A 576,716-nucleotide genomic window follows, 5' to 3' on the forward strand; every position below is an offset into this window, starting at 1 on the left:
ACCCACTTCTTCAGGTGTAGCATCCGACAATATATACACATACCAGCTAGGTTAAGGGCATTATTAAGATTACAAATAATACATTCAGAAGTTAGAAAATGCCAGTCCAAAAGTTGTCCATACACCTTAAATTATCCTTCATGTGTGCACTATGGTACAAGGCTTTAGTTACATGATCATCTACGATTATTTCTACAAGACCCCTGCCTCATCCAGTGCAAAAGATGGACACTGCTCAGTTAAGCAGCAACTATTCAATTTTTTGTTGTTTTAATGCATTTAAGGCCTCCAGGGTGATGGCCATAATCAAATAATCACTGTACAATGCTTTAAGAAACCAAAATTAGCTGTGCTGCTCCAGGGAACCCTGAAAGAGTAACTCCTCTTTTAGGTCATGAGCTTTGGTGGGTAAAAACCCTTCTTCAGTGGGTCTGATAAATTTGTTAATCTCTAAAGTGCTACAAGACTGTTTGTTATTTGGGAAGCTACAGACTAACATGACACCCCCTCTGCGATGACTCACTAGTGGGACTGAGACTATGCAGGTGACACTTGTGCCAGCAACCAGTTGTTACTTCCTGTGTAGTCAGCAGGTACGGAATTGTGCCTCTGTGTTAACACCTCCCTGGGGTGGCTCTTAGCAGCATCCTGCTGTGGCAACTGTTGCTTAGGGTTTTCCCAAAAATGACAAACTTGTCTTTATGTCAATGGCTACATCAGATTTTCACCGATGTGTGGAGACTTCTTGAGCCTACTCCAAAACCCAGAATCACAGAATCAGAGGGCTGGAAGGGACCTCAGGAGGTCATCTAGTCCAGCCCCCTGCTTCAAGCAGGATCAACCCGCACTAAGTCATCCCAGCCAGGACCTTGTCCAGCCGGGACTTAAAAACCTCAAGGGATGGAGAATCCACCACCTCTCTAGGCAACGCATTCCAATGCTTCACCACCCTCCTGGTGAAGTAGTTTTTCCTAATATCTAACCGACACCTTTCCCTCTTCAACTTCTGACCATTACTCCTTGTTCTGCCATCTGACACCACTGAGAACAGTTTCTCACCCTCCTTTTTAGAGCTCCCCTTCAGGAAGTTGAAGGCTAAATCACCTCTAAGTCTTCTCTTCTGGAAACTAAACAAGCCCAAATCCCTCAGCCTATCCTCATAGGTCTTGTGCTCCAGACCCTTAATCATTTTTGTTGCCCTTCGCTGAACCTGCTCCAGCAAATCCACGTCCTTTTTATACTGGGGGGCCCAAAACTGGACACAATATTCCAGATGTGGCCTCACCAGTGCCGAATAAAGAGGAATAATTACTTCTCTAGATCTGCTCGAAATGCTCCTCTTAATGCATCCCAGTATGCCGTTAGACTTCTTGGCTACAAGGGCACACTGTTTACTCATATCCACCCTTTCATCCATCATAACTCCTAGGTCTCTTTCCATTGTACTACTGCTGAGCCAGTCGGTCCCCAGCCTGTCACAATGCTTGGGATTTTTCCGCCCCAGGTGCAGGACTCTACACTTCTCCTTATTGAACCGCATCAGATTTCTTTTGGCCCAGTCCTCCAATTTATCCAGCTCCATCTGGATTCTCTCTCTACCCTCCAATGAATCTACCTCTCCCCCTAGTTTTGTGTCATCTGCAAACTTGCTGAGGGTGCAATCCAGTCCCTCATCCAGGTCATTAATAAAGATGTTGAATAAACACCGGCCCCAGAACCGAGCCTTGCGGCACTCCATTTGAAACAGACCGCCATCCAGATATTGAGCCATTGACCACTACCCGTTGGGCCCAACCATCAAGCCAGCTTTCTATCCATCTTATAGTCCAAGGATCCAAACCATAGTTCCTTAACTTATGGACAAGAATGTTGTGGGAGACCATATCAAAAGCCTTGCTGAAGTCAAGGTATATCACATCCACTGACTTCCCCATGTCCACAGAGCTTGTTACCTCATCATAGAAGCTAATCAGATTAGTCAGGCAGGACTTGCCCCTGGCAAATCTATGTTGGCTGCTTTTGGTCATTTTTGCCTCTTCCGAGTGCTCCAAAATGGATTCCTCGAGGATTCCCTCCATTACTTTCCCAGGGATTGAGGTGAGGCTGATGGGTCTATAGTTCCCTGGATTGTCCTCCTTTCCTTTTTTAAAGATGGGCACTACATTTGCCATCTTCCAGTCATCCGATATCTCCCCTGATCTCCAAGTCTTCAATGATAATGGTCAAAGGTTCAGCAATGACCTCTGCCAATTCCCTCATTACCCTGGGGTGCATTAAATCCAGACCCATGGACTTGTGCACATCTAGTTTTTCTAGATAGCTCAGAACTTGTTCCTTCCCCACAGATGGCTGCCCTCCACCTTCCCATACTGCATTGTCTAGGACCGTCATACGGAAGTTGAGTTTGTCTGTGAAGACTGAGGCAAAAAAAAAAAGCATTGAGTACTTCAGCTTTTCCTGCATCATCTGTCACTAGGTTACCTCCCTCATCCAGTAATGGCCCCACACCTTCTCTGATAACCTGTTTATTGTTCACATGCCTGTAGAAACCCTTCTTGTTACTCTTCATATCCCTTGCCAGCTGCAGTTCCAATTGTGCTTTCGCTTTCCTGATTACTGCCCGGCATTCTCCAGCCGTATGTTTATACTCCTCCTTTATCAACTGTCCACGTTTCCATTTCTTGTATGCATCTTTTTTTAATTTAAGCTGACTAAGGATTTCCCTGTTAAGCCAAGCTGGTTTTTACCATGTTTGCATTTCTTACTGTGAAGTAGGATGGTTTGTTCCTGTGCCTTCAGTAAGACTTCTTGAAACTACCACCAGTTCTCTTGAACTCTTTTCCCCTTCATCTTCATTTCCCAAGGGATCCTGATCATCCATTCTCTCAGGGAGTCAAAGTCTGCTCTTCTGAAATCAAGGGTCTGTATGTTACTGCTCACCTTTCTTACTTTCGTCCGGATCATGAAATCTATGATCTCATGGTCACTGCAGCTCAGGTTCCCTCCCACTTCTATTTCTTCTACTAGTTCTTCCCTGTTTGTGAACAGCAGGTCAAGTTGCACACAGCCCCTGGTCGGTTTCTTCAGCACTTGCCCCAAGAAGTTATCCCCAACATTCTCCAAAAACTTCCTGGATTGTCGATGTGCAGATGTATCAGTCTCCCAACAAACGTCCGGATGATTAAAGTCTCCCATGAGAACCAGGGCCTGTGATTTGGAAGCTTCACTTAACTGCCTGAAGGAAGCCTCATCTATCTCATCTCCCTGATCTGGTGGCCTATAACAGACACCATTTCCAACATCACCTCTGTTACTTCCACCTCTAAGCTCAATCCAAAGACACTCAACTGGATTTTCTCCTTCCTCACACTGGAGCTCTGAGCAACCATACTGCTCTGTCACATAGAGCACAACTCCTCCTCCTCTTCTCCCTGTCTGTCCTTCCTAAACAATTTATAACCTTCCCTGACTATTAGAGCCAATGGAAGTGCTGGAGTGAGAGGATGCAGGCAAACAGTAAGTCATTGCTAGAAAATTGTCTCACTGATTAAAGAAATTTTGTTGGGGGCTATCTTTACTAAACCTACATTTCACAAAAGTTTCTGGCTACTCTGAAGATAGTTTTGCATTATCAAAGGGCAACAGGAGAATAGAAAAAGTGATACTGCTGCTTTTAGCACTAATTTTTCTCTTCTTCCCACTGAGTCACTTAAGCTAACATTTAATTAATTTGTGACACTTTGACAGTTTTCAAGAAGACATTTGTAAAGCCATCAAGCTGCATTGATAGGAGTGTCAGACAAGCACCTTTCGAATTATCAGCTATTAAGGCCCCATGCAACCAATTTTTCAAGGTTTACCATACCAAACTGTTCTCTGAATGAACAAAGCACACAAAAAGCTCAGAGAAAGACACGCACACACACACACAAAGCCCATTGTTCTCAGCTGACTTAGATATTTCCAAATGTTTTGCTATTGTGATCACTTTGTTTTAATAAATCAGATTTACCAGTGTCTTACCTTAAGAGATGCAAAGGGACTTTGTTGCAGTAGCATGTAGCCCAGCTGGCATCAGTCTAGCCACAGTCTCAGATTGCCAGACTCAGGGAGGGTCTTTCAACTGTTCCAGTTTGGATTCAGAACCAGGCGCTTGCCTCTGTAAAAGCTCTTGAAAGCAGCATCTCTGCTTACTATGGCTTCCCCCCTTGCCTCTCCCAGTGCTCAAAATCAACAAAAGACAGAGCAACCGCCTCTTCCTTTCCCTCTCCTTCCAGATTAGCCCTTCCTGGGTAGCTTTCTCAGCCTGTTCTAGAAAACACCTGACCACTCTGCCCCCAACTGGGATATCTAGCTCCAGGCTACCTGGCCCTTAAAGGGGTAGGCCACCTTGTTCTAAGTCTGTTCTACAGCGATTTGCCTACATAGCCAGGAGTTTCAAAAGTGATTCCTGGTATGGGATATCCAACTTGAGACCCCAGGGGAAGTGCTGAGCATTAAAAATCAGGCATTATTAAGACATCTCAAGTTAGGCCCCCAAAATAATCACTTTTGAAAAGCCTTGCCTTTAATTTCAGGTCATAGTATCTTATGACCTACCTGGCATATCCCAGGATGGCCATGGCTTAACATTCAGCTGTTGATGATAGATCTCTGCCCTTAACCCTCGCAGATCTCAGGTCATAAAATGCAAACATCACCTGAACCTCCGGCAGTGCTTGACTTGAATGAATTTAATTACACAGCAGCACTGAGAGAGATCACCATTGTTACCCCCAATGTACAAATACGGGAAGTGAGACACAGCACTCGTGCCTTGCTCCATGTTATATGAGTCAGCGTCAGAACTGGGAACACATCTCGCCCCAGGCCCCTCTGCTGCACCTACTGGACAACACTCTCTCTCCTGTACAGCTGGAAGTAGCTCATTAGCAGGGTTCTCTAATTTTTTCCGCCCATGTGTGGAATAAATTTTGGTATGTGCACCAAGGCATGTGGAGCTGTGCACCACCAATAAAACAGATGTTGCTGGCTGTGGGCACTCTGCTAATCAGCTGGGGGGCACCTGAATCTCTTCAGAGCAGCTGCCCGAGTGCTCAGCTTACAGCGAACCCTGCCATTCGCCTTGACAGTCCTCTGTCAAGACCAGTCAGGACAGAGGTCACTACAGCGCACAAGGGCAGAACAGTATCGCAGTGCGTCTGGTTAGTGCACAGTCCTGTGCTCAGCAAGTGCCCTTCTCCCAGTCTGCGAGGGGGAGCCTCTGTCATCCCTCACTTAATCGCTCAAGTCCCTGGCTTCGTGACAGTGCGTGTAGCAACTCCCCAAACGACAAAGTCACACGACCTGGGGTTGCGCCCCATGCCACAGGTGCCGTGACTGCACTTAGAAGATGCTGGCCTGGTTCCTTTCCGCTGCCAGCGGAAACAGACACTGATGGCAAACACGGATATCCCTCCTGGGGCTGACTAGCATTTACCTGCCTCGGCTGCAAGCCAGAAGCACATTCTTATAACCAGGCTATTCTGCTTGCTGCTTCTGTGGAGCATCTGGCATTATCACTTCTGATAAGCTCAGGGCAGCTATTATTGCTCACATTAAAATCCAACACAGCTTTCCTCTGATATTTTGCTCTGTCGTTTGCTGAAGGAGGAGTTCAGGCGGGCCCCCTCCTTACTGTAAGGGTACTGAAATCTACCAGCACTGCAAGTGCAGGAAACTCCTCCATATCCGGCAGCCCCGGGTCTGAGAGGTATCCAGAGTATTTGAATATCTGGATGATAGAGAGGTTACCTAGCAATGTGTAACATTAAAGAAAAACACGATTAGATCATAAGCAACAAACAAAAATGTATGCAGAGTAGTAACAGAGAGGGAGCCGTGCTCGTCTATATACTATCAAAACAAAAAAGCAGTCAAGTAGCACTTTAAAGACCAACAAAATGATTTATTAGATGAGCTTTCGTGGGACAGACCCACTTCTTCAGACCATAGCCAGACCAGAACAGACTCAATATTTAATATTCAATATTTAAGGTATAGAGCTGTAGGTATGCAGAGTACTTCATCAACAACAGTAGTATTGTACACTGTAAACTTACAAAACAAAAAGCAGTCAAGTAGCACTTTAAAGACGAGCAAAATAGTTTATTAGGTGAGCTTTCGTGGGACAGACCTACTTCTTCAGACCATAGCCAAACCAGAAAGCTCACCTAATAAACTATTTTGCTCGTCTTTAAAAGTGCTACTTGACTGGTTTTTGTTTTGATAGTGTATAGACTAGCACGGCTTCCTCTCTGTTACTGTAAACTTACACTGTAATTATTTGTATTTCCTCACACTGTACTGTACTTATGGAAAATGTAACTAAAATTTACATATGGTTAAAATGCTGGTTATTTGAGAGTTCCAGATGGAAGACTGCCAGATATGAAAAAGAGTTTAGGTACAGCCAGTCCAGACAATGGGGACCAAGTCAGCACTGGTGCCAAAACCAATGACAAGTATCGGAGGGGTAGCCAATGACACTTCATCCTGAGTAACGATCAGGAGAATTCGTTATATTTTTCGGGATTTCCAGAGTGAAATGTCGCAATTGCTGACTGCGCAGATCTTCCTATTTTTGCCCACGTCAGAGCTGCAAACTCCCTGAAAATCAGCCAGAACACGACTGTCTTTTTCACCCCACCCACGCACACTGCAATCAACTGTCGTTGCCCACAACTCTGCCCTCTGACCATCATGCTTTCATGCCACCCGGCAGAGGGAAACAATACAGTGTGCTGAAGCTGTTGTAGGTCAGAAAGAACAGGCTGAATAATTTTGCTTTATTAAAAAAATTACCGGCTTTTGTAAAAGCAAGGAGGAGTGAGGGCGGTGAGCGCTGCTAGGTTTGCAGCACATCTGTTTGCAGATGTTTAATTATTGCATAACAATTGGCAACTGGTTGCTGAGGAAACCATTTCGCTATTCTATTGCAACTGTCACAACATTTTGTTTCCTTCTAGGGCTGTTTGCTGAGTTTTAGCAACTCCTTAGTGCCTCTGCTGTCATTGCAGACACACATATAAGCTTTGCAAAGAGATAAAACCCAACCAGCCTAAAGCCAGGGTGTTGTCAAAGGAGATTGCTAGTGCATTTGTCCACAGGCAGACTCCAACTAGGGACCTCCAGAGCTCAGTGCAGGAGCCTCTATTGTTTGAGCTAAAAGCTGCTTGGCTTTCAGCTAAGGCTGTAGAGGAAATGCCCTCTTGCTCTCTGTATAAGTGACCTAGGTACCTCTATATGAGTCAGTGAACCTCACCCATAGGCATGTGAATTATACATTGACAAGTCGAAATTTGGCTGGTGTAAATCAGTCAATTGTTGCTTCATAGAAACTATGCTGATTCACATCTTCTGAGTCCCTCACCCCTAATGTGTGCAAACTTGTCAATCTTCATGGTGACCACTGTCCTCTGAGCCTATTTGGCAATTAGTAACTTGTTACTACTACTATTTACCTTTGTACTCTGTGAGGAGCATAGGTCATCCACAGGTCTCCTCCACTTCACTCTCTCTTGGGAAAAAACTTCTAGCTGGCTCCAGGAGTACCCCAGTTGTTGTCCTTCAGTCTCAGTAGCCCTTCTCCATGTTGTCCGAGGTCCTCCTCTTTTGCATTTTCCTTGTGCGTTCCATATGAGAGCTTGACAGACTGTGCTGGATGATGGTTTTCTGAGAGTGTGGCCTAGCCGTCCTCACTTCCTTCTCTTGATTTCAATGTCAGTTGGTTCTTGTCCTGCTCTGTTCCAATGCTCCTCATTTGTGACAAAGTCTTGCCATTTGATGTGAAGGATGTATCTCAGGCATCTCTTCATGAATGTATCTTGTGGTTTGAAGACTTTTTAGTATGCCAGCTCTCACATCCATACAAGAGCGCACTCTTCACATTTGTGGTGAAGAGCCACAGGTTTGTCTTTGCAGATATTATCTGTGAACTCCACATGGGACAGAGAGTCTTGAATGCAGCTGTTGCTTGCCCTTTCCTGGCACTGATATCCTTATCTGTTCTTCCATCTCTGCCCATAATATACCCCAACTAAGTGAACTGCTCCCCTTGTTACAACTGGTCATAACTCTGGATTGTGTGTTCTTTGGGTCAGGGATTATTATTAATTGACTTCTTTGTCCAGTGCCTCTGATCATGGAGTGAGAGCTTAGGAACGACTTCATTGTGAGCCATAGTAATAATACAGTGAAAGAAACCCTGCAGAGAAGGTGCCATTGGAACTAGTTGAGGAAAAGGTGCAAGCCAGAGGGAAAGAATGCCCTGGCTGGTTTTGTTTGCAATAATCAACTGGTTAATTCCAAGCATTTCTGTGAAATGAAGGGAATAAACGAACTAAAGAGAAGAGAACAGATAGTGATCTGTCATCCTTTGGAAAAAAATAGAAAGTACACAGCAAACTACTAGATTCAAAGAAGGCCAGATGCTGGTTGGCAAATCAGAGGGACAGAAACTTTTCCAGGTGTAAGAAAGGCACTAGGGCAGAAACCAGTAAGGGGAAACCCACAAAAGAAATGCTTCTTTCCAGTCCCCAGAGCTCTGGGGCTTGGGGCGCTCAGTTAAGAGCGGCAGCACATCAATCACTGAGCTGATTGATCACTGAGCAAAAACGGCTGCTTTGCTCTGTAGCAATCACTCAAAGGGGACAAGGCAACGTATGACAACTGCATTAGCTTCTCACTTCTCTGCGCTCTGCAGTCCCAGTGGGATGGGACCTTGATGTGAAATACGTTCAGCTGGCGCCAGCCTTTGTGGTTTCTCTCTGTGCCAGGCCTGGCCCCAGGACGTGAGGGCGTCAGTCAGCAGAGCTGCGTCAGTTAGCCTAAAGAGCACAGCCTGCACTCACAAAAAACAATGCTCTCCTGTGGGCCAAGGGACAGCAAAGAAACCTGCCACAAACACAGGCTTCTGCTGTCCTTGGATAGGTCTATGCTACCGTCAGAGAATCAGGGCTGGCCCAGGTCATCTGATTTCAGCCTGATGGGGCTTGGTCGGTGGAGCTGCTTCGTGGCAGTATCTACATGTGGGCCCAGACGGGCAGGCTGCTGTACAGTGGAAGGTCACAGTCAGACCCAGAAAGTCTACATCACAAATAAGCAGCCCTGCGACCCTGAGTCAGCTAGCACAGGCCACCCGTGGGTGTCCAACTGCAGGGTAGACACAACACCCGAAGCGTTACCCGGATCAGACTCCCCTCTTGGTATCAGGCCCTGCGCAACAGGTTTGGTCTTTTAGCAAAACTATAAAACCTCCCATACATATATGCATTTGACTGCCAGAGATTCTGCCCGCCCAATGCCTGGATTGGACAAAAGAGAGTCAGTCACTCACTGACCACCCTGTTCTGTTCATTCCTTCTATGGCATCTGGCACCAGCCACTGTCCAAAGAAAGGACACTGGGTGAGAGGGACGACTGTTTGGTCTGCCCTTGAATGGCCAGTTTTATGGTCTTAGGACACAGAGGTGAGATTTACAGATCAAGGAGGGACTGGCGAATGGGGGTTGATTTGGAGCAGCATGTTGCAGAAAACAAAACACTTTTTGTCTGACAACAATCGGTCCCTGAGATGTGCAAACTCAGATCTTCTTCTCTTCCTTGAGCACCTGTGCCAAGGACAACCCAGAAGCAGTGCGAGACATCTTTGCTCTCAAGTGGCAAGGGAAGTTTGGAAAACCTAGGCATTCCTTCCGCAGGTAAGACTTAGGGGTGGAACTGAACTTTCTGCATGAAGGACACGGGAGATTGTTTTTCCCACGTGGACCCAATCCTTTGTGGATTGAGGGACCCCTCATGGATTGAGCTAGAGTCATAGGATCAGTGATCCTGTTGATACCTTGGCCCAGCTTCAAGGGAAACCACACACATGTCCCATATCGCTAACGCGATTAGGTGAGGAAGCTGGCCTCTAAATATGATACCCCTGTCCAAGCCCACTACCTTTTCCTGCCTGCTGCAGCCTCAACCAGGTAGGATCTCCAGAGTCATGGACAGTCCAGCCCCGACTCCAACCTCGACTCACCTAGCCCTGTTCTTGTCAGCTTTCATTATTATCACAATCCATTTCAGGGCTATTTTAAACTGTTGTTTATTTACTTATTTTCCTACTGAAGAAATCAAGCCCAAAGCCCCAAGCAGCAGGTGAAGTAGAAAAACAAAGCAGGTCACAGCCCATCTGCTCTGAGCTGCGTGCGAGTCCACTCAGGTGGAATGTCAAAGGTGAAGCCAGGGCTGTGCATTCCAGTGTTTGCACCCTACCCAGCTCAGCACCAGCACACACGCATGTACACTCACACACACCCCCTGTGGGAGAATCAGCCATGACACCAGAGGGCGGGAGAGGAGGGCAGAAGCCATGTGTTGCAGTGGCAACCGGGCTGGGAGAGTTGGCAACCCTGGCGCACGACACAGAAAGTGCTTCGCTGGCTTTTCTCCAGCCGCACCGCCACCCCTGCTCCTCCCACATCCTCTGGCCCACACTTGTGCCTCTCACCCTCACCTTGTGAGCCAGGGCTGGGCACAAAGCACAGGGGATGGGGGAGCTACAGGACTCTGGCGACAGCATTGAGACTCCTGTGAGGACTGGCTGGAGCCCCAGAGCTGAGCCCACGAGAAGCAGGGCAGCCTTTCCTAGGTATACGCAGCGTAGGGTGCCACTAAATTACACTCATGCCCCAGAATGAGCTGAGCAGGAACATATGTATGCCTAGGGACAGGCACTGGACTCGGTCTGAATCAGCTGTAATACAAGGCCCCAGAGACTTCCATGCTGAAATGCAGATTCAGAATCGGCTTCTTTGCTTTGAATTAACCCTTTTCACACCAGGCGTTTAGGATTACTGCTGATTGAACAATTATTAGCCATTTCAGCGTTTGCTATAAGATACATTGCCATACAATCAAAGACCACAAGCACTTACATACTTTTAAGCCTGTGAGAAATCCCAGTGACTTCAGGGAGGCTATTATTATTTTGCAGTATTTGATTTTTTTAAATGCATTTGTCCTTCCTGAGCTGTGGCTGAAGAGTGGAGACAAATAATTTGTTGCAGAATAACCGTTCTGGAACAAGAGCATGAACATATGGAGTTAGTCCAGAATTGTTCTTCTGCTTTAAATTCACCTCCTGCATTTTATTCCAGAATCTCTCATGCCCAGACAAGCCCTCAGAAACTTTTCCATGAATACCCAGCATTTGCCTGAATACTCAATGAACAATACGACTGCACAAACCACACCACTGAACTTAGCACTTTTATCCACGAAAACACTGATGAAGAAGTTTACTTTCACAACACAACGTGCTCTTTTTACCATTTCTGTGAATCCAAGAGCTGTTCCAGATTGCATTGGCACTTGAGGTAGAAGATTTGGGGGTTTCCATTCCTAGGAAGAATTTTTGTATTTCTGAAGGCTAGGTTTTCAGTACAAAATTGTTACTTGGCATGGGTGAGATGACAAAGTCTGGTTTGAGTAAGTTTTACTAAGTAGTATCATTATTATACTATGGTACTACTGAGAGATCCCACCCAAGACTCAGACCCCATGGCTCCGTCTACCTTAGAGAGTTTTGCAGACAAAACAGGGGGTTTGTCAAAAAAGACTCATGGTGCATCTACCCACAAAATGCATTTTGTCAACATAAAAGCCCCAGAGATGCTCCAGCCCTTTTGGCAACAGAGAGGATCAAAAGATCAATCTGCTTTTATGCGTAGACTCGAGCTGGCGACGGAAGTTTTGTCGGAACATCTCTTCCAACAGTAACTTCGTAGACAGATGTTTCAAGTGTAGACGTAGCCCATGTGTCAAATGCAGAACAAATAGATATTCAGAGACAGACCCTGCCTTCAGGAGCTTGCACTTTTAATAAACCAGACAGTCAGAGGAAACAGGAGCAGAGAGAGATGAAGTGATTTGCCCACTCTCCCATTTGTCCAAGCTGTACCCACACAAAAAGAGAAAGCAATGCCCCTACTCAAAGAGTTCACAGTCTAAATAGACAAGATAAATAAAGGGAGAGAGAAAAGAAATACTATCATCACAGAAACAAGAAGTCGTCTTGTGGCACCTTACAGACAAGCATCTGGCGATAGATACATCTGGCAAAGTGGGTCTTTGCCCACAAAAGCTTATGCTCCAAAATATCTGTTAGTCTATAAGATGCCATGGGACTTCTTGTTGTTTTTGAATATTCAGACTAACTCAGCTACCCCTCTGATACTTATCCTCACAGAAGGGAAGCTCAGGCACAGAGAAATTATGAGACACACCTCAAAACCCACAGGGCATCAGCCTGGCGTCAGAAATTGAACCTAAACCCCCTGACACCTAAACCAGTCAGCTAACCACAAAAACAGCCTCCCTCTTGAGTTCTGAGTCTTATCCACAGTCGTCTAAACATCGTTAGGTGGAAATCAGGCTGGGGGAGGCTTTTTTATGGGTTTCCCAAGATTTGCAAGGTCTAAAGGGACGTGGCATGGGTCAAGTATTTGTGTCCTCTATCATGAAGAAGCGCAGAAGTCCATGAAAATTAAGAAATCGTAACATACACCTTTCAGACCTCAAGAAAGGCTTCTGATGAGATGACCTGCAATTTTGGGAAGCAGTTCAAGCCAGCTTTGTTTTCATCCAGACAAGTTTGAAAGCCCCTTGCCATCCTCCAGCCTAGATCCACCCCCATATAAAACATTAACTCCGCCCGCACCCCTCCAGGAAACTCTGAGGTTGCTCCGATCGCAGTTTGCACTTTCACACTTGTTTCTGAGGAGTGAAACGAGAGCACTCCATTCGCAAGAGAGATGTGTCCACAAAAGAACTTTCACCATTTTCTTTGCTTTCTGCTCACTCACACTACTAAGTAACAACAAGGTGGTCTCCAGGGAGCTGGGTTGGATATTTTCATTTAAATAATACAGGTATTTTTCACAGTTAACCACTATGTATTCAGGTCCTCCATCAGCAGGAAAAACACCACTACATTAGTTTTAGAACAAGCTGCACTGGGAAGAGAGATTTCAATTTCTGAGGAGATGTGCATTAAGTGATATCTAATTTGGTTTGCTGAATCCTCAGTCTGAGGCCCTGAGTCATTTCAAACAGACACATTGACAGGCGCTACATAAATTAACATTATTTGTGTCAAAATACACTGATTGGATAATTCAATGGGTTGAGATTTGGCTGTTATTCCTTTTGTAACTTTTCTTTTCTTTTTAATCCCCTGTAGCTTTACTTTCTTGCTTGGCAGTGAGGAGCTACACATTTGATGCTACCCTTCAGGGTTGGTTAGAATCATAGAAACATGATTCTAGGAAAACACTAGAATTGGCAGGGACCTTGCAAGGTCCTTGAGTTCAGCCACCTGCTCTCATGGCAGGACTCAGCACCGTCTAAGACCATCTCTGACAGATGTCTATCTAACCTGCTCTTAAAATATCACCAGTGATGGAGATTCCGCAACCCCCCTGGGCAATTTACTGCAGGGCTTAGCCACCCTAACAGTTAGAAAGTTTTTCCTAATAGCCAATCTACATGTCCCTTGCTGCAGTTTATGCCCATTGCTTCTAGCCCTATTATCAGAGGTCAAGGAGAACTATGTTTTCCTTCCTCCTTATATATAACACATTTTAGGTACTTGAAAGCTGTTATCATGTCCCTCCTCAGTCTTCCCTTGTCCAGACTAATCAAATCTAGTTCTTTCAGTCTTCCCTCATTCCTCCTCTCTGGATTCTCCATGTCTATCTCTCAACCTTCAAGGCTGTCTTACAGGCTACGTAAGAGCCCGCAATGTACACCGGCAAAGGATGTCTCATAACACGATGCCATGTCTTTGCAACACGTTTCCACCACTCAGCATGGCTGTGTCGTTATGGCACAACATCAGTATCTCACCAGTTGTGTGGGGTGTTTACTAGGAGTAACAACAATACCCAAGCACCTTTGAGAACGCAAGCTTTCTGATTTTAATACAGCCCCTGAGTTTTTACAGCACCGAGGTCAACAAGGCATTGATCCTGTGACTGGAGCCTCTGGACTCAACTATTATTACTGTGCAACTAATAAGCCTGTGTAAGATTCAAGGAGGTAGGAGGCAGAAATAGGACGTAGATACAGTAAGGCAGGAAAACAAATCCCACACGTGAATCCCACCAGCTGGGCAAAAGTTTGGTTCGGACAGCAGAGCCAACAGCTTGTGTGGGCCCCTAGGGAAGGTTGGTGGGAGGGTGGCTGTGTGCTCCCAGAAGGGGTGAGATCTCAGGCAGAAGGGGCAGGGCGTGGGGCCATCACCCTCCTGCTGCCTGGAGCCCCTGGCCAGACCTCAGAGCTTCATGCAGCATGTTGCGCAGTGTCCCAGGACCAGTTTAAAGGGCCCACAGCCCTGGCCACCACTGTTGTCATGGCAGCAGAGGTTGGGAGTCCCAGGCTCCTTTGAATCGCTGGCTCTGGGGCAACTACCCACTTTGCCCCCTGCCATCAGTGGGCCTGGGTTTGGAGCGGTGACAGAAACCAATTGCTGAAGAAAGAGACAGGGATGAAGAGAAGAGATGGAGAGAGGACCTGAGACGGGAAAGGGAGAGCGGCCATGGGAAAAGATGGAGACGGGGTAGAAGATTTATCGAAATCACACACAGCAGTCAAGCAGTGTAGCTCAACGAGGCTCTGTGGATTTGAGCTTCACCACCGTGTTTCCACAAGCCCCCAGTGGAATTACAGAGGTATTGTTCAAGAGAAAACGGAGGAGGGATTTTGTTCTGAACATACTAAGATAGTCTCAGTAAGTTCATCACCCACAAACAAGGAAGATCAGAGGGCTGAGCCTTCAAATTCACTGGTGCCACCCACTGGCACAGCTCTCAGTGGGAGATCCTGCTTCTCTAGTTCAAGCTGTGGAGTGTCTTGCTTTTATCATGGAAGGTCTTCCATTCAGTCTCTGGGATGGCAGCTGTCAGACCCCCTTTCAGCCATCTTAAATATGCTCACTGATTGGTTTACAAAATCTGCACCCATCCCAGTCAACTGAAGTATTTTCCAGTATGGCCGCAGTTGCTAATCCAAAATGCCCTCAACCTGTTGGCGCCAGGGTCAGTATTCTCTCTAGTTTTTCCATCCGCATGCAGAATAAATTTTGTTACATGCTCTGAAGCATGCACAGATGCGCACCACCAGTAGACACACAGGCTGCCGGCTGTGGGACCTTTGGCTCTGCTAATCAGCTGAGCAGCATTTCAGTCTCTCCTGGCAGCCTCCCAAGCACTCCTCCTGACCAGTGATACTTCCCCTTGGCAGACACTGCAGGTTGAGAAGTAACACATTTGTCGGGTACTGAGCCCCTTTCTGTTTGGAGCCACAGCTCCAGTTCTAACTGCTTACCTTTTGAAATGCAAATGCACTGTTTACATAGGAAATATGTAAAGGAGCTGAAAGGCAAACAAAATATTTGTTTGAGAGAGAAGCAGCCAAGAGAGGTATTTTTGGCTTTTGATTGGTTGCTTTTGCCTTTAGTTACCCACGCTGATGCTCTCTGATGGCACCTCTGCCAAGACAAGACAGCACGGGATAAGATCCTCAAGTGGTGTAAACCAGGGTCGTGTATTGGCTTCAAAGAAATTATGCTGAGTTACAGCAGGTCAGGATGTGGCCTGTTTTCTATAGAACTAGACTGAAGTTCCTATTGCTACGGCAAAGAAGAGAAAGAATCTTTGTATGTTTGACTTGTTTTAGCCCTAGCACAATTATTCCAGATTTATGGCCTTTTCCGTTATTTACAAATCACTCTGGAAGCCATCACATCCCTCCAATCTAGCAATCCTCACTCTGCTAGATGAAAACCACAGGTAAGTAGCTCAGCTGGCTTTCTGGAGGGTTGGGCCAGTATTTCTATTGTGTGATTTGAAAGCTGCCCACTCAGTTCATTGGCTGAATGTTATAGCATGTCTTTTCAGAATACCTCCTTTCTCAACATCTGTCCCTGAAGGTCCAGGTATGAATGAAACAAGAACAGAACTCTGGCTGTTCTTGTTGGACAGCAATGTTATCTTGATGGATAAAAAGAAAAGAAACAACACAGAAAACCTTTGCCATAAAAATCAACATATGAAGGGAATCTTCCTCAGGTTTCTTGCTGCTGCATCACACGTTGCTGTGGGCAAGAGTTTAGCAGGATTTCAAAGCAGATTGGAGATTTTTATGGACAGGAAGAACAAGCAGGACTATAAAAGTAAGATTGTTCTGGAGAAACGATGAACTCTCCTTTTCCTAACAGCTGGTCAGAAGGAAACTTGCCCTGCTGATTGGTTATTGCATTGCCTCAGGGCTCCTTGCATCTTCCTCTGAAGCAGCTGGCACCAGCCACTCTCAGAGACGAAACCGAGCTAGATGGACTCTGGTTAGAATCAGTGTGGTTGCTCCTTTGGTGGATCCAAATCAAAATGTTCTGGACCAATGTGTCCTCCCCGATGCATGCTCTCGAGGAGTTCGTGACAAAAACAGGACGAGGCAGCCCACTTGGGTCTACTTGAGGTGACCATATTTCCCTAGGCCAAATATGGGACACCCAGGTGGGTGGTGGGGGAGCTGCTCCCAGGCTGTGACTGCCAAGCAAGTGCAGCTCCCTGGCTGCTCCATGCCACGGGGCACCATCCCATGGGGGAGCTCCCTGGTTGCAGGGAAAGTTGCCCTGAAGAAGTGGGGGAGTTTGCCGGATGACCCAGTCTACTAGGCACCGGGAAGGGGGCTGCCACCCTACGGGGGATCTCCCTGTCTGCCCCATGCCTCCAGGTACTGGGAACGGGCTTGCCACCCTGCAGATGAGACTCCTGGCTTCTCCCCATGCCGAGGGGAGCCGGGAACAGGGCTGTAGCACTGCTGGAGCCGCTCCCAGGTTCACCCCACACCACAGGGAGCTGGGAACTAGGCTGCAGCCCTGCCTGGTGTGTGTGGGGCGGGGTGTCTCCGGGACTGGAGGGGCGGCTGCCTGGGACACCAGGTCCCATTAAAACCTTAAAAAGTACTGGGGGGCATATGGTGCCCCCCCACCCCAAAATACCCTGCCTTCCCCTGCTGCTGCCTGCACACGTGCCTGGTGAACACATGCTACATGTGCTCTCTGGCCAGCAGCTGCGGCTGCACAGACCTGGGGAAGGGCAGATCAGCGGGGCTGTGAATATTGCACAATTAGCCCCTTTGTTACAATAAGTCGGGACGCCTTCCTGGCGCCAGAAATAGGGGACCGTTCCAGCCAAACCAGGAGAGGTGGTCACCCTAGCTATCCTGTAATAGGAAATGCCCCTCCACTTTCTCCAAAGCTTAAACCTAGACTCAAACCTTGGAGAAGTTCTCCTAAGTTCACGTTTGTTTCATTAAGGGCTGCGAGACAATTTAGCCCGGCAAAACGCGCTGCCCACAAGGAACCAACATATTCTGAGACTCGCAAGCTTCCAGTCCAGATTTCTAGGCCAAATGGGACCTGCTCCATTCCCGTGGACATTCGGAAAGCATCTAGCACCTTTGTCCTTTCTCTGAGCCGCTTTGCCCATTAAGATTCTCTGCTTGTCATCCAGAAGGAAGTCTTTTAGTTTTCTATGACTATCTGCATCCAGCTAGAACAAAGAATGTGCCAGTGATAAAACCCCATTCAGAAGAAAAGACACACGGGATAAAATAATTAGAGCTTAACGCTGTATTTGTTGGTTCCCCAGCAGTATCTACTACTCTGCTAGCCCTGTAAATTCCATTGATAGCCACAGAATGTCAACTTAGGTACACTCAGCAACAAATCAGGTGCAATTTTCTTGGCGTTCAGAAGCAAGTGGCTTCTGTTTACATTATAGCAGCTCTTACAGCCCCCAACCGAGACACAGGCTTTACTGTGCTGCACGCTGTACGTACAGCCTCTGCCCCAACGAGCTTCCCATATACACAGTAAAGACAATGGGTTAGCGACTGGAACTATTATTAACCCCATTAACCAATTAAATGGGAGTTCACATCCTTACCCCATATCTGGGTTTGCAAAGTTGATTACAAGTCCATGTCACCTTTTTAGATCAGGAACAAGAGCCCCAACAGGACAGCTCAGGTCTGGAACAGACAGTCACCAGTCAAAGGCCTTCTGCTCAGGGCATACAATCAAAAGATTTTTACCTAACGAGAAATGAAGAACTTGCATTGACCACACTGTAACCATCCCCCAACTTGACATTTATTGTTCCAAAAGTCCAAGCCGGTCTGGCCCATCCCACTGGAGACTTGGAACTCCTTACCTTTCCCAGGAATCACACCTGTCACAATCATTGTTTGCACTCTGTTACCCAGATTATGCAGTTACTTACCATGATCACACAGGAGTGCTTCTGCTCTCTGATTGGATGAGAGTGCTCTCAGAGTGTTTCTGCTCTCTGATCTGAAATGTTCCCTTCAGGACACTTGTTAACAGAGCTAACAGTTAATAGTTCTGTCTTCAGTACACATTTTGTCCTGATACTCAAGTGTGCTAAAATTCTTGGGTTTTTTTTTCAGGGTGCACAAACTTTTTCCACAGATTTTCAGCACCGGAATAACTGCTCAGCCTTGCAACATTTAGCTGCCCTGAGCAGCAAGTGCAGCTGCAACTGCCTTAAAACTTCCCCTTTAAAAACATAAGCACACAACAGCAGACTTTGCCAACTGGTAAGAGAATAAGGATGATTTGACTGGCAAATGTCCGGTTTAAGAAAAGACACTGTTGCCTTTCCTAGGGATACATTTTAATAACAATTGCCTGAATCATAGAACAATAGAGCTGGAAGAGACCTAAAATAGCCATTGAGTCCAGCCCCCTGCTCCAAGCAGGACCAAACCCACCAGATCAGCCCCGCCAGGGCTTTGTCGAGCCAAGACAAATGCCTCCAGGGATGGAGACTCCACTACTTCACTGGGTAGACCATTCCAATGCTGCACCACCCTCCTAGTGAAAAAGTTCTTCCTAACATTCAACCTGGACCTTCCCAACCACAACTTGAGACCATCGTTCCATGTTCTGCCATCCGTGACCACTGTGAACAGCCTCCCTGCACCTCCCTTCAGTAAGTTGAAGGCTGTTATCAAGTCCCCCCTCAGTCTTCTCTTCTGCAGACTAAACATTCCCAATTCCCTCAACCTTTCTTCATAGGTCATATGCTCCAGCCCCCTAATTATTGTGGTCACCCTCCGCTGGACCCTCTCCAGTGTATCCACATCCTTCCTATAATTGGGGGCCCAGAACTGGACACACTACTCCAGATGCGGCCTCACCAAAGCTGAATAAAGAGGAATAATCACTTCTCTGGATATACTAGCAACGCTCCCCTTGATGCAACCTAATATGCCATTAGCCTTCTTGGCTACAATGGCACATGGTTGAGTCATGCCCGTCTTCTCACCCACTACAACTCCCGGGTCCTTTTCTGCCAAACTACTACCGAGCCAGTTGGACCCCAGCCTGTAAAAATGCTTGAGATTCTTACAGCCCAAGTGCAGGACTCTGCACTTGTCCTTATTGAACTTCATCAGATTTCTTGCAGCCCAGTCTTCCAATTTGTCTAAGTCAGTCTGGACCCTGTCCTTACCCTCCAGCGTATCTACCTCTCCCCCTAGCTTAGTGTCATCCACAAACTTGCTGAAGGTGCAATCCAACCCCTCGTCCAGGTCATTGATAAATATGTTGAACAGAACAGGACCCAGAACCGAACCTTGGGGCACTCCACTAGAAACCGACCGCCATCCCGACATCGAGCCATTGATCACTACCCTGTGGGCCCGACCTTCTAGCCAGCTTTCTATCTATCTTACCGTCCATTTATCCAATCCACATTCCTTTAACTTGCCGACAAGAATATTGTGCGAGACCGTATCAAAAGCTTTGCTAAAGTCCAGATAAATCACATCCATTGATTTTCCCCTATCCACAGAGCCAGTCATCTCAGCGTAGAAACTAATCAGATTGATCAGGCATGGCTTGCCCTTCATAAATCCATGATGACTATTCCTGATCACTCTCCCTTCCTGCAAGTGCCTCAAAATGACTTCCTTGGGAAGCCCCTCCATGATTTTTCCAGGGACTGATGTAAGACTGACCAGCCTATAGTTTCCTGGATCTTCCTTCTTCCCTTTTTTAAAGATGGGCACTACATTTGCCTTTTTCCAATCATCTGGGATCCGTCCCAATCTCCACAACTTTTCAAAGATAACAGCCAGGGGCTCCTCAACAACATACTCACCTCACCTGGCTCACCTCTGCTGTGCACCTGGTTTACACTAATGGGCTTCCACTGATGGGATTCCACCAGAATAAAATCAGAGCAACAGGCTCATGGATCTGGCCAGTACTTCAAGTTCATGAGCAGAGGAAAGTGAGTGGTAATGAAATTGGTGCAGAATTTTCCTTGCAAAGCTCAAAAACAAAACAAAAAACAAAATCCTGTTGTACTGGAAAGATCGCGGCTCTACCCTGGACGGGCTGACAATCCCTAGCCTAGACCATATTGCCAAGATGAAAACAACCTTCTACTCATGATTCAGCAGCACACTCATTGCTGTAAGTTCCTCGTTTTCAGGAGGAAGCGGGAGCCTTCAGCAATCAGTTGCTGTGCAACCTCAGGCCATGCTGCCCTTTGTAAGGTGCCTTGTTCCCGTAAAAGCCTTTTAGCAGATTTCTGCACTCCACACAGTCCTCACCAGGGATGGTACTTGGAAAATGCCAGCACTGGAGGTGCAGGGGGGACCTGTCAGCCAGTGGCTTCACTAAAAGCATTGAACTTGAGAGCTAATCCAGGCTCTTTCTAATCCCTTTGGAGTGATATTTGGTAGATTATAGACTCCCCCTGGAAATAAAGAGCTTGTCAAAGACCAGATGCTACCCATGCATTTATCTACGGCGTGAAGATCTTTGGCTTAAGCCAAAGATCGACCTCCTTGCTGATCTCCTTTTGATTCTGAAATAATGCGGCCTGAGAGGGGGCCAGATCTCGGAGCGCTTTGGCTGCTAGATAAAGATGCTTTAAAGAGCTCAGCGTCACTGAAAATTAAGTCCAAGCTGGAAAGGAGGCACCACACAATGGGGTTTTTTCTGCAGCTCAGGCGTGTGTAAGATTCCTGCCTCAGCATTAACAGGCAGTTGGGCATGTGCATAATGAGGAGGCATATACTGAGCAGTCCCTAAGAGGGAAGCATTATTATGGCTTTGGGGAAGGTCGGGCCCAGGCAAACAGAATTTTACACCATACGAGTTGGACTCCTGGACACATGGAAGTGAAGGTAGGTCAAGATTTTAAACCAGTGCCAAGTATGGAGCTTGTCTTCTATGCAAAGCGCAGCGTCGGGGTGCAGGTTTCATAGAATCATGGAAGGGAACTCAGGAGGTCATTGAGTCCAGCCCCCTGCCTAAAGGGTGTGGCAGGGTGCGGAGAGTGCAGCTGAGGTAACTGCTCAACCCAGGGAGATTAGGACAAAGGGGATCACTAAAGAGACTGATCTTCTCTTCCGGAAGAGAATGAACACTAGGAGATTCCAGCTGGCCGACCCCTTACTCCAGAAATCCGCATTGCCTACCCGGGCCTGGTACCTCAATGGGAAGGCAGTTTCTGGAGCCCTGAGCATAGGATGTTGCTGGCAGAATAGGCAATTAAACGGAGCAATGGACCACTTTGCAATTCTAAGCATCCCAAATCCAAATTAGGTACATTGGCTTGCCACATATTTCATGCGGGAGTCCACGCTTAATACCAATTTAGGGAAACAAAATGGAGCAATAAAATTAGTATTTCAGGGGTCATGGGATATTAATAAGCACAAGTCCAGCCATGCTAGTGTCAAAGTTCACTGGATTTTTGCCATTGACTTTATCAGGGTGGGGTCACTTACGTACTGTGCTGATCTGCACTGTATCAGCTCCAACACCAGCTACACAGAGAGGGCTCAGCCCCACAAACCAACAAGAGTCGGGACCTCCAGGATCTCAGTGCTAAACTAGGTCTCTCCAGTGACAGCTCAGGTGCCATCTCAAAGAGCACCAATTTCCTCTTTCTGAAAGGATTATCCTTGAAGGTCTCCCATTCCAACTGTGACCCATCCTGATCAGCTGAGGCAGGGGTCCCCAGCTTGCAGCCTGGAGGCCATCTGCAGCCTGAGCAGTTCCATACTCCAGCCGCCACATCAGTCCCAGAGCCCTGGGGGGCAGGAGGGTGTCCTTACTCGGCCCCTGCTCCGTCGCCCCACCTCTGGCCTCCCGCCAAGGGCCCTCCCCTGAAGAGCACAGCCTAGGGGATTACCGGCAGAGGGATGGAGTGGGGCAGCAGCAGAGGTCCGGTCTTCCCCCACTCATGGCAGTGGCAAGAGCCGTCAGGAAGCAGAGCTATGCAGCAGCCTCTGCGCTTCCTCCTCCATCTCCTAGCCTGGTCACTCGGCAGTGAGAAACAGAGTGCCCCAGCCCCAGCGCAGACAGGGAGCACCCCTCCCTAGCAGGGCTTGGGGCAGAGGGTGCAGCCCAGTACAGGCTGGCTTGGGAGACATCGTCAGAGCAGAGCAGAGTGCCACATAGCTCCACCTCCCCATGGCTCCTGCCCAGGGCCCCAAGGGCTAGCCTGAGTAGGCGGGGTTGGGAACGTCCCATCCTCAGGACAGCTGGGGTTGCTGCCATGGGGCTCTCCAAAGTCTAGCGCCCAAGGCAGCCACACTGAACAGCCCTACGGAGGGGACGGCTCCGCGCACACCTCCCGCAGGCCACAGGGCTGTGCCTGCTGCAGTGCAGAGCTAGCAGCTGGCATCCGCTCTCCACCACGCTGCTGGTGATTGTGCCAGTCACTCCCAAGCCAGGTAGCGGGGGAAGAAAATCACCTGGGAGGTGATGGAGGTGGGGGAACACAGGAGAGTGAGGGGGCATGCGAGACCTGTGCCCCCCCACCCCCCCAATTCCCACCAGGGAGGGGTGCTCACTGGCCCACTGGAAGGATTTGAGGACTGCCACTGGCCCAAAGGCAAACTGAGTTTGAGAGCCCTGAACTAAAGATGGGATCAGACGGTGGCCGAGCTAAAATAAAGCAGAGGTCTCATCCAGCAGCCTCACAGCAATCAAGATGAGCAGCTCCCAGCTTAGGTTCCAGTGCAGGTATCACGAGACAGCAGAGAATGCCAGGGCCTGGAGTTTTGCTGACATTATGGCTGTTGCCAGCACATCAGCTGGAGCAGGCAACTTTTGAAGGAAGGGGCTAGGGCTTGGGAAAATGATGCCTTATTTATATTTTCCCTGTTATCTTGTTTATTTTAACGAGCCGCGAGAAACCAACGTGAAGCGGAGGAAATCTCATTAAAAAGCATGAAAGGAAAAATGACTCGGGAAAGATAATAGGAGTTTAATGCATTAGCTACGCTAGGAGTTATGCTGATTGCACGCTGGGCTGGCGCATTGGCTGGGTTTGATGCCTGCTCCTTGTTCGAGGGCCAGCTGCGAGTCAGCTTTTCAAATGTCAGTCTCGTAACTGGATATTTCTCCTTTGATTTCCTTGCAGCCCTGAGTCCATCTGAATGAACGTTCACAGACCCTTAAAGGCAGCTGTCATGGTTCATTTGGGTCCCTATTCAAGATAATGATGTCGCCATAGGCTTGGGGAACGTGGAAAGGAGTGGATGGAGGTTGCCAGTGATGATGGACAAATCACTGTTATTGATAGGAGAGAGGGTCTAGCCATTGATCAGGTGGTCTGGCAATAAGAGAGCAGAAGGCAGCCTGAAGGAAAGGGAGGGGAATCTTTCACCAGCAGCACTCAAGCTCTCAGCAGTTAAGTGGCAGAAGCAGAATCAACAGAGACGTTCAAATTCTATTTAGAAGCCAAACAGTCTGTTTTCAAAGCGTCACCTAATCCGGAGCGTCAGCTCAAAGGACCGTGCACTCCTGGCTTCCACACAAAGTTAACATAAGTGGTGGGAGCTCAGCTTCTCTGCAAATAAGGTAGCACATCTCTGTATCAGGGCACACAGCTATGGAGGTGCTCAAAATTTGTGTGCCTTTCAGCAAACCTGAGCCTAAATAATCTCACCCTAATCTTGGGAGAGAGATTTCTCCTCCTCCTCCAATCACACTTTTACGAGACCCCAGCTTTGACAAGGCTATCAATGGCATAGAAAGGGATGCTGCAGGCCAGGACTGAGGGGCGTTGCGATGGAGGGCACTGGCAGGCTTGTGTGCAGAGAACCAAGGACCGTGGGCCCTGCAGGTTAGGTGCGTGGTTCAGAAAGCTCAGCTACCTTTGTTTGCTTTGGAAGAACAATCTGAGCAGTTGCATTTGCCAGCATGTAAGACTGGTGGATGAATCACTGCAAGAAAGAGAGGCTGTTCTGACAGGATTTAAGATCTGAGTTTCACATTTTAAATTGGTGTAAACAAGGCTGGGATCTGCCTCCAAAACACACATGCTTCTGCCAAGGGTAGCTCTGACCATATAGAGGTTTGCCCTTTCCCTATTGTTGAAGAGGCCATAACGACCCATTTCACTAGAACCCAGCAGTGGGTAAAATCAATACATTTGGTTTCTATCTGCTTTGCCAAGTGCTTTCAAGGCTCCATCGCTGTGATGTGTGAACACCTCTCAGACCTACAAGGATTAAGCCTCACAGCAAAGTATTGCCTCAGGCTCAAAGAGTCTAAAGCCCAGATCCTCATTGGTAGTTAGGCACCTAACTACCTTTGAGGATTTTGACCTAAGTGATTCTCTGAGTGACTCAGATGTAGCCAAAAGCTTCTGTGTCCTACGACAATGCCTTAACCTTAAGACCATTAAAAGTCATAGCCTCTGCAAGGCTTCCTCGTTCACAGGACAGAAACCTGGAGCTTATCTCCATGAGCTGATGCATGCAGGATGGATTCGTTACACCTTGGTCTCTGAATAACATTTGGCTTCTTTTTTGTGGCAGGGTGGAGTTGGACCCTGGCACTTTTACCTTCATGGATCCCCTGAACCTGTCCTGGTACAACGATGACATTGACGCCAGGAACTGGAGCAAGCCGCTCAATGGATCCGACGGAGACCAGAAGCCCCACTACAACTACTACGCCATGCTTCTCACCCTCCTTATCTTTGTCATCGTCTTCGGCAACGTGCTGGTCTGCATGGCGGTGTCCAGGGAAAAAGCCCTTCAGACCACCACCAACTATCTGATTGTGAGCCTGGCTGTGGCGGACCTATTGGTGGCGACTCTGGTGATGCCCTGGGTGGTCTACCTGGAGGTAGGTGGCACAGCGTTGTAGCATAGCGGCTGCAAGCCAAATGTGTGTGGTGCCGCTATCCAGAGAGTGGCAGATCAGCAGCTATTTAAAGTGTGGTTCTACTCAGACTAATAACTGCCTAGCGGGAGTTTCAAGAAACAAATGTACTCATTTTGCTAGTTGTCAGCCCCCTGAATGCAACAAGAATATGAGAGTCAGGCTGTCTACTTCCTCACTCACACATCAGCACTAAAGCTACGTTTAGGTGATGTTATGGATGTCAGGGACTTCCAGAGAGCTCCCCAGCCTCCTCTGCTTCAGCCCAAAGAGCTGTAGGACTCCGGAGCTAGCACGCAGCAGGGCCGTGGCAGGGTTCAAGCAACAGGGGATCTCCCACAAGGGTCCAGTGACAGGCAGCAGATTCCCGTTGGGGCTCTCCTCAGGATTCCAGCCCCACAGGGGAAAAGGGAATGCTACCAGCACTCAGCTAGGGGTGTCCTATTTTCTCTCTGGGGAATACAGTCACCCTGCAGCAACCAGCTGCTGTGGATGCCCTCCCCACACATGCAGAGGGGAACTCTCACCACTCCCAGCCACCACAGAAGTAGGGGAAACCATGGAGCTACAGCAGCAGAAGTCACAGACAGGTCATGGCTTCTGTGAATTTTGGATATTGCCCATGAGCTGCCCATGACTTTTACTGAAACTAGCCAGGACAACATCTTAGCCTTAGTCACCACCACCACCACCACCACAAAGACTCTGGAAGCCAAACTAGGTCCCCTGTGATACCTGGGCAGCTCCAGGCTCTTCATATGATGTTCTCCATGACTTGTCCCATTGCCTTTGATGAGTTTGCTCAGCTGTGTCTGGCGCTTAGTACATTAATCTACTGAGTTTGCAGAAGGAGAAGGAGAATCCAGATCATTTTCTCTTGGCTTTACTAGATCTGCAAGGCCAATCGGAGTTGAAAACTCAGACAGGCTACATCTAAATGGGAGGCTTTTCCCAGCAAAGCTGGGCTTTTGTCACGAACAACCGCAGTGTCTACATGCAAAATGTGCTTTGTCGACAGTTTGTCAACAAAAACAGCACATCCATCGGCAGCGTTAGACCTTTTCTCGTTCAGGTATTACAACTCCCTTGACAGTGTTCTGTGAACAAAACAGCTGTGTAGATGCTCTGGGCCCCTTTTGTCGACAGACAGGGCTTCCAGTTCACCAGGCAGCCCTGTTTGCAGAGCTTCCGGTCAGCCATTCTGTTGAGAGAGGGCCAGGCAGTCCGGCTTATCTCTGTCGAGAGAACAGATTGTTCTTTCAATCTGCTTTTAGGTATAGACATGATCTGTTCACATATGTTTTGCCAGAAAATCCCTTCCAACAGTGACTTCTATCGAGAGAGACTTCTTATGTAGCCGAAGGCACAATGTTAACTTCGCCTGCAATGTCAGCCGAATCTACCAACCCATCAGGGCAGGTCTGAGGAACAAGAACATGACATCTTTATAATGCATCAGAACCAAATCCTCACCTGGCATAAAACAGTCTCATTGCAATGGAGCTATGCTGCTTAACAACCTTGAAGGACCTAGCTCTTACATGTCCAGCAGCCATAGATTTAAACCACCGTAAGATTCCTTCCACACCGTATCCATCTGAGGTGATCAACTAAACTCCATGTAGGTTAATATCTGGGCATTTGTTTTTGAGACCTAAAATAGAAAAGCCCTGGGTGTTCTGCATAGACATTAAAGCTTCTGCGGTTCTTTTGCTAAGGATAGGAGTCCCTTTGTGGTTCTTGGTCAAATTCTCTTCACCAAAATCATTAACAATTCTGTTCATTACTGCGCTGCCGAAGGCAAATCAAACAAATGCTAGTATGAAAGAGAAAGGCAGAAGAATTAGGCCTTTTGACATGGGTAACTGAACACAGGTGAGGCCTAAAGGCTTGGGAGACTGGAGGAGGGAAGTAGTGTGATCAGCAGGCTGGAAACAGAATGTCCATACTAGCTAAGATATGGGGACCATCTAGGGAACAACTTACAGGAGACAAGATACCCAGGGGTAAAATGAGCCTGGAAGGTAAGATAAAGCAGAGTAAATCTGGCACGGACAGTGCATGCAATATGGGTTTGTACAGTCCCAAACCGTGTGATGCAGTATACAGTAAATGCAATGTAATGCATGAATGTGTACAACGGAAGAATTCTGCTGTTTAACTCTGGATATGCGATTTGCCTTTGCCCATCCCCTCTCCTCACTGGAATAGGACCAACTCAGCACAGGTTACTGTATAGCAAATAAATGAACCACAGTGATAAGACTGGAGTCACTCTGAATTCTTGGGGAACTGAGAGGAAGAGGTCTGAAGGAAACTCCAAGAAATACTAACGAACAAGAGATTTCTAAGATACACAGCCATGTGTGCACACTGAGGGTATGTCTACACTGGAGAGTTGTTCTGGATAGCTTATTCTGGAGTTATTAGTCCAAAATAAACTATTCCAGAATAAAGAATCCACTCGACAGGGAAGCCCCAAAATAAGCAAAACTTTTTTTCTGAACAAGTAGAGCCCTTTCAGATTAGAGCCCCTGGAAGCAGTGGCTCCAGAAGCTCTAATCCAAAATATCATGTCTGTCTACACAGGAGCTTTATTTCAGAATAAGATAATCTGGAATAGTTTATTTCAAAATAGCCCCATTCCCCGTGGCCGCGTCTACACGAGCAAGCTCTTTCAGAAATCAGGCCCTTTTCTGAAAGAACGCACAGAGCATCTCCACACGAAATACGCTTTTTCGATCCGAAATTGAAAGAATGCAGCTCTTCTTCTGGAAGTCCTCTTCTCCTCCCGGAGCAGGAAGAGCTCCTTCTGTCAAAAGCTTCTTTTGAAAAAAAGCAAATGTAGAGGCTCTGCAGGCCCTTTTTTCAAAAGGGCCATCCTCACGACGTTAGATTTTTCAATCCTTAGCCCATTCTTTTGAAAGAGCAGGGGTTGCGTGGACGCTCTCTAGCAAAAGAGCGGATCGATTTTTTTGATTTCCTTTTTGGTATGTGGATGTGCTTTTTTGAAAGAAATTTTTTCAGAAGCAATCTTCCAGAAGAACATCTTTCGAAAGATCGCCGTAGTGTAGACATCGTCAGTCTGCACAGCTCCTGTTCTGAAATATCTTTTTCAGAATAGGCGCTATGCCTTGTAGAATAAGGTTTCCCAAATTCAAAATAAGCCATCCGCGACTTCAAAATTATTTCAAAATAGAGGTTGCATTGTGTAGATGCTCACAAAGTTATTTCAGAATAATGGCCATTATTCAAAAATAACTTTGCTGCGTAGACACATCCTGAAGCACAAAAATAGGTCCTTAATGCTCCCTTGGTGTTCTGTGAATAAACTACACAGTGTACCCAAAACCACAATAGGACCATGGCATATTTCGTAAGAAAGTGTATGTGCAAAATGTAAATGCAGACCTACTGTGTCATAATATATAAGAGAAACAGAATCACAAGTGAGCTACTTGTCACATTACAGTAGTTAGAGTGTCACTTTGGTATAAAGGAATTTTGTGCCTCTGCAAATGGAGTGTGTTTGAGTGGCATCATGTTTTGTGAAAGTGGAATATTCCAAATCTGCCAAGCATTAAACTGACATCAAATGATCCTTGAAATCATAAATAGCTAGAAAGAGCGAAGTGCAATGTGTGGGAAAAGATAATAGAAAGTAAAAGGCCCTTTTTCTTCTGATCTTTAGAAAAACTTGTGCATGCACGAGAGAGAAAGACACAGAGAAAAAATGTTACTTTCTTTGGAGACTGGTAGACTCAGGGAACAGATGTGCAATCAATTTCTTGTGCAGAGAACAATCTCAAGTTTTACGTACCACCGAAGTGTAATTCATTTGCATTTGGGTCTTGTGCATCCACAGGGCCTGAATGTACAGGGTAAAGTCCTAATCTGGCTGCCAATAATTTGTCACGCTTGTTACTTTCTGATGATTGTGTGTGACATAAGCTTTGGGGGGGTCTCAACCCAATTCCTGACAGATAGGCTGTCTACTTGAGAAGCCAAGGATAGAATAAGTCAGGGAATCTGAACATCTATCTATCTATCCACATTTTCAAGCTGCACCCATTTCTGTGGTCTCTGACAACGTACAGGCAATCCCTGCAATTCAGACTGAGTTGCAATATCTGAGACAAAAGGAAGGACGCTTACTCGGCTGCCGCAGACTCCAAATAAGTTCTAGACATCGAGGGCTGCCAATGTGATTTTCCAGAACTAAATTAATCTACCAAGAAAAATCAGTAAGTTAATGACATTTCCTTCAGCACTGTTTCTTTTAGATGGGCCTGTAACTGGGAGAAACAGGAGGGCTCCGCCCCCCACGCCCCCCAAGAACTCTTCACATGCAAAGTGCAACTTAAATTGCAGTCAAAGAGAGCAAGAGTTAGGGCTGTAATCCATTAAAGCAAGTAAACGTGTACTTGCCTTTCAGCATTTGAATAGTCTCACTGAAGATATGGGAATGAGTCCCTTGTCTAAAGTTAAATACTTTGCTGGAACAGGACTCAAGGGTGCGACTGAAATTTAGTTACTTCCTTTACAGAGGTGACACGCACAGAAATAATAATTACTGCCAAGAAGTCTGAATACACTGAGGCTGCAGATGAAAAACCCTTTGCTGAGACCTCTGCCTGATCTACATTTCACAGCACGGCTCTTGATCTTAATTTACTCACTGCTGAGTTATTGGACTTCAATCTGTACGGCTCTGCAATCAATTGGAAGCATTTTCACAGAGCAGCCCCATTAAGTATCTGTGAAGTCTAAAAGGGAAGACGAGGAGTTTGGTTTAAGACAACTAGCAAATTTACCCAATATCTCTTAGGTCCTTAAGTCAATAACGAGGGGGAAGGAGGGAGTTTGGAATATATATAAGTATGTACATGTTATATTTAAATTATTGCATTTTTCAAAAACTTACCCCGACACTTCAGTCCCTGGCCCTGAGCCCTGACAGTGACTCTTGCATCTCCACTCCCCCAGTCTCCTGCTCTGAGCTCCTCCTCACACCCCAATTCTGATTCTTGCACTGCCACACTCCTGTCTCCCTGCCCTGTCATCCCCAGTTGCTTGCTCTTCTCCTGCCAGTCCCTGCAAGGGAGTGAGAACAAAGTGAACAGCTCACCTGCCCCCTACCTTCCCAAGCCAGAGTGAAGAATGCAATCATCTGTGCACTTTTTCGTCGCTCCCTGACAACGAGAAAGGGAAATTGCAAGAAATGACACTAGGTGTGGAGGACCTTCAGCTTCCCCGGCACTACCAAAACTGACCTTGCTTTAAGTTATGATAAGAGGAAGCTGTATATTGAATTTGGTGGTCCTCTCTCTTAGGCTACATCTACACGACAGCAATCTGTTGACAGAAGTAACTGTCAGAAGGTATCTGCTGACACAACTTCTATTGACACATTGTGGCCAGACATGAAAACGGCTCCCTCTGTCAATATTCTCTGTCAACAGGCAGTGACTGGAGTGCCCAGTCATTCTCTTGACACAATGGCCAAACAAAGCTCAGCAAACAGGGCTTCCCTTTGACTGGAAGCCCTGTCTGTTGACAGAGGGCCCCCCAGGCCTGTCCACGCAGCTTTTCTATTGACAGATTATGTCGAGAAAGGCGTTCTACCTCACGGGGGAGCGGTGGAAGGCCGTTGACAAAAGTGCCGAGTTCTGTAGTATCAGAGAGGTCGTCGTGTTTGTCTGAATCTTTGAACACAAACAAGAAGTCCTGTGGCACCTTATAGACGAACAGATATTTTGGAGCATAGGCTTTCATGGGCAAAGACCCGCTTCATCAGATGAAGTAGGTCTTTGCCCACGGAAGCTTATGCTCCAAAATATCTGTTCGTCTATAAGGTGCCACAGGACTTCTTGTTGAGTTCTGTAGCGTGGACGCTCCTTGGGTCTTGTAGACAGAACTCTCTAGTGCAAATGTAGCTTTACTTTTTAGGCGGAGTACTTGAACAGATACACCAACTCACAGACAAACTCTCTCAGATGAATAGTAGATTGGTTGCCACTTCATTAACAGCAAGCTGGGGTTGCTCAGTATTTGAATACTTTGAGGTTAGATTGCCCCTGTGCATTCTCCTAGATTTGGGAAGGAGTAGCCTTTATTAGCAGCTAGCCTACACCATCCCCCCACCTTGGCCGCTTGCTTCTGTGCAGCCAGTGCAGAGACATGGGTAATTGTGCAGCATTGCATGCCGAGTTCTTACTTGACTTTGCTCCCCCCAACAGGCAGGCAATCCAGGTCACAAGCTAGCTCTTAATCTTTACATAGTGCTTTGAACTCCTCAGATGAGAGATTCTGTACTCATGAGGGATGTCAACCAGTTAACAGGCCAGTATGAGGCTTACTAGGATGCTGACTGGTTAGCCAGTTAATTGGCCTTTCCCAGTTAACTCTACTGGCAGCCAGACATTCTGGAACATCCCCGGCCTTGGTGGGGGCCGCTGGGCTGGGTGGCATAGCCCCAATGGCACCCCAGGGGTGCCCCAGGGCTCCACAGCAGAGCTGGGCAGCAGGCCAAGTCGTGGGACACAAGTTTAAATGGTTAACCAAATTAAGGACTATCATTTAACTGGTTAACTGTTTTAATATCTTGAGTACAAATTCTACTTGTAACTGAATGCTAGATTAAAATTATGCAGTTTCAGATATTCATTATGACCACCGCCCATATCATCCACATTTTGCAACTCTTTTACTCAAGATTGCACATATGCTCAATAGCTGTTGGCAGCCTTGTTGTAGCCCTGTTGGTCCCAGGATACGAAAAGAACAAAAGCAGGGGAAGGAATTTTTGCATCAGAACAACTTCTGTTCCTGGAGCATACAAGCTTCTGAAGAAGAGCTCTGTGCAACATCACAGCTTGTAACTCCCACTAAGAGAAGATGATCCAACAAAAAACTGTTCCCTCACTTGTCTCATACACATCCAAGATGGTGAGGACAATAGCGGATTCAAAATCAGAATTTGTTTATTACTGTCTAGATGCACCAAAACTCATAGGTGCTTAAATTCTGAGCATCTGACTAGTCCCAGTTACTTCAAGGGCTTGATTCTGCAAGGTCCTGAGTGCTCTAGCTCTGGTCCTACAAACCATTTAACCACTTTCTTAACCTAAAGCATGTGCATAATCCTTCTGAAGCCAATAGGGGCACGAGCGTGCTTTAAATTAAGCACATGCTGAAGTGCTTCACTAGATTGGATATTCAGCAGCTTTTAGGGTCCAGCCTTCAGAACTGCTTTCATGCCTCAAGCTCAACTTGTGCTCTCGTGAATCGGGGCCTACAAGATTTGTATGTAAGAGTAATTGATTATTAAAAGCAATTGATTTAAACGGTGGAATTAACGAGACATTACTTGGTTTACTCCCAGCCGTATCAGATGCCCCGGATGTGTCCAGCAATGTCTTGTCACACCTGGTTCCCAATATTAAGGGCAAACCCCTGAGCCCTTCATAACTGTTTGAAGCACTTGTCACATTTAGGCATTGTAGTTGGTATTAATTGTGTCCCCAGGTTAGACTGTGTGAGTTCCAGTTAGCAGCAAAAAAAAAATCAGCTTTAACACATCACCTCGAGAGCGGGGGTGGGGTGGGGACAAGGAGACGCAATATTAGACTGTACATCTGGAAAACTGAAAAACCCAGATCAGCAGGATGTAGCATCCATAATGAAGAGTAATTCACACTTTACAAAATGCAGCTTATACAGCTCCCCAGAAGGTAGACATCAGATTGCTGTGGGGATCTTTCTTCTGCAAACAGGAGAGAGAAAAATCTAACCACAGTCATGAAATTTTGAGCCGGAACAAACCAGCGCAGTCACCCAGCTCAGCTCCCCTGGCAGAATCAGGATCTTTTCCTGCAGAATATCTATTACCAATTGCTCGCTGACCATGACAAGGCTGGAGACATGTGGAAGGGATTCTATTTTGTCTGCATGCACACTATGAGTTAGTGGGCTGATCCCCAGCTCGCTCCGCACATGTATCACACTCACGCTAGCTCTCAACAGAACTAGCTGGCTGCAATGAGAAGTACTGCTGTGTTGATTTAGGCAGGGACAGACGTCCCAAGTACAAACCTGCCCACATCCCATGGGCAGACTGCTAGCCCATGTTATCGTTGCCACTTTTCAGCATGCTAGCTGGGATGAGCACCAGCATGAGTATCACAGCCATAGATGGAAGCATAGACCAGGACCATCCTTAGGATTTATGGGGCCCTGCAGAAGACTATTAGATGGGTGCCCTTATGCCCAGTGGCAGCTAAGCAGAAAGGGGCAATTTTTAAAGATGTGATTTTATAACTTTCAGCAGCGCACACGTATTTTTAAGAGAAATTCTGAACGATGGTCCTATGGACAAACGGTAAATTCAGACGTCTCAGAGGGGCAGCCATGTTAGTCTGTATCTGTTCAAACAACAAAGAGTCCTGTAGCACCTTACAGACTAATGGGTTTATTAGGGCATAAGCTTCCGTGAGTAGAACCCAAGTGAGTTAGTCCATTAGTTTCTAAGGTGCTACAGGATTCCTCAGTTTTCAGAGCCGCCAATGTATACCTGTTAATTGGCTTCATTAGCACTTCAATGCCTTTCACAGGGTCAGTGTTCTGCTAACAGGCCTGCTACCTGCTATTTCACTTTTAAGTTAACTAGCTCTTCTCCAGAAGGAGACTCACCAGGCTGCTGCAACCACAGAGAAGGGATAAGAAGAGGCAGATGGGAGGACAGTAAGACCCAGTGGTGCCCCAAATTTTCAGGTGCCCTACAACAGCTGTGTATTCTGCATATGGATAAGGACAACCCTAACATGGGGAAGATGTACGCTACTGACAGAGTTTTAGTCCTATCAAAACAAAAAAGCAATCCAGTAGCACTTTAAAGACTAACAAAATAATTTATTGGGCGATGAGCTTTTGTGGGACAGACCCACTTCTTCAGACCATAGCCAGACCAGAACAGACTCTATATTTAAGGTGCAGAGAACCAAAAATAGGAATCAAGGTTGACAAAATCAGAAAAGTATTGGAGGGGTAGCCGTGTTAGTCTGGATCTGTAACAGCAACGAAGGGTCCTGTGGCACCTTATAGACTAACAGAAAAGTTTTGAGCATGAGCTTTCGTGAGCACAGACTCACTTCATCAGATGCTGCCGCATCTGATGAAGTGAGTCTGTGCTCACGAAAGCTCATGCTCAAAACTTTTCTGTTAGTCTATAAAATCAGAAAAATTATTATCCAGGTGAGCAAATCAGAGAGGAGAGGGGCAGAAGGACCGGGGGGAAGTCAAGAATTAGACAAAGCAAAGTACGTAAAAGAGCCCCAATAATGAGCTAGAAAATTCCAATCTTGGTTCAAACCACGTGTTAGTGTGTCGAATTTGAATATAAGAGAGAGTTCAGCAGCCTCTCTTTCCAAATGGCTGTGAAAGTTCCTTTTCAGTAAAACACAGACTTTCAGTTCATTAACAGAATGGCCCACTCCATTAAAGTGCTGGCTGACAGGTTTGTGAATCAGGAGTGTTTTTATGTCTGTTTTATGCCCATTAATTCTTGTCTAAGAGGGTTTGAAGTCTATCTAATATACAAAGCATGTGGGCATTGCTGGCACATGATGGTATATATGATGTTAGCTGAGGAACATAAGAATGTGCCTGTGATTCTGTGAGTAACCTGGTTCGGTCCAGTGATGGTATCTCCAGAATAGATAGGCAGACAAAGTTGGCAACAGGCCTTGTTGCAAGGAAAAGTTCCAGGATTGGTATTCCTGCGGTGTCGACCGTGGCTGTTGGTGAGAATCCTCATAAGGTTGGGAGGTTGTCTGTAGGAGAGAACAGGCCTGTCACCTAGGGCCTTCTGGAGTTTCAGTCCTATTCACCAGTCCAATTCAATGCAAACTGGAGCAGTTGCCAAAGTGCCTGGGACTAACCACAATACCTGTCCTGTGCTGCATAGGCAGGACAGCAACCTGGACAGAATTCCTCTCTTCCTTGACACCGACTGCATAGGAAGCCAAGAGACAGGAGCCCTGGTGAGAGAGTTACCAAGAGGATTTAGCACTGCCTTAGCATTGCATCTTCCTTACAGTCCAAATTAAAGGGATTCGCTTACTAGTAGAGAAACCTAATTTATTCTTCCTCTTCTTCTTCCCCTCCCCTCCAGCCCCTGCAACCCTATCAACTCAGAATGCTATTGATTTGCCAGTGGGATTTCTTGCCGTTGGATAGAGCCAGTGCTGCAGAAGTTGATTAAACTCAGATGATCTCAGGAAGCATTCTTTGAAGCACAAATGAGACTTCGGGGCTACCGCCTGATTCCAATAGCTTTGCCTTGACCCTCTTATTGCCCACTGGATATGTATTAATCCCCACGGATGGATATCAACCCAATGCCCACAGGCTCCTGAGTTAACACCTCGTTACACAGCATATTTAAATAGCTCCTCAGCTCAGACCTAAGGCAGAGAGCAAACAGGAGAGAGAAGAACATGTTTTGCAAGGTGTGTGTGGGGGGTTCCCTTTTAGGGTCGTGAGAGGAAATGTTTATAGAACACATCCTAAGAGCTTTGAAACTTTCCGGAGAGACTTATTTCATGCCTCTGCAGTATGCTGGCTGGTCCATATGGGAGCAGCACAAATAGGCTCAAAATGGAGTCTCATCCTGCCCTCTTTGTCATCATGTAGACAGACTAAATGGACACATGCCAGGTTCCTGCAGGCCTCCAGCAGGGTTCAGGAAGAGATCCCTCCCACCCAAGATGTATTCAGGGAAGATTTGTCTTTATCTCCTTCCTCTGACACATCAAGCGTGGCCATGGCCAGAGATGGGACATTGGGGCTACGTCTACACGTGCAGCCAACATCGAAATAGATTATTTCGATGTTGCGACATCGAAATAGTCTATTTCGATGAATAACGTCTACACGTCCTCCAGGGCCGGCAACGTCGATGTTCAACTTCGACGTTGCTCAGCCCAACATCGAAATAGGCGCAGCGAGGGAACGTCTACACGTCAAAGTAGCACACATCGAAATAGGGATGCCAGGCACAGCTGCAGACAGGGTAACAGGGCGGACTCAACAGCCAGCCGCTCCCTTAAAGGGCCCCTCCCAGACACAGTTGCACTAAACAACACAAGATACACAGAGCTGACAACTGGTTGCAGACCCTGTGCCTGCAGCATAGATCCCCAGCTGCCGCAGAAGCAGCCAGAAGCCCTGGGCTAAGGGCTGCTGCCGACGGTGACCATAGAGCCCCGCAGGGGCTGGAGAGAGAGCATCTCTCAACCCCCCAGCTGATGGCCGCCATGGAGGACCCAGCAATTTCGACGTTGCGGGACACGGATCGTCTACACGGTCCCTACTTCGACGTTCAACGTCGAAGTAGGGCGCTATTCCTATCTCCTCATGAGGTTAGCGACTTCGACATCTCGCCGCCTAACGTCGAAGTTAACTTCGAAATAGCGCCCGACGCGTGTAGACGCGACGGGCGCTATTTCGAAGTTGGTGCCGCTACTTCGAAGTAGCGTGCACGTGTAGACGCAGCTTGGGTGTGGAAGGCCAACATTCTGCAGTAGCACCAAGCAGTTTTTCTCTGAGGGGCTTGGCTGGCTGGTACTTGCCCACATGCTCAGGGTCGAACCAATCACCAGAAGGATTTTCTGCCCTCCCAGGTGAGACTGGCAGTTTAGTCTGCTGTGGCTATGATAGTTTGGTCTGATTTCAGTTGTTGGGTTTAGTCTGGGGGCTGGTGCTGTACAGGAGGGCAGATGTGATTATCAGGTGGTATCTTCTGGCCTTCAGCTTCAGGATTCTGTGACCCTGTGAGGAACCTAAGGGGAGAGATGCAAATTAGGCTGGGGAAAAAAATAGAGTGATCCACAACAGTAGGTGAAAAGCCCTGCACCAGTTGCTGAAACTGAGCAGGGTTTTCCCCTGAGCTAGCAGTCTCTGTGAACACCCAATGTTTTGTACTTCATGGCAGTTCTGAATCTATTCTGCTGACTCTGGGTCAAGAGGGGGATATGGTACGGGAAAGGGTTTGCCAGAACACTCGCTTCCTTTCCTTTGTAGTATTAATGTAAGTTTGTCCGTAGCCTCACAGTTCAGACCCTGAGTCCATCTTTTCAGTTTGAAGATGAAAATTTGGGAATATTGTGTTCAGGCCCATCATTGCTATAAGTATTTCAATAGCTCCAGTTTATGACTTCCACTCCACCACGCAACTGGTGTTCCAACCTGCAGCAGGTACAGGTTGAACCTCTCGAAACTGGTACCCTTGGGACCTGACCGGTGCTGAATGAGTGAATTTGCCAGACTGTGGGAGGTTCATATTGTCTAGCACATTACCAACACTTCCACTGCTTACGGGGCTCTTAGAAGATATTTAAGGGATAAATTAGAGCTAAATACAGCACAGAACACAGCCAGCCAGGATTGGTGGCCATAAATAAAGTTTATGGGACCAAGGGTGACTTAGCCACACACATGATGAGTGGGTCATCCGGTTAACTAAAATCATGCCAGATTATGGATGATGACAGACAAGAGAGTTCTGGATTAGAGAGGTTCAACCTGTGCTGAGTTCCCATCTGGTGGTGCAGAAGGCAAGCCTGGAAAATCAGCTTGGGGATCTTCTTCCCAGTGATCCTTGTACAGTGTGAATGGAAAAATGCAGCATTTTCCACTTTCTTTGCACAGGATTAATTGATCATTTAGAGTGCAGGGCAGAGGAGAATCAGACAAATTCAGATAGTCTGCCGTTTGGTCTTATATTCTGGCCATATTTACTGTCGAGTGAATATGCAGGGTTCTTTACTGACGCCTCCCTGAAGTTACCAGTCCTTTCCCATGAAACCAGGAATGCGGAGGATATGTGGCTTCCGAAAAGTGCAGAAGAGGAGGAGTTAAAAGAGGTTGCTGACAGCTTTGCAAAATTTGGATCCTTTTCAAATAAGTGCTATCTAATGCCTAATTCTCCCTGGCTGATAGGATTAGTGCTGATGTCTCTGGACAGATCTAGGGTTTGCATTCCAATAGGTCAGGTTGCTGCAGGGAGCTCCAATGCACAGCAATCTGGGAACTTGATCGTGGGTTGTTATTCTTACAGCAATAAAAGATGGATGAAAAGGCACGGTGAGAATAGTTCCCTACTGCATGGAAGAATTGTGCAGATAAAAATCTACTGAAAACAGGGAGGCCTTCAGATGCTGCAGTGATTAAGGCCATGGGAAGGCCTAGAATGATAACAGTTGTACACACAAAAAAAAAAAAAAAATCTCAGCCTTGGCAAAAAAAGTAGAAAAATGGCATTTTTATGTATGTGAAGGAATAAAATGCTCTTCACAGACGTTGCACTCTGAGTTATCCATACAAACCAGAGCTCCAGCAGAAAACACTTCCTTCCTGCCCCTCTCCCCCACCAGGCTGCTGATCCACATTCTGGTTTATGTCATGGAACCATGCAACCCCGAAAGCCTCGGTCATCTGAAACACAGGCGATAAAACTCAAACTGGAGGGTAACTGGGAGGTACAAATTTGTTCTGAATGGTGCAGTGATTTCAAGCCAAACTGTTCATCAGGCCACGATCTTTTCCTGCCATGCTAACAACAAGAGAAAGTCTCAGGTGCGTGAATTCAGTTAGAGCTGGTTGTAAGGTCTTCACTTAAGCTTTTGTTTGTTTGTTTTTTGGTTTGGTTTGTTTTTGGAATGGCAAATGCTCTTTTTCTCAAAAGTGATTTTTTTTAAAAGTGTGCAAATTTCATTTAGAAAAAAAAGGAAATTGTTTCAATAACTTCCCAACATCCTGTTTTGACACTTCTTGGAAAAGTGCTTTTTTTTTTTTTGTTTTTCAAATGACCTTTAATAACGAAAGTCATTTTTATTTTTTGAAAAACTGTGTAAACGTTTTAAATAATTGAAATTAGAATGAAATTATTTTATCAACACAAAATATTTCTGTTTGCATCAAACTGTTTTTTAAAATAATGTTTTTCACCAGGAAATTTAATTTTTTTTTCCATTTTGGAACGGACGAATTTGGATTTGCTGAACTTAAAGTGGAAAATCTCATGTATCACTTGACATTCAACATGAGCAGCAGTTCACTTTCTGCAGAGCTTTCAGATCCAACAGAGGATTCAGCTGCAATGTGCCCTGTATTTCATTACAGGCAGTTTAATAATAACTGAGTCTCTTGGGAAAATTTCAGGATTGTATTTCTCCCCCTCAATCCCTCTTTGTATTGATCCCCTGAAATGAGATGGTGTCAGCCAATGTTGTACATCATGTTTACTTAGACCTGACAAGAAAACTTTAAAGAACACAATGATCCTTGCACCTGCTGAGCTCCACATTGTCCTCAGAAGAATAAATAAATGAACAAATTCAGATTTGAGGTGTGAGTCGCTGTTTGGGAGGCATAACAGGCTGACTAGCTGGGAGTGTGTTTTATTTGCTGTTCACTTGCAAGTGGCTGTTTAAGAGAGAAAAAAAGACAAAATAGACAGAAAAAAAAAAAAAGGCCAGACAAGAGAAGCCATAAATTCACTTGTGAACGGAACAGTACAGAGCAGAACAAACTCACTGAGGGTCAAGAAGCCACATTATTAATCATCACCCTTGTTAAGTAACGTTTGTACGGGACTTTGAAATGTAAAGCATGTGCTTAGCCTCATTAATGTGACTACTAGCAGCCTGGGATTGCGGTTAGCACCCCTGGGATTAGCGTGTGCTGTTCTAAACCAGGTCCACAACAATTCACTTTAAAAGGAAGCTCATTCTATGAGATCTCATCATTTCTTGCTTGAGTTATGAGTTTCTCACCCATCCTTTTCTATTGGAAGAACCATGCAGAGCTGACATAAGATGGGGTATAAATTCTTCCTTCTATGAGCTCACGGACATGTTCTGCCAGTGGGGCCCACAGTCTCTGCAGGCCCCGAGGCAAGGTGAGAGGGGGGCCTAGCTCTGCACCCCAGAAACGGTGGAGCCAAGGACAGAAGACGCAAGGGCTAAGGCATTTTGCCCTCAGCTCTGCCTGGGCTTCACTGAGTCATAGAGTGAAATCAGGCCTTTGTGCAAGACTGCAGCTGTGTTTTGCTGCTGACACAATGGTCCCTCTGCATTCATCGAGCCATGTAACTAACCCCAGCAAAGTGGGGCCTTCCAATGCTTTTCCTATACACCAGAGATGGATTTTTTCCGCTGATATCTGATCAGACACATGCGCATCCACCAGGGATGCTGGGAATCCCCAGAAACATTTCTGTCCACTGGCTAAAAAGGGACAGGTAGCTTAAGGTTAAGTCTGCATCATTATACTACTGCAGCTAGAGCAGGGCTCTCTCAAATACAGCTTGCAGCCCTGCCCCGTCTCAGAGTCTGGGGAGGTGCTAGGCAAACTCATGGGAAACATGGGAAACCCCAGAAAACTACAGACCAGTTAGCTTAACTTCTGTGCCAGAAAAAAACAAAACAAAAAAAAAACCCAGAACAAATAATTAAGGAACTCACTTGCAAACATCTGGAAGATAAAAGGTGGTAAGTAACAGTCAGCATGGATTTATCAAGAAGAAATCATGTCAAACCAACCAAACAGCTTTCTTTGACAGGATAACAAACCTGGGCCATGTCTACACTAGCCAAAAACTTCGAAATGGCCTTGCAAATGGCCATTTCGAAGTTTACTAATGAAGCGCTGAAATACATATTCAGCGCCTCATTAGCATGAGGGCGGCTGCAGCACTTCAAAATTGATGCGGCTCACCGCCGCGCGTCTCCTTCAGACGGCGCTCCTTTTCGAATGGACCCCGGCTACTTCGAAGTCCCCTTGTTCCCATCTGCTCATAGGAATAAGGGGACTTCGAAGTCAGTGGGGTCCTTTTGAAAAGAAGCCCCGTTGGGACAAGCCGCGTGGCAGCGAGCCGCGTCAATTTTGAAGTGCCGTGGCTGCCCGCATGCTAATGAGGCACTGAATATGTATTTCAGCACTTCATTAGTAAACTTCGAAATGGCCATTTGCATGGCCATTTCGAAGGTTTTGGCTAGTGTAGACATAGTCCTGGTGAATAAGGGGGAAGTGCTAGACATGGTATATCTAGACTTTGGTAAAGCATTTGATGGAGTCTCATGATTTTAGCAATAAAATTGGGAAATATAACATAGATGATGCTACTGTAAGGTGGGCCTGCAACTGGTTGGATAACCACTCCCAGCGAGTAGTTATCAATGGTTCACAGTCATGGTGGAAGAGCATGACAAGTGGGATTCCACAGAGATCTGTCTTAGGACTAGTTCTGTTCAATATCATTAATTTATATTATGGAATAAAAAAGTATGCTTATGAAGGCTGCAGATGATACCAAGCTTGGAGGGGCTGCAAGGGCTTTAGAGGAAAGGGTTATAATTTCAAGTGATCTGCACAAACTGAAGAAATGGTCTGAGGTAAAAAGCATGAAGTTCCATAAGGACAAATGCACAGTACTTCCTGCAGGGAGGAACAATCTGTTTCACACATACAGAATGGGGAGAGACTGTCTAGGAAAGAGTACTGCATAAAGGGATCGAGGGGTCGTAGTGGACCGCAAGCTAAATATGAGTTCACACTTCAACACTGTTGCAAAAAAACCAAATATCATTCTGAGCTGCATTAACAGGAGTACCATAAGCAAGCCATAAGAAGTAATTCTGCTGCTCTACTCTGCACTGATTAGACCTCAGCTGGAGTATTGTGTTCCATGAAGGAGCCACATTTCAGAAAAGATGTGGAGAAACTGGAGAAGGTCCAGAGAAGAGCAACAAACATTACTGAAATTCTGGAAAACATGAGCTTCGAGGGATGGCTGAAAGAATGGAGTTTGCTTAGTTTAGAAAAGAGAACGCTGAGAAGTGACATAACTGTTTTCATGTACCTAAAAGGGTTTTACAAGAAGGACAGGGAAAAATTATTCTCCTTAATAATAGGACAAGCAGCAGTGGGCTTCAACTGCAGCAAAGGAGCTTTAGGCTGGATATTCAGAAAAACTTCCTTACCACCAGAGTGGTTAAGCACCAAAATAAATTGCCTGGGGAGGCTGTAGAATCACCCTCACTGGAGATATTTAAAAGCAGGTTAGATAAACACCTGTCAGGGATGACCTAGGTGGTGTTTGGTCCTGTCATGAGGGCAGGGGACTGCACTCAATGACTTCTCAAGGTCTCTTCCAGTTCTAGTTTTCTGTGATTCAGCAGAGCTCAGAGAAGGGACATGAGACAGAAGAACACAGAACAAAATAATTAGCATAGGGACCTGAGCAGATGGCACCATCTCTGCAGTAGGTGTGGCTTCCTGCACTCTGATGCTAAGATTTTCAGTACCAACACGCACACTGAGATGCTTAATTTCCATTAAAAATAACACAGTATCTCAGTCTTGGTTAGGGGATGTACCAGTATCTGTGGGATGGATGGTAACTGGATCAAGGATGCAAGAACAAAGATACCTCTCCAAACTATCTAAGGCAAGACCCTCAGATACTGCCCTTCAGGGTCACTGCAACCCGAGTAACTTAAAACAGCTTGAAAGTGGCTCAGGATGTGGAGAAGTGAGAGAGGAATTAGAGCCATCTTTCTGTCTCCAGCTGCACGAAGTGTAAGCTCTGATAGCTGAAGTTATGACTGCAGATGATTATTTTCTTGGAAAGAGACTTGGGAGAGGACTCTCAGCGCATTGCAACCGTCTGGCCTCTCCAAAAAGTTATGTTTCAACTTTTTATCCTGACTCAGGACAAGAACGAATGTCCGAGTACTAGAAGTTACATTTTCCAATCAGCTCTAACAAAAGAGCATATCCCAATTCCTCCAGACTTTTGTGGTTCTCCCATCTGTATTCAGCCACACACTTCACTGTACTGGAGTACAAATCCAGCACTAGTCTCACAGCATCCTCAATGAACTCAAATTAATTTGGTTTTGATTGCAAGAAGCTGATTGCTGTTCTGGGTTCTATCTGGCTGGCAAATCTTTGCCTTTGGGCAAATTCTAATCAAGCCAAATTATTTATATGACTGTGCCCTTTAAATGTTTTTTTTTAAATGAGTGTTTATCTATGATCTATCATTCAGCCTTTAATGTAGCCTCTCTCTCTCTCTCCTCTGTACTTCATATTGCCTACGGTTATGAGTTAGAAAGAGGAAATCACTCTGAAGAATAGATATCTTATTCATTCCAGTTCCAACTGCAGTAAGGCTAATCAATGTATATTAGAGGGAAATATGCTTTTTTTATTTGCATGCTGGATATAATACACTACTCACCATTAAACTTAATTGCAAATTTTGGTTTCAGTAACAAGAGAAGAGCTACTAGTAATGGGAAATATTATAATTAGTCCTCTATCTTTGTTATGTAACATAATGCATGTCAAAGATCTTTTGTTATGAACCTAATCCATCTTCATTCATAAGAATGCAAAATGTGTGAATTATTTCTTCTATTTTTATATATGCAGAAACAATAGGCTTCTTTCATGTTATTTCTGTTACTGTGCTTTGTTGAGCATAACTTGAAAAAAATCTTAACATTCTCATTTTTGCTACCTTAATTATTATGCATAAGTTATGATGCTGGGTTCTGGTAACATTTATTGCCCCACTTAAGTCTTCGCATAAAACCAACCATATTGGGTCAGACCAATGGTTCATTTAGCCTATCATGCCTCTAACAGTGACCAATGCCACATGCTTCAGAAGGAATGAACATAACAGGCAATCACTGAGTGATCTGTCCCATCAGCCTCTCCCAGCTTCTGGCAGTCGGACACCAGGGACACTCAGAGCACGGTGTTACGTTCCGTGACATTTTGACTAATAGCTCTCCATGGACCTATCAGCCATGAACTTACTTAGTTCTTTTTTTTCAGTCCCGGCCTAGTTTTGGCCTTCACAGCAGAAGACTTAACTCATACTGACATCAGTGGAAGCAGTAATTTCCTATGTCCTGGCTGAGTTTGGTCCTAGGTTTGTATCTGTCATGTGGGGTGCCTGATGGGAAGGGAGAACAACAGAAAGTAATTCAGAAAGGAAAACTTAGGCTCAATATCAGGGGAAGGTCCTAAGGATAAATGAGATCCCACTGGCTCCCAGCTCAGTCTCCTGGTCAGACTCCTTCACTTGGGACTTTTCAAGCTAGACAAGACAAAGCACTGGAAGATATAAATAGAAAAAAAATCCTGCACTGCCTCAGCAAGGCCTCACCTGGAGGTGAGCTGAAACCCCATCTAACATTTATGGCCCTAAATCTGCTCTCCTTTAAATTCTCCAGAGTAACTTCACTAAAGCCAACAAAATTACTCTTGGTGGCGAAGCACAACTGGCCCATAGGATCTCTCCTCCTTGCTGCTTGAATGAACGCCTTCATCCAGTTCCCTCTCTCTTCCCCAAGGTGGTCGGCGAGTGGAGATTTAGCCGGATCCACTGCGACATCTTTGTCACCCTGGATGTGATGATGTGTACTGCCAGCATCCTCAACCTCTGTGCCATTAGCATTGACAGGTGAGCTGGCTCTGGGAAAGGGGGATGGTCCTGTTAATCTCATTGTGGCTGGTAGAAGGTGACTGGCCACAAACCACTTAATTTACGTGCTTCTGCTCACATGGGGCAGTCAGTGTTCCTTGTGAGCTGAGTGCACGAGTAACCGCCCAGGAGACATTCAGGTGCTGCCCAGCTGATAAGCAGAGCACTCCCAGCCATGTGTGTTTCTACTGCTGGTGCACGTCTGCCCATGCCTTGGTGCACCTACCAAAATTTGTTCTCGTCACAGTAACCATGAACTGGTGCATTAGGCTTCAGCACGGGTCCCTTCTCTTCAGAGGGAGGGCATCAAAAACCAAATCCAATGGGCTCCACCCTTAAACCTTCACCTACCAGGAGCTGCAGAGGAGAGAGAGTAAGTTCATCCTGGACGGGGCATCTCAGTTGCTTGAGATCTCTTGTATTTGAACCTGGCCCTGGGGTCTCTTTGGAGCATTTTTCCAGATTTACGAGCTGTATATTTGCAGGTGGCCTCTCAGCACTGGCAGTGACATCCCATGCCGGGTTTTTGTTTCTGTGCTGTGTGCAGGTACACGGCTGTAGCAATGCCAATGCTTTATAACACCCGCTACAGCTCCAGGCGCCGAGTCACCGTCATGATCTCCGTTGTCTGGGTCCTGTCGTTTGCCATCTCCTGCCCACTTCTATTTGGTCTCAACAACACAGGTGAGCGTAACGTCCTCTGTGGCCGGTTAACGCTTGTGCTTCATGCTGTCTCCTGTCCCACTGGGTCCTGGAGAGGTTTATGTTGTGTGGCCAGGAATTAGCAGAGGTCAGTTCTAAGAGTTAAGATTTAGGTGCATGCACTTATCTGCCAATCAAAGAGCCTGGAATCTGTTGCACCTCTTGCTCTGCCAGGCCTGGATCCCCTGACAAATTAGGGCTGATGTTTGTCCTCAGGCTTCTGCAGAAGGAATTTGCATAGCACTAGTTCCGCACTCAAAAAGATGACATAACTTTATGTCCTAAAATTTACCACAGTGATGGGCACCTTACAAATACCCAGAAAGCTCCATTGGCACAGCAGCAGAAGATGCACTCCTATTCACTAACCTTTGTTTTAGGGAAACTGGATGGCCTACGAAATGAGAGTGATGGAACCTTTCACGTACAAGTCACTGCTCTCAGGTCGGGTTGGTAGGATATGATCACTCGTCAGTTCTAGACCCACCTCCTGGTGACCCACTTGAAGGGAGCTGGTCTCAGCCCTGTTCTTGTAGTGGAGGCAACCACGTCAGAACACTTTCCCCTCCAAGAATGGCAATTAGGCATTCTTAAGAGAGAGCCCATGGACTAAAAGAACTATAGAGACTGCACTGTCCTTGGTGGGGAGCAGTCTAGGAAGCTTGCACCCATTACAATTGTGTGGTAAATTAGAGAATTTCACAACCCAACAGTCAATCCATCACTTTTCACATGCACAAACTGCCTACCAATTTCCCCTCAGTAGGGCTTGACCAGTGGTTTTCAAATGAGACTAAGGGACTGAGACACCCAGCTTCCATCAACTTGCAGGGGAACGGGGTCTGTGATTCATTGCGACAATCCCTCTCTCGAGCTGGAAATTATTTCTGGGGAAAATGGTAGAATAGTCGTTCCCATCCTCGTTCCCATCCTCGTGGGTGTTGTCGTAGCTCCTCTGGTGAGAGAAGGAAATGCTGGTTCTAGCTCCTAACAGTCGGGACAATGCTCCTGCAATCTCTTGTGTCTTCCAGACAAGAATGAGTGTATCATTGCCAATCCTGCCTTTGTTGTGTATTCCTCCATCGTCTCCTTCTACGTCCCCTTCATTGTCACCCTGCTGGTGTACGTACAGATTTACATCGTGCTTCGGAAACGCCGGAAGCGGGTCAACACCAAGCGCCACACCCACGGCCTGGACTCTGACACGCAGGTCCCACTGAAGGTAACTGGGCCCCATCCCACCTCCCCCAAGCGCCAACTTCTTTCCATCCTGCTCTCATTCTTTTCCTAAAGTTGGCCCCATGCCCTCCCAAATGACACTGTTTGATCTGAATGGAATGGTGCACTGTGCAGATGGACATGAGGTCTTATGACTCCAGGGAGTCATGGGCAAGCAGTGTGCACCAAGTCACTGGTGAAAGCTTTCCAGGTCTTCCCTGATGTCCAAGGATCAACAGGAGAGTGGCAGGAGAGGCTTTAACCAACCAGCCCATGTTTGCCTAAGCTCTGAAGAGTCTGAGCTCGGTTTAAAGATATCCATCAAAGACAAGACGCTAGGGTACTTATAGCTTTCACTGTGAGTTGGTGCCTCTGGTCTATGACAGGATGGTGGACACCATCCTGTTGGAATTTATTCCTTCAAACTGTAGCCTGTAGAGCTAGCTTACCGATATTTTCCATAGCAATAACACAAGAAATCTAGAATCCTGCAGCCTGAGAGAGAAAACAAAATATCTGTAAGATACCTCTGTGGGCTACAAGAGTTGGGCCTTTCCAACCAGCCCAGGGAATTTAGTCCTAAAATTAAGAGAAGATACAAGATTTGGTTAGAAACAGGTTAGAGGAGCACCTCTCAGGGACAATTCTTAGTTCTGCCATGAGTGCAGGGGCCTGGATGAGGTGACCTCTCAAGTCCCTTCCCAATTCAATGATGCTATGATTAAAACCCCGATGCTGCTTTGAAAACTTCAAGCAAGGTCTTCAACAACCTCCCCCTTCCTTTCTTTCCTACCAGAAAAAATTCCAACTGTGGCAGTGATGATAGCTGATGCCTATTATGTTACAGAGCAATAGATGGTTATACATATACTTTCGCCTATTGTAGTGTCCACGAGGAGGGCTACTGTCCACTAGCTAGCAACATCAACACGGCTCATCAACAAGGATGTGCTCTGGCACCTTGGTGCTGGCAGCCCCAGACAAACACATGTTAAGAACACAGCTCTCGATACTTCAAGCATGTGTTTCTGGTGGAGAACATGGCTTTCATGTCACATCTGTGACTCCTGATGGTGACTTGAGGCACAGACATTAGCAGAGTCCAGCAAATTGTACATGGGCTGTGAGGACACTTGTCATGAATTCCCCTTTTTAGTAGGGAGTGAGAAGTGATTACTGTATCTCAGCATTTCCCTCAAAAGCCAGGTTCTAGTCAAGAAGAGCAGTCTGAAGACATGGGGGGTGTGAGGTGGATTGAGGAGCTCCAAAGACCTTTAAAGTGTCAGTGTCATGGCGAGGCAAGAACTGAACCCCTGGGACCACCATCGTTCATTTCTTTCCAGACTCCTACCATCTGAGTCACTGTTTCCGCTCTTATGCTTTAATTGCCACATGCCTCTTCCCAGCTCCCCTCCTATTTCCCCCATCTGCCTGTGTAACCTGTGTGCTGATGCTTGCCCCCTTAGGACAAATGCACTCATCCAGAAGATGTGAAGCTCTGCACGGTCGTTGTCAAGTCCAATGGGAGTTTCCCACTTAAAAAGCGGAAAGTGGTAAGTGTTACAGAGGACTGTGAGCTCTCAAGCACAAGCACTTGCTCCTTTTGCCTTTGAATGGTGCAGAATGAGTGTAGGATAGGTTTTTTCAACCATCCTAAGAAAGAAAAGTTCTGTATTGACAAAGGAATCCCTAAACGTAAAAGGGTGCTCTTCCCCTTTCCCAAACAAATCCAACTCTTTGAGTTGTGGTATCACCAATACCAGGGTTAAAATATCAGGACTCGGTTCCTCCACCTCCCCCAAACATCATCAAAACAAAAAGCAGTCAAGTAGCACTTTAAAGACTAGCAAAGTAGTTTATTAGGTGAGCTTTCGTGGGACAGACCCACTTCTTCAGACCATAGCCAGACCAGACCAGACCAGACTAAATATTTAAGACACAGAGAACCAAAAACACTAGGCAAGGAGGACAAATCAGAAAAAGATAATCAAGAGGAGCAAATCAGAGAGTGGAGGGGTAGGGGGGAAGGTCAAGAATTAGATTGAGCCAAGTATGCAGACGAGCCCCTATAGTGACTCAAAGTTCCCATCACGATTTAAACCATGTGTTAATGTGCTGAATTTGAATATAAAAGCCAGCTCGGCTGCTTCTCTTTCCAGAACGGTGCGATAATTCCTCTTCAGTAACACACATACCTTTAGGTCATTGACAGAATGCCCCATTCCATTAAAATGTTGACTAAGTGGTTTGTTATTATTGTTGTTATTACAATTATCGCACCATTCTGGAAAGAGAAGCAGCCGAGCTGGCTTTTATATTCAAATTCGGCACATTAACACATGGTTTAAATCGTGATGGGAACTTTCTGAGTCACTATAGGGGCTCGTCTGCATACTTAACTCAATCTAATTCTTGATCTTCCCCCCCACCTCTCCACTCTCGGATTTGCTCCCCTTGATTATCTTTTTCTGATTTGTCCTCCTTGCTTACTGTTTTTGGTTCTCTGTGCCTTAAACATTGAGTCTGTTCTGGCCTGGCTATGGTCTGAAGAAGTGGGTCTGTCCCATGAAACCTCACCTAATAAACTATTTTTCTGGTCTTTAAAATGCTACTTGACTGCTTTTTGTTTTGATAGTGTATAGACTAGCACGGCTTCCTCTCTGTTACTGTTCAAACATCATGAGATTCTTAAAACATGATTTTTAAGTCAAATGGCAATTTGAGGGTCTTATTTGACTTTATTGTATTTTAAGACATGAATACTTTTTGGTTTTTTTATGAAAACCCGAAATAAATAATTGACAATGGACATTTCCCAGGGTGTGGGGGTGGAAAAGCCATCTTCCATTTAAATGTCCTTCTGATGGATAATCTTCAGCCAGCTTTAGATCTAAAATTCTGCCCTTTGATAATTCCTATACAGTAGTGTCATGACTGAGAAGAACCAAGCAACCATGGTTTGAGTCAGAAAGGCCAGTTACTTGCAAAACAACAGTCACAGAAAAGGGGCGCAAATAAGGGAATGTAAGCAAAGAAAAGAGCCAACAGAAACATTCCCCCACCTTGGCGCTTCCTTACTATCTTATTACCCCAACTTTCACAAAGGCATTTTCTCCTCTCTGCCTTCCATACAGCCAACCTACAGCCCTTCCCACAACTATCTCTGCTAAAAGAGGAGCTGGGGAGTTCATCTGAGGTTAATCCCTTTTTCCATCAAGGCCCAGATAATACCCTGCTCCCTTCAAAAAAGACACTATCACTTCTTTGTCCTACTTGTATATTTATTTACCTTTATGTGGGGCGGGGGGATTGATCCTCGTCCAGGAGGCGGTGAATCACCTGGAGGAGATGGAGATGGAGATGGTATCCAGTACCAGCCCCACTGAGAAAATCAAACACAGACCAGCCCTGCTGAGTAACCACCAAGTGATCATGCCCGCCACTTCCAACCAGTGCATCAATTCCACCCTGGAGTTGCCCTTGGACAGCCCCTCGAAAGCAGAGAAGAACGGGCATGCCAAAGACAACCCAAAGACAGCCAAGGTCTTTGAGACCCAGTCCATGCCCAATGGCAAGACGAGGACTTCGCTCAAGACCATTAGCAGGAGGAAACTCTCACAGCAGAAGGAAAAGAAAGCCACCCAGATGCTAGCCATTGTGCTTGGTAAGAGCTCAGTTTGGCCTCCGTTGTGGTCCATAGGCTTCCCAGAATGGGTGTTTTGATAGGTATGTCCATCAAGGACTATTTTGCGAGGCAGATGGGCACAGAGATGTGTGTTTGCTAGTGGAACATGCGAGGAGCTAAGAGGAGGAGCTCATTGGGCAATGCCAAGAAGGGAAGAAGTGTCAAAGGCAAAAATGAAAAGAAGGAGGGTAGAGTACTTTAAAGTGGCCCCGGAGACAATGTCCCATACTGAATGTGAGGTCCTTGCTGTAGGTCTTCCTGGATAAGTCTGGGGAAACAGCTTTGCTATACGGCAGCATGCCACTGGTAGCAAGGCCAGGCAAGTTGCTCTCTCCCCCAAAGCAGCATGAGAGGTCAACCCTGTCTAACACAGAGATGCCCATTTGGGGGCTCCTAGGTACTGATTGGCAGAGGCTGGTGTCGGGCTCCTGTGGTTTTTAGTGCATCCAAATCACATCCCAAATGGCAGTGAAGTCTGAAACAGGATTGACAACTCAGAGGACAAGGGCGGCAGGCATAAGAGGCAAGAAAAGGCAGAGTCTCCCCTGGGTCTTATTGCTCAGTCGCAATCATCTTCCCATCCCTGTTCTGACCACTCTCGCAGTAGGCTATTGCAGCTTACAGACAGGTAACGCTTCCCTGAAGTGGATCTGTTAACTTAAAGGTGAAAAGCCTTCCAGCTTGCCGCATTTATTAGCATAACATTAAACCTGCGAAAGAGCCATTAAGTGGTATCAAAGCCATTTAACAGGCATGTGCCACCCCAAATTCAGGGACAAGAAAGAGTTGTGCATTACTATGTCGACAGGCCCTTAGCGTAAAATATTTCACTTGTTTGTTGCTGAAGGTTATAATAGTACATCTCTAAAAAAAATCCTTGCATAGATTTTTTAAATGCACAAACAGAGTATTCAGCTTTAGCCTTAAATGCTTGGACCTTCGGACAGAATTTTTAACACAAATTCTTCACTCTTATCTAAAATGCATATTTTAATTTTAAACTACCTGTCATTCAAAAACTTGCTTCCAAAGTCTTCCTGTTCTTTCTATCCATCCTGACTCTCCTTTCACCCCCTGTTGAAGAGAGCCCTTAAAGGAACAACATTTCTTTTCTTCAAGATAGCTGGGCAAATGAGTTTCTCTTGACTTCTGTTTGATGAATTAGCTTTAAAGGAATCATCCACCAAAATCAGAAGCTTACTAAGATATATATTCCTTTATTATGCCTAAAACCTTTGGAAACATAGTTTAACATAAATGTGGTGAAATGTCATAAACATATCTATTGTTATGGAGATCATACAAAAAAAAATTAGTGTTCCCTTTTCTAAAAGCAATGAACTTTGTCATGAACGCGCTAAACTGCTCTGATTAATTTTAAATATTTGTTTCATTGTTGTAGTAATCTGGAATGATTACTTTGTGAAGGTTTAAGAGCACATTTAAAATATAAAATCAGCTTAGAAATATTGATTAATACAATGTAAAACAGAGAAAAGCTGCACAGTGTATCCCATAATATTTAATGTTATATTCAGCAAGACAGCTGACTTGCCCTCACTGCAAAGGTTTATTCCTAAATTTAGTGCTTTCAATTAAGTACCTTCTGCATATCCAGTCTTCACAATCTGGCATGCAGTGGAAAACATGCTCCATTTTCTTGAGAAAGAAATTGGTGAAGAATATCTTTGTAATATTTTCTAAATTTGGGTTTAAGGTTTCAGCTGAGGGGTGAGCAGACAGCGGAAGGGAAGACAAGAGGGAGACAGGAGTCAGGGTGTGGCCTGGGCAGTGTGGGGATGTGGCCTGGATGAAGCGGAGATGGAGTATGGGCAGAGCTACAGACTTGGGAGCTTGCCTCCCCATGAAGCCGCTTCAACTACCACAGATGTCAGAGGGCCAGATTCTCTGCTGGTGTTACTGCTTTGAAGTCTATCGACTTACAGCAACTGACGACACACAACGCTCAGAAGCTTAAGGAGCACAGTTTTAGCCTAGGGATTATAATGGATGAGAGCTTGGATATGAGTCAACAGTGTGCCCTTGTAGCCAAAAAGGCTAATGGCCTATTGGGGTGCATTAGGAGAAGCTTTTCCAGAAGACCTAGAGAAGTTGTTTTAACCTTCTAATTGGCTCTGGTGAGGCCTCATCTGGAGTATTGTGTCCAGTCCTGGGCCTCCAAGTATAGGAAGGATGTGGATGCATTGGAGCAGGTGCAGCAGAGGGCAACAAAAATGATTAAGGGTCTGGAGCACATGACCTATGAGGAGCAGCTGAGAAATTTGGGTTTATTTAGTTTGCAAAAGAGAAGACTGAGGGGCAATATGATAGCAGCCTTCAACTCCCTGAAAGAGGGCTTAAAGAGAATGGAGAGAGACTGTTCTCAGTGGTGACAGATGGCAGAACAAGGAGTAATGATCTGCAGTTACAGAAGAAGAGATGTAGGTTGGATATTAGGAGAAACTATTTCACCAGGAGGGTGGTAAAGCACTGGAAAGAGTTGCCAAGACAGGTGGTGGAATCTCCATCCCTCAAGGTTTTTAACTCCCAGCTTGATGTAGTCATGGTTGGGATGATTTAGTTGGGGTTGATCCTGCTTTAGGCAGGGGGCTGGACTAGATGACCTCCTGAGGTCCCTTCTAGCCCTAGAATTCTATGATTTAAAAATGGGATAGTAAATCTCAAGACCTAACCCCTTGTGGGAAGCAATTTTTTCTTTTGCCACCCTCCGAGGGCTATTTGTTGGAGCTCAGATTGTACCGAACACTTGCACAAACCTTGCAGGGTTAAAATGGCAGATCATGGCAAGCAACCCCCATTCTTTCCCTCTCCCCAGGTGTTTTCATCATCTGCTGGCTCCCGTTTTTCATCACCCACATCCTGAACATGCACTGCGACTGTAACATCCCACCAGCTATGTACAGTGCCTTCACTTGGCTCGGGTACGTCAACAGCGCTGTCAACCCAATTATCTACACCACCTTCAACATTGAGTTCCGCAAGGCCTTCATGAAGATCCTCCATTGCTAAATAATGACTGAGAGCAAGACGATGTCATTCACATGCCACACACACACACACACACACACACACACACACACACACACACACACACACAGGCAAGTAGCGAGTCATGAAGAGGCCTAGTGTTCTTATACAGGGCCATGGGCCCATGGTGTTAAGACAGTGCCATGGTCACACACTCATAGCTGGTATGTCATGGGAGGGTTCAAGTGGGATACTCTTTCTTATTCTTAAGGTGACCTTTGGACTCAGAGACCAAGCCAAAGGGCAGTTTTAAGAGCTACTCTTACACTGTGTTTGAAGAAACAGAAGCAAAAACCAAGACTCGCTCATCTCATACCTGCCTGTGGTCAATTGACCTCCAGTGCATTAGACTGTGGACATTAGCAGTGCCAATGGTGGACAGTGATGGGTCACTGTGTGGGTTGCTCACATGTTAACATCATTGATACAATTCTCACCAAAGACGCCGACATCTTTTCTGCTTTGCAATAGGAGCCAGAAAGGCAGAGCTCACAGGAACTCAAAGCAATGGCTTTGCCATCACCTCCAGCTGACCAGTCCAGTATCACACTACTGAAGCCTTCAGACAAAAACTTAGAGGTGCCAAGTGGGCTAAAGAAGTTCTGATGCCGTACAAGATCAGATATCTACAGACATACGGGTCCAGGGGAAGCGGGTGCAAGAAAAGCAGAGAAAACATGTATTACATGCTGTGTCCAAACACCAATGTAAATAGGATGAATTGAACAGAAGCCCAAGCCAAAAAAATACATAAATAAAGAGAAACAAAAACAAACAACATCTTGTCCTACATGGTACGTGCTCTGATTCAAAGGGTACCCACCCTCGCCATTCATTAGCCAGCACAACTGCCAGGTCCTCCTGCCAACGCGACAGGTCACTGTACAAAGATAGCTGCAAAGTGACACTGTCATTCATACAGCAGCACGAGAACAAGTGAAACAGAAAACCCCTGGCACCATGTTCATCCCTGGTGTAACTGTAGTGAGGTCATCAAAGTTAGACCTCCAGGCTGAATTTCCCCCCTGTGGGGTGGGTTTGACCAAACAGGGAGGGAAGCCACTCCTCATTGGCCATCCTGGCTCCTCCTTCCCTTTCATCTCCACGGGCTTATCAGGAGAAGCAAGCAGAGTTATTAGCAGTGTGCTTGTATTAGGTTCCAAGTCCCAGCATCAGTCTTAAGGACAGTAACCTCAGTCTAAACAAGATCTTAAACCACTGACTCATACAGATGTGCAGCAGTTACTGTCATGAACCAGCCCATTGTCTTCAGAGGGACTAATCCTAAGAGTGACCATTCACTACTGTGAGTTAAGGGCTACTGCAATCTGCCCTTTGTGATTTTGAAAAGGAAAAGGGGAAGGTTCAGAAAGAGTCTCTAAATAAACATGCTCCTTGGTTCAGCATGGACTCTGGTCTGGAAAAGGAAAGCTTATTTTTCCCCCCCATTTGTCTTCTGCACATCCACCACCCTCTGTCTCTCTATGCTTCATGGTTTATTTAACCAACTGAAAAGCCATCACCAACACCATTTCACCAAGCCAGCCCTGGGGCTGCCAAACCCATACTGTCATTATGAACTGTATCCAGCTCACACTATATTTTGTAATAAATCTGTAAATAATATTCAGTAAAATGAATAAAATTCCATGGAAATGGGTCTGACTGGAGTTTAATTCAGGATCAGGATAATCTGGATTCGTGCAATTGTCCGCACACACATGCAGACCCCCAAACTGAAGTCATCTGCCACTTTTAAAGCAATTAAATGTCTTGTCGAAAGAGATACAAGCTCCCTTTTGTCTTTGAGAACCTCTCTCTCTTCTGCAGACATGGGGTGGGAGGAACCTCGTGCAGGTACCAAAATTAACGCCCTATCTGGTTTTATATAAGGGAACATTAAAAATGACCAAATCTACCATCTTCTTGGTATAACTCCATTACCGTCAATGTGATTAATTTGTCCTAGGACTTGTAACTACAGTTTGACACACTGCATTCTTATTTGAGTTATTCATTCTTTATGTACCACTAATTTTGCAGGTCAAGACCATTTCTTGCTGATGGTTCTAGTCTATTCTACCAGTGGACCAACCCATGCATTTTCCTATTAAAGTAAATATGAGCAAGTGGTACTATTTGTGCTTCTTGTATTGCCAAATAAAAGGAGATGATTCCAGCACGGAAACCACATTTTCAGAGAGTTATGGCATAGATTTCAAAGCTTCTTTAAACATGATTTTTGGAGATCTCTCAATAGCTCCAGGTTTTAATCAATGGTGAGCCCTCCAGCCATCCAAAACCATTCTCAGCCCAGAGCAGGATATAGAAATAGGAAAAGAACCCATGTCGTTTAGCAAAAATGGGCCTTGAAGACTGAATCAGGCTAAAGAGCACACACGAAGCACTGGTTTATCATGACAACACTTGATATACCTCCACCAATCTGGTATCACTTCATGCTGTCCAAGGAAAATGTCGCAATCAAACAGGACGTGGCCAGTTGCTCTGCAACCCTGATGCAATAATGCACAGCAATTAGGAGAGCTTTTATAGTATTACATTCACTGGATTACGCACATAAGTGAAAAAAAGATGTTCTTACAAAAGGATCGGATGCCGTGAAATCCTCGTCTGATCAGGAAATTGGAAAACTTACCTCAAAAAAAAAAAATAAAATAAAATCTCACATGCAGAAAAAGAGGACATTATCTGTTCTGCCCTAGTCCTTCCAATTTTAACAAACAGCTTTAACCCAGCGTTGGAAATCAACCCAGCCTGCTCTTAATGAAGAGTGAAATAATAATAAAAAAAATGCATTTTATTTTAAAAAAAAAATAACCCATCATTTGATTTTCCACCAGTATTAGCCATTTCAAAGCAGGAAAGTGCACAGCACACAAATGAAAAATACTGGCCAAGGTGACAAATCAAAGCGGAAAGAAATGAGTGAAAATCTCCTTCATAATGCGACAAATACACCACCCTTGCTGATCATCTTCAGGCGACACCCCTCTGTGCGAAAGGACAAGGCAAGGCCAATGCCTCGTACATTTTCAAAGAAAGAATCAAAGCCTTGCTCCACATATCGAGCTAATTTCACCCACTGTGAGATGCATCTCAAGGTGGACCTGAGCCAAAGGCCTAGATCCAAACTGGAAAACCAGATTGCAAATCCAGATTTAAAAACTTTGTGACTCATGCGACCTGGAATAGAAACATTACAGGAGCACATCTCCCAGCTGGCAAGCTCCTCTTTCTTCGAGGAGGCGCACAAAACAGCAACACACCAGCTCTCCATTCACTCAGGGTGGGTCTACACAGCAAAGCTATTTCAAAATAGCTTCGTGAGCATCTGCCCAATGCAACCGGTACTTTGACATAATTTCAAAAGAGCGGTTGGTTTTTTCGAAATTGGTACAGCTCATAGCACAAGGAATAGCTATTTTTCAAATAGGTGCTGTTAAGACGGAGAAGAGAGTATTTTAAAATAAGCCATACTGCATCCAATGGCTCTCTTTCACAATAGGCTCAATGTGTAGACGCTGTATTTCTAAATAGCTCAGTGCTATTTCAAAATGCATTTGTGTGCATAGCAGCATTATTTTGTCATAAGCTCTTCTGGAATAAGTCAGAATAGCTTATTTTGAAATAAGGCTGCTGTGTAGACTTACCCTCAGTGACCTTTGACACCACCCTCTTCTAAAACTCTCAGTTCTAAATTGTCCTGCAGAGACACCTGCAGCCCATCATCAATACCGTGGGCTCAGCGCCCGTGGGTGTCTGATGCCTCTCTCACTATTTCCTTCCATCTTTCCCTATCCAGTGCAGAGTGGCTTAGTTTCTGAAGACTAGCTCTGCACCAATCTACTACATCATCTATCCATTCCCCGTGGGGTCTGCCTCTCCTATTTGAACCATCTATTATGCCGAATACCAGGGTCTTGATTTTTTGTTCGTTGTTCATTCTGCAAATACATTCAAATAGTTGCAGCTTCTGTTTTGTAACCTTCTGCAGCAGGTTCTCTTTCGGCTGTATCTTCCTATATAATTCCTCATTGATGACATTCTGCATCCATCCTATTCTCAGAATCTTTCTATAACAACTTCTTTCAAAAGCCAATATTCTTCTTTTCGAATCTTTCGTTATCACCCATGTCTCACATCCATACAACATGCTGCTGAATACACACATTTTCAAGACTCCTGACTTCATTCTTAAGCTAATTGCTTTGCTTTTCCAGATCTCGTCCATCACCTTCAAACTTGCTCTTGTTTTCTCTATTCTAGTTGCTATTTCCTTCTTTCAGTCTAAATCATGTTATGTTGCTCCCCAGATGTGAACTTCTCAACATTTTCTAGTTCATTACCATCTCCATTGATCTTCCTTCCTACTTCCTTATCTCCAAATACCATTGTTTTTGTTTTATCAATGTTCATGATCAGTCTGTACTGCTTTCCTTCTTCATTTAACACCCGCACCATTTTTGCTAGCTTCTCCTCATCTTCCTCAATGATAACTATATCATCCGCGAACCTCAAGTTGTTAATTCTTTTCCCATGCACAGATATCCCTTCTACCTCATCCTTGATCTTGTCCTTCACTCTCTCCAGAGGTGCAATGAAGATACTTGGTGATATTGGATCTCCCTGTCTCATACCTCCACTTGTTTTAAACCAACTTCCCAACTCCCCGCATGTTCTCACCACTGCCTCCACATTATCACTGATATCTTTCAACAACCATATCAGTCTGCTATCCACTCTGTATGACTCCAACACATCCAAGTCACTTTCTGGTCTATACTGTCAAATGCCTTTTGAAAATTGACAAAGCAAGTGTGTACGTTTTTGTTCTTTCGTCAAGCTTTTTCCGCTATCAGTCTTAGTGCCAATATCTGCTGTATGGTACTTCTATCTTTTCTGAACCCTGCTTGCTCGTCTGCTATATGTTCTTCTATCTGCCACCTTAATCTCTCAGTCAGTATCATCATCAGCACCTTACCTAGATGACTTGTTAGGGCAGTCGTGCTGTAGTTCTTGCACTCCAATGTACTTCCTTTCTTGGGTATTGTCACTAGCACAGATCTTGTCCATTCCTTAGGCGCCTTCCCTTTGTTCCATGCTATGTTACATAGTCGGTGTATTTCCTGAATCATGCTTTTTCCACCATATTTGATCATATCTCCTATGATCTTATTTCCAGGGCTCTTGTTGTTCTTTCGTCATTTCACTGCTTTTTTCTTTTTCCTCCTTTGAAATATCAGCCTCGCTCTTGATGCTCGGGGGAATATCTCTCTTCCAATTCTTCAACAAGTCTCTCTCAGACACTCAGGCCCAACTGTGGTTTGTACAGATCGGTGCAATATCTTGTCCATCGCTGCACAATCTCCTCCCTGTTCACGAGCACTTCTTCGTTCTCATCTTTGTTCGCCATCTGCTTCAGTTGCCGTTTCCTATTAATATTCCTAATTGTCTTATACAACTCCGTGGTCTTACTTGCGACATAATACCTCTTGATATCTTCACATTGCTCCTCTAACCATTTCTCCTTATCCTTTCTGGCTGCTTTCCTTACCTCATTGCATGTCATCCTATATTGCTGCTCTGCCATCTCAGAAACATCTCTTCTGATCTTCAGCGCTCTTTTCTCTTGAGCCAACTTCAGTGTCTTCTGGGTAATCCACTTCTTAACTTATCAACCCAACCCCAATCACTCGATTGGTATCGCAGACGTTGTTTATCCGGGCGACGTCCGAGCCGGCATCTTTTAACAGTTAGTTACACTGGTATCAGATTTCATTCCTATTGTTGTTTGATGGTCAGCGCATCAACACACATCTGACCAACCCTCCTCCTTCATCCAGGCTTGGGACTGACATGGAGCTCTCAGTGGCTGCATGGCGGAGTTCCTGCAACCCAGATGCTCTGCAATGAAGTTGTTGCTGTGCCACAGCTGAGCTGGTGCTCTGTGATGTGTTGAGATCAGGTGGGTGCTTGCATTCCAACTGCTCTGGAATGTTCTTTCTGCCCCCAAGCACCCCCGTTGATGTTCACACAAAAGCCCCATCGATAGTAAGGTGGGAAAAGGCAGGAATGTAGCATTATACAAACATGGGGGAGGGATAGCTCAGTGGTTTGAGCATTGGCCTGCTAAACCTTGGCTTGTGAGTCCAATCCTTCAGGAGGCCATTTAGGGATTGGAGCAAGTAGATGTCAGGGATGGTGCTTGATCCTGCCAACAGGGCAGGGGACTCAACTAGATGACCTCCTGAGGTCCCTTCCAGCTCTAGGAGACATATATCTCCAATCATATATTATATTATTATTATGACCTAATTGTCACACAATCATCATGGAAGGTAGACATGTATTGTCCCCAACTGAGAGGGGACAAATTCAAGCCCATGGTAGGGAACATCTTTTTGTTTTGTGTTCATACAGCATTCAGCACAGCAGAGATGTAAATCCATGACTGAGGTCCCTAGATGCTACTGCAGTACAAATCAATAAGAATACAAAAAGGGAACTAACTTTTCCAAACCTGAAGACAGGGTCAGAACCTGGGGGCTTGTTAACACCTACAGCTGGCTTCATCATTGTAGACATGATGACCCTGCCCCTTATAATCACATCTAAGGAGAGGTCCACCCTACAGCAGAGGATTGAATTAAGGTACGCAATTCTAGTTACATTAAATATGTAGCTGGAGTCAACGTACCTTCATTTCTGCTTCCGCACTTTCTCGACTAAGGGAGGTCAACAGGTAACATTCACTTCCCATCAACTTCCCCTACTCCCCAGCAGACGCATTAAATTGAACTCTGGAAGATCAACCATGGCAGTGTCGATCGTTCCAGAAGTTTAGAGGTAGCCTAAAACATTTTGCTTTCCCAAGACCTGTGGAAATATGTGCGTGTACTGCTGGTGGTAAAGGCAATGTGATTTTTTTTTTTCCACATCACCCTAATGATGGGATTTGATTTGTTCCTTACCGACAGGCCGGGGACTGTTGAAGTGAATTCAAGCCAGACTTAATTGCAATTGTCCTTGTTAAGGTCATATTTATGCTTTCATATCAACAAGCAAAGCACAAGTCCTGTCTAATGAGAATCCTTGGTCCTGCTTTTCTCTCTCTTTGTTAACAGTTCACTGAAGACCACTGTGGTTGTTTGCAGCACTTGAACATATTATTATCTAGACACGTGTGTATCCAGCAAAGTATTCTGTAGTCTCACCACTGGCATCCATTGCCATTATGATATAATCATTCTATTCCTCCTGCTTAAAGAGCAAACTAATTACTAGAGTTCCAACTGGATGATTTAATCACATAGCAGTTTCTTCAGTTATTAAAAAAAAATCTCTTGTTAAATCCTGTCTCTCTTCTTAAAGGTTCAGGAATATAGCTTTATTATGAATGGTACATTGAAACTGGTCAATTTCACATGGTCAGTGAATGCTGTAAACCCTCAAAATGCATGATTTCGAGTTGCACTTTACTTGCATCAATGCCAGTTAAGCGCAACTCAAAATCCTGCTCACCTCGGGCAGCCCCAGTTCAACCCCCCCTCCCACCACACAGCTCCGGCTCAACCTCCTGCACACAGCTCCCCTGCAGCCCTAACCCGCCCCAGGCTTAACCTCGGTACCCCTCCCATGGCCCCAAACCAGTGCCAGGCTTAATCCTCCCCAACTGCACCCCTGGTCCATACCCCAGGATTTACCTTTCAAAAGGAACTCCTGCTGCTTCCCTGGCTGCAGAAGGTGCATTCCGCCAGGGAAAAAAGTGCCTCCCCCCACAACTTACGCAAAATTCAAGTTATGCGAGGGTACATGGGAAAACAACCCTCACATATCTCGAGGTACTCCTGTAATTTCATATGACCAGTAAAAACATACATGACTGGTACATGAGCTACGTGTGATGATGTGTCTGTGTTGTTCTTTGCACCAGGAGGTGCATCACTTCCTGGTATTTATTTTTTATTAGCAGCAGCACCACTAATTATACCATAGTTGTGCCTAGGAATCTAAATCATGCATCAGGGCTCCGTTATACTAGATTAATCAAGCATGTAACAAAAATACAGTCCTGCCCCACAGGACTTACTGTCTCGATTTTGTACTTCTCAGATTCACTCCCCTTCTCAGCCTACTCATCTTTTCTTTTGTTTTCCACTTCCTACTTCTCATTTGGTCCAAAATTCTGTCTCTCTCCATTTCTACACTGAGTGAATGTGCCTAGATACCAAGTTTCAGAGAGGTTGCTCAGTTACTCTGTATCTTCAAAAACAACAAGAAGTCCTGCGGCACCTTATAGACTAACAGATATTTGGAGCCTATGCTTTGGTGGGCAAAGACCTAGCAACCAAGGTGATAAAGGACCATGGGTAGATGCACTCTAGTTTCTCCAGATCTCCAAAAATGTGTCTGGGAAACAAGCTCAGACTAAATAAGAGGAATAGCCTGAAGAGAAAGGCAGCCAATATTTAGCTCGTTCTCTCTGAACCACAGCACCTGCTCTTCACAATAGACATTTTATTTCTCTTTATTCATTCCATATATATCATATCGCTCAAGGTAATCATACACCGCCATTGGCTTAATCGCACTAACCGTGGCACACTTGAGCTGGGTAAAAAGTTGGGGGGAAAAATTTAAATCCTAACTTTTAAAACAGAGTAAACCTGTTCCCAAAGGCTTATTGCCTTCACTTAAGTTTGATGATGACAAACAATTTAGTGGCACCCACCAACTAATAATTTCTCTTTGTCTGGAGAAAATAAATCCAAGCTGTCAGGGTACTCTGGCATTACAGGCAATTTACATGTTAAACACAATATTTTTAGCACTAGAATTTTTTAGAGTTTAACATGCCCCAAAGACTTAATTATGGACTTCACTCTGCTAAATGCACCTGAAGTAAGAATTCACATTAGTGGGAGTCATTCTGCTGTCCATCTCCATGACTTGCATTGCCTTGAACAGAGTTTTATATAAAGGCAAGCATTTAGCTGGCACTGCTTAAGGTTTATTTAACAGTAGTACAAAATATTGCTTAGAACGGAGCTGTAGTAACCTGAGTCACAAGGGCATTGACTCACCACCTCCGTTCCCCCTGCTCCCAAGGCTGATGGGACAATACGTGGCGTTACCTTCTTCATGCCAAACCCCTCCTCCAAAGCATCTGCCTTTGCCACCACTTCCTTAATCATCATCATCATCATCATCATCCTCGTTCTGGAGCACCACAGCTGCACCTGGCATGTTGCCCACACCCATGTAGGCCTGAGATTCTCAAAACTGCCTAACAAACTCAGATGACCAAATCCCATTAAAACAAAGTGCCTACTCCCCTTGTCAGCTTTGAAAAATCCACCTTTCCCCCCCGGAAGACAAGGGCCAGGTCTACACGAGGAGATAAAATTGATTTTAAATATGCATATCCAGCTACACACTGAACCTCTCACAAAAGACACCCTCAGGACCTTGACCGGTGCCGGCCAAGTGAGTTTGCCAGACCACAGGAGGTCAATATTGTCTAGCAGCATTACCAACACTTCCACTGCTTACCGGGCTCTTAGAAGACATTTAGGGGTAAATTAGAGCTAAACAACGGCACAGAACGCTGAGAGCCATACCTGCCAGGAGGAGTGGGGTTGATGGTGTCACCCTGACAGTTCGATTTAGAGTATCCCCACTAGATTATTGGTCCCTAGAGGTTTTTAAGTCCCAGCTTGACATGGTCCTGGATGGGATGACTTTGTTGGGGCTGATCCTACTTGAAGCAGGGGGCTGGACTAGATGACTTCCTGAGGGCACTTCCAGCCCTGTGATTCTATGACACTAGATGCACTAAATCAAACCCCAGAAGATCGACTGCCACCAGGTCGATCTTCCCCTCAGCGTACCTGTAGCAAGGTCCTTGCATTGCAGATTTGTAATTATATCAAATATGAGATCAGCTGGGAACCCCAGTCAAGACAATGCAAGCATTTGTGCCCACTCCAAACTCAAATGCCGGTTGTTGAACACAAGGAGGTGCAAGGCAAAGATAAAGCTCGCTGAAGGATACCAGAGGTAGGGACGATATCGAAGTTGTGTAACCCTGTGGCTAGAGCACTGGCTTAGACATCATGAGGCCTGAGTTGTATTCCTGGTTCTGCCAGTAATCTTGGGCAAGTCGTTTCACCTCTCTGTGCCTCCATTCCCACCCAATCCCCATGAGATGCAGAGAAGGATCTTTCACCTTTGCAAAGGACCTTTAGCACTGCAAATGTGAGAGAGCTGTTTAAGGGTTAAATCCAATGATACAGAACATTGCAGGGGATCAGCTGGAATTGGGATCTCTGTTGTGACCAGTTGGGGAGTATTGTCATTGACCAGCTATACTGAAATGTCAGTGGAGGATGTTTAGGGTATAGTAAAGAGGAACTTACAAATCTTAGCCCTCATTTTACTAAAGCAGCTGTCACGCACACTTCCCAATGGAGGACAGAACAGTCAATGTTCAGCCAAAAAGGGATCTGTTACAATAAAGTTCAAACTAAGTTGTCATCAGCTCTGCTGGAGTGCATTTGTGTTTGCTTACTGAGGCTTCATCCCTCTCTCAATCATTTCTTGATACCCCCACCTGCCTCACTGCCAGGATCTCTGGAAGATGTGGCAAGACACAAAGGGACAATGAGATTTCTCATCAATTAGGTTTCCTCCAGCCTCCTCCCTGGGGCCTTCCCACAATTATGACACCTTGTGGAAGACGATGAAGCTGCTGTGAAATTGACCTGGGCACCCAAATAATAAGGGAATTGGAGGACTGACCAGAAACAAGGAAAATCAAGGCCAGTGTAAGTTGAAGAGTCACTACACAGGCAGAAAGGACACGGGTTAATACTGCTGCACAATAGGAAGTTGTGGTATGGTCCAGTCCTCACTGAGACAGCCTTAGGGATTGCCCCCACCTGCAGTGAGAGCTAATTTGTCATTTAAAGCAGCTGTGCTCCTGGATCATCTCCTGGAACCAGGAAGCCCTTCTCTCCAGCAGCGAATGTTGCATAGCAAGAGGGCTGCGGCATCACTCATGAGATTCAGAATCCCACTTGCCCCTCGTGGGAAATACTGGGAAGCTTTCTAGCTGGAGACGTTCTCCTCATACCTCAGTTCTGCACGTTCTGTATTTATCTCTCCCCAGTTTGCTGGTGTCACAAAGGGCATTTGCACAAAGCCAGAACCTCCTTGGTCACTAACTATCCCCTTAAGGGCTTACGTTACGTCTATTCATACAGCGCTACAGCCAGCAGGGTGCAAACAGTCTATGCCAAACAGGAGAGAGCTCTCCCCCTCAGCATAAAAACAACACTTCTGCAAACTACATAAGCTAGATTGGCAGGAGAAGCTCTCCAACTGATCTAGCATTACACATACAAATGTTTTGCTGGCGTAATTTAGGTCTTGGAATAGCCACGCTCCCGAGCAGCGTAGGTTTTGCTGACATTCACAGTAGTGCAGACATAGCTTTAATCTCCCCTTTGTGATGTCACCCTCATCTCCATGGCAACTCAGTGATGTCACCAGCTGATCATTCTGGATTTAGGAGGGGTGAGATGGAGGAAGCAGGAGCTAATGGAGTGCCTCAGGAACCAGGGTGACAGGTTCAATGTGGCATCAGGTGCATTCTGCATGCATATGGTGAGGAGTCTGGGCACCACAGCTCATGATTCTGCTGGGCCATAGAGCCCAGGAGTTTCATGCATAATCTGCCTTAGTCCAGTACTGGACATGATTATACACTCCTCATTCTGAAACAACAAAGATAATCAGTCAGGGGTGGGAGCGTGTAGTAGATTTATAGCATGTAACTCCCTGTTTGAATTTTTCAAGATTCAGCTTCCAGTTATTAAATCTTGCTCTGTCTTCCCGTGTTACCATAAGGACCCCCGAGTAACTGCAGTTCTCTCCCTGTTTAACTACTTACAGGAGCTGGCCAGCAAATGCTTTCTGGTTCTGCAAAGCAATTTGCTGAAAGAGGAAAATGCTTTTGTTTTCATCAAAATCTTATTTTTTTCAATTCAGGGGGAACATGCACGTCAAAATTAGACATTTCTTATGGGAATATTGGTTTTGGCAACCAAGCCATTTTTTGGCCAGAGCACAAAACATTTTGAACGGAAAATGTTAACTAGCTGTCATAGAGACCAAGCCACCTTGTAAACTCTCTCATCAATAACCTCAATAGATTGAGTTCCCGACACCTTTCACTGTGGTGTGGCTTGAGTCATTCTCGCAGCTCTTCTCTGAGCTCATGGCAGTTTTCCCATTCCCTTTTGAAAAGCACGGACACAGTATTCCTGAAGTGCTCTTGCCCACGCTATATACAGGGGTAGCGTCAGCTCCTTATCCAAACAATGTTCCTCTGCTTATGCTTTAAACTCAGCCAAGCCAGCTCAGGATGGTGTATTTCTGCTCCATTTACAGTGCATCTGTTCTTCACAGCTGGCGGCTACAACATTCACTGGCCACGCACAAACTTCGTAAAAGAGGGCAAATTTAGATGGAATTTTGGCAGAATAACTTCCGCCACTGTAGTGCTGGCTGAGCAGCAGCTTTCCCCACAGGATTTGTGTGTGTATGTGTTTAGAAAAAGGTAAAAATTCTTCCCAGCTGACAGGTCAGGAAGCGATCAGCCTCCAAGAATTAATGAACTAAAACTTTTGTTTGCTTTAATTAAAGCTATTCAGCCACTCTGGCCCTGTGATCTGTCCCTAGGAGAAACCCGCATCCACTTATTTCCCTACTATCCCATTCAGACCAGGCATAAACATCATTAATGCTATTTACTTCCCATTTTGATAGTCCAAAATCTGTAACTTAGCCTGCCTGTAATCACATGTGAGAGTAAGGTGCCCCCTAGTGACTGCTAAGAAACCACCAAACTGGCAGAGCTGATCTGCTACTAAGGATAAAGCCCCAGCAAGAATGGCCAGCTATCCTCTGCCCCATTTGAGACCCAAGTAACAATTTCTAATCTGTCCAAACAGATGGAGCAGGCAATGTTAGCAAGTGGCACAAAAGCTGCCAGTTTTATGCTCTTCGGACCCATCAGTGGCTTTTAGTGCACAAAGAACTCGGTTTTCTGGCACTGTAGCCCAGTGAGCTAATAAAGATATTTTCTGGCAGTGATGCAAGAAGCCTACATAAGTGTCAGGCTTTGAGGCCTATGAACCTTTGCACAAGTGGGTTACCAGACAGTAACTCGGAATTATTAGAAGCTGAGAATATTATGCCCAGGAGATTTTTGTATAAAACGGTACCAAGTAACTGCAGGAATATGAATTGTTACACCAGCTTTTGAATAGGAATACAGGAATCCTAGAATAAGGTGACTGGAGGGAACCTCAAGAGGTCATCGAGCCTGGTCCCCCTGCTCTCATGGCAGGACCAAGCAGCATCTAGATCGGGGTGGCCAAAGAGCCACACATTGATCTATCAAGTCATACATCAATCGATCGATAAAAATAAATAGATAATTCATGGCTCAATGCCCTTCCCCTCCCCAGAGCCTGGCACTCCCAGCCCCCACACTCTAACCCAATCCCCCTCCCCTCCCACAGAGCTAGGCACCCAGACCCCACAGCTTTCACCCAATCCCCTCCCCCAGAACCAGGCACTCCCAGCTCCCCCACTCTAACCCAATCACCCTCCCCTCCCCCAGAGCCAGTCACACCCACACCCCCACCACTCTAACTTGATGCCAACAACTCACCTGAGATGCCACCCCAGAGCCAACACCGCAACACATTTCTCCTGACAAGCACTAAAACAACCAGGAGTCCCATGGCACCTTGTAGACTAACAGATTTTTTGGAGCATAAGCTTTCGTTGGCAAAGACCCGCTTTGTCAGATGCAAAGACCCACTTAGTCTTTGCCCATGAAAGCCTATGCTCCAGTCTTTAAGGTGCCACAGGACTTCTCATTGTTTTTGCAGAAACAGACGAACACAGCTACCTCTCTGATACTTGCTGCCAAGCGCTGAGGTGCATGTATAGAGAGCATCAGGTGGAACTCCCGGCATTCGGCTCCGAGGAGGAGCTGCGTTTAATGGCTCAAACAGCCTCATGCAGCTCTTGAGCTGTAGGCTGACCACCCCGATCTAGCTATCCCTGGCAGAAGTTGCTCTAACTTGCTCTTAAGAATCTCCAATGACGGAGATTCCACAACCTCCCTTGGCAATTTATTCCAGTGCTTAACCCCCGTGACATATAAGAAGTTTTTCTGAATGTCCAAACTAAACCTCCCTTGCTGCAGTTTAAGCCCATTGCTTCTCATCCTATCCTCCGAGGTCAAGCAGAATAATTTTTCTCCCTCCTCCTTGGAGCACTCATTTAGGTACTTGAAAGCTGTTATGTCACCTCTCAGACTTCTCTCTTCCAAACTAAACCAACCTAACCTTTTCAAGTGTCCCTCACAGATCATGTTTTCCTTAATCATTTTTCATTGCTCTTCTCTGGACCTCCTCCAATTTCTCCACATCTTTTTCTGAAAGGTAGCAGAGAATGGGACACAATACTCCAGCTGAGGCCAAATGAGCACAGACTTGAATGAAAGTATTAAATCTTGGGTCTGGTTACAACACTCCTGTTATTGCATCCCGGAATCATGTTTGCTATTTTTTGCTATAAATGTCACACTGTTGACTCATACTGAGGTTGCAGTCCACTATGACCCCTAGATCCCTTTCTGCAATACTCCTTCCTAGACAGGAGACTTCAGAAATACAACCATACACTGGCCTTAGCAATGAACTGATGTATATAATGGAAAACTGAGGTCACTAATATATTAACCTGTTAGATAAAAGCACCCCAACATTATTAGAGTGAGGAAGTTAGATATTGACAAAGGAGGCTGAGTGGGCCATTTGGCCTGTCAGAGGCAGGTCGGATCCTCATGGAACATTGCCTGTCTCCCCCCACTAGGTCTCCATGAGAAGGCTGTGAGTTTGCATATGGGCTGGACATTCTTAATTCTTCACTACCACTGTATTCCATTTGGGTTGGAACATTTGGGTTTTTACGAATGATGGTAATAAATGCATTTAACACTTCACTTTGCCCTCAGTGCGAGAGTTGTCACCGTGCATGCCGAGGTTCCCAACCTGATATCACACTTACATCTATTGTGCCCAATTCCAGAAGCCTTTAAACCAAGAAATTTTAAGTCAGCGACTAGCTGGATTTTCTTAGCCATCAGTCCTCAACAACCACTCAACAAAACAGGCAGCAGTGTGAAAGAATCTACAGCTGAGAAGCCAGAGTGGATGATATGTTCTGAATTGACTTTTGCTCAGAAGTCCCAAAGGAAATTAAGCCCCATTGCTGCAGGTGATCTGCATAGAAATAATTAGAGACAGACCCTGCCTTGATGAGGTTACTGTTGAAATCCGTGGTTCTCAGCCTATTTACCACTGTGGGCTGCACAAGCAGCTGTGTGTGTGCAAAGGGGGCCATATCCACACAATATATACCAGCTGTATGGACCTGAGGAAGTCACATGGCCTGCAGCTGTGCACTCACTGGGCCACAAGTGGCCTGGTGTAAATAGACAGGACAGCTGAAGGGTGAGAGAAAGCAAGCATTAGCAACCTCATTCTCCAGATGCCAAAGAGGGACAAAGAGGCTATAAATCAGAATATTCCCCGCTAAGACGGAGCAGTAGTGGGGAGGGAAGGACGGACTGAATAAAGATCATTAATGAAAAAGTTACAAGGCCAGTCGCTGAACCCTGAGCGGTTTCTGCAGAAGCAAAGCAACACTCCTTGCAAACAGAGAGGCTGTCATCGTTTGAGAGAGTCATCCTGCCATGCCGGGCCCAGGCTACAAACGCAAATAAGTGTGCCTACTCATGCATGTCATTGCTTCACTATGGAGCGTGATCAGCTGGAGCCAAGGCTTTGATTAGGTTGTTAAGATTATGTCACCTCAATCTCAGCTGCAGGGCTTGTGGCAGAGCTGTGAAACGGAAGCAGGGCTAGGAGCAGAGACACTTCAGAGTTGCTGCAAGAGGCTTGGTCTACACTAGACTGGCTGCAGATAAGCAATTCTCACTACGGCAATCGTGTGGCTAGAATTCTGTCCTCACTGAGGGAGGTTCTCGTCGACCTCCTTTACTCCTCGTGAGAGCAGGAGTACAGGGGATCAACTACAGACCCCAGAGAGGTTGATTTTGCATGTCTTTAGCAGACGTGTGAAATTAAACTCCGGGAGTTCGACCCAGTAAGTGAAGATACACCTTTGTCGTAACCGCTCTTTTTAATCAAGCGGATACAGGCATTTCCATGCACCTCAGAGAGAGCCGAGTGTGCAAAGAAAGTCACAACTCTTCATGCAGTAGCAGGCTGCTTTCAGAAATGAAAGTCATCAGGAGTCAAAGAGCCAGCAGATTTATTGAGAACACACCCACCAGGAAAGGGGATAAATGGACTTTTCTCAGCCGGGCGTAGAATCAGAGACTCTGAGGGCTGGAAGGGACCTCAGGAGGTCATCAAGTCCAGCATGAAACTCTGCATTTTCCTTGTGTTACCGAGTGGTGCATGTGCCTTGTATCCCCCTCTGTGCCCAATATGCAGGAGCTGTGAAGGTGTGGCACCTTCCCCACCACAAAGGCTTGGCTCTTTAAGCTCAAGCTACGGATACTGTCAGCGAGAGAGGACCCAGGTTTAACCTCTGATCTGACAGCCAAGACAGCTGCCATTACACTTATTTCAGAGGCACATTTACCAGGTTGTAGGGTAATCACCAGGTCCATGGTCTTACACTCCCCATACCATCACCAAGGATTTCCTCCACATCCCCTACCAAGGTCTCAGTTTCCCAAACTGGGGCCCAACAAAATAGCTTCCTCGGGCTCAGAAACTCCCAGGAGAGGGTGAGATTCCATTGAGCCACATGTCCCAAGCCAGAGTAGGACTAGGAGAGACCGCCAGAGCCCTGCTCTCAATTCGTGGGCTGTCCCTCATCATGTCAACAAGGTCGAAGAGAATTCCATTTATCTAAAGACTGAAACAACTCTCCCACTTCCAGCCCAAGCAGAAACAGGTCCTAAGATTGCAGGGTAAACTCTAATGTTCTCATTCAATCTCCCGCAGCAAAGCAACTTCTATGGTGCCTTCCGTCCATCTCTATTACAACTGCAACTTCACAAGACCCATCAGAAACTACTTGCGCATCCACGCTACTGCTTTTAACCCTTTCTTTACCTACCCCTAACCCAGGAGGGCAGAGAGATGGATTAAGACCTGGGCCACTTCTGGATCTGAACTTCCACGTACGCAAGAGGCACCCTCACAAGTATTCTAACTTACAACAGCATCCCACATTAGCCTCTGAGCCACTCGGCTGTCCAGAATAACCAGAAGACAAAATACTGTGGCCAACCTTCCTTGTCCCCAGCATGCCTTGTGCCAGAGGTACCATGAGAAGTAGAGATTAGGCTGCCTACATCACTACTTCACTCAGAAAACCCCCTGCAGAGGAGGGTCTTACCCACAGTCCAGACCCTTTAGCTATAGCATATACAGTGCTGAACTGGGGCTGTAGCATCGGATGGGATTCAGAATTAGTCCAGGCTGTAATTGTTGCAGCCTTATGACCCCTTTGTGTCAGCCCATCAAATGTTTACCTACAGCTACACATTGGGCAATCTGAGATGCTGCAGGATTTCCCTTGGCTTGTAATGAGAACTGACTGCAGCATGACTCCAATGGAAGGCTGGGATGTTGACTTTTTTTAAAAGAAGAAAAAAACAAATAAAAAAACACTGTTGACTCTGTGTAAAAGAAAAAGAAAAATCAGTGAGACAGTGAAAGACAAAAGCCCCTAGAAAGGTACCACACAAATCACACTGGTGCCTTAAGAATTCATCTCTGCATAGGCCCACATAAAACATTTACCACTTCTCAGTTATTTGCAGACTTAAATTTAAGGCCCATAAACCCCCCCTTGTTGGGAGAAAAATCAATTCATACTCTGACGCTGTGTGAATAAAATAAACTCTTCACAGTCACAGCAGTTGATGCATGTTTAATAATGGAACTACAAAGCTGTACTGACTTCCACTTACAAGTCTCCTGATTAAGTGAGAAACCTTGGACCCTAAAGTTTTACTGAGTAACTAATCTTGTCTCCACGTGTAGAAACACAGAAGAGGAGAGAAGAGCCAAAAAAGCCCACACTGACTAAATCTGTGCAATTCTCATTAGCACATCAAGCCTCAGCCTAACAAATTTACAAGGTTCCAGTGGAAAGCACAGGAGCTGGATGGTTACATGTGGGTGCAGGAGTGTCAGCCTGGAGAAACTCAGGAGTAGAGCTATTACTCTGGCCACTAAGGAGGGAGGCAGATGGCATAGAGGCAGCATGTCCTGGCAATTTAAAAGGGCCTGGCTGCAGGTCCCAGCCATTGCTGCTACTGTATCAGCAGCAGCACTAGTGGGAGCCCCACACGCTTTAAATCACTAGTGCAGCACCAGAGGCACACACCTAGCTGTGGTGTAGGGTTGGATGGGGAGGCTAGCTCCCACCCCGCCCCTTCCACCGAAGGTACCTGGAGCTGCCCTCTCTCCAAGTCCAGTAAAGTCTGTCTTTCGCCCTGCCTATCCCAAAATAACTATTCGTGCTATGCCTAATCTGGAATAACTCCCCCAACTGGACACTCTGTCCTGCAATAAAAATGACCTGATTTTGGAATAATTACTCAGGCTTTGCAAGACAAAGACAAGCTTGCAAATAAGAGGGAAGGGCTTGGCTGCAGAGCTCTGGGGCGTGAGCAAGTGGAAGTTACATCATTAGGGAAAGAGCTGGGGATGCCCTATACCAGACTGAAGAGAAATGGGTGAACTTTTGAGATCCCAATCGCTGTGTAATCTGAGAACCGCAAAACAGAAGGACGTTGTGGTTGGCAAAATGTGTTCACGGTCAGGCAAATGGGGTGATGACAACATAATCTAGATCTTTTGATCAGAAAGAAGCATAGGTGGATCTGCAAAGAAGGGCCAGGAACCTAAACTAGTCAATACAAGGGGCAGTGGTGTTTGTCTCTCTGATTTGGTAATTTCTAGAGCCACTGTGCACTTTGTCCTGGTGCAATTTTCAACACAAAGTCCAGAGCGACAGAAAAGCAGTCCCTGTGGTGTTTATACTGGCACAGTTAAAGCGGTACAGGCTGAACCTCTCTAGTTCGGCAGTCTCTCAACCAGCAACATCCGTAATCTGCATGATTTTAATTCGCTGGATGACCACTTATTGTGGGTGTGGCCAAGTTTCCCGCAGTCCCATAAAGTTTGTTTACAGCCAACAGTCCTGGCTCTCAGGGTTCTGTGCTGTTATTTATCTGTAACTTACGTCCAAATGTCTGCTGAAAGCCCAGAACCCAGTGGAAGTGTTGGTAATGTGCTAGACAATATTGACATCCCGTGGTCCAGTAAATTCTCTCATCTGGCACCCCTCAGGTCCCTCAGGTTTCTGATAGCTTAATTCAAATCATCTTGCAAACCAAACCAAATTAAATGGTGCATCTCTCTCACTCTTGTTTCAGTTTTCCAGGGAATCTGGTACAGCACGCTTCTGATTACCTTTTGAAAGCAACATCTGCAAATTACAGAGCAGCAGAGGAAAGCCCAGACCCACTGGAGAAAGAGAGAGAGACAAAGAGAGCACATGCTACAGTCAGAACCCGCTGTGGGGACCTTAGTAAAGGGAAAACAGCTGGACAGTTTTATTCTCCAAATCTGCAAAGAAATGGGAGTTTTCTGCCTAGCAGGGCTGGTTTCCGTCACATTGTACTCTCTGCCTCCTCCATCAACCCCACGCAGCAAGTCTTTCCAAATAGACTGGCATAGCTGGAAGATCTCTGACAGTTTTATTTACATTTCAAAACACAAAGCCCCTGTGCAGGAGAGATGCCATCCCCACTGCATCTGCCCTCGGAAGCATCTTTATGGGAGGTTTGGGGGCTGAGGGGCGGATCTAGGTGGGAGGCTCCTAATTAAACTGTCCCCTGCCCCCTCTCTTAGCCTTCACCTGTGGTGTTGAGAGGGGAAGAATCAGCAGAGGCTGCAGCGACAACAGGACACCTGGAATAATTGTGGCTGGAGTGCTGCAGGGCTGACACACAGCATCAGGAGCTGCCATCACAATGCTTAGCTCTCACGCTGTGCTTCTCATCTGAGGAACCCCAAGCACTTTACACACAGGAAGGGTTTTGCTATGAGCCTGTTTCACACATAGAGAGAGACATCGAGAAGGAAAACAATTTCAATATCACACAGCTTGTGAAGGGCAGAGAGGGAAAGGAAGTCAGATCTCCTTGTTCTTAGCCCTATCTACTGGTTCAGACAGCCTCCCCACTAGCAGATGAAGCATGCATGACATCTAAATCAGGACAAACAAACTTCAGCCAAAACTGAACTTTCAGTGGAAAACAAGCAAGATGCAAACTTTTCACAAACGCAGGTCTGTTTCGTCAAAATAATTTCAGCACCTCCCCCAATGAAAATATTTGAAATGTTTTATTTCAACATTTTTCAATTTCTAGCTCTAAATGACTTTTTGTTTCAGAATCGACTTTAATTTTTGAAACCATTCAAAAACATGCAAAAACAGTTGGATTAACAACATTATGTTTGGCCCAACATGATTTTTCCTCTACATTTTGATTTGCTCCCCCCAATTTTTTGGAAGTCTCATGCGGTGACAGGGCATCTACGTCGTACTACCCATAAAGGGTTAATAGAGCCCTACAGAGGTTGTGCAATAGACAACCAATTGGAGAGGAACCTAGGCAGGCTGTGCAGGAGATAGCCAATGGGAGAGGGCTATGAGGAGCAGCCAATCAGAATGGGCAGGTTCATATAAGAAGAGCTGAAGGGTAGAGCAAATCTGTCACTGCCCAGAGCTTGTGAAGGGAGGAGGCCTGACTGCCTTGCAGGCAGAGGACAGCTCGCGTCTTGGACAGGGCAGTCCTAAGCAAAATCAGGGGAGCGTAAGTGAGAGTGAGTGAAAGGAGAGAGATGGCGTCATCTTTTGGTTGACATTCAAAATTTTGAAGGCTGGAATTTCCTTGAAGTGTGGAACACTTGTTCAGGTCAGAAAATGGGAAAAGTGTGTATTTATGGATGCATGTTGCAGGTTTGTGTCAGAAAGAGTGGGGGTAGGGAGGTCCTGGAGAGATTCATCTGTCATCAAAAACGTATCTTACCTAAGAAATTTATGCACACTCTGTACCAGTCCCCATCCAGCTACCCTGCCCATATTTGAACTCCTTGCTTTATCTCAGATAAAATCAATTGCAAATGATGCATTAGGTACATGAATCTGCACATATTAACACAGCTGCGCATACAGACAACAATAAACGAAATGCTACACGCCAGAAATAGGAAGGTTGGCTCTTTTCTCCTCTACCCTACTAAACCAGGGGTAACTCAAGGAAGCCACACTTCTGTGATGAGAATTGCGACTCCTGCGTAAAATTCTGTCACATTAGGCAGGTTTCTTCATTTCATCTCCTCTTTATTCTCAGCCGAAACCAGCCTCTAACTCCTGCTCTTATTGTCCCTGACAAAAGGTCACGAAGGAAAATGAACAGCTGCAAAACTTTTGGCAGAAGCAGATGATGTGAAACACAGCCTTGTGACTGCACTGCCGGATACAGCTCATTACTGTCTCTCACCATTATGTTTAATTATGTCCTTGTCTGGCATTTGGAGCCCTCGTCAATCTAGCTGTTAGACAATTCTCTCTTTCTAGGACACTGAAGACACTTTGCGTAGTTGTGCAAATAATGTCCTGCCCCAGGAAAAGAGAGTGGGTTCTGGCACAAACTGCTTTCTGTCTTGTGGCAGGGGATGGACTTTAAAAGGGGGTTGGGAAGGAGAATGGACAGAAAGACAGACCAATTGATCAACAGGCAGACTGACCACTGGGCTGGAACTTGCAATCTAGGTTCATTTCATGACCCTTCCACATACTACCTCACTGAAAGTCCGATAACATTTAGGCATCCAACATTCCCTATGTATGGAGCAGAGGTGATCTTGCTTATTTTGACTGTAAGCCATTTGGGACTGTCTCCATAGATGTTTATACCTAGCAAAAAAAAAGGACTGAGGATTCAACTGAGCCAACTAAGCGTTACCATTTTGGGGAAGGGATCACTCAGTGATTTGAGCACTGGCCTGCTAAACCTCGGGTTGTAAATTCAATCCTTGAGGAGGCCATTTAGGGGTCTGGTGCAAATTGATTAAAAAAAATCTGCCAGGAATGGTGATAGGTCCTGCTGTGAGGACAGCTGACTGGACTCGATGACCTCTGAAGGTCCCTCCAGCTCCATGAGATTGGTTTATCTCCCTATTAAACAAAATAAGACCATAATTCAAATGATAATGAGCATAAGGAAAAGCAGAGGTGGAAGGATTGAGAGGGAGGGAGGGCTAGTAAAATGGCGGGGAGGGAACTCAATGAGGAGAAGGAAAAATAGAAAGAACTTAGAATTTACATGAGGGCCCAAGCAGCCACTTGGTTAGACATGAAGTATGGGGCACACACAAGTGATGCAGGATTTGTCTTCACTACACAGTGGATCCATGCTGCAGTGAGCGATCCACCACAGGTTGGTTTATCACATCTGTTTTGGTGTGGTAAGTCAAACTCTAAGGGCTATCCTGTCAACTCCAGTACTCCACCAAGATGGGAAAAGAAGTGGGAAAACAAGAGAATAGTCCCTGCTGACCTTATGCTGTGGAAGGCACTGTGGTAAGTACATCAGCTTCAGCTCCATTATTCACGTAGCTGAAATTGTGTGTCTTAAAATCGATGTATGGGGCTAGCATAGAATAGACGGGGCCTTAGAAACTAATCAGGCTAACCACCCGGACACCATAGCGACCCGAAGCTCAATGTAACCCAGGATCTGATCCAGTCCTCATGTGGGAAAGGCACTGTAATTGCACAGCTCCTAACATAATGGTATCCTGGAGGTCCATGATTATGTTCCCTAGGAGCTACAACAAATAGTAAATAGATAACAACAGGTGCTGAGATGCAGCACCCTTTGTTTGCTTCCTTCAAAACGCAAGTGGGGGAAGAGCTTTTAGAATTTGCTTTTGCTCTTTGGTTTTAAAGACCAAGCACATGAGGCAAAAACCCCAGTTTTGTCCCCAAAGCATGTCTGCAAATGCCCCGGTAGAGGGAGCTCAGACGCAGAAGTTTCCATCAGCCACTGGCGAGTTGCCAGAGGGCATTGCCATATTTCTTCTGAGTCACAGGCCAGCAGTATTGAAGCACTAGAGTGAGCACCTCCTCAGCTCTCCCTGCCTATGTGCTGTTTCAGCGACAAAAGAAGACAAGTTTATCTCAGGCTGGTTGGACCATTCAGCGAGAGGAGATCGAATGAGAAAAGAGTGAAGGAGTTCTACGTTAGTCAGAGAACTCTAACCAATAAAGAATGGGAAGGAGAGAGAGTGACATCAAGTAAATCCACCTTCCAAATAGCCAGATCCTTTCTGCAATGGCTCCAGGTAGAAACCTGAACAGTGCAGTCTGATGCTGAGCCATTCAAGGAATACTGAAAGCATTAAAGAACGGTAATGTCCAGAAGACTGTGGGGGAACGCTTCAATCTCCCTGGACACTCAGTAGCAGAATTAAGGGTGACAGTCCTGAAACAAAGAATTTTCAAAAATCAAATGGAGAGAGAAATCTCTGAGCTGCAATTGATTTGCAAATTTGACTCCATTAACCAAGGATAAAATAGAGACTGGGAGTGGCTCGCAGCTTATAAAGGCAGCTTCTCTGCCCTGGGTGTTAAGATCTCCCCATTAGACTCTGACAATGGCTCATATCCCCGTCTGATCTGACCTGTTTTTTTCCCTTTTGATACCTACTATTAATAATGGGCCATTTCCACCGGGCTGAATAGACCTTGTCAGCTCTGGCCCTCCCTTTTTCTGGGACCCCATTCTTTAAATACCCCTCTGAAACCACCCCCACCCTACTCTTACATCTGATGAAGCAGGTCTTTGCCCAGGTAAGCTTATGCTCCAAAATATCTGTTAGTCTATAAGATGCCACAAGACTTCTTGTTGTTCTCAAAGCTACAGACAAACACAGCTACCTCTCTGATACTTAAAGCACTTGTGAGTCTGGCCTGCCTTGCCCTTGTCCAGAAGGCAGGGCCTCAGGCAGTGAAGAGTGCTGGGTTACTGAGAGTGGTGAACTGAGGAAGGAAGGAATCACACTTGAGGGATGGGAAACTGGCCGATGGATGAATTTTGAATACATTTATTAGGGGACAAAAGGCTTGCACGGCCTTTGAAGTGGATGATGATGTCTTTCCCTTCATGGTGTGTACAGAGGAATGGCCACAGCCTCTGAGGGAAACAGTCTGGAAATATAAGTAACCCAAATAGCACCAGACTGTGATCTTCCTCCCAGAATACATCTTCTCATGCCTTTGATCCCTTAGCTCGTGCCATGATCTCCCAGCATGCTCCAGTGCACTCTCCTGATGTCCTAGCTTCCTCTACCCTGAGCTCACCCTAACTCTCTCGAAAGTCCACCTTAAAACCAATTTGGCCTTTAAACCTTTACATAACTGCAGAGAACTAAATGTACCACATGCTCCATGTCAGGGCTGTAAAAACTGGCTGAGGAGAGGAATCGAGTGGGAGAGACACTCTCACCGTTTCCCTCGCCAAGTCTTCCAACCATTCTAAGTAGGGAAATCCCATGGTGAAGCTTCCACTTGTTACAATCTCAGTGCTCAGTTAGGCACATATTAAGTGGCTTTTATGAATCAGGCCTTGACAAATACAGCCTATGAAAACAGCGAATGCGGTTGTTTGTTTATTGGAGAAATCAAGACACATGACCTATGCTGGAAAGGACTTTATCCCGCTCCAATCAGTAATTTGCTTTGAGTCCAAAAACATCCACTACATTTAAGTAATGATAAAAAAGGCATGCAATATCTACCCCAAAAAAAGGCCTGTGTTTGGCTTCTGCTGAAGAACAATGATACTACAATTAAAGGAAGCCTCCACACAGAAGAAAATTCAGTCAGTATCAAGTGGTATTTCTTTGTTTTATAAAGACACACCATCAGGCCACAGAGATTTGCTACAGGGAACAAAAGTTCATTTTATTCTTTATTACAGCTACTTACTCTACCCTTTTATTACTGACCATGGTCTGTTCTCTCTCTTCATAAATGCTCCTCAGGGAGATGGAATCCCTAATGCAATATGATTTTGTTCGCAAGGCTTTTATTAATTTGGAAAATCAATTATACCAATCTCTCCAATATGAAGAGCGAAGTCGTGTGCTTGTGGAGGCTGGCACTGCTTTCTGTCCATTGGAGGAGTTTGATCTTTTATAACCTTGATTCTGTATTTTTGAAACAATTTATTTTTTTAGCAAGGAAGTGAAGCAATTACTCATTAAGTACATGGCAGTTCATTATATCTGCATGCTAATTAAATGAGTCACAAACTGCCTCTGTAACTAAATAGCTTTCACACAACCTAGTGCATCACCATAAGGCACCTGTAAGCATTGGAGCAAAGAAGCCCAAGATATTTATCCCAAGATTCACTTCTGCCTTTTCTAATAAGTAACGCTGCAGTGAATAGAATTGGACTCAATTCCTTTTCACTGATGAGCTACAGAAAACAGTTAATCTAGATCACAGCCCTACAATTGTGCACATGCTTAAATTTAAGTGCCTCCTTTTTTGTAGGGTCAGGGCTTTAGAGGTCACACAACTCTGGATAATTCCACCTTCACGAACGGTCAGGAGGAAAGGCTGGTGTGGTTAGTTGGAGGTAGTGTCAGCACAGACACAGTTTTGTTTAAGTTGATAGTTACTGGCTTTCAGGAGAACCCATACTCACAGCACAACTGATACAAGGCCTTCTAGTGAAGACACGCACCACCGACACAAGCAACACAAGACATGTAGACATGCACAAGAGATGTAATTACTGCAGCAGCCATATGCCAAGATAAAGTAGGTCAATTTAGGGTACTCCTACGTCTACCAGGAGATCAACCCTGTCACGGTCAACCTTCTGGGACTTGATTTCATGTGCCTGGAGAGGACACGGAAAATCAAACTATCAGGGGTCAACAGCTGACCCCCACACTCCTCAGTCGCACAAGGAGTAAGGGAGATTGACGGGAGAGTTTCTCCCGCTGACCTCCCTCAGTGAGAACAGCCAGATAAGTCAATCCTAGATCAGTCAGTCGTTGCTGGAAACATGCATCTAGGATTGACTTGCAAGTCTAGCATAGACATGACCTTTGGAAAGCAGTTCTGTGAGACTAACATACCAGAGTATGGTGGAGGGACTGGACACAGGTAAAAGTAGGGTCTGTAATCAAACACACTGAGACTTTTATGAGCGTTGCCCTTTCAAGTTTGCAGGAATACAAACCTAGTCCTGCTTGTGACCCAGCCAGAATGCATCTAGAGTCCAGCTGTCTAATAAATGGTAATACAGTATGATTGTAATGCCATTGTAAGCATTAGGAGAGTGCAACACGGGGATAAGGAGAGATTGCAAAAGCTCTTAGTGAGCTGCTGACTGGGTAACAATGAGCAATAGTGACATGCATAAAGGGACTGAGGAGGGGAAAATTTCTGTTGAAATAGTTTGAAACATGGAGATATACCTTATCTCAGAGAGCTGGAAGTGACCTCAAGAGGTCAGTGAGTCCTGCACAAGCAGCAAGACCTATCACCATCCCTGACTGATTCTTTTTTTTAAATCTAACCTGCCCTACACCCTTGAAAGGCCTCCTTAGGGACTGAACTCTCACTGCTGGGTTTACAAGGCCAATGTGCTAACCATTGAGCTACCCTCCCCCCACTTCAAGTGTTTCCGAGATTTTGACTAGACAGCAGAGTGAACTTGGTTGTTCTCAGCATAGGCTGCACAGTTCAGTTAAGCCCAATACAGTGGGTTTGCATCCACTCTTGCAAACACACCTGTGCGTCCACCTCTCTCAGTCACTCATTCCAGCATTTCACCACTGTCTTAGTGGAACAGCTTTTCCCAATATCCATCCTCCACCTCTCCCTCTGTAACTTCAGAGCGCTGCTCATGCTGTAATACCTCCAGCAGTTCCAGTCCTGAGGAGCGTTCTCCCAACACATTGTACGAGTTATACTTGCCTTGAAGTCATCTCCCACAACTGCACCTCTCAAGAAGAGAAAGGCAAATCCAACAGACTAACACATCTCCTGGCATCCTCCCCTCCAGTCTCATGGAGCCCTGGATCAGACCTCCCCAGCTTCTCAACCCTTTAGTCTTCCCCCATGAAGACAGTGGTCTGGCTCGTCTCTTGTTCCAGCTCCTCCTTGCAACAGGCTCTTTCAGGGCAAAGGAAATTGAATACAGAACCATTACAGTGGCAATTTTCTCACCTTGCTTGGCGCTCTCCATTCCCTACCCCCGGCACCTCCCCACTGCTTTTTGCACTTCCCTTGCAGTGCTGTCATTACACCCCCTTGGCAGGCTGTACTTAGCAGCTTGGCTGGTGGGGAGTTGCTTCCCACCCTTACAAGCTATGGTCCTAGAGCTCTTTTTTTTATCTTCATGTAGTGTATGTGCTCAGTCAAGCCCAGCAGGTTCTGGGCTAGTGCAGTCCTAGTAAATGTTAATCAGAGCTTTTATAGCAGAGACTGTGCAAACACACACATTTCTTCAGTTCACAAATTGTTTCTAAACATATATATATATATATGGGGAGAAGAGGGGAATTGTTACGGGTACCCTCCCAAAATTAGCATTCCAAATAATTTTTTGGTCAATCGAAAAGCTGAATAAGATTCTAGATGAGGGGAAAAAATGTTTAATTCCACCTGAAACTAAGGCTTTCACGTGAAATGAAATGTTCTGTTTCAGTTCTGAGCCTTTTTAAATAAAAACATTTCTGAATTTTTGACATAAAACTGAAGGACTTTTCAAAACAAAAAAAAAAAACCAGTTTGTTTAAAAAATGTTGGAACCAAATATTTAGATTTTTCAGAAGCTTTATTTGTTTGTTTCCAATTGAAAAGAAAATCAAAATAAAAATGAACTTATAGTACGTGTCCTGCTGAATCTGCATCTTTCACCTCCAGAAAGTTTTAGCCAGAACTTGTCCATCAGCGCTACCTGGTTGCTGTCACAGCTGCTATACCCAGAGGGGCTTTTGACTGGCAATAAAAATTCATCATTATTCCTGCTCTCAGTCAGCAATCTCTTTAATGCCTTCTCTCCCTTAATCACAGCTTAGCTATTAAGTAGCCTCTGCAGACAGCCCAGTTCTCTGGTGACATAGCATTCTCAAATAAACCCTCTCATCTTTTAGTGGGATTGGAGTTTTTGTTCATTTTCTGATTTGAATTCAAAACTGGATCTTTCACCTCCTTTCTGTCAATTACATAAGTTTCCTAAATCTGTGCAGAGCATAAAATTCCTGTGTTCATGTTGTTTTAAATCCTTTTGTTTTACTCTGCTGGATACACCATGAATCCACAGCAGCTGCACTTTGGGAAATCAAATCAATCCTTAACAACAAGGGGAAAGGGAAGAAAGAGAGAATGGTGGATACTGAACCTTTGGTTGCAGATCCATCTGGGATTTCATTTGGGAGCCAAATTCCAGCCAGATTTGACATATATAATATGCAATCATACCAAAAGGTGTTAAATGGTGATCCCTGTAGGGGTGCAGCCATGTTTGAGTACAGACGCAGAGTCTTCGGGTACGTCTACATGAGGAGAATGCGACCATGTGGACAATGTGAGCTAGAGCATTCTGAATTCCAAGCAGGGGCAAAGCAAGTGATCCTTTAGCATGAGCTGGCTGGGCAAGTTCCACTTTTCCAGATGGGTGTTAAGTAAACCTTGCCCTGTCTACACAAGGGCTTTCACACTTCAATGCTGTTAGCTCACGAACACCGCCCCTCCTCGGGCAGGTCTCCACTACCTGGAGACCCTGCCGCGGTCAATCTTCCAGAGTTCCATTTCGCACGCCTAGTGAGGACACACTCAAATCAACTGCAGTTCTCCTGCCCCCGTTAGAAGTAAGAGAAGTCGACGGGGGCACAGGGTCCCATCAACTTCCCTTAGCGGAGGCAGCATGGACACCCGAATTAAGGTACATTGCCTGCAGCTCTGTAATTAACATGGCTGGAATTGTGTACCTTGATTCAACCTTCTCCTGTAGCGTAGGCCTGTCCCTAGCCTAGACGAGCTCTTAAAAGCAGATACCTGTGACAGGCCATTCCACAGATAAAGTCCAGAAAAACCCAAATGAGAATCACGGGCCTGATTCCTCATTATCTTGCACTGCATGCAGACATTGACATGAGTGTAAATTACATCAGGGGCAAAGACTTGGTATTCCGTTTCAGTTACATCCTCTCCGGAGCTGGCACTGGGGCAAACGGGCACTAGCGAGAAAAGGTGTGATGGATTGCATCCTTGATATTCCTGCTGCAGCCTGTGTTGTAAGAGGGCATTCCACTCCCCCACTGACACGGAACATTTCCTGCTGCTAACTCACATAGGGCTTGGATGGTAGTCAGGGAGGACATGTTCCTGGACACAAGGAAACCAGATAAAGATGGGTGCACCATGGTTTCCATGGCTTTTTCACGTCGTAATGCGCTGGCTGAGCTGCATCTAACAGGCAGACAGGAAAAGATAACAGCTTACTGCTGCTACCAGCTAACAGTGCTTCTCCTTTAGCTTACGTAGGAATGGTCTGCAATGGAGCTCCTAAGTTTGAATCTTATTTGTGGCCCAGGCAAAGAAGCCTCAGGCTACATCTACACTGCAATCTACGCTGGTGAAAGTCATGTCGCTTAGGAGAGCGACTATTCAGCCTCCCCAGATGTGCTGCAGTGGCATAGCTAGAGCGGTACATACAGGCACAGCCACTGCAGCAAGTCTGGGGAAGATGCTATAGGCTGATGCAAAAGAGCTCTTCTGGTGGCATCTAAAACCACCTATGCTGATGGGGGAAGCCATGCTCTCAGGAGATGCTCTCTCACCACCAGTCCTGAGGAAGCGAGTGCTTGTGATGGTGTCATTTATGACGCTCTGGGAGGTTGAATAGTCACTCTCCTAAGCGACGTAACTTTTGCCAGCCTAGACTGCAGTGTAGACATGGCCTGCACATCTAGGCTGGCTGAGTGGTTGCTCTCCATTCAGCTGCATCTCTAACCCCATGTGGACTCTCTGAAGAGCATGCACTCCCTTGAGATTGCTGGCTGGAGCATATCTTGGAGCATTTTGCCCATTTTACACTGGAGATTTGCCCCCATTCCAGCCAGGGCAGAGCTGTATGAGTGCAGACAAAGCCTCTTTTTCACTTCTCCCCATTGCCCCACATCCCTTCTGCACCAGGTAGGCTGGTGAAAACAACCTACTTGCCTGGAGCGCCCCCTTTTGGAAAAAGTAGCCCTGAGATAGGGGCTGTCTGGTTCTGGCACCAAGGCAGCTCTATCCGCTGTTTGCTGCCTTGCCTGGACACAGGAGGCATTCCAAACAGGACAGCCAGGATTAGGGACAGGTCTATGCCTGGGTTATTCTGCCATATCTACCAGTGGCATGTATGAGCCATGAGATTACCAGCTCTGCTCTGTCCTCTGCAAGCATCCCCGATAACCCCAGTGCTCCTGAGCAGAGGAAAAACTAACTGCATCTGCTTGGTTTCTGCACCAGCACAAGGCTGAACTGACCTGCCCAAGCTTACTAAGAGCCTGTGGCAGAGACAGGAAATTCAAGCCAGAGCTATTGAGCATCTCACCCAGAATACTTTCTTCCTAGCTGAGCCGCTTCAGCCCACCAACCCAACACTGGGGGCTGCCATGGATGGGGGCTGCTCTGGCCTAGCTGAAGCCCCCTGCCCACAGCACTCCCAGACCAGGCCTCTCCGGAGCGGGGCTACTCTGACCTCACTGGAGAGCCCTCCACCCATGGAAGACCCACAGGGCTGGAGCAACCCCCTTCCCGCAGCAGGCTGGGGGCTGGTAAGCCTCACCTAATTAGAGTGAGGGTTACCAGTAAACTTCCCTACTTCCCTCCAACCTATTCCGCAGCCAGAATCTTGTGGGCATCTCGGTGAATTCATTCTGCAGGGTATTTCCCATCTGTTATTCATCTCAAGAAATAAAAAACATTTGTCCCCAAAAGTTGAAGGGAGAAATCCGATTTAGATCCCTAGCAAATCACAAAAGGGAAGAGTCTGATGGCATGCTCTGGACCAGATGAAAGGAAAGTAGCCGCTGAGGGAAGAATAAAATGATATTAAGTGAGTTAAGAAAATGCCTCGTAGAAGGAAACAGCAAATACACTGATACCCATGTAGGATTTCACATTTCCTCCCATTTAATTCCACGGCAGTCTTACTGAGAGCTGCACTCGGGGATATAACTGGCTTTGGTTTATTATACAAAAATTGCTTTGGAAACAATAGGCAATTTCATTAGAAAGGGCGGGACTGAGCACTAAAACCTGTAGCAAATGCTCTGCGATCTGGCTATGCCACAGACAAGGTTCCCCCACAGGGCTTTAACTGCTCTCCACTTTCTGAGCTGCAGACTCCTCCGACCCGGCTGTCACGCTCTCTCACGTGCCCAGGGCCGTCCTTCGGCATACACAGAATACGCAGCTGCGTATGCAGGACTCTAGGCACGGGGCCAGTGTCAGACACCTGGGTGGCAGCCAGCAGTCCAGGCATGGCACTGGACGCTGGCGCAGCAACCAGGACCTCAGACACAAAGCTAGTCATGGAGCCAAGGCCAGGATCAGACTCCTGGCTGCCAGCCAGGAATGAGCTGGGCACAGTGCTGGTGCTGGAGGCCTGGGTGGCTGCCGGGGCCCCAGGGTGTTGGGCCAATGGCAAGTGGGAACCCAGATAAAATGTGCAGGTGCTGGAGCACCCACCAGTTCCCATTCCTATGCCTTCTTTCCCTGCTCCTGCCCCCTTCTTCTCTGAAGCCCTGAGAGCAGCCCCCACCTGTGGAGTGGCTGCTCCTCCATTCCCCTACCTCCCCCCAGCGTAGGACACCATCAGTCATGAGGACAGTCCTGCACACACACCCCCTCCCTCCTCTGCAGTCCTCATTTCCTCTGCTACCCCAGCCCTGAGTTCAAACAACCCTCACCCTGCAGACGAGGCCTCTACTGTTGCAGTCCCTGGCTTCCCACGCATGCCACAGGGCCACTGCAGCTCAGTCAGCTCTGACCCACAGCACTGCCTGTCGTTCTAGTCCCAGGGCTTCCTCCACGCAGAGCTGCTCAGTCGCGGTGACTGTGATTTGGAAAGATACCTGCTATGGACCCCTGCTTACAAACTAAGGTGCCAATCTTTCAAACATCCTTGCATGCATCTTGCTGTAATCCTCATTGAAATCAATGGTGCCGGGGGAGGGGGGAGTACAAGTGAAATTTAAGAACGTGCATTTGCAAAATGCAGACTGCACACAACAGCTGGCATGGAGCGGAGACCAACATACACTTGAAGTTTCGGTACTTAGAACCGCCTCTTTGGCTGAAAAAGGCCAACGCATTAACTCCATAGGGTGTATGGGCTTCTCTTTGCACCCTCTCATTCTGCGAGCTCCACACACCAATCACGCTCCTGCAGCCCAGCACGGATGGCTTCTCCGTTCGGGCTTATTTCCTCCGAGTTTGAAATGCCGCTCAGCATCGCGCGGCGTGTCACGTTAAATTTCCATTCCCCAAATGAACACTCGAGCCCTGAAACTGCTGTGAAAGGAACTTCTTTCAATCCCAGCCCACTCAACTGAGCCACCAGTTTGCCCCTTAAGCCCTCCCACTGAAAAGCTCAGGATTAATTACGTCAGTCGCCAAATCGTCCATGAAAGGAGCACAGCGTGTGCTTTGCTGTCAGATACCGGGCGAATCCCAAACTATCCCCCCACTAAGAAATAACAGGAAAGGAAGCTACAGAACCCAACACTCTCCCTTGCATTAGAATAAAAAATCCTGCTGCTGTCACGTCAGACCTGCAAAGGGCATCTCTAATCTCTGTACCTAATGGGAGGGCAACAAAAGGAGCGATTTCAACTACAAAGAAGTCTTTCTTCCAACTCAGGCTCCCTCTCAACACAAGGTGATTTTTAGTTTCATTTTTGTTTTAAATTTAATTTCTTTAATCCCCGTGATGGCTATTGAGCAAGTCATGGGGCAACTGCCACATAGCGTGAATGCCTCCCGGAGGAGTTACCGCCCCCGGTAGAAGTAAACACCAGACAGACATACATCCAGGAGAAAGGAGATGAAAAAGTTACCATCTCTCTGACCATCCAGATCTGAAAAGCCATCGCTGGAAAAAACTTCTAGCCAAATGCACAAGAGCTGTGATTTCAGCTACAGGGCTGAAAGACGCTTTATCCCAAGCTGGCTGGGGGGATGTACAAATACTCACTCTCACACACACGCATCTTCAAAGACTGGCGTATTTGATTAAATGTGTCCCAAGGATCTGGAGATGGCAGGGACAGAACACAAAGTTGTGACAGCTTGGATCAGCTGTAAGCCTTTTACCCACACTGTAGTGAGTCACCGGAGTGTGGGTGAAAGTTTCAAAAAACTTAAGAGTCTAAGTCACTGTTTCCAAAGTGATTTAGGTACCTAGGAGCATCAGTTTCACTGAGTCTCACTTCGAAAACAGACCTTAGGCCTGGAACCATTGGGGCAACGAAAAACAGAAACAAGCTGTGGAGGCAGACCCATGTGCGGATTGTGAAGGCCAGAACAACAGCTACAGTGGGAGACAACCCTGATGTAGCAGAGGATTCTGCAGCTGAGAAACGAACTGAGCTGGTGGGGGAAAACAGGACTGAAGCAGCAGCGGGAGCACAGCAGGGCAGTACTGAGTTGCACTGGCTAGAGCCACCAGACTGCGGCAGGTCAGATTTGAGATGTGCTGAGAAGACACAGCGAGTGGCCCAGGACTGGAAGAGTTGGGGTTGAGTGGATGAAATTCCAGCACCCCTTTTCACAGCGGGCATTTTGCAGTCAGCTCTTAGTGCCCCCCAACCCCGACACTCATCCTCACCCTGCCCCCCAGGGATGCGCCCCACAGCACTGTTTTTTTCAATCTGTAGTGATAACCACAGCTCCAGCGATGCCTTTTATAACAGAGCTGCTGGCCTAGCAGGAAAAGGGTGGGCATGATCCACGACAGACCCTCTGTTGAGCTGAAATAAACTCCATATTCAGGTTCAAGCCCACCCCACCCCCTTCCCTTCAGCTTGTTAGTGATACAGGAAGGAGCTTTCAATGGGCAGTGACCCCAAGAGATGAGATGGGCCCTCAGAGGACACAAGAAATAAGTGCTTGCCTGAGAAGTCACTGCCTGCAAACGTCAGGATTGGGAGAAGCTTCTCCCCTCCCTGGTCTCAGACCTCTTCCTGATAAGCTCCAAAGAGACACTGCCACTGGCTGTACAGCTGTGGGAATTACGTTGTTCCCAGGGGTAAATTTCTCACAGATACTGTCCTATTTCAACCCACGCTGGGGGCGGGGGGGGGCAGGGGAGGGCCCCTCAGGGCATAGGGTTGAAGAGGGTTGTGATGCAACTGTACTTGTAAAAAAAAAATGTATGGGGGTGGTGTTGAGGGAGGCTCAGGGCAGAATTGGGGGGTGCAGAGCAGCTGTGAGGGCAGGAGGTTGGGTGTCAGGATCTCAGGGTGCGGACTGTAGCGGCGAAGGATTGGGGCTGGGAGTGTGGCCACCAAACTAACTTTTCACTGGAAAAAGTTGGAGCCAGCTCCAGTAATGATGAATCTAGTTGTCAGCATCTCTCTTGGGCAGACCATAAATTCTTCAAGTGAAGGACTGTCCGTGTTTCGTCTTGGACACCACGGCGCACGCTGGCAGCATTTAACTAATCAATATTAACGCCAGCCTGGGGCTTGTGAGAATGTGACGTGGGTTCAGACCATTTCTTTGTCCTACCACCAGATTTATTCTGTGCCATTTTTAGTTCAGATCATGGAACTATTTCTTATTTGCAGCATTACTATTGTTAACAGGTAAACGTGTCAGCCCTTGGAGCGAAGCCTCTATCGTAGGGAAAAGCAGAGAGCACGCATAGTAATTACTGTGCTAGATCACACTGTTCCAACTGCCACCTCAGAGAGCTGCATTTGTTATGGGTATTTTGACAGCTGCAGATGTCAGCACCCCGTGCTTAAATAACAAGGGAGTTCACAGTACCTTGGTGGGGTTGGAACTCTTTCTGGTAATACAGTTGAGAGCGAGCTGCCATCTGAATGGCTTCAGGCAGCGGATAATGCAGATGGCCACCATGGGAGGGGGGAGAGTGATGGCTGTAGGGAACTCAGTGGCCTTAGAAACAGCCCAATTCTCCTGCACACGTCACTTTGGATTCCCTTCCACAGTTTCTTGGCTAGGTCCATCTGCCTCTCTCAGATGGAAAATAAGAGGCCAGGCTGCCAGCCAGCAGTGGGAATAGTAAGCAGACAACTGGTACAATTCTGCCCAAATCACAATGCTAAAGTAAGACCAGAGGCTGGTACAGGATATGGTTTTGAAAGTGCTTAATTGAATGAACCTGCTGGACCTTAGCACCAGGCAGCCAATGCTTATAAAAGGGCAGAGCTGGGTCCTGAAAGCACAGGTCGGCTTCAGAAAAGAAGCAGGAAAGGAAAGCAAAGATTTTCCATTCTGGCTCGGATTGTTTTCTAATAAACACATGCAGCCAGAAAGCAACAAAGGCCAAAGAGGTTGCCCACTGTCTCTCAGCACAGGAGGGTTTAGCAGCTAAAGGTGAACTGAAACAGAATGCGATTCAGGGTACAACCTTGGGCAGGCACTGACACAAGAGCAGAGTGGGTGTTACGTGCTCCCAAATCCGACTGACAGTGATTAGCAGGTGCCAATAACGCTACAATATGCAGGCAACAGAGAAGTGCTAGCTGCAGTCTGAGTAGAGCTGAGTGGGACATGATTTACCAGACATGGACAATTGTCGGTATTAACCAAAAAAAAATGCTCTATACTGCATCAGAGCGAGACTGTGATGTTTCAAAACTGGTCAGGAAGCACCAGAGACAGAGTGAGCAAACGACCCCAAGCAGAAGGGCTTAATGGGCAGGGCCCAGTCACTCAGGCTGAGGGACTCCAGGTGCAGGTATCTCCTGACTTAGGCCAAGCTAAGACCTGGCCCTGTTTGTTCAGCAGCCCAGGTAAGTGCACATTTAGGCTACATTTCTCCTTTCCTCCTCTAGCTTTGACCAAAAATGCTGGCTGACATGAGCTGCCTTGCCACTGAAACAAATGTAAAAAATATTCAATTATGAAGCATTGGCGTTTTCCAATAAAAATATTTTGTTGAAAAAAACCCCAACCCACTCTCATTTTGAGTGCTGCCAGCACAAAACCCCAGAGGGCCTGATTTTCCTGTAAGCCCCCTTTCCACCTTGTCCCACAAATTCAGCCAGTTTCACCTCACAAGCAATTTTATCTGTGAACATTCCACGCAAGAGGAAACCAACACATCCGAATGGAAATTGATTCTGATCTAGCCCAATAGCTCATGCTCCTACAACTGCTTGCAAGAGCCAGAGGTGGCCTGAGACATACATCTTCATTCATTAAATCAAGAGCTGCAGAGGAAATCAGGCTGATGGAATTCTCAGACATGAAATGCACATCATGAAATGAAGCTGTCAGATGGTTACTGAATTCTGAATGCAGTTTAAAGGCCCAGAAAGGCAGGAAGAATCTTTGGTTTTATTACTTTCTTGATTGTTTTGAATAAATTATTTTATCGTTGTTGTGCTGAACTTTTGATAGATTTGACTCGAGACCAAGTATAACATTCATGCTTGTGGAAAGTACACGGTATTTTATTGCCCAATTACCTTACCTTGTATTTTGTCAGCACTGTAGCAATACACAGGAGGAAGCAAACTAGCTATATGACCCCCATCAAATCTTTTCCTCTTTTGTTTTTCTGCCAACTGTTTTAGCATTCCCTGCTTGCTGCTAGCTATTAGTGAGCTGGCATTTAAATATATGTTTATGCTTTTTTGTAACAAGAAGCCATTCAAATCAATACAAATCTCACACTGGCTTTTCTTTGCAGAGTTGCTGGGATATTTCTATTCGCGGGGAAAGGCGTATATTTCTGGTGAGGTAGAAATAAGTATGCAAAGGTTTTTGAAGACGTAAAACATGCTGGGGAAAAAAAACCCATCCTGCAGAATTACTGCTCGGAATATCTATATATTCTGGGAGCTTCAGACACACCATAGACCTTGGTATGCATTAAAAGCCAAGAGCATGCCTTGATGAACCTTGCACTTTCAAGTGACACCAAGTCTGTCATCACCTCCTTAGATTTCAGCTCAAACCCCGGGGAAATGGCCAGGCACAATTCCCACAGTAGCACTGGCAAAGGCTGAAAAAGCAGCAAGACCATACAAGCTCCTTCTCTGTTGGTGTGCAACTTAAGAGAGCACAGAGGAAAGCGTTGGAAAGAAAACAGCAGGGGGACCTGGGGGCATATGGGGTAAATGGGCTTCTTTATTGCTGATTCTCATTTTCTCGAATCCCAAACCTGTCCAAATGAGCCCCAAAGAGACCACAGGTACATTCTTTTATCCAAGTTAGGGTACGTCTTCACTTCATGGAAGGTTGACCTGGTTTGATCTTCCAGGGTGGGATTTCAGGACCCACAAAATCAAACTATCTGGGGTTGGCAGTTGACCCTGTACTCCTCAATATCGACCTCCCTCCATGAGGATGACCAGTAAGTCGATTGTAGATAAGGTGATTCTAGCTACACAATTGCTGTAGCTGGAATTGCATATCTACAATCGACTTCAATGTCTAGTGTTGACCTGGCCTAAGTATGAAAATACATTTCTCTCTCTAAACCCTAATTTAGGAATATAAATGCCCATATAATGAATATTAACAGGTGATGAATATTATTATACATGCCCTTGTTAACAGCACTCCTGGCTGAAGCATGCAATTTTCACAGCACAAACTCCCTAAGTCAGCAGCTAACAAGGGCTGTGACCCTGAATACATCCCATGAGCAGATAGGAGGGTGGGAGAAGAAAGGTGCAGTCTTTTGAGGTTACGTTCTCGGTGCAGCTGTGACTTACCTTGTTAAAGGCCTAGGAAAGACTTAGAAAAGCACATCTATAAATCAACAGGGCCTGTGATTGCCCTGCCATCCACCTATTGCCATAGAACTATTACCCACATCCATATTTAACCCAACAGAAAGCAGCATTCTTCATAAGCAGCTCCTTTAGTGCGGAGGAAGAGGCAAGCTGCTCTCTGCAGGGCCTGGTGAAAGTGCGTCTCTGGGAAACACAAACCCACTGGCAGACTTCCGCTGTCGCTCAGCTCATCAGAATGGAAGGGCACAGCAAGGCAACTCCTCACCCTTCTCTGCAACAGAGGCCTCAGGTCTCCTGGAAGATTTGGCTTCACAGCTAGTTATCCAAGCGACAGCACACGGGGCCAGGAGTGAGATCAGGGCTCTGCTGGACAGAGCACCATGCAAACACACAGCCCGTCCCTGCCCTAAAGAGCTTGCAGTCTAAATACACCAGTCAGAGGGGGACAGGGGAAACAGATGGCCAATGACTTGCCCAAGATTATCCTCTAGAACAGAGGAGAGGAGAGACTAGACCAGTCAGTGCTTGGCCCATTCATGAGAGCATGCCACCTCTCTATGACACCAGGGCTGCCCCTTCAGCACTCTCAAACAGGTGACTGGCTCTAACCTTCTGGGCTTGCTTAAGCCAAGCTTGGTGATGGCTGAGGCATGATGTGCTGTGCCTCTCAGCAGGGCAGGCCTGCATCAAGGGGCTGGGAGAGGACAGAACAATTCCTCTGGAGGTCCCACCCTTCCTGCCTTTCCACCCATCAAAGGGCAAAGTGCCAGCCCCTGAATGACTCTCCTGCAGGCTGCCCAATGCACAGCCCACCTGCAGCGACAGGCCTCACATTTTAGATCCAGAGCTTTGGGAGGTGGTCCGGACACTGGGTGAGTCGGGGTACTCCGGCGTAAACCACACCAACCAAAAGGAAGGAGTGCTTCAGAGAGCAGCCACCCCCCACTCTGCTTGTGCAGCACCTTCGTCAGCATCCATTAACTAGCAAATAATCTACAGGAAATGCATTTGCTCTTGACTGCCCAGAAACAAGGGCCAGCTAATCGCTAGGAATGGACTTGGTTTTCATTTAAATCACAATGCCTCCTTTCTTCATGTCGCTTACATTCAATAACCAAAAGGACCAAGGGCCATGCCCTCAGCACAGAAAGAGATGCTTCCCTTCAGCGTGATGCAAGGTAGCAGCCTGACTCTTATTCCTGGGCTCTCCCCTTAGGGTGCGGTAGGAGCCAGCAAAGCGGAAATGACTGGAGCTTGAAATTGCAGCCTCGCTAGGGAGGCTTTGCTAATTACACAACTTGAGGTTAACAAGAGAGTTGAGTCAAGCCCAGAGAATTCCCTTTTATGTGTGGGTGGGTGGTTTTTTTTTTTTAAAGGGGGAGGGGGGAGAAAGGGAATTCCCCTTATCTGAACCTAAAAACATAATGGGGCAGTGTTCCCTCGCATGTTTCCACCCAAGAGCGGAATAAATTTTGTTGTGTGCATCAAGGCATGTGCACCACCAATAGAATCACAAGCTGCCGGCTGTGGGCGCTCTGCCAATCAGCTGGGCAGCACCTGACTCTCGTGGGTGGCCGCCCAAGCGCTCAGCTTACAGGGAACACCAAACAGGGAGCTTTATTCTTGAGGAAGAGAGGTGTTCATTGGCATTTATGAAGCAGTGTGCAGAGAGAAGCCAAGGACAGAACAGACCAGGAGACTCCTCTCTGACTGCTACAACCGGAGGACTCTGAGAGGAAGCTTGCATGCTTGGAGTCTATGCAAAACACAGCAGGTCCTCCCATGAGCAATGAGTCCAGGCCAGGCCATGTCTTCACTGCACGCTTAACCCAGATGATTGGCAGCTGGGTGAGCACCGAAGTTAGCCTAGGCTGGGTATAAGCATGGCACAGCAAAGCCTTACCTGCATTACTGTGTTCTCACCATTGCTGCAGGCACCTGGGTGTGTCTGGGGGTACATCCCATGGTCCTTCATGCCCTGGGATTCTTCCCAGGCTACTGCAGCAATTGTAGGGGAATTTGTCAGTCCCTTCAGGGGAGCTCGTGGGACAGGCCCTGGACAGGGATCCTTAGTCTAAGTGGGTGAGATCTAACGAGTGTTCCCTGCAAGCTGAGCGCTTGGGCAGGTGCTCAGGAGAGATTCGGGTGCCACCCAGCTGATTGGCAAAGCACCCACAGCCACTAGCATGTGTTTCTATTGGTAGGACACATCTGCACCCGCGCTGGTGTGCACAACAAAATTAGTTCTGCCCATGGATGGAAAAAATGAGAGAGAGATCACTGGTTGCAGCTCATGTTAAAGCAGAGCTGTGGTGCTCAGCCCCATCCCCAGCTGGGTCCGTGATCCTGGGGCAAATTGACCGCCACACCCAGGTTAGAGGCTTTCAGGGGCCCACGGTACAAAGTCGGGGATAAACCCTGAGTGAGAGCACAGGTAAACTGTGTGCTGAAGACACACTGAGACAGCCAATGGGCTCCACCACCAGCCTGAGGAAAGCTCCTGAACCACCACACCAAAACCCCTCCATAGGTCTTGCCTCAGGGCTTGGTTTATTGTCCTACAGTTGATGGAAGGCACCGCAGAGTGATGACATAAGGAACCCCACCCATTCCCAACATGGGGTGTGGGCTTCCCAGCCTCCTTAAGTGAGCAGGGCCCCCACTCAGCCAAGGGACGCCTAGAGTCCGCCACTTTCTCCCACTCCTTCACTGTGCTCGTGCCCCCTGGACTGCAGTGACCAGAGAGCATTCTCCAAACCCTCTCCCGTCCCCCCGGCACTCCAGTGGGGCTGGGACGTCATCTGGATCCCCTAGCTGAGACTCACACAGTCACCTAGCATGGTCCAGCTAGGTCTGGCGAGTCCCAGAATATGCAGGCAGGGCTCCATGCCAAGTCCTGCTGCCCTGTTCCAGAGCCCACAGGGGGACATCCCGCATTCAGGCAGGCAGCTAGAGCCACGAAGAGCCACAGGTCTCTATGCAGCTCAGCGTATGGCTCCTAGTCCATTCTCATGAGAACCTAATAAGTAACCAATCACTCACCCCGTCAGCTCTGGACACGGCACTGCAGTGACTCCTCTCGCTCTAGGACCTGCTTTCCTCTGTGACCTGTTTCTGCAGCCATCTTCTTCCGGGAGACTTGGACTGGTCACACCAAAAGGCCGGTCCCCTTCCAGGGCAACAAACAGCCAATTAACTTGCAAACATGCCCACACTAATCATGTCCCTGCCTCTCTCTGGGCTCATCTTCTGCCTATTTCATAAGCTCAGTTCTCACCCCTTCTGGGCTGCTCATTAAGCCCTTCCAACCTGGGGAAAGAACAGGCTCTCAGGCTGCCCTCTCTGGAGCACTCTCACAGCCTGTGGTTTATGAAAATTCCCTGCACATCACCCCTAATCCAGTAGGCTGGTGGGGTTCTTCTTTGCTCCTTTTAGCTGCACATTTTCTCTCAGGGACTTCTCCCTGCAGACTCTTTCCTCTCCCTACTAGCTTCTTCCAGTGTCCTCCCAGGCCTGCTCTGTAAACCTATACTGCTCCCTAAGCCCCTTCAGCCCTGCTCATTACGAGGTCCAGGTGCTCTCCATACGAACACCCAACCCCATAACTCTCTTCTTGAGACTGGAAGGTAGTTGATAAGGCAGGGGAGGGGCTGGCCCCATTTGCCTTAAGGAGCCAGGCACCCTTTGCCACCCAGCAGAGAGCTGCAGCAAACATGGACACCTGGCTGCTCTAACACCCCTCTGCAGCAGTCTTCTCCCTCATTTGTAATGTTCATTTTTTTTCAGGGGTGGCAAAGACCAGAAACCCCAGAGGAGGTGACTGCAGAGAGCTGTCTTGTGCTGCCCGTCCTCCAAAGCATTCACGAGCTCCCACATGCTGCACAGTCAAAGCCAAAGAGTGAAACTGCAGCTCCTTCCCCGAGAGGGTCTGCACAATCAAATCACAACCGGGCACTGCAAAGTTCCTGCCCCATGGCATTCCGCGTTCCTCTGGACAAGCAAGCTGCATCCACATGTTGGACAGGCCTACTGCAGCCTGAAACCAGCACGTGCAGCCTCCAGGGGTGAGGCGCTGTCACTAATCTGGCTCTAGTGACCGTGTAGGACAGCATGTGACCCACACACCTTTGGGGTGCGGCTCATATTGCCATGCAGTGGCACCTAAACCACTTAAAGTATGAGTTTCCTTTGCAGCCTGTGCTGAGGCCCAGCTGGCTTGTAGCTCAAGTGGCAAAGGCTCATGCACTAAGCTCCGAAGGTCCTAGGTTTGGTTGTGCCTGTCAGTGTTCTCAGTGCGCTCCATGGGCGGGATAGGAGTGAGGAGGCCTCAAACTGAAAGCTGCTCCTGCTTTGCTCGGCACACTGGCTGCCTGGAGAAGAGATTTCTGCCACTTGGAATTCATTAAGCCTCAAAACAGAGTTCAGACAAAATCTGCAACAGTTGCAAGATTTGGGCCTTGTTGGTTCTGATCCAGAGTTCCATCTGGGAGCCAAGATCTGTTTTAATCCTAATCCAGGTCCAAAAGTCAGCACCTTCTGCTCAAACCAACAAAATTGGTTATCTGCAGCTGGGCCACTACTAGAACCAAGTTGCAAGGTCCCTGCTTTAATTCTGCCTTGCAAAAAAGAATCCAGCTAACCCACCTTGTGATCCCCCAGGCTGCAAATAAATCCCTAGTTTTTTGATTTGTTTCACACTTTTTATTGTGAGTTTACTACGTGATGGGACAAGTTGCTTTGTCCATATAATAGAAATGGTCTAGATAACAACCTCACTGATCAAAGTCCCAAGGAAGAAGAGATGGGATTGAAGGCTTCAGGGCTCTACCATTCACCCTGGTTCTCTTCATGGTCACAAGGAGTAAGGGAGGTCGATGGGAGATGGCCAAAAAATTAATCCATGGTAGCAACTGTAGCTGGAGTCACGTATCTTCAATCAACTTTTAGACATAGTGTAGGCCTGGCTAAAGAAACAAGCAACTCAGACAAAGAAAACCAGAATGGAATTGCTCGGACGAGAAATTCTTTTCTGGGATTTCATCTGCTCTTTCTCTTGTTTGGGAAGAGATGAGAACAAGCAATGCTAAATCTGGAGAGGCTACGAACTAACCATTTGGCAGCCAATGGAAGAGCCTGTAACATTTCAAGAGCAATCATTCAAGAGGTAGTATCATTACTCTGTGGATTTGATGGCTGGTTTTAATTTGTAATAAGTTTCCTGGAGGTCAGATGCAGTAAATCATAACACAAATGACAGAAGTATTCATCATTTTGCATTCTGGTTCCTCTGAAGGACTCCAGCCTAATCAGTTACGTTTCCACGCAACATTATCTTCTCGGCCCAAGATAGTTAGGCTGCAAGATTCAACAGACCAACAGCCTCTGTGCAGGCTGAGGGTAGCTATCATTTGTCTTTGGTGACAGCTCCCATTAGGAGATTCAGTTCCTCAGACTACAAGCAGAGTATCTCCTGCAGCCTTTCTTCCGACTGAACCTTCTCACAGACTCTGCACAGAGAGCTGCTGCTAACTTTCCTGGAACTGTTTAGCATAAGGCTCAGGTAGGTGCAGTTCCACCCCAGGACTGGCTCCCGTGGTGTTCATTCAACCTGTAGGCTAGAGGCACTAATTGCTTGACCTTCCCAGATGGGGTGCAATTTCCTCTGCCATGACCAGGCGGCATGTGCTGAGTGCAGGGCTCCTAAGAGGAACGATGCCTCATTCTTTATAACCACTTTGCAAGAGATGCAGTGGTGGGGGCCAGACAGCTTGAAACCACTCATGAGTAAAGGCTTGGTCACGCTCCCTTTCCAGACAATGGAAAAAATTCCCACTGATCTGAATGGTTCAAGGCCAAGCCCTAAGAGCAGCTACCTGTTGTGCCTTCTCTAATTGCTGTAACAAAGGGGTCCTTCAGACGCTAAGAACTGGGAAGCAATACCCAGCTTTCGGGCCCAGGGTTGTCAGCACTCACAACACAATGGCTTAATCTGCTCAGTTCAGCATATTCTTTTTCAGTGCTAACTCTTGTGGCTCGTCTAACTCGTGGTTGCAGTTTGGAATCCAGTGAAGATGCCATGACCATACACAGAGCATCAGCCCTGGGCTAATAACTGTGACAGTAAAAGGAACGGAAACTCAAAATCCTTCTCCAACGGCAGTAGTAATCTCACTGCCCAAGGTCTGGTAAACCCAAAGCAGCAGAGACTTAGAAATGTAATAAAGGGATTAATGCAAAACTCTCAGCCAAGGCTGCTGATACCTCCAGGGGTTGATGGGAATTTCATTATCTGAATGCACTAAATGCAAAAAGAATTAAAAGGCCTGGAGAGGAAGAGCTGTGACTAATGTCCCCAACTTTGCAGACTCTACCAACGCCTCAAATTAGCTGGAGTTTCCCAAAGAAGCTGTAAATAATATTTTGACCCCTGAAATGGCCACTCCATTGGCTGGTTCCCAGCCACAAACACAGGTTAATAATCACTCTTATTTATGTCACTGTAGCACCGAGGAGCAGTAGTTGTTGAGCAGGAACCTGGAATACTTGGTCCTGTAATTGAACTAGAGCAACCTCAGCAACCATGAGTGCCTTACACCTTCTTTGGGATTGTTCCTACATGAGACTCAGAGCAACCCCCAGGCCATGACCCACAAAGGTCAAACAGGAAAGAGGAAAGTGTCCGACTCTTCAAAAAGTTATAATGACAGCAAAACATCTAATGTGGGAGCAACATTTGCGTCCCTTCCCCCAGTAAAAGAGAGAGACAATGGAGCCCCCATACTGAGCCTTTTCCCTGCACAGTTAAGCCCTGTTTTAGTACATGCCTGACTTTGAGCACATTGACTTCAAATGCAACTGCTCATGCGCTTGTAGATAAGTGCATGGGGTCAACCCGAAGCCCACTAAAGTCAAAAGGTCCCAATTAGCAGTATATGCTCAAACTGAGTGCAAAGGCCTCATGCTTTTAAGGATCAAGGTCCTGGGTTCACATCCGATTCACAAACAGGAAAGCAGGGAATTAACTCCTGCCCAGATTTTTCAAAGGGATTCATGATTTTGGGCACCCAGCTTGACACACCTTCAGGGACCTGACGTTCAAATGGCGGGGACTCAATACTTCCTGAAAATCAGGTCTATCGACGAGGTATCAACCTGGGCACTCACAATGACTATTGACTCTGCAGGCCATTGGAAATCAGTCTTTCCTGCTTCTCTCTTGCAATGTCTCTGGTCTGTGGTGGCTTCATTCTTGGGCTCTGTGCTTTCGGCAGGGCAGAGCGAAATACCTGGCAGATTACTTACCAACAAGCAGACGCTGAAGGGTCATTTTGGGAGACCAGGCTTTTTGGATGAGCATGCAATTTATGAATAGCAAATTGCAAGTTACAGAGCCACAACAAGGGGCCTGGAATCCACTTTTTCAAGGCACTCCTCCAAGGGGGTTTTGTAAAAACTCATTTTAATTTCTATAGGAATTGAGCCGCAAACAGGCAATTTTCTCCTGAATATTGGTTCTGCAATATTGGTTCCCAGTAATGCTCTCTGAGAGGAGTATATTTCCCTAGTGTCATCTTAAACCCCTGTTATTTTGGTTATAAATTTAATTAAGCCCTTCTGGAGAGCGCTCTGCGGCATATGAGCTGAGGTTTTTTTTGTTGTCAGACCAGCATTGGAAACGAGCAGCTGAAATTACACGGCAATTAGATTTTTTTTTACTTTCTGTTTAAATACTTTGATATTAAATACTGGCTACGTTAGCTTCTCCCAGCTGAATCGGTATGGGTAAAGTGAAAGAGACATCGAAGGCTCCAGGTGAATTAGGAAGATTTTGATATTCATCAAGCAGCGATCTGGCCAACCTGCCCTCCTTCCACCAGGGTTACCCCCCATGCTGCCCTTTTGCAGACCATCTGGTAAGCGGATTATCTCTCAGCAAATATGACAACTGAAAGCAGCATTGGGACCAGGGTTCTTCCTAAACTGAGCACTTGGGCAGCCACCCAGGAGAGATTCAGATTCCAGGGGGTCCTCGTTGTAAGTTCAGGTCATGTGCCAAATGATTTATAAAGGGGAATTAATATCCATAAGGCATAATGTAATTAACTTGAGATATGTTCCCAAAACACACAGTTCACACACGTGTGGTACATATAATGTATCTATAAACCACAAAAACAATAAATAGAATAGAAATAAATAAATCCAATAAATACATATTTTAATGATAAATAAATAATAAAGGATAAGCTATCTCCCTGCCAGGTCCCCGCTTCCTCACCGGCTCCCCACCTGTCCCTGCAGCTGCCTACCAGCTCCCCCGTCTATCTCCCATCTCCCCATCCCCCCATGCCTTCAGGGCTCATTTTCAGGGCCCCTGCACTACAGCACCTGATGCCCGGCCACCACAAAGCTGTGCTACGTTCCTGGTTTTTGGTCCCTTGGCCCCTAAACGATGTAAGTGTGGATCAGTGCGACTTACAATGAGTCTGCTTTCCTGATTAATTAATGACATATGGAAAATGACTTATAGGGAAGCGACTTATAACGAGGACCCCCTGTACCTGCTGATTACCAGAACACCCGCTGTGGGCAGCATGTTTCTATTGGTGGTGCAGAGCCACACATGCCTTGATGCAGATCACAAAATTTATTCTGCCCCTTGATGAAAATAATAGAGAGAATACTGATGGAAACCAACTCATGCGCTGGTGGAAACCAGCAAGGCAGCATTTAAGTAAACGGAAGGTCTGGATGCTAGCATAAATGCTTGGTGGAGGATTTTCCTTGGATTAGAACACGAACAGATTCAACTCAATCATGACAGACTTTTCATCTAGCCACGTCCCTGGCTGCTAGAAATTGTTATTCCAAGGAGGGCTTGGCCAACTATCCTCGGTGTTTTACTCACTATTTGTTACTAAGCAACATTTACCAGATTCACAAGACACAGCCAGGCCCAATTTCAACGGCTACTTGGAGTTTCAGCTCGAAATTGTGCAGAAGCGCCCACTGCCAGGAGAACTTTCTTGATTACAATCAGGCATCAGAGTAACCACATCATAGCATGCTCAGATCAGTCCCAGCAGTAGATTATCAGGCATGCAATGCCCAAAGTTACACAAATTTATTGTTCCTAGTAGCTGCCAAAGGCTCCAGTCTCAATCAAAGCCCCTTTGTGCTGGGCGCCATACATATAAACAAGGGGGGATCCCCGTCTCAAAGAGTTTACAGACAAAAGACACAAAAACTCTGTTCTTTATACAGAGGGTTAAATGATGGTGTCACATTCCTCCCTCTCCCCGAGCCCCATTCACCCAGCCTGTCACTAAACACAGCGGGAGCTCCACAGTTTCCGCAACTCGATGTTAAGGACACTGGTGATTAATGCACAGGCACTAGAGAAACATAAGTTGTACAAGATTAGCATAAATCAGCCCTTCATGCTTCTCCCCACCCATTCATTTGGTGGCACTGTCTGTTCTTTGAAGATTAAAGAGAGTCAAATAAACCCCAGAGGCTTGTGTAATGAATGCAGCCCCTGGAGAGCACCGCACCAATTGGTACAGGAGGAGCTCTGGACTTTTTAAAATACCATAGATCCACTGAGAAAGAATAGTTCTGTTTCCAGTCACATCCATTTCATTGCAGAACCTTCAGCACGGCCACCAAGGAAAAGCTCTTCAAACCCATCCTGCAGCCCAAATGTCCCGCCGCGGGAGGGTTATCCATCTATGCCTAATACTCATTTAATGTTATATTGCTGGCAGTTTAACAACAGCTGAACAGCTTAAGTCCCAGCAAGAGATTTCTGAGGTTTTTAAGTATGAAAAGTATGACATTTTAATTAGAGAAGCTTCACATTTGCTGCATATCCCCCCGCCCTCCACCTCTTTGATCTAGAATGCAGAGTCCACCTGTGGTGTACACTTTTCAGATCAAAGGGACATTAAGCAGAAGCAGGAGCCTGTCTGAAATGAGTTTTGCTGGGACTCAGACCAGTGCCTAGTGGATGGAGTCCCCCGCCCAAAACTCCTGTCATCATAACTAACCGCAGCAATTACCTCCCTTCTTGGAAGGCCCAGCAGAGAGGGCAATCATGAGATGCGGAATTTTTACGCCCATATCTCCTGATTCACAGTGTGGTTGGGTTGCAGCTCATATGACCCTGATCCATTTTCCTTGCTTCAGTGAACAGAGACAAGACATAAGTTGTCAGGATGAGCACTGAAATTGACTTGTGAGAGGAAAATACTGGCTGGTCACAAGACAATGGTGGTGTCTGAGGTCCTGACTGCAGGTGGAATGTGCAAAAACCTAAAGACATTGGGTAGCAAAACTTGCAAGGCCAGCTTCTCCAGGAAAAATGTTTGGGTCACGTTTCCTCAGAGTGCAGATGCATGACGTCATGATGAATGACATGCTGTGTAATTAATTGTTGGATTCCAAAGTTCCTGGTGTTTCAGATGCCATAGTGTTCACAAAGCAGCCAGCTCAGATGGATGATTCTTTATATAAACAATGCTTACAAAAAGCTTAATGATTTGTCAGTTACATAAACTATTATGCACACTATATTGGCCACACTCTGACTGATCACATATAGGCTGCGTGTATTACAGTGGGAAATGTCAATGTAAAGAGAAGCCAACAGTTGCCCCTGACCAAGGGTTTAAAAACCATGTGGATTATGCAGATGTTTTAGAGACATTTGTTTCTTCCATGCACTTCCCTATTTCACCTGCCTCCCTTGAAATAGGAGTTGCAATGTCGTCGATCAATGGCTTTTAACATCACTAGGAGACTCCATCCTCAGTGAATCCAACTGTGCATCACCTTTTCCATGTTCCACTTGCTGGCTGCCTGGAATGTGAAACACATTATTGCCTAAACTTGTGTCTCCTGTAGAAGACCTGGATGCCAGTTCCTGGGTGTTCGGCAGTGTGTTCATCTTTCTATTCTCTTCAGCACTGGATCTCATACTGCCCTCCATAATATGAGTCCCTTCCTGTAATGGATTAAGAGCCATGAGCAGCAACTGTCTTTGCATGAGTGTCTCTGAGTGCGAGCATGTGCCTCTAGGTCTCTAAAATATGGCTTCAATAGTTGGGATTTTCCTTGTTCAGTATATTGATGATGGAACTTGTGTGGTGGGATTAAATACAGCAAAACAGACAGACCAAAAATCCCATTATGTCCCTGCAATACAAATCTGAGTAATTTCAGTGCTTTAAATTACCAGGCTTTCCCCAGGCAGTTAATGAGAAATGACTGACACCACCGAGTCATCTCAATGGGAGAATGGGCTGTTGGACAAGAATGTCGCTTGGAGGTATGATTGGGACCTTGGCATTTAGCCTTCAGGTAGCTGAATTCACTCAGCTCCTGGGGCCCTGACTTCATGTGAAACAGACAATTATCCTTCCTCTGTTTTGCTTTATTGACAAGTAAGAAGCACAAATAGCACTGATGCAGCTGAACACATCCAAACCACACCCAGCAGCCGTGCCCTGAGCCAGACAACACAGACAGCACAACTCAAAACTTCAACTCCCTGATTCAAGTAGGGCTTGCTAAAGACCAAGCTCACGGACTTAGATTCATGGGGAGGAAAGAGGGGAAGGATCCCATTCAGCACTTGATGCTATGTCTCTGGAAGATGCTTCATTCACATCAAACGTTTTGACTTCTTGGCTCCCTTTGCCTCTCACCTTGATGCCGAGAACTTGGCTATACCCACAAATTCTGCATCACGCACACTGCATTCTCTCTCTCTCCCTGCCTCCCCACCAAAAACCTGCTGTGCAAGCAGACACCATCAAGCCAGCCCCATGGCCTCCTGGGCGGTAAACAGAATTTCTGGTTCATGGGACATTCCAACATTTCAAAGTTTGCCGTCATTCCTAATTGCAGCCAAAAGGGAAAAAACTTCCAAAATTTCCCATGGAATGAAAACTCTGACAACTTATGACTTGAGGCTGTTGAAATGCGTTGCTTTAATTCATTTCAACTTGATCATTTAATTTAATAATGTTAACACATGCTAATATAAAATACTGCATATGATATAGACACCTATCCATCCAATATGGCTTTGAAAATAATACACGAATATAAAAGTCCAAGCACAATAGAGTTCAGCAAAAATGGTGAAATGAAACATTTTTATCTTCTGGAAACACAAAAATCAAAACGGTTTGTTTAATAGAATCACAGAAATGCTGGGCTGGACGGGACCTCAAAGGACACAGAATTTAAGGGTAGAAGGGTCTTTAAGGGAAGATCCAGTCTGACCGTGTGCATATCACAGGCCTTCAATACCACATAGCCTTGCACACACTGAACCCCACAATCAAAATCCGACTGAAGTCTTACAGGCTCCAGGAGACTAAGGTTATGTCTGCACCTGCAGAGTTTTCCCTCTGTCACTGGGGTAGGGGAACTGGTAACAGAAGAGCATTGATTTGTATATTCATTTATTGCACAGGCATCAGTGTTTACATTTGCACCCCTTGCATCACTGATGAGAGTGGCACCCTGAAGGCATTCTTATGTGAGTCCTTGCAGGGCCCCCTCTCTGCACACAATAGCTCAGCATTGCTACAGGCAGGGAATCCTTTGCTCTGTGGAGCAAGCCATTGTCCCCTGGGCTGATAAGTGTGCACTTGCCAAGAATATAGGGAGATTCAAAGTTCCTCGAGGCTTTACAGGAGAGTGGCAGACATCTGCTTACCTTCTGCAAGAGCAGTGGAGTTGCTAGCTAGAGTTGCACCCTAGGCACTCTGGGACATTCTGCGGAGACCAACAGCTCGGTATGCAGCAAACTTGCATACCCACAACTGCATCACCTGTACGTCTCTGATGGAGGTGGTTTTCCTTTTGTGGTGAAACTTCAGAACGTCACCACCATGCACATTGGCGAGAGGAGACGCTCTCCTGCTTTTTGTGCAAGAAAGCAACTTTTCCCCCTTTAAAGGGCAAGTGCAGACATGCCCTTAGCTATTCCAAACATCAGCACCATCATCAGTCCCTTGACCGAGGTCACTGGGGCGCCTTCATGACAACGTTCTTTATAGTGTCTCTCCATCTTTGGCAGTCATGTGCCAATTCTTGAGTTGCGGCAAAGCTCATCCCTGTCCATTCTTTAATGTTGTCTATCCATTGCTTTTTCTGTCTGCCACATCTCCTTTTGCCATTGACTGTGCCTTGCAGTATGGTCTTGGACAGGCCTGACGATTTCGTTGCATGTCCATACCATCTTCGTTTGCTCTTTTTCACTCTGGATAGTAGGTTGTGATGAGGTCCTATTGCTGAGATGATGATATTTCTGACCTCTTCATTTCGAATACGTGCCATGTAGGGGATGTTAAGAAGCTTGCGGTATAGCCTCATTTCAAGGGCCTTGATCTTGTGCTCTAGTTCTGCTGTCAGAGTCCAGGTCTCACAAGCATATAAAAAGATGGAGTGTACAAGAGCTTGCAGGAGCCTTACTTTTGACTTTAGGGATATGTTTTTGTCTTTCCAGATTGGTTTTAATTTTGCCATTGCTGTGGTTGTTATTGCTGTTCTGGCGAGTAGTTCTCGTTTTCTACCTGCATCAGAGATGATCGACCCTAAGTATTTAAATTGTTTTACTTCTTCCAGTTTCTGTTGTTTTATGGACATTTGTGCGGAAATACCCCTAGGATTGTTGGTCATAAGTTTTGTCTTTTCTGCGTTTATTTCCATGCCATATTTTGTTGAAGTTTTATCTAGGCATTTAACAAAGTTATCTAGTTCTTTTTCACTACCTGCCAGTCCAAAAATGTCATCTGCAAAACATACTTGGTTATATTCCAAACAACAGGCAGAAAATAAGAGGGACAGTGGGGCATCCATGCCTGAAGGCTCTAAAACGGTCAGGATGTGATGAAGTGAGAAACGCCCAGATGATCCTGGTACGTGACCTGCACCTCACACTGCAGAAGCAGGCAACCCCAACTCTCCTAAGCTTATGGTCAATCTGACAGACGGAAAATTCCTTCCCTACCTCCCCACCCAAAAGCCCTTTCAACTTCTTTCATCTGAAAATTGTGTCAAGATCAAGGTGTTCCCAGAAAGGTGAAGTTTCCCACATAACAGCATTTTCCAACAGAAAATAGTTCAACTGAAAATTTATGGACCAGCTCTATTCCTGTATTGTAATAAACGCTGTCCCAGACTGATTGCCAAGCAAGCATGCAGAACAGGATTATCTCATCTGCCCACTGCTAAGTGGGAGAGGTCCCCATGCAGGCGAGGAGGCAGGGCCAAGGAAGGACTTAACAAATAGGCAGAGGTACCGAGATTGGCCCCAGTATTCCGAGCAGCACAAGAGATCTCTCCACTGGCTACAGCACCAACCAGTCTGAAAGCCCAGGGCTGCCTGCCCTGTGCACCAGAAGATGAGAAACAGAACAAGTGGCTTTCTGCATCTATGTCCCAGAAGAGACAGAGAAAAAAAAATCACATTTTAATTAGCACAGTTAAAGTTCTGCATCTAAACACTTCACTTCCCAGCTGGTGCAACGTCAGCATCGTCTGACAGCTAAGAGTTGGTGTTGTACTCTTGGGCTGTCTTTACAGACAGACCGTGTCCAAAGGGAGGAGGTTGCCTCCATGCAGCTAAGCAGTGGCAGGAACTTTCTGGGGAACAGGGTCCTCCTGTCTATTGTGTATGTTAATCACTCCCCAAAAGCCCAGGGGTTTGGCAGCTACAACAGGGCACAGGCTGTATTCTATCACGGTCTTGTTTTCAGCAATGTCTGCATTGCAAGCTCCCAAGCAGCTGAACAAAAAAATCAAAGAGAAATAGATGCACAACATTTGATGCCCGAAAGGACAACTATGATCACCCACTCTGACATCTGGCATCACAAGGACCAGGGGTGGGGGCAGGACCCAAGGTGGCAGGTAGGACTAAGGGTGCAGAGCCAGCAGCTGGGATCACGGATAAAACACAGCGCTCCCGCCTCTACCCCTTGCACTCCTAATTCCCATGCCTATGAATCCACTGTGCTCCAGCCTGGAAATTGAAAGCAGTTCCCAGTCCCACTCACCTTTATTTCCCTGGGATGAATTTCACTCCCTTTCAAAGAGCCAGCACCTCTCAAATCCCACATAAGCCCTCACAATAGAGGCAGAGCAATAATTCTCTTCAGGCTAAAGCTGCTTTGGATCATCCGGTACAAACACCCTTGCACTATTAACACAGTTTCCAGCGCTTTGGTGACCTTAACGCTTGTCAGTCCAGAGCTACACTGGCTGCTTGTCCGGAGCCTACAGCTTTCTCACCCAATGGAAAAACAAGTCTGTGGCACCTTATCGGCTAACAGTTATTTTGGTCTATAAGGTGCCACAGGACTTCTCGTCTTTGCAGATACGGACTAACAAGGCTACCACTCTGATCCTTGTCACCCAAGGGAGAAAACTCAACATTTACATTGTCGCTCAGGCCCGTTTGCCAGCCTAAGTGGAGGGGAAATGGCATTATTTATTATTTCCTGAGCAAGTATTATGCTCTGTGCTGCACAAACATGTGCTACAAGCAAGACCAGCACCTGAGGAACAAGAGCTGCATGAGCAGATACACGGGTGCTTTCTATCACCTGGGAAGGGAGCGATATGGCCCTTGCAAACCAGTTCATGGGGACAGATGCCTCTCCTCCCACTTGGGGCCGCAGGGTTCTTTATTTATCATGCTGCTTCTCCGCAAATGAGATGACAAAGGGCGCGTCATCATCTCTGGCATGTGCGAGTTGACAGATTCCTCAGTATTCCAGAGTTCTCAGCGGACAAATTAAAGGCCAACAATGGCTGCTCAGAAGAGTACACCCGCCACTGCAAAGGCAACATGCGCAAAAGACCACAGGCCTGTTAACACCCTGTCTTAGGAGTGGGGGCATTTCACTCAGAGTCTGAAGAGGGCAGCCGCGCATAAAACCTGGAGGCCAGACAGGGGCTCCTTTGCAAAGATGGGCTGATTGAAGGGGAACACAAGGCTGATCAAAGCAGCCATTCTGAGGGGAGGCAAAGCTTAATTTCTTTAGCCCTGATAAGCGTCCAGCTCAGTTCTCACCTGCACCACCGGCACTGGAGAGGCTGGCGTCTGATCCAAAGCTCATTAAAAATGTCCAATAGATCTCAGTAGGCTTTGGATCAGACTTAACTTCACCTTCCAAGCAAATAATTAATGAGAACTAAGTGCGTGAGCGAAACTGGAATTCTCTCTAACAATACACTGCGCATAGATCAATCGCTGCAGAACAGGGGCTGGCAACCTCCGGCACACGTGCCACTCTCGGCATGCAAACCGATTTAGAGTGGCATGCGGCTGGGAGCTCTGGCCCCACCCCTCCTACGCCATGCAGCACAGGGCCAGGGCCAGAGCCCCAGCCATGGCGCAAGGCTGGGGCAGAGCCCCTGCCATGAAGCCCCTGCTGGAGTGCGAGCCAGGGCCAGAGCGCGGGGCTGGGGCAGCAGCAGGAGCTGGACTCCCTCATACGCAGCCTGCAGGCAGCAGGCACAAGAGCCCAGGGGCACCTTGGCTGACCCCTTCTGCCCACCGCACTAAACAGTGAAGTCCTGCATCTCAATTTATTTATTAATGAAGGTAGGACTCTTAGTGACTTTAAAAAGTATCGCTGGCACTCGGACCACACAAAGAGGTCAAAAGGTCAAATTTCGGCACTCTGCCTCAGAAAGGCTGCTGACCCCTGCTCTAAATCATTGTCAATAACATAGACTCCTAGGGCTGGAAGGGACCTCAGGGGGTCATCGTGTCCAGCCCCCTGCCCAAAGTAGGATCAACCCCAACTAAATCTTCCTAGCCAGGACCTTGTCCAGCTGGGACTTAAAAACCTCTAGGGATGGAGATTCCACCGCCTCTCTAGGTAACGCATTCCAGTGCTTCACCACCCTTCTGGTGAAGTAGTTTTTTCTAATGTCCAACTTTGACCTCCCTCATGCCCTGTCCCAGGTACAGTATGTGGGTATAGAGGCTCAGACAGCAGCCTCTGGTTCTGGGTGTCCAGACTGAGATGTCCCTTTTTTTCCCTACCAATGCTGAGCGGCGGATGATGTTAAAGGGAGCTGCAGGTGCTCAGATATTTGTGGGCACTGCAACTGATCTCCTGTCATCTGCTGTATCAGTGGCCTGGAGGGACAGTGGATGAGAGTCAGACTCACGTTGACCTCTTCACTCATTTCTAGGACTATCTCCATGGCAGCAAATCCTCTGCTCAGTGCCTCTGGATATAGAGGAACCCGAGGATTTACTCTGAAATGGTTAGAGAAACATCCCTGCTGCTTATTTGTATGGCATGGAGAAGGGGAGAGGAATCTAGTAATTCTGGTTTGTTTCCGACTTTCATGTTCAGTGGTGGCTGCTAGTATGAAAGTGGGATGTCAGAACAAGTGACACAGAGCTGCACCATATGCTCTGTGTCTATTTCCAGCAGTGGGTGGCAGTCACGGGGTCACATTCTTGCTTACACTAAGGTTCCTGTGCGCCACTCTGATTCCTGAAAAAGCCTCCCCATTTAAGGAAGGAACATAGGCAGGGAGCTCTGGGAGACGAATGGATGTTTGTCACCAGATGTAATGTAATTCCAGTGGTCCAGACAAAAAGGCGCATGTAGCTTTTGCATGCACTTCCATCCCCCAAATGAAATTACTAGCATGGAAGCACAGACATGTGGGTTATATCCAGCACTTCCACCCACAAGCCTTCAAAATCATGAGTCAGGCCCCCAGAATAACCAGTGGTGGGTTCTTTGCCCTCCACCTTTGGAGCCTGCAGGATTTGCATCCTCCAGCTTTTTTCAGCAAACATGTGAACTAGAAATTTCTTTCTTTAAACAAAAAAATAAAAAAAACCAAAAATAAGAGCTTCCCATGGTCACCTGACTCCAGGAGATTGAAGGAACAGCATCTCATACTGACAGAGCTCAACACAAAATTGCAGGAGTTGGTGACTCTGTTTCCTAATGGCCAGCTTGAGGGACATGCAGCCAGTCGTGTTCTCTGCATTCAGCATGACACTGACTTCATCAAGATCTTTACGGTAGCCACATTGCCACAGAGGACAGAGAGATTCAGGGGAGTTTTGCCCACGCTGTTCTGAACTTTGATATGTGCCTCAGAAGGTTGATGACACTGGGGAAGGCACCCCACTGCATGGCAAGGTGGAGAGGGGTCCACTTTGACTTCTCAGTAACATTGGGGTCTACCCCACTTCCTAGGAGCTCACAGACCACAGATTCTTCACTGTAGCAGGTAGCCATGTGACGAAACATTCAATTCATGCCTCCTTTTACATTCAGTTTAGCATGGCTGACTCTGAGCAGGCAGATTATTTCAACGTGGCCTTTGAAACAATCCAGGTGGAGGGAGTCTATCCTTTGTCCATTCTTAAGTCCATCTTGGCCTTGTATTTGATCAGTTTCTTGCATATCGGGCTCTTTACCGCAGCCACATGCAAGGCACTGTAGCGATTCTCATGCAGGCTGCTGATAGTTACCTGCTCTTCAGCCTACATTACACCACGCTGAATTTACTCCTTTCCATGGCAAGGTGCAGTGCGGAGGGGTCTGTTGATTCGTCTGCTTCCTCTCCAGGTCAGTTCCTTGTCGGCCAAGAGTTTCATGAGGCTGACATGCCTGAAGCAAGCTGCCATATGGAAGGCAATTCTCCCATCTTTCTCCTGGCAGGTGAGGTCAGCCTGCTGGGACAAGTTCTCGAAGTTGTTCTAAGATGTCAAGTGGAGTGGAGTCCATTCTGATATCAGTGTTCTGAGCCACACAGCAAAGAGGGGGCCAGCTGTCTTTGTTGGCCACTTTGAAATCTGTGCCGTGCTCTGTTAGAAACCTCCCACACCAGCCATCTGCACTGAGCGATGTGATATACAGCCAGGGTGTATACAAGTGGCTGAACAATCATCATCACTGACGGAGCAGGAGACCTGTCAGGACACCACACCAATGACTTTGGACTACAGTAGAACCCCAAGATACATGCACTTGAGTTGCACATATCTCAGGTTCACATGATTCTGAGTGGCGTGGAGCTAGTGCCTGATTTTGGGCTGCCCACCACCCAGGGGAGCCAGGAAACTGACCAGCACAGCACTCCCCTGCCTGGAGCACAAACCCACCTCTACGCTTATGCTACGGCTATGGCTTGTCAGTCTGGCTGAGCCAGCCCTATAAACATCACACTGCATGGCAGGACTCCTGGGTCCAAGAGAGTCCCAGGCTCATATTATCCCCCCCTCCCCCAGCCTCTGCAGCAGGGCAAAAGTTTATCACTCTGCTGATGGGATGAGGCTCGTCTCTTAGATGACACCACCACTCCCAAGTCAACAGATGAAGCCATTGGTCTACTGTTTGCTCACTTTTCCTTGGGTGCCAACAGCAGCATCTGGCCACATTGTCACAAGACAGGCAGCCTGGTCTGGATGCAGAAATGGTAGTCAAGGCTCTTTGGTGCTACCCCTGGCTCTGCCACTGGTTCTCTTGATCTCTTCTGGCTTCTGTTTCCCAGGATGGAAAGTGGGGTTAATGATTTAGTCTGCTGCATTTCCCAGGGCTGGTGAGACTTGAGGTTACTCATTCAGTGGGTGCACAGTGCTCTTGAGATAAAGAACAGCGTGGGAAGTGTTGTTATTTTTAAAGTTACCTGAATATGGCTTCTTCTGCATAAGAACCTCCCAAATGACAGTCCCAAAGCTGTGGATAATGACAGATCATCAGCAGCTGTCCATGAAGCACCCTTTTCTTAAGTCATCATTAATCTCACTGCTTGGCGGAATGCTTTTATCTTCTCCAAGAATGGACAAGAGAGAGAAGAGGCTAGTCAGATGCTTCTGATCACAAGGGAACCATTGCCCTGTCTCCCCAGGGTAGGATTTCTTAAACAATCACAGACCTCAGACAACCCAGCACACACAGGCTGCACCAAAGCCAGAACTGAGGTTTGTCACTGTGATAGATTGCTCCCCAGGACAGCCCTTGCACTGGTCAGGCTCTGAACCCGATTGTTTCGAGCCAGTTCCCATTTGAGGAACCCATATTTGGCATCTCCAAAGTCCCAGCAGTCTATGGCCACCTTTATTAGTGACCTGGATGAACGGATGGATTGCACCCTCAGCAAATTTGCAAATAACACTAAGCTAGGGGGTCAGGTAGGTATGTTGGAGGATAGGGAAGGGGTCAAGAGTGACCTAGACAAATTGGAGGATTGGGCCAAAAAAAATCTGATGCGGTTCAACAAGGACAAGTGCAGAGTCCTGCATTTGGGATGAAAGAATTCCAAGCACTGTTACAAGCTGGGAATCGACAGGCTAAGTAGCAGTGCAGAAGAAAAGGACCTGGGAAATGCAGTGGATGAAAAGATGGATATGAGTCAACAATGTGCTCTTCTAGCCAAGAAGGCTTACGGCATATTTGGGTGCATTAAGAGAAGCATTTCCAGATTTAGAGAAGTTATTATTCTCCTCTACCTGGCACTGGTGAGGCCACATCTGGAGTATTGTGTCCAGTTCTGGGCCCCCAATATAGAATAGAAATGGATGCATTGGAACTGGTTCAGCAAAGGGCAATGAAAATGATTGGGGGGCTGGAGCACATGACCTATGAGGAGAAGCTGAGGGATGTGGGAGAGGTGTTGGTTGGGTTTTAGGAAAAACTATTTCCCTAGGAGGGTGGTGAAGCACTGGAATGCGTTACCTAAAGAGGTTGTAGAATCTCCATTCCTCAAACTTTTTAAGTCCCAGCTTTACAAAGTCCTGGCTGGGATGATTTAGTTGGGGTTGAGCCTGCTTTAGGCAGGGGGCTGGAGTCAATGACCTCCTAAGGTCCCTTCCAGTCCTGGGATCCTATGATTCCACGATTTGGTTGTGGGATTCTTTTTCACTTCTTGTTCCACAGCACGCCTGCTAAACAGCTGATGCATTTCAGGGATGGGTCATGGGATGTAAGGAACAAGGGGAACCTAAGCCATTGGCCCTTTATAACACCCCATGCTGATACCCCAAAGCTAAACTGATACTCAAATGCAACGCCCAAACAGAACTGCAATTGCTTCGCTCCTAGAAGAACTCCAAGCAGTTCCTGTTGAGCAAAAGACCACATGCTGCCTGCATTGTGGTTTAATGTTACTCCTTTCCTCCAATAGCTCTCAATGACCTAACAGGGTGTGATGGAACTGGAGGCAATACAGCACACAAGTCATGCTGGGTCAGAACTGTACAGAAATGGAGCTGGCTAAAGACAGATGACTCTCCACAGATAAACTCAGCCCCAAGGAGGGGTAAGCAGCTCACGTCGCTCCTGGCATATTCCTCACCAAGGACGTTATGCAAGGAAGAGAGGCAGAATGTAAGCAAAATTCAGCCATGCACAATCGCTATCACCTCAGGCAGGAGCAACTCTGTGCTGGACGTCTGGACACATAGCTCCACCTGCTGCTGCCTTTCCAGCCTGCGCCGCTGCAGCCCTTACCTATCTATATGGATTGTATTTGGTTCCTGGAGCTGCTCCGGAGAAACATTTCAGGAGGGATGATGCAGGGTGCCCCCCAAGGCTGGTCTCTCACTGTACTGCATTTGGCTCACCTGCTCCATCCATCTGGACAACCCAACATCTAAATTCTGAAATCAGGGCCACTTATAACCTCCCTTTCTAATACCCAGCACCTCCCCCCCGCCCACCGGCTTGCTCTACACAGTGGCACACTAGGTGGCTACAGAAAGAGGTGGAGTTTTGTGGTTAATTAAGATGTGGGAAATGAACTCCTGGGGCACGTTGAAGTCAGTGGGAGATCTGAGTTTGAAGGGGGCCAGTTCTTTGGGGGCCAATGGTTTTACTCCCCATTGTGTCTCCCAGCAGTGGGACAACTGAGGAAGGCCGCTTCGCCCTTGAAATGATATCAGCAAGTTCCTCTGAAAGTGGCTTTTGCAAGAAGGCTGAAAGGAGGCCCCCAATATCTGAATGCTGAGCCATCTTCAGGGATGATGGCATGCCAGTGGCAACCAAAGTTTTCATATCACACTCGGGCTCTGGGCTGTTCTCTCTCATCTTTTTGCAAGCGAGAGGATTGATGCTGGTAACTGATCTGTCAGTGTCTTTGGGAGAGACCTGCGTGGTTTTGACAGGAAATGAAGATACTGGTGTTTCTGCCTGGTTTTCGTCCAGCCCGGGAGTACTTCTTCCTAAAGTTGTGAAAGGGATTCTGGGATTTGGTCTTGCAGTCCGTATGACACCATTAGGCGTCCACGTGCTTTTGCAATCTCAGCAGCGAGGGAGTGAAATGCAGGACGTTCTGTGAATGCTGCCTCTCTGGGAGTGGGATGGGACAGGTCAAGGCTGGTACGAGCGATATGAATTCCAAATGCAGTTTCCCCTTCTGCTTTTCCTGGAGACAACTCATTTGCATCTTTCACAAGGGTGGAAGAAACCATTCCCCCCCGCCCCCCCGGAGATGGAGATGGGAATGTTCAAGCTCGTTAAAGGTCTGCTGGTAACACTGCCAGGGTGGGGGAAATTGAAAACACCTTCCTCTGTCTGCAGCTGTTCAGACTGAGACAGCTTGTCTGGATCCTTTGTAAAGCTCATCACTGTGTGCAGAGCACAGAAGTTGGCTGTAGTGTCATGGGAGTGGGGTAAGCTGCTGTTTGCAGGGCCATTGGTAACACTTAGGTCATCTCAGCCACGTTACCTTCTGTGATGGAAAACATTGCACTGGTCCCTGCGCTGCTCTCTCTGATCAGTCGGGTTCTCAGAGAACGCACTGGCCGGCTATTTCACCTGGACGAGGTTCCTTTCTGGAGGCACCTCATGAATAGGAAAAGCTCTTTGTCTCTTTTCCAGTTAATTTACTCTTAGCTTGCGGCAGCTGCAACAGGAACAGAATGTTAAGTGCTCGCTGGTTCTGAACCTCCCCATACAAAACTCAGACTGAACGTGAAGAACTGGCAGGGTGTGCGCTGTTGTCTCCCCCACCCCCAGCCCTGCAATCCTGCCTCTGACTATTACACTAGACCTGACTCTCCACTGCCGTGTGCCTTGGCCCCTTTGCACGAGACCAATACTGGCGGAGAATGCTACCAGATCAGAATGGATCCCGGTTACCACCAACTGCTCCTTTGCGCAGGGGTAAATGGCAACTTGAGGTCCATGGCAATAGAGAATCAGGCCTTAAGTTGCGGTCACTCTTGAGGCTGTAGCTCATGGCCGGTGTTCCCTGTAAGCTGAGCGCTTGGTCAGCCCCCCAGGAGAGATTCAGGTGCTGGTCAGCTGATTAGCAGAGCACCCACAGCCAGCAGCGTGTGTGTCTGTAGGTGGTACACATCTACACATGCATCGGTGCACACAACAAAATTTATTCTGCCCAGGAACTGAAAAAATTAGAGAGACCCCTGATCACGGTTACAAACTTCATGTTTAATAAGTTGAACCCTATGATTGGTGAATCTCTGACTCAGAGCGCTACCTGTACCCGTTTTATCTGCTGCACACCAGGCCTCCTTGTGAAAAAAGGGCTCAGCTCTCTATTTTCGGGCCAATGTGGATGTGCGTAGTTGTCAAAATGCTTTAAAGTTGCCTAAGTAGCTCGTTTGTGGCGGCAATCCTATGCTTAGGGCTGTGGGATGCACTAGCCAGACCATGGCCACAAAAATCAGGGTTTACACTTGAGTGCTAGGCAACCAAATCGCCCCGTCCCAAGCTAATTTAGCTCATTGAGCCCTGGAATTCCCACTGTTCCCACATCGACTCTGGAAATTCATTCACCAAACATTTTCATTGTGAGACTACGAGGATCAATGGAGAGATTCCCCATGACTTCAACTTGCTTCAGGGGGTCAGACTCAGAACAGCAATCTGGGGCTGTCATTCTTCCACTAAAAATAGGGTTTCAATAGAGCCAGATTCACTGTGTCTAGTACTGCAGCATTAGAGGCTACCGGCCAAGCCGCACAGCCCCCACAGCAATTTTACAGCCTGATCAGCAGACACAGGACAGCCATTTGTGGCACGGATCAAGGTTCCCTCTAATTTTTCCATCCTTGTTTGGAATAAATTTTGTTCTGTGCACCAAGGCATGGGTGGATGTGCAGCACCAGTAGAAACACATGCTGCCTGCTGGGGGCGCTCTGCCAATCAGATGGGTGGCACCTGAATCTCTCCTGGGTGGCCACCTGAGCACTGAGCTTACAGGGAACACTGGTGCAGATGTACCATAAGAGACAGTTTCATTTCCTGGTCCAAATGTTTGCAACCAAGAAGATGCTAGATTACAGTTATTAATGCCATAGCAACGACATGTATCTAAAAAAGTAAATTGCTCAGTTAAGACTTGGTATCGATTAAAACTCTCCTCATGAATGATGAGCACTGCATTAGGGCTACATTCACCAATGCACTCTGGCTGGTTTGCCTCACCCCACTGACACAAAGCAGCTGTAACTCTGGATGAAATGGCAAATTAAACCGGGTGCAAAGATGCATTGAGCAGCATAAAGACAGCAGAGGTTCCTGACTGATCTGACCCGTCCTCTTCAGAGCAATACAACACACTTCCTCACCTCTGTGGGGCAGTGGAAAGGGCCATTTTCCTTTTGAACCTATTTTCACATTTTCCTCCTTGGAGACTTGAGTTCAATCCATGTGTGGATTGCAAAGCCAAGCATAGGACCTGATTCTCTGTTGCCTCGCAATTTACAGTGTTGTTTACATGAGGGACAAAAAGGGGTAAAACCCTATTGTTCCCAAGTGGGGAGCATTTTGTGCTCATTTTTGAGTGCAATAAATTAGTGCTCAGCAACTTTTACCCTCTCGTGACACACTTCAGCACTCATTATAATTTCACAGCACACCCAATATATACAAGCCAATCCCCTCCCCATCCCCCAGAGCCAGGCACCCCCAGCACCCAGCTTTAACCCAGGCCCCTCCCAGTGTAACTGGATGCCTGCAACTCACTAGAGCCACCCTCACGACTGCTGCCACCCCCAGAGCCGCTGCTGCTGCCTCGCACTGCTCCCATCAAGCAGTGGGGCGCACACACAGAGCAGTGGAGGGCACGCCCAGCGTGGCTCTGAGGCACACTTTGCAGCACACCAATGTACCATAGCACATCGGTGGGAGAGCACTGCTGTAAAACGTGAGCTCTCCTTTCACCATGAACCAATACAACACACATTACAGACCAACATTTCCTGTGTGAGCCAAATGGTGCAATCCAAGCAAGTCTGGTTTTCAGAATGGCCGAGCAACCTCACGTCCCATGGAAGTCACAGGGAATTGCATTAAACCAGGAGCTCAACAGCTCAGAGAAACAACGTGGTAGAGGCTTCAGACTTGCCCTCATTTGTCAGTGAGCTCTGCGGAAATCAGTTGTAAAGTTGTCAGCGCCCAGGGTCAGCAAGTTGAAACTCTCCTTTAGCCTTTTCTTTGTCTTTGCAGTCCAGATCCAGTCCTGCCTCTCACCCCATCTTTACTAGGCACTGCCCTCCCTGCTACGCCGGTGCTGGCACAGCACCCCGAGCTCCGAAGGTGCACCTTGATTCTGATCTGCACCCCATGCCCTCTGGGCTTACTGTCCTTAACACCCATTACACTCCACTGCCAGTGCACTTCTGTTTCACGAGCAACAATTAACCCAGGAAGAGCTGCAAGAGAAGGCATTGTTAAAGAGGAGCCCCACTTGAAACCAGACCCTCTTTCTCTGCCTCTCCTGCCACCTGTTGTGCTTGCTCCACACCCAAACAAGGAGGCCGCAGAAGAGAACATCTTCCTCCAGGAGCATTTCCTGATGCTCAGAGCAGGAGACTAAGCCGACGGCTACACTACAGAGCTTGGCAGTTGCACCACTGCAATGCTGCTCATGCAGATGCTCTATCAACAGGGGAGAGTTTGCCCATCAACTTAATTACTCTAGCCTCTGCAAGCAGCTCTCCCACCGACACAGTGCTGTCCACACTGCTGTTTAAGTAGGAGTAACTTATGTTACTCAGGGGTGGCTTGTTCACAGCTGACATGGGAACCAGCTTCCTATGAGCCCAGGGATGTTCAACCTCCACTTCACCCCAGGCCTTGCCCCTCCCACCCCACCTCCTCCTGCTCTCACCCTATCCCAGACCCACCCCCGCCCCTTTCCTGCCTCTTCTCCACCTCCTCCTGCCCCCAGCCCTGAGGGCACCTTGTTACTGCTTCTCCCCATCCCTCCCAAAGACTCTGGTCAAGCAGCTGACTGAGGCAAGCAGAAGGTGCTGGGAAAGAAGAGAAGCTGATCTGCATGGCTGCTGGCAGACGGGAGGTTCTGGGGAGATGAGGTGGAGGTAGTTTGCTGCCGATAGTGCTAAGCACCCACTATTTTTTTTTCCCCCTGAGGATGCTCCTGCCCCAGAGTGCACACGCAGTCAGTGCCATGTAAACTGTAGTGCAAAACAGCCTCGGTGCTAGGACACCTTGTTCAACCTTGGATCCAAGTTTTCCTCTGCGAGAGGGGGATCGTTGCAGGTACCCACATTCCAGGCATGTTCTGAGGCTCCGCTAATCAAAACAGTTGTAAGACTGCCTTACGAACCTCAGTTAAACTACACGGAAGCACAAGTTGGTATGATTTATATGGTTACATTTAAATGTGAACAGTCACATTCCCTCTGCAGGGGCACTTCTGTTGCTGATAGGAACACAGCTTAAGGCTACAGCTATTTCATAGTCTGCTGGCAAAGCAAATTGCAAAGCAATGCTTGATTATGCCCTCCATGTTTGCTTAATATAATTTGAAATATCAGATAGAAAAATAATCCTCTCAGGGAGAGTGTTTTAAGCTTTTACCCAGCAGACTGTTGCCAGATTAAAAGTTTCCTAATGAAATCTGAAAAGGTTGTAGTTATTTAAATAAATAAATAAATAAATAAATCCCCCATGCACAGCGCCTTTCTAACAGTCAGTAATAAGTGGTATCTTTGCACTGCTGGTTAGACAGGACTGGAAATGGCAGAAATGTGACAAATCAGTTCTGTTTAGCATATTTCACTGTCCTGAAATTCAGGTCAAATTTAATTCAGTCGTTCATGGCCTTACTCCCATTCATGGCACCCTGTCCATCTGCAGTCATTTACCAAGGCGACATAATTGTGTACCTCTATCGAATCAACACAGCAACATTAGATTAGATTTGTCAAAATTTCCTGCAGCCATTTTTGCAATGAAAAAGTTCATTTCTTTCACTGTTTTCCATTTTTTTTATCCTAATTATGAGGCAAACATTTCCAGACGTTTTCAGGACGAATGGATTCTTTTGAAACGTGTCATGGAAAATAGTTCCCATTTTCCAGCCCTCTCTCGCAATTCTCAGAGCGGACTGCTGTTTAGCGTGGGACTCTAACTGCTGAGAGACAGAGGCTGGTAATACAATATAGAACTTTTCACTGCTGGAGTAGAGTTCAAACCCTGCCCAAGCTAACAGGGACAAAAAACTGTAGACGTGAGATGGTTGTTCAGTGGCCTCTGTGCAAAGAATTTGTAGGTATTGCTTTGGCTCTATATAGAGGTCACAGCAGCTTTGCTATTACTCACGCTTATTACAATAGCACCTAAGAGCCAATCCAGGATGGGATACCATTGTGCTAGGCACTACACAAATGGTAGTAGACATCACAGTCTTAAGGGTCCCACTGATTCACCCGAATGCGCTCGCTGTTCAAACAAGAGGTGACCAGTAGGGTGCATTATATTTACAGCAACACATGCTCAGATTCTGCTGTTGAATGCAGACAACTTCAGAGAGGGAAAAAAATGGTATTCCTCTGTTCCCAAGAGCCTGTTTCCCCTCTTTGGGGATTCTGGAATTGGATTTTCTGAGTTCTTCCTGAGTCCAGTGTAAAGACACATGTTTTGTTGCAGTCTGTTTTGCAGAAGTTAAATACAATGAATCAGCTGTAGACTTCTGTACAGTTTAAGTGACACCTTCGGAGAGGCAGGATGGTCTAGAGGTTAATGCACTGGACGAGGACTCAGAAGATCTGATTTTTATACTCCCACTGCCACATATCTGCTATATGATCACAGGAGAATCACTCCAGCCTTCTTTTCCTTCCCAGCTTTGTGTATTTAGACTGGAAGCTCTTTAGGGCAGGGACCATCTCTTATTATATGTCTAGACAGGACCTAGCACAAACGGAGCCCTGATCTCTACTGAAACATCTCGGCACCACCAGAACATACAATCATTCACCAAATCGGATCCAACGTTAAAAACTGCCAACAGACCTCTGTTTCCAGGAGGGGTACCTATCCAAGATCAGTTCCACTTGCTCCCCACACCAATGTTCTGAAACTATCCCGTGTCTCTTCCCTGCACATAGCTTACACTGGGGTGTGGTCAGTACTATAAAATATATCAGGGCTTGATGGTATACCCAGGACAAGCCATGTACTGACTCAGGACAGTTGTGATTGAATCTCTACATTTATAAGCTATAATTCAACCTATAAATCAGGGGGTTTGGCACGTAATAACCATTACACTGTGTCATCAGTAGACACTGGACGTGGTACAACCGATGCAAATCTCCTAAAGAAATCTATTTGCCAGCTATCTCTTCTGCTTATATTGCAATTTCAGATGCTCTGCTCCAATCCATATGCAGAGGCCATAGGTTAGTTTGCACAAATGCTGCAATGACTTTGAGCCAGATCTGTAGCGGGTATAAATGCACAGGGCTCAATTAACTGACAGCTCTGACATATACTGGGGATAACCAAGGGGTCCAAGGTGAATCTGTATCACCAGCTTATGGTGGGAAGGAGTCTTGTCTACTTCCAGAGCAGAAAACACTTGCCTTGTCTATGGCCTGCGAGTACAGCCATGCCTTCTGCTCCAAGCCATCATTAAGCTCCTCTCTTCCACAGTGCAGGCTACCAATTGACATATTCTTCATCACACTCCAGTGCCCAGCCCCTTGTCTTCTGAACACCAACAATGCATGCTGGTCTGCTGCCTCCCTGCACTGCTCACAGGTTTCATTTCAATTCAACTCTCTCCTTAGCCCCGGATGTTTCTACAGTAAAACCATGCTGACATTTATCTAAGAAAGCTTGGGCTAAAGATTCAAATAGAGCCAAGCGGATTTGGAAACAGAAGATTACAGGTAAAAGAAAAACATAAAATGCAATCCTGCATCTAAGTAATTAACAACTTACACTCCGATCTACAGTAAGCTCTTTCATATCTGAATAGTAACAGAGAGGTACCCATGTTAGTCTGTACGCCAACAAAACAAAGCAGCAGAAATGTAGCACTTTAAAGACTAACAAAATGATTTATTCAGTGATGAACTTTCGTGGGACAGACCCACTTCTTCAGATCAAGAACAAGTGGTTCTGTCCCACGAAAGCCCATCACTGAATAAATCATGTTGTTAGTCTTTGAAGTGCTACATTTCTGTTGCTTTCTTTCATATCTGGCAGCCCCAGAACTGGGAGGTTGCTGGATATTCAACTATTCTGGATGATAAAGTATACCTAACAATGCATAACACAAAAGTAAAACAAGATTAGATACTAAGAAACAAACATATGCAGAGTGCTTTATTTACCACCAGTAGTATTGTACACTATAAACTTACACTGTCACTGTTTGTATTTACTTTCACTATCCTGTACTTAATGGAAAAGGTAACTAAAATTCACTTATGGTTAAAATGCTAGTTATTTGAGAGTTCTGGGTGATAGAACACCGGGTGAGACAGGGTTTACTGCAATAAGGTGTTTCCCATCCAGTGGTCTGTCCTCAACAGTACCTGTCCAGTCCAGGAGACCTGGCATCCAATCTGCATAAGCCATTTCCATTGGCAGATCATCTGCCTCAAAATGGATAACACCTTCTGCCAGTTCTTCTCTTGTACAGTCCCAGACTGTTTGTCTCTTTTCACAAACTGAGCATTGCAAGCACTTTAGCTCTTCCCTGAAGGTCCATATTCAGTCTTTTTAGTCTGTGTAAAGGCTCCGACCTGCCTCTGTCCACACTGAAAATACCGGGCAGGACTGGGCTGAAAGATGTTACTAGTCCAAACATCTTGCAATAACCTTGACATTCAACCAGTTCTTAGCTTCCAGCAGAGACTACACACAACCTCCCTGTTGGTGAAACATGAGGAAGCGGCTGAAATCTAACTGTAACGTTCCCATCTGGGCATGCCTACATTACACCACCAGACCAGGACGATGTCCGATTTCACATTGGGACTCCCAGGGCTTTTCTTCTGGTGGCACGCACCAGAATGGTGTTCTGCTACCTTTTTTCCCATTACTTTAGCACCGCAGGGTGCTTCCAGCCATGGCTCGTACACTGTGGGGCACCTCCAGCCACAGCTTGCACCTCCAGGTCATGGCTATTCACAGAGCACATGGCCCCTGCCATGGCCAGGTAGTCAGGGAGCCTGCCAAGGAAACCTGCAGGGCTGCTGGCTGCGAGTCGCACAGGTAAGTCTCCTGTCTAGTGCCTGCCTCTGGCACCCCAGAACCACTCTCCCCGCAACCGTCTGCCCCCTACTCCTGCCCCTCTATTCCATGCAACCCAAATCCTCTGCCCCACTCCTGTACCCAGACCCCGTCCCAGATCCTGCACCCCAGTCATCTGCTCTAGGTCACAGCCTCCTCCTGCCCTCTGTCACATCTGAAACTCCTGCACCCTCTCCTGCACTGCAGTCCCCTGCACCAGGTCACAACCCAACCTCATGCACTGAAGCTCACAACCACTTCCTTCACCCAAACTGCCCCCCCAGACCCCACACACCCCTGCACCTCTTACCCCATGCTCCCTTCTGTACACAACCCCCATCCCAGATCCTTCACCTCCTCCATTAATAACATGGAAGGGTGCAGCCCCTTGACCACTTTCCGAGTTCTTGGTGTGGCACCATATCAGACATTATTACCCTCTCCTGAGCTAGACTAAGGACTGCAGCGGGCCCCTGAGGCTCATGCCAAGACAGTGGGTTGCTGGTTCCCCTGGAAGAAGGGCAGGGCAACAGTGCAAGGGTGTCCCATGGTGGGCGATGGACTGAGATCCTTGTGGGTCCAGACAGGGAGAAGAACAGAAGTGCCAGTGGAGGGGATGCTGCTAGTAGAGGGTGCCCTGGGTCAGGGGGTCACTAGGGCTGATTCCCAAACAGCTCATCGGGAGGTGCTGAGGCAGAGATTCAACCCCGTGACACTGCCTTTCCCCCCTTTAACTTAAAACACTTGTTAAATATTTTAGGTGGTTTTACATGTCGGTGTGGAACATATAGTTCCACGAGATCCCTTTCCACAAAAAAGTGTTTTAAGACTTAGTTTGAATTATTTTCATTAAAACTGAACACCCTAACCCCTCTGAGGAATTATCAGACCGGAGTTCCGGCACCATTTTTTCTAGGAAAAAAAGCACTGGGGACGACCATTCTACTTTTCACTTGTGGACTCGTCTTCCTCGACACTTCCCAAAGGAAATTTTCATTTGAGCCAGACATTTTTCAGCACCGTCCGCCTGACTCCCAGAACCCATTAGCACTACCTTTGTACAGAAACTCCAGCATGCAATTTTGGGTACGGGAATGCTGACTACATGTTTGTCAAAGGCATAAATGGTTCACATAGACTGCAACAGCAATAATCTCTTTGGCAGACTGCAACCGCTGCAGGGGAGAGGTACAGAAATAGATACAACGGCTCTTTGTCGTCGTACTGATCAAAACCCAGTTACTGCAGAGGATGCAGCCTCAGCAATCCTCCAGGGGCTTTCCCCACTGTAAATACACAACAGTGAGGCAAACTTACCTAAGCCAAACTAACCTCCTTGGATCACAATCCTGTCTCTTGGCCTTCATGCTCGAGCTGCTGCTGCCTTTGGTTACACAACCACACAGCACTCACTGCTTCCTAAATACAAGACACTACAGAATTCCTTGTTCGGTTCTGTTCTTACCATCACTTTGAAAATTTAACATTAGCAGGGTTCAAGAGTAGAGTCAGGGCCAGGGCAAGAAGAGCAATTTTAGGACACTCGGACATGTGAATCTCTAAATGTGAATATTTGTGGCGTTTGGTATTTGCACAACAGTGCTGTTGGATCAGAGCTTTCCTAAGACGACCTGCCAATTCCTCACCATTGCTTCCTGCCTCTGTAGTTCCACAGAAACAAAATTGCAGTGGGGATCACATGTTACAAGGCACCCACTTTCATTATCTTAAATGGGGACATGTACTGGTCAACATAAAAAGCACCTAACCATCAGTCATCTCATCCTCAGGGAGAGAAAAGAACTCCCAGTCCCACATTCTGCATCACACATTGTGGTTCTGCTCTTCAGGTATGCTCAGTTGCCAACATTTGCACATGCACACACACAGCGGGGGGAAATGTAATGGACTGATTGCCCACATCAAAATGGGCAGGAGGCTATTCTGGGAAGTATTGAGGACTAGGCAAAACTTTGACTGCATTAGGGGGCTAGATTTTCCATGACACTATGGATTTTTACACTACACTACTGTCAGAACAGCCCAGAGGAGCCTTCAAGTAGTTGTCCTTCCACCAGCCCTTTGATGTACATTAGCCAATTGTATGACACCCACTCAGCAGATCCGGTAGCTTTTAACAGCTGAAAGTCATATGACGGGGCTCATTATTGTTCCCTAGCTCTTTCGCTCAGTAACAGACTTGGTGCTCTTCGGATTGTTTTGGCAGTATCAAATATCTCTGTAAGGGTCCTCAGCTACCTTGCTGGTTGCCACGGAAGCCAATCTGTGCTCTGCAACTGAATCTAATTGCTTAGTTCGCGTCACCTGTATGTGTTTCCTAAGTAAAGGTAACTGACATACTTTTCCTGCAAACTTAAGTTATTTGAATACCCTCAGGGCTAAAGAGTTAAATCTGAGTAACTAGTATGCCATCTAGCGGCAGGAATCCAGTTCTGGATTTCAAAACCCTTGCCATACACTACGGTGAGCACCACAGAAAAGATGAGCGCCAGCTGTGTTTGTGCAGCAGGAACCACTATTCTGCAAACCTCTTAGAAAAGCAGACTCTATGTGCTGTGACTTAGGGCAGTTCTTCAAACACCTAGATGCCCACAGAGCCATAAGCTAGGACAAAGCTCACATCTGCTAAGGGAAGAAATGGAACACAGCACCACAATGATGATAATTTGGCTCGCACGCTGGTGTGAATCTGGAGGAACTGGCGTACTAGTAGCATAAAACCATAGTAAGATTAGAATCATGGACTGCATATCTAAAAGGGAGCCTCTGAGGATGCTCATGACTTGGGTGATTAACAGACAAGGCCAACAGAAGGCTGTGTTTCCTCACTTCAGTGTTGGCAGAGACAGTGACAGTTCGATTGAACAGGACAGCCCATTCTAATAGCCTGTGAAGCGCTGTAAGAATCCGATAACAGTCACTCCATTCTGGGCACCTATCTAACTCATTTGGGTTCCTTTGAGAATCCCAGCCTGTGGCTCACTTTGTGCATCCATTACTCAGCTTTTAACACACTTGCTAGTTGACAACTGCCTTGGCATACCAAGGTCAATCTCATTTTAAGCAATGCCTTTGGCAAATTTAAGAGTGGAGAGCTCTTCAAGAAGTCAAGACACTGAACAATAATATTTCCTATTGTTTAGTTGATTTCCCATGCTATCTGCAAATCAATCCCTGTATTTGAGGACAGAAGACTAAGAACGAGACCATCCCAGCACTTAGATTACGACATGTACAATAGCCAAAGAGAGAGGACAAAACCCCAGACGCAAGCATTTCCTTCCCCTGAAATGGGAAACATTAGTGTACTCAGGTGCTACTCCAAGGAGAAGATAATGACATATAATTTGACGGCCACAACTCTTAGAGGAAGAGATTACAAACATAACAGCCATCAACAAAAGTCAAGGAGGGAGAAGGGGAAAAGTCTATTTCTAAAGCAACCAAAACTGACCTATGGACTTGCTGCTTTTATACACATTATGTATTTTCTGTATCACAAGCTGAAAAGCTAAACATGTAGCAAAGATACTGAATTCTGTCCTTGCTTACTTTGGATTCTGCAGTTTCCTACGAGAGAGAGAGAGAGGCCTCTTAACATTGCTTCTCTTGAGTAAGAAGTGCGTACCATATGAAGTTTTCACAGGATAACCATGTCTACACAAGCACAAAACTTCAAAATGGCCATGCAAATGGCCAGTTCAAAGATTACTAATGAGGTGCTGAAATGCACATTCAGAGCCTCATTAGCATGCCGCCAGCTGCGGCTCTTCAAAATTGCCACGTTTAGCTGCCGTGGAACTCATCCAGACAGGGGTCCTTTTCAAAAGGACCCCGCCAACTTCAAAATCCCCTTATTTCTATCTGCTGACAGGGTCCTTTTGAAAATGCCCCCTATCTGGACGAGCCGCACAGCAGCAAGATGCGGCAATTTCAAAGAGCCGCAGGCAGCGGCATGCTAATGAGGTGCTGAATATGCATTTAGTGCCTCATTAGTAATCTTCAAAATGGCCATTTCAAAGTTTTGTTCCAGTGTAGATGTAGCCAATATGTTTTCCACATCCTGAATCGTAAGCCAAGCTGGTATTTTTTTTTTTTTTATTCATTGACCATTAGTGAATACTCCCTTCTTGATCCTAATCTTTCCAGTTCTTTAAAGCTGCCAATTTACTTCAGTAATACAGAACCTAAGGATTATTTCAAATCCTACTATCTCCTCAAGCAAGGCTCTCAATTTATGTGGCTTATGCTGTTTCTATGGAACAGTATCTAGTTGCACTAGTTTCTCTCTCAGCAAGATCTTGAAATGGTTGGTCGTTATAATTTGATTTAGTTTTGAAGAGATGAGAATGACTCATTATTGGATCGTCTGCCAGACAGGGTTTTGCGTAGCCACTGGTTCAAGTGCAATCTCTTCAGGAAACTAGAAGTACCTGGCATTCGCATTAATATATTTTAAATACAGAGTCTGATTATGCAAAGGAGTGGGACTGTTGCATTTACAGAGGAGATATATAAGAGAGGACATAACAGAAGAATATAAAATAATGAACATTGGGGAAGGTAAATTGCATGATTCTATTTATTCTCTCAGAGATAAAAACAAATTAAAATGTAAGGCAGGAAGCATAATACTGATACATAAGAACATATGGATATTTCTGTTGTCAGCTGATAAAGAGCCTGTGAATTTCATTGCCACAGTTTCATGAAGACACAGTTTAGCAGAATTAAAAAAAAACCCACCACAGATGACATTTACATGGGTAATGAGAATATCCACCATAATGTTCCATACATTTGTAAGAATCCTCAGGCTTCAGGATTTAAGCCAACCACTGACTTCCCCATCAGGAACAAAAGACAGGTTATTTCATAATTGTACCCTGTGCGGACTCTTGCATCTTCCAATGCCGGCCTCAACTAAAGACTGGAAACTGGACTAGATGAAGCAGAGATCTAATCTGGCCTGAGAGGTGCTATGGTGCCAAGGAACTTACTTTCATTCCCCTGTTCTTGGGAGGTACAGTTTGATAAAGAAATAGAGGATTGTCTAGTCTCTTTGAATAATTTTTATTAGGGAAGGAACGAACAACAGCAAACAGAATACTTCAGTTTTAACAATCTACGCCCAATAACGTATGGGGAATTCAAAGACCTTGCACGTATTTCATAGAAGAGTTAAGGATTGCCATTCCATTGAGCTCACGCAGCTGAAGAATATGCCTGCAACAGCCGCAAAAGAAAGCAAGAATCAGAGGTCATGGAAAGTATATGACTGACAGCACAAGAAACCTAAACTTCCATTGCTCTATCACATCCCATGCACATGCTGTCAGGAAACGTTAATGCCATATCCAACAGATTCCCCATAAGAGGAAAGCAAGGCAGACAATGCTTATGTGTTACTGCTCTTCACACAGCAGGAGAAAATAAAGGAGCATTAAACACACAGAGATAGTTTATAGAAATGTCCAAGCAGCCCAGTGGGCTTTAATCTATTATGGCAGACATCTCAGGTTAGTAGAAGTAGTAGAGTGAGGCTCTCTGATTCTTTAGCACCCTCTGCCCTTACATTTTCTCTGCTGAAAGATACCAAGTTAAGAACATTGCTCTAATCAGCAGGAGTGATGTACTCCTTAACTGGGAAATCTAAACCTTAGCCACTGATCTTTACTCAGTAGCTCTGCTCCTCTGACTGGACTGCAAGGTGTATAATAACAAATGGGTGAATTATGGCCTGCTAGGACCCCTCAGTCTCTCTCCAGACATTCTTTACGGACATTTACATTCTTGTTTTGTTCAAGTCACTTCTCCGAGCTCTACAGTTTGTCAAATCGTATTTTCCTCCTATTCTTTCAACAGAATCAACATTATAGAGCGGAGTCAATAGCCTCCCAGAAAGCTAGCCAAGCAAACCAAAAACAAAAAACACAGAAACCTAGTGTCTCCTGGCTGCAGCACAATGCATGAAGCTATTCATATAGCAAGGCAACACAGACAGTTATCATTCTGCCTGCTAAGACTCTGTAGGCAGCAAAAGCAAAAGACATAGGTGCACTGTGATACTGACTACAGCTGGTTGGGTTTAGCTGGAGTTACCACAAGCACAAGATGGATCGATATGACAAACCCAGATTAAGCCCTTGGACCCCCTACCGCATGCTATCATACTTACTCTTATGCACATAAGATTTTGTTTTGACCTTTTCTACACATCTCTAAGGCAGCCCACACTCGCGGGAAATCAAAGCTCCCAAGGCATCTGGGCTGCTGAGGAACTGGAAAGCAGGAAACCCAGATTCTGGGTCAGTACATCCAGGAGGCAGCTCTAGAGCCAGGGAGCTAGTGCTTCTGAGGAGCAGCTTCCTAACACAGAATTATTCTGGTAAAATATTTTGATGTTGAAGAAAGTACGTTTTCCCATCAATCATGCTCCAAAAGTGATGCTCCAAAAGCCAATTTCTCCACTGCAGGATTCTGTGCTGCTGCTACCCACAAGACACCGAGCACACAGATGTGAAAGTGACAGCAAGTTCTCTCCAACCCTGCACCCAGGAGACAGGGTAAGAGAGAAATAGTCTCTCTCAGGATGCAGGTGCAGGGGAACTTTCAGAGATCTCCCATCCATGCCCAACCTAGCCTTCTAAAAGAGGGAGAGGAGACAATCTCTCCTTCCTAGAAAGGAAGAAGTTAGGAGGAAGAGAATTTCAGCCACCCTACAAGCAGCTGAGAGAACACAATGGGAAGAATGCTAAATGATGTACTAGCCACGACTGAAATGAAATATGAAGTCTCCAAGCAACAACTGGGGAGAAAATCCTGGTGAGAACCTCAGCTAGGGGGAAGCTGATGGCTTCTTCGGAGTATCTCTCGCATACAGGGCATCTTTGTGGTTCTGGGAGTCCTGGTTTACCTACGTCCATACTGCTGGTGCTGCCATCTTACCCACAGACATCTTGTGGTAGGTTCAGCTCCCTAAAGTGCCTGGCAAGTTTTTCAAGCCACGGTGCCTTAATGATATATTTTAGGAAGACGTCACATAGCCTGGACAGTGCCCAAGGATAGTAACTGTTGTATAATACCTGGGCTCTGCAGTACAGAGCTTTCCTAAAGCAACTGCCGCATTCTCTTGCACTGAGGTTGCCTTGGCTTCACCTCCTGCATGTTTCAATAAGATCATCACAATGTTGGAGTTCAGCAGAGACGAAGCAGCTCCAGGTACTTCAAAGCATTTGCTGAGGCAAAAAGCAGCGTTCCCCACCACAATCTCATTCTCAGAGGCCAAGAGCTTTAGTAAGACACCAAACTCTGTGGGAAGAGCAAGAAACAATTTGGAAGGGTTGTTGTAAGCACACCAGAGGGCCAGGCCCTGGATACACCAGCAGAAGTAGCTCCTTGAAAACAGATGGCAGAATGAAGTAGTGACACTTCACACCATGGAGCCCTTCGTAACTACTTAGCTGGACGGAAAAGAAAACACAAATTACAAGGAGCGCCCAGCAGATACAAGAAGCATGTAGCATGAGGATGCTCCAGCTCACTGCCCCCAGCCCGTGGCACAGGGCTTCTCATCACTACACAGTGCAGACACTGCAGCAATCGATCCACCAGCAGTCAATTTATCAGATCTTCTTACACCTGGTAAATTGACCTTCGGTTGTTCCCCTGTCAACTCTGGATGAAAAGAGTAACTGGTGTCAACGGGAAAGCAGCCCCCAGTGACCTTACCACATGGAAGACACTGTGGTAAGCATGTTGACAGAGATGGGGGGCATAGTGCAGGCTAGGCCACAGTTGTGTGAGGGGTCGCAGGCCCCTTGCTCTGTGAAGTGCATAGACAAGCAAAGGCTCTTGATCTCTGGGAGACAGTCAGCTACAATGCTTGTGCCCATTTCATTGATCATTGACAACAGTCCCAGCATAAATAATACAGTTCCCTAGCATGGCTGAGTGGTAAATGGAAAAGGAGGGAAAGAAATGCATCAACCTCCTCTTTTCTAGCTGAGGGGCAGATGCAGTTCCCTTGAAGAGAACAAATACCATTCAGCGTGTGATCAGTGGGGCTCCGACAGCTGTGCAACAAGCTCTTCTTTCCTCTTCCCAAAGCATCCTCCCTTTGCTGTGCCTCTGCTAGCCAGGGAATCCAGCACTGCATTTGAAATTCAAACTGCAAACCCCCATCGGACAACATAAGCTCAGGGTCTGGCATCTACAGCACCAGGCTGCCATAATAAAATGGAAATCCTCTGTACTTAGACTGCTACCAAAAAAAAAACAAACAAAAAGGCAATGCATAGAGCCAGATCCCCAGGCAGCCTAAATCAGCGCAGCTCTGCCAGCTTCAGGAAAGCATGGTCAATGTGTACGAGAAGAGTATCTGGCCCACCATCTTGATAAAGAGCTGTGGCGCTACTGGCAGCTCCGGCGAACAGCAGCAGCATCTCCTAGGGCCACCGAATCCAAGCAGCATTCAGAGAGGCTGCTTAAACAAAAACAAATTAAAAAACCAAATAAAAGCGAAGTCTTTCCTATGCAGAAGATTCCCTACGGGCTATGCAAATCTGCTCTGATTTTCTTACATTGTCCCTTCTGTTCTTCCTAATCACATCATGCTTTTATCTTTTGTTCTGTTGTGACAATGGCTTCCGAGAAGCAGGGCTGCCCCCAATTTCAGCAGGGGCACCAACCATCATCCATTTCAGAAACTGAACTTGCTGGCCTGATTGGAATGCTGCTTAATGTCAGAGAAATACAGCTTGACCCAAAAGGGCTCCCAGCAACCAAACAAAATCTGGCCTGCTGAACTGAACTGACAGGATAATGTGACTTAGCACAAGATGAACACCCAGAGCTTGGTTGGAAAGCAGCACATTGTAGCATTAATAGCAACACAAAGAAAGGAAGTGTCTCTCTCCACATACCACATCAGTTGATCTAAAAGCCTAGAGATGTACTCTGAATCCCCCTGAAAGAATGAACCTGAAAAAAACCCCAGTTTCATTACTCCATGTCTTTGTCATCTCATCTTCTCACGTTAACAGGACACTGTACTGTATCCCATTACCCAGGTGAGCAAAATGGAAAGAAAAGCAGAGTTTAGAATTAAATCTTTTACTTTTATCAGTATGATCTGCATTCAGTCTGACCTTGACAAAGAGCTGGTTAGTCATACAACTAGGACTGAGGTCTCTCAAGTTGCTAAAGGAAACTCTAACGCACTCAGCCACAGGGCCAAAGTTTTACTTAGTTCTGCATCTGATGTTACCAGAGAAAGAAAAGCAGAAGCAGGTCTATTCCTTCCAGGTTGTTTGGGCCAGTGGATTAGTCAGGGGATCTTGGTTCTACTGTCATCTTTCCCTTTGAGTAGGTAGGTGACATTGCCCAATTCTCTTGACCCCTCTCAGCTTAGTTTCTCCATCTGTACATGATGGATAATAAGTACCTGCCAACTTTTGTACCGTGTTTAGAAATTTAAGAGTGAAGGCTGCTCCAGGCAGCTTGGCTGTTGTTATTATCATGATGCACAAAAAACTACAGTGAGCTTAATTTACATAGTTAAAAGGAGCAAGACAAAAATACTACAAAGATACCCACAGAGAGAAGCATGCTCATTTGACAGGAAGGAAAGGGATAATTCACTTTAGCAGGGATCAAAGTGAGGTGCAGAGCCAAAGAAGAGGAAAGAGGAAGACAAAACATTTTGCATCTTTGACAGTGCAGGGAGGCATATCTGAGATTAGAATTAACCAGTCAGAAGGAGAATCTCAACTGCAACATTGGCAACCTCCAGAAATAACAGAGGCAGATTTCCACAGATAATCCAGTAATGACATAGGTAATTGGACCAGGTGATCTGAAAGGTTCTGGCCTGGTTCAACCATCTAGGTAAAACACAGGGATTCTAAGGTCCTACAGAGAGGGGTGAACTAAAGCTAAATTTTAAAATGTTTTGGACAGTGGTGTCGCACGCGACCATAACACTACATACTCAAGCAATGGCGACTCAGAAATACGCAAAGGTACAAATACTCTCCCTCTGCCCTCCACCATTATTTTACTCAGACCAGCCTTCCAAACTTGCAGACCAAGGGAGCTGGAGTTGCATGCCAGCTTGAAAAGTGAATCTACTTTTTCCATGCCTGTAAATATCTTTCCTCAGCTACCCACAATGGCAAGTCTGAACCTATTTCTGTAGCCTTTTCTAGTACACTACTGACTAGATTCATTCCAGTGAAATATTGTTCAATATATTTCTCCAGGTCTGGGGATCTGCAAATTGAGCCATTTTACTCTCTAAGTGCAGTCTACGTATCCTACATTTGTTATTCACTGTGCACATTTCCAATTGAATTGGCTGGCAGACGAATGAAGCACTAAGCCAAGAAGTCAAATGGCCCATGGTTCTGTAAACATTGTGACATCCTTGCAGGATTTTAACCAGAATTAACACTTGGCTCCATTCTCGAGGAAAGAGGGCTCCCGTGATGGTAACCTTGGAATAAACCTTGGCACTCAATCTTTGGCTAACAAATTAATTGCCACTTACTTTTATCGAATTTCACCACCTCCTCTCGAGCCTGGTTGTTGCTTTGAGTACAGACAGCAAGAGTTTTTATAGCGTAAATGGATGTGGTCTGTCCACCAGCCTGGATTTTAAAAAAAAATACATATATAATTTACTGTACAGACACAACAACTTTTGCAAGAACAGAAAAAGCATTGCAAAGTACAGAATCCAAAGACCCTTTTTAGGGGGTGCTGCTATTTATCATCACCAGCTCTCTTTAAACCCACCAGCTCATAACTATGCACAGACATGGACTTTCAGTGACTCAAACTCTCACGCTAGAATAATCTGACCTTTAATAGGACTATGTACACCCGCAGGAATAAATCTGCTATGCAAATTTATATTAAAGGGGCATTGTCATAAAAATAGCTGATCAGGGAATAAATCCATCAAAGGGCTAGATTTACTACACAGCAAAGGTCTTTCTTTATCCGTCCATGTATGAAGCTCATTTGTTCTCTCTGCTCTGTGAGCACTGCAATCTTAAATCTCTTCAGAGATGAAAAGCTAGTGTCTCTTCCATTGACTCACCATCCCACTGGATATTTTTTGTTTTGGTTTGTTTTGCAAGTGACTTTTGAAATTAAAAGCTCTGACGAGGCACATTACGCGATATCTAAGAATATAGAATCTAGAGTGCCAAAAGCATGAAACACACAAATACAATAGCAAAGCCAAAGCTCTGGTGTTGGACTCATTTTAAAACTGGGAATTAACTCCTTCATTACCATGAAAATTAGAAAAGTTGGATCTGGTGTACTTTACCATGTCACTTTTTAGTCCTATTACAGTAATGCCTAGAGTCCGAAACAGACCAGGGCTCTGATCTATTAGATACTACACACTACACTATTAGAAATAACAAGAAGTCCTGTGGCACCTTATAGACTAACAGATATTTTGGAGCATAAACTTTCCTGGGCACAGACCCGCTTCTTCAGATGCATCACAAGCGGGTCTTTGCCAGCTAACGCTTATGCTCCAAAATCTCTGTTAGTCTACAAGGTGCCACAGGACTTCTTGTTGTTCTCGAAGATACAGACTAACATGGCTACCTCCCTGATACTACACTGTTAGATACTTCTGAGCAAAGGCAGCTGTGTCCCCACATGCACAATTACAGATTGGAGGCAAGGAAAACAGCAGATGAGTGGAACATGGAAAAGGCAGCATGTGTGTATATTTTTGTATATACTAGCTGCGTGCACAAATCTGTTTCAGGATCTGTCCAGAGGCATCATCTCAAGTCCCTACCTGCTTAAATTTCTCAGCTGGCAGTGCTCTACTAACATCACCAAATAAGTGAGTCTTTTGAAAGGATTTGAATGGAGACTGGATAGTTGCCTGATAGACTTGCAAATAATTTATTTTATCTTTGAAGCTTCTGGGTACTGGATAAGGACACTTTTATGAGTGTTCAGTTAGGAATATGGACCCATCTGATTTATATCAGACAGTGCTTTGCTTTTTATGTTTTCAGCCAATCCTGTAATATTCCTCTATGTACACTATACATTTTTACAAATGTTGGTGAAGAAACAGGCGAAAAAAAGAACAGGCAAGAAATATAATTGGGTGTGCCTCCTTCAGTCCGAGGGGAAAATCCTCAATCTGTAGGAATGCTATGAAGTGGAATCAGTGAAGTAAATTACCTTCAAAAATCTAAGCATTCTCTTCACCACACCTCCTTTCACTGCCTCTTCTACTGCCGTGGAGCTCACTGGCAAGATGTGACTTAGTAGCCCAACGGCTCTCTTAATAAAAAGAAAATAATACAAAGGTAATGATTAACCAAGTTCTTCATTTGTGCAGGTAGCTGGGTAAAACCAAAGTAGTAATTAAAGGGGCAAGAAAAAATGTATCCTTAAGGACATGCTATCACAGAATGATAGCGCGACAGACTCACCCCGCCATGAATATGAATGCGCATAACTCTGAGATGCTTTGGACAAAATACTTCTTGTAACCTATATTTCTAACATTATAACCTGCTGAATCTGTATATTCTACTTTTGTGCATTTATCATTCTTGTACATGAAGTTCAAAATACAGAGTCTGTGTCTGTTTATTATTTTAAATGTGCTAAAGAGGGCTATCACTGGTGCCTCAACCCTAACAATTGAGTGATCCCTAACGAGAGAGTGGGTGGTCAGCTTAACAACTTGTAAATAGCCTTGTTCATCCTATAAGTCTAAAAGGTGGTTGGTGTGAGAAAAACGTGACCATTCCACCTGGTACTAAAGCCATTTTAATCCAGTGTTTTTCCTTGAGAAGGCAATGGTAGAACAAAAGTTTCCCCACACTTTGGGGGAGTCTATTTAAGCAATGGGAAGCTATCAATTTTTGTCCTCAGCCTACTCTGGAGTCTCCCTGGCATACCCTAAGAAGAAACAAACAACTATAAACGGCTGCAGACCCAAATCAAAGAGGACTGACGTGGTTTGAAGATTTCACCTGACATGAGAACAGCTCTTTAGGGTAAGAATTGGTATGCCATAAATCTCTTAGAGCTTGTCTACACTAGCTCCCTACTTCAAAGGGAGCATGGCAAGTAGGGTGTTGGGAGTTTATTAATGAAGTGCTGCGGTGCATATGAAGCACTTCATTAAGCAAATTCCCCCCCATCCCAACCCTGCGGCAACTTAAAAGTGTTAAACTTTGAAGTGCCGGCGGGTGAGCCGGGGCTAGATGCGAGCCGGCACTTCGAAGTTTCACACTTCTAAGTTGCCGCGGGGTTGTGGGGGGAGGGGTTGCTTAATGAAGTGCTGCATGTGCACCGCAGCGCTTCATTAATGAGCTCCCAACACCCTACTTACCATCTGCCCTTTGAAGTAGGGAGCTAGTGCAGACTTAGGGAAGTTTCCCTTAGGGAAGTTTCAAATAAAAGGAGAATGCATAGCTTGTTTTTTTGGTAACTCATTTTGTTCTGTTTTTATTTATAACCACTTACTCCTACTGTATTTGCTTAATAAAAACTCTTCTGTTTATAATCAGTCTCAGGGTAAGTAATTATTACCTGGAAAGGTATACCCTTTCATTGATAGAAGTGGCTTACCTGAGGAGTCCTTCTGTGCAAAACTTGTGTGGAGATGGATATCTTTTAGGTTTTGATCTCTTTTGGGGCTTGCTTTCCAGGGTGCTCTGCCCTAGAACTGGATCCTCCCAGAGCTGAAGTAAAGCAGGGTCTGCATTGCTCTGCAGGGAGGTGGAACTCCAGGTCTGTGCCTTGGCTGGGGAGACCAGAGGTGCTGGCCCAGCACGACAGGATAGTGGGGGAGCTCCAGAGAGCAAGGAGGAGGATGTCAGTAGCATGATCAGCTCACCAGGGAACATCCCAAGGCATCTTCTGCAACTACAGCCCATCCTAGATAGCATTAGCATGTTGCTCTTTTTAATATCTAGTAGAGACCCAGCTCAGCAAAGTTTCTAATGACTAAATCTAGGGAGAGGCAAGTCCAAGCTTTAGCAGGAGTCTGTGCAGCTTGGACTATGAGAAGAGATACCAGTTAAAAGCAGTGCAGTAGAACTATCCTTGAATCACAGTAGCGGTATGTAAAACAGATCAGTATGGCTCATAGTTCAGTCAGAAGAGAGATGATTCCTGCCTGAGACCACATAAGCTCCTGCCAGCTTGCTTAGAAGAGCTGGTATTAACAGGAGTTACACACATACGTGAAAGGGGATGTGATGGTGCAGACTGGATTAGATGCAGAGGAAGCCCATGGCTCTTTCAGGATTGTGTGCAATCAGCAGGCACTTCATTTCATGTGCTCTTGCTTTATGTGAGTGTCACTTCAGTAATGCCAGTAGGAAAATACTATGCAGACTGCACCCAGTGGACTCTTGCATCTCTGTGTGTGGGCAAGGCTAAACAAAATGCCTCATAGGCCACACATAGAACCACAATGGGCCGCATGCAGCCGGCCATAGGTTGCCCCTCACTGTAATATACTGTTAAAAATATCCCAGAAAAGTTGTTCTATTCACAAACACAGAGAGCTCTTACATCAAAATAAACAACTGAAACACAGCAAAGCAAAGCAGGGTACCAGATTCGATGAGCTCTCGAGGCCCCTTCCAGTTGTAGTAATCTATGATTCCATGATACCATTCCTTTGTGTTCGAGATCAACAACATACTGAAAAGAATCATGGCTTTAGTAGCATTACACCCTTGGTCCCTGCTGTAGAGATTGTCCCGAATGGAGCCACAGAGCTAAATCTACACAGGTGCAACAGCTTGGCCTACAGAATTCAATTGTAAATTCAGAGCCTGAAACTGCAAACTCAGTGCACTCTGCCCTTAGCTCACAGGTATCCACTTACTGTCACAATCCGTCCATCTTTGCTGCCAAGCAGAGGCAAACACCTCCTGCTAACATCCACAGCATGCTCCTGAAACAATAAGCAGCTTTAGAAATCCAGATCTAAAGGATCACAATCCAGGTTTAATTAGAAGAGGCTTTAAGAAGACAATCACATGCCAGAGAAGCTTTCAAGGGATATTCCCATAGGCACAAAAAGCAGCTTGGTGCTTAATTGTCAGCTGTGAAGTCGAAACTCTCCCCCTTGATCGTTAGAGGACAGGCAGTTTTGGCTTCGATGAGCTTTTGATCAGGCCCCAGATTTCTACTCACACAATAGAGTTAAGATCATAAAATCGAATACGATACTTCCTAAGTAGAAAGAAATTCATGTGCATCATTCAGATTTCACTGGTCTGGCTAGAGAGATGAAATTTACACTGTACTTTCAGCCAAAGAATATTAAAGATATAGTGAATGTTTATGCTAAAAAAAGAAAGCAATCAAAAAGGATCCCAGAGCTCTCTTCATATTGTCGAATTTACCTCATCTGAAAAATGATTAGAGACCAAGAGACTTGGTAGAACAAAGTATAAACAGTGCGACGGCTAGCTCCTGAGCCCCCAGGTTTACTTCCAAGCCTTCTGTCGCAATAGCCACTTTTAAACAGATATTCCTGATCTGTAAGGGTGTAATTAAATACTCTTCCCAATGCCGATGGAAAAGTTCTCAATATTCACCAGGAGCATGACCAAAATAGTTCTCCCCCTTACAGCTTCCTAGTCTACTGAATGTTCTGTGATTGCAAAGACTTCCTTTACTTTCAGTAGGCACCAGATAAGGTCCATACACAGAAATCATAGAGAAAAAATGGTTCAGAACTCTCCCTGCAGTGCAGAGGCTCCAGGGAAGTGGTAAAGCAATCAGTACACCTTGCATGCCATACCTGAATGACCAAATTTGATTCCAGGGATAAGTTCATCATCAGGCCCAGCAGTGTGAACAAACACTCGAGGTATCCTGCCAAGTTGTCAGTGGAGCAACAGTCATCCTTCATGGAAAAGAACAGACTATTAAGCATCTGGTTCAAGATTCAATATCTGATTCAAAACTATGCCTGTCCTCAGCCCACCTCACATGTGCCTACAGATCAGTGATTGTCAGAAGCTCTGAGATCTCTGGAGGATACACTGGATATCTAGCAGTATTAATTGAGTTAATTACCATAAGCTTTAAACAGGCCTGCCAGCATTCTTGGTTTTCAGACATCTGGAGTCGGATGACTACATCAGCACACAGGTCACCCATGACACCAATGCACTGGGCAAGGGCTGACTGGTTCACCTGTTTGGCGGTTTTCTTGAAAAAAATCAAAGTAGAGAGAAAGAACATTCAGAACAACAATGTTGAGACCGTAATAAAGGCAGGCTGCTCCTTTGTCATTGTTGTTCCTGATGCTTGAGCTGTGAAAACAGGAGCACTATAACTACTCCTCTCATATAAACCACAAAGGTGCAACATACTTGACAAATTACCTTGACTGGGCTATATCCCCTATATTCCTGCATACTGTTTTGAAAATTTACACCAGTGGGGAATTAGCGCTTGTATCTCTGTCCCCTAACTTCAGAATGATAGAAGAAGATCCTCCCTCCAACGGTCCCACCCAAATAACATGACAGATCAAGGCACAGTGACAGTTAATACACTTTCAAAGGGAAACAAGAAACAGGTGAATCCCAACCACTGTTCTGTTTTCTGGTCACTCATTTCAAACAGTGGAGGGAGGAGCTTTTCCTTCTAACTATAGCCACTTGTTTCTACTGCAACTCATCCCTACCCACCCTGAAGCATCTGTGCTATTCCAACAAGAGTCCAGTCAATGGTACTGAAAAGGACTATGGATTGGAAATGTGAATAAATGATGGTTGCAGAAAAGATCAAACCATCAAACTTGTTTAATTTGTAACCTAAAGGGGTCTTCAGATTGGAACCTCCCTAAACAGGAAACAAGTATGAATGCAATCAGTCAATGAGACACTTGCATCTGGGAAACAGTGAACTTGTTATTGACAAGTGTATCCAAAGTCACAAAAAGGATTGCAGGAGGGGAGAAAACCAACACTGGGTGAAATCTTAGCCCCAGTGAAGTCATTGGAAGTTTTGCTACTGGTCTCATCAGAGCCAGGATTTCATCTCAGGAGTTTTGTAAAGTGGTTCTCCTGCTTCAGAGAATAACACACCCTCTATATTAGGAGGAAACTTTCCCTACGGGCAGGTTGCCCTTCAGCAAGCAGTTGTGGGATTTCTTGTGGCTACTGGACTGGTAGAATCCTGAGATGATTCAGCATGGCAATTCTTACATTGCTAGGACTAAACAGTCATGTGAATTCCAACTGTGAACAATCAGTCCCAAAGCTAAAAGGAACCATTAGGCCAGAAATTATGCAAACATTACTTTTCATGCAAAATATGGAAAATCTAGGCTCTTTCTTACCAACAATTGTGTGAACAGAGGCAAAACACCTGTTGAAAGTTTGATACGACATTGGATTTTGAACCTGTTGGCAAAGCAATGTATTATAATCAACCAGTTGTGGATCTAGACAAAAATTATCACACAGAAAAATCACACCTCGTAGCAACAAAAATGCTGGCTAAAATCTTAATCCAACTGGAAATGATTCAGAACAACAATATGAATAAAGCAAGAAGAAAACCTGTGGCACTTTATAGACTAACAGATATTTTGGAGCATAAACTTTTGTGGGCAAAGAGCTGCTATGGGTCTTCGCCCATGAAAGCTTATGCTTTAAAATATCCATTAGTCTATCATGTGCCACAGGTCTTCTTGTTGCTTTTGAAGATATGGACTAACTTGGATAACCCTCTGATAACAATATGAATGTAACTTGACACAAAACCAAATGCCCTTGGTTTTCCCAACATCCTCCTTTTTTAATTTTGCATAACGACTTTCCTACTATGTAAGAGCTAAGATGTCTGCCTTCACCTACACTTGTGCAGCTTCAATGCAGTGACACTGGTGTGAGTGAAAAACATCAGGTTACTCTCTTTAAAATGTCCAAGGTGCAAAAAAAAAAGTCCTTCAGTTTTTGCTGAGGCCTTTTATTAAGTAGTACAAGCATTAAATGGCTCTTTGGCCTATTAGACACATGGAAACAGTATTCTGCAAGTTGTTCTTGTCTGCCTTAGTGTTGTATGTTCTGGCGCTAATCAAATGACCTCACATCTGTAAGAAAGCAAGTGATTTAAGTAGTACTAGTTACTTTTCCTCCTTAATTAAATTAGATAGTAGATTCATGGCACAGCTAGCCCTGTCGTCCATAACACTGACGAATGCAATCAGCATCTGCAGCCACCTGGAAAAAAAGTTAGCAATGCTCATGTCAGACAGATTATATAAACATACATCAGGGTAACACTTACAAGAGCACTAAACTGATTTAGGAATCAAAGTCCCACAGACTTGTAGTGAGATTTAGGACCAAGCCCTCAGTTGATTTTAATCAACATAGCACTATTAAATCAAGGAAGTCTTTAAATCAGGACATGAAGCTTGAAGCTGAGACTCTGCTGTAAAGTTCTCAAAGCACTTAACTGATTTAGGAGCTTAAATCCCTTGATTTTGAGTGAGATTAAATCTTTGTCACTTAGAGGGACCATAATGAACATCTAGACCAGGGGTGGGCAGACTTTTTACGTCGGGCCGCACTTTTCGTCCCTGCAATTAGCAGCTCCCCTTCCCCCCCAACCTGCCGAATGTCATCCAAACCGATGGAAATTTTGATGATGGTCATGTGAAAAAAAAAACCTCTTTGGGCACAAGTAAGACAATAAATATGTAGAAGGTAAAAATGTTATTCATCAGCATCTAAATGTGAAAACAGACATAAAAACAGCAACACATTTCAATGTTTGTAATGAGATGGGTGAGTGGATTGTGCTGTGCCCCCCATATGAAATTTCACACCCCCCGAGGGGGTCTGCCCCCCACTTTGCACACGCCTGACCTAGACCAGGAGTGAACAAACTTGTTACGTCAGACCCCACTTTTCAGCCCTTCCGTTAGCTAGGCCCCCGAGCCTGTGGGAGGACCACAAGAAGGGATGCATGGGGGGCACTCAGGAAGAGGGTGTGATCCTTAAGAAGGGAGTGCTGAGGGTGGGTCAGAGGATGCCCCAAAGGGCAAGGGGCACTCAGAGGGAGGACCCCAGGAGGGTATGTGAGTGACCTAAGGGGTGCCCCAAAGGGGGAGCAGTCCTCAGGGGATGTCTCAAAGGGAGGACCCAGGGGGCTCAGCTGCATCTCCATGGCAAACTGTGCACGGCAAGGACAGCAGGGAGGTGGTGACCCTGAGCTGTGCAGTGTTGACGAGCAGTGGTGGCACTGAGGCGAAGCCAGCCCTGCAATCCCCACAGGCAGCACTTGCTCCAGACGGGCATTTCAGGGGACTCTCGGGGATTAGCGTGACATGGGCTGCAGGGACCTCTGAACATTCTGATTGGCCAAGCAGTGCGGGAAAGGGTGCGTTCCCTTGGCAGTGAAGGAAGCCACAAGGGAGAAAAATGGAGGGCTCGAGGGGCATCGGAAGCTGCAGGGCGTGGGGAGGTAGCTGATTGCATTGCACTCCCCTTACAAAATGGTGCTCCCCCACTTTGCACACCCATGGTCTGAACATGGCAGGCAACAGAACCTCACCCACCCATTGCTGTATCAGACCGCTAACCTCTGGCTGAGTTACTGAAGTCTTCATTTCCTGATTTAAAGACTTCAAATTACAGAGAATCCACCATCTACACTGCTTTACACCTACAAGTGATCCATATCCTTGCATTTGCAGCTCTCAGTGAATTCAGTTGCAGTTTTAGATATACAACACCTATAAGAATCAGCTGCACCTGTGCACTTTGCACATCTGACTCTTTTTTTTTTTGACAAATCAGGCTCAGGCTCCATCTTCAAAAGCAGACACAGAGTTCTCATGACATTTTAGACCATGTGAAATTAACTGGCATTAATAAATAAAATAATAAATTATAACAAAGGCATCTGAACTTTCCCTCAGACACTGGTCATCTCTTTAATCTTTCTTTTTGTTGAAAGTATCTCCAGATTAATGTTGTACATATTTTACTAAATCATGTACATCTATTTAATCTTTTCTGCTCAATTATTTCCAGCTACTTCATTTAAACTAGCCCATTAAAATTTGTTTCCCATTTAATTGTAGAAGTAATGGTACAGTTAGCATAGAAGTAACAGACTGTGGTTTTTCTTTCCATTCAGTGAATCATTGCAACCCTCTGAACAATCATAAATTTTAGTTAGTGGATGATGACATGTTCAACTTGAAACTCAGGACATTCAAGGATAACTTCATAAGCTCACAAAGAAGAGACAGACGTGCACACATTTGAATGTAACCTTAGAAAAGTAACAGAGAGGTCACTGTGTTAGTCTGTACTCCAACAAAACAAAACAGTAAAATGTAACATCTATAAGACTAACAAAATGATTTATTCGGTGATGAGCTTTCGTGGGACCGACCCACTTCATCTGATCTGATGAAGTGGGTCGGTCCCATGAAAGCTCATCACCGAATAAATCATTTTGTGAGTCTTTAAAGTGCTACATTTCTCCTGCTTTGTTCTGTTAACCTCAGAGCACATCTCATGCAACAGTACTTAATAACCTTTTCTGAGGTTATCTAAATATTGCCAGTAATAAGCCCTTTTTTATTCAATTGTGAAAACATGCTTGAATGTGAAATTTGCCATGTACAGCAGAAAATTAGGATGCCTTTCCCCGTGCTCCTAACTATCTAAGTTGAAACAGGTTGCATGCCCCACCATTGCTGTTACCTTTGTTTTAATGTTTTGGTCAGCTGGGGCTGTCATCTCAGAAACTGTCCAGAGACAGTTCTGATGACAAGCGGAAGAAATCAGGCATGACTTGGGGGAATCCATGACCTTGTTTGGTGTAAGTCTGTGTGCTTAGCACTGGTGAAAGGTGCCTAAGGCCCTCTGCTGTCCTGTGGATAGATCATTAGCCAGTGGGCAAAGGAACTCAAGAGACATGGGTTTAAATCCCCTGCTCAGCAGCAGAATTCCCGAGTGACCTCAGACAAGTCACTTTTTTTGGTGCGTCTGTTTCCCATATACAGCAGGGGCACTTGCTTCATGAGGGTACAGTGAAGATGAATGCATTAAAAATTGCGAGATGCTCAGACCACACAAGCACCTAAGACAGGTAGACAGCTGGGGTACATGCTTCTCTGTCATTGTGCCTCATCCTTGATTGGGGGTGGCTGGGTGGGGCACACATTTAGGGAAGAGTGGAGTTAAGCAGTCAGTCTCCAGCCTCCAAAGTTGAGTCAGGTATCAATTGTGCCAATTATTGCCACCCTCTGCTGGTGGGTTCTATCACATGAAGTGAGATGACATTTCCATATTCATCTGACAGAGGTCACACACAATGACCATCAAAGGGAACTGACTTTCAACCACTGTTTTCAAATTCATCAGATGCTCTGTGCTGCTAACTTTTCAAGTCAGAGCTTCAGTAGGCCAAAATCCTCTCTAACCTCACTGCAGCAGTCACCTTGTATTTGGCACTATGCTCATTAAGCAACTTAGTATGAAATCTGACCATGGGAACCAGTAGCAGACCCAGGTTTCAAGCAGTGGTGGAGCTGTGGAGTGGAAGGGCACATGGTGCCACTTTAGTGATTCCTTTTGGCTTGAAAAGGTCTCTCTTGCTCTCTCCACCCATGAGGAGAATTTAGCTTCTGGACACTCTTTGGACTAGAATTTATTTTCTCCCAGATAAGTTGTGGATACTGAAATGGTCCCCTCATGGATTTGGATGACCTGAAGAGAATAGTGTTGGAAATTTTGTCCAGGAATCCAGTAATTGTAATCTAGCTGATTTGTGCCACAAATTTCAACTGCCTGAGTGACAAGGCTAAGTGTGTGTTCCTTGTTGTATGTTACCTTTCAGCTGTGAACTGCAAATATACAACTGTTTGTAGATTCTAGCAGAATACCGTACTTGGTTAAGTTCTGGTGCCTGACCAGCAGATTTCTTCCATTCTCAGTCTGAGAGTACAGAGACAGCAATGCCAAGCTCTCCTTCTGGATCTCAGGCACATCACATGATAGCAGCAAGGGAAGCTGCACATTCACATCTGGGTGAGTTAACAACAAACGTTGATTCTCCTCTGGGGGAAAAGAAAAAAAAGAAGACATCTGTGTTGTACATCACGTACCATAAAATCCTTGTACAGCAATTAAAATAGAATTTGTAGAAAAGCATTCAAATGGATTAGCATCTTTATTTCATCAGCCAAAGAGCCCTTACACTACTTGACTGGTATGTAGGAGTATTCATTTCACAGCTATCACTTCAGGGAAAGACAATGCTCAGGTACTGACTGTAAAAGGACAGGATTTCTGGACACAGCTAGAGAAATCAGTCCAGGGTAACTTTGCTTAGAACCACAGGCCACTTACACCGCCGGACTGGGATCTCCTTCTTACCACGGCAAATCCAATCAGCCACCACAGCACCACTGCCAGTCCCACTGGCCAGCCAGAAGCCACAAAAGGAAACCCACAGACTTCTCAGCTGCTATACCAGCCCAGACCAACAACCCCCAACTTAAGGTGAGAAGCTCTTAAGCCTGTTTCACCAAACAACACACAGATTCTTCCAGACCCCAAAGGGTCCAGCCCCAGACCCCAGTCAATATATACTTACCCGAACAACCATGCAAAAGCCAGATCCTTAGATCTAATATCTAAGGGTTTATTACAAAAAAGAACAAACCGGGTTGGCGAGAAGAATTGTTAAAGCAATAATTTACGTGCATCAGTCATAACGACTGATGCAAGCCAGCAACGTTATTTGCTGATTCTGGAGAATCTCTGAAAGTTCATTTCAGGTTACCTAGATTCAGTTATTGGAGCACTGTAGATCCGGCCTGCTGGGGTCCACATGCTGAGCACGGACCCTTGGAGACCACAAGACGAAAAATCCAAGGTGGGCACTGCTAAATCTACATCATCCCTCTGAGAGATGGGCCCTGAGTCCAGACAGGCTTAACTCATGAGGACTGAAGAACAAAGAAAGTACCTGCCAGGGCCCATCTTCTAGCTTTTCATATGCAGAGGGAAAATTCCATTCTCCTCCATAGGTCTTGGCTTACCACCTGACCAGGTAGGTCGCTGTGCAGAGCTTCCATTCATTGCAGTCCCAGGAGGAAAACCCCACCATCACAAAATGGGTGTTAGCTGTCTGGGACTTTGCTCAGTCTACTGTCCTGGCTGCGGTGGAGCCCCAGCTCCCATTGTGAACCTCAGCACTGAAACATTTCTCACACAACTGCAGAGCTAGAAATCAATACCTTTACATACATACATGGTACAGACACACAAGTAGCATACATGGATTCAGGGCATCATCAGCTTTCATTTGACGACTCACATGGCACCCCTCGCACAATAGTTGGGGCCAACAGTCACACTGGGCATTAAAATAGCTTTCAGACCCAATATAAAAGTCTAGCCATGTGACACCTCTGTCTGTTACTCAAACTCTCCAAAATGGACAGAGCAACTGGCTTTAGCATATACACACAATATTAAAAACCTGCTGTAATTTGCACCAGTTCAATCTCTTGGACATCAGCTGGGTCAAATGAAATGTAAATCAAGGCACATTTTGGCTCGAAGTATTAAAAATGTTGAATATTTTCCTTTTGTGCTGTTTAGTATACCATCTCTTACCTTGCTCTTCCCTTTCTGCCCACCACTAGCTCTCCAGAACCAGAGAGCCAAGGGTCCCAATACACACCCAGTATGCTGTGCTAGTAAATATAGATTCTCAGGGTGCTAAAAGGGTGTGTTATCATTTTTCAGTGGCAACTATATATGGCATTCAGCCTTGCATTCCTTGCAACCCTAATAAAAAGCATCTCAATTGTCTAAAAAAGCACAGGCAAAAAATATGACTCTTCCCATGAGATAAGTAATACCACTCGTGGTACCCACCTGGAAATTCCAGGGGAGGAGAGCAACATTTTGTTTGTACAAACACACATACTTGGGCGTCCCATTTTACAAGAACAGATAGGAAAGTATTTGTTTGCACCTCTCAACAAGCCTTTCATACCATAATAAAATGGAATGAAAACTACAGAATTAGGAGAATGGGCAGAGTTTCAAGCCAAAATTTTCTACAGTCAGACACAAAGAGCCATAATTTTAACTTAAGTAGCTAACCAAAGTCAGTGGAGCTCTGTTGCTTTACACGAGGTATCCAGCCCTCTCTTAGGCTGAAATGGGTTAAACACGCACTGGAAAACATCACTAAGGTCGGGATCACATTTACTCCAGACATCAGAACACTCAAGAAGATAAACCAGCAAGTGACTCCTTCTAGCTGTCCTGCATTCACTTTATTTGTTGTGGTGCTTATGTGCACAGCCCCAGTGCCAACCCTCCTTACTACAAGCCACTTCCAATATTAGCAAACCAAAGCTAGAAATTCCAGCAGATGGAAGTATTAGCTCCTGACATTTAGGTACTAATGGTACATTAACCCAAGACCAAATAATGTTCCCAGGACTGGAGCTCACTTCAGCCTCTCCAATAGCTTTAAGCCGTCCATTAAAATGAGTAATAATGAGTCAAAATGAGTAATAATTTCATTGCCTTGGAGACCCAGAGCCACAATTGTACATACGACAAGCTCTATGCCTGCAGCAATTGCATTTGACCTGTAAATTTGAAGTGTGCTGCAAGGTCTAGAATCGAGTGCTCTGGGAAGGGATGTTAATTGAAAACAATAATTTCAAACAGTCAGTTAGTCAGTTCCATATTAGCAGTACATTAACAATGATTAATGTTGATTACACAGACATACCATTCCCAGCACAGACTGCTTGCCAGAGGATAAGAAGAGAAAGTGACAATTCCACTTCAGCAGCGTTCTTCTCTGCTACAGAGAGGCCCCTGAAATGAAAATGTTTATTTACAAAACAGCAAAGGAAAGAGGAAAATGTGAAGTGAGAGAAACTCCAAGGGATTTACCCCAGAATTTTCTTTTTAGTTTCCAAGCTCCATAAATGGCTATTTTAATAAACATGTTTAGGAATGTTCCCAGTCAGACTCGTTTGCTGCTGACTTTGATATATTGGCTGTATAATCAGCTGCTTCATGGACCCTTGTACTTTATGGATCAGTGAGCTCTGGATCACCAAGAAGCCACACACTCATGGCAGACTGCTTCATACCTCAGGCAATCAGCAGTGGCTGACAGATACGGAAAGACTCTGAAGGTATCACTGTGAGGTAACCTTATTCAGAATCCTAATGCACCACACCCAACCATTTCTGCTTCCTGGGACCACCTAAAATCTCTTTCTGCTGGACCAATCTCAAGCCAACAAAAATTTCTGTTTGTCATATCTTTGGCTTAATATTTTACAGTCAATACCTAATCAAACCCTTCCCAAATACATTGTCCATGAGTCAAGTCATCCTGTTCCCAAAATAATTTTAATAAACAGATTTCAGCCCAAAACAAATGGCTTTGATCTCATGCACAACAAATATGCTCTCATTCACAAGGCAGATTAAACAGTAGAAGGGCATAAAGTCAAAAAAGGATGATAGCTCTATTGGTTGACTAGTAAAGTAGAATACAACAGACAGCCACTAAGATACATCTGATAAGCAGCAAACAGTATAAATCACAGAATACTAGAACTAGAAGGAACCCTGGAGGAGTCAAGTCCAGGCTCCTGTGCTCATGGCACGAGAAGAACTAACACTTTAGAAGTACCCAGGAGACTAAGACCTTGAGTGAAAGCACAGCAGGTTTTTTGCCTCCCACATCCAAAAGATTATTATTTGTCTGAAGGACATACAGAAGTTAATATCATCCAACACTGAAATGCTGTCATATTTTCTTTTGATCATTTCATCTCAATTTCATGACAGGTGATTGTGTTTCTTTAAATATCTTTCCATTCCTCATGTTGCAATGCCCCACTGTTTTCCTTAGCAAATGCCTTACCGTCTTATGACCTTATTGTCATTGATGATACTGAATCCATTGTTTATTCTAAATAAAGTTTGTTCAGTGCCTGAAACAAATTCAGAGATAACCACATGAGCCCAGCAATTCATTTGGCTGGTGTATCATGGAGAAGGCACACTCCTGTTCTCTGGAAACAGACTGTTAAGTGACAAGGTCATTGAATCAACATCATCGGGAGAAAATTAAACATAGTTACACCATAAAAATGGAAAAGCCTCTTAATATTTGGAGCAGAAACGGCACTTGAAGTTTATGCACTCTGATTCAGATTTGTAAGTATACAGAGTGACTGACTTCATTTAATGAATTTTGCAAGGAGTCAGGAAGAGTTAAACACTGGACATACTTTGCAAACCAATTCACTTAATTTGTGAACTGTAAAAGTTTTTAAAACAAATACCTATGAAAGGATTCACATCAACACCAGAGTCCACATGGTCACAGAGCTCAAATCAATGCAGGCTGCGATCAAATCAAAATACAGTTCCAAGACGATCTCTCACACACTGGAGTAACAGTAGAAAAATGTAATCTACATTTAAAGGGCTAGATCCTTATCTGGTGCAAACTGGGTAGCTCCATCAGAGTGGGTGCGTCTACGCTGGCAGGCTACTTTGAAGTAGCCAGCACAACGTCAAAATAGTATGCATCGCGTCTACACGTGCTGTGAGCTATTTCGATATTGAAATCGATGTTAGGAGGCGAGACGTCAAAAGCGCTATTCCAGTTCAAAGATGACAATACCACCCTACTTGGACGTTCAACGTCAAAGTAGGGCGTGTGTAGACAATCCGCGTCCCGCTATGTCAAAATAACAGGGTCCTCCATGGCAGCCATCAGCTGAGGGGTTCAGCGATGCTCTGTCCAGCCCCTGCAGGCCTCTGTGGTTGCTGCATGCAGCAGCCCTTAGCCCAGGGCTTCTGGCTGCTGCTGCTGCTGGAGCTGCAGCTGGGGGTCCATGCTGTGTGCACGGGGTCTGCAAACAGTTGTCAGCTCTGTGGATCTCATGCCATGGAGGGCGAATGGGCCTGGGAGGGGCCCTTTAAGGGAGCGGCTTGGGGCTTTGCTGGCCCCTTATTTCGATGGGGAGCACTTGTGTATGTGGACACTCTGCATTTTCTTCTGGGGCGGCTCCTTTCGATGTTCTCCATCGCTACTTCGACGTTGAACGTTGATGGCACCAGCCCTGGAGGACGTGTAGACGATATGCGTCGAAGTAGCCTATTTCGATGTTCTTACTTCGAAATAGGCTACTTCGACGTAGTGTGATAGTGTAGACGTAGCCAGTATGTTTTAAAACATAACAGTAAAAATCAGCTCTCCTTTACTTATCTTAAGACAACAGCTTTGCCACAACTGGTGAGTAGATTTTAGCAACACTATGAACACATGCAACAAAACACCTGTATTCAGAACTTGGAAGTACTTCAGTAGAAATGAGTCTAAACTGTGATGTATATATCTGACACGAATTTGCCCAGTGCCTGAGTGGTTGTGAGTCTAGCATTCTTTTTGGAGCCCATCTAAAAGCCTTTCAAATTCAATTTTCTCTTCAATGGGCAAAAATACGGTGATTTGTCTGGTCATTTACATTTTGTTAACGATGATTATTATCCCAATGAATTGAACAATAGTGACCAGTTTCAGAAGAAAGTCAGAGCACTGGATACTAAATGGATTTACATGATTACAGTCTACCATAAACTCATGGGACGAGTCTGCCATCTAGGTTTGTTACTGAACATTTATCATTATTCCCCAAACTATGGGTGTCTTCTCTTTTGATGTTGCATATAATTTTCAAGACTGCTAAATGGCAGCTCTGCATTCATCTCCTCTAGTGGAAGAGAGCTGCCTCTCGATAGTAAGCTGACAAAGTAAACACTTCATGTTTTTTTGTGCAGTATGCCTGATTTTACACACCACTGTGCTCAGTTTTTACCTATATGCATTTAGTGGCCCAAAATTTTTGAAATATCAAGTTAATATTCTGGTTTTATTAAAAAACAAAGTTAGAATTTTTGTAGGCCTCAGCCAACTCTCATTAAAGACTATTTGGATCGTGCCTCAGGTTAGCTCACTAGACAGAGAGATTTGCATAAAATACTTACAATCTTTTATTGATTCAGTCAAAACTCTAATCCCGCCTGCATAATAAAGTATATTCTGGTCAGGTCTATTAAGTTTCTGGAGCAGCTCTCTCACAGACACAGCAGTAAACTTTCCAGACTCAAATTCCTCCAGAGCTTTTTCTTCTTCTTTTGCTTTTCTTTCCTGTAAGTCTACTTCATTCATGCAGTCTTTGAAACCAAAAGAAAGAGAAACTAAAAATGAAATTAAGAGGCTACAAATTCCTGATACACATCAAGGACTGTGAGGAAAGAAAGGAAATCAAATGGGGTTTCATGATGTTGACCAATATATGTTGGGCACAGTGTATATAATCATATTATCAATATGTATTACTGACATCCATGTATATAAATATGCATGCAGTATCTGTATAATGTGATAAGGTATATATATTTCTAGCAGTCTTTCTATAATCATGTTCATTTGTGTTAAGAATCCCATAACACTTTCAAAGTTGAAATTATCTTTGGTATGAGAAAATGAAAAGCTTGTCAAGTCAAAACAGATTAATGTTCTGTCCTGCAGCAGGCTAAGAAGATACCTTCATGGACCAGTACCTGGAAAGCTGGCACGAACTAATGGGTTGGATATTAGTGACCTGTAAGAGTTTTGGTAACTTGTAAAATCATCCTATAAATACTCCTAGCTGAAATGTGCAGCACTGGGAGAACACTCTCTGTGAGTGGTGAATTTAACCACATGACACAAGATGGCTTCCTGGAAACTTGATATTGCACTGAATTTTTTTTTCTGAGCTATTCCATTACTGGCTTTTAGTGATAATTTGGTCTTTGCCCACGAAAGCTTATGCTCCAAAACATCTGTTAGTCTACAAGGTGTCACAGGACTGCTTGTTGTTTTTGAAGATACAGATGAATTCGGCTGCCTCTCTGATACTTGATTGATATTGGTTATTTGGTCTCTTGAGTATATTTTATAATGAACAAAGGAATGGTCAAGCAACTGACTATGTAATTTATCGATCATGTCAATTGTTGTACAAGCAGATTGTGAGGCAGAGAATGGGGAACAGGCTCAGTGATCTGGGAAAAACTGTCTGCATATGGGCCAGCAAAAGAAGAATGGCAATTAGCTATGGCCAGTCAAAAGGAAAAAAGCTAGTGGAAAAGGGTTAACTAGAAGAAGAAACACCTGCATACAGAAATAGGATGACAAGAGTCTACACAGATGCTCAGAATGCATGAGGTAGAGTTACAATTTAAGTTCCATTTTGATAACAAGCTACCACAAGGAGCCTCATGTTAGTCTTCTTACCTTTAAACAGACTTTCCTTTTGAGGATCAATTTCTAACATCTTCTGATAGGACTTCCTGGACTTAATAAAAAGAAAAAAAAATTAGTTGAAAACAAAAGTGAGAAGGTTACACAAAAGATACCTCGCTGACAGGGTCCGATCTAGGACCCTCTGAAATCAATAGTGGCTGTTAGTGGACTGTGGATCGGGACTATAGAGCCTTAGATTTTGTTCTTCACTCCCTGCAATTTTTTAGTTGACACCTCTTGTGTGAGTCAGGGCTCTGTCCTCAACAAGCAGCAAAACATGAATTCCTCTTCCTCTGGACTCTTCCCATCTATGAAGTTGGGGAATGTTTTGTTTTGTTTTGTTTTGTTTTGTTTTCACTCTAGAAAAATAAGTGTTATGATACACAATAAACTCAGTCAGTAGCAATGATGATTATATTTTCAGAGCTTAAAATGCCAGGCCCACGTCTCAATCAGTGCATCATTTTAAAATTAATAATATAGACAAAATACAAATCATACAATCCATCACTGGGCAAAACAGAATGACCAGAGCATTCTCTGTAAGGAATGAATAACACTAGTCACCAAGTTCATCGCAAAATGTAGAACCAAACGTCTTGAGAACTGTACTCTTTAGATCATGGGTGTCCAACCTTTTGGCTTGCCTGAGCCGCATTGAGTGAAGAGGAATTGTCTTGGGCCGCATATAAAATATATAATATAGTTAATGTATATAAATCACATAATAATGTTAAAAGTTTACGATCTTGTGGGGCCGCATTACTAGCTGTCCAGGGCCGCATGCGGCCCGCGGGCTGGACACACCTGCTTTAGATTATTTCCTCTGCTAATTCTAGCAAAGTAGAACCAATTTAGGAACTTCATTTAAAATTAGAAAAATTCTTTTCATTGATTAGGACACAAATTATATTTGAGAACATTCAGCTTACAGCTACTGTTCAATGTAGACAGGAAATGTACAATTAGATCATCCATAGAACACTTAAAGCCTTCAGCGGGTACCAGCAGATATAAAGCAAATATCCCCAGATTTGCAGGACTCTAGTAGTAACTCAGATGAATGACACCGACTGAACCATTATCATCATTTCCTGAAGCATGCAAATATTCCTTTAAGATCTCCCAAATCCTAAGCCAACCTAGCCCTGCTTTCACTTGGAAAGGCTGGTATGGCAACAAGTCAGGCTCCATGGCCAAGCCAGCATTAAGCTTATTTTTATACTGGCATAAACTTTGTCTAAGTTGCTAAACCAATGGAGTTACTCCAGATTTACATGACCATACTTAGAAAGAGAATGTGGCTCAAACCCTGGTTTGTATAACTTACCTCATTGTAGTTCTTCAGAGCCAGATGAGCTTTTCCCATGTGGAAATAGGCTTTAATACATTTATCATTGCACTGCATCAAAAAGAATTAATCAAGCAGTTTTGAATGTTGATTACACACAATTATCTAGTCTTCTGGCTAACAAAGTTACAGCAACTGCCCAAAAAACTATCTACAAACTTTGCACTTTGAGTGAAGCCAGCTGACTTTGTGTTTATTGAGAAACACTTAAACCTCCCTCTGTAACAAAATCAATTGCTATCATATGGAAATTTCTCAGTACCCTTTTCAATTCCATTCATACAGAATACTCGTGATGACCAGATCTGGTGTAAGCTGATGTAAATCTAATGATTTCAGCAAAGATACACAGGTTTACACCCGCTGAGGGTCCCACATATTCAACTTTTCGGGCAGGATCCACACCCATATTTGGGAAAAACAGAGTCAGCCTTCTTCCACAGCAGCCTGTAAACTACAAAAGTCTTGTCATTTGGCTTTCAGCAACTATCGAGAAGAAGTCACCAATATGACATTAGTCATGTATACAGACCAGTGGTTTGATTAGAAATAAGACATGGATCCATACGCTGCATATATTAAAAAAAGAAAATTAAAAACCTAGGGCCACATCCCTTGTGGCTGTTAACTGGAATAATTTTCATCGACTATGTATTTTAACACATACTAGATGAGGATCATGCCTACTTTTCACGCTGTTTCCTTGGCAGACCAGATTTTTGAATATCCTCAGTATTTTGGTTGATCATCTGCAAAATATTTGTATCATTCCTTCTCTTCCTAAGCCGGTCACCTCCACAGGTAAGGGAATTTGGAAGTGTGAGGTTTAGACTTATTTGAAACTGTGTGGCTGGTATACTTACTGGATTTTTTGAGTTAATTAACAAAACAAACCTTCAGAGATTAAATTGCTAAGGATGTCTCTTATCAGCTCATGTCATGGACATGTAAAATACTTTTCAGCTGTCCAAATTAAATTATAACAAACGGTCATTCCTTCTTTCTGCTGAATTTCATCAGCCTTCTTCCAAGGGTTATAAATTTCTGAACAAAGAATCTTAAATTAATAGACGTTACGATATTAAGAACAATGGGGAAACAAATTATCACCAGACTTAAGGCATGTCTTCACTCTGGGGAAGATCAAAGCTACCATTATCAATGTTTCAGTGTTTGATTTAGCCTGTCTGGCACAGATCTGCTAAATGAAATTCACAGGGCACCCCCATCTGTGCCAGTACTCCTGCCCCTCGCTAGGAGTAAGGGAAACGCCCATTGACCACCCACAGTCGAGACAGAGCAGAAACTTGAATTAACGTACATCAACTCCAGCTACATAATTAAGGCAGCTGGAGTTGCATATCTCAATTTGTCCTTCCCCTTCAGTGTAGGCCTGACCTCAGTACATAAGTCTTTCTGCTTATCCAAAGCAAATTGGCTGCAGTTCAACACTTCCATCGGATGTAAGAGAACTGCTGACTGCAGTTGCACGTGAAACAACAAAAACCAAAAGCATTCATTTACCAACAGAGAAAGTAAATTTGGTAGTAAGTGGTAAGGTGAATCCAAATGCACAATAACTTGAAAATGCTGCTCTGAGATAGTCGCTGTTGATTGCCACTTAAGTAAGTTTAGCTAATTCTTTGTACTGAAGTTCTTTTGTGGAAATACAACCTTGTTTATTTTGAGCTCCCCTTTGCCAGAATTTCTCTGTATGATCGATCACAAGTTTTAGAAGGTACATCTACACTGCAATAAAAAAAACTTGTATCACCAAGTTTCAGAGCCTCGTAGGAGCTGACTCAGACTTACAGGGCTGTAAAATTGCAGTGTCAATGTTTGAACTCAGACAGGAGTCCCTAGTCTGAAAATTGAAACTGCAATTTTACAGCATCACAGCCAAAGTCTGAGTCCAATGACACAGGCCCTGAGGCTCAGTGTCATGGACATTTTAATTACATTCAGTGATGTACACCCAGCCTCAACAATAGTTGAAGTTTCACACCTTTTTTGAGAAACGCAGCCAAGAATGAAATGAGCATGTATTTTGTCATTGGTTGTAAAGATGTCTTTGTTTCACTGTTAAGGGTCACACTGCCAATGTTAAGATACTGGCTGATCTTTTCCAATTCAGTTGTGTGTAAAAGGAATATTAATTTTCTCATATTACATTGCTAACCCTATTAATGATATGTCACTGTTATATTGCATTTAATGGGTACCAATGTTTTAAAGCCCCTGAGTTTGGATTCAGACCTCTCTTTTTGGCTTCTATTATAGTTTTTCACCTTTCCAAATGCCATATAAATACTTTCTACTGGGAGACTTCATTGGAAGTTTAACAAGACTATTACCTTTACATTTTTAAAACAGATCTGCAGAACTTTGTCAGACAATGTTTCCAAAGGGTTTTATCATTAGTTATATCAAACTTTAATTAACGATTCGATTCAAATATTTAAGAGGTGAAAAAGGATTGAATCTAGACATTGTTTAAAATGGTTATGTCTTTGGATCAGGAAAGCTAGCTCAGTACGACCGAGAAACTTCAGTTCCAGCTGGCACAGGGTTTTTACAGGGATCTCCTGGGTTTGATACCGGCAAAACACCAGTTCACCAAATTGTGGGTGGACCACGAGGTCTCTATCATGACCCACTCCAGCCAGCATAATTATTGAAAAACATTTTAAACAATTAAAAAATGTAACTATTAGGTTCCACAACTGTTTACACAAAGCTCGTCACCTGACTCAAGAGGAGTCTCAGGACTAATCCAATCAGCACGTACAACAATGGTCACCCACAGAGCCAGCTCCATTTACTGCCTGAGCCAACTGCAGACACGAGAATTTACAGTTAAGGAACCCCCCAGATAAGCTTCAGAAGAGGAGACTTCCTGGGGTAAGGAAAGAGCCTATTTTTATGTGCATGTTATGATTTTACTTTACATGTAACCATCTGTTTCCAACACTTCTACTTGCTCTCACTTAAATCTCTGTGTCTTAAGTAAACCTATATTTGATTTCATGACAGGCACATCTGCATTAAGTGAAGCAGAGGCCTGAGGTGCAACTATCAAGATGGGGTGTACAGTTTCTCTGGAAGCATATGTCTGTATACAGTGCGTCTCCAGTAGGTCAAAAGCTGAATACTCCGGTGAGACACTTGGCAAGTTTGTGTGTTGGACTGTGCCCATCACAAACTCTGAAGAGGCAGTAGGGCCTGCATAGTGTAACGCTTGTACTCCAGGGCCACAAGTTTGCAGAAATTTTGGTGGTGCCCAGAATGCCCAGAGCTGAAGTCCCTCCCCTATTCCAACTCCACACCACCTACGTAAGGGTCTGGAAGAGAGTTTGTTTAGAAGGCTTCCTGCTTCTGCTATACTTAAAGAAAAATGCTATTGCTTTTTGATTTTTTGGCTCGTTCTTCAAATTGTTTTTGTACTTCTGAATTCTATTTTTACACTTCTTCTGCCAGAGTTTATGCCCCTTCCTATTTTCCTCATTAGGATTTAATTCTCACTTTTTAAACAAGCCTTTATTTCTCACAGCTTCTTTTACTGGGTTGTTAAGCCACACGTGGCACCTTTTTGGTCCTTATTGTGTGGCTTGGGTTTTCTGTTGTTGTTTTTTAAATTTGGGTCATATATTTAAGTTAAACATCTATTACACTATCTTTGAAAAGTTTCCATGAAGCTTGATTACACACAGGGCTTTTTTTCCCCAATGCCGCCATTTTAAAAAGGCAGCTGGGCAGCTCTGAGCCGCATGCGGCTTTTTAAGCAGCCATTTGTGGCTCCCACCACTGCCATCATTCCACCTCCAGCTTCCTGCCTGCCAATGAAAGAGCAGGACTTGATTTAATTGGCTTAATGGCCAGCAGGAGGGATCCAGCCATTAAATCAATTAAATTGAGTCCTGCTCTTTCAGCATGCAGGTGAGGGAGATGCCCCTGCCTCACTGTACATGGGGAGAGTCGGAGGGCTGGGGAGAGCCATGCAGCTGTAAACATGGCAGCTGGCAAAAAAGCAGCAGAACATGGAGCTCCTTTAAAAATGTAAGTGAATCCCAGGTTTGGGGGCTTAAAGACTGGGGGCAGTTTGGGGACACAGTGAGGGGGAAAGGGTTAAAGCCTGGCATTGGTTTGGGGTCAAGGGGAGGGCAGGGGTTAAAGCCTAGTGGCGGCTTTGGACCATGGCGGGGCCGAAGGGGAGTTAAGCCTGGCGGCAAGTTGGGACCACAGAGAGCTGGGAAGGGTGGGTGAAGCCTGGCAGTAGGTTGGGACTCTAGGGGGGAAGGAGTAAAGCCTGGTGGCAGCTTGGGATGGCGGGGGGGTAGGGGAGTGGGACAGGGGAGGGTTAAGCCTGGCGGCACTGAGACAGTGCAGAGCCCAACAGCCGCAGTGGGTGGCAGCCGACAGTACCGGAGAATGCAGGGCTCAGGCGCCCTGGCAAGGGCAGGGGGGCTCAGCAGCAGTGGCTGCCCAGTTCACCTCTGGACATGCCTCCTGCTGTGCAGGGCACTGCAGAGCCTGCAGGCTAGCCCAGGAAATTAAGGTGAGAGGTGCAGGGTGCCCCAGGGCTGCTGGCTGCAGTGGGAGCTGGGAAGCAATTCACCCAGGGGTGGCAGGAAGGGAGGAGCAGCCCCCCCAGGAAGGCAGTTGACTGGGGGCCACGGTCCACACCCCATGCCTGGGGAGACCTATGGCTAGCGAGGAGCTGCTGCACCCCCTTTCTGCAGTGCCCCAAACTCCCACCGCCTCTAGCCCTCGCTCCCTACCTGGCCCTGGCACTGCCCATATCCAGCCCTCTGCCCAGTATCCTCTGCCCTGTTCTCCCAGTGCACAGCCCACCCTGCCCTTTACCTGGTGCCTGGTGCCCTATGCCCATTCTCCTTGTTCACAGCCCACCCTGTCCCTGCCCTCCCCATGCCCTACCCCCAGCCCCTCCACCCACTTCTGAGCCCCCTCCATTTGGTACCCACAAACCACTCTGCCCCCTATCCAACCCACATCCCATCTGCCCCAGGTCCACAGCCCACCCTGTCCTACTCATTCCATGCCAGCTCCCCCACAACTTCTCCCATGCCCAGTGCCCCCATCTTCCAGGTGCTGCTCCCGGGGTTCACCTCCACCTTCCCAGTCACAGGTCCCCATCCAGGCAGCTGCCCTTCGCCAGCATGCCTGGCTGCTGTAGGGAGTCGCTGTCTAAGCACCCCATGGGGCTGGAGGTGGCAGAGACCTGGTGTGGTGTTGCAGGAGGCGTGAGGCAGGGCAGCTAGTCTGGGGCTGTGGGTTTGTGCCCTGCTATTCGTTGGAGTGGGGACACGTGTTTGTGTTCCAGGGTGTATTTGGGGCTGTGCTGTGTGTAGTTAGGTTGGAGGAGTATGTACTTTGAATAAGGCTTGTGGGAACTTTGTGTGTTGGGATTGTGTACGTGTTGTGTTGGGCATTATGGACATTTTGTTCATTGGGATTATGTGTGTGTGTTTTGTGTCACACATTACGGCTATTTTGTGAGTTGGGGTTTTGCCTGTGTGTGTCGTGTTGTGCTTTGCTTGTATTTAGGTTGGATTGTGCTCTGTGTGTGTGTGTGTGTGTGTGTGTGTGTGTGTGTGTGTGTGTGTGTGTGTGTGTGTAGCCTGGTGGAGGCTTGCGACCATGGGGGAAAGGGAGGGGTCTTGGGGGTCAAGTTCCAGCACTTTCCAGCAAGTTCCTTGAAAAAAAGCACTGAACGCACATGCCATCTGCCATAGGGCAGGTAATCATACATGCTACCTTGGGTGCAATAAACAGGATAGCCCCCACTCTGCTGATGGGCTTTACCTCCATTCATTTTTTTCCTCCTCGAGCAGGGGTGGCCAACATGTGGCCCACTTTTGGGATGATCCTGAGTTGGCTTGAATGACAAGTCTTTTTTTTATAAACAAACTCCCTGCCACAGCCTCAAAAGCTGTGCTGCTCTCATCTTCCATATTCATCACACTCACACTCATTCTGGGTTGAAGTTAATATTGCTGGAGCCAAGCTCTCAGCCCTGGTTATTCATGGTGCCTGAGCCCATGTAACTCACCACCTATGCTTGTATTGCAGGTGGGTGGCTGAGCTGGGCACAGAAAAGGCTTCCTCACACTCAGGGCAGTTATAGTGAGGGGATTCACAGCCCTGCATACCCTGGACAAGAATCACGTTCAACATCAGCTGTCATTTTGGTTGTTAAAGGAATGCTGGAAACTGCATAACAATGTTGGATTTTGTCTCCACCTGGGAAGTAATGCCAGGCTACCACTATGCATAATCCCAGAGCTTGAGCTGACCAACAGGGACCTCAGTATGCCAAGGTTAAGTCATGCCCAGGGCCTTCAATGAGCTCTTGCACTATGATGAATTTTACCCATGTTGACAGAGTATTAAACACATTTGCAGCAAATCACCATTAGACATACACAATTCTCTGAAATATTCCTCTGTCATGGGAATTGCTTCAAGGATGACAAGCTGTGAGGTCAAACAAACACACTCTGCAGCATTTCATCACTAAACGAATATGTATAAATTGGCCTCTGGCATCATAAGCACATTGCACACTGGGACATGAAACTAGCTAGTCTAAGATCATGATTCAAAGAAAGAAAGGCTGTTTGCATTGTTGAAATGACAGTTATAAATGAGCTGGACGGTCAGTGATACACACCTCAGTTGGAATATTTAATACGGGTTAGTGATAGTCCATGTCCTACCAGCAACATACTGAAGAAACTATAAAGAAGTTACCTTTAAAGCCCATTCACAATCATCGATTGCTTTCTTATACTCCTGCAACTTCATGTGAGCCTGAAATAAAGCCAAGAAAGGATACAGGTGAGCAGATTTATCAGCCTGAAGAAAAATTATGAATACGTTGTAAGTCTGCCACGTTTTCCCAAGTTCAAAGCACTGTACAGATGTTAGCTGAATTAAAATGTTATGTTTTAACCCACAGGGAGTGACCATATTGACTTGGATACATAATTAACTGCTCCTACATCTTTTTGGCACCATTTCTGTGCAAAGGATCAAAAAGAGTGTTAAAGAAAAAATAAGCACAAAACTCACATGTGCTAAACCAAAGGCAGGAACAAGTCTTCAGTTCACAATTAAAAACTTGACTCCTCTTTCATCATAAAGATAGCTTGAAAAATATATACCCCACTTAACTTTGCTTTCACGCCATTGTGGGAGGGGGTTGACCTGTGCATTGCGTGCCATTGAACGGAGAAAGGGAGGGGAAGGGAAGAGTAACCCAGCATGTGGGACCAAAAGCCCTTCCATGATGAGGCTTCATTCTGACCCTCCCCATGCAGGAGGAAGTCTGAAATCACAACAACAGGAATAAAACAAATGAAACAAGACCGCTGAACCATTCGTATTTGGTCAAGTGAGGACCTAAAATGTGGATTGAGAATATCAGGTTTAATTTTTCTTCCTAGACGCTAGGGGCACAGGCTAGGGATTAAAACAACAGCTGTCCAATGATTTTCTGAAGTGCAACTTTTCTCCTGAGTTTATAAAAAGGCACGGAGATAACGTGCTGAACAGAAATAAATTTACACCCAAATTAGTACCACAATCTCTGGGCAGAAACCCAATCAAAGATTCCCCACTGCAGGCAAAATGCCCCTTTGCATACCACTGAGTAAAAGATAACCAAACTTACAGCTTCTCACAAAATTAGCAGTTTTCTCAACACAGCACTGACTCATACAGTCAGTCCTCTATCTAGAGTGGGAGAGATCTGTGCAACAATGCTGAAGGTTTAGAGTGCCAGCCCTATTGCTGATACATGAAAGAGAAGGGTGTTACAGTTACGCACAAAAGAATGGGTTGCAAAGTTTTTGGCCCTGATTTCAATCATCAGACATAACCCTGAGAAAGTGCTGAAGTAAGAGCAGGATTTGCATTTGAGGAAGAAGGATGCTCTGGGTTTAAAGCATTGGACTCAGAAGCATAAGACTTGAGTACTGCTCCCAATACAGACTTCATGTGTGACTGACCAGTCTAAGGTGTGTGAAGTTCTATGGCCTCTGTTATGAAGCTGGTTAGAGTAGCTGAAGAGGTTGTAGTGGAAGACAGTTTATTCTGTGCTTGTAGAGCACCATCACACTAGGGTCCTATTTCATGACAGAAGCTCCTACAGGCTGCAGTAATAATATCATCCTAAGGTCCAGCTCTCTGGCTTTAAAATCGATTAGTCTATTATTAAAGACATAATATTTGGCAAATGGGGTATACGAGAGCCCCGCGAGCACCCCCATTGGCACACAAGTAAACAACTCATCACAAGGGGCTACCTATGGTAACATTTAGCTCTCTACAGCCTATTTAGAATAGATTAGGTTAGGAGGACAGATTCTTCCCTTCATATGGGCATAGGAAAGAATTAGCCCCCAGTATAGAAAAGAGAGGCAAAGAAGGTTGACGGTAACAATATAGAGACTCTCCCTACACTAAGCTATAAAAGGTGCACGACAGATTATTTTTGCTTCCTGCTTCCATTTACTACCAGCCACTGGGCACTCAATAACCTATGTCTGATAGTATGGCAATTGGTGCAATATAAAATAGATGTTACAATATAGGATGCATATAGATGGCTCAATAATTTCTGTAAGACACTTGCACAGAGAGAACATAAAATGCTTCATATGACTGAGGAATTAGTTCAGGCCCTATAAAAGGCAGCATGATTTGCATTACAACCTCTCCAGTGAAGCTGAATTCTTGATCAGGGCAAGAAACTACAAGGAAATTTTCCTTACAGACTTTAGTCTAAAGTACTTTGCTGGCAACTTTTAATAGTATAAATATGCACTGTGGCTAACATGGCAGTAAAGTTGATCCTATCAACTCCTGTTAGCAAAAATGAGACCTAAAGCTCTGCTTTGGAGAATGGCCTTGGACAAACTACCTAATGTGCTGCTCTTCCCCACTTTTTCAGTTCATCTGCAACACATTTGGCCTCCTGAAACTGGTTTGGACAAAACAGCAACGATTTTCATGTGCCACCTGCAGACAGCCAAGGCTTTCTTTCACCTAAACAATACATCTCTGGCAGATTTTTCACACACTGACCTGGGCTCTGTTTGTGTAGAGCACCTGCATATCCTTCTGTTTCTCCAGACCTTCAGTGTATCGCTGGATAGCTGTGGCATACTCTTCTTTATTGAATGCTTCATTTCCCTTCACTTTCAGGGCTGCATCAACAAGAGTCATGCATTAGAAATGTCATTATTTCCAGTTGTAAACACAATGGACAGAAGTCATGTTCTCTTGCTGCAATTTGCCCGGAGATTACCATTGTAACACCTCTACTGAAACTGTTCACAGGACATAGCATGCAGCAGATTTGTCTCCATGCATTTTCACTTACTTGTCCCCTTTGTATTGTAAAATACAAACTCTGGCTATTGGTATTTACTCTTTACAGCCAATTACTTACATCTTCCCACAAACCAAGTATCTCTCTCTCCCAAGCTTAAGTCTGTTAAACGGGACAGCCATTAAGAGGAACGCATTCTAAAGACCCCAGCACTTACTGTGCACAGATTACATTCTCTTCTAATCAGTGATATACACAAGATCATTGGTACTATGGAACACCAAGTGCCAGCCTCCTTCTCCCCAAGCTCATTAATGTGCACAAAAATTGGCCAAGAGACAAGCTTACCAGTTTAATTCACCAGAATTAAGCAGTGCTTAAGGCACATCAAAAATGTAAAACTTCAGCAATTACCATCGGCCAAACATTCATTTTTCTTCCTTCTTTTGGCTCGTTCTTTTGCATCTTTCTCTAATGCTGCCATGAAGCTGTCTGGGAACCAGCACAGTTTGGGTCACATTTCCATCAATGAAAGAAAAGATTTCCTCATTAAAATCAAAATGCAGATGAGACAAAAGTCATTTCTGAAACATGTTTTCTCCACAAAGAAAAGCCTGAGGAGGTATTTCATTAATTTGATGTAACTGAGAAAATGAGCGATAAGCTATCACATACCAAGGCCATAAGGCTACCCTAGATTTGCATACCTGCTTCTTTAAGTAGCTCATCTCTAAGAGATGCATCTTTTTTATTCAAAATAATGAGGTTCTTAGATGAGAGGAAGAGAATATGCTGATAAAATTCCTTACTTTGCACAATCCAGCCAGGCACAAAAGACTTGTAAGCAATTACAATTTTCTAATACAGTTCTCAGAGTCATGGGAAAGATTTTCATTGACTTCAGTGGGAGATGGATCAGGCCCTGCGTGAGGCAACCGAATCAGAGAAAGCAATCTGCAATCCTTCCTCAAGCTCTACTTATACAAAATGAACAGGACATGATTATCAGAGAGGTAAATGCTGTCCTACCTCGTCTCATGGTCTCCATATTCTGCATGGTCTGAAAAAGTAGGATACGTGACACACAAACATATACATAAAAAGGTTAGATTTGAGCTGGAACAAAAATAAATTTAAGTATTGTAATTTCTAAACTAGGTGCATTTTTCATGTGAAAATATGGATTGCAGGCAAAATGGATCCCATTCCTTTTTCAAAGCAGCTTAAAACACAGATCTATAATCAGATGAGTCCAGTAACAAGAGTATCATTTTTAAACCTGTCAAAACAAACTTCATCAGGAGCATTTATAGCCACAGAACAGAAGAACGCAATTCAATGCTCAGGTGTCCTTTTAGAAAATCAATTTAACTAAGAATTTCTGTTTGACTCTTCACATGGGAAAACTCATCATTGCAGCCTTGGCTGTTGTAACTGCTGTAACAATCTGCTGTGGTACATTTCATAATGAAAGCATTTCTATTATTAAGACTAGGTGCAGTTGCACAACACCTAGAGACAACTTTTCAAAGATATCTAAGGGGGCCTAAAAATGTGGACAGATACTTAGTGGGATTCCCTATAAGCAGGGTAGATGCCCAAATTCTGTTTCAACAGGAATTAGAAGCCTAACTTGCTTAGTTCTGAAAATACCAGTAGGTACCTATCTGCATCTTTGGCACCTGAAAATCTAGCTCCTAGTGTCTTAATTAAAGCCTCTCAAGATTTAGACTGCCCTTGGATCAAGCCCCTAAGAAGCCACCAATAGTATCCACGTGTTACAGCATCTCAGCACCCACTTCTTCTTTGCTGTTAGCACTCACAGATCTCCTTTCAAGCTCTTGGAGCTTGAACAGGTGTAGGCTGCAAAATATGATGTGGGTTATTCTCCAAAATACTTTCCAGTGAGGAAATCAGACGTTAAGTTTAAGCTACACTCAAATTATATTTGTAACAATACTTGCAAGGTTTGTGTTAGGTTTACATAAGGGACAAAATAGCTGCATTTGCATCATTTGAAAGCCCGAGTCCATCTCATACTCAAAAAGAGATCATAAGCCTTACAGAATCTTGTGAGTTAATGACTGTTCTGTTCAACTTGGTCTTGCATTCTCCCTCATCTCCGACCTTCAGGGCATGAAGTCTTTTCTCGGTATCGGTGATGGCTTTTTCTTGGACAGCTGGGTCTGTAGAGTTCAAGCCATGAACCAAATTGGCTAAAACAAACATGAAATAGAAGTGCACTTAGAGACCAGGAGTCAAGATTTCACTTTGGCTACACATGCCTTTGAAGCCAGAAGATGATGAATGTATGACTGAAGGCATACCCATGCCTTTAGGTAAGGTGTGGTTCCCAGCTTGAGGAGACAGTATACCACTTCCCATCAAGCTAGCACATTATGGCTATGTCTATACTAGACATCTACGTGGACCCCTAATACGCAACTTTAGCTACGCCAATTGCATAGCTGAAATCAACTTATCATTGGTCAATTTCAATGTCTGTCTCTACAGAAGAAAGCCAACGGGAGTATTTCTGCTGTCAAACTTCCTTAATCCTTGTCGCTTGCAAGAAGTTCCGGAGTCAACTATGACCCCAGAAAGCACCATTTCACACACGCATGAAACAAAACCGCAGAAGATCGACCCTGAGTGGGTCCATATTTTGCAGTATGACAGACCGAGCCAAAGCCACACATGCTCTTGTACTCAAGGCATCTAGCCAGTCTGTGCCCATCCAAGACCCCACACATACTCAGGGTGTCTGGTCCATTCCACAGGTTGTGCTTCCATGGTTACATTCTAAGTCTATAGCTACACTGCAGGTTTTTCAGAAATAACTTACTTCACCATTCTTACATCAAAATAAGTTACTTCTGAAAAGAGCCTTCACACGAGAAGCGCAGCTTGAGATTGAGCGTTCAAACTAGAGAGCCCAGTTTTGAAATAAAAGCAACGATGGGATGCCTCCCTGGAGGCCAATTAAGTTGTAATTACCTCTGCTTCGCACAAACTGAGTCAATTTCAAAATTGAAGTGCGGGGGGTGCTGGCAAAAGTCATTCGTTTTGGTGGTTACTATTTCAAGTTAAATGTCCCGTTATTCCAGAACAACAAGCTTTTCAGTGTAGATGCAAGGGGTTTTTTTTTTTCTGTAAAAAAGTTCTCCCCGCAAAATAAAGCCCACTGTAGACAAGCCCTATTTGTAGTGTGTTAACTCAGTGAGAACCAGTGATAGTGCACTTCCTCCACCCAGGAATCACATCCCATGCTCAAAAGTGTAGATATACACTAAAAGATTTGATAAAACATACAGATGACAAGGAAAACATTCATAAACTAAAAAAATTCCATCTGTCTTTGAACTTTTGGCTGTGCTTCAGGTTAGTTTCAGTTTAATGTCTGATACTTTCTTCATAGGCTATGGCTCCAAATGCTGGCAGGGGAAAGACTCAGACAAGTTTTTCCTCATCAGTTCTATCAAGGATTTAGATGACTGTAAAAATAAAACAATAACAGGAAGCATGTAGAGCTATTGCCAGTATTGTGCAATAATCACATCTCCAAGCACTTAGAGATTTCAGAACCCAAACATAGTGACCGAAACTGCAAAATCTTTTCTTTTTGGTGTTTTTCTTTTTTTTTTCAATATTCCCCCCAAGTTTTTTCTTGGGTATTTTTTTTTCCTTTTGCTCGATAAATCTCTTTATTTCTCTTCCTCGTAAGGTTTCAGCTTTCTATGTGGATATTTGTCACTAAGCAAAGATGAAGGCAATAATGTGATGCAATAACTAGTATTTCAGTGACAGCACACACCCAAAGATAAAATTTCACTGTTAAAACTGAGAAAACATTTTCAAAAATACCAAGTCCTTTGGTGCTTCAAATATAAAATTCCCTTTTTGGACTCCTTTTGATTTATTTTTCATCGTTTGTTATATGTCCAGTGCCAAAGATGCTTATTTGTCTTTTGCCTCAGGCTGGGAGCCTAACTTCAGAAGCAGTAATGGAGACAAAACAAAAGGAGCTTCCCAAGGCACACTGCATACTGGAAATCAATGAAGCTTCCAATCTTCGTGAGAAAGACACATATGCATGTCTCTGGGGCTGCCTTAAAACCTACATTTCTGCTGCGGTTTCATGAGGCTCTGTTAGTTTTCTATTTCACTTCGGCTATGTCTACACTTCCCGCTCCTTCAAAGGCAGCATGATCGGAGAATACTAATGAAGTGCTGCAATGAATATGCAGCACTTCATTAAGCTAATTCTCCCTGCGGCAACTTCCAAGCATCAAATTTCGAAGTGCTGGCAGGCCATGTAGCCACAGCACTTTGAAGTGCCCGCACTACTTCAGAGTGCCTTATCTCCCAAAATTTTGGGGAAGTAAAGGCACTTTGAAGTGCCCGCGGCTACACGGCATGCTGGCACTTCAAAGTTTGACACTTCGAAGTTTCCATGGGGAGAATTAGCCTAATGAAGTGCTACATATTCATTGCAGCTCTTCATTAGTATTCACCAATCAGGCTGATTGCCACGCCCCCTTCAAAGAAGGGGCAAGTGTAGACATACCCTCCTTGTCCTAAACTGCTGCACAGTGTTGCTATGCTCTGCTTTAAGGAAAGAGAACACCTGTAACAATCCTCCTAGAGATGGTTACAAAACAGTGGTTGATCCCATAGCAGATAACAGATGTGTTATAGGCCTTTATAGGTCTTCAGAAGTTCACATCTGGGAGATCCTCAGATGAAAGGGACTGTAGAAAGGCCATTTGTTACCATCACTTATCAAAAACTCAGATTCTTGAAAAACTTTCACTTGTTTGCGAGCCCTCCTCAGACCTCCATTAGTGGAAGTGACTGCCTGAGCATGGAACATCTCCCTGGCTTCAAGACTGGAGCCTCATTTTATAAGGGTATTTTTATAAGCATTGTTATATAAAGGGAAGGATCATGGCCAATATTTTCTAAAGCAATTTTTGATTTTGGACTGGTTTAGTTTCTTAGTGCCCAACTAAAGATAATTTGAGTCCTAATTTCACGGGTGCTAAGCCAGCAATGGGCAACCTAACCTAATGAGTAGACAGCATGAGTGACATGCCTTCATCTCAGCAGGCTGTAAGATTGTCATAACCAAGACACTCTCCCCTGAGAAGGTAGTTTTGCTAACTGTGCTTGCATACCTAGAATTTATATGGTGTGCCGACTGAACAGTAGCAGTGCATTGACTGGCTGCCAAGGTAGCACACAGCTTTCACAGTCAATGTTGTATGCAGTCAACACATCACATTTCACATGCCATTGCTGTATGTGCCTGTCACTTTAATAATACAGGCAAGAAAAAAACAACATGGATGGAAAACAGCAGGATCTAGCAAGGGTACACAAAATGTCTTGTGGACCACACCGAAAACCCTGATGGGCCTCAGATTGCCCACCACTGTGAGAAGCACTCACAGAGCTCTTCTCGGCTACGTCTACACGTGAAGCCTACATCGAAGTAGCCTATTTCAATGTGGCGACATCGAAATAGGCTATTTCGATGAATAACGTCTACACGTCCTCCAGGGCTGGCAACGTCGATGTTCAACATCGACGTTGCGCAGCACCACATCGAAATAGGCGCAGCGAGGGAACGTCTACGCGCCACAGTAGCACACATCGAAATAAGGGTGCCAGGCACAGCTGCAGACAGGATCACAGGGCGGACTCAACAGCCAGCCGCTCCCTTAAAGGGCCTCTCCCAGACACACTTGCACTAAACAGCACAAGATACACAGAGCCGACAACGAGTTGCAGACCCTGTGCATGCAGCATGAATCCCCCGCTGCAGCAGCAGCAGCCAGAAGCCCTGGGCTAAGGGCTGCTGCACACGGTGACCATAGAGCCCCGCACGGGCTGGAGAGACAGCGTCTCTCAACCCCCCAGCTGATGGCTGCCATGGAGGACCCCACAATTTCGACGTTGCGGGACACGGATCGTCTACACGGTCCCTACTTCGACGTTGAACGTCGAAGTATGGCACTACTCCGATCCCCTCATGAGGTTAGCGACTTCGACGTCTCGCCGCCTAACGTCGAAGTTAACTTCGAAATAGCGCCCGACGCGTGTAGCCGCGACGGGCGCTATTTCGAAGTTAGTGCTGCTACTTCGAAGTAGCGTGCACATGTAGACACAGCTCTCAAGAGCAGCTCGTGTTAGGGTAGCTCAGTTACTCTGCAAATGTCTGGAGGGGCACCATATAATCAGGAGCCAATGCCATCCTTAACACAGTAATTTCATCTAACTGGCACATGCTAAAACTAAGTGTAAATCTGGCCCATCATATTTACTGTACACTTACTAATTTCATCCACATCTTTCAGGAATTTCTGGAAATCTCTCTCCTCCTGCTCATCAGCCAGCATGGTACAAAATGACTAAGGGGGTGGATCAGAACCTAGAGAAAGGAATACAAGAAAAAAAAAAAACAGAAACATACAAAGTCTAGAAGTAACCTCCTGGTTATTTTAATACAGGTTGGTTGACAAAACTGGGGAAGCTGGACAGCTCCCAACATTGGTCACTTTCCCATAATCTTTCACTTGGGCTTCCACAGTTTGTTTCCAGTCCTGAACTCAGTTAGCACCATCTGTCAGTTACTCAGAGCATTATCTAATGTTACTCTCAAGCTCCCCTGCAAGAGGGGGTCTGTGTCATAAAATCGCCACCACCACACCCGACGCTTAATAGATCAGATTTTCAAAAGTGTTCAGCACTCAGATGCTCCCACTGGGAACCGCAGCAAATCCCTCTTCACCACGAATGGAGAATTCTCATTTAAAACGACATGATACCAGGGGAGGGAGGGAAAAAGAGGCACAGGGGGCTGCAGGTGGGCAGAGGAGGAGGGTGGGGGGAAGTGGGGGGCTGCAGGTGAGGGTGGGCAGGGGAACAGGTGTTGGGAAGGAGAGGGGGAGGTCGGGGCTGAGCAGGGGAGGCGAGGTGGGGAGAGCGGGGGGCTGCAGGTGGGGGTGAGCAGAGGAAAGCGGTGGGGGGAAGTGGGGGGCTGCAGGTGAGGGGGGGCAGGGGAACAGGTGTTGGGAAGGGGAGGGGGAGGTCGGGGCTGAGCAGGGGAGGCGAGGTGGGGAGAGCGGGGGGCTGCAGGTGGGGGTGAGCAGAGGAAAGCGGTGGGGGGAAGTGGGGGGCTGCAGGTGGGGGTGGGCGGGGGAACAGGTGTAGGGAAGGGGAGGGGGAGGTAGGGGCTGAGCGTGGCAGGCGAGGTGGCGAGGGCAGGGGGCTGCAGGTGGGGGTGGGCAGGGGAAGAGGTGTAGGGAAGGGGAGGGGGAAGTGGTGGCTGAGCACGGCAGGTGAGGTGGGGAGGGTGGGGGGCTGCAGGTGGGGGTGAGCAGAGGAAAGCGGTGGGGGGAAGTGGGGGGCTGCAGGTGGGGGTGGGCGGGGGAACAGGTATAGAGAAGGGGAGCGGGAGATCGGGGCTGAGCGGGGGAGGCGAGGTGGGGAAGTGCACGGCTGCAGGTGGGGGTGGGCAGAGGAGGAGGGTGGGGGGAAGTGGGGGGCGGCAGGTGAGGGTGGGCGGGGGTACAGGTGTAGGGAAGGGGAGGGGGAGGTGGGGGCTGGGCGGAGGAGGAGGTGTAGGGAGGGTGGGAGGAGTGGGGGCTGGGCGGAGAGGCAGGAGGGTGTGGCGCGGGCAGAGGTGGTACGCGGGGGGCGGGCAGGGGCTGGCTAGAGCAGAGAGCTGCTGGGGGACCAGGCGGGGAGAAACGGGGACGGGAGATGCGGGGGTGCATGGGACAGGTCCGTGCTCACCCCCCCCCTCGCGAACTCAGGACAAGCCGGAAGCCGAGCCGCGTCCCGCTGGTTACCAAGACAACGAGCTCTTGCGGCTCCGCCCCTTCCTCCCTCGGGTCCGTCTTGCACCACCCTATGCGGGCGCGCAGCCAATGGCGGCCGCGGGTGGGCGGGGCCTGGAGCAAGGGACGGGGCGGTGCTGGGCCCGAGTGGGCGGGGCTCCGCTCAGGGCTGCCGAGCTGCGGTGGGCGGGGGGCCGTTCAGCAACAGAGGGGATGCAGGAAGAACCTGGCGGGGGGCAAAGGTCAGGGGGCAGAGGTCATAGGGTTGTCCAAGGGAGGTGGAGGGGTCTGCCAAGCAGCATGAAAGCACCTCGTGCTGGCCAGGCCCTGCCACCCCCACCCCACATTGACTCCACTGCTTCCAGAACAGCCCATTGGCACCCGTCACCTCTGCCTGGCCGCACCCTGTTCCTCCCTCCCTGGATCCCACCCCCCTCATTCACTGGTTTCACCCGAGCTGGGGAAGGGCCCTTTTCAACCAGGTGTTCCTCTGAAATGTAGGCAGCCGGCAACCCTGGGGTGGCAATGCTGTGACCACAGCCACCCGTCTGATCTCCAGCTCTCGAAAAGTCCTGCCCCGTTCTTACTGACCGGGCACAGCCAAGTACATCGCAGGCGGTTGCCTAACTGTTGCCGGCCCATGGCCAGGCTGTGTCCCCACCTGGCTGCAAGTCCGATCTTCAGAGCCCGATGTATGGGTGTTAAAAAACTCATGGGGCCCCAAGATGATTGAGGTCCACAAAGAGCGCTCAGAGGTGATGAAGTCATGGCTGAGAAACTCAATGAATTCTTTGCTTCAGTCTTCATGGCTGAGGATGTTACGGAGATTCTCACACCCAATGTGTCCTGTGTAGGTGACAGATCTAAGGCCTTGTCCAAGACTGAGGTGTCATTAGAGTTGATTTTGGAACTGATGGATAAACTAAACAGTAACGAGTCATGGGGACAGCTGATGTAACACCAAGGCAATCTAGAGGCTCTAGAGGCAATCCTGGCAATTACAGGCCAGTAAGTCTAATGTCAGTACCTGGAAATTAGTTGAAATCATCGTAAAAAATAAAATTGTCAGACACATAGAAGAACATAATTCGTTGGGCAAAGGTCAACATGGTTTCCGTAAAGGAAAATCATGTTTTACCAGCAGAGTTCTTTCAGTGGGGTCAACAAACATGTGGATAAGGGGGATCCAGTAGATATAGTGTCCTTGGATTTCCAGAAAGCCTTTGACAAGGTCCTTCTCCAAAGGCTCTAATGTAAATTAAGTTGACATGAGATAAGAGAGAAGATCCTTTCGTGGACTGAGAACTGGTTAAAAGGCAGGAAACAGAGGGTAGGAATAAATGGTAAATGTCCAGAACGGAGAGGGGTAACTAGTGCCGTTCCCCAAGGGTCACTCCTAGGACCAATCCTATTCAATTTACTCATAAACAATCTGGTGAAATGGGTAAACTGTGAAGTGGCAAATTCTGCAGACAATACTAAACTGCTCAAGATAGTTAAGACCAAAGCAGACTGTGAAGAACTTCAAAAAGATATGACAAAACTGAGTGATTGGGCAATAAAATGGCAAATGAAAGTTAATGTGGATAAATGTAAAGTAATGCACATTGAAAAGAATAATCCCTACTACAGGATGTTAAGAATCATTAAAAAAGGGATAGAGAATAAGACAGAGAGCATCTTATTGCCCTTGTATAAAACCACGGCACGCCCACATCTTGAATACTGCATACAGATGTGGTCACCTTATCTCAAAAAAGATATATTGACATTAGAAAAGATTCAGAAAAGGGCAACTAAAATGATCAGGGGTTTGGAACAGGTCCCATATGAAGAGAGATTAAAGAGCCTAGGATTTTTTAGTTTAGAAAATAGGAGACTAGGGGGGGATATGACAGAGGTATATAAAATTATGAGTGGTGTGGAGAAAGTGAACAAGGAAAAATTATTATTTGTTTCCATAATAACAGAACTAGCGGACACCAAATGAAATTAATGGGCAGCAGGTTTAAAACAAATAAAAGGAAGTTCTTCTTCACACAGAGCACAGCCAACCTGTGCAACTCCGTGCCAAAGGAGACTGTGAAGGCTAGGACTACAACACAGTTTAAAAAATAACTCGATAAATTCATGGAGGTTAGGTCCATTAATAGCTATTAGCCAGGATGGGTAAGGAATGGTGTCCCTAGCCTGTTTGTCAGAGGTTGGAGATGGATGGCAGGAGTGATTGCTTGATGGCTACCTGTTACCAGTCAGCGGACAGAATACTGGCCGAGATGGACCTTTGATCAGATTCAGTATGGCCGTTCTTATGTTCTTATGTGTCTCAAAGGTCAGTGCATGTTCAAAGACAGTTTTATGTCAGAGCCTCTTCAACCAAACCTGACTGGTCGGCCCTGCAGTACCAGCCACTACTCCATCAAGGCAACAGAAATCATCCTGGGTCTTCAGAATTATATCTTTGTTTTACTTAACTTACGAACACTAATAAAAATCCCTCCTCCCTCACTTCTTGCTCTATGGATTTATTTGTTCAATGAGGGAAGGCCAACAGCTATTTTCTCTTAAAGAGCGCATTTTATTTAATGGTGTTTTCACATTATATGACAAGGGAAACAGGAAGCAAGAAAGAGCTCTCATGATGAGGTGAATCTGTAACTGTCATCAAACACTCAATAATAATTGGGAACAGGGAGTGGGTCCAAAATACCCGCTGTGAACGTTCAGTTGATACTGCGGAGGAAAACAATCATTCTCTGTCAGCAAGAATGATTTATATTCATGTTTTTTTGCAACGAATATTCACTCTGCAGAACCAAATAGACAGTGCTGAAATACAAAACAAGTCCTTTGCTCTCACCGTGTATTGAGCTGGAACCAAACTAGAAATCACATTACACTATCATTTGTGTTGAAACACTCAGTCAGGCAAACGAGACTTTTATTTTTAAGCCTAGATAAACTGTTCATTTGAAACTAGGAAATGGTCTTTCTCATTTCTATTGTCACATGCCTCAACGGAAAAATATTTGGAAATACTGGAAAAAGGGCACTAGTCCATGTATGGAGTTCTCAGGTACTACCACAGTGTAAGCAAAAATAATTTTTAGTTTGTGTCCATTTGTGTGTTTCTAACGTGCTTTGATTTCTTCAACCAAAGGATATTTACAGTACAGAAGTGCAAAGCATACAGCGACCATATCTCCCTGGCCCAAATACGGGATAGGGAGATATGGGGGAAGGGGTGGCTCTTCCCAGCTCCCCCAAGCCCCAGGGACCTGGGAAGGAGGAGGCAGCCGCTGGTGCTCCCTGGGAGCCCAGGGAAGCAGCAGCCGCTGGCCCGTCCTGGGAGCCCCAGGGAAGCAGCAGGGACGCGGCAGCCGCCCACACTCCCCCTGCTTCCCCGAGGCTTGGAGAAGTGATTCCCATCAGCAGCTGCACCTGTGCAGCTGCTGGCAGAAAATATCAGCAGGGGGAGAGCCCAAATATGGGACAATTAGTCCCTTTTAAAAAATAAGTAGGGACACCAACGGGACCATCCCACCCAATGCAGGACGGATGGTCAAACAAAATTGGATCACCCTGATTATTATGGTATTTTGACTTTGTAGAACAAAACAACCCAAATTTTATTTAAGTTTCCATTTTAAAACAGCTGGTTATTGACAGATTGGGAGGCTGACAAACTAGGTTCTTGTCTACTTGACAATAAAGCCCAAAGTAGCTGATGCATGGTATTTAACATGCATGCTACTCCATACTCACTGTTCATGGAGATAACTCTGTTTTTGCACTGTCTTTGTGTGCATTGACTTAATGAACCTGGGATATGTACTAAGTTAAATTGTATAAGGGCACTCAATGCAGAGTAAACTGTCTACACAAGGAGTTGGTGTGGAGTATATAGTGCACATTCAATTTACACAGCAGTTTAGTGTACACAAACCTCAGGTCCCCTTTGTGACCACTAAAAATCTGCTGTTTCATTACCAACTCTGCTTATTGGGCTCTTAGAAGACATGAAGGGGTAAATTACAGCTAAATAACATCACAGAACAGTTAGAGCCAGGACTGGTGGCTGTAAACAAACAAACTTTATGGAACTGTGGGAAACTTGGGGCCACACCCATGATAAATAGACATTTGGCTACCTAAAATTATGTGGACCACCGATGTTGCTGGACCAGAGTGCCAGAACACAGAGGTTCAACCTGAACTACTTGCTGTAATATTGAATATTTCCCCCAAATATTTTGGGTTAGATTTCTCCCCATTGTTCAATTTGATGGAATGCTCTGTGCTATGGGTCTTCTTTTTGGAGGCATTGTTCAGTATGTAGTGTGTGATGGGGTGTACGGGGTGTCCAGGGAGGGGTAGCACCTCTGGTGTGGGGACTTGCTGTGTCTCTTCGGGGCAGTTTGTGCATCTTTGGTCCCTACCTGGCACCCAGCTCTGACCGGTGGCTCCAAGAAGCTGTAGCATGCAGCAGCCACACCCCAATAAACCACTTCGACAGGCAGGCTAAACCAGGTGAGAGTAGCCAGCAGGCCTGAAACCTGCGGTGAGATGGGGAATTGCCTATCCCAGCATACAAAGTCGGCCCTGGTGGACTGGGCAGATGAGATCGACAGCAAGATCTAACGACCAGGAAGGTGGTGCTGCAATGCTCTGAGGAGAGCAAAGGGCATGACAAGGCACCAAAGGCGGCATGGCCATCCACTGCAGCCTAGGAAGTCCCAGCTGTGATGACTTTTCGTACCACTGGAACCAGGCTTCTGAGGTCGAGAGAGTGGAACTGCCCCTGTGCAACGGCTTTTCCACTTTAAACATTCTCCCGCACAGGTTCTTTGCACTTTCTCATCACAATTCCTGTTCCACGATGACATGACTGACTTTGTTCTTCCAAATGGCGAGTTCTCAGATCCTTTTGAGATATCCAATGGTGTGAAGAAAGGGTGTGTGCTGGCCCCAGTGTTATTCAACCTGTTTTTCACGTGCATCCTCAGCCACACAGTTAGGGACCTGAACCATGGAGTCTACATAAAATACAGACTTGATGGGTCACTTTTCGACCTTCATCGTCTGAATGCTAAAGCCAAGATGCTTGAGAGGCTCATCCTTGAAGCCCTTTTTGCTGATGACTGTGCAGTTATGGCACACAAGGAATCTGATCTCCAGCTCATTGTCAACAAGTTTGCTGATGCCACTCGCCTCTTTGGTTTGACCATCAGCCTTGGAAAGACTGAGGTACTGTTTCAGCCTCTTTCAGGATCTGCTGTTCTCCCCGCTTCAATCTTCATTGAAGGAACAGAGTTAAAAACAGTAGAGGAGTTCAAGTACCTTGGCAGTGTGATAGCCAATGATGGCTCCCTTGACAAAGAAATCAATGCCAGAATCTTCCAGGCCAGCCAGGCACTAGGACATCTGATATCATGAGTGTTAAATCAGCACAATATCCAACAGTCCACTAAACTGAGAGTGTCCAAGGCTGTTGTCCTGACCAGTCTCCTGTATGACTGTGAAACCTGAACCTTGTACAGAAATATATATAAAACCGCGAGAGCGCTTCCACACACGCAGTCTGAGGTCAATACTGCACATTCCATGGCAGGACAGAGTTACGAACCTGGAAGTCCTGGACAGAACAGGAACCACAAGTGTCGAAGCCATGATTCTGAAAGCCCCACTTCACTGGACAGGGCATGTCATACAAATGGAGGAGTCAAGAATCCTTAAGCAACTCCTCTACAGTGAACTCTCCCAAGGCAAAAGGAATCAAGGTAGGCCTTGCAAGAGATATAAAGACTGTGTGAAGGCCAACATTGCTCATGCTGGTTTAAAACCAGATCAGCTAGAGCAGCATGCAAAAGACCAAACAGGCTGGTGTGCTCTCATACAACACGTGTATGACAACTTTGAAGAGCAGCAACGCACACACCTCATGGATGCTCGTGAGAGGAAGAAAGCAACAGCAGCAGCAGCACCAACAGAGCCAGGACAATTCCCTTGCCCCCACTGTGAACGCCCATGCCGTTCAAAGCTTGGACTCCTCACCCACATGCAAGTCCGCAACCGATGAGCCTGTGCAAGCTCAAGACGTCATCATCGGACATGACAGACTACCTACCTATATATATGTGTGTGTGTGTGTGTGTGTGTGTGCGTGTGTGATATATATATATATATATATATATATAGAGAGAGAGAGAGAGAGAGAGAGAGAGACTTTTAAAGACCGTAGAACTGTCTGCAGAAATGTCATGGTATTTTGTTATTTATTAAATAGAAGGGAATCCATTTTTTGCTCATCACTCTAAATTTCAGATGCTTGGGAATGTATTAATTACAGCAAATGCAACATTCTGAGATGAAAACCATCCCAAATGGCTGTCTATAGAGCTTAGGCCCAGACAAACATTTGTCTCAGGCAGACAGGCAGTAAAAACTTAATTGGTCCCCACTCTTCAATGCTCTTGAAATGGCTGAATTTCAATAGCTTGCAGGGTGCAAGAATTGATGCCTACATCAAAAAGATGAGGATTTAGGGAACTTTTACCCAGATTTATCTCTTCTGCAGAACCTGCCACTTCCAAAACATTTATTTTATTGGCAGGTAGAGCCCGTTATGGTCAAGAGAATTGAGCTGCAATATGATATAGGAAGGGCGGGGGCAGACAAAAAGGAGCTTGAAAGTGCTGCATTCTGAATGAATAATCCAGGTCTTTATTCTATCCACACGATTATGACGATGAATGGAACAAGTTCTGTCTCTGGTCTCTGGGCTATGTAAACAGGATCCTGAGCCCTCGGGGACAAAGTCATACTGTGGTCACTCCTAAGTACTTTTATTCTTCTGAAATGTGCTCACTCTCCTGCTATTAGTTAATTATAGTCACATTTTCACTTTAAGTCCACCAAACATCCTGCTGCAGCACCCAGTCCTTGTTCCACTGAACATTCACAGAGCTCTCAACTTCACTACTTCCAAAGGAATAGTGCACCCCAGATTCCGGGCTTCAGTAGGATCACCGTTCTGCTTAATACACAACAGTATATGCAGTAAAAACAAGAATAAGCTTATTATCAAGGAATAGACGTTCAAGTGATAGCAAGTAAGATTATTGGAAACAAATGGTTACATAGAAAATAAAATAGACTGCTTTCCAGAGCCTACACTAATATAACACGGCATTACTGTCTCCTGTGAGATAACTTACCCCTTGTTTTTTCCAACATTTTCAGACATTCCTTTTCATGCAATCGACCTTTTTTTGGTTTGTCCTCATAGATTGAAGGAATAATTAGAAGTTTATCTGCACCCCAGATACAGTTTTAAAAGTCTTCTTCCTAAACAAGATAAGCGTTGTAAGTTTGGGTTTTTGTTTGTTTCCTGCAGCTCCGCCAGTCTGGTGATTCACATTTCAATCACACTGTAAATGGGTGTTGTTATGAATGAATGCCTGTAAAGGGTTAAACCCAGAGAGAGTGGGTTCTTTATGGGCAAGCATCCAGGTGAGCCAATGGGAAGAGAAAGGGGGATTATTTGAATTGAAGCAGTTACCTTCGAAGATGTCTTTTCTGTTGTGTGGCTGGAGGAGAGAGACACGGAGATGTTTAATCCTGACCAGGATTAAGGAATCCAGTAAATATCTAGGCCACAAGGAGATCTGGGCAAACAGACATGGAAGTAGAAATGCAATGTTTAGTCAGACTTCATCAGGTTATTTTGTATTTTGGGTTTGGTGCAGGACTTCTTAGGCTGGTTGAGGTGCCCCTTTGTACACTGTAACTTTGAAACCAAATACCAGGGAAGTAATTCTCTGTAATTCCTGTGTCTTAGAGAAGGGTCTGTGTATATGCATGCCTAAGCCTGAAAGGACATCGATCAGATTGCAGCTTAATTTCTTCCTCTTCGTTTTCAAACTGTCTCCGAAGGGAGGGTTAAGAGCCTGGGGTTACCCCACAGGGGCATATCACAGATTCGGGCAATGCACTGCTGATAGGCAGAACGGTTACCACGTCCACAGCCAGCATCTGTTTCGACTGCTGTTTCACATCCACACATGCCTTGGTGCACATCATACCATATATTAACCACTCCCTGCGTGGACCAGTTTGCCTGAGCTCCCCAAGTTCTTGTCCCACATTCTTCCATTTTACACACCCTATCAGAGTCCCAGGGCACTAATATTCCCACAGCAACTTGGATTCCTAACCGCCTCTGAACTCACTCTCAGATCTCCCAACACACACTGGGTAGGTCTGAGTGCCCGCACTCGCCATCTATCTGCCAGCTGCTCTCACTGCCCTCTGGGGCCTGTAGCAGGAAGTGAATGCCTTATTCCATCATGCAGAGTTCCTGAAAACCCGTATGCTGGGGTAGGCATGCTGGAGGGCAAAGGGAACTGGCTAAACTTTCAGAGGCAGAGCCCCGACGTTGCTGTGGCACCTATCTTCAGCACAGGGCCAGTGATAGTGTCTCTAGCCTGAGCACCTTAGAGTTTCACCACCTGAAGCACCTGAAATTAGACTGCAGGAATCACCCTGTACTTGGGGATGGAGCGGAGTGGAGCTAGTTTATTGCCTCTTTTTCAGTAACTCTAGATTCACATGAGCTTTTGCAGCCCATACGCCTTCCAGCCCAGGTAGCCCTGGGATCCTCAAAGGTATTAAAACCCTACATACCCTTGAGGGTCTCAGCCTCTCTCAGTGCAGCCACATACTGTCCCCTACAGGATACTCTCTCTTCCACACCAGCTTGGTTTTATGAGCAAACCTGCAGCTGTGCCCAAGCCACAGAGCATGCACAGATTCTGGGCACTGTGACTGTTTGGTGCAGCACTGTAGCTGAAGACTTTGATTTTTTCCGCCAGGCTGATTGGCTGCTGATTAGCGATGAGGGGCTCATTTGGGGCTTACAAGCTGCAAAGTGCTTAATTTGTTCACTAGAAGTTTATGATGCAGAGGAAGGTTCTGGGGTAGGAGGTTCAGGCATGAGGCCAATGCAGAAAAGAAATTCATCCACCTGAAGAGTTTTCTGTTTTACATTCAGTAGCAGACCCACACTTGGGATGAGAAGGAGAGCTGAGCCCCAGGGCAGCACCTTGGAGAGGAATCAAAGAACAGCAAATCATGGTGGAACATTTCCTAACAGAAGCTTTGAAGATGCAAAGCTCCAGCGCAGTGAGAATGAACGGGCTGCTTGTCTTAAAAAGCCCTAAGAGAGTGGTGCCGTGTAATTGTTTCTCATGATGATCAGAGAGCAAGGCCCCACCAGCCCTGGAGTTCAGGGCCTCGGGGTTTGATGCGAGCACTTTACAGCTGCCTGGCTGGTCAGCAAAGCAAAAATCTGATGTGGACTAGTTCCCAAATTTTGCTGTGTTCTACCAGAAGCAACCTGCTGGCCTTTCTCAGGAGCAACATGGGATTGTTGGTTTGCTGTAGCTGTCCTTTGCCTCGGCAGCTGAAAGGTCTCCAATGGAAGGAGACACAAATGAGCCCCTCATTGCTAAGCAGCAGCAAATTAACCCTCTCAGAAAGAGCCAGCCGCTGGATGCTGCAAAGGAGAATGCAGCAAAGATCCCTAGAATTATCATAATGTTGCTTCTCTCCCCAGGCAGATAATTCCCCAGTCCCTGCATGAAGTGGGTCAATGACGTACTGGGCTCTGTCAGCGTGTGCACTTGTCCTCCTTGTGCGCACTACCACACGAACCTTTCAGACACCCCAGAGCCCCCCCGAGTTACCGGCCTGTGTTCTGTCTGCCTCCCCCCACATGCTCTGCCCACATGGAAAATCTGCCTCCCCCTCCTTGTCTATCTGCAGGCACAGGTCTTCCCCAGGCATAGGTGGTGAATTACATGGGCCCATGGTGCTGGGGTAGTAGGAATATTCCTGGCTTACGGCCTGGCTCCACCAAAGTTTGGGAGATGATCTCTCCCTCGGCCCCACCTGCCACCTCCAGGCAATTTAAAATGCTCCCGCATCCCCCTCACTGGCAGCACAACGGGGCTAAAGTCATTTCCTGCTGCCAGCACCTTCTTGCAGCCACACGGGGGGAGGGTGTATCTTGCACTGCTGCTGCCCTGAGCACCCCTGTGGCCAAGGGGAAGCCATAGGGTTGGTGCCTGTGGACAGCACCCCTGACTGGGTGCTCCAGAAAAACGCCACCTCCCACACCCCTCGCCCCATATCACTTCATGCCCACCCCCTCCTGGAGCCTGCACCCCATCAAGCCCCCAAATTCCCTCCAGAGACTGCACCCCCCCACCCCCGTACATCAATCCCCTGCCTCAGCCTGGAGCCTGCATCTAGTACCCACCTCCTCTGCCCTACCCAAAGTCCCCCACAGAGCCTTAGGCAGATCAGGGTAGAGAGAGGAAACTTGGGTGGAGGAGGGGATGTGGACTCTGGGCACAGCCAAAATTTCTGCCCACCTGTCAGCCCTGCCCCATGCTATGTGGCTCCTGATCAGCGCTCTCTGTCGTAAATGTTAGCACCATTAACTCCATCTTGGCTGAATGGTGCCTCAGGCTGTGAGCGTTCATCCCTGTTCCAGCCTGTTTGACACACTCTATGGCTCTCTCTGAGGCAACTACACAGGAGTGTCTGTCAGAGACAGGCATTCTGTCTCGAAAATGTCACACTTTTAACCCCAGGAGAGCTGGGCATAGCGATAGTTGTTGCGAAGGGGCAGGGGGATGCTCTGGGGAAAGAAGGGTTGAGGGTAGGAAGTCAATGAACGAGGCAGGGAAAAGTCAAAGTGAACAGTGGCGAAGGCGTTGAATCTGCAGTCTCTCTTTTCTGTCATTTCAGACAAAGGAGCGAGAACTGTGAGGAGCTCTGCCTGCAGCGTGCGCAACCAGCGGGTACCAATGGCACCATGACGCAGCTACCACAAATGTGCAGCACGGCCAGATACTGCTAGGAAAAATCTCCGGTTGCCAGTACGAGAACGCACCGTCATCTAGAGTGGCGCATCCACTGAGGCAGCTCTCGAAGAAGGAGAAGCTGTTTTCTGCCTGCCCTCCTTTGGCACTAGCTGTTTAATCACTTCCCTGGGTCACTGGGAGAGAGAGAAGCAGTGTAGCAGGGCTGGCGTGGTCGCATCAGCTTAGACCTGGCGTGAGGTGTGTGTCAGCCACATCAGGAGCTCTTACAGCCCCAGGTCAGGCTGGGAGAGGAGTGTGGAGCATTATCCCCCAGCAGAGCAGCACAGCTGCCGTGTCCTAGATGGCTTCTAGAATGCTGCCCCTTTGCTCACAAGACCATACAGGCTAACTGCTGTCTGCCTCCCGCTTGCTTATTTACTCAGAGGTGTGAAACGACCATGTTAATTTCTCACACTCCTCTCCACTGGCCGATCATTGGGGATGCTCAAAGTTGCTCAAGCGTTCCAAGCGCAGCCTGGAAATCTCTGCCTTGCAGATGAAATTCATCCCATGCCAAGGCACCCAGGCACCACTTAATCCCCGCTTCTCCCATTCTGCGGTGATTAAACCCTTACCGGAGTTATTACTCGCTGATTAAATCCTTGGACAGGCTCTTTCTGCAGGGGTAGTAGGTATAAGTTTCCTCTGCCCAGAGCAGGAGGGACTATTTTGAATGTCATTCTTAGCACTTTTAGAGATGTGCTGCTCCAAGGAGACGCGTTTTTGGGGGGTCTTTTTACATGTGGTGCTTTGTTTCACATTATCAAACAGCTGCCTCTTCCCCACACATTGTAGAAAAGTCCTTCTCTGACATTGTTGAATATGTATATCTCAGTTGCAGCCTGATGTCCTGGCTGGGGGTCATGTGTGAAAGGTGTTATACACCGAGATGGACACATTCCCTGCAACTAGGAGCATTCAGCTGAGCCACTGAGGGATACCTTTCAGTCACTGGGGCTCCCACTCTCTTGGATGATACATACCCACTCGGGGCATTTTCCCTCCCAGCCTTGAATAATTTATTGGCTTGGAAAGTCACTCACATGTTTTCTCTGCTCCCACAGCCTTGTTGAAGTGTCTCCTGTTATCCCACAATAAATGGGTCTGCATTTGCCTCGCAGTTTGATGCAAACCAAAAAGAGACACCTCTTTCTGCTGCTGTCTTCTGTTTGGCGTAGCATGGAAATGCACATCCAGTTAGACATGCAGGGTCCGAAGTGGCCGTCTGTGCTTGCTGTGAGCATTATTTCATAGAAACAAACAGGCCAGGATTGTTTAAGCCCACTGCTGTTCTTCAGCAGGGGACTGAAATGCTCCAGCAAATGCACGCAAATTAAGGAGACCTCTTTGGTTAAAACCTATCCCTGGGTCAGACAGGGAAGAGGGCTCCTGGCTAGTGTGGAAGGAAGAAGCTGATCTGCCAGTCATCGTTGGGGCAAAATCGATTGCAGAGAATGGAAACTACAAAGCACTGTGTGCTCTTTTTATTGGCTCCAACGTTTTCGGCCCTGTTTAGTGTTCTGTGTCACACCAAGCGTGGATTTCCTCATGCTGTCCTGTTCATGAAGATCCAGGGAGGGCATGGTCCGGTAAGAGCTGGGGTCCACTCCCCAGCTGGTGTGAAGAAGACGTTGTGCAGAGATTGCGGGGTGACCGGGTCACAGAAGGGCTGCAGACAGACACGCGTAGACCCTGTCCAAGAAAAGGAAGTATGCAGGTGTCTGTGGATCGGGCTCGTGTGCTCAAGATGAAGCTCGGACTCATCACATGGGGTTTGTCGTAGTTCTTATCACCATCGTGCACCTTATTTTGAGCCTCTGGGCTGTGAGCGCTGGACATTTCACCTGCCTAGCACCAGCTTGGCTGATTTCCCACTGTTCTTAGAGATCAAATATTGCAAGTGCCCAGCTACACTGCACCAGCAGGGAATCTAGACCCTGCCCTGTTACCGCTCTGATTGCTTCCTTCTCGGGTTTGCTTCATCCACCTGCAACCTGTCAGTCACCAAGTGCACGCGATGTGGCAGGGTCTGTGTATGCAGCCTGGACCAGAGACTCTAGTGCCACTGCTGTGATCAAGACAAATATATGGAAGGCCCAGAGCTCACAAACTTAAAGGGAACAAGAATGTCTTTGCTCCCAGGAGAAAGGCAGAAAGCCAGCACAGATAGGGTTGATTTGCATAAATTATCACACTGCCCCAAGCAGCACCATAGAAAGGTAGGACTGGAATAGCCTGTCCCATTCTGCACTCACGGAGGGTTAAATATACCAAGCTGGACTCCAGTCCTGCATCTCTGTAGCTGGAAGGGGGAAGGTAATTGTACCACACACTGCAGTCACGCCTTCTCTCTGAGCATCCTGCACTCTGCTCACATCTGCTCCTGCTAAAATGGTCAATGGGCCTCTGTGACCCAGTTTAAAAATGAGCTTGGCTTTCATCGGACCTCGAAGACGTGCCACAGAGGAACGGAGGAGAGCCGGTAGCCACGAGGATGGCTTAGATTACAGACCACAGAACCTGACAGAATGCAACCAGCCCCCAAGGCTTTCTGCCTGGCTGGCTCTGCACCATGTATTCCCAATCTCCAAAGGGGCAAGAGGTGGAGATGCTGAAAGTTAGGGACAGAGTCCAGGGAGATCTAGACAGTGTAGTTTTAGGGCACTCAGACACGCTGATGGGCACTGCAGAAAAGACAGAAAATGTTGTACCGTCAGCATGCCAAGCTTTCACAGCTGGCTCTTGCCTCTGCTGCCTCCTGCTGGCTTGCAGCCCTTGTGGCAAAAGGTCACTGGCCATGTAATTTCCAGGAACATGGGAAGGCCTTGCCACCCATGGGTTCACAGTTCACGGTTTCATGTATTCATGGTTCACCACGCTGTCCTGAGCACAATTCAGCATGCTCGCGCTTTCTCAGAGCGCCTTCACAACCACACTAAGGCCCCTAAAGGAACACCCAGCCTCTATTACGGCACAAGTGCACACACACAACCTGCGAGTGAGGCAGACAGTGGTCAACAGGCTAAGAAGGGGAAAAAAGGGGATGCCATTAGGCCAGAAAGTTGAGTTACTGGATACGTGGCGAAGCTGTGTGGCATTAACGAGTCAACTGTGCCTTGTATTTTAAAAAAAATAGGAGCAAAACATAAGGGACAGTGTTGCTGCCGTGCCAGGAAATCGTAAAGGACTTAAAGAGCAAGACTAAGCAGCTTTCCACCACAATGTTCCTTTGCGAATCCACCCCTGTTCACCTTCCCCTCCCAGAGGAACCAGAAGATTCCCAGGCAGCAAGTTCAAAGAATTGGGTTTTGGGTTAAGGTTGAAGTTGAAGTTGATCACATTACCCTTGTGCACCAGTTTGGCTATTAAGTCACTGCTTAGAAGTTCAATGTGCTTGCTTGCTGTTAAACAAGGGTATTCTTTGCAGATACTGTGTTGTTTCTGCGTCGCAAACGCCTGCCCCCTGTGCATCCCCGTATTCACGGTTTGCACCATTCACAGCTTTCTCTGGAAAGTAACCCCTGCGAATGGTGAGGCCTCCCAGTATTGAGCATTGGCCCTTGGAAGCGTCTCTGTCTCAGTCACGTAACTGAGCTGCGCTCGTTCATCCAGGGTGAAATTGGAGCTCTCTCTCCACCCTGTGGAGACTAGAAACCACAAAGTCTCTGAGACAAGATGAACTGAGACCTTCCTGCCTCCTCCCTCAGGCTCACTCACAGGGGCAGTGCTCCCAATGTGTGTCTGAAGAGCTGTGCATGGGTAAGCCTGTAGAGGGGCAAAGAGCTGTCATGTTCGTGATCCCAACATTAGCCAAAGCTAAGGCAACAATGTGCCATGGGCCCTGTCAGTGACATTTCACTGGAGGATGACAGCTGACCATGTGATAGGAAGTGAAAGGGTTAAACCTCCCTTCCTAGGCAGAGAGACATCTCAGGGGTGCACCCTTCATGCAGAAATCTGGGCAGGTGGGCAGTAATGGCTTAGCGAATTAAGAGGCTCTGGAATAAACGAGAGCCCCATGCACCAACTTGCCCTGTGCAGCTCTCCTACCTAGAAGTGAGGTCAGGCCCTGCGGACGGCAGAAGAAGGGGGTGAGGTGTGGCCCGCTCCCCACTTGCTCTGACTCAGAGCTCCACAAAACCATAATCCTCCTCTTCAGGTGGGGTTGATTTTTCATCAACAGAAGTCGCCATCGCTCTGCAAGCAGAAGCAACAGGCTGCTAGCAGCATGCCCTCTAATTTTTTCCATCCATAGGCAGAATAAATTTTGTTATGTGCACCAAGGCATGGGAGGATGTGTACCACCAGTAGAAACACAGGCTGCCAGCTGCAGGTGGTTGTGAGTGCTCTGCTAATCAGCTGGGCAGCACCTGAATCTCTCCTGTGATCCACTGTAACTCCCAGATCCTTTTCAGCAGTGATGCCACAAGCCAGTTATTCCCCACGTGGTAGTTATACACGTGATTGCTTCTTCCTAAGTGTAGTGCTTTGCACTTACCTTTATGAACTTTCATATTGCTAAACTCAGCCCGATGTTCATCCCGTCCTCCAAACTGCTAGCAAGCCCGGCTGGTTTGGTGTCGTCTGTAAATTTTAAAAGCACGATCTCCGCTTCATTCTGCAAGTCATTAATGAAAATATTTGATAGTACCAGACCCAGGACAGACCCCCTGAAGAACCCAAGATATTTGCTCCCTGATTGACCGCAAACCAGTGATAAAAATTCTTTGGTTGAAAGACCATACTTAAATGACACTTCTTTCTCCTAAAGTAATTTCATTTAGACTATATTTCCCCAGTTTGCTTATGAGAATTTCATGTGAAGCTGTTTCAAAAGCCTTACTAAAATCAAGATGGGTCACATCTTCTGGCACCCCACTCCATTCCACTAGAAACCCCATCACAGAAGGAAATGAAGGCAGTTTGTCATGATTTGTTTTTGAAAAGTATATGCTGGCTAGTCCTTCACCCTCTTCCCCTCTAGTGCTTACAGACTGATAGTTTAGTAATTCGTTCTGGTATCTTCCCAGATTTCAAAGTTAGGTTGAGGGGTTCACAACTGCTCAGGTCCTTTTTGTCCCCCACCCCTTTTGAAGATAGGTACTGTGCTATGTTTGCCCTTCTCTAATCCTTCTAGGAGTCTCTCCCATTCTCCGTGAAATCTCAAAGATAATTGTTAATGGTTGTGAGATTGCTTCAGAGAATTCCTTAAGTCGCCTAGGATGAGTTTCATCAGGCCCCACTAACTTGTACACATCTAAATCACATAGATATTCTTTAAATACTATTTCCCTGTTTCGGCTTGCTTTCTTTTCCATTTGATGTTTAATATTAACCTTTTTAGTGAAGACCGAAGCCAAACTGGCATCAAACATGTTAGCCCTCTTGATGTCATTACTTATTAGATCTACTTCCTTGCTGAGTAGAGGACTTACATTTTCCTTCATCTTTCTCTTGCTCTGGAAACATTTAAAGAACATCCTCTCATTACCTTGCTAGTGTGTAAATCATTTGGTACCTTAGTCTTTGTGATTTGGTCCCTCCACACATTTGTATCCTATTGCACTCCTGCTTAACAACTTGTCTTTGCTTCCACATTTTGTGGGATTTCTTTTCGAATTTCCGATCATTAAAGAGCTCCTGATGGAGTTGTATGGGCCTGGTACTAGTCTCCCTATCTTTCGCCCTTATAAAAATGGTTTGCTGCTGGGCCCTTCGTATTTTCCCCTGGAGAAAAGGCCAGCTCTCTTGAACTTCTTTTTTCCCTTAGCACGTCCACACAGCAGCCTTATTTTGAAATAAGCTAGTCCGGAAGATCTATTCCAAAATAACGCTGCTCCACACCAAATGCATTTCGAAATATCACTTTGCTATTATGAAATAGAGCCTCTACACACACAAAACCAATGGACATGTAGTACCCAGAGGCACTGAGACCTCATCTGGGGTGAGTGAAGTCTCTGCTCTACGGCCTCTGCTGAGAGCCAGCTGACCTCTAGCTCACGTGGTAGAATGCAGGGTTTTAGACCCTATGCTCACAGGTTCTGCCCCTTGGGCCGGCAACCTGGCTCTCTCAGCATTACAGACGCAAGATGGCTTATTTCAAAATTGGCACTATTTCCTGTCTGAACAGCCTTATTTCAAATACCTTCGCAACAGGCATTATTCCTGGAGAAAGGAGATTTACCGATTTCAAAATAAACCATCTGCAATTTCAAAATTATTTCAAAAGAGTGGTTGCGTTGTGTAGGTGCTAGGATAGTTATTCCAAAATAAGGTTGCCATATAGACCTTCCCTTAGATAAGTGCCCACAGGAAGATAAACTATCAGTTTTGTGAGTCTGTTAATCTGCTTTTTGGAGTCTATTGTTCTTAGTCACCTGCGTTCACCCCTTCCTTTCCTTAGAGTTCACAGTCACTTCCATCCACACGCCTCTTGGCCTAAGAGCCCTTTCAGTAGTTCTCAAGCCAGGGCTTCAGCATGACTGTGGGGAGCTCCTCAGCTAGACAGCCCCCAGCAGGTTGCAGAATGTAAATTACCAAGCACAACCCAAGCACGAGGCTCCCAGTGGATAATGTCTCTTTCCCTTAGCAGATTTTGGTGCATGAGCATTAGAAGTTGAGCAAAGGCAGCCGGCCGGTACCAGTCAGGGCAGAAGGATGCAGGAGTCCTGCAGGCAGGGCACCTCCTGCCCTGCTCTCTCTTCCTGCCGCTTGCTTCTCTTGGTGACAGATAATTCCCACCTGCATCAAATAGCCCCTGCCTGGGGTCTCCTCTTGCCGAGGGTGGGAGGTTTAACCCTTTTGTCTCGAATAGGTGGTGCCTGCTCCTGCAAAGCATCTCTAACAGGTCACCCAGCCTCAGACAAGCTGCCCCCCTCACCCGCACCCCCCAGGCAGGGGGTGGGATGGCGCAAATCTCCAAGCACTGAGCCACTGAGTGGGTTGGCAGGAGCAGGCTGTAGGGGACTCCCATTCTGTGCTCTTCCTCCCATCTCATCCGAATGCCATCTCTGTGGAGAGAGTGGTTGGACACTTCCTGTCCACATTCTCCTGGCCCAGCTCCCTCATACTCCGAGAGAACTGCTTGGTCCTGGCTGGAATTGGCCTGTGGCACCATGCAGCTTTCAGGCCTCCCTGGCACAGCCTTATGGGAAGTAAGATTGTCTCATCCTTTGGCACATGACAAGCCTGGGCGAGCTCTGGCTGGGACGCAGGCATCCTGCTGAACAGTGTGAGCCTGTTAAAACAGCCACTTTGCTGCTGATCGTCTGGCAGGGCAGGAGTCCCTCAGACACCACGTTCCCTTTTCTGCCAGGCACCTGGAATGCTGAAGAGCCGTCCTTAGTATGCCAATGCTAATCGTTCGATTTGTCCCAGGATCTCCAGGCACTTTGTATTCTGATTTATCAATCAATCAAGGCCCCCAATGTCAGCAGGAGACAAAGTAGGAGGAGTAATATATTTTATTGGACCAAGTTCTATTGGTGAGAGAGACAAGAGTTTGAGTCATTTCTTTATGTGGCACTCAAAAGCTTGTTTCTCTCACCACCAGAAGTTGGTCCAACAGAAGATATTATCTCACCGATCTTGACTGGCAACATCCTGGGATACAACAACCTTGCGTAAAGCTCCTGGGAGGCAGGAAAGGGTTATGCAAGGTCTGCTTCAACGGCACCTGAAATGCAGCCAGTTCTGGGGTGGAACATGGAAGCGATTTAACAGCACTCCGTGAGACTACACAGCAGTTTAAGGAAGGAAGAGAAAAAGGTTCCAGTATTCAATAGAAACTGCAGGAGGCTTTTAGGGAGACAGAAGGGAATTAGCCCAGGAGCTGAACATTTTTTCTCTCCACCCCAGCTTGTCCCAGGAACGTTTCTTCTATTCTGAATCCTAGGCCAAAGGGCATCCACTAAACCACCTGTATCCTGTCTACTCACAGGACCTGGTGATAGGTTATAACCTGTTTTAATAGATATTATGCATAAAAAAGACCAGAGCCACAAGGAGTCAGAGATTTCACCAGCAAGATCTTTGAGGGGACAAAAGCCTTGTTGATGTGGAAACCTGTGATTATGGAAGCTGGCCGCAGAGTGGCACTGTCTACCCACACAAAATAAGCTACTGACGGTGACTCTGAAAGGCTCATTGTTTTAATCCCATGATCACCCATATTTCACTGAAAGAAATGGGGTGCCCTAGTCAGATCTAGCACTGCAAATTATTTGTATCAGAGCTAACGAGTCACGGAACGCATGTTACGGAAAAATGCACAGCCAAGTTCTTCGGTCCAGTACAGGCGTCCGTGGGTGAAATTCCATGCGTTATGCTATCACAGGAGCTCAGACAAAGTAGTCTAAAGGTCCCTGCTATCCTTAAATGCTGTCAGGCTATAGGGAGTCATTTATACCAAAGGAAGGAATCTCTCAGCGTTTTCACTTCCATACTTGAATAATTGGGAGACACCTACCTGTGGTCCACCCGTTAGCCCTTAGCGCCTTCTCTGCGACAAACGCCTTGAGTTGGGGCTGGGAACGCCACTGAGGGGAGGAACACTGGTGGGGCAAAATATATGCACAAGATATTCAAAGGTAGGGCAACACCTGGCAACTGCAAGCTGCTGTCTTGCAGGGCCCTGTTCTGCACTGGCCCCAGGGTGAGGGATTAGCTGGACTGGGGCTGCACAGGCTTTTCCATCTCTAAGGTCTGTGCGACTTCTGAAGTGGTGAGCAAATGCTGCCACCTAATGTAAATGTAAGGCCTGTGCATTAGGGAAGCTCTCTTAGCGGCCTCACTCTGCCCTGTCTGTACCATGGGCCCCTGTGGTTCCCCTCCAGCAGCACATGTAGTGCTCCCCTCACCCCCCCGCCTCCCTCTGCAGCAACCAGTGCCAAAGAGGCTCAGAGTCCAGCCAGGCTTTCCCCAGCCCCCACCCCACTGGAGGCACTGTTTAAATTTGGGGCTTAATGACTTGTCAGGATCACTTTAGGGTGGGATTTTCAGGAACACAGGTCTATTGCCTTTCAGTGCAAATACCACACGCTTGCAATGGGGCTTGTGCTCCCTGGAGCATTGGCGCTTGTGAAAAGCCCAGCATTGCATCTGGGCACAGCGTGGTCCAGGTTCACACTGTCCATCCCTAACAGGAAATGGATATGTGCACTATTTGCCAGCCCAGAAATCAAGACTCAGGTCTCCTTGGTGCAGGAACATGGCGGCAGGTGAAGGCCCAGCTGGGAAAGGCAAGCTCCAGCCCCGCCCCTTTTGCTATGAGCTCACCCCCCCGCCCCCACTTTTGCCCTGAGGCTCTGCCCCTTCAGCCACCTTACCTCCGCCCTTGTGGAGTCAAGCGCCTTCGGTGTCCAGCTTGATCCTTCGTGGCCACTTGGAGTACCATGGCTGCCACGGTGGGGCCCCAGCTTCCCGGGCGGCTAGGGAGCCAAGCTGCAGCACCAGCGACCAGCTATTGCAGGCAGTTTTGTTAAGGCAATTACTTCCCTTACCTTCATTACCCACTGCCCATGTGTAGGTGTGGGCGATCAGAGCCACTTTCAGAAGCCCGGAACCAAAGCTGGAGTCAGGATCGCCCCAGGGTCAGGGCTAAAGTAGGTTCCGGAGTCACACCAAACCTTGACCCAGAATCAGTGTCAGGCCAAATATGGGACAGAGGGATGAGCTGGTGTCCCAGCCAAACTGGGACAGATTGTCACCCTGCCAGTCAGGGGATGGCTGCTCTGCGAGGGCTGCCACATTACTGGGGAGGGGTGGTCCTTGGCAGTGGGGGGGCGGCAGCAGCTCCTGGCTTCCCCGAGCAGTGGGGAGTCGGGAGCCAGGTGGTAGCCACACAAGTTTAGCTCCGGCTACCCGGAGCCATGGGGAGCCAGGAGTCCCAGTGCGCTCCCGGCGCCCCACAGCTCGGGAGCCATGAGCCAGGCAGCAGCCACACCACTTGGGTTCTGGTTCCTCCGAGCAGGGGGGAGCCAGGCAGCAGTCATGCTGGTCTGGCTCCGGCTTCCTCTAGCCACAGGGAGCAGGATCCAGGCCAGCTGGGCAAGTTACCCTCCTGGCTCCCTGCAGGCGCAGGAAGCTGGGAGCTTGGCAGAAACCGTGCTGGTCTGGCTGCAGCTCCCCACAGCCTGGGGAGTCAGGAGCCAGCAAATATGGGGCAATTCGCCCCTTTGTAGAAACAAATAGGGACGTCTTCTTGGCGCTGTCCTGGCCCATACGGGACAGATGGTCACCTTCCTCATGGCATGCACACCACTCAGGCACCTATAGGCCTGTGTTCAAGCCGGGTGATGTTCTTGCTCTGAGACCAGCAGAGCCCAATGCCAAATTAAAGTCAATGAAAGACTCCCAGTAACTTCAGTGGGGGTCAGAGCAGCTCCTAGTTGTGTATTCTTCTGTAGATCCCGCCTTTCCCTGAGCTTCAGTGACGTGAGTTGTCATATTGATATGCTGGTAGCCAAAGAGTGTGTGTAATTCTCCACTCAGAGTGCAAGCTGTGCTCAGGGCTCTTGGCAGTTATTGATGGCTGGCGGCTCCGGAGGGGCAGTGAAAATGAATGCATGCTTGCAAAGTGCTGCTGGACCTTTGCACAAAGACGATTATGCTGGTCACCCATTGTTCTGATGTTATCAGCAAACCTCAGTCCAGCCACTTATGTCTCAGAACCTGCCCTGGGTGAGCTCAAACATTCGCTGCTCTGTTTATATCTCTTCTGTCTCTCCGAATTTAAACTGTTCTCCCCTTGAGGTGTTAAATATCAGCTGTGGACCTGGAACGCCACATGACTCTTGATGCTGCAAGGAGATTGCTGAACCCACTGCATTCATCCTAGCTGATAAATATTCATGAGGCATGGAATGAATTATGGGCGAGGTACCCTGCTGAATGAACCAGCTGAGCAAGGGGGGAAAGGGCCAGGAAATAAACAATGGAGCTTTTCATCTTTAAGGTCATTCAACTCTAGCCCACCCTCCTGGGAGCATCCCTTATGGCTGCATATTGGCCATATTAAACAGGCGAGACATATCTCAGTCCAATTTCTAGTGAGCCAGAGTGCATGGTACAAAACCCCACCATGAGACCTGGTACAGGATTGTCACTTCAGTGGCAGTGAGTGCAAAGTCTGCTGGGACCAGAGAGACCTAATCCCACATCCCTTACAACAGCGGAGACCCCCTCAGGAGGAGCTGAAGCACATTAGCGAATGGGCCAAGGGACTGAAATTTGCACCTCCAGCAGCCCGTCCCGTCTGTGCCAGCTATGGCTGGGTAGAGGTGAGCAGACTAAGATGAACCCTGCACTGCATTGCGCCTTGTGCCATCAGTTACCCCGAGAGCATAAAACACTATCGCTGGGGTAGAGGTGAGAGAGAGGAGAGCTCTGATTCAGCACCACGTTAGACCACCTCACCTGCCCTTTGCACACGTGCAAAGAAGATCCCACAGTGCTGGGCAGAAGGAAAGTAGGTTAGCTAAGTGCCACTGACACGCGTTGCTGGCAAGGTGAATTGGCCCATCTGTTTCTGCTGCTGAACGCTCCAGCTACATCTGGCTAACACCAGCCTGCTGGTGATGGGGGACTTCTACCATGCAGACACCTGCTGGGAAAGTAACACAGCAGGGCACAGGTTATCCAACAAGTTCTTTGAATGTGTTGGAGACAGTTTTTTATTCCAGAAGATGAAGAAAGCTACTTGGGGCAAACTGTTGGAGATTTGATTTTTAACAAATAGGGAGGAACTGACTGAGAATTTGAAAGTGAAAGGCCACCTGGGTGAAAGTGATCATGAGATGGTAGATAACAGGCAGTCCTGTAGCACCTTAAAGACTAAAAAATCAGGTCTTACCCATGTAAACTCACGACCTAATGAATGTGTTAGTCTTTTAGGTGGTGCAGGATTGCTTGTTATTTGTAAAGTTGCAGACTAACACGGCAACCTCTCTGAGACTATGAAAGGGCAGAATTCATGATTCAAAGAAATTGTAGGAGAACAGCCAAGTAAATACAGTGGGTTTCAAAAAGACCAACTTCAGCAGACTCAGGGAACTGTTAGGTAAGGTCCCATGGGAACAAAACTAAGAGGAAAAACAACTGAAGGCAGTTGGCTGTTTTTGAAAGGAACATTATTTAGGGTGCAAAAATAACCTATTGTGCTGTGTAAAAAAGATAGGCAATATGACAAGAGACTGCCCTGGCTTAACCAGGAGATCCTGAAGGGTCTAAAAATCAAAAAGGCGTCCCACAAAAAGTGGTAAGTAGGTCAAGATACAAAGGGTGAATATTAACAAATACCACATGTATGTAGCAGCAAAATTAGAAAGCCAAAGGCAAAAGATGAGCTCAAATAAGCTAGAAACAGAAAGGGTAACAAGAAAACATTCTACAAATACATTGGAAATGAGAGGAAGACCTAGGCCAGGGTTGGAACGTTACTCAATGAAGAGGGGAAAACAGTTACAGAAAATGGCAAAATGACAGAGGTGCTTAATGGCTTCTTCATTTAAGTTGTCACCGAGTCGGTTGGTGGTGATTGGATGGTCGTGACTGGTGCGGCTCACCTGCAAGCTGTTCACAGAACACCAGCGTTGGGCAGAACACAGTTTAAGAAACACTGGTCGAGGCAGTGCTTGGGTGCATGAGTGCAGGGGACTGGAGATAACCTCTTGAGGTCCCTTCCAGCATGATTCTACGTGTCAGAGTCCAAAAATCCAAGACAAGAAGGACCCATAGTTATCCACTCATCTAACCCCTTCTGTCACCCGGGCCAGAAATTTCCCGAAAAGAATTCTTGTCTGAACAAGAGCACATTTTTAGAAAAACACCTCATCTTCTTTCATATAGTCAAACATGTGCCTGAGCTTTCCCAATACATCCAGGTAGAGCAGTAGGATTTTTCGGGGGTACCAATGACCGAGCTAAATACGTCCTCAGGTTGCATCAATTTCCATGAAACTCTTACCTTGAAAAAGTTAAGGTGCTAGAATGAGTGTGCTGAGGTTCCCGGGGGGAAAGGGTTAAATGGAACCCATGCCAGCACTCAGAGAACAGTCCCACAGACTTCCTGACGGGGGCACGTTCCACTTAACACGAGGCCACCAGAGACAGGGAGAGGTAATGTGTAGCGCGATGGAAAATTTCAGCAACCGAAGGAACTGGGAGCATTGTCACAGTGCCAGAGAACTTTTAATCCAGAGACAACGCAATCAGGCCGGAAGTGGAGCCTAAGGAAAAAGAGATAAAGGCAGTTTGGTGAGTTTCCCGTAGGTGGCACCATTGGCTCATATGTCATCGCACCAGCAGTTGGTGGCCATGCCCTGCAGAGCCCTGCTGTGTGCTGGGGAGAAAACCCAGTTCTGATCCGCTTGCCTTCTGTACCAACGAGCCACTTCCCAAGAGACAGAAGCACACGCTCCTGGCCCACGAAATCAACCCATAAGCTGCTGCTTGCTGGACACCTAACTCTGTGCTGTGTTGCAAGAGTCCATTAGCAGCCAAGATGTCTTAGCTGCAGGCCCCTGCTCTCCAAGTGATTTTCAAGGGTGCATACATTGCTTCACCTTGCATGTTTAATTGGAGAGGGTCCCTCCCTGCTTCTGCCCAGAACTCAGCCCTGAGCTCCACGCATGAGCCCCCCAGCCAGAAGCTGCAAGTTCATTCTCTAACCTCTACCGTGCCTAATTAAAAGCACCCAGGAGCCAGCAGTGGCAGGCTTGAGATGCTCCAGGGTGCAGTGCTGGTTTATTATTCTTCCTGGCTGGAAACTAGTGGGGCAAAGCCCCACTTAGGACACCAGTAAATAATAGTTGCTATAAACAAACCCAGGGCAGAAAAGCTCGGTGCAGGGTGCGGAGAACATTTAATAAGGAGGGTTGGGCAGGTTTATTTTTCATCCAGCTAACTATCCTAGAAGCCCCAGAAAGTGCAATATCTGCATGACTTTCTCTCTCCAGGGCAGACATCCCCCTTCTCCATCTCCCAAGTTCCTTCTCTTATCTCACCAGTTATTGACCCTGTCTCAGTCCCACCCCAGCAGGGCAGTTCATTATCTGCTTGGCTTTGGGTTGTGGAGTCATTGAAGCTAGTATTGTAACAGCCACTCTGTGGGGTAGGCCTGGGTTCCCATAATTACCTGGAACAATGGTGCATATACAGTATTGTGTCTTTACCTCAGTTGGACACACCCACTCCTCCTCCTGCCTCCCTCGTTGCCATCCGCTGGGATGTTCTTTTGTAGATTTCCTTAATCTCTTTTCATGACCCACGTGCTCTAATCTCTTCCTCATCTTCACTGTCCTCCTTCAGATTCTCAATGCCGCTTTCCTAAGGAACGCTCCAGAGCTGCAGGCAAGAGCTCTCCTTCAGCATCAGTGATGCTGTACTGTGACCAGTCCCTGGGGCTGCACATAATGCTGTTCCTTATCCACCCTGATGGAACACTTAGATACACCAAGCAGTCCTGTAGCACCATACAGACTAACAAATTGCCCTTTAATGTGATTTCCCCTCCTTTGATATTCCCAGGAATAGCACCCACCCCACTTACATTTACTTCTTCCATTGGCCCTTTTAACGACAGGTGGTTCCCGTCCACCCCTCCCTATTTTTCACCTTTTCGTCTTCCCCTCCCTTCCCCCGCCAGCTATATAAACTACTCTGGTTTCTTACTGTCTGCTCCACATCTGAAGTGGGTCTTACTCACAAAACTTCACTACCTAATAAATACATTTGTTCGTCTTTAAGGTGCTGCAGGACTGCTCATTTTTTGTGAACTACAGACTAACACAGCTACTCCTCTGAGACTATTAAGTAAAGTAATTCACAGGTCACATTTTCTGGCGTTGCTGAAGCTATACCAGTGCCAAGCAGCAGGGCGTTGTCATAACAGCCTCCAGCGCGGGCAGCTCAAGAGAAATGAAAAGGAGACCACTGGACACAATCTCTGAGGACAGAAGGAAGCTAGTAAGGCAGCTGTGGCAAACCGAGGTGAAATTCATTTAGCAGCCACATTGAACGATTATACTGCAGTAAATGAAATCAGCACAGTCTGCGGTCCAGCTCTGTTCTTTTGGCTCACCAAAGAGAAACTGACGTACTGGCTTTACGCCAGCTGGTAAAATGTTCAGAGAGCTCAGCTGTGGAGCGTGCTCTGTGCGCTCAGGCGTTGTGCTCTGCATTTATTTGGTCTGTCTGCGTGTGGTCAGCAGTGCAGAGTTTCACCTGCTGACATGTGAGCAGAGGGAGACCTTAGCAAAAAGATGGAGCCCAGGACCATAAATACCTCTGGCTGGGTACTCACATGCCCACCATCATCACCGTAATACGTGAGCTTCCTTTGCAATAGCTGCCCAGGGAAATCTAGCATTGCTCCTGCTAACTTCGTTTTTTATGATCACCCAGTGCAATCACACAGGGAAAGAGAAACAAATCTGTCCCTGCTGAAAGTACAGGTTGAACCTCTCTAGTCTGGCACCCTCGGGACCTGACTGGTTCTGAACAAACTTTATGGGACAGTGAGAAACTTGGTCACCCCCCTGATAAGTGGTCGTCCGGCTAACTCAAATTATGCCCATATTACAGATGTTGCTGGAGGAGAGAGTGGCAGATTAGAGAGGTTCAACCCATACTTCCAAATAATTTCCTGCCACCAAGAAACCTGGTACAATCACTATGCTAATGATTTGCCTCATCACCTTTACTTGGCTGTGAATAGTAAATGATAATCCCAGCAGGCCAGGGGTTGTGGCTTCTTCAATACACGAGTGACAGAGAGAGATGGACAGGAACAATTGCAGCAGATGGCGTGGTCTCTCTTTCCAAACAGGGACTTCAGCAGCCGAGGCCTTGGCAGAGGTATCTGAAGGAGAAGGTCCTACGTTCTGTCAAATCAGAACTCAGGATATTTCTAAGTAACTCAGTGCCCAGATGCATGCCCTGTGTGGCAGCATATGGACGGTGCTGAGGGAGAAGAGGACTGAGAACTGGCTGGGAGCAGGGCGCATGAAGAGGACATTTGTATTCAGGCTCAGGACTCAAGCTGGTGGAAGGAGGAGGTTGCACTGAGGGTCCAGGAGGAGCACAGGGAGAGGAAGGGAAGACCCATAGGTGTGCATGGGAGTGGGGAATGAAGGGTAGGTCCCATCTGGGAGGCGAGTACAAGTTCAGAACTGAGTGCTGAATACCTGCACATGAATGCACACAGCACGCACAATGCATCTGTGCAAAACTAAACAAAAAGCTTAAAACAAAGCAAAGCAAAGCAAGCAAAACAAAAGCTTAGCTTAGGCCCCTCACTGCTAGGACTCACCAGGCAGAAACTTGGCGCTTTCCCTCACTGTCATTGCTGAGGGCTAAGGGCATGGCTGCTGCCCTGCTTTCTGGCTCGGCTGCCGGTGTCACCAGTCAGGTTCAAGAGACAGACTGACATCTGGGTTACCTAATTTTTCCCTGCAGATGTTGTGGCTTTGACTAAATCACATTTCACGGCTAGAAAATTCTTTGCAAGATCAGGCCCCGGTTGGGTGACGTGACGGGCCCTTCAGTCAGACTTTGAGCAGGAGGTGCTGCACTCGGCTCCATCTTCAGCACAAATCCCACAAGCTAAGGCAGAAAGCCAGGAGCAGGCTGCTTTCTGAAGATGCTCCACAATACTGTCATTGGTTTAGGAACCTAATTCGCTATTTAATTGCCTTGCTGAGTAGGATGTAAAAGACAGAGAATCCTGGCACAGTGTTAACACAGTCTGTAAATGTCTTACTGTGGGTTTATTTTCTCTTCATTGTTTCCTTATGGCAGGTGATTTTTCATTGGCCTTCTGAAGACTCTTAAAGGTCACTAATTCCCTCATCACTTGTGAGTGCAAGGTGATTAGAACGCCAGGTTATGCTTCCAGCTCCCAGGGCCTCGTCTGCTACAAGGGCAACAGCACAGCCCACAATAACAACAGCAAGGGATACATTCTGGAAGCCGCTTTTACATTCTATTGGTCTGGATATGTGTCAAATTAGAGGGTGTGTTGACAGTGTGCCAGGGAAAATGCCCATGGGGAGCAGAGCAAAGCCAGGCAATTTAGCAGAGCAAATGGTGCATTGGAGGAAACTACAAATGATTATTGCAACAGAGCTTCGTTGTTTGACTTCTTTTTTTCCCCTCCCTGTGTACAAGGGAGTTTTCTTGTCAGGCAATGCGAATCATTGGCTCAAGGGTCACACACAACTACTTTCACTAATAAAAGTGACTACTGCGTACTCCAGAAATGGTCCGAAGTAGGATCTCTTATAATAGCCACACCGCAGTGGTTTAGATGAATACAGCAGCAATGTATTTTTATATGACACTCATCAATCCCTGCATTGATTTTGGAGTGTCCACAGAAGCACATTCTTCATGTGGAAGACGTTCCAAATTCCAGCTTTTTCTTCCAGCCAGGACAGTCTGCAAATCAAGGAGAATGGCAGGTCTCATTTCTCCTCTGCCCTGACCCAGAGTGCCAAAGGGATTGTGGTGGACAGAGAGATTCTTCCATTCATTTATCCACGCATCCATCTGGGACCAGCCAGTCAGTCCAGCAAGTAATCTGAATGCCCCCAAACCAAAATCGCATCTGGTTTTTAATTAGGATTGTCAGTCATCCTGGAATCCAACAAGTGTTCACCCCTTAGAAAAGTGGATGCCGTCAGGTTACTGGATAAGCTACAGAGCCTAATTTAGCACCAAGACACTGATCTCATTTCAATATCTAACAGAAGAGAGGCTGCAGCAGATGCTCTGCTGAGCAGGAGGAGTTTGAACTGGGTCAGCAAGAGCGTCCCCCACGCTCTCTGCTTGAGGTGTGAGCGGCCAGGAGGTAGCTGCGCAGTATCAAGAGGTGACAGAGTGAGCACGGCTTGTGCGTGAACTCTCATTTAAAGCAGTCACTTATGATGGGCCAAATTCACCTCGGGGGTTTCGCCACAGACTACAGCACTTAGCCACCCACGATGGGTTTTGTGCAGTGTTTGCATTTGTGACCTTAAAGAACCAGACTCTCGTGGTGTGCCTTGAACGGCAAACCCCTACATGAGGCTTTGCTGCAGGGAAAAGCTGGCTCCAAAGTGCTCCATCTGGGACTTACTTTGGGCCTTCCTCGCGTTCGTCCCACCATGCTGCAGGCAGCACGAGGACAGCTGCAAGCAGAGAGAGCTGCAGGAGTGGGCTCCGTGTCCATCTGGAAAGAATCCGTCTCTTCCGGGGACTTGAGATAAGCAGTGCAGCTGACCAAGCGCTGAGAGCTACAGCTCCAAGCTCAGTGGTGGAAGCTTGGAAGTCGGTCCTGTTCCTGCCTGTCTACACGCTTCCGTGGGAACCTCCGTCAGCCCTGACTCCCTGACAGTTTTGACTGGACATATGTCATAAGAACATAAGAACGGCCATACTGGGTCAGACCAAAGGTCCATCCAGCCCAGTATCCCGTCTGCCGACAGTGGCCAATGCCAGGTACCCCAAAGAAGGAGAACAGAAGACAATGATCAAGTGATTTATCTCCTGCCATCCATCTCCTGCCCCTGTACTGAAGGCCAGGGCACCATACTTTACCCCTGGCTAATAGCCATTTATGGACCTAACCTGCAAAAATGTATCGAGCTCTTTTTTAAACCCTAATGGAGTCCTGGCCTTCACAGCCTCCTCGGGCAAGGAGTTCCACAGGTTGACTGTGCGCTGTGTGAAGAAAAATTTCCTTTTATTAGTTTTGAACCTACTACCCATCAATTTCATTTGAGCTGCGTCTACACGTGCACGCTACTTCGAAGTAGCGGCACTAACTTCGAAATAGCGCCCGTCACGTCTACACGCGTCGGGCGCTATTTCGAAGTTGAAATCGACGTTAGGCGGCGAGACGTTGAAGTCGCTAACCCCATGAGGGGATGGGAATAGCGCCCTACTTCGACGTTCAACATCGAAGTAGGGACGTGTAGACGATCCGCGTCCCGCAACATCGAAATAGCGGGGTCCTCCATGGCAGCCATCAGCTGGGGGGTTGAGAGATACTCTCTCTCCAGCCCTTGCGGGGCTCTGTGGTCACCGTGGGCAGCAGCCCTTAGCCCAGGGCTTCTGGCTGCTGCTGCTGCAGCTGGGGGTCCGTGCTGCATATACAGGGTCTGCAACTAGTTGTTGGCTCTGTGTATCTTGCACTGTTTAATGAAAGTGTGTCTGGGAGGGGCCCTTTAAGGGAGCGACTTGCTGTTGAGTCCGCCCCGTGACCCTGTCTGCAGCTGTGCCTGGCTCCCTTATTTCGATGTGTGCTACTTTGGCGTGTAGACGTTCCCTCGCTGTGCCTATTTCGATGTTGGGCTGAGCAACGTCGAAGTTGAACATCGACGTTGCCAGCCCTGGAGGACGTGTAGACGTTATTCATCGAAATAGCCTATTTCGATGTCGCAACATCGAAATAAGCTATTTCGAAGTTGGGTGCATGTGTAGACGTAGCCTTGGTGTCCCCTAGTTCTTGTATTATGGGAAAAGGTAAATAATTTTTCTATGTTCACTTTCTCCACACCATTCATGATTTTATATACCTCTATCATATCGCCCCTCAATCGCCTCTTTTCCAAACTGAAAAGTCCCAGTCTCTCTAGCCTCTCCCCATATGGGACCCGTTCCAAACCCCTAATCACCTTAGTCGCCCTTTTCTGAACCTTTTCTAATGCCAATATATCTTTTTTGAGGTGAAATATCACCACATGATAATAATCTGTAATTCATGAATAATCTTTAACTCTTGGTGATTCCAGGACAATCCAGGTGGGCAGCCCTCAGCCTTGTTCCACGCCCATCTCAGGCTGTTTGTCCAGAGCATCCGTCGCCATCATATCTGCAGCCCTGGCATGTCCAGGCCTGCACTGCTTGATCTCTTGAGGCTGGAAATGCCTCCCACTGTCACACGCGCTCACACATGCTCCCGCTGTCCCCAGAGCAGCAGGGCCTGAGCTGTGGCACAGACAATGCCTTTAACCTCAGGGTAAGAAAGAGTCTGGGGCACCTCGGGATGCCCTTGGGGAAACAGGCTCCAAGATGGGCTAATCGGAAGGTGGAGCCTGTGGAGGCGCACGAGGGAACCGTGAGTGAGAGAACGGGATTCAGGAGCCTGTGGGGGTCCTCCACAGCAATGAGGAATCATGTTTCTACTGGGTGAGTTTAGCAACCCTCCTTCCTGCGCCCTGCAGCTGCCCTCCCAGTTGTATTGTGCTCACAAACTCCTGCCAACGTCCTGGGAACTCTGTGGCTGGGAGCTCATGCTCCAGCCAAGCTCCGGATGCTGCTGGCTCTGTCTCCTTGCACTCTCCGTACCCTGATGCTAATGCTGTGTGGAGCGGAGGCCCGGCCTGGAGTCTGCTCTCCTCCTGCCGCAGAGCGAGGCTTGCGCCATCTGGGAGCTGCCCTGGCTTAGAAATGACCCCAGAGCCCAAAGGCCAGCAGTCAATCAAGTCTTCTGAAAAGGGCCCGGGACGTCTGAGCGTGAGAGGAGCTGGGGAAGTCGTTCCGGGGCCGATGGGTTTGCAGGGTCACTCAGCATGGCAGAGGAGAGCCCGGCTCAGCAATCTGGGAACAGATGGAAGGGAAATAAAGAGGAATTGCTCAACTGCACCTGCCCAGCTCTCGCTGTGCAGCCGCCTCATCCATCTCCCTTTCACCAGCAGGGCCCTGGGTGCTGGCTGTTCACACAGCTAATTAGCCAGCACACTAAGGCCGTGCAGGCCTGTGGCTGAGTGAACCCGGCTGTCTGGAGCAGCACAGAGAAAGAAAGGGCTGCTTCTGCCTGCACAGGGATTGCTGCTCCCAGGGATCTGTCCCAACAAGGCACAGTGCAGTACTGCCCTGCCCTTGTTCTCCACCCAGGCTGCTTCAATGGGGGAGGAGCGGACGCTAACAGCTGTCACAGAGAAAAAAGATGATTCTTGGTCTTTTTAGGGGAGTGCCCAGAAGCCTCAGGTGAGAGCAGAGACTCATTGTGCTAGCTGCTGTACGCATCCATCATGAGAGAGTTACTCCCTCCAAGCACTCCCAATCCTTGCTGGCAAGACAGAGAAAGGAAAGATCACTAGTTCCATGGGGACTACGGCGCCAGGTGTGGGAATCAGCCAGGTGTCTCAGTGCTCAAATATCTTTGTGAATCCCAGCGAGTTGCCCAAGGTTGGGGCAAGAACTGAATCCAGAGCTTCTGAGTCTGTTAACCTCCTGACCATCCTTCCTGTCCAGAGAGGGGCAAACCCAGGTCCCGAGTTCAAATCCGCATCCATGTGGGACTGAGATCCCGAGTTGTTTTGGCCTGCTGAGGGAGGTTAGAGTCCCTGGCACAAGCGCCAGATGTTTCACGGCGGCTCTCCATTGACCTTGGCTGGGCCTTTCTCGATGGCCAGTGCCAGGGGGCTTGACCCCTGTGTGTATCTGCAGTGGGGTTCCACTCACGGCGAGTCCACGTCCTTGCATCTGTGTCGGGGACTGTAGCTCATGCTGCATCGAAGGGCTTCTTGCTGCTTGTTTCTCACTCTGCGGCAGCCTTTCTTTGGGTCACAGGGATCTCTGGCCCACCTGCTGCAGCAGGTTCCAGCCCAGGGACTCTGCACACCCCCAGTCATGGCCACAGTCCACATCCTGGCTTCCCTGGGCTTCTTCCTACCAACCTCCCTAACTTCTTCCCCTTTTCTGGGCTTGCCACTGGACCTGATTCTACTCCCCATGTTTATCTCACCCCATGTAGCCTCCTGCCAGATTCCCTACTCCTGGGCAAGCTTTGGGGGCTCACTCACCCCCATACTTCCTCCTTGCCCAATAAAAGGGATTGAGAAAAAAGGTAGAAAACATCATGATACTGTAACTGGAATGCAGGGTACACCCACACGGTGAGTATCATGTAAAGTTCTGGTCACCCCAGCTCAAAATGTTTGTGTATTGGAGTTGGAAAAGGTCCAGAGAAAGGAAACAAGAATGACAAGGGGGACAGAATAGATTAAAAAGCCTGGGACAGCCTAGAAAAGAGATGACTGAGGGAGAATATGAGAAGGGTCTATACAATGATGAAGGGGGTGGAAGAAGTGGAAAAGAGACCCCTTCATGCAACACAAAAGCCCGGGGGCCACTCGATGAAATTAATAGGCAGCTGGTTTAAAACAAACAGAAGTTTTTCCCACAACAATCAGTAACCCTGCGGATCTCCCTGGGTGGGGAGGTTGTGAAGGCCAAGGCTGTCGAGGTTCAAAAAAAAAAAAAGAACTAGGTAAGTTCATGCAGGCTCAGTCCACCAATGGTATGAGCTAAAGTTGGCTGGGAGGCAATCCCATGTTCCGGGAGTCCATATGCTCATGATCCAATCAATGTGTTAGTCTTTAAGGTGCCACAGGCCTGCTTGTTGTTTTTGAAGTTATGGATTAACACGGTGGCCCCTCCGAGACCTTAAACCTCTGACAGCTAGAAGCTGGGTCGGAGCACAGATCATTCAACACACCATCCTGCTCAGTTCACTCCCTCTGAAGCACCTGGCACAAGCTACTGTCAGAAGACAGGGTACTGGGCTAGATGGACCATTGCAATGAGAGGTGATCATGATTGGATGTAACGATTCGGGTCACACCGGGACGCATAGTGCAACTCGGGGGCACAGGAGGACTCTTCTGGTTGGAGAAAAGGTTTGATTCCCAGGGGCAAAGCCAGCCTGCATTCCGAGGTGCAGTTGCAGAGTGGACACACATTTCTGGGTCCCTATTTAATATAAACCTGGTAGCATTTGAAGCACAGATAAAGAGGGTTCCTCACTTTGCTCCAGGGTAAACCCATCCAGTTCTATTAGGGGAGATTTACGGCTGCTTTAAGATTTCTCTGTGAATCACGCCAGAGATGCCAACGGTGCATTTCGGACTCGAACGTGCATGGTTCCTGTAGGTCTGCTCTCAGACTAGCTGCAGCCTGTCAATTCCTCTTTTTAACGATGAATGTAGAATTCCCCAGAAAGCTCTTTTTCAACAGCATCACTGTTCACCATACGCCACGTCCAGCTCGAACGCTTCATGCCCGCCTCTGGCGGCCACCTCTCCAGCACTGTGCTGCGGGGAACATGGCACAGCGAGAATGGAGCACTGCTCGTTAATGGGGAGCTGAGCTGCTGATTTATAATAATTTTAAAGGTTGGGTGAATAAGCATGGACCGACAGCAGGTTGCCAGAGACTTTGCACAGCTACTGCAGGATGCTGCTGTGGTGGGGGAAGCACTGATGTGATTTAGGCTGCATGCACAAGTGCCCTTGCCCAGGTTCATGGGCCCTTTTCCTCTTCCTCTCCATGAACGCTCAAGTTGTGCCATGGCAAGAGCCTGGGTGAACGCTGCTTTGTCAGCATGAGCGCTCATCAGCCAGCAAAGTGAACTCCCGTCATCAGGGATAGACATGTTTCACCAGCAAAACTGCCGGCAACCAGCATTCACACGTGCCAATTTTCAGTGCCAGGCCTGTTGACACAGCCTTGTCGCTTAGAGCTGTGTAGTGGAGACCTGCCCTCAGTCATTATCTGTTTAGCTGTGAGATGGAAGCAATAGCGCTGCCTTTCTCTGACCCACCACCCGCCTTGTTTACTTACACTGGAAATTCTTCACGGCTATTTCTCATGGTCTGTCTGTGTAGAACCTAGAACAGGCAACCCAGAGCTCTTTGGGGCCTTGAGGTACAACTGCAATATAAATAATAAAAGTAGAGCAGTACCTTAGCTTACTACTGTCCACAGGCAGGCTTGCTAGATTCTGCTGGTTTCTGTGCACCGAGCTTTTTTCCTCCCTGTACTACTAAACTGATGCACACGCAAATCAAAGGTCTTGTGAAAATAGGTGTGTGCTGACTGCACACAACATTGATTGTGAGAGCTGTGGACTCCCTCTGCAGCCCATCAAAGCATTGCTAGGTTTTAATTGGCACACCCTGCAAATTCTACGTACGCAAGCGCAGTGCACGAAACTATTCTCTCCTGGGAGACCCTCCTGGTTACAGTAATCTTGCAGCCCACTAAGATGGAGGAGGGTCAGTTGTGACCCGCTCACTGGCTTCGATTCTCCATTGCTGCCAGAATCCAACAGCAATAGAAGGGTGGGGATGGAGAGTATGAAATTAACAAAGCACGTACTTCTCATCTTAAGAAGCTCGCTCGTATCCATAATTCCTATCCATCCCCTTCATCTGCATCTTCTTCAAATGTAGGTTCTTCAGGAAAGATCCCACCTTTCTAATTTTTTTGCAGAGCCCAGTTCAGTGGTTCTGATGGGGGATTTTGGGTGTTTCTGGAATATAAACAAGACATAATGCTCATACTAACAGGTCTGGGGCAGCCTGGCTCTACCTTATTGTGCCTCCTAATATTGGGCCATGTTCGTAACTCCCTGCCATTAGCAATAATGCCTCGACTCTCTAAGTAATTGCTCTCTTTAATTTTTAATGAGCTGCAATTTCAATTTACTCCTCTTTAGAGCACTTGCTCTCCTGACACATCCTCCTTCATTCTAATTGCTTTTTTACCATAATTACACCTAATGAGGAACTTTTCCCTGGGTCCTGCAGGACATTTATTTATTTATTTACTTACTTCTGATTAAACTCACAGAGTTTAACAGCTTACTTCTGCAGGCCCCTTTTCATCAGCAAACTGGTGCTACCGTGCGCCAGAAATTTGGCCATGGAAAATGTCTGCAACAACAATAAAACTATAGTTAAGCACAAGAGCAGGGAGGATGGGAGCTTCCAACTTGCGGTTCTCCGTTTTGAGCTGGAATTCAAGGGGAAATAAGCTGGAGAAATAGCTTCACAACATGATGCTCAACTCTATCATCCTAAACTAAGGGCAGCCTGCTACGCTTCCCCATTCACTGTGACCTTATGGCCTGGGAGGGTGAGTTTGAGGCACTGTTTCAGGCTAGAATGGAGACAGCTATCCATTTTATTGCAATGGATCCAAGATTTCATCTTGTCTCCTTAGTAGCTGCATGTGCTCATGAAGCTGTATAAAGCCTCAAGAGATCCATCTAATTTAGCTTCAAACCTTTTGATCTTCTCTCTAATGCTGGACCCACGAAGTAACACTGAAGTAACGCATTGCAGGTCAAATGTTTGCATCAGAAGCTGGGAAATTAGCTTTGCCTTTCACAGCCTTGTATTGCGCCTGGAGCGGGCAGGATTGATGGGTAACTTTCCCCTCACTTGAAATATACGAATAGCTAAGAATTATTCCTGCTCTTTGCCACTGTGATTAAAGTAGATTTTTATGCTCTCCTTGCCTATTTCCACTTGCCACGCATCATCAGGTCCTAATTTGGGCTGTCATGTCACCTGAATTGTTTAGTTTTTAAAGTGTGATTTTATGCAAATGTCCCTGAGCAGGAATGAAAATGACCCACTCTCGCATTAGCCGATGATTTATCTGCACAGCCCTCCATTCTCAGGGAAGAACAACATTCATCTCCCAAAAGCTTAACACCTCGGGTGTGGCATTTCTTCCACCCACCTGCACCAAGGTGGTCTGAGAACAACCTAAGGCAGCGGGATCCTGGGTTCCTTTTGTGGACTGTGGATTTCTGGGAGAGAATGGAAGCATAAAGACCACTGGGTTCAAACTGCTGAGTCAATACAGCAAGAGAACCTCTCCCATACCATTGGCAGAACACCAGCCAAGTACGTTTACCACGTCTGTATCTACACAAGGCTCATGGCAGAATTCGTTGCATCTGTGGGCTTCTCCAATATTTGGAAGACGTGCCCTGTTGCCAGCTGCATTGTGAGGCACTAAATCAAAATGCAGTTTATGCCTTCCTCCCTACACACCCCGTCTCTGGTCCAGAGGTTGCTGAATCAACCCGCACGTATTGGCAAGTGGAAGCAAAGAAACCAAAGGCTCTGAGGATCCAACTTCCAAAGCCCTAATGTGCTGGATTTGTATATGTCTCCATTCATGTAGAGCGGCCTACAAACTCCATTTGCTCTGTGTCGCTCATTTAATTGTAAACCTCACCTTGACACTGTAGTTTCCACATTGAACTGACACACACAAGAAGCATCAGGAAAAATTCTTGCAACTAGCCCAGGGTGATCAATGGAGGGTTGTTAAACCTTGACGACCATTCATTGTCCCCACAGCAACCTCAGCAAATGTAGGGCAGCCAGTATCCAAACCAGGCTGACTCAGGCAATGTCTACACTAGGCAAAGTTGACTGCAGATACGCAGCTCTAGCTACAGCAATTGCGTAGCTAGAATCAACCGATCTGTGATCAGATTATTTGGCTGCCCCTGCTGAACAAGGTTGATGGGAGACTTTCTCCATTGACTTCTCTTCCTCGCAAGGAATACAAGGGTCTACTATGACCCCTGAGAGATCGATTTCACACCTCCCTACTAGATGAACAAAATCGACCTCTGGAATCTTCAGGGCTAGTCTAGACACAGCCTCAGATGCCAAATTTACTGGCTAGTACACCCAGAGGAATGAATAAAAATAAATGGCATGCACCTGTCCATTTCAAATGCAGAAGGGACTCACCTTGCAGTCAATTCACTGACACAAAGAGGATTCCAAGTGATCCAGGGATGTACGTAGGAAATTGAGGACAGAGGTGCTGTAGTGTCAACAAAAGGAACAAGGAGTAAAAATTGCTCTGGCAGGTAGAACTTGAGGTTGATGAATAGTTGGAAAAAATATGAAAATCCAGTAAGGAATTTTTTTCAGCCCTATTTGTGATTGAGCACAACTTTGACTCCAGGGACAGAAAACTCATCAGGGGGGCAGTGTGCTACAGAGCCTGTAAATTAGGGCAAATGTTCCCGGTGCCTCTGTTAATCTCTCAGTGAACAGAAAAGGATAGTGGAGCCCAGAGTTCATTAATTTGCTGCAGCAGGAAGCAGTCTGAACAGCAGGCAGCAGAACTGGACTGCGGGTAGGCACGCAGCATCGTGACTGGGGAAATACCTGCTCTTGCTGGCTAGCTGGAATACGATCCAACAGCGGAGACTTGCTTATGAAAGAGTACTATTGGCTTATCCACTGAAATAGCCATGCTAAGAGTTTGGGAGTTTGTCAAAGATTTTTTTTTTTAAAGCTCGTTTGCTGCAATTGAATCTTTAGCCAAACATCGTGTTGAAAATTTTGGATTTTTTGTGACGCTTCCCTTCCCCTCCCCCGCCATAAAACAAAACAAAACGCTGTGAAAAATCCCAGGTTGAGCAGTTTTTAACAAAAATGCCCCATGTTTGGAAGAGAATTTCAGGGGAAAAAAACCGAAACATTTCAGTCATCCAAAATTTCCTTCAGAAGAAAATAACTTCCTGAGCCAGTGCCACTCTCCCCCAAAGCAGCCATGCGATTGGTGTCAATGGGCAAGGGAATATTTGGCTAGCAACTGCATGACCTCACTAGCCATCATGGTCTCCTGCGCAGCTCAGCCAGTTTACTGGGCAGCTTTGTTGGAAGGGGAACATTGTTAGACAAAATTACTCTTGCAATACTACCAAACAGGTATTGCATGATCTTGCAAGAGGGCGCTTTCTCTTTAACCACATGGTGGGCTGGGATCCCTTCCCAAAGTATAAGTGAGAGGGTTACCACCAATGTTCCCTGTGGTATTTTCCATCCATGGGTGGAATTAATTTTGTTATGTGCACTGAGGCATGTGCAGACATGCACCATTGACAGAAAAATGCTGTTGGCTGCAACCAGCAGCGGGCACTGCCGATCAGCTGGGTGGTATTTGACTCTCTCCTGAGCACATGCCCAAGCACACAGCTTACAGGGAGCACTGGTTAGCACAGGGAGATTAGTCGAGGAGCAAAGGAAATGATGGCACTAAAAAGGCTTCCTAGGGTATGAATCTGCAGCAGTAAAGTCAATGGAAGAAGCAGCAGATTCTGCCTTTGTCTTCACGAGCAGGCGCCTGGTAAAAGAAATTGGTTCAGGTCTGATTGCTTTTGTGTATTTGATTTTCTCCTGGGGCTAAAACACAGAGGTTGGAGACACCTCTCTGGAGTCTTTGCAGCCCTGGAGGCCAGATGACTGCACGGTGAGCATGATTTTGGAGAAGCAGAGCAATGGCTCCTTGACACTCGAGTGAAACTTTTTCCACACATTCTTGGAGTAGGATGAACAATAAACCAAATGATCCAATGTTATACTCTCATTTTTGACTGCAAGTGGACACGGGTGAAAACCAAGGAGCTAGCACAGAGCAGGGTGTATATTATGTGAATCCATCGTGACCCAGCTGCAATCATCAAATGAGGTGTATGATATACAAGCTAAGAGTGACCGCCTACTTCTCAAGTGTTTGACCCCATACTGATTCTGCTCCATGGGATTCTCCTGTGACATTTTCTCCCACACTTCTGCGTTCAGAAGCTGCGTGGCTGCCAAAAGATTTTACTTATATGATGAGCGATTTTTGTAAAAAACTGTACATCCTTCACTAAATGTACAAGCCCAATTTTTTACCATCATTTTGCAAGCAGCACAACAGCTCAGTGCACTGGTCACATCTAAACTGGCATTTTAGGGGCTAATTATTGTCTCATGGCTCTCCTTGGATGCTGGATTCACTCATACCCAGGGAGGATGGATTCCTGCCTGTCAGGCTCTTTCCTGGGGTAGCCAGAATTCACCCTGCAGTGCAAAACTCAGAAGAAGAACCCATCAGGGTGGTAAGTAGCTGGTAAAATATGAAAGCTTTCTTCGGCACAAATTCTCCCACACTGATCTGAGACCGTGGGGGAAATAGCTTTTCACAGATGGAAAGCAGATTAAGACTCCTTCGGAGATTTGTTTTAAAATGAGAGCCTAAAGCCAGGCTCCCAATCACAGCTTTTGGCACTAACTGTAAGGAGCCTGATTTTCATTTTGCCAGAACATGACCGTCTCCCACTAAAATAGGTGTGGAATGTTCCAAAAGCACCAAGGTGAATTAGGAGCACAAGGTCAAGGTCAGAGTCCTCAGTCATACCAGTGCCTTTGAAAATCTCATCCAGGAAGGACTGCTGAGTCCTCGGAACTTTTGAAAACCTGCCCAGATTCAGATGCCTAAATAGAAACTTTCAGGCCTCCATTTTTAAAAAGGAGGTGCTTCATGGGGAATGAACAGAACATGGAACGGTGTGATCCATTTCTTCGGTTTCCAATCAAGATGATTCATTTGCTTTTAATCAAGACTAACAGTTCCTACTGCCACCCCTCTCTAGTATCAACCGAAGTTGATGCCTGAACCCCAAAGAGGATCAAATATTAAGCACCAGAAAGGATTTTCTGGGACTACATCTGGACACACGGCGCAGCAGGCAACAAAAAAGGTTGGAATTAAGAAGAGGGCTTTTTTTTTTTTGTAATTTTTATTTGAACACAAGTATTCTGACAGAATGCAAAGTCAAAATTCTCCGTTAGTATCAGTATTTACACCGGTGAGAATGGAAATAAAGGTGGTATCGATGTTGCACTTGGTAAAAAGTTTTGTTCGTTTTTAATAACAAGATAGAAGGCCCCAAAAAGTAGGGAATGCTGGGTAGGGATGTGAATGGAGGTCTGAGAACCACTATCAAAACAACCTAGTGAGAAAACCTGGGGTCCGAAGGCTCCATATAAAAGTGTGAAAATGAAACTCCAGTCTAAAAGCTGAACAATTGGCTGTGCTGTTGTCTTTGTATTGTATGTATGGTGCAACGTGAAATGCAATCACTCCACTACCAGAGGCTGATCAGTCTCAGTGGCTATATAGATATATATGTATGGCAATGACACATATATAAATATATACAATGTAAACAGTGCCAGTTGGTCCCTCTTCAGAGTAAAAAAAAAATAATAATGAAAACTAAACTATTTTAGTGTAGAAAAGTGGAAGATTTCTAAATTAAAATGACATTCTCTGGCTATGGAGAAGTATAAAAATGCTTTCAAGAGTCAAAGCACAAGCACTGATTGTTGAGAAAGGTCAGTATTGAAAAGGGGCAGAACAGATTTGACTGCTGGTCCAGCAACCACAGCATTTGCTGATATCTAGAAATGATGTCCACTTCACGCATCTCAATTCAAAGCTCACTGAAGTCAATGGGAGTCTTTCCTATGGACTCAGATGGGCTATAGACCCAGCTCTGAATTCGTTTCCTATTTGAGACAAATGTCAATTTAGATATATCCATGTCACAGATCCAAGTTCTTGTCAAACAGACCTTGACCTGTCTCAGTGGATTTGTATCTCATTATTAGGATTATTAGGACTGTGCAGTATTTGCCTCATAACAGCTCCTCAGCTCTCCAGGGGTAATAACTTATGAGGTATAGAATATAGTTGGCAAACCAAGTCAAAGCCGTCAACAACTCCACACGAATGATAAACAGATTCTCTTGGTAATCATTATGAACTCAGTACACACGCTCGCTTCTGACTCATAGTTTCCCTCATGGCTATTTGGACTCTTCCTTCCTAGAAGCCATGGTGGCCTTTCATGCCACATTTGATCAATCCATTGCTTAATAAAAAAAAAAAAAAAAAAAAAAAAAGAAGGAAAAAAAAGGGACCATGGGCCAAATCTCCCCCGAGTGACACAGAGTCAGATTTGGTCCAGGATGTTTAATCAAACATCCATCCATCCTACTGGCATGTTAAGGATGGGTGTTGTGTGAGTTTGTGTGCATACAGGGAATACACACACACAGTTATAGCCTCCATTTTCATCCCCAGGAGCTGAGAAAAAAATGCAACCCCCCCACATTTAGCAAATGACAAGACCATTATTTTTCACAGTTTGAAATTATAATCTAGCAATGCCACTGTTAAAGACTGCATCATTACAAGAGTACACTGAAGAGAGTGATTCAATGTAGCTGAGCCAAACTGCAGTCTCCCCACCCAAAATCTTTCATTTGTTCATTACCATAGCACAAAGGAATATATGCTGTAGTCAGGTTTGCTTGCTTGTTTGTCTCTCATTTAAAGGCTTCTGCTCCTTCTAGGAGTTACTCTCTTTATTTGCCTGAATAATTTTTTATCTGACCTATCCGCTACACCTTCCACATCCAAACTATGTTGATTTTTTTTTATTTAATTTTATTTCAATACTATGACAAAAACCACATTTCACACTAAAATACTCACGCGCCCACAGTGCACAAGCTTGCAGATCTAAAGTCGAATGGAATACAAACAAAAACAAAACAAAAAAAAAAGAGCCAAAAAGAGGGAAATTTTCTATACAAAGGGCTGGTCTTCCCTCAACCACCCCATCTTGCTCCCCTGCCCCACCCCTCATTCGCTCTTTTTTCTCACCCCAAATTTGCAGTTTTTCTAGGCTTCCAAATAGCAGCTGTCACTGATGCTGCTGTAGGAGCAAAGTTCACTGCTCTGCAAGGCTTACGTACCGCATCAGCCTCAGTTTGAGCACAACAGTTAACGATCAAAAGCCCAAAGAAGTCAATGGGAGTCTTTCTGCCAAGAGGCTTTGGATAAGGTCTTTTAGGCTCTGAGCTGGCAAAGGATATGTGGGCTACTCAGAGAGCATCAAATCATGCAGCTGACAGTCTTTACAGGCTCAGAAGGTACATGCGGTGCATACGCTTTGCATTGGTGAATTTCACCCCAGTGGAAGAAAGGATATTTTAGTGTTTTCGCTCCCCTGGAAGAAGATACTAGTTTCCTGAAGTGCCCAAGCGCTTTCCTTTTAAATCCTAGAGTAAAAGAAAATAGTAGTTATTTACTTTTTCTCTACAACGGGGGAATCTGTTTATTCAAACATCTGTTCACTGAGACTAGACCAGCCCTGCCTGTACAAACGCCCTTCCGCTTCGCAGAGCGGAGGGAGGGTTTCCGGAAGGAACAGGGGAGAACGTCTAAGAAAGCAGAGAACATATTTCTCTTATGCAGTTGGTCCCCGGGCTAGCAAAGGCCTTTAAATGCATGCTTCACGGTTAGCATACCAGTACTGTCACTAGGTAGGCCATGCTTCGAGTCAATGCATTTAAATGCATTGCTAGACACAGGTCTTGGTTGGTGACAAGTTGTCTACCCACCAAAAGTAAAATAAATGGCATTACGTATCTTCTTACTCCAGTAAGAAACAATCATAACAATAATAATAACAATAATAATTAAAAAGATAAAGGGGAAACAACTATTGTAAACATCCATATTTTAAAATGTCTCCCTTTGCAAAGCAAGCATGCTAGTAAATCTAATATCTATAGACGGTATTTACTTAAAAAAAAGGCAGCTATTTTACACAGACATTTAAACACAACAAAAGTTAAAAAAAACATTTGTCGATTGTAAACACTTGGAAAAAACAAAAGTTGGCAAAAAGATTGAAAATAAATTTAAAAAAATGTAGAAGTCTGAATACTGCAAATTGAAATATATCCCCAAAGCTGCAATTTTGGCATTCTTCCTAAAAATAACAATAATAATTAATAATAATAATAATAAAACCCCAAATAACTGTCTAAGCTGGAGATGGGATTCAGTCACAAAGGGCGAGAGACACTCTGCCTATTGAACAAATATAAAGTGAACAGAAACGTTAACTTACTTACGAGGCTTTACATATTTCAAACTCGACTGAAAAGTATAAAAATAAATTGTGGATTTTGTTCATTCGGTACTGCCTGCACCTGGGGGTACAGATGTTTATTCTGTTAGGCTAACCAAACAAAAGTCACGGTTACTTCCCCCCACCCCACTAGTTGGTTTTGAGCTTCCTAACCATTATGTAATTGAGGTTTCTAACCTTGTTTGTTTGAATATATGCAGGGCTCATTGAGCCCTGATCTGGTTGTGGGATCAACCTTTTTAAAAAACATTTTATAATTCCTTAAAAGCAAGTGCACAACAAATAAAACCTTCCTACAAACCTACAAAGAAAAAAAAAAGAAGAGATCCCCCATTATGCATTTTTTTCATTTTGTCAGGTTTTCTTTTAAAGGCAAAAGACACTAGAGGAATGAGATGTGTATTGTGTTTTAAACGCTCAGGTGAAGTTGTTCTGTCATTTTTTTTTCCTTTTCTGCGGCTGATCATGCTTTGCTCTCATTTTCATTTGTTTGTGTGGCTTCGTTGGGGACCGTCTTAACTTCTGCTGGAGGTGTCTTAGGTTCCGTTGCTTGCACCTCAGATTTTTCTTCTACAGGGGTTTTCCTGTGGAAAAGTCACCAAAACAGCACAGTTTAGAGAGAGGCCATCAATTGGTTTCTGCATTTTCCGAGTTAGCTGTGCTTGTGCAAAGGATATACTTATGGAATGGTTCCAGATATTACATCCAAGGCATTGCCCCACCTGCTGCAGCAGCATGACTACAACTGGGCGAATATTGAACAGAACCTCAGTTTCGGCTCTGTAAGCAGCTTTAACCAGCTTCACCAGGGGTGCAAGCTAATGTGAGGAGAGACTGAGAATCCATCTCTAACTCTGACACAAAAGTAGAATCATAGAATCCCAGGGCTGGAAGAGACCTCAGGAGGTCATCAAGCCCAGCTCCCCGCCCAAAACAGGATCCATCCCAGCTAAATCATCCCAGCCAGGACTCTGTCAAGCCTAGACTTAAAAAACTCTCAGGATGGAGATTCCACCACCTCTCTAGGTAACGCATTCCAGTGCTTCACCGCCCTCCTGGGGAAATAGTTTTTCCTAACCAAGACCTCCCCTGGTGTAAACCTGAGACCATTGTTCCTTGTTCTGCCAACTGTCATGACTGAGAACAGCCTCTCTCCAATCTCTTTAGAACCCCCCTCCAGGAAGCTGAAGGCTGCTATCAAATCACCTCTCACTCTTCTTTTCTGCAAACTCAATAAACCCAAATCTCTCAGGCGCTCCTCACAGGTCATGTGCTTCCACCCCATAATCATTTTGGTTGCCCTCTGCTGGACCCTCTCTAATGCATCCACATTCTTTCTTTACTGGGGGTCCCAGAACTGGATGCACTACTCCAGATGTGGCCTCACCCATGCCAAGTAGAGGGGAATAGTAACTTCTCTAGATCTGCTAGGAATGCTCTTCCTAATGTACCCCAATATGCCGTTAGCCTTCTTGGCTACAAGGGCACACTGTTGACTCATATACAGCCTCTTATCTGCTGTAATCCCCAGGTCCTTTCCTGCTGCACTGCTAAATAGTCAGTTGATCCACAGAAGTAAGCAGTGGAGGATTTCTGGATTTCAGTGACATCTACTGCAGCTTTCTGGGCATGCTCAGACCCTTCCTGTTTGCAATTAGTTCACATTTTTTCATGATGGAAACTGGGATGCATATTTCTAACATGAGTCTGAAGTCTAACAGAGCCAGTGCATGCTGTCCTTTACCCCATCGCACAATGAAACCGTGACAAAAAGGAGGTGGGAGAGAGGACACAAAATACTATTTCCACCAGTGGAAGCTGCAAAGCTCATTTCAAGCTGAGCCAAGCAGCACTGCAAACAAGGTATCCACAGATGGACGCTATTCCATCCACTGCTCCTGCCAGTTTGTGTGGTGCATTTACAGCAAACTGGGCATATCCAAGCAAGGGATCTAACCAGTGAGAGCCTCCAGGGTTCATTTCACCACAGCTGCTTTGTTACGGGTGCTGTGGGCCAGCCTGGTAGCTGTTACAGATGGGACTGCATAAGGACATCCCATTTAAAGTGTAGAGATTTCCTCTGAGCCCAGGAGGCAGGCCGTGAAGTTGCCCAAGGGGTTCTTCTCACATAAGTCTGCCTGCCAGGTACAGACCGGCCATGTTAGGGGAACGCCCTTAGGCCAGAAAGGTACATTGCAGAGAGTCTTTTTAGTTTCTACCCTGGATTCTGGGACTGGTGTTAAGTGGGCAGAGTTAGAAGTGCTGTCGGTCAGGCTCTCTCAGCACATGCAGCTGGGAAGAGGGGCTGCTGACAATACGTTCCCCGTGCTTCATGTTAAGCCCAGAAACACATGCTGCGCACAACCTCCTTGCATGTAGGCAACAAGCTCTGAGGGCCAGGGACTTTCTCTTCATTAGATGGGTGTCTGGCGCGCAGCACAACGCAGTGTTGGCCTGCACGGACTTCTGCAATACAAATAAGTGAAAGAGGATTCCTCTACCGTGGGGGTCGCTGAGTTATGTCCCTCACGGCTCTGTGGTCAGAAGAGCCCAAGCACATCTGCTGGGCTGCTAAACCTTGGTTGAACGTGGGGCAGAATGCACATGCTGTCCTGCTGAACAGTCACTGGGTGGTAGTGAATGCAAGCAGCACAGCAGGCGTGATGGGGTGACCAGAAGCCATGAGATGCTGGGTGCCTATTACTATGGAACAACACATGCCTTGGCTTCAACCCCGTCTACGGTCTGCAGAATGCTAAGGATCTGACGGAGCATCACACGCCCGGGGATACTGCGCTGAAATCAGTGGTGTCAAACTGAAGGGCCAGGGCCAGGCCCTGTGTTTTGCTGGGGCTAACGTGAAAAGCCGGGAGCACCAGGGAATTTTGTCTGGGAAACAGAGGGTGGGACAAGTTCCAGCCACAGGCACGACTCAGCATCGTGTCACATCAGACCAGCTGTTCCAATCATTCTGAGCTGCTCTTCCAAGGCAAGAAAATCCTCTCCCCTCCGGAGGGTACCGACCCGATTGCCTTTGGGAAGGAGCGGCTGCTTCCCCCAGAGGCTCCTGTCTCTGCTCATGTGCGGCACCTGCGCAGGCAGCCCGAAGGACGTGCGGAACCCAGACGGTGCGAACGCCCTTCCCAGCAGTGCCAATCAGTATTCCCCATGCCAGGCTCTCCCAAGAACTGCTGTCTGGGGTGAGCCAGCAACACAGGCCTATCCTCACTCCTGGCTCAACCTGCAGGACAGCTCCCCCATAAAGCCCACCGCCAAACAAACCAGGAATGGCCAGTGCTGCAGCCCACCTCGTCCGCAACTCTCAGCAGTGAGTGGGAGAGGATCCCATCCAGATGCAATGAGGCTGTGTCGCTTCATGCCTGTGGGCTGAGTGGATCTCTTAGGCAGGGACTGGATGGAGGGAAATTAACCCCTGGCTCCTCAGGATGAGTCAAGGCCAAATGGGCCAGCCCAGCACAGTCCCCAAAGGTCCCAAAGGCAGGCTTGCTCTAGGCTCCTCTCAGGGCCTTATCCTGAGAACTGTTGAGCACTCACAGCCACAGCTCCCCTATGGTCCTGGTTCTGATGTGCTTTGCAATGGCGTAAATCTGGAGCGACTCCAGTTGAGCTGCTCTGGATTCACCCTCAATGAAACTGAGTTTGGTCCACAGTTGTGAGTGAAATGCAAGAGCTCAATGTTTCTCAGGGTCAGACCTCTTCCGGCCACAAGGCCGTCATCCTGAGCCCGCTCCGAACAGAATCAAGAACAGGCTGGAGCGACTGGAAAATCTAAATGGTAACACATTATTAATTCACGGCTTCATCTGTCCCTGTGGCACCAGTCTGCACTGCCCCCAGCGGTCCCCTACCCCCCATTTCACCCTGCCTCCCTAGCGTTGGGCCCTGCTGGAGCAGTTAACAGGTGGGGTGGGTGGCTACAGAAACAAGAAGTACAGTTAAGAGAACATCCAACGAGAACACAGCACAGCACGAATGCACAAGAAACACAGCACACAACCCACAGAAGATTAAAGGCAGCCATACTCGGTCTTTGCAGGTGCCAGCGGTACAGAGCTGTCTGCAGTGGAAGAAGCAAGCTCGCGAGCTTGCCCACTAGCCACACTGGCAGGAGCAGCAGTGCCAAGAGCTGCAAAAACATCCTTTGCAAGGTCAATGTCTGGGGTCTTGAAGGTCCCTTCGTCCATTTTAAAGTCCTCATTCTGGGAGGGGTTTGTGGTGCTGCCTGAAGCAGCCTCGCTCTTCAGGTTAGTTGGGTTCTTGGCGGTTTCTGTTGGGCTCTTCACCGTGCTGGGCTGCACAGCCTCCTTTTCTGGGCTTTTGGTGCTGGACCCCTCCTGCTTGGGCTCTGAAGAGGCTGGAGGGCTAGCGGGGTTTGCAGGGGCTGGGGTGGATGGCTTGCTACCAGCCAGAGCCTTTGGGGCCTCAGCCATGCTGGTGGCAGTGCTGGGGCTGAGCACTGCCCCTTGGTTGGCCAGGACGCTCGAAGACAAATTACTAGTGGCCGGAGCAGAAGTCGGGGTGTCGCTCAGGTCAACAAGGGGGGCGACTTTGGGGGCCGAGGAGGACAGTGGCGAGGAAGTTGAGGTGGCTGCCCCTTTGGCCGGAGTGGCCTGGCTAGGCGGCATGGAGGTTGACTCAGGGACAGATGTGGCTGGCAGGGCAATACTGGAAGTCAGTGTGGTGGTCTCGCTGGTCGGGATGTTCTGAGCAGTGGCAAAGGTTTCGGTGATAGTGTCAGAATTAGTGGTGACCGTGGTTACGGAAGGCAGCATGTCCTCAACGGTAGCTGTGGTGTCAGCGGGGTGCCTGCGAGGAGGACAGGAGTAGAAGAGAAATAGACAATGAAGCCCATAAATGATAGGGGGGAAAAAGAGCAGCAGTGCGACAGGGCGTGCAAGAAGGCGCAGGGGAAGCGGCAGCGGGCAGCGCGCCATGCGGTTATAATGCACACAGAGGACAGGGAAGCAAGAGAAGAGCAACCTCTCTGAGGCCAGATGCGCAACTGGGAACAGGCACCAGCTGGGGAGATCAGAGAGCAGCGAGGAAGAAGAGGGAGAGCAGAGAGCACACTGCATTCAGGAGTAGCTAACTCACAGGAAGTTTTGTGTAAAAGTCTCAGCTCGAGCTTCACCCCAACCTATGCCCTTCACAGAGGGTCTCCTCTCCCAACCTGGCCTCCCTCCCCAGCCTCCTCCCGAACACCCCGGGGGACTCGTGTCTTCCGCCTGTTCCTGAGGGCCGCAATCTTGTGAACCAGCAATTCACCTTGGCCTCACCAATCTTCTCATCCTCAGCCGGGTCCTAGGGCCCGGCCTCCTGCTTCAGCCTGGCCTTTGTGTCCATGCGCCTTATTTTTATCAGTCCTCAGAGCAGGGGTCCCACGTACACACATGCCAATTTGGCCAGCACCTTCCCCCCTCATGAACAAGTCAGCCTTTCCTTTGGTTCCAACTACTGTCACTATCACTTCAGAGGGATCTGGGCCAGCATAAACCGTGCTTTGGCAGGCAGGAGGGAGCCGAGACAGCTCTACTGATGGGAGCCTTTCTGAAGCTGGAAGCTTTATGAGGCAAGAAGGGCCGGGGCAGCGGGATCCTGCTGGAAAGACAATGGTTTATTGAGTGAGAAGCCCGAGCCTTCCACATCCTCACGGCTGGCTTATTAATTGGGAATAAGGTCCATAAAGGTTAATAGCTTCATTAAAAGTTCAGTAAAACAACCTCAGGAAGGCTCAGCGTATTCATCAGCAAGAGCACACCCCTGACCCAGTGCTGCTACATAAACAGCCCCCGCTCCACTCCTGACCATGCCCAGATACCCAGTGGGTCAGCAAAGCCAACGTGCCAGCTCTTCTCGCTGCTTAACCCAGCAGGGAAGCCAGCTGCAATATGAAGGAGGAAACCTAAAGGCCACACAGTTCTTACAACCCAGAGAGAAGACAAGAAACTCTCAAGCCCAAACCAGAGCCAAAAATTAACTGGATAAAGAAATTCTCTCTCCTGGGAGAGCTCAGATAATGCCTGTGTCCTGCTTCACAGAGCTCAGGTGTGTCTGTAAAACACTTCACATTCACCCGCAGAGCTGGTCCATCTTCCAGCAGGCGGAGTAAGTCCCTAAGGATAAACCGGTTCATTCCCGATTCACACAAGTAGACGGAGCTCAACGACTGTGCTCCCTCTGCTCACTGCTGCTACACAGTACCCCAGCAGCCCTCTGAAACCTCCCTATATGCACCGCTTGTGGGAGCTGAGCTGGGAGTCACAGAGCAGGTGCTCAGAAGGCATTGCAAGAACCCTGGCTTAGAACAGGGTGACACTGGATGCCCTGCAAATCCAGCTCATTCTCGCTAGGGTGCACGCACCGAACCAGGCCCCCTGCCCAAGAAGTGCGCAGGAGACACAGGGGTAACTCCCAAACCCTATGTGCAGGCAGTGATGTCTGACCTTGCTCTGGTTTTCTCCCACAAAGGCTGTAAATGTGGTACAACTCCAGAGTGTGACTGCTCTGCTGCTAACAGATGCAGGAGGCCCTTTTGCTTGGGGCAAAGAGGAGCCAATGTGGTATCACCGATGGAGCACCCACGAGCCATTAGCACGGCACCAGAAGGCCAGGGGATTTGAGGTATCTGCTCCGGAGCCCTTGCAATGGGCAGGGCTGGGTGACAATGTGCAAAAACGGAAAGCAACTGGGTGCCGAGCGTGTTTCTGGGGAGTACAGTTTTGTTTCTAGTTCTCTGCAAATATTACAAAGGAAATGCACCCTGGTGGGGCTGGAGAAAGAGGACGCTTTCACTGTGACACAGCAGGGGCCGATATTCCAGCCTTTCCCCTTCTCCTCTTCCCTGTGTTCCCTACACGAGAGATCCACGGTTACAGCGGCAGATGAGGCTGCACCAACCACACGCTAGAGCAACCTAATTTCAACATACTCTGGCTCCGTCAGCGGCGTGGTCTCGTTGGGCTCTGTGTGTTTCCCCCCATCGTGGTTCGGGGTCCGCTCCTCCTCAGTCCGCACCTCCACGATGGGCTCCTTCGACTCGTCTTTTCTGCAAGGAGATTGCAAGCCAGAGTGAGTGGCGCCCAGCTTCAGACAAGCACCCTTCCCTGGGGGCGGGAGAGGGCCATGCTGCCCCTAGCAACTGTCAGCATGGTAGGGCGGAGCTGGCCTGAGATAGCGACTTGGTTCTCAGCCTCAATACCCACCCCCTTCCCAAACCCACAACAAGGACCACAGCAATGCCCAGTACCAGCAAGTGGCTCAGTCCTCCCTACCCCAAGGCATCCTGGGATGCTGTATAGACAATGCTCTCTGCCCCCAACTTGGACCTGGCACCTGGATATGGGACCTCCTCCAGCTCAGCTTGCTGGATTCTGGGTCAGCCTGACGCTGGCTTTGGAGGAGGAAGGGGCAAAACACAGGGGCCTCCCAGAGGAAACCCTCCCTGAAGACACGGCAGAGCAAGAGCAGTCCCCCAACCACATCCCCTGCATATTCCATGCCAGAGCAACACAGCTAGAGCCAACCCCAAGGCTGACTTCCCCCGCAGCCTCTCCTGGAGTACGGAAACGAGGCATGAATCTCCTGGCCGCTGGGCAGCAACCCCAAAGCACTGCTGGAGTGTGGCCCCTCTCCGCACTCCCCCAGGCAGCTGCTTGGCCTCTGAGGCTGCACAACCAGACTAGACGGTAAAGGTGCCGTCTGGTGGGGCTTCTCCACTGCAAGGAGGTCGCGGCTGATGGAGGGACGAGGCAGAGCAGAGCAGAGAGGTTACTCACGAGAAGGCAGCTTTGCCCTCCTCCATGTCTTTGCCCTTGGCCCCGGGCCCCGTCTTGCCACACAGATTGACAGCAATGCACATCAGCAGGCCACACTTGTTCAGGAAGTAGCAGGTGATGTCCACGGCCACCAGGAGCAGCACAAAGATGACGATGAGGATGCCCACGATGGCAGCGGTCCCCAGGCCCGACGCGGGGCTGGTGCTGGCTTTAGAGACCGAAGGAAAGGAGAAGGAGATGCACTTAAATGAAGACAATCTTGGTCCTGGAAGTGCAGCACCAGCCTGGGAATACCTACGGCTGCCTGAGCCCCCCCAGTTATTCAATGGGGTGATCGGGGCAATGGGAGTGGGATGCCACAGGCGGATCCAGGCCTACCCGTTCTAGGAGCGCTCTGTTATCGGTGGCACCTTATCCTGACAATAGGCTGCTCTGGCTCCTGTGGGGAAAGGACCAGAAGGGGTCTTCCAGGGCTTTTCTCACCTTCGTTGTGCAAAGGCCTGGAGAATAACTGTTCTGCCCAAGCCTCTGGAGCGTGGACGGAGCAGGAAAAACTTGTCTGTGTGTTTATCCGAGTACTCTCCACAGGGAGGCGGAGGGCTTTCCCCAGAGAAAAGCCTGCTCTGGGCTGCATGGAAACACAGCACGAGCCTGGCACTGCCAATGCTGTACAAAGAGGGGCACCACGCAAGGACAGGAGGGCTGGGCTCTGGAGAGTGGCTGTGACTCTGGCACAAGACAGTGCTCGCTGCAAGGTCTCAGCACTGTGCTGCCCTTCTGTGGGAACCAGGGGGAACACACAGGCTCCAGCTGATTCTACACCCAGCAGGGTTATTACAAAGGAGCTTGTTGCCACATGGGGCTTGCTTCCCTAGCACACGCCCTTGGCCCCAAGCGGACACCCACACGAGTGTCCTGGGACGTCCTACCACATCCTTTCTAGCAGGGATGAGGCTGATGGGAAGCAGCTGGGGAGAGATGAAGTAACACAGCCCAGGATCGAGGGGCCTTGCTGAAATGGCAGAGTTGTGCAGGAAACCGGGGGAAGAGCGAGACCTTTCCCAGGGTGGCGCTCTCCCTCGTCCCCGCTCTAAGAGTCAGGCAGCTGAGCACCTTTAGGCTCAGCCATTAAGGTCAGGCCGGGAAGCAAACCTGGAGACTGTGGGCACAAGAACAATAAACCTCTGGGACTTTTGAAAACAAGGAGCTTGGGGAAGGGGACGGTAGGGGAGCCTGTGGGGCTGGGAGAGGTGAGGGTAAAGCTGAGACTTCATTAGGTACCTGGTGGCCACATGGCTGGCACATGCCCTGTCCCAAGCCTGGGGAGAGGTGTGTATATGAGAATGGCCGGAGAGCCTGTGGTTTTGCCTGGGACTGTGGGGCCCAGGCAGCGCCGAGGGCTGAATGCCCTAGTCCTGCCCCTTTTGCCCTTGGCCCTGCCCTTTCCAGGATGTGGGGCCAGGCCCCCCTCCCACCTTGCCCCAGGGCCCACAGGGGCTGTTGGCCCCACTGCCTACGCACACACCCCGGGCTCATGCATCTATGCACACATATCCATTTGTATCTGTGCTCCCCTCTACCCACGCTCTAGCTGCACTGGGTGTATACAGAAAAGAAAGCAGAGTCCAGTCACTGCGGTGTAAGCGCTCTGGCCGCAAATCTGCCTCACCTGTGACTGTCAAAAGCACCAGGGAATTCTCAGGGTGCAACGCCCCTTATGGGGGAAAATAACAAATGCCCAGGGAGCAGCAGGGACTGACTGGTCAAGAGAGATGCTTTAAGTCAAAGCACACTGAAATCAATGGGAATTCTTCTGCCTTCGAAGGACTGAGCCCCCAAAGGGTTAAAGCTGCATCTCTTGTCTGAGTGGGGGCTGAGGGGGTTATGAGAGAGACAAGACAGGCGAAGTAAATGTCCTTCATTGGACCAACTTATGTGGATGCAAGAGACAAGCCTTCTGGCTCCCAGCGCTCTTCCGCATCCCTTGGACGTGAAGGCCATGCCTATACCAGCACTTTCACATGCAAAGTGAATAAAACCACACCCTGAGCAACATGAGTTACGCAGACAGAAGTGCCAGTGTGTGCAGTGGGGTGCTGGCAGGAGGGCTTCTCCCACTGGTACCGACGGAGCTGGTTCCATTGTGCCAATGGGAAAGCTCTTTCCCATCAGTGCACTGTATGCTCCCTGGTGGAGATGGGCTAAAATATCAGGGAAGACTTCCCTGCAGAGAGACACAGGAACACCTCCCAGGGGAAGTGATCGGGGTCCCATTGTTGGAGATTTTTAAGTCCTACACTAAAGATGAAAGCCCTTGTATTGCTCGGAAGGGGACATGCCTGAAATCAGGAGGAAAGCCTTGCTGCTCTAATAGGTATTTCTGTTCTCTCTGGCTCTCCTCTCTCAGAGACCAGACATATCCCACAGGGGAAGGGATTCCCTTGCTCTGTTTCATTGTTGGCTGGTGTTCCGGCTGCTACTGACACGTCTACTATTTTTCAACAGGAGAAAACAGCTGTCTCTGAGCTGACTGGGGGTATATAAACAATCTGCACCAGAGAGGCAGCAACCCAGCTCCCAGGGCAGCATCCCGATTGCAGCTCTGCCCCTGCAAATCCTTATGCATGTGCCTAAGAGGTCCCAGGTTCAAGTCCGCTTGTGGGAGTTACACTAGTTCTCTGACATGAGTAGTCCTGTTGAAGGCGCTGACAACTGTTCAGCTGAGGTTATGCACCAGGGTCTGAAGAAGCAGCACATGAGTGAGGAACACAATTCAGCTTCCAGTGCTAGGAGAATGTTTTTTATGCTGTGTAGAAAACCTTCCAGCAAATCTGCCTGGTGACAGAGACAGTCTGTTTTGTCTACACAGGGTACAAGAGGCAGCATGTACTGGGTCCTACTTGGCACCTGGTTATGACTCTGTTTGACGTGATTTACCTGGGACCACTTCCAGGCCCAAATTGTCCAACAGCAGGCCTGAAAATATCCCAGACCTACTACCCTGGTGTATGAAACTGCCGAGTGGAGAGAACGTCAAGACTGAAAAAAAAAAAAGGGTTGGGCACTTACGTGGAGAACAGAAACAGTCAGCCTTATGGCACAGAAGAGTAAATTAACCCAAAGAGACTTGGTTGGCACCTAAACTTTCCTGCTTCAACCTCGTGTCTATAATGCAGCTGGACACGTGTGGCTGACTGGTGTCAGCTGACTCAGGCAGCAGGGCTGTTTATTTGCAGGGTCTTGGACAGCCGTATCTAAGTGCAGTGTAGTTATATTCTTATTAATTCTCCTTAAGGTCACACTCTGTATTTGCCTTATGTACTGCTGGGATTCCTGTACCTTTCTCTGAAGCAGGGGGTGTTGCCACAACCACCGACAGGACACTGCACTAGGTGGACCCCTCTGATCTGGCCAGTTCTATGCACCGAGTGAAAACCCTCTGTGCTGCGTGCAGAGGGGCTGGCAACCTACATGGGTTTGACTCTGGTGACAAATGCTGCGTCTCCCTAAAAGGAACGAGGTCCCAGTAACAAAGGGTTGATTTTAGAGCATCCGTACAAGTTATAAGGTCAGTGACTGTGCGCCCCCCACCGTCCCTGTTGAAGTGTCCCAGGAACGAGCTCATGTCCCAAGAAAGGCAAAACATCAGCAGTAGCAGGTTGAAAGGGCACAAAGACCAAACGGATACAACCCACATGACTCCCAGAGCCACTGTGTATCAGATCTTGGCAGCTGATGCCCCCATGGCCCAGTGAGACTTTCCTGACCACGTGTGTGTACAGTTTAATGAATGCTGGTCTTCCATCAGCATTGCGCATCTCTGTGGGCTAATGTCCAATTAGCCTGGGGGCTCCAGGGCATACCCAGCTGTCACTAACTTCTTCAGGGATAAATCCTGGGCTCTGTCCTATTCTGTGGCTGGGGGAGACAGATTTATGGTGTGTCTGGCTTCCATGTGGCCTTACTTCTGGCAGGAGAACACAGCAAAGACAGGAAATGGCCCATGACTGTAAGACTGGGGGCACCTTCAATTCCGAGAAGGCTCAGCCAAGAGGGCTGCAGGAAGAGCGGGAAGCAGTGTTTCATGACGAGCACAGAGACCACTTCTTCGCTCAGCTGGAGGGATGGATAAATGACCCAAGGATTTTCTGTGCAACTGGGAAATGTAAACAGCAATGTGGGCTGGATGCACGGATAGCCTAAGGCAAGGAGCCTTCTGAGAGGCTAACAGCATGAACTGGGCTGCGTGTAAAGAGTGGCTTCTCCAGAACTGTCCTGAGCATGACATGGTGCAATTCCCACCCCTCCTCCCCCAGCTAATCATTATTCCGGTTTCCCTTTCACAAACTTTGCCCATGTGGTTCTTCTCCCCCGGCACCGCTTCCCTATGACAGGGAAGCCCTGAATTCTCAGAAACGAAAGCCCAGCAGCACTCGCTCTCCCTGACACTGCTCCAGGCAGGGAACAACTGGGGCATTCTTGTACTCCAGCAATTTAATGTGCCCCATCGCAACAGCAGGTAGGGGGTGCTGAATACTCCAGGGGAGCAGGGCTGGGGGCATGTAGCACTGTCTGGTGCTATTCCTAGGAACCAAACTATGCTGCCATAAACAGACACTCACCAGGGGGCCTTCTCCTTTCCATTTGCTAACCCAAAAACCTGTGTCTCATCCATGGCCCTCAACTCCAGCCATGGCCAGATGGCATGTCATGTCTACCCAGTTATACAACAACAAACGCACAACGGTAACTGGGGCAAAATCCCACCTCTAATTCCCAAAGCCACCTGGAATACAGAGAGGAAGCATGGTTCAGTGATCAAGGTGTTGGTCAGACACTTGGTTTCAGAACCCCAGTAACACCTGGGCCAACTACTTAGCCTGTTTGTACCTCAGTTCTTCTCTGTAAAACAGGGATAACAGCCCTGACCTCGCACACAGCTCATGACAAGATTATGAGGTGCTCACACACACCAGTCAAGGGGGATGAAATCCACTGAACACAGCTCTAGAGTACTGGGTTGGCCTCCACAACTGGTCCCAAACTGCTGAGTGTACTGAAGGCATGGGGTGGGATAGATGGGTAGGTTAGCTCCATCAGGGAGCTGAATTCCATGTAGCCAAGGTGAGCAGCAGTGAGCACCATCTTTACACAACCAGAGGAGAGAGATTCCTCCCAGGGTCTTGCCACTACTCTGTGCATGCAAGGCATTTTAAAACAAGCCACTTGCTCTCCGTGTTTTATTCAGAATTATGCAGCCTTTGGCACCAGGGCAGGATTCAGCAGACCCATCTGGGAGCAGCAATTTAATATTGCCATCAGCTTCGACACCTGCACAATCTGCTTGTCCAATGTCAGCCTATGCGCTAGGGCCAGCCACACACTGATGGTCTGTGCAGCAGAGCTGGGAGCTAACATTTACGGGGAGTTGGCTGGAGTTTTTTTTTTTTTCTTAAAGTCGGGTTGCAATTCTATTGTCTTCTATTTATTTTCTTATTGTTGGTGAAAGGTGTTGGGTGGATAAGCCTGAAGATTCCCATCCCCTATCCACAGCAAGACATGCTCTGTATGTGCTTTGGGACCAACGCACCTTAGCCTGGCCATGTGGAAGGACCAGTGCTAGGCCTGAGAGATGGCGTGCACAGTTTGTTCCCCATCTCCCCTCACCCGTATTATCTGAGGATGGGTGGAGAGCATATCCCCAGCACACCCAGAGAAATCTCGATCCCTCTTGCAATGCAGACAGGTGCGTGAGCCATGAGTTTGCTGAGCTGGGTCTCTCTTGCCTCAGCTCAGTCTAAAAGCTGCTCTCAGGGTCAGATGCTGACATTTGCATGAGGAGGCCATTAAATACTCTGCTGAATGTCCGTGCTAGTGAAATCTGCACCCTGCGAGCAGTGTGCACCCTGCTGCAAAACTGAAGAAATTCATCTCCCTTGGTACTCGCAAGTACAGATGGTGCCATACATTTGCCTCCTCTATTGTACTCAGAAGTCATGCCTTGATGATTCAGGAGTTAATGGATGTTCACTTGGACCGGGTCCTGGAGGAGGAAGTGTGTGTGGGGTGTAGGTGTGTGGGTGTGAAACACACTTTCTGCTCATCTGAAACTTTTATCTGGGAACAAGACATGAGCTCTGCAGTGCAGAATTACAGTGGCATGGGGACATGGCCCAAAGCCGCTCTGCTGTGCTGCAAAGAGCTCTCAGTGCAGGGGCTGGGGTGCACCCAAAGCTGTGTAAAATCTTATTTACATCCTGGTTATTCTTCGTGGAGTCTCGCTGACTGCAGAGGCGTAGTTGCCACCTGCTTTGCACTGACTAGCCAAGATGGACACTGGAAGAGGCTTTAAAACATCTCGGGGTGAACGTTAAAGCATTTCCTAGTTCTCGTTTAATACACCCCTTAAGTTGTTATTGCTAAAAGAGTGAGAAAAAAACCACTTTCATTTATTAACTGTAAATGATTCATCAATGGAACATGAGCTTCTCACAAAAAAGACCTTTCTAGCCACTCACATTTTACAACATACAAAAACAAGTCCCTCAGGCTTTGTTCCTCACCTACTTTACACGCATCCATCGTGCCAAAGAAGGCGGCACCATTACCCTCTATATCCTCTCAGAGAGTGTCCCAACTATAGTGTGTATCGGAATTATAGGTTGAAGCAGGGTAGAGAAAGGACAGGATGGGACAGAAACAGCCACAATTCACAGCCGGCAAGAGGCAGGCAGCAATGCATTTCAAGATTTCTGCAGGGTGTTTGGGGTCAGTGACGAACACATGACATACATGAATGTTTATTTTGGTGCAACATGGAGAAAAGTACTGCAGAGGCCAGATGAGCATAACCTTTGCTAACGGATACATCTCCTTGTTAGCCTAGAAATATAAAATTATGAGGATTTCATTGTCTCCTGCGTCCTGTAACATTTACATCAGAGAAAAGCAATAATGGCACAAGTAAGCCTCCAGCCATCCCATGTAATAACAAAACCTACTTCCACAGAGAATGAGATTCCCTCACTTTAGTCTCACGTGCTGTTAGCAGAAAGACGGAAGGGCCACCAGCTGCTGCCCATGCGACAAGAGAACGTCTGCTGCTGTTTACGTTACAAGACGAGGCTATTTCCACTGAGTGCTATAGGCCAGGCTTATACCAGTGTCACTCCTCTGACTTCAGCAGTGCTACTTCTGACGCACATCACGGAAGAAGAGGACAATGGACACACAAAGGGAAAGCAAGACAACAAATTCCTACTTTGAAAGAAAATACTGAGTAAATCGAAATACCTGAGCTGTGCAGGCTGAAGTGTAGCAAGGCTGCCTTTCACCTGTGCTGCCATTACACATTCAGCATGCGCTGCCCTTGATTCTCAGGGCTGTTGCATCTCACTGCACGAGCTTAAGAGCCCGCAGGTGCCCCTGGAAAGCTTTGGCGATGTCCTTTAGCCCAGCAATCTGCTCAATGGTGATGAGAACACAGCGGAATCGCAATGAGCCTCTGCAGTTGAATTTAACATAGCCAAAGCATTGCCCAGCTGGACAACTTTGAAACCTAGGATTTGGGGCTTTAAACAAGCTGTGGCACAATGTGGAATTCAGTGGGTCATGTAAGAGCCTGCAAAGCCCTGCAGTTCATTCTGTGAGGAGCCAACGTCACAGGGACCCATTGTGTGATTGTCAAGGCCCAGGATCCCTTTTTGCATGTATGATTTGCTCCCACTAATCTTGTGTTTGCAAGGCAGACACCTGCCTAAAAATCTGTGCATTCGTGCCATTCTAGCTCTCTGCCTTACACCCAGATTCCATTGGCAAGAATTACACTTTGGAGCTGAACATAAGAACAGCCATACTGGGTCAGACCAAAGGTCCATCCAGGCCAGCATCCTGTCTGCCAACAGTGGACAATACCAGGTGCCCAGAGGGAATGTACTGAGCAGATAATGATCAAGAAATCTCTCTCCTGCCATCTATCTCCAGCTTCTGACAGAGGCTAGGGACACCATTCCTACCCATCCTGGCTAATAGCCATTAATGGACCTAACCTCCATGAATTTATCTCGAAACAAAAAGCAGTCAAGTAGCACTTTAAAGACTAGCAAAATAGTTTATTAGGTGAGCTTTTGTGGGACAGACCCACTTCTTCAGACCATAGCCAGAACAGAACAGACTCAATGTTTAAGGCACAGAAAACCAAAAACAGTAAGCAAGGAGGACAAATCAGAAAAAGACAATCAAGGTGAGCAAATCAGAGAGTGGAGGGGTGTGGGGGAAGGTCAAGAATCGCTCTTTCTTTAACCCCTGTTATAGTGCGAGCCTTCACAGCTTCCTCAAGCGAGGAGCTCCACAGGCTGACCGCGTGCTGTGTGCAGAAGGATTTCCCTTTATAGTTGTTTTAAACCTGCTGCCCTTTAATTTCATTTGGTGTCCTCTAGTTCTGACATTATGGGAACAAGTCAATAATTTTTCCTTGTCCACTTTCTCCACATCACTCACAATTTTTTATACCTCTGTCATATTCCCTCCTTTGTCTCCTCTTTTCTAAGGTGAAACTTCCTAGTCTTGTTAATCTCTCATCATATGGGACCCGTTCCAAACCCCTCATCATTTTAGTTGCCCAATTTTATTAACCTTTTCTAATGCCAACATATATTTTTTTTAGATAAGGTGGCCACAACTCTAGGCAGTATTCAAGATGTGGATGTACCATGTTTTTAGACAAGGGCAGTAAGATATTCTCTGTCTTATTCTCGTCTCTCTTTTTTAGGATTCCTAACATCCTGTTTGCTTTTGGTGCATGTGGCAAGAGTGGATGTTTCCCTGTGTGTGTCCATTGTCCTCGTCTTCCACTGAACTGGCAGTGCCCTCCAGAGATGGAGCGTTTATGTTGTGTGCCAGAAGTAGTACTGCCAAAGTCAATGGAGTGACACTGGTATAAACCTGGCCTAGAGCACTCAATGGAAATACCCACTTCTCATCACGTAAACAGCAAATCTTGCCTCTGACATGGTGCAAACCCCGCGGATTGTCATGTACAATGTGACAATCTCTGTAAACTGGCAGCAAAGACAGCAGTGACAGTCTTGAGTATTGCATCTGCAGGAGGAAAATTGTCTAAGTAAAAGGGTTTTTTCTCCTGCGTTTGCTTTAAAAGGAAAGCCAGGCAGCAGATTCTGTTCACGGGCTGGGCAGCTAAGAGGAAGCCCATGAAATGAGCAAGAAAACTCATCTACAGAATAAACGCAAATACATCAGACAGTTCAGTTGACTCATTATTGTTATTTTAATATTGGAAATGTATAAATGAAAATAAAAGCCTGATTTTCTACATGTAAACATTGCTGTGAGAATAACCAGCCTGATGAGACACCGTGGTGTAAATATGGCAGGCGTGAACGCGCTACCCTACGTGGCATGTATGGTTGGGAACTGAAAGTGGCTACAGGGACTCAGGGCCCTTTGTTAGGCATTACAGCCGTGATCACTGACAACGACAGTGCGTTGCATTAGCTACTGTGCACATGGTCAAGGCCCACACATAATATAACCGTGTAACAGCGAACAACAGGCACAACCCTGATGAGATTTTGCTTGGGCACAGCAATGTCCTGACGAGGCAGGCATTCCCTAGACACTCTCACTATTTCTACAAAACTGGGCTTTCCCTGTGAACATCCACATGAAGCTGGAGTTAAATGCACCCGTGACTAACCCCTTCCTGAACGCTGCTTAAGTAGGGATGTTAATGGTTAATCAGTTTACTGGTAAGTCGCACCCTAAATGAATGAGGCTGACCTGTTACAGTTAACTGGGGGGATGGGGGGCTGGAGCAGCCATCTGCCTACCGCAGGCAGGGCACTGTGCCAGCCCTGCAGGGCCACCACAGGCGGGGATACTCCAGCCTGGCCAGAGCATCCCTCATCCATAACAGGCCCAGCCCTGGAGCACAGCGGGCAGGAGCGTTCCAGCCCAGCTAGAGCAGCCCCCACTCAACCTTTCCCATTTGTTTGGTCAACATGTTATAGTTAAATGTTTAACCAGTTAACTAATTAAATGGGCTGTCACATCCCTGCTTGTAAGCATGCATATCAAGTGTTCTGACTCTAAAGGCATTCACATTCATCTCTGAGCTACACTCTGATCCCACAGGCTAAGCAGAAGTGCACAATCACTGCCACAGAGAAACTCACAAGTGTTTTTAACAGAACTCAGTGTTGAAATGCAGTTTAGATGGTGCAAAGTATTTAAGAGGGCATTCTGACGATAAGCTGTTCCTTCCTAAATGGAATCGTGTGTGTGTGTGGGACAGAGATGTCTGTATGAAGTTTTTGTTTACAATTCTAAACTGAAAAGCACATCACAGATTCCAGTGAATGAAGTCTGACTAAAGGCTGAACACAAACAAGGTGTTATATGAGGTGCACAAATTCATATTTAGACTTTTGTCTGGAAGGGGGCTGGTTTGGTTATGTACCCAACAAGGAAGGCTTTGTTATAAAGGAGATGAATCATGTTTAAGAGCCTCGATAGCATAAGAGATTTCGGACAGAGTTTACCTAAGTCCAGAACACTTTTCCAACCTGATGCTTTACTTCCCCAGGTGCTTGCAGAGATGTGTTTTCAGAAAGGCTTAAAGGAGTGGCATAGCCAAATGGCTGTCTCCATTACCAAAACAGTTCACGAGGGACCCCAGATTAAAGAAAAGGAAAGTCAGTTGAAATTGGTAGAATGAAATGCAATACACAGAATTTAAGAGAGGAAGCTGTATATATTGCATCAAATTACACCACAGATTAATCCTGTCTAGTGGAGTGTCAAACCACGTTAACCATGAATATTATTAAGGTTCAGCAATGATCACTTAGCCTGTCAGATTACTTGTTCCCAGCTAATCTTTTCAGTTAAAAGGGAAGCAAAGCCATATCAATAGTGATTTGACAATACAGCGGATAGTCAGACAGAACATTAGACAAGCACCCATTGCAAATCTGTACACTCACAAACCGTGTTATGCCTGAAACGCCATATGCCAGGGTCCTGAGATGTCGGATTACATGAAGGCCAGCGAGGCGCCAAGGATTCCACAATGTCAAAGGAAGAAAACAAATTCCTGAATGCACATCTCAGCAAGACACCTGAGGTCAGACCTGTGTATCACAGGAATGTTCAGAGGCCCACAAGTTTAATTCATGCACAAAAACCCTTTTGAAAAAACTATCTCCAATTCAGTCACCCAAGATCGCTTCAATCCATCAAGTTTTCTTTCTTTTTAGCCTGTATTTAGGTATGTGGATGAGGCATTAGAAACCTTTTTATTATGGTTATTATCTCTGTAATATCATTCACAGGTATGAACAGGCAACGGTGATTGATAACAGATGTGCGGAAATATCAATACAGACCAGATTTTTTAAAAACTTTCATTATCGTACCATCCTACAAACAAAAGCCAACAAAAGATTTTTCTTTAGCTCCATTAAAAAAGGGCAAATTCATTATAAGCAACACAAAAAATGTTAAAGAGAAAATGCTTGGTTTAAAAACTTTTTCATCCTCAGAACAAAATGCTGACTCTTTCCAGTAAAATGATCTGATGTGTTTAGGGTTTTTTTTTTTTCTTGAACTGGCATGATCCTCTGAAGGAAAATCTATCTGCTTGCACACCTTGGTAAGAACCAGGCCTTTTAGGCAAATGTGTTTGTTGTGGTTTATTTTTGTTGCTGTAAAAAGTTTCTAACGAAGCAAAAGCAGAGTCACTGCAGAAAGAAATAATGAAACAAAGGAAGGCGACGTTGATGAGCTTCCCAGTGTCGCTGCAGGTGCCAAACAATGGTTCCCAGGAGGGGGGAAAATGGTTGTTTAAAACAAATTTGGTGCGTGTGGCAAGTGTGGATGTTTCCCGTGAAGTCCAAGGTGACATGTATGACAACAGACACAGGAAAGGAAACAAGGAGGGAGGAGAAGAAAAAATAGTCAGAAAGAGAAAGAGAGAAAATAGATAAAAAGAAAAAAATTAGGTCAAACACAGAAAACGTAAGAATTAAAGGTTTATTTAACTTAGTAAATTAAAATGGCCAAAGTTAGAGAAGAGCTTTAGTGCGGTATCACCAGCTAAAAGGCCGATTCGCCAGCTCAGCAATGCCAGAAGCAGCACAGCAAGTTAAAATTCAAGGGGTGAGAGGTTAGCGAGCAAATGGATCAAAATAAATGATGGAACAGGAGGCTCAAATGTCAAACATGAGAAAATGATTAGCTGGTATTTGAAAGGACAATGCTGCCTTTTGCTAAGAAAAGACCTTTTGGAAGCTTACACTCCACCTTAGCCTATCCAAATCCTAACCACTGCTTGTTGCACTGAGGGTTTGGGTAACAGAACACTGTGTTACAGCCTTGCAAAAAGCAAGCAGGAATACCATGCTGGCTTCTTAGAAGAATTCAAGCCCCACTGGTTGCAGTCACTTAACTACCCTCAAGCTTGCTGCTTTTATAACTATCTTTGTCCTGACAGGCAACTTGAGAACACCATAAGACTGGCCCAAGGTCAGTCTCAAGGGATTATAAACAGCAAATGAATGTTTTTTTCTCAATGAAAGATTTCCTTTTTAATGTGAGAAGGAGGAACGCCAAGTTGGAAACATTGACTCCAGCTCCAGCTATGCGGAAATGAGGGACTCCTTTTGAAGTCAAAAAACAAATACTAAATAAATGAGTATGAAATAACAGGGCGACCCCATTGCAGAGCCAGATCCTTTGTTGAGGTGAACTGATATTAACACAGTGACCTCAATGGATTTCCAGGAGCTGAAGATTTGGCCCGATGTTCTTCCCCAAGGGCCTGTTAGAGGGATCTGCCCACAGCCGCTCTGAATCTGCTAATACTTCACAGGACAATGGTAGATGACGGTCCTAAACAAGATTAAACAGCTAAAGCAATGAAATCTTCTGCAACTTGCAGATAAGTTGAGTCATTTCACTGAGACACTCTCCTTCTTTCTGAAGCATGATGCTTCCATTCTGAGAAGCATAGAGCCCAACTGCTAGAGTACACTGGATGGAAACTGAAGTAAATTACACTCTGAAACAAGACTCTCTCCTCCAAGAACTCACTAAGCCACTCCTGTGGTTTGCTAGTATTTTGAATAACAGCACTCAATATGACCACGGTTATTCAAAATTCTGCTCCTCCAATCGTTACCAGTGGAATAACTCCAGAGCGGTTCCACTGAAGTCGATATGGTGACATCAGTGAGATCAGAATAGGGTTACTTTAATTTATCTGCAGCTCTATTAAGAAGCCTATAATAATGTTATCCCTAAAGGCCTGTCTCACTGTGCCTGCTATCCTAAACCCCTTAATGGCTACCAGTGTTCCTTGTAAGAGATGCACTTGGGTGGACGACAAGGAGAGATTCAGGTGCAGCCCATCTAATTAGCAGAGCGCCCACAGCCACCCATAGCTGGCAGCCTGTGATTCTATGGGTAGTGCACATCAGCACTTGCATCAGTGCGTGTAACAAAATTTATTCTGCACACAGATGGAAAAAAAAATAGCGGGAACCCTGGCACGTGAATGCTCCATGTACACCGATAGAGCTGGCAAGCTGTTTGGTGACTGCTGACACTCCTAGGAAATCACACTAGCTCTCCCAGGCCTGTTCCAGCATTCTGCCGGAGTGCAGAAGAATGCTACTAGACCAGCCCGCGCAGGAAGCTTGTAGCGAGCCAACCTCAAAAGGGCTCCAGGGAACTGAAACACTGTTCAGCATTTAGAAGCTTCCTCTTCGTGACCACCAAGACCACAAAGGAACTGACTGCTGCTCTCAGCCTCGACCTGAGATGATCTCACAGGGCTCTCCACCTTCCTCCCACCATCAGCCTCAGTTGTCCTTCAAACGCATGAGGGTAATAAGTATTAGAGCTGTTGAAAATGTACAGCTGAGGGTGAATCATTTAATGAGCAACCAAACCTCCTTCCATTTGCAACGATAGGCCTGTTCTGTACCCAGCCCACTCTCTCCCCTCCTCCCTTTCACACCCCAAGCACTCGTGTCAACAGGTCACACTCACCTGTGTGTCTACGGCTGCCAGTGAGCCTTCCCCACTGAAATTTTATCCTGCACACTGCACAAGCTCTCAGCTGCCACCCTCAGAAATGGGAATGGAGGGAAGAGGGGGAGGAAACAGACCAAGGCATAAAGTCTCAGCTAATGGACAACATGGGCAGAATTTTCTAACCACCTTCAGGGAAAATAGTAAGAGACTCAGAGATAAAGCTCTAAATTAAAATTTAAAATGAAATCACTCCCTTAATACAGATCACAGGCAACAGTCACAGAATGGATGCTCTTCTCACTCAGGCTATGCAATCAGACTCTCTCTATTACTCTGGCTTGCCAGTTTTCAGACCTCCACATCTGGTGTTAACTTAAAATCATAGCTGGTCCAAGGGTCTTTTCCCCCACAGGAATTTCTGTGGCTGAATTAGGATCCAGGCCAAGAGAGTTCTGAAAGGAGATCCTCCTTTTAACTCTCCTTCAGGCGACCAAACCCACGAAACCTCCACACTCTTGGGACTGTCTGGATGTTGCAGTGTTTCTGACAGCACCTCGCTTTGTGGGGGGACAATCCATGAAGGACACAACAGTGTGTCTACAACAGCAGCTTCCAGAAGGACTGCTGACGTTATTCACTTTCTTCAGCATAATGGGCTATCCAGTGTAATTATTTTAGCAACAGGTTTGCTTCAGAAAGCACTTTAATTTGATCTCTGTTTCATTTAAAAGGCCATGCATCACAGAACAATTTTAACCATGCCAGCCAGCTCTTTATGCCTTTATGCTGCTGACAACTATCTTGCATCAGCAAATGAGCAAAAAGCAAGCAGAAAGCACGTTTGCGATGGTAATCCATGTAGTGAAAAGCAGGATACCGGATATCACTAAATTTTCCCTTTGTCTTGGCTTGATGCAGGGATCCTATTTACAGGTTTCAGACATGTATTTTCTGCCCAGCACTTTTCTCACCTGCATGCCCTGCTAGTTTATAGTGACACAACAGCAAGTATTTCCTGTAAATAGTCAGACAACGATCTTGCACAGCGCACTCCTCTCAGGTTTTTACTATGCTACACAAATGCTTTGGATGGGTAACCAATTATGAGAATGTCTTTAAGCAAGCAAGTTGTCAGGGTTTATTCAGGCACATTAAGGGATGCAGCACAGTTGCATTACTTGAAAGCAGAAAACAATGGTCAAGCTTGTGGCTGTCATACCTGGGATTACAGTAGGCTGAGCTGAAGTCCTGAAAGCATAGTGTGCAGGCTTGGATTTCCCTTGCTGGTTTTCAGCTATCACGTAGACCTCATACTCTGCATTCCAGTCTAGGGACTTAAGCATGACGTGGTCACTGCCAGAGGGGAGTCTGATCTCTGGTTTCCAATCTGAGGAATGCTTCTGAGGGGTGGAAAGAAGATAGGCAGGGAAACAAAACACAGTGCATGGTTTTAATGGCCAGTTCTGAGACAGGGGGATGATCGACTAATAAACATAACAACAAAGGGGGCGTTTTTTAAACAGGCACTGGGATCTCAGACCACTAAACCAGAGCCAAATGGGAAACCTGCTGTCAGAAGCAGGTGCATCTGTCCCTTGACAGGAGTAGCTTTGACTGAGAACTTGTGCAATCTAAGAGGCATCTTTCTGACTTGTTTCCCCTGGCAGAGCTATTGTGTCTAAAGAAAAGCCTGCTGCTTGCTCATCTTCCTTCCACCTGACACCAGATCACACCTGTTTCATAAAGTGCAAGACCCGGACCCTCCACACATGTTGCTGAAGTGTGAAACAAGCTACAGATTTTCAGATAGTTCTTTGCAATCTTAGTACATAGAATTTACACCATTTTGATGATCGAGGTTTAGTTCCAAAGTGCAGTCAGAACTAGCTTACCAGTTTTAGCTAGTCTCCTTTCTTCAGTCTCTGGGAGATTTTGAAAGCTGCCTAAAGGAATCTGGGCTCTTAATTTCCAATTTTAATGGCAGTTTTGCAAACCAGATACCAAGTTATTCTCAGCACTCCTTCTCCCTGAGTTTGCTATTCTATGACAACTATATAGTGCACGAGAGCTGCCTTTTTCTCAGCTTTTACACAGCCAAAATGAAATTTTAATCTCTCCATGTGTTCTGCTACTTGCTGCTGTCACAGAGCAGCTCCTATGCTCTTCTGCTGTTACAGGGGCAATAAGAGCAGTGAAATGGCGATGGTCGCCCTAAAACACCCAGCTGCTTGGTCTCTTCGCAGCTGAAAATGCTCCCCATGAAATGAGTGATACATACAACAGACAGGACGAGCAAGAAGATATAAAATCATGTGTCTCCCTCAGAGGCCAGTTAGCATCCAGGGTTCCACAGCCTGCCAATGTGCATGCTGTCAGGGAACGTACTTTTATGGGAAATGGAGTGCAATGGTAAAGAGATACCCCAGAAGTGCAATGGTAAAGATATACTGCAAAGGAAGAAAGCACTCTTTTCCGAGCTCATCCCCAGCTGCATACATGAATTATTCTACCTAGATGTATGCCCACATAACTCAGCTATTTAGGGTAATACTTCAAGTCATTCACTTGGAGACGGAAGCCAATTAGCACACAACTCAGTTTAGTGGGGCAGTTTTGGTAATCCACCAACAGACGAGCTAAGAAAACAGAAATGTGCAGCAAGGAAGGGACAAGCCTTCTACAGCACTGTGAGTAGACAAGCCAGTAGTCAAGCTTGGGACAAGGTCATGTGGGCATATGGCAACACGGATACTGGTCATAACAACAATGTGAAAAGATTTTCCTAGTTTTCAAGGCCAGATGTGACCACTGAGATCATATCATCTGAACTCCTGCATAGCACAGTCCAGAGAACCTCAGTCAGAGAGCATCCATCATATGGCAACCAAAAGTCACCTGTATATAGCCTCCATCTAACATTGAATGCAGTTGATCCCATCACCTCATCTCATATCCTTTTTTAAGTTACTTGTGCACAAGAACTTGTTATCAGTATTGGATGAACCAAGCATATCAAGTCAGCTGGGAAATACAGCATGGAAGGTGTAAATTGCTGAGATAAGTTGAAAGTTAAATAATACCCTAGGTTTCAAGACACTGAAAAAGACCTTTGTAAAATATTGCTGGTTATTATGTTTCATAAGAACACAAAGTTTACAAAAACAAAAAAACAAAAAAGGGACTGTGAGCTTGTTATCACCAATAGCAGTGCAGCCAGGGAGAGAGGAAGGAAGTGAATGAAATGAATTGTCAAGGTCAAAATCAAGGAGAAAGTGGAGAGCTACAAATTTTCTCCTTTGCTCTGTATGCCCGGTAAGTACCTGTCCAATCCAACACCACCTCATTTGTCTGGTTAGTCCATCTGTTATTTCCTGATGGCTAGACTGCAAGCTCCCTCAGAGAGGGACTGTTGTGCCTTGTTACTTGTCTGCATAGCACCTAACACAGCAGGGCACCGGCCCTTGATAGACTTCCTAGGTGCTATCTAAATACAAATCAACAACGCAGAAAGCCCAACAGCCTGGGCTGTTGGTCATACTTACAGCTCTGTATTTGATCAGATAGTGTCTGATTGGGGAGCCTCCATCATCCTGCTTGATGAGGTTCACTTTAATGGAGTTCCCGTCTTCTCCAATCTGGCCTTCCAGCTTGGGTGCGCTGGGTTCCCCTGAAATAATGTTTGGATTCGCATTTAATTTCTAGACACTTCAAAAACACTTACATAAATACATAAAAATGCCCACATCCAGGAAAAGTCCACCATGACCCTGAAATGTTTATGGGCAAGTTAAATAGTCCACTCAAGTCCATGCAGAAAAGCATACACACAGAGAACACATCCCAGTGCTCCTGAGAGAGCATAATATTTGCAAGGGTTAGAATTTTTAGCAGCTATTTGCGCTTACAAAATGCAGGTGAAATCTGTATGTGCCTAATCAGAGGTAGGGCAAAAGTCGGGCTTCAATTATTGCTTCTTGGGATCTCAGAAGCAGTTTTAAGGGTATTCATTCTGTTACCTCTGAAATTTTTAATGTTAAGACACCAGGAAAACAAAACAGGTTAGTCTGTCAAACCAGCAGGGCCACCCTGCTGAAGTACATACAGGTTAACCTTTTTGTGTAAAGTGGCTAGGTCGCTTCTCCATTTTGAACGCTTTTCAAATTTGAAAAAAAAAATCTCAGATTCTCCATCACTTCACACCTTATACCATCATGAACAGCAGTGAACAGCAGGCATAAAATATTACTGCATTAGAATAACAGCATTTTATGCTCTGTTTGCCTTGTTCAAAGTGGCTTCACAGGATGCACGGTAATGGGGAAATCAGCCCCCTTTCTCTAATGTAGCAATTTAAAAAAAAAAAAAAACTGTCTCCTGATTTGCAGCTCAGACCATGCCCACAAAGGAAAAGAAGTGTTTAATCACCTCCCTAAGACTTCCCTACACCCATTTCCTACCATTAACTAGTGGTGGTTCTTGTGATTCCGAAGGCAAATGGTGAAAGTCAATTCCCACCCATCACATTTGTAAAAGATTGTCTGAGGACACTTCCTCATCCCCCACTGTGAACACTGCCTCCTTTCACATTTATAGTATCGCTGTTCTGTACGAGACAAAAATTAACTCACGTGACTTAAGTCTGCTGTTACATGTGCTAATCTCTCATCTAGAGAGAATGGAGCTAGAGTGAGATTTCGATACAAATATTCCCTACAACCCTCTCTCGCTGGTATTGCTCCAGGTTCCAGATGTTTCTAAATTATATAAATATCATTTACCCTCTGAACTCTGGAACACGCATTATAAAAACTTTGCTGTTTATTCTTGGATTCTAAGGCCAGAGGAGAACATTGTGGTCACCTCGGTTTGACCTCCTGTAGAACACTGGGTCACAGAACTTCCCCAAAATTATTGCTCGAGCAGAACATTAAGGGAAAAGAACTTCATCTTGATTTAAAAATCACCAGTCATGGAGAACCCACTGTAATCCCTAGTAAACTGATCTGATGGTTAATTATTTTGTTTACAATGTATGCCTTGTCTGCTGTCCGCATTAGTCTAACTTCAACTTCCAGCCACTAAAGGGCCAGGGTTCGACCCTTTTCAGCTAGGTTGAAGAGACCATTATTAAATGTTTGTTTCCCAGGCAAGTACTTACAGATTGCAAGCCTCCCCTTTCACAATGAAAGAATAATAATAATCAATGATTTTCCCAAGCACTTAAAGCGATTTAGAAAACTGAATCCCATTTTCCAGAGTAACACAGTCACTTGAGAGCCTAACTCAATGAGACCTAGGTGCTTTCAGAGATTTTACAATTCATCTAACTGAAAGGTAATGGGACTTATGCTCCAAAGTTAATTTGAAACCAGGAATTGCCATAAAAATTCGAAAAGTGCTCAAATGAATCCAATGCTTAAGTCCCAATGTAAGTCAATGGGTGCATTGAAAATTTAACCTACAGGCTTCTAACTTACTTGAATGCTTTACAAAATTTCATCCCAAGTCTTGCTGAAAATCAAAGGGACATAGGCTTCATGCTGTACTCATCCCCCTGGAATCTGAATGCTGAAACCATTTGGCTCACTATTAAGAGTGAAATGTTTGTTGTGTGAATAATTCTGGTTAATGTAATCAAAATGTGTGTTACATTAAAGAGAGGTAGAAATGGCTTTATCAAAACAAAAAGCAGTCAAGTAGCACTTTAAAGACTAGCAAAATAATTTATTAGGTGAACTTTTGTGGGACAGACCCACTTCTTCAGACCATAGCCAGACCAGAACAGACTCAATATATGAGGCACACAGAACCAAAAACAGTAATCAAGGAGGACAAATCAGAAAAAAAGGATCAAGGAGCAAATCAGAGAGTCGGGGCGGGGGAGGGGGGAAGGTCAAGAATTAGATTATGCCAGTCTGTTCTGGTATGGCTATGGTCTGAAGAAGTGGGTCTGTCTCACGAAAGCTCAACTAATAAATTATTTTGCTAGTCTTTAAAGTGCTACTTGACTGCTTTTTGTTTTGATAGTATATAGACTAGCACGGCTCCCTCTCTGTTACTATTCAACATGCAATGGCTTTATGTTATCAGTGATGGAATTCTGTCAATCTACAAGTTTTAATGATGAGCCAAACTAATCTTCCTTCATCTATTCCAGAAAGACCAATGTGACTGGCAGATACTTTGTCCTAGCAGATACTATGTGGGTCTGTTTCCTTGTGAATGCAGAGTGAGTAACATCAGACTCATCATTCCACTGAGAAGCCTCTGCCATGAAAACACTGTCTTCTCCTTTCCACAGCTTCTGCACCTGTGGGATTTCTGTGCACACCCCTTCCAGTACCAAGCGTTCTCTCAAAGACCTCTTATTTGTTATGGCACTTTTTGGAGACGTAATTCCCTTTGGCACATGAAAGAAGAAATAAAAATAATGCACAGTGCAAGAGCCAGTGGAAGCAGGGAAGTTTTCGTGAAGATAGGCTTAAAAACATGCAAAAATAAATCTTGCCTCAGCCACTGTAAAGAGACGCATTTGAGGTATGCACAAATTTTGCTTCCTTAAAGAATTACTAATGAAGGTACATGAATCAGTCGAGAGAGTAACCGAGTCCTGGAATTACGTACAATTTCGAACTCTCTCATCCGGCACTCTCGGGACCTCACCGGTGCCAAACGAGAGAATTTGCTGGACCACGGGAGGGCAATATTTTCTAGCAGCATTCCCAGCACTTCCACTGCTTGCTGGGCTCTTAGAAGACATTTAGGGATATATTACAGCTAAATAACAGCACAGACCACTGACAGCCAGGACGGGTAGCTGAAAACAAACTTTATGAGACCACGGGAAACTTGATAAGTGGTCATCCAGCTAACTAAAATGATGCCGGGTTATGGATGTTGCTCGATGAGAGAGTTAAGGATTAGAGAGATTCAACCTACACTAGCGACCGACGACAGATCTATACTGAAAAGTAGGTCTGTGAAAATGGAACCTTCTTAGTCATCAGAACTTCTTAAAATCTACATTTGTAATTACTTTCTACTCCTCCTAGCTTTGTGGATCCAGCACTGCTAAGCAAGAGCCCACTGGATTCTTATTCAATTGCACACATCAAATGGAACCATTAACCATTTTCAGGGGGCTGGTTCTGTCCTCCATGATCCATACACAGACCCAATGAACTATGGGCAGCACGTGGGTCACTGAATCTTTGATACTGGGCATGTAATGCATAAGAAGTAAAAATCTGAACTTTACTCTCAGATCCCAGTGTCAGCTTGCAAAACTGCAACCTGGGGTTAAAAAAAAAAGAAAACATTTCCTGCAAAGTAAGCAAACTACTTCGGAGTCACTCTCAGGCAGGTTTTCATTGGGATTAGGGACCTTAGTGATTTGCACATCTTCATTTTATGAAACTTAAATTCCTTTCAAAAGATTTCAAAACAAAAAGATAATGAAGTACCTGATCTCAAATCTGCAACCACCATTGTCTGAAAGCTAATGTGGGTTAGAACTTTGGACAAGAAGGAGAAAGAATAGGCCATTGGATAGGGAGCTTCCATCCATTTCTCACTCTGACAAACTTCTTGAGTGATGCTGGGCAAGTCAGTCTCTCTTCACCTTAGCACCCCCTCCCCTTAAAATTATTCTCACTTTTGGGTCTTGTGGACATTAATACATTAAAAAGTGTGAGGCACCTGCATCCTATAACAGTGGGAGACATATTTACATAAGAATAGACACATGGTCTCCAGTTATAGTGGGGGAGGTCGAAGTTGGATATAAGCAAACAGAGGATAGGGAACAATTAGATAGGGGAGACACACACAGGAATTCCACTTTAGTACGGGACTGAAACAGTGGACGTGTCCTTAGAATATCTTTTTCTTCATGTGCATTATTTAAATTAGGACTGTTGATTAATTGCAGTTAATTTATGTAATTAACTCAAAAATTAATCAAAATTAAAAAACATCATGATTATTTGTAGTTTTAAGCACATCATTAAATAACAAAAAATCAATTAAAATTTAGAAGTATTTTGGTTTTTTTCCCCATTTTCAAATATATTCATTTCAATTAAAATCCAGAATACAAAGAGTACACTGCTCACTTTGTATTATTATTTATTACAAATATCTGCACTATAAAATGATAAAATAACTTTTCAGCTCATGTCATATAAGTATTGTAGTACAATCTCTTTATTGTCGAAGTGCAACTTACAAATGTTGATTTTTTTGGAACAGAACTGCATTCAAAAACAAAACAGTGTAAAACTTTAGGGCCCACAAGTCCACTCAGTCCTACTTCTTGTTCAAACAAACAAGTTTGGTTACAGTTTGTAGGAGATAATGCTGCCCACCTTTTCATTTACAACGTCACCTGAAATTGAGAGCAGGTTACACAGCACTTTTGTAGATGGTGTTTCAAGTTATTAATGTGCCAGATATTCTAAACATTAATATAATCCTTTATGCTTCAGTCATCATTGCAGACAATATGCTTCCATGTTGATGACACTTATTACAAATGTAATGCATTAATTAAATTTACGAATGAACTCCTTGGGTGAGAAGTGCATGTCTCCTGCTCTGTTTTACCTGCATTCCGACATATATTTTATTTTGGAGCTGTCTCGGAAGATGACTCAGCACATAATGTTTATGTTAAGACCACTAACAACAGATTTGACAAAATGTAAAGAGAGTACTAGTGTGAGATTTCTAAAAATAGCTATAGCATTCAACCCAAGGTTTAAGACACTGAAGTGCTTTCTAAAATCTGAAGGAGGCGAGAAGTGGAGCATGCTTGCAGAAGTCTTAAAAGAGCCACACTTCACTGTGGGAAGCACAGAAACCTAATCAGCAGAGAAAATCAACTTTCTGAGTGAGATGATGAAAAGGTACATGCATCAGACCACACTATTCTGGATCACTGTTGAGGAAAACCTGTCATCAGCATGGACGCATGTCCTCTGGAATGGTGGCTGAATCATAAAGGGACACACGAATCTTTAGCACATCTAAATATGCTATCATGCTGACTACACCAGTGCCATCTGAATGCCTTTTGCAGATGATGTAAACAAGTCGTGGGCAGCATTATCACCTGCAAATGTGAACAAACTTGTTTGAGCAATTAGCTCATCAAGCAGTACATCTGCATGGACTTGTAGGCAGGGAACTTTTACACTATTTTATTTTGGAATGCAGTTATTTGAGGTACATAATTCTACAGCTGTAAGTTCAGCTTTCATGATAAACAGACTGAACTGCAGGAGATGTCACAGGGAAACGGAAACATCCTATTTCGTTTGATGTTTACAGTGCAAACACTTGTTATCAAAAATGAAGTGTCGATTTTGTTTTCTGTGTGGAAATTAATATATTTGAAAATATAGAAAATACCTTACATATTTAAATAAATCCTATTCTATTATTATTTTACACCACATTTTTATATCACATAATTAATCATGATTAATTTTTTAAATCGCTGGATAGCCCTAACTTAAATATTACTGCACTAACAATTGCAGGATGTTAGCTCTTAGAAATCATCTCCCTTTTAAATATACTAGGCCACAATATATAATACACATAGTTTTCATACTTCTCTTGCCACCTCAAGCCCATCTCCGACTGACGGCTTGTTATCTTTGCCATACCACTCTCTGATTCTGTACCGCCTTCCGGCAATCGGCCTGCCAGCCATGACAGCATAACAATGGAAGGTTAAAATCAATAAAAATAAAAAACCTCTCAGCAGTCTGTATGCCATCTTTTTGGTGCAAATTGATTTACATCTGCTCTTTCCATTTGCTCCTGATGTACCTTTGACTTTCACAGCCCTGCAGTACTTCAGTCCATGATGGCTGTTCACAGAGCAATGATGTAGCAAGGTCTAAGGATGTCACACTAGGTTAAGGAAATAACCATATTTATGTTAAAACCTATCAGATCAAATTCATGCCTCTTGCAACTTCAAATGGCTTAGATGCGATCTGGGCCATTGCCTACGTTACATTATTTTGGATGCTTATGACCAGTATGAATTTACAAGATGAATAAAAGAAAAGAAAATTATCAGAAACCAAAACAAAAACTCAGACCTGTAACATTAAACAGCAGAGCCTCAAAGAGAGCCTGACGAACAGCCAATGAAAAGGGCCTTTCCCTTGACTTGAGTTTGTTTCAGATCATAACTCACATTGGCTACGTCTACACGTGAAGCCTACATCGAAATAGGCTATTTCGATGAGTAACGTCTACACATCCTCCAGGGCTGGCAACGTCGATGTTCAACTTCGACGTTGTGCAGCACCACATCGAAATAGGCGCTGCGAGGGAACGTCTACACGCCAAAGTAGCACACATCGAAATAAGGGTGCCAGGCACAGCTGCAGACAGGGTCACAGGGCGGACTCAACAGCAAGCCGCACCCTTAAAGGGCCCCTCCCAGACACAGTTGCACTAAACAACACAAGATTCACAGAGCCGACAACTGGTTGCAGACCCTGTGCCTGCAGCATGGATCCCCAGCTGCCGCAGCAGCAGCCAGAAGGCCTGGGGTAAGGGCTGCTGCCCATGGTGACCACAGAGCCCCACAGGGCTTGGAGAGAGAGCGTCTCTCAACCCCTCAGCTGATGGCCGCCATGGCGGACCCCGCTATTTCGAAGTTGCGGGACGCGCAATGACTACACGGTCCCCACTTCGACGTTGAACGTCGAAGTAGGGAGCTATCCCCATCTCCTGATGAGGATAGTGACTTCGATGTCTCGCCGCCTAACGTCGAAGTTAACTTCGAAATAGCGCCCGACGCGTGTAGCCGTGACGGGCGCTATTTCGAAGTTAGTGCCGCGACTTCGAAGTAGCGTGCACGTGTAGACACGGCTATTCAGTGTTAACATACACACCATGTAACTCATACTCAGAAAAGTTGTTTCCTTCTCTTTTCTCAGCAAAGATTTAACAGCAGAGGCCAGTTGTAAGGCTTTGCATTGCCCAGACTTACTTTACTTCTGCAAAAGATGACACACTGCGTTTGCTATTAGTTTATTATGAAGTGGTGCTAAAAATAATGGAAAATAAATTACAGTTGTCAAAATAAATGAACAAAGTACATTGTGAGAGGCATGATTCTAGATTCTTTATTATTCATAAACTCATGAGCAATTTACATTAGATCGTCTATTAATTAGTGCCTATTAATGAAGATGTCTTGCATATGCATGTAGTGCTAATCCTAGGGTTGGAATGCCAGAGTATGTAAAGAGCCATGCAAACTATTATGGTTTCACTAACCATGTTATAATAGCTGAAATTATTCATAGATGTCCCACATGCGCCTGTTTCTCCGAAAGACACTCTGATTGACTTCATTATGGATTATTTTAGCAAAACCAATGCTATAATTATTTGTAAATTAAAGTTTACAATTCAGCTGCAGTCAGCAGGCAGAACTCCCAGCAAATTCCTAGGATTAATTATGCTCTATCATCTGGTCTCCTCTTGCAGACATTTTATTGAACCATTAAAAAAGTGTCTCTGTCAACTATAATTATACAAATGTAGAAAATGTAGAATTTTTTTTTGTATTAGCACTTCTGTATTTGAGAGTGCTTAAATGCCAATCACAAGGGATTTAGAATAGATGCTACATAATAGAGACAGGCAGTTCTCACACACCGCTCTTTCAATGCATCTCAGTCCTAAATTGTAGCACACTTCCTGTTTCTGCTCCAAGTCCTGCTCAGTTGTGCACTTCCAACTGAATGCGCATTGCTCCCTGATTTTCCAGCCATGGGCCTCTTGAGCAGAGACTGACAATCACACCAAATTATGGCAAAATATTATATTAAGATCTTCATAAAAAATGACCCCACACCACTGAATTCAACAGAAGTGCTGCCAGTGGGCAAAGGTCAAGTTCAAACACTTTTGTTACTGAAGAGTCTGCTCCAGCACCGAGATAGGAAACTCTGACACATATTTTACTCTTTACACATTATTCTATTACATGATCTCAATATACATGAGGGTTAATAAGCCTATAAACTTTATTGGGATAAAATGCAGTTTGGCATTTAACTGTAGCCTGTTTGCAGGACGTCCATCTGTAGGAAAAGCTCTCCCTACATTTTCACGTTTAGCAGTTTGGATTTTGATATAGGTATTTTTCACCAACAAAGAGGAAGCCTAGCTTAGTTGGATGACCATGAAAGGAGCTGTTGCCAGATCACTGCTCTAGTTTAGAACAGAATCACGGAACTGAAAGAGAGGTCATCAGGTTCAGGCCCCTGCATTCACAGTAAGACCAAGAAGGATCTACATCGTCCCTAACAAACGTTTATCAAACCTGTCCCTAGACACTTGAAAGCAGAGGCGGAAAAAGTACCCAAAAAGTGACTTGAGTGAAAGTGCAGCTGTTTTCACTTCTGGATACTTCTGTACAATCTAGATAGGACACGCGTGTGCTTTTACTCAAGTAGGTTTCCAATGGGATGACGATAACTTGTACTCAAGTACATTCAGCTCCTGCAAAGCAGCTGCATTTTTACTCAAGTAACCTTTTAGGTACCTTTTCCACCTCTGCTTAAAAGCTGTTAGCATGAAATACATTTGAGGTGCCACAAGAACCGAACTCACAAATCCCCCCAGGTTTACAAGGCCAGTGCTTTAACCACTGAGCTAGGTGGTTCACATAGAAAGCGTCCTGTAAACTCTACTTGAGTGACATGCTCAGGGTTTTCCCCTGCTCCACAGCACAAGGGCTGCCTTACATCTGGGCCGCTGCTCTGCTGCTGGATATGCACCCATCACAGAAAATGACAGGACTTGATTAACCGATTACCATAGTGGCCACCCAGATTTTAATCAAAAGAGTTTATCATCTTTGCTGCCAGCTTCCTGAGGCTCTATGTTTGCAAATCTCATTTCAGCTTCAGTTTCTCCAGGAATCATTAGGGCTTGGAGAGTGAATGCCATTACAGAGTGCAAATTAAAGGGAAACAAATGAGTGCTCACAGACTGGACAGCAAATATATATTGAGTTACATCTCCAGGGCATCAACAACAGCTTAACTGATCAATTCATTTTTCTCTCCTTCCCCAGTCCTAAAGGAAAATATGAGTAGGAAGGTTATTACTTGTCATTACTGAGTTGATTCAAGTTGAGGAAGCTATTACTGAACGAGCTGCACCAAGATTATTAACTAGTGATTAACCAAGAAGGATGCAAATGACCTGGCTAAACATGCTGTTATTTAAAAGGAATTTACATGCTTTTCCAGACTAGCAACTGCTTTTACCAACAGTTAAGGATACCAATCACTACTAATTATGCTGGACACTGAACCATCGGGGCACTACTGAAATATCAATGAGTTGCAACGCTTAGTCCTGTCTTCCTGTTGTATCTTTGGTGAACTCGAACCATGGACCAGCAGCTAACATTAGGGACAACATCAGACCCACGCTTCATTGTTCTTCCCTCCAACCATAACCTCACAACGGACAGAGATCGGAAGACCAGAAGGGACCATCTAGACTGACCTTTCGTATAACAGAGGGCAAATTGTTTCACTCAGTGATTCCTATATCCCTTAGGAAGCTGTTCCAATGGTTAACTATCTTCCTATAAAGATTATTTCTAATCTGAACCGCCTAGCTCCAGTTCTCAGCTACTAGATGTTGCCATGGTTTTTGCTCCGAGGCTAAAGAGCCATCCACTACCAGAAATGTCCATCCCAAGTAAGTACTTATGGTCTATGACAAATGACTATCAACATAATGTCTGAAACAAAAAAATTATAATAATGCAAACCCAGGTGAAAAATATTCATCTCTCTATACATATATATGGCAAATTTTGACTCCGTCAACCAAAGATTGAACAGATACTGGGAGTGGTTGGCCCATGACAAAAGTAGTTTCTCTGCTCTTGATGTTCACAGCTCCACATTAGCGACTGACAATGGGCCACATCCCCCTGACTGAACTGACTTCATTTCTTCTCTCCTGTCTTGATGTTCACAACTCCACATTAACTGCTGATAACGGGCCACATCCACCCTGACTGAATATACCTTGTCATCTCTGGCCCGCCCCTAGACGGAGACCCACTTTTTAAATCCTCCTCTGAAACCCCCCACAACTCATGCATCTGAGAAAGCGGCTCTTTTCCCATGAAAGCTTATGCTCCAAAATAATCTGTTAGTCTGTAAGGTGCCACAGGACTTCTTGTTGTTTTATATATATATATATATATTTATCTCAAACGGGCAGGTGTAATCCATATATACGGCTGTAAAATAAAAGTGTGTTAGTACAATGTTTCAACCAAAGAAGAAAGAAGTTTAGTGAAAGAACTTTAGTCCGGCAGAACCAGTAATCCTATCATGAGTCAGAGTGTCAGTAGCTGAAGAGAAAAGGTCATTATAAGATTAGAAAGAACTCATGCTCAGAACATGCATCTCATGGAGATGAAGGGGGTTGGCAAGCAAGGGAGCATTAGAGGGGCAGTTTATACACATGCCAGTCCAGTGTCCATTTACAATGTGGCTCCCACTGATACTTCAGAAACTTCCTTACGCTGTCTGTGCATTTTGGGTTCCTCACTGGAACCCCCTTACAATGACGCTATGGGCCGGTTTCAGGAAATTCCTCAAGAAAATAAAGTACCAAACTTGTTACACTTGGTCTACGCAACCAATTTGTGAACACGATCTGCTCTGGGAATAAATTCACTTTAGTGTGGAGGGAATGGCAAGACCTACAGGGAGATTACATCGGAGCAGTGGGGTGGTGCTGCTGGGCGGGAATAAATTCTGTACTGTGTCTGGGGATTCACCAGGAGACTAGACCTGTGTGTCCATATGGATTCCATAGCTTCAGAGGCAACACAAGATTAAAGCAGCCTTGTTTTTCACCCCACAGGTTGTCGTACTCACCATGCAAATGAGGGCTGCACATGCGAGGATGAGTAACTTCCAAGACCCCTGTGTTTACTGCCCTATAAGGAAGGGTGGATTTCACCCAGGTAAGTAAAACATCCAGGTCTAAATTCAGTCTCAGCTATTTGCTGACTTTGCTTGAGCAAGGTGGGCTTATCCCAGACCTGCATTTGCCCTCCGGTGTCTGTTCCGGGCTGCAGAACTGGAAATACACCAGGAGATGCTTTGCCTGTGAGGATGAATGACTAGCTGCTGGCTGGCTACAATGCTTGTGCTTTTCCTCAAGGTGTCTTGTTTCCAGCTGACTGCTCTCTCCTTTGCCAAATGGGAGAAGTACTTAAGTAGCTCTGGTGGAGCCCAGCAGCTTCAAGTCATCCAATACACTGTGACTAGCAAGGTTCTCCTGCCACTGCAGGCCATGACTGGCTTCAAGTAAACTACTGCAGTGCATTCTATGAGCACATAGGACATCCACTACAGTATTTCTTCCAGCATCCAGGTCTGTAACTGGAGTAGCTGCAGTGCTGCAGCTATCGCTACTAGCCACATGATTCTTGAATTCTTCTTGCTGTATCATTTGTACCAGTAATATCCAGCTGCAGTGCATCCCACAAACAGCAGAACAACTTCCTAGTCTCCACATTGACTAGGCTGGCATTTTGCTTCTTTTTAATTAGGCACTTTCTTGATCTCATGCTGGAGTCCCTCATTCAGGATTTTTAGAAAAGGTCAGTGACTTTGGGACTCTGTGAATAACCGGTAGCTTTTATTTAGCTCTCTTCATTGGGAGATTTCTATGGGCTTTACAAAAGGAGGTATCCATCACTTCCTTCCTTTTCTTAGGATGGGGAACCTGAGACCCAGGGAGGGGATATCATCTACCCAAGATCACATGGCTGGCTACTGCAGAGTAGGAACAGAGCCCAGATCTCCTGAACCCCAGTGCAGTGCTCTAACCTGAATGCTAAAATGGGTCTGAATTTCAGACCATGCTGAGTGATTGCCCTCTACAGAGCAAGGCCCATTAAGACAGATCAAATTGGCCACCGATATACTGAGGCACGCCATTACCATCAGTAAAAATACTTGGCCATCTGGCAGTAATGTGAGATCCAGCAACTTTTTTTCTCAGTACACAAGATTACAATCGGGTTATCTACTTCATTTTTTCAAAATGCGACCATAGGAGCAGCTCATTCCCTTATCCCTGAGCCACCATGTAAATGGGACTAAATTGCAACAAAGGCTGCCACAATTTGACACACAGGGCTGCCACATCTGCACGAGCAAAGTTGTCAGCAGTGGTAAGTACGTTAGGGTGGAGAGAAAGAGAATCGGAAGGAAGGCGTTGGAACGCACACAAGAGAAGCCCACGAAAAACAAAACAAGAACAAAAAGACATGCAAAACAAGCCAGCCAAATCTTCGTTCCTCATGGATGTCGCCCAATCAGCTTTCAGAGAGGGATGAGGGACATGGGGCCTTGGGGGAAAGGTAGGGGCCACTTCCATGCATGTGGGAAGGTTACTGGTGTTAGTTTGGTTTCCTAATAAAATCTCAGCCCAAAAGCTTTCCTGGCAATATTCCAATATGCTAAGATGATTTAGAGTTAATGGGTAAAGAGCCAATTACTTTGTGAGTTTCCAAACAATTTGTTTGCCTTACCCAGGGAAGCAGAAAAGCTGGGCTCCCCCTCCCCGGCCGTTACAGTGTGCACGGAGAGTTAAGTGAGGTTGCAACAATGACAATATCAAATTAATTATTTTCTTGCTGCCAGAAGCTTTAATTAGAAAATAATTTTATCTTCTTAACTGCAAGGATCAATTGTTTGCTTTCTGATTTCCTGGAAACCACCACTTGCTGTAAATGTTAAATGATTTCTGATGCAGATTAATTCCCTCTCCCGACTGTGATGGATATTGGAATGGGAGGATAATATACTTTGGCAGGTGATGACCAGCAAAATATAGCTTCAATGGCATGACTTCTGACATAAAATATTTCAGCTTGGGCACTGATTATGTACTGTATAGGTTTATAAAAATCGTTTCCACTTTTGCCACATTTTATCATGATAAGAGAAAGTTCTTTCTTGTGTTTAAAAATGGGTAGCTTTCAGGGTTTGTTTGTTTTTTTGTGCCTTTTTGTTGGCTAAAGAAATTAGGGCCATCCAACAAAAATCATTATCAGAATTATATTCACAAAGGAAAGATCAATAAAATGTTGCAACAATTATATGCAATGTGCTGCCTTAGACTAGCTGAGGATCTGGCCCATATTTTCATCCAAGTGTTAAGAAATACTCAGAGGTCCACATCCCACCTCCACTGAAAACAATGGGAGTCTTATCATTGACTTAAGTAAAGCTAGGATTTCACCAGAATACTCTTCCAAAGGCTACAACATTCCCAGACAGCTGATTCTGTTGTGTTCTCACAATGAATGAATCAAAACATTAAGCCACAGGAGTTTTGCACATAAAGCAATCTGTCTAGCTCAGTGCAGATGGCTTTTCATTCTTCACATGCAGATGACAAGTGGTGGGACAATCTTTCCAAAAAATTTACAGAAGAAATTTTGAGCAATGGAATTTAGAGGTCCCTAGTTGCTGGGGTTTTCTTTTTAATCCCGCCAGATCTAGTCAACCAATCAGAACAAAGTTTTTTACCTTCTGTTCACCAGCGTGGACGACATCATCAGCACCATGCAAGCCACATGACAAAGTCACATGATACGCACGCACATGATTTGGTTGAAAGGAAAGTGGAGGAGGTCACATGAAAAATACAAAAAAATTAAAAAACTGATGTAAACAATGGGCAAGGGAAAAATCAACAACAGAATTACAGACTAAATAAAATATAAACAAAATTAAAATTAGCCAGTATATATATAAGAAACATTGGGGAAACAGTAAAAATTGCCTGGAAATATAAGAATATTAAACCATAGAAAGCACTGAGTTATGACACCAGTAAGTGTCATGCACAGCTGCATCACTGCTTATTAAGACCAACTCAGGGAGCGAACAAACATTATTGAAGTGAAGGACCGTTGTCCTCGAACTTGGACAGCAGAAGGAATCCACAAGACTGTTGAAAAGAAAAAGGGAAGACATGTTATTCAGAAAGAACCCAGGCTCAAGAGAAGACACAGAAACAGTTTTCGCCAATGGATAAACCTTGGCTCCTCATGTCAGTGGAGCATCCATTTCTGTAGGAACAAAAATCTTTATTAACGGAGGAAAAAAATCTACTTGTTTACTTCTGAGACTGAAGTTGCTAATCACTAAAATGCAATCATGATTTGCTAAGTCCAGCAATCAGCTGTGAAAGTACTTGAGCTACAACAAATAAAATGAGCCTAAAGACTCACCAATAGATAAAAACAAATTATACTGAGAGAATCCCAGGGATAATGTGACATGGGGACAGTCCATCAATGAGGCGAGGGCAGAATTGATTTGCATTGAAAGTTAAGGACAGTCATGGCACAAGGAAGATATGGGGATTGCTCAATGGGCATGTGAACAGACTATGCAGAAACAGAATGCGGGACAGGAAGCCATTCATCTTACTTTTGGTTTGCTTCTGTCCAAATTACTGTCCCCTTTAAACTTTACCACCTACATTAAAGTGTTTATCTGTCTCTGATTATGCTATGGACAGTGATTCCCACTCTATACACTGCAGAGTAGCTATTGTATAACTGAGAATCAAGCCATTGGTCTTCTCAGCATTATTACTTTGCAAGATATGACCTGTTACTACTTGGGCAAACAGCAAGGGTTAGAAAAAACAATTTTCATTATATAATTTTCTTCTTCTTCTTCTGTGTAATTATACCATGCTCAAAATTACAGAAATCCAAGAGAGCAGACTGCCCCTTCATCTTGAAATCTTTCTTCCCTCCTTGCCTTCGGAAGGAAGGAAGGAAGACGTTTTGTTTACACATCGTAAGTATGTAAATTAATGATTATGACAGCTTGAATTTCATGAATGAGGTGAGGAGATTAATAGTCACTGTTGGTTCTTCTGAAAGGGAGTTCCAATGCTGCAGGATAGCTGCTGCAGAGGGCATGTTTCCATTATGACATTATGCCAACAGCATGCCATTACTTTTTCACAGTACAATTACTGCGGATAGCTTTGGTCACAGACAGGAGAAACAGCCACAGAGATCACACCACACCTGCCTTGTGAGAACTTTAAGCTATGTCTATACTAGCCCGGAAGATTGACCTGCTCTAGGTTGATATTCCAGGGTTCGATTTTGTGCCTCTAGTAGGGACACACAAAGTCGACCCCTGTACTCCTCACAAGACACGAGGAATAAGGAAAGTCGATGGGAGAAACTCTCCCGTTGGCCTTGTTCAGCAGGCCAAGTAAGTCAAGCACAGATAGGTTAATTCTAGCTACGCAACTGCTGTAGCTAGACTTGTTTATCTGCAGGCAACTTATTTTGCCTAGAGTAGACACAGCTGTATTCAAAAACAATAATTTTTAAAATGCCTAGAATCTTGGCAGCCAAAGTCTTATGGAAAGCCAAGGGAATGTAGGATCCTAAATCACTTAAGCACTTCTGAAAATTTTACCCCAAGTTTAGAACACTGACTTCATCATGTACATAGGGGGCTGTCAACCAGGCGTTCCAGCCACAGCTGCTGTGTTCTGCACTAGATGGAATTCTTTTGGAATCTGAGCTTTCACTTTCTAATAGAGTATATAGGAAGAATCTTGAGGTCACAGACACACAGGTCACTGTGGCAATGTGTGCATCACACAGGATGGAACTCAGCAAACTGTCTGCCCAAAGAGGAAAGTATTTTTAATCATGGGATCTTCAACCCTCACTGTCTCATGTATGTGTGTTATTATAGCACATTGATGGGTCTTGCATTGGAGCCTGAAGGTGGGAAGCTTAGTGGTCATTCTCAGTTCTTCTAGAAGGAAATTCCATAATTGTAGGGCAGTTCCAGGTCCCGTCTGATCTCACCCCATTATTCCTATGGACTGCAACAACTGCAGATGATTATGGTTGAAGGTCACAAGGGAAAACCACCAGATGAGACACTCTTAAACAGATTTTCATATATGCCTAAAAGAATTAAAGTCCAAATCCCATTGCAAGTCAGTGGAGATGTGCTCTCAAATCTCTTAGTGATTTTGAAAGTACCCTCCAATATGCTACATAGAGTGCACAAACTCCAAAGTCCATGTAGGTCAATGGCCAACCTCCTATTGACTTCAGGACAAGGCCCACCGTTCATTTTTTCTGCCTTTAGAACTAGTGGTGTTAAGTAGCTATTTTCATAATTTTCTGGTTTTTAGTTTCACCCCGTCTCTGTCTTAAAAAAAAAAAAAAAGTCAGAACATGACTTGAGGTGCTGTACCATCATTAGCAGCAACAAAATAACGCAAAGCCTCTGGGATGTCTGGCTGTTGGAAAGGCGGGTGGTTGTTTTTTTTATTTTTTGGTCTTTGAATACAGCCCATTCACATGCTGTAGCACAGGTTAGCATGAAAGCAAATGCCTCTGCTATTTACATAAATGTACTGAATAAACTAATGACAACCAGACAGCAAGAAGCAGGATCTTGCAAACATCCAAAAAGATCAACTTCCTTTCATAGTAAAAATAGAGGCTTTATATATATTTGGCGGAGGCAGGAGTGGGGACAAATGTCAAACAAACACGAATATTTAGCTTCTTTCAGGTGAGACGAGCCATTTTTCTATTAAGAAATACCAAAAGATTTTGCATTTCTGACCAGAAGTTCTATCTCCTTACTGCATCTAAGCCCAGAAATTAGGGGAAAGGACACAACCAATGGTTTGCTTCCTACTCTCTCTCTCTCTCTCTGAATACACACACACACACACACACACATCTGCATTAGCAACACTACTTATGGCCCCTCCAAATAAAACAAACAGACCACACACACCCTGGAAAAGGTGTGAGTGGAATAAAAAATACTGTACTCCTCTGCAAAATGAAACCACTCCCCCTTTAAAAGCATAAGAAATTAGAATTCTACACATTAAACACACAAGAAACATCCTGAAAGAAAGAAGCTGTTAACTGTGTTCACTGGCAGATAAAAGGATATTTCATGCTTTATGCAAACCAAAGACAGAGCTGGTATTTTTCCCTTATCGCAGTTTTGGACTGAACATCCTTCCAACTCTCCCTAAAAAAAGGAGTGTGGGTCATGCTTTTAGTGTATCTGCTTCCTGGCTTCTAAACCACTGCAAACAGACATGGCTTCAAGTTAGGCAAACAGAAACACACAGTGTTACTGAAAACCAAAGCAAGCTTGCACGCATCTGCCTGACAAAGCCATGTTTGTAGAACAGATCACTATGTTCTTCTTCAACCGCCTTGCCCCATTTCCCCAGACTGTACTGCAAATATTTGCACAGATTGCTGAGGAAGGTGAAGTGCGACAGAGCTCCTGAAGACATGGGGTTGTGCAAAATGCACCCCACATCCCTGTTGAGTGAAGTGGCCTGTGTGAGGTTCACCTTCTGCCAGAGCACCGAGAAGCCTTGTCTACAAATCTGTGAACGCTGTTGTGCTTTTTATCTGCTGGTTATTCTGCTCAGGTTTAACTGTGTGGTATCCGAGCCCACCCCAAGCCCATTAGAAGAGCCGTCTAGTGAACAGGGCACTGTACTGTGCTTCAGGAAGCAAGTGCTGGATTTCAGCTCAGCTACAGATTGCTCTTGTGCCAGCTGTTTAATCAAGCATGTGCCTCAATTCCTCTCTGAGTAAAATAGGGATAGTAACCTCCTCTCTTGTAGGATAAAATCCATTAATGATTTGGGGGTACTTGGATACTAGGGTGATAAGGGTCATGTAAGTATCCTGTGTGCTCCATCGAGAGAATCCCAGCCCTTCTGATGGGGAAGTTCTCCTACCTCCCTGCTTTCCCCTCACCTTTCCAAGGCAATACACTCAGTAAGAAAAATCATCCCATAAGCTGCTTCCCTGCTGTTCTGTTTACAAACAGTCTTTCCCCTGCTGAACGTGTCTCCTGCTCTTTGGGCAATGTGCTCTTCTGGGTCTAACCAATGACTTCAGCACGGCTGTGCAAGAGAAAACCCAGGGGAGGGATGGCACACAGCATCCTAAATCACCTTCATTCATCATCACCGCCACCCACCACCGACTTCAGTTTTGTCTGGATTCGCTTCAAACCCTTTTCTCAAAATGTCTGACAGAAAATGATCCTTGGGGAGGGAGTGGATGTGTTCATATAATGTAACTTAACGCTGCCTATTTAAAAAAAACCAAACAAACTAAAAATCCCCATGTTTGTAGTTACCCCTGTGTTAGCTCTTTCCAACACATGCTTGGGATTGGGAAATCAAGGCAAGAGCATCACGTTCACCTGCCTTATCACTCGCATGCTCACACATCCATTAATGCCAGACTGTGGCTTAAGCCGTAGACATCAAAATAATAAGGCGCGTGTTTTAATTGCCGCTCATGGAAGATCTAAACTGTAACAACCAACACAGCACCAAGGGGGAGCAGTTCTCGTCTACTCACTTATCTGCTGCTCTGTGCTTTCCGAACTGCTAGGAGGCTGGGTCGCTATGGAAACACGAGGATAGGACAGGACATGTAAAGGTGAAACAAAGTATGAAAATAAAAAATTAGAGGGGAGGGAGGAGAGAGGGAGATTAAGAGAAATGATGCCTAATGAGGAGAAGACAGGCAGGGCTGAACACAATCCATGCCCCACATTTATAACTATTAGACTAAGGTTTCTAGGTAAGTTGCATTGTGCCAGGCTTCCCCACCCCCACTCCCCTGCAACATCCGAATTCCATGTGGAAAACAAGAGGTTCTTCCCTGTCTTCGGAGCAGTAATGCCGTGAGTGCAGCCGGGTGGCTGTCAGAGACGGCAGGGGCTCCAGAAGACTTTTCAAATGCCTGTATCCCCAGAGTTCTGAGCCTGAACCACATCTCAAAGGAGCCACCCAAAGCTGCTGCCGTTTCTCATGGCTTCTACCCAAAACAATAACCCCCTGGGATTCTCTGACACCCAGCCCAGTTCACCCTGAACTTAGCCCGAGCTAGATCACCATCAGAATTGCCAAAGAACCTTCCAGTGCAGGGATGCTGTCTCTGACACTGGCCAAGGTCTGCTGCTTCAGAGAGCAGTACAAAAAGACCCCATTGGAGACCATGTTGGGAGACCTTGCCCCTCTGAGATGAAACAAGAAGAAGTCCTGTGGCACCTTGTAGACTGACAGATATTTTGGAGCATAAGGTTTCGTGGGCAAAGACCCACTTCATCTTTGCCCACGTGAGCTGACGCTCCAAAATATCTGTTCGTCTATAAGGTGCCACAGGACTTCCTGCTGTTTTCGAAGATACAGACTAACACAGCTACCCCTCTGACAGTTGTCACCCTCTGAGATGGCGCTTCCTCACCCCCCTTGCCTCAGAGAAAAGGCTTTCTGTCCCTTCTATGTCTGTTATCCCATCCAATGTGACTGTGTGTTCTTTGCCCCGGCGCCTTTGGCATGCCACTGAGCTCCTGCTCTCAACGACAGCTGGGCCAGCGGGTTCAGAAGCATCGTAAACCTCACAGTGACCTCAGGCTGAGTTTCAGGGTCTGAAATGCAACTTTTGCACAGCTCTGGCTGTGCGAGATAGTGGCAAAGCAGCAGTAGGAAGAGAACAGACAAACCTCCAGCGTTGCCTTCCTACTGTACCTAAGTATTGCCCCACGTATGGGAAACAGCAGTTACAGGGCAGCAAGGCAGGGCTATGTGAGCCAGCTCAGTTCTAACAAAACATGACCTGACTTCTGCTGCTTGTCTTACGATCTGCATGCTTCTTTGCCCTCTTGTGCTGCGTGTTCATACACGCCCCATTTCTGTCTTCTAACCAATGGCCTAACTGGGAATTGAGACAGAAGTGAAAGAGGTGAGGTCCCACAGATAAAGATTGCTTTGGTTCTCCAAAAATAAATAAATCCATACATAAATGACTGACTAGTACCACCCTAACCATCAGAAACTCTGTCTCGCCCTAACAAATGTTAGGAACGGCACACATCACTGCACACCAGAGAGGAAAGGCAGACCACTCGAGTGCAAATGCCAGCATCCCTCTGAGTCTATCATGCATAGCTAGGAAGAGTGGACCCAGAGTGAAACAAGACTCCATTTCCAAATGCCAGTGGGCACTGCAGCCTGACATGCAGTTGGGAGGGATTTATTTTTACAACACCGTGTAACATTCTTATGTTAACAAAACAGAGGTGCTGAGAGCTTCCTCATGGAGCTGCCTACATATCAGCCTGCAGCAAAACCTGGGTTTAAGTCCTCCTCCTTTCTCATGTGGGGGTCACTGACCAGAACCAGGACTGGGATAGCAAAAGGGGAGAGGTCCCTTTGTGATCTGCAGCCTAAATCTAATGATGCAGATTTAAGAAGACTGACCAGGACAGAAAGAAATTACTTCCTTTTGCAGCACAAAGAGGTGACTTACCAGCAGGTTTAGGGTGGTACATATACATCATTAACTGTTGATTGTGTGACTATTATTGTTTTTTTGGCGAACACACTAATTTCTCTTGCTATCAGTTTTGCCAAAATGACCCCAGGAAACTTAGCCTCTGAGCACAGGGGCAGGACACTGCCACGAAATGGGACTCGATCTGAGACTGCTCAGAGTGAAGGGTCCCATTGACTTCCACAGCAAAACTCCTAATGACTTTACTATTGACTTCTCTTCCTCTGTCTGGCTGGAAGGGTTACCACCTATCTGACTTTCCATCTGCTACTCAGGAATTCAGCCTGTGCTAACTGCAGTCTTTCCAGGGACAGGAGTTAGTTTTGATCCAGGTAAAAGAAATATTAGGCAGATTGCACCATGCAGAGCACAGCAGAGCAAACCAAGGCATCCATCATACTCACTGTCTGTGAAATGGGAGGAAGGGGCAACAGTAGCTAAAGGAAGAGAAAGGAAGGTGAAAGGAGGAAGAAATTCTTGTTAAATTCAGTCAAAGGAAGGAAAACATGGAAGAGTGAAATGGTATGAACCACGGGGAGGGTGCGGGGGTGGGACTTTGGGTCATGTTTGTGCACAAGGAGAGCAGAATGAAAGTGAGGATGAATGAAAGACAAAGCTGGCATGTGCCTTCTAGTTACAGGGAAAATGAAAGGATCTGTAACTTGCAAGGCCTGTGTTCCTCTAAGGTAAATTGATCTCTCCCAGTGCAGCTTCACTAAACAGCACTTACCAGTGTGGTGTGCCATGAGCCGACACCAACAGCCATGGATTCCAAGGGAGATAACAGGTGAATGAGAGCAGAATGTGCTCCTCGGAAACTCCTACAACACTCAACACCATTGATAAGAGACACTGATCGGTCCACCAACAGCTGTGAGCCAGGATGGGCAGGAATGGTGCCCCAAACTCCTGGCGGTCAGAAGCTGGGAATGGGCAACAGGAGAAGGGTCACTTGATGGTTCTGTCCATTCCCTCTGGGGCACCTGGCATTGGCCATGCTTAGAAGACAAGACACTGGGTTACATGGATCTTTGCTCTGACCCAGCATGGACGTTTTTACGTTGTTACAGAGCAGGACAGAGACATGTGTTCCCTTCCACTAATTTAGGGGAGAAGGATGTGAACATGCGTTAGAAGGGAGGCAGAATCCCGAACTTGGGTCTTTGCAGATCGAGAGTACTGAAAACTACTCTCATCCCATAGTTTGTCTTCAGCTGGATTTATTCGTAATCTTTAATCCTTTTACTGCTCTGTGGTCATTAAAGTGCTGTTCTTTTACAGTAATGCATGAACCAATGCACCTGACTTCCCCACCTGCGCTGCAACAAGAAGCTCCTGGGCCTTCAACTGAAGCAACACATGTGAGGTGAATATGCAGTTCATGTTTGTTCTCAAACACAGTTGCTGGATGCTAAAAATAAATCTTAGGGTGGCGGGGGAGACAACCAACAAACCAGTCAAGAGACATCCTTCCAGCACCGTAATCTGTGCTATCATTGCTAAGGATCTGAGATGCCATATTCTTCAAGGTTAGGGAGAAACTGCTTCATTCTGATTAGCGAGAAAAACAAATACCTCACACAATCAACACACAGACATCATAAACTGTGTCCCTTTGACATTCAAATAGACATCCTAGGCAAGAAAACTGAGTTTTGGCTGGTACTAAAATGCAATGTCTGTAAAGTCTCTCAGTCGAAATCCTACTGTGGTCTCCATGCCAGACTCGACCCTGCTCCTCAAATTGTGTACTAAAACCATGTAAGATCTACAAGGTTTATTCCTGATGCACTTAGTTCTATAAACAATGAGATTACTGTTAACACAGATTTCCTCTGCATATATATATATAGTTACTCTTTTTAGTTTCATTTCCAAAATGTATAGTAAGTATAATATGTAATAAGTCATACAAGAGCAAAAGATTTCTGTTTCAGTGGTTTTTCATGACTACCTACTTTCTTTCTCCCTTCCCAGCAAATTAAGAAGCAACATTCAAGCAATTAAATTCTAAAGGTTATCAACTCAATCACTGAAGAGAGATTTAGTGGCAAATCTTAACAATACTGTCTCTCCAATCTTCACTCCCTCTTCCTGTTTCAAACAGCAATCAGTATCTTAATCAAGCAGATTGCCTGGTTTTCCGGCTAGCAACATTTTGATAGCAGATACTTTAAAAAAGTAGAACTTGTTTGCTGTGTTTAGCTGGTTTTGTGATGGAGGGCATGGAAGAGTCTAGCCTGTGCTGGCTTCTCGCCAGCAAGCTTTGTTCCCTGGAAAATTGTATCACAGTCACAGGTTCTGATAACAGATGCTTTCTGTAACAGAGTGCACCACATTTGGTGGCCAAATATGTCCATTTTAGACTTTCAGCCTTGGCCACCTTTTTTCTTACATGCCCTTTTGATGGTTTAATGTGTTATGGCAAACACAGTTCACACTGCAGGCATCTGTCAAGAAAGCCACATGGATAGCTCAGAATATGTTCCATATACAAGCCTGCCTGCGTTTGTTCTAAGCCACAACAATCAGCTTTTCCTGATGTGATGTGTTAATGCAGCATGCATGAGCATCAGGACAGGAGCTTCCAGCCCACTGGGCAGACAGGTGGCAGACAGAATTTTGGATAGCCTACAATGGCCGAGCTCACATTTTATTCCTTGAAAATTCCATTGTTTACAAGATTGTCCCATAAGGATTGTCTGAACACCTCGGCCAGTCCTCAGTCTCACAGATGTCCATCACTCTTTTTGAATAGGTTAGAACCAACTATAATAAGCAGCTGTGCCTTACATATTTTTATTAATTCTCATGCTACTTGCAGCCTGGTCAAGAGAGCCCAAAGGCTACTGCTGCTTTATGAGATTTCTCACATGGATATGTGCTGATATTAGTCTTTAAGGAAGTCAGGATGGCTGCAGTAAACATGTAATAATCTGCCCCTATGCTCTCAGTTCACTGAATATGGTTAGGGGTGTGTTCATGTAACGTCATGGTGCCTCTTCCACAATCCACTCTAAGAAGTTCTAAGAATATCTATGATGTGAAAAAATATTGTAATCCAGATGCAAAGTTACTCCTCAAGATAGGTCTCGGCTGCCCAGCCCCACCTAGCAGCATGGCTCATAAGCTTATGCTTGGCTGGAAGTTCTCCATGTCAACCAGATGCTCCAATTAGGTAAAAATGTTTTATTTTGTTCTTTAAACTCGTTAGCTAAAGACGTGGTTGAGGACATCACCCTTATTCTAAGCTGCCCCTCTAACCAAAAGCCATTTAAAAGTGCTGCTGCCTCACTTCCTTCATGGTTAAGCAGGACTGACTGATTCTCTCAAGCACCTTTGGAGGTTTCCCCACCAACGCATTTGCATAACCCTAGAACTATCAAAATAGTAACAAATGCACACTTTTTGTTATTCTACAAAGGTGTTTTCTCCCAGTATTCAAAAACAGGCTCGAAGTTTCACACCAATTATGTTTTCAATGGCTTTCAAAGGCAAAATTGAGATGACGATGGGTATTTGGAGTATTTTGTTTTTGCTTCTTCCAACTTCTCCAAATGGCAAAGGGGCACTTGAGACTGAGTAGCACTGGCTACTGCAGCTGTTGAAATGGAACTGGACTTAACCAGAACATTTCCTGCTCCTCTTCCCGCTGAGCAGCGATCTAAGAACTGGCCAGAAACGGGTGATCTTCAACTTGAATTAACGTATTTATCAGGACTGAGGGACTGAATACAGTGTATCGATCAGGAGACAAATAAAAACCTGAAACTTGTATGTCAGTTTCCCCCTGCAAATCAGTTACACAAACCCCAAATAAAAATAAATAAATACATAAATCAATAAAGCAGTAGGGAGCTTCCAGCATTCCTTTTCCTTTACAGCATGACTCATTTTCTGTCTGAAAAACTGCTGCTTGGAATGTAGCATTTGTTCCCACCTTCCTAGTGAGAGCCAGATTCTGATATCTTTACTCACCCGGAAGGCCATCTTTAATCCCTGAATGGTTCTACTGATGTCAAGTCTATTCCATTCTCATATTTTTAGGTTTTTATGCATCTCTCCTCCACTGACCACCAACTTTTGTTAGTGAGAGAGACAAGCTTCCAAGCTTCATCAGGTGTTTCCCTCATCAACAAAAATTGATTCATTAAAAAGATACTATCTCATCCACCCAGTCTCTCTAATATTCTGGAACCAGCAAAGCTACAACAATGGTACTGTTGACACATCACTTAGGCATTTCTAAAAATGTTATTCCTCAGTGTGACTAGCATCTGTCAGATGTTGTTCTATTCTCCTTTCCTGTCACCACGTGAAATTGTGGGGAATTTTTTTTTGAATGTTGTATTTAAATATTTTACGTATCCCATGCTATGTGTTTATATTAACACGGGCAAAGTTGAAGAAGACTACACATGCAGCAAATTCCTCTTTAGCATGAGTAAAAGCATGAGATTGTCGCCCTCGGTGTCACTCTCAGGCTCCATCTACATTAGCATGGACGATTGACCTGCACAGGGTCGCTCTTCTGGTGTTTAATTTAACTCACCTCATGGAGACATGCAAAATCAGCCTCTCAGGGGTCCAGGTTGACCCCTGTACTCCTTGGAAGGCCTGAACAGCAAGGGAGGTTGATGGGATGAACTCTCCCTTCAACTTTCTTCAATAGGGATGGACGAGTAAGCTGAGCACAGATAAGTTGATTCTAGCTTTGAAATTGCTGTAGCTAAAATTGCGTATTTGTAGTCAACTTACTTTGCCTGGTGTAGACATCGACTCAGACTCCTTTCTGCAACTCCTAGAAAGCTGAGTCCCAAGCCCAAGACAGAGGAGGCAGCAATAGTTTATGCTTTCCATGTGCACCACACCCATCCATCAGCATTCCCTTGCCACAATATTCCCAAATAATTTGGAAGAGCAAAGCTGCTGCGAAATTGAAAGATGGAGATGCGCAAGAGAGAAAGACAGAGTTTCTGCCAGTTAGGGCGGTGCTTGTGCGTGGAGTGTCACTGGTGGGGGACAATAGCCAGAGTGGAGGTCATACAGAAATTGTCTGAGGCAAGGCTGCGATAGATCTTGAAAACCAGGAGGGCAACCTGAGTCCAATTCACAGCAAGGCAGGAGGGGAGCAAGCAGGAACAGAGTGAAAAGATCAGAGATCACAAGAATGATGCTCCAGTCGGTCCAGAGCTCGCCCGCTTAGTGAGCTTGTCCAGGTCTGTTCTAACCTCCTCAGCTCCCGAGGGATACTGGGCACTTCGCAGCCTGATCATCATGCCTCCTCAGGGGCCCGATTTTCCAGCTCATTAAAACAGCATCTGGTGCTTAACCAGAGTGGTTGCAGTGAACACAGTAGAGCAGCCTGTGTGAGTACATGCCACTTACCAGCAAGGTGGCAGACTTGGCCCCTAATCATTAGAGCACGTGAAATTGTTATCGTGGTGAGATTTTGTACACTTCCAGGTGCTCAGCTGCAACAACAAATTCAGCCACCCTGCCCAGATAATCACAGGACAGATGGCTGTGTCCAGCCTGTCTTCTGCAGGCTCTATGAAGTTTTACCATGGTGAGGCTCTGTGGTCATCCATCATTCGTGGGTCCAGCGGAGGGCCATGGAATTAGCAGGGAGCTGGAGTACATGAACTATGAGGAGAGGCTGAGGGATCTGCGCTTATTTACTTTGCAGAAGAGAAGAATGAGGAGTGGTTTGGGAGCAGCCTTCAACTTCTTGAAGGGTGGCTCTAAAGAGGATGGAGAGAACCTGTTCTCAGTAGTCACAGATGGCAGAACCAGGAGCAATGGTCTCAATTTACAGAGGGAGAGGTGTAGGTTGGGTATGAGGAAAAACTATTTCCCCAGGAGGGTGGTGAAGCACTGGAATGCGTTACCTAGAGAGTTGGTGGAACCTCCATCCCTAGAGGTTTTTAAGTCTGGGACTGAAAGTCCTGCCCTGGATGATTTAATTAGAATTGATCCTGAGGTCCCTTCCAGCCCTAGGATTCACTGATTCTCTGATCATTACCAGGCATGTTTCTGTCACGACGTACAGGAGAACCAGACAGCAGGGCTGACCAAGTCTCTGTCATAATTCATCCCCCTTCGTCATCACTCTGTGCTTTGCTCCTTCTTTCATGCTGTTGCCTCACATGGAGCAATGTTTACACATCCTTTCCAGTTTGGTCACTCATCACCATCTTCCGCAACTTCTCCTGGTCCAACAATCACACTGCATTTGTCCACGTTAAACTGTGAGAACTTCGTGAGCAGGAGTATGTCTCAGCCTGTGCCAACTAACTTGCCAGCGCAGCTACATCTCAGTCCCATCTACCACGAGGAGAACACCAAATTCTGGATGAGGGCTCCATACATTAAAACACCAGTGAAAAAATGCCCTATTACAGGTGTGATTTAACTCTGCTGTTGGAAGAGCCAAAGAATCGTCACCAAACGATAAGCACGTGGCTTGGCAGGCGTACTTAGAGCTACGACTGAAAGCATGGCTTTTGAAATCCCTTTTCACTGCCTAATCCATCCTTTTTTCTCCTTTCTTTACGATTCATCATCATAGATCTGACTGCCTGTGTCTTTATCTCCCCTCCACATTACGGCTGTTGTCCAATTCAGAACACATTGCCAAACCAATTGCGAGACACATATAATATTGTGATTCACTTTATATGAGGAATAAATTATTTCTGCTAAAATTTTAGGGTCCAAGCAACATAGCCAGAATACTGCACGTGTGTCCAGAATCACAACTATTAAACCATTTCTTCCCACTGACCTTGTCCTATTTGCAACTGGTACAATCTGAAATTCTACTCAATCACCTATCTAGCTACCACATAGGCCAATCCACTGATCGATGTAGCAATCTACAAACTTTGTTTTTATCGTAGGACCAGGGTGGTTCACAACCAACAATGCAAAAGTCCAATGGATAAATCCAGGCCCTCCTGAAGACAACAGCCAATCTCCTCACATTAGTGAAGCCAGAATTTCACAATATGTCTCTACACATAATACACTTTTTGAGCACACGAGCATGATGATAACAGCCCAGTAAAGGCTGCCACTAGAATTTCAGCCACAGGAGCAGATGACCAATTCTCCACAATCTGAAGTGGCATCACCTCGCTTCCATGGTGTTAATCTGAAACGCAGGAAGAGCTATGGAAAATGAGATGAGTATTTTCTGAGTAAGCCTGGATGCCAAACCCAAATGTTCCAAATAAACAAATCCTTTAACACGCCGTTAATTTTCTTACATCAATTTTGGATTTCTGCCAGTGAAGAAGATCCATTTCTGCACTAAAGGAAAAGTGGCTGCAATCCATTTAATTGCTGGAGAACTGTGAGTGCCACTTAAAGGTTGTTAAAAGGAGAAGGAAAATTATCAATGTTTTCTCAACTTTTTCCCTCTTTGACTTCCAAATTTTGAAAAAAAATGATAAGAATTTTTGTAATTTCTAAATTGATTAAAAAACCCCTTAAATGTTGACACACTTTGCTGTTTGTTTTCTGAATGTCTAAAGGTTATGACAACTTGAGAAATTTTAATGATCACGAACCAACATTCTGCTAGTTCACTCTGCAGCTGCTGATCCAGCAGTGCCTTCATCTTTGAAAAATCATTGCAAGTGACAAAGCTTTGATACTGCATGCAGTAGATGGGGGAAAAGGCCTCGAGCTCAGCTGAGAAGAGAGCCACATTAAGCAGAGCATAATAGCCACTCTAGGGTCAGTATTATTAGGAAATAGATAGTACCAGCTACTTCTTCCTAAGGACAAGGAAAGGGAGAAAAAGAATAAATTGAATGCTAGTGCTATTGTATGTTAGGGGAGCATTCCAAGGACTCATAGAAAGAAAGAGATGCAGAGAGGCACTTACGTGAATGAGGAATGCCTGTAGTTTTCCATAGATGGAACACAGACAAAAAGAAAAGAGATAACCCAAAAAGAAAATGTCAAAGAAATTGAAAAAGAAAAAAAAACGCAACAGAGACCATGGAGCTGGAAATTTTAATAAAAGGTGCTGAACTCAATGCAATTGTACTGAGAGATGTCAGACAAGGGGATTATTACAAGAAGAAGTAGTACGGGACCTGGCTTGTCCTCTCTAGGAATATGATGCTTGCCCTATCCTGATGTGCTTGCACTGTTTGGTGCTTTTGGGCTTGTGGCTATTTATGTGACCCTGTAAAACCCTTAAGAGCTCAAGAATCATCAATGATAGTGTTCTACGAGCATTACGGAAGGGACAGCTCTGGGCTAATGACAACGCCTGTGAAGCATCATTAGCTTGAACAGAGTCAGGAGAGTGGAAGATGCATGTGAACGTATTCAGGTGCGCCCTTGTGAAAGGAGCGAGCACCACACTGAATACCATGGGGGAGTGGGGTAGGAAAGCACAAAGAATCAACTTGAGCTGCCCAATGAGCTTAAGTCCTTGGGTGGCATCAGATAAGAGAGAGACAGGGGTTCCATACAAAGCGAAAATCAGCTCTTCTCTTCTGCCACCAGTATGTTGCTTCATGCGTATGCAATGTCAGCATTTCCCCTTTCCCAGCTGGCAGAATTCCCACTGCACACCCCCTCCACTAACCAAACCTCATTTTGGCTCCAGGTCTTTTTGCTCATGATCGAGATGGGTGAGCCCCAGGCTGTAGAGATGCATCCCACTGACAGAAGGAGATGGGGCAAGGCAGGGGAACATTTTAAGAAAGCAAATGGTGGGGCAGAGTTAAAAAAAGCAAACAAACCCTCCCTCCCTCCTGCAGTTTCAAATTCATTCTCATGGCAATTTCTCTGACCCCCATCCAATTCTGCTCCTAACCTGCAGCAATGAAAAAAACCCATAGATTCATTGGGAAATCCAGCCCTTTTCATTGGGCAGCTTGTTTGTATTATTAAAATGGCGTCTGATTGCCTCCTGCCTGAATCCCCTGGAGAGTAAAAGACCTGCTGCAGTCCTGGGGGTGTGACTCAACACAGAATCCCCGACTTGGAGGAAGGAAAATATTAATGATGGAATCTGGCAAAATCAAAAACACTCAATAGGCTTTGCAAAGGACGGACTGAGATCTGCAAGAGAAAGAGTTGCTGTACATGAACAGCAGGGATCCCCTGGGGAAAGCCAGGGAGAGAACCAAACAGGCCAAGGCGGGAGGGGAGGAGGAAGGGTTGGTTTTTACTTACGAACAGGCTGGGTCTTGAATTCAGACACCGCACTGATCTCTCCAAGGCCTTTGCCGTTGACGGCTGACAGTCTGATGGCGTAAGTGGTCTCTGGCTTCAGGCCCATGATGGTGATCATGCCCTCCACGTTCGCTGTTACAGAAACAGAGGGAAGAGAAGAGTGGAGTTTGCATGGACAGCCAGAACAAGCTCATGTTCATGCCCTGTCATGTCAGGCTCACTCACTTTGCCTGGGCAGTGCCTGGACATGCATGTGTGCCCCAGGAGCAAAGCCACCCTCTTCTGTGGAGAGTTTAGTGCAAAGGCCTGTTGTGCTAGCATCGCCGTCTGGGCCTCTCCAAAGGCGAGGGGACAGAATGAAGCTCAGAGCAGGCACCAGAAGGAGCAACTGCTGTGCTTATCATTGGGACTGTTCAAGAAGTAATCCTCCATACCCCAATGAGGGGCTGTGACTGCAGCATGCACAGAGTCCAGTGCTGGTCAGCTGTTGTGGAGTGACTTCCAAGCCCCAGCTCACCGAACTTTTCCCAAAGACAGGCCATTAGCAGCCCTGGCAAGGCGAGCGGCAGAGGGGCTGGGAAAGCAGGTGCGGCAGCACAAGCATTCTCGTGGAATGCCTGCGTGTGCAGGACATATACCTGCATCTGCTCCATCCACGGGCATGCTTGCTGTCTTTGACCCCTGCTACAGAATAAAGCCTCTGTTCTCTACGGTCCACAACTTCCCACAGACAGAACCACGGGGTCTGCACAGTATGAGGGTAAGTGATATCGCTCTGGGCACAGGCTTCCGAGACCCAGCCTCTGAAGGGTTCCCATCAACCCCTTTCACTTCTCTTGTATCTATGTGCAGAGTTCAAGGTTTGACATGTGGGTTTGTAATCTGTGCAAGTCACTGACAAAGCACCCGAACGTGACTACAGCAAAAACAGGAGCTTTACCCCTGCATGCCGAGGAGAACATAAGAACATACATAAGAACATAAGAATGGCCATACTGGGTCAGACCAAAGGTCCATCAAGCCCAGCATCCCATCTGCCGACGGTGGCCAATGCCAGGTGCCCCAGAGAAGGAGAACAGAAGACAAGTGATTTATCTCCTGCCATCCATCTCCTGCCCTTGTTATGAAGGCTAGGGCACCATACTTTATCCCTGGCTAATAGCCATTTATGGACCTGACCTGCAAAAATTTATCAAGCTCTTTTTTAAACCCTAATAGAGTCCTGGCCTTCACAGCCTCCTCGGGCAAGGAGTTCCACAGGTTGACTGTGCGCTGTGTGAAGAAAAATTTCCTTTTATTAGTTTTGAACCTACTACCCATCAATTTCATTTGGTGTCCCCTAGTTCTTGTATTATGGGAAAAGGTAAATAATTTTTCTATATTCACTTTCTCCACACCATTCATGATTTTATATACCTCTATCATATCGCCCCTCAATCGCCTCTTTTCCAAACTGAAAAGTCCCAGTCTCTCTAGCCTCTCCCCATATGGGACCCTTTCCAAGGAGCATACGTGTGCAGGAGAAGCTGCTTTGCCAAGGCAGCCACAGAGCAGCTCTGTTCAGCAGAGAAGAATAAATATGATGTGCTGGATGGGCGAGCTGTTGAAGGGAAGAACCTGGCACTGGAAAAGCTCTGGGAAAAATCACCGATTTCCACCTGAATGGCTCACTGCTCCATGTGCACTCAGCGTTTGTACTTCATGTCGTTTGTGGGCCACTGCTTGGCTTATGCAAGGCAGAATGTCTCACTCCCCTTATAATCCTCCCAAGATTCTGGCTGTAGGGTCTAGGCCTTGTTTTACTGCATTCTACAACTTAGCATTCAAAACCAGCAGGGAAAAAGCAATATCCCTCTCCAGGGAAACCTGACCCCTCGCTCCCCAAAGAACACACAGTCACTGTCCCATGCTGGATTCTTTACAAGGAGGGGCAGAGAAAACTATTTGCTTTTTTTCCATAGTACCATGTGCCATGTGCGATGAAATGGGTGGAGACCAGGAATTTAAGCTTTGCAGGTGGGTTACTCGACAGGCTTTTGCAGTTGCAAGCAGCCTAGAATTCTGTATCATGCGATTCATAACCCACCTCGATAGTCAGCAAGAATAATTAGAAATTCCTTGTCTTGCACTGATAGTACAGCCTCTGCATGACCCCTAGCCATCACCTTGGGGAGAGATTTTCCTTCTGCCTGACACAGCAGAATTTACAGGCAGAGACCCCAAAGGCACAGGGAGATTGATGGGGGAGAAGCAATACAACCATCTGTCTCCTCAACTCCTAATGAACTGTCTGGGAGCCACGGCTCTGAGAAGAGAAGAGGAACTGAGAAGAGAAGAGGAACCCTTAGGAACTGAGCTGTGAGGCTCAGGTATCGTTTGAGGGGAAAGGTGGCGGGGCGGGGGGAGGGGGGGCTGAGTGAGCGTTTTATTGTCTGAACGAAAGACGATCTGTTTCTACTTCACACAAGGCAAGGAAGAAACGGAGAAACCTACCCTGATTCTAGCTATGGCCACGCCATTCCTGGGGGACGCAGCAAGCCTATGTTGTTATGGTAACACAAAAAATATTACATATGGGATGGCTGGTAAAAACCTCTGGAACCAGATTCTTCCCTTCCACCAGCCTCATGGGTCCCAAACAGCCTCAGTTTACTCAACTCCCTGGGCCACAAGAAGGTGGATAGATTTGCACAGACTGTTGCCATGCTGTTGGATTTGACAATAAATTAGAGGCATGTTCACACTTGGAGTGTCTGTTAAAATAAGGCAACACTGTGGCAGATGAACACCTGTGTCTAGATTGTTAATATATAGTTCACTAAATAAACCATAGCATTAAACTGCTTTCGACTTTCAATACTTTATTTTTCATTATTAGTTGCTTTTATTCTCTTCTCATATTTACTAAGAAAATGTTACACTAATTTTTTGCACAAATTTTCATCCTTTTTTAAAAAAATTTTGTGGCAACACTTAAATTCCTGGGAATTTTTAAACAAACTAAAAACTGATAATGAAAGGCCTTCAGGATACTGCAGGAGTAGAGAAGGCGCGGCAAAGGGCAATGAGAATGAGTCAGGGCCTTGGAAGCTGAAAGGACTGGGACTATTGACTTTAGTAAGAAGATGAAGAGGAGGGGACTTGGGAATAACATTATATGAAATAATGACTGGTCTAGACAGGAGAAACCAGGAACTTCTGTTCTTTCTGTTTTAAAACCCAAGCACGGGAGATGTTTAATGAAATCAAAAGACAACAAACTCAAACCTGGTAACATTACACATTTTTTTGCGTAAGTGACTAGACTGTGGAACTCACTGCGGCTGAAAGTGACTGAGGCCAAGATTTGAAAGGGTTTAGACATTTATCTGGAGAAAAGGAATACTCACCTGTAATAGCTAATACCAGAAAACTTCGGGAGGGACATTAAACTTTCCACTTGAGGTTCTAGTTCAGTTATTAAGTATTAGGGCTTGTCTACACTACCTCCCTGTTTTAAAGGGAGAACGGCAAGTGGGGTGTTGGGAGTTTATTAATGAAGTGCTGCGGTGCATATGCGGCACTTCATTAAGCAAATTCTCCCCTGTGGCAACTTTGAAGTCTTAAACTCCAAAGTGCCAGCTCACATCTCGCCACGGTTCACCCGCTGGTATTTCAAAGTGCCCGGGGTACTTCGAAGTCCCTTTTCTCCTCAAATTTCTGAGGAGTAAAGGGACTTCGAAGCTGCCCAGGCACTTTGAAGTACCGGCAGGTGAGTTGCAGCTTGACGCAAGCAGGCACTTTGAAGCTGAACACTTCAAAGTTGCCGGGGGTGGTGGTGGGGATTTGCTTAATGAAGTGCTGCATATGCACCTCAGCACTTCATTAATAAACTCCCAACACCCTATTTACCATCCTCCCTTTGAAGTAGGGAGGTAGTGTGGACACAGCCTAAGAGATGAGGATGAGACACACCTTCATGGGCATGCAGGTTATCCTGCATCTGCCTTCTGAGGGGTTTCTTACACTTTCTTCAGGCTGTGTCTACACTAGACTAAGAAAGTTGACTGCAGATACTCAATTGTAGCTACGCCAATTGCTTAGCGAAAATTGACGTATCTGGGCTTGGCTAACTTGCCTGTTTGTAGCAAGGAAGGTCGATGGGAGAGTTTTCCCTTTGACCTTGCTTACTTCTCGCATCTAGCAAGGAATAAAGTGGTCAGCTGAGACCCCTGAGAGCTCAATTTCATGTGTCCATACTAGATATGTGAAATTGAACCCCAGAAGATCAACCCTGAATGGGTTGATCTTCTATAGAAGTGTAGACAAGCCCACAGAAACAACAGGCACTGGCCACTGTTAGAGAACAGTTAATTGTGAGATAGGGATTCCTATAATCCTGCATAATGTGTTTGCCTGAATAGAAGCTGAGTAGTGAGCCTGGCCATGGAATGTCCCCAACAGATGACCTGGAAGGTCCATTAAGAAAGTTATATCTGGAGTTCATTCCGATGCTGAAAAGGAAGGCATCTCTATAACAATCCCCACGCATATAGATTGTTTCATGTCTCCTTCCGCTGAGATTCATCCTCCCTGTGAAGCATGGCTGTACCTTCCTTTTACTGGGCTTATTGCAAAACCAGTCTGATGACCCAGGGAAAACCGGATTTGGAACTCTTTCAGGCATGGAATGTCTTCTGATGTGTGAACTACAACTAGTACAATGGGCACTGATCCTTGACTGAGGAATCCAAGTGATAACGCAAAACAAACAAACAATAATAGGTCCAGAGTCTTTGCTGACATTACTCTTTTCAGATCCTGTAAGTAGGGTTGCTCTGCATGACGACTGGCAGGAACAGAGTCGGGTCATTTGAAGGCATATACATCAATGAAAGGAAAGGCAGAGGGCATAGGTGATTGGTGCCTGTGGGGAAGGGGATGCAGGGAGGGCCACTAAGAGCAACAGGGAGTGGGCCTGTGGGGGTACCCATTTAGCAATGAAATTTTGGCAGGGGTATACGAGGATGGTGCAACTCCTGAGTGCTACATGAATCACATATGCCAGTGAATGATTTTAGAATCCCATCAACACCTGACCAGACAGTGGAATGGATGATAAAGTTGGTGGAGGGTGGCGGGGAGGGAAATCTGTCACACTCCAAAGACAAGAAACTCTTGAGATGCTAAGAGAGATAACAGTGGGTTTTCAACCCCTACCTTCTTTGGCATCATACCACCTGGAATGCCAATCCTCCTCGCCCAGCGCTCTCCACTCTGCCTTGTACCTGAGGATGGGCACCCCACCGGTGGCCTCGGGCTCATCAAACTCCACCTGGGCGGTGCTGGAGTAGGGCTCCACTCTGTCTATGGAAGGGGACGATGGCGTATCTGGGGGAGGAAGTGAAATAAGTAATTATGTGGAGGAGGCAGGCAGCAAATGTGCATCCAGCCTGTGCCCCTGGCCAGCAGGTGCCCACGCAACTGTGCTCCAGGGACTCTTAGGAGACAAACAGGTTCTCTGTGAATGGTGGAGCTTTAATTTCCTCCCTCTCATCAGGGACAAGAAACTTGCAGCATCTCCCTCCAGGTAACTTATTTACCACAGTGAATAAATAGAGCCTGCACATGACAACGCATGGGCCTTGGAGACCATTCATTTCCTTCAGGCCTTCCCCACAGAGCGTTTAAGTGCACAGCGGGGTAATGCCTAATTGTTTCCATGGCAACTGGGTGAATTAGAGTATTCTCAGTAATTGAGTTCAGGACAGTGGAGTCCCTCACCGCCCGTCTTGTCACCTGGTGGGGAAGCCTGCCTGGCTGACATGTGCTGCACTGTGATTTCTACATGGGAGCCGCAAGTTTTAAAGAGTGGATCACCAGCTCTAGAACATAGACACAGTCCTGCTAGTCAAAGCCAAAGAGCAAGATTCTGTCACAGCATCAGTGGGTACTGCAGGTGCATACAGGCTACCTCCAAAAACATGGGATGGACACCAACCCCAAACTTGTGGAGTACCAACTGGCTGCTCTGATGCCCCTTGAGGGGGACAGCTGGAACAGGGAAAGGCTTTCCCTTCATCGAACCAGTGCAGCTACCGCCTGTGTATCCCACCAGCCCTCTGCCCGGCTACGGACCACAAGGAGGCTCACCTGCTTGCACAAGGATAAATTCTGAGGACTCCTGGCCAATGCGGTTCACTGCAGTGCAGTTATAATTCCCAAAGTCGTTCTCAGAGTCCGGTGTCACCTGGATGTTTAAGGATGATGGGAGGGGGGTTAAGGATGCGCTCAGATCTTAAAGCTCAACTTCCCCAACCCCCTTCAAGCTTTACTCAAGGGGACAACCCAAAGTACCATAAAATATGACTACTGAGCATGAGAAACAAGTGCACTTTGCCCAGGGGGCCTTGCAAGGGGTGATGGGTAAAAAGCTGAAGACAAGGCTCTGCCTATGCTCCATAGGCTGCTCAATTTACATGGGCCACAGGGTCTTTGTTAGCCTCCTGCCCTGCTTTCCCCTCCCCTCCTGCTTCCTCTCCATCTATTAAACAGCGCAACGCTGCAGGTGTGGTGGGAGAGAGACTGTTCATGAGGTGTCTCTACAAACATCATCCAGAGATAGAGAGCAAGACACCGTCTCTCCCTCAGGCTCTGTGCAGCATCCAACATTGCAGGGCCTCAATCCCACCTGAATCTTTAGGGAACTACACAAATGAACACAAGAAAAGAACAACAATCCCATTACACATGTAACTTGGGAGCTCCCTCCTGATTCCTTGCCCTGCCAACAATGGTGTGTCGCTCTTATGGGTTCCCTCTTGCCCTACATTAACATTGCAACCCACGCAGTGGGAGGACTAGTTCGCAGCCGAGCATGCTTCTGACCACAAGCTAGCAATCCATTCTTTGGCCTTTGATTGGCATGGCCAGCTGACAAGCAACAGCTTCATTTCCAGCCTGTCTCCTGGCTTTCTTGGCACACTCTGCGTCGTCTCTGCTCCCACCACAGGCCAGGCCTTCATTTCTTGAAACAGGAGGCTTGAAAAATGCTTCCTCCCTGTTTACAGGCAGGGCAGCAGCAAACCACACAGCGTGATGAAGAGCTGCCATCCGGGCTCCGAGCACCACAAACAAGCATTCATCTATCACCCATAAAGGCTGCACATCCATATCCCTTTCTGCTGAGAGCCCCTCTCCTCACCTCCAGATAGCTGGCCGATGGTGTGTTGTAGATCTTGATATTACTGTAGTTGGAACTTGGTAGCAACTGTCCGTCCCGGAACCAGGAGATGACAGCACTGGGGTAAGCAAACACCTCGCATGTGATGTTCACTTGGTTCCCCTCCCATGTGTAGACTGCCACAGGGCCCTGCAGCTTGGGGGCATCTGGGAACAAAGACAACATTGTTTGAGGCATCTATGTTCTGGCCTATTGATTAGGTGTTCTGGGGTTCTGTCCTGCCATACTAAGGGCTTCTCAAGCCCTGCCAGCAGCAGCTCAACATTTGGGGGAAAGGATCCCAGCCACCCACACCCAGACTGGGAGGATCTCTTTAAGGTACCACAGCTGTGCCCCTTGGAAGAGAAGAGGACCTTTCTTACATTGCACTTCAAGGTACATGGCCTGGGAGTCCTGACCAATGGTGTTGCTAGCTGTGCAGACGTATTCTCCAGCGTCGGTGTACTGAATGTCCTTGAGCGTCAGGGAAGACACTCGGGCATGACTGTGCACCACTATGCGCCCATCCAGGGTCTAGTAGGAAAGGGAGACAGAGTATGAGAGTGATCCATGTGTGGCAGGGAGACTGTGGCACCAGGTTTTAATCCACTTCTATTTCCCGACAGCTTTTCCCGCCTACCCCCCACCGCATTGCTAAGAATTTAGAAGCATTCGCCTGCAAGCAGCTGAGAACAGTATCTCCTCGCTGGAGCAATTCCAAAGCACCCAGGAAGTGGGAGAGGAGATCGCTGTCCCATATTGGAATGTGTCAAAAGGCAGCTGGAAGAGGAAGATGGCGTCACTGTTGTGACCCGTCCAAGCTGGGCAAGCCATGCTTTTTGCGTTTAGAGTTACAGTGCAAGGCTTGGTACAATACCAGCCAGGGGATTTCCCATTGTGCTGCACTCTTGTAGAAACCTGCTATGACTACGTCTGTTTCCAACTGATTGGAACACCCAGATCACAGGCACGGTTCTCTTTTCACTTGTACCTGTTTTACACCAGAGTGACTCGACTGATTTCAGCAGAGTCACGCCCAATTCACAGCAGCATAAGTGAGCACTGAACCAAGGCCTTCAGTTTAAATCGGAGGCCACGTACTGTGAAAATTTAGTGCTCCTGTCTGAACAGGGGGCTGAACAATGCAAAATTTATGAGAGGATGGAAAAAATATGTGGCCCTTGGAAAACCCTTGCTTGAAGTTTTTGTAGCATCCGTGAGTTAAAAAAAGGCTCTTGTACGTGGTGTATACATGTTAAACAGTGTAAACAAAGGGAGTATTACATCCAAGTTACAAGGCAGTCAAAGTGATTACAATCTTGTCTGTTCACAACTGAAGTTTCGCCACTCCCCATGTCTCTGAACCATAAGAATGGATCATTTAAGACAGGCTCTGCCAACCCCTATAATCACAGAACTGTATCCTGGGCTATGGCTACATTACCCGGAAGATTGACCTACTGAGGGTCTATCTGCCAGAGTTCAATTTCGCGCACCTGGTAGAGACACATGAAATCGAGCTATCTGCGATCAGCAGTCACCCCCTGTGCTCCTCAATATCATGAGGAGTAAAGGAGATCAATGGGAGAGTCTCTCCCATCAACCTCCCTCTCTGTGGATGGCCAGGTAGATTGACTGCAGATAAGTTGATTCTAGCTAGATAACTGCCATAGCTAGAATTGTGTATCTGCAATCAACTTACCTGCCTAGTGTAGTCCAAGCCTTCATTCGCCTTTCCCTGCTCCTTGCTGCTTGTGCCTTACCTGTTATTCCAATTTAAGCACTTGCGGCTGGCTGCGCTACTGTGTGTCAGGATGACAGCAGGGAATGCCACAAACTCCTAACTAAATAGACTTACAACCACAAACCCCATAGAAACTTTGAGGCCTTAACAGAGATAGTTCTATCTGGGGCTAAGGCATCTTTTTGTTCAGAAATTGAAGCCTGGGAAAATTCAGAGGTGGAAAGAGGTAACAATTGCAGGTAAAGATGATCATCTAGCTCCTAAGGAGTGTACAGGTTGAATGTCCCTAGTTTGGCACCCTCAGGACCTGACCGGTGCCGAATGGGAGAATTTGCCAAACCATGGGAGGTCAATATTGTCTAGCTGCCTTACCAACACTTTCATTACTTATTGGTCTCTTAGAAGACATCCAGGGTAAATTACAGCTAAATAATGGCACAGAACACTGAGAGCCAGGGCTGGTGGCTGTAAACAATCTTTATGGCACCACAGGAAACTCGGCCGTATCCATGATAAGTGGTCGTCTGGATAACTAAAATCGCACGAGATTCTGGATGTTGCTGGACAAGACAGTGCCAGATGAGAGAGTTCAACCTGTACTAAAAAGGCACCACCTGCTGTTTCTCCATCTCAAACAAAATCAATTAGCGCAGCATGTTTTTCTCCTTTGAACCTGTCACGCTTCAGATCCAGAAGCAGAAAAACTGATATCCACTGATGAATAGGGACATAATTCTGCATCTCTCTCTCCTGTCCCCTCCGCTCCAGGCATGTTTGCTGCAGGCTTGATGAGCCAGGCCAAGGCCAAGGCCGCATGCTAATAACTTTGCCCTCTCTTCCTGGCACAGTCTCTAACATAGAGACATAGAGCTCCACCTCATGCATGCATGAGATAGCATGCCAGTCTGGAGCACTACATTTGGTAGCTTTACAGGAGCTGTGGAAGGTTTCCTAAAGAGGCATGAATCTATCACACTATGTTTTTCATTGGAAATCATATTTTTTTCATCTGTGCTCACTGTGCTGTGGTCCAAAGAGTCAGAGTAACAGTACATCTAGCTGACTATTTTCTCATCTGACAGCTCCAAGTGCTAGATACATCAGAGGGAATGAGAAGAAGACTACAAGTATGAGAGGGGTAGCTGTGTTAGTCTGTAACTGCAAAAACAACAAGAAGTCCTGTGGCACCTTGTAGACAGATATTTTGGAGCATAAGCTTTCATGGGCAAAGATGTGCTTCATCATCTGATGAAGCGGGTCTTTGCCCAGAAAAGCTTATGCTCCAAAATATCTGTTAGTTTTTAAGGTGCTACAGGACTTCAGAATAGGACCATTATCAACAGATATGCCCCCTGTCCAGTCCTCCTGGAAATTGGAAGTTTAAGGACACCCAGCACATGGGGCTGCATTCCTGGCCATCCTGGTTAAGAGGCATTGATGCACCTATCTTCCACGAAATTACCTACTTCTTTTTTGTTCTACTTTTAGCCTTCATGACATCCCTTGAGAACAAGTTCCACAGGTTGACAGTGCATTGTGTCACACACCTCCTTATACTTGTTTTGACCCTGCTGTTTATTAATAGAACAGGTTCTTGTCTTATGTGAAGAGATAAAGAGAGAAACTTTTTTCACATCATTTACCCCCACACGTTCTCCCCTTAATCATCTTGTCTCTCAGTTGAACAGTCCTGGCCCTTTTAGTCTCTCCTCACACGCAGTACATGGGTACACTCTTCAGCTACACCTACACGGGATGCTGCTGCCGGCAAGGTCATGCAAATGAGAGCACTCAACAATGCAAATGTACGCTGATTTGCATAGTCGCACACCTCATTTGCATAGTTGCACAAGATCGCTGTCCTGGAAGAGGCTTTTGTCATTACAAAGCAAGCTGTTTAGACAGGGTTCTGTTGACCAAACCCCAGCTTGTTGACAGCCTCATTATTTTCAGGAATAAGGGGCAAAAGTCCAGAGTTTGTTGATGACAGCCCAGAACATTTTACACTCAGTAGTCATTGTCTTTTTCCCACTCTTCCTAGATCCAGAACGCCATCCACAATCCAGCACTCAGGACAGTTCAGAAGTCAATTTACAGAAAATGCAACATAATCTATTCTAATGAGAGGCTGAACTGCCTGGTGCAAAATACTACAGGAGTCTTTAAAAATTCAAAAGAAGATCCGGGAAAAATGACAGAATTGAAAAAAAAAAATCCAGAGAAAGAACTGGAGCTTTGAGGTCTCTGAAATGAAAGCAAATGGATCAGACAATGAATTTGGGGCAAAAAAATTGGTATATTGGTATTCACCATTAAGAATGAGAAGGGATTGTTGTGTGAAGGCAGCACTGGAGACACCTTCTGGAAACTGACCTCTGCTTTAGGAAGCTACCATGGTCCTGTGGTCACTGGTACTGGAAAAGACTTGAGGGGAACTAGGCTTTATTTCTGGCTCTACGATGGACCTGATGCGTGATTTTGAGCGCGCATCTACTCCTCTATGAACTTATTAAAAACAATACTTCCCTCCTCTGCACGGGATTTTGATATCCATGTGTGAAGAGTGTGACAGAAGAGTGACGTATTATTTATTCACTTAAAAATAGGATATGCAGTGGAGTGAAAGCATCTGATGTGCACACAGGTCCCTGACCAAAGGCCATCACGTCAACTTGACGGGCCCTCCTCTAGGAGGCAGAGGAGTTTTGTCTTTGTGGCCCATTAATTCTCCTCGGATTCCACTGTAACAGGCACTGTAGCGATGCGACATGCAGGGGCAAGGACAGCGAAATCATCTAATGGTGTAAAGCCTCAGGAACTGAAGTGGATTGAGCTATGCCAATTTACACCAGCAGAGGATCCAGCCCAGAACCCTCACCATTTCTGCTGAGACCGCCAGTATGGGAAACCACCGGGGCCAACCACACCTGTAGTTTGCTATTCAAACAACTGCAGAACAACAGCTTCCAATGGGAACTGCACAGAAGTCACTGGCCTTCTTTATTAAGGCTACAGACTGTCTATGAGATGGCAACAACCCCGGTCATGTATGACCTGCCCTAAATTGAAACCTATGGCCTGGAGTCTTTCATAGCACTCCCTATCCAGAGAGCCACGTGCCGGTGTCCCCCTTGGTTTAAAGGGATCTTCATGAAAAGATTGATTTCAACTAGATTCAGTATCACTGGGATTCAACGGGTGGTAGTTTTGGCTCAGGCAGACAGGTACAATACAGCTCCATGCTGTGACTCCTTCCAGCCTCTGTGTGGTGAAAAGAGAAGTTTCTCAGTCTGAATTCTGCCAGTGCTCACAGTTTGGTCATTCGCAGGGTAAGAGAGGCTATTAAAAGAGTCAGCCTGGTTTTCGGTACTCCCAGAGCCAAAGAGACACTTCCTCCTGTGTCACTGTGGGTGAGAAGAGTCTGATTTCAGTTTGTTTGAGTCCTCTCCAAATGGAGCACACAGAACGTAAGATATAACTCTGCCTGCCTCCCCTCCTCCTGCCTTCACCTGCTTCTCATGCACACGGGCATCACTACCAGTGGGCGGGGGCATCCTGAAATACCGAACACTGTTGGAAAATCAAAAGGAAAGATGAAGGAGCCATCCTAGCTCCATGCTTTCATTACCCAGTCAGAGTGCACTTTCCTGGGAATTAGCACTGCCTTGCAGAGATACCTGCGAGGCACCATTAATTTGGTACCTGATTACATTGCATGGAATGTTTCCAATAAATCTTGTTCCTAACTTAAGACTTAATAAGACAGTCTGTTTTGTTTGTAACTGAGCTTTTAACTTCTGTCTGTGATGATACTACTCATTTTGGCTAACAGCTGACGCTAGCGTCTGGCTTTCTCCCTTCCTCCGATATATTTTGGGTGGAAGATTCACAGAGTTATTGCACAATGACAGCATAGCTGATTAGGGGTCAGAAGCACAAGTAGCTAATAGCTATTTCCCTTCCAAAGTATCTGAAGCCAGGCAAGATTTTAATACAATAAAGCATCCTTCACAGAACGCCACTCAAGTCTTTTGCAGTCAGAGAAGTAAACAATTTCTTACTGAGTAAGTTTAGAAGCATTACTTTTGAAATTAAAAAAGGCCTGAGATACATGGTGCTATGTTTTAAAGAATAGACATTGATAATAAGAATTAGCCTAGGCCTACAGAACTGAAACTATTCACATTCTAAATTCCCTGGGAGAAACCAGCGTGAATATTAAACATCACCATTTTCCATGTTCACAGTCCTCCAAAATACTTCTTCAGAACAGGTCAAGGCAAGTTACCATCATCCTCGCCTGCTCAGGACCTGCTTGGATAATACCTGAACCTTATCTAAACCACATCACCCTCTTCGCTTCTCACTGGATAAGACAGTCTGTCAGGCTACCAAAGCACTGCTCTTAAGAATACAGAATGCAGTCACTAAGCTCTAATCACCAATGCTGTTCCACAGAAAAGCCTCTGCAGTTTGCTTGGAAATGATGTTCACAGGCACATCTGGAAGCAAGAAACCTCTCTACCAGTCATTAATATATAAAAATAGAGTCTACGAAATATAAATAACATCATGTGAAAAATATCAAATGAACTACACCAAATTGTATTAATGCATTTAACTCCCCCCCCCAAAAAAAAATACCCCCCAAAAGAGAAAGACCATGGTGAATTTCGTAATCATGAGCTTTTGGGGTTAAAACACAGCCCATAGGCACATAATTGCATTGCCTTTGACATGAAATGTGATGCAATTGTTCTGTAAGAGAAAACTGAACCTCATGAGAGCAAAGAGCAAACAGGTGAGTTGGGCTGGAGTGGAGACAGCCAGGTTCTTCAAGGGAAGTTACTTTCCCAAGCCATGTGGAAGGGCGAAACGCTCATAATTCCAGCTAAGCGCCCCCTCTAAGGTGCCAATTTGGCTAAGTGGCCTTTGTCTATTTGATTTCACACCCACCGAAAACTACAGCCTTGCATTTTAAATGGCAAGTAGAATGCTCATGTATGACTTCCACCAACTCCTAACACAGCTTGTTTGCTCGTACAAAGATGAGTCTCTATAAGCCAAGCAATTTCTACCACTATCAGCTGATTTTTTTATTTTTTTAATTGAGTTAAATTATTAATACTGATTTAGCTGGTTTGGTTACCGTACAAGCAGTGTGTTAATTTGTAAAACTAAAAAAAAAAAAACTAAAGAGATGGGTTATTGGTCTGGTAATCTTATACCTCTTGCTTCTCGGGCCGAGTCCACGAAGCCTGGAAAAAACAGATACAAAACACAACAACACACAAAAAAGCAATAAAAGTTAAGTGTTGTGTTTAGGTAGCATACTATATGCATCACACTGCATTCTGTGCATATGCAGGCTCTCATTTCGATCATGTCGGCAGGGCTGGGGGAACAGGAGATGGGAAATAGCAGTGATATTTCCATTTCCCAACATAACTTTAATTTGGATGTGCATTCAGCATTTTAATTTTTTAAAACCAGTTTTAAGATGAATAATTAATCAAAAGGTTAATGATATTTGTAGACTTTGTGCTTCTGCTCTTGCTCATTAAGGAATCATGTATTTCAGTCTGCTACATCTCACCACTTCTATAAACATGCTCCAGCAGTGCTGTGGAAGCAACTCCGATGACCCAAGTCACTCAATGCAAAGATATTTATAGAACTGGTTTCCTACTGCTGCTTTTGTTGTTTGCACAGATACACAGATTATTAATGCTTGCAATGTTAACACTGTCATGCAGTTGCACCATTTATTCCATGCATGCTGTGTCTGGAATAAGCGTTCTCATATTACACGGTTAAGGAAAAATGTGAACTCCAAAATCAAACAAAAGAATACAGTAATGAGCTCGTAACTGCACTAGGTAATTCTCCAGCGAGCAACATGTTTAGGGATGCTCTCAAACCTTACTGTAGATGGAACAAACAAATAGCAGGCACTCTCTGCAGACATGCACTAGTCATAAAAAGAAAGGTAAGTTTCAGAGTGAGCCAGCAGTAGCACAGGCCATCACCACCCATATTTGGAAAGACTGGGGATTGCTGGTGTCAGTTCTTCCTCTATCAATTAGCTGTGTCCAACCATCTGTTTCATTTGCAGCTTAACTTGCTCAGGAGTCAAAAATCACCTGCTAATATCGCAGCCTTGAGGGCATTACTTAGCATATGACCCAAAGGCTTGAGTGTCAGTGATGGCCAGATGATAGCAGTGTACACAAAGAACAGGAGAGGGCAGAGACAGAGATTGATGTTCTGAAAATGAGGATGGGAAATGCACGGTTGTTTCCAAAGAGCTTCCAGTGAAGTAAATCTGACCAGCAAACAAAATGGGACTGAAGTGCTAACATACAGTACAGACTTGCCTTATTTTACGTTCTCATCTGTTAACTCACCAATTTCTGCACAAGTTGGGACTTCTGAGTGTTATTTGCAACTCCCAAACTTTATCTTCATCTGTGTCTCAGACAACTTTAGGTTCCAGAGAAGCCTAACAAGCCAGTTACATTAACACAGCATATTTCTCATTGTATACATCTGGACTCATTGCAGCTACTCCACAAAATATTTATGTGATTTCCATAGCTAGATCCTTCCCTTGCCTTGAAGCATTCATTTAGTTTGAATTCCCCTTAGAAGTGGTTGTAGAGCTCCTATATAAAATGCCAATGAGTACAGTACACCCTCAAGATACGCGCAGTCAAGTTTCGCGTGTCTCAGGTTAACACGATTGCCACCCCGACAGGCTGCTGCTCCGATAGTAGCCGTTTCCAATCCCTGGAGTGGCAGGGAGCTGGGAACCAGGAGGCAGCCTGGCTCCTGGCTCCCATCCGCTTCCTGAACTGCAAAATTGAGCAGGGAAAGAGCCCTGGTTAGTTTCCTGGCTCCAAGGAGTGGAGGGGGGCCAGGAACCAGGCTACCTCTGGTTCTGGCTCCCCTCCACCGGCTGGTGCCAGGAAACTGACCAAGGCTGCTGCCCTGCTCAGTTTACCCTCTATGCAAGCGGAGGGGGGCTAGGAGCCAGGCTGCTGCTTGGTTCCCAGCTCCACACCACTTGCAGCACCTAGGAAACTGGGTCCTGCAAGCAGCAAGTGGCAGGGAGAAGGGAATAAGGCTCCCCCCCCACCCCGGTTCTCAGCTTCCCAGCACTCTGGGAGCCAGGAAACTGACTAGCCCTGCTGGGCTGGTCAGTTTCCCAGCTCCTGCAAGCCCAGGGGAGCTGGGAACCAGGGGACAGCCTGGTTCCTGTCTCTCCTTGACTTGCATGAAAATTTGAGTTATGCAGGGGTTGCAGCAACTCAACCCCCGCGTAACTTGACAGTTTACTGTATTCTGGCTAACATCATCCTATACCCTTTCTTGTGGTTTTATGCTCGATCTCACTGCAGTCATGTTTTAATATCCCTGCAAACCCTTTCATCTGGAGAAGAAAATTTGAGATGAGTCCAATTTGACGTGGAGAAGTCAATGCACCCAATACTTCTGATTTCTTGCAACAAGTGGTTAAAAGCAACTGTCTATCTTTCCCCTTGACTGGTTTTCAGCTCCTGCAAAGTTTGCAGGCGGATAAAGGAGAAAACCCAGCTCTCTCTCTCTCTCTCTCTCCAGGATAGTTGGCCTGTTTCTATGCAGCAGCCTTTTTCGCCATCTGGGTCAGCTGGCGGTTCAAAATTAACACACACTGTAAATCTCAATCTGAAACAGATTCACACTGACTGCCCAAGCCCCCAAAGACCAGAGAAAAGGGGAGCTGAGACCTATGCTGCACTGGAGCAAAGAAGGACATGAATTTAATAAGTTCTTAGGAAGTTTCTCTCTTCTCATTGGATTCAAGCAATTAAATGGGAGCAACTTCGAAAATAAGGGATTCCTAGGTGAATTTAATGGAATTAACTCATTTGACTAACACATTCAAAATCATCCACACACAAATGTAATTAAGAGCAGGGAAAGATGACAAATCAAGGTTAGGAAATCCCATGCTGAAGGCCACATGGAGATGCTTGCCCGTGTTCTGAACAACACCATGATTAAAATTTAAGGGTCAGATCCTCAGTAACTCAGCAGAGCGGCAGTGGAGTAAGTGCAGCAGTGCTGATTTATACCAGCTGAGGTACTGGCCCAATATTTATTTTTTTGCATTTCATGCAGCTCGGGCCATCAAAAGGACCTGGTCATGCTCAGCCATTGCTTCAAAATACTGAAATCCCAACAATCAGTGCATTCTGTTCCGCCTGAAAAGCTTTTCAATGAATTTCATTGAAACATTCCCAGATATTAATCAATTCTTTTTTTTTTAAGAAAACAAAACCAATTTGGGATCTCAGTGACCTTGCACCACTGTTAATATCAATAAATCCTGAGCAAATACTTAGAGCAGCACCAACACACCTCTGCAATCATCCTAACCCAACTATTGGTCAAAGTAGAACATCCAACCCTTTAGCTAGACAAACCGCTCCTTAAGGAGCGAGGTCTCAGATGTTTACATTCCAGAAGCATGAGTTTTGCACCAGCTTCTTCCCTTCAGTAACTGCAGAGCTTGTAAGAGAGCCTGGGTGAAAAGAAGGTTTAACAAGATGATGTTGACACATCTAATAAGGTCTCAGTGGCACAGAAGGAGGCAGAGAATTCAGGGCAGGCTAGGTGTGAATTATCATTCCTGATCTTAGCTATTTGATAAGGGAGAGAGACTCAGCATGGGACTGTATTGGCAGGAATCACTACGCTTTATTCTGCCCCACCACTGAAATGCAAAACTGAGCCTTGAGGCTTGTCTGATGTTCCAAAGGGCTTTCCCAAATCAGGGGTGGGAGGTGCTGGTTAGGCCTGGATTTAAGAGGACAGCTTGTTTATTGACTCTTTCCGTGATGTGTTTTCACACAACTACATTGGCAAAAATCAAAGCAATGGCACTGCAGGAGGCTAACCTCCTCCTGGTTTTCTAGTTGATAACTTCCACGTACTCTCATAAGGGAGTAATGGGCCAGGATTCATACTGGGCAGAAGCAAAGCAGTTCATCTTCCTCAACTGGCTTTGATTTGGCCCAAACCTCACACTCACTCTCTTTGAAGTGCTGCCTGTGACCAGGTAGGATAAGGCAAAGTGCTGCCGCTCCTTACAAATGCAGCATTCCCACTGCGAGAGCTGAGCATGGCGGCACTCCTAATTACCTTCCAGGCAGCAAACTAGCACAAAGCTCTCATTGGCTATATGAACACTGACTGACACAGCAGAGCAGAACGCACTGACTCCCATACAAACTAACGAGAACATGTGCACTTGGTCTTTGGCTAGCCTCTGTCATTTGCTGGTTGGCAGATGGGAACATGCAATGCAGCTTCTGAGGAGAGGCTTGGGAGCAGTAATTCTCTGGCATACACCTGGCCAGCCTGCCACAAAAGTCAGGAAGATTTTAACAGAAGATGCTGTGGGAGAGGACATCATTCCTGCACACAGCGCAGCTGAGAGTCCTGTATTGGGAAACTTCTTTTGTGCATTAGCGTCAGACACTCGGCTCATGTCTCCTGAGCACGTGTGTAGGAAAACAGCCTGGTTAGTGACAGAGTCCGTCTGGAAATTTAACAGGAAACAGGACTGGGATGTCTCTGCACTTTAATGGAGAAGCCCAAACACACCAGCGTATACCATATCAAAACTACCTTTTCTGCATCCCAATCATTGCCCTGCAAAAGGAATGACAGAGCAGCCTGAAATATAGCAAGCAGCGTACTCCAACTGTGAAGGTATTTCCACTTGCATCATTCAAAAAGAGACGATTTTGGTCTCCAACACAACAGTGATAAATACTCCAAGGGAGACAAACAAAAGTTATTCCAAATCAAAAGCAGACTCCCAGTTACACGGATCACCTCTTTGGGCTACCTGTCTTCTGTAACAGAGACAGACAAACATCTCATGATGTGACTGAAGGGCAGTGTAGACACATCCATCATCTGCCTTTGTTACAGAATTCACCCTTTATTAGTTGTTTCCCTGCTACTGCTGGGAAGCCAATTCTCTCTCTCCCTCGCACATACAACACATATGCCTTCATTCTGCTGCAAAACAAGAGGCTCACCAGCATCTGGAATCTGCCTCCAGAAGACCTCACCACTGACAACGTCAGTGCTCACCAGCTGCCATTCCTGCCCCCACTGTCTGTACACTATGTGATTAATCCTTTAAGAGTGAGATGTAAAGTAAAATGTTCAAAAGTGCCAACATGACTTAGGTGCCTAAATCCAATTTCCAAAACCAACAGAGGCACTTAGGGCTGGATTTTCAAAAGGATGTAGGTTCCTAACTCCTAGTAAGGCTCCTAAGAGACGACATGCCAATGCCAGACTTAGACTTGGGTGCTTTTGCAAACAGGATCATCTGTTTCTCTGAGGTTTGCCAGCAGCAGGCGGAGAGGGGCTGGGGTTTGCGGGAGGGAAGGGTAGAGATTCAGAGATTTGGGAAGTCATTTCCTGGCCATTGTGACCTGTTTTGGAGGTCAGTATCACTAATCTGCACCCAAAGCACTGCATGCGAGCTTTTATAAAACAGGAACCAAGCCTATAAATACCTGCCTGGGAATTGTCTAATGCACTGGAGAATTACAAAAAAACCAACAAACCCTGGGATTCTGCAAATACATCAGACATATGGCAGTAGTTTGAACTTCGCATTTTCCTTCTATCTACATAAGAAACTATCTGAATACATACCATAGTTCCTTAATATAGATCATTGACTCACCAGCATCAAACAGGATATGTGAGAGTCTCAAAAATAGTTAGCAGTTTTGCAGCTGAAATCTCATTAGCTAAACTGGGCTAGACAGGCAGAGGGATCTGGAAACAGCAGGTTCCCCTGGGAAGCTCCTGTGTAATGTATTCTTCTTTTTTACGTTTCTGTTCACTGCACAGAAGCTCCTTCTCCCTGATACACGAAATCAGGACTCCAGATCCGTCCCCCGACACTGGTCTCCCAAATACCCTTCCCAGATGGAAGCAAACCTGAGAATACCATGGTCCAGTCACGCCAATAAAACAGAGGTCTGAGCCAAAACCCACCAAAGGCCATAGCAACTTTCCACTTACTTCACTGAACCATAGAGTAGGCCAACAAAACACAGCAGCAGACATGTAGCACATTAAAGACTAACAACATGATTTATTCGGTGGTGAGCATTCATGGCACAGGCTCAAAGATAGAGCAGGCCTTCTATTGAACCTTGCAGGGAAGGGGGAAGTATTTTTTGTTATCTCAGGCAATGGATTATCCATCATCAGGACACTGCAAAGAGGAGATTGGTGACACAAAATGAAGGGCCCATTTAAAAGGTGATAGTTACTGCCAAAACCGGCTGTGTGGATGGCTGTAAGATAATGACTCGCTCAGTCTGTGTTTCTGACTTGACTTCCTATTTCCCTGGTCTGCACACTGACTCTGACAGGGTAAAGGGTCCAGGCTGTTGAAACCTACATGTGGCATGACATTACAGCGTTCACAATCTGCACTATCTAATTTCCTATTTCCGAAAGGTATCTTAGTGTCTAAGACAGGGTCTCCCTTTTTGCTCAGCTGCCTTTTACGTGACTCTCACAACAGTGTACGGAGGTCCCCATATCTCCACTTGGTATCCCCCCGCCCCCCCGACAACTCCTGGCAAATCATGCCAAAATAATTATTTACAAAAAACTGCTAATTATTTTTGCCTTGAAAAACGAAGTGATATCAGTATGTGACTAACGATACAGGCGAACACAACGGCAGCCAGGCATTTGTGCCCAGAGTACGTGCAGTAGGAGTGTACGATACAAGAGGGAAGAAATAATTAACAGGCTCATTTTGGTCCACAGCATCTGTGAGCCATGCCTCTTTCCCCAAGAAAGTTCTACGCCACGATGAGGTCGCTGAGCACACCGAAACCGGGTCCCTGTTTCCACCCACCCCAGTGGAACCAAACATCAGACTGTTTCCTGGAAATTCCCGTGTAGAGGTTCCCCAGTTTGGTGCATTAATGTGATTGCCTGAAAGCCTCAGCGATAAAAACTAAGGAGAGTGAAAGAAAAGTGGTGGGGGAAGAGCCTCAGCTGCAACAAATGGCTGTGGAGCCACTGACCAGCGAGAGCTCTCACGACAAATGCCAGGCTCAAAGGTGCCTTGTGCAGTGTGGCAGGGTCTCAGAATAGAGGGGGGGAATCACCAGGATTTCAGTGTGCATCTGTATGACATCATCATGTCCTCTGCCTCAGCAGAAGAGAGCAAGAGGCACGGCAGACATGAGCTACTCTGAGCCATGTTCCTGTGGCCCTGGCTTTGGGAGCTGTCCTACCTTCTCCTCACTGCTGATGTTCCTTGTGGAGGTTCTCCAGGTGATAGAAGGGATTGGGTCCCCGGAAGCCTCGCATGTCAGGGTGATCTGGTCCTCCAGCTCCATGGCAGTTTTGTTCTCCACGTAAGTGATTTTGGGTTTGGCTAGAAAGGGAGCACAAAGATGTGTTTGGCCACTGCTAAGAAGCAAAGCTGCCTGGACTTAGCGAAGTCTGAACTGGAAACATCAACCGGACAAAAAAGACTTCTATGCCACTACTTCCAGGGAGAACAGCTGCACTGGGCAGCTGGTGGACCCTCCCCTCTTCTGGGCCAGCAAGCCTCGACTTCCAATACAGAAAATCTAAAATGGTTGTAGCTCAGCTCCTGGAGCAAGTGCATTGAAGCCAGACATTACATCAGGGCTAGGACTGCTTCAAGAAAGCCAGGAAAGAGACAAAAAGGACTAAGGTTAATTTTTGTTGTCCCATACTCAGATCTATGCACAAAAAGGCCTGGCCATAAACAGCTGGAAGAAACTGATACATTCCCAAGGGCTAATAATGACATTTTTCCAAATGTAGCTTAGGGTGAATTTCACCCTTCTGATGAGCTATCAAAAGTCCCTCTTTAATCCTACAGGCTTGACCTAGTACCCAAAGAAATCAAAGTCTCCCATAGACTATGGATCAAGTCCTAAAACCTTGAAAAGCATCTGAGTGATGCATCTCCAGTGCTGACTATCTGAAGTGGGGTAAACTTCAGCTGTGAGAGATGGGAAAGCGAACAGGTTCATATTTCACAATGACCATCAGCACCTTTTTTCTGGTAGGCAGCCTAGCGCCGGCATGGAGGCTGACACTTTGACAGCAAACAACTCCAGTGTCTGAGCACACACGCCTACTGTGTAGTTGGAGCATGCTGCTTCCAGTTTATAGCAATGAGCTGCCGATGCTTAGCTGGGCTCTCTGAGCAGTCTGTAGGGAGTGGGGGTGAGAAGGAACTATTACTACTCTGTATACCAAAGACTTTGAGGTGGATGGTGGCTTCCTGCTCTCCGGCCTTGTTCTTTGCGGTACAGGTGTACTCTGCCTCATCGTGCTTCTCCACCTTCCTGATGGTCAGCTCGGAGCCATCGTAGTTGAAATGATACTTCTTGTTGTCATCCCCCCGGGCTATCAAGTCCCCGTCCCTGCAGTGCACCAAGCAAACAGACCGGGTGAGACGTTAACATGGGCTGGTTGTACAGCTGATCTGCATTTCTAAATCCAACGCTTTCCTTTGGAAAGATGCAGGGGGTGGGGGGGGATTCCCAATGATAACACCTGGCTCATACCCCAACCACCAATCTTCCTCCATCAGTTGCTTTATGACAACCCTTGCTCTGGGGCCCTGAAGTAAACATCCCCAGGCCAAGAGGAGGTTGTTTGAGACCCTCGCCCTCCGCCCAGGACTCCACCTGCTACCTCTGCAGCAGCATTCCAAGCCCCTGCCAGCCCACACCCAGCAGCGCAGCACGCTCACCCTAGGGTTGCCCGATAAAGTGTGTGAAGACCTGGGAGTGAAGGGGACTCGGGATGGAGGCACTGCAGCACATTGCTCTTAATGCTGCTGTGAATCATGACTGGTTACAGACAACCTGTTACAGCATTACAGTTCTCTGACTTTGTGACGAAAAATGAGTCAGCAATATTCCAGCTACAATGGAGACATTCCACCAGGACTGGCTCTGCTCATTCGGCCCTGCAGAGAAGCAGCACTCATGCAGAGTGCCTCAGTTAAAACGGTCATGCTCATAAACCAAGTAAACTCTCTTTGGAGCATCTTACTTTGTCCAGCGCATGGTTGGCTCAGGAAAGCCATCAGCGTCGCACACTAAGGTGACAGACTGGCTCAGATTGGCAGTCGCATTCATGGTGCTCTGCCTGGCACGGACAGAAGGAGGTACTGGAAGAAAAAAAGAAGCTGAGTTAGAGGGGGCGGGAAAACAGCTGGGTAGCAAAGAAGCAGGTGAGGAAGTTTCCTGTTCTCTGCAATACGCATATAAACCAACCCAGTGAATCACAATTTGCACCTCCCCATTTCATGGAAAAGGTTGGAGGTGGCTGACCCATAATGAGAAGATGGGATGCTGGACAAAACCACCTTGAGTCAAATGAGGGCAATCTTTCATTTGGAGCTATGAGACGTTCAAGCTAACTCCTGACACAATAATTTCCTGTAAACATCTTGTAAATGCCAAATCGATTTCATGGTTGTGTTTATTTGACACAGCAGAGTGAGATTAATAAGCCTCATGGATCATGATTCTGACAGTTCAAACGTGGGAACTGATGATCAGTCTCCTTCCAAGATAAGAGTGCAGTAGCCTGTGACGCGGGTGGCACAGGTTCTCTCCGCTGCCAGGACTCGAAGGTGCTCACCGTTCACAATGACCTGGATATCCTTGAAATTGACCTCCCCACGAGCCAAGATTCTGCCCTCACAGCGGTACATCCCCTCATCCGTTTTCTTGATTCCCCGGATTTGCAGGTAATTGTTGGCCAGGACTACAAATCGAACTAGAAGAGACAAAATGAAGCTTCAGTCAAGGATCATTTAGAGAGGATCTCTATCATCGGTGGCCACTTCTCCGCTCCCCTTACATCTTGGAGACAGAGCCTAATGTAATGTAACTTCCTTTTCCAGCAGGGTAATGAAAGTCATCGCCAAAATCAGCTCTGACGTTGCCAGGAAAGAACTCATCTAGGAGAGCTTCTTTCACACAGCAAGCCAGAGGCAGTGGGGACAAAGCGCTTTGTTATTTTACAAGCAGCGCTTTTATTTTACTTTAAGTTTAATCAATACCTGGCTCAGGCTGATGAACTACTTACTACTTGCGTCCCAGGAGAAAGGAGTCTGATGTTAAACAACGGTAACACCTCGCTCTCAGAGCACTATTCACGAGGAAATCTCAAAGCCCTTTCAGTGAATGTTCCCTCGCCCCACCACTGCAAGGTAGAGAAGGGCTGCAGCCCCTTTTGAAATGGGGAGTTCAGTCACAGGCAGGCTACATGATTTACCCAAGGTCTCACAGGGAGGCTGTGGCAAAGCCAAGAACTGAACCCAGGTCTCTCCAGGCCTAGATTAGAATTCTAACCCCTGGCTGAACCTTCACTGTGCTTCCTTGATGCCTAGACTGAGAAGAGCTGGGAAATGCTGCACAGGCAATAGTGCTCACCTACTCAGAGGAGAAAGAACACTGGAATGACATCAGCCCACAAAATCTACTGATGGGCTCCGCTGTGTGCCCCTCTCTGGCCCAGCGTAGGGGAAATGGGAGTGCTAATTACACAAGCTAACTACAGTAAACTCTTTCATATCCGGCATTCTATTATCCAGAACTCTCAGATAACCGGCATTTTCCCCATGAGGAAGTTTTAGTTATGTTTTCCATAAGTACAGTATAGTATAGTGAGAGTAAATACAAATAAACACAGTATAAGTTTACAGTATACAGTCCTACTGCTGTTGGCAAATGAAGTACTCTGCATAAATTTTTTTTGTTACTTAATATCTAATCTTGTTTTTCCTGAGTGTTCTGCATTGCTAGATATAGCTCTCTCTTACCCAGAATATCCCATGGCTGCCAGATATGAAAGGGATTACTGTACGTGGAGTCTTTCAATCCACGCTGGGTCTCTTTTTCAAAAAGATATACACTATTTCAACGACAAGATGCTGGGTTTTAATGCAATCCCTGGGGGAGGTTCGCTGGTCTGTGTTACAGAGATCAGACAGAATGATCATAATGGCCCCATGACACCAAACCTAATATGAGCCATTTTAACCTCATTTCTTTGATTTCCCTGTGCCTACCTCACCTTTTGCCCTCTGGCAGACCCACACAAGACCTTGAAAGTGCCAAAACCTCTCATTCCTTACCATCTTTTTTCAGGACAACATCCTTGTCCTTATGCTTCCACATGATGGTGGGAGGCAGCGAGCTGACCACATCACACACGATCACAGCATCCTCCCCTTCCTGGAACTCCTGAGGGGTGGGGGCATTCTTGAACATCAGCTTCTCTGAAAGTAACAAGAATGTCAGGACAATGGAACTGCTGCCCCAGCGAGTCGTGGGACCCATCTAAACTGCAAGATGTGTTATCAGCTAAAAGTACAGATGACAAAATGGTGCCCAGGCATGAACTCACCTGGGATGCTCATGCCATACCAGCCTGTCTAGTTTGGGATTAGCATCCCCCCACTACAGTAAGGGAACCTTATCCTAGTTACACAGCAAGAGGCAAGTGGATTGAAAAAAGTGTGCATATTCAGAGGTTGTGTTTTGGGAAAGCCAAATGCAAAACCTCCCAACTGGCAGGGAAGCAAGAGCTTTGATTAGAGCCCCACACAGACACAAAATGTGTGTGCATTTGAGCCGTGATCTGTGAAAGGGGTCTGTGGCTATTCACATATTTGCAGGGCTCTAGCTCTGATAGCATTGCCTGACAAGGGCTTCTAAGGGCTTCTTGAATGCAGAATTCTACTGCACCGTAAGTGGTCCCTGTGGGGCTGTTCTGAGCCCTCACTCTGCCCCATCTCAGCCTTGTCTGGTCTGTGGCAGGTGTGTTGCTCATCTATCAGATGTTCCTAGCACATTGGGCTCTGCCTTCTCACCTACCCTGGTCACAGGGTAGAAGGTCTGGGGACAGGTTCTCTAAAGCAGCACAAGGGCTACAGGCATGGCTACCACAACCCTTTTGTGGACAGAGACAGCTGGGGTAGGCTATCTCCCTGGCCTACATGCTACAAGGAGACCGTGAGCTCACAAGAAGCGAGCAAAGCAGCTATGCTAGTAACAGACATCCCAGCCAATAAATCTCTTGCTTTATCTATCACCCACCATTAACCAGCCCAACAGAGCAGGCCCTGAACCATTCAGCTTAGCCCACAGATTCCTTTACTTGGACCCTGGCAGCGGTGCAGGGCAGGGACCATCTACATAGCCAGGAGTAACCCTGAGGCCGACCTCTTGGTCTATCCACTAACAGTATGTGGCTGACACAACAGCTTGGCTTGGCTTAAAGAGCATGAATTAGATGTGGAAGGGCAGCAAATGAGAAACATGGCTCTGAGGCCCCGTGCACTGCTAACAAGCCAGAGCTGGGCTGGCCAGTGATGTAAACATGGTCCACAAATGGCTCTGACAATGGAGTATGGCATCAGATAAATCCCATGACTACCTCCCTTCCACCTTCCCTTTGTGGGACAGAGACCACTCTTCTCATCCTGCCCAGACTGGCCCTTCCCCTGGCTTCTCATGGGTCAGCTCTTCCTCACAGACAAGGTTGTCCCCCACTTTCCAGCTTCTCATCCTAGGTGTCTCGCCACACACTCTTTCATAGACGATGCTTTCCCATCACTGCTAAGAGGGCAATGGACTCCACCTTGACAGCATGTGCCTTCCCAGTCTGCTTGTGATGTGGCTCCCCTTCCTAGACACCCCTCACTGATCAGGGCCACACCTCCCCAACAAGTCCCTTGTGCTCCCCTAACGAGAGCTCAACCCCAAAGCAGCATCCAGAGCTGTGCTCTTACGGAAGATTTTCACGTTGACCGTGGCCTCGGAGTCTCCCTCCTCCTCAGTGGTGATGACACACTTGTAGATGCCTGCGTCATCAATGTTGGCATTGTAGATGGTGAGAGTAGAGGAGAAGTCATCATTCCGCACCACCGAGATGCGCTGCTGGTTGGGTGTCAGCTTCTCGCCGTTGGGGGAGAACCAGGAAATATCTTTGGCTTTGGCTTCTCCAGTCACTAGAGAGGAAACAAAGCCCATTGTATCTGCTTCTTCTCAATCAGCCAGGACCAGGGGGTCAGTCACCTGTGGGACTGCAAGAAGGGCACAGACCAGGCAAAGGATTTCTGACGCTGAGGACAGACATCACGTATCACATTTTGAGGACATCTCTCATAGGCTTTGGGGCTCTGGGATGGCTCATTCTTAAGTTGCTTTATTGTTACAAGTACCTGCTAGGAGCTGCCTTCTCTCCCCAGCTCCAGAAGTGTGTCTTTACTTTCCAAGTCCAGCCATGTCTGTCACCTTTGCTCTTACACCCACGAGTGCTTCTGCTCTGCTTCAATTGCAAAATAACCTCCCTCCCAAAACCAACAACACCATGAAGAATTGAGAGCCATGTCCCCTCTGCCCACGTGAGTATGTCTGGGGCGAAAGGTAGGGGTTCCCCAACAGTGGCTCAACAAGCACAGATGGAAAAGACTGACAGCAGCTGGAGCCAACACTCACCTTGACATAAGAAGAATTTGGATTCTCCAACGCTGATCTCCACCTGACTTGGAACAATATCCACTTGTAGAGACACTGAAAAAAAGCACAAGGAAGGATTTAGTTAACTTCACGCATTCAGCAGAAAATTATCCTCCTGCTTGGGACTCAGTCAACTCAGCAAGAGAAGGCCAAGAATCAGGATTTCCTCTAATTTTTCCATCCATGTGCAGAATAAATTTTGTTATGTGCACCAAGGCATATGCAGTTGAGCACCACCCACAGAAAGATTCTGCTGGCTGTGACTGTTGTGGGCACTCTGCTAATTAGCTGGGCAGCACATGAATTTCTCCTGGGTGGCTGCCCAGGAGCTCAGTTTACAGGGGACATTGGTGAAGCCTTTTAAGTCCAGTTCTAATGCTCAAAACCAGTATTTCGCAACAGAAAGCCTTCCAGCCCTATGGATCAGCTAGAAGCTGCAACAATTGGTGCCACTCCCTGCTCTTCCTGTGCCTCCAAAGAAAGGCACGGAAGGGGCTGCATTACCTGGTGATCTGTGGCACAGCAAGGTACATGTTGCACGTCATGCCTGGAGGTGGACCAGAGGCCGTAGTAATAAGAGCAATACCATTTGGTGCCCAATTATTTACTGTTACTGAATCACCTGGAAAGCATCATGTAAGGAAGGGGGTGATAGAAAAGAAGGTGGGAGGCTTAGCTGGCTTGATATAGGAAGGTACTTAGTGCATAAAGGGTAAAGCAGAGAAAGGAACAGAACTGGCAGGGGAAGCAAAGAATCCCAATTTGAGTCTGCAGGGAAGTAACACCCTTCAGGCTGTGCAGCTGCTCCAGTATACACTGACTGTGCTTCCCCTGCATAGTCAAGGTTTGCATACTGTTTAGCTTCACAGCTGCTCTCACCCTGCCATGTGTTTGTCTTACATTTACATCCAGAATTATTGCCACAGCAGACACATATTGGTGCATGTGTCAATCAAAACAGCGACTGCACTAAGGCATGGGTGTGAGATTTTTGAGCATCAGTATTTTTCTTCAAAGTTTGCAGGCATGCTGTGGTGAGCACTGGCAGCCAGCAACGACACATCATTCCTGTGACTTGCATGGAGGTCTTGCAGCTCAGCAGATGACAGTGCCTATCCTGAGAGATTAATAGTCACTCTTCCCTAAAATAGGGAAAAGCTACTGGAAGGCAGAGCGAGCATGGGGATGGAAACCAATGCCAGGGCAGAGAGGGGATAAAAAAAAAAATCAGCAGCTGGTGTTTTCCGCTCTCGTGCTATCTGACATCGTTTTTCTCCTCCCCACCCCATGTGGTTTCATTTCAAAATTATTAAAAAAACCAGAAAAAAACAAAACAAAAAACCCCCCCATAAAACCAGCCCGATTTCAACATAGGCTCAGCCCCTCGTGCAGCAAGGTACTGCTTCCAGTGTCTCGGTGGCGGCCTCCTGTTTCATTCCCCACCTTTCCGCCAGCTCTGCCTTTGCTCCACTTTCCACCTCCTGCACATGATGGCTCAGTTAAGCTGCGTCTACACGTGCACGCTACTTCGAAGTAGCGGCACCAACTTCGAAATAGCGCCCGTTGCGTCTACACGCGTCGGGCGCTATTTCGAAGTTAACTTCAACATTAGGCGGCGAGACGTCGAAGTCGCTAACCTCATGAGGAGATAGGAATAGCGCCCTACTTCGACGTTCAACGTCGAAGTAGGGACCGTGTAGACGATCCGCGTCCCGCAACGTCGAAATTGTGGGGTCCTCCATGGCAGCCATCAGCTGGGGGGTTGAGAGACACTGTCTCTCCAGCCCGTGCGGGGCTCTATGGTCACCGTGTGCAGCAGCCCTTAGCCCAGGGCTTCTGGCTGCTGCTGCTGCAGCGGGGATTCATGCTGCATGCACAGGGTCTGCAACTCGTTGTCGGCTCTGTGGATCTTGTGGTGTTTAGTGCAAGTGTGTCTGGGAGGGGCCCTTTAAGAGAGCAGCTGGCTGTTGAGTCCGCCGTGTGACCCTGTCTGCAGCTGTGCCTGGCACCCTTATTTCGATGTGTGCTACTGTGGCGTGTAGACGTTAACTCGCAGCGCCTATTTCGATGTGGTGCTGCGCAACGTCGATGTTGAACATCGACGTTGCCAGCCCTGGAGGACGTGTAGACGTTATTCATCGAAATAGCCTATAATAGGCTACTTCGATGTAGGCTTCACGTGTAGACGTAGCCTTAGAGGCCAAAACTAGGGAAGTCTGAGAAATGTTGAAGAAAAAGCAACAGCTTTAAAGGCTCATGGATTTTCTTCAGTGAATTGTCTCATGCATCTCTTTGTGAGGAAGGGTACTAAGCACCGTCTCTTTCTTAGTTAGTATTATTACAACTATTCTTTGTGTTGGGGTAATGGCTACCAGCCAGAGCCAAGGACCACTAGCTGAGCACTGTGCAAACACAGAACAAAAAGACAGTCAGCTTCTGCGGCAGGGCCTATCTCAGTGAAATGTACCACAGACATGAAGGGAAGAACATAATGTCCAATGGAGACTGGAGGGAGAATTCATTAGACAAGTACACAGAGGCAATTACAATTAGCTGTCTCACCAAAGTATGGGGCTGAGTAATTCTGAAAACCCACCCCTTATTTCAGTGTCTAAATGGAAGATGAGGTCTTTGGAGAATTTGATCCCACTTGTGCAAGGGTGACAAGCAATTAAATCTGTCTCAGAGAGATTCTGAAAGTCTGATTCTGTGTATCTCAAGTTAAGCACCGATAAAACTAAAAATTGGTGGCCTCTTTTGAAAATGTTGGCATAAATGACTAGCTCAAGGATAGTAACAGAGTGGTAGCCATGTTAGTCTGTATCCTAACAAAACAAAACAGCAGTCATTTTGTTAGTCTTTGAAGTGCTACATGACTGCTGTTTGGCTTAGCTCAAGGGTATTCAGGAAGTCTGTGGCACAGCTGCTACCAAACCCAGGTCTCTGCAACCCATGTCCAGTCTATTAGTCATCAGTCCAAACTTCCTCAACAATTCAAACAATTTAGCATATGAATGTCAAAATATTTTCCAAGTACATTTCCTCAATAAGCTGCTTACTCTTGATTATTCCCAGAGGGATTCTCATGGCTGACTGAAAACGAACCAGCAGGATCCAATGCTCAGTGTCAGAGCAGCCTTTGTTGTCTGCAAAGGAATCAGTTCCTCATTTTTTCCAATAAAGGAATGGGATGATGATGCTAGAGATATAAAGGGTAGCAAGAATGCATTCTAAAAATATATTAGAAGCAAGAAGACGACCAAGGACAAGGTAAGGCCCACTTGACAGTGAGGAGGGAGAAACAATATTAGGAAACTTGGAAATGGCAGAGGTGCTTAATGACTTCTTTGTTTTGTTCTTCATCAAGAAGTCTGATGAAAGAATGCCTAACATAGTGAACGCTAGTAAGAAGGGGGTAGGTTTAGAAGATAAAAAAGAACCAGTTAAAAATTAATTAGAAAAATTAGATGTCTGCAAGTCACCAAGGCCTTATGAAATGCATCCTAGAATACCAATGATCTGATAGAGGAGATATCTGAGCCTTTAGTTACCACCTTTGAAAAGTCATGGAAATTCAGGGAGATTCCAGAAGACTTGAAAAGGGCAAATATAGTGCCCAGCTATAGAAAGGGAAATAAGAACAACCGAGGAAACTACAAACCAGTCAGTTTAACGTCTATGCCAAACAAGATAATGGAGCGAGTAATAAAGGAATTCATCTGAAAACAATAAGGTGATAGGTAACAGCCAGCATGGGTTTGTAAAGAACAAATCATGCCAAACCAATCTGATAGCTTTCTTTGATAGGATAACAAGTCTTGCAGATAAGGGAGAAGCGGTGGATGTGGAATACCTTGACTTTAGTAGGGTATTTGATACAGTTTCGCATGACCTTCTTATCAATAAACTAGGCAAATACAACTTAGATGGGGCTACTATAAGGTGGGTGCATAACTGGCTAGACAATAACGACTCTTTGAAAGTGGTTAACAGTTCACAATCATGCTGGAAGGGCATAACAAGAGGGGTTCCACAAGGGTCTGTTATGGGACCGATTCTATTCAATATCTTCATCAACAATTTAGATATTGGCATAAAGAGTAGGCTGATTAACTTTGCAGCTGATACTAAGCTGGGAAGAATGGTAACTGCTTTGGAGAATAGGGTCAGAATTCAAAATTATCTGGACAAACTGGAGAAATGGTCTGAGGTGAATAGGATGAAGTTTAATAAGGAAAAAATGCAAAATACTCCATTTAGGAAGGGACACTCAGCTTCATATATACAGAATGGGAAGCAACTGTCTAGGAAGGAGTACTGCAGGAAAGGATCGAGAGGTCGTAGTGGACAGCAAGCTAAATACGAGTCAAAAGTGTGATGCTGTTGCAAAAAAAAGTAAACATGATTCTGGTATGCATTAATAGGAGTGTTGAGAGCAAGACATGGGAAGTCATTCTTCAGCTCTACTCAGCACTCATTGGGCCTCAGTTGGAGTACTGTGTCCAGTTCTGGGCACTGCATTTCAAGGAAGATGCAGAGAAATTGTAGGTCCAGAGAAGAGCAACAAGAATGATTAAAGGTCTAGAGAACATGAGCTATGACGGAAGACTGAAAGAACGGGGCTTGTTTAGTTTAGAGGAAAGAAGACTTAGAGGGGACATCATAGCAGTTTTCAAGTACCTAAAGGAGGCCTACAGGGAGGAGAAAGAAAAATTGTTCTCCTGGAGTCTAAGGATAGAACAAGGAGTAAGTGGCTTAAACTGGAGCAAGGGAGGTTTAGATTGGACATCAGGAAAAAATTCCAAATTATCACGGTGGTTAAACACTGGAGTAAACTGACTAGGGAGGTTGTGGAATCTCCATCACTGGAGATATTTAAGTGCAGGTGAGATAGACATCTGTCAGGGATGGTCTAGACGGTGCTTGGTCCTCCTAAGAGAGCCGGACTGGACTCTCAAGGTCCCTTCCATTTCTAGTGTTCTATGATCTTACACCACATAAGCCACTGTACAGCGCACTACACATTGCATCCCATTCAGGGAGAGGAGGACCAAAGGAGGCAGACAGAGGGACATACGGATAGACAGCTAGACAGATGGATGATGATTGTGGTAACCTGACCACAAATCACAATGGATGACAACTTCACTTTACACATCTGTTTGCTGGAAAAGGCAGCAGGGAATTTTTATAGCCAGCTCTATTTGTCATATTTTTTTTTCTTACTGGTGTCAAGAACGTTGCAGCAGATCCTCGCTTTGTTCGGTTCTTATTACAGCAAACATGAATCACCATGGCAGCCCTGTGTATCACTCCAGCATCCATAAACTCTCTAACAGTGCACAGCAGCACCAAGCTGGATTTGGATAACAACATGTGGTTGTCAGGGGTGAATTATGGGAACACAAAGTGCTATTTGGGCATCTTGAGTTTTTTATTTCCTTTGCCCTCTGGGCCGCTGAAGCACAATTAGTAATTGAATGATCTAGGATTGGATACACTGGAAAGCTCTGGCTGCTCTGCAACATCCTGGCAGTCATTAACCCAATTTAAATGGCCTGATAAACCAGGTTAACAGCTGCTCTGTGTTGCCACAACAGTGCAATATAGCCAGAGGACTGCATCTAGTGCTTGAGGCCTGGAACAATTGGTTTTAAAATAATCCAGGTGCAACAGTAAATAGGGTGGATCAGAAGCCCAGAGAAAAAAGTGAGGAGCCTTGGCTGCAGGAGATGAAAATGGTCCTTAGGACTACAGACGGACAGCCATTGAAAACCACCTCTTGGAAATATCCAGTTCACTCACTTGCACAGAGGTTACTGTCTCTCCTTCCTGTTTTCAGGAAAGTAGAGGCTGCCCTTTTTACTCCTGCATTCAGCCTCTTTTATTTCTGTGTAATCTAATTTCTCTCAACCACATTACTTTCATATAATTCACTTCCAGACTGAACTGCGGGCACAAAGGGCCAAACATAATGAATGGCTGAAGGTTTGTTAGATCCGATGCGCAAGAACTAAACAGCCTAATTCTACAGGTGCTACTTTCCTTCTGTTAATCCTCCTGACACTGTGCAGTTTACACTGCACATCATGTACAGAGTAGTTCCTCCTTGGTGGGTCACTACTTTGTGAGGCAAATACAAAGGCATGAAAAAGTTCTTCAGCTTTGAACTCCAGGCCACCGAATCCCATAATACCAAGTTTCGGCAGCACAGCTATGCCTGCTTACAAAGGGCTTGGCATTTGGATTCAAAACAGAACTAGACCCAGAGGGGTCACCATTAAAAACTCAAGACATGTCAGTGTGCAACGACTGCAGAATTGTCCAAGCATGGGAAGACGCGACAGGGAATGAATTTATATGGGGGCTGAGCTTTAATGGTTCCAATAATGGGCCCAAGTCTGAGAGGAAAGAGGGAGCTGAATTTTTAGAAACAAAATGAAACCCCAGGATTAAAACCTTTATAAGCGGCTTTCAGTTTGAATAGCTGAATCTATACGGGATGCCATTTTTTCTCCAGCTTTTGAATGATAGCGCTAAATAGAGTGTCTGAACTAGTAAGTGCTTAATATAGTCCCAGTGCAAATAACTTACTAAGAAGTGTTCAGGACTCTCTGACTGAGCAGTTTGCTGTGTACGTTTATGTTTCAGTGAAACATGCACAAAATTTTCTAGAATCACCAGCATAAAAACTAAACTAGGTAAATATTCAGTCTACAGCTCTTCTGCATTAGCCAGAGACACAAACTAAAATTTACTATGGTGACAGCACGAAGACTGGCTTCTAAATAGCCAAGAGAAACAACTGATCAGTAATGCCCATTTCAGAGGCCTCCCTGAAAACAAAGAAACAAAGGAAACTGTATCCAGTGATTCCAAGGTTGAGATGTAAATCAACCCCACAAAGGGAAGGCAGGGCCACACCCCATTCCCCTATCCCAAACTTGCCTAGCCTTGCACCTCACTGTGAACTGAACAAGGCTTCAAGTTTCTGCCCATTTTCTGTCTGACGGGCGTAACACAAACAAGAGACAAGATCCTAACTTGCCCTTTCCTCAGCATTCCCAAGGAAGCAGCACTCGTAGTGGACACCACAGGAGACAAATGCCCTTTCTCTTAACATCCTGAATCTCAGAGTGCTGCTCCTTCACTGTGTAAGTTATGAGCCATTAGATATAATTGGACACGCCCGCTCCGCCAGAGGGAGCCTGATGCTGCGTCAGCTCCGTAGCTTAACAAGACCAGGTTAAGTAAGAATTTCAGGAGGCTAGACCTAATGTGTGTTATTTTTAAACTGCAGCCATTAGTTTGCAGAAAACAATCATCTTAATTGAGCTATTTCTCTATTCTGTGTCAGAGCATTTCTTATCCCTTCTGTGGCAAATGATTAATATGTCACCTTTGTTCCTCTGGTGCCACAGTATTTGTGGCCCTCTCCCCTTTACTGTTAAACCATGAAGACATTACTCAGCTGCTTGCTCTTTCAAAGTCTTCAAAACACTCCTCTCCGAGGAATCACCATATCTTACAAATCACTGACATTGTTCTTCATCACAACTGACCACAAGCACCTGTGCTGCTGGATTACTCAACAACTAGACAACAGGGATTAAGCCCCAGAAAAACCTGTATATACAGAACAGATGTGGGAAACTTGTCATCATTCCAGTGTTCAAACTAATGACTAAAGAAGGGCACAAAACCCAATAGAACCTAATACAGGGTTAACCTATCTTGTCCGGAGTACTCTCATCCAGCAACATTTGTAATCCAGCATGATTTTAGTTCGCTGGATGACCACTTATCATGGGTGCGGCCAAATTTCCCATGGTCACACAAAGTTTGTTTCCTGCCATCAGTCCTGGCTCACAGTGTTCTGTGCAGTTATTTAGCTTTAATTTACCCCTAATTGTCTTCTCAGAGCCCAGGAAGTAATAGATGTGTTGGTAATGCTTCTACATGAAGTTCCATATTAGAGAGATTCAACCTGTATATTTGTTCGGCTTGGGGCAGTGGATGTGTTGGTAATGTGCTAGAAAATATTGACCGGACAGGTCCCGACGGTGCCAGACAAGAGAGGTTCAACCTGTAACAAATAATAATAATAATGGAGGTGGGTGAATGTTTTCAAACCCCACAGACACTTTACCCTCCCTTTTCATCGGCAGATCTAAATCCCACTGAAGTCAACAGCATTTATTATAAAAATACAGCACAAAGATTTTAATAAAAATACTTAAACGTTGTCCATTTGTCATACCTGGTACATGTAGTCCTTAAATCCCACAGCAACTACCCATCTCATCTACCCCTGCTCTCTTTTAATCCCATTCTTCCCCTCTGCTGGGGTGTCGTCTATCAATCTCTGTTGCCAATAACCTCTCCTCAAACAGGAAGCACCTCCATTGCTTCCTGGCCTCTCGTCCATAGTTGCAACTCAAAAGTCAGCAAACACCTATCTCAGTTGCTTTCCTGCCTTCAGTGGCATTTAGCCCAAGCATGCCGGCTCTGGTAGATGACCCAACAAACCTGCTACTGCCTTCAGGCAGGAACCTTGTAGAACTTCCTTCAGGGACCTCTCACTCTCTGATGTTCCTAATCTTTTTATAGGCCCAAGTGATACCCTGAAGTCTTAACTAGCCAAAACTGGGAGTATCTGCGCTGGCATGTCATGTGCAGCAGACAAAAAAGACAGGTGAAGGATAATGTGGGTCTGCAGCTCCTTGGAGGAGGTGAGGTGGCAATGGAAGATAAGAGGAGGGCAGAGCCGCTCAGTGCCTACTTTGCCTCAATCATCTCACAAAAACAACATGTAATCAGATGACCAGTGAAGACAGGGATGCAGACCAGGACAAGTCAGTGCTCTTTAGACAAACTTGAATGAATTCAAATCAGCAGGACAGATTGCTATTCTCCTGAGTGGACAAAAGCAATTAACTGTACAAATCTCAGAGCCACTAACAGTAATATTTTTATACTCATAAATGACAGAAAAGGCCCTAAAAACTGGAAAAGGGCTTATATAAGGCTCCCATTTAAAAAAAAAAAAAGGGAAAAAGGAGAACCCAGGAAACTATAGACCAGTGAGCCTGACTTCGACACCGAAAGCAATGTATATTCAATGTGTGAACATCTGAAAGATGAGAGAGTAATCACCAGCAGCTCGTGTGGATTTACCAAGAACAAATCATGCCAACCCAGCCTGATTTCCTTCTGTGATAGGATACCTGATTTGGTGGATGGGGGAATGTGGTGGACATAATATACCTGGAGTTCAGAAAGGTTTTTGGCACAGTCCCATGTGACGTTCTGATAAGTAAGCTGGAGAAGTGTGTGTGACAGAACCACCATTAAGTGACGTGCTAGGAAAGCAGCTTAAAATACTTTTTCGAAAAGCATCTCTTTGGTTTGTTTTGTGCTGCATCAGCATCAACAGGCTGCAGACCCACCTCTTTCACACCAGTTGGGTGTGAGGGAGGGAGAGAAGAAGTTGTTGGCTGAAAGAACAATAAGCCAGTATGAAAACAGCGTGCTCCCAGCCAGTCTGACGGAGACACCTCTGAGCAACACACTGACACAAGCTGCCCTAGGTGGAGAAAGGGGATGGCTGGGTGTGAGATGGCATGAGTATCTTGCTTGCCTGAAAGTAAAACAGCTCCTCGTGCTTGTTGCATAAAAGGCATTTCATAGTCCAAGCCAAATTATAAAACATGTTTAACCAAATCCACCCTCTGGCTTCCATGGAATTTTCACCAAGTACACATCTGTCCAGCAGTAAGATACCCCACGTGAGACCAGTACCTGTTCACCTGCTCTGTGACTTGAATGCACACAGGACCGAAAGCCAGGTGAGTCAAGCTGCAAGCCTACACCATGATTTAGAAACAATGGGCAATCTTCTCCTTAAACACCTTTGCCTGAAACATGTAAAGATTTTTTTCTACCTACAGTTTGGTCTCAGTTCAGGTACCCAGGACAGCTGGCTGCCCTCCTGTGAGTGACACAGATAGGAAACAGAACACAAGAACAAAGCAAAGTAAACAATCGTGTCCCTGCTGGAGCTCTGGAAATCACAATTTCTCAACACCTTTGATCACTGTGAAGCTTGCCCAGAGATACAGAGATAAAGAAACTAATCCCCCTTGGCTCCTACTCCCCCCATTGCTTCAGCAGCTAATGTCAGAACCCTTGTTGCTCAGCAAGACATGTTTATTGTTTGCACAAAGTCTGCCAATGGCCAAAACTGCATCACCTTCCAAAGCACGTCCCGCTGGGGTGAGAGGGGTCAAGGCTACATGAAATTAAAAAAGACTGCATCAGGGATCCACAAGCACCCATACATCTTACCCAGCCTTTTGCTTCATGACTTCCGTGTAGATCCTTCCAGCAGCCAGGAAGGGAAAAGAAGCAAGCAAGCAGTCCAAATGACCCATCGGAAAGGGGAGTGGGGGTATTAGGGCCAGGGTTGCTAACAGCGCAGCTCTTTGCTGAAGAAGGAACACGGGAGACATGTTGCGGAAGTGGGCATAACTTGCTTATATTCTCCCAGCAGGCCCGCGGCAGAGCCAGGATAGAATCCAGGTCTCCTGACTCTTAGTCCAGTTCTACCCACCAAGCCACGGAGATACTCCAGTTTGAGTCTCTCTGGGTTCTGTGGACAGCGACGCGTATCTGTAGGAAGTGACTCTTGATTTGCAGGAAGTGCTGCCGCATGCAGACAGAGGGTACGTCTGTGCTTACTGGCAGATCAACCCATTCAGGGTCGATCTCAGGGGTTTGGTTTCGTGCATCTGATAAAGACACAAGAAATCAATTCCTCTGAGGTCAGCAGTCAACCCCCTGTGCTCCTGCTTTTGCAAGGAGTAAGAGAGGTTGACATCCCGCAGTGAGGACAGACCTTACTGTTGACTGCAGATACATCGATTCTAGCTGCGCAATTGCTGTCGCTGGAATGGCGTATCTGCAGTCAATCGTAAGGTCTAATGTAGAGTAAGCCACAGTGTGATGCAGAGAGGCTCTCTGATTTGAGAGGAGCTGCCTGGCACCAATTTACAGCCCCAAGACCCTAAGACTCTGGTACCACCTACCAAACTCTGTTTCTCTGGACCCCGAACCCCTTTCTCCAGTTCTCCCTCTCGCACTGCAGGAGGGAAGGGAGGAACCTTGATTTCCACAAATTTCTGCATGAATTAAACAACTCTTATGCATGCGCACATCATCCCCGACCCCCAATCCTTCTGTGTGCAGTATAAACCCATGAAAAATAGAGAGTAAATTCCTTCATCCTGCAAAGCTTCATTAGTGCAGCAATTCTGACTTCGTCCCAACCTGAGCAGCTGCAACTGCTGGGCCCTCATCTGCACACTCCCTGCCTTTGAAAAGTCATTTCCCTGACTTTACTTCCCATCTGGTGTGTGCTTGCTTCCTGCAGCATGGGAAGATAAACTGCAGAAGACTTTTGTCAGAGAGCGCGAGTCATGGCATGCAGGAAGCTGCCCCCTCTACGTTTGATTTACCATATCCCAGAAGAACTGCACAATGCTGGCATTACCCCTATAAACAAACCCTTTCTGTCAACCATGCTGGTCTGGCCTTTAAAAATGTCAGTGCTGCGTCAAGAGCTGTCACTAAACAGCTACAGCTTGACAACAAAATTTATGGGGCAGATGGAACTATGGTAGTAAGGAACCAGGGAGAGATTATAGATTATCGGGGGTACTGCGAGCATAGCTCTGCAAAGGAAAATAAAAGTCATGGAAATCTATCTTCTGATTTGCTGCTCTTGCCTAGTCTATATGTGGGTAGGAGGGGGACTTACATGTCTTCTGTCCTAGTGGGGACTATTACTCACCTACCACCTTCCCCCAAGCAGGTAATTTTTATTGCAAACTGTTTCAAATACCACTGGACACATGAACTCCTCACTTAGTAATGCTCCTAAGGTGTCTCATCAGAGGGCAAAGAGGCAGAAATTTCACCTGACAGAAGACAGGAAGAAGGGAAAATCCAAACCTGCAAAAATCTGCATTTCAGTGCTCCCAAATGCAGACAGCAAAGTGACCGTCACATGGGATTCTCACCCTTCTGACTCATTTACTCTAACCCCAGGTAACCGGCTGACATTCTCTGAGATCTTTTCTTTCTCGCAATAACATTAACTAAAGACCTTAAGGGCCCCGGCATGTCTTATTGTACCATAGGCCACACGAAAGCCAGTCCAAGATCTGCTAAGAAGAAAGAATAATATGCCCTTCTACACTTACCCACTGCCCTCTGGCCAGCTCCAGGATGGACTCTCCAGCAACTTAGAGACTATTTCTCAACTCCAATGAGTTTGGTCAACTTTTTCAAAGGTGGCTAGTGATTTTGGCCTCTTCCATTTTTCAGTACTTAACTTGAAAGGGCTTTAAGAAGCTTGTTTTACAGAAGGTTCAGGCCTATTTCAGATGTCTCTAGTTGCAGGATGACTGGTCACCTCAAGGGTGATGGGTCCAGACTCACCTATCACATGCTTAGTTCATCTTCCCTGATGGTGTTAATAAAGTCACTTCACAGACTGGTCATGCTAATGTAATGCTGACAGACCCAGGTTGCCGGCCCCAGGGATAGAACCTGCGAACATGGGGTCGAAAGCCCTGCACTCTACCACGAGCTAAAGTTTGATTCCAAAGTTTGCAGGGAAGGGGGCAAATTCTTAGCTCAGAGAAAAAATTAAGGGGCTCCACAGCTATCCTTCCACAGTAGCTCATACCAGCTTCCCCAATCCATTAGTAGCCAGATTCCATCCCTTCTTTGTGGAGTTCTCCTCCATCCCCTCCCAGCTTCATCTGGATCTCAAAAGGCCTGATTTTAGTGTAGTACCCAGAGGCACTGAGACCTCATCTGGGGTGAGTGAAGTCTCTGCTCTACAGCCTTGGTTGGCTCTTGGGGCAGTTGCATTCGGATGGATGGGCTGGGCTCTGGGCATGTTCTATTTAAAGAGCAAAGCTGTAAAAAAGCAATTTATTGCCTTGCTTATCACTGGCAGTGTGACCTCAGTTGATCATAGCCCTGAAGAGTTTGCTTGGTGGAGCTCTAGTTTTGGAGTATATGCTTGTCCACACGACAAAATCATCTCACGATTAAGAACCCGTGACGTTATTGGCCCATGAAGGAAATATTGAGGAAAAAGGTCCTAACCAACCTGACTGCTCCTCTTGTTTCATGCATAACCAGTTTTGAAACACCGAAGACAGCCAAATCGGTTCATCTTCAGTCAGGAGGATTTTCATAAAGAATTCCTCCGCATTGTGAGGACTGCTCAGATTCTTATGATGTTGATAACATGATCACAAATGTGAAAACAGAGCACAAGTCCTGTTCCATCGTAGTGTAATCACAGTCTGCTTGCAAGCAAGGGCCAATGAAGATTTTAGATACTGTTCATGAACAAACTCTGCAGAAGAAATTAAAAAAGTAGAGAGAGATCACAAAAGACTTCTTAAGTGGGAGTTTCCTCTGTTAATCTTTAAAATAAACTCTATTTCTTTTCATTTCTCCTGGGCTATAAAGACCATGGGCTTAAGTACAGATTTCAGCATATTTATCTTATGCTTGTGTCCTCCACTGACTTCAGTATAAAACTGCAGTAAGAGACCTGTGAACCAGATTGGGGGTGGGCAAAGTTTACTTGCTTAAAGTGCTCCTGCCCAAAGTGCGAGAAAAGCCAAACACAGGGGGAAATACCCTTGTTTCTTTTCCCAATACCTCAGCTGGCACAGATGCTATTTTTATGGATCATTTTTAATCTGCTCTCCTTCAAAAGGCAGACCTGATTTAAAATGCCAGAAACTGGGCAAATGATGGTTTAATTTCCTAAGATCTGCCCTGAGAAATTATAAAAATAGGATTTAAAAACTTCTCTACACATTTCTAAGCACTTTCTTAGTCCTCAGTCTCCACTCTCAGGCCTGGCCTTAGCTAGGCTGATTTTGTAGCTGAAGTCGACAGAATTACCATGGCATCTTGTGTGTGGCAAGCTCAATGGGGGCTGCTCTCCTGCCAGTGCCAGCTACTCTTCTCAGGTTGGTGGAGCACCAGCATTGACGTGAGAGTGCTCGAAGATCAATTTATTGCATCTAAGCTGCATTGTCAGTCCCCAGTGTACTGTAAACACATCTTCAGTCATGGCTATTAGCGCCTTTAACCCCGCCGCATCCCCACACAAAAAAACCCCTCGACCAAAACAAGCACATACACTGCCTGCCCCTTGTCCTTTTATTAGACATATTAGACAGATGACTTGGTGGGTGACATTATATCCGGTACCACCAGGACCTATTTAACACAGGAAACATTTGGAGACATCTATATTTTTAGAGCATGGACACATAACTGATATCTGCATCAATGATCCAGGGATATCCACATCCACCTCCACGGACGAGGATACCTGCAGATATAAAGCAAGCATATGCGTATCCACAAAAAAGAGCTGTGGATATCTGCATTTGTGGATGTGGATACCCCCGGATACAAAGCATCTATCCAAGGATTTGCAGGGTTCTACCTATTTTTGTCTACCATTCGGCAGCACAGTGGGCAAACTGAAGCCAGTGTAACTTTCTAGCCTGTTCTCTTCTCTTCAGTCACATAGTGGCTGAGCTATACAGATATGATTCTACTCTCGATGTCACGCCTACCTACTTCCTTACATAGACTCTTGACACCCTAGTAGCAGCAGCTAAACAAATATAACAGATGCAAATAGGCTGTTACTTAACACCTCAAATCACAAGTCATGTTCATCTTCTTTCATCTCTTATCTTAGGAACCCAACAATAATCAGTACATTCAGCAGGTCATCTGTAGCAGACAGGTAAATGAAATAGAGATGCTCCGTTTTTCAAGCCAATCCAGAGAAACCATGTTGCACTGCCTTCTCCTCTTCCCCTTCATCCCAGCCTACTAATCCAGCTAATCTGAACCATACCCTGCAATGGTGAGAGTTAAGAGCTTTGTGTAAAATCAGATCAAAGCAGCACAGTTAAAGGCGAATTTTATTTCAGTCATCCTTTAACAGCAGGTCTGCAGAATTAAAGAAACCAGGGATGTTGTACAAAGAACACACAATAGGCTTAAGCATTCAATATGTTTAAAATGGCAAAAAGATGGTAGCAAGGTAACCCCTAGAGACAAACGCAGCCTCTCTGGCAGACCTCACCTTCTAGTCTCATCACCTCAATCCCACCCTACAGGGCTGACTCTTCCGACACTGACCACTTCGCTGCTAATCGAAGATGGCTGGGGCAAATCTGGGTGAATATGAGGCTACTTTGGAAAGCAGGGACAATTCTCTGAGGAGTTTAATACAGTACTCAACAAATCAGACAGAACTTTACAAACCATGGGCCTGATTCTGATCTCATCTGCAACGGTGCAAGCCTGAAGGAATTCCACTGATGCCAAAAGGCTAACACCAAAGTAAATCCGAAGTAACAAACCTATTCATTCTCGGCAGGCCACAAGAGATGGGGTTTTTTGTTTTTTTTGAAGCTAAAATCGTGATTTTTACCACCCCAGGAAAACTTAGTTAGTCCCTATTTAAGGCATTTTCTATTTTATACACTGCTTGCTGACTGAACAGTGCATCACACTTAGTTGTAGTTACTCACTCCAACTGCAGTTACATAAGGCAGTAGATTTAACGATTAATTTAGGGTTGTACAAATAAAAAAGTAAAATTGCAGTGAGAGTACTGCTAATACATGCAATTATAGTGCCTAACATTGGAACGCCTGCATCTACTTTGTTGGGTACTTTCTTCAGGAAGTTATACATATCATGACTCATTCCAGTTTTCAATATTATAGAAACCAAAATCAAACATTCAGTCATACGAAAATGACAATAACGCAGCATGATAAGCATGAAGCACTGAGCAATCAGAAGCACAGAGAACTGCAGACGAGCCAGGTTCATTTGGTCCTGCACCATTCCATAGCTGAAGACCACCTCTGATGTAGCAGATCGACAGAGCTTATTCCTCAGTTTTGACATGGAAACTGTTGCACCATAAAAAATCAAACGGAATATGAGCATTCTTCCGACTTTGCCACCATGTTACATGGGACCTCTTCCATGAGAGCAGATGAAAAACATTTGTTTTGGATATTTTCTTCCACTTTAAGTGCAAGTAAATATGGCAGAAAGTCAGGATTTTTGTTGAGCAGCCACTGCCTTGCAATTTTTCATTCAGTTGACTATCTGAATGAAGGAGGCTGGCCAATATATGCACAACAGTAGGGGCAATTTGAAATTTCTTCTGTACTTCTGATTTGTGTGGGGCAAAATCTGTCATTGATCAATAGATCATGCTCCTCATTCAGCAGCGATTGCTGATATGACCCTTTGGAGTTTGTCGAGTGCCACAACAACTGGTTTCAGGTGAATGATAATCTTTTTTCTTTCACGTCTCTGTAAATCCCTTGGCTATTAATTATACTGACCACTCTTATCTTCCACTCTTATCATGCACCATCCTGAGACCTGGCAGACTCTGGTTTACGTTTCCAGGCATGTTAGCTGACTGTTCCAACATGTCATCAGGAATTCAAGGATTTACACATCCTTAGCTCTTCGAACCATGCTGATGTTGATCACAACAATATTTGTAAATCTGTTTTTCATCAAAGCACTTAATGTCAGGCCTTCTCCAAGTAGGTTTAGCTAATGTGATGGTCATCCACACATAACTGAACTGTCGTCTTGTTCCAAATAACTTTTCATACTTAATATAACCATACAGTTAATTTGCTAATGCTTTAACTTTTTTACTCCCAGAATAGTTCTTCTCAGTATTCTTATCAGCTTGTAGATAGTAGGAGTAGTAAGTCTCTTCCACTCCTACATCTTAGGGCATAAGCCATTAACAACCATTCGCCAGTGTCCCCTGTCCTGGGTGATATTTTCCAGTTTTGACCAGATGTAACCTGTCTTTTTGGTGTCTGCCACCAGGTCTCTGTGCCAGGTGTTTCCTGGGCACCCTCTCTTCCTTCTTCCTTGTGGGCTGCAACTTATGGCTTGCCTTGTGATATTGGTGGTTGGTTTTCTAAGAGTATGTCCAATCCATCGCCATCTTCTCTTCCTGATTTCATCTTCAGCAAAAAGTTGGTGAGTCAGTAGCCACAGGTCTTGGTTGTTGATGGTACATGGCCAATGGATCTGGAGGATTTTACGGAGGCGGCTATTGATAAACATCTGAATTTTTTGACAGTCCTCTTTGTGGTTCTCCAAGTTTCAATAAAGTAGGACTCATATGACAGTGAGTGTAATAACCTGATCTTAGTCTGAGTTCTGATCTGCCTAGGATTCCAGATGTTTGTCATGAGAAGGAAAGCTGTTCTGCTTTCCCAGTACTCGCTGTCACATCAGCATCTATGTTCCCCTCTTTATCAATGTTGCTGCACATGTACGTGAAGACCTCAATTGCCAATATATAAGCAAGCTATACTATTTGCCCCTAGTTAACTATCCCTGAGTCATTGTGCGGATTACACCAGCCACCTTGTTCTAATGTAACTGCTTTTCATCCATTCTCAAACCAACAGGAATAGAATCAAAGAGTTCACCTGCTATGTACTTTCCATGGGGTGGCTTACAGCAAGGCGTAATGAAACTGATCATTGCTTGGAAAAACTGGATGCCCAGTAACAGAAAAAGTAATATGAACAGCCATTAAAAATATGCAATTTTCAAGTCTATCATATGCTTCCGTTCTGGTTTTTCTCAAAGAAACTTATCCACATATGTTTATCAAACCATGACATTTCCTCCTTGCTGTCCTGGATCTGGCTTCTTTTGATGTGCTTGGCAATGCCAAAGCAATATTGTCAGTATCTTCATTCTCAGACTGCTACTAATAATCATACACATTTCACCAGTCAGTGGTTCTGGTGTCTGTTTTTTCCACTGTATTTTGCAAAATGTTTCCTCATATGTCCTGCCTTCCCACTCACTTTTTTTTTCCCATTTTTCCACTGAAGACACACTATGCCACCTCTGTGAATTTCCTCAACTTAGCCATGAACTGGACCAAGCAGTTTTCCAGTTTTTGCTCATCCAGAAATCTTTTAACTTCTCTCACCGCATTCACTGAATTCAGTTTCAGCTGCTGTACTACAACCAGCTGCACAAAGTTAAAAAACAGGGAGCTGGACAACTTGGCAATTCACCTTCAGGCAAACTGAAACCTCTGAATCTTGTAATTCCCATCTGTGTTTGCTTAAAAAAAAGTAATTTGCATTGCTAAACAAAGGAGGGCTTCCCAAATTCAGAAATTTCAGTTTCTGTTTGAGGTAGACAAGGAAAAGCCTACAGCATTATGCTGAAGCTCTTTTCTTATTTATTTTATTGTACTTCCTCTAATGAAAATTTAAGGAACTACATTAATTAGTAATTTTCATTTCATTTTCCCTGTTTCAACTAGTATCTACCTGTGTCCTGCCCTCAGCCAGTTCTTCCCAGGACACTGTCGACCTTCCAATGCTTCTATTTAAAATGTTACAGCAGGACAGTGTAGACCCCTTCTGTAAAATATGAGGGGTCCTCTCACCACCCGAAGTACTTCATTTCCCTGAGAGTATTTCTCTGGAAATACCATCACTGGACCTAACCAGGTTACCACAGAATCACGGGCACTTTCTCATGCTCCTCTACTAACATCATATATGCCATCATGTGTCAACAATGCCCAGATGATTTGTATATTGGACAGACTTCTAACTCCCTTAGACAAAGGGTCAGCAGGCACAAAACAGACATTAAAACACTCCAGATCCACAAACCAGTTAGTCAACATTTTAATGGAATGGGCCATTCTGTCAATGACCTCAAGGTATGTGTGTTACTGAAAAGAAATTATTGCTCCTTTGTAGAAAGGGAGATGGACGAATTGACATTTATATTCAAATTCGGAACATTAACACACGGTTTAAATCGGGACGTGAACTTTCTGAGTCACTATAGGGGCTCGTCTGCATACTTAACTCAATCTAATTCTTGATCTTCCCCCCCACCTCTCCTCTCTCTGATTTGCTCACCTTGATTATCTTTTTCTGATTTGTCCTCCTTGCTTACTGTTTTTGGTTCTCTGTGTCTTAAATATTGAGTCTGTTCTGGTCTGGATACGGTCTGAAGAAGTGGGTCTGTCCCACGAAAGCTCACCTAATAAACTATTTTGCTTGGCTTTAAAGTGCTACTTGACTGCTTTTTGTTTTGATTTCCCTGAGAGGTGGTGCTGTAGGCTAGGTTGACAGAATAATTCCTCTGTCAATCTAGTCCTGTCTACATCAGGGATTAGGTCAGTTTGATTATGCCTTTCAAGTATGTAGATTTCTCGCACCCCTGAGACTTAGCAATGTCAACGTATATGTACGGTGCAGACCTGCCCCAGGTGTTACCTCCAAGGCATTTAAGGGCCGAGAACATGAAAGATTTCCCAGGACTGTGTCCTGGCCCCAAGCCTACAATTCTCATCCCCAGTAGATATGACATAGATGAAACACAGGATGAAATCCGATGCATAATTTTCTGCACTATCAATAACTCAGAGGCAACACAGACTGCAAAAGAATTAATTTTCCCATAAGACCTACGTGAAAGACATACCATGCTGGAAAAGCCTAAGTCATGCAAAGGGCATACAAAACATGTCAGCTGTACATATTTTGAGAGAACAAAGGGAAGCAAATAAAGGAGATAAGGAGCAGAACATTCCTTCAGCAGGGCAGACCTCGCAGGGGCACAGTTTACAGACATTAGAAAATTGGCACAAAGTGACATCTGCCACAATCTTCTGTGCTGTAATTCCTCAGCAGCCATTCAAAGGAGAAAGTGCAAGCAACACTGCTGACTGACCGCCTTTCCCACAACAGACGGAGAGATTAAGACTATATCTTTTGTGTACAGTGAAAATAACTGGAAAACATCCACTGTGCTAGTCATTTGGAATTGGCCTAGTCCCAAATTACTGCAAAGGAAATAGCGTAAACTCATTTTTGCATACAACAGAGGCTCACAAATAGAAAAGCCCTGATAGCTGATCTGCATAATTTCCCACAAACTTCCCTGTAATTTTCTGAGGAAAAAACGTCTCCTCAAACCAGACGGCGAGCTTAATGAGAAAAACAGCCCCCGATGCCTTTGTTCAACTGGTCCTCATAAAATTTCCTACTATATTTGTCCACAATCTGCCTTCCACTAGAAACCAAGGGAAACTCATGCTGTAACACCCTAAGTTTGTATTTAAGCACTAATTATTTAATCTGTTTATCAGTATGAGGCTGATGTGGAGTCTATTTGACAGTGATCCGTTCCAAGCACATTTCAGTTGCCAACAACAAAGGCTGGGGGAATAAACCACAAAATCTGCTTTAGAACATCTTCTGAGATCTTCCTGCTCACCAATGTCAGTGCATGAAAGAAGCACTGATTAAAAGGGGGTTTCAAACATTCACGCCTGAACGCATGCTTTCACAACCTAGTCACTATAGAAGCCGCCTTGGGATTTGAATGTCCATAACCGTGCATGGCGGATTCTGTGCACGAGCATAAAGAGACTGTCCCTTGGGGCAGAGGTATTAATGAAGCTTAATTTAAAGAGGGTAAATTGCTAGGGCATAAGGGGTTATTAAAGTTTGACGATACTGCTAGTCGATTAGACTTTTCAATTTTTTTTCTATTCCTTCCCCAGGAGTTAAGGGGTCTGAAGAATTTATTAGGGCTCAGTACTACAGGTGGGTCCCACAGGTTTCTAACAACACGATGCCCTAATGATCACCAGTATCTCCTCTTCCAAGCTGCCATTGTATGCAGATAATTTCAATTTGCTGCATTGCAAAATGCTTCTGGGGGGCAGACTGCTGCCATGGAAAGAGGAGCAACAAAATAACTAACAGGCTTTTCATCCTGAGGGGAAAAGGGAGTGCCATCCTACGAGTTATAAAGACACGGGGTGCTCCCAGCAATAAAATCACGTCTGTCCCATGTCCATCTTATCCCACATACCAGCAAGGTGTCAAACAGGCCATTTTCTGGAGTGAGAGCTGACCGGCTGGACATCCCTGTGCTGTTTATAATGGAGTCAAAGTGCTAACTTTGCCTGCTGCAAGTATATCATGGCCCAGGGTCCACTCCCACATTACCTGTGCAATCATCGTCGTCACTGTTGCCAGAGAGAATTTAGAATGGTCCAGGATCACATTACAGAGTTGCACAGCCTCACGAAAAAGGTACAAAGCCCCTTAATGCAGTTGAGAATGCCACTACAAGGGGGAAAACACTTCTTATTGACTAGCCCATTATCTTTGCATTCCCTGAACATAAATGCTCACATTATAAACAAATGATACCAGCTCTTACACACAATCACATTTTATTTCTTAAATGTCCCTCACCTGGGCAGCAAATACTGCCCCACATGAGATCAATGGAGATAAATACCATGTTATAAGGGGATCTTTAATTTAGCAGAGAAAGGAATATCAAAACCTGATGGCTGGACATTCAAGTCAGGCAAATTCACAGCCAAATTAAACATAAGACAAAAACATTTACAGAACATGTGTTGAGCTACTGGAACAAGGTACCAAGGAAAGAGGTGGGTTGCCCATCGAATGAAGTCTTGAAATCAAAACTGGATGGTCTCCTCGTCTAGTCAAACAAGTTACCGGGTTCAATTCAACAGTAATTGGACAGAATTCTCTGGCTTGTGGAATATAGGGTCAGACCTGATAATCAAATGTCCCTTCTGGTCTTAAATGCTATGAATCCATGAGACGGAAAAGTTTAGTAATTTCATTAGTTTTCTGATCATTATGAGGTTGCTTGCTACCCGTAACTTGGACAGTGAGAAGAAAATGTTAGGTGGCCTTTTTAGGATCCCATGCACCATCCTTGTTGAGTTTGATGAACTGCACTATCTACACCTCCCTTATGCTCTTTCTGCTGAAAAGATTTACAAAAAAAAATCCATGCGTATACGCTTTCTCATGCTAGAATTCCTACATCAGAACTTCTAAAGCTCTGTGGTTTAAATTACTTGGCAAGGTCCCTTTACGAGTACATAAATTACAGAATCTCCATTTTAAAAGTCTGGCTTAAAAGCAAGATGCATACTTATGGATGCTATACATGAAGGGATATCTTAAACTGAAGTATCGGGAGTAGCTGAGTCAGTCTGTATTTTCGACAACAGCAAGAAGTCCTGTGGCACACCTCATAGATGAGCAGATATTTTGGAGCATAAGCTTTTGGGGGCAAAGACCCGCTTCGTCAGATGTGTCATGCATTATTTATAGATGCATCTGACAAAGAGGGTCTTTGCCCATGAAAGCTTCTGCTCCAAAATACATGTTAGTCTATAAGGTGCTACAGGACTTCTTGTTCTTAAATTGAATTGACACCGAACAAATGCCAGGGATGCTTGTACAGATTTTCCACTTACAAGCCCGTGGAAAAAGGACAATCTTTCAGTCTAGAACTGCAGTGGCATCTCTTCTCTGCTGTAGCAGCTGCACAGACGGTCAGCCCAGACATATCATTTCTGGCAACCTTCCCTTGAATCACCTTCCAAAGCACAGTTTAATTATTAAGTATGTTAGGATTTTCCACTTTAGCTGAAGGCACCAGCTACCGAATTCCCTCTACTCTAGATAAAGACATAATTATGAAATGCCTAAATTAACAACCATCAGGGTTCACCTCCTAACTCTGATTCCACTCTGCTTCCATGTTTGCTGTTCGAGTGCATGGATTTAAAGGAAGGCAATGATGTATTGACTTCAGCTGACACGTGAATGCCTTTGTCACATTTCCAGCCACATGCAAGGCAAATTTTCCACGTGTTTTTTTTTTCATATAAATAACCAGGGCAACATTTTCAAAAGTAAGTGATCTAGAAGAATCAAGCCTCTTTTCAAAACCGAGTGAGGTATTTCGGAGTCTAAGCCCCACTGACTTTTGAATTGGACTTATGCTCCCAAGTGTCTAGAAAATGGGACTTAGGCAATTCAGAAAACTTTACCTCAGGAGATACAGTTTAGTTTCCTTAAAACTGATGCAAAAGGGAAATCTGGAGCCTGAGGCAGAGGAGATCGCCATGGTCAATACAGGGATTATTCTCTGCTCAAAAGCTATTCAACCAGTTTCTCCCTGCAACTTGTGCCACAGAGCTGACCTGGTGAAAGTCAACACAAATCTTTCCAAAGGGTCCTAAACATGATCCTGTGTTTGTTTCACCTGCATGTACAAACGACGCTACATAGAAAAGACTGCGTGTGTCAACACGGCAGGTCATGCCTGGCGCACGATGCACACAGGTGCACAGACCGCTCTCTTGGTTACCTGAGACACTAACACACAGGGCCAGGTGACTGAAACATGAGCAAGCCAGGAAACTGCAAATGAAGGAGTCAGAGCAGTCCTTCAAAGTGATGTTCATGCTTAACCCCTTGCAGGACAAAGGCCTCGCAGCCTGTCCCACAGCAAAGCACAAACACATCTGTCAGTCTTTGTGAGCGGTATGAATGTGCTAATGTTTTTAACACATTTTCCCCATCCTTCTTCTGAGGACAAAGTGAGGTAATCACCGGCACGCAAAATTCAGCAAGAGAAAGGGGATCAGGAGCTAGTCCTTGCAGCTCATCTTGTGAATTTCCTGTACACCCACTTTGGTGAAATAAATGCAAGGCACCTACCTACCCCCTCTCCTTACACAGGCCACCTACAAGAATCCTCTCTCAAGCTGCCATTCTCTTTCTGGGCAGGTAAATAAGCAGTACACAGGCAGATACAGGGAGAAGGTGTGGCCTCAACTCAGCCTGGCTATGCAGGTGTCAGTGCAGCGGAGAGGGAGGTCAGGCACACCAGGAAAAGGGCTGTCACATTTAATAAAGTGGGATATGGGACTCAGTTTATGACTCTGAGTCATGGTTTCTTGCGTACTCCCGTTCGGGAGCAATACAGCAGTACTCAAGACACATGCCAAGTCCCAGCCCTAGTCAGAGCCACGTCACCATTCAGCCCTTCTTTACAAACTCATGCTTAAAATTTCATATGAAACATGGACTCCGCCACGGTGTTGCCCCACCTGTTGTTTGGGGGCAAGATGGGCAGGTGTGCAGCAGCAGGGGAAAACACCTTGGGCTGCTAACACTTGAAAATCAGCTCCTATACTGGGTCTCTTACTGCCACCTATCTACAAGCAACACCTTTAAAAGCAGAACTTCTCAGCCCCATGGGATGAGCTGTTTGCTCCCACTAAAGCTTTATGTAAGCCTTCCACAATCTGAAACCCCGAACATCGCCCCCATTTTCTTCAACCGTAAACTATGAGAACAAGCGACAATGCAGCATTTAGGCCAACTCCACCCCCCTAGAACCTATTATCCCTTGCCAAAGGCTCGTTCCACTGAAGTGAAGAGAAAGCTTCCACTGAATTCAATGATTGGAAAGGGACCATCTGATCAGCTACACTGCATAACACTATATAAAACGTGTTAGGGTAGCTGACAGCCAGGCTCGGACCTTAAGGATATTGTCTGCAGCGCAGAGAAGCCCAATTTTCTGAGCTAGTTAGGGATTCAGAAGCTGTACAATCAAAAAGTTCATCACGGCGAATGTCTCAAAAATGACAGCTGCTTGGTGCACAGCACCGCTTCCTTCTCATCCCCCAAAATGTCACTGCAAAGCAATTTCCAATGCACTGAACGCATCAGGACATCGATGTGTTCTTCACTGATACCACTGGCATTCTTTATGTGATTTCTTCAATCTTATTCCTATTGGAGGAAACATTTCACATCCGCAGCCTTTCGGAGGAGTGGCATTTGTAAAAAGCAAAGTTATACTGCAACAGTCCTAACCAGAAAAAGTGCCGTTTAGTGTTTCAAATAAGAACAGCATCAGGGACTCCTGGGTGCCAATTCACCCACTGTGGGGCAGCCTGTGAGCTCCCTGATTCCCACAGGTGAGTTGTCTCTGAATCCAAGAGTGCTCTCTGCTGTGAGTAAGGAGCTCCTAACAGGGCCTATGTGATCCTGCACAAGCTGGTGTGTGTGTGTGTGCCTAAATCCCCTCCACTGTGGAAAGAGGCTTGCACTTACCTATTTGTGACAGGTTAATGCTTCTAAAACTCTAGAAAAGTACTGCACTCATGTGCTAAGAGACAGTCGCTGCTTTCAGACATGGATCTTAGATTGCGAATGCCGACCCCTCGCCATACTCTTTTCTTTCCTAGCTGAGGGCGATACCATAACAACCACATTATAACTGCAAACTAAAGCAGCTATACCAAAATCCAATGCTACTCAGATTTGCATAGGGCTGTGTGACTTCCTTGCACTCCTGCATACAGCACCATGCAAGAAGAGATGCTTTCAGAGGCCAAGCACATGGCTTAGTGGCATTGCTTGTACTTGGGAATGTTCTGATGCTTCGCTCCCATGGAGAGAGACTGGTGAAACAATCCAAGGACTCCTCTTGTGGCTGGTCTGAGTCACACTCCAAGAAGTCCTTCCAGGAGAGGGGTAGTTATAATTTGCTCTATGCAAATAATAGTGTAGAATAGACTTAATTGTGCCTGCACACACCTCGCAGTGCCCTAGTTTCTGGTCATTTGCATTGATCACCTTGGGACCCAACAGCACATGAATGTGTAACCTCATGGGAAACAAAGCTTCTGCACATCCAGCTGAACCCCAAACTGTCTCTATCCCCTGGAAAACCAGGGATGGGTGAGTGCCAGAGGCACGAGCTATAGATTTTCTCTTGAGGACACTGTACAAGCAGATGGAAGACAGACACTGCCTTCTTCGCATGGTCTGTTCTAGCATCTTGCCCTGTCTCATTACAGCAGGGGCCAATGACCCCACATTAAGAGCTGCATGCAGTAACTGCACAAAACATCCAACCAGCAGAGACTAGCCAGTGTTCTGGCCTGTGCAGCATTTCCATGGCTCTAAACAGAGTTCAGCCAGCAGTTCCTACTTCAAAGCACTGCCGTTACTGTGAATGGGACAAATGCCTGTAGTTGTTCAGAAAACAGCAGACAAGTCCTAAGCACCGTCAGGTTGCCATTCTGTCCTGCTGTTTCATGGGGGCAGATTATGCTGTCTCTGTGCACTGCAGGATTCCTGCTCTTTCTTCTGAAATAGGTGGTGCTGGCCATGGTCAGAGGCAGGACAGATCCCAAAGTAGATCCAGCCTGGCAGCTGCTCACTTCTACTGCAATGTTCTCTCTAACCCCCAGAACTAAGAGAAGAACAAATAAAGGAGCTCTGCACCTGGATGTGTCTGCCCCCCACTCCCACAACACAGAACAGCAAAACACAACACAACACACCCAACTCAGAGAGACCTGAGCAGAGGCACAGCTCCCAGGCTGGTTTCGTGTGAATTATTAATGTGGTGCTGATCTGTACTCATGATTTCACACCAGGGAAAGTTTGACCCCAATTTGTTCTACCAATAAATGCAGGCTGAAATGATCTGCCAACATTGTAACCAGGGTAAACAGGTCTATCAGAGCTGCAAGTTATATTACATAAACAATTACTCCCTTTCTGCAATACTTTGCAGCTTAGCATATGATTGGGGTAATGAAGCCAGCCCTGTCATGTATTTTAATCACTAGAACACATGAGTAGCCATAAAGGGTGAGACCAATGGGCCGTAAAGCTCAGTATCTCGTCTTGTGACGCGTCAGTGCACAGAACAGGACAACATATCGAGTGACCCCTGTCATTCAGTCTCAGTTTTCAAAGATTTAGGGACCCCTCAGGGTATGGGGTTACGTCCGTGACCATTTTGGCTACTAACCATTGGCGGACCCCTCTTACATCAACTTATCAAATTCTGTTTGACCCAGTTATACTCCTACCTTCACAACATCTCACGGCAATGAGCTCCACAGGTTGGCTGTTGTGCATTGTGTGAATGAAGGTACTTCCTTATATTTGTTTTAAACCTCCTGCCTATTTATTTTCTCGGGTAGTTCTGGTTATTGTATTATGTGAAGGGAGAAATAAAACGTCCTTATTCACTCTCTCTGCATCCTTCATGATTTTATGGATCTCTAATGCACTCCTGCCTTTAGTCATCTATTTTTCTAAGTTTGCTAACCCAATCTTTTAATCTGTGCTCGTAATCAAGCTGTTCCACACCCCAACAATTTTTGTTGACTTTATCAGTTCTAATGTATCTTTTTTTTTTTTTTTTTTTTTTGAGTACATGTTCATTACCGGGAAAAATCGACCCTCCTGTGGTCGATCTTCCAGAGTTCAATGTCATGTGCCAAGTGCCCTCCGTTAGGACTAAGGCTACATCTACATGACCGTGGAAGGTTATTCCACTCAAAGTCAATCTTCTGAGGTTTGATTTTGCGCATGTGCAAAATTGAGCTCTCAGGGGGTCACAGCTGACCACATACTGCTCTCCCGTTGACCTTCCCCTGTTAAGACAGACATAAATACATCAATTTTAGCCACATAATTCATGCAAGCAAAATTGCATATCTGTGGTTGACTTCTATGTCTAGTGTAGATATAGTCTAAGGAAAGTTGATAGAAGTGCAGGCTCCTATCCACCTCTCTGAGTAGAGGCAGCACAGAAGGCTGAATTAAGATACATAATAAACACCACTGGAATTGTGTACTTTAATTAGGTCCCCCCATAGTGTAGACCTGCCCTATGATGGAGTGACAACAACTACCCACAGTATTCAACATGTGACCATACACCATGGATTTATATAGTGAGATTGTGCTATATAATGTCTTATTATATATCCCTTTCCTAATGCTTCCTAACATTATTTGCTTTCTTGACTGCTGCTGCACACTGAATAGCTGTTCACAGAGAACTACTTACAGTGACTCCAAGCAGTGCTTTTTCTGTGACGGGACGTGTCGGTATGGCATACCGTGAATTTTTTTACAGAGCGGCCAAGAGCAGCAACACAGAGACCAGGAGGCTGCCATGGGGATGGGAGGCAGAGCCCCCACATCCTGCGGCAGAGGGGGTCTGGGAGCCAGAGCCACTCTCACTCTCTCCACCCTGCAGCAGAGCTGGGCCAGGAACCCAAGCCTCCGAGCCCCACAGCAGCATGGTGCTGGGAGCCGGACCCCCACCACTCCTTTGGCAGCCCCAGCCATGGGAACCCAGGGTGGTGGTGGAAGGACAAGGAAAAGTAGGAAAGTTGATGGAAGAAAAAGGGAAAAAAAAAAAAGCAAAAAAAAAGCACTGACTCCAAGATTCTTGAGTGATATCACAAAGTGCTGACTCCATAATTTTGTACATATAGTTGGAATTATGTTTTCAATAATGCATCACCTTGCATTTATCAACATTGAATTTCCCTCTGCCATTTTGTTTCCAAGTTTTGAGTGATCTTTTTTTTTTTTTTTTTTTTTTTAACTCTTCACCATTGGCTTTCACTGTCTTGAGTAATTTTGTATTGTCTGCTAATTTTGCCACTTCAGTGCTTACCCTTCTTCCCAGACCATTTCTGAACAGGTTGGACAGTCCTGGTCTCAGCACAGGTCTTTGAGAGACTCTGCTACTTACACTTCCTGCCCATTATTTCTGCCCCCGGTTTCCTAATCAATTCCTGATCCAGGAGCAACCCTTCCTTCCTTCCTGTGTCAGGACTGCTTACTTCACTTTAGAGCCCTTGGTGAGCCCAGTCCCCAGCTTTCTGAAAGTACAAGTACACAAAATCTACTCGATCACCTTTGTCCACATTTGCTGACCCCCCTCAAAACATTCAGATTGCTGAGGCACTTTTCCCTTTTAAGAAAGCTGTGAAGTCTCCTGCAGGATATCACGCCCTTCTACGTGCCTGATAATTCTGTTCTGCACTACAGTTGCAGGCAATTTGCTTGGTTTTGAACTTAAGCTTACCGGCTTCTAATTGACTACTTAATCACTGGTTTTCTTTTGCAATCCGGCACGTTCTATTTTTTCCACTCTTCCTTTAATAGACATTGTTGTGAGCCTATTTGTATTCTGCTTCCACGTTCATGCAATAAAGGCCTTTTTAGTATCACATAACAACTTCCTCTTAATCACACAATAACACTTTTTTATAGCTCTCCCCTCCACCACCCACTTCATCTAGATACTAAGTTCCATAGCCCCCAAATAAAGCTGAATAATTCTCCATTGATTGAAAACGGTACTAATGCAACTTCATGATCATCTGCGGTTAAATATAATTAGTTTTGCATTTCAACAAAAGAAATGAGCTCAAATTACCCTGTGATTTCAGTAAGAGGCAGGGAGGATTTCTCCCTGCTGGGCTAAGACTAAGGCAGACACAGCGGGCTCTACCTGCTAAATTAATAACATCCCATGTGAGGAGAGAAAAAGTGTGTTAATTGCTGAGTATCAGCCTTACAGCTGTCTAAAGTGATGTAGAGTCAGAATGTAAACTTTGCACAGAAAGGCATGGTGTCCCCCACTCCTCCCCCCATACGTTCAAATCAGAGGCAGGAGGTGTCAGACACACCTTTCTTTATCCAGCAATTCCAAGAGATGCCAAGTTCTTTCATCATCCAAAATTACGAACTACTAGGAACTGCAGTGCTTTGTCAATGCAACACAAGATCCCATGGGGTTCTGCCCAGCCCTGTGAGCCATATGTTCACTATACCGCATGCTCCCCTTCCTCACCACAACAGGCACAACAGCTTTCCTCCTGCACTGCTGAGTTGTCCTACTGAATTCAATGAATGGAGAAATGGCTTTGGAGGTAGATGTCTTGCTTTGACAGAAACAACTTGGAGTCCATTGGAGCCTCCATGAGGTACAACTCACTTCATCTGATGCATAAAGTAAAAGAAAAAGAAACATAAGAATGGCCATACTGGGTCAGACCAAAGGTCCATCTAGCCCAGTATCCTGTCTGCTGACAGTGACCAGTGCCTGGTGCCCCAGAGGAGGTGAACCGAAGACAATGATCAAGCGATTTGTCTCCTGCCATCCATCTCCCGCCTTCGACAAAAGGCTAGGCACCATACCTTACCCCTTGCTAACAGCCATCTATGGACCTAACCTCCAAATATTTATCGAGCTCTTTTTTAAACTCTGTTAGAGTCCTGGCCTTCGCAGCGTCCTCTGGTAAGGAGTTCCAAGGTTGACTGTGCGCTGTGTGAAGAAAAACTTTCTTTTATTAGTTGTGAACCTGCTACCCATTAATTTCATTTGGCGTCCTCTAGTTCTTATATTATGGCAACAAGTAAATAACTTTTCTGTATTCACTTTCACAAATACTGGTGATACAGTGACAGGAGTGTTACATCAGACCTAATTCAATCAGGGTGGCTGTGGATTAAAAAAAGAGAATAGCTGAATTGGAAAATGACTTAGGGTAAAGACAACAAGAAGTCCTGTGGCGCCTTATAGACGAACAGATATTTTGGAGCATAAGCTTTCATGGGGAAAGACCCACTGCATGAGATGTATGACTGCATCTGGTGAAGCGGTTCTTTGCACATGAAAGCTTATGCTCCAAAATATCTGTTCGTCTATAGGGTGCCACAGGTCTTCTTATTGTTTCTGAAGATAGAGACTAACTTGGCTACCCCTCTGATACTTAGGGTAACGAGAGAGCCATTCCCACTCCCTGTTCAGACCCGTTCTGAACTGTTGTCAAATTTGCATATGAATTCTAGTTCAACAGTTTTCCACTGCAGCCTGTTTTGACCTTTTTTTGCTTGAGAATGGCAACTTTCAAGTCTGTAACTGTCTGTCCAGGGAGGTTAAAATGTTCTCCCGCTGGTTTTTGAATGTTACCATTCTTGGTATCTGATTTGTGTCCATTTATTCTGTTGTGTAGACACAGTCTGGTTTGTCCAAGGTACACGGCAGAGGGGCATTGCTGTCACATTATGCCATACATCAGAGCAAATATACATCTAGCTTAGGATCCTGTCTTCTGACAGAGGCTAGTGCCAGGTGCCCCAGCGGGAGTGAACAGAATAAGTAGTCATCAAGTGATGACCCATTTCCTGTCACCCATTCACAGCTTCTGGAAAACAGAGCGTAGGATCAGTATCCATGCCCACCATTATGAACAGCCATCCATGAACCTATGCCCCATGAACTTATTTAGCTCTTTTTCTGGTTTTGTTATAGCCTTGGCCTTCACAACATCCTGTGGCAAGGAGTACCACAGGTTGGCTGTGTGTTGTATGAAAAATATTTTATATCCCCCCTTTGTCTTTTCCCCCCGAGCTGCAAATTCCCAGTTTTACTAACTTGTCATCCTAAGACAACCATTCCATTCCACTAACAATTTTGGTGCTCTTTTCTGAACCTTTTCTAATTCCAATATATCTTTTTTGCGATGGACCAACTGCTTCTGTGCACAGTATTCAAGATATGGGCACACTGAGGCAATATGATATTTTCTGTCTTATTATCCATCTCTCTCTTAACAATGTCCAGCACTGTGTTACATATTTCTTATGACTGTCATCGCCTACTGAGTGGATGTTTTCAGAGAGCTATCCACAGTGACTCCACGATCTCTTTTGTGAGTGGTAACAGTTGAATTCCTACCAACCTTACCAAGCTAGATGCTGGATCTCTCAGGGGATAATCTCCCTGGCTTTCAAGGGAAGCGGCCTGGAGAAGGAGAGAAAACTAACTTGGCGATGAAATCCTTGTTGTGTCAGAAGCCAAACCCATAGTGAGCAGAGTTCATCTGACACTCACATTGCAAGGGCACATTCAGTTAAACTTCCATAAGGCTCGGGGAAAAAACAAACAAACAATGTCTTCCAATGCCCTCAAGGGGAAGTTACACTCACAGCGTTCATCAGCTCAATGAATTTCACAGCACAGTAGCAGGGTACTTGCTTTAGTGACATGCATATATTTTTCATATCATTTCCAATCTTTCAAAGCAGGCAGCCATTAGGCATTCTCTGCACTGTTATCCTTGGCAGCATGAATGCATGGCTTGTAATTACAGCAAAACACAAAGCAGTCATGTGTAGAGGCAGCCTATTAAGAAATATGGTTGAGGTTTTTAAAGGGATTTTGGTGCCTACATACCTTTTGGGGTCTGGGCTTTAGGCATCATATCCCATTAATATTAAAAGAGAGATGAGTATCTACCACTCCTAGGCTCCCTAGAAACTCCTAGCTTGAATTAATACAAGGCCCTTATTCCATCTTCCTCAGGTTGGAAGCAGTGACAAGCATGAAAGGTTATGGACACCATGTTTATTTGCCGAAAGAGGTTTTGGTCTCAAGCCAAATCCTCTCATTACAATGTTCCTGAAAAGCCTATGCATCCAAATGCCCTCTGTGGTCAGCCAACTATTAGCATGCAGTTACTTCTGGTAAATTCAGAACCCAGTGTCATATCATGGTGCTCTTAGAATCTCCTTTAAGTACCATTTCAACGACACTGACCCCAGTGACACCAGTCCATATTTTGGTTTACACATGACCTATGAAAAGAGATGAATGGCTACACACAGCAAATGTGTGTAAAACAGATGTCTATCATAGATGTCTATCAGGGATGGCTTACACAGTACTTGGTCCTGCCATTGGGGCAGGGGCTGGACTCGATGGACGCTTGAGGTCCCTTCCAGTCCTAGTATTCTATGATTCTGTGTGTGGCTCTCTGAAATGAGCGCCAACAGAGCAAATTTAAACTAGGTGCAACCCAAGTACAGTCTCTTACATGGTCTTGGGGTTTGATCCCTCATGCAGCTGAGCTCTTCCATTAACAGAAGCTTTCCTTTGAAAACCTGCTCTTGCCAGAAGATTCCGTACTATGGTGCAGTTGCTTGAATGGAGGAAAGGCAAATTCCATGGAGGAGCTGAGCACAGGTGTGGTGTTATCAACCAAGACATTCCACTGCCATTAGCCGCCCTGTTAAGACTGGGTTGGATGGTAGCAATGCCACTGTCTAACCAGTGACTCCCAACTCCAGAGGAGTATTTCTAGAACATCAGAGCCTGTTGCTATGGAGGAAGACTCATGGCATCACACTTCAGGCCTCAAGATGTCTCTTGTGGGATCAAGTAGGGTAGCACGAAAGACTGTGACTGGAAAAGCCTTCCTACAATATCAGCACCAACCTCACAGCAACGGTCTGGTTGGCACAGGGAACCAAGGGTTAAATTCATGTTTTTTTCTTGTCTTCATTTCATTTGGCAGCCATTGGTCCTAGTCTAAACTACAGCCCCAGTGTTTACCTGCTTCTGAGGTACTAATCGCGGCTGCCTGAGCACACTCTGGTAAGGGTATGCATGCACCGCTGACAGGGAGCAGAATCGTTTCTGAGACACCCTAGGCTCCTTTACAGTCCCAGAAGACAATCGCTCCTCAACACAGGGCTCATGAGACATGGCTTTAGTGCAATGGCTAGTCCCACAGAGACATACTAGGCCCAAAGGATCCTAAGGGAAGCTGTCATAAAACATTATGTCTCACACCCATTTGCAGTATTCAGTCTCCACGCATGTTTAATTCCATTGTTCTGAATTGCAGCCAGGAAGAGACCCTCTGATCACACTCTCTGATCACTGCGCACCACCTGTTACTTATTTTTGTAGGCCCTGATCTACTGTTAGAAATACTGGGAGCTACCGTAATGGTGCATTTCAAATTCTTTACGGAAATATGTTTATGACTATGAATATGCATAACTGGAAAATGCTTTATGCAAAATACTTCTTGTAAAGCATCATTATAATCTGCTGAATGTGTATATTCTATTTGTGTACATGTATCATTCCAGTATTGAAGTTAGAAATATGATGCACAAACCTGTTTTACTAATATAGACATGCTAAAAGTGAGCCATTACGGGTATTTCAGAAACTTGATGGCTCATGAATAAGGACAATGATAAATCTGTAAATAGGCTTGTTTTTCCTATGGATGCGAGTCCCCCAAGGACATGTGTTTAGGTCACCTGATGCTGGCACCCTCCTTGGTCCTTGTATTTTTCCACTGAAGATGAGAAAAAGTTTAAACCAGAACAAGAAGTCTTGTTGCACCTTACAGACTAACATATTTTGGAGCATAAGCTTTCATGGGCAAAGACCCGCTTCATCAGATGCATGAGAATGCAGGCATCTGATGAAGCAGGGTCTTTGCCCATGAAAGCTTATGCTCCAAAATATCTGTCAGTCTGTAAGGTGCCACAAGACTTCTTGTTCTAGAAGCTACAGATTAACATGGCTACCTCTCTGATACTTGAAACCAGAAGTCAGTTACCTTGCCAAGGCAGACTGTGGAAATATGATCTTTTTTCCTCTATGTACAGTCTGAATGCCAGTGAGACTTTTTAAAGTCACTTACAGCTCTACTTACAATAGCTCCATTAATAAATAAATTAAGATGCAGAGCTTTACCATCTAGGTGATGGTTGGCAGCATTAGCTGGTCTTTTGTTAATCCACAGGCAGCATGGCTTTGAGCAAATTCCTAAATGCATGGGGGAGGAGGGATGGGGACAAGCTCCCGCATCATGTGCTGATGATAATCGGCTTGTGAGCCACTCCTGGCTTACAGGCCGGGAGTTGCTGACCCCTGGTCTAAACTGAACAAAGTATTGCCACTTTAGCCAAACCTATATAAAGATGGGAAAACAAATAATTGGGGCTGCTGCCAGAAGCCAAACACAGCCTTGCTTACCAGCCAAGAGGACGGCTGGAAGCATCGAAGACTGAACAGCAGGAAGGATCAGGCCCCGACTGGGAGGCTTTATTCAGCCTGTGTGAAAAGGTGATTAGAACTACTCTTAGGCTAAGAAAATGAATGTAACGAGTAAACAAGTGTCTTTGAATATTAAGATTAGCCGCTGTGTTTTATTTAAATTTTGTTTAGTAACCTACATTGTTCTGTCTGCTGTCTCATGACCACTTAAATCCTCCCTTTTATACTTAATAAAATTACTTTTCTCAATGAACGGAGCGTAAATAAGTGTTACCTGGGTAGGGCCAAGAAGCTCAGCATATCTCTTTCTTTGATAAACAGGATGGTCAGTAGGAACCTGCACCGTAAAACTTTGTACAGAGTAAGATGGATTTACCTGGGGTTCTGGTACTGCTGGGACCGCGCGCCTGGGTGCAGTTGCAAGTCCCTTGAACTAAGCCTTCCCAAAGCTGATCTATCTCAATGGCTGTGGACTGTGAACCCATCTCTGTGTCAGTGCTGGACCAGAGGACCTGACTCAGCAGGACAGGGTGGGGTGCCACAACGGGCAGGCAGCCACGCTCAGTGATATTTCAGAAAATTAAGTGACAGTCTCAGCGGGCTGTCTGTGACAGAACCCATCAGACCCTGACCTCCTGTTAGGAGGAGTACTGGGAACTACAGCTCACGAAACCAGGACACTGCACACCCAACCACAAGTCAGGAATCAATGCAACCAATTTCACCTTCTATTCCGCTTGCAAGCTGTTTGCTCATTCAGCCACTAGAGTGATGTATTGAAACAGCAAAGAGACATTGCCACCATCTCTGCAGATCTAGCGCTGCAGTAGCTGCTCACTGTACCGACATCACAAACAAAGCCCCAGACGGATTGTGGGAACATCTGCAGCATTTGTGACTGACCTATATATATACTGCTGCTTTTGCCTTTATCTCGTAGCATTTCCCCCATCCCCAACTGTTACCCAGTTGGCTATTAAACAGCATATAATTTTTTCAGAGATACATATTGCCCCTCTGGACCATCTGCACCTTTTCTAAGAAGGAGGAAAAGACAAAAAGGGAGTTCTCCCTGGTAGTCTCCAATGTTATTTATTAGAAGAGGGACTTGCTACCCCTGGAACATTATGTGCCGGTAACAGCAGGCTCCTTTCTCCTCTACCACCATCTGCACAACCAGCTCCAGCTGCTTATTATGCAAGCCTTCCTGCTCTGAAGCTGTTGCAGTCTCTAGAAGATTAAGCTGTCTTCATGAACAGTGACAAGACAGGGAACTCTCCTCTAGCCCATGACGAGGAAGCAAAAACATGGAGTGGGGCAAAAGCTCGCTGTTGTGTTTTCAGCCACGTTTCCAAATTAATAATTACAACAGTTGTTTGGCACCTTGCAAGGAACATGAACAGAACAGCCTATTTCTCCTGTCCTGCTTGATCAATAGAGCAACTTAAAAACAGCGCACAAGCACCTCAAAGCAATCCAGGAACAGAATCTAAACTGACGAAACCTGACACGCCTCTCTCGACCTCCAGGCACGTATATGTGGGTGGTTTCCCCACCCCCTGGAATAAACAGGCCATTTACAGCTACCTCTGGACCCCATGCAAAGGAAAAAAGCCAAGCAGGGCTTTTTTCGAGAGAAAGTCAGAGAGCTCCATAAATCACATTAGAGATTTTTTCTGCTACCAATTTATTTCAGCTAGAAGGCACACACAGGCAGAATAGTGACAGGCAACAGCATAAAACCCAAAGAGGGACAGAAGATGTAGTCCTGAATTCATACAATCTTGTGGGCCCCTGTGTATATGATTCCAGGCTGCTTGGGTTAAAAGAAAAACAACTATACATTCTAATATTACACGGAGAAGTGTGCTTCCAAGTGGGTAATATTTATAGACGCTTCCAAAACCTACATCTTTCCCCGTAATACAGATTGACTGCACAACTGATGTTTTCCACTAGTCCCTCAGCAGTCCACTTGAAAAATGGAAGATACGCCTTATTTGTGGAAGAGGGGGAAGTACATAGAGCTCCTATGAAACGCTTAATAAAAATGTAAGGATGGAGAGGAGTGTTCCCTCTATTTTTTCCATCCACGGGCAGAATAAATTTTATTATGTACCCCAAGGCATGTGCAGATGTGCACCACCAACAGAAATACATGCTGCCAGTTGGGAGTAGCTGTGAGCACTCTGCTACCCAGAGGGGAGGCACCTGAATCTTTCCTGGTCAGCTGCCCAAGCGCTCAGCTTACAGAGAATACCGATGGAGAAATACTCATACTAATGCACTGCAACAAAACAGATGCAGAGAAAGCTAAGACTGATGACTGTCCAAAGAGAACATGACTACATTTAAGAAATGTATTACTTTTCTTTTAGACTTTATCTGAGTGCAAGACAGACAGATACATGAGTTCTATACAAAAGAGAACACGGTAACAGTAGGAAGGTGCAAATTCAGAAACGCGTGACTTCTACACCTTCTGGCCTCTGGCCAGCATCTGCAGGGTGACAATGCTCTTGTGTCTTTACCTGCACCTATCTCACAAATGGATGTAGAGAAACATTCTGTTTTGTGCTGAACGAAGCTGGTCTCCTGACACCAAGAGTCAGATTCAAACACAAAATTGTGAGAATTGTGTTAGCGTGCGGGTGCGGGAGGGGGAGGAAAAATCTCTCTCAGAGCAATTCAAGTCCCTTCCATTCATGTGTAAAAGAGTCTAGAGGCTTGTCTATTAGGGAACAGTGTAGTATCATTAAATTTAATGATATATGGGAGCTGTACAGAGCAGTGCCTGCAGACAGTAAATGTCAGCAAAATATCTCCATGTTTGCAGTCATATTACCCCGATGGCCTGCATGTGCCCTGCAGGTTGCCCATCAATGAGGCAGAGAGACACCCGAGAGACTAAAACTCAAGTAAGTTTCATCGACTTGTTTCCCAGTTAAGTTCTGTTAACAACCTACACGTCACAATTAGCACCCATCCATCTAAAATGCGCTGCTTCCAACTCTGCCTGTTTATGCAGCCAACATGTAAAATACTTTTCTGGAGGGTTCTGAGATCCACTTCAGCAATGTCTGCACAGTCAGTATTCTGGATGCTGTAGTAGTATGTCTTTCTCTCCTCGAGCTAACAATCAACCTTTGAGAGAATAAAGGTTGACTGTTCCCAGCCACTTCTCTCAGATAACTTGGTCACTGAGACTCTCTTCAAAACAACGAGCCACTGTGCTGCCCATTTGCAATACATGGGGCTCCCATGAAGGCCAGAGGGATAGAGGCACATACATAAGGGGAGATCAGGTACAAAGGCATACAGCACCTAGCTCCCTCCCAATGGAAGTCAGGCACTTTACTGCCATTTGCATCTATGCAACTCTCTTTATGCTCTTGAAACCTATTTCCTTTGGAGTTTCTTGTACCCAGACACACCCTGTGCGGAGCTAGTGTGCATGTGTCTGAGGTCAATTCAATACCATCAATATTCTTTTGGATATTCACAGCTCTGGCTAATCCTTGGACAGCAGGCATCAACCTGTTTGCAACAGCTGCAGTATGTACGCAACACTATTTTTCTACTCTTTCTAGCAATTTGCTTCTGTCATTAATACACTAGTCATAATAAAGCAAGTGGGTCTTTCATCTTGCAAGACCCACAGTGCAGATTGCAACTGCAGTGCATAAAAGAAAATCACAGCAAACAGCTCTGTTTTACATTTAATGGTGGGGAATTTGGGTTGGATACTGACAGGACAGCTTGGGATGCAACCAACAGCATGTCTCCCTTAGACAGATGTCTCACAAAGTGGCTTGAAGCTCTAAGAGTTAATTAGTACTTTCTGACTCCACATTTTTCATTCCCCATCAACAGCCACAGGGAAATAACTCAGAAACAGAGCCCCTTCTCATCACTTTACAGACTGGAGTTTGGTGTGAGGGAAATGTGATGAGTTTCTGCCAGATCCAAAGAGACAACACACTAAATCCTTGCAAACACATCCCCGATCAGCTCATTCATTTCTGAATCAGAGAAGAAACTGCCCATGAATTTTCCAAAAAGTGTGCTCTGCTCCTTAAAATTTGAAAGCCACAAACAATGCTTGAGGAACAGCAAAGCATCAGCTGAGCCAGGAGCAGTTGTGGCAGATACCTCATGGGACATCTGTTTGAGCCTCAGGACCAGGTCGAGATCCCAAATCAAAATAGGACCTGTAACTTGAGAGTAAAGATTCCCCCACCCTTTACAAATCTCAATGACACAGGGTGAACAACTATAGGAAATCTCTCCCACAAGGACTGAAATGCTGATATCATAGCCAGTTAAACCTGAACAGATAATCCTGGTTTCTTCAAATCCAGCAAGTAATCCAAGATGGCTAAGAGCAGAGAAGATTCAGGTGTAAGGTGATGGTGACACCACTGGTTGAACCTTTTCGGTTTCTGAAGGTAAATAATTCAAGTTGACTCCCTTTCTATTTAGCAATACCTATTTACTCCTATCAAGCAAATGAATTCTAATCCAGGTTTTCAGTAGAGTTCAGCACCCAATAAGACATGAAAGTAAGTACTCAGATTTTCAAAATAGCTTTGCATATTGGCTGGTAAACCCTTTTGAATATTTGACCTGTGTTTACCTACCCATGCCGCATTTTCAAAGGTTATCATATATTTAATGACTGGAAGTGACCACAGTGATGATCTAGTCTGACCTGCACAAACCCAGGTCTGTATTAACTTCTATTCTGAGTCCAATAGCTATGCTTAAACCAGACTCTTTATAAAGAACACCCAAACTTGATTTCAACATTCCAGTGATGGAGAATCCACCACAGCCGGTAAGTGTTCCAAGCATTAATTATTCTCACTGTTAAAAACTTGAACCTTATTCCTAGCCTGAGGCATAAATGGTTCCCTGCATGCTCAGTAATTTCACCTTGCCAGCACGCTGCTTCGTTTTCACCTCATGAAATTCTTGATTCTTTAGGGCAAGATAAAGAGTAGGGATCACCGATGTCTCTGTGTACCACCTCAGCTTTTTCTTGGAAGACAAATCCAGCATAAAAATCTGTTACATATTCATTGTTCAAAACTGCATCTTCCCACTGCGTTTTCCTCCTGGAAACCAGGACCAGGCAAGCCACTGTTTTTATTTGATGCCTCTGCATTTGCTACGGTAGCTCAACCGCAGCTAATTTTACCTCATCTGATGATATTCTTACTATCCCCTGAGCCCCTAACATGCAAATTAGCCCAGGCCATGGGAATACAAGTTTGTATGTACCTATGTTACCATCATAACCTAAAGTCACAGAAGTGACACTTGTCCACACAGCAGCCAGGGAAGACCAATTTAATTAATGACATCACAAACGGGTTTCTCCGTCTTTCAGCCAGTACCATCCATCAGAACTGGCTGCTTTTTAGAAAGCTCATCACAACCACGACTGCCACACAAGTTGCCTTAAAACTCCATTCCAGGCCCTTTGACACTGGCCAGAGCATTGTAGATTGGCCTTTCTGGAACTGAGAGAACACTTTGCTCAGTGTCATGAATTCTAGCTGTTCTTTTTGCCACGTGAAATAACTTAAAACATTAAAATACTGTAAATCAACCGAAACCAAATAAAGAACAATCATCTGTCAGCTCTTGGATGATCCACCATCTGCTAAATTAGATGATATTGGCCATGTGGAAACAAATGTTTAGGAAATTCTTACAAAGAAACATAGAGCAAAATGGAAGCTATGTGATGGCAAGCACATGACAGTCTGTATTGTGTCCTCTTTGGACCACGTTAGCATTGCTGTGCACATAAATAAAGGAAAGAAAAAGCCAACATTCTGGCAACAGAAAAATAGTGACAGTAGAAGGAAATTTGTGAACATGAGAGGATGCGTGGGTTAACCAGTGTTGTACAGGCCTTGTGTGTTTAGTGTCCAAGTGTGGTGATCTTTTAAATTATTTCTATTAATGCAGGGTCTACAACCCTAGTCATGGCCAAGATCCCATTGTGCTAGCTGTTGTGTAATCACAAAACAGAAAGATGGCCCCTGCCCAAAACAGATTACAATGTACTAAGTGGATAGCACACTACATTTCAATTGGGGCTCCTAGGTGTTATTATAAAATAATAACTGTACTGGCCTTCAGCAGAAGTCCAAACTTCACCAGCTCTGCTGGAATCAAGATTTGTGCCTTAATCTGGGATCACAAAAAGGGTTGTTTTTGTCTGTTTTGTTTTGTTTTGCTTGTTTCTAGTGACTGTTGAACTGTGAGGTGTATGAAGTATACCAGGAAAAAACAATTATCAACCAAGTCTAATACATACAGCTCCTTAATTAAGGTTGTGACTTCCAGGTTCATGAGCGCAGCAGATTAAACGAAAATGGTGAAAGTGCTCAGGATTTGAAACAGCAAAAGGCTCAACGAGACAGATCCTATTCAATGTCACATTCTGAAAACGATGCAGAGCGCTCTGGAGTGCTCAGGCAGGGACGGATCTCAGCTAGCTCACAGATCCAAGTCCTCCACCAGTAGCCATGGTAACCACTCAGTAATCCCAAATGTATTGGAGGAGAAGAGAGTTGATAGCTTGGGGGAATATCAGAACACAAAGATTCATAGAGGTGGAGAGCGGCTGCTCACCACTGCAATGTAATGAAGCAGAGGGGAAGAAATATTTTACAGGGCAACATCTGGAAAGGTCAGCTGGTAAACAAGGCCTATTGTCTCAGCAGGGAACTGCAGCTGGTGCAGGATCGGGAGATGCCAGTTCTCTCCGAGGGTCTACTAACTCCCCACATAAACCTTCCTGTCCAGATGGAAGGCAATCCATCCCACGAGGGCCAAACTGACCAGTCTGCGGGGAAGGGCAGGAGTTCAGGCTGCCTGGCACCTCTCCCCATGGGGATGTTGTGAAATATGTCACAAAGTGACATAGTACATGACAGCTGCAAAATGGGTGGATCGGAGAGATGTCACACATCATTTGTGACCCCTGGACCATGGCAGGGCCCAGCCTCTTAAACTGCAAGTCAGCCGCCATCCAACTTCATGGAGGCTCCCCTGAAAGGGTAACAGTTGGCTTATAAACACCGACAGCCTCCTCCCACTTAATCAGCGTTGGCATGGGATGGAATCTGCCTTTGGGCTCAGACCTCAGGATCAAGGCTTGACAAAATGAGGTCACTTCCTGACAAGATGGCTGCCGCCCACGTTAGGCTCAATATACTCAGTTAGAATGAAGATGCCATTTTCTAATACGCTTCATAATTGACCACAGCTATTGAGGGGAGGTTCTCCCTAACTGTAGCTTTGTTGAGCAAACTGGGTGGTGTTCTTCTAATTTCATCCTCTCATTTCCCTATTATTAATTAACATTTGTATTGTAGTGCTGAAGAGCTCCACTCATGGAGTATGATCCAACTGTGCTGGATGCCATATAAAAACAGAACAAAAGACAGCCCTTGCTCCAAAGGGATAATAGTCTGGCATCTCCACCTGAAAACCTTAAAACACTAACCATTTCAGAATATATGACCTATCGGGATTTTTGTTCCTCTAAATTTGTTTGCTTTTTTCAATAGACAGTGGTTTTCTTGGATTTTGAATAGATTCACAATGTACCATTTCATCTACTTCTCCCTTTAATAAAATTTAGAGATTTTATAACAACTGGTTTGTCAAACTCAGCACAGAAATAGTCAGAACACTTTTTCTCTTCACACTGCCATAAAATAACTCGCTCACACACAGCCACCACTAACTCAAACAAGTACCTACATCTTTCCCTTTATAGATTGACTGTGATTCCCCTTTATAGCTGTCCTCATTAAGGGGAAAAATGTGAAAAGCTGCTCTATTGAATATCCAATTCCAGCAATACTGCCTCACTTGCAAAGTATAACCGGGGATGATTAATCAATTATTTACTTAGTAGACATTTCCCCCTTCCTTTAAATCATATTTAACACCAATCCATTATTCTCCATTATCAACCCTGAGCCAAAGCTCTTTATATGTTGTTTGGCTAAGAGAAGATTTCACACATCTTCCATCAAAGTCCTTAAGTGATCCATGTATATCTCACCGATAAGCCCCCAAAAGCTGCGGTTCATATAGCCATTTCAGAGAGAACTCTTTCCAATCTAATAGTTTAGCTTCATATCCGGGACCATTTCTGGCCAAATACAAAGTGCCAAAAATCAATACTCCATTTAACTTGAAAATTAATCTTTTGAATCTAGTGGGACTTAAGCAATCCCTGGAAGCTATTATTATTTAACAGCATGTTTGAAAGGAAAACACTTCAAAGCATCATTTAAATAATATAGATTCATACTGAAAACTTTAACTAAAATAAAAGGCTTTTCTCCCTTGAGTTACATTTGATAGGTAACAGACCATAATTTAACAGGAATTGTAACAACACAATGCTTCTAAAATATAGCGTGTGCTGCCTAAAAACAAATTAAAGGTGAAAAATTCCTAACAGTTCTAAGTTCTACCATGAACATATGTGACTAAAAGCTGTTCTCAAGGCAATTCTCTTTCAAACAAGCAATTACTGAATAGCATCACCATCATCATCATCATCAGTTTGCATCATCATATGTAATAATGCAGTACTCATAAGCCATATTCAAAGATCTCCTCACTTTGTCACGTAATGTACAAGTGCAATGAAGAGGACGTGTTTAGTCAACACAACGCAGAGAACAACTACGACTATGGTTAGACTAGCGAGTTTTGCCAACAGATCCCTGGTTTTGTCAATAACACGGGTGAAGCATGCACACACAAAATGTGTTTTGTCGACAGTTTGTCTCCAAAGTCTGCACTTTTGAGGGCAGCATTCTGCCTCTCCGCCATGAGGCATGGCTCGAATGGCAAGCAAAGCTGGCAATTACGATGTACCTGCTGAACCAAAATTGGCCTTTGTGATCAGGATCAGAGGTATCAATGGCATTAGCCCGAAGGTCCGTAAGGTATGGCAACTTCTTCGCCTATGCCAGATTTTCAACGGCACATTTGTAAAACTCAACAAGGCTTCAATTAACATGCTGCGGATTGCTGAACCCTATATTTTATGGGGTTACCCCAATCTGAAATCTGTGCATGAACAAGCGGGGTTATGGCAAGATCAACAAACAGAGCGTCGCTCTGACTGACAATTCTCTGATTTAGCGGTGTCTTGAGAAATATAGCATCATCTGCATGGAGGATATAGTCCACGAGATCTACACCGTTAGCAAGAACTTCAAAGCGGCGAACAACTTTCTATGGCCCTTCAAGTTGTCTTCTCCTCGGGGTGGAATGAAGAAGAAAACTATCCACTTTGTGGAAGGTGGTGATGCTGGTAATGGGGAAGATCAGATTAACTGACTCATAAGGAGAATGAACTAATGGCAACCGGCAGTGGATTTCTTACTCTGGTCTGTTAATAAAAAGAAAAAATTGTTCACAAAAAAAAAAAAAGAGGCACAACGCTGCTGTCAACGGATCGTCAACAAAAAAAGCTGTGTGGATGCTCAGGGAAGGCGGGGGCGGGAGGGCGGGGCAGCCCTGTCTGCTGTGCTTCCAGATACCTGTTTTGTCGTGACAGCAGCCATGCAGTCTGGCTGCTCTGTCGACAGAGCAGAGCACTCTTCCAATCCGCTTTCAGTGTGTGACCACGCTGTTGAGAAATCTCTTCCGACAATGACTTCTATTGACAGAGCGCTGTATTGTAACCGTAGCCTACCTGAAAGCGGAATGTGACTCAACAGTAACTATTTGAAGGCCTAACCCATTCGGTTAGTCCTTCAAAAAGTGCTGAACGTGACTGCACTCTGCCAATAACTCTGGGACATGAGATTATGTCCTGCGCCCCTTCCCCAACTGGAGAGACTTTTCATTCTGAGAAGTAGTTGATGCAGCGGAGGGAGGCAGAGCTGGAAGGTCACCCGTTTTTCATTCATTCCACATTCTTAAACCCAACCCTCCCACATCCTGAATAAGGTTTTCAATGTCACTCAACTACTTGAACAAAGTCTTCTATTTATAGAGGGTTTTTGGCAAAGATTGGGAGGCAGAATTCTGAGTCACCTGCAAGGTAATGGTCTTACACAGGGAGTAACAGAGAGGTAGCTGTGTTAGTCTGTACTCTAACAAATCAAACAGGCAGTCATGTAGCACCTTAAAAACTAACAAAATAATTTATTAGGTGACAAGCTTTTGTGGGTTAGACCCACTTCTTCAGATCTGGAGATATGCCATTTCCAGTACAGTACGGACACTTTTAAAACATCTATCTCCAGATATCTCCGTATCGCCAGACCTGAAGAAGTATGTCTGTCCCACGAAAGCCTATCACCTAATAAATTATTTTGTTAGTCTTTGAGGTGCTACGTGACAGCTTGTTTGTTTCGTTACACCGGAAAGGCATTTATAACACAGATACTACAATGGTTAGGACTTGCTTGCACAATATGAATGTAATGTTCAGTGAAATGAAATTAACATGGCTGCATCTGTTTACTCATTTGGGCAATGCCTTTTCTCCCATCGGCTAAGAAGCATTTTAGTGTATCAGATATTTTAGCTTGAAGCCTGATGGATATTTCTCATGCCCATAGTCAACTGATTGTATTAAGCACACTTATAAAGGTTTTTTTAGTGAATATTCCATCCTTACTTTCATTGCACTGAGGGCTTATCATACTGGCAGGTACTACTTATTCATATTTAATTGTGCACAGTTTCGTTAAAGTACTTTGGCTGTAAGTACTGGTGGAAATTAGTACTGTATCTTAAGTACTCACTCAAAGAAACAAGAACAAAATGTATGAGGTGACTATATTAAACAGTATGTTGAAAGTAGTGCAGAGTTACAAAGCCAAAAAAATATGCTAGGAAGGAAGAGGCCTGTGGGGGGGGCGGGGGGGTATGCATGCATCATGGATCAGCTCCCATGCTGGTGTAAATGGTGTAGCTGAAATGATTCATGAAGCACACTGATTGGCTACCAATTGTATTATAACACAGCCTCAACCCAAGACAAGGGGTCTATTGAGCTGAGTGTGACACAGAGAACTGACTCCATCCCAGACACCTCAAAATCCAAACGACAGACCAGATGTGGACAGACAAAGCGGGAGGACGGTAGGATTCAGTAACAATAAAATAACAACAGAGAGGTAGCCATTTTAGTCTGTATGCTAACAAAACAAACCAACAGTCACATAGCACTTTAAAGACTAACAAAATAATTTATGACATGATGCACTTTCACAGGGCAGACCTACTTCCTCAGATCTGGAGCTATCTCCAGACCTGAGGAATAAAACAACAGTAGTCAAAATCTGGCCCGGGGATGTCAGAGGCTAACCTAGCCTGTACTCCATTTCATTCAACAAACCGCAGATGCGCTAGATATTCTTGGAATTATTGCAGTGATAGTACTCTCCATGCATCTTTCTGACTGCTCACAGCAGCACAGAACGAATATAATGGAAAAAAAAACTGTTTTATTGAAACTGATATTGAAATTAGAAACAGAATTTGAAAAATGTGCAGTGGCAAAGCTGCCAAGATTAGTGCCTGAGCTGTCAAACACCACATATCCATTAAGAGGCCAGAAGTGACAAGAGTTATAAAATATAGGATGTTACTTTCATTGAGGGTGGGTACACAGTGTTATAAATTATTGTAGTTGGCACGCAACATAGCTTTTTTAATGTGGGTTATTTGGGGGGAAGCTATTGCAAATAAGAAAAAGTCAATTCTGACTGGGAACTTGGCCTCACTGTGTTGGGGGGATTTCTAGAAGAGGGGACATCCTGTTTGTTGTTGGCAATTACTTCTGTTCAAAGACTGGTGTATAATTTGGAATTAAAACAACTTATACTAGGCCACACTCATGGAAAACCATCATCTAGAACAGTCTGCCAAGCTCTCACATGGAACCCGCAAGGACAAAGCAAAAGAGGAAGAACTCGGACAACGTGGAGAAGGTTGACTGAGGTTGAAGGACAACAACTGGGGTACTCCTGCAGCCAGCTAGAAGTTTTGTCCCAAGATAGAGTGAAATGGAGGGGACTTGTGGATGACCTATGCTCTACACAGAGTACAAGGGCTAAGTAGTAGTAGTAAGTACACCATAAAAAACCCTTATTCTGAATCATTATTTCTCCACCAACCAGAAACTAACCTGAAAACTCTCGTGAATCTCCTATACCCTTGCAGAAGGGTAACATCCCAATAGGGGTCTGAGCTGAAACAGCTGTAATCACTTTCAAAAATAGCAATACATAACAATCTTTTTGATCCTCACCTGCAATCTACCATCAGCTGCTATGTTTTTGGAGGGCCCTGACTGATAAGGCTCTTTTTGGATGGCTTTGGGACACAATCGGAATCTGTGCAGTGAAGATCTGAATGGTACTTACCTTCACACTTATAAAATGTGTGGATGATGGCAGGGTGAGAGTTTGCAAGTGCTTTGGAGGACATGGTTATAATTCAAAATTATTTGGACAATCTGGAGAAATGGCCTGAGTGAAATGGAATGAAATTCAATAAAGACAAATGCAAAGTACTCCACTTAGGAAAGAACAATCAGTTTCACATGTCCAAAATGGGAGGCGACTGTCTTGGAAGGGATCTAGGGACCACAAGCTATATATGAGTCAACTGTGTGACACTGTTGCAAAAAAGCAAACATCATTCTGGGATGCATTAACAAGAGTGCTGTGAGCAGGACACAAGAAATCATTCTTCCACTCTATTCAGCGCTGACTAGGCCTCAATTGGAGTATGGTGTCCAGTTCTGAGCACCACATTTCAAGGAAGATGTGGAGAAACAGGAGAGGTTCCAGAGAAGAGCAACAAAAATGATTAAAGGTCTAGAAAATGTGACGATGAGGGAAAATTAAAATAACTGACTTTGTTTAGTTTGGAAAAGAGAAGACTGAGAGGGGGCATGACAGCAGTTTTCAAGTACCTAAAAGAGTATTACAAGGAGCAGGGAGAAAAACTGTTCTCGTTGGCCTCTGATGACAGGACAAGAAGCAATAGTCTTAACTTGCAGCAAGGGTGGTTTAGGTTGTCTATCAGGAAGAACTACCTAACTATCAGGGTGGTTAAGCGCAGGAGTAAATTGCCTAGCGAGGTTGTGGAATCTTCATCATTGGAGATATTCAAAAACAGGTTAGCTAAACATCTCTCAGGCATGATCTAGGGTGCCTGGTCCTGCTGTGAGGGTACGGAAGTGACCTCGGGACCTCGAGAGGTCCCTTCCAGTTCAAGGATTCTATTACTGTCATCTGTCATGCACCCGGAAAACAGAAAGTTCTCTGATGCACTTCCCCATCCCCACAAAGGACCATTTCCTTCCCTACAGTTAAAGCTAGCATTAGGCGTTAATAAGATGTTAGTGGGTGGTTCCATTTCTTTTGGCTACTGAATACAATCTGAACGTTTCATTTACCTTTTCTCGCTTCCCCTCACCCCAGCTTTGTTGAGTGCTCTCCTTCTGATGTCTACAAACCATGGGAGCAGCATGTGTCTCTTGGAACTGTGCCAGCTCTGCCCTGTTAACTTGACTGTGCATACTATTCATATGCTTCATTTGCGGCAAAGCAACCTTTCATCTGAAGAGCATTCCGGATTAAGGAAATGCTTTTTAAAAAAATTTAATTCCACTACTGTGATTTCCTTTTAAAGTTCTAATTAATTGGGTACAGTAATGAAATCTGTAAACTGGAGTGCTTTATTAAAAAGTTTTTGAGCTACAAAAGGACTTGCTAATGAATCTACCACAACCTAGTGTCAAGGCTGAAAAGAATTAGGAAACCTCCATTACTAATTATGAGAGCTGTCAGCTTTTCTTTCAGTGCAGCACAGCCACACCAATATTTGGTGCTTAAGGCTCACATAGCGTCAGGCTAACTCATAATCAAGGCTTGCACACAGTGCCATTTTGCTCATGATCGACTGGCCAGAGAAGTAATGCAAAGCACAGCACATTGAAAGAACTCTCCCAATGAAAACCAACATACGGTAGTTTTACTTTGAAAATAACCCACTGCTGCTGGATATTTAAATTGTTTTCTTTAATGGCCAGCGCAAAGTTTGTTTTCCAGATAAATTTGCAGCCATCCAACAAAAAAGTTAAGCTCATTGTCCCGTTTGTTGGTATTCATATCTGAGAATCTCCAGGTAATGTGAATCCATAGCAGGGTTTCTTCTTTAGCAAGGCATATTCTGAATATTTTCTCTAGTGGCAACTAGTAACTAGTTAGCACAATTAACTGTTTGGCCACTAATGTTCACAGACAGTCATTCAGTGCATCCCAGCGCACACAGGTCTGGAAGTATACCGTAGATCGGAGGGTACGCTGGAAATGAGCACATTCTGCAAGCAACAACTCATGATTTCGTTTCTCTCTTCTCATAAGAGAACGCAGATATCTGATTAGTTCATCATTATTTACCGCCAAACAAAGGTGGCTGTGCTTATAACTGACACACAATGGTAGCCCCAGTCCTTGCTCCCAAAAGAATATGACTGAACGACACTGCTACAAGTTCCTTTTGTATCACAAATTAAACGCATTGCAGGGACTCATCCACAAAGTTCTCTCATTTTCATTATTAGAACCGTGTTTGCCTTTTTCACCCACAACTTTGGATTAAAACAAAACAAAACAAAACATAAAAAAACTTCCTTTCAGTAAATGCTCATCTGAAGAACTGCTTAGCTTTGGGTCTTTGATCCAGTCTATGAGTAATCAAGGGTGCTGAGAAGTGAGGGCCCCAGTACACCAAATCATACCTCCTTAACTTCAAGCACACAGAGAAATCTGTCGTCTTCAATGGGATAGCACATTGCTTAAAAATAACACGTGCTTAAGTACTTTGCTGGATCCAGCCAGAGCACATAGCACCATGCCCTATGTTATCTGAGGGAGACTGAAGGCTCAATTCTGCCACATAAGTATCGCCACAAATCAACTGCTGCACAGCTGTGCATATCAAGTGTCCCTGCCACAGAGAACAATGCATGTTGTGGGCCTTGTACGCTCTGCTCCCGATATCAAAATACATTATCCGCTGCCAGTGGAAACCACCTCTTGACAGCCTGGGTGATCTGCAATCATCCCAATCAAGTTTCGAAAGAAAGAAAATGATGTACATTTAATCACCAGCAGGCTCCCATGGAAGACTGTCCATGTTAAAAATACCAAGGTGCCATCTTATCCTTGTCCACAGGTCTTCTCCATGCAGTTTTAATAATTCATCTTAACTAGTCTTTCCTGCTATTCAGTAAAAGTGCCAACCAAACAGTGAAATCAAAAGTAATATGGAGTCACTGATTTTATACAGTCCTGCACAAAACAGGCTATTAAATGTATTTGATTATCTGTTGGGAAGCATGGAACCGTTTCCTGCTCATAGAACTACAGGAAATTCTACCTTCCCCTGAGAAGGATGCTGCAAGAGCAGTCTTATGCCTGGTTTAGACTACCATGATACAGAATACAATCAGAGCCATCTTTTTGAAAACAGGAGGACATGCTATAATGTACTTAAATTTCAAAAGAAAGACACCAGCCAAATGTTGTGTAATTCCAAAGGGCCAAACCCTCCCTGGTGTAACTTAAGCAAAGTCCGTGGCATTGTATCAGCAATGAATTTGGCCCAGAATGTCTAAAAACTACATCTGTACATAGGGATACTCTAACCTTGTTCAGTTTCAACATCCATAAAAGGAGCACCACTCCTGGTGCAGAGGTATCACTTTGTCAGCATTACTAACGTAAACCTCCTAATTTCAAGAGTTTACCCCTTGCCTATAATAGTTCACCACGAGCAAAATATTGGAATAAAAGCTCTTTGGCTCTGCAGTGTTCAGGAAGTCAACTGAGAGCAACATTAACAAAGGAAAGATCGCATGGCTGAAGAACTGGGCCTGGGGAAATCATTTTTGCTGACCATGAAAAGTAAAAACCATAGCATGGACACGCCAATAACGGTCTTTCTAGAGAACTTGTATAATGAAACCAATTAGGAATTCGGAAGTGAAATATTCAAGTTGGGTGCAGCCACTAATGATCACACAGACATTGTCTAGCCAATAGAACATTCAAGGAGCAGAACTTCCAAAAATTATGCGTGACCATCTCTCAATGGTACTCCAACTAGAAATATACCGATTGCTGTCAGGGAGCCGGACAAAATGAATCATGTTTATTACCAAGCATAGGTAACACATAAAAAATAAGAAGTAGGAGATTTTTTGACAATTTCTGTCCAACCAATGGGAATTACTGAGTGTGCTTTACATCTAATACTGTAACATTAAATGTTCCCAATTCTTCTTAGGGCTTGTCTACACTACCACCTTCCTTTGGTGTAACAAAATTTTGAGGAGTAAAGGGACTTTGAAGTTGCCCCCACACTTCAAAGTACCAGCAGGTGAGCCGTGGCTAGACGCGAGCCAGTACTTCGAAGTTTGAAACTTGTAAGTTGCCGCGGGGGGGGGAATCTGCTTAATGAAGTGCTGCCCACGCACCGCAGCACTTCATTAGTAAACTCCCAACACCCTAATTACCATCCTTCCTTTGACGGAAGGTGGTAGTGTACACAAGCCTTTAGTGTAGTATTCCAACAATAAATATAATTCCATACCTTTACATTAGGACAGTCAGATGCAAATTATTTATCCCACCAAGAGACAAACAGGAAATCACAAGAGAAGACAGTGAAAGAAAGGAGAAGAAAAAAGAAATGTATTAGTTCTGGGGGGAAGGGTGAAATATTTTCATTAATGTTAACTGATTTATAAGAGCATCACAATAAAAAAAACCATAGCAAACCCTCCTACAGTTACACAGGCTCCTGATATTAACAACTCGCTTAAGATGTATTTTGTGGCAGATATCTGTGCATTCAAGAAATGACTGATTCATTTCCATCTGTCAATCTTTGTCTCTTCCTCCATGCATCACCAATTATCATGAGACCTGAATGATAACCATGCACAACAGAGGACGCCTAGTTAAGCTCTTCTGTTTTGTCAGATCCCATCACTTTTAAAGAGTTCTCTCCATAGTGCCAGTTTATCAGATTATTAATACTTGTACTCCATTAGCATGCAAAAGCCTTAGTGAGGAACAAGGCTCTGTTCTGCTAAGCACTGTGCAAAGAGAGGAGTGGCTGCCGAGCTACTGCCCCAGGGAATGCACAATACCCAGGAGTCTCTAAATCTGTTGTTGAATTCAGCTTGGTTTCTGGATTTGATGGTAGCCGTCTTTGCTGTCAGAAAGGAACCCACAACTCCTCAGCCATAACCAGCAATGGAGTGGATTTCCCCACAACAAGCCACTGGACTACGATGCCGTGGTTGTGTACTGCATGCAACCAGTGAAAAACAGCTGAATAATCACGGAAATCAATCACTATGACTCTGCAGAATCCAGCTTAAAGAGGGATACATTGAAGGTTAGTCGCTCACTAAGAAGGTAAAATTCAAGCTGAGCTCATCTGGCATCACATCTCCTTTTATTATGAGGTGGTCCGAGCTCTTTTCTTTAATTGTTCTTCAGCTCTTCTGTGCAAAAGGCTCAAACAAGCAACAGGTGTAACTGACAGCAAAGCAAGTAAGTTGAAGACAATAAAACAAACTAAAAAAGACAACACACCTTCTCCTCTAACATCTCTCTTTTACACTAGTTGTAGATGCCACTTGCAGAGATCTCAAGAAGCCTTTACAGTAGACCCCCCACTTACCAGGAGGCTGCATTCTTGGCAACCCCATGTCAGTTGAATTTTTGCACAACTGGGGGAGCCAGGAAACTGACCAGTGCAGCAGCTCTGGTCAGTTTCCCATCTCCCTTGAGCAGTGGGGAGCTGGGAGCCAGGTTCCAGCTCCCCATGCTCACAGAAGCCAGGAAACTGACCAGAGCATGGGAGGGAAGCCAGGAGCCAGACTGCTGCTGCGTTCCTGGGGACCAGGAAACCACTCCCGTCAGGGGCAGCAGCCAAGAGTCAGGCTGCTGCTCCTGGTCCTGGTACATGATTTGGGCTCACAGATGCTACCACAATAATACAATTAAAAACACCTGCTCCAAGTATTCGAGTGGGGGAGGTTATTTTGTGTGCCGTGGGTACCCATCTCATTCACTATGCAAGCCGTCCCATACACATCTTGCATAAGGGGTGATAGACCCAGGTTCTAAATCAGGGGTGAGAAAGATACAGACCTGAATACGGCCCACCAAGCCTTTGAATCTGGCCTGCCCCACCAGAACCCACATGCGGGGATGAGTCAGGCCAATGGGAGCTCAGAAATTGTGCTGGGGGCATGCTCAGGATGCGAACTTTTCCCACGACCCCAACAGCGGGCAGAGAGGCACGTGAAGGGAGCAGCCAGCCGCTGTAGGGCTGTGGCAGGCCAGGAGCCTGCCTGAGGGTCCCACTGGGCTGCTGGCTAAGAGCCACCTTGGTAAGCACCTCCCCATCAGAGCCTGCCTCTGTGACCTCACCCCCTCCTGCACCCCAACTGCCTTCCCTAGTTCACCACCCCCTCCTGCCCCGAGTCACCATGCTGCACTCCTCACCCACAGGCTCACAAATCCCTCCCAGACCCTACACCCTCTTCTACACCATCCCCAGGCCAGAATCTTCTCCTACACCCACACCTACCCCACAACCCTGCACTCCAATCCCCGGCACTATGGCGCAAGCCCCTCCTTTATTCAAACTCCCTCTCAGACCCAACACCCTCCCCAGGCCCACCCCAGACGCCTACCCTTAGCTCCCTCACACACGCAACCACTGTACCATACCACTTGCATGGGTGGCCCTTGACCACCCACCAAAATCTTGGAATAGTCCCTCCATCAAAATTGTTGCCCACCCCTGTTCTAAATGAACACCATTTATGTTCTAACACAGATTTCAAACTTTTGGAAACACACGTGTCTAATGAGCTAGACTGGTACCTATAAAATTCAGGGGATTTAATAGGCTTCACTCCAGAAGCCTTTCTAAAAAAGCAATGCTGTGAAGCATTTTAACTGAGTTATTTTATTGCCGCATGCCAATTTAAGCAGGCTTTTAGGAGGATTTCTCCCTCTTGACGCCTAATCAGAGGATGATGTAACACCATTTTCCTTGAGTTTAAGTAGATGCAACAATACTCCAGGACAAACACAAGCTGCAAAATGTCATAGCTTTTCAGCAATTTCAATTTGTTTCGGAATGCTGGACAAATCCAGTGTAATCACACAAGTAGTCAAACTGGAGTAATGAAGAAAACTCACATAAGTAAAGCAAACGGACTTGCTATCTGCAAAAAAATAATCTCTGTAATAAGAACTGGAGTTTGATAGCTCTGTTTGTAGGGCTTTCAAACACTGAAATATTGATGTGCCAACTGTGACTTCACCAGCAATTCGTACTTTTTTAGATTCTCACCCCTGCTTCGAGGACAGCTGCAGGAATCACAGAAAAGCATCTCACACTATTGGCTTGAGTATGTGAGGAGCCAGCGTCCCTTCAGCAGGAGCACTGTGTATAAAATCTGCTCATTTCCCAGTGAAAATGAGCCTCTCTCAAACTCTCCAGCTTGTGTTTCGTTGTCTCCATTTCGGCTCATCTAGTTCCTGCCTTCGTGTTAATGCCAAGGCCTTATCTCACCTCCTCTGTATCTGATGGGGTGGGAAAAGCTTCCTGCACCCTGAGTCTTTATGAGAGGAGCCAGGAATGATGGCAGCACAAAACAATTCTCCCTAAGAGGCCACTGGCCTGGAAATAATTTAACAGCTTTCAAAACAGGACAGCAGTGTTGTCACACTGATTAAATGAATGGCAGAGACATATACTGGCAAAAGCAACCAGCCAAATTCCTCTCTGGAGAAATTCCCTGGTCAGCTGCGGAGCGGCATCATGGACAGGCTTGGCTCAGAAGGCCTGGCCTATTGAAAAAAGTAGCCATTTTCTGGGCTTGCAAGCTATAGTTTAACTTGAAATGTGCTCCTCAGCTCTCTCCTTTGGGGCCATTGGTACGTATCCCAGAGTCCTTAAAATTCAGGATATAAGAGACTAGATGCATCACTAAAGCCATCTGTCCACACCGAAGCAGGAGACACCCAGACACCGCCCAGTGCGGAGATTCTCTAACACAGCCATTCCTCCGTTCGCCCTCCTGGAATGCAACCAAGTCCCTGCAGTGAAGGATCTCTGCCTGACTCAGCCCTGCACGTGCCCTACAGAGATCTTCCCCACAAGCTCTGCTGCTGCCTCTAGCTCACAAGCCTCTGTTGGCTAAACTCAGGGCTGTGGAAGAGGGAGAGCAGCTGCAGTTGCCAAAAGAAACTTTGCAAAAGACAAATCTCCTACTTCTTCCATCTCCCCTGTTCTCATTAGGCCAGGAGATCTGAACTGGGGACAATCACCCAGGGCTTCTGAGAGGCAGAATTTAGCAGGGTCATGGCAGAAGATTCAGCTGAGCCATTTCCAGGGGCTCTCCTGGGTCTCTTCTCTCACCAGGTCTCCCCTGCAGGTATTGCTGTAGTCAGGCTCCAGACCACAGCTTTGCACACCACGAGGAGGCTGCTCTCAACAGATCGCTCCTCTCAGGAGAAGGGACCTATCAGGCAGGCAATATTTTAGCTTACTCTGCATCTGCACCTCAAAAGCCCTCCTGTTGAGTCCTTCTCCAGAGCCCTTGCTGCTTTTGACACCCCACTGTGAGCACAGTGCCTCAAGGCTGTGGAGCCAAGGAACACTGATGAGAAGAGGCAAAGCCTGTCAAAGGGGAGTACTGGGTCATCATCATCATCATCAACCATGGGGTCAGCGTCCATTGGTGTCCAAAGCCTCCCTCACATTTCCTTCCATCTTTCCCCGTCCAGTGTGGAGAGGCTTAGTTTCTGTAAACTCTCTCTGCACCAATCTACTATATCATCTACCCATTCTCTGGGGAGTCTGCCTCTCCTGTTCGAACCATCTATTATGCCGAATACCAGGGTCTTGACTTTTCGTTCATTGTTCATTCTCCAGATATGTCTGAATATCTGTAACTTCCGTTGTATAACCTTCTGCAGTACGTTCTCTTTTGGCTGTATCTTCCTATGTAATTCACCATTGGTAACCTTCTGCATCCATCCTACTCTCAGGATCTTTCTATAACAACTCCTCTCGAATGATAACAAAGGATTCGAAACAAAGGATATTGGCATTTGAGAGGAGTTGTTATAGAAGGACTCTGAAACTAGGATGGATGCAGAAGGTTACCAGTGATGAATTACATTGGGATTCTCAGCAAGAGGGCTTCTCAGTCCTGAAATTTAAAGACAGAGCTTTGGGCAGTGATTACCACTGTAATACCTCTATTCAGAAAGAATTCAAGGGCATGTTTACCACTTACTTTAATCGGAGCAGAATGAAACCAATTCTGAGCAATTTTTAAAATTCCACCCTGTGTTTTTGTTTGTTTTTTTTTTAACATACCCCTGGTACGAGTGAACAAAGCAAGGGAAGCTATGACCATGGATAAACTGCTGTGGAGAATTCTACTCATCCTCTGAAGTTCTGGTGACTCAACATACCAGCATCTTCTCAAACATTGCTACAATTGATCATTATGCTATCACTACATTGAAAACCATGTGCTAACTAGAAGACTCCACATCATTTTCCTCTTCAGAATTCCAGGACCATCAGAACTATTAGCATCATTAAAAAAAATATCTATGCCTTGAAAACAGCATAAGGCGTTAAAATGAACACAAGAAGCCAAGAGATTAGGAAAAATAACATGTTAATACACTGTCCTATTTTATTTGCTTAACAAGCATAGTACTGAAAAGGGCCTGAAGGCAAAAGTGAACTTAGTTTGTTTCCTGCCTCAGTTGTAGCACAGTGATTTCAACTGCACACTCACGTCAGATGTGATGAGTTACGAGCTATAAATTTCTGTCCTTTCCTACCCTTCACAATGCAGGTGCTGTAACATTTGGAGATGGAACAGCTTAAGCAAACACTCTTTAAAGGCACTTTAATAGAAAAAAGCTCAGAAAGGAGCAGTCCTCAGGAAAAAAAAATCAATTCAACCAACTATTTAAACTTGTATTTGCATCACAGCTGTGACTGATGGGATAGGTCTCTAAGCTAACTGCCAGTAGGCAGGAAAATGTAATGTATTTATTCTTGTCTAGAAAGTATCCAAGAAACTCAATAGGTATCCACCCCAGCAAATATAAAAATCTAATTTATGTTCCAGGGCATACCAAGCGGCTTTGCACAGCTGTACATGGAAACCGGTGCCGAACCGACAGCACTGAAGGAACCATACAGTTGCACTTCCAACAGGACAAATCCTGGTCCCCAGTGATAACAAGAAAATGGCTGGTTGCTCTCGTTTACTGACATAGCCAACCACGAGGCTCCTCTTCAAAGAAATGACTCTTCTAGGAAACATGAATGTGGAAGGAGAAGCTCAGCGCCAGGGGACTATTCACTAAACTACACTCAAGCCAGAGCATGCACACAAACTCGGGGGCTTGAAGGGTGCTCTAAAGGACATCAACTCCAGGCAGGATCAAACATACACACACCACTTCTGACAGATGTTTGTCCAGTCTGCTCTTAAAAGCCTCCACTGACAGGGCTTCCACAACCTGCTTTGGGAGCCTATTCCAGATCTTGCCTACCCTTATAGCTAGAAAACTGTGGAAAAAAAAGTAACTCACCTAAATTTTCCTTGGTGAAGAATAAGCCCATTACATCTTGTCCACCTTCAGCGGACCATGGAGAAGATAGTCATGGTGAGAGGAGGAAGACATTGTAATGAACGCAGATCTGCGTTGCTAAAGGAGCTGAATGTGCTCTCCAGTCTATCCATCCCAGTCTCTACTACCCACCTTGGGACCGTTACATAAAAATGGCTGAATTTGCAGAGCACTGTCTGAGAGGTGGTCCCCATGCAGGTTCTGCTACGTTCTCCCTGCCGTGACTCACCCCATGAATATTCTCATGTGTGTTAGTGAAAGACCTACTTGTGGGAGGAAATGTCCCTTTCCATATGTCTGAAAAGCATCTGGCAATTTGTTTGTTACAGGTTAAACATCTCTAATCTGGAACCGTCTTGTCCAGCAAACACCATAATCCGGCATGATTTTTGTTAGCTGGATGACCAGTAGCCATGTGTAGCCATGTTTCCTGTGATCCCATAAACTTTGTTTACAGCCAGCAGTCCTGCTGGATGTCAGTGTTCTGTGCTATTGTTTAGCTGTACTTTACTCCTAAATGTTTTCTAAGAGCCCAGTAAGCAGTGGAAGTGTTGGTAATGTTGCGAGACAATGTGATCTCCCATGGTCTGGCAAATTCTCTCATCCAGCACCAGTCAGATCCCGAGAGTGCCGGATTAGAGAGGCTAATGCTGTACTGCGACACATACAGTGAATGGTATCCTCAAAGTGGTCACTGCCTGGGACCAATGTTAGATACCAGAACCATCCAAATCACAACCACCAAAATGTGTCTTTAAATGGAATTCAGAGCAACACAGTAACAAAAATAACCCAAACTCTTTAATAAAGTCTTCCAATCCCAAATCCTGTTTTATCATGCAAATCAACCAGTCAGCAAGTAGGACAGCTCAGTTTTCTGTTACACTGCACTTAGTAACAGAGAGAAAGACCTAGTACTTAGTAAGGCATTCTTCCGCAACTGATCCCTCCACAGTTTTAAAGGTACAACAGTCCCTAATTTTATTTTTAGTTGGCACAGTTGTGTCCATGGGGATTTTCAACCGTGTCCTCCCTCAGTCTCTCCCTCAGCAAATGACAATGCTATTTCACCCTGGGCCCTAGTAATCTTTGCCTCTGGTCTTGTTATATTTCTCTTTCAATTACTACTTCGTGATTTATGTAAGGTAGAGGAAAAGTGAATCAACTGAACATTTGTCCTTAAAAATATTAAGGAAGTGGCAGAACCCAGGACTGAATCTCACTGGATTGCTGCAAGGTTTCATGCCGTTGCCAGCTACTTAAAGTAATGTGATCAACTCGGAATGCTGGGCTTGAATCTCAGAACTTGGGCCAAGCTCCTCAGGCAGAGAGGAGGGATAGCTCAGTGGTTACAGCATTTGCCATCTAAACACAGGGTTATGAGCTGAGACTTTGAGGGGGCCACTCAAAGCTCTGGGGCATGTAAGACTTCTAAAAAAAAGACAATGAGAGGGATGGTGCTTGGTCATGCTGTAAGTACTGGGGACTGGACTCAATGACCTCTCAAGGTCCCCTCCAACTCAAAGAAATATGTGTTTAGACAACCCGTTCGTGTGGATTTCAAGGTGAGTTAGGATTCTAAATATCTTTGAGTACTGGGCTTCCACTCCTCTTATTAGCATGGGAACAGAGGACAGTAGGGTGATTTAAGCCAAGCTTCTGAGCTTTTTGTGTTCTGAGTCTATGCACAGGACAGTTCTTTCTCGTGTAAAACTGAGGAGTCGTAGGCTGCTCAAATGCTCTCTGCTTACCAAGACCCTTGAGACGTAAGAAATAACTGAAGTACAGTGCACTCTAGACGCCAATCTGCCTCTTATGCAATGGTCTGAGAGGGAAGTGAGAATAAAGCCTCTGAACCAACTCTGCACTGGCAAAGAGTATAAATCAGAGCTATTTCTTTCCAATTTAGAGTCATAAGAACATAAGAACAAGCAGTCTGGGTCAGACCAAAGGTCCATCTAGCCCAGTGTCCTGTCTTCCAACAGAGGCCAATGTCAGATGCCCCAGAGGGAGTGAACAGAACAGGTGATCACCAAAGCGATCCCTCTCCTGCCATCCATTCCCAGCCTCTGATAAACAGAGGTTAGAGAGACTATTCCTACCCATCCTGGCTCATATCCACTGATGGACCTAACCTCCATGGATTTATCTAGCTCTTTTTTGAACCCTTCTAAAGTCTTGGTCTTCACAACCTCCTCAAGCCCAGTATGGGCTGCGTGAAGAAAAACTTCCTTTTGCTGGTTTTAAACCTGCTACCCATTAATTTCATTTGGTGAGCCCTCATCCTTTTGTTTTGAGAACAAGTAAATAATTTTTCCTTATTCACTTTTTTCACACCCGTCTTATCGTCCCTTAGTCTCCTCTTTTCTAAGGTGAAACTTCCTAGTCTTGTTAATCTCTCTTCATATGGGACCTGTTCCAAACCCCTCATCATTTTTGTTGCCCTTTTCTGAACCTCTTCCAATGTCAATGCATCTTTTATGAGATGAGGCGACTACACCTGTACGCAATATTCAAGAGGTGGGCATATCATGGATTTATACAGAGACCATAAGATATTCTCAGTCTTATTATCTATCTCTTTTTAATGATTCCATTACGTTCTCTTTGCATTTTTTGACCACTGCAGCACATTGAGGCTGCATCCACACTAGCAAGTTCTTTCAGAAAATCAGACTCTTTTTGAAAGAGCACGAAGAGCATCTATGCACAAAATGTGCTCTTTCAATCCAAAATCAAAAGAATGCAGCTCTTCTTCTGAGAACCCTCTTCTGCTCCTGGACCATGAAGAGTGCCTCCTTCCAAAAGTTTCTTTCAAATAAAAATGTGTGTAAATGCTCCCCAAGCCCTTTTTTCATGGCACAGGATTTTTCACTCCCTGTCCCATTCTGTCGCAGGAGTGGGGGCTGGGTGGACACTATCAAGAGAACAGATAGATCATTCTATCTGCCTTTTTGTGTGGATGTGCTCTTTACGAATTTTTTCCAGAAGGGATTTTCCAGAAGAATGTCTTTCGAAAGATCACTGCAGTGTAGAGGCAGCCTGAGTGGATATTTTGGAGAACTATCCACAATGACTCCAAGATCGCTCTCTTGTTTATAGCTAAATTAATCTGCATCATATTGTGTGTATAGCTGGGGTTATTTTTTCTGATGTGTATTACTTTACATTTATCACCATTAAAATTCATTTGCCATGTTGTTGCCCAATCTCTTAGTTGATCATTTAGTCCCATTACACTGGCAAAGTGACATAAAAGGGCCTTAGCTAAACTGAGAATCCGTGAAGCTACAGCAAGCTACTTTAAGTTACATCAGCCATTGGTTTTAGCATGTAACAATTAATGCACAGCTTAGAAGGAAACCAGTCCATAATAGCTGCAGGGAAGATAGAGCTCACCTTCACATAGCATGTACGGATACATAGAAGGAATTAGTTTAAGGTTTGGTGGAATAAAAAGACAAGAATGAAGCCATTTGAGATAAACTAATTAACCTGGCTCCTAATGAGACAGTTCTACTTTAAAAGCTTTCAAAGGAAAATTGAAAATATCCTAAGTCCTCAAGTTAATCCATGACCCAGTTTGCTTATTTTGGGAGGATGGAAACATTACAGCCTCTGATCATCAAGACAAATTTAAGAAACACTCTCTTTTACTGGGAAGTTGCAACCAAATTCAATAGATTAACCTAGCTCTGTTTGTAATGGCTTGTGGGATTCATGGTGGAGGTAAGGACTGAATTTCCATTTTATATGAGTCACCATCTGCTGATGGAAAGTGGTCGGCCAGGTCAGCCATTCTGGCTTCACTTTTTGATTGATCTGCAGACAGTATTCTTGACATTTAAACTAGATGGAGTGTTGTGTTTCCCAAATGCCCATCAGTCCATAAAGATAAGCTCACAGGAAAGAATCGTTTTTATTTTTCCTACTGCACACACATTAGCATTACTAAACTCTTCCACATAATAAAGCTAAGGCTGGGATGCAGAGGAACTATAAGACCTAGACCTCTTCTTTAACCCTGTCTGCTTTTGTGACTGAAACATAGAAAAGGCAACAAAAACAGAATGGAATAGATTTGACCAAGTGATGAAAGGACTCAAACCACCTTCTTGATGGAATTTTGAAAGCTAAATTCTGGGTGAAAGGTGTAGTCTTTTTTTTCTTCTACATTTAACCTGGACCTCCTTTGCAGCTAACCTGCACGCTCCCATCTGCTGGTGCACTCAGAAAACTCGCACAGAACTAAGAAGAGGTTACATTTCTTCATTTATGACTGTAATCAGATTCACTTACAATCACAACAGAAAAGAAGCAGCTCCCGGCATGGTTAAAGTAACTTCAGTTACAGCATTGGCTGCAGGCATCAAACGCTCTACATATATAATTGATACCACGTACATGCAACAACCCATAAAATATGAATTCTTTGCTCCAGCAATTTTCCAGGAAGAAAATAACACAAGAAAGATTATAAATTATGAAAATGAGGCTGAGTTCTGGCTAATGTGCCAAGATCAGAAAATGACAGTCCTGTCTTGAAGCAGCAAGGGGTTTATAAGAAAGCATTGTTCAACCTTCTTTTAAAACCACTGTACCCCCCACAGCAATAACCCACCAGAACGTAGGCCCACAGTTTTAAACCTGCTGCCACAAATCACTCTGGCAGAGCCAGATTTTGCATTACAATTTTAATTTTTTCCCCACATTTTCTGTTTTGCCCTCCTCTCCCTCCCACACACATTATGTCTCCACTTCTAACGCTGCCCTTCCAAAACTGACGTCAGAGGATGGGGATATTGGAGTGAACTGACACGTGAAGTTCACAGCCTGTCAAGATACATGTGTGTCTTGTGGAGAACTCACTCAGAACACCAGCGCATTGTAATGCCCATTCTCTCTCAAGTGGGCTATTGTTATTCCTTGTGCTACTCCAAGCTCTTTCCAGAATGCAGTGTTCGTTTCCATAGTAATGTCAGTTGTGCCCACCCTCCATAGATTTTGAGGAAAGAATGGCTTTCCCTCAGCTAAACTTTATCTCTTCAGCCTAATAAAATCAGCATGAGAAATGGGAAAGTATTTTGATTAAGGCAGCGATGCCAGAGGCCTGCGGTGCTCATCATGTGGTAGCTTATCGTCTTATTTAGTGGCTAATTATGACATCTGAATAAAGTTAGTAAGAATCCAGCTCCCTGCTCTTTAACGTATTGATTGTTGCAGTGACTTGCAACTGGCTGAGTCTTACCAAAAGGAAGGAGAGAGAACTGCTGCCAAATGACTACGCACCTTTCCAAACTGAGTTTGCTCTCATCCATACTAATAAAAATACCAACTTCTTCTTTGTCACCTTTCATTGGTCGACTTCAAAGCACTTCACAAAGGAGGTCAGTAGCATTATCTCCATTTTACAGAAAGGGAAATGGAGACACAAAAAAAAGCACTGCAACTTGCTCAAGGCCACCCAGTAGGTCAGTAGCAAAGCTGGGGCCAGAATACGCCTCCTTGTTTCCAACCCAGAGCACCGCCCACGGCCCCACACTTCTTCCAAGGATAATGGTGGAGACTCAAAGTCAAAAGCAGCATTGAGCATTACTCCTCATAAGAGTAGAAATTACTACAAAGCAAGACCAAGAATTTCAACAACAGGGGCCTAAAATCTGGGTTTTCACACTACGATTTTTGAAGGAGAAACACTCCTTTAGGCTCCATTAGCAATTCCCCCCCAAATCCACATTTAAGCATATGAGAACATGGCTTAATTTTTTAAAACATTGAGAACTCAGTATGTTTCCCGAGTTTTAGAAATTTAGGAATGACCATCAGAGATCGAACCTGCGCTATACCTAAGATCTTTGGGACAGAGACGGTACGGTTACACTACAGTGATCTGTCTACAGAAGCTATTGTCGGAACAGATGTTCCAACACAACTTCTGTTGACAGACTGCATCTACACATAAAAGCAGATAGATCTTTTGATCCACTTTGTCAACGAAAGGACCCCCCCCACACAGCATCTGCACAGCTATTTTGTCGACAGTTTCTGTTGACAAAACACCCGGTGTGCGGATGCTCCTGTGTCGTGTCGACATAACCCCAGTTCTGTCAACAAAACTCGCTAGTGTAACTGTAGCCAAAGCGTTCTTGGTTAGGGCTCCACAGCATTACAGTAACAGATACAAGAAAAAATCAATCTAATTCAGTATCTTGTCTCTAACAGTGACAGGTACCACATGCTTCAGGCAGGGACAAGAAACATGCACAAGACACATATTGCACAATCTACCCTGGGAAAGATTCCTCCTGGCACCTATAAATGAATAGTTGGGTTATGCACCAATGCATATATTCATGTTCCTTCCAAAGTTCCTGGTTTTTTATTGTCTAATATTGACTATTATCAGTTTTAAAACTAAGCCCCCATTTTGAAAAAGTTTGCCCCAACATCTGGCTTTTTAGCTCTCGCAGGCTCCCTTTGCCTCCGCCCCTCAATCAATCAACTAGTCAACTAGTGCATTTTGGATCTTGCAGTGAATCATCCTTCCTTCGGACAACAAAAGGAACACTTTTGATTTAATTCTCTTTGTGAATCTATGGGTTCTACTTCAGCCCTAAAGCCAAAACAGTACATGCAAATGTTTCTCCTATTGCACTTTCATTTAAGTAGCAAAGCATTATCCTTTTCATTGTTCTCTGCATTATAACTATGCATTTTATCATTGGAAATGAGAAGGGATATGAATGCAACTAGCCCCGGAAAACTGAATGCAGGCAGGACAATGCTCTGGCTGGATTGTAAATCTTCCAGGTTGACGTTAATAAAATTCTGTTTATCTCTAATGCATTAGAAGACTATTTTACAGGAAATATTCTGGATAGCACAGAGACGACACATTGAACCCATTGACATTTAGCCAAGAGAATTTTTAATAGAATCGAGCTGACCTAGTACACAGGAAAAAACGAACAAAATGCCAAGCAAATGAGTCCTAGGTGAAGAATTCATTTTAGTTTATGTGATACTAAATATCACTTCTCCAAGCAAGGTTAACACTTGTATTAGTCTTAATAAAGCACAGTCCTCCAATTTCTCTTCTACAAACTGCTGCATAACCACCAACCCTTCCCATGTTCAGCCAACTTTTGACAGCACCAGGAGGCCAGACAGATTCCATCCAAAGGTTAAAAATAAGCAGTTTTGTAGGCAGCAGCACAAATTCAACATATTCAACAATGTTCATACACATATGTATATATATACAGTTTATAACCACAAGAAAAATAAAAGTCAATGCATAAACATTTCTGAGCAAGCACACAGTAGAAATGCACTAGGTAGTAAATTTGTAACACTGGTTACTAGAAGATACGGTAACTGACTCCTTATCGATGGTAATTCTAGGTTTTGCATCACCACTGTTTCGGTGAGGAAGGATGGTCTTAAAGTACCAGACTGGGACACAAGAGATATGGCTTCTGTCCCCAGCTGTGTTACTGGCAGACCAAATCAGGCCAGGGGTCGGGAACCAAAAGAGCAAGAAGAGCCCATTTTTTTCAAATTCGGTAAAAAAAAAACCCTCAAGAATTTAAGAGCTGCAATGCATCTGCATACTAGACAGTCCCTAATAAGTAACATCAACGCATACTTTTTGTAACCCCTATTTTAAAACTAGCTCATACACAATGATCTGCAATGCCATCTATGTTTACTGCAGGATGTGCACAAAGCTTTTACATCTTCTATTTCCTCACACTCTACATGTGTGTGTTTGTTCCTGACTTTCACTCCCAAACTCTCAATCTCCCCAGAGGATGCGAGATTCTGAACTCTTTCATTTTTGTTTTTGAAATCACTGTACAGCCGCTCTTATACTTCGTTAAAGCATTTTTTATATATTCGCATCCGGGAAAGGCTCTCCTAGCTTCACAGTCTCTTGAGTAGCCACAAAACTAGCCAAGTATGCTACCTGGGCTACATCTACACAAGCCTGGAAGATCAACCCACACAGGGTCAATCTTCCAGGGTTTGACACTGCACAGCTAGTAGGGATGCATGAACGCGACCTCTCAGAGGTTGCAGATGCTTTTAGGCATTCACTGTTTATTAGAAATAACCAGTAGGGTTTTTGGTTTTGGTTTTTACACTTTGCAGTTATAGCGCTGGGAGCCACAAAAATGTCCCTAAAGAGCCACATGCAGCTCCAGAGCCGTAGGTTGCAGACCCCGGCTTTAGGCAAGACTGTTGAGCTTTTGCTTACATCAGTAGCATCCCTGAAATCATATTGAAGACAGGGCACAGAATCTGATTCTTAAATAACCTGTGCCTCAATTCGCAGCTGTTAACTGGGGTCTGCAGTGCTTCTTCCTCCTACGCTCTGTCTGCTGCATTTAGATCATAGGCTCTTCCAGGTAGGGATGTACAGCACCTAGCACAGTGGCATCTCTAGATGCTGCGGTAATGTAAACAGTAGTACTGGTTGTGTTTTGTTATTTATAACATGTTAGCAGATGCATCAGGACCCACCTTGTGCAAGGTACTGTGCAAACACAGGGTGGAAATTAATTCTCTCCCAAAGAATCTGCAGTCCAAACAAGGGCAATTTTAATGTCAGACGTTCGTAAGGACAGAGAATGATACACAGTTGGGATACAGCAAACCACCTATTCCTGGATGAGTGAACAGGACCTAGAAATTGTTATGGGGCCAAGTAATTTTAGGGTTGTCAAGAAACTCAGTAATTCCTTAGATGTGCACAACATATTAGTGTGGTTCAGAATGCAAAAATGTACATTTCTAGTAGACTTCCCTAACATCTCTTCAGTCCAGGTTTTAAAATAACATTCACCTCCGCCTGAGGAACCCACATCACCACAGAAAGAGTCTGTCATAGACCCTTGCTACAGTGGAGTCTTGTCTTCATTGAAAAACTATATTGTGTTAGTACACAGGTGTGAAAGGCCCCAGTAGCTAACACAAGGCTCTGTAGGACGGCAGTCTGTGTGGACAAGAACAAGCCACATTCAGCATGCTGTCAGAGAGTCAAAGTTAAATCATGGACAGAGTGATGGGGAGAAAGAATTTGGAGATGAACATCAGATTTGAATGTTCTGATACTTTGAGGCAGCTGTGCTGTCTTCATCAAATAGTGCCCCCAAGGCACAAACAAAAGCTCTGACATAACAGCACAGGCATAGGTGCAGAAGGAATGATATCAATGTTTTCCGACCACATAAGGAAAATGAAAAGATTAACACATTGAAAAAAAAAGCATGGTGCTCAATGCAGAATGTTGTTGAAAAAGTAAAGCTTAAGCATCACTGTGCTGCCCTGACTGAAAATAACAGAAGATAATGTACCACCAAAAAAAAAAAACCTCTGAGACTCACCATTACCATTACTAATCACTCCTCCTTGTAGAAGTCTCCCGGGAACATTGACATGGGTACAGGCAACAGTCTGAGATGCCCAGATACAAAATCCTGCTTTTATCTCTATTATCTAAGAGCCAATGTTTGTTTTTAAAGCCAATGTCTCCCTATTTCATTCCCTCACCCCACCTGGATCCACAGCTATGCAAATGATCCCCCTTTGTGATTTATCACAGATTAGCACTGATCAAGTTCTATCCATCCACCAACTGCACCCAGGTCAAATTCAGAAAGTTTCCTGGATTGGTAAAGGATAGTTACTTGTTCCTCCAGCACATGAGATGTAGGGGCGCTGCTCTATGTTAACAAGAAATTGGACACAACAAAGTTGTTAAAGTTAATCAATAATTTCCATTACCTTTACCTCCCAAAGACACAGCAGCAGCAACCCACAGCATCAGGGGGAGAGTAGCTAAGCTGTAAGGGCAGGTCTCTTAGGGCAGGTCTCTGAGGGCACATGGTCCCAGCGGTTGGTTCCCTGCCTCCCCCAGAAATTAAGGGGTTATGCTGGACTCAGACCCTTCCACAGAACTTCCCAGGAGGAGTGCTATTGTAAGAGGGAACTGGGAGGACAATTGTATGTGGAACTCATAAAGCAATAGGAAGATAGGGTGAGATTAAAAATTAAAATTGGCATGCAAGATCTCTGGACATTATCGCTGAAGAACAAAGATCTATTTTTAACTCCAGATTTTCTGAGCATTGAATTTCCTTCCATGAATTTTGTTTCATTTAAATATAAATCTGCACGACACACGACGAAAGACACAACCCTAATATATCTATATTTAGGCTGCCATCAGCATGGATGAAGACTGACTTGATGCATATTTAGGGAGTGAAAAAGAGGAGCTGTTTTCTTGGGTTTACATATAATTTTGAGCACATATGAAATTTTGAAACAGTTATCGACAAGACCACTGCCTCTGTTTTGGGACAATTATCTATGTGCTGTTCTGCACACATTACAACGCTAACCCAATAGACGCCAACGTTCTCTAAGACAGGGTGGGGAACCTTTGTGGGTCACAAAGCCTGGGGCCTAGCCTCACCCCTCTATCCACAGCAGGGGCATGAGTTAGTGTTTGTGCTCCAGCCATACGGTTGGTGCAGCCAACTCATGCCACTGCAGGGAAGGGGAGGAAGAGCCCCGAGCCTAACCACCCCAAACCATGCACGCGGTGGCCAGATCCGGCACAGAGTCCTGTCTGGCGGGACAGAATCAGCTCCTGAGCTACCAAGAAGTGCTCTGTGCTGCTACTGTCCCCCATGTCACCCCCATTGGCTCAACTGCATCCAATGAGAGAGAGGTGGTCCTGGCTCAACTGCATCCAATCAGAGAGGTGGAGGTGGTGCTGTGAGGGGCACTTTCCTGAAGCATTCAGAGTGGCACAGGCGCCTTCACCCACTCCCCTGAAGCTGTGCCAGCTAAGCACCCATGCACTCCTCTTCTGCCGCCTCCCTTCCAGAACCCACACCCTCATCCCTAGCCAACTCCTGCACCTACCTCCCACCAGACCCCAGACCCACTGCTGCACTCTCCCTTCCACCCAGACCTCACACCCCCAGCCCACTCCTGCACCCTACCGTCTACACAGACCCTGCTCCAGCTTACTCACCAGCAGCCTCCTCCTGTGCTCCAAACCCCTCATTTTCGGCCCCATCCCAGACTGTGGGGGCCCACAAAATCAGCTAGTCCCACTACTCCCAGGCTGTGGGCTACAGCCTAAGAGCAGCAAGGTGAAAGTCTCCTACTTCTGCTTTTCAGCTGGTGGCCACATCTGTGAAGGGTTTTTGTGGCTGTTGTTGGTTTTCCCTTCTCACTTGCATGTGATCCCTGACTTATTTGTCTGTGGATCGGTACCCCGACCCACAAAACGTTCCCCACCCCTGCCCTAAGGTATCTGCTGATGTTCATTGTTCAATGCTACAATTAGATCTCTGTATTGAAAGCAGGATCATAATCTGTATCACCGAGTGCACGGAAGATCCACATGGAAATCATGTTTAAAAGGAGTGTTCAGAAAGTAAGGCTGACTCTGAACTTGGTCACAAATGCTTCACTCCAAGCTGGGTTTCTTGCTGCAGGGTGTAATTCTGTATCCTGTCATTTTAATTAAATATTCAGAAACATATGAGACATTGTGGATTGCCACCCTGACAATCACCACCAGATCTTTGACCACCAGTCCTCTGACAGCATAGAACATCTATTGATTTTCCAGCCTGAATACATAAACCACCTGGGAATCTTACCTATTGAAATTGTAAAATAATAATAATAATTTTGCTCTTTAGCGGAAAAATGTTGAAGGTCTCTTGTCCATGCTGAATCACAATGCCTCTGAAAATAAGGACTTAAAATAGGAAGCATCAAACAACTAAATTATAATGTATCAAATAAATGCACAGACAGTTTGTGTTGCTTTACCGCTGTATCAAAGCAAACAACTATTGATCCAGTCTGGCTCTCTGAAATAAGCAAAGCAACACTTGACTAACTAAGTCCTCTGTGGGATTCAGTAGCTTTAATTTTACAAACAGTCAATACGTTTAAATAACAAAAAAAAGAAAAAGAAGAAGAAAAGAAAAGATTTAAAGGGCCCGTTCTGCAAAGAGCGTTGACTTTGAAGCCCACAAACCACAGGAACTTGATTAGCCTGATTTCAGTTTTTTATATTACACAAACTAGTTCTGGTCTTTCTAAAGCTTGAAACTGGTGCATTCTGGGAAAACGGCTTCTCTTTCCCCACTCCCTTGGCCCCTCCCCAAGTGAGAGAAACCCTGGATGAGGTCAGCCTTCTCCTTAACCTTTTTGGCTGTGACTTTAAAGCTGGCAAGAAGACTGGGATGACCATCAACATTAATGGATCTGGGCATCCAGGCAACTTGAAAAATGAACCCATGGCCTTATTTGCAAAGTGAGGATGGAAGCTTCTTCCCTACCTCATAGGGTCTTGAAGGATAAATTAGATGTCCACGGTATCTGATGGTAGTGCATAAAATATAAATTGCTGTGGACATTTTTTTTACTCTTTGGTTTTATACCAAGCTGTGCACATTACTCTTGATCTAAAGCCTTTTTGTTAATGAAAAAGTATTTCTTTTTCCTTAACCTGACTTCAGACCCAAAGGTTGTTGATCACTGAAAAGTTGTTCCTTCCACAACTGACCTGTCGCTAGCCACGATACAGAAACGTCATCCCTGTCAGTTCCATATGTCTGCCAGTACTAGAGAGGAAACTAAACCAAGGATACCAGTAGTCATTCTGTCTGTCATTCCTTTGGAATCTGACAGAAAGTGAAAAGACACAGCCACATTTCAACACACCTACAAGCATGCACTCCATTCCCTACCTCCAGCATATGTCTCCAGTGCAACGTGTCAGAAATGGAAGCGTGTTCTCTGTCCCAGTCAAACATAAAAGTGGAATTGCTAGCCACTTGGATGTGCCAAAACAACCCCTGGACTTCCTGATGTCTCTAAAAGGTACAAGAGTCTCTGAATCTGAGTCTCCTGATGTCTCTGAAAGGTACTGGAGTTCCTGTCGCCATATATATTGCAAGGTAGGAAGAGAAAAAAAAGCATGTGTTACTATAGACTCTCCCCACCCTGGGAAAACATGACTGTGTGGTTACAAAAGAACAGCCCTACCAAATTACAGCAGTAATCCAACATCCCACCTGTACCAGATACTTCAGAGGAAAGTAGACGATGCTGGCACTGGACAATTTCTACACTAACATGCCTTGGTTTCTCAATCTGCTCACTGGTAAAATAGGTATTGTAATAACAATCACCTCCTTCTTTGTAGTGTTGTAAAGCAGAATTAACTACAATTTGTGAGCTTCTAGCACTTTTCATCCAGACCCTGCAATACATTTAAACAGCCCTAATGGTACGTGCATGTCCAACATGGCTGGTAATTTAGCGCCACTTAAGTATGCGGTACCTTGTTCCACAAGCAATCCCTCCGACACCAAAACAAGGAGACTATATTCCATGTGAAAAAGGATGGCATAATCTGGGCCTGATCTTTGCAAGTGTAGTTAGATTAGTTTCCATAGATGCTTCTACCACCAGAAATAATTAGCTGCTGGCCCTTCTCTTGTGGATATACCCTGTTCACTTTGTTATTTATGAAGTTATAGACAAATACCACCACCCCTGTGAGACTCAGTACACACAGTCAGTGTACATATCGACTGCTTAGCATCCGGCTGGATCTATTGAACCCATATTTATCAACCAGTAAGAGCCAAATGAAACCATTCCTTGAAGAATCTTTCAGGAAAGAATAACATACACAATGTACTTTATAGTAGGCAAACAAGATGTGTCACTGACAGATGCTGCAGAAATTTCCCTCCAAGACAGAAATTTCTGTTTGGTTGATTTGTCTGAGTGAACAATAAAAGTAAAGGCAATTGTTTATTAGGTCTTTGGCATTATTTTGAAATGTAAAACTGGCAGTAACATAACCTGTAATTACATATACTAAAGCCCACCCCTTATTTAAAAGCAACGTGCTATGCTCTGATGAGAGCTCTGCATCACCTGGTGATTGGATGCCTTATCTTTCACTGCTGTTGCTCTGCGACAGAAACAGAAGCACCATATTTCTCTGTGCAGATATGAATGAGCCACTAGAGGGCGTCTGCAACATACAGCACACAGAAGAGGAGAGCCTGCTACTTTTAACTGCAAAAATGACTGAAATCCGTGTGATTAGTACCAAACGTTGTGTAAGTGATATGAGCCAGTAATGGGGAGCAGGAAGGAGGTCCTCCGGGGAAGATTAGGAAGAGTTAAAAGAGTAGCAAGAGCAATGACCAAGAGCCACATTCTTGATCAGAGAAGCACATATCACTTCGCTGATAAGAGAAAACTGACGGCCCATCGAGGTGGCTCCATTTTATCTTATTTTATTCCATTGTTTATACTTTGCCCATCACTATGATACTGGAGGCACCTGAGATAGAATCTACAAGCTGTACCCTAGCCCAGGCTGCAGACTGCTTATTCCTTACGGCTGCGTCTACACGTGCACGCTACTTCAAAGTACCGGCAGTAACTTCGAAATAGCGCCCGTCACGTCTACACGTGTTGGGCGCTATTTCGAAGTTGAAATCGACGTTAGGCGGTGAGACGTCGAAGTCGCTAACCCCATGAGGGGATGGGAATAGCGCCCTACTTCGACGTTCAACATCGAAGTAGGGACGTGTAGACGATCCGCGTCCCGCAACATCGAAATAGCGGGGTCCTCCATGGCGGCCATCAGCTGGGGGGTTGAGAGATACTCTCTCTCCAGCCCTTGCGGGGCTCTGTGGTCACCGTGGGCAGCAGCCCTTAGCCCAGGGCTTCTGGCTGCTGCTGCTGCAGCTGGGGGTCCGTGCTGCATATACAGGGTCTGCAACTAGTTGTTGGCTCTGTGTATCTTGCACTGTTTAATGAAAGTGTGTCTGGGAGGGGCCCTTTAAGGGAGCGACTTGCTGTTGAGTCCGCCCCGTGACCCTGTCTGCAGCTGTACCTGGCTCCCTTATTTCGATGTGTGCTACTTTGCCGTGTAGACGTTCCCTCGCTGTGCCTATTTCGATGTTGGGCTGAGCAACGTCGAAGTTGAACATCGACGTTGCCAGCCCTGGAGGACGTGTAGACGTTATTCATCGAAATAGCCTATTTCGATGTCGCAACATCGAAATAAGCTATTTCGAAGTTGGGTGCACGTGTAGACATAGCCTACATGTGTTTTTGAAAATCCACTAAACCGCTCTCATGTTCCCCATCTCAGTCACTGTTACTGTAAGATGTGCTCGTCTGCATACCTAACTCAATCTAATTCTTGATCTTCCCCCCACACCCCTCCACTCTCTGATTTGCTCACCTTAATTATCTTCTTCTGATTTGTCCTCCTTGCTTACTGTTTTTGGTTCTCTGTGTCTTAAATATTGAGTCTGTTCTGGTCTGGATATGGTCTGAAGAAGTGGGTCTGTCCCACAAAAGCTCACCTAATAAACTACTTTGCTAGTCTTTAAAGTGCTACTTGACTGCTTTTTGTTTTGTAAGATGTGCTCGTCCTCCTTAGTGCCTGATTCGTGGCGCTACTTAAATGCAGCTGGGCCATTTTTGTGACTCCCCAGCATTAGAATACTTTGGCCCATGAGCATGTCTTCATGATTTAAGTTAACCAAGCTTGCTAAAAAACACCTAAGCGATAATTACCAATTCCTGTGTGAAATACACGCACTGCTGCAATCAGTGCCACTCACCCAGCCCCTCCCTATGAACTGGGAGTTTTCTGTTTCTCGTAACTGTTTATCTATGCGTCCTTATTTTGCAACTCCAGCTAAAACCCCGGTTGACCTTATTACTTATGCATTTTAAGACATTTATCACTGCCTTCTGGGCAGTCACACAATTTAAGAGGTTCTTCAGGAGGGGAAAGAAGTATTCTGAGTCACCCCCCTAAAAACAATCACATACCACTATTCCATCAAAACTAGGAACTGCACCAGTTTTGCAGAAGACCTCCTAGATAAGTAAGTCAAGTATTGTGTCCTAAAATCTATACCTTTTAAAGCCAGAAGTGACTCGGTCTGACTCCCATTGAACAGAGACCAAAGAACTTCACCCAGTGATTCCTGCACCAATCCTGTATCTTGTGGCTGACTAAGAGTGCATTACTTTAGAAAGATATTTGAAGGTGACCAGAACCTGCCTGTTTTTGGACTCAGGTAGGTCCCATGGCTTCGCAGTCAGAATATCGAGGCATTTGCACTCAGTGAGTATTAACCAGGATTTTGACGGCTTCCCCACACATGACACCTACAGATGTCATGACGGGGCATCCGCAGGTGGTGTGGCTGGGTTCCCACTCAACCCAACTCCCATGTAGCACTCAGGGTGACCCAGCAAAAGCACTGCAATGATACCTTTGTTGTTTCACTAATACATGGATCATGGTTGGCAATTCTGCATCCAAGGCATATGGAAAGACCAAGCTCTTAGGCCGCCTAAAATGAATTAAACATGCCTGAATCTGCAACTATCTTGGGTATCGTTGAACAGCAATGAACAGAAACAGACGCTAAGCTGCATATGCCCTTCATCATCAGAGGGCATGTGTCCCTTGTTCACAGTGAGAACAGAACTATTGTCGGCTTCACAGCATTGCCTCCATTGTTCCTGAATGGTTACTGAGCCAGCTGCTTCTCATGCAGGCCCCTAATTCCCTCAGACATCAAGGGACCAGGACAACGTTATAAATCACTGCATGATGATAACAAGAGAACAACCAGCTAATTTTGCACATAGAAGCCACCTGCTCATAGACTGATCCATTCCAAGGCCACACAACACAGAAAAATGAATCAATCAATTTCATGAACCGAAACCTAATTTTTGTACGTCATCAGTTAATTTTGTTATTTCACAACACAGTCCTTCATAGCCTATTTATATCGTACATGGACAGACTCTGTCCTTCAAGAGATGGTCACAATTCTAACAGAAACAACCCATCTCAGGGTGCTCTAACCAGGAACAAGACCTATTCAGACACATAATATAGGCAGAGGGAGCAGCCTGGCACTATATGCATATATAAAACAGGTTATTTTCTTTACCTCTAATGCAAGGTAAACATAGAGTATCAGCATTTTCTTAACCACTTGTCTGAGGTAATGAAGATGAAAGAATATGACCTAGTGAGCTGAAACACTGAGGGCTAGGAATCAGGACTCCATGTTCCAATACATAGCTCTGTCACTTATTTGCTGTGTGACCGTGAGCAGGCCTTTTCACCAATATGCCTCAGTCCCCCAACATTTCCTGAATTCAGAGGGATGCTGGGAAGCTTAAATAAATAGTGCTTAGAGATTCTTGGATCAAGCTCACAGCATAAGGGCAGATTATAAATACTGCTGCTAACAGAATACCTCAGCAACAACGGTCTGCAATATCCGCTACACCTGCCCAGATGAGGAAATGTATGAACCTACCACCAGCTAAACCGGTAAACATTGTTTTGGAACAAAGTCAGTGCCAATTTTTCAGAACTGTGACGTTCGTTCTCTTCTGCACAACCTGACCTGGTTCATAAACAAACATGGTTCTTCTTACATTTCATAGGAAGTTTGAGATGCTACACCATCCTTGGGCAGCTCATCTGTCCATCCAGTGTTATTGAATAGGTCAGATTATGACTATCACTTGGATTGCGTTCTGTCTTACCAGTATTGCTTCAGAAGCTATAACATTTACAGCATTATCGTTATCTTCCCAAGTGATGACTGCCCATCCCCCAACCTGTGGTTCCAAGCTACAGCCACTGCCAGTGTAATCAATCTCACTTATCTTACAGGTGATGAGTGAGAAAGCTGGAAAAGCCGAGAAAATAGTTCTGGCTTAGTGCCATATTGCCTCATAACTGTGACTTCCTTTGGAATTCAAGGCAATTAAGAAGTTTGTTTTGGTGGGGAAAGGTTTCTCCAGTATGATGATCTTGTTTTCCAGTGCTGTGACCTTATTTCCTCCCTGCAATGCAAGTAATGAATATTCCTACAATCTTTGATGTAATTGTCTGAACATGTGTCAGACGACCTTTCTTACAACACTAAGAAAAAAGGTTCAGTTACCCAGTCCGCTAGGAGCATTATACTGACTAGCTCCTAAAGAAGCCTGAAGAAGGATAATTAGGAAAACATCTTACCTGTCAGTTTTTCTTCTCTCTTTAAAGGGCATGTCCACGAATCCTCACATGTGGGTTATTCCTGCTCTGTTGGGATCAATCAAGGGTCAACCCAGCAAGAAGCCAACACACAAAATGCGAGCTTCAAGTGCTATGAAGGGAGCTACACTGATTTACACCAGGTGACAGCTGAGCCCATCAATTCCAATCAAAAAAGCACACTCTGCTTTGAAGTCAGATGCTGCACTCACTAACTCCAATGGTGCAGGGCAGAGGAGTAGCTCACTGGTTACAGCGTTGGCCTGGTAAACTCAGGATTGTCAGCTCAGTCCTTGAAGGAACCTCCCAACGCTGGGCTGCAGGTTAGATTTAAAAAAATAATCTGGCAGGGATGGGGATAGGTCCTACTTGTGAGGGCAGGGGACTGGACTCAATGACCTTTCCAGGTCCCTTCCAACTCTATCAGGTATACGTATCTCAGCGTTTCAACTCCTCACTGAAAGGGAGCAGGATTTGGACCTTTGAATTTGCAAGAGAAAAATGTTGATTATTTAAGTGTCAATACTATCACTCACCATTTACGGTCACATCTCCAGATGTTTTCACATCTGTCTTGTTATGTTTCATAAACAAGTGAATTGACCATTCTGCATGCCTCATCTGGCTCAGCCCAAGATCACTCACACAGAAGTGATAGAATGCACCTAGATTTCTGGAATGGATGCAGCAGAGATGATAATGCTAATTCCTGCAACCTTTGAAAATGAACTGTGGTTCTGAAATGTGCTGGAGTACGTTTTGGAGTATGGGTGAAACCTTGCTGAAGGATTCATTGAAAGGTGATTATACCTAGCACAAAATGGTGTTATATCCCGAATCTGAAACGGTTGAAATGATTATGCCCCACTGGTGAATTAAGGGGGAATCTTCCCCATCCCCATCCATGCATGCACACACTCTACTAAGGGTAGCTGGTTACACCAGCCACACACACAACAGGTGATAGTGTTGCACCAAGCATCATATAGTGATGTTCCCAAATCTGACTCTAGTCCACTAATCTATTCACCTTCATGGTAACCCCATTCATGCTGTTAAGAAGCGGTTGTGGGTGCACTCACCCACACACCAATGGCCATTTAAGCACACCGTGTGCTGGAGAATTTCTGTTCATCGTGGTGACATGGTGACATTATTTATAGACATGAGGAGTGACTACAGGGAGGCCATGCACTCGTGGGATTGTGACATATTGCAAAGCATCAAACCACATTACACTCAGTATTTGACAACACTGACAGCACATATGGAATGTCTCTAGCTGCACTGCAACCTGGTCCAGGTTTCTGGCCCATAGTGTAATAGAAGTAGTAGACAGGACTGATAGAGCCGAACCTTATCTCAACACCAAGCTATCTGTACATCAGCAAGGGAGATGAGAGCTTCATGCAGGTGGCAGCAAGACATGTTTGCTGCAAAACATCCGGTTTGCTGCAACAGGTGGAACCCTGCTTCCAGCCTAGATAAATGCACTCATCAATGATCTGCACAATACTATATCCCACCCACCTTGGGGGTTCTGGTGACCCAACTCTGAGGATCAGAAAATTGCTCTTCTGCCCTTGAGATGCTGTATCCAATATCAGGAGGAGCATCCTGAAAAGTGGGTCTGAAACTTTCTGACTTCTTCACAAGTAGGGCAGCAGCAGCAATGTAATCTAGGTCATAAGCTCATCTTGATCAACCTTGATTTTGACACACTGAGCAGCAAGTTGTAATATTTAGTCAATGGCTCAACAAGACAGTGCCCCACCCCTGCCAACAGCAAGAGGAAATGGGAGAGCATTCCTTTTTTAAAAACTATTAAAATTAGACCATTTGAGAACTTTTCACAAACGTCAAAAAACCTGTAGGGGAAATACTCCCCTGTGCAATGATCCATACCAAGCATCATTCAGTCTCACTTAAATCAATGAGAAAGCCTCCTCTATTGGAAGAGGCTGGCTGCTGAGCTTGGTCAGAAAGAACTTCCTATATGACAGCCTATTGTGAAGCAGCATCTCAAGTGAGACCCTAGAAACAACGCTCCTTACCTAATTGACTTCGTTCATCTTTTTCTAAACTGAAATGTTAATAGGAGTTCCATGAAAAAATGTTGATGCTAGCGATGGCTTTCCTTCTGAAATATTAAATAAGAAATCGTGTGTATCAAAATATTAAGGTGTTTGAATAGTATTTAGAGTATATTAATATTTCTAACGCATTCATAATAGCGTAGTTGTTATTATGTGAAAGATGCAAACACATTTTCCCATTAATAAGAGAGTCAAATGTTCCTTCTTTTTCTTTTCCACTGGTTTTCTGTAAAAATAACAAATTTAAAAATATTTTTCCACACCTAATTTGTTTGGCAACTTTTTTCATAAAAACATTTTTTAAGCTTTAAGGAAGGACAGTCCTTTTTTGAACAATAGTGTCCTTTTGATACAAAAGTACGATACTAACCATCCTTCTTTCGGCTGTTCTGTTGGTGTTTTGTTTTGGGTTTTGTACTTAATTATATGGTTGCTAACTGCCCTCCTATCAGAAGGACATTAGCTGTTCATTCAGAAGATTTTCTCTTGTTATTTTTTGTGCTTTGTAAAATAAAATACATCTGAAAGAAACCTAACTCTTAAATCAACTTTTGAACATTACGTGCAACTATTTCTTAGGATGAAACACCCTCCCCTGCCCAGGGACTAACATGTATGTGTTCCGTAGATGCCTTAGTAAAACCCTGAGCATGCAGCGAACCTTATCAGTTAACACCTACCTGTTATTCCAGTGATTTAACAGTATGCTATAATCCACATCTTTGAGGAAGTAAAAGGATTTTAGACCATCAGATTTGCAATTAATTTGTACATTACATTCTGTTGTCTTGATACACCCGCAACGCAATGCAAGAACACACGATCATTACACTCAGGCGGACTTTTTCACCGACTCTGCAGAACACAAGCCTATTGACGATGTGCCGACCTACTCCGGGTCCCGTGGGTGCGCGTGGGGTGTGATACAGCGGGGGGAGTCGGGTGGCCCAGGACCAACCACCCCACCTTTATAGCAGCCTGATATAGTGTAGCAGCAATATGTGATTTAGTGTATTTACTTTAAAACCTAGGTTTCCACAGTATTATGAGTACCAGGAACAATAACACTCCGATTGTGAACACCACAATGCCCTGTGGCTGTTCTAAGTCCCAATAATTCTCTATACAGACCCAGCTAGACCAGCTAGTGGTATTTACCAATAGTGATTTATTTATTTATTTGTAACTACAATTACTTAACACTTGTTATATATATATATAGATAGTTATTTATTTGGCATAAGCTAAATACTAGGTTACATATAACTATATATAATTACATGTGACTTACCAATAACATCCAATGCTCCCACATCTCACCAATAACTACGTTACAGCGGCCCTTCAAGTCAGAGATACGGCTTGGTTGGGACCTTTCGTGGTGGTGACGTCCGGGTGATCAGGCCGGGGTCTGCTGTCTGGACTGGAAGTTGCTAGCCTCCGCCTTGTGTCCAGGAGCCCACACCCTTATTCCTGTTAAATCACCTTTTATATTGTTTCTTACTTGGGGGTTCGATACCTGGCCAATTAAAGCGTTTGTTACCTAATTTGGGCTTTCTATCCTCCCGGCCTGTTAGAACATGTTACAAGATTTCCTCTGTCCTTGGTCTTTTTCTGAACCTCCCCTGAGACCCTCTGATGTTGTACAACCAAGATGTTCTCTTTGGGGGGCTTCCAGCTACTAGCCCCAGCTGTTCTCTTTGGGGGCTTACTATCTGCTTGTCAGGATGTTCTCTTTGGGGACTCTCCAACTACTTGTCAACTTTCTGATTTCTTTCTCCTGGCCTGACTTCAGACCTTCCCGCCGCTGTATGATAGCATTCCAAGACGGAGTGTATGGTCATTCTGCCTTGCGAGTGAGGCCCGGCCACCAGGTGCTCGTGCTCCCACACCTATGAACAACAGCATGCATGGACTCCAACTGCAATTTCTCAATGCTCTTACAGCACCTCTGAAAAATCTGTACCCTCCCTTACGGGGTCAGCTTTAAATGCACCCAAATTTTGAAATCTGGGACACTAGTTTTGCCACTTTTCTTTGTGAAACCAGTGTTCTCAACCTTCCCCATTGTACGAGTGGGGGCTTAGAAAAACAAGAAAGGAGAGAAAACTGTTTAAATAGTAAATATGAAAATGTGCTTGTAAAATCACAAACACTGGCACAGTGGACACACAGGAGCAAGCGAGCCTGATGCTGGCTTTACACTGTTTTCACATTGACCAGAGTCCAAGCTGCCCCTTTAAGATGTGTCCTGAATCTGAATTTTTATCAGTGTAGTAGCATGGACTTGAGTGGTGCACCCACACATTTGCATCAGGGTAACTGACAGCCGAAACTGGCCTTGAGTCTGTGTTAACTTTTTTGGCACAGAGCTCTGAGCTCTTTTGTATCTGTTTCAGTACCAAGCCGTCACTCCAACATGCTTTCCCATTGTGCGGCTCAGGCTATGAAAGTATTAATGTTGTAAGTAATACTTATTACTGTTAAAGACTCCAGCCAAGATCAAGACCTACCACATAAGCAGTTGCACGGACACATACTCAAAGAGCGTCTCTGCCCTGTAGATCTCACAATCCAAATGTTAAAAGGAACACAGAGGATAAGTCACTTGTTCTACGATACAGAGCAGGGCAGCAGAGCTAAAAAACAGTACTTGGTCCTGACTTCCAGTGCAATACTCCATCCGCGAGACCAAACTGCCTGAACTCTCCTGCAGTTGGCAACATTCCAGTGTTTGACCTGGCTTCATCCAATATATTAGTCTGACTTCATGGCTATACGGCACTGAGATTAATTCCCGTAGTTTCAACAACAGCTTCCTCAAAATAGTTCTAAAGCCAGCACTATGAAGACGCTGCCTAACCCAAGTTAGGAAAGTAATTTACAAAGGACTTTTAAGATCTTTGAATAAAAGCTGCTCTATAAGGCCTGATCCTAATGCCTTCGAAATTAAAGGAAAGACTCACATTGATTTCAGAGGTGTTTATCAGCCTTTATAGGCAAAATATGATAATTAATTTACGTGGCAAATCAAAGTAGCTATGATCTTCACTCCATTCTCTTACACGCAAATCTTTACCCTTCCACCAGCAGCAACCCGGGTTGTGGGGTTTTGCCAAAACGTATAAATAAAAACTGATTCTTTTCAGCCGGTACCCATGTGTCCGATGGGGAAAGGCTATTTTTCAAGGCCGTGCAGTCAGCTGGTGACAGAGCCAGAGACAGAGCACTGATTACATGGCTCCTACCACACTAAGCTCTCATCCAAATTGTCACACTGCAACCCAACAAAAGGTTCAGGTGGCATCCTGAAAGTAACACTGCACAAAACGAGAGCCAAGAAATAGCAGCTGCTACATAGGGCACCCCAAGTAATGGAAGGTTTACTGAAAACAGAGTGAAGATTTTTTCACTTCAGTATACTCTTTTCACAGAACCCCAGGGGGTTACGATTCTACTCTGCTGCTTTGCTGATTAAACATCAAAAGCACTTCAAAAATGTCAGATGTTTCTGTCAAAATAAAAGCACTTTCTTCATCTTCACCTGGGAGCAAAACAATGCTCCAAAACCCAGGCGTGCACGGAGCTTCATCTTAAATCGAGAACAACATTCTGAAAGATGAATTACAGAGCTCCATTTGCATGAGAACAGGGGAGAATGGTGGATGTGGGAATCGCAAGATGCCAGATATGGTTCACCAGCTGCAGACAGGAAACACTGATTTACGGCTATGCCTTCCACGCTGTGCCATTTCCTAGGTAAACGGAGTTCAAAGAAGGAGACTCGGCCCCTTTTACTTTCAGTTACACATAAGCTGAACGCGGTAACACCGGTAAATCATTAAGTACTAATGATAAAGCCACTTTACTAGGGACATGCTAGTTCAGGAACTCATTTCAGAGAGAAGCAATATCCCACTTCTTCCCCCCACAAGGTTTCATCATCCTGTGACTTTTAAGATCTTCAGGTAGGTGGAACTCAAGCAGGGGAAGTGTGCTGCGGCTGTAAGTTCAGCAGAGGGAGAAGAAACTGGCAGCAAAAAGACACATGAAAACACAGCCCAGTAGAGCTAGATCCAACAACGTGAGCACGGCACCTCCATCAGAATCTCCTGAGACAGGGATCTGCGCTATCGGAGCTGATGCTAGACCAGCAGTTAAGGCAGCAAGTATTAGAGCAGAAACACAGATGTCGTTGCCACCGACTTGGAGCAGTGTGGAGAGGGGAGTTGTTTCTAACCAATGGGAACACTAGTGGCAATCCCAGACTGTTCCTAAACTCCCTCCCAGACTGTTCCTAAGGCAATCTGATATATAAACATTTCCCTCTGGCATTCATGAGTTGTAATTTATTTTTTTAAATGTTTTATTGCAAGAGATAAAGCCAAATCTCTGCCCTGCGACTGCACAAAATGGTTTCTGATGTGCGTGCCATGTATAATACATAACCAAGCTGTGGTGACACTCACCACTGAAGTCCTTTTAGCTACATTTTGAAGGCATAAGTGGCACACGGCCTTCCACTAGGATGAATTTCACCCTGAATGAATGTTTCCTTTCCACAGATCTGCTTCTAAAAATGTACCATAGTCAGCACACATAGAAAGAGATCTTATGGACAGAAATTAGCATACAGAACAATCAGCTGTACAAGGGAGTCATTGTTATTTCAAGTCATCCTCTTGCTACTTAGTCTCTGCCACTTCAAGCAACAAAACAAAACAAAACAAAAAAGCCCCAAGAAATAATTACTGAAAGCTGCTTTAGCTTTTTTTTCCCCAGCTAATGTGCGTGCCTTAAAAAGATTTTCTTTAAATCAAAAAAATTCCTCATCTTAACCCTCCCCTTCAATTACTGTTGCTGTTCAGTTGTGGCCCCTTACAAAAAAGAGGGTAGCTGATGTATCCCAGAAACATGAACAGAAAGCATGTTCACTGAGACCCTCACAAGGGTTCTGAAGTATACAGTGCTGTATGTTTTCATAGGCTTGAGTCAATACCCTGTCTCTGAACTAGAGCTATGCTAACTTTGCCTTGCATACTGCTGTCTCTGAGCTTGCTGCATTTTGCACTCTACAGACATCCCCTCTTTTGGAGAAAAATCACAGTGCCTTAAAAAAAGAAACAAATTAAATATTTTAAAAGCTGTTGTCCTTTTACATGAGTCAGATCCCTAGCTGATGTAAAATCAGTGCAGCTCCAGTAACTTTAATGGAATTGAATTATTTTGTACCCCAAAGAATTGACCCAATATATTCTTAGCATTTATTCCATGCCAAACATTCAGCCAACCATTACACATAAGAAACAATGGCTACGTCTACACGTGCCCCAAACTTCGAAATGGCCACGCAAATGGCCATTTCGAAGTTTACTAATGAAGCGCTGAAATGCATATTCAGCGCTTCATTAGCATGTGGGCGGCCGCCGCGCTTCGAAATTGACGCGGCTTGCCGCTGCGCGGCTCGTCCAGATGGGGCTCCTTTTTGAAAGGACCCCGCCTACTTCAAAGTCCCCTTATTCCCATGAGCTCATAGGAATAAGGGGACTTCGAAGTAGCCGGAGTCCTTTTGAAAAGGAGCCCTGTCTGGACGAGCCGCGCAGCGGCAAGCCGCATCAATTTCGAAGCGCGGCGGCCGCCCGCATGCTAATGAAGCGCTGAATATGCATTTCAGCGCTTCATTAGTAAACTTCGAAATGGCCATTTGCGTGGCCATTTCGAAGTTTGGGGCACGTGTAGACACGGCCAATGGGTGCTCCCCTCTGCCCATGAAACAGGGCAGAATCCTTCTGTTACACCAAAAAGAAAGGTTTAGAAAGCAATCCAACTTGCTGCCCACGTGTTTCATGTTATACAAGTTGATTCATGTCTGCAGGTTAGCTGGCCTAGCCCACCTGCCCAGCCAGCTGGCATCCTAGCCAAATGAGCAGCCAAATTGTCCCACTGCAGGGTAACCTGATGCTGGCAGAACCTCTCTCTTCCGTCACATCATCCCTTGGGGCAGGATTTAGTCTTGAGGAAAGACCTAACATCCAGATACCATGGATAGGCAAGGAAGGCCTACTACATCCATGACTGTGGGATCGGAACGTTTTCAGTACACAGTATGTTGATAAAAATCTCTAAAATCTCACTCATGCTTGTGCCTATTAATGCAGATATAAAATGTCACTCAGCAGAACCGAGTGTCTTTGAGAACTGGGAGACCAGCTACTCCAAGATAGGCCCAAAAAAGCCAAGAACAGAACACCACTGGTCATTACCTACAGCCCCCAACTCAAACTACTGCAACGCATTATTAAAGACCTACAACCTATCCTTAATCAGGATGCCACACTCCAGAAGGCCCTAGGTGACAGGCCTGTTCTCTCCTGCAGACAGCCTCCCAACCTTATGAGGATTCTCACCAACAACCACAGTCTATACCACGTGAACACCAGTCCTGGGACTTTTCCTCGCAACGAAGTCCATTGCCAGCTTTGTCCATATATCTATTCTGGGGATACCATCACTGGACCTAACCAGGTTAGTCACAGAACCATGAGCACATTCTCATGTTCCTCAACTCCCATCATATATGCCTTCATGAGCCAACAATGCCCAGATGCTTTGTACATTGGAGAGACTTCAAACTCTCTTAGACAAAGAGTTAATGGGCATTAAACACACATAAAAACATTCCTGATCCACAAACCAGTCAGCCAACATTTTAATGGAGTGGGCCATTCTGTTAATGACTAAAGAGTTTGTGTCTTACTGAAGAAGAATTTTCACACTACTTTGGAAAGAGAGGCTGCTGCACTCTCTTTTATATTCAAATTCGACACATTAGTACGTGGTTTGAACCATCATTATAGGGGCTCTTTTGCATACTTGACTTAATCTAATTCTTAACTCCCCCCACCTCCGCCCCTCTACTCTCTGATCTGCTCCCCTTGATAATTTTTTTTTCTGATTTGTCAACCTTGATTACTATTTGTGGTTCTCTGTGCCTTAAATATTGAGTCTCTTCTGGTATGGCTATGGTCTGAAGAAGTGGGTCTGTCCCACGAAAAGCTCACCTAATAAATTATTTCGTTAGTCTTTAAAGTGCTACTTTACTACTTTTTTGTTTTGATAGGAAAGCAGCTGTCTTCATGTCATAAAAATCAGTAATACAAAGCAGCCAATACAATTAACTACAGAAAATGAGTAGTTTTTTGTATAATATATATGGGCCCAATCCTCAGCTGCTTTTAAATTGCTGTAGCTGCATGAAGATGGGTGCAGCAACACTGATTTACACCATATAAGGATATATATTTTAAAATTGTGTAAAGCCCATATCTGAACCTGTCTATTGAACTTTGGCATCTGGGCAACTCCTTTATGATATTTTATTCTCCCCACAAAATACTTCTACGCTCTTTAAATTTTCGACAGGAATTCAGAATAGATGCCCATGAATCCTGCAGTTAAGTACCCAGCACATGCAAGTAAAACTACAACCACAAACCAATGTATATGAACAATGAGGGAGAGGGAGAAATTCTCTGAAACTGGCATCTCTTTTTCTAACTTATCATGGAAAAAATGTTGGGAAATAAAGAAAAAGTACCTTAACAGGATCCCTCTAAGAACAAGGACATCTAGCATTATTGTTACTGTTAATATTACAGCTTCAGTATTATTTATACAGTCATATGTCAGAAGAACTAACACAAACTGTAAATGGTGAACTATAAGTTAAATCAAGGCTCTTACCTTCACAATGCACAGCAAAGACAGTCAGGACAAGACAGTAAACAAGTCATGTTTCATGCAAACATGCATTAAACCATGAGATTTAGGTAAACAGATGAGTAGTAATATGAAAAACACCACAAAATAGCAGTTTTGTCAGGGTGCTAATTAATGCAGCTTTATTTACATTAAATTACTGGCTGTGAAGTTAAACACAACATACAGTACAACCAGAGACTTCATCACTCAACGCGAGCAAACTAAGGGTTCCATCAAATAACGTCGGATATTCTGCTGCTCTGTTAAATTGGGATTTCTTGTTATAGGGAAACATTAGAAGGAATTTATGGGACTTTTTACAGTCATTTTTGGGACACTACAGTATTCAAATTATTTAGCATTCGGAGTCTATTCCAACGAGGTATGTTCGGTCTTTGGTGAAGAAGATGAGAACAGAAAAGCCAAAGACAGGAAAAACGGAGACAGAAAATCAGAAGAATGACAAAGCAACATGATTGCATTGAAAACAGTATCACACTGAAAGTTGGAAGGGAAATACTTCTCAAATAATGGCAAGCAGCACAGACTCAATGCACAAACAAAAAATTACATTGCCAATTCCATTACTTTTCAGCACAGCTGAGATAATACCATGTACAGGGCACAAGCATAATAAATAAAAAACAAGTGAGAGGAAAAACATGCTTAGCCCCTTTTGCTCTCTCTGTGCTGCATTCACATAATGTGATTTACAGCTATGCCCTAAAACTTCTTTTATGCCTTACTTTAAAATTAATCTAGCTCCAGGCTGGATAAAATTTCAGCAGAACAGCTTGACTGTCAGAATTGAGAGGTGGATCCAATAATAACCTGTGCATGTTTAAAGGGAAAAGAAAGCCAGTGTTCTTCATAAGCTGGGTTTTCTTCTTTTCAGGCACATTTATTAAAACTGACTTGTGCTTTTGTGCAAAAGTGCCCAAGCAATCTTTTAAACACAAACTGATCAATAAACAGACGTGTCAATTACCTCAGGTCAGATAACCTGCAGAAACTCACACACATTCCTAGCCAAAGCTCTCTCCACCACTCTTCTCCTTTTATTGGGAGATGAGGTAACCAGATCCAGGGACCGCAGACCAAAGGTAAAATTCTAGCCCTACTGAAGTCAGTGACAAAATTCCCATGACTTCAATGGAGTAAGAATTTCATCCGAAAAGGGAAAGCAAGTTCCAAAGGGTCCAATAAACAATCACCTACTATGGGTTGAACTAACCTCTCTAATCTGGAAAACTCTTGTCAAGCAACATCCATAATCCAGCACGATTTTAGTTAACCAGACCATTATTTATCGTGGGTGTGTCCAAGTCTCGCATGGTCTCATAAAGTTTGTTTGCACCCACCGGTCCTGGCTTTCAGTGTTCTGTGCTGTTATTCAGCTGTAATGTACCACTAAATGTCTGCTAAGAGCCGAGGAAGCAGCGGAAGCGTTGGTAATGTTGCTAGACAATATTGACCTCCCATGGTCCAGCAAATTCTCTCATCCAGCAAGGGTACCAGATGAGAGAGGTTCAACCTGTAGTTGCCACCTTGCTTTTATAGCAATGGATTTCCAGCCCAGAGGCTTCTCCTGACCACTAGTGTAACAAGATCTCTACAGAGGGTCATTTCAAATACAGATGTCAAATCATACCAGTCCAATAGTTAACACCTGCCATGTGATGAACTCAATACAAAATGCTAGTTTGTGCTGTTACTTTCTGGGCTTGGAGAATCCTGGGTAAGTGATTCTGAGGGAATGGGGAAGTCTACAGAAACTAAGCCACTACACAGTGGACAGGGAAAGATGGTAGGAAATAGCGAGAGAGGCATCAGACACCTCTGGGCGCTGAGCCCATTGGTATTGATGATGATGATCAGCTACCTCCTCCACTTTGGGACAAAACCTCTAGTGCTACTGCCAGGTGAATGGGAAGCTTCTCTGACTGTCTGGTGCCATCACCTGTTGGTAGGAATGCTTCTTGAGGAATAATGGTGGGTATGGGAAGGCAACAGCTTCAGGATTGTAAGAAACTGGCAGAGCCCTTTGATCAAATCCCTCTGTGAAAGGGCAGCTTTACAGGGCACTCAATAGGATAAAATACGTATTTTGGTTTCCAGGCTTATACAATGATACCCTGGTTTCCTGCCACTATGCATTCATGAGACACTCTCTGATGGCGGGGCTGTTTTCATGCTCAGCCTACATGGTGTTCCCTTCAAATGTAAATGGTGTGGTGCTGGGATGTGTTCAGTCCAACAGGAAACAATGCCAGACAAGGAATACAGCAGACTTCATAGGACTGTCATATGAAATGGTGCTGGTCACAGAACAGTACTCTACACAGCACATGGCAAAGCAAGCAATTCCAGCTACAAAGTAAAGCATGGAGCATGTTTGACTTGATTCTTGCCTACCAGCAATAAACAGCTCAACGACATGCACAAAAATCCAAACCAAAGTCAAGAAACTGTAGTCATGTAGCAATAGTAAGGGCAGGGATTTTCACAAAGCACGTAAGCCTCTTAGGACCTCAACTCTCCTTATGCCCATCTGCAAATACCACCCATAACCACATCAGTAGTCTACATCACTGTATTAGCAAATATACCCGCTGCAGAAAGGGGGTGCACCTAAACTGGATGTGAAAACTACTTTACCTCAAGCATAAATCAGAGGAAGCAGGATTGAGCACCATTTGCAGAGGAAGCTTTTCTGCCCTCTACTCTGTATCACTGTTTGATACTTCCCAAAAACCTGTGAGAAGTCTTATCAATATTCCACAAACAACGCCCCCACCCCCACCCCTACCCACATCTGATGAAGAGGGTTGGGTATCTAGAGAAAAAAGTCTGACTTCTCCCTCAATTCCACGCAGAAACCCCACTGACCACCAACACTGACCTAGCTGACACAACCCCATCAGTCATGTATACAGTGGAATGTTAACATAACTAAAGCACAAACTGAAGAGGGCATGGGGAAAAGAGGCTGTAAACAAGAGAGCTCAGGTCACTGCAGTAAATCACAGCCCCTAACATCAAGTGAAAGAAGGGAATGCTGGGCCGACACAGGGCTCAAAGAGTCCTTTGTTGGGGTGGAAGCCTGTGCATAAATATGTTGGGAGATGGCTAGAGCAAGGTTTAGAAAAGAAAATGCTTCTGAATTTTGGCTTTTATTTAATTCTATTTTTAGATGCTAAAAAGCTGGCAAATAGACAATTAAAAAAGAAAACTCTCAAAACACTAGCAACACACAGGTTATTACTTAGATTTCAGTCAAATAGTGCACAAAAAATAGCCTTGTCAGGGATTTAAAAATACAAGAGCATAGAGAATACAAAGGAAGAAAAAAAAGCACTTTTTTCCTCCCACCCTACCACAAACTATCTGATTATTACCGGTCATCTTACCAACACAGCAACACAGCTAAGAAGTCTTACTCTATTTTACCATTAGCTAAATCCCTAATAAGCCAAAGATCAGCCAGTTCTACACGTAAAGCATCTCTACAGTTGTTGAGTTAATTTTCCCCCAATCCCCAACATTTATTGCAAATTGATTTTTAGATTATGATATTTATAACATCAAACACTTGTCTTTCCTAAGAAATATTACCACTGATGGTATCGCATGAGAAATCTTCCTCCAAATAACCATTCCCCGCCTAGCACAGATAATTATCTTCGGAGTTTGTGGGAAGAGACTTATTTTTGCGGGACACTTGGTCATGAGCTCCCATTTATTTAACAGAAACTGTATATTAAAAGGTCACATCTGACCAAGGGGTAATTGAAGTACCACAGCTGTAATCTCCCCAGGCTCAGTGCTGTATCTTTCATTTAACAGCCATCACAGAAGAGATGGACAGAGCCTTCAGGTCAAGAAAGCCAAAGCCAAAAGTCCAGGGCATTAGGATGGAGTTGGAAGACAGAGTAATTATTAAACTCCCAATAAAATACCAAACCAGAAATGTATGAAGGGATCATCGCCTCTTTGTAGCAGATTAATAGAGGTAATCAAGAGAAAATTCTCTCCACTCTTGGAAGTCAACTGTGCTGAATACAGAGCTGAGGTGTGCTTTACTTAAATCAAGAACCTATGGAAAAAGAAAGTAGCCATATGCTGCAAATTATATTGTTCTTAGAGGATAATTTTGTATCTTACATTTTAAGACAAAGAATGTGTGTGTGTGGAAATGGAAACACTTCTAACAAGAAATGAGCTACTCTATTTCTTGACGCAGCATGCTGGAATCTATAATTAAATACCCACAGAGGACGTGGAGACTTTCTAAAAGTGTATCCTCGCAAGTACATACTACACTGCTGTACATTACAAACCGAACAGCTCTCTACACATGACCCAATTGGTAATTAAAACTGGTGGAAGTAAAGAAGTTGTACTAGTATTCCTTAGGCACAAACTCAGTGTTTCTCTCCCAGGAAAGAGAGTGCATTTCACATGGCAGCTTGAAAGCTATTTAACATTTTACTGTGCACTTTTGTTGCTTGTTGGCAGGCTCTTCAGCACAAAGATTAGACCCAAGTTATTCTTAGTAATGCCTCAGTCTTCACCAGATATGCTACCAAATTCAGTTCCATAAAACGATGCATCCCCAGACATGAATGTTTCACCTCTAGCATACCTTTACCCTTTAAATTACTGTAACTGCCAACAATTAAGGAATGAATTCCACTCTCGGGCCTTAAGAAGAACATCTCAAAGTTAAACCATGCCAAGGCAGCAGCCACAGACAATGGGCAGCTTCCTTCAGAAAAACACCGATTTCCTTGCTCTCACAAAGATCACCAACAGAATGGTGGCATAAAAGACAAATTCTCCCAGTCCACCACTGGAAGCTCAGCTGTGACCACGTCCCTTTCTCACGTTCATCCATGGTTTTTTACAACCAAGGTTAGGTTAGCAAACACACTAGTGAAGAATAAAGAGTAAAACAAAACCCTGTCCCATCAGGTGCTCTGTACTGACACTGGCTTCAATCCTGAAAAAGTGCCCAGAACAGGCTTAACTTTAATGATGTGAGAAATCCCAGCCATTTCAGGGGGAAATTACGACTCAGATCCTCACTCCAACTCAAGCGGTGTAAAGGAGACCTAAAAGCCATAAATCCAGTTGGGAAAAGATGCTCCCAGACCAAACACTAAAGAAACAGTCAGCAAGCTGCTTCCCAAGGACCTCTGGGCATGTCCAGGTGCAAGGGGAGAACCAGGGGCAGGAAGTGCATACTGGGAGCAGGACTGCAGCACTTATCTCAATTCATAGAACTGGAGGGAACCTCAAGAGATTATTGAGTCCATTCGCCTGCCCCCACAGCAGAACCTATCACCATCTCTGACAGATTTTTTTTTTAATTTAACCTGCCTCAAATGCTTGAAGGGCCCCCTCAAGGACTGCGCTCACAACCCTGGGTTTACAAGGCCAGTGCTCTAACCACCCACTGGCAATACATGGAAGTGGCCCTAATACACAGCCCCTCCCAGAGCCAACTTACATCTGGGCCATCTCCAGCCTGAGACATCTCAGGAGGTCACACTGGTAGCTCAAATCCACCATCAACTTTCTGGGCTCTGCCTCTACTGCATTCTTTTCTTCACCTGAGGCTCTCTGTTACTGAAGCCCTGGATGAACCCTGACTCCAAGTCTGGAGAAGGGAGTACAAAAACGATGCAACTAAGAGACACGTTTTCATAAATGTTCAACAGCCAGAACTGAGGCCAGATTTTCCAAAGAGCTCAGCCCCCATTATGGCACCCAAATCAAATGGCCACATTTTCCCATGAGTTCAGCAGCCTCCTTCTAGTCTGGTTGGGAACTGCATTTGTAAGAGAGCATGTAAATCACGCAGTCTACCAGCCACAAAATCAAGTCATCTGAATTACAAACTACCATGTACCAGTTCCCCACATTCCAGTGGTTACAGAACAAATATATTTGTCCATGAAAAGCTGCTTCTCACCGCATATCCACTTTGAAACCTACTGCCTTCTCTTAACAACTCCCTCTCCCTCCCTCCCTCTTCGCCGCCCCCCCCCACTCCCCCAAGAAATGCAGAACAAAAAAGGGGGAAATTTATGAGAATAAAACCAAGGGAACATTGGAAATATTCAGGCTGCTTTCTGGCTGACTCTTTAAGAGGCAGAGAGACGCTTTTTTATTATTATTACTTATTTGTATTTCTACAGAACACAGGAATCCTACACATTGAACAGGACCTCACTGTGCTAGGTGCTGCACAAAACATCATAAATTGCCCTTGCTCCATAGAGCTTACAAGCCAAGAAAAGAAACACTGCCTTCCTTCTTTTAAGGCCAAAGGTTTGCAACACAACCCCAGAACACAAGACAAGTTCATTCTCGAGAATTACTCTGAACTGTTTATGAACATTTCCTTGCCTCCTTGCCTACTGAAAATGGGACAAATTGTCAGCTCGCGTAAAACTGTGCCAATCCACACCTGTTGACCATTTGACTGTTTTGTTGTCCCATATTTTCTTTGCTTCCTATAAACTTCACCTGCCTTCAAGTCATATTGCACTTACATTTAGAAAAGTCCATACACTGTTGAGTTACAGCCAAGCAGCTGTGACAGAGAAAGAAAGTGGGCATGGTATTTACTCATTTGTTTCCTTGCAATGGCCAGGTACTACCATATGAAAAGAAGAGGGGAATAAAAGGATAATGAGAATAGAGAAAAATACCATTCAGAAAATAAGCAAGTCCTGTTACCACCAGTGAAAAATTAATTAACTTGATCATTTTTTTTTAGATCTGAGTTCATTTGGAAATCCACGTTCGAATTTATGAATGCCACCCAAACGCAAAAAAGCAGCATTCTTCAAAACCACTTTATACCTTAACCAAAGGAAATATGCCAATAAAAAGCTTCTCTTCTTCAAACCACATTTTCTTGCATTATTGTGCAGCGATGCAAGACTTCTCCTCGAGTAAAGATGTATTGTTCTTGATCCCATTAATATGGGTCAGTAATAGCATAAGTAATAATCTATGCACTGCAAAGTCATCATGAATGTTAACTCAAATATACTGCCAATAACCAACACAATGCATCTTTCATTCCACGGCACTCGAATGAATCAACTAATAGTCCGTGGCAATCAATAATATTAATGGGTCAGAGAGAAAGGTTCAGCATTATTTTCACATAATTATTATGAGCTGAGACTTTTAGACTTCCACAGATTACATGAGCGACAAGACTCAGAATATAAAATTTAGCAACTCCACAGCAAACATCTTTGGGCTGCCTTTGAAGTGGGGATGATTAAATGACAATGAAGATCACAGGCTTTATATTAAATATACAGATGCCTAATTCTCTCAGCCTTGTACAACAGTATGGCAGCATTGCCCATTTATAACCATTGTCGGCCCTTATACAATGCCAAAGAAGTGTAAAGGTTTCTTAGCGTAATTGAAAATCACACCCACTTCTCTTCTAGGATCTCATACCTTCCATTAAAAATATATTCTGGGGGGCACTCAAAACACAAATTAATGTTGCTCATCTTTCCATACAGCAGTAAAACAGTAATGGCAAAAATGTAACTGGAGAAGATGTACTGTATTTGGTTTGCATGCACACTTTTCTCAGCTCACCCAAACACATTTGCTCAAATACAGCAAAAACCTTCGTGCTGATTTATTCCTCTCTGTATTAGCTTGAACATACCATTACAGGTCAGCTATTACAACTTAATTTAAATGGTCTGCACCAAAATGACTTATTTTTATCAATTCCAAACTGCTAACCCAAACTCTGTCCTACAAACACACAACTGTGCATCATGTTAACATTTTACATTTTGAAAGGGCTACACAAAGCTTGAGCTACGTGAATCTCATTACCATTACTGGGAAATGCACAGCTAAAGATCAATGTGGTGCTTTGGAAATTTAGGGATTATGAATCCATCATTAATTCTCATTGACACTCAAGAGCAAGAGAGTCAAATCTGTCTGAGAAATGTGAATAGTTTCATAAAAAATTAATGTAGAAAAAAAACAGCAAAATTTCTAACAGGCTGGTAGTGTTCTCCTATGTACACACCCTGGCTACGTTTACACTAGCACACTACGTCAAAGTGCCTATTTCGACGTAAGAACATCAAAATAGGCTACTTCAATGTGTAGCGTCTACATGTCCTCCAGGGCTGGTGCCGTCAACGTTCAACGTCGAAGTAGCGACAGAGAACGTCGAAAGGAGCCGCCCTGGAAGGAAATGCGGAGCGTCCACACACACAAGTGCTCCCTGTCCAAATAAGGGGCCAGCAAAGCCCAAAGCCACTCCCTTAAAGGGCCCCTCCGAGACACACTCAGCCTGCGCAGCACAAGAGCCACAGAGCCAACAACCGGTTGCAGACCCCGTGAACGAAGCATGGACCCCCAGCTGCAGCAGCAGCTGCCGCCAGAAGCCCTGGGCGAAGGGCTGCCGCACGCGGTGACCATAGAGCCCCACAGGGGCTGGACAGAGCGTCTCTCAACCCCTCAGCTGATGGCCACCATAGAGGACCCGTTATTTCGAAGTAGCGGGACGCGGATCATCTACACACGCCCTACTTCAATGCTGAATGTCGAAGAAGGGTGCTATTCCCATCTTCAGATAGGAATAGTGATTTCAATGTCTAGCCGACTAATGTCAATTTCAATGTTGAAATAGCACACGGCGCATGTAGACGTGACGCATGCTATTTCGACGTTGTGCCGGCTACTTCGAAGTAGCCGGTTAGTGTAGACGCACCCCCTGCCAGCAGGGGTTGCTGAACTCAGAGAGCCACTAAATCTATCTCACTCACTCTGTCGTTCATTAATCTCCATCCTGGACATAACCGAGGTGGAAGTGGTCCACTAACCAGAGGTATATTAATCTACAGCAGAGAGCACATAAGGTGTGGGCTGAACAGCCCAGAGAACAAACGGAGGAACAACCTAGTCTGGGAAGAAGGCTTGGGCTGAACTCTGTGTTGCCTCATTGTTAATTTAGCTGTAAACCAAACCAAGTCCTAAGAAGGGGCTGTGTTTTGACAGTATGTGAGGACTGCACGTAAGTTCCGTCTAGCTGCGCAGCCTCCCAGCTTCCCATTAAGACCCATGCAGGAACTCAAGGCTACAGAAGGGAGAGATCTCTCTTCCCAAGCCCTGAAGCTGCTGCAGCTGGTGGAAGAGAAACCCTCCCAATGGCCACAGCACTGAGCTGCCATTGCCAAGGGGAGAGGGGCCCCTTTTCATCACCTTCAGCAGAGAGCTGCCCAGGTAAGCGCGAGTCTGACCTACCTTGAGCACCCTAAAATTCTGAGTGCCCTCCTACACCCCAAAGGCCTCCTTCCTGGTCCTACCTTAAAGTCTGCACACCTAACCCAGAGCCTGTTCACTCTATTACACACCACTCCCATCCTGGAGCCCGCCCTCCCAAACCTGAAGCCCCCTCTTGCACCCACAACCCCCACATCTTCTTCTCCACCTCAGAGCCTGCATCCCCAACCAGGGCCCCTGCAACCTAACACTCAGTTCCAGCACTGACCCCCTCAACAGCCCCTCCCTAGAGCCCACTCCTCCAGACAGAGTCCTCACACTCCTAACACTCCAAGCTTTTGTTCGAGCCCTGAGCTCTCTCCTGTGCTCAGAATCCCTTGGGCCTACTTGAACCACAGGCATTTTGTTACGTGCATAACATGAATGAGTGCAAGGAAGGGGCTAATCTTCCTGAGGTAACCCGAATCCCAGGTGAACCAATGGGAGCGAAGTAGCTTTGTTTAAACTGAGAAAAATTGCGGATTTGGGGCTTTTTTCTCTGTGGACAGCAGGGAGAAAGACCCAGAGGGAAATGTCTCTCAAGCAATTGGAATGAAAAACCAGAACTATCCTGACCATCGCAAAATTTGCCATAGAGGTGTAAGTACCAGGGAAATGTATAGTTATACGCGTTCAGGTTATGTTTTATTTTAAATTTGGTTGGACTCCTCTGCTCTGTATTCACTTTTGTGCTGCTGTTTGACTGGATGTTTTCCCCTGTAACTTTTCAGCTAAATCTCAGAGTAATATCTTTCTCTGTGTGCAACCCATGATTTACTTTCCTCTTGTTTTGTGATTACATTTCTGTTTTTAAGCAACTGATCTGGTTCCTGTGTCCTAAGAAAGGTCTGTGACTTGGATCAAATGGCCAGCTACTGAATCACAGTTTGTTGTGTCTGAGCGCTCTCCAAAGGAGGGTTAAGAGCATGGGGTGCCCCTAGAAAGATAACTCCAGGTGTATCTTCTTGGGTTAAAGGGCTTTTTATCATACCTGGGTGATGGCAGCCTACTTTCCAGTATCCAAGGAGTCTGCGGCCTTCAGGAGTTTTTAAGCAAAGCCTGTGTATAGGCAAGTTGTTTTAAGTCTCTGTGGGCCCCCACTTTCCACACTCAGTGTGTGGAGTGGGAAAGGAGCCCCTGACAGTGCACCAATACAAAGGTGTTGGGTTGCACATAAGAAAATTTATACCGCTAAGGACTCGAACAAATAAGAGGGAAGCCTGTTTTGAACAGGTCTCACTTTGCACTTTCTTACCTGCGTCTTTGGAATAGTGAAAGAGGATGGCAGAGACAGGCAATGGAAGGCCAAATTCCCATCTCTTCAACACTTCTGAAATGTTTTTTCACCATTTTCCCTTCATGCTTTTGAAACAAAAGCAAATTTTCATTGAATGAAAGCGGCTAATGCCATTACCATAGTTAGAAAGCACATTCAAGCCACAATGAACTAATTATTCCGCTCTCCTGAAGTTGCATCTGCTTACTTATTTTAGTTGCAAAAATCCTGACTTTTGGATGCTGGTGCAATGCTGATTTGTTGCACAAACTTGAGGAAATTGTTTTACCACTTTTCCTCACTCTCCCAATCTGTGACATGGGGACAGAAGCACTATGCCACCTTGAAGGGCAGATGGGTGATGTAACTAAATTAGTTGCTTAAAAACAATTGGGAATTCTCTGGTGAAAGATGCTAACTAAGTATGAAGCAGTATTACAGTTATTTACAGATGGCTTTTGTATGCACATCAGAACATCATTCCATGCTCTGAACTGCACTGGACAAGTCTAGCTGATGTTGCTATTTTAAAAGCACAGCATGGGAAAGGAAGAATTCAGGTGAAGATGCACTGCGTACTAGCTAGGGCCATGTGTTCACATCCTCAGCAAAATGCGAAGTGCATTAGACTCGAAGCAATCTGCAAATTGAAACAAATGCTGGTTGCTCCAACACCAGCTAATTTAGACTCTTTCAAACAGCGTACAAACCTGCTTTATATAGAACAACGAAGCAGAACAACAGCACTCCCGGGTGCAGAATAAATTAAGCTATTTTTACATGACCTTGCCGAAGTAGATTCCAGTGACCGACATGATCTAACATTGTTCAACGTTCATTTGAATAAGGCATCAGTCATGTTCTCTGTTCATAACGCCTTCTTGCTTTTGTTACTTTTAATGAAAGGTTTCATTGAATTGCTTATTAAAACTGCTTTATATAAAATCACCGTATTTGAAAGATCTCCCTGGCTGGAGTCCAGATCAATCAGCAAACTCTATGCCAGCTGATGAAAAGTAATAAGTCACTATTGGACTGTAGATAACTATTCACGATAGCAATACTATCAAACCTCAAGGTATAAGATTATGAAATTAAACACTGCAAGTGTCATTTTCAAGCTAAGAAGAGAACTTTGCATAAACCAAAGAGAAGCCTCAGATCAAGAACATGTTTTATATACCCTTGTAAATCTGAGTTTTTATTTTTATTAAGGAAGAAAGCCCAGCTACATTTAAACCAATGGGAATTTTGCCACTGACCTCAGTATGATAGGATTTCATTCTAACTGCAGTGACATCAAAGATTATAATATAATGATCTTTATAATGATTAAAAAAATTTATGATCCAATAATGTTTAGAAGTGACAACAGAGCATGAACAAAGTACTTCAGACATTACAGCAAATGCCTAGACTAGTCTCAAGTCCTCCTTAGGTCTAACATTATCATGTATTTATGTCGTACTGGGTGCTCTGACTCTGGGCACTACAAGAAATTGAAATGTAACAACTCAGCTAGTCAAAAAGAGTGATACAGACACATTTCCACTCAAGCATTCAACACATGCTCATCAACATGGTATCTAAACAAGCACCGGGCAAAATATCCCAGACATTATTTGTAGTGATCTGGTTTGATTAAGAGCTCCTTTCCCATCTATATGATCTTATGATTCCAATAGCTCCCAAATAATACTTGATAAAACATTAAAAAATAACAGTTTAGTCAAAGATGCTCTTAGACACTGTTCGTCTTTACAAAAAATTATATTAATTGGCATCAATTACAGAAATTTTATGGAAGGTAAACTTCTAAAATGATGACGTACTTTCTGAGATTACTTTTCACTCCACTTCTTGAAAGTGACTGAATTTCAAGTAGATGATATTCCATGTATGATTATGCATTCACTCAAAGAACACAATATAAGATTTTTGTGCCTGTAAATAGTGATGGGCTGTGTCTACAGGGGCACAAATCTTTGAAACAGACATATTTCGAAGATTACTAATGAGGCGCATATTCAAAGCCTCCTTAGCATTCAGACGCTTCCAGCCGTGGTGCTCGGAATAATGGGATTTCGAAAGGTGCGGGCTCCTTTCGAAAAGGAGCCCGGGTAGCCATGCCGAGCCGTGCGTTTTCGAAGCGCTGCGGCCGGAAGTGTCCTAATGCTAATGAGGCGCTGAATATTCAATACAGCGCCTCATTAGTAATCTTCGAAATATGGCTATTTTGAAGATTTGTGCCCGTGTAGACACAGCAATGACGTGCTAAAATTTAGTTAAAGTTTAAAATGAATGGAAAAAACAGGTTTTTAATTTTCAGGCTTTCACGTGTCTGGTTCTAAAGACAGAGTGTCTAAATGCACGTTTTGATACTGAAAATTGATCAGAGGACATTTTTATATTATTTTATTTTATTTTGTTTTGTTTTGTTTTCTAAGCAAAAGAATCCCTCTTTAGAGCCATTTTTTGATTATTGGTAAAACTGGTTGTCCAAAATATCAAAACTCCATTACCACTTTCGTGGAAAAAGAACCACTTCGTTGGATGCATGAGGCAAAGCGGGTCTTTGCCCACAAAAGTTTATGCTCCAAAATATCTATTAGTCCATAAGGTGCCACAGGATTTCTTGTTGTTTATGAAAATACAGACTAACATGGCTACCCCTCTGATACTTGTCAATTACTACTGTCTATCAAATAAAATTGCCAGTTTAAACTGTTTTTCCTCCCCAAATGTGTACAAATTTATTGACTAGAAACTGTCAGCCACAACAATTTATTAGTATAATTTTCTATTGCTATTTATATAAGGAAAATATAACTGAAATCCTCTTGCTTCAGATTACCACTCAGAAAAAGAATTACACCCCACAATCTAGTGAATCTGTTAAAATCTGCTGCAGTTTAAAAAGGTTCATCATCAAACTGGAAGCAGTGCCCAGCCTGAATTAACGTCTCCATGAAATACTGCAAGAGATTCTCTGAGGGGTCCAGATGGACAGTCCACCAAGATTCAGGGTGTCAAAAGGCCTTACTACAGCAAGGCTGGTAACAGTACAAGAGAAATGGTGGTCCAGAGACCTCTAGGGCCTAAACAAATCGTGTGAAATGAACCCTCTTGCCCTGCCCTTCTTCAAATTGTGGATTGAAGGCTGTGGAAGGAATGCCAGCTGAAGTACACAGCCTGTACAGGTTGGCTCCAGAATCTTTCTAATGTTCATCCTTGCCTGGCAGCACCCTTCACACAACCAGCCAGGAACACTTGCATGTGCGACAGACCCATCTTGAGGGTGCAGACTCACAAGGTGTCTCTGGCAGATGGATGAGTCCTCTTCTCTATCATATCTCAAGGAGAAAGCAGTCGCTCGCTATAAGGCCTTATTTCTCACTCCCCCATGTTGATGGCTCACCTCCAACAAAGCAGCCACTGTAGCATAGCCACTGCCCCAGGCAGTAATCTATGCCAGCCCTGTCATAACTCAAAACCCGCCTCCCCGCTCCCGTGAAGGATTAGAACCCAATATTCCTGGTGCCCAGCCCCCTGTTCTAACCTTTATGGTAAGACTCCAACCCCTGTCCCTAGGGGGTGACAGAATTCAAGACTCCTGGCTCCCAGCCTCCCTCAACTCTAACCATTAGACTCTCATCTGCCCCTCCACTGCCAGGGGGTGGGAATAAAATGAAAGAGTCCTGACTCCCAGCCCCCTGCTGTAACCATTGGGCAAGACTCCCATTCCCCTCTCTTAGGGTGAGCTGATAGAACACAAGAGTCATGGCTCCCAGCTTTCCACCCTTCTATCCAGTAGACTCCTAGTGTGCTCTGGGTCTGGGACAGAACCTTGGACTCCTGGTTCCCAGCCCCTGGCTCTAACCACTAGGCTAGACTCCCACCCCCTTCCCTGGCTGGGCGGGGGGTGGGAAAGAACCCCAGAGTCTCCCACCAAGAGATAGGGCACGTGCACAGAGTGGCAGACGGCACTTGCCAGCGTGCGGATCTGAGCTATGCTCGGTTGCAAAGCAGTGATCTACACGGTGCCCAGTCACGTGAGGCAAAGCCAAAATCCTTCAAGTTTTGTGCGGCTTGGAATGTCAATTTAAAAGGTTTGTTCCTCTTACACAGAATTTAAATTTTGCCCAGATATCATGACGACAGGCACTCTGTGCAGCTCTTCAAATAATTAATGAAGCTGGACGAGGCCACCTACATTTTTAACACTGGTATCTTTACATGTTTTCTACAGCTGTCAAATTCTCATCCACACAGGGTAAGAGATGACCTTAATTGAAATCATAACTGCATGGACAATGAGCAGAAATAGATATGTTACTGTCTTTTCATAGCACACATAATTCTCATTCTTAGTACAGTGTAAAGACCTTTAAGAATCTGGGCAATCTGGGGGAAAGGGTGTTGGGAGGGTACAATTTTGTATGAAATAAAGGCAACTGACCAAACAAGACATACAAGTATCACAACTGAATAATTAGGTATTTTGTGTTGGTATAGAACATCTTCTAGATGAAGCTTCTGATTCACTTATTTTCCTCCTCAAGTAAAATGTATTGATGTCTCAAACTATTTTTGTATTATCAAGGAAGAAACATTTTGGTTCAGACAGCTGCCAAAGCAGTGCAGTAGCAGGAGAAATGGTGTATTAAGAATTGACAAAAGAAGAAAATATGTGCTGCTACCACAGCATATAATCCTGAGACGTGCTCAGTGTGTCAGCCCCCCAAATGACTTCAGTAGGAGCTGAGGGCACTTGGCTTTTCTCAGGATTGTGGTCTGACCATCCAAGAAAACACAGTGGAGGGGAGAACACCCACAAATGTTTAATGAAAAGAAACACAAAACAAGTGCTTTCCTTCTCAAGGCCTAGAGAGCTGAACATGGAGCTTATGAGGACCAGTTCTTGCAGCTGTGTGAAGTGCTCACCATGGTCTAGGAGAAGACTGATGTTATCTTGGAAGCAGCTAACAAACTCTAGAAAAGAGGGTGAGATCCTTGCCCAGATTTAAGAGCAATATTCCCTCCTTCATATAGCAACAGTCCAACTTGCAATGCACTTCCTACAGCATCAAAACCACCATACATGTCCAAACTACAAGATTGTTATTTAATAATCAAATACCAATATCAGATTCATCTGCTTTAAAATTATTGTTGATGTGCTCACTAAGGTTATGGGCTTGTCTAGATGTTTTTGAACTACAGTACATGTACAGTGCAATGAATTAACACCTTTACGTTAATTCTACTAATGAGAGCACAACTGATAAAGAGAAATACATTAATTTACTGATCATCTCTCTTCCAATGAGATTTATAAAGTCCTTGTTCAGTTAAGTACGTATAGAGTCAGTAGGAATTCAAGTGTATTGTATATTTTCATCTAAATAATTGCACGGCTGTCCTCAGACTACAAAAAAAGGAAATATGGATGCTGCCATTATCTATGGAGACCTAAGCAGATATAAAATGAGCAACGGCTTCCACATCTGCAAAAACTGATATCCGCAATGATATCTGCAGATGTGGCAACCCATGCATCTACAGGAGATATCTACAAATTTGCAGGGTTCAAGATACAAAATTTATGTCTGCATCTGTATCCATAGCTGCAAAAATGAGTCACAAATATCCACAGTGACAGCCACCAATATAATGTGGATACGTGCGGATTTGCAGGTCTCTAATTATCTGAGACCTTTCTTTTGTAAGTTTTGTCAATAAAACATTCCAGCTAAGTAGCTTCACATCTCATCGCTTCAATTGTTGATGTGGTAAGCTAACATTTCACCGATGAAAGACTAAAACACTGTGATGTCTTTTCCTCCCAAGTAATGATTGCCCCTGCGTGCATTGTTCTTTCCCCAATCCATGATCAATTAAAGCAAATTTAATCAAAGCCCGAGAAGACATAACAAACAGTGAATCATGACAACTGTGTCGAATTATGAATTATAACATTACACAACAGAGCCACCACCAGATCTTCATGATCAAATAGCGCTATGAGAATTAAGTGGCATGATGGACAGGTTTGTTCTGAAATATCTATCTATATTTACATCTATATAAAATGTGTTTATAACAAAGCTCATGGTTTGTGACCTTATGCAAGCTTACTACAGTCTCTGTTAAACGCAGGAAAGAATGTTACCAGTACATTGTGAGTAGTCCCGACAGGTTGTTTTGTATTACAGAATAGATTGTGTATTAAAGCAATTTTCCAGGTGCAGTACGAAACAAGATATTGCTGCCGTTAGCACAAGGCAAAGTATGTTCGGGGTCTTGCAACAAGGCAGTTTCCCACACAGAGAGAAGCCAGTGACAGAGGCAGGATATCAGGTAGCGGAATGTATTTATTTACAAAACATATGCCAGCCTCACTTGTCTTGGCCAGAGGTGGTCAAACCTGCACACCAGCAACATCTCACCCCGGACACTGCTGCTCGGTAACTCAGCATCACCACCCTTTTTCATTTAGCTTCTCTTGGTTTACAAATGGTGTAAACTGTTTCTATTGCCTGAGCCTCTGAATTTTCAGTCAGGAAGAACAACACCACAAATCTTATGTACCACGCCACCTCTACCTTGAGAATACAACAGCACAAAAATTCAGAGCTACAAAAGACCAGCCTTTCTGAATCTGTGATTCATTGTACTTTATAGGAGTCATGCAGTAGTGCATGGTGGATAAAACAACTTTTAGTATCCCCACTTCCATCCCACACCCCTATGACTTTAATTGCAATTTCAGCACGGTGTTCATTTGAGGCATAAATTCTGCTATCGGTGCAATGAAAGGGAAAGAAGAAAACCTAACCTTATGCAGTACTCCTTATGAAAAAGCTAGAGATTCCATTATGTCCACTGTGAATTATCTGCACCAATCTATTTGGTGTGGAAGGTGCTCAAATTATACAGGCAGGGGTGGGAGTATATGATAGATTAAATCGGACAAAGAACTTGAGAACAAACATTACAGGGAACAATCCTTCAGCGGACAACAGAAAATGGATTCGATGTGACTTAAGTGGCCTTTTCTACTCTCCATTTCAATAGGCCCGTATAAACAAGGCTATAACACACACTAAATAAAAAGATCAATACATTTTTGTGAAAAGCAATACGAATTTGCATGAATACATAAACAAACAAGCCCTTCTTAAGGGACCGAGCCTAAAAGTGACAAGTTTCAACCTCTCCAAAAGTATCAGAGGGGTAGCCGTGTTAGTCTGGATCTGTAACAGCAACGAAGGGGCCTGTGGCACCTTACAGACTAACTGAAAAGTTTTGAGCATGAGCTTTCGTGAGCAATGACTCACTTCATCAGATGCTGGTCCAAAACCTCTCCAAAAGGGCATTTAGAATGGAAATCCTGTTGTTTAAATCTTGCAGACTTCTTCATTTGCATTCCATTGAAATTTTAATGTTTTAATTACTATGACTTTGGAAGTGCAAGGATGATTATGGAAAGAAAATAAACGGGACGGAGAGAATGCGGCTACACGCATGCCGGCACTTCGAAGTTTGACGCTTCAAAGTTGCCGCGGGGAAGAATTAGCCTAATGAAGTGCTGTATATTCACCGCAGCACTTCATTAGTAATCTCCCATCACCATGCCACCTTCAAAGTTGGGGGCAAATGTAGACAAGCCCAGTGAGATGACTGACAGATTAAAGACATGGCCAGTGTACCAGAGACTTAAAAGTCAAATCAGAATTATACTGTGCTCCTAATGATCCCTGAAAGATATTACCTAATTCACCCTTTGAGTAGAAATGAGCTTTGAATTGCTCTCCTTTGCCAATTAGTAACTCATGAGCTCTGACATAATACCAAACAATTCATTTGTATCAACTGGTGGTCTGTAAGCAAGTAACACAACCCATGGTTTACCCCTTTCAAAGGTGTGTTGTTAACAGCAGCATGGAGAAATGGGACTGTATACAGCACAGGGAACATAGCTATATGTGGGAAAACCCAGAGCAAGGTTTCAAATGTGCTTAGTCTATCTCCCTCCCTCTCTGTCACACACCCATCTGCCCACCCCACTCAAATATGTGTGCAGCAGCTACTCAAGGAACCATGTTTGGCTCACCAAATGATAGTCTAATCAAGACGAGACAGAATTTCTCCCCACCTGGGCCCACTCTCCTCTGCAGAATTTATTCTCATGTGAAGTTTGAGGTGTGGGAATACATTCCTCCCCAGTGGAGGAAGCCAGGACATTGCTTCATTAATCCCTTGAAATCTAATCACAGAGGGCAAGGGTCAAGCTGCATGGATGCCTTTTGTCTCTGGTGTCCAACCCCATCAGCTCCTGCCTGCCTCTGAAAGCTCGCAGGGGGAAGCAGCTTGGTCATGGATGTAAATCTGGAAGAGACCAGTTTGCTCTCCCTACTCCATCTCCAGACTCAGCTGCCTCCACAAAGAGGCTTAAACTAAGCTAGTTTTAAAAGGACGGCAACCCAAAGTATTATAATGGATGCAGGCAAAGACAGAGGTAAGGGCTTTCTGTTACAGAACAATTTTGGATTCAAACCTGAGTTTGCATCAGGGTGATTTCTCATATACTTTTTACCATCTTAATAAATGGACTGATCCACAGCCCAATACCACTGATCGCACGAGACTCTGGATGAGGCCCTAGTTAGATAGCCAAGTAGATATAAAGAAACACGAAATGCTGAATTGCACATTGGGTATTCCAGGAAACGAATGAGAATTTTGTTCTCCTTTACACAGAGCAAATCCTTGAAACCTTTTCAGAATAAAGTGATTCTAGGGAAAAAAAAATTTAGTTCAGATCAGCAATATCTTAGCAAAAAGTGCAAGAACAGAAACATTATTAACAGGGTGAAAGTTAACCAGCTCATAATTAATATAGTTACATGGGTATGAACGTACTATCGCTGCCAATAAAGCATCCTGCCACCTAGGTCAAATATTATAATTGTAGATTTAAATGTATTCTATAGTGTGTTTGTACAGTGCCTGGCACCTGAGAACCCCAAGATGCTCAGAATATACATATTTAATAATTAATACCACCGCTAAAAAACTTTATGCACTGTTTGAAAATATTTGTCTTTCGGCTAACTCTCAAAACTGTACATCCACCCTTTTGAAAACAAGAGTTTGGAGGCAGGCTTTGAAATATTCCTTGCCTATTAAAGTAACACTGAATATGCCACATTTTCAAAACAAAACAAAAACCCAGTAGCTTCTATTGTAATAGGTTCTATATACCCTAACACTAAATGACGAGCCACAACTGAGTGATCAACTTTGTAGAAATCAGGGCTCATGTAATATCCCTTTTCTGCTTTGAAGATCTCAACCCAAAGTTATAAACTCTGGAAAGCTACAGTTAATGGGTAAAATTTTCAAAAGCACTGGAGCAGCTTACTTTCAATGGTGCTTAGGCTTCTAAATCACTTAGGCATTTTTGAAAATGTTACTCCACAACAAATCTATTGACTAATCTAGCCCATGCACCTGTTCCCTGCAGAACCCAGTGTAAAGTTTCTACTTTTTCATAACCCCATATCACATCACAGGATTAAGCTCTGACATCCTATTGCAGCAAATTGAGAGTTATTGCCCTGAAGTTAGTGTTAAACTGTTCTGGAATCAGAATCAGACCATATGGATCAGATTCTTTCTTACACTAATGCCCCTTTAGAAGTGAAAAATGCCTCGGCTCTAGAAGGGGGAAAAAAGGTATTTCAGTAACATGAATTACATTTACACTGATGGTAAGGTCTCTTCCCATTTCCTAAGAAAAATAATGGGTCTCTGCCATAAATGTAAGTCAAGACCTTTCCCTCTTTGCTTCCCACTGAACTAGTCTTTTCCAACAAAAATATTTCCAGGATAAAATTTAGCATTTACAAGCATTCAGAAACAATCATACTCCACAACAAGCCTGCTACTTTTCCATATTAAATCAAAATACTGTATTTTCTAACACAAGACTTGCAGTAATTTCTGGACAACCATGGCACCACTGTAGTAGCCTCCTTTTGAGAAGAAGGTCTAAATCACGTTTATCAAATTACACCAATTCACTCCCAAGGCTATTTTTGTCCAAGTACCAATAAAAGTGTTACTTTATAAAAGGAGGAATACGAATTACCTATGCTTTCCAACCTTAACAAATGCAGTGAGGAATTTCTCCACTGGAATTTCATTGAATAAAGATTAAGTTACTAAATGAGACCGGTTTCCATGGAAATGGTACCCAGAACACAACAAAGCTGAGACTCTTATATCCTCAGTCCTCAAAAAGGCAGATGAATAACTAAACATTTTTTAACAATCTGCAAAGTTTAAGATTAAGTTTCATCTCTGCCCGATTTACATTATAGTGCAGTAAATCTTAATACACTAAAACCGCTTGGGCTCACGCTACAAAACACAATTCCTACATTTTTCTCCATATAATTTCAACGCCACAGTGCAAAAATACCATCAAATATAGATTATGTATTTCTGGACTGGGACTCATGGGAATCAGCTCTGTTCCCAGTTCTGTCCCTGAACCGTTGTGTGCATTTATTTCTTTGTGCTTTCCTTTCGGCTCCCACCCTTTGTCTCTCTTATCGTAAACTTGTTGGTGATACCATCTACCCCCACGCTAGGCACTACTTCAGATAAATATTTATTCATAACTACCAACAACAACAAAATGAATAGCACAACTGACATGCAGAATTGTATAATACCCTAAAAACACACTTCTTATATGAGCTGTTCGTTACTTGTGTCTGGAAGCAAAGTCAACTCAGTGAATTTGTGTCGCTGACAGAACATCAATAAAAATCAAATTTGCTTCTATTAAAGTCACGAGGCGTTTGTAAACAAGTCGAATGGGCTACTAAAAAACCCAAGTGATGCAAAAACAGATTTCACCACATGGCGAAGTAGAGGACCAGGGAAAAAATAATCTCAATTTTGTTATGATGGTACATTTCATATTTGACAAATTCACTTGGTTTCACGACTCAGTTTTCCCATAAAGACTGACAAAGGTATCATGAGAAAGAGTTAAAAACCACCTAAGCATTTAAGGAACTGGCATCTTATATTTTCTTCTCTCTGTTTGGGTGAAGAAAATATTTTGTGGACAATATGGGTCCCCCAACAGCCTCTCTCTGCACACATCTGTATGAAAGTTCACACTGACTTAACTCCCTATTACACTTAAGGAAATGGAGCTGATCCAAAGAGAAGCACAGCTGAGTAACTCGCTCCTCCATCCCAGCCCGGAACAGCATTTCACATGCCGACAGCAAAGGTATCTGCATCTATTTTCCAGTTTCTGAATAAAAAAATGCAGAGATGTGAGACTGGAAAGCACTCCGGTTACATCTCCACGTCAGAAAACCCTACAGCAGCAAGTCTTTGGGCTTGTGTATGCCTAACCAAAGATGGACACACCAGAGACGAACGTCCAGGGTTGGGGGTGTTGATTTAGTGGTTCTAGGAGGGACACACTAAATCGACTGCTTGTCTCTCTCCCATCAAGGCCACTGCTTCCTGGGGTTATGAGGAGCAAAAGTCTAAAACATGCTGCAGAAATTCAGCTTCAGGTAGGTCGAATCCAGCTACGCTAGTCACAAAGCTTGAGTCACGTACCTAAGGTTTTGTCTACACTAGAGAGTTTGGTCAACAAAACTGGCATTTTGTCCGACAAAACCCTGCGTTTTGTCAACCTGTGGAGTGTCTGCATTCCCAAGGTGTTTTGCCGATGGCAAATTAACAGAACACGGCACTTCTGTTGAAAGCATTCTGCCACTTCCCCATAAGGCAGACTGCATCAACAAAGCCAGTCTTGAGGTTCCGGGGCGGGGGGAGCGGGGCCCCTCAGTCGATAGACAGGGCTTCCGGGACACTGGGCAGCCCTGTCTCCTGTGCTTCCAGTTACAGGTGGTCCAGCTGCTCTCCGTTGACAGAGCAGATCGCTCTTTTGATCCATTCGGCAGCCTGGCTGCAATCTGTTGACAGAAGTTTGTTTGGAAGGTATCTTCTGACAGAAACTTCTGTAGACAGATCGCTCAAGTGTAGACAAAGCCTTTGAGTCAACTTTCTTCCTAAGTGTAGGTATGCCCTTAGAATCCATCTCCCAATGTGCCGATCAGTCCACTGACACCCCACTTCCTGCTCTCTGGGACACAGAGTTGGGGTTGGGAGCTGGGGAACCCCAGACAGCAGGAAGGCTGGCATCAGTTGCATGACCAGCACACCAGGGGACAACTCCCATGGGGATTTCTGTGATTCAGCCCATCACAACTGCTTTTATTAAGAATTAATATCAGTGCAGAACAACTCTCCTACTCTACCACTAAATACTGGAGAGTACTGAAGAAAAGTGACCATAAAGGTGCCGTGAAGAAGCATCAGAGCATTCCTATGAAAGGGAAAAAATTGGGTAAGTGAAAAGGCAGCTTACCAAGTAATATGCCAGCCTCTCCTGACTTCCCCAATACCTCAGTTCAATGCACATGTCAGTCAAGGTTGGTGGATGCAGGCCTAGAGCATGATGTTCTACAACCATCCTCAGCTGGCAGAAAACAATCTAGCGGACTACTCTACCTCAGATTAGTTAGTCTGCTTTAAGCTTACAACCAAGGTCAGTTAGTCCTTTAGGTTTCCACAATATCAAGGGGAACACAGAAGTGGCTTAGAACCATCTTTGACTTTCCATCCCCCATAGCTGAGGTCTGAGCTCCCTGTCTCTCTTTTAACGTACAAGTTAAAATACATGGCAGTAATATACTGTATATGATTTTGGGCAGCAACAAAAAACAATAAATCCATCCCCTGCCCTCTAATTCTGGCAAAACACATTTTCATTGCTCCTAAACCATTCCTAAGAGGTAGAAATTTTGCTTCATCCTCAAATACCTCCCAGGATGGCCATTCCGTAAGTGGTGTTTGGAGCTTATCCTACTGCCTAGCTATTCTAATAATAATAATTCAGCAACCGATGACACTGGCGTCGTTACACCATGACGATGGGTCTTTTACACTGATTACAAAGCATTCAAGAATGTTCAATGAATCAGACCACTTGACTGGCTGAGCATGTGAGCATCTCTATTTTAGAAAGGAAACAGCTCATGCAATGGAGTCAAAACTTAATTATACGAGGGAAATAATCTTGTCTCTTCTGTCAAATGCAATCATCCGCTGCAGAGAAAAGGGGCAAATGGCAAGTGCAGCTCTTAAAGCAGTTTTTCATTTGCTTAAGCTCACCATTATTTGCAATACCCTGCTCGAAGTCTAGGAATAAAGTTTGTTTTCAATAGATTATGCGCCTGATAAAAAGATCACTGAAGTCAAATGAGTGTCTATGGATCCAGCATCTCTCTTCCCACCCACAACAAACATGTCTCTCTCTCACCTACTTTTCAAATGGCGCTGAAACAAACTTCCCTTTTTGTTCACTTTCTTTTTCCTCGCACCACTATTGCTGATATCAGGATATGCTAGTCAGCACCGTGAGTGATGATTTCATTTTAATGCTAGCAGGAATATCATACCACTTCATTCCATGTGCGTCTTACCAAAACCAAAACAGTGTAATGGTTGTTTTGGCTTTCTTTACAACCACTGATATGTTAACCAAAAATACTTGTTTGGATGGGGGAGGCATTCTTTACCACATTTCAAAGACCTTACTTAAATCAAAGGTAGAATTTAAATATTCAAAAGGGTCTGAATAATTTTGCTTTTTTTCATGAAATGTCTTGAAATCATGCATATTGCTACACTATATGAGGTTGCAGTAGAAGTTGGTGTTATCAAGGTAATGCTATCAGGACCACCTCAGAGTTCTCTTAGATGGGATTCTTTAAGTAAATTCTTCTACGTCATGTTTGCATACTTCAGCAGGCATAGAATTTGAGGTCCCACGGCATAAAATCTATAATCATAAACAACAACAAGCTGCCTGCTTCCAGACTTCATTGAACCTCAAATATATAGCACGATACCTAATGTGGGGGCACATAATATCCCACATCTGCTACCGCTAGATTCTTACACCTGACTCTGAAGCATCTGGAGCACTGGCCCCTGGCAGAGAGAGGACACTGGGCTATATGTGCCTAGGGCCTGATCCAGTCTTGCAAGTCCCCTGTTCCAGTGTGTATCTTTATGACTACAGCCCCACTCCTCTTTTGTATGCCCCAAGCTGGGAATAAATCAGGGTGGTGGTGGGAAAATGATCCACGGGCTGAATCTGGTCCACCGGGACTCCCATCTCTACATTCGCCTGCACCTCCACAGGTTTCAGGCAATTACAGCTCTCATGGGCTGCAGATGGCCATTCGTGGCCAAAGGGAGTGTCAGGAAACGGTGTCCCAGTTTGCACCGTTTCCCACCACTCCCATTGGCATGAGCAGCGATCCACAGCTCACAAGAGTTGCAATTGCCCAATGCTGCGGAGGCACAGGTAAATACAGCAGCAGTGACCCAACAGGGACTAACTCCGGTGGGCTGCCACTTTTTTATTGCCCACCCCTGGAATATATAAACACAGGCTCTCTAGGGAAGGGGCTTTTTTCTTTTCAACCCCAGGGTAAAAGCTATTAAAATGCAATACAGGCTGGGGGTTTTCCTCCATTCCTGTTGAATTCCTTCAAGTGTGTAACTATTTCATCTGTAATGCCTTTAATTGGGAATAACTTACAATTCTGGAATAGGGAGGATAAAGCACAGTCTATGCTTAACAAATCAGATCAGCCTTGCTAGGGCTGTGAAAAATGTTACAACCTGGCTAGGTCTACACTAGCACCCACCTTTCGAAAGGGGGATGCTAATAAGACTCTTCAGGATATGCTAATAAGGCAGCACACTTCGAAAGTGCTGCTTTCAATTGCGTGCGGCTTGTCTACACAGGGTCCTTTTCAAAAGGACCCTGCACACTTTGAAATCCCCCTATTCCTATAACCATGTAACCATATCAGAATAAGGGGATTTCGAAGTGTGCGGGGTCCTTTTGAAGAGGACCCCATGTAAACGAACTATGTGCAACCAAAAGCGGCACTTTCGAAGTGCCGTGGCTACCATTATGCTAATGAGGCACTGCATATTCATTGCAGCACCTCATTAGCATATCCCAAAGTGTCTCACTACCATCTCCCCTTTCGAAAGGGGGGTGCTAGTGCAGACATAGCCCCTATGAGATGTATTTAAATAGACCTCATACCCAGCGTAGATGCAGTTAGACAAATACAATCATTCTTTCCTCATTCGAGGTACTACCTCTCAAAGAGATTAATGAACTACATCATTGATGCAGGAATTGTCAATGCTATGATGTTACAAAAGCACAGGTGCAGCACTGCAGCTGCCAAATCACTCAAAAGTTCAGGTCCTCATAGCAGGATTTCCTCAAATAAGTTCAACTGTGTGCCTCTTTTTAGTGACTGATTTTTACAGTAAACCAAACATTTATTTTCATTATGCTCTGCTACACTGTTCCACAAACTCTGAAATTAAGTGTTTAAAGACTTTTCATGCACCAAACTTAACAATATCTTTTCTGTAGAGAGTCTAAAGTTGGTCCAGAGACTGGAATTAAAAACCCCTTCAGAAACATAGAATATAGGCAGTGCATGCGAATGGTATCAATTTTGGATACTAGATATTCCTATATATTCCCCTTGGCTTTATTACCCGCAATAAAGTACCAATATCTAACAAATGGAAATCTAGCTCATTTATGGTTCTAGATTTTAGCTTAGAACACAGAGCTCTGTTTAATATCTCAATAATTTATAGTGGAAAAAATACAGTAGGAAAAGTGCCAACAATAAAAGTTTCTGGAATTTAGAATGCAAAGAAATATTCATTTTTTTCCTTTCTTGTGTGTGAAATTTATGAAAGTATGTTGTTAGGAGAGAGAGAGAGTGTGTGTGAGAGAGAGAGATGTTGAAAAGTGAATTTAAAGAATGAAAAGATAACTTTATGCCTCAGTAGTTGCTGAAGTTTTCCTGTTGGGCACATTATAGCTGTGTCTACACGTGCACGCTACTTCGAAGTAGCGGCACCAACTTCGAAATAGCGCCCGTCGCGTCTACACACGTCGGGCGCTATTTCGAAGTTAACTTCGACGTTAGGCGGCGAGACGTTGAAGTCGCTAACCTCATGAGGAGATAGAAATAGCGCCCTACTTCGACGTTCAACGTCGAAGTAGGGACCGTGTAGACGATCCGCGTCCCGCAACGTCGAAATTGCTGGGTCCTCCATGGCGGCCATCAGCTGGGGGGTTGAGAGATGCTCTCTCTCCAGCCCCTGCGGGGCTCTATGGTCACTGTGGGCAGCAGCCCTTAGCCCAGGGCTTCTGGCTGCTTCTGCAGCAGCTGGGGATCTATGCTGCAGGCACAGGGTCTGCAACCAGTTGTCGGCTTTGTGTATCTTGTGTTGTTTAGTGCAACTGTGTCTGGGAGGGGCCCTTTAAGGGAGCGGCTTGCTGTTGAGTCCGCCCTGTGACCCTGTCTGCAGCTGTGCCTGGCATCCCTATTTCGATGTGTGCTACTTTGACGTGTAGAGGTTCCCTCGCTGTGCCTATTTCGATGTTGGGCTGAGCAACGTCGAAGTTGAACATCGACGTTGCCGGCCCTGGAGGACGTGTAGATGTTATTCATCGAAATAGCCTATTTCGATGTTGGCTGCACGTGTAGACGTAGCCTATATGTTTAATAAATGTAGTATGACTGGCTCTGCCACTGTCACCACAGACATTACTCATTATAGACTTGGAGATTACTCCAGGATGAAACTACTCAATCCAGAGTTTTCTCATTCGGCAACATCCATGCAGCACCAGGCTAGCTTTGGAGCTCTGGCTGGAGCTCCTGCCTCAGCATGGGGCTGGAGTCAGAGCCCCTGCCTGCTGGAGCCCTGTGGCAGCCCCGGGAATGTGGGTCAGGAGGGAGAGGGGGGCGCAGAACACCATGGCAGCCTGGAGTCCCAGGGGAGCCTGAGGCTGCGGTCGTCTGGAGCTGAAGCTCTGTACTTTACCTGGTACAGCAAATTCTGTTGTTCAGTTCCTGCCACGTCACAGCCACGCTGGACCAGGGAGTGTAACCTGTACAAAGGTAACCTCATTTCCACATATCCCGCTATTAACACTATAGACAGATGAAGCATGATACTTAGTGAAAAGAAAAAATGTTTTGTGAAAAACACTGAGATACATTCGATCCATGGAGCTGTGTTATCCAGCCTGGTATATCAGGCAGCAGAGGCACCTTTCATATCATACACTGTTTCCCACTTGTATTAGTTAGACAGTTACAGCTGTGACCATTGGTTAACTGCCTTTTAAGGAACAGAGCAGAAAGAAGATTAAATATTTTCAAAGGAAAGTGTATTATATGTCATTTATATTGTGCTTCTGGGAAATGCCCCATCAATTGGAGGAAGAAAAAAACCCTGGATAAATATACCTCATCCCTGGAGACGACAATACATTAGATCGCAATTCAAAAGCACAATAACAGGTAGAAGAGCAGGTTGGAACATTTAGATATTTCAAGACGTCTACAGATTGTAGAAATTTTAACTGATAATAGCTCATGGGAGGCACACTGATTCCACGTTAATCAGGGAGGGAAGGACAGATAATTCTATACAATTAACATTTTGTTTTTAAACACTAACACATAATTGAAATATTATTCCATTATAGCCAAATACTAGTACAATTCCAAGCAGTGTTGCTGCTCGCATTAAGCTGGACTTTCTGACCTAGCAGTCTAGAAATTATGGAATTTTAAAACCAAACAAGATTAGGGGAAAGAGTAACTGTTCCGGAGCCAGGATGCAACTTCTTAAACACTTTAATGATAATAAATGCCATGACAAAAAGCTGACCTTTAGATTTAGATTTATTCTGCTAAAAGAGATTAAAGAATCTACCGTCCTGCTTCACCATCTGCGTGAGACAAGGAAATCAATATTATATCTAATTCTAACCAGTATACTTCTTGATTTTACATTATTCTGACAAGGTCACAATACTTTGAGAAACAACGTACTGGCAGCCAGACTACCTTGGGATGTGATCTCATCCCATCTCACAGGCTAAATAAGGACTTGTTTGGTCACGGCTTGGATGGAAGCCCTGGAAAAAGCCAGGGTCATGCAGAAATAGCTGGTGGGCATAGGAGAGGAGAGAGGGAGAGAGAGAGAGAAAAGATAAAAAATTCCTGACGCAACAGACACGTCCCTTGCTGCACACTGGCACAGGCCAGCCAAAACAGAGCCCTGGTTATACGCCAAGTACTATGGGGCCATTCAGAGAAGCTCTAATGATTTTGCCTTCCCATCCAGTCCCTGATGAACCCAACTGTCTTGGGTCCACTGGCTTCACTGCGGATCAACTGGCCAAACTCAGAGAATTGATCACTTCCCTTTATATTTTAAGGGATTTGAAATGGAAACTCCTAGCTGCATCTCCTTCCCTCCCAACCCAAGAATGAACCAAGTTTCCTTCTATAATAACTGCATTCACAGACCTGCAGGAGCCGGTCCACACAGTTCTATGAACCTAGCAGCTGAGGCCCCAGATCACCAAGAGAGTATAAAATATCTAGGCTCATTTACTGCATGGCTACTCTACACAATAGCGATCTGTCGACAGCAGTTCCCTTGGAAGAGACCTTCCAGCAAAACTTCCGTCAACAGATCACATTCACACACAAAAGCAGATTGAAAGAACAATCTGCTCTGTTGACAGAGAGCAGCCAGATTGCCCAGCCGCACTCTCAACAGGAGGACCAACCCGAAGGTCGGCAAACAGGGCTGCCTGGAGGGAAGCCCTGTCTGTCGACAAAAGGGCCCCAGAGCGTCTACATGGCTTTTTTGTTGACAGAAAATCGTCATCAAAGCCATTATATCTGAACATGGAGAGGCACAATGCTGCCGGCAGATGTGCTGGGTTTTGTTGACAGTCTGTCAACCACACACATTTTGCATGAAGAACAACAAGAAGTCTTGTGGCACCTTATAGACTAACAGATATTTTGGAACATAAGCTTTCGTGGGCAAAGCGGGTGCCCACGAAAGCTTATGTTCCAAAATATCTGTTAGTCTACAAGGTGCCACAAGACTTCTTGTTGTTCTTGAAGCTACAGAATAACATGGCTACCTCTCTGATATTTTGCACCTAGATACTCCATGGGTTTTTCCAACAATAGCCTGGTTTTGCCAGAAGCACCCTGTCATGCAGACGTAACCCATATGTTTTACAACACAAGGTGGTGTGGAGTGAGACATGAGTTATGATATTTCTCCTTACAGAGCAGCCCCGGCTGGGGCATGTCACACTTGAACCTCTGTTCTTTCTATCCATTTAACTACCATTCCTCTATCAATTAATGTAATGGTAGTTTTGGCCATATTACTTATTAGCCCTTCCTGCCTTCATAGCATTGAACTCTCTTGCCCCTTACTGCTGGTGTTACCTTAGGCAAGTGGTTCTCTGTTTAAAGCTCTAGCATCTAGTACCTTCTTTTTCTATGATCCACTTTGTAGAGGAACTACTAGGAGAATAAATGCCAGTGAGATACGTGGAATGTCAAAGGAAGAACAGTCTCCATCCTGGCCTAGGACAGCAAACTGTCATTATCACACAGGAACAAAAATTCTTCACAATCTGTCCCCAGGAAGTATTTTCTCTTTACAAAGAACACATACAGTCCTCAGTTTTGAAAAGAGGCAGTCAGGTTGTAAGTAATTCTGAATGCTGTCTCCCTTTAATAGCAGCGGCCAGAGCACCAGTTTGTTTCATTTTGGGTTACAATGTGCATTGAACACTGGTTCCTACACAAACAAAGCCAAACAGAGCTTTAGCAATTGTCACCAATTCAAAGAGATGAAAGATTAGGCCCTGGATGCACATCTATGACAAAGAAGTAGCATGCAGTACAGCTGTGCTGGTGGAGGGAGGAATCTGCTACATCCCTTTTAAGGACACACTTCACTCTTCACTGAGTGGTCACCCAGCTCTGCTGGCTGAAATATGGTGAGAATGGAGATAGCTTGTCCCTTCCTTTGCACTTGCTCCTGGGTTGAGCAGCTGGCCAACAGTCTCTGTGTCTCTTCCAAATACTCAGAGCCGAAACCTGGATAGCCCTAAGGAAGCAGTGACAATGGGTGAAGGAATCTTCTCCCTTTGGCACAGATTCATTAACGCTCGTCAATCCCTACCATCATGCCATTCTGATGAGTTTGGAGACATTTTCCATGATCTTTTAACAACAAGTTCTCTCCCCTAACTATAAGGTTTTATGCATTCAAATCCTATGCTGTTGCTGATAGGAGCTTTTTGGGTTTTTTTGTTTTTTTTTCCTTGTTTGCAAACACAGGCAAAGCTGACTGGCAAATTATACAGCTCAAAACAACCCTTTCACTGAGGAAGACTTATCCAAGTCGTCTTATTTCTCTCACCTCCAAGAGAACAGCATATGCTTGCTGGCTTGCTTGAATTGGCTGGGCCAAATTCATCTCTAGCATGAATGCCAGTGACTTTGAAAGAGGCGTTCAGAAGGAATCTGGCCCATATAGATCATATGAATTTAGAGGATTTATCCAGCCTGGATCTGTCACCCAGGAAAAGAAAGGATAATGTATTTCTTGTATTTGAAATATGCTTTTGAATCAAGAGCTATACATAACACATTCCAGAATTCCACAGTGAGGCTTTCAAGTGTTCCACAACTAAATACTTTGTATTCACGGTGACTGAAACGGAAAAGACAAGCTTCTTACCTGCTAATGCGGTTCCTTGGTGTTCTCCTTTACTTACTAATCTAGATGCTTCCCCACCACCCAGCAGGTGGTGACAAACCATCCAGTGACCCACATATCCAAACTCTATTCTGAAAACTTTATTATAGATCTGATCCTGCCCTTGTTGCAGCCAAAGCAAAGCTCTCACAGAGAAGGGAAGGTGAACATAACTGACATAATTTTCCTGCTCAGACCTTCACTGAGTAGTCTTTGGCAACCAGAAATACTTCAGGAGAAATCTGAGAAGTAATGTTCGTCAGTAACACTTTCCTCTTTCATTTTGCTAAACAAATCCACATACTGAGAACTTCTCAGTCAATGGCTAATGCGGCAACCTACAGCCCAAAGCTGTTCAGAGACAATATTCAGTCATGCAAAAAATAAATAAATAAATAAATCTCAGCATTTCTGATCCATTTCTTTATGCATCTGACCTGGGCAGGCAACTGTTCAATGGTGCTTGAATTTACAACCACTCCTTTATGAGAACTGGCATGATTACGACTGTAACCATAACAAAAATCCAAACCTCTGATGCTATAATTTGTTCCAGAGATGGATACTGAATAGAAAGATGACTTGGATATTCATTGCTCTGCTAATGATGAATACTTTAAAAACAAAACCAATGGGACAGCATCATTCTTGAGCCAAAACAGGCAATTTACAGCTGCCGGATTCTCAAGCTGCTCTATCCTTTACCTAAGCTAGGCAGAACTGAAGAGCTGCTTTAACTTTCATCAGCTAGTTTTGTTGGTAAGGAGACCATTTGCCACCAGAAAACTGTTTGGGAAGAGCAGAACTCTGCCCCTCCCTTGGAGGGGAAGACAGAAGAGAGGCTGAGGTAGGGGCATACTCATCCGGCCTTCAGCCCAGTTGAAAAGATCTCAGCCACTTGCAAAGATTGTCTCTTGTGGTGGAATGCTCAACTGGACAGCTGTAGCTTTGTCACTCTCTCAATGAATGAGCTAGAAATGAGGATTTGTCCCCCACCCCAGGTCATAAATACATTAACTCTGAGCTGCCTGGGCAAAAATCGAGCGGAGGATCCATTATTTTGGCCTTGGTGAACTGAACCAGCGGAAGCATAATGGGTTAAATGCGCTGAAAGAAGAGATGACCCACGGCATCATCTGAATAAGAATGACAATTGACTCTCTAATTAAATCAGAGGTGGAGTTACACACCTCCTATCAAAACAACACAATAAAAATGCCAAGAGTGTCATTAATATGACGTGGACTCATGAAGAAGTCTATTAGGGAGTACTGAATATGTGATCTGGAAAGGCAAGAAACACCACCGTCTGGCTGTTTCATACGCATCAACAAAACATTACATTAAATTTTCAGATTAGAGTGATTTGATTTTTGTTTCCTTTTGGCTGTAGCAATTGGCATATTAAAAATTTATTACAGCTTTACCAGCTAATTTGGAATTGATTAGTTTGCAATATTGTTTCTGCATGCTGGGTTCTATGCAGCCATATTATCTGAACTTGGCCAGAATGCAATTCAGCCTAACTCGGCAGTGAAGAACAACAATGGAAAAGTCAGTCCCCTTTCTTTGCATAAGCAGCTGAGTTACCTGAATTGCAGCAGGGACACATGGGGGGAAAGAGGAAACAGGGCACCCTGTGTGTGGAAGGAAGAGGGAATGCTGGAGTCTTGGCTCATGCCACAGTTTGAAGATCAGTAGTTCTGAGCTGGTGTGAAGATGAAGAAAATAATCCACATCCTGTGAAGCAGAGCAATGAACTACTTGCCCCTGGGAGCAGGGAAGCAACTTGGAACCTTAGGATCAAGCATAAAGACTCTATGCGAAACCACTGAGGTCCACAGTAATTCTGTTTTTCATAAATGAGCTCCCATTCCATGTCGCTCTTATGAAAAGACAGTAGAATGTCTGAACTCAGGTCTTTTGAATTAAATATCTTCTAAATGATGTTTACGGAGCATTACAAGGTGCAAAATACATATGAAATTTATTCTACTTATCACTTTCCATAATCAGCTTCCTTTGTGCTATACATACATTCCTTTTCTGAGTGAAGGATGTGGATGGCAACATAAACATTTTAAAATAAGTTCATAGTGCATTTATGAAAAATTATGGGCTATTTTACTGAACACTTAGACAAACAGAACAGGGGTCTTTTAAAGAAAATACACAGCCTGGATCAAATACTTTATGTTCACACATACTTTACTTTTTTCATAGTCGTCTACAATCTGAATTCACAGTAAGGAAAAAAATAGAACACTCTTACCTGGTGTTTATATAAAATCATAAATTGAAATGCCACCACAAACCCATTCAGATACGCATCATTCCGACCACAGAAGATTACAGGATGGAGAAGAAAAGAAATAGAAAAAGAGAAATGTGATTAGCCTTTTGTTCACCATGTCACATCATATTCTGCTACAAAAAAGTAGTTAGAAAACTGTCAAAATCTGCAAAATTTGGCAGTGTTTATCTTTCATTTTTAGTAAAATGAAGCACTTATAAAACTACATAAACAGTACGTTATGTTTAAACAAAACAGGTAAGATAACTGCTGCAACCATATGTTCCCTGATTCTTCAGGCAACAAATAACATATGAACAAAGTACTAAGAAAGAGAACAAACAATTAGAGTAATAAGAAACTGAGAAGCAAAAACATTAGAGAGATTTGTGAATGACTTTCTTTTTAGAGTGCAGACCAAATCAAGTTCGCTGCAGGTATACAGATGTTTTTTACATCTGGATTCTCTTTCTTGATGAGTCACGCAATATATGCAAATTAAAACCTTGCTAATCCCAGTTTTCCACAACTTGATCTCTACCAAACACCAAAGATCACAGAATCATAGAATGCTAGGACTGGAAGGAATCTTGAGAGGCCATCGAGTCCAGCCCCCTGCCCTCATGGCAGGACCAAGTACTGTCTAGACGATCCCTGATAGACATTTATCCAACCTGTTCTTAAATATCTCCAAAGATGGAGATACCACAACCTCCCTAGGCAATTTATTCCAGTGTTTGACCACCCTGACAGTTAGGAACTTTATCCTGATGTCCAACCTAAACCTCTCTTGCTGCAATTTAAGCCCATTGCTTCTCATTCTATCCTCAGAGGCCAAGAAGAACAAGTTTTCTCCCTCCTCCTTACATCCCATACTTGCAATCAGCAAAAGCACCTCTAGAGAACGTAACTTGATAATCACTGACAACACAATCTCATCTGCACTCACTAGATGCACCGTAGCACAGGTTTTCACCTGCAGCAAGAATGCTGTTGCATATAAATAAATGAAGGAAAACATCAAGAGAACATAATAAAAACATCTTGTTTTATTTCAGATCGCATGACTCTTGCCTTTTTAAGCATTATAAATCTGACCTTGAATGAACTATTAGGAGAGTTTCTGAAGCCTCACTCATTCAACTCAGTTGGATTATTAACAGGAAAAGTACATGAAAATTCATACACCTGTGCTCATTTTTGGGTTTCCTGTTTTAATATTTTACACACACACACACACACACACACACACACAGAGCAGTTGATACAAAAGTACTCCTGGCCACAGAGGATTTGGTTTTCATGTAAAGTCATGTATGGAAATTAAAACTGACTTTTAAAACCTATTTTACGAAATCACTATGCTATCGTGTGACGGCATGCAAAAAGATGGTGACTGTGACAATACTGTGGATGGAAGTGTATCGTGTCAGAGCAGAGACACTGCCTGTTACAAAAGACCTCCGACAAACATATAGGTTGGTGAAAGCAATCACATACTTAGATTCAGCACTGTTCAATAGAGCAGACATTGGACTGGGACTCAGTAGACCTGATTTTTTATTCCCAACTCTGTCGCTGACCTTCACGGTGACCTTAAGAAAGTTACATAATCTCTCTCTGCCTCTGTTTCCCCTTCCACCACTTGCCTGACTCTTCTATGTAGGCTATGTGCTCTTCAGCACACATATCAGTTCTTACTATGTGTATGAACAGTATCTTGCAGCACAAAAGAGGTCCCAAATTCTGACTTGGGCCCCTGATGCTACTATAACAAAAACTGTGGCTAACAGCAGAGCCCTGCCCTGTTCACCGCTGCTAGACCAATACTGAGGTGACACATGCCTTGTACCCATCAAATAGGGGTTGCTGAGGGGTCTCCAGACTTTGATTCCTGCAAGTAAACTGGTACCAGCAACTGTAGTTCACAACATACAATTCCACACTCAGCGCAATGGCTGTGAAAAAACACACTTACACCTGAATATCATTTCAGTGACCCAGGTTCAAACCAAATTCTGAGGTCAGAAAGATATTTCGGGAATTCAGTAGTTAAATACACACATCATTTTGTGTAAAATACTCTGTCCTGGAGTAACAGCAATCACAAAACCAAGACAATCACGTATTATATATCCTTGTGGTTTTCAGTGAACGAGGTGTGGGTTTATTATGACAATAAACAAATCAGAAATGCAAATTTGCAGTTCTAATTATTGCAGATGAAATTATACCCTTTCTAAACTTTTGCAAAACTCAAATTGAGTCTCTATCTAAACAGTGTATATGGTTTTTTTAAGGGGCACAGATACACAGAGCGATCCCATGCAGAATACACAGAGCTAAATCCAGCTATCAGCCATTTCATGCCACCCAACAGTCTCACAAAATGCTGATGACTTCAGTGGGACTCCACACAGGAATCATTATCTGCCAATAAAGATCCCATTGCAAGATCAGTGGCCTAGGACAATAGTATCTTGAGAAAATATTGCAATCCATGCCTAAGGAGAAATCCACTGGAAGACCTGAGAAGTGCATGTACATACATTACAGGGGGTCAAAGGGCTCTGTATTTGTGCTATGAGAGAATCCAAGGCTAGAGACGTAAAACTTCATCTTTCTTGCAGCGTGAAAGCCATTAAATAGCATAAATTTATTGTTAATACACACACTCCCACTCTCCTACAGACCTGGTAGGAATGTAAAATTTGAGAATTGCACAAATTATCTGCTCTATCACACACACGGAAGCACACCTGTGACTTAATGGCTTTCCACTCATTGTCTGTGCATCTGCATTTCTCCTTTCTATCTGTTGATTGTTCAGTTACACTTTATCAATATTCACTAATTATCTCTTTCTAATCTAATCAATGCTAGACAATATTCAACTGTTAAGGTGCAAAAGTGATTTCTAGCACAAGTTGTCTGTTTTGCGTTTATTTTTTAAGCCTTTATCTTACCATGTATATATTTTAGAGAGTTTGGCTGTTTGTGCAAGAACTCCTGCTGACCAGTCAGAGGTAGGACCACCAAATTGGAAAAACAGCTTCCGATCATAATTTAAGCAGCATAAGGGTTTGTTTGTGCAAGGAAAACAGGATGTGCCTGGAATGGGATTGCTTCTCATAAAACCATCCAGAAAAGAGAGAGCATCATCAGGGAGGTAAAAGGGAAAGGCTAGCACCATAACCACCTCTGCCCGGGACTGCCCCAGACTTGAGCCTCCCACCCCAGGCACCCTTTGGGGGATGGGTCTGATGCTCCCTCCCCCAGATTCATTCGGGGACATTGTCAGCTCGTCCCCTTCATCACTGACAGGGAGCGAGGGGAAAGCACACAAACTTAATTGAGTTAAGGAGCTGAGGAACACAGGGTAAATGTGCTAGTAATTCTACATTGTAAAAAGCCGCCAAAAAATATTTCACAAAATAGATCTTTCATAGTCATATAATAAATTGCTGTACACTGAAGCAGCCGATTATCAGCCAGGACTATGGCACTAAATTAAATAAAAGGAGCAAATGTTTTGATTATTTCGTACACCAACATAAAAACAAAAAGCAGTCAAGTTGCACTTTGAAGACTAGCAAAATGGTTTATTACGTGAGCTTTCGTGGGACAGACCCACTTCTTCAGACCATAGCCAGACCAGACCAGACTCACTTGGGGGCTCGTCTGCATACTTGGCTCAGTCTAATTCTTGACCTTCCCCCCCACCCCTCCGCTCTCTGATTTGCTCACCTTGATTATCTTTTTCTGATTTGTCCTCCTTGCTTACTGTTTTTGGTTCTCTGCGCCTTAAATATTGCGTCTGTTCTGGTCTGGCTATGGTCTGAAGAAGTGGGTCTGTCCCACGAAAGCTCACCTAATAAACTATTTTGCTAGTCTTCAAAGTGCTACTTGACTGCTTTTTGTTTTGATAGTGTATAGACCAGCACGGCTTCCTCTCTGTTACTATTCAACATAAAAATAATTAGCAAAGTCTGCCTAATTTTCAACCAACTGAAGTTGTTGCAAAACGTATGGCTCCATGCCTTATGGCTCTAACTTAAATGCTTTCCCATAAAGATCAGCCAACTATTTTTTCATCAGCTACATTCCATAGAGCTTCAATCAATTTCAATACATTTGATATTTGAGAGATAACATATTTGTTTGCCTTAGGAGTGTCACAAGCTTTGCCACTTATTATGAATATAAAACACATGTAGTCGGACTGATCTCAACAATGTAAGACAAAGGCTTGTTTCTCCATGAGTACAAGGCTCCCATTCAACAGCAGATGACGCTCACAAGCAAAATTGGTTTTGACGCTTCTAGTGACAGTCTCAGCATGAGCTCATGGGGACAGAGTGCCTTGCAGAATTCCCCAGGACACAGGGAGAGCATAATCAAAGCCACACCTCCTTACGGCGTGTAACAGTCAATATCCCATACCGTGCTAATACCATTCCAGGGACTCAGCCTACTCTCCACCCACTTTGGGACATGTCCTCTCCGACCCCCAAGTATCTAACTAGTTTCTCAGAAAGCAGTGACGGGGCCTGGCAAAGCAGCTCTTTTGGCACTCCCTTGCTCCTTTGCACCATTTTAAGGGCCAATAACAATCTGGAACCCATTGTATTAAAGTTTGCACAGATATGCCTCAAATTCTCCACAGTTACATGCATGCCTCCCCAGCTTAGTTCAGTCGTGACGTGCACCATACAAGCCAGCTGTCGGCACAACATTCAGCTCCTTAGTTCTCTACAATTCAATGGTCTGGATCACCCAAGAAATGAAATACTCCCATGTTCTAGAATCAGGCAGGAGACCTGTTGAGCAAGCAAGCTCCTTTAGTCCAGCTGATTTTAAATTTTGTATTCTAGACCCATCTTTCTGTTTACTGATAACAATGACATAACTTGAATAGCAGCAGAATTCAGTCCAGTTAGATGACTGTAACAAAGCACAGGAGTTTGCCCTATAGTCTTTATCACTGGCTTTTCTTGTTTCCTTCTTGTTACAATAAAGGCCAGTGTGTTTTCCACATTGGCAATGGGCCTTAAGGTCAGTACTTATTCTCCAGTATCTTGCTAGTATATCAAATATTTTTACATTTTATAGACCTTGTGTCTTTTAATTTAATATGGATCTTTTTCAAATAAAAATCTTCAAACTATATTTGAGCCTGGTTTGTGTGTGAAGACAGGCACGTTTGCATGTGGCACTGAGTCATTAGTTTCCAAAGACTTTAACAAAGTATAGTCTTGTGGTAAGTGCACTGGTTTGGGACTCTGGAGATCTGACTCAATTCCAGATTAATCTGCTCCCAACTGCTTGTGTGTTCTCTTACACAAGTACTAAATCTCCCTGTGCCTCAGTTCTTTATCGGTAAAACAGCTAACAACACTTCCTTTCTCTCCCGCAGCCTTCTTCGCTTGTCTGTTGAGACTGCAAGTTCTTTAGCACAAGAATTGGCTCTTGCTATAGGTAAGTAAAATGCCTGGCAGCATTGGGAACCAATTTCTGTTGGAGCATTTTAGTATTACTCCCTAATAATGTATACTGCATTTATTATGCATATTTTTTCCCATGAACTGAGAGGGGAGACTTATATTTCCATTTCTTAGATAACAATATAAAACACAGAAAGGCTGTGTTTCCAGGGCAATAAATAATTTCAACATGTCTTATCATCCATATTTGCTTCAGTAATTAATTTTTGGTATAAAGAATAGCTCTCTTGTTTACAACACGGCACCATGAAGCACAAGCTTTAAGCCAAGTCTTCCGCTGAGCTGAGGAAGCTGCAGTTGAGCATTGAACAATGACCGAACAAGGTTTCCCTTTGTACTCCACTTCCCACTCTGCCAGAGTCATAGTTACAATGCTATCACTAATTGCAAGTTTATGAACTCCAAATAAAATGAACTCAAGGAAACCTCCCTTCTGAGCAGATATGCAAAGACTCAAGTTCACACAAAGAACACTATCCTGAAGAAAATGGTAAAAAATTCTGCATGCAGAATACTGTCTGCTACTTCTTTTAGAATGTGTTTAACGTTCTACAAATATTTATGTTACATTCTGAATTTCCCAAGCAAATTACAGAACAGAGACAGTGGAATAAATTTCTGGTCTCAGATAAATCACTGTAAATGAGAAACGTCTCTTCGGCATGAACACATGACATATGCTGAGCTAAAGCTGAGATTTCTTAAGAAAAAGAAAAATCAGTTTCTTTGCATGGCACAAAATTAAACAATGGACATTTAAATGGGAACTTGGATGATGGGGTGAAAGAGTATTTCACAAAATAGTTTTAAAATCTTTCTGAGGCACACCCCTCATTCATATCCTACCTCCAAGCACACCCACATGGGCACAGTGTGTAACAACTGTACCAAGAGAAGTCAATTTCATCTGCACCACTGGTGACAGGCATGTTCCTTTCCCTGGTGCTATATCACTGTGATAATGTGCCATATGCAAAAAAGAGATGAAATGGTCTATTGATGGTTCTTGAATTTAAAATACCTTAAATGTCTGAATCTGAACGTCCTACTCATTAAACTGAGAAAAAATACAAAGGGTGTATTTAATCTGAAAGAAAATTCCTACTAAAGCTCTGTTTGTGTGTCCAACAGAAAATGCTTTCTCACTTTGCCAATGGCTATAGGTACGTTCTATACTATATTCTAGCTACACATCCTACACAAACCCATACATTTCCCCCCAGTGCAGGTATAAAGAGATAGGTGTACAGCTTGAAAGCAACAAAAAACAGCCATATTCTATCCTTAACAACAAGGGCGTTGTGCCAGCCCAAAAAATGCAGGGACAGTGGTTACACTAGCCTCCGCCTTTCAGAAGGGGCATGGTAATGAACCACTGCAGCAGATGCTCATGAAGCATGGCCACGAATATGCAGCACCTCACTAGCATAATGGTGGCCACGCATGCTTTGAAAGTGCAGGTTTCGAAACACACACCACCTGTGTAGCCAGGGGCCTTCTGAAATGACCCCCCAACCCAATTTTGAAAGCCCGCTCTTCCCATTTGGTTTTGGTATCTCCACAGATACTGGAGTCATCTGCAAAAAGAATCCATTCCTCCCTCTAACCCACCCAGCTCCCTAGACGGCTGCATCACTGCTGATTCAGTTCCTAGAGGTTGCATGCAAAACCCAAGAGTAAACCCTCGATTTAATGGACTAATAGAGGGGAAGGGGTGTCCGTTAATGCTGAAAGCCCGTTATATTCGAACAGTTCTACTGTATGATGATGCACTGATCTTCCCAGCCCATCACTCACTGCTGCCCTCTGCCCCGTAAGTCTCTTCCCTCTTCCTGCCCCATTCTTCCCTTCACACCTCCATCTACCTCTCCCAATTACCAGGAGAGGAGCTGAATGCTGGCCTGGCTCCTTTCACCTCTCGCAGCTCTCAGCGATGCCGCTCCTCCAGCCTGCAGCTCCAGGCCACTCGTGTGAAGGTAGAGCATGGCCGCCCCCAGACTGCCAGTGGGCAACAACTTCTGACACCATGGCCGCTGCTCAGTGCCGTTGCAGACAGCGGCGGCCAGACGCCGATATGCTCCATGCACACAGGGCTGGGAGAGGAAAGCTCCTGCACCCCACTGCAGCGCCCCCCTTCCTCCCAGCTCCTCTAGCCCCAGTGGCCCCAGATGTTCTGACAGCTCCTCCAGCCCCAGCAACAGCTCTGGTTAGTCTCTGCCATTTATTTGCAGGGTCATGGGGCGCTGGTAGACAGCACCCATTATTTCAGAAGTCCGCTAAATCGAGGGTTTACTGTGTTTGTCTCCAGGTTAGCTACAATGCAGAAGTAATCTGCTTCTAGCAATAACTACCACCACGTTGGATACCCACTCAGCAATCTGCAAATGTTTGAGGAGAGCGAACTGGGTAAACCAACTGCTCCCCAGTTGTGCAACCTTCAACTCATGCGGTTAACACAGAGGGTCTTTCCACAAGCTCCCAGGCAGCAAGTAGTCAGCATGTTATAAAGCCAGAACTAAAAGAAACCTGCGAACCTTCCACTGTTTTGACAGCATTCTTGCCCTTTTATCCCATTTGTTTCCTTACATGACACAAAGAGAAGACAGAACATACTGTGTAGCTACTGTTAATAGGACCATTTCCCCACTGATGTTTTTTACACTCATTTTAAGTGTTTTTTTTAAAGGAAGATATTTTGGGATTTTTTCCCCTCCAGCTATACTACAATGACAATGTCAAGTCATCCAACTATTAGTATAATTATGGAGGCCGCAAGAACCCTATGGAATAATGTAAGTGTTTTTTAAACTATCAATATCAGAAGGAACAGGTCTTGTGTTCCTAGTTTTGAAAAACTGAATAGATTTTCTTAGGTTACAAGTGTGTTTTCCACTGGAGATGGCCAGAGAAATGAATAAAAACCAATGAAGTGCTGCCAAGTGAAGTCTTGGCTCTAACTTCAACTGGAAGTGCTTTGTGGGCAGACAGCTGAATGGATCACTGTACAACTAGTGGTGTTGGTATTTAATTATTTCCGTTCTTGTGTTCTCTGGTAGCATATTATAGTCTTCTTTGTGCAAGAAGTGTCATTTCTGTGCTGAACAGTTTTAATTTTCATTTTGTATCATCCAGACATATTTTTAAAACTTCTTTTAACTCCTTGTGAGAGAACACTACCAATTAGCTACTGGACCTCAGGTTCTACTGTGGCATGGGTCCATATTTGTCAGAATATTCAGCGTCATCTGGAATTTCCGACTCCAGAAATTAAAAAGGACCCCAAGAAACTTCATGTTGTGCTAGATCTGGGGGTTACTGAAGGACCAGTTATGTACAGGATAACAAACTGCCCTAGGAAAAGCATAAGATCTAAATGTTTGGTAGCAGAAGGATTTTTGCTTGCTCTGTATGACTTACTATTACAGATGTGTAATCTAAAGAATAGGGAATAAAGATGAAGATAATAACAGTTTGTCTCTATAACTTTTGTCCTTGGACAGATTTAGCTGTCTAGGCACTGGCAAGATCATAATAATTAGTTTTAGGTCACTGGCACACATATTCAGCATCTAAAAGGCACCCTACTCAAGTAATATTTGTAGGATAGTTATGCAAACCCTTTCTGAGTTTAGAGCATTATGCTGAGCTTACTACTGGAACGCAAACAGAACTGGAGTAAAATAAATATAAACTAAGCTGTCATTTCAACTAAATGGAAGAGCTGAGATTAACACAGCTTCCTTAGCTTCCGCGCTCATGTCAAAGGTGCCATGGATGAATATGACAAATACATCACTGTAACTGCCCGCATCTTTTGAATGTCTACAGGCTTTCCTTTCTATATGCACAGCAGAGATTACCACCCACTGCTATACTTTTCATTCACTTTCAGAGGGTTTCAGAAGAGCACGCAGCTAAAATTTGCAACTGTCCTATGATGTGTACATTCTGCGAGTAGCTCATTAGTTTTGCTGCAAACTCACCCAGTCTCTATGGGAATGCGGACTGGAAGACTTACCTACAGGTTACTTTCTCTTATAAAGCGTCATGTCCAACAGTAGAAAAAATACCTTTCCCAGTTTTCCATGAATAAAGAGCTGATTTACAGAAAAAGTGGCAATGGCAAAGCTAACAATGTCTAAAATATCTTGATATGACAATTGCACAAAATAGCCTTTGACTGCACATCAAGCTTCTACTAGATATAGCATGAATGTATACAGCATTCATACAAGTAGTCCAGTAAAGATACTAGATTAAAGACAACCAACTACTTAAGGACAAAGAACTTTGTTAAATGAATTTACCCCTTCACCTACTACAAGAACCAGGTGTTGAATAAATGAAATTAATAGGCAGCCAATTTAAAAACCAAACATCAAAAGATACTTTTTCACGTAATGCACAACCAACCAGTGGAAATCATTGCCACGGGATGTTGCAACGGACAAAAGTACAACAGGGGTTCAAGAAAAGAATGAGAGAAGTTCATCAAAGGCTAATTACCATGATGATTAGAGATACAATCCAATGCTCCAGGTGTCCCTAAAACTCCACCCGACTAAAGGGAAGATTACATGAAAGCGGATGTCTCACTTGATAAATTATTAAAACAAAAAGCAGTCAAGTCGCACTCTAAATACTAGCAAAATGGTTTATTAGGTGAGCTTTCGTGGGACAGACCGACTTCTTCAGACCACAGCCAGACCAGAACAGACATGGCTATGGTTTGAAGAAGTGGGTCTGTCCCACGAAAGCTCACCTAATAAACCATTTTGCTAGTCTTTAAAGCGCTACTTGACTGCGTTTTGTTTTGATAGTGTACAGACTAGCACGGCTTCCTCTTTGATAAATTAGTCTATTCATCCCCTGTGAAGTATCTGGCACTGGCCACTGTCTGAAGACAAGACACTGGGCTACATGGACCAGACCAGCATGGCCATTCTTACATTCCTAACTAAAAGCCAGGACGGTTAAACCGGCTGCTCAATGTTCACCACCCACTGAAACAAACAGAACTTTGTACACAGATGTAAGAAAATGACAATACTTTAATTACAGCAAGCAATAGTAAACACGCAGATGGAATACGGCATTCAGATTTCAGCATCCTATCTCAAAAAGATATGGCTAAGAGATAAAGTGGAGTCCAGACATGGGCATGGAAGACAGGAAAAGGCATGGTGAGATTGCCATATGAGAAGAAACTGAAATGTTCAGGGCTATTTTCTTTAAACAGGAGCTGAACTGAGAGATGCAAAATAAAGTGTGATATACAGAAGGTGCAACAGGTACTCCTCTTCACCCATTCTGGTAATACAAGAACAAGGGAACAGATGAGGAAATTGAATGACAACTCAATTTAAACCTGATAAAAAGAAATATTTAAATTAATACTACATAATTAGCCAGTAGAACTCATTCACACAGAATTTAAATAATACTCAAAACACAGTTATACATTTGTTTAAAGAGAGGACATTTCAATTACATCAAACAGGACTTTTCTGAACTATAATGCATAATTCTTCAGCACACAATCCTACTTGGGGATAGGGAGGGTTTCCCTGCAAGGAATCTAGCAGCTTCTTCTGAGGCCTCTGGCATTGACTGTCAGACAGACTAGGAGTACTAGATGGCCTGTGAGTCTGGTGTCACCATACCTATGTAACCAGGGAGAACTACTGCTTTGCCATATGCAAATTAATTATTTTTGTGACGGCAGTGGTGCTCTTCAACCACTGAAGAGAAGAAAAAGTTTCCTTTACAGCCCAGATCTTTAAGGTGTTCTGCATCTCCTACTGGGTGTTAAATATTACGGACCACCCATACTAGCAGTGAGAGAGTTACGGGTGATCAGCACTTTTCAAAGATCAGACCCTTGATGCACCATTATCGAAGAAGGTGATACATGTGGTAATTCACAGAGGAATATTGTAATATGTTGTTTGCCATACTGTTGTATTCCTGCTGAACCCAGGATATTGGTTGATGAAAGAAAGGTTACTCACCGTAGTAACGGTGGTTCTTCAAGATGTGTCCCCGTGGGTGCTCCACATTAGGTGTCGGGCTCGCCCGGCGCCGCAGATCGGATCTTCCAAGCAGTTTCTGCCGGACCGCGCATGCGCCGGTGCGCGCCGCTCCCCCGCGCGCTCCCGGCCATGTGCGCGATCCGGTCCCCGCCAGTTCCTTGACCAACCGCCTCGGATGCTCCTGCAAAACACTAAACAGAGATCCGGAGCGGGGAGGATGGGCGGGTAGCGGAGCACCCACGGGGACACATCTCGAAGAACCACCGTTACTACGGTGAGTAACCTTTCTTTCTTCTTCGAGTGTCCCCGTGGGTGCTCCACATTAGGTGACTACCCAGCAGTAACCCAAGATAGGAGGTGGGTAATCGGATTATGTGCAGCTTGTCCCCGAGAGGACCGCTGCCGAGAGACGGGTATCCTCTTGGAATACCCTGTGAAGGGCGTAATGTTTGGCGAAGGTGTCACAGGATGACCAGGTCGCCACTCTGCAAATGTCTTTTAGCGCAACGCCCTTGAAAAAAAGGCTATTGATGCTGCCACCGCCCTAGTGGAATGAGCCCTGGGCGTGGCCAGTAAAGGAGTCTTTTGAGTTTGTAGCACATTTTTATGCAAGATACGATGTGCTTAGAGATTCTCTGCGAAGAGAGACATTCTCCTTTTGATTTGGGAGCGATAGAGACTAGGAGCCTATCCGTTCTCCGGAAGGGCTTGGTCCTGTCCATATAGAAGGCTAGCGCCTGCTCACGTCCAGGAGGTGTAGGCGCGCCTCTTTGTTAGAGTTATGAGGCTTTGGATAAACAAGGGTAAACAATAGGTTCGTTAGTATGAAACTCAGAAAAAAACTTTAGGAACAAAGGCTGGATGCAGCCGTATGGTTACCGCCTCCTTGGAAAAACAGCGCAGGGCGGCGTTGCCATAACTGCCTCAAGCTCGCTCACCCTGCGAGCTGACGTGATTGCGAGAAGAAAGGTCGTCTTCATCATAAGGAGGCGGAGGGAAACCGTGGCCAAAGGCTCAAACGGTGGTCCCCTTTCGCATTAAGCACCAGGTCCGAGTTCCACAGAGGTGGAAGCGGTTTCTGAGGGGGGTATAGGCTTACCAGCCCTTTGAAGAACCTGGTAACCATGGGATGGGCGAACACCGTGTGCCCTTCCTCTTCGTGTCTGAACAGCAAAATGGCGGCCAGGTGGACCTGAAACGAGGATAGCGAGAGTCCTCCTCTCTTGAGGTCCAGTAAATACTCTAATATCACAGCCATAGGCACTGAAAGGGGGCTATCTGTTTGGTAGAACACCATGCCGTAAAGCGAGTCCATTTCTGCTTGAAGGTCTTCCTGGTGGAAGTCCTCCTGCTACTTTCTAGGACTTGCTGCACTTCCTCCGTACATGTGCTCTCTAGGGAGCTGAGCCATGGATTAACCACGTTTGTAGTCGCAGGCTTTGGGGGTGCGGATGCACTATGGACCCCTGGGCTTGCGTGAGCAGATCCCGCGCCACCGGAGGGGACATCGGTGGCCGGTCCGACATGCGCAGGAATAGGGGGAACCATTGCTGTCGATCCCACGTTGGGACTATCGGGATCATTCAGGTTCCTTCCCTCCTGGCTTTCTGCAACACTTTGTGGATGAGCACTGTGGGAGGGAAAGCGTAAAGCAGGGGGCCCCTCCATGAGATCGCGAAGGCATCCCTCAGGGACCCCCGTCCCAGTCCTGCCCTGGAGCAGAATCGTGGGCACTTCTTGTTGTGCTGAGTAGCAAACAGGGTCTATCTGGGGAAAAACCCCATGCGTGGAAAAATCGGTTGCAGCAGATCGGGACGGATCTGCCACTCGTGCGTGAGTGCGAAACGCCTGCTCAGCTGGTCTGCCTTCACATTGCGAGCGCCTGGTAAGTACGAGGCTTTCAAGGTTACATTGTTGGCGATGCAGCAGTTCCACAACCGGACTGCTTCTACACATAAGGCACGGGACCGAGCTCCTCCTTGCCGATTTATATAAAACATGGTGGAGGTATCGTCTGTACTGATCCCGACTACCTTGCCTTTCAGTTGGTCTCGAAAGTGTCTGCAGGCGTGGAACACTGCTTTGAGCTCCAGTATATTTGTGTGCAGTGACTGCTCCATAGAGGACCACAGCCCTTGCGTCACCTCTTCGCCCATGTGTGCTCCCCACCCTATGAGGGGGGCATCTGTAGTAAGAAAAACCAATACGTGTGGTTGGTGGAAGGGTACCCTTGTTAGCAGGTTCTCGGGGTTTACCCACCATTGCAGGGATTTGCGCACCTCCGTTGTGGGTGACGCCATCCTGTGAACTGTGTGCTGCCGGTTTGTATACGCTCGCCAGCCAATGCTGCATGCTGCGCATGTGTAACCTGGCGTTCTGTTCTACGAAACGTCGCTGCTGCCATGTGGCCCAGCGGCTGTAAGCACGTCAGAACCGGCACCATAGGGCTGAAGGTGAAGCCTTGCGCGAGGGAGCCGATGGCCCGAAAGCGAGTCTCTGGTAGATACGCCCTCGCTGTAATAGAATTTATGCGTGCCCCTACGAACTCTATGTCCTGTGTGGGGTCTGTCTTTGATTTTGTCAGATTGATAAGCAGGCCGAGCGAAGAGAACGTGCCTGCTGTGACACATATTATGCGTAGTACCTCCTCCTTCGAGGCCCCTTTGAGTAGGCAGTCATTCAGATACTGGAATATAAATACCCCCTGTCTGTGCAGGTAGGCTGACACCACTGCCAAGGTCTTGGTGAAGACTCTGGGGGCTGAGGAGAGCCCAAACGGTAGGACCTTGTAAGTCGAGGGCTGCGAACCAATCTCCATCGTCTAGTGCCGTAAGGATGGAGGCGTTTGTGATCATCCGAAAACGTTGCTTGCGCAGGTACCGGTGAGGCCTCGAAAATCTAAGATGGGCCTCCCCGTGAGGAAGTACCTCGAGTAGAACCCTCTCCCTTGCAGTTGCTCCGGCACTCTTTCCACTGCCCCTACGAGCATGAGATGGTCTACCTCCTGCTTGAGCCTCGCTACATGGGAGGTCTCCTGGAGGTGGGGCCCCGGGTGGAGGTCATGGCGGTGGGAGCAACTGGGAGGGGATGGCGTACCCCGTGGCTATGATCTCCAGCACCCATTTGTCTGTGGTGATCCTTTGCCACTGGTTATAAAATGGTCGGATGATGGCCTTGAGCACTGGTTTCGTGCCCTCTGGAAGCGAGTCCATGAGGGAGGTCAACCTAATGTGGTTGTTGAAATTATGGTTCGCTAGATGCGCTGCGTAATTTGCCATTGGCAACAGTAGCGTGGAGGAGGAGTAGACCTTTCTGCCCAACAGCTCTAGCTTTTTGGCATGTTTGTCTATTCCCCCACGTTGCGACGACTCCACCACCAAAGAATTTGGTTGTGGGTGGCTGAACAGGAACTCCATGCCCTTCGTGGGCACGAAGTATTTTTTTTTTTTTTTCCCGCTCTTTTGTGGACAGGCGGAATAGTCGCAGGAGTCTGCCATATCATAGTGGCAGACTCCAAGATTGCGTCATCAGCGGTATTGCTATTTTGGAGGAGGCCGGAGGTCTCAGATTTTTGAGGAGCTTATGGTGTTGCTCTTGCACCTTTGCTGTCTGGAAGCCTTGCGTGAAGGCCACCCTCGTAAAACAGCTCTTGGAACTGTTTGAGATCGTCCGGAGGATGGACGCCCCCCGGGGCCGTAGCCTCATCCGGGGAGGAAAGCGAGGAACCGCTGGGGTACGTCTCTCTGGACCCTTCCGGTTCCTGCTGATGATGGTACACCCTCTCACTAGAGGTGTGCGAGGAAAATCTCGGGGTTCCATAACCAGTCCCCCCTGAGATGCTTAAGTCTCTGTCCCCGGTCGCAATTGCCCTCGGGGGTACGAGATCGTTCGTAGGGATCTTCCCCTAGTAGATTGCCGATGGTGTCTATGCCCTGCGTGGTAGGGGCAACCATGGCAGTATAAGCACTGGTCTTGGGAAGGTGACCTAGACCACTCCCTTGGTGCATACCCTGTGCGTCTGGGGGAGGGAGACCGTCGAGACCCCGGAGAGAGCAACTTTGCCTAATAGTGAAAAAAACTTTAAGAAAAAACAGATAAAGTCGTTGAATACACTACTTGGCCTTAGCCTAGTTGGATTCCGTCTGCAGCCGACGGCGGTTAAGAGGAACTGGCGGGGACCGGATCGCGCACATGGCCGGGAGCGCGCGGGGGAGCGGCGCGCACCGGCGCATGCGCGGTCCGGCAGAAACTGCTTGGAAGATCCGATCTGCGGCGCCGGGCGAGCCCGACACCTAATGTGGAGCACCCACGGGGACACTCGAAGAAGAAGTAAGTAATACCTTTTCCTGGACTACCCTTATCTCTCTCTAGCTTACTGATCCCCAAGCTTTTTGCCACATCCCACAAGCAGTAGTAAAATCTGTCTGCACCTTCACTGATAGTCAGAATCAGGAGCTGGGGGCAGAGTCCATGAACAGCAGCAGATGCCAGAGCAGTCAGGGCCAGAGTAGAAGTGGGGGTGCTACACCCACCCCCACCAAATCTTTGGAAACCACTCTTTTAATGATTAACACCTCTTAGCAGTAACATACCTCTTTTAATCATCAAAGCACTATTAACTAATGTTGGACAGAAGAAGCATGCCCAGGTACCTACACAGACTATTAGAAAAGGAGATATTTTTAAATAAATATATGTAGATGAATACATTTCACATCTCAATCCACAATGAAGGTAAACCAATAATGAAGAATTAAACAGAAAAATAAAAAAAACAATATTGACAAGTTCACTTTTCCTATCTCTTGTTCTCTGTAAAAACCCAGGAAAATTTCAGACTATGAGACTTCACTATTAAGCCCATCCACCGAGGAACAGTAATCACGTTTCTTTGAATGATTATACAAATATCACTGTATTCCTGTGACTGATATTTCCACATATCACCTCTTGCACTTCGATAATGACCTGATCATTCAGCTTCAAAATATTATCAGGTTAGTCTATCTTCCCCAGCAAAAGATGAGCGACATCCTGGTAAATGATACTATCAAGCTTATGGATAGTCAGTCGAAAACTTAACCACTCTAGGTACAGTGCTTGTAAAATATTATAAGGTTTCTAATGTTGTGTAGAATTATAGCTTTCTTTAAACAAGTGGATTAGCCAACAAGCTTGGAGGTAATTAGAAACACCATGTAGTAAAACTCTACAGCACATTTCCCAATATTTTTTTACAAAGCAGAATATCTGAATTTTAATTAATACTGTGCAAGTGCATAAAAGGATGTGTGCTCAGCCGCATGGTGACATGTCTGTTATGTGAAAAGTTTAAACAAAAATCTTCAAGCTGATTTACCTTTCTCCTGAGGCTTTGAAAATATCTGAACAGAAATTCATAATATAAAATATATATTTCCCTGCTCTTGTATTTAGGCAGAAAAATGGAAGTACACTGAGACAACGAAAAATAAACAGTCTATAGCCAGGATTTACGAAGCCATCAACTTTCCAATAATCACCACATTATAAAACTAGACCTGTACATTTTAAAGACATCAGTTGTTTCCCAGGATTTAGGTAAAGAATTCCTAAAAAGATATCTCATGACTTCTGCACAGATTTATCTTTTTGCCAGCTGCTGTGGGAGCAATTACTCATACAGAATTATCTTAGCTAAATGTGATACATTCTTGTACAAGAGAGAACAAAAAACTGAAAAACAAGAAACTGAAGAAGGGACTCGCTTAATACATCAGAAGGAAGAAAACTCAGAATTAGCAATGTTGTGTGTACTTAATTCATTTCACTACACCTAGTTAAAGCAGCCTATATCAAAGGCTATTCATAGCTCTTGATTCATGTTAGTTCCATTGGCACTAAAATCATGAGTAGCTCTTCACAATCAGCGATAATGATTCCCAAAACTCTGACAGAGAACCATGAACAACAAGCCCCCAGCAGTTTGAGTTGCCTTGTATTTTGCAATCTAAATCCAAGCTTTCACACTCACATTGTCAGCATGAACTGTGACAAAAAGATGGGTAGGAGACAAAGTACATGAGACGCTGAATTGAAATGATATCTCTATGTCTAAATTGCAAGTATAGGATTTTCAGGTATCCCTTCCTCTTCCAACAGGTCCAGGGGACTATGTTGCATCTATCCTTATATCTTCTCTCTTAAAAACTGTATTGAGCTTGATCATGGCACATCTTCTGCCTCTGCTACTGAAAATGGGAATCTGTGGTAAATAAGATTAATGATAGTCATCCAATGAAAAGCTGACTGTAGAAGAAGCATTACAAGAATAGCAGTTCCCTTTCTTCCATATCCCATTCATTTTAGGGTGTGGGGGGGCATCTGATGTCTCAGTTCCTTCAGGAAAACCAAATGGAGGCTCTAATGCCACTTGAGTTTCCATTGCCAGTTCCGAGCAGGGACAGTAAAACCAAATTGAAGAGTGACACCTTAATACAAGGCTAAGGATAGTGTTCCAATACCCACAGAATATTGTCTGTGACTTAAGGAGATGAATCTGGCACCAAATGATGTATTCTACCAAATAAAATGTCCTTCACAGATTTCTGAATACACTACAACACCAGAAACTCCAAAATGCTTACTAACTGTGCTTTCTTCTTCACTGTAGAAACATGAGCCATTAATACATGCTCAACCCCTCTAATCCAGACTCTCTCATGTGGCAACACTGAAATCTGGCATGATTTTAGTTAGCTGGATTACCACTTATCCTGGGTGTGGCCAAGTTTTCTATAGTCCCATAGTTTGTTTACAGCCACCAGTCCTGGCTCTCAGTGTTCTGTGCTGTTATTTAGCTGTAATTTACGCCTAAATGTCTTTTAATAGCCCAGGCAGCAGTGGAAGTGTTGGTAAGGGTGCCTGACTCCTTCTGCCAGCCAAAAATCTATCCATAAGCACCTATTTGGTTGTCAGCTCAACCCTCTCTATACTTTTGTGAACAGCAACCAGCAGAGCAGAGATGCAGGCTGGCACTCTGGCTGTTTAAAATGAAACTCTCCTGCAAACTTCCTTGGTAACATAGTAAAACATGGATCCAGAGCCCTTTGTCTGGGTAAATAATTTTTATCCTACTACATGGTCCTAGTTAATAAATATATTCTTTCAAGTGACTGCCCAACATTTGCATTTGAAATAAAAACATTGCCAATAGTACATTTCAGTATATGTTAATGGTTGGTAATTCTTCACTTTGCCTCTGCTGCATGCAGGAAGAGCAAGACAAAAGAACAAATACTGTAGTAAGTGTAAATTTTACCCTTGCAAAAAACGCTTCAAAACAATATAAGCCAGCAATTGTTTTTGTAAAGAGCATTAAGCCTTCTACTATACAGCTTACGTAAACTCATTAAGGAGAACTCAAGAGAACTGACTCTGACTCAGAAATAACATGCAAGGTGATTTTGCTATCAGCCATTGACTCTTGGGACTGCCTAAACCTTTACCTCATCAGAAGAGAGATAATGAACTGCAATTATAACAAACAAACATTTTCATTTTCTAAAGAAAATTTAAGCTACTAACTGACTGGATATGCATTGTAATGTGTGACCTTTTTGTATATAAAGTTTGAACACTTGTTTAATCAACATCCTCAGTAAGAGCTGCTACTAAGGGAGGACAGTTACAGTATCAATGCACATCATTCTTTGGTCACGACAAAACACCACCATGCAAACCACAACTTGCATCAGTACTAAATCCTGATGGCACTTCAGTTACCTGCTCTTCCTAAAAGCTGGCAATGGGCAAAACCAAGCATCTCACCAATAATATACAATACGTAAACCAATTATGTGCATACAAGAATGAAAGGCAGTATGAACCTACAGCCAATTGTGCCTTTTAATTAAAAGAAACCCCTAGACTACCATTGTCAATGGTTCTGCAAGATCATTATTGCACTTTAGCTGAATGACATGAGATGAGCCAATGCCATTAAGCTTTCAGGGCAAAAAGCAATATGCAGCCAAATGCAATTCTGCAATGGATTTTCTGTACATCAGCCTGTGACTGAGAACAGTAAGACAACACTCCTGGGGTTCCAGATAACAAATCCCACTTCCAGTGACTGCAAATTCCTAAGTAAGATCATTTAGATGGTAATCTGTTTTCTGAACTTTCTCTCTGTTATTCTTTTACATTCTAGGTCTGCTTGGTTTCTTGGACTTAAAAAGCAGTTCAAAAACTGAAGAACCAGAGATGCCAACCAGAATCAGGACCCCATTGTGCTAGATGCTGTACAGCGCCATACACCCAGGTCTCAAATAATATGTGCATCTTCCTATAATTGCTTTAGTCCTGTCGTGACCGCACTAGAAAGACACCTGCACAGAGTTGTCCCACCCACAGGATGAAGCGGGGCGGTGCTTTTGGGTACCGTGAGGCAGCCACCCAACCATCCTCTGGATGGGAGAGGGGAGGATTACCTGGGACAAGAACAGCAGCATATGGCAGCAGCAGCCAGCAGGGTCATTTCCCTCATGCCCCTCCACCACATACTCACCACATGGGTGGCATGAGTAGCCTACTCTGCTTTACCGCACGACTTTCTTATGGCCTGCTGAGCCACGTTTCTCTGCAGCACCAGGAAGCATTTTCCGCTCCCCACCACCTTTAGAAAAGAAGGGCTCAGCGGCCTGGAACGGGGCAATGGAGTAGAACTGTGGGGAGGGAGAAAAGGCTGCTGCTGCTGCTGCTACACCTTGCCCCAGGTAATCCCCAGCCTGGTGGTCATGGAGGGCAGTAAGGACGCAAGGAGGGAGCAGGGCAGGAGGTGAGGCCTGCAGCATGGAGGGAGTTGCCCAAGAACCCTTACCTGGGGCACTGAGGCAGGGGTTTGCCATAGACTCACCTTCCCTCAGGACAGCCCTACACAAGGTGCAGGTATTTGAAATCATTGGTTCTCACAACAGTGAATAGCTGTTTGTTTCTGCCAAACAGCCCACAAATGGAAGTGACGTACTGGCTGAGTTTTTCTTTTTTAAACAACCACCTTCTCCTTTGAAAACACAAACATAACAGAAGTCCCCTGAAATTCCTCTCTTGCACACCCTCCTTTAAACCCTCTCCAGACACAATAACTAGATGTAATCACGCAACTAGTAGACTTTAGTTATAAAAGAAAAATAATCACCCTTTTGTCTTACGGCAAGTCCAGCCCAAGTCCTCTTTGGATAACACTATAATATCTCTGGAGTAGTCTCCATTTTCTCTTCTCCGCTATCTCTTAACTCTTCTCACTGACTCCTGATTATGGCACATTTAATTTCACCAAAAAGCTCCTGAGGACTTTTCTGTTTTGGGAAGCACTTAGGCTCATCTCCAAGTGCTAAGTGGAAGTATAAATAGCAATACTCCTATAAACTCCGATAAACAGAGACATTTTAAAGCTTTGCCACTCAGAAGTGAGCTGTCCCATATTACATTGCAGAATCTACCCCTCTAGCTCTATTTGAGCCATAAACTGTCTGTGTATCATAGCTCATGAAATTCTGTATGTTCCAGAAGAACCCATGTGTATTCTTCGAACTGCTAATGCTTTTGACATGGTCCAGGAAATATCATTTTATTGAGATTTTTCTGAACTACACTCTGAAATTGTCTTCATGTGTGGTAGGACCTTTTCCCTCTAACTCGTGTTCCACGTGCATCCAGGTGGACTCTCCTTTGTTCAGAGAAGACATTTTGTTTTACCTCAATTCCCTTTAATTTGTCGGTATGAAGGATCAATATAAATGTGTTATATTTTGCAAGTGATCAGGTTCCATAAGTCAGGCTGTAAGTGCTTTATTTGCATCCTTTAATGTTCTAAATAGTAAATTCTATAAGAGTAAATAAAGGAAACTACTATGAAAACCTATTCCAGGTAACAACCCTAAATCTTCTCATCCCTTCCAGACACAATGCACTTGACACAGTTGTGTAGGATGAGCCAGATCTCCTGAGAGCAAAAAAGCCCTTGCCTGAATTTGATTAGCTGGAAATGACATCATGATTTATAACACAATTTTCTAATTCTGAAACAGTAATCCATAATGAATTACACAAGGCTCATATGGGACCTACTTAGCTTTTAACTGAAAGTAACTGCATTACCCTTTTTCCTTTTCTTTCATGCAAAAAAGAAATGTGATCTCTCTTTCACAGTAGAAAATGAGAAGAGTAAATCATAGTGAGGAAATAATACCCATCAAACTAGGAAAATATGTAATAAATAAGATCACATAAGTGGTTTAACCAAACTTTCACTGAAAAGTGGACAGTTAATGTAAATGCAAGATGATTTTATTTATTCTCTTCAGTCTGCAGTTAACATTTATTTTTACTGCATACACATGAATTAAGAGAAATAATGCAGGGTCCTCAAACTCACAGCACACAGGCCATTTATGGACAGAGCAGTTTCCCTATGGCTCAGGGAAAAGGCGGCATGTAAGCATATGAGACCCAAAACCTGCTGCCACCCCATGCCAGCCCACCCCCATCCTTACCTTCTGTAATCACCAAGGCCACATCCTTTGGGGGAGGGGATTAGTGAAGGGGTCAAATGGGAGAAGAGGTTGGGGCAAGGAGGAGCGCAACTTAAGGGACAGGGACTCTTGACCCGGTCTGCAAAACTTCTTGGGCTGTAGATAGCCCACTGGCTGTGAGTTTTAAACCCCTGAAATAAAGCAACTAGAGTTTTTGACACATCTTCAGATTTATGTCTCTGGGCCCAATACATCCCTCCTGTAATTCCACCAGTCTGGGACTCAGGAGCTTTTTACTCTATTCTCCATGTCTATTCAAGGTGGACTGATTTAAATAATTGATTAAGATCAACTTTTCCCTTTGTACTTCAATTATTTTTGAAAGAAAGGTATATTCCCACTGATCGATATAACCAACAAAACATGTTGATTTACAAGTAAAGAGACCCTTTATATTAGACTTGATATATCTTCTTGCTACTTAGGGGGACATATTATAGCTATGTGCATGTTTATTTAAACAACCATATAGCTTAGTATTTCCAGATTTTTTATTAATTGTTCATGTCAGAATGTTAGAAAATGGTGAATGATGAGTTGCTTATTTATTAAATAATTAACTTTTTGCCCATTATTTATGTCAAGCTGCATTAAGATAATAATCAGAATTTAATTAAAACACCAGAAAATATACATTTTATTTTTATTAAACAAAACATTTCAGGTTTTGAATACATAAGTTCCTTTTAACAAAACACATTTCACATTTGCAACTGAATGATTTATTTAACAGGGCTTAAATGTACCCAGCAAATTTAATTAATTATTTCAGATCAGCCTGGGAAATTTTTCAAATATAGTTAAGTGAAAGTGATTGGAAGTTAATTCACAATCTCATCTACAACTCTTGTAAACGAGACAGTCTCCTAAGTTATGTAAGATGACATGTTGTGCCATCTTTATAAACCTCGACCTCAAAAGTTAGAATCAGGGGATAGACATGTGCCTTTACATAGAAAAACCACATTTAATGCAAAGATTGCAATAAAGACTCATTCAGCACAGTTTTACTTTCCTTCAAGGTTAGGGTAGAAGAGAAGTAGTTTAGACCTTACCATATGCTCTGTTCGGCTGAGATTTCATTTTGCACAGATTTATTTTTCAAAAGAAAAGCTTATAATTTCAACAAAGCAAAAACACTATTTAATTCCAAACATCAGTTCTTATCCATCCTCCCTCTACTATGCATTTGCAGTGTGACCTTCTCTCTCCATTCTCCAGTCTCCCTCTCACCCTCTTGTTTATTTAGGATATGACCACACTAGGGAAAGTAAGTCAGTTGGCAATGGCAATTGCACAGCTAGAATCTATGTATCTGCAATCAACTTACCTGGCTGTCCTCACTGAAGAGGGTCAATGGGAAAGTATCTCAAGGAGGTCAATTTCAAATGTCCCTATCAGATGTGTGAAATCAAACCCCATAAGATCAATCCTGAGCAGGCTGATCTTCAGGGTAATGCAGACTTAGCCTTAGACTGTAGCTCTTCAGGGCAAGGTCTGTCCCTTACTATGTTTCTGTATAGCCTATACCTCAAATGGTGCCTCTCAATGTTACTGTAAAACAAAAAGTCATTCATAATAAATGTTGAGTGTATGGTGAAGCCTGAAATCCTAACATTCAATGGGGTGATTATTATCTGCGTGAAGGAATCAAAGACCGCTACTGCACAGTACAATCATCTCAGTCAAACTTACTGTCCAGAATGGTAGTCATCCTTTTTTACTTTAAACTCTCCTTAGAAACAAACAAATCACAATGTTTCAGAGCAGCCTGGTGAAAGGTCTAAAAACAGAACTACCTGTGGTCATACAGGTTATCTAAGTTAAGGACTTTCTCTTAATCCTTTGTTCCTCCTTCAGCTGGCAGCACAAAACATCAATGGGACAATATAAAATTGCTGAAGGAAAAGTTTGCATCACTTTTTACCCACTCCTTCAGGTGACTCAAGATCAGGCCAGATGAACTCCAGAGATACTTCTACTCTGTCTTGGTTGGAAGGGCAATTAGTCTGTGCAGAGTTTATGCTGAAGAGTATTTGAGAAGGAAAATAAGCAAGATTCTTCAAGAGCCAAATGGGGCTGGAAAACAATCTATACTTTTCACACAAAGGATGATCCAAGTTATATTGAAGCAGATGAATTCTAGAACAGTTGGAAAGCACATAACTGATAGACTTAATAAATATGTAAATAGGACTGATTATTTTTACACCAAAGCCTCTTTTCACTTCCCCAACAGAACATATACAAAATGTACTCCTGCTTTGGAGTTCTTCTATAGTTCCAGTGTACTGCAAAGGGACCGTATTGTGAAGATTTAAAAACAAAAAAATTACAGGTATAAAAGCTTGTAGGATATACAATGCATTAGCTACCAAAATATCCACCAACTCCAGGGATATGCGTATTCCTAAAGAAATTTCAGGTGACTACTCATCTTTCATTCATGTATTTGTTTGATACACTTTCTGTGAGTTACTTGTGGGTTAAGTTTCTGTTTCAGTACGCCTGTCTTGCTTTTTTGTCTAAAACCAAAGCCAACAGACACATGAACTGCATGGCTGGTATGAAATTCAAAAACCATGATTTATATCCCCAACTGACTGCCTCATCAAATGTCACACTCCTAAACTGTTCCAATGTGTGTAAAAATTAATGACATTAGCAGAAAAACAAGAGACAAAAAGAAAGGCTGTTTTACTGGAGTGAGTTCATGTAGTTTCCAGTGTGGGACTATAATTACTTCTAAAGAACAGAATCAACTGAACTTACAATAAGTTTTCATGTAAAAAAATAACTTAAAAAAAAAATCCAAGTGCTTCACAGTACTTAAAACATAAAAGCCTGAAGGCAAATTGCCAATCAAATGAAATGAAAACGGATTTTGATTCTGCCACACATGACATACAACACTGTATGTCTGAGTCAACTCCTGTGAGTACAGACTTCTTGAGGCAAGTTCTGGTGGAGAGCAGACTGACAGTCCTGGGCCAAAAGCTACTCTTCCCAATGTGATTTCAAAATGTTTGCCAGCCAGGTGGAGGGCTGGCTTATAATAGAGGTACAATGGTAATCCTGAGAGCAGTGTCCAACAGAAAAATCACATGGCCGAATGCTCTGGAGTTTGGAAATGGGACGTAGCTGAATTACTAGCTGCAGAAGCAGATGCCTTACTGTGCCCATTCAAAATAACAAGTCCCAGGGCAAACATATAGTGCTAAGGCAATCTGCCTCAAGCAGTGGATTTCATTCCAAATGTAAAAAAAACTTTTTTTTAAGTATAAAAGCAGTAGGTTTTTGAGTCCATACACGTAGTCATGCAATTGCTTACAACTACTGATCATGATTAGTGATCTCTCACTGGCCTAGGGGAGTCCTTAGTTCTCCCCAAAGACTTTCTCCCTTCTAAGCAGAAGTCACACTAGAGGGGAAAAATTGCTGGAGGTTAACCCCACCCCGCCCCCACACACACACCCCTACCTGACTGCATGCAAATTGGGTTCTCTCCCCTTCATGAAGGAAGAGGGATTAGGGATGGGTTTAACATTTCAGTAAGTATACCAACCACAGGAGAGATTTTAATTTTTAAAAAAAGCGTAAGAATAACTCTGCCTCCATTTTGCTACATTAGATAATCAGAACATATGTGTTTTTCTAGGTTCAGAGTGGTGGTTCCTTCAGGGAAGAAAGTATGGCACTGCCTCCTCCCTCACCTGATAGAAAATTAGGTAAAATGAAAAATGTAAATTAATACCGAGGAGAATAGGAGGTGCTGGAACAATTTATGCAGTGGGTGTTGAAATCCTCTGAACCGAACTGGAAACCACTTCAAGCCGATTGATTCAGCAGAACCTCCAGCACTTTGTTACAGTACATATGCCATGATGTGACTTTGAGAATCAAACGCTCTCAAATCTTTCTGCCTGGCTCAAAACGGACAAATGAAGCCCACACAACAACCTTTCCATCAAAGACCACGTCAGAGGATACACAGAAGGAGGGTCAGTGCCCCAAAGGACTAGCTGCTACAGAGTGAAAATCTATAGTCAATACCAGGCTGCTAATGTTACCAATGAAATAAGCTTGATCTTGGAAATCATTTATATTCATAGATTCTGAGGTTAAAAGGGACCATTGTGATCAGCTGCTCTGTCCTCACACATAAAACAGGCCATAGAACATCTCCAAAATAATTCTTAGAGCAGATCTTTCAGAAAAAATATCCAGTCTTGATTTAAAAAATAGCCAGTGATGGAGAATTCACCATGACCCTTGTTCCAATGGTTAATTACTCTCACTGTGAAAAATGTACATCTTATTTCCTGTTTGTATTTGCCTAGCTTCAATGTCCAGACACTGAATCATGTTGTACCTTTCTCTGCATGACTGAAGAGCCAATTATTAAATATATGATCCCCTTCTAGACTGTAATCAAGTCATCCCCTAGCCACCTCTTTATTAAACTAAAGAGACTGAGCTCCTCAAGTGCATTACATTAAGGAATCTTTTCTACACCTTTTTTGTGCCTCTTCTCTGAACCCTCTCTAGTTATCAACATCCTTCTTGAACTGTGAATACCAGAGTTGAACACACAACTCCAACTGTGGTCACACTGCTGCTAAACACAGCTATAATACGTCAACTCCTACTCAATTCCCCTGTCTATGCATCCAGGTGCTGCATTACTCTGTTCAGCCACAGCATCACACTGAGAGCTCACATTCAGCTGATTATCCAACACAATTGCCATGTCTTTTTCAGAATCAATATGCTTTGTCCTGGTTAAAACAGGGTGCCCAAATGAATTCATTTGGAGAATCTCTTTTCTCACTGAGCCAAAAACTTGCATTATCAGCTGAGTTAGAAGTGACTGACTCCAAGTGCCTCTTCTCAGAATGAACCCATGGGGGATGTACTACCTTTCACTGGACCAACTGCTGCTCATGAGAAAGGCAAGCTTTTGGAAGAATTCAAGATGGCTCACAAGCTCTCTCAGCAAAAGAAGTTGGTCCAATATACGCCATCACCTCACTCACCATTGTCCTTCTAAAATCCTCGGATCAACACAGCCACTACTATACCTTCTCAGAATGAAAGTTTAGGGATGCTAAGAGAACATATCAGTATGTTTGATCAGGTAGTCTTTGAATAAACAGGTGTATCTTGGCTCAATAAGATACAGAGAGCATCTATTGAGAAATAAGACTTTATATTCACTGACAACGACAATTCACTCATGCTGCTGCAATAAAATACATTCCTGTGAAACCCAGCACATTTAAGGCACTGCCATGTTGATATCATTTTGATATTAATCAAAGAAAAGGCTAAAAGTTGCAGATTTAGTTGTTATCCATTATTTCAATGAAAACACACTTCTCCTCGGAGTGTCAGGTCAAGCTCCTGAATACTGAAGTGTCTGAGAAGGGAGTATTAAGTGTATAACTTGTGTATCTACCAATAGCCTTCAGGAACCTAGATGCAAAGCCTTTCCCCCACAGTACTTCAAATTCATTACCTGTCTCTACAGTAGAGAATGTTATATAGTGCAATTAACAGAACCATAATCCATAATTTTGGAAATGAGTGGGTAGGCATTTACTTTACAGAGAATGAACTATTTCATGTTGGAGACACTACACAAGCCACTAATGTAACCAATAAATATCACTACAGAGGAAGAAATCCCATCTCTACAGGGAAATTCATAGCTTGTAACATGGCTTTGCAATTCCTTATTCTGTGAAAGAAAAATTTTAAGAAAGTTGTTTCCTTGGTATTATTCTTGAATACATGATCTACTGTCATCTAAATAGGAAAAGGAAGAATATGAATCAAGTTAGTAAAGAATAGAGCTAAATCAATGCATCTATGGAATAAATAATTTGTTGTTATTATCTCTAGCCCCATATTCTGCTTACAATACTCTCTCTCCACACAGTCTAAAATATCACCTCATTTTCTGCGTTTTTCATTGCTTGTAAGCATAAAAAGTTCATGTGCTTTTAACAACAAAGTACCATCAAGCAGCTATATAAACAACTCATGTATATTGCAGATTTTCATTATTTTACTCAACTTTATTTTTTCAAAATTAACATCTTTCAACATATATCACTAGGTCTATTTGGTTTTTCCAACCAACAGCCTCATTTTACACACTCAATAAATTTGCGTCATCCAGTGGAGTTCAAAGAATTTCACCCTGGCCAGAGCTTTCAGCTGTAACTGCCTTTAGTTGTCCTGTTTTTAATTTATGACCCCTATAAATATTAAAATGAACTGTGAACTGAAATATCCCACAGAGCTTTTCTGCAAAGCACACAGCTGATCAATCAACTATAGTAGCAGATGTTATATCTTTACATTCTTCCCCGCGTTCTAGAAATCCATAGAAGCAAAAAGGAAGAGAAGTAAAACATCCTAACCGATTCGGATGGTTATCTTGAAAGGTACATACAAACAATGCTACAAATGTTGCGATCAGGCAGAGTACATGTGGACCAAATCAAAACAGTTAAGTTACAATAATAAGCAAAAGATCAAATTCTCTATAATCTTTAAATTTATTCCAAAATTTACTGAAAATAAACAAGATGTACAAATATCCAGAGCAGGACCCTTATTAAATCCAAAGAAGAAATTACTACTTTCTGATTATATACCTCCAGATTCTAGTCTCTCTTTCAAACATGTAATCTCCTATCCAAGTGTATCAAGACTATTATGTGCTCCTTTATGTCCAATGTACTCCTGTAATTACATACCCCTTTAAATTGAACACTGAAACTGACTGAGAAGTCTAGTAAGTACTACTCTAACACACCACATGGGAGGAGAAGTTCAACTCTCAAAATTATGAAACTCTCAATCTTCATTTGTTTTACTCTTTTTCCCATGTTCCCTACCTTATAAATATCCATCCACCCTAAGTGGCCTTGTGAGTTTCTTTTCAAAAGCTTTCATATGGATTCCTACTAACACCACTGAGCCTTTGCTAATATTGTGAATTACTACTTCCTTCTTGGTTATTTTTATGTTGCTAATTGCCTTTCCTGACACACAAAAAATGAAGACAGTTATAGTCACACATTGGTTCGTGGTTACAATGCTTAACTTCTAACCAACCAACACATTTCAGAGTTGAAGCTCGTAATGTGATTGAAAAACGTGCAAGGAAATACCATTAGTCTGTATTTTTAAAGCACAAGGAATGCAGGTTCACAATCCTTTACATATTTCTACAGAACACAGAAAAAAAAAGAGCATGAACCCTTCTACTTCTACCTTTTTAACATCTTCTCCTGAAACAATGAAATATATTTCAGCATAAATTTGCATGTCTAGCAACACGGAAATACAGCAAGGGAGGAAACACTAAATGTGCTGAAAGGCAAAAGAAAACTATGGCTATATGTCTACACGACATGATAAAGTCGATTTTAAGGCAGTGAACTTAATTTTACAACGTGATTGTCTTCACTGTGAATGCCACAAGGGCAATTTTAGGGAGAACTATATTCGATATTATTACACCCACAAAGTGAGTCAGAGTAGCTCTAGGTCTGAATTTAAAAGGTTGAATTAATGCTAATGTGGAAACACCATTTCCTTAAATCGACTTTATTAGCCTCCACAGATGTCCCATGTGAATCCCACAATGCCCAACAGTTGTCCACTCTGGCTGCTTCCATCTCCGTTGCTCTCCAGGTGCACAGGAAGCCGGTAATAGAAAGCCCACAAATTTGACTTAGGTACCAGGGAACCCAGAAAATTGAAGTAGGCACCTGGGCAATCACATCTATCCATGAAAGAATAGTACCAACATGGGGTGGTGGCTCCTTCCCTGCACAGGACATAGAAGGAGAAGCCGAGATTTTTATTCAGTGCTGGTGCCAGCCCCTGACCCTCCGCACCACATGACAGCTAGGCTGTGTCCGTCATGCCTGTATGAAAGGCTGAGGAACTTCTTTTCAAGGTTCACATTTGTAGAGGGGCAGCTCCCTTCACTCACCCACAGCACCATGCAGCCCAACCACATCACATGGCTAGCCCCCAACCCAATAAAAGCATGTGTCTGCAGTGCAGCGCAGACCCTGCTGCCAGATAGCACCATGGTCTGGCCTGCATGCAGTGAACACTCCAAAAGCAGGACAGAATTTTGGGGGGTGGCTGTCACCAGGGGGAAGTCTCCCCCACATGGCAAAGATTCTGGGGGCTACCTGTCACCAGTGGGAAGTCTCCTGCAGCAGCAAAGATTCTGGGGACTGCCTGTCACTGGCGGTAAGTCTGCCCCCATGGCACAGATTTTCGGGGATCAGGGAGCCAGTTGAGATGGCACAGTCACCTGTGTGATCCTAGGGCACAGAGTCACTCTGGCATGTGGGTATGACAGTCCTCTGCCCAGCGCACTAGTCTGCTGATCAGGCAAAAATTCATACCTACAGGTGTTCTTTCTACAGGGGAAAAGCAGCTGAGCAATAAGTTTATGTGCTTCAGTCACCTTCTGAGGCCAGCCTATCCTGGTTTTCTTTCACCTGGGATTCCCTCTGAAAAAAGGCCATTTGCTTTACATGGGAGGGGAACAAGGTCAATGCAATGTGGGAAGATGACATCACATACACACAAACACTTGCGGGGCATTTTTTTTTCCACAATGAACCAGTGAAAAAACTCAAAATGGTACAGGGCTGAGGGAACTGAGGGATGGATTCCCAAAATGCCCTGCTGCAATAATCGATGTTTATTGAGTCAGTGTGGCAGCACTAACTCGACTTTGTGGGGAGGTCAAGAAAACCAAAATTGTATTTATAAAACCCAGCATTATAAAATTGAATTTAGTTCAATTGAATTTATATCATAGTGCTGACCTAGCCTAAAATAGTCTCTTGGAGAGGAACGAAGATTAAGAATGCGGTGGTGATTCTAGCTCTTAGCTGAAGCATCAAGATTCAACAGACATCCTTTACCCAGTATGGTACCCTTGAAATTTCCAGATGAAATAACTTGTTTTATATGCCTCTGTACTGGTTTATGCATTTACTGCTGACAAGTATTATTGCCTCCATTTGGTTCCTGAATACAGAACCATGGCATATGGCAAATAGCTCTACAGACCATGGAGACTGTCTGTTTTCTTAAGCTCTAGTCTGTTCTTCCTTTTTCTCAGTGGAACCAATGACCTTTCATGGTTGCTGTTGACATATGTTTTCATCAGCCTAATAAATCCCAAATATTTCTATTTATGTTTTCCTCATGAAATTAACTCACTAATTTTTGCCCTTTATTACTATCATATTACATTTCCCTAAACCAAGGAAGACAACTGTAGTCCTCAGACTGAAAAGATTTCTTACTATTTCCACAAAAACTGAAAGGCCTTTCAAACAAGACCCCAATGAAACTGTACCCAAACTGTCATACCCACCAGAGGCATTCAGTCTCCTAGCATTCCGGAGCGTTTTGATAGGACAGATTTTCTTATCACAAGCTTCCACATTTTTAGTTTTATGTTCTACAAAAACATGATTTTAAAGCATTCCTGTGTGTGAGATAGACATATAGATTGCTTGCTTTCTTTTATTATAAAGGCAGGCTGTGGTTTTGCAGTGTTTGTTGTTGCTTGTGCACATTCCAAGTAAGTAAATAACTCCATATGTGGGTGAATTTATATGCTTTCCACTTACAGAGGTAACTTCCAAGAGAGGAACTAACTCCAAATACCTTATCTTGTAAATGGAAATTAGACTGCGGTAAGTATTACCCTAAAGAAAGTTTGATTACATAGTGAAGCATAATGGTAAGCCTTGTTCAATTCATTAAAGCAAATCATTGTTTAGGTGGGATGGTATTCTCCATTTCAATGTGTTTCTTCTTATAAGAGGACATTCTTTTCAGAGAAAAAAAATGTATGTCCATCATACACAACTGTCACTATAAAAGGTGGAAAAATCTGGTTCTTTTCCTTATCAGAAGCTTCAAAGAAAACACCTAATACAGACAGATATTGGAAATCAAATACTAGTTTCTTTCAAAATAAAAGAAAAAGATATTGTTTAGTGTTCGGGACCAACATTGCTTATAAAGCATAATTTACAGACGTGGTGGACCCAAAACACCATGGAAGATGACTTTTTTTGTGAACCTGGTTTTAGTATCTTTTCAAGGTACAAACCAGTAAAAGGGAGGTTTCTATCAAATATGAGATGTCCATTACGAGAGGCTTAGATATTTGTTGCACACAAGTAACTTCAGTGATTTCATAGACTTATACTGGTGTGACTCAAAAGTGAGACACACATCTGGCAGTATGTCTCTTGACCAAGATCTCTGGGAAAAGATGAGAGGCCAGACCCCAGTTACAAAAACAAAAGTCAACATCAGTGGTATCTGGCCAGCAAACAAAGATACGTTTCTCTCTTCCAAAGATTCGACATGCAGAACAAAATACAAATCCAAGAAAAGTATATCACGGAGTTTAAACCATAAGATTGTCATTTGTGATAATAGAAATCCAGATTTTGGATTAAATAGACAATATTTATTTGTTTTCACTTATTAAAACTGAAGGGCTACGTCTACACTACAGCGTTCTTTCTAAAGGTGATCCTCCAGAAGGCACCTTCTGGAAGACTGCCTTTCAAAAGTGTGTGTCGACACACAAAAAGTGGATGAAACATTTGAGCTGCTCTTTCAAGGGACTGGTCCACTCTTCCAAACGGGAGCATCCACAAGGCCCAGGGCACTCTTTCGAAAGAAAGGGCCAGGAAACATTGTGGATGGGGTCACATGGCAGACAAGCATTTCCGGGGACCACAGCCAGCCACTGCCTTGATGGGCCCCTCCCAAGCACCCTCGTCCTGCACACGCCGAGGGCTGCTTTGCCACCCAAAGCTATGCAGACACCAAGCACAGAGAGGAGCCATCTTGGGGAACACTATGGACCCCCAACAGCTCCCTGATGTTCTGCCCCTCAAGGCCATGGTCAGCATGCTAGCCACGTTGCTAGTGGCCGTCCTCTGGCATCACGGGGGCGGGGGGGGCGTCCACCGTGATAGCTACTCCTCGACTCCTCTCCTCTAAAGTCCTCACGGGGCAACACCCAAACCCCCTCCCCTGAGCGATCCTGCACCGGTGGGGCTATCCCACCAGAAGTGAGCAGTGGGACCAGCTGGTGCTGGGGGCTGCGATGAAGATCTCTGGCTCCAGAACCTCTGTATGACCAAGCGGGTGTTTCTGGCACTATGTCACTGCCCCAGCCCTCCAGCACCAGGACACCTGCATGGGGCTCGCACTCCCCCTGAAGAAGAGGGAGGTCATTGCCCTCTGGAAGCTGGCCACCCAGACAGCCACCAGTTGGTCGGCCACCAGTTTGGGGTGGGCAAGGCCACTGTCGGGGCCATCCTCATGGAGGTAAGCCATGCTCAGGTCACATACCAACCACAGGGAGAGGGGAGGGGGCTCCTGGGCAAGGGGGACCTTCGGGGACTGGCGAGGACATTGAGCACCTGGCCATACACTCACAGGCATGTTCACCCCCACACCACGCAGGTCATTCTGGCAATCAACAACGTCCTTCTTCGCAGGGTCAGCTGCGTCGGGGACCTAAATGTCACCCTCATGAGGTTCACAGAGCTGGGCTTCCCCAGCTGCTTTGGGGCTCTGTATGGGACCCACATTGCCATCTGGGCCCCAGATCACACCACCACAGGGTATATCAACAGAAAAGGGTACCGCTCTGTGGTCCTCCAGGCCTTCATGAATGCCAAGAGGCATTTTATGGATGTGTGTGTAGGCTGCTCCTGGTGAGCCCACAATGTCTGGGTCTTTCGGAATTCTTGGCTCGGCCACAGAATGCAGGAGTGGACCTATATCCCCCTGCAGGAGCTCCCTGTAAGGGACACCACCATGCACGACCGCACTGTGGTTGATGCAGCCCTACAAGGGACATACTGACTCCTGCCAGGACCTTTTTAATGGAGTGCCCGAACCAGGCTCACAACACCGTGGAGCAGGCATTCGGGCACCTGAAGGGGTGCTTTCGGTGCCTCCTAACACACCTGGAGGTTGGCCTCCCCAGCGTCCCAGCCCTGCTGGGGGCATGCAGCACCCTCCACAATATTGTGGCGGCAAATCACAAGCCTTTCATGCCGGGGTGGGCTGCCGAGGTCGCCACGGCTATGAACAGCCAGCTGCCACGCCATGCTGCCAGGCGCAACGTAACGGGGTGCGGGTCAGGGAGGCCTTCACCTGGTGGTCCCAAAGACTCTCCCCCAGGCACCCTCCACCATGACCCCTCTCCTGCACATCCATTTCTCACCACTTGCCCACCATGACCCCTCTCCCACCATTCACGAGGGATGTGGGGGTGGTAAACACTAAACTATTTACTGATGTGAAATAAAACTCCTCCAAACTTACAAACTCGATAATATACTATGTACAGAGGGATATGGGGAGAGCTATATACAACAGGGATCCTGGGGCGGGGTGGGGGCAATGTAACTTGGAGAAGGGTCCTGCGGTGGGGGCCCAGGAGCCATGTGGGGTGCAGGAGCTCCTACCGCCCCGGGTCCAGTGTGCCCATCAGGGCTGGGATGGGGCTGGGACAATGGGGAGGTAGCAGCACAGGAGGGGTCTAATGGGTGCAGGCTCGGGTTCAGCAAGAGGCACAGGGAGGAGAGGAAGGGCAGGAGAGTGAGGAGGGCAGCTTGCTCTGGCCAGCGCTGACCACCAGCCAAGTGCCAGCCGACAGCTGGATGGAGGTCAGGCGGAAGCAGGGCAGCGAGGTCAGGGGCTGTGGGGGAAGCTGCGTGAGGAAGTTGGCACAGGAGTGGGAACCTGAGTCAGGTGGGCAGTCACAGCCTTGGTGAGGACGTTCAAGCTACCCACTGCCCAATCCCAGGCCGCCGGCTCCAATGCCAGCCACCCCTTCAGGAGTGAGGTCATGTCCCACAGGGTGGCTGTGTGGGCAGTGTCAGCCTCCTCCTTCCCCCCAGTGGCACAGAAGCATGCCACGGTGGCAGCCCCACATGGGCGCAGAAGGTGGTGGTACCTCCTTGCTCTCTGCTCCAGGGCTCGGCCTGCCCCCAGACAGCAGACCTGTGGAGACAGAAGGGAACAGAGGCATGGCCCATCAGTCCTGCAACCTGGCCCCAGAGGCCATGGCCCCCAAGCCCCCGTGTCCCCCCATGGAATCCCAGGTGCAGAGGGGCCCGCGCATGGGTGGGGCTCACACCAGATTCAGTCAGGCCCTCCCAGAAATGTGGACTGTGGTGCTGTCCACAGGGGTAGGTGCTAAGTGCTGCACACAGCCCCCTCCAGGGCCCGGGGAGTGCAGCAACCTGGGGTGCCTCTGGAATGAGACTGGCGTCCATGAGGGCAGCCCGCTGCTGGCTATGGCAGAGGCAGGCGCTCCTTCCCCATGTGCTGGGGTATCTGGAATGCCCAGTACCTACATGAGAATCCCGCGGTGAATTTGAGGGAGGCCCAGGTGGAGGAGTCCTGGCTCGAGGAGCCGGAGGGCATGGCAATCACCTGGGACCCTTCCTCCTACGATGACAGCTCTGGCTTCTGTTCCTGGGGCTCAGCCAAAGAACCCAGATGTTCCTGGGGCTCATGCTGGGACTCTGCTTCTGGTGCCGCTATGTCCAGCATGGCCTCCAGTTCACCCACATCCTTTAGCCTCAGGATCCACTCGAGGTTCCTGTAGTGGGGGCAGCTGGTGGGCGCTGCCCCCGAGCAGCTAACCGCATCCCAGGCGTGGCAGTATGCCTGCCGCAGCTCCTTGACCCGCAATCTTACTTGGTTCGGCATGCAGCTGGGATGGACCCAGGTGGTCAGTCCAGTCAACAGCCAGACAAACGCCACAGCCTTCCAGCTCCAGCCAGTGGTATGGAGGAGTATCTCCTCGTCCCCCAACAGTCCCAGCAAGTATTTGATCTTTCCCTGACTCCAGGAGGGTACCCTCTTCGTCAGCCCCTGGCTGGGCTCCTGGAACCCCTCAGATGGGTTGGAGGAGGTGCCAATAGGGGGTCCGGTGGTCCTGTGTGCTCGCCATGAGGCTGATGGGGTTCCTTAGGGAGCTGGAGGGAGTGCTGGAGTCAGGTCATGCTCTCCCTGCTACCAGCACACTCTCAGCCTTATGCCACAGGGTTTCTGGGTCCCTGCATCTTTAAACACAGCCCTATGAAGAGCCCATAGAGCCCTGTTTGTGCTGGCAGGGGCATCTCCACGCTCTAGCTGGCTGGCACCATGGTGGATCCCCTCTTCCAAATGAGCGGCCTGCAGAGCATCTACAAGTGTTTTCTTTTGAAAGAGTCTTTCGAAAGTGGGTGCTCTTCCTAATGTGGGAATGGATGAGCAAATTCAAAAGGTGAGCCACATTCTTCCAAAAATACCAGACGCTCTGCAGGTAACTTCAAAAGACACAATCCTTTTGAAAATTATTTCAAACGAACTTGCTGGTGTAGATGCAGCTGAGATGTTTTACAACAAATCAAAGACGTGTCTCATTGAAGACTTTAATATCATTCTCATACACATCATTTAACAAATGTTGGGCTTAAGGGGAATCGATTCGCATTACAATTCATCATTAATGATATACAGAGAAAAACATTAACTAACTTCCAGGACATGAGGAGAAGTAACTAAACCAATCACACAATCTTACTGATGTAAACCTTATACTCGTCCATGCTGATTTATTAACATTTTACATCCATTTTTCACTCAGTATGCAAAAGATATACATGAAGGCATATGGCAATGAAAAATTAGACATCTATATATGTTCTATATAATAACGTATATTTAATAATGTATTTATAGTGCCAAATAAATAGCTAATAATTAAGATGCCAATAACCCGCTTACATTCATACACACAAAAATTAAAACAAAAAATTAAAATTTTGTGGCTTTGCTAAACTTCTGACACCTAAGTAATGGAATTACACACACCGCATATAAAGCTATAATTACATTTTAATTATGAAATGTTTGTTCTCTTTTAAAACATATAGGCTACGTCTACACGTGAAGCCTACATCGAAGTAGCCTATTTCGATGTGGCGACATCGAAATAAGCTATTTCGATGAATAACGTCTATACGTCCTCCAGGGCTGGCAACGTCGATGTTCAACATCGACGTTGCGCAGCACCACATCGAAATAGGCACTGCGAGGGAACGTCTACACGCCACAGTAGCACACATCGAAATAAGGGTGCCAGGCACAGCTGCAGACAGGGTCACAGGACGGACTCAACAGCCAGCCGCTCCCTTAAAGGGCCCCTCCCAGACACACTTGCACTAAACAGCACAAGATACACAGAGCTGACAACGAGTTGCAGACCCTGTGCATGCAGCATGAATCCCCCGCTGCAGCAGCAGCAGCCAGAAGCCCTGGGCTAAAGGCTGCTGCCCACGGTGACCATAGAGCCCCGCACGGGCTGGAGAGACAGCATCTCTCAACCCCCCAGCTGATGGCTGCCATGGAGGACCCCACAATTTCGACGTTGCGGGACGCAGATTGTCTACACGGTCCCTACTTTGACGTTGAACGTCGAAGTAGGGCGCTATTCCGATCCCCTCATGAGGTTAGCGACTTCGACGTCTCGCCGCCTAACGTCGAAGTTAACTTCGAAATAGCGCCCGACGCGTGTAGCCACGACGGGTGCTATTTCGAAGTTAGTGCCGCTACTTCGAAGTAGCGTGCATGTGTAGACACAGCCATATACACTTAAAATAGTATATCTGAGAATTATATCCCCCATTTAGGTGTTTAAGCAGCAAAAACGATTACAGAGAGTCTATGCATTAAGATGCTCAAGTGTGGATATTTTTATTTACCTGAAATACACAAGGCAGATATTTTAAAATGCCTCCTGCTCTGGTACAATGTCAGGCAGAGCTATTCTTAGTCCTAAGCCACTTAAGAGTGCTAAATTCCAGTGCTGCTTCACTCATCACTTCAACTAGAACTAGATTCTTGTAGTCCCTACATTCAGAATGCAGTCTGCAAGAGCAAAGGACAAGATTTTTTTTCTGATAGGGAAGCATTCTTGTTCCACTTTTTCCCCACTTATAATCTTGCCCCTATATGTGTATACCTCAATAAATAACAAATCGCAACTGCATTTGCAGATTGCAAATATCAAATAGACATTGCAGAAATAAAGCATAGCCTGAACACACAGAAGACAACTACAGTATGGGGTACACCATATTAATTTTAGGACTCATTTGCATTTACGAATTTAAATCCATGAGAAGCAACAGTTATGCATCCACAAAGGCTACTACATAGGTCATGAATCATTCTTTAAACTTGATTAAATAATAGTACTGCAGACCTCATCACAAGCTGCAGTCATGAAAAGATGGAATCCTCATTTCATGGTTACTTGCAACAAGAGTTCCAGTTATTTGCTTCTTATGGAGTTTGTGGTTTTTGTTTAACCTATGAGTTGCAGTCATAAAAAAATTCTCCATCGATGGTGGTTTTCTTTAAACTCAAATTAATCTAAAAATCAATATAATACATCATCTTTATCCATAGGAAATTAGCTAATTCAGATGTTCTTTAAGAGATGTATGTTCTTCAAGCAGGCACAAAATAACTATAAACCGATATCCCATCAAAATATTTTTTAAAACAAGCATTGACATTCACTCATTATTATGGTTATTATCAAAAAAATTACATTTACAATGTTGGTTCTTCTCATTTTATACAAATTCACTTAGTTTTTACCATTAAACTAAAAAAAAATTATTTCTACCATGTCTGCAAACACCTAAATATCACTATTATTGGAGAAGATTTGAAATACATTTTGAAATTTTATTTAGGCATTTACTGTACTATGTGTCTCGTCACAGACCACCACAATTCTCCCCACGTTCTTCTCCATGGACAAGACACATTTCTTCAGCCCTGCTCTAATACACACACAACATCATGTCCATTTAACAAAGCAAAACCCTATCAAAACATATTTCATAGTACATAACATTATCTTCCCAGGGAAAGGATAAGAGAAATTAAAACATCAGCAGTGACATGTTAGGTACTTCACTTAATACGTTACTGGAAGGTGTTCAGCTATAATGGTGATGGCTGCTGTAGAAGAGCCCACATAGGCTAAACAAGAATTTTTACAGTACCACTATAATTAAGTGACATGCATTTTACATGTAAGATTTTATGGAATATAATTTTAACTGTTAACACTACTGCAATTTTGAGTGGAATGATAGGTTATGCTGGATGTAGGCTGCACTTGTTTCTTTACAACTGATCGATATCCCTTTTTTCACAGCATGTGTAAGGAGGTTACTGCATCTACATACAATTCATAGGCATGTCCTGCTCTGTGAAAGCTGGGTGCATGGCCATTATACCAATTTACATGTATCTTCACTTACCTATGTGATTATTCTGATCATTTTATAGAAAAAGTGTTGACATGATAAGCAATGGATGTGATCTATGATAACAAGGGACAAGACAGAATCTCAGAACAGTTACCCCAGCTTGGCTCTTTAATCCAGAACTATACGTGACGTTGAAGTTCGTGAAAGCATAAAATATTCAAACATAAAATCTGTATCCTAATAACCAATAGTGCATCAAAACAAACCAGACCACTATTACGTCAAAACAATCCAGGCATTTGCTTCCTGAAGATGGAAAGGCTCTATTGTAAGACAAAATAGTTTTACGGGGGCCTAGATGAAGTGATTTTTATTTTACAAAGCTGTGTGGCTTTCACTGTACAGCCCCACTCAAGGATTTATGAAAAACACCCAAAAGCATTGAGTCATCTTCCTCCTAGGTCCCTGAACTCTGATCTAGAATTAAACCCAGAGTAACATCTCCACTGCCAATCTATTCACCGTTAGACAAAACTCTGATGTCAGGTGTAAGGATAAAGTGACAACTCTGCAGCTAATCAACCTTTAAAATTATACATATACAAGCCCCATTGTTTTAAAAAAAGATATGATGCAAGGGTACTGGGGTGAATAGTCAAAAGAAGATTAAACTCCTCCTTTGCAGCGTAGCTTCTTATTTGGCCCTGCAGTTTCAGAGCTGTTGGAGTATTTCAGTCAATGAAATCTCCATCCATACCTCGACTGTGTTCTGCACTAAATCACTAATTACTCTTTAAATCCAAAATTGTTCACATGAAGTTGAGATTCCTGAATATCAACTTACATGGCTGCCTTCAGCACAGTAGTCACTGCTCTGCACCTCACAACAAGCAGCCACCAAGCAGCTGGAAATCAACAGTAAGGAGTAACAGCAGCTGAGTTCTAAGTACTATACTAATAAGTGGTGTAAGCAGCAGGACAGAGGGGGCTTGCTCTGCCTTATACTTGTGATCTCCAAAACAGGCCACTGGTGACAGATCTAGTTGAGAAAAAAGACAGCTTAAAATAAGAAATTGTTAAAGCTTTACAACTGTAACTTACTACAATGATTAAAGTGTGTAGATCTCCACACATTTTTATTTATCAAGTATCGGAGGGGTAGCCGTGTTAGTCTGGATCTGTAACAGCAACAAAGGGTCCTGTGGCACCTTATAGACCAGGCGTGTCCAACCCGTAGCCCGCGGGCTGTATGCGGCCCTGGACAGCTAGTAAGGCGGCCCCACAAGATCGTAAACTTTTAACATTATTATGTGATTTATATACATTAACTATATTATATATTTTATATGCGGCCCAAGACAATTCCTCTTCACTCAATGTGGCCCACGAAAGACAAAGAGTTCTGTTAGTCTATAAGGTGCCACGGGACCCTTCGTTGCTGTTACGTTTTTATTTGTGATGCTGGAAGATAAAGAGAGCCCACCTAAATGCTTTACAGCCCAAATGCTTCATCTATACCTAATGATATGTACCACTTCAGTTTCAGTAAAATACTTTTTAAGACCTATTAGAGCCTTAGAGAATTAAATAAATACATTTAGATACCTTTTGCTTAATGGTTTGTTAGCCTCTTATCACCAACAAATATCAACACACTAGTGGGTACATAATAAATGCTAAATGCCTCAGAAAGCCAGTAGCAAAGTAGTATGTTTCATTCCAGAGATCATACTCCTCCTACTCCACAGTCTCCTAAATGCAGTCAGTTCACAATCCGTAAAACCATTATAGGGATTAAGTTTTAAAAACACCACAAATGAAATATGTTCACAGTAGTGGAATTTTGCAGACTCAGAACAGTTTGCTAACAATACACTGTGAAAACCAACCATCAACTATATTTTCTTGCAACTCAAAGGAGAATATAACAAATGTGCTTTTGTCAGTGAGTTCTGTGAATATTTGTAATTATCCAACAGCATTTGCACAAGTATTTTTGACCCTGAGTTATATTATGTAACATAGCACAATCCCTGCATGCCAAACTTGCAAATGTTAAGAATCATAAATCAACTACTAAAGGTATAAAATAGTGACACATTTATGGAGATTTTTAAAATATCCACAAAATTAGTTGTTTATATATAGTATATATCAATGTCATAGCAATAATAATAATTAAATATAATGTAGTTATAATTAAGGTGTGACAAAGACAAAAACAACAGTATTCTTAACTGATTCTTTTTACAGTGACATTCCAATCATGAATACCACGTGAGTTCTAAGGGATTTTGTTTTGCAAACATCATAACTGCTATTATATCAGTATGTCACCATATATTATATTTGCCAAAATAACAACATCTAACTCCCTGGACACCAAATCCATAGGGGCCCCTTACAAATAAAAGAAATAGAAAAATGCGACAAAAATAGAGAGGGAGTATCATCCAGGAGTTTCTTTTAATTACTGTTGTCATGACAGCAACATTATTTAGGCAGAGTTTTTGTGTTATGAAGTCAATTTCTTCTATATACCAGCCACATAAACTGTACTATGCCAGTGAACACATGCAATGACGTGTATACAACAAATCACCCCCTACTGAAAAAAACTGCTAAAGATACTAGTGTTTCTTCTCTCTTTTCTTAGCTCGGGAGTGGCCAATGTGAGCCTAAAAAGGAGCCGGAAATTGACCAACATACATTTGCAATGAACCACTGTAATATATCATCATCTGACATCAGTTCCTCTCATTTCCCTGCTTCTCCCTGAACCCCACACCTGCTTCCAGCCTCACCAATCAGTGCCTCCTTCTTCCTCCCAGTCCACACCACTTTGTTCATCTGATTCACAGCATGCAGAGTAGTGAGAGGGGAGGAACGAGGGAGGGGCGGAACAGGGCAGGAAGGGGTAGGCCCCTTAGGGGTGGGGGTGGAGTAGGGGCAGGGCCTGGGACAGAGTTGTGAGTGGAGCAGGGAGCAACATCCTGCCCATTGGAAAGCTAGCATCTTATGCAAGGATCCAAATTAACTTCTGCAATATGGCTCCGGAGCCAATGACTGGCCACCCCAGTCTTAGTGGAAGAGCACTACTACAATGAGCTCTATAATATGTTCCCCAAATTAAATATTCAGTGGACAAGAATGAAAGCATAGGAGCTTCAGTTCCTGTGATTAAATCATGGAAAGACTTTCAAGTTCAAGCAGCTTCACCCAAAATTGGAATACCTAAGTACAAGTATTTCTCTGTAGTCTGTTATTCAAAGGAGGATAATTATATTTCATACTCCTTCAAATTCACATTATTTCATCTGCAACCTTGCAAAAGTCACATACATTAACAATTTTAGCACGTAACACAAGTAGCAATGTAAAAGAAATTACACTGACCATTCGGTAACAAGACATACAGCATAAGCAGTTAGAGCTAAGCTTTACTACAAAATAGCAGACAATATGATTAACTGCAAATAAAGGGTTAGTTCCATTGATTTGTAGGGAATACCTAATGAAAATTTTCGTTTACCACCAGAACAATACCTTTTCCCCTTGAGAGATATCAGCACCTCCACTTACACAACATACACACACACATTTTAGCACTAACAGAAGCACCTAGACACAGGGCCAGATTTGGACACAACTCTGTTTAAAACTGCAGTTGTTGATTATGCCACTGGCAACCATGATCATCCACCCCAACTCCAGGCCAGGTGCTGCAGCTCCTACAGTGCATCAACCTACATTAAAATCCTAGTTCTACCACAGGTAAGGGTATTTGAAATATAATAATCATTCTTCTCCATGGGCTATTGAGAAACTTAGCCAGGGAAATATCTCCCTCTTCAAAATGTAATCAAGTCCTAAAATTTACATTGTATAATTTCAAACACAGTATCTTCACTACCTCCTGGAAATGTTTTGTCTGAACTATCAACTTCCCATTACATTAAAAAAAAAACAAGCTCTTCCCTTTTTCGTTTTCTGAGTTTGCAATAATTGTAAGGAGGAGTGTGACAAAGAGGAAAGAACTTTATTCGCCACTGCAATTCTCTAGTATTATACCACAGTAACAGTCATGGTACCGTAAGAGTGGAATACTGTGTTGGTGAATCCAGTCTAGGAACATCTTATTCTGAAAAATATGTAGCCTGAAGATTTCCCAGATCGCTCCTTTCCTCAGATTAGTTTCTGATAAACTCATGACCACTCTAATAAAAACACAGTCCATAGCAAAAAGCAAACACTAAACTTTATACATTTCTCCAGCATTTTATTTTCATTCCTTTTTACTCGATATTCACTGATTATTTGCACATCCAATAGAGAATATCTTTAGTGTTGTAGATTACATCACACAATGATGAGTCACTCCCCTTTTAACCCAACCTCCAGTCTTCAGGCTCCTTACAAGTTAGGACTGCTCCACATGAAATGAAGTGACCAAATGGGACCGTTCTTCCACAAAACACTGCACTAATTCTCCCACATTCAGCCTTTCCACTTGAATGGAATAAAAACCCTTTTCAGAAAAACAATTACAATTCCCCCCTTTTTTTTCTCAGGCTCACTATGGGACTCCTCAGTGCATGCACAATGCAAATAAGGCAAACTTCCTTTCAAAAAGTGATTAATATGCAAAGACAGCCTGCTTTTTAGTGCGATGTGAAGAACCACCAACAAGCATTTCTAAACTCAGAGGTTTCTTCAATTATTTCCGCTGTTTATTTTTAAACATAAGATTATGCAATAATACCAAACATTGGGACCAATTCGCCAATATTTTGTAAACGATGTCAGATTGGCTGTTTTAAATAGGATATAAAAGATTGTAAATTCTTTTTCCAGCTAGGAAAACAAAAACACAAAAAAAATCTAGATTTTCCAATTGTTCATCTTTAATAATAACACTTGCAGTTACAAAACTTAATGATATTCTTTGAACTCAGAAACAACTCACTGTACATTGCTTTCTAAAATGGTGAAGGTTCTTCAAATAACACAAATCTAATACTGTTCCTTGCTGCATAGCAGTAATTTTAATGATGTATAATACCAAAGTCTTTGCTACTTATAAACAAACATTGCAATACGTACAATTCCTCAAAATGTTTTTCATTGGTGTTTGGACAAGTTACATGAGAAACAAAAGCCCATTCAGAATTAGAGACAAAATTTTTTCTAACTTCATGAATAAAAAAAGTCTCACCACTCACTCTTCTTCATCTCATCACCTTGTTAACATCTCTTCATTTAAACAACCAGGCCAGGACCCTCCTATGACACCAACTTTCCACTTCAAGTGCCAATAAACCACACTTTGCCCAAAATTACCTCAAACTGCAGCTTGAATATATTAGCTCACTCATTTAGCATTATGAATCCTTTTGAATGTTTCACAGACTAACCATCCATTTTTATATTTTCAAGCAGTTTTGAAGATTTTTCCTCTTTCGGAAAAAGACTTCAAGTTACAAATCAAATAATACCAGACAGACTGCCAAATAACTTCATGTTAAACTTAAAACAGGGACTGAGATAGAAAGGATTACATACCTTTCTTTAATTCTTCAGGGTTGACTCACGTATCCTACAATGTAAAATTGCTATTCTAACTGAAATATTTACACCTATCCAATACTCCTGTTTTAGCAACAATCTGCACTAAAGAAAATCAACAAGTCTTATGTACTACATACACAAAAATCATTAGCCTGTGAAAATTATCAGCTCACTATGACTTTTCATGAGCTATTACAAAATAATATACCTATAAACAAAGCAGTGTTCTTGGTTCAGAAGAGATACATGTGTAATAGTAATAGATATTTAAACAACACATTGCTTAAACTACTTTTGAAAATGTGGTTTGCAACTACTCTTTCCAAAGTTCTTCAGTTTACTTAATTCAATGTTAAATATTTACTTTGTCCAAATAGATGTGAGCTATTCATGCTAACAAAGCTCTCTCCATCGAAACAGATGATGAAAATCGACAGGAATATTTATCTTTTAAATCTCAAACTAAAGGTGCAAAAGTCTTCAAATTCCGCAAAGTTGTTTATTTTTTGGTTTTCTTTGTGTTTGTTTGTTTGTTTGTTTTTAAAGACTAAAGATTTTCACTGACACCCAGACTAATGGACAAATCTCCAGGGTCGTTTTTTGGATATTCTTGTCACAATGAACTGACACTTGGTACTATCCAATGTAGTAAAGTAAGCATAGTAGTCTAAAATATTTCACATTGTTTTAGTAAAAATCTTTATGAGATCTTTTACTATCCTACTATTATTACTACTTAGCAGGCAATTCACTTCCTGCCAGTCACTATTTCCTAAGGATTTTATTTCAATTGGGTTTTGAAAGTTCACGTATCAGTTAACTTCTTGATAAGACTTAAAATTAAACTGCCCTGTGGAATAGGTAATAGAGGAGATGTAGCATTTTCAAGATTTGTATTCATTCCTTTATAGAAATAATCTCATACAATATTTATATTAGAGTAGGAGCACTTCAGGGTTTTTTTTTCTTTATATCATTCTAGCTTGTTCGTGTAAGTCAGGACATCTTAGTTATCACATTACAGCTCTTTACAGCTGTCTTTTCTCTTCACAAGATAAAATATCTGAAGAGCTGGAAAACTAATTATAGAAGATATTCCATTATCGTAGTTTAAATTCTAAATCTAATCTTCTCATGTTGCATTTTCAGATACTGGCCTTCATTTCTGTGGCCACCAATTGCAGGTGCAAATAAATGCAGGCTCAGATTTTTGTACCAGAAGTTTAGGTCACCGTGAGATTGATCAAGAGTACATTCAATTTAACAGACAATTATCCTGGCTTCCATGGACTTTGACATCAGACCTTTATATGCCTAGGTATCTCAGATAGTGCTGTCTTTACTCATCACCAGGAGAAGTTCCTGATTGTGGGTAACAAACAGACGCCTAACAAAGCTGATCTGAAAACCTAGTTCTTTATTGCTAAATAATGCCTCTGAATACAAAAATCTCGTAGAAAGTTGACGGAAACCTAAACTATCTTTCGGAGAAAATACCGTTACTGCCCAATCTGTCCATGGCATCCTTGTTTCTTTTGCACATACAACTATGTCTTAGTAGACCAAATGGTTAACAGCTATGTGTATCAATTATTCACCTCTTAAATGTGATGGCTTAAAAAGCCAATAACTCATTCAGCTAGCAAATACTATGTGACTATTCCCCAAAGTATCTCCTTTAGTGTAGCTTTTGATGTACAATTTTATGACATTGTAGATCTCAGTGGGAAAGGATGACTGCCTCTCCAAGAAATTAAATGAAGCATTACTGGAAAGATGGTCACTTCCCTCTTCATTTTATTTTTACTACCTCAGACTCTAGGAGAATTAAATACCCAGCAAAACAAGCCTCCTAAAATCCTACCCCAACATGAACATTTTTCTTTTCTCACTAACTCCCACTACAAGGAAGGGTCTGGAAGAACAGATGAGCCTCTAGCGCATATCTTAAAGGGCATCAACTCCAAGCATGAAGTCCGAAATCTTCAAATGCCACCACCACAGAAAGAAAACCACTGCTGAAATAAAACCAGTCTCACCCCCAGACTAATCTTGACAGCATGCTCTCCAAAAACAGACACCAGCAGTACATATGAGGAATTCCTTTCCTATTTGGAGTCAAAGATAGAAAAAGCGAGGTCTTAATTCAGCAGGCTTTACCTCCAAATAATCTCAAGTGAATGTGCAGTCGCTTATAACAGGACTGAAGGTGGGCCCAGCTCTGTTCCCCTTAAACCCCTGATTTATCAGGACTAAATATGTTACTGCTTGGTCAGTCAATTGTCCCACAACACATTTTACATGTGACCAAACAGAAATAATCACAGACTTTAGAGCTGGAATCCAGTTCCAGACAAAGCTATAAACAAAAATCAATCACCTTGTTCATTTTCAAATGAAGTATTATCTTCTTCAGATGTGGCCATGTATTTTGGCACAACTTCGGACTGCATCTATATATCTAGTAGTTCCTGGTATAATTCATCCAGCACACTAAAGATCTGTATTCGCATTCTTGGACTTGAGAGCCAGCATAAAAAACTAATCTGAACTATAAATAAAAGTATTATTTTCAACTGCAATTTGTACCCCTTGATATCTTATCTCTTCCTCTCTTTAGGGACTCACCTTCAGTATTGTGAACTAAGAATTACAGTTAAAAATCTCATTCCAGCCGTTGGTAGCGATTCCTTCAGACAGAAATGCAACGCATTAAAAGTGCCCAAGAGCCCACCATTTGGCTCCCGGAATAACATCAAAAGGCAATGCTACTAATGAGCAGCTGCAGCTGAGGGGCAGCATTTCAACACCAGAAACTGAAAGAGTACAATGACACCACCACCAAACCCAACTAATTTACATCCCTTTGCATCAACAACCGCTTTCAGATTTGGCAATGGGATTTCCCAAACAAAAGAGGCTGCGGCCAGCACAAATATGACCTTCAGATTTGCTTCTGTGGGACTTCTGATGTCTAACAGACCTCTACATGCCCTATTTCTTCCCCCCTGCTCCGCCCGACCGCTTGCCCACAGCTCGATTTGATAGATTCAGCACTCCTTCCCACCATTCCCCACTCTCAAGTCCATTGCAGACATATGCAAAGAATCTCATTAGAAAGCAGAGAGATGCCTGGGAGCTGTAGTTCCCATCACAACCGCACCCTTGGCCAGGCTACTCCCAGACATGCTCTATCTTACAGAAGGACCAGCCAATGGTTTCATGTGGCATTTCAAAAACCTCCAGTTTCAGGGCATAATGTGTTTACTTTCTCAAGTTTTACATCCTCATAATACTAACAAACATGACATTTTGCTTTCGTTGAAAAGACCTTTTAATAAATTCTTCAGGCACTTGCCTTCATATTAGCTACTGCATATGCCCTGGAAAAAGACAGCTTCTTCCCAAAGCAATTAGCTTTAAGTTCATTAAAAATCAGTAACATCTGCCTTCCCATCTATGATCACACAGAACAGAGTTCAGCTACTGAAGGAAGAAATTCATGCCAAAGGATGCTCTGCAAAAAGAATATGTCAAAAGCCACACCAAAACAAAACCAAAACACTCCATAAACACTCAGAAGTGAAAGTGGTCAACAAAACACAGGGCAGTCTTTTTTAACATGAAAATAAATTGTGCTTTTTTTTTCCTTGTGTTTCTTGATGTTCGCTGCAGACTGATGCCAGCAGGTGCAGTATTCTCTTCTCCCATCTCCTCCCCCATCAATTGGTTCTGCTTTCCTGCCACTCAGCCAATACAATCCCATGGCATTAAAAAGAAAAAAAAAAGTTCATGCCTTCTTTTAAGAACAAATAGCCAATCTTTTCTTATGCCCTAAGGCAGGATGGTCTATCTATAAAATGTATTTCTGGATGCCAGCCAAGAAAACACTACGGCACTTTCAGTCTGGAAAGCAGCCACAGTCCTTTAACACTCCTGGAAACAAAACACTGGGAATTCATTAGATTGATATTAAATTAAATGTTCTTAAAAATCCACTGGTCATGTCAGAAATCTACATGTCCATATGTCACCACTGTACAGTTTATACAAAATGTTCTCTACTATTTAAGAAATCATAGATCTCAGGATGTAAACGAAAAGAGATGAACCATCTGTTGCATCTATAAATCAGCCTCTGAGTTATAAAAGAATGCTGTTTTAATTTAAAAGCAAGTTAAGGCATTACTATCCCAGGACAGAAAGAAATACAAAAGAGGCTGTTTTAAAAGACGCAAGAGGAATGCTTTTGTTACCACCCCACTGGGTGACCACTCCTCAGACAATCTGCTATTCAGAGTTTCCTCTTCTATCCTCTGCTTTATCCTAAATTTGTGTTACTATAAAAAGAGAGAGTTTTTATTAGCATTATCATGGCTGGTGTAGCTCTTTCTCTGCCTTCACGTTTCCCTCACCAGACTGAATTTTCCCCCCTGCAAGCTTCCTCATCTCTTGGGGAATGGGGGTGGGAGCAGGAAAAGGTGGCAGAAAGGCTTAGCAAATTAAAGCAGGATCCTTTAGCTTGAGAGGCACTACAGACGTGCTGAGTATTGCTTTTATGCTCTGCTGTGTTGCTGCTTTGTTTTGACTTGTTAATATGTATATGTTTTTATATTCTCCATTTGAAACTGGTTTACCAGTTGTCAGATCTGAGCTGTGCAGCTCCCCAGTCATTGCTATGTTTATTATTGACAAATATGCATATTTTTGAAAAGGACAGGATAAGATACGCATACATTTTTTTTCTTTAGTGAAGCTTTACTTAATTGGTCTGTTCCCTCGAAAAACACACTTCCTTCCCCCCTCAGGCAACTGAGAATGTTTTGTGTGAATGTGAATCTGAGGTGTTTATTGGGGAAAGACAGGTATCTCTAATGATGCTTTGCAGAAGAGTAGTATGTGACCTCTGTGATTGGAGGGTGTGGCTGGCACAGAAAAGGATGGTGATGGGGGAATATGTCAGTCTCCTTATTTGTTCACATTTGGGTTGTCTGCCAATAAGTAGTAATAAAAACCAGATTCAAGAGCAGCTGTGGGATGATACTTATGGTTTGGGGAAGCTGACAGGAGGCAGCTCTGAGTGTGGGGTGTATGGGACAGGAGGCTGGGACAATGGTAAGACCGGACAACAACAGGGTGAAGGGTGCAGGGTCTGCGACAGTTGTGGGGTAGGTGCACATTGGTGGCAATGGGTCGGTAATGATGGTTGGGAAGGCGTGTGCTGATAGGCAAAGCAGAGGCAGTAGCTGCTGTTGAATAGGTGAGGGCCATCAGTGTGGTGTGATGTAATGAAGAGTGATGATACCTGGGAGCCTCAGAACAACCGTATGTAGGTCAGGACAAAGGTCCGGCTCGCTGAGCATTCTGTCTTCTGACGGTGGCCAGTGTCAGATGCCCCGGAGGGAGCGAGCAGACCAGGGGATCACCAAGTGACCCACCCCAGCCCTGACTGACACAGGCTGGGCGGGGTGGGGATGAGGACAGTCCGCGACGGGGTGTGGCAAGACGTGCAGTGGCCCTGACTGGGGAGTTGGGGCACATGACAAGGACGGCGGCTTGAGAGTACGTGTGCAATGGAGGTGGGGTGGGGCTGGCAGCTGTACACGGGGGCAGAGGGTTGCAGGGGGGTGGGACAGCCGTGGTCTGAAGTAGGTATGTGAGCGTGGGCTGGGTGCGGCTGCGGAAGGCGGGAGGGTGACAACACGAAGCAAGCAGCCGAGCGAGGCAGCGCCCGCCCCGGCGGGTGGGCCGGGTGACAGCGGCTGTGCAGCAAGGGGGCAGCTGAGCTCAGGGGGGTGCCTGGCCCTGGGTGGGGCTCCCAGCAACGGGGGAGGTCTGAGGTGACGGAGGAGGAGAGGCGGGGCCGTGAGGAACGTTGGGGAGCAAAGCCCCTAACGGCGTTTCCCGCTCGGGGCCGCCGGCTCCTGATTGGCGGCGGAAGCCAGCGAACTCCCCCTCCCCCCCCAGCCCACCGCAGCGCGCGCCCGTCCGCCGCCCCCTCCCCAGCTCCAGCGCGCGCGCTCGCACGCCGATTGTTCCGCACCAGATTGTTTCCATTGCCGAACTTCCTACCCCCCCACGCACCTCCGACGCCCCCTCCCCGCGATTCTCACCGCCCCCCCCCCCCCCCCCGCTTCAGCGACCCTTGGCGGCGGCGTTCACACAGCCCCACCCCCGCCTTTATTTGCAACTGCATCTCCCCGCGCCGGGGCTTCGCTGCAGTACGCCGCCACCCCCCGCACATTGCACATGCATCGTGGGGGGGGGACCCTGCAGAATACAGCCCCGTCCTTCCACGGACCTGAGAGGCGTTTTTTTTTTTTTAAACAAAGCCCCCTCCTAGCTCGTCATAGGGCGACACCCTGAGCACCTCGCTGGCAGCCCCCTTCCCCGTCGCACTCGCCTTCCCCATTGTCTGCCATTCGCACCGCGCAGCGCCCTCAGCCCCACAGGGGTGGGTGCCCCAATGCCTCCCCCGGCACGCCTGCCCGTTGGGATCAACGCCCAAGAGCAGCCCCGGCTCACGCCCTCGCCCCCCGCCGCCGCCACCCCTTTCCACTTTCTCCTGTCAAACTGCAGCCTGAGCCATCTTCCCCATTCAGCTCCCACCCCTGCGAACAATGTTTCCAACTCCCTGGCCGCACCTTACACGAGAGCAAGGGAGGAAAACACCCTTTTCCCTTCCTCCCCCCCGCCTTTTGCAAACCGGGACCCTCCCCGGGGGAGCCAGGGCAGGAGAAATACCCCCAGCGACTTGTCTGCCACCAAAACGAGCTTTCCCAGCCTCGGGGCTTGCTCTGACCGAGGCTGATTGGGTGCAGCTGGAAGATCTGGGGTTTATTCTCTCCTCCTGGATGTTTGCTCAGCCACCACCTCCCAGCCCTCCTCGCTCATCTTCCCCCGCTTCTCCACCGAAATGCTGCCTTTGAAATGCAGAGACGCGGGGGGAAAGCGCTGAAGTGCCGGGCGAAAGCAGCCCCCGTGCAACGCTTCCAGCCTCCCCTCTAATGCCGAAACAAAGTGGGATGGGGAAACAAATCAGCGTAAAGCATTCTCGGGCAAAACCACACTCCTCTTCCCGGCTCCTCCAGATGAGTCTAACATTGCATCACACTCAGAAATCAAATTTGTTCCCAACCTCCACAAAAAAAATTATATATTCATGTACCTGCACCTCCAAGGAAAAACAGGGTCCAGATGAGATCCTTAGTATGCAGCATTGTAATCTGCTGTTGGGGTGGAAGTTGCTTGCAAATATATTTGTCCTTCCGTAGGAGCTTGGATGGATTAGACAGAGATTTAGATGCACTGTAATTTTTTTTTTCAGAATTGTTTTTTGCCAGCTGCTCTCTAGCTGCTTTCAGGAGCTGATCAGAGAATGAGTGACAGTCCTAGCCTCAGCACACACGCACAACAGAGATCCCTGCGCCGGCCTGGATTTGGTTTGGTGAGGTTGGAAAGGGAGGAAGACTTGCACCTCACTGTGTTCTTCCACCCATGCTGGCCACAAATAGTACAGTGCAATAAGCATCTAGGAGGTACTGTAGAGAGAAGCAGTTGCAGTCGCTTGCAAAATATGGCGTGGTTATACTTGGATCTGGAGTCATTCATATTCCCTACACATTCTGTGCTGACAGCATCATTTTCCTAAAAAAGAAAGGTAGAGATGTCTTTAGACTTCTATATGAGCATTTCAGTCATGTGCTTTTAAAAATTGTCTAATGTAATGCTGGTACCATTCATAAAAGTCAAATATGGAGCTTTTTGGAAGGTGGGAGCTTCTTGTGCAAATAAGTTATCTACAGTTCTGTTTTTTTCCCAAATTGTGTGGGTGTGAGAAATGGGTCTGGTTTTGGCCCATTTTTTCTTTTCAAAACCCCAGCAAGTAAATCCAAATTCTAGCAAGCAAATCTTGTTCATCTCTATGACAAATTTCTGTGTGTTGTTCACTTTCCCTAAGTTCTGTCTGCCCTTAAACCTTTGTCTTCTGTAGGCTAAGGCTGTCCTTTTGTGAATGGCTGGGAAATGTTTAGCATGTAGTTGACACATAAACATCAACAACAATGTTGTAACCCCAAAGTGAATTGCAGGCAGAAAAAGCGGGGGGTTGGAAGAACACAGAACAGTGGTTACTCAACAGAGGGGAAACTGGCCTTTACAACCAGATTCTTATTGGAGATGTTTGGGATTTCTTTTGTTTTGCTTTGCTTTGCTTTGTTTTTAAATATCCCCTTTTCAGGTGGTCACAGCTTGATTGCCTTGGTGATATCATTTGCGAAATACACTAATGTTTTGGAATGTAATTTTCAATCAACCCTGGAGGGTATACGTGTGTCACCCAAGGGGCTAAGAACATGCGTTTGGGGAATCAGAGCTCTTGAAAACATAAATTATTTGCAAAAGGAAAAGGGGACTGTTTCTTTCAGGGAAAGTTTTTGTTCTTTGGTCTCTTTTCATAAATGCGACAGGAAAGAACTTTATATTAAATAGACCATTGTTGCACAGACTAAGTAACTTGGCTTACATGATTAATTGTAGTTTCTATGTCAAAAGTGACATTTAAAATAAATATGACAATTCTGTGAATACATAAACACTCCTAAGGACTGAGATTTTGTATTGATAGAGCACTGTCAAGTATAAATCACTTCATGCAGAATACATTTCTTTTTTCCTAAAGACAGCCCAGTAGATGTGGAACGGACAGGGATTTTCACATTTTGAACAAAGTTTGACACACAAGTGTTTTGGCAACATTGATATAAACTATACATTCCAGAATTTTGCTAATGCTGCCCTAAAATACTCTGCCATGCCGAAACATATTATTTCATTTGACATTATTTTTCTCTTTTTCTAACTCATGGAATCCTCTCCCCCATTCTCATTTTATTAAAATATGCTTCCCTGCAAGGAACAACAGAATCACTTATTACAGTGTGATTGAAAACATGCCTTCATCACCTCTTTGTCCATCACAGCCCTTTGCTCCCATATTGAAATGATTATCTCCAGAGAGGAATCTTGTTCAACCATTCCATATTATGTTATTGTTTCCCCTCCCCCAATTCCCTATGTCTACATACACCCTCCCCGACACTGCATTCTTTAGGGGTTTCCCTGCTAATGGAATTGCTTAAGATTCTTTAATCTGCAAGATACTCCTGTAAAATCTGAAAGTTTTAGGCACCCTCAGCTTACTACTATTCAGTGAGCCGCCAGTCATTTTTCAGCATGTGTATGTTAGGGGGAAAAAAAGCTCCTAAGAAATGATGACATGATCTATTATTGTTGCATACAGGAGGTCAATTTTTGTACGCATCCTTATCTGGAAGGGTGCTCCAAGTTACCCTCGAGAATCATATAATTCTAGCAAATGAAGCCAACTGGTGGCTGCAACAAAGACAGGAAACATTTCCATTGATCATCCCTCCAAATAGTACATCTTGTGAGGTTCTTACTTTGCATTCACCACCCTTTCAACCACTGGTTGATAAATGCAGACAATATAATGGCAGACACTCCATCCACTGCAGCTCTCTGTCAACCTTCGCAATGAGTCTGTCCTGTCAAGAGGGCCCTGAGAGTATAGCATTTATTTCTCCAGATGTTGACTTACCTAACTTTATGTCTGCTGCTGGATGCTTGGTACCTCAGTTGCATCTCTGAGGCTGCTGCTACACACGAGAGAGTTAAATTCCTATTTATCCACCACTTACATCTGTCAAAAACAATGTCCTAACAGTTGTCTCTACCACTAACAAAAAATAAGTCAAATTGTCATTTTCTATTGTTATGATAATTAATAGTACCTAGAGGTCCTCGAGACCCATGGTGCTAGGAGCTTTACATGCACCCCATAAAAGACAGTCCCTAAGAGCTCAATTCATTGTACCACTACGAAGGCAGCACCATTTGGGCAGGGCTAGGCACAGGAGTAAAATTTTTCCATGAAACTAAGCTCCAAGACAATGGGGCTGTCAATATAATCACCGTTATGTTTCCATTCTAGACTTACATCATGTCCATAGCTCTGCTTGGAGCTTGAAAGCTTAAAAAAGGTCCCTTCATTAAAAGGTTATACAAAAATAGAATACAGACATCCCAAATATAGAGAGAGGAGCAAGAATTATATTAATGAAGATAATGTGTCCCAATTTTATACAGCAGGTAGCTCATAACTGCTGATAGTTAAAGGTTGAGACATAAATCATGCTTCATTCCCACTGAGCAGCACCTTATTCCACAAGTAGTGATCTAAAAGTGGAAGATAAGAGAACACAGGAGAGCAGCAAAAATACCCATTCATTCCACACCACTTGCCTGTCCTTGCCACGGGGTGGGCCAAAGAGTAAGTGGAAGGCACTCTTTCACCAGCAGTGGACTCATGAAAATGTGAACAACTCCTTGTATTTTCCTTTATAAATATTGAGAAAATAAGCAGAACTCAACTTCTTGGGGTAGTTTTTAATCATCTAGAAAATTAGATGCCAGTAGTATGGAGAATTCCTGATAGGTAAAAGCCCTCGGTGCTTGTAGATTCATTATCAAGGCCCTTAGATATATAAACATGGAAATCCTGAACAGAGGTAAGAAGCAGTGTTTCCTATAAGCTGGGCATTTGTGCAATTGTTCAGGAGAGAGCCAAACACCGCCTAGCTGATTAGCAGAGTGCACACAGCTAGGTTTTCTGTTTCTAGGGGTGGGGCACATTTGCACACACCTCAGTGCACAGAAAAAAATGTTCCTCATATGGATGGGAAAAATCTGCACACAGATGGAAAAGATTAGAACAGTGATGGACAACCTGTCTAGGGAGTGGGCCACATGAAGGGTCCTCCTTCATCTCAGTGGGCTGCAAGATTATCAGAATTGCGTCTCCTGGGATAGGGTAGTTTTTCTAACTTCGCTTGTGTACCTAGAATTTGTTGGGTGTGCCAACTGAAACACAACAGTGCTTTGACGGGATGCAGAAGCAGCGCATGGCACTCACAGTCAATGTTGTGTGCAGTCAGTACACACCTCACTTCACAAGCCCTTGCTTTACACGTGTGTCACTTCAGTAGTACCGGTTGGAAAAAGCTACGTGAATGGAAACCAGAGGAATCGGGCAACCCTGCATGTGGGCAACAGTAAACAAAATGTATTACAGGCCATGCAGAGAACCCCAATGGGCCACAGGTTCCCTGCCACTGAATTAGAGGGAACATTGGTAGGGAGGTACTATTGCCTCTGTACGTACCACTAGTATGACCACTAGTAGAATGTTGTGCCCATTCCTGGGGTCCACAATTGAAGCAGGGTGTGAATAAATTCTAGAGAAGAGCCATGAAAATGATTAAAAGATCAAAAAAACATGTGTTACAATGATAGACTCCAGATGCACAATTTGTTTATGTTAACCAAGACAAGGTTAGGGGGATGACACTTGATCAGTCCTGTTATACCTACATGGGGGGAAAGTATTTGACAACAGGCTCTTCAGTCTGGCAAAGAGGTAACAAGACCTGCTGGCTGTAAATTGAAGCGAAACAAATTAACAGTAGAAATCACATGTGCAATTTTAGAGAGTAAGGGTTATTGACTCATGAAACAACTTACCAGGGGTTGTGGTAGACTCTTTGTCACGGCCATTTTTAAAATCAAGATTGGAATGTTTTGATTTCTAAAGGTATGCTCTTATTCAAACTGAAGTTAATCCGGTAGTCCTGTGCCCTTTCTTCTATCGGCGATCAGACTAGATTATCACAGTGTCCCCTTCTGGCTCTATAATCTATCAAAGTCTGAACAACAAGCTCTGTGTAAATACCTGACTCATTTCACAGGATCTTTTTCTGCTGTACAGAAGAGTCTAGACTATGCCTGTGTGGGTTTATATATGTATAATCTTAGCTCATTTAGCAAGCATATCTCAGGTGCTTAAGGAGGGGATCAGGTCTGGGGGCTGGGAGTGGGGACCAATGTAGGAGTCAGGGCACGGGTTTGGGGATGCAGGGTTCTCAGTGTGGGGGGATTGCAGGGCAGGGGATGGGGGTGCAGGAGTCAGGGCAGGGGAAGTGGGGGGCATCTCCGTCTAACTGGTGGCTTCCCAAGACAGACTGGACCAATGGAGGCAGCACTGCTGGGACTGTGGGGACGTGCTTCCAAGTCACTAGCTCTCCAGGGATGGCCACAGTGGCGGAAGCCATGCTGCCTGGGCAGCAGCTCCCAGGGTCTGGCAGAAGTGTTAGAATCATGGGGTTTGGTGGCCAGCAACATTCAAAGCTCTGCCCCCAGCTGGCTACTTTGTTCCTGGAATGGCCGCCCTTCTGTTGCCATGCCACAGTATAATTGTCTTGCTAGCAGACCCCCCACTTTCCATTTCATTAAAACCTCATCCCTTTGTCCTGACACAACCAAACCCTGACCTTGCTTTAAATTATGCTAAGAGGAAGCAGCATACCAATTATGGTGGTCTTAGAGCTTACCATTTAGGAGAGATTCTTGAACAGATGGATAGATGGGTGGACAGAGACTGATACACAAACTCTCTCAGATATGTAGTAGATTACAGGACAAATCACTCACCCACTTCCCTACCATCAACTTTAAAGGGTAGTTTTCTTATTCAAGAGGTTAATCTGTAAGATTTGGTCCAATTAAATTTAGATTTAAGGTGAACACACATTGGGATGGTGTATGTCTCCTAAGCAGGGAAACCAGAGAACCAGTGAGATGATGCACGAAATAGAGAGGTGTTTTACAGGATAGATGGAGTTGTACAATTATAGAAACTATTGCAAAGCAGCCAGATCTTTGTCTAGCATCACCCATTTCTCAGAATAACTGTTAAGTGAGTGGGATCTAGTGTGAGAGTATGGGATCTATCACAGATTCTCTTTCTAGAATAATGTCAGCAAAGCATCATGTGGAGCCACAGGGGACATTAATTGTCAAACATCAAAAAGAAATAAGGACAGGACAAGAAATGCTGTGAATTTGCATTTCGTCTTTCTCTTGGTTGCAGGGAAAACTGCACCTTTTAAAATTGCTTCTGAGGTCAGATCCCATGACTACAAACCTGATGCAACAGGACAGTAATAAGAGTTGATTTCTTGCAGATGTGTTCTACAATTGATCACTGAAAAGTAATGGAAATTAGAGTCCTTTTGTCATGGCATACGTTATGCCATAACCATGAGTACGACAGAATTTGAAAAACTGAGAATGAATTAGAATCACTTTTTTTTCCAAGTGAGCTATTAAATGCACCACTTACAAACCGTGAAGTAGATTTGTTACGTATTTGTGGATGAGTTTATAAGCCTATATTATGTACATTCAAAGGGTACATAAGAAAAACAGCAAAAGCTTCTGTCAGTTCCCTGGTCAGTGCATATGCTTTTGAATAAATATATTTATTGCATAATAGGTCACAAAGCTATGTAATTTTTTGTCAAAACAATGGTCACTCCAGACATGCAATAGCATTTAAGAATATTCCCAGCAAAATTCTTATACAGTACTATAAAAGCAATGTATCTGAAACAATCCTCACCAGTGGCTTATATTTGAAGCAAATAACAGCAATGGAAAATTGCAGGAGAGTAACCCTGTCAAGGTGTTCTGGCCATGTCAGACCACAAGAATGAAGACAGTTATGAGAATCTCAGGGTATGTCTACACTAAAGAATTATCTTGGCATAATTTATGGTGACGTACAGCCAGTGCAGTCATTGAATTGGTTTTGTGTCCACACTATGCTCACTGATGGTGCACGTCCTCACAAGGAGTGCTTGTGTTGATTCAACTTTCCATTTCAGAAAGCCAGCAACAGCCAAAGTAAGCAACTCAGTGCCTAGACTGATGCTGGGTCTACCTTACTACAATGACATCGAAACTACACCTCTTGTGGAGACAGAGCAATTAAGCCAGTGTAGTGCATGAATTACATGACCCAGAGTCACATTGTAGTATAGACTCCTACAGAATTAAGTCAGCGTAATATTGCAGTGAATAAATTCATAAATTGACTGTCATTTTACATAAATGCCTGAGGAATTCCAGATTTTATTTTAACTTTCACTCTGCTTTGGGATAGCACTGAGCACGTTCATGCAAGTGGATACTGGGGCAGTGATGCGTTAATTCATTGCACACAGTTGCAAACTCCATAAACATGCGATAAATCATATCCTGAAGTAAGGAGGGAGACAAACTTCTTAAGGACTGGAGATCTCTCTGAATCACAGGGGAGTTGCCATCAGCAAAATAAAGACATTATCAGGAACTTCAAGTATTTTTCCTTTGGTTTTGTAGGGTATTTTTTGGGGTGGGGGCAGGGGAGTTGTCTGGCTTTGTTCTGAAGACCTCGTTCATGCAGACTTCAAGCTTACAGCAGCTGCATGGATGAGATTATTTTCAATTTTTTCATCCCATCTAATCAACTCTGATGGTTAAATTAGGCAAGCCAAGAATTAGACTCTGAACAGAGCAGAGTCAGAGAATGTGAATATGATGTAGCAACAAAGAAACTATTCACATTTTCTTATGTTCTGCTCTAATCAGGTTCTTTTGCTATATGCATTGTATTTGCACTTGACCATAATGCACTTTTTTTTCTAATGAGCAAATCTATATGCCAATTATAGAGCATCCATCTCAGTAGTTATTCAGGCATTTAAAAGGATGATAACCTAGTTCTGCTATTAATTATGCGAGGTGCTAATGAGAAGAAACTCCATCATACTCAGTGGAGTTATACATGTGAAACTGCTGCAAGTTAGAGTAGAATGATGGTTATGTGTAAGTACACTCAACATTGCTATATATTTGGTAGTGAGTCTGAAATGGTTCTCTTAACTTGCAAATCCACCCATGTCTGCTGTTAGTTAAGAATATATAAATATGCCTGACATGAGTGTTCAAATGCATATAAAAGTTTGAGAAATCCTAACGGCATGGAATTATATGCTACACTCACACTTAAGGTAAACAGAACATTGCACAGAAGTATTTCTTAAAACACAAATGATTGGAGAGTTCTACGGGGGGATGTCTTTATCAGAGAGTTTTAAAAAGTTAATAATATTTTTCTAAGAGGCAATATGAAAGTGCAAAACTTTGAGGTGTTGCAACCTGCAAGTCAAGTTGGAACTTCCTTTAAATCACCCAAACTTAAAATATTTTGTTCTCTTTCACATAAGAACAAGAATAAGACATCGTTCCCTCTCTCACTGAGACAAGAGAACATTTTGTGCTAACTTAAAGGATGTTCAGCATTTTCCTACTTGATTAATGAATCTGTTCTCAGAGTAAATGATGATACTTTGCACTTACATACCACCTCTTTTACAAGCCTTCAAACATTTTACCCAGTGATTACTAATATTTATTTTACACAAGGATGAAGAGAGGCAAAGAGAAGTTAAGTGATTTACCCATCATCACATAGGTTACGTCTACACTATAGCCATCATTCAAAAGAAGTTATTCCAGATCTCTTCTGAAAGAACTTCTTTTGAAAGAGTGCATCCACACAGAAAAATATGGATCAAAGGATGATCTGTTCTTTCGAAAGAGTGCATCCACACACAAAACAGCATATCAAAGGAGCGATCTGCTCTTGTGTGAAAGAGAGTGTCCACACGGCCCCTGCTCTTTCGAAAGAATAGTCAGGGACTGAAAAATCAGGTTCCACGAGGAATGCGCTTTCAAAAGAAGGGTCTGTAGAGTGTCTACACACATTCTCTTTGCTTTCAAAAAAAGGCGCTATTCCTGAAATGGGAAAGAAAGAGCGCTTTCGAAAGGAGTGCTGCGTTCTTTCAGTTTAATTTTGAAAGAATGCTTTTTGTGTGTAGACGCTCTGTTAGATATTTCAAAAGAGCCCCTTCTTTTGAAAAATATTTCAAAAGATCTTGCTAGTGTAGACATGGTCATTTTGATTGAACGATAAAGTTGGTAACAGACCCTCAGAATTCTGGCTCCCAATTTCCAGCACTCATGATTAAACCACCTGTGGGTGAAGGCCTGTTGTGACAAACATTTGGCATACATGACATGGCATGCATCTCTCTTCTGGATAAATTGTCATCTCACTTAATCTGGAAATGCCCTCAATAACGTGCCAGAGGTCGGCTGATTATTTCTGCACAAGGATTAGCTTGCTCACTTAAGCTACCTTCTCACACGCTACTCACCTAAACTCTCAGGTCTACTTTGGAAAACATTATTCTTACTGATGTTATTGCACTTGATCCTTTTGCACTGGCAGTCACATTTTCCAGTGTGAAGGAAATCTAACAACTTATCCAAGAGCATCTTCTAACTCGATTTCTGCATCTCTATCAGGAGTAAATATGAATTGTAAATAGTTGCTATTTGAAAACAAAGCAAAACAAAAACATGTTGGCTCAATAGTAACAACCCCCCCTCAACTTATCCACCACCACCACCAGACATTTGAACTACCAAGGGCTTTCTCTGTCTTCTTGCAACGTTCTGGAGGAAGCTTAAATTGTAGCCCTCTGATACTGTAGTTAGCCTCATCTCTTTCAGCTCCCTTTATGCAAATGGCAATTTGGAGCACAAAAAGAGAGAAATCTATTCCTTTATATTCGAGATTGAATCCTTCTTAAGGAGTAGAGAGGCTAGGTCTAGGGCTGGTTCAACAACAGGATGAGTTTCAACATGATAGGAATTGGGTGACAGAAGGATCAGGAAGCTGGGGCAGATTCTCGAGACTGAGGAATTCTCCTGCAGAGAAGGTCCTGAGAGCAGTGGAGTTGCCTGAGCATGGAGAAACTCCAGCAAAGCAGGGAAGGGGCTCCAAAGGCCCCATGAAGGAAGACCTAGGAGAAGAAGGAGACACTTTGGGTTGTGAGAATGTGTAAATGGGCGTTGTGTTGATTTTTTGATAAATTTTTAAACCTACTTCACAAGTGGGGGTATTTTTCTGACCAAGAACAATTCTGAAGTGAAGGTTATATGATCAGCTCAAGAGGGGAAACTGAGGTAGGGTGCCTGTAGCATGACCATAGTCCACAAAGGGAGCATAGAAGGCAGCTGGTTTAGTTAAGATACAATGATCCAAAAATGTTTTTCAATCATCCTAATACCAAATTATTTAGTGTGGATGCTATTAGAGGGAGGCAATTGAGCCAGCTGGTTCTGTGTCAGCTTTGCCAATGAACTGCATGTATACGTGAAAACGGATTTTACTTTTCCTTGACATGCTCTGAAAATCTGTGGTTTAGGAGGAGTTTAATTTTTTCACGCAAGGATCACAGGTTTTTTACAAGACCAAATACAGCCAGGGGCTGAAACTGCATGAAGAAAGTTTGCTTTCTGATTTATTATTAAAAAATGAAGGCCAGGAACTGTGTTGTGTTTTGTTGCTAAATAAAAGCCGCTGAAGGCAGCACAAGAGTTTATGATGATTTAGACAAGGCAGATAACCTTTCCAAACAATTTAATGAGTCTCCCAGTTTTGCGCCCCCCGCCCAATTACGACTAACCCCTGCCTCACCACTAGGTAAGAGTTTGCCCTGTCCTCCAATCCACTGTGGCAAAGGTCAGTCAGTACGTTGGAGGCGGGGCAGGTAAACACAGCATACGCAGGTAGGTATCATGTTCCAAATAAGAGAACAATGTAGATAGTAGAGGCATGGCCAAGCGAATAAATAAAAATCAAGGACCTGGGCAACAAAACAACAGTAGCGCAGACAAATAATAAGAATTATGGAAATGAGGTAGTGGAAGGGGACTAACTGAGCATTAAAAAGCCAGCATCCACCTTGCGCATACTATTAACATTGCTACAGGAGTGTGTCATTTTGAGACAATATAAGTCTTTGGAGGAGTTCCACCTAACGAGCTTCCCCTCCACACTGTAACCTCAAAGGACCCCTGATTAGTGGGGATTTTTCCTTACATGACTTAGCACTAAGAGGCTTCACTCTCAAAATCCCTACCATCCTTCAAGGAAGAGGGTCTGCAGCTTCTCTAGGGAAGCCCTCACCACTCCCCTTGATTTGTGTTATTACTACCTAGTATCTCAATACTTCACTAACAAAGAATCTATCGACAGGGATCATATTAACAACTGAAGTGCAGCCGTTTGTGGCGTGAAACAGAGCAACTCTTTAACACCATGTAGGTTTTAATATACTTGAAATGTTTTGTTAGCCTAAAAGTCAACTCAGTCGTACTGTTAGCTACATCAGAAATCTAAAGATGGAGCCGCCATCTACCACCCTTCAAGAAGCAGGGAACTCTTCTTGGTAATCACCAGGGGACAGAGGGTGTTTGTCAAAATGGGACTCAAAATAGGGCGAAAATGGTGCATTGGACTTGTACTGGCTGGCTGTACTGAGTGATTTTCACCTTAATGAGGTTGTTAAGAAACAGATAGCTCACTGCCGGTAGTAATAACATGTGCAATAGCAGATGATGTCATATGATGTAATTCTTCTGCAGATGTGTACCATCTGCCCAGCAGTAGCTCCTTCTGAAGAGAGGCAGGGCCCATTGTGGAGAGGAACAGATGGAAGAGTCAATAATGCTCAGTGTACTCTTAAAAGACTTCATGATTCTGGTCAGGTAGAACTACTGAAGAAATATTGCACTTGGCAGTGGGTAGTAGTGGCTTCAAAAGGGTGATCAGGAAAGATGAGTTCAGTTATAGTCAATAAAATCCTCCTTTTCATTCAACCCTTTTGTTTTCAGGGTTTTATAACTGGGCTGCAAACATTTGCTCACAGCTGAAACTTGGGGCCCACAGCCTCAGCTCAGCAGCAGATTATTATTTTAGGATGAAAATCCTCATTTCAGCCCTAAGTGCTGAAAGCTGGGGGCAGAGAAGTGGCGATTTTACAATTGACTTTTCAGAAAGCAAACACAAAACTTTCAAGCCGGTATAGATGTTTTACCCACCTCAGCATTTCTGGGAGAACTCGCACTATAACTTTTTAAAAACAAAAACCAGCAGAGACTGACCTAAAAGAACAGAGGGTTGAGTATGATGATTTTAAAGTTTTATCCCTTCTGTACCGTGGATCCACCAGATCGCTTAAGACTTATCCATACTTGCCATTTTTTTTTGTCAGGAAAAAAACCCACTTTTTTTTCCCACAAATGAAACTCCAAAACCAAACCCGCAGAGTGTTCCCACTGCAGTGCCCAAAAAATCAGGATAAAAGGGCTTTCCCCTCAAAATAATAACTCCAGCTCTTCAAACAACTTTCTTGGGTAAGGCCCACTTCTTCAGATTTTCAGATTGCAGGTCTTACCCATGAAAGCTTATTATCTGTTAAATAAATTTATTAGTCTTTAAGGTGCTACAGGACTGCTTGTATTTGTGAAGCTACGGATGAACATGGCAACCCCTCTGAGACTATTTATCAACTTTGGTAAAGTTAAACAAAAGTTGTACTTTTCCTACAACTGAAATATTGTAGAAGTGCCATTTCATGACTTGTCCATTCAAGAGAGGATAAGGAAATAGCAACAGGATTACCCAGTTATGGAAATGTCACCAGGATATATATTCTTTCCTTGCTAAACTTCACCCTTGCATCAAACTTTATCTATTTAAAACAGTCCATCCAAGTGACGTGCAGCATCCTTGGACTGGTTTGCAAGCTGATCTACTGTTTAAATCCAGCTATGATCTAAATGTGGAATGTACCGTGTGTGCTTTTCCTCTCGGGTTCTCATCAAGTTATAATTACAGGATTTGCTATATTTTGTGTGCTTTGGTCTAAGATAAAAATGCATGGTTCCCAAATCAGAAATGAGTATGCTCTGTTAATATTGCTCAGACATCAGGGGGCATGGAAAGTATTTTGATAAATCTCACTAAGGGGATATAAATTACATTACAATTGAAGTAATAAAACATTTTTGTGTTGGAGATTTCACTATACTCTATTAATGCTGTTGGAAAAGCCATCGGAATTTTATTTTTGATTGCATATCATTTCAGTGATTTCAGTTAAGAATAATAATGCACTGAAATAGAGGATATCCTAGAGTCTTTTTTGTTTTACAGTAGGGGGCTCACGCGAAGAAACTTAAATTTACTTGAGTATCGGAGGGGTAGCCGTGTTAGTCTGGATCTGTAACAGCAACGAAGGGTCCTGTGGCACCTGATAGACTAACAGAAAAGTTTGGAGCATGAGCTTTCGTGAGCACAGACTCACTTCATCAGATGCTGGTCTTGGAAATCGGCAGGGCCAGGTATAAATAAGCCAGAGCAAGGGTGGGGATAACAAGGTTAGCTCAGTCAGCAAGGGTGAGGCTGACTACCAGCAGTTGATCTGGAGGTGTGAAAACCAAGGGAGGGGAAGCTGCTTCTGTATTTAGCCAGCCATTTGCAGTCTTTGTTTAAGCCAGAGCTGAGGGCGTCGAATTTGCAGATGAATTGTAGCTCAGCAATTTCTCTTTGGAGTCTGGTCCTGAAATTTCTTTGCTGTAGGATAGACTTTTAAGTCTGCTACTGTGTGGCCTGGGAGATTGAAGTGCTCTCCTATGGGTTTTTGTATATTGCCATTTCTGATATCTGATTTGTGTGCGTTTATTCTTTTACGTAGAGACTGTCCGGTTTGTCCGATGTATATAGCAGAGGGGCATTGCTGGCACATGATGGCATAAATTATATTGGTAGATGTGCAGCTGAATGAACACACGATGGTGTGGCTGATCTGGTTAGGTCCTGTAATGGTGTTGCTGGTGTAGATATGTGGGCAGAGCTGGCAACGAGGTTTGTTGCATGGATGGGTCCCTGAGTTAGAGTGACTGTGGTGTGGTGTATAGTTGCTGGTTAGGATTTGCTTCAGGTTGGCAGGTTGTCTGTGGGCAAGGCCTGGTCTGCCTCCCAAGGCCTGTGAAAGTGGGGGATCATTGTTCTGGATGGGTTGTAAATCCCTGATGATGCGCTGTAGAGGTTTTAGCTGAGGACTCCAGGTGATGGCTAGTGGTGTTCTGTTGGTTGCTTAAAAGTAGCTATCCTACAGCAAAGAAATTTCAGGACCAGACTCCAGAGAGAAATTTCTGAGCTACAATTCATCTGCAAATTCAATGCCCTCAGCGCAGGCTTAAACAAAGATTGCGAATGGCTGGCTAAATACAGAAGCAGCTTCCCCTCCCTTGGTTTTCACACCTCCAGATCAACTGCTGGCAGTAAGCCTCACCCTTGCTGACTGAGCTAACCTTGTTATCCCCACCCTTGCTCTGGCTTATTTATACCTGGCCCTGCCGATTTCCAAGACCAGCACCTGAAGAAGTGAGTCTGTGCTCACGAAAGCTCATGCTCCAAACTTTTCTGTTAGTCAATAAGGTGCCACAGGACCCTTTGTTGCTGTTACTAAATTTACTTAGTAAGAGATGGATACTGCCTGCCCTGAAGAATCTACAGCATAACTAAACAGGACAGACAAAGTACTGTTAACTCCATTTTTGCTGTCAGGAACTGAGATTTCGTGACTTCTTACCTTGTGCTTCCACACAGGATGGCCAGGGCACACCTGGGAACTGGATCTCCTGTGTCTCTAGTGCCTTAACTGCCAGGCCAGCCTGCTGCGATTCGAGAGAACTTTTCTCTTTTTGAAAGTAAAAAATGCATTTTGTGACATGGTGTTAGTACAGTAGCTCTGAAGGATGAACGTGACTCATGCAGCCTCATGATTTCATGAATGAATGTCAGTTTGGCACTCTCTCACTCCCATTACACTTTCCTATCCCAGTTGGCTCACCACGGTGACTTTTTGAAGTAGGAATCAGGCTAAGTTAGTGCACAATGTGTTCTGAACTGCTCCTCTGTGAATTAAACAGAGATATTTGCTCTTAAATTATGTTGTGCATTGGACTGCTATTTTCAAGTTCTATGACTTGTATTTTTGGCATTGCTGACATGAACCATAAACCAAGGAGATGATTTCTCTGACAGTGATCTGTGAGTTGGAAGATAATCATTCCCTTTTTTCTTACATGTTGAATTAATATAGAGAAGCAGGATAGATGATGGTTTCACTTGTTGTGCAGTTAGTGGAACATAAAGCAGATGTGTGAAACACTGAATGAGTAATAGGAACTACATTCCATATTTGTCTCCAGAAATAACGCCCTGAATATAAAACAAGAACATAGTGAAGTTTCTCTTCTGCTACTCTGAGGTCAAACTGTATTAAACAAAAAACTTATTACACGTCAGACTTCATGTCACAACTAAATACAGTTTGATGAACTCTACGAAAACGTTAAAACGCATTTAAATCATGGCATCTTGGCATCTATGAACTTTTTGGATTTTCCATCTCCCCCAGTTCTTCATTTCCATAGTAAAAAGTGCAGACTTTCTCGTTGCAGAAAGAGCCAGTGCGAGACGATGGAATAAGGGAATGTTCTCCAAATGAAACCACCACTCCCATCCTAAGGAGCATATCACCTCTCTGTTTTTCTTCTTTAAACTGCAGCATCCTGAATTTCACTGGCACACGTGTCATTTCACAGGAAAAAGTGGCTCATAATTAAGTTAGCAATCAATATCTGCAATGCATTTCTTTCTCAGAATTATGATGAGAGTCAGAGATGTCCATAGAATTAGTAATTAAATGTAGCTGTGTGTGCCATGTACTCGAGTTTGCCATTTACTTTATAAACCCAGTAGAAAGGTTCTAAAAATCCCTGCCCTTGTGACTGTGAGAACAGCCTGCTTGGCACATTAGAACCCGTCCAAGGAAATGGGAAAGGCTACTAGGTACCAATTTTTAAACATTTGTGTTCCTAATTGCCTTTCCTTAAATTAGGCAAGCAGGCACTTTATAGACTAAAAGATATTTTGCATCTGGTGAAGTGGGTCTTTGTCCATGAAAGCGTATGCTCCAAAATATCTGTTAGTTTATAAGGTGCCACAGGACTTCTTGTTGTTTTCACAGATACAGACTAACATGGCTACCTCTGTAATACTTGTCACAAAATGGTTAGAAATCACTGGCTTAATCCAAGAAAAGTAAGGTAGTTCAAACTAAATGCATCTCCATGCTCACCCTGTCTAGACTGCTACATTCCACCCAGCGTAGTATGCAACAGTCATTGTGCAGAGAAGCTTTCAAAAGCTGGGTCACTTGTATCATGTCAATCAGATGTAAACTCCTCCAGTAGATTTCATTTTAAGATGAGGTGCACCACAGGTGTGAGACAGATGGTTCCAGCCTGGAAGAGAATCAAGAACCAAATTTTCTGATGGGCTTCCTGCTCATGGTCCATTTCTTTGTCTCAGATTTTGTTCACCATTAGGGACTTTTCTGGCTGTCTTTGGTTTACCAACATGTCCTAGTTACCCAAATATTGCCAGATGTGGGAATTGCCGAATAGCTGCAGGACAATAAACCTCACCTGAAGGGGAAAGAAAAAAAAACCCTGTTGCACCCTTCAGTCAGCATCCTAGGGCATACATCAGTTACACTATGGCTGTATCTATGGGACAACGTCTTTTCCCAGTTCACATCAATGGGGAAACTCCCGCTGACTTGAACTGGATCTGAATTTCACCGAGAGCCCCTCATGTCACACACATCTCTCTTTTTGCTGTGATCCTTTTGCTATGAATGGAAGCAAGACACCTTAGAATCCAAATGGGACTTCCTTATTTCCTGAGACATGAGACGAGAACACAAAGCTTCACCTAACCCTGGCAGGCTGAACGGCAAGGTAAAGATAAAAGGCTGAGCCTTCCCCATGTGCACTGCTCAGCAATTTGGTGGGTCCACTTCAAGCAGCGTCTCTTTTTTGGCTGGAAGGTTAAAGTCAGAGTATACTGCAGAGGAAACAGAACTGTGTTATATATAGTATTATCTTTGAAACATGCCTATTATTCCAGAGACACATGTTGCTTATTTAAGCTGTACTGCCCATCTTCTGTATTGGAGTTCTCCCTCCCTGTAGTATGCTTGGAATAATTCACACCATTATTCCAGCCACACTGACCTCAAGACAAAACCAGTGAGACAAAACCCATCAATAAGCAGAAAAAAAGTGGCAAACTGCCCCTCCGCTCCACCCATCATGAAATCCAAATCAGCTAGCTTTTGTCACTAGATAGCCCATAAATCATTTTTGATTGGCAGCAGAGGTCCTGGCTGCTGTAGCCCTACCCATCAGGAGAAAAACGTCAATCTTCTAATGTCTCTTTCCTCCCCGTGTAGAGCCTTGGTGTACCAAGATGCATTGTATTCCTTGGCTTGAGCTCTTTTTCAAGTCTACAGCCTCTGCTACCACACTTGGTATCAAGCTGGAGACAGGCTCTTGCCATAATTTCTGCACTTGCCTTGGAGAGTTGGAGGGGGCCCTGCTGATTCTTATCCCAGCCTATCTCTCAATTCTACCTTCCCAGTCGTGTTGCTCATTAATTTAATGTAACTGACAATAAACAGGCTGCAGAGATTTGGGTGGTGCCTCCAAAGTAGTTCCTAAGAAACACGTAACCTGTGTCAGTTTGATGGCTGAGAATAAGGACATTTGCTGCCTTAGCCATAGTCAAAGATCCTGGAAGGTGCAGCAGCAAAATGGTTTTAAAATCTTACATGGCTTATGTAGGAGCACTTATCACTAGTCCACAAGCCGTTGCTGAGAAGGGAATGAGTAAAAGACTTGAATATCACTGGACCAAAACGTGGGTCCTTAATTTTGGGATTCAGGGCAATACCCCATCAGTCTGTGGCTCAGAGGCACAGTGCAGATGAATTGGGACAATGTAACTGTCTGGGCTGTATTACTTTTGAACTGGCATTTTTTTGCTGCTTGTATTCTGAGGCAGAAGAAAAGTCAGTAGTTTGCTTTTAGTACGGATCCAGCCCTTCAAGGGCCCAAGAGACTGAAGCCATCTCCGATTAGCGCTTGGGCCACAACATCAGTTGAGGAGCCAGGCCTCAGAAACATGCCCAACTTTTATCTGGGAACCCAACTTTAAACATTCGCTTTGTTTACTGACCTATTCCATCGTTGGTCCTGCTGTGGAGATTGGCAATAATGAGCCAGATGTCAAGCTGGTGGAGCTGGACCATTTCTCAAAGGCTTCTCATTAGCAGTCACTCCTAACCTGAGGGGAGAAAAGGAAATTTTAGGAGCCGGACCAATGGATGTTTCCCCACACACTAAAAAAGTCACATAATATACCAAGGCACAAAGTTACGACTTTGATTTTGTCAAGCTGACGTCAGAGTTGGAAACTATAGGTTGAGTCCCCCTCCCCCAAAGAAAGTCCTTGGGTAACAAATCAAAATTAATTCAGCCTCAGCATTCACTGACATTTTTTATCAGCATTTTCATTTGATACTCTCTCCACCCACCTCCAATCTTAGGAAGTGGCATTTAGAGGATCTGGATGCTATCTCAGTAGCTGTATTCTGGTGATGTAGACTAGAGCTCAGAAGAGGAAGGGTCAGAGATCCTGTCTTTGCCAGACCCCACCAAGTGACCGTGAGCACGTACTGGCATACATGCCTCAGTTTCCCTGTTGCACAAATGGAGATCACTTCCTGTCTAGTCTATTTATACTGAAGGCTTATTGAGACACATACGTACTGTCTGACTGTGCATTCGTGCAGTACCTACCACGATGGGGAATACCTCCATAAAAGTCTAGCCTACAGGCTAGGGGTACGAGTCCCCTGCTCATGCTAGCTCTCGTTGTTCTGTCTTGAGCAGAAGTAGTCGCGTAGCTGAGGCATGCTGAATACAAACCCACAAACCAGCAGTCACTGCTGCATCCATTGCTGCTGCATGTGTGGCTTCACTGCTGTTTCTTGAACTAGCCTGATTAGGTTTAAATGAGCAGGGGAAATCACACGCCTGGCTTGTACTGCAGGCTGCCACAGACAGCTGGAAAGAGGGATCTGATTACTTTGACACATCTCTGTAATATTAAGCCACTTGCACCTTCTTTATTACAATACAACTAAGCCCAAACAATAAAATAAGCCCCAGCCAGTGTTTCCTGTCAGCTGAGCACTTGGACAGCCACCCAGGAGAGATTCAAGGAGTCACCCTGCTGGTTCGCGGAGCACCCACAGCTGGCTGCCCATGTTTCTATATGTGGTGCACATCCACATGTCTCTGTGCACATAATAAAATTTATCCCACCCATGGATGTTAAAAATAGAGGGAACACTGGCCCCAACCTTCTGCGTATATGCACAGGGAATACGACAGGAGACACAAAGTCAAAGCTTCTCATAATAGGATGAGGTTATTTATCAAATGAATCTGAAAAATGGAGTATCAATGCTCTCTTCATTCTAAAAACCAGCACAGTTACCTGAAAGACTCAGGACTGAAAAAATCTTTGTACATATGTTGCTAAAAACCTAATTGATGTGTTGCCAGAGGAAGAAGCATTTGCTTGTAGTTTGAGCACAACAATTGGATTCAGGAGGCTTAGGTTCTGTTTCTGCTACTGAGTCACTGTGATTTGGCAAAGGTCACCTCACTTTTGATGTCCTCAGCGTTTCTACCTGTAAATTAGTGAGTGCTTATTCTGTGCCCTTTTAGTGAATGGAAAATCCCCTGTTGACTTGTGGGGTTTGGGTCAGAGCCATGACAGTGTAGCTGGAATTACCAGCTGGTTCAGTTATACGTAGTCCTAAGAATTTTTCCTAGGTTGTAAGTCTATGAAGAAATGCTCTATTTGTGAAAATTCTAATGTCATTACATCAGGGGAAGCTTTTTGCAAGCACTAAGAGATTACCCTTTGCCTTCATTAATTTAGCTAGAGACAATTCTTGAGGCCAAATTAAGTGCTGATTGGGAGGGCTGAGATTCAGAAGTTACTAATGTACTGACTGTAAGCACCTGTGTTTAAGGTCTGTGTGTGGAGAGCAAGCAGAAACAAACAACATAAGAAGATCTCCAGATTCCATCTTGCTGATTTATCCTGCAATGGAAAAACAGCCTGGAAGGCCCCAAATTCTGCTATGGCTCAGCACAGAGGTGAGAAAACCTAACTACTGTTAGAGTTGGTTGAACACACAGAAGCCAGTTTTACTATGAGAAAAAGCATAGCAATGGTATCATCCAACTCAGTTGTCTTCCAGCTCTGCTCTGGGAACTAGAATTGCATGTACAAAGGCTTACCTCTAAACTAGGTGTTAGGATAGTCAGTCTATGCCTGTAACAGGTTACCTGTCCTGACAACTCACTTTGTAAGGGTGCTTTCAGATGCCTGGAAGCCAAGAGCTACATAAATGCAAAGATTACTGATAAATAACATGAGTAAATGGAGTTAAATAATGGGCTCCCTGTCTCAAAGGATTTACAATCAAATAGCATGAAAAGATACACTGTAACACACTGCAGTGAAAATGAAACAAGGAGCAGTCTTGTAACTGGAACAGTGTCCCTACTTACATGTCCCACAAGACAAAGTGAGCATATAAAAGAAACTTGAAATGAGAAGGGTCTCACTCATTTCTGCAACCCAGCGCTCTGTTTCCAGTTCACAACCTTCAACCCACAAACAAGGCTAAGGCCACATAGCTAGCCTAGCAAATGAATCCTTTATACGTAGCCAACTTCTTGCTCTGTGTATTTCTCACCAAACGCTCCTTGGGCTCTATTTACAGATGACCTTTGTGCTACAGTCCTCATCACAAGTCACCATTAGTTTTCCAAGTTAACTCACACAATGAAATTAAAGCTGATCATGCAGAAATTCTTACTCAGTCCTTTCAACAAATCTATCGAGGATGAACAGCACAAGATAAACAGACCTGTACTTTTTGTCTATGCAAGAGGCTCATAGAGCCCGTGTGATGAACATTTAGTAAAATTTCAACAAATAGTAACTCTTGAATATATCCAGCTCAAAGTTAACATGTCCTCTAAACATTATTTTTGGAAAGATATTGCTTAAAATTAATAGAGTACCTAAGTCTTCTACAGTTGATGTTCTGCTTCCCTACTTCTCATGTCTTCCTGAAAATATTAAGCTCCAACAAACTCTGTTAAGCAATATGAAGGAGGTGATATAAAGAAATAGATATTAAGAAATCAAGAGTTAATGGTAAGGTAGCTGGTGGGCTGTGACCACAATTATGGTCTTTGATCATCTCATTTTTATATTGTGCTTTCTTTGGTATAGCCGCTTGTTCTTGTCATATACATAGACTATAAACTCTTTGCAGATGGGGCCAGCTGTTGGTTATAGGTTTGTATAGTGTCTAGAACAGGGGTCAGCAACGCCCAGCATTTGTGCCAAGAATGGCATGCAAGCCAGTGTTCATCAGCACATGAGGCAGGATCTCAGCCCTGCTTAGGGTGACCATCTCTCCTGTGTTTGGCTGCACGGTCCTGTATTTGGGACGCCAAAAAGGCATCCCTACTTATTTTTTAAAAGGGACTGATTGTCCCATGTTTAGGCCTTACCTGCACTGACCTTTTCTGCCAGCAGCTGTACAGCTGCTGGCTGGAGAGCACCTAGGTCAGTTCCCCCAGCCTCAGGGAAGCAGGGGGAGCGTGGGCAGCTGCTGCATCCCTGCCACTCCACTGGGGAGGGTCGGCAGCTGCTGCTGCCCTGAGGCTCCCAGGAAGTGCTGGGGGCTGCTGCTTCCCTGGGATCCTGGAGAGGGCTGGCAGCTGCTGTTTCCCCAGGGCTCTCGGGGAGGGCCAGTGGGTACTGCTTCCCCAGGGGTTGGGGAGCGCTCAGTACTGCTGCTTCCCCTGAGCTCAGGGAGGGCTGGGGGCTACAGCTGCCTTGCTGGCTCCCTGGGGGTTGATGGAGCTGGGAGGAGCTACCCCGACCCCCATATCTCCCTATCCCATATTTGGGACAAAGAGATACGGTCACCCTAGCCCCACCCCTCCTCCTTCATGCAGCTCAAAGCCGTGCTGCCTGTGGATTAACAAAAGACCAGCTAACACAACCAGCCACTGCCTAAACCGTAAAGCTCTGCATCTTAACTTATTTATTAATGAAGCTGTTGTAAATAGGACAACTAGTGACTAGTATCACCAGCACTGGGACCTCACATCGAGGCCAAAAGTTCAAATGTCGGCACCCCGCCTTGGAAAGGTTGCTGACCCCTGGTCTAGAACAATCAAATCCTGATCTGAGCTTCTAGATACTGCCTCAGTGCTATGAGAGATAATATTTAAGACTAATTTAGCATTAAGAAGTCTTGAAGTGAACCCAAATATTTAAATTTGGTGAAGTGAATATAACTTGACATTTGAATGCTCTTTGAAGATTTGGAGAATAACTGGGTTTACAATTAGCCAAGTGACAGAGTTGCTAATTAGATTACTTGAGCGGGAGATTTCTCCTGTCTTGCAAAGGGGGACTATGAAGAACTGGATTTAAATACACCAAAATAAGAGAACCTGTCTTCCTTTGTGAGGTAGGGTTTATATGACAATCATCAAGCCTGGAGATGTTTTTACAGATGTTTAATAAATCAGACTGTGAGGAACTCAGCCATTTCCTTTTTCAGGGCTTCACAGGAAAGTTTTCTTCATCTAACAAGTCATGTGGGGTTTGACTTTGAGTGAGTTTCACATGAGAACTAGGCTAGATCTTTAATTTCATAAGGTTTCTTTCTGAGACACCACTCCAGACCTTAGCCCCAGGTCTACTCAAATGGTTTGCAGTCTTTAGTGAACCTGGACAGCAGTTGCAATTTATAACCAGACTAAGGACTAGCTGGGATTTTCACACTTGGCGGTTTCTTTGTGAATATCTGAGCAATAATCCACTCAGATTGGTGATTACAGACCCCTTTTTGCCTCATTTATATGAAAAAACACCCATCAGCTGTTTAAGAGAATCACAGGTGGTTTCTTCCGGAATTTCCCCAATAATACCAACCCATATAAGTAACAAGAGGTGGAGACCACATGTGTGCTAGTATTGCCCTGCATTTATGAAGATATTTATTCCTCTACAAAGTCCCTGTAAACAATGACCACGTTGTCCTATGGCAAATATGGTACACAGGCCTCTCCGGATGGGGAGGTTGCTGTCCCATGTCACGATCCTTGGCTATGGGGGCTGCTGCTCCAGGGTGAGGAACCAGGGATGGGGGTTCTGCAGCTTCCAAAGGGGAGGCACCAGAGATGAAGGGGAGTGGAGGATGGGGCTCCAGAACCCCTGGTGGGGGGATGTTCCAAAGCCTCCCAGTGCAGGGAGAGGTAGAAAATGAAACAGGAGCTGCCTCCCTGAGGGATGGGAGGCTGGGAAAGGAGGCAGCTGACCTGTGGAGGGGCTCCCTGGCAGGGGGATCTGCTTCCCCTCAGTGTAGGACACCAGGGAATGAGGCAGCCATCCCATTGTGGATTTGGCCGGCAGCTGGAACTGCCACCATGGGATGGTAGGGAATGGGGCTGCTGCCCCACAAAGGAGCTCCCCTGCTGCAGGAGTTGCTGCCACAAGGTACAGAGCTCTGGGGAACAGGGCAGCCATCCAGTGGAGAAGCTCCCTGGCAGCGAGGGCTACCACCCCAACACACAGGATGCCAGGGAACAGGAGCTCTGCAAAATAAGGAACAATTTGCCTAACTTCTTTAAAAGGTCAGCATTCCTGTGAGACAGCTTAAATAAGGGCCTGTCCTGGTAACAACGGGAGGGATGGTCACCCTGATTTTATACCTAGTCCACAGGCAAGATTTTTCCCATCTTTGCTATACACATTGCCCCACCTTTAAATATGTTTGGTGTCCAAGTATAAGCAAAACAAACACTTCCTCAGTTAGCTCAAGTTCACTGCTGCTTCACTGAGCTCCCAGAACCAGCCCAGCATAACCTTCCTAGGCACTTAGCCCCAGCACGCAAATTACCGCTGCTGTAAAGAGACACAGCCAGTCACTCCTCCCATTGCTGCCCTGCTGAGAGGTCTTTATAGCCTCTGCGGTAGCTCTGCCCCCCTTTCTGGTTCAATTTGGCCTACCTGTGTTGGCACAGAGGTGCTGGGCCTGGTCTAGGTCCAGGGAACAGCCACCGTATGGTATAGATAATAGCACAGAGTGCAAGGTAATGAAGTGTCTGGCCCAAAGCATTCAGGCCTAGATCAGGAGTAGTGAAAGGCTGGAGTTTGGAGGACAGGTTTGGGTGCAGAGATGTTTAAATTTCATTAATGGTTCTCCTGTGATTTCCCTAATCTGGAATGGTGAAAGGTCAGCATCCAAAGGAGAACCTGGAAATATATCCCTCCCACTTTTGGGCTTCTCCTGTAAACAAAGCTGAGGGCAAAGTTGGCTCTGGGGATTTGAATTTGAGCACCTTCAGATTTAATCTCAGGGTTTTGAACCATAGCTTGTGGAAATGAAATGTTATTTCTAATTCCAGAAGAGACACGTGGAAGGAAGATTCTATAAATGTATTAAAAGCTAATTTTCAGATAAAGATGTAATTGGAAAACAACTATATTTTCATAAACACAGAGCAGAAATAGTAAAGCTATGTGGGTTCCCACTGTTCATTGCTGGAGTGGAATGCAATGCAGCACCTGGGCAACAGCTCAAAGCATTGCTATACTGTGGTTTAAGAGGAGTTGGAGGCTACCGTGGTCCAACTGAAAGTGTCTGCAGAGGGAATTTAGGGATGCAGAGTGTCATTACCTGGCTTGGAATCTGGCCAGGATACTGAATTAATGCCCTAGGTCTTTTTTTAAACGTTACAGGGTCTTTAATAAGCACATGTTGACTAAAATCAGCACCTACGTTTTGTATGCCATCCCAAAGGCAGCACCATCTAGCACACACTGGGCCCTGCTTCAATGCACATGCAGGCAAAATGTGTAATTTTCTGGATTGCTGAGACCTTGTGTTACTCCAGCTCTCCCATTCGAAAAACTGGTTTCCCCTGGTCCCTGCTTTGTTTGTGAGATTTATGAGACTTCAAAGCTGATTAAAATATCATCCATTCCCAGTTTGCTGGAGGAAGGAGATTGTTGTGTGGGCTGCTCGCTTGCACTCCTAGGTTGGTGCAAGGATGAGTATAGTCAGTCTTCAGTGGCTGAACCATGTAAACTCCTCATTGGATAAAAAGCAGTCAAGTAGCACTTTAAAGACTAGCAAAATAGTTTATTAGGTGAGCTTTCGTGGGACAAAGCCACTTCTTCAGACCAAGTGGGTCTGTCCCACGAAAGCTCACCTAATAAACTATTTTGCTAGTCTTTAAAGTGCTACTTGACTGCTTTTTGTTTTGATAGTGTAGAGACTAGCACGGCTTCCTCTCTTTTACTCCTCATTGGATGTTTGACATTCAGGTTGGGAGAAGACTGAGCCCTTCCAATGGTCGAGCTGTGGCATTTGTTTCCAGCATTCAGTCTATTATATGAAGTTAAATAAAACTGAATGCACCATGAATAGCAACGCTGGCACTTGAAGCACCTCGTACTGGATGTTCTGTACCGCAGCGCGTGCACTCCGAGCTCAGAGTGTGCCTCTTAAGACACGTGCCATACAGCGGAGGGAACAGAGGAAAACTTCCTTGTCCCTTCAGAAGGAAAGCACCTGACGGCCACATGACTGTAGGGAGGGGAACATAATGAGACCAGCTGTGCTGTTTGAACAGAAGGTGCACCTCCCGCCACAGTGGAGCATGTGATGGGAGGGGAGACTGCCAGCAGGGCACTTTTGTCACCACAATGAGTCTTCGACACATTGCCCATGACCTTCAATACAACATGCCAAGATCATTCATGATGAAAGAGCAGATAGGGTCTTGTCAATGGATTAACAGGCTAGAAACACTCCCTGCATTTAGGGAAGTGCTTAAAGTGCTTGAAAGCCAAACCAGAATGATTTTGTATGCTACTTTTTTTTTTAAACAATGAAACCGATTGAAGGCCTTGTTTATGCCGTAGATGTGCCCCAGTTGCAGCAAATGGAGTATGTGCAAAGTGCAAAACCCTAGTGTAAGCAGGCCCCCCTTGGCGCTATCATCTGCATGAAACTGTGGGGGATGGCATTTGTGCAAATCACAATTCATTGTGCTTTATTTTTTCTGCTCTAGTATCTAGTCTCTATCTTCACAAAACAAAAAAGCAGTCCTGTCGTACTTGGTTAATCTTTAAACTGCTACAGGACTGCTTTTTTCTTCCTACCCTAGTTGTTCATATTGATGGCTAATGACAGTTGAAATTGTGGCAAATCCAAAAGGAAAGCCAGGCCTAAGTGGCACAAGGGATGGAATAAACCCAAATCTTACAAACTAGGAGCCTGATTTTTTTTTTCTCCTGTGCCTTGTATATTCATTTATGCCTGTGCAAAGTGGAAATAATACACAGGTTAATTAGAAAAGTAGCATTTTATAACCATGTTGCACAGGAGTAAATGACCACATGAAGTGGAGGATACAGGAAAATCAGACCATGGGTTTCATATCCGCACTCCTGGAATTTAAAAATCCCCAGTGTGTTTCCAAACTACGTTCTATGCTGTGTAGCTGTGTCTACATGTGCCTCCTCTTTTCGGAGGGGGCATGTTAATCAGGGAGTTTGGAAGATGCTAATAAGGCACTGACATGAATATGCAGTGTCTCATTAGCATAATGAAGGTTGCACACAAATCGAAATTGCTATTTTCAGGATGCATGCCTTTTGAAAGGTCCCCCGACTTCAAAAGCCCCTTCTTCTTGAAACCGAATAGGAAGAATGGCTTTCGAAGTTAGGAGGTCCTTCTGAAAGGCCCCCGTCAACATGGGTGGCATGCATGCCGAAAGTGGCACTTTCAAATTACACATGGCCACCATTATGCTAATGAGGCACTGCGTATTCATGTCAGCGCCTCATTAGCATCTTCCAAAGTGCCTCATTAACATGTCCCCTCCAAAAGGAGGGGGCACAGCTTGTGTGTACAGCACTTAGCACAGCAGGACACTGACCTGTACCTGCAGCTCCTAGGTATTATCACAATACAGATTATTAATTAGTATTATTTTATTTTTAAGTGGGTACCAGTACCAAAAAAGAATGAAGGCCCTGCAGGAGCCTACAGCTCCTCTTCTCAGCTAGGTGTCAGGCAATATGCTCCTTCCATCTAAGATGAGGTAACTCGCTGAGCCTTTGTGCGAAAACATCCACTGAATTCTTCAGCCCTGACCTCCTGGGTGCTGCATCAGTGTGTGTCAGCTTGTGAATTTTCCCCCTTCTAATTAGCCAAAGTGTTTAATGAGTAACAGGAATGTTTCTAGTAATTTAGCACTTCATTAGTGATCTATTCTATAATAGTATATTTCACCAAAATCAGCTCTTAATTCAGACAACAAATTTGCTGTCTTTATCAAAGGTAATGGCCTCTCAGTTTCATTACTTGAGCCTCTTGTAAACCAGAAAATAATCTTGTGCGTTCCATTAAGGTACTTCTTGACTAAGGCATTGGACCGTCATGAAAAGTAAATACAACCCAGTAAAAACAGAAGAGAAATGAAAATAAAACTGCACATCAGACAATGCCTCTAAAGATTATTAGGGAGAGCTATCTTGATCATGGCCGATCCTAGGCTGGAAACAACAAAACATTTTTAGAAAGATTTCCTCCCACCCTCCCCCTGCTTTCTTTTTTTCTGCAGAAAGTGGAATAGACCCAGTTGGAAAAGTTAATAATTTATTGCAGTCCAAATATAACCCTAGCATTATGCATTTCTATGCGGGTTGAACCTCTCTAATCCAGAATACTCTCTTCTGGCAACATCCATAATCTGGAATGATTTTAGTTAGCCAGATGACTACTTATCATGAGTGGCCAACTTTCCAGCTGTTCCATGAAGTTTGTTTACAGCCACTCATCCTGGCTCTCAGCATTCTGTGCTGTTATGTAGCTACAATTTACCCCCAAATGTCTTCTAAAAGCCCAATAAGCAGTGGAAGTGTTGGTAATGGTAATTGACTTCCTGTAGTCTGGGAAATTCTCTTGTTCAGCGTCACTCATGTCCCAAGGGTGCCGGATGAGGGGAGGCTCAACCTGTACTATTTCTGCCTGGGGGACTGGTGTGCTAGGTAGAGTTCCCTCTCATTTTTAACATGCACGGGAGGAATAAATTTTGCCATGTGCACTCAAGCATGTGCAGATGTGCACCCTCAATACACACACATGATGCACTCTGTGGCTACATTTACACAGTGGGAACTATTTTGGGACACTGCAGTATCCCGAAATAGCTGCCCCGTGTCCATGCAATGTGCCGAACATGTCAAAATATTTTTCAAAAAAACGGGCATGCAATTTTGACATCCCCGTACACCTCATTGCAGGAGGTGCCCCAAAATAGCACTTTACTTTGAGTTTAGGCTGTCGTGTGACAAAGCCTGTGGGAGCTGTGCTAATCAGCTGGGCGGCACCTGAATCTCTCCTAGGCGGCTGTCCAAGTGCTCAGCTTACAGGGAATACCGATGCTAGGTTAAGCTTGGAGCACTCTCATCATACTGTGCTGCCTGTCATAACAGTGCTATCTTCAGTAAGCCAAAGGGCATTGCTGGCCACTGACAACTGAATACATGTATATATCCAGCTGTGGGAGGGCCTGGCCTGGAAGGGTCTATTCCAAGGCCCACGGGAGTAAATGGAAATTCTTCCATTAACTTCAAGAGGCTTTGCATTAGGCGCTGCAGATCCCGAGATCTGTTGCGCAGGAGTGAGGGGAAATTCTGAATCTCAAAGCCTTTCTACGCCGTTGAACATTGCTTAGGCCACAAACAAGCTCCGTCAGCCCTGTCTAAATTGCTCTGCACAAATCCCCAGTGTTGGTAAGTGCCATTACTCTCCCCTCTCTGTGTGTTGGTCAATAGAAGAATTCTTTCTGGTGCAGGGAGGGGCTCTTGTACATGTTCCTCCAGCTGCCCAGTGGCATGCTTTCCATGGCAGATGCTCTGGCTTCATGCTTAACTGATGTCTCACCTAGTCCAATTTTCTTTTCTGGATAATTTTGGAGATGGGATTGTTGAAATCTCTGATGCATCCTGGCATTTGTTTAAAATTCATTCAATTTAATGCCTAATGTATTTGTGGAATTGTGCTTCAAAGGCATTAGGACATCTGCCTGTGCTTTAGATTGTGGTCCAGCTCCCCTCTGGATAGTTGCATTCTGCATTTGTTTTATTGCATCTCCTAAACTTCAGCCCAGCTTTTCTATGCGCTCTCATGCACTTGCCATGTTCCAGTCCTGAGGCCGCTAGATTTCAGCGAGGGGTCTAAAGGGATGCCTGTATATTACCAAACGTAACATACTTTGAAAATCTTTGAAATGAATGGCTCTACGAATACACGATTACTCCTAGTCTTGCCAGTAAATTGGTCAGGGGATCTCATGGTAGTCTATTTCACCTATTACCAGCTTCTCCCTGTAACTGTGTGCCTGCTGCATGCAACACACAGATGAGACAAAGTCTCTGCCCCAACTGACTTGCAAGAAAGGCTTGGTGAGCGCAGGCTCATCCAAGTGGACAGAACCCAGGGCCAGTGTTGGGCTGCACTGAAGTCAGTGGGTAGTGGGGTCTGTGCAGGAGGGTGAGTTGCCTGCAGAAGTGAGGGCTTATGTTTGACAAATAGTACAGACATCACAGAAAGCTATTCAGAACAGCAACATGGATGTTGCTGTTGCTGTTGTGTTAGAGTGAGCTGTGTTTGGTGGCGGACCATTGTTGCTCGAGGGCCTTGACCTTCTCCTGTGGCTATCATGTTCCCTTGTAGTTCTCCATTTGCCTGCTGTTTGTCCCCTTTACATTAGCATGTACTTTGCTGGTATCCCCTCCCTCCTCTCCAGCTCCTACTTCAAAGAACTGAAAACACAATTCATCCCCCCTCAGTGAGCCTGCATGTGAAATGGGACAGACATGGGCACCGGGGTCTGTCTCAACCTGCACAATTTAACTCCCAGGGCAGTCAGTGCTAACCCCGCCTGTGCAGCACTTTGAAAATCAAGGGAAAGAGGCTTGATAGTAGCTTCCAGCCACTAGCACAGGGTGTGTTGGGGCAGTGTTTCTCAACCCTTTTTTTCATAAAGTACCCATTTAAAAAAATTATAAGTACCCCCAAGCTTCTCTCGCATACTGCTAAAGGTACGTGTACCACAGGTTGAGAAACATGGTCCTAAAACAATCTGAGGTCTTGAAACAAGTGTCATTTAACCTTTCCAGATAACTGTACCCTCTTCAGGAGTCAGATCTGGTTTGCATACCACCAAGTTACACCTCACTTAAAAACTACTTACTTATGAAAGCATGCAAAAGTATCACAGAAGACTCCTACTGAAAACGCACTGACTTTCTACCATCCTATTATCAAATAAATGAACGGAAATAGAAATGTTGCACTTACATTTCAGCATAAGGCATATGAAACAGTAGAAACAATCCTTGTCTGAATGAACTTTTAGGCTGTACTGACTTTACTTGTGTTTTTATGTAGCCTGTTGTAAAACTACACAAATATCTAGATGAGTTGATGTGCCCCTTGGAAGACCTCATCGTACCCGTAAGGGTGCTAATACCCCGGGCTGAGAAACACTATGCTGGGGACCCACCTCACTGAGGTATTAGCTTTCTAGTCACTGCAAAAAGAGGATGCTACTGAGAAGTAACCAGTTGGTGACCTTCTGCACCCAGCCAAACTGCTATCTTATACCTCTGTTATCTATCCCTGACATGGGCTCAAAACCACAGCAAGCCTAAGGCTTCTCTCAGGAAACTTGGATTCTGGTCTTTTCCTTGGTCAGCTGTGTTTGCTAGCTATGCTGCTGCAGAGATGCATCTTGCATACTGAGGTCACATTTTCTTGCCTGGCTTCCTTGGCCATTTGTTTCTTGTGCCTCCTCCCTGTAGTTATTACACTCATCCTTGCACCAGGCATCTCAGGCTTCCTACAGACTCCACCTTGAGGTGGATAAAGACCAACAAGTCCGCACATCACAGTCTCTTCTTCGGCCAGTAAGTGGATTTACCTGTATTTGCAGATAATTCAAATGACTACACGTAGTTCCTTGCCCCATTTAGTCTCTGGGTCTTTGCCCTCGTTCCTGACTGGGGTGTGAACATGACAGCCATGGAATTTCTTAAACACTGAGAATGGGCAGCCTTCCTTTAGTGATAGACAGTATTGGGGGCTTCTGATGGTGGACCAGCATTTGTTTCGTTCCCAGATTTGTGTCAAGGGCTCATTTCACGTTGTCCAAAGCTAATTATTTTAATCGTACATCAGGACTCTCTCCTCTTATTTAGCAAGAGGGTGACAGTTTGGTTTTAATGCTACCAAATGTGCAGATGCTGTTCTATGATTTTGTGATCTTTAAGGACTGATTGATGCAGCTTTTTGGCATCCTTAAGAGTTTCAGCACCAGTGTTTTACTTGTCACCCCTCCCTGGCTCTTGTTCCCATGTTGCCTGAACCATCTCATCCCGCGACTCCAAATCTTTTCTGTGCTAAAACCACCCACTTGGATCTCCAAGGCTCTCAATGTTGCCCTACTAATTCTCATAGGAAGTCAGCTTTCATCTTCCACCTCTGTGTGATAAATAGGGACTTACCTAGTAATTTTCATTTACATGGATAGGTCTGCAGACAGGTGAGAAAGCAGAGAGTGATTTAATTCCCAGGCAGGTTGCTGTGGAAAATCAGGGAGGTAAGCCCAACTGGAAGCTAATTAGGTGCAGCTGAACTTACTTAGGATCAGCACTATAAAAAGGGGCTGAACTAACTTCTGTAGGAGAGAGGGGGATAATTTATACGAGGTAGAAGCCGTACTTTGGAACTCAGGGAAATGTCTGTGTAGTTGAAGTCGAGTTGGTTTATTTATTTTGTTCTGATAGTTTAGCTGCTTCTGAAGCTGTATTTTATAGGGGCTAGAGATTTTGCAAAAAGGTATCATTTTGGTTAAACCAGGTCTCCTGGAATAACCCCGAGAGGGATATTTGAGTTTAAACCTGAGTTAGTAATGAATGCTCTCTCTTACTACTCTGACTCTGGTTTGTCTGGGTCATACACACTTAAAAATTTCCCAGAGTTGTAAAAGATTCTGAAGGCCCTTGCTGGAGGTTCAAGGCCATATCAAGGGACTAGGAAGAGCAAAGGAATATGAAGATAGGGCTCTTGCGTTTTGCTTTGTCTTTACCCCTGTCATGCACAACCATGGATGAGTCACTTAGGCTAAAGTTGTTCTAATATGATAGTGATCTTGCTTGCAGAGTGGAGATGTATTGGAGCTAAAGGTTGCAAAAGTTTTCTGCGTCCTAATGAGCAGAGCAAAAATCAGATCACAAGAGTTAAACCCTTTTTGAAAAAAGTTCAAGCATGCGATATTTGGTGCCATGCTTGAAATTCTGATTTTCCTGTGTGCCTCAGTTTGCCTCCTCTAGAAAGAAAGGTTATGATAGTTACCCACTCCCAGCATTCTGAGAAGCTCAGTTAGGGCTTGTAAAGTACAGTGAATTGAATGAGGCAGGAGATAGCAAGCCACCAGCACAGGCAAAAGGATTCTGTCGATGGAGAAGAGCCACAGATACCCACTCTGTCTGGTCAGCCCCGTCATGCTGCTTTCAGTGGCTAATAGGGCCTTCTGTTTATTAAGCTTCCATGGAATGGAGTTCTGCCAAAAAAAAAATCCCATGGGATGGACTTCTGCACTTAGTACCGTGGGTCACTTCCACTGACCTGCAGGATATTGATTGCTAGTCCTGATGGCTTCTGTCACAGCCTTCAAGCCAGCTCATTGGAAAACACTTGCTTTGGCAGACAGTCCATCCCCATGGTTATCACATGTATGCTCGTGTCACATTCATGCATACTTAGAACTTGTGCCTGGGAGCAGAAGTTTGCACAAAAAAGCAGAGGGAAGAGGTGTCTTTCAGCACCTGTGCATGGAAGAAAGCAGTCCACAGGTCTGATTGTGCTGTGCTCTTACCCGACAGTCATCTGTCCCCTTGCTTGTCCTGTTTGTAATAGTAATACATGACAGGGACTCATAGAGGGATCTGACTTTTTTATTTTGGAGAAACTGCAAGATTTTTTCTTTCTCTTGAAATGACATTTGCATGTATGCGTGCGCTGAGCCGTTTCTCTCAAACCACTGTTGGGTAAACCATGACCAAGATCCCAAGTTGCTATCCAAGGCTTATGCCATTTGGGGAATGCAGAACTGGCTCCATGCACATGAGTTTAGTCCAAGTGTGTGGTGCAAGCAAACACACACAAACAAACAAGAAAATGGGTTAGTCACATTTTGAAAGAGATCCTTCCCCTTGTGGGATAAGGGCAACAACCTGTGGTTCTCATGCACATTTTATTCCCTTTCCCTCAGGGTGAAATTCATCCCACATACCCGCAATCAGCACTATCTTTGGAAGCTAGGAGTTGAATGGTGCACAGACATTGTGTTGGCGTCGGGTGAATTTCACCCTGTGTCTGCAAGCAGCCAAAATCCCAGTGGAATCCAGCAAAAAAGTTGTTGGCGTTTCAGAAGAATTGTGGGAGAAAGAAAATAAACAAAACCAAAACCCACCCAACCAATAAAGCCCCAGCCACATCCTGTGTTACTTGCAGGGCTTTGTTTTGTACTGAGAAATAAACCAAAACCACCTCTTCCCCTTTTCTTCCAGCCTCTCCAAAATAAGCGTGGGGAAGGATGGAAAGAAATTAGGCCCAGAACTGCTTGGTAGGCTGTAGAGGTGCTGAAAAATATCTACAGCCCATTTTGTTTTGATGCAGACAAATGCTCCCTGGTATGATCTCGAAATGCACCTTTATTAATGCGACACCAACAGAAGCTTTGGCTAAGTAAGAAACTTGGGGTAGACCTGCTTTGTGAATACATCATTCTGACGTATGCACAAGCTCCTGTTTCCCTTTGTCCACAGGAATTTTGTCTTCCGCTCACTCAGTAATACCTCACATGCTCTCATACTAAGGTTCCCTCTAATTTGTTCCATCCCAGTGTGAAATAAATTGTATGTCTGGCAAAGCCTGTGCAGATGTGCTCTATCATGCTGCTGGGAGTGGGTGCTTTGCTAATGGAAAGCTGGACAGCAGCTGAGTCTCTCCTGGGTGGTCGGTCACCCAAGCACTCAGCTTATAGGGAACAACTGCCTCACATCCATTCTGAGCACCCTTCAATCAGCACATTGCCCTTCCACTGTTAGTGACACATGAAAAAAGATCCTTATAGCAAGACAAGTAACTTGTCATCACACCATGGGAAAAGCATGTGTTTTCTGGGAACTGACCTGGTGGTTCAGTGACATTTGTTGGGAACTGTGAGCTGTTTTTAAAGTCCTCACTTTCATGATGGGTCCAAATTACTTGTGAATCACATGGTCCTAGATATTACGGTGAGGGGAGGGTGCTCTGGAAAACTCCAGGGCACACAGAGATCATTGTTGTCTATTTCCTTTGTAGAGTGCAAATCAAAAGGAGAGACATTTCGTGGCTAGGACTTGGCCCCATCCTGTGCTTTTGCAGCCAATGGGAGTTTTCAGTGGGTTCATGATTTGATGTACAAAGCATCAGCATGCAACAGTTTAAATTGCCAACTGCAGGTGCATCTGTGGTACGATGAATGTATGGCATGATGGGTAGTAGAAAACCCATTAAGTGCAGGACTACAAGATAAACTGATGTAATTACTTTTTCCAGTATCGATGCTGCACTTACTGCAAGAGTTTAGTGTTGTTTTGGTGCTGGGAATATTTGATATTGCTGAAGAAAAAACCAAGCATAAAGGAACCAGATGACAAACTGGCAACCTCTCCTGAATGTTTGAGGAACAAGACATTAACTTTCCCACCCCCAGACAACTCATTTTGATCAGAATGGCTTTAAATCTTATGAAAAATGACAGTTCAATACTTATATGTTTAACTATGAATGGCTAGTTTGATCTGAGTCCCAGGACTTCTTTATAATAAGCACTCAAGGATTTTTTTTCTTGTTCTTGCATGATATAATACATTGTACTTGCATGAAAATGAAGTCCCTGAGATTCAAGTTAGGGAGGAATAGATTTCCCTCCTCGTTAATAATCCAGAAGCATCTGCAAAATGGAAAATGAATCCCCTGCACAGCAAATCTCCAGACATTAATCGGAACTGGTAAAGGAGGGGTTTGTGTCTGATTTTGTGCATGCGTTAACATTTCAGATGTTATTTCTTTGGACTCATTTGTTTTGCCTTTTGTGTGTGGTGTTCAATTGCAAAACATCCCTCTGCAGAAAAAATATAAATATTTACACATTATCCTACATCAGAGCTCTCTGCTATAGTGATATTTCACCTTTTAGTGTCTTCAGGTAACACTCAGCTTGCAATTAGCCTCAGTGAGTTGCTGGCCCCTACATCCAGGAACCAGATCCAGCACACTTAATTTGATGCTATAATACTTTGTGTGCTACTTGCATACACAGTGTAAGAAAACATGACGTAACTATTCCCTGTGAGTTATTAAAAGGTTGTACAGGAGCAGTGTTTTGACTGAGAAAAGCAGGTTCTGATCCTCCAATGAAGACTTTTAGAAGTGAATGATGTGAAATATACCTCTTCCATTAGTTTTGGTTCAGTGTAGGAAAAGGACGTGCTGGCTGCATGAACAAAGACTCTCACCTTTCTGAACTCATCACTGGTGCCTTTGAATCCAGGCCAAAGTGAATGGGATCTTTAGAGCCTGCTAACACTGATTACCATATGTTTTGGTTCACAAGTAAAGTGCTTACCCAAGGATAACATGAGTTTTGGTTCCCTTCAGACCTTTGAAATGAGTTGCAGTGAGTGTTACAAGAGGTGTTTGTAAAGGAAAATTGAAAGCTTGCCATGTAGCATATGGATAAAATCTAACCTGGAAAGGGGGCCATTGCAGGAATGCTGAGATGGAGAGTGGAAATGCCAATGGAAGGGATTTCTCTTCTTAAGGAGGCTGCTTCCTATTGTGTGTGTGTCAGGAATGGGGCATGGCTAGTCTGGCTTCCCTCAGTGGTACCTGTTATATTCACAGCATGCACACATATGTTAGATTAAAAGCATAAATGCCGCTTCTGAAAGGACACAAAGTAGCATAACTTTATTACTTAGAATTCAGAATAACATCTGAGAACCCAAAACTAGACAGAGACACAAGGCAGGCTGATTCATACGGCACAACTGGTACCTGCCTGCAAGTAGGGTTAGATTAGATTAGAACCTACCTCACTTAAAGCGACAGCTTCAATTCCAGCCAGCCTTCAGTACACCACAGTACCATACTGCTTGGGCTTGGCTGTATGGTTCTGATTGCTTTGCAGCTTGGAGGGACATCTTTATGAGAATCAGATTTTCAAAAAAAAGCCCTTCCGTCGTTAAGTGAATTTTGGCTCTGGTGGAAAGGGCTGGTTGGAAAGCTTTGGAAATGCAAGATCTTTGTTTATGCCAAGGCATAGGCAATAGGTGCCTTATTCTCCATGTTGAACCTCTCTAATCCGGCACTCTCTCATCCAGCAACTTCTGTAATCCGGCATGATTTTAGTTAGCCAGATGACCAACGGTCATGGGTGTGGCCAAGTTTCCCATGGTCCCATAAAGTTAGTTTACAGCCACCAGTTCTGAGCTCAGTGTTCTGTGCTGGTGCTTAGCTGTAATTTACCCTTAAAAGTCTAGTCAAGATACTCAAATGTCTAGTCAACATTGACCTTCCGTGGTTCAGCAAATTTTCTCATTCGGCACCGGTCGAGTCCCAAGGGTGCCAGATGAGAGAGGTTCAACCTGTAGTAGTACAGAGGCCAGTGTAAGGATGAAAGGAAAGCTCAGTCTCCAGTCCCTGAAAGTATTTGGATTTTCTAAAGAGATGGCCACTAAGAAAGCCTGTTAATTTCTCTCTTGGTGGCTGTTTGAGTCAGACAGACCCTTATTCAGGAGTAACTGGAATGTAACCCACTAATCCATTTTATGTAGGCAACTTGGTAGCCATAAGGGACCATTCCAGGTAGAAAGGTCTGTTTACATATCAGCAGTCGTAGGACAAAAAGAAGATGTAAGACCATCTCTCCACTGCCACATATGTTGGCAAAACTTATGGTGTTGAGAGGTGAGACAAAACACACCCTGACCAGTGTAAATTTTGCTGGCAAAAGCGGCAGTGCACTTAATGCTATCTTGGTGGAAGAGCTTCTCTTGCTCACATAGCAACCGGTACTGGTTGGCAGTGGTTTAAGAACGTTAATGGAAAAACTCTCTCCCATTGGCATAGAATGACAACACAAGAGACGTTACAGAGCCTGAGCTGCATCGGTACAGCTGTGCCGCTGTAAGCTTGCTAGTGCAGAGAGAGCCTTATGCTGATTGTGGGAGCACTGAAGTGGTATTTTCTCATACGCAGGCGAGATTGTTGCTGATGGGGGTACGACAAAGACCTGGCAGTTCTTCTAATCTGTGTGGCTAGCTCTGACTGTCCGATCACCAGTCTCACAATGTGCAGAGTTCTTCTGAATTCTGAGGCCTCTGGAATCACAAGATCGCACGAGAAACTCAGCTTGTAGTTACGAAACAGAGGAAGGATGAGGAGAGAGCTTGAAAATGGGAAACAAGAAAAAGAGCCCAACAGTTATTTCCGTAAAAATATTGTGATTATTTTGGGGTCTGACCCATGATTTGATTTTTTGAATGCTCGCATTGACAATTTCTCAGTGTTGTTATGTCATCGCTTCCTGGATAGCACGGGATAGTTTGTACCCCATGCTCTTCCCAGGGAGGCATTGCAATCTGCTACTGTGCCGGTTCTGTTTTGTGCATGTTCTTCATGTGAACGGAAGCTTCAGTCCCTCACGATTTGGCATCCAGGCTGACGTTACAGCTATTGTTCCCTTGTGCCTCAGAGCGGAGATCCCTGCAAACCCTGTGCTTTTTCTCATTTTATTTTCCTTTTCTCCTTTTGGTTGCAAACATTATTTTTGCTCGTCTCTGCTCTCCAGCCTGCTGGCTCCCCATGCTGCTGTGTCAAAATAATACACGAGCCCTTCATGCAAAAAGTAAAGAAATGCCTGTTGTATGTTGGGCTAAATTTCCACATAAAAAGTGGTATTCAGAACCCAGCAAGAGATGGAGGGAGGTTGTCAACTAATTTTTCATTAGAGTTCAAATATAGGACAGCCAAGGGACTGCACTGGGGCTTTCCAGCTTGCCTTCTGTTGTGTGAAATATAGAGGTAAATTCATTCTGTGAGGAGGGTTTTCTTTTTCCTTCTCCTTCAGTGTTCTGGATATTTCAGCTCCTTATCATCCTGAGTTGTCTTCAGTGAGGTCAGTGAATTCCCTGTCTTCTAGATCAAGTTTAAAGCACTCTGCATGTTTCCTTCCCTCAGGGTGAGGTGGTATTATTAAGACGAGGAGCCAGACTGTCTAGAAAACCCCAAAAGTGCACAAAACCGGAGACAGAAAGAATTCCAAACTTGGAAATGGCTCAAGAACTAAGAAAGCCTCCCCCTGATATCCATTAACCTCCCCCTGTTGAACTCTCAGACACACCAGAGCCTGTATGTGGGGGCTTGCCTTCCAGGACAAATGCAGAGCAATTCGAGCAAACAGTTGGGTGATTTAAATACAAGTTAAAGAGAGCTGAGTTTTATTCCTGGCCAATTATCTTCTCTGTTGCTTTGGACACGTCAGATCCCTTGTTTGTGCCCCTGGGTTTGTGTTTTCACCTGTCATACGAGGATGATAAGATTTACCTACTTCCCATGCAGTAATGCCCATGAGGAGCTGGATGAGGGCAGAAATCTTTGTTCAGGTCAGACTTGTGCTTTAGTGGTCCAATCTGAGAGCAGGTCCCCTCTGTGCTAGGTGCTGCACATAAAAAAGTCGCAGACTGGCAGCTCTTGCCCCGCGGAGTTTGCAATCTTAATAGATTACCTAGAGAAAGGAAGAGCACACATTTCATTTTATATCTGGAGTACCGAGCCCCAGGGAAATTAAATGACTTGCCAAAGGTCAAACAGGGAGTCTGTGGATCCATCTGATGAGGATGGAACCATCGTCAACCGAGTTGCCATCTAGTGCCCCAACCAGCCTGTCTCTCTGAAGGGGTGTTCATTGCTGTAAACAGTCTGATAACTTTCTCATTGAGAACTCAGTACCCCAGCCCATGACAAGAGGCACGAGCCAAAGGACATCTGAGGAGCTTCACAGTACTTGGAGCGTATTGATGCGTTTACACGTGTCCAGAACCATCATCTTCAGAGCGAGAACAGAACAAATGGAATGACTTCAGCTTAGCACAAAGGCATGTGGAACGCTGCTCCTCTTCATTCGAGGCTGCTCTTCTTGCCTCCACCCCCGGCCCTCATTTTGAGAGGCTTGCCTGGCAACACGCAAGCACAACAGGCCCACTGAAGCACCCTATTAGAGTCAAAGGTCTGGAGCTGCTATTGGGGCCGCATCAGCTCGAATGGAAGCATCTCTGTGTCTCAGTCGCTGCCAGGGATTCCGAGACAGCCAGCTGCCTTTTCAAGTGATGCTGCCCAGGCAGGGAGAAGGCCTGGATGTTTTTTATTGAAGTAAACGTTAACAAATCGGAGGAGGAAGTCACTCCAATCCTCTGCTTGGAGCAACAGAAATGACATCATCTGAGTCAAGTAATGCAGACTGGCACTGGCAGCGGGTAAACTGCTCCAGCAAGGCATTCCTGTCTATGGATGTGCTGTCAGCACAGCTTTCCTTCCTGTCTCCTCTCAGGGTGCGGGTCATTCCCTGCTCAGGCTTGGGTTTCAGTGCCTCATTGCTGTGCCAAACAATGGCTTCCTAACTGGGGGGTTTTCAGGGTTTAGTCCTGCTGCCAAAATCCTCTGGCATATAGTCTGGCCTGAGTCAGAGACCAAATGCCAGTCTGAGAACAGTAACAGCTGCAGCAGTGCTATGTGGTGGGGGTCAGATGCCTGGGCTTTTTCAGTGGTGCGATGGAAGCAGTTGGAGAAATTTAGGCTCTAAAAATATGGGAATGTTGTTAGAACGTACATCTTCTTAGGGAAGCAACCCACCCCGCCCCATCCAGTTTGTTCCTGAATGAATTAAAAAAAAATATAAGAGCAGCATTCAGTGTTTATGTAGGACCTTTTATGGTTTATGTGCACCCCTTTTGTGCCTTGAGAGTTAATTTCTTTTCAAACACTCTTCCTGGGGCAGTGGCTGGAGAGGTGCATGATTAGGGAAGGAGATGGTCTTGATGGTATTCAGCTTCATGACTAATACATACAGGAAGGAGTGATAGGTTGTTCACCCCACGAAAGGCCTAGAAGAGCAAATGTGGCTCAGGAGCCAATTAACTGCCCAGCTGCACCTGGGGAAAGAGGCTGGAAGCAGGGATTTAATTAGAAGAGTTTTAGCCGTGTGGGAGCAGGGGTAAGCCTGCATAACCCAGAAAGCTGGCAAGACAAGTGGGCAGGAGGAAAGGAGTTCTCAGTCATTCCCTGGGAGAAGGGAGATGTGTCTGGAGCTAGCAGCAAGTTGTCTGTGATTACTCCCTGGGCTGACAAACTCAGAGAAGGTAGAAAGTCAGGGAGGTGAGCAAGGCTCAGAGGAAAAGCAGCAAGGTGTGGGGTCAGTTAAACCTTAGGTATCAAGGAGAGGAAGCCTGAGCCAGGACTTGGAGTGGAGAGAGAGCTCAAGTCTACCTACCATTTGATGAAGTGATACCAGCAAGGCAATTAGCAGTAAGACTGCCTGAATCCATTACTTAAGAAGAACTTGAATACCCTGAAAGGGAGGAAGACATTCAGTGACCCAAACAGAAGGCTGAGTTGAGAAGAAGAGGCTGAGGTTCATACAGTGAGAGGGGTGCGCAAGTTGAGAGGACAACAGGAGAGACACTGCAACGCTTGGCAGAGCAAATCCCAAGAGGAGAAAAATCAGCAGCCAGAGCTGAGAAGTGGGAGACCTTGATTGTGTTCAATGACCCATTTTCAATTGTACCCAATAATAAAGGTAGAGCGTGGGGCCAAACCTGCAAGCCCTCTTTGTACGGAACCCACCTTTGCAGATGGGAAAGCTGAGCCCTGAATCTTCTTGCCTGACGGTGTGGGAAACTACTCCATTACCCTGCTCCCTCCTGATTGGTGCAGAGAGCCATCAGAGTGAGCTGTAACCTGCTTGAGACCAGCTATTTGACTTCAGCATATTTTTTTAGGCCAATGGGCCTTTAGTAACCTGGGATGAGAAGCCGTCTCTCTGTTTGTCGTCTCCCCGGCTCCGAACACAGACACATTAATGTACAAATGGATCTTTCAAAGCTAAGGTGTCCCACAGGACTCAGAATGAGGAAAAATGACTTGGCTCATCCTGACCAGATGGGGCAGAGGACTCTTCTTTTCCCGCTTGGTGCCGTATTGTACGTGCTGAGTCATGGAGCAAATACACATAATGATAATTGCTTACCAAACGAAGCATGCCCTGCAAAGCTATGCAGCACCTCTCCACAGCCGATTGTAATGAGCATGTGTGTTGATCGCATATAAATGGCACAAGCTGTTGCACACTCATAAAATATAACGGTTTGTCTCTGCTTGGTGGAGCTCAGCCTAGTTCCACTTAGATCTGTGTGTTCAGAGAGGGCCCTGCCCCGATGCCAAATTGCCCATTTTATTAGAAATCTCAGCAAAGAAGCCGCGAGAGACTGGCCTCCCTGTTCAACTTTGGACCTGCCTTGGCCAGCTCTGCCAATGGGGTAGGGGTGGGACAAAGGGGGAAGTTGCCCTGGGGCACAGTCTGCAGGAGTATCAGCAGCAGAAGCCAGAGCTCTGGGCCCCTTTGAAAGGGCGTGGTGGCTCTGTGCCATCACTCGACTCTGAGCGAGCGTGGGAGCCCACCCCAGGGCTGATGTCCCTAATCCCCACCTCTTCTGCCCTTGTTCCTACCCCTTCCAGGGACAGGGAGCCAGCGTCATTCCCATCTTGCCTCTGGGCCGATGTTGGCTGTCAGTCCAGCTGGCCAGGACTGAGATGAAGCTAGGTATTTGGGGACAGGGTGAAGGCATCTCTCCTTCCTGCTGCCTGGGCTGTGATGTTTTGTCAAATCAGCCTACTCCACTCCATCCCCCTAGCCCCCGAGCGTTTCCTTGGTGAAGAAGATCAACAACCGCTAAATGCATGTGAACAGACAAACCAGCTCCACATGGAAGCAGGGTGGGCTAGGCAGCAGCTCCACAGACTGGTCTTCAGAAGCCGTAAGGTCAAATGATACCAGGTAGTTCTGCTTCACTCGTTACCTTTGGAAGAAAAATTAAACTCTGAGAGGGCTTGTTACTCAGAGGAAAAATAATAGAGCGGAACACAGTGCTCTCACTCGACACAGTAGGGCCCGTTACCCAGTGGCATTTGGGAATTATGGTCATGGCAACCAAACAGCTCTCAGAAGGTAACTGGGGGAGGGAAATTTATCTACCCAGTGAACTGCCCGTGTCTTTCAATTGCCTGTGCAATTAGAAATCATCTGCAACACAGATTTTAGCATAGATTCATGAAGCGAATGAGGCTAGAGAAGTCATTTGCAGCCCTGTATCTCTTTATATATGCTGCACGCGTGCTATAGGCAGACAAAGTGTCCCCCACGCTGCATTCATTTATCTCCATAATATAAATCAGAGCGCGGGTGGGGGGACTCTGTGCTGATGTATCATTGTGGTGTCTTTCGTTATTTTGTGGCATGCCCTATTGTTCCTCAAATGAATGAGTAAAATCTCACCAGCATGAGATTTCTGGTGGTGAATGTGGAGCTTCCCTCCCAAATATTCCCCCTGTATATTATTAGGAGTGGTTGTTATTTCTGCTGCTGTCTATTATGTGCTGAAAAATATGCTCTCTGGAGCGGGATTCCTCATGGACAAATGTGATCTCCGCAGATCATCTCGTCTTTGAATGTGTTAATTATGCCTGTGGATTGTGATGTCTGAAGGGATACCTCTTCATATGAGTTGATGTACAAATTAATGCGCTGGGTGTGACCCTGATGTCATGCGCACGACATACATTTGCACACCAAATCGTTCTGCACGGACAAATCAGTGGAGTGTAACAAGAACTGTGCTGGAATCGCTGCACTGCCTGATTTACAGGGTTGCGGACTGGGACTGGGGAGACCTGCATTCTATTCCTGGCTCTGGCTGGAGGGCATTGGCTGAATCACTTTCCTTCTTTCCCCTCTCCTCTCCTTTGTTTATTTAGCCTGTAAGCCTGTTGGGACAGGGACTCTCTCTATTTTTATTTGTATGTTCAGGACCTAGCACAATGGGGCCCTAATCTCAGTTGAGGCCTCAATGTGCTATTGTAATGCAAATAATACTGTGTGGTGAATTTGCATTTCTTGGGGATTCATAAGCTCTTTACCATCACTGCGAGAGTTATCAGATTTAATTTGGAGGCCCAGGATTTATTTGTCCTGCAAAATCCTGTTCCGAGACACAGTCATTTGTTTCTTGGTTGTAACAGTGCCATAGCATCCCTCCCTCGGGGCGCACTACTCCATATTGCAGCGTTTTGCATTGTTTACTAATTATGTTGGAGAAGGCTCTTTCCCTCAACTGTCAGGCATGGGATCTTTGTGTGTCCCCAGCCTGGGGATCTCAAAATCACTGCTCAGTGGTCTTTTTGCTCCTTTAACAGGCGTTAACTCCCATTGGCGAGGAGATCAATCGTAGACTAGCTGGTCACCGAGTGTGTTCACCCTACACTGCTGCAACATCCCAGCTGCACAGCCTTAACTCTTCTCCTGTGGGAAGTGTTTAGTGGTGGACACGGGTGAAGACATGGCTCAGTTATTGCTCACGGTATTCTCTTTTCTTTGCAAAGACTCATGGGGTCAGCAGTGCCACCCCCAGCATCCATGGGGCTAGTTTCTGCCTTGAGGCCCAGCTTCGGGATGGCACATAAGCTGCAATACCCCAGCTTTAGGCACACCCATAAGTCACAATTCATTCTCTTTCTCTGGTGGGCCGTTATTTGCTATGGGTCAGACCTTCCCCTTCTGTGTAGGCTCCCCTGTGCAGTCCAGTGCATAGCGTGGTCCATCTCCTCTAGGGTGGGGAGAAAGCAGGTGTTTCATAGGGGAATTCATCACTCTCATGTCATCCTCCTCGCACTCTTGCCCAGTCACTGCAGCTGTGGGGCTAACTCAAGCGCCACTCTTTGGAACTGTTCTGTGGTTCTTGTCATTCAGCTGATGAAAAATTTTTTCGAGGGGTATAAAACCTGCCGAGTCTGTAGGCGTGAGGGGCCCCGATGGGATGGTCTCTGGTTAGTGCAAAGTGCTGCGTTAAAGCAATCACTCAGCAGAAACTTGATTGCTCCCAAAAAGGGACAAAATGAACAGCAGTCTCATCAGCAATGCAGTCTGGCACTGGAGAAAGGCAGGGGGAGGCAGTGCCCATTGATGGAGCGGTAAAGACCAGAGGAATGTAGTATGATATTTAGTATTGATTGCTCGAGCAATTGCTACCAGCCAAAGTGGCAAAATCTCGCTGAGAGGCTTGCTGACTGGCAGCCCCTCGGCTCCTGGGGTTTGTTGCTAGGCTTGTACGCAGGGCAAGGCAAAGGGAATCTATCAAGGAGAAATTAAGGTATAACGGTATTACAGGGGAATAAATCCATCTGGAGTGGTGTTTAAGAGCTATTGGCATCAGAGCTCAGCGTAAGCCATTGGAAACGAGGCTAGCTTTTTACACACTTAAGTGTAAAACTCAGCTGGCCCTCATGGGACCATGCTGTGTTGTTTCTCGGTCACTGGGCCAAGAAATGGGCCATGATTTTAAAGATTAAATGCACACCATTCTTAGCGTCTGGAGATGGGCATTCTCCTTTTCCCACCCTGCTAATAAAAGGATACCTTCGGGAAGCTCAGGTGCTGATGTCATGCTGGAGTTTTTCAAAGCTCTGGTGTGGGTTAACCTGAACTTGGTCCTGCTGAAACAATTGGGAGTCTTTTCATTGCCCTCCTGTCCCCCAAAATATTCATTGCTGCAGGGAGGGTGGAAGTGGGTTCTGACACAGTTCATTGCCTGGTTCACTTGAGGGCAGTGTCGCTGTGTGCAGCCCCCAACCCTGGATGGTGTGTTTCAGCCGAATGATTGTGTGCCTCTAGCACAATCAAACCCATAATAATTAACAATCTGAAAGATTTCAACTGACTCCCTTGCTCTGTGTCTTAAACCTAAAAGAAGGCAGGTTGGAAAATGTTTGGTTGGCCAAGACTTACAGAGGCAAAGGCACCAAAGGGTTTCATTGCCATTCAGTCTATTTCTTCTTCTTGTCCCCTATATTATTATTGGCTCTACCTGTTGCAGATAAGTTTTCTGTCCAGGGTAGCTGAGGGATCCCTTGTCCCCTTCACTTTCTGCCCACCCGCTTCTGTGGCTGCCCTTCCCCATCTGTGGTGTGATTCGCACCATGCTGCAAAGTCTGTGCAGGGAAATAGTGACCTTTATCTCCATTTGCTCCCTTGCATGTATCCATAAAACAAACACTGCTCTTGCCTTAGATTCCATGTGTTTTACTTGCCTATGGCCTAATACTTTCTAGCTGTGTTCTTAATTGGTGCAACTGTCTCAACTAATGTATGATAAATGCACGCTCCAGAGAATCTTCTTTAAAAAATGATTGGCCGAAAGAGATGATATTTTTCTAATGCCTTCTACCTCTGATAGGCTGCTTGCAATGCATCATATAAACTGGCCATCATGAAACAAGACCTGAGTGAATTCAGCTCACGCCTGTCCATGGTGCTATGCAAGTGATAAATAATAATCATAATCATTTGCAATTACTTAACAATGTAATTTAGCTTTTAAAGAAGAGCTGAGAGTAACCTTCCTTTTTCCTAAAGTGGCTGTAGAGCAGGCCCCAGTGTGGCGGGTAGATATTTAATTGTGGCACTAAGTAATTCATCTGATGGAGAACTTTTGGAGCTGCAGTTGAAGGTGGCAAGTGGACTATATTAAAAGTGGGGCTATCTGATTGTCACCGGACCTTTCCTGACATTCAGCTGTTGTGAAGGTAATTGCAAATCTAAAAAAGTGACTTTCTGCCTTCCGTGTCCGAGCGTTGCTGTCATTTTTTCTAGGGCACTGAAATTTGTGAGAGAGTTTTAACCTCGAGGTACCAATAATGGTAATGAATTCAATGAGTCTCTGCGTACTTAAATCAAACTGGGGCACTAGGAGAACCCGAGAGCTCTGTTTTTCTATCAGATGTAAGGACAGCCACGCCTAAAGTGAATGCCATGTTGTCAAGGACTCTGTGTCTGCAGGGAATGATCCTGTAAGATGCTTTGTTGCAGACGTGTTGCATTTTTAATGCTAGTCATATGACAGCCTTTAAAGTGGAGGCCCGTGTTCATATGCCAGCACTGTATCACACCTCAAATCGCAAATGATATCACTTTGGCATTTGTTGGCTATATCTCAGAGAGTGAAGGGAAAGGTCCACCCCCTCCTGTTTGCCCCCCCAAAATTCTCTTTTTGGATTCGACTTTTATTTGGGGTTTACAGTGTGATTTCAGTATTGCCAGCCTCAAGAAATGGGCCTTGTAAAATCATGAGATTTTTCTAAAAAATTATAGATTTGAGGCTCAATTTATTTGGTTTATTTATTTATTTATTTACTTGTTTTTAGTTTCACAGCTTTTGGGGTGCACTGAGGCACATTTTCAAGTTTTTCCCTAAAACCACGGAGGCTAGAAACTTACACTAAAACAATCCCAAGATGAGATTCTTGTGTAATCACGTGACTCCAGAAGCTGGGACTTTGGGTCAAAACTCAAATATCTTGAGAGGAGAGATAAATTGATGTGAGTTAGCAACACAGGTTGCTAATGCCATTATTTTCAGCAACACTGACTGTGCTGTTGGATTGGATTGAATTATTGTTCAGTTCTTTGTGCGAGGGGTTCCATGTTGCACCTTCAAAACAGGAAGGCCCCAAATCCCAGGAAGTGCCACAATGCCTCCCTTGCTCCTGGGCAGATGTGGGAAAAAAACCCAAAAAATAACTTGTATAAGAGTAAAGCTGCTTTTGGGGGGGAGGGCGTGTACTTAAGTACATGTCACCAATGTCTTGCTGGAAAACTACTTGAGTAAAAGTACACACATGGGCGCACACACGCACAAACACACATCTTTATTGTACTCAAGCACCCAGAAATGAAAGCAGCTGCACTTTTACTCAAGTAACTTTTTGGTTACTTTTTCCCTTCTGCTCTGGGGGTGGGGTAATGATTGGCTACTGTTCTTTATAAGGTGCATCATGCTTCCCGCTGTCATGTGGATACAGCTCTGCAGGCTTCTAAGCTGGCAATTTGAGCCCTGACATGCTTGGAAAGGTGGGAACAGAATGTATATTCCCTCTTTCCTTCTCCACTGCTGCTAGAGCCAAGATGTGAGGATGCCGTGCAAAACGATGTAAGTCATCTCGGCCCGTATGCCTCTGTGTGAGGACATAAGGCTCAGGCCAAGCCTGGCTCTAAAAGTTGGATACTGATGATCCAAATGTTATAGGGGGACATGGTATTTTGCACATGCTGGAGAGGAGATGGACATGCAGTGATGGGTGCTGCCTGGAACAATTTGTATAGTGTGCGTGCGGAGATATTCATGCAGTACTGCCCGGTGAGGGGAACATCTACGGGGCGAGGAAATGAGCTGCAAACTTTTAATGACATGGTGTGAGACCAGATGATCGTTTTAATTAGGTCAGCTTGCTTCACTGAGGAAGACCTAGGGAACAGCTCCAGGAACTCGAGCCAGCCTGGCCTTGGGGCAACACTGAAAACAGAAGCAGCCTGAATCCTTGATGCAAACATATCAAACCTTGAACACAGAGGCTAGGGAGAAAGGAGGTGGGACAGTTTACTGAGGATTTAAAAACTGCAGTTAGGATAGTTATGGATGTGAAAGAGGATGTTAAGTGCAAGTAACATATCTAATGCACTCTGAGAGCAGTAGACGTAACCCATGGGATAACGTAACATCTGATCTGCAAAGCTGCACCTTCAAGGATGTTGCAGGGACAAATATTCTTCCAACCAGACAACAATGTCCACTTGGGATCCTGCCCATGTAACATTCTGCCTGCTGATTTCCAACAGGTGTCGAGGGACTGCCTGCCCCTCTTGCAAACAGTAAAGGGAGCAGAGCAGTGCTTTTTCTGTGCCGATACTTGCTGGTACTGAGTACTGGCATCTTGGCAGCCCCAGCTGCGGGATTGGCTGGGTGAGGGGGCAAGGGGAGCTGGCTGAGAATGGTATGTAACCAGCAGTGCACGTGGGCCCAGCATTCACACAGAAGCAGACTTCTGTGAGTGCTGTGCACTGAGATCCTTGGTAGTTTCTCTGAGCTGTGCTTGTGAATGTAAGTCTGGAAGGGACCTTGGGAGGTCTTCTAATCCATCTCTCTTCTCTCAGGCAGGACCAAATAGATCTTAGGGTCTGATCCAGTTCCCATTAAAATCAGTGGAGAGATGCACATTAACTTCAATGGGAGCTGATTAGATGATTAGTTAACAAGCTCTGCTCTGATGCTTGCTCCTCATATTCTGTCACAGTCCGATTGCCACCACCAGAAGATCTGGGTCAAGAACAGCTCCTCAAATCTTTCCCTCACGCTCGTGTTAAGCCTGAATAAACCAGTGGACACAGTGGCCGGGAAGCAGTTTATTTTTCAGGTGGAAAATTTAAAAAAAATCACACATTGAACTGGGGAGTGCAATAGCTCAGCTGACACATGCTGCATTTAATAATGAACTTGGCAAAGATGTGCCACTGTTTTGAAGGAAGCTGAGATTCATAATTAAAACCGGGCTGAGAGCAAAGAGGGAAGGGTTAGGAGAACACAGAGATTTCTGCAGAAGTACAAAGGGAAGCAACTCCCCGCACACAATGAACTTCACCAATCATTTAAGTGCTTTGAAACCTGCAAACTGAGTTGCACCGAAGGGAGGTGATTTACTTCCTGACTCCTGCAATGGCTGATGACATGAAGCATGAGAGTAGATTTTTCAAATACTCGGATTAATTCCAAAATCCTAACATTGATCTGGGCTTTCTCCTTGTAAGAACAAGAAAGGAGAAGAGAGACAGACAAAGAAAGCATGAGAAAGAAACCTCCCAACCCTTGCTTTTACTGGGAAGCAGGCACTGGTTTGCATTACAATCTCATTGCTATTCTCCTCAATTCTAAGGTGCCACCCACGAGGATGGGCTTGAAGTGCTCATGAAAAGAGAGACACTAATCCAATCTCGGCTGGACACTGTCAGGCACCCCTCTGATTTCTGTGGGCACTGCATTGAGAAGATGGTCCCATAGAGCTTACAATGCAGGTGTCAGGCAGGATGGCAGGACAGGCTGATGGGGTTAGACATTGGTGGGGCTAACAATTGAGGCAACAATAAAATAAACAGTGTACAGCAGAAAAGTAGAAATCTCAGCTCACCTTGTTATCTTACAGGACGAGACAGAGGGATTTGCAGGCATCACAGCAGAGGCAGTTTGTAAGGGGTTAATGCCATCTCAGGCACCTAAAACCATGCCAGACACATGGCTAATTTATCAAAACAAAAAAGCAGTCCAGTAGCACTTTAAAGACTAACACAATAATTTATTAGGTGGTGAGAGTTAGTGGGACAGACCCCCTTCTTCAGACCATAGCCAGACCAGAACAGATTCAATATTGAAGGCACAGAGAACCAAAAATAGTTATCGAGGTTGACAATTCAGAAGAATTGTAATCAAGGTGGACAAATCAGAAAAGAAGAGGGGTGGTGGGAAGAGGGGAAGTCAAAAGTATGTAGAAGAGTCCATATAATGGCCCAGGTAATTGGCATCCTGGTTCAAACCATGTGTTAATGTGTTGAATTTGAATATAAACACAAAACAGACGTCAAAAAGCTCTTAACTCTCAAGCCTGTCAGCCAGCACTTTAATGGAGTGGGCCATTCTGTTAATGACCTGAAAGTCTGTGTTTACTGAAAAGGAACTTTAAGAATCGCCTGCAAAGAGAAAGTGCTGAGCTCTCTCTTATATTCAAATTCGACACATTAACATGTGGTTTGAACCAGAACTATCCCTTCCTTTTAAGGAGAAATCCAACTGTTTATGAGATCTGGTCAAGCTGATCCTTTCAGCAATGATAGACTTTTAGGTCAGAAGGGACCATTGTGACCATCTAGTCTGATTTCCTGGGAGAAACAGACGCATTAGTTCCATTTTGTAAAAGGAGAAATGTGATGCAGTCAATGCAATATGCATCACAGGGAACGAGCACTGGAGATTTAGGGATACCAGGAGCATGTGATCACCTACCTCACTATCTTGGTGAACAGTAATTGAGGGGTAGTTGTGTTCGTCTGTGTCCACAAAAACAATGAGAAATCCTGTGGCACCATGTAGATGAACAGATATATTTTGGAGCATAAGTTTCGTGGGTAAAGACCCGCTTCGTCAGATGCATGTCATTGCCATTGACATATTTCACAGATGATGGTGAGAGATTGCGCTATTCACTCTCTGAGAAACTGAGGAACCACCTGATCAGCATCGTGTGCATCTGACGAAGTGGGTCTTTGCCCATGAAAGCTTATGCTCCAAAGTATCTGTTCATCTGTAAGGTGCCACAGGGCTTCTTGTTGTATCTACACATGCACATAAGAAAATTTATTCTGCCTATGGATGGAATAAATTAGAGGAAACACTGATGGAGACCCACCAGTTAGGTTTCATAGCACCTGGCTTTACACATCCTTTTATTTGGGGACCCTCATCTGTTAAAATTCAGTGCAGTAAAACAAAACTGCAATTATGGCTCCACAGATGTTTATTTTTATTTTCATAGCAGCAAAAGTAAAAAGATTTTACTCACCTTTCCAGGCAAGAAATATCACGGTGAGGCTGAGATTTTGATTAGTCCTGATTTTAGTTTTCTAAAATCGGAATGATTTAATACTAATCGCAATAATTTTCTAACACCATATGTGTCAAGAACCAGTGGTCCTTAGTCTGTTGTACTGTGTATTATTGGAAGAATGTCTATACTTACAGATTGTTAACCACAGACCAGTTATAGTGATTGAAATACTTCAGTTAACCCTTCTGCAGAGCTACTGCTTCGGCTAGTTATTGAAATACCTCAGGTAACCCATCTCAATGTCATAAAACTGGGCCCATCATCTGGCTGGTGTGACAGTCTGATGGGCTGTGCGATAGACAGTATGAGATAAAATATCATTTTCTAACTGTGACTCAGGGGTTGCTCCATCCTGGGTAATAAAGGGTTAAACAGCCCTTGGAGACAGCACCCAATCAGGAGAGAGCTTGAGATAGCCCAGCTGGTCTCCAATTGGCTATATAAAAAAGGGGCTGGAAGAATGCGCCTGGAGAGTCAGGAGCTCCAAAAGCAGGAAGAATTGCAATTCCAGTTGATAATCAAATCCCAGCTGACAAGCCATTTGCCTGTCCATTAATTATCTTCTTTTGTTCCTAGCTTATTTATCCTGTTTTCTTTTACTGGGGAGCCAGGGAGTAAAATTCACAGATGATGCAAATGTCCTCACCCGTTGGAAAGATGCAAACCCTCTGGTTGGTTGGTTATTCCCAGATTAGTTGATGAAATTGAATGTGTTCTTATGCAGGCAATAAGGGAAGGATTGCCATTTCTGTCAGGGGAGACCTGCCTGTAGTGATTCTGACATGGCTTCGTAGTATTGGGAAGGAACTGGGCTTAAACCCAGTTAGGAGTCCCTGCAGTCTGGTTAAATGCTGGATGAATGCTAAAGAAGAGTGTTCAAGGAGGGCTACAGACACTCGGTACTGTACCCTTCACTTAAGTCTCTTATTTTTTAAGTTTACTTTGTGTCTTCTGTTTTGCTTCCCCTTGCCACTCCTCTTCCATTAACACACTCCGCATATTGCAAGAGAACATTAAAGGCAAAGCAAATTTTCTTGCCCCTTCTTTTAAAATCTAATGAGCTTCTCTTGGACCCTGTCTTGGAGCTGTCAGCAGATGTGACAGGTCATTTTTGCAGAAGGTATTGTGTTAGTCTGGGCTTTGACAGATGAACTCATCTCTATGTTTTTCAGATCTAAGGACAATTCGTACAGCACAAGTTCTCCCTGCTTTCACAACCTCCACCACCCTCCCAGCTGTCACCATGCATTATCCACAGGACAATGCCACTGTTTTGCTAATGTTCTGTGTTGGATTTTTGTATTCACTGTTATTTAATAGGATGATTGGTGCAGACAAGAGATTTGGCCTACCAGGTTAGGAAGAGAGACAGTTATGTGGAGCAAGCCTTAGAAAATGCCACCCTGGCTAAATAGCGAAGTAAAAGAGGCAGTTAGAGGCAAAATACATCCTTTAAAAACTGAAAGTCAAATCCCACTGAGGAAAATAGAAAGGGGCATAAACTCTGGCAAGTCAAGTGTAAAAGTATAACTAGGCAGGCCAAAAAAAATAAAAGAAAAAAATAAAAGAACTTGGAGGGCAACTAGCAAAAGGCATAAAAACTATCAGCAAACATTTTTTAAGTCCATCAGATGCCCAGGAAGTCTGCCAGACAATTAGTGCACCCACTGGACAGTAGTGATACTAAAGGAGCACTGAAGGAAGACAAAGCCTTTGGGGAGAAGCTAAATGAGTTCTTTGCATCCGTCTCAGTGCAGAGGATTTGAGGGAGAGTCTCCGACCTGCACAGTTCTTTTTAGCTAACAAACCAAAGAACTGTCCCAGACTGGGGTAAATGGAGAAGGTTTGGGAGCAAATTGATAAGTTAAACTAGTAAGTTGCGAGGACCAGATTGCATTAACCCAAGAGTTCTGAAGGAACACAGAGATAAAACTTCTGAACCACCAATTGTGGTATGTAATCTAGCCTCTAAATCAACGTTTGTACCAGATGATAGAGGACAATAAATGTAAGCTTGATTTTTTTTGATTGTTTGAAACTGGTAAAGAATACAATTAACACACACACAGATGAGCACCATTCATAGTGGAAGAATCAGCATGGCGTTTTTAGAGGGAAATCATGCGTCCTCTTATCTATTAGAATTCTGTGAGGTAGAGAAGTAGGCAGGTCAGGAAGTGCCAGGCAGGAGAGGACAGAGCGCCACCTAGCCTCACACCCTGACAGGAGCATGGGGTGGGTGGCTGCAGTGGGGCAACTCCCTGATCCCACTCTGCAGCTGGAGCGCTGGATGGGTAGAGAGGAGCAAGTCCTTCCTCCTGCGGGGGGAGCATTGCCAGGTCTCGGAGGGTGGGTGTTGAGCCTGCATGCTAAAAGTGTGGACTGAGGCCCACCCATAAGTATGCCCCTGCTCTGAGGGTGCCCACAAGCATGTAGACAAGGGTCATCCATGCAATAAATTGTGCTTGGACTTTTGGAAAGCCTTCAGTATGTTCACCCATTAAAGGCCCACTAGCCAAATGAGCTGCCATGGGTTAAGAGGGCAGGTCCTTTCAAGGATCCGTGACTGGTTAATAGATAATAAATAAAGGATAGGAATGAACAGTTAGTTTTTGCAGTGGAAAGAGGTAAATGGCAACTCTATGCTCTGTGCGTTCTTGTACCTCTGTCAGAGGCTGGGACTGGCTGACTGGGGAAGGATGAGTTCAAATTGCCTTGTTCTGGTCCATCCCTCTGAAACACCTGGCATTAGCCACTACTGGAAGATAGGAGTCTGAACTAGGTGGACCATTGTTCTGACTCATTGTGACTGTCCTTTTGTTCTTATGTTATCTTTAAATGAATACACAGCCTTCCCTCCTCCCAGATCATTATCTTTTATGAGCTTGTTAAAAATACAGGGTTTCACACATTATTAATTTAGCTTCATTCTTTTGGGACACCTGAGGATGATTAATTAAAGCAGCTGAAGGCCGGTGTCACGGCACACCATCTGAGTACCGGGACCACAGTCACCAGCATATTGTGCTGCAAGCTAAAGGCTTTATTCAAGGCTGATCTTCACTCTGCCCTGGTTGTCCTTGCCTACTCCTGCACCTGCTGCTACTCTCTTCCCCTACTTCTCCCCTCACCAGCTGGTGCTCCTGTCTACACCATCACTCTTGTAAATAAATCAGTCTCCCACCCTTGAACTCCCACTCGAAGCAGCAAGAGCTAGGGCGCTAGGGCAGAAGCTGATATTCCCACTGCCTTGTTTTCTAACTCTTCTCAAGGCAGCCCTAATTACCATATTGCTGAAGGTGACAGACACCTGTCTACACAAAGGCTCCCAGTGTTGCTAATGCACTGGGAAGCTTGTAAAAATGTCTCTAGTATATACCTGGACCCTAACATCTTCTGAGTTGGATGAGGTTTGCATAGTCAAGTGCAACTCTCCCTGTGCCCTCTTGACACAAAAGAGAGGAGCAAGCAAGAGGGGGACAGAGTTTCCATTTTATTTTCCTTTGTGACTTGTGCTTTATAGTCTGTGGATTCCTTGGTTCAGGTACACCACGACCCAGAGGAGGTCAGTGCTTCATCTATATAACTTAGACTAACTTACGGCAACATGATTTTGCTAGCTTGCTGGGGATTGAAGTGCCCAAATGCCCTTGAGATCAGTTTGGATTGCAATGGGGAATTGGGTGCATGCCACTCAATGTGGGTAGCCTTTATGCACTTTGGAATATCCCAGCCTGAAAGACCAAGTGAAGGATATGTTTGTCCAGCGTTTCTATCTTCCTTCTTCATCGAGCCTGCCCCACTCCTTGGCTGTCTGTATGTGTCTCTGCCTCCAACACAGGGAAGGGAGAGAACAACTCTCCCCAGAATTGCTGCAAATAGCATTCAGTGAATTCTTCCTTGGGGAATGCTTTGCAGCACTCGCCCATGATTACTCATTGTGCCCATTCATCCTCCTTCCCATTGCTGCCAGCGCAGAGCGTGCTGATCTGACCCACTTCCTCTGCAGGACAGAGATCTCTCCCCGCCCTTTTTTTTTCCAGGAAAAAGTTTCCAACACGTGTGTGTGTGTGTGTGTGTGTACACAGCAGCGACAGAAATTGATTGTTGATGCAACACATCTCTGAGCATAATATAAACAGTGAAACGGCAGCTGACACGGTGGCTCACTGAGGCAAGTTGTTCTGTTCCGACTGACATTTGACTCATTAATTGCAATGGCTGCAAGTGCATCAGCGAGCCTGGCAGAGGCAGAGGGAGGTGGGCAGGAAGGCTGTGCTTTGCTTTCCAAGCCATTGTCACTGAATGGAAGCGTACGGGGAGGTTTCACAGCCGTCGCTGCCTGCTGCTCCCCTGAAAGGTGTACTGGTAGCTTTCTGCAAGGGAAAAGATGGGTTTGCACCTTCAAATGGGTGGGTGGTTGCATAGTTCTGGTCTTTATTTGGTTTTGGTACAGCTGGGAATAGATGCTTTTTCGCATTTCAGAGCAGCACCTCTGAATCGGGAGGTTGGGCTGGTTTTCTTTCAGGGAGTGCAGCGAAGAAAGAAATTCACATGCATGACCCGTGGAAGGGACAGCACTTTCAGAGCATCTATCATTAGACTGTGGAACGGAGGATATTGTTGAGGCCAGACACTGGGCAAGTTTCAAAGAAGGGTGGGGCATTTATACGTCCCTGAAGAGGGACTGGACAGTTAGGATAGCTCATGGGAATGTTTTGGAAGGGGCATTAACCCTTGTGCTTCAGGGTTTAAGCCAGTCTCTGTCTTTTAGGGATTAGGAGGAGACGAGAACTGTATGGGGGCAGTTTAGCTTGTAGCTTCCTCACCCGAGAGGTAAGTGATGATGGCTCTGCACAGCCATGTGAGAGCCTCGGTTTCACTCCAGCCTGTCACAGCTAGGCCAGTAGCTCCTTTGTTTTCAGTACAGATAATCCCAATCTGGGGTGATGGAGGTGGGGTGAAGAGTCGGACTGCCTTTGCACAGCCCTGGTTTCAGTGAGATGGGCAGGGCATGTCTTCAGCTGGCAAACCCCATCTCCTGTGGTGACTGGAGGAAGGTGCCATTTGTCTATACTCACTGCTGGGTTGGTGTGCTGGAGGCCAATCTTTCAGGGTTTGGTTTTAGTGGGCCTGATAGGTGCATCTAAACAGACCACTCAGGGTGCTGCTGTGGACCCTGGTACTCCTTGCAATGTTAACGGGAGAAACTCTGTGGGGACAGGGCAGAAAACTGATGCAAGATACATCAGCTCCAGCTGTGGAATTCACATGTGTCTTGCATCAGTTTTGCGCATTGTGTAGATTTGGCCTTCACTCTCAGGGGAGGTGGGGTGTTAGAGTTACTTCTGAGATCCAAAGCTCCCAGCTCACCCATCCACCTGTCTGAGCGTTTCACTAGGCTGTCAGTCTTGTGGCCGGATTTACCACAGGCTGAAATGGACAGATGGGATTTGGACATGGGCTGGCAACCAGAGAACAAGATGATTTTGATGGAAAGTAAACTCGGTTTGCTCTCAGTGGCCAGACATTTCCAAAGAGCTCAGCATGTCACGTGCTCCTTGGGGACCGAGCAATTTTGAAAATCCAGCCCTTAATTAGGTGATTCAATAGGACCTGAGCTCTTTGAAAGTCAGGTCCTAATTGTAAACAACAATAAGTCCTGTGGCACTTTATAGACTAACAGATAATTTGGAGCGTAAGCTTTCGTGGACAAAGCCTGCTTCAGCATCTGGTGAAGCAGGTCTTTGCCCACAAAAGCTTATGCTCCAAATTATGTTAGTCTATAAGGTGCCACAGGACTTCTTGTTGTTTTTGAAGATACAGATTAACTTGGCTACCTCTTTGATATTTGTCCTAATCATAGGGGGTGAGCAAACACCTGAGCTTCAAACTCCCTTGCAATCTCGCCCACAGTATCAATTCTCTCATGTCATCAGTTCTCCCGGCATCATATCTGGCTTGCTTGGAATAGCCTGTCCATTCCACCCTGGCTCCCTGTGGAAGTCTAGAGCCTTTAAAATCTGTGATCAGGTAGCAGGTGGCTTTTTAAAGGGGAGGGAGGAATCTTTGGGGCTCGAAGGAGGGTGATGTAAGTTTTCCCCATGCTTGCCACATCATTGTCACAGGCAATAGCTTCATCAGAGAAAGCAAATGCAAGTGACACAAAATTCTTAAGCAATCCCAGTGGCTCAATAGTTAAAGATGTCACGAAAGGTCATGAGAGGAGGGCGGGAAATGTTTGCTTCTGTAACAATGGGATTGAACATGGACACAATGACAGCAATTTTCTTCAATTGGAGAACAGTGGTTATTAGCCATGCTGCTCATAAAGCTGTTTTTCTTTACCACTGTCTTGGTGTCTGTCTTTATCCCTGTCCTGTTTGTTGCTGTTGATGTTGGAGCAGCACAAAACACATCAGATGCTCCTCTGAAAGGAACGCATCTTCATCTTTTAAGTGTGCTCTCGTAAACAATGAGCTAAAGCCTCAGCAGGCAATGGAAAACATCTCATTGATAAAATTGCTTGTGGGAAGATATGCTCAAGGCTCTCACAAGGTCTTACATAAATGGGACTTTCTTTGTCTCCCTTCTAGGCTCGACAAAATACAATAATTGTGACACAAATACAGCCAGGTGAATTCAGCACCAGGGGCTTTTCCTTCCAGAAATTTATTCTTTCCTAAATTTGAATAAAAGCTGACTCTGGTTATATGATAAACCCAAGTGTACACAGATGGGAGAGTAGACCAACCCACCTGAGTCCTACCACCTATTACCAGGGCCACCGGCATATGATAAAAGTTCTGTAGATCCAGTGGTTCAGGTTTTTCAACCAGGGTCCAAAGTTTAGTCAGACTGTCTTCTTTATAAGATTAGCAGCTAAATGTATTGCACTGATATGAGCATCCCCAGTTCTTACAGTCAGTGAATTGATGTTGAAGCCCTGGGTGTTTTTGGAAGTCCTGAGTGCTTACAACTCCATCTGGAATGGAAGAGAGCTGCCAGTACTCAGCAATGTTGCACTCCTAACGAAGGTCCCCAAAGAGCCACTGAAAGCTGGTGATGAGGGAGTCAGTAGCAGTGGCAGAAATCCAGCATCCCTGAAAAGCAAACTCTCCAGGAGTAAATGACCAAGAGCCTTGTGGGAGAGGAGATTTTCCATTAGAAGTCACAAGAATATACAGGAGTAGGTCTTGTAGCGGAAGTTATCCCACAGGATTTCCATATGAGCTAAAGCCTCCAGAGCAGGTTACCAAGCTGAGCTGTATGTGCTAAGGAAAGTTTAGGCTGAATTATCAGGAGAAACTAACTGATGGCCTCAGGCCATGGAACTGTCTCCCAGGGAAATGGTGGAAGCCCTGTCACTTGTCACTGAAAACTCACTTTGAAAATATGCTTTAAAGAGCCATTCAGGACTGGCTGGGAAGATGCTACGAGGTATAGCCCAGGAGCTCTTTTATACCACTGATTTTGGTGACTTTAAATTCTGTGGGCTCTCCTGTTCCATCACATTCTGTTTAAGACCCTAGTCCTGCATCCAGTCGGGTTGTACCATCACCATACAAATCCTCTGCAGTAAGCCCTCCCCCTGGCAGATGACATTGTCTGTCTTGGAGCATGATCTGTAAGTGGTTTAGCAGGAGTCGCAGGACAAATATTGATTGTACTGTAAACATTTTGGCTGATTAAAAATTGTAACCATATTCCCACTCTTTCAGCCCAGATCCATCTCAGGTGCCCTTTGCTCTCACCTTGCATGAATCCTGGATTTATTTAACAGTTCCATTAGAGGCTACTCCTCCTGATTACTCTTCCTCAGATGCTTGTGTGCATCTTCATGAGCTTCACTGGCACAAATTAATTTGCATTTCCACCCCCCTCCTCCTCTCAAGGTTACTATCCTCATTTTTACCAGACAGAACAGCCCAGTAGCAGCACTGCCAGGAGTTGGAGACGCCCTAAGAGCTCCCTGTCAAAGACTGATTGCTTGGCACAAGTAAAGCCTGCAGCTCCTAGCAGTGACAGAGGGACAGAGCAGAGGTTTAAAGAGCAACAAGAGAACAGTCAACAACATTCGCTGCATCAGTGGGTCTGACTTCTGGCTAGTAAAACCAAGGAACATTCCTCATGACACAGTTCATTCATGAGGTAAATTCTGGGGAACCTTACCGTGTCCCATGTTATTTTCCAGTCAGATCTCTGTTTTAGCTGAAAGTATGATATGGATTACAAATGCAATCTGACTGTGAAGTTGATGATGACTGGTTTGAAGGGTTGGGGGTCTAAATATTCTCTAATTAACCTATTAGTTTTAATTATATACCTCAACCACTGATTTTCTCAGCTGAGAAATGAACATTCCAGATGCATTGAGAGGGTTTTTTTCTTCTTCTCTTTTTATTCAGTGAAATGTTTAAAATGCCTTGTCAACACAGTAGGGACAAAAAAGTGACATCTGATAAGAGACTGAGGAAAATAGGGAAGAGTAACAAAGCTTGATAGATGGGTAATTAGAATGAAAGTGAAGCACCCTTTGTATTCATTACCAGACAACACAAGGCAGCGAGGACCCTGCAGCTGTCTGCAATCCCCAGGATTTAACTGTGGCAGTCCTTTTAATAAAAGGGGTGGGAGAGGTGGGGGAAGGGTCTTGCCCCTTTTCTTGGGGAAGTTGGCAAAACCAAGGATTCGCTAGTGTTATTGCTTCTTTGCCTGAGAGGCCAGTTCTCTTCACAACTGAAGGCTAGTTTGGGATCTGCCTTTGAATGGTGGTAAAAGTAGGCACCCTGCGAGAAGCCTCTTACTTTCAGAGAAGCTGATAGTGTTTGGGGAATGCAGTGCTGACTCCTTACCTGAGTAGACCATGGGATCAGGTATCCCAGGCAGGTGCTGGATGGCTGCTGCTACAGCAGAAAGGAAGGTAGAATGCCTCAGGGTGAATAATAGGGGTTAATTTTCCATTATCCGTTTCTCCCACACTTCTCTAATGATATCAAAATTCTCACATACAAGGAAAGCAAAGGAAGAAAGAATGTGCAAAAAAACCAGGACAAAGTCTGCACTTGCGTGGTTATTTCAGGCTGAGAGATGAAACCGTCTCACTGCAAGTTGTAAATGAACTAGGTGAGAGGGAAGCCAGAAACTAGATTAGAAACTGACCTCTGAAGTGCTGGGGTCCAAAAGTTATTGCAAAGACCAGGCGGGAATTACACCCCAGGGCAATGCTCAGTGCGACATAAAAGAGGAGCCATGCAACGTGATGTCTGGACTATAGAGCATGGTGGTATCCACCAACAGTCACTGTCATCTGAAAGGACAGTGAAAGGAGACCGCTGTCTGGGCCTAGTCTGAAAAACAGAGGTGTCCATATCACAAAATTCTCCATTGACACAAATCAGCATCTTGTTGGCCAACTCAGTGAAGTGGACCAGACGGGCTGAACTTTTCCCTTGCTCCTAGGAATGGCACTTCCCAGGTTCAGAGGAGGGGCTTGTCCTCAGGGAGCACAGACCTGTTTCACGTCAGTGGTTCAATTCAAGTCCAGTTCAGCAGTGACAGAAAGGCCCTGCCCTGCAATCATGGGCAGCAGATAACTTAGGGAAGGGAAGCCATTGCCTCCCCAAAACTGGCCTTGCTCTGGACGGTAGACACTGTGGCAAAGCTGAGCAGCCCTACAGCCATCCGGAAGGATCAGGCTGCAGACCGGCTGCCTGGCTCTCCAGCTGGCCGGGAAGAACTGGGCTGTGGCACCGTTGCCTGGCCGACAGGCACTCCAGGTGGCCAAGATGGATGGTGTTGCACCAGTCACTGGGAGGGAGGAGGCTAATGTGGCCTGGGGCTGGGGGGCAGTAACTTGGGGTGGGGGCCAGGCTTGGCTGCATGGGGAGAGTTACTTAAGTGACAGGGCATTGGGTTGACGGGGTGGGGCTGGGGCTTGCCTTCCCCAGCTGTGTTCACCCACTGCCCATGGCTGCCGAAGGACCCATGTAAAAGTGCTTGGGTGTGAGCCAAGTTCCTCTCGGGCAGCCTGCAGCTGGGCTCCCACGTGGTGACTCTCGTTGCAGAATCTGAGGTAAGATGGCCATGGGGAAAGGATGGGAGCTCACTCTCCTCAGCCCTGGAAGTTCTGTGCATGTCCTGCAATGGCCATTGATGCTGCTCACGGGTACATTGGCACAAAGGAGACAACGGCCTGGAAATGGTGGCGTAGAAGCAGAAGCCATGGAGGCAAATGAAACCCAGGACCTGGGTCCTGGCACTTCTTGGCTACGTCTACACGTGAAGCCTCCATCGAAGTAGCTTATTTCAATGTAGCGACATCAAAATAGGCTATTTCGATGAATAACGTCTACACGTCCTCCAGGGCTGGCAACGTCGGCATTGAACATCGACGTTGCGCAGCACCACATCGAAATAGGCGCTGCGAGGGAACGTCTACATGCCAAAGTAGCACACATCGAAATAAGGGTGCCAGGGCGGACTCAACAGCAAGCCGCTCCCTTAAAGGGCCCCTCCCAGACACAGTTGCACTAAACAACACAAGATCCACAGAGCCGACAACTGGTTGCAGACCCTGTGCATGCACCATGGATCCCCAGCTGCAGCAGCAGCAGCAGCCAGAAGCCCTGGGCTAAGGGCTGCTGCACACGGTGACCATAGAGCCCCGCAGGGGCTGGAGAGAGAGCGTCTCTCAACCCCTCAGCTGATGGCCGCCATGGCGGACCCCGCTATTTCGATGTTGCGGGACGCGGATCGGCTACACGTGCCCTACTTCGATGTTCAACTTCGAAGTAGGGCGCTATTCCCATCCCCTCATGGGGTTAGCGGCTTTGACGTCTCGCCGCCTAATGTCGATGTTAACATCGAAATAGCGCCCAACACGTGTAGCCGTGATGGGCGCTATTTCGAAGTTAGTGCCGCTACTTCGAAGTAGCGTGCACGTGTAGACACGGCTCTTGAGAGCAAAACAGCCTTGTGTAAATGCACCAAGCTGGAGGCTCCCCTAGGAGGGAAGCAGGAGAACTGAAGGTTTGAACGGCCTCTTTATTCATTCAGATCCACTTCACATTCCCAAATGAAGCACACAAATTGCTCCTCTAGGTCCTTCAGGGTGCTAAGTGCAGCAAGGTCAACTGCTTTGTTGTGCAGTGTTAAAGTCTCAGGACAAGTAAAGAAAAAAAATGTATCTTCTCCCCAGCAGCCATAGTCCTCAAACACACCCACCAACCTTCTCAGTGCCCGTTTAATTGAAGTGAACTTAAACAATCTAAACCAAGCAGATAATCTTTCACAGCAGCTAAACGCTAAACACAGGAATCAAGGTTGCGAGTGAGTTGGGAAACAGCAGGAGGTCGCTCCATCTAGAAAATAATTTTGATGAGCCCTGACACTCATCGCAAATGCCACAAACAATCAGAAAAATAGTAATATTGCACAGGGTATATAAGGCCAGATCCCCTGCGGTTCCATAGACATCCAAGGGCTATGCTGAATTGCACCAGTCAAAGCTCTGATTTTGCTTTAGTGATTTGGATATTAAAGGTTTCACGTTAATGGTCGCTGCTGAAGGGGAAGCAACGGTGTCAGTCCTTCACAGAGTAGGGGCAGATATTTAGGAAAAGGTTGTATGCAGAACTGTGGGCAACAAACTGAAGGGTTCTGCAAAGGGTCCTGGCCTCGCACGAACTGCTCCTGTCCTGTTGTCGCTGTGTGTGATCTCTTGAACTTGTTCATTAAGTTCTGGTTTTGATGTTGTCTTTTCAAATTCCATCTGGGTGACACGAAATGGCATCTGATGTAAACGAGAGAGGAGCCAGATGTATGTAAACTGGCACAGCTCCTCTCAAGGCAGTGTGTCTGCACCCATTTACAGCCGCACAGGACAGGATCCTATATCTCTGTGGGATAAGATTCCTGAAGCAGCCCTCTGATGTTGTTCAGTGAGAGACAGCTGGTTGTTCCAACCCTCCTTTCATCTGTGGGGTAATGTGCACAGAGGTGCCTACTTGCCACTTATTTTTAGCCTTTGAAGCTGGTGCTTCTTGCTGGGGCTGTTAGTTCCAGCCTGGGAACCCAAGGTTCGCTCTCTGCAGCTGAAGTGTCATGCAGCCCAAGTGTTCATTCACCTTTTGGGTTGCGTCAGCAGCGGCTCTTTTGTGCCTGAAAATCTCTGATCCGGTAGATTAGTGGGGATTATTTAGTGCTATTTCTGAAAGTGCTGATATTACCTCCAGTACAAAAAGGAGATGAAAACGAGCCCTGGCCTTTTATGCATCTGTTCCAAACAGAGCCTTGGTACAAAAGTGAATTCTGCGGCATTCATATGGAAATGCAGCCAGGGTCTGGATCTTGGAGGGGATAGTTGTAAAATGAAAACATCTATGGGGTGTGTATAGATGTGTGTGTAGACATATATGATTTGTTTGTATTACTGTGGGTAGGATGTAAAATCCCTGGTCATGGATCAGAAACTCATTGTGATTATACACTGTACGAACACAGGTCGAGTCCCTGCCCCAGACTTCACAATCTATAGACAGCTGTACATGCCCACCTTACAGCAGCGTTTCGTAAACTGTGGTGTGAAGAATACTGATGTTGCATGAACAACTTGCCGGTGTGCTTGCGAGCATTTGGAAAAATACATTGGTGGCATATATTTTCTGTTGTTAAAACCGGACACAACGTTACTTCTTCATTGGTAGGATACCTGGTTAAACCACTTGCTTTTGTTTTTGCTATATATGTTGCTTTTTTTTAAATGAAATTTTCATAGCTGTTCTGCATAAAATATATATTATTATTTGGTGTTCTGTGGTCTCAAAAATTTGATTAAACTCTACACTACGGTGTATACCACTGTATGTGGCCTCGACTCAACAGCTATGTCTTCAATTTCCTTTTTAAAAACTTCTCCTACCAACTTGAGCCAGTCCCTCAGATCTTTAATAGCTCCCATCTGAGAGCAGACACTCAGCACAGCTCAAGCAGGGGGTAAAAGCTACTGCCTGAGACCAGCTCAGCAGGATTTATACCAGCTCAGAGAAGTGGAGGTGATGCCCCTCAAGTTCAGCTCAGCTCAGCTCCCCTCAGCTCATACAGGGGAAAGGCTCCATTCTGTGCTCCCCTGAGACCTCCTGCCTGGTTCAAGTCAGGAGGGATGCACAGAGAGCAGGATGAAGGAGTCTGTCAGTGCCTTGGAGGTAGTGTTGTTTGCCTGCCCCTTGGCAGGTGCCAAAACAGCATCAACTTTTTGCCTTGCCCACTGGGCTTCTTGCAGCAGCATAGAGAGCCAGACAGACCCAACCATTGTGTTTACTAGCCTGCGGGGGCTGGAACACAATGTCTCCCGCAGCACACACTGTACGACCTTATAGATACTGCCTGATGTCTCTTTTGATCCAGCCCAGCCCAGCCACACCGCATCATTCAGCTCTTCTGTCTCTTTCTCGGGGCTCTTGGGCTGTGGCCTCAGAGTCGGGCTGTACAGTAAATGCAAGCTCCAAGTGGACGTTAAGAAAAGCAGTTACCAGCGTGCAATTGCCAGAGATGAAGAGAGAGGCTGTAAGGCTGCTTTTCTCAATGCTCCGATACTCTTACCAGCTCTCTGTTGTGTCCTCTGACGATCAGCGACTGAGTCTTGGGATAACAACAGAGAGCAAGCCATGCTAGTCTGTACACTTGTCCTCCTTGCTTACTGTTTTTGGTTCTCTGTGCCTTAAATATTGAGTCTGTTCTGGTCTGGCTATGGTCTGAAGAAGTGGGTCTGTCCCATGAAAGCTCACCTAATAAACCATTTTGTTAGTCTTTAAAGTGCTACTTGACTGCTTTTTGTTTTGAGTCTTGGGAGTACAGGTTACTCCTTTCAGGGACTCTGATCTTGCTTCTAGGGTCGAGAGAACTCTTTATTTTCCCTTTGAGAATGCACCCATTGCTACCACGGCCAGTGCAGCTTGCAGTACTCCAGCAATTCTTGTGTTGCCTGTTTCATTGGGGAATGTCTTTGAAGTGTAGGCAAATAGTATGCAATTTCCTCAGGCAGCTGTGTCAATGCCTCTCCAGCCTGTCCTGTAGCCATTTCTTCTGGTCTAGTGCTGACCTCAGGTACTCATCTCCCACTTCGGTCTTGACCTGCTGCATACCCTACTTTTGGGCTTCCCACACTGCATTCGCCAATTCCCCACCGCTCTGACCTGCAGTATTGCTGTGACCGTATCCTCTCTGAAGCAGAGGCTGCCCATCATGCCAGACGATGCAGTGGATTTTCCAGGTAGGTGAATGACCAGAAGGGACCTAGCTGAATGCCCACCACATTCCTTTTTTCTTTTTTTCTCCTAGATGCTGAATGCACTTGTCCTGAAGCAAAGACCTGTGCAACAGGACCTGACTTGCCTACCTCTACGTTCCCTGCACCAGCGAGTCGGGAGATGTGGCAACAGGTTAGTTACCTGCTGTCTGGCACAATGTCATTTTTGGTGTGCTTGTGTGATGGAGTGTTTTCCTGTTGTGCAGAGGAAACGATGCTCTATTGGGGGAGGCAGACACTATGTTTGGCCAGGATACTTCACACAGGAATGATCTGAGCAGTGGCGCGTCTGTGTGCATTCAGGGACACGCCCTCTTTCCTAGTCCATTCCAGCTTGTTTGAGGCTTCCAGCCACACACTCCTTACAATCTGTTGGCCGATTGGGCTCATTGAAGGAGCTGCTTTGATGGGCTTAAAAGGTATTTGGGGCTCAGTGTGAACAACTGTAGCTAGTATCCAGAAAAGGACCAGCTTCCATTGGAGCTCATAAATCATGAGGGGTTCTGATTAGTTACGACATTGGCACATCAAAGGCGTGTGAATGCAGGCTGACCGTGTGCCTGCCTGAGTTGGGTGCTGCAGGAGTTAATGTAAGTGCAGTTCTCTCCTGACTTCTCATGGGGTAGGTTTGGAAGCACGAAAAAGGGCCTACCCTTTTGTCATGACTGGACAATCTCTACTACAATAGGGCCTTGTTGCTTGGTTGTATTGTAACAGTAATAGTAAAAGATAAACCCTCATGGAAGATGTTATCAAGACCTGTCAGTCTGACACAACTGGCTGGACCCATCTCTCAAGTTATGGATACTTAGTAAAAGCCCCCAGCATTTCGAGCTGTGAAGGAGGGAGAGGGTCCTGTGGTTAGAACTGGGGACCAGGCTGGTGGGTTTTCTTCTTGGTTCTGTGTGATCTCTGGCAGGTCCTTAGATGTCCATGTACAACAGGTTAGTCTTGCGTCAGACAGGAAGGATACACCTACTCTGCGGGGGGGTTGGAAGGCTTAATTCATTAATGTAGGGAAATTAGTCTGAGACCCTGAGAGGCAAGGTGCGATAGAGGAATAAAATTGTATAGCTCTAAGCAAATCTGAAACCAAGAGGTCCGATTCCTTTTCCTCATCCCTTACCGCTGTCCACCCACCCCACGCTGCACCTCAGCAATGCGTAGCTGATGCAAAGGGTGATATAGGTTGCATGTCTGTTCACTTGTCCATCCAGACACAATAGCAGCAAGAGGATGGAGGGAGGTCTCAGACAAAGCCAGCCTCCCCAGCGCCTTTGTCTCTGTGCCGTTCCCTGAAGAACGGAATATTTCCAAAGCAGTGCAAGCAGAATCCAGCTGTAACTCCCTGGTGGCTTAGGCACCATGTGATGGCCTTGCCTATGACTGCCTTCGAGTCAAAAATAGGTGGTTCAGGTGGGTCAGATTGCTAATTAATGCCCTTGCCTGTGTAAATGAAGGAGCGCTTTGAAGCTGGAGCCAAACAAATTGGTCCCTGGAGGAGGGAAAGATGGGTAGCAAAGTAGGTTGCATCAGACAAACAAGGTCATCAAAACAGCTAGGACACTTCACTTCCCATAGCGTGGACTTTCTTGAAAGGAAACTGAAAACTAAGGCAGTCACTGGAGACCAGGAGGCTAATACACCTGTGTCTGTGCACCATTAAAACGGCACCAGCAGTACCACTAGAGAGAAGGCTGCTTGGGTTTGTCTTCCATGTGTTTTCTGTTCAACATCCCAGTCATTTTAGAACACTTCTGGCTAAAACTTCCCAGACAAGTTGCTGTTTAATTGGGAATTAGGTCAGGGGCGGGCATGAGGAAGGAGATGCAACCTATGAAAACAGTAGAAAATTACGCAGCTGCTTGAAAGCTTTCTTAGCTATTTAAAGGCTGCAGCATTCAAAGAAAATATCTCCCCTCCTCACCACTGCCTGCTCTGAAGTTTCGTAGTGAGAAGCTATGGACAGGATTACACTGATAACAGTAAAGAAACATCACAGCGCTCTTGAGAATCACAGTTGGCTCAAACACACCTGAGCTGCGTCTACACGTGCACGCTACTTCGAAGTAGCGGCAGTAACTTCGAAATAGCGCCCGTCACGTCTACACGTGTTGGGCGCTATTTCGAAGTTGAAATCGACGTTAGGCGGCGAGACGTCGAAGTCGCTAACCCCATGAGGGGATGGGAATAGCGCCCTACTTCGACGTTCAACATCGAAGTAGGGACGTGTAGCCGATCCGCGTCCCGCAACATCGAAATAGCGGGGTCCTCCATGGCGGCCATCAGCTGGGAGGTTGAGAGACACTCTCTCTCCAGCCCTTGCGGGGCTCTGTGGTCACCGTGGGCAGCAGCCCTTAGCCCAGGGCTTCTGGCTGCTGCTGCTGCAGCTGGGGGTCCGTGCTGCATATACAGGGTCTGCAACTAGTTGTTGGCTCTGTGTATCTTGCACTGTTTAATGAAAGTGTGTCTGGGAGGGGCCCTTTAAGGGAGCGGCTTGCTGTTGAGTCTGCCTCGTGACCCTGTCTGCAGCTGTGCCTGGCTCCCTTATTTCGATGTGTGCTACTTTGCCGTGTAGACGTTCCCTCGTTGTGCCTATTTCGATGTTGGGCTGAGCAACGTCGAAGTTGAACATCGACATTGCCAGCCCTGGAGGACGTGTAGACGTTATTCATCGAAATAGCCTATTTCGATGTCGCAACATCGAAATAAGCTATTTCGAAGTTGGGTGCACGTGTAGACGTAGCCCTGGTGTTCCCCAGACCTCAGCCTCTTTGCTTGATTTCTCAGATGCACTGAAAAATCAGAGGCTTATTTCACTTATCTGCCATGATATTTGGTGGGTTTTCAAGCAGGCTGGACTTGTGGTTAAGGTCCTGAGGGCTTCATGAAAGCAGGGTTCAGTTCCTAGCTGTGAGGCTGAGTTTCTGGATGTGCCTTAGCAGCACCTCTGTTACAGGTGGATAGTTCTTCTCCCTGTCCACCACCCAGTGTCTAGGTCATGTAGACTGAGAGCTCTTGGGGGCAGGGAATTGTCTCGAGCACAATGGGGCAATCTCAGCCAGACACAGTAGACGTTCCTGTAACACAAATAAATAATACAGGTTGCACCTCTCTCGTCTGGCACCCTCAGCACCTGACCAGTCCCAAACGAGGGAATTTGCCAGATGTGATGAGGACCCCTTCCTTTGACACCCCCCCTCCCCGCAGTCTGCCACCCTTTCCTACTACTGGCTCTGCTTCATCTCTCTGGCTCCCCCCCCTCCAGCCCCAGGACCCCCATACCTCTGGCCTGGCCATGGCCCCTCCTAGGCTAGAGCAGTTGCCGGCTCTAGCCCTGGCTCACCTGCTGGACATGTCCTGGCCCCGAGGAGGCTGGCGCTAGAGTGGCTGGACTGCTGGCACAGCCATGGCCTGGGCCCCACAGACTCTGGTTCCAGCCCTGGACAGGCTGCTAGACAGTCTTGTGAGTGCTCGCTCAGGCCCCCAGCTGGGATGCTGCCTCTAGCCAGAGACACAAGCTCTGCAGCCCCCCGCAACCACAGGGCCTTGTGGCTTCACAGGGGGAGTCTAAGCTAGACATAGCAAAACACTTGTCTGTAGAGTGCTGGTGCATCTGCCTCTTCCTTCAGCTGCGAAATTGAAATACACAATCTCTGTGGCCCATGCTAGAAAAGAGTTTGAGACTCTCTGATTGGTCAGGTTACCTCTTTGTAACACAGCGCTTTATGGTCACCCATCTCAGTCCTGCTGCTTTGTAAGGAGACTGTTCACCAGCTGAGTGTTATACCAGTTACGCCGAGTGGGTGGCATCCTTTCCTCTGAATTGCTGCCAAACCGGCGGCACCAGCCAGCCTGCTGTGCTGCTGGGGAAGCCCCACTTTTCCAATGATATGCAAAACCAAACTCCAGAATTTCTGTGGAGGTTGAAGAGGCTACAGCAGCCTTTTGCAGGGAGTCGGGGCTTTAGCCCTGTTGTCTTGTGCACATTCCAACTTGGGTATTTATTTCCACTTCCATAACCTCCTCCTGTGGTTTCAGTTAGGTCCATCCTTTCCTTCCCTTTCAGCGCACTGCTGTGAACTGCTGCCTTTTGGGCCAGGTGATTCGAAGCCAAGGTACCTCTGATTAAAATTTTGTGCAATGCTGGGAGTTCCTTGGATGAAAGTAGCTGCCAAAGTGCCAGGTGTTGCTATCATTTTTAGTACGTTAAATTCAGCTACCCCATCCTCATTCAGTACAGTTCTATGAAAAATCTGCAGGGAATGTCCAATCCATGCTCCGTGGGGAAACTGAAAGTCCTATCATGCGGGCCCCTGTCTTGATGGTAACTGCAGCAGGGCTCTCCTGTCAGACGCTGCCAGGCCCAGGAGGTGGATAACACTCAGATATGAAGAATAAAAGGAGCCGAAGGAAACTGACGAAACGGGTCTTTGCTTATGAAAGCTTATGCTCCCAAAAATCTGTTAGTCTGTAAGATGCCACAGGACTTCTCGTTCTTTTTTCAGAAGGAAACTGGTTTGTCAGCAGCCAGCCCTGCAGCCTTCCAGATCAGGGAGAATAATTGTATGCAGATGAAATGGAAACTTCTAAAGGACACTATCAAATCCCTTTCTGGCCTAAGAGTTTGCAGATTAAGGGTTTGATTCTTCTAGTGCTTTCTCCAGCTTATTGCTAACAAAGTTAGCAGAAGAGCTCTTCGTTGACAGTGGTATAAACAAAGGCTGAATGAAGTCTTGTAAAATTGCCAGCGGTGACAATGAAATGGAATTTGCCACTGTCAGACTGGCTCCTGTCAATCGTGTCCAGCCACCAGGAGGTGGTCAGCACCCCCGCAGTCAGTATGATAAAAACATGGGTCTCCGGCAGGCCGGGAGGAACGTCAGGGTTCGTTTTACACAATCAAAGGCTGAACACACACAGTCTGTGCAGTGACAGCTGAGCTGAGTCTATAGACATGCTCCCGTCCACTTGATATCATCTTTAAGCTAACCCTGTGCTCCCAACCCACTAACTTCTAACCCCATACAGTCTCAGCCTGGCCTGCAAGCAGAAGGCTGGGACTTAATCTGTCTCCCTTTCTGCAAAGCAAAGCAGAGCGACGCCCCCTCCTCACAGGCAGCAATGGGCTGGCATGACAGACGAGTGATGGTTCTCATCATAGCTGTAAGGCTCATCATGCTGGAGTCCCAGGGCAACTGGGGGTTGAGAGGACAGTGTCTGCAGAATGGCAAGGCCTAAGGATGAGGAACAACCAGCTGGAGGACCAGCATCAGGAGGATACAGAACTGGAAAGAGTCACGCCTAAGGCTCATTGGTCAGAGGTGGGACGGGAACAGAGGGTTATCATGTGGCAGCCTCTCAGAGCGGGGGCAGTGTGAGAAAGGAAGCCCCTTAGAAAGCACTCACTGGCTCTCTGAGCTGGCTTATGTGTCAGTAAGGGAATTGCAAACAGGAGTCACTGAGGCAGGGTGAATTATCAGCATTCTGTGCCAATGCTACCTGTGGCTAATTACTGTTAATAAATTCATGCTGTGGAAATCAGCAGCTTAATTTATGCCCAAATTAAGGCATATTGTTTCTGTTGTTTTAACTCAGCTGCCTCATGTATAAACACAAGACTTATCTACTGTAAATAGACACAATCAGCTTTCTGCTGACACGCCGCACGCATGGGGTGTACTCGGGAGCATGGCCCATGCTGAGCTTTTACTTGGGCAAGTCACTGCCTCGCTCTGTGCCTCAGTTTCCCCATCAGTAAAATGGGGACAATCCTACTTACCTCCTTTGTAAAGTGCTTTGAGATCTAGTATGATGATGATGTGAAAGGTCACAGGGTTCTGAGCTGGGCTTTTTTAGTTTCTGTCTGGGGCTCTTCTGATTCACTTTTTTAAGCCACCTCACCCAGTGCGTTAACACCCTCTCAACAGGTGTAAGTCCTGGAAGCTGCTAGTTCAGACATTCCATTGATTTCAGCGGGCTTTGGCTCAGCCCTAAAATACAATTTTCTCTCTGGGTGGTGGAAGGTAAATGCATATGTGAAAAATAAAAACTTTTGCTTCTTATGTTGGGGAAAAAAGACAGAAAATGTTCATTTCATAGTGAAAATTGAGAATTTCCAAAGGAAAAAAAGCCTGAAAAAATTAGGGTGGGGGAGATTTTATAAAATAATCAATTCTGGGTCTTTTTTATTTGCCTTCTGCTGCTGGAGCCGATTCCTGCTTTCAAGCTTTTCTCTGCCACCATAAGGGCTAGACATGTTTAAAAAAAAAACACCGAGTGTTGCAAGGCTTAACATCCCAAATGTTGGCAATCTCTCACAGTTCCTGCCTCAAAGAGCTCACCACCTTTTTCTTAGGACATAAGTATACGTAACTACATACCTCATGCTAGAGCCAGAGGGAAAGCACAGAGCTGAGACATTAAGTGAGCTGTGTGGGCAGCAGGCAGAGGACTTTACCTCCTCTGTTACCAAGTGGGTGTGAAAGAGGAGGGAGTTTCTGGGAATGGAGCTGTCATTCTGCCCATTCTGTGCTGGTCAGGGGCTCATATAGTCCATGCCACCCGGTAACACAGGAGCTCAGTGGGGACTGGGATTTGAAGGGATGTCTCCAGGGTAATATAATAGGATTGTTGAATGCTCTTCCTGCTGTCTTCACCCTGACAAGATTAGTGTCCTTTTCTGCACTTCATCTCTCCTGTGTGTCTCTCCTGGAGCGGAAGGTGTGCAGAGCCGGGCCTGGCTGCTTGTGTGTGACTGTACACTCTGTTATAGGCACTTATCAAACAATAAATAACCCTGAAAGCTTCAGTAGAAACATCTTGCCCTGTTTATACAAAGTTCCCCGGTTCAGAAGTGTGAAGCATAATATGAGTGACATGTGCTGTTTCTGAGATGCATGACTGAATTTTCTTTCTGAACTACTGGCTCAGAAAACTCATTGGAGGCTATGATGGGAAAGAAACGCTTGACCCCCTGTGTAAAAGGGTCAGCGTATGACTCGCTTGGAGATCTCTTTCCCCTTTTAAGAATCAGCTTTCTTAATATAATGATACATCATCCTGATGTCAGGAGACAGAAACAGCACTGGGTTGCTGATGCTGGCAGAGCAGAGTTAGTAAACCTCCCAGTGCTGATGCAAACAGGGGAAAGTAACAAGAAGCATCCCATTACTTTCGTAGGTAAAAACCAACCAACCAACCAACCAAACCAAACCAAAAAAAAAAAAAGGCAGACAGCCACAGAACTGAATTATCTTGTCATGGAAAAAGTGTGTTATGCTCTTGCCTAGACTATCAATCAGTTCAGGTCCAATTGAACAGAACCTCTGGGGTATGACAGACCATTTTGCATTGGTGTGGGTGCATCAGAACTTAGGTACCATTTCCGCACAGCTGTGTCAGAGCATTGCTGTCCAAGCATGTGGTATGGAAACTGCATATTAAGGGACAAGGAAATTGATTGGCAGACAAGCAAGAAATTATGGCCCATCACCTACTGGCTGTCCCAACTGCCTTTTGCAAATAGAGGTGCTTTGACCCATTAACCTCCCAGTGCCAAGAACATCCTGATTCTGGCATGCATGTTTTGATTCACCTAAACGCATCATGGGGGGTGGGTATTAAATGAAAGCTGGGGTCTCATTGGTCATTGATATCATTGTGAAATGTATTTACAGATCTTATGGCAGAAGCAGTGTTCCCTCTATTTTTCCATCCATGTGAGTAATAAAGTTGATGTGCACTGATGCATTTAAGCATGTGCACCACTGATAGGATGGGTGCGCCGCTAACCAGCTGAGCAGCACGTGAGTCTGTCCTGGGCAGCCGCCCAAGTGCTCGGCTTTCAGGGAACACTGGTCAGAAGTTATGGATGTACACCAGAAAATGGGTTTTCAAGTCTATAACAAGGTAGCTCCAACAAACAACTTTTCTGCCAGAGAATCTTGAATCTTTGATAGGTATTGTATCAGATTGGCAGTTTCCCACCATTACCTGGAGGCATATAAGTAATTCCTGACCAAAGGACAGCCTCCTCTCTGCAGAACCCTTCCACTGGTTTGCCTGCACCCGGTGCTAATTCAAAATGAAGTGAAGGCGGTGTTTCATGGTCTTTGTAAAACCACAGAAAAAGTATTATAGTTATAGGTTGGTTTTTGGCAGTGGTGAAAATTTCTGGCACGCACATAGACCCTTCGGTTCAGAATGAACAGAACTCCCTGTGCATTTTGAATCAACCTGGGCTAGTTCCCTGACATGGAGCTTTTTGTCATCTCCTGCTGTGTTTCACTTCCATGGCAATGGCATCACTTCATTTCTCACCCCTTCCTTTTACTCGCGCTACCCAGGTGGTTACATCATCTTCCCTGCGTTTGCACCAGTTAGATACTCTTAGTGATTTCATTCTCAGGCTCAGTGAATTGATTCCCACTAGTGGAGACGGCTGTCATTTGCTACAGCTGGTTTTATGATGTTTCGCTTTCTGGGAGTGGAGTTAGCATCAGCAATGCAAATCGCTGATTAAGATGATGGCCTCCCTCACAACAGATGTATTTTTTTTATGCTGCAGAAGCTCAGTAATGCAATAATTAATGTCTCAGAATTAGCTTATTTGATTGTATTAGTGTGTCTGTTATATTATGCTCATGGCTGCTCAAATAGTTTGCAGTGTCTCCCGTATAATGCATACCTGAATGCAGGCACTCTCAAAGAATGACAAGGGCTGGACAACTTTGAGTTGAGAGGCACCAACCCCCGGCCCTTGATGTGTCTAACTTCTCATTCACAGGTTCATATGAACACTTGAGACATTTATTTATTAACAGTCAAGTCATTATACCAATAGTATATTAAAATGTAACTTTAATTGTGAGTTGCCACTGCAAACAAGACTCTTCTCTTTAGGAATGCTTTTCTGGCTTTGTGGTGTGCAAACTTGTTTATAATTGAAGAGAAATCTAATTTCTGTGCAATATCACTGTGAACGGAAAGCTTTGCGAGACCATTCAATCTTTCTTTTCCCATTGTACAGCAATGATAGTTCTTTGCTTGTTTTAAAACGTTGAATGTGCATTCACCTGAAGCTGCTGATGCAATGAGACTGACACAAATACGTAACACATTTGTGATATTAGGAAGTACAGTTGACAGGCTGTGATCGAGTCTTTCTAGAAGCAGTTCTTTCGGCTTTGAAATCTGTTTTGAAGTTGATGGACTGTGTGTGTGTGTGTATATGTATGTATATATATATATATATATATATATATATATTTGAGGAAGACAATCTCCATCATAGAAAGCTGTTGAAAAATTTTGTTGTTGGGCCTTTGTTGAAACTGTTGAGCCACTGAATATAGATCCTTATCACTTAGTTTTCTGATCTCCCAAAGGAATCCAAAAAGGGTACAAATTTGTTTGTGTCTCTAATCGATGTATAAGACCAGATTTGATGGCGTCAATAATAAGAAAAAAAAACATTGACTCGACAGTGCCTGTCTGTATCAGATTGACATGTTAGGTTGCAATTGGTGGGAAAAGTCAAATGAAATGTCAGTTCCCTTGTGCTACTGATTTGGACTCAGAAAGGGTTGTGTCCTATTGATCATGAATCTTTTGAATATCTTTAAGAAGTATTTTGATGTTATCCTTAACATCTAATGTAGGATTGCATGCTTGAACAATAAGATTAGCTTCAGAGGGGTAGCCGTGTTAATCTGGATCTGTAACAGCAACGAAGGGTCCTGTGGCACCTTATAGACTAACAGAAAAGTTTTGAGCATGAGCTTTTGTGAGCAAAGACTCACTTCATCAGATGCTGGATTAGCTTCAGGAATCAAGATTAGCTTCATGAATCATTTTTAGTAGCTTTGTCAACGTAGACATCATTAAAATGCATTCAAATTTGGATGTCTACTTCTGAATTGTCATTTTCTTGGGTACAAAATTTTCATCATCAGAACTGGAAGTGTCACTGTCAGTATGGTCTCCATCAAATGGCTGAGGCATCTTTTCTATGAGAAATTATGTCTTTTGGCTTAAAACTCTTAACTGCTGCTTTACTTTTGCTTTTGCCATCTCTTACTTGCACCACTTTCAAATCTTCACTTCATTTTTATAAATGGGTTCTTATAAAACATAGTTATACAATAAATTAATTAGCTAAAAGCTATTGGTTTTATAAAAATTTAGTTGCATATACTTCACAATTAATATTTTATAATAATGGTTGGGGGGTGCTATTTACCATGATCCTTACAGCCTCACTTCAAAGTTTTTGAAGTTTCATCTATTAACACATCCCCACTATTAAATTTATCCAATAACTAAAGCATAATTATGCATACAAACATGAGGCAATTAAAACTTTATCATCACAAAAACATCTTTAATGGTGAATCTAAAACTGGATGAAGAAGTAGCTTTCAACTGAGCCTTATATGGTTATTGTATACGAAGACACACAAGAAAAAAACAGAAATATGAAAATCTCCTTTGCAGAGGTAAACATCTAGCTTAAAGGTTAAATTCACCCTCAGACTAAGAAAAATAATTTTACCACATCAGAATTAATTACAACTTTTAAAATCTTGAAACTATGCAAAGACTGTAAACAGTACTTCATCGCATAGAATTGCTAATCACAAAGCTACTTCAGTCACGCAGATAAAAGCTTGGATGTGATGGAAAAAATGGTGAGACCTGAGGTCGTACAATGATTTAAATCAATTTTTTGGCAAGTATATCTAACTTTTTTGTTGTCTTTGTTATAACTTCAAAATGTATGATAGATGGAAATGACCAGGTAGAAGAATGTCAAAATGTGAAACCCCTTTGTTTCCTGAGGTGTGGGCCAAATGGCCTTCCCACCCTGCCGCCTTCCCCCTCCAGATAGGCCTGGCTGGCTGGATTCTATGGTGCCGCATGAGACAAACTGGGTTTAGTCAACTTGCTTGAGCAGAGCAGGAGTTCCGGAAAGCTGGAGATTCTCTCTTGCCCATTGATGAACAGAGCAGTGTCCTGCAGCTTGATATTGCATCATTCACCACCCAACCGGCCTAGGTACTGTGAGGACTTGGTAGTGTTTGCTACCTGTGCAAGCCTCTCTGCTATGTGGATATTTTACTCTGTTCATCACTTCCACTCACTTCTTGCACTGGCAAAGCTCCCAGTGTAAGGGTCTGGGAGCGTTTGAAGAACAGTAATGAACTGAACTGAGTGAGAATCCTGGGTGGTACCAGGGGAATTTTTCCTGGAGGCTGGCACGCAGGGGGCCACTTGTCTATTTCATCACAGTGGGATGGGAAGAGTTTCCCCTTTTAATTTACCCTCAGTTTTGTCAATGTGCTTGGACTCCATTGGCCCAGTGGATTGGGGGTGGGGGGAATTGCATTTCCATTTGAAGCTGAAAGCAGAGATGTTCCTAGGCAGACACATGGACTACAAACACTCCTGGACTTTGGAGTTCTTTGCACCAGTCACTGAACTGAAGGCTCTTCATATCATACGTGGACTCCCTACCCCATCTGCAATAGAATTCCAAGTCTCCCTCCTTGCGTTTCAGATGACCTCTGGGGATATTGGGCTTCCCAGGGCACTTGCGGTAATTTTTTCCGATCAGTGAAATGATAAATAGCCTCTTGCCTGTTTCATCCTCATTCTGAAATTCAATCTTCCAACTCAGGACTGGGGTCTGCAGTCTGTTCCAGAAAACATCTGTTTGTCATTACAAGCCTTGTCACTTAAAAGGCTAACCTGGATTAGCTGTGGCCTTAACAGCCACACCATTCTCCAAAGCCTGACCCAGTAAGATTAAAGGAACTTGCTGATTCTTGCAAACCACAGGAAATATTTTCTTTCAGCAGGGCTCAGCTGTTTGACGGTGTCAGGTGACAGTTTCGGCGGCTGTTTCTTTGGATTTTAGGAGTGTTGTAGTGCTAATCATTGGGGAGACCTCTTCATTCCTTTCCTGGGATAAGAAGCTCACTCACTGGTATGCCAGTTTCTTAAAGTTAAAACTTTGCATGATAGCAGCTCCAGGGATGCAAGATTGTCTCAGGGCAGCCTTTGATGTAAATAACACGGGCAACCCACTCACTGGAAAATGAATTCTTCCTGATTGGCTTGGATAATAGAGTGATCAAATGCCAGCCTTAGCAAATCAGGTCCATGTCTCTCCTGGCTGGAAAAAGCCAGTTCAGGTCTCCATTGCTAATGGAAATTACCAAAGGTCCCCCGAGGAACAAACCTGTCACCATCCCTGAAAGATGCAAAAAAATGTGCATCTTTGGATACAGCAATCTTTCCAACTCTGACCCCATCTCCACACTTGCTTTCTGAGCAAAGACATAAAGGAAGTACTCTTTATAGCTAGTGCTTATGCGTCACTGCTTCTCAGACATCTTCAAAACATACGACTGTTTCAACAGACACTTTTAAACAGACACTTTTACCATCCTTAAAGGATGAAGCTTTTTATTAAATACTTAACTTTTCTCAGGTGTGTTTATTCAACCAACTGGCTCCATGGAAGAGAAGATCTTGTTTTGTGGCGGCTCTGGAGTATATAAGGTGGGCTTCTTCCACATAGAAGTGAGGGTGTCATTCCTGGTAGCTGATAGTTGCGGGGTGTGTAAAACTTGTCTTGAAAAATATAGCAGACAGATCTTCAGGTGGTGCAAATCAGCATAGTCAGGGAATACCATTGCAGTCAACAAAACTAAGCCTGTTGGTACCAACAGAGGGCATAACCTTAACAATCATTGCTATGGGTGTGCGTGTGCCGGGAGCTGGATATCAGAGGGCTCAGAAACATTTGTGAAGTACCACAAAATGGTGCTGCTCAAGGTAAGTATCATGATATCTAAATCCAAGGAGGCAGCTGCCTGCTATGTGGGGAGAGCCAGGATCTGCTGCTGCTGCCACCGCCTGGGAATGCAGCACTCAAGGATGTCTGAGGTGCTGTTGGCAAGCAATGTTGTTATGCAGCAAGACCAATTGCTCAAGTAAAGACATTCCATCTCTGTCAGTTGGGGCTGCCGGGCGTAAGAAGCCTGGCTGGCAGCAGAGTGAGCGAGACAAATTGAGAGAGGCTTTTCTGGCGGGAGAACGATGCGGAGGAATGGGAGCACAGAGCTGGGGATGGGCCTTAGGAGTCCAATACATTCGCCTCAGCAGCCGAGAGAGTTGAAAGCCTTGTCTCTGCAGGTTCAATAGAGGTGCCATTTCCCCCCAGCAGTCTTTTTTGAAAACCAAAGGCAGATTGTGTTCAGTGCTGAGAGCGTGTGGGTCAGAGTCACAGGGTCACAGAATTAGCTGCCCTACATCGAGCCTGTTACAACAAAAGCATAAGGGAAGGGAGAGGGAAGAACCATGCTTTGGGCAGGGACCCTCTTTTCATTCTATTTTTTCAGCTTTCAGCACAACGTGGTCCCAAACCCTGGTTCGGGCCTCTGCGTCCATTCCATGCGCCACCAGCACTTATGAAAGCCAAGAGCCGAGGGTTAAGAGTTGGCAAAAGTCAAACAGAAATCATCTACTCGTGTCACCTCCCCTTCCTGCTTTCCCTGCACAACATTACCATGCCCCAGCTTCCTTTCACCTCCTGCTAAAAGCCACGTGGGTAGATTTATGGGCTACTGGCAAGAGGTTCTCATTGTTCCATTGGAAATTCTGGCGATCAGACAGAGAAGCCTGCAGTGAAAGTCCAGGAGCAGAACGAAGCAAGACCTAACTCTCTGCCCACTCAAAGGCTATTCCTCGAACTCTGATGGGGAGGTACAGTCAGTGCCTTCCCTGTTGTATTTACATCACATTAGCTCAGTTTGCGTTCACTGGACTTGGCTAACCTATGGAACTGATCCTTTGATAGCTGGTGCACCAAACAAATTACCTCTTGTAAGAGGCTTTTCCATGCCCCAGAGCAACGGATATATATCGATATATAATTTTAATGGGTGGCATAAACACCTTCCCAGAGATGAACATCCTGAAATCATCACTTTTTCTGGTCCATCAGTTTCAGTTTTTGCTTCGTCTGGAAATGACCCCCTAATATTTACACCTGCACTTAGTGTCTATGCAGCTGGATTGCCCAGTGATATTGGTCAGTTCTTCACTGATGACAGCTCTGTCAGTCGAGTGCAGGCATCAGTCAATGCTGGACAAAAGCGATTTGAAGCTATGGGCTCTCTGGTTCACATACCGTACATACTGGATGAGCTGAGTAGTTTTACTTTCTTTGGAGGTCATCCTGTCCTGCAGCTTTTGCTGATTTGCGTGGCATCCTAGCAGTGCTGGGTTTCTCTCTTTGGTGCTGTGCTCGAACTGGAATAGTAGAAGACTTTTTTTTTTCCTCGCCACTTCCTGCTATGCCGTGTTACTGATGATGTGCAAATCAAGTGAAATCTCACAACATGCCCCTTATCCCCTAACTCTTTTCTTTGCAAACTTATACTGAGAATGGGAACATTATAACTGTAAAGGCAATTTATAAAGCTCCATGCCCAATCAGGCGGGGGGGTAGGAGGGGGAGAAGGGACATTTGGCCTTGACCTCAAGTTCAAAAGGAGCCTCAAATTTAGACTGTTGAAAATCTTCTGGCATATGATAAGTTTTGCAACTTGCTTGTAGTTAATACATTTACACAGAAAAAGTCTGTGGGTTATTAATACTCAAATAATGTCTCACTTGTTTTTCTGCCTTATTTTGCTTTCATGGGTCGTCATTTACTACTTCTATTATGGCTAGGGGCCTGAGAAGCTGGAAGTGGCCCAGGCCTGTCTGGACCTCCTGAGAGGGCCTGTGAATCTCTCCTCATTCAAAGCCTGTGCCAGACTCAGGGATGTCACTGGGAGTCATACCATGGACTGAGGGTTAAGCCCACCGTCAAAAGTTTAACACCAAAACTCATCCTCTATAGGAGGTGCTTGCTGCATCCATTGCATGTACATACCCTTAAAACAGTGATGATTCTTCACTGCTGCCTCTTTTCCGTGAGCTGGAGTCTATCCATGCCTGCCTGAATTAGCACTTTGCCAATCACTTGTGCATTCACTCCTCCTGGCCTGGCTTGCCAACTTGGTGAAACCCAGGATTTGCTCTCACACAACAAAACTCCCCTTTATCTTGAGATGCAGCATCTTTGCCAGCTCGGCAACTCACTGCCAGAAGCATCGGCTGATTCCCGAGCAATTACTGTGAAACAAAGAGACGAGTCAATTCTCTGCTGTGAATTAGAAGTAGGGAAAATTCCCACAAATGTCACTAATCCTGCCAGGCCTCTGAGGGGGACAGGAAGGTAGCACATTGGCAGAGTTGTTCCTCCTGTAAGGTTGTGCAGTTCTCTCAGAACAGTAATAGCACCAAAACTCAAATCCTTGTCAGGGTGGTGGCAAGATTAACTCCCCAGATAAAACTCTTGGTATTTGTCTCCTTATAAGCAACATTCCTGTTGTCTCTCTCCTCGAAGTTTCTACTTGGGTGGTAGCTGCTGTAAATGTATTGCCTTGATGCGATGCTCGTGCTTCTTGGTATTGGCTTATTAGCCATAACCATCTTGAAGGAGCAAGCACTTTATCAGCTCAAGGTTGTGCAAGATGGGTGTGTTTAGGAAAAAGTTTCATCCAGACACAGGGTAAAGAGGCGCTGATGGGGCTTTGTGGGCCAGGCAAAAGAGGGTTAAATTCCAGTTTGAGGGATTTGTTAGCCAGTTGAAAATGTTGACAAAACAGTTTTTTGGAAGCAAAAAAAAGGCTATTTAAAAAAAAAATGGGGGCTTTTGGTTTTTCAACAAAAAAGGAAAAACGGAACCAAAGAACATTTTGAATAAAACATCAGAAAACAAAAAGTATTTGTGGTGAATTTTTATGGGGGGGAAATTCACTTCCTGACTAGCTCTGTTAGGTGAAACCAAAGTCCACAATAACCCCACAAACCCCGTGTTTGAGCAAGCCTCCCTCCCCTTGAAAAACACATCTGTCTAGCACAGCTATGAGCTGGCAACACGCTGAGTAGTTCTGCGCTCGGAGTCCCTCTTTGTTGATCCTGCAATTTGTCTGTGCCTGCTGAGGCCCTTGGGTGATTTAGTTCTATATGAAGTGGGGAAAAAAACCCAACAACCTTGTTCATGGTGCACTGCCAAGGAAACATCCCTGAGACAGGAAAGAAAGGCATCAGAGTCCTTGTGAAGAGTGAGTTGAAAAGACAGAATCTCCCATCTGCAGCTGCTTGCATGTTTTATTCCAAGAACCTCTGAAGAACGTAATCTCACTGCAGATGAACTACAAAGAAAAAGGAAGAGTTCTTCCAGAATAATTGTGCCCCAGAAACATTCGCTCCCAGTGCAATGCTCACCCGGCCAGCTGTGAAATTAAGATCATTAACAACATTCTCAAAGGAGCTATCTCTCTCTTCCCCAGCTAAGGGGAGTGCTGAGCTGTGGAATGCTCTTTTGAGTGCATGGATCAAACCCATCTATAAGTTCCTACCTGACAATTAGGTTCACGCTCACAAATCAGGATGTAGCTCTTTACTTTAGTGAAATGCAGCTCTAAAATATAACTGCTCAGCTCTGTCCAGGTGGTACCCTGGTTCCAAATGCTGTTGATAAAATAGCAAACTTGTATTGAAGTAGACTCCATCTTAACTGCCAATCAGGCACCATCACTGTTAAGGTTTCACGCTTAATTCTACCACTTCTAGGTGTGCACGGCCTGGGTATGAGATGGGGTGGACAGAACACACGACAAGCTGCGGAGACCGCTTGTGACCTGTTCTCGCCATTTGTCCCTTTGCTACTACTACCCTGAAGCTCATGTGGAATAGATGGGTTCAGGCCTAAGCCCCTGGCGCTAGTGGAGGAAGGAGATGGGCCCAGGACCAAAGGAAATGGGAGGGTATTTCACCCTAACAGCGAATACGGGAGAAGAGATACTAGCCTGGTGGGACGAGCACCCACTGTGAGTTATCAGCAGGTACGATGACCTCTCAGATGAAACACACATGGCTCTGCTTCTGTAGCTAAAGGGCTGAGTCCCTCAATTAGCAGCAGTAGTGGCCTTATTAACCTCGTATTTGAGGGAGCCATTCAAACAAAGGGTTGGCAGCCTGGTAAGGAAGCATGGGGCAGCACTGAGCCTGAGCTCATGACCTGAACGTTGCCCCGTGTCAGTAAAATTCCACCTTCCTCTCACTCTTCGCTGCATGGCCAAGCAGCCTTGGCAACATTCTGTCGCTGACCAGCAGCCGTGGCCCTATGGGTTGTTGGCCAGGGCTGAAGACTGTGCAGCCTGAGAGGCAAGGGCTTGGAGCAGAGGAAATTAAGACTGTTTTCCTCAATGTCTCTGAGCCACCCCCAGGATTGGGCTCAAAGGACAGGGCACCGACATCTCCTCCTGCTTTCAGAGACTCAGAGTGGAATTTAGCAGTTGATACGGACAGATTGTTGGGATGTGCAGCCTGCTGTCTAATGGAGTCCTTCCCTTTACTCCCCTCTATGGCTCACCACTGGCCTGGGCACTGATGTGTGGAGAAGCAAAGGGCCGATCTGAATGCATTGGTGGTAGAAGCTGTGCTTTCTTCTTTCACTGCAATCTTCTGGGCCCACCACCATTGTTCCTTTTAAAATTGTTTCCATCCTAGTGCTGAATACATTTTGCTGCGTGCACTGAGGCATGCGCAGACGCGTGCCAACAGTAGAAACACAGGCTGCCAGCTGTGGGTGCTCGGCCAACCAGCTGTGCAGCACCTGAATCTCTCCTGAGTGACCACCCCAGCTCTCAGTTTATATGGAGCACTGGCCAATTCCACCTCTCTCCTGCACAAATGCTGGTCGTCCCTTATGGGTGTCACCTGGGGAACAGGTGCATCAGTTCTCCAAGAGAAGGTCTCTGCCTGTGCTGAGGGTATCAATGTTTGTTATCTGCACAGTCCTCACCGTTCAGAGAGACACAGGCCAATAAAACATATTACCCCAGCCTTTTTGTTTCTCTAACACCCTCACGTTGACACGGCTGTAACTAAACTCCTCACCCGTTAGTCATTTTTCATGTCTCCAACTGGGAAGGCAGTATGGCCCAACGGTTAGGGTCCCAGGTGGGCATCAAGAGCTCTGGGTTCAGGTCCTAGCTCTGCTGCCAACCTGCTGCATGACCTTCAACAAGTTCCCCTCACAGTACCTTAGTTTCCTGCTGTGTCAGGTGGGGTTAGTGCCACCTGTAGGAAGTTCTTCACCTGGGTTCTGCAGGTCAGATGAGCTACCTTTCGTTGCCAAGTCGAGAGCTGTCTCTGTCTGACCTGGCACCTGAAGCCAAGATGTTACCATTGTCTCTTTCGGCTTCGCTGTAGCCCATTCTCCATTGCGCTAATGCAGCTACAGATGTAATTTTCCTCCTTCCTCCTCCTCCACCGCCTCACACGCTTCATCTCCTGCAGGTGTGGCTGGATAAGTAAGAGCACTTCAGCCCCATTCATTCTTCAGATTAAAGAGAGATGTTTGGACTGCAGGCAATTTGCACTTTGATGGCACTCGGAACAAAGGCCACTGTCCAAGTGCCTCGATGATACCAAAATAAAATGAATAAATGCCTATTTGAGGCAAGGAGGGAATTTGCTGCTGCCGTGTGGAGTGAGATGAATGTACTGTGCCAGAATGCCCAGAATTATTCTGTGATGAAGGGAAAAGATTTTACTTTAATGAAAAAACTCTCCCAAAATATTGGACAGCTGGGAGATAAATGTCAGCAATCTTTGGGAGATCAAAGTGTCTTAGGCTCATGCACAGAGGTGTAAAATCTTCACAGGCGCACAACTGTAAATCACAATTCCCCAGGCGAACACACAGAGCACAGCCTGCTTTTCACGGACAGTACGCTCTTCATAGTGACCGGGTGGGAGTATTTTACCCATTGGTTACAGGCCCGGGGCTATGGGCCTCACTCCAGCGTCCACCCACTTAGCGTGCAGCCCATCCTTATCTGGCCAGAGGTACGCAGCAGCCACACATGGTGAAGCAGCCGAAGACAGAGCCTCAGAGATGCATTAGCACGCCAGCTGTTCTACCACCCACCTGCTCCATTCGGCCATGCCATCAGGCTGCTAACTTGGGGACGATTGGAAAGGAGGCAATGGGGATAACCACCCCGCTCCTGGAGTGCAGGGCTTGGGCCCTTCCTAATGCAGAATGCAGCGTGAGCTGTTTGTGCTGAGAAATCAATCCCCTCTACAGTGTGGGGTGGTTGCTGCCTCTCCCCCGCTCCCGGCCACTGGAGTGGTTGGGCCCATACCTGCAGCTGTTGGCGGGAGGAGAGGACGGGAATGGCAGGCACATGCAGGTGCCGCGTGGGGTCCACACTGGGATCTACGCGGTGCAGTGCTGAGTCTGGCTGCTGCACGTGTGGGGCAAGAAGGCAGCAGCAGAAGCAGGGCTGTCCCCAGGCAGTGTGTGCTAAGCCTGGCAGGGGACCTGCTGTCTGTGATTGCCCAAAGTGGGGCAAGTGTGTCCCCACCTCCACAGGTGGGGGCCAGGAAGAGGATGTGGCGAAGCAGAGCTGTCATGACCTCTCATTGCCCGTCCACCCAATACTTGGGGCCCGCCCAGATTTCCACTCCTAGCGATGCCTCTTGTTGGGGCTTCACCAGTGTGTGCACTGCTTTTAAGACCTTCTGTTTCAAGCTGGCAGTGCTCTTTTTAAGCACAATGACACCTTTGTGCCTCCCTGTCTTTGGGGTGAGAAGTTCTGCCTCCTCGTGGCCCGAATGAACCATTGGAGGAGCTGGAGGATACCAGTGTGCTCTGACCATGTCCTGTTGCTCTCCAGGAAGTCCCGTACATCCGGGATGGAGTGGAGGCGCAGCATTGGACTGTCTCTCAAAGGAAGCTTGGGGAAGCTGGTTAAGCTGGCTTTCTGGCTCCTTCGTGTTGCTGGGGCAGATCCAAGAACTGGGTCTTGGTATCTGAGTAGCATCCAGTTGTCTCCAAGGAGCTGCCCTGGAAAGGATCCAGAACATCAATCCAGCTTAATGACATGGCAGTATGTATTCCTCATCCTACATGGCAAACCCTTCCCTTCCAAGTGGCAGTGCCAGCCTCTGATGCTGGCCTCTGGACATATGCTAATGCTTCAGGTCAAATCTCAAGTCTAAAGATGGGCGTGAAAGGGCATTTCATTGTAATTATACTCTGCACTTCACTGGAGCCTTCTGCTGGAGGATCTTAAAGTGCTCTCTGTGCACCTGAATTATTTTGCAAATGCAGTGGCACTTCGCCTGCCTGTTCTCAGCATGGATGCAATAAAGCTCTTTATAGCTGTGTCTACACGTGCACGCTACTTCGAAGTAGCGGCACTAACTTCGAAATAGCGCCCGTCGCGGCTACACGCGTCAGGCGCTATTTCGAAGTTAACTTCGACGTTAGGCGGCGAGACGTCGAAGTCGCTAACCTCATGAGGGGATCGGAATAGCACCCTACTTCGACGTTCAACGTCGAAGTAGGGCCCGTGTAGACGATCCGCGTCCCGCAACGTCGAAATTGTGAGGTCCTCCATGGCAGCCATCAGCTGGGTGGTTGAGAGACGCTCTCTCTCCAGCCCGTGTGGGGCTCTATGGTCACCGTGTGCAGCAGCCCTTAGCCCAGGGCTTCTGGCTGCTGCTGCTGCAGCGGGGGATTCATGCTGCATGCACAGGGTCTGCAACTCGTTGTCGGCTCTGTGTATCTTGTGCTGTTTAGTGCAAGTGTGTCTGGGAGGGGCCCTTTAAGGGAGCGGCTTGCTGTTGAGTCCGCCCTGTGACCCTGTCTGCAGCTGTGCCTGGCACCCTTATTTCGATGTGTGCTACTGTGGCGTGTAGACGTTCCCTCGCTGCGCCTATTTCGATGTGGTGCTGCACAACGTCGACGTTGAACATCGACGTTGGCAGCCCTGGAGGACGTGTAGACATTATTCATCGAAATAGCCTATTTCGATGTCGCCACATCGAAATAGGCTACTTCGATGTAGGCTTCACGTGTAGACGTAGCCTATAAGGAACATAGGTTTAAATATTCATGGGATCTCCACCGGAGGGCTGCCCTGGCAGCAGCCTGAAGGCTGCTCCTGATTGGTATGTACACTTACCATTCAGAATTATGGCCTTGGTCCTTCAATGCACTAACGTAGTGGGTGAAAATATCTGTCCCTGCCGAGCTCATCCAGGATGAAGACCTAGATCCGTAGGTTTGCTAGTGCTTGGATCTGCCTTGGGAGATGCACAGAAACTGCAGCAGCAATTGCCTGCTGTGGAGCAGCTTTGTTCTTGGCCTGACCGGCAGGGCTCTCTAGGTCCTTAAGTCACCTGATATACATGGTTGTGAGTGCAGAGTAGCTCCCTCTCTGAGACATCAGCCCTCTCCCAGTTTCTGCAGTGGGATTTTCTCTGAGCAGATGAAAACCTGCTCCCTAGCTTATAAACCAATAAGCCGCCGTGTTTTCATGGAAATCCCTGATGCCTTTCATTGGTGGGCCAATGTGGCAGCTGAGCTGGAATACTGAATCAACATTTCAGTGACATACAAGATGATGGCTAGTGAAGAATAATAAGATGTTTCTGAGCCCCTGCGTGCACTAACATTTTCTCTGCAATGTCTTTGTTTGAAGCAATACCTTGCCAAAGCTAAACCCCTGAGATTCTGTTCCTGTTGTTTCAGTGATGTTCTTGCACATGCTAGGATTTGCATAATGGAAATTTCTGGTTCCGTTTCTCTTTGCTCTTTGTTTCAAGACAGACTTTTCTGCATGGCCGTTTATTGCAAAAAGACGGTAGGTCTATTAAAAATTGAACATATAGTGCCAAACCCTGCTTGCTTCCTCCATGTGAATAATCCCCTTGAAGTTAATGGAATGATGCTGTAAAATAAGAGGAGGATTTGGCATGTGTGGGACCTAAGTTATTCAGACAATTATATTGCATCAGCATAGCTGCAAAACCAAACCCAATGTGTAGAAATGTGGTTGACTTGAATAAAAGAATTTAGGGGGCTGGAACACTATGGGTCCAGACCCTGCCAAATGCTTACACGTGTACTTAACATTCAAGGAATAAAGTCATTGTGGGATAGGATTGTGGCTGTGTTTGCAGAGCCCAAAAGATCATCTTACATTATGGAAGGCAGGGTTTTGCATGATGAGTGCCAAGCTGCTGCTGCTGACCCCTGCTGCTCCTTCATTGGGCTGCCTCCTCCTCTGTCTGGCGCTTCCCAGCCCTCTTACTCCCATCCCCACCTGCAGCAGGGCAGTTCCCTGTCCCACAGGCTTAAATGGCCATCAGTGTAATTGGTTTAAGGGCAGGGTCCTTTCTACCAGCTGTTAAACCAGTTAAATCGAGTTTCCTTTCAGCATGGTAAGGCAGAGACTGGGAGCCAAGGAGTCAAGTGGCTGCAAATGGCTCCATAAGAGCCCAGCTGGCGACCCTTAGAAAATCTAATCGCAACCCATGTTTGGGTCTTGACCCATAGGTTGAGAATCCCTGCATTAGACACACTCTGCCACTGCTTTTATGGCAGAACAGCATCAGTGGGTCATGAGGCAGGCAGTGTGATCGAGTGGATGGTGCACTGAGTCAGAAGAACCTGTGCACTAGTCCTGGCTCCGCTACTGAACCTGTTGAGTGACCTTGGGCAAGTCACTTAGCTTCCCTGTGACAGTTGTAAAGATGAGGATAACATTGTGTGATCTTCTTTGTAAAGCAATTTGAGAAATGTAGATGAAAAGTGCTGTTTGAAAGCCAAGTATCATTACTCATATGTGTAAAGTTAAGCACACATTTAACTGCTCTGCTGGATGCTGGTTTTATCTGGCTATCTGCTAAACTATTGAAGGAAGGGCAGGCCAAACGGGATGAACTGATTAAAATAATCATTGGTAAAACCAGTGTCACCAAGTGGTCACAAAGGTTATGATATTTCTTCGACGTAAAGCCCCCAGCTTCTGGAGTCATGCAATTAGCAGAGACTCTCAGCTTTCATTTTTAAAGGGGTGCAAGTTTCTACCCCCTGGGGGTGGTAGAAAAAAGCTTGAAAATGCAATCAGAGTGCGTCCAAAAGACTCACATACCAAAAGGCCCCCCTCTGACTGATTATTTGATAGTTTCATCATTGTTTGATAACCTGGATCATGAGTTATGAGTAAAGGGGTGTGGCAATACTGTATGAAGATGTGACCCCACATGTACTGTGACTGCAATGCCTAACCTATATCTCCTCTGCACTGCAGTGCTCCTTCATCTTCAATATGCACCCACCACCTCGTTGTAATGTCTTTATAAGGAAATAATCTTGTTGGGTCATTAGAGCCGTGTCTACACATGCATGCTACTTCGAAGTAGCGGCACTAACTTCGAAATAGCGCCCGTCATGGCTACACATGTTGGGCACTATTTCGATGTTAACATCGACGTTAGGCGGTGAGACGTCAAAGCCGCTAACCCCATGAGGGGATGGGAATAGCGCCCTACTTTGACGTTCAACGTCGAAGTAGGGCACGTGTAGACAATCCGCGTCCCGCAACATCGAAATAGCGGGGTCCGCCATGGTGGCCATCAGCTGAGGGGTTGAGACGCTCTCTCTCCAGCCCCTGCGGGGCTCTGTGGTCACCGTGTGCAGCAACCCTTAGCCCAGGGCTTCTGGCTGCTGCTGCTGCTGCTGCAGCTGGGGATCCATGCTGCATGCACAGGGTCTGCAACCAGTTGTCGGCTCTGTGGATCTTGTGTTGTTTAGTGCAACTGTGTCTGGGAGGGGCCCTTTAAGGGAGCGGCTTGCTGTTGAGTCCGCCCTGTGACCCTGTCTGCAGCTGTGCCTGGCACCCTTATTTCGATGTGTGCTACTTTGGCGTGTAGACGTTCCCTCGCTGCGCCTATTTCGATGTGGTGCTGCGCCACGTCGATGTTGAACGTCAACGTTGCCAGCCCTGGAGGACATGTAGACGTTATTCATCGAAATAAGCTACTTCAATGTAGGCTTCACGTGTGGACGTAGCTTAGGTGTGTTTGGGACTAAGTCCCGGTGGCATTCCTCCAGCTGAAAGTTGTTGCGCATCTGTCCTGTTGGAATAAGACAATGCTGAATTAGGGCCTTTGCCTTCAACTAAATTTTAGGTTCCAATTCTGCAACCTGATCCAGGCAGATGGACTCTGTGCCCACTGAAAACACTGGGCTTTGCCTGGGTGGAGGGCGCTGTTTGTAGGATTGAGGCCTTACTAATTAAAATGGAAACGTGGAGTCCTTATTTTTAAATAGAAAGTGACTCTTCAATGTGGCTGCAGGCTTCTCTGAGCTGAAGATTTTCATATCTTGCCAATCACCACAGTTATACTGAGGGCCATCCAGAGGCTTTTAAAAAGGGCTTGATGCCTCTGATAAGGGTGCATTTTGATCTTGCTGTTTCTCCATCACTGACCGCTCTTCTTTGCTCTCCTGTGACCTTGGGATGGAGCTTTTTTGAAGCCAACCTTAGTGCTTTGCCAAGTGGGCTGTTAAATATAGAGGAAATGTAGAAAGTGAATAACATATTTACCCCTTCAAAGCAAATGACAGATTTGCTTCCAGCAAAGCCCCAAAATGCCATCACTTATTCTCCTTTACACTGTATTCTTTTAAAAATAAAATAAAAAAAACATATAAAACCCCTCTTTTTCAATTGTACTTGATGTATTTTTGACAAGATTGATTTTTGGACTGAATGTGCCTGAGCTAAATGAATCAACATAGTCAATTTCCCCTGCCTGGGTTTGAAAAACAGCCAGCTTGATAATTACATTTTTCTTTCAATTGAAATGTTCTAGCTGTGGCCCTTGCTTAACAGCCCTGGATGTATCTGCATTGTGTCAAAACAACTGCTTGCGAATGGCAGAATTCACACAGAAAAGACAGGGAAGTTGCATTTTCTTTTGATATGACCCTAACCTGGTTTAATCCTTTCCAACAGTAATAAAGCCAGGGGTTTAATAGGGGATCTTTGTACAAGTGGTATCCACAGTGCTGAGATTCCAAGTGGGAAGCTGTTTTTTTAGTTTTTCCAGCTGGATTTGGAAATGCCAGACATTTTATGGGAAGACCAGTTGTCTTATGAGGCTTTCTCTTTGGCCGTGATGGCCATTTGTGCAGATTTGAAAATGTTACCCAAATTTTTACAGGTGGGCTGTGGTAAAGCTGTGGACAGAAACTTTGGAGATCTCATGCTCAGTCCCACGTTCTGCTTTCCTTTCTCACCTCCCCGACTGCCGACACAGAATTGATGGCTCGTGCTGGTAATGTCATTCTTCTGCTCTACTGTGCTCTGGTTAGGCCTGAAGTGGAGTACTGTGTCCAGTTCTGGGTGCCACATTTCAGGAAAGATGTGGAGAAATCGGAGAAGGTTCAGACAAGAGCAACAAAAATGATTAAGGGTCTAGAAAACGTGAACTGTGATGGAAGACTGAAAGAACTGGGTTTGTTCAATCTGGAAAAGAGAAGACCGAGAGGGGACATGGTATCAGCGGTCAAGTACCTAAAAGGGTGTCAGAAGGAAGAGGGAGAAAAATTATTCTCCTTAACCTCTGAGGATAGGACAAGGTGCAAGATGCTTAAACAGTTGCAAGGGAGGTTTAGGTTGGACAGTAGGAAAAGCTTCCTCGCTGTCAGTGTGGCTAAGCACTGGAATAAATTGCCTGAGGAGGTTGTGGACTCTCCATCATTGGAGATTTTTAAAAGCAGGTTAGACGCACACCTGTCAGGGATGATTTAGATGGTGCTTGGTCCTGCTGTGAGTACCAGGTTCCTCCTAGTTCTGGTAGACTCTGATTCTGTGATGCTTGTTTCATGTCACACTGCATATCCTCACTGCCCTTTAACCCCATGAGTGCAACCTCCTGCCTAGTCTTAAGAATCTGACGCCTATTTTCAGCAGTGTCATTGGGATATAAGGGTGTCAGATTGTGGACACGAGCACTTTGAACACTTAAAAGATGGGATTCTCTTTCACTTCCATGTCTGTACAGCACCTAGCACTCGCAAGTCTTAGTCCATACCTGGTGGTTCTCGGTCAATGAGGGGCAACCTTGGCTAGTGAGTGGGCCACATGAGTGGCCCTCCTTCATCTCAGTGGGCTGTGAGATTGGTGTCACCAAGACAGTCTCCTGGGGTAGGGCAGTTTTGCGAACAGCACTTTGATTCCTAGAAATCACAGAGTGCACCAACTGAACAGTAGCCTCGCTTTGATTAGATGCAGAGGAAGCACATGGCTCTCACTGTCTACGTTGTGTGCAACCTGAATGCACCTCACTTCACGTGACCTGGCTTGATGGGTGTGTCGCTTAAGGAATATTCAGTAGGGAAAAAGCTACTCAGATAGAAGCCAGCAGAATCTGGCAATCCTGCACATGGGCAACAGAAAACGAAATGTCTTGTGGGCCGTACAAAGAACCCCAATGGACTGCAGGTTGCCCACCACCATTCAGGTGCTGTTGCAGTACAAATGCTAGCGACTAGTTCTGGTCCCAAAGCTGTTGCTGTTGGCAGCACATTACAGGCCTCTAACCACGTGAACTAATAATTTCTCTTTCATCTTTTATGGGCAAAAAAATAGGCAGCTAGAAAGGTGCTGGGACTAACCACCAGATGGTGACATGATTGCAGAGATTAGGCTGCTATTCTGTGACAACGCAGATGCTTAAAATTCAGCACCTCTCAATCACTGCTTCTTTATAAGCAGGTCAAGTACCTGTGGTCATGGAGCTCCATGCGTTTGCTAAGAACAGGTATTTTAAAAGTGGCAGATTTACATAGTTATATCCACACAAAGGAAGCAAAACCGTGCAGAATAATCTTGGCAGAAGCCCGGGGACAGAAAGGCGCTGAGAGCTTGTTCAGTGGCATTCTCTGCTCCAGAGAAGGCGATAACGTGATGCTGCTGATGATAACGCTTGGAAATATGAGATGTTACATATCCTGATAAAGGTGAAGTGCAAAGAAAAAATGCAAAGAGAGGTCTGGCATATATGGAGCAATTATCTGGAATAGCTATAATGGAATAAAGTAATCCGAGTCAGTTGTCCTGTGGAATGACCAAAAACTCCTTCACTAACTAGCCTTTAAGGGCGCTCAGAACTCAAAAGAAGTTTCACAGGGGTGACTTACAATTTGTTCTCCCCCCGCCACGCCATGGAAACCCTCCTGTTTATTTCTGGGTTCCTGCTGTGCCATGCCACATGTGACTTTTAGCTTTGGTGATATCGTGGAATGTTGCCTTCTGGGATGAGTTCTGCCAACTTGGAGGGATTCTTGTTTTGAAAGCAGCATGGAATTTTGTGGGACAGCACAGGTAGAAGCAGAAGAGCCCTGCTCAGGCCAGCTGGGAGAAAGATACCTTGTGAGCCTCTGGGACTCGTTCATATCCACAGTCATTGAAACTGAGGAACCGGCTTGAAAACAAATCTGTCCTATGCAGAGGACCAGAATATCTGCTCTGAACCAGCAGAGCACTGTCAAAGTCAAGGGAGCACCTACTGATTTACCCCAGCTGGCCTTTGGCCTCGAGGAAGGGGCGGGCATAGGAGAAATGCCAGGGGCCACAGTACAGGGAGGAACTTTCAGAGGAGAACCTCAAGCTCTGCAATTGCCTCATTTGCATTCAGTTCATGAGGCAGGTGAGGCAGGAGCATTGCCAAGGGGCTCTGTGAAAGAGGATGTCAGGATGTACCCATCTCCTATTGGAAAGACTGCTGCTCCTTGCCAGGTGGCTCTGACCTGATATTTAGCCTGCATTTGCCTTTTCCTTGTTTCATCCCTTATTTACTGAAGGAGCAACAGCAGCATGAGAGGCCAGCTCTCACAGTGGTTGGATCACGCCCAGCACCCAAAACAGATGACACCGCTCACATCGGGGCCTTCTCCATGGTTGAAACAGCTTTGTTTTTAAAGGTGCTGCTTACCTCTTGGGAGGCTGTTCCGCTGTGAGCTGCGAAGCCAAAGGAAAGCCCAGACGTGGCCACCAAGGATCTCCTACAAAAGAGCCTTCAAGGACATTCAATACAGAAGTCATATTGTAGCTAATCTTTCAAAACTTATGCCCCCAACACCCTTGGGGCGATAAGAAAATCCAAGATAATCATTGCAGCTGGTTGACAAATTCATCTTTTCTTTGCGGGGGGGCGGGGGGGGCAAGCAATCACTCCATTCCTCCTCTCCTCTGCTTAGTGTCACTTTCACAACAGCAGCTTTGAGAGAGTCGAGGTTTTTGAGGCAGGGTGGAAAACCTGAGAAATCCAAAAACAACCTGCATCTCAGGCCAACAGCTGGGATTAGGGGAGATACAAGTGGCTTTCCTGTCCACTGCCAAATCCCTCCTTGAAACTCGCTTCCTGGCCGTAAAGCTCCCTGGAATGACTCTTAGCCATGGCCGCTGTTTACAGCTATTCAGTGGTTGGATGTGAGTCTGACCGCAGATGACAGTGAGGTTACAGGTCTTCAGTGCTTGCACTCACTGGTCCTGGGACAGCACAGATAAAAACAGAGCTTCTTGAAAGACTGGCCCATTGGAAGCTGCAGTGTGTTCATTCCCTGCCTATATAATTCCTTCAGTGGCTCAGCAACAGAAGCATTCTGACAGCAGCAGGCTGGAGTCACAGCGGGGCTGCTGCAGCATGTCTTCCCTGCAAGAGGATGGAGAAGTTGTTAGCTGTTCAGGCTGTGTGCTCGGTCCATAGGGAAGGGGTGCCTTGTGGAACCTTGAAAAAAACCCTTGCTTCCATGACTGTCTGGGGCTCCTAATGATGTCGGCAGGGACGTTTACTGGAAAAGAATCCTTTGACGTGATAGACCAATGGTAGTATATATGCATATATCTAAAATATTGCCATGCTTGCATGAAGTTTAACACATTGGCTTACTTGTTTCAAACCAATGCTTCACATTTCCAGATCTCCTGGCCTGGCAGCATGCACGCCCGTATGCCTTGGGATTGCACCAAAGCACCCAAGCACCGACTGTAAGAGGTGTTGCCCAACACAGTTTCTGAAATAGCTTCGGGGGCCGCGTGAGGATGTCTTGGAAGCTGAGATTGATTGAGATCGGCATGAGGCCGAAGGAGAACGAAGACATAAATGGGATCTGGCACCAACTGGTGAAGCCTGGTGCTCTGGATCAATAAGAAGGGAAGGTATGTGCTGTTCGCCAGGTGCAAGAGAACAGCATGGTGTTGTGCAGCAGCTCTTGGGGTCATTAGCCAGAAGAGCTCCCGGCAGGTGCAGCAGTCTAGACCGCCCGTGACAGTTTAAAATCCAGCCTTGTTTTATTTTCTCTACTCTAGCTGTGCCAGGTTTCATTTCCCCCCTAAGACTTTATTTCCAAGCACTAATGACAGTTACTCCTGTTTACATGGGGATCACCCAGACCCGCGTTATGACTGCCTGTCACTTCCATGCCTGGTGATTTTCAGACAGTCCCAAATGGTGTCTGAGGAGCGTGTCTGCCGTGGGCATCACTCAGTGACGGCCAGAAGGTGGGAAAGAGAACTTCTGACACAGGGCACGGCCACTCCTGAGGATCAGGTGTGCTGTAGTTTAGTCTCTGATGCATCCCTTCAGTGGGTGATGATACCTAGGCCTTACGAGGGAACGGATGTGGTGATCTAACAGGGAGGGGAGAGAGCTAGTGGTAAATTTTAGAGGCCTAAGCGACTCAAGAGCAGAGGTGGTATTGACCTTCTGTAGGACTTGCACTCTGAAGTGAGTCTTACCACTTATGAAAGCTCTTGACCTAATCAATTCCTTAGTCTTTTTAAGGTGCTACAGGACTGCTTGTTATCTGTAATCCATGGGACACTGTTGAAAAAGCCAGATTTCTAGTTTCTGAGGCCCTGCACAGGCTGATATTATCACAACATAAAAACAAAAAAGCAGTCAAGTCACACTTTGAAGACTAACAAAATAATTTGAGGTGATGAGCTTTCGTGGGACAGACCCACTTCTTCAGACCATAGCCATACCAGAACAGACTCAATATTTAAGGCACAGGAAACCAAAAATAGTAATCAAGGTGGACAAATCAGAAAAAAAAATGATCAAGGTGAGCAAATCAGAGAGTAGAGGGGCAGAATGGTGGTGGGGGAGTCAAGAATTAGATTAAGCCCGTTATGCAAACGAACCCCTATAATGATCCAGAAAATTCCCATCCGGTTCAAACCACATGTTAATGTGTTGAATTTGAATATAAAAGAGAGTTCAGCAGCCTCTCTTTCAAGAGTGTTGTGAAAATTCCTCTTCAGTGAAACGCAAACTTTTAACTCATTATTTTGTTAGTCTTTAAAGTGCTACTTGACTGCTTTTTTGTTTTGATAGTACATAGACTAGCACGGCTTTCTCTCTGCTACTATCATAACCTAGTACCTGTTGAACCTCTCTTAGCTGGAACTCTCTTGTCAAGACATCCGTGGTCTGGCATGATTTTAGTTATCCAGATGACCACTTGTCATGGATGTGGCCAAGTCTGCTGCATTCCCATAAAGTTTGTTTACAGCCGTCAGTGCTGACTCTCAGTGTTCTGTGCTGTAATTTAGCTTTAATTTACCCCTAAATGTCTTCTGAGAGCCTTGTAAGCAGTATAGTGTTGGTAATATGCTAGACAATATTGGCCTCCCATGGTCCAGCAAATCGTTCTGCACTGGTCAGGTCCCAAGGGTGTTGGATGTGAGAGGTTCAACCTGTAAATCAATTAGAGAAAGCCCAAGCTTCTACTAACAATGCAGCACATCAAATCAGTGCCAGAAGTGTTCTCAGAGCAAAGGCTTCCTGAATCTTTTGCAAATTTAACACATTTAAATTAGGCCTTAACAGAGAGCTCAACTATCTTATGCATTAATTATGAGGGCAATTTCCCCACCTTTGCTCTCAGGAATGGCACACAGCCTACTTAACTTGATTTGCTTTGTCTACTGGTCCAACTAGTGTCAAGTAACTCCTGCCCCTTTTGTTTTCTTCCTTCCTTCCCCTCCCCCCACTATACAAGCCCTGGATTCTAAGGGTCTACTCCGATCATCTGAAGAAGCGGGTTTTACCCACAAAAGCTCACAACCTAATTCATTTGTTAGTTCTCACACTGAAAAGGTTCACAAATACCAAGCGGTCCTGTAGCACCTTTAAGACTGCCATCCACAGTGTTCAACATGCACTAAAGGATTAGAGCAGAAGGAGGAGTGTCTGGTACCCATGATTTAGAACCTGTTTCAATGCCATGAGGTGCAAGACCTCTAAATGTGCAGAAAGCCAGCTTCTGTTTTGTCTGGGGAAATCAGGGAAATTGGCCTGGCCTCTTGGCCCGAATGCAATGAGGGCCTCGTAGATCAACACAGAGACAGTCACGGCTCCTGCCTACAAAGAACTTGCAGTCCAAAGGGCATGACAGGCCAAGGGGCAGTGAAGACAAAAAATAGGAGGTTCTTAGCTAATCAGGAGCAGTGATGATAACTTGCCACCTGGTTCACCATTGTTAGGTTGGTTGCTGTTATAATTATTCAATAGATAATTACCACAGTGCCTACAAGCTCCAGTTAGTGAGCCACTCTCCCGCCCTGCCTCCTTGCCAGGTACAGCGCACACATAGTAAGTAGAAACTTACCCTCAAAATGTAGGCAAGCAGTGAGCAGAGCTGGGAGATTATCCGAAATCTGAAAGCCACTTCAAATGAAAGCTGGGGAGATTTTGTGGTACCTTTCAGACTCAGTCCTCATCTTTTGCTTTACAAAGTCAGACATCACATCACATCACATCTCACCTCACAGTCCTTCCATCCTGTCCCCAGCGATTTAAAACTAAAATGTATTAAAGATGGATGGCATGGAAAGAAGCTGACAGAGCAGTATAGAGGTCAAGAAAGCACCTAGCAACTAACTAGATTTTTCAGTCAATCCCCAGTTTCCAGTCTCTTGCCTCTGGTGACCATTAGGTTCCCATGTGACCTTTCATTATCTCATGAACTGCTCACCATTAAATTACCTTATTTAACAACCTTGGCAGTTGAACGTTCACAAACGCTTTGCAGATTCTCTGTCTTGTTTGGTTTCAGCAGTGGTGTTTACTCTGAGGGAGCATTTCCTAACACTTGGTGATGGGCGAGGGGCTTTCGCATCATTGAGAAAAATGGCACCACGTGGGAAGCACCTCCAGCTTTAAAAACTAAATCCACAAGATTGGAGCATTTGTGTGTGGGGCACCTTTCCCCTGAGTCCACTATTGTCAGACAACTAACTCTGGCCTGTAGGGCAGGTGACGGGTAGGGCTACTGAAAAGGAAAAGAGAAAAGGAATGGGGCCAGACATACATGTCCATGGATCCAAGGAAAGATTCCTGGACTCACGAGGCAACTGATGAAACAAAAGCTCTGGGAGAAGTAGGCAGAAATGCAAGAAGAGTAACTCCATGCTGTAATACTGGAGACCTGTCCTAACCAAATAGCAACTCTGTGTGGTGGTGGGCAGCTTTCATCGGCTTTGTTTTGGTTGTCTTCCTCTGTCTCTCTGAGAGGGTGAGAGAGATGCATTCAGGATAATATAGTCTACTTGATGACATTTTGAAACAAAACAAAGGAAAGCAGGAAGAGAGAGAAAAACAACAAGCTGAATTTTTGCCATATTTTTTATGGCCCTCACAAGCTGTCACTGTGAATCTGCTTCACCCAAATTGCTGAAGGAAACTGGGAGGAAAATGTGCTCTTGGGTCTTATTTTTGGGTTCTTTGTCTCGTTCACTTTTTAACCCTTGACATTATCTGCAAAGACAGAGAGGAGATGCACGACCCCCCACATTCCCATATTAGACAGCAGTTTCTCCTTTATATTATGGCTCCATTTTGAAATAAGATATGAAAGGTTAATAAATTAATAATTAATAATAAAATATTAACCTTGGTTAATCAATTGTTACAGAGCCCATCGTCTTGCTTATAACTATGGGTTAAAATCATCCACTCTTGTCTTCTAACTATCTCTAACACATATGTGTGACCTGCTTATATCATTTATTTGTTAACTCTTTATAAAGCATGGGTAAGTTGAACCTTAGTATAAAATATGACTTGCCAGTGTGCCTTGGACTGTACCAACAGCAGTGAGTGGCCATAGCTCTTCTGGAGAAAATGCACCTGTCGCATTTCTTCTGGAACACTGTGTTGACAGGATACTGGCAAACTGCAGGGGACTCAAGGAGGGAAACCAGTGGTGATCGGAATAGCGATGAGAGTGACGAGAGCATGAAGAAGAATTAACAGGATCTAAACGTGTATCCCTTGACTAAGGAATGGGGGCCTTGACTGCATTCTTCAGATATTGGGTTGTTAATTCCAATGACAAAGGAAACGGCTTAGAGTGAGAGAAGAGGTGGTGGGGTGAATTTAAGGAGAGGAAAATGTAAGAGGAGTGTTAGGCAAAATTTTCTGAGTGGGGGATCCATTAAGCTTGGGAACATCTATTTTACAAGAAGGTTCTCTCTTGGGATCTTTAAAACTAAACTGGGCAAATGTACACTGGTGAATAAACTGTGAAATTTCAGGCATATAGAGGCAGAAAAGACTTCTTTGGTTACAGAACTCATGGCAAACGGATCCTTATCTTTGACAGATCTCGGAAAACTCAGTTACCTAAAGACGTGGCTGCACTGTTAATTTAATCACACTAACAGCTTTAGAGTTTTCCATTGCCATAAGCACCCAACACTGTCTCTTGGTTATTGCCATGCCCTATTAGTTCAATCGAACAAGACAGCGTGCCCAAGACCATGCTCACTCCTGTTTGCATGAGCATGGGACTCTTGAGTTCTAATCAAAAGTCTGTTGTGGGGCTACTAATTTCCGGGCATAAATCAGACATCAAGAAAAGGAAAATAAACCTATAGGGGAATGTTTTAACCTCCCTGGACATTCAGTTAAGACATTAAAAGTAGCCATACTTCTACAAAAAAAAAACCAAACCCCTTTCAAAACTCAGTTACGATGGGGAACAGCTGAATTTGCACTCATTTGCAAATTCCAAACTATACAGTTATGCCTTAGTAGGGATCTAAACTAGTTAACACTCTGCAGATGAAGCTTCCCATCCATGGACATTCACATCTCCCCATCAGCTGCATTTAATGGCCACAATCACCCTGACCGATCACCCTAATTTGCAATGGATAGTAACGTCTTGCTTTTGCAATTATTTTCTTACATATATACCTGCCTCCATCTGATGAAGTGGGCTTTACGCATGGAGGCTGATGCCTGAAGAAACGTATTAGTCTCTTAAGGCTTATCTATACTAAATGGAAGATCGACCAGGTCAGGGAGTTCGATTTTGCTTGTTTAGTAAAGATGTGACAAAACAGATCTCTCTGGGGTTGGCAGTCGTGTGGAGTAAGGGAGGTTGACAGGCGCATGTAGAGTCTAGGTCTATAGTAGGGAAATGCCGTAGCTAGAATTGTGTATCTGAAATCAATTTATTTCCCTAGTATAGACGTAGCCTAAGGTACTCAGGGCTCCTCATTATTACAGATACAGACGAATACCCCTGTCCCTCAAGGACGACTGCTTATCACCATATGGAACTAGCTGTGAGTACTAAAACCCCTGAGACTAGTAATTTATGCCAATGAACCCATCTTTATGCCTCTCTTGTCTCCTGCTTCTGTGTACTTTGTATACACTTGCTGCCTCTTGTCCTAATCCCAGATTGTTAACTGTCTGGGGCAGGGTTTGCCTGTCCCTTCTTTGTTTGTCCAGCTTTTATCACAAGGGGGCCCTCCATTTGAGGTCTTTTTGTGTTATCCAAATGTAAATAATAATAGTCAGGGCTCAAGCATGGCTTTAGCTGTGGGTAAGTCAATTTAAGGCAGAGGTTAGTAGTCTTTACAGTGAGCAGCAATGAAACTGGACATTTACAATGATACTTGTAGTATTTTCCAGTCTAGGGATTGCTACAAACTCCACAAAGTAAAGTTGGATACTGGGTAGAGGTAGATGTCTATTCTCCTTGTGCCATTTGTTATATCACCTCTACAGCAGTGCAGGGAGGGTCAGAGAGTTCACAGGCATGACCAATAACCTTGCTGTATTCAGAACGACCTGCAAAACCCATCTCTTCAAGTTAGCTTTTCTGCAATAACCTTTCCAAACATCATCATCACTTTTTGATTGGACTTGCAAAACAAAATCATCATTGTCATCAAAATCGCAGGACTAATTTTCAGTGTGGTTCTTCCAGGACCTGGAAGAAAGAGATTTTTGTATCCTGTACTAGTGAACCATGTTCAAATACTAGGGCGGGAAGTGAATTTATTTAAACCGTGACAGATGGATATTTGTAAAGTGCTTTAGATGTTAAACAATGAGAAAACCTACAGGAATGTGTTTTGTTTTTGGATTTTTGTTTTTAAACCATCTCTTCCTCCTATCCCAAACTTGAGTGGTTTGACATTGACTCAGCCCAGGGTTTATTTTGCAAAATCAAACTCCAGATGATGTGGTTTTTGCAAAGGCCAGATTTGTTTTTGTCCATCTCGAGTGCATCTGTTGGCAGCAGACGGGAAAATCTCTTTTTCTATCCCTCTCCAGAGACACTGTCTGCATTACTCCTTCCCCATACTGGAGCTAGGCCCCTGCAGGCACCAAATACTGCTCTAACACCCACCATAAATAAAAGCAGCTTTCAAGTAGGACAAAGAACCATGCCAGGCTGGCAGGAGTGGGTTTGAGTGACGGGATGGTCAACAGGGCAGATGCAGCTATATTTGGCCAATGGCTGCCTGGCCGGGGAGCCTTTTGAGGATTGTTAGAGTGACACCTGGCTTGGGGAGGGGCTGTCTGGTTTTGATTTCACACTAGGGACGCACAGATGCACATTCACTTAAGCTAATTAACTGGATGGAAAGTGCCTTCTCATCTGGCTTAGTCCACGGCTGCGGAGAGCTCATTTTTGCATCAGTTTATTAGCTCTGATAGCTGATCTTATCTAATTAGATTGCCTCCTAATGCTGACTGGGTTGTGTATTTCCAAAAAAAAAAAAAATTAACAAAAATCACCAACTAAACAAACCTCACACCTCCACTTTCTGAACTATCTTTGCCATCTGTTTTAGGTGAGAATAAGATTGGGACAGGGCCATGAGGCTATGATCACCTCCACTTTTCCTGCTATTTTTTCCATCAATGGGCAAAATAAATGTTGGTATTTGCACCAAGATATGTGCAGATGTGCACCACCGACAGAGAAACAAACTGCCGGCTCTGGGCGGCTTTGCACGATACTGCAGAATGGCAGTGACCACTGGGGGCAACCGCAGCAGGAAAACATTTGTCACGTGGAGACAAGGCTCTCCACCCCTCTGGGAGAGGAAAGTCCCCTCCACCGCAACCTCTCCTGCAGCATCAGCCACAATGCCCTGCAAGAGCAGCCCTGCTGGCACCCCTCAGCTCCCACACACAATTAGACCCTCCCCCCAGGATGCTGCAGCCACAAACCCTGGGAAAACCACTGTGGCCCCAGGTCAGCCCCCAGCTCCTCAAATCACAGTTGGAAATTAGTGATGCAAGGAGTGGAGTCTAGGAGCTATATAAAGTGAGTGCCGCTAGCCCCGATAAAGACTTCCCTCCCTCAACACCTTCCTTCCCTATGCAGTGGAACTGTTTGCCTAGTGAATTCTCTTCTCCTACTTACTCCCTGGTCTGCGTTGAACTTAACGTACTTCCAAAGCTGTGTCCTATAGAATGGAAGGCAGAGTGGAAAATAGGGCTTTTAACACCATCAATATCATCAATAACTGTGGGCTCAGCACCCGTTGGTGTCTGATGCCTCTCTCGCTATTTCCTTCTGTCTTCCCCGATCCAGTGCAGAGTGGCTTAGTTTCTGTAGACTAGCTCCGCACCAATCTACTATACCATCTATCCATTCTCTGTGGGGTCTGCCTCTACTATTTGAACTGTCCAAGTATATTGCATCGGCATCTCTCCATCTCCTTCCAAGGCAGCTCTCATTTTCCAGTTGCCCACCGTGTTCGGACGTTCCATGTTCCAATGGATAACCTATGCATTAGTTGTAATTTTCTTTTGGTAGCCAACTTATCGACCCACCCTGATCACTGGATTGGTATTGTGGACCTTGTTTACCCGGGCGACATCCGAGCCGGCATCTTTTATCATTTAGTTGCACTGGCATCAGATTTCATTTGCACTGTTGTTTGACGGTCAGCTCATTGATGCTCATCTGACCAACCCTCCTTCATCCAGGCTTGGGACTCGCATGGAGCTCGTGGAGGTGTCATGGCGGAGTTGCCCTTAACAAAGCCCACTGAAATTCAATTGTATTGAGCCCCTTAAACTCCCGTAGGCTCATTTGAAACTCCCAGCCATATGATTTTGATCCTTTGTGTGGCTTCGTCACCATAGTATCTGAGCCTTGCAATTATTAATGGATTTTATCCTCACCTCATTAGTCCCATTTTACACATGGGGATCTCAGGCAGAGTGAGAGATTGTGACCTGTGCACTCAGTCAGTGGCTGAGCGGGGAATGGTTGTCACATTCCTATTTTAGTGCTATGTTTCAGAGCAGTCATATGTTGTAAGCTGCAGCTGAATGTCAGAGGAAGAAGTTTTTGAAGTTTGCCCTGAATGGATGACGTGGGTTTTTTTTTTTCCCCTAAATTAACATCAGTTTCTGGATGGTGGAACATATAATTAAATAAATACCCACAGTGAAACCAGAGTCAGAGCGGCATCTTAATTAGATGAAGATGCTGGTAGATACAGCGACATCTGCAGTTATCAGAGGGTGACAGCAAACCTAGCACAGACACCTACAGACGTTGGACTTATCATGATAAACTTCACAATGGCTATTGGCATATAATGTGCTTTTAACCTGAGCTACGTGGTCGAAATAGCTTGCCATCATCCTAGCATGCCCACTGGCATCACAGACTGGAGTTTTAAATGCTGAGAGGTCCATTGTGTTCATGATATGGTATGTAAAGCCCAAACAGCAGCTTCCAAGAACAAAAGCAGGCAGCTCCGGGTAAAGCCGAAAGGCTGGATGCTTGTGTTTTTCTCCTAATGTACGGGCATTCCCTGCCCACTTGCTGTAGGTTTTAAACATCTTCCCCTCCACTGCATGCTGCACACCTGACTGTTTCTGTAATCCGCTACTTCTCAACATATCTAACTCCAGCTTATAAACTGCACATCGGAAAATCCCAGTGATGGCCTTGGAGCGTCACTTTGCTGCAGTGTCAGACTCACAAGCTCTCTGGGGAGGTGAGGTACAGAAGCCTGTTTCTCTGCCACCCAGCAGGGTTTGTTGTTCTCATCTGGGTAGAAATTGTCTGCATTGTCATCAGCTCTGCTGGGTGTGTTTGCCAATGTGTCTCCAAACAAGCAGGCTGTGCACAGCTTCCACTAGGTGTCCAATGGGCCTTTTCCTTTCACAGCTGTTACACGTCTCCAGCGTAAAGCCCTGTAGCTTGTATTCACCAGCCTGGCCAGCAAATACTTTGGAATGATGCTTGTGACCCCTGAGGAAATGAAGCCTGAAGGAACACAGGTTCTTCCGGCATCAGCACACTTCCCAAGTGCTTGGCATTTGCAAGCCACCTAAACAGAGAAGCCGTGCTGGAGGGGAAATTAAAATGGGAATCAGCTGGGAACAGAGGCTTAACACAGTATTTAGCTTTGCTTGGCACTGAAAAAAAAATGTTTATTTCAAGCCTGAGGGGCTTAATAGGGACCACATAATTAACAAGCATCAGCAGTTCAGGCTGCTCTTTAAGAATCTCTTCTGATTCCAGGGAGTGACTGCAGCAGTCAGGGAGATGCAATCTGAGAGTTCCAGCTGCGGTTAGTTTGGAACTGGAAATGTCAAGCTGATTCAGAATGATCTTAATTGCAGAGGCTTATTCAATAGGTGGTCCCAGGGAGATGGGAATTCCAGCAGCCACCAGTCTGGAACTGGAAACGCCATTCTAATCGTTGAGGGCAAACGGATACGCGTATTTTCTCAGGAGCTGTTTCGTTGACTTTGATGACAACTGTGAGTTCAGCCCTTCTGAAAAGCTGCTTCAAATGGGTTTCAGTTTGAAGTCTAGTTTTCCCTGCAGTGCTGAGAAACTGTGCACAACACATAAAGAGATTTCATATGCCAGGCGAAAGAAGGAAGGGGAGAAAATCAAGACCATATTTCTCTATCGTCTGCTGGACAGATGGATCTTGGGAGTAGGATGGGAATTTCTGCCAAGTTTCACGGCTTAGCGTTTTACCAGTGAAAATGCGAAAGGAGGTTCTGAGCATGGCCTTCGTTGTTAACTCTTTGGCTGCTGTCTGTTGCGCGCAATGCTGCCGTGGCTCTCCGATCTGCCATGTGTGTCTGCGTGGTTGCAGTCCAGTGGAATGCTGCTACCCTGAAATATGCTCTGAGCAGCAACATGGAGAAAAGCTGGAGAGCCTAAACTCCTGGACACTGCTCCTCTAGGCTGCTGAGAGCACTCTGCAGTTCTGCAAGGTCTCACTTCCTGTTTTACTAGCTACCCCGCTGGTAATCAGTAAAGCCTCACCTGAAGGAAACGCAGGTCAACCAAGGTTAGCAAGACCTCTGGGCAGAAGGGCACACCTGTCCCTGGTCATTTAAGAGACAACCAGGAAAAGTTTGAGTCTTGTTTCAGGGAAGTCCCATTCAGCTTCCTCTGCAAACTTTTCTGAGCCTCCCTGTTCTTTCTCTCTTCAGTGTTGTATTTAGATCAGGGATTTTACTTTTTGGCCTAGACATAACCTTGACTTCATCCCTTCTGTTATACAGCGATATTTGTCAATTGCATGGAAATGATGTGTGTTTTTATTACAGAGGTCCAGTGTCACCCCAAATAACGAGTGGGATTTTTATTGCATGTGAAATGAAGGTCAGCATCATTAACGCTTTCTGGGAATAAAATAGTTGCTCCGTAACAGCTGGAGGAATTGCGTGTGACACCATTTCGCCAGCTACCTGGGTGATTAGAAATGCCAATTAACCCTTGCTTTTCTGGCCATCCTTTGGCATCTCCTCTCAGGGAGACAAAGCCAGAGAAGCAGGTGCAATATCGCCAGCCCATAAGATGATCTGGTAATTTTCAGCTACATATCCGAGATGTTCTTCCAGGCTCATTGTATCGAGCAAAAGTGGCCTCCTAGCAGGTGCATTTAACCTGTGACTCTCCAGCAGGGAGCTAAACTCGTATGGATATGCCCAGCAGGAGCCGAGGGCCTTAACCTTGGTTCTTCCAAAAGTTAGCTGAGTACCAGAAAGTGCATACTGCAGGGAAAGCAGAATCAGTGCCGATGTGCCAGGCTGATATGTACTTTCCACTTCTGCAGGGCTTGTATGGCTGGCCCTAGTCTGTTCTCCACGGTTGTTCTGGGGCTGAATTTAAAATCACATCAGCTACATCCAGCACCTCTGCTTTAATTGACAGCAAGTCCCTGAAAACAGGAGGTGTCTGCTCTTGGCTGCAATGCACCTGAGCCCACGGGAGGGAGGAAAGCAGATGCCTTGAGTCTCACTCAACTGCTGGAACTAGTGACACCATCGCTGCAGGTTTTACTTTATCTGCAGTAATATCAGGAGCTGCAGAAACTCTGCAGGATAAATGTCAATAAGGTAGATGAAAACATCCAAGGGGGATTGGGAGCTGCCATATTTCCAAGCTAAGAAGGCAGTGGCAGGTTCTATAGTCAAAGGAAAATGAATAGCAGAGCCGGAGGGGCTTGGGAAGGGCATGCATGAATAAAGCTCCCTGTGTGGGCAGCAGGTAAACTCTTTGGGCTGCAGGGGGCTCCTGGTTGGTGCAGTGTTAGAGGCTGGTGCTGAAGTTTCACTGTGGAGAGCTGGTCTATGGCTAAAGGAGCTGTCTTTCTTGCTGCTCCTGGTGCCACTTTGTGCAGCTGCAGGGCTGTTATGACATCAGCTGGCATTAGCCCCGAGAGACCAGTCCCACAATCCTGCCCCAAAATAGGAGGGAGTGGGAGGTAAAGGGCTGGCTGCGTACTTGGTGAAGGAGAATCCCCAGCACCTCCTAGAGGCACAAGGAGAAGGGCATAGAAGCTGGATCTGTTTCTTGGGACTTAGACGTCACCCAGGGATGAACTTGTTTTAAAAGGTGCACAGTGCAGCTGCTTTGTTAAGGAGGTGCAGCACACGCACAGTGCAGTTCCGGAGTGAAATGTACCGCCTTGAGCCAAGCAGATTAGCTGTGTGCTGAGACACAGAGACTAGAGAGGCTTGGCTGTGCTGGGAGACTCAGGCTGTGCTTCCAGGCTGGACTTCAGACAGGGGCAGATGGTTCCTTTTTTCTATCTCAGACCCTTTGCAAGAAGGCACCAGCTCAATGACTGCGCAGATCAGTGCCATGCAATACCTGGTCACTGAGGCATCTCAGCTTTCACTCACTCTTGGAGGGCCTTTGGCTAATCTGGTGCTTAGCTTGTCCCAGGGAAATGCCTTTCAGTTTGGGGAGGGCTATTCAGAACCAGACACACATGTTGTCTTGCAGACAGACAGGATATATGGGAGGAAGGGCAGCCTTGCTGCAGCTAGTCCCTGATCTGGGGCTCGGGAGATCTGCATTCAGATCTCCCATTGTCACAGACTCCCCACGTGACCTTCAGTGAGTCACTTAATCTTTCTCTTTCAGTTCCTTATCTTTATTATGTGGATAACATTATAGGGGTAATCACCTTCCGCCTAGTTTCTCTGTCTTCCACTGGAAGTTCTTTGGGGCAGGGGCCTTCGCTGACAACGTGTAGGTACAGTGCCCAGTGCAAGAGGCCCTTGCTCCCCACTAGGTCCCTATAATCTACAATAATTTTACCTGTTTGAAAGTCTGGTGGAAACATGTCTCTGAGAAAGCTGGAGAAACCATCCGTAATTTCTTTGGAGGCTGCTTTAGCTCAGCTGAGCCTCGAGGACAGCAGCTCGGTGCCCCTCAGTCTGGTGCTGTTGTTGAGTCTAAATACACAATCCTCGGGCACATGACATTCAACTTAAGTCGAATGGCACTTACAATGCTTCTAGACTGACACCCCTGATTTGGCGTATGACTGTAGGATTTGAGTTTACAATGCTCAGTCCTTCAAAAGAGCTGATTGCGGTTCTGAGTTACAACGTTCTGATTTACAGCAAGAAGTCCTGTGGCAACTTGTAAATGACCAGATGTTTGGGAGCATAAGCTTTCACGGGCAAAGACCCACTTCATCTGACTCATGCACCTGATGAAGGGGGTCTTTGCCCATGAACGCTTATGCTCCAAAATATGTTAGTCTATAAGGTGCCATGGGACTTCTTGTTTTTGAAAATACAGACTAACTTGACTACCTCTCTGATACTTCTTCAGATTTATGACACAGTTGTCAGGAACCAATTGTCTCATCAGTCCAAGTCTGGCTCGCACACTACAAAAAAGAGATGCTGGTGCCAAGTTACCCCAGTTTAAAACCTTTGCCCGGCAAGTGCATCTGGGGGAAGGGGGGCTGCATAAAATATGCCTGGGAAATTATTTAGCCACTGCCTTTGAATCTAAATCACTGTCAACATGGGTCCCTCTCTGTTTGTCTGTTTCAAAAGCAGAGATGCTTCTGATTCATTCCAGACTCAGAAAGAGCTGTAGGTGGGGGGTGGGAAATCGTTCTTTACTGGGCGAGGAATTGTCTGTTGCCATACTCCAGTCCGTCCCACTTTGAAAGCAGATGACAAATGAACACTGCCTGTTACCAGATTGGAGCCTTTGCATTTTGGAACGGACATGCTCCTACATATGGGAATGCAATTGCAGCAATTATTCTTTTTAATTTTTTTCCCCACTGGGAAAAGGGGGACCATTTTTTGCTGCTTTCAAAAATGTCCATGTTTTAAATGAAAAATGACTCCCCCATTGTTCTATGTCGCTGGGGGGCCTTTTCACTGAAAAATGGACAATTTCCCTGAATTTTTTGAAGAAGATGCTTGTTCAGTTGTTTCCAATTGTTTGGCAGATTATCCTTACCCTCCTCCAACCAGCCCTGACTGTGACAGCCTGGGAAAATCCAACCCTTGCCAATATGTAGCAAGAATCCAGAATGATCACAGCCTATGTTCATTAACCAAATGCAAAGGCTGGGTTCTGGGAGACGCTGTTGTTCTGTGAAATCTGGGATCCTTTGATTTCTGTTGGCTCCCTTGTGAAAGGCTCAGCACCAAACCATGCTCCCCAAAGCAAAGTCTGGGCAGGATTTGTCTCAGTTCCTTGCTCCTAAACCAGCCCTTAGTTGTGCTCACAGGCAATGCTTACCCGAGTGAATGAGAGTCAG

At 45.1% G+C, this 576,716-nt stretch overlaps 4 protein-coding genes and 1 pseudogene across 15 annotated transcripts; 2 read left to right on the forward strand and 3 right to left on the reverse strand.

Annotated features, from left to right (window-relative positions):
* The first annotated feature begins 24,972 nt into the window (after positions 1 to 24,972).
* On the forward strand, positions 24,973 to 53,511 carry DRD2 (dopamine receptor D2). Of its 2 annotated transcripts, XM_074976966.1 has the most exons (7): positions 24,973 to 25,279; positions 44,746 to 44,855; positions 45,424 to 45,560; positions 46,610 to 46,800; positions 48,263 to 48,349; positions 50,121 to 50,460; positions 53,318 to 53,511. In XM_074976966.1, the coding sequence occupies exons 1-7, from the start codon at positions 24,998 to 25,000 to the stop codon at positions 53,509 to 53,511; spliced, it is 1,341 nt and encodes a 446-aa protein (XP_074833067.1). In that variant the 5' UTR covers positions 24,973 to 24,997. The 2 variants fall into 2 exon arrangements, with proteins under 2 accessions (XP_074833067.1, XP_074833066.1); XM_074976965.1 differs by lacking the exon at positions 48,263 to 48,349 and having other exon boundaries at positions 24,998 to 25,279.
* On the reverse strand, positions 34,514 to 168,848 carry TTC12 (tetratricopeptide repeat domain 12). Of its 2 annotated transcripts, XM_074976963.1 has the most exons (21): positions 168,785 to 168,848; positions 164,512 to 164,663; positions 163,477 to 163,507; positions 162,862 to 162,939; positions 162,201 to 162,322; positions 159,864 to 159,923; positions 153,072 to 153,143; positions 151,733 to 151,793; positions 150,436 to 150,624; positions 148,301 to 148,370; positions 147,146 to 147,234; positions 144,272 to 144,440; positions 140,488 to 140,580; positions 139,695 to 139,758; positions 138,422 to 138,556; positions 138,144 to 138,248; positions 137,220 to 137,288; positions 134,546 to 134,647; positions 132,870 to 132,969; positions 129,406 to 129,631; positions 126,903 to 127,546 (listed from the first exon to the last, which is right to left on the reverse strand). In XM_074976963.1, exons 1-21 carry the CDS (start codon positions 168,846 to 168,848, stop codon positions 127,471 to 127,473), a joined length of 2,127 nt encoding a protein of 708 aa, XP_074833064.1. In that variant the 3' UTR covers positions 126,903 to 127,470. The 2 variants fall into 2 exon arrangements, with proteins under 2 accessions (XP_074833065.1, XP_074833064.1); XM_074976964.1 differs by lacking the exons at positions 126,903 to 127,546; positions 129,406 to 129,631; positions 163,477 to 163,507; positions 164,512 to 164,663; positions 168,785 to 168,848 and adding exons at positions 34,514 to 35,145; positions 35,262 to 35,352; positions 94,818 to 94,944 and having other exon boundaries at positions 162,862 to 163,213.
* Positions 109,690 to 115,019, reverse strand: ANKK1 (ankyrin repeat and kinase domain containing 1). Its single transcript, XM_074977127.1, is given in 12 exon segments — positions 109,690 to 109,832; positions 109,835 to 109,924; positions 109,927 to 110,178; positions 110,181 to 110,312; positions 110,315 to 110,369; positions 110,372 to 110,421; positions 110,424 to 110,567; positions 111,468 to 111,527; positions 113,327 to 113,355; positions 113,357 to 113,439; positions 114,668 to 114,683; positions 114,985 to 115,019. Coding segments are annotated over 12 exon segments (1,089 nt in total).
* A 41,747-nt stretch (positions 168,849 to 210,595) lies between the features above and the next one.
* On the reverse strand, positions 210,596 to 468,711 carry NCAM1 (neural cell adhesion molecule 1). 10 transcript variants are annotated; one of them, XM_074976915.1, is made up of 22 exons: positions 468,398 to 468,711; positions 296,908 to 296,982; positions 296,199 to 296,417; positions 294,540 to 294,683; positions 293,039 to 293,176; positions 292,445 to 292,562; positions 291,638 to 291,807; positions 290,638 to 290,780; positions 283,528 to 283,557; positions 276,939 to 277,089; positions 276,538 to 276,722; positions 275,487 to 275,583; positions 274,554 to 274,724; positions 269,355 to 269,486; positions 260,558 to 260,590; positions 258,174 to 258,218; positions 239,203 to 239,327; positions 236,880 to 237,060; positions 221,606 to 221,813; positions 220,759 to 220,875; positions 217,854 to 218,636; positions 210,596 to 214,393 (listed from the first exon to the last, which is right to left on the reverse strand). In XM_074976915.1, exons 1-22 carry the CDS (start codon positions 468,447 to 468,449, stop codon positions 214,273 to 214,275), a joined length of 3,438 nt encoding a protein of 1,145 aa, XP_074833016.1. In that variant the 5' UTR covers positions 468,450 to 468,711; the 3' UTR covers positions 210,596 to 214,272. The 10 variants fall into 10 exon arrangements, with proteins under 10 accessions (XP_074833016.1, XP_074833010.1, XP_074833017.1 ...); XM_074976909.1 differs by lacking the exons at positions 258,174 to 258,218; positions 260,558 to 260,590 and adding an exon at positions 268,048 to 268,062; XM_074976916.1 differs by lacking the exons at positions 258,174 to 258,218; positions 260,558 to 260,590.
* Positions 340,530 to 341,058, forward strand: LOC142001591 (large ribosomal subunit protein uL30-like; annotated as a pseudogene).
* Positions 468,712 to 576,716: the final 108,005 nt, after the last annotated feature.

Source organism: Carettochelys insculpta, chromosome 25 (genome assembly GCF_033958435.1).
Source record: "Carettochelys insculpta isolate YL-2023 chromosome 25, ASM3395843v1, whole genome shotgun sequence".
NCBI classification, from domain to species: Eukaryota; Metazoa; Chordata; order Testudines; family Carettochelyidae; genus Carettochelys; species Carettochelys insculpta.

Excerpts from the sequence above, each read along its gene's own strand:
- DRD2 (XM_074976966.1), top strand. The coding sequence starts at position 24,998 with ATGGATCCCCTGAACCTGTCCTGGTACAACGATGACATTGACGCCAGG. Across the intron at positions 25,280-44,745 it reads CCTGGGTGGTCTACCTGGAG|GTGGTCGGCGAGTGGAGATT; the intron begins GTAGGTGGCACA and ends CTCTTCCCCAAG. Across the intron at positions 50,461-53,317 it reads GATGCTAGCCATTGTGCTTG|GTGTTTTCATCATCTGCTGG; the intron begins GTAAGAGCTCAG and ends CCCTCTCCCCAG.
- TTC12 (XM_074976963.1), bottom strand. The coding sequence starts at position 168,848 with ATGCTGGCTGATGAGCAGGAGGAGAGAGATTTCCAGAAATTCCTGAAA. Across the intron at positions 147,235-148,300 it reads GACAATAAGGTCATAAGACG|GGGCCTCTCTGTAGCAGAGA; the intron begins GTAAGGCATTTG and ends TTTTCATTTCAG. Across the intron at positions 129,632-132,869 it reads GGTGGTGAAATTCGATAAAA|AGTTTGGTGTCTTACTAAAG; the intron begins GTAAGTGGCAAT and ends CTCTTCCCACAG.
- NCAM1 (XM_074976915.1), bottom strand. The coding sequence starts at position 468,449 with ATGCTGCATACTAAGGATCTCATCTGGACCCTGTTTTTCCTTGGAGGT. Across the intron at positions 274,725-275,486 it reads ATTTATCCTTGTGCAAGCAG|ATACGCCATCGTCCCCTTCC; the intron begins GTGAGCCTCCTT and ends TTCCTCCCCCAG. Across the intron at positions 239,328-258,173 it reads AAGCACAGAGCAGCAGATAA|GGGAACCCAGCGCACCCAAG; the intron begins GTGAGTAGACGA and ends ACATTATTTCAG.